Here is a 576,716-nt window from a genome sequence, read left to right on the forward strand (position 1 = left end):
GTTGGCATTAGGTGGCCACTCATAGCAGTATTTTAGGCATCCTACGCATTATGGTGGCCCTGGCATAAGATAGTGTTCCTTGTTATGTTATGTTGATTTGTATAGCGCACTAATCACCCAAGAGAGTATCCAGGTGCTTGGGCAAGATGTGTAGGTGTGTGTCCCAAGGTGCTTATATTAAGAGCAAGGTCTTATGCTTCTTGCGGAACTCAAGAAGTGAGGAGGAGGCTATGATGTGTTGAGCGAGGTTGTTCTATGTCTTAGGTGCATGTAAGAGATTGAGTGACCTGAGGTGGGGTGTGATGTGGGTGAGGCGTGGGAGGTCGTGTATGAGTCTTGCGGCTGCATGCTGGATGGTCTGGAGTCTGTAGGAGTTGTTTGGAGATTCTGGCATAGAGAGTGTTGCCATAGTCCAGCCTGCTGTTGATGAGTACTTGCGTGATGGTGTTCTGAGGCAACCATTTGATAATCTTTTGCAATGTGCACAGGATGTAGGCCCAGGAGGTGTACACTGCATTGACTTGAGCTGTCATTTTGAGCTTGTCATCGAGGATGACCCCTGGATTTCTTGTGTGGTCTGTGGGTGTCAGTGTTTGTCCTAGCTCCAATGGCCACCAGGTGGAATCCCATGGGGAGATCTTGTTTCCAAAGACCAGTGCTTCCATTTTGTTTGAGTTAAGCTTCAGGCAGTTGGTTCACCTCAAGTCTGCTGACATTGCCATATGGGTGGTGAAGTTGGTTTTGGTGGTGTTTGTCTTGTCCATAAGGTAGAGGATAAGTTGGGTGTCATCAGCGTAGGATGTGACGGTGACGTCTTGTAATTGGATGATGTTAGCAAGCAACTTCATGTATATGTTGAAAAGAGTGAGGCTGATGGACGATCTTTGTGGAACACCTCATATCAGTTTCTTGGTCTTTGATGTGAAGGGTGTCAGCCTGGCTCTTTGGATTATTTCTGTGAGGAAGGAACAGATCCATTTGAGAGTGGATCTGTGTATGCCAATATTGTGGAGTCTTCTGATGAGGGTTTTGTGGGAGGCAGTGTCAAAGGCCACAAAGAGATTGAGCAGGATGAGAGTGCTTTTCTTCTCAGTCAAGGATGTTTCAAATGTTGTGAGCGGCCAAAATTAGTGCAGTTTTAGTTTTGTGCTTCTTACTGACTCCTGATTGTGTGTTGTCTAAAAGATGGTGTAATTCGAGGTGAGTTGTAAGTTGCTTGTTAATGGCCTTCTCAATCATTTTGCCTAGATAGGGGAGCAGGCAGATAGGTCATAGGTTGCTCAGTTGATTCAGGTCGGTTGTGGGTTTCTTGGGGAGGGTGTTGATTTCTGCAAGTGTGCATTCTTCCGGGTGTTGATTGGTTTTGTTCCTGCATTGTATATTTGGTGGGGGCATGGGGCCATTGGAGTCCCTGAGTGGATGGTCCACAAGATTGCCACTATGTTGCTTTTGGTGAGGGTTGTCCATTTGGTCAGGTGACCGGCTTGGTTTGTGGTGTGTAGGTTAGCAGTGAGCTCTCTTGGGTTGGGTTGGTGTGCGAAGTTGCTGTAGATGTTTGCGATTTTGCTATGGAAGAAGTTGGATAGGTTGTCGCAGAGTTGTTGGGAGGCAGCAATGTTGTTGACAGTGGCTGAGGGTGAGATGAAATCCTTGACAATTGAGAAGACCTCCTTGCAGCTGTTGGAGCTTCCTTCGATGTGATCCACCAGTGCTTTTTTTCTTGGTGTCTCTAATTTGTTGTTGATAGCAACTTAGTGAAAGTAGTTCTGCCCGTGGTGTGGATGGTGGCTCTCCATTTCCTTTCCAGATGTTTACAAAGTTGTTTGGTGTCTCTGAAGTCTTCTGTGCATCAGCTGGCCTGCTTATTTGTTTTGCTATGCTAATAGGGTTTGATAGGTGCAAGGGAGTCCATGCAGTACTTGATCCAGTTGTTGAAGCTGTTGATGTCCTTGTAGAGGCTGTCTGTTGTGCTAGGCTGATCAATGCTGAGGGCACTGAGCCATAATGCTTCTGTGGTTTTGCCCCAGCAGCAGCTTGGAGTGATGAACATGGTAGGGGTTGAGGTGTTTTGATTTGGAAGTAGATGATGGAGTGGTCGGTCCATGTGAGCTGAGTGGTGGAGTTGTATTTGATGCTGTTGCTTGAAGATGGGGTCCAGTGTGTGTTGGTTCTATGACAAGCTGGGTGAGTATGATGTTGCTCAAGCTTTCGAGGAGTTCTGTAGAGCAGGTGTTATGTCGGTCTTCCAGGTGAAAGTTGAGGTCACCAAGGCTGTAGAATCGATGGTGAGCGGAGCGACAAAGTCAGTGATGACGTTGGTAAAGGTGGTTCGTGGTCCTGGTGGTTAGTAGACGAGGGTTCCGTTCAGGGGTAATTTTCCAGAGATTTGCAGCTTTAAGTGCAGGTCTTCCATGAATAGAGTGCCATTCTCTTGGGATGTTGTACATTAAATGCATTTCTTGTAGATCATAGCAAGTCCTCCTGGCTTGTGAAGGCGGTCCTGTTAAGCAATCTTTATGCCCTGCTGGGATTGTCACAGTGATGTCAGGAGCAGACAAGGGATTGAGCCAGGTCTCTGTGACAAAGAGCATGTTGGGTGCGTTGTTGCTCAGAAGGTCCCATATTTCAATTGTGTGTTTGCTGAGTAATCATGTGTTGAGAAGCATGCATGCAAGTGGTTGTTGGCATGCGGGTTTGATGTGATGTAGAGTGGGAGTGTAAGTGTTGTTTGTGCTTGTGTGGTGTGTGTCTTCGGATTTACGTTGGCTGTTGGAGAACCAGTGGTGGGTATAAGTGGAAGCTCCTACCATGATGTGAAGTGCAGCCCGGCAACAGTTGTTGGAACAGCAGAGTATCTCTGGGCAATGATCAGGCCAGTGTTCCTGGCACTAAACATGGTCCAGGCACTGACAGATGCAGATGGGTTGCCTGTGTGCCTGTGGAGTGCCCACTGTAAGTCCCTTTCGCAGTTGTCATCAAGTAGGTCCTGGAGGAGGGAGGAGTCCAGGATGCCATGATATCATTTCCTGTGTTGATGGGTGATGGATAAGGAAATCATTTTGCTTAGCTTCTTCTTTTAAAGATGATTTTGGCAGGAAAAACAGTAATGTTATTTCCTGACCAGATAAATGATGACATTTTCAGTGATGTTGCTTCCTGTGCAGGTGGATGATGGGAGATCCAGTGATGTCACTTCCGGTGCTGATGGGTGGTGGGAAATTAGGTCCTCTTGCTTGGCTTCTTCTGTTAGAGACGGTTTTGACAGGATAACCAGTAATGTTACTTCTTGTCCAGAATGACGATGGGAAATTCAGTAATGTCACTTTCTGTGCAGGTAGATGATGGGAGATCCAGAGGTGTCACTTCCTCTGATGATGGGTGTTGGGAAATTACGTCCTCTTGCTTAGCTTTTTCTTTTAAAGACTGTTTTGGCAGTAATGTCACTTCCTGTCCAGGTGGATGATGGGAAATTCAGTGCAGTCACTTCCTATGCAGGTGGATGATGGGAGATCCAGTGATGTCACTTCCTGTGCTAATGGGAATAAAACTCTTGGTGTTATCTGGAAATGTAAGCATCTTGGTGGCCCTCTCATACAAAGGCCTTCTTCGACATATTATCATCCATTTATTCAATGCCACTATGCTACTACTGGCATATGGTGGCTACCTCTAGCTTCCGATGGGCATCATACATTAGGTGGGCATTCCTGACACTTGATGTCTACCACCAGTGTATTATAGGTATCCATGGAACCTGATTGTGATGCACAGACTTGGTAGAATATATCCATGCAAGGCAGTACGGCATGTGAGTACTTTATGACTAAAACAGAAAGAGTTCAGTACAGTGGGAGAGTCATGACCCAAAATCTATCACCGCCACACACTGCCAGTGACTTGGGGTGCAAGCATTGATTATTTATTTTATTTTTTTAAAGTGAAGGGCCTTGAAGTGCTGGGAATCGCCCACCAGCATTACTGAATGCCATGGCTGCTGACGGCCAAATTTTGATTCTACCTCTTGCCTTTTTCTTCAACCATCCAAAACTGCCTATCTCTTTTTCTTATTTTTGTGCATGTTTTCTTCTTTTCTTCCCTGCTATCCTACTTTGTTACTGCTTCCCTATGTTTCTCTTCCTCCTTCTTTCATCCTTTTCTGCCTTCCTCTGTGTTCATCCGGTTAAAAGTCTGATGATAAAAAAATATGCCCAAGTCCGTAGAAATGAGTGCCGGTACATACCACCTGCAAACACTTGCACAAATTAAGCACAGTGCTCTGGGATGAGAGTTGGGCGGCTCCCTGGATAGCTGCTGCTCCTTTGATTCGTGGAAATGCCACACTCACTCCCTGTAGTGTGCTTCCACAAGAACCTATGCTGACACAGCTCCATCAAGGTCACTCCCTCAGGTACCGTCAGCGCAGTGCTGACTGACAGTGGGAACCATATCTTTTTATATGCCATGCCCTTAATTTGTGCTTGTTGTTTCCGGTGCTGAGCGCCGGCACTTATTTTTGAGGCCGGGGCTTATTCTCCTGCTTCAAGCATTTGCTGCGAGCAAAAGACACATATGGGAAAGACGGAGGAAGAGAAGAACGAAAAAGCGTCACAAAGGGAGAAAGTAGAAAGCTGCAAGGGTGATCTGAAGGGGCAGGGAGTGGCTTTATTTCGATTATAGAGGCCCGAGATGGCTTCAGGATTACGCCGCCTCAGTATTCCGTGTTCACACATTTAATAGCAGCAGCCCCGTGTTTAAGAGGAGGGCTTTGGGCACCGGCACCTTTTTATTTACAAATTAAGCACTGCATGCCTGTGTACTCATAGGTATATGCCAATGTGTTTAACACTGCCTGTAAACCCCATTTAATTATTATCCATGTTTTTTTAGCAATATGTGCCTAGAAATGAAGCATTTGTCAGACGTTTTCCCAAAGGTACATTGAGTGGGAATACACCACCCGATGTATAATTGCATTTATGTTCTATTTCATCAGCTTTACCGACCACAAGGGCTTTAAAAAGACCAGTTAGAACACATTTCATGACAATTCCTATAATTTCTGTGCTCTGAAATACACCCTTTCCTACTAATTATCACAAACAATTGTAAAGGTAGAATAACACTGACACTTAAAACACTGCAAAATATTTTGCGTTATTTGAAATGTCAAAATACTATGCCACTTTTTAACAATATCGTGGGGCACAACCACGCCCCTCTCATGCCACAGTTGTTTTTTGAGGCCAGCCCCCCCCCAAAAAAACAAAACATCTACCCCTGTCTCGGAGCCTCAGTCTCGCGCAAGGCAGCGCTTGGTCACCTTTGCGTTATAACACAACTCTTACTGTTGTGCTAAGATGGCGACATTAGCACGAGCCCGGCTTTGGCATGATTGGCACATGGTTCTTTCTAAAAGTGCTGCTGTGTATTTGTTGTCATTGCTCTGTAAACGCTAGCTGAACTGATCCTTAGGTTTGCTGCTTATGGCAATGTATATGATGTGCTTAGTATGTGCAATCAAGTTTTCCAAACTTTGGCACTCTTCAGACTGTTTCCAAGTTTTAACTAAAAAGAGAGACAAAAGTATTTGTTTCCTAGCTGAAGATCTAGACAATTACTGCCAGGCGCAGGCAGCCAATTATGAAAATAGGCCGGAACATGCTGTGTCTGTTATTCCAGCCTAAAATACACAAAAGCTGGCAACCTCTGGGGAAATACAGTTGTCGAGCAAGCAGCACCTCCCTCCTCCGGGCCTGCTGCTGTGGGAATGTGGGACTAGATCATTGCTGTCCCGCCACCCCCCTCAGGCAAGCAGACTGTTCTGTACGCAGGGGGGGGGGGCTCGCAGGGGGGGAGACAGACTGTCCACTCCTGCATGACTGACGGTGAGGACTGGGAGAGGTGATAAAACAGAAACAAAGCCGACTGCTCTTCTGCTTTCTTTATTGTTCATCTCAAAATGTGCAAGAAGTTCCTTCGGCTTCAAGCATTAAACTGGAAACTGTCTCCTTCCGCCACGAAAGCAGAGATTGCAACAGGGACGGGGCTACATTACTGCCATTGTAAAAAGCTGCTTTAATGTGCCACCGCGAGTGGGTTTCTGGTTGCCACAAATCGCCGTGCTACAAGGGACGTGGCGAGTGCCAAAAAAGCAAACTGTCATTTTTCCCAAGGCTCTGGACATCCTTGCATAGGAGCTGGATTTTAGAATTCCAAATTTCCCATCACTGACTCAAACAAGCTGTTTTCAAACCCAAAGACTCCTGTGCTCATTCTGAGTTTGGCTGTCATACCCAAAGACCGCAGTGCAAAAGGCAGCCCAAGCACCGCCAGCGATGGCGGAGTGAAGCCCGCCGTATTCCGAGTGACCAACACAACACCGCCAAATATTGATCGGAAAAACAACACCGTGGCCTAAATGACGGAAAGAAGGAGGCGGTTGCACCACCACCACTGCCATGCCGAGAAAATGCTGCCCGCCAAATTCCGATACACAAATCAGCAACGCAGAAACCAACATGGCGGTAATCCACTGGTGGTCCAAACCGCCGCGGGAAAATAAGTAGCCACCACCCAGCAACACTGCACTAGATAAGATAAGACCAATAGCAACACCTGAAACACATACACACACCTGTCCACAGCACTACATCCCCAGAACCGTTTGCAAATTGAAACCCAGATAGTGCGAGAGAAGGACTCACTGAAAGGAGGCACTGCACCTAGATACCACAGGCACCATCATACTAAGCACGCAGCACACAACACACCACTGCACACAAACACCACAGAGCACAAACGCATATCATTACACATTTTCACAACTGCAAACAGCACACCCACAATATCTGCACCGCATACACCCCTACCCACAACACAACCACCATGGCACCAAAAAAAAAAACCAGATTCACTGAAGAGGAGCTCATGGTAATGGTGGAAGAAATTGTGAAGGTGGACTGTTTGAAACACTGGTCTAGCAGACATCCATAGCCTGGAAGAACGACTTATGGCAGAGGATAGTCAACAGGGTGAATGTAGTGGGGAACCATCCACACACAAGGGAGGACATTAGGAAGAGGTGGAACAACCTGAGGGGGAAGGTACAGGCCATGGCTTCCGGGCACAAAGTGGCCGTCATGAGGACTGGTGGCAGACCACCACCACCTCCCCCAGAAATGGCACAGTGAGATGAGATGGTCCTGGCCATACTACATCCTGAAAGCCTCACTAGAATTGCTACTGAAGTGGACACTGGTAAGTCCACTGTACTCAGTGGCCACCATGTCTCTGTGCACAGCATGTATCCCCCCCCCCCCCACCTTCTCACCCCCTCAAGCCACCCGAACGTGCACAATCCCATCATTGGCCCCATACCCACACTTGCATGTCACATCTCCCCACTGACACCATTGTCTCACAGCCCAGCCTAGTGCATGTATGCCTCACACAGCAGAAAGTACCACAACTACCACAATGCAACACTCCCTACCCTTGCCTGACTGCTATGTACATATCACATCTCTGCAATTGCACTTTAAACCATGTCACTCCCCATCACCAATATGTGGTAGGAATGTGCATCAGTACATGGCAATGACAGTAGCAAGACAAATGTAAACTGCATTGCAAATTAGGACCATTGCAACCTTCCACTGATGGGAACACAAGCAGTGGACTGCAAACTGACAATGCCAGTACTGCCCTGAAAATACAGTGAATGAGGGAATACAACCATGTGTGTCACCGCATAAATAACATCACCTGACACAATACCTATCATCTCACAGGTCTCCCAAGTACTGACACACAACAGAGGAGCCCAGTAACAGGAAGCCCAGGCCTGGATGCAGCACCAACAGAAGAGGATCCACATGCACGTCTGGATTCAGACAATGAACCTGGCCCATCAGGCATGAGTGGTCAGACCACCACCATCAGCCTTACCCTGCCCACAACCTAAACCACCTCCCCTGTAGCAGCCAGTGCACAGCAGAGCCCACCTTCCGATACCTGTGTCCCAAGGTCACATCAATCATCAGTGTGCCCCAAAGGACAGGGACAGGAGTCAACGGTGCAAACCCAAGACAATGACTGTCCTGCTGTCAGTCGGAGGGGGACACTGCACCAGGGGCACAGGCACAGGGGGCAAGGGCCAGTGCGAGGACAATCGTGGGACAAGAGATGAGGCAAGTCCAGGACACGACTGGCCAGGAGGCTGTCTCCAGGGTCCTGGCAGCCTACCAGCAAACCCAGGACCAGTTGGGCCAGATACTCAACACCTTGCAGGAGACACAGAGGCTGCAGGAGGAATACCACCAGGAGGCCATGCAGCAGTGGCAGGCACACAATGCCACCATGGCCTCCATATTAGGGGAGTTCAAGGATCTCAACAGAATCCTGTGGACATTCTCCACCCAATAGCAGGCCCCATCCAGTAGTCAGTCAACACCACTGCCCTCAACATCAGCACCTGCTACTGGAATGGAGGAACAGCAGGAGCACCCACAGGACAACAGCACCCGAACCCCTGCAGCTGAGGAAAGCCCCGTAAAAGAGATCGCCCATCCAGATATCCTGCAGGACCCCAGGCCAAGACCAATCCCCCAACCAGGAAGTGATTCCTCTTCTGGTATGTCACCCTTGTGTGCCATTGTACCACCCTGTTGGCTGTCCAACACCAAGGTCACATCATTCCGAGGCTAATGGTTATGGGACCTATGAACCTAACATCTGGACCACCCACTCTGATCATCACCTAGACCCCTTCCCCACTCCTCTGGCCTGTGAAATGCTACACTAACTAAACGCCTATAACCACAAGTCATGGTGCATGTCACATGAAGAGGGATAATTAAATGGAATGAGGTACAAGGTGGTAGGAATGTAAACTACAGCCATAAATCAATAGCAGTTGAGCACAAACACAGGATGAGTGTCCCAGCAGCTTTGTTGCCCCATAAATGAGGGACTGCATTGGCATTCACACCAGTATTCAGGAAAGATGATACATAGGTTACATCCTCAATTGCACAACTCCCTGAGTAGTCATGAACATGTACCTGGCACCCAGCAGATGTCAAAGCATGAGATGCCTACGCAGCAGGACAAGAGTGAGAAGTCCCCCAAACATAACCCCAAATAGGCAGTCTGGGGACCCTAAAACTTCCCAACAACTTCAAGGCTGTACTGCAATAGCACTAGCATACCACAAATGAAGTTAGCAGCTTTGCATTTCCACTACTACTCATAGTGAGTCGCCTACCCATCAAGGTCGGTGAGGCTCCAGTCCCCACACATATATTGATGCATACAAACACTGCCGCCAGACTGCCTTCAACAACACATCTACCATGCACAGATGATATGTAATGCAGACATGCCTGTACATCAAGGAAAGTAGTGACGAATCATGTCAGTCCTGTTGTCATGTGCCTCATCCTCATCTGCCTCCCCCTCAGCAACAGAGTCACCGGCCACAAACACAGCTCCAGCATTAACGTCCCACTCCTCCAACAGTGGGATGTGCCTTCTGAGGGCCAGATTATGGAGCATGCAGCATGCAGCAATGATCTTGCAGACTTTCCCTGGATTGTACTGTAGTGCACCATGAGACACCTGGAGACAACAAAATCTGGCTTTCAAGAGACCGAAAGTACGTTCAATCACATGCCTCATCCGGCCATGTGCCTCATTGTACTTGTTCTCCCCTAATGTAGTTGGATGGGAAAGGAAACATGGCCATGGGTAACATTGCCAGGCGGAGTGCTGGCTGGGTCATGAGGGGTATAGACGTCTGAAATGGAGAGAATTACACATATCTATGAGCCAGGCCCTTTCGCCCTGTAGCTGGGACATTATTGCAGGGACACTGCTGTTCCTGAAGATGTAGGAATCATGTACTGATCCAGGGAATTTAGCATTCAGATGTGTTATGTATTGGTCTGCAAGACACACCACTTGTACTCTTGTGAGTGAATATGTACTCTTCCTGTTCCTATAAACCTGTTCATTGATCCTCGGAGGTACCAGGGCAATGTGGGTCCCATCAATGGCCCCAATTACATGTGGGACATTTGAGATGTTGTAGAAGGCTGCTTTCACAGTGGGAAAATCTGGAGGAAGTGGGAACCTAATGTTCCTGTGCACATGCTTGAGTAGGGCATCCAGTACATCATGCAACACCTTACAGAACTGGGGCTGTGAAAAACCTGCAGCTAGTGCCACTGTGACCTGAAATGCAGGACTGACAACACATGGACTGTAGGAGGGATGGCATGGGGATTCCTCAAACCCGGCAGGAGGTCTGCCTTCAACGGGGCAACCAGTTCCCTGATGCAGTTCCCGATAGGTCAGGATGATATGGCGCTCTTCCATGGTTTCAAGATCAACGAGTGGCCAGAAAATTGTGCATTCCTCCTCACTCTATTCTGGCCAAATGTGCGGGGATACAAACAACAATCAGGATGTCTGTCACAATGTAGGCTATACAGTATGACACACAACAATCATTATGCAATACTTGTGCAAGTTGCCTGTAATGTGTCAGTGCACATTACTCTACCATCCATACCTATTAACGATGGCACATGATTACTGTGTGGATGGACATATACAGGACATGTACACCTACACCTTTCCTGTACTTCATCTTACTGGTCAAATATGCTGATAATTGTTGTGTCACGTCTGTACATTTCACTGGACACGCACTGCATGTGTCCATATTCACCATGTCAGACCTGCAGTATGTTTTTGTGTTGACAGGCAGGTAGTGCAGCTGTGTAAACTCAGGACAGTAATGCCACAAACTAAAATGGCATACGCATATCCTGCATGCATTGGATTGCTGGAAGTGACCATGTTCCGCCGGCGGAAGTCGTCATGGCAGAGTGCGGTCAGAACCACAGTGTAACTCCTCATTCGTTAACACTGATGTCAGTGGAAGACAGGAACCAATGACGATCACCGTCGGCTGTGACAGTCATGACCGCTGCGGTCGTAACCACCATTTTGTGTGAGACAGCTCACTTGACTCCTGGCATTCGGGCGATACAGACCTCCACTTTGTGTGCTGCTGTGTCCTGTCTCTTGGAGCAACAATGGCACGCACTGCAGGGGAAAGGGCTCCAGCCTTCTCAACAGAGGAGCTGGAAAAACTGGTGGAAGGGGTCCTACCCCTGTATGTGCGGTTGTATGGAGCTCCAGTACAACAGGTCAGTACAACGTCCATGGTTCCACAAGTTGTGTGTTGTTTGACAATGTATGTGTGTGCTCATTCACATGTCATGACTGACCAGGTGTGTAGCATGCACATGATATGTGTGGGACATTGTCAGTGTGCATTAGCAGTGTTCTTTGTGTGTCGCCTACGCTCACTGCTGGACTGTTATCATTTACATCATGTCCCCCCTTTTCTAATTGTTTCACAATCAGGTCAGCGCCCACCAGAAGAAAGGGTTGTGGCGAGCCATCGCCAAGGAAGTGTGGACCCTTGCGGTCCATTGCCGGAAGAGTACCCACTGCAGGAAGCGGTGGGAGGACATCCGTCGCTGGGCCCGGAAGACAGCGGAGGCCCAGCTGGGACAACCATTGTGAATGCCATCCAGGGACTGGCATCCCAGATGCAGCAGACCAATGCGTTCCTGGAAGGCATTCACGGTGTCTTGTCTGGCCTCCAGAGATCGTTTCAGGCTCTGGCCTCCTCGTTGATGGCAGCCAGTGTCCCTTCATCTTCCGTCCCCCCTCCAGCTACCTGTTCCCAATCCACAAGCCATCTCCCTACACCCGTCCATGGCACACCAACACACACGCATACACCCAGTACAACAGACAAGGTGTGCAAAGACAGACATGGGCATCACAGACGTTCACACAGGCATGTAACACACATCTGCAGACACAACAACTGACACTTCTCTCACCACCTCCTCTCATACAGTCACATCTCCACTCATACCTGCCAGCACGGCATCATCACACACTGGTCATCTATCATTCCTGTCATCCCCACAATCACCACAACAGCAGACTCAGTCACACACCCCACACACCACATCTGCACTCACCACGATTACCATATCTACCACCTGCAGCACATCCACCTCATTTGCACACACCACCTCAACATTCACTCACACATCACCCATTCCCTCTCCCTGCTTCTCTGCCCCCTCCCAAGAAATGCATACGTACTCACTTAAACACCCAACATTCAGCCACCACACACATCCAGACACTGCACACACCAGCATCCACGTACACCACACAGACACGTCAGACGAGCCCTCCCTCTACCTCCACTCCTCTCCCTCAATCATGTGACCGCCCCTGTGTACCTAAGAGAGTTTTCCTTGCCACCCTTGACCTCTTCCCTACTCCTCTCCCACCCTGCCTTCCCTGTAAACAGCATGTCCCCCCCACCCCTCTCAGGCCCTTCCACCTCCTATTCCGGGGGTTCCCCCCTCTGGTGTTTCCCCTGCTCCTCCAACTAGCAAATCTCCACCCCTCTCAGTGCCAAGGTGACCCTTCCTGCAGAAAAACGACCCTGCCTACAACGCAGACCCCCTTGCACCGTTTGCGCTAGGCAGCCAAAACAGCCCCAGTGCAGGGAGGAAAGGTCAGGAATGTGCCGTATACCATTGATACAGCATATTCCTGCCCTTTCACTTAGAAGCAGGGCAGCCCAGCAAGGTGAATTGCTGTGCTGCCATGCGACAAATCCCCATAAATTTGGGACTTAGTCTGCTCGAAGACACAGGGTATGTCTTATAAGTCGTTGGGTCAAAGAAGTCAAATGGTTCAAAGATACTGAGGGGGTCATTTTGACCCCGGCGGGCGGCGATCGCCGCCCGCCTGGAGGGAACCGCCATATGGCCGCTCCGCGGTCGAAAGACCGCGGAGGCCATTCTGGCTTTCCCGCTGGGCTGGCGGGCGACCGCCAGAAGGCCGCCCGCCAGCCCAGCGGGAAACCCCTCCCCACGAGGAAGCCGGCTCCGAATGGAGCCGGCGGAGTGGGCATGTGCGACGGGTGCAGTTTGCACCCGTCGCGTATTTCAGTGTCTGCTACGCAGACACTGAAATACACAGTGGGGCCCTCTTACGGGGGCCCCTGCTGTGCCCATGCCATTGGCATGGGCACGGCAGGGGCCCCCAGGGGCCCCGCGGCACCCCCTACCGCCATCCTGTTCCTGCCGGGCGAACCGCCAGGAACAGGATGGCGGTAGGGGGTGTCAGAATCCCCCATGGCGGCGCAGCAAGCTGCGCCGCCATGGGGGATTCCAAGGGCAGCGGTAAACCGGCGGGAGACCGCCGGTTTACCCTTTCTGGCCGCGGCAGAACCGCCGCGGTCAGAATGCCCTTTGGAGCACCGCCGGTCTGTCGGCGGTGCTCCCGTGGCCGGTGACCCTGGCGGTCACCGGCCGCCAGGGTCTGAATCAGGCCCTGAGTCCCTTGCCTGGAAGGGTAAAGACAAAGGTATTTCACAGTTATTGAGTCTCAAACTCCAATGCCTCCAGAGCATAGACGGAAAATAGGCAGAGATTTGGTACAGGTATCGGTTAATTCAGGGCTAGTTCCACTGAACTAAACTCCCTCACTGTCCGGCGCCCGACACAAGCTCCTGCAAGGCAGGACAAGAACGTGCAGCAACCAGGCTCTTTTGTGCTTATCAGCAACCACAGCTCTCAGAGCAGGTTCCTCCAACGTGGAACACTCTTCCCAACCACCTGCGTCAGACCAAGGACCTCCTTACCTTCAGGAGACTTCTCAAGACTTGGCTGTTCGAGCAGTAGCAGCACCCCCTCCTCCCTTTCCCCCCTCAGCGCCTTGAGACCCTCACGGGTGAGTAGTGCGCTTTACAAATTCCTTGATTGATTGATTGATTGAACAGGCAGGCAATTCTTATTTGATGGGTCCAAATGTTACTGTGGATGCCAATGCAGGACATTGAGAATTACCAGGTGTAAAGGAGAAGGTTGCAATCAACTTTATTCACTACTCAGCCATGCAAACAGGAATTCTTATGCGCAGCAAGCATGGAAATCTTCTTTTCTCATCCAGTTCCACGAGGAGTAAATGTTTTCTTTGCGTGCTAAACATGCCTGATGCTGCCCAGGGATGCTGGGGATAAGTTGCCATACCCAACGTCAATGTGGTTGATAGACTTTAAAAGTGGCAAGACATACCTAGTTGGTGCTAGTTTGACCAAGCAAAGAAAGAACACCCCACTTGCCTCAGGGTGGTTTTGGGGATCTTTTTCTTCTGTAAAAATTCTGAATGCATCTAGGGGAATTGTGCTTTTTTTTGACACAATAAATGTAGTGATTAAAGGCCTTAGACAAAAAGTCTGATTAGTCCCAGGGTTGTTAGCCAAACATAGGCTCCATTTGTGTCCTATTTTACAGACAAATTGGCTGAAAGACAATAGTTTTAACTGGCAGACCCAGCATTCTGCATATCTAGGTTGTTATAGCCTTCTATCATATTGTAAGATGTATATAACATCTTCACTTCTACATCCCAAATGCTTTCATTTTCCCATACTTCTCCTATCAAGTACATTTTCCATCTTATATTATGACCGAGAATCTAGTAGGTGGGAAAACCAAAGGTTACACACATCTCATCATCTCATTAAGTTAACAACAGAGTAAGCCTACTATTGGTTAGACAAATGTCAGAAGAATGGATGTTGTAACACACTTTCAAATCTGATAGAGACTTCTAGTTGCAGATTCCTTACCTTAGAATTTTCCCCAGGCGTCAGACTGGATCCGGAGATTTTTTTTCGAGCAATGCCCTTGCACGTCAGTAGGCAGCGTCAGTCGACTCCACAGCGACTACGATGCCAATGACACCCGCGATGAAGTCAGGAGTAGTACACAGACGCTGCCTCAGCGCAGTGATGTCAGTTTCTTTTAACGACTTTCCACGCCAAAGCGCAAAACCGGTAAGAACACTGAGATTGATGTGCCAGAGCTAAGGACCTGAAGTGGGAATCCTTGTCCCTAGAAATCAGTTTGCAAGCGGGAAGGATGGGTGGGTCGGAAAGGAATCTGCAACTAGAATATGTCTCTACCAGATATTTTGTTACAAAGGTAAGTAACTTGTACATCTGATAGAGACTTCTAGTTGCAGATTCCTTACCTTAGAATAGATACCCAAGCAATGCCATCCTCGGAGGTGGGCTGCGAACCAAGATCATAATAGAAAGTCCTGCAGGACCAAACGACCAAAGCAGCCGTCCCGACGGACCTGACTGTCCAGGCAGTAGTGTTTAGCAAACGTGTGCAGGGACGCCTACGTAGCTGCCTGGCAGATTTCCAGGACAGGAACTCCGCATGCTAACGCAGTGGAAGCAGCAGTTGCTCTGGTGGAATGAGCATGCAAGCCCTCCGGGGCTTGCTTCTTGGCCAAAGCGTAGCACATCTTGATGCAAAGAAGTACCCATCGAGAGATGGTACGGTTTTGCACCGCCTTTCCTTTCTTCACACCCACATACCTGACAAAGATGATGTTTTATAATGCAACAAGGGCTTCGCGTCGATTTCCGGCACGCAGACTTGGATCTTCTTTGGGTTGCGGGGTATTCGGACGCCCTGGGGACAATGCAGAGAAATCCTGGGCATGCAGGATGAAGCACAGGAGCTGCATCAATCCAGTGTGCGATGCGGGGAACTTTCTCTTGCATGGCAGGCGCTGCGTCATTTCTTCTTGCAGGAAGTTGGGCTGCGTTGTTCCGGGTCGGCTATGCGTCGATCCAATGGGCCATGCAACGAAGTTCCGGTCGCAACGCTGGTGCTGTATCGATCTCCACTCGGGGAGCCAGGCTGCGTCATTCCGGTTCAGTGTGCGGTGATTTTCTCACCGCACGGCAGGCTGTGCGTCGATTCCGGCAGGCTGTGCATCGATTTTTCGCCACACAAGGAGTTCTTTACAGAGATGAAGTATTTTTGGCCCTGAGACTTCAGAAAACAGGAGGCAAGCTCAATACAAGCCCTTGGAGAGCACTTCTCAGCAGAGTCAGAGGGCAGCAGTCCTTCACAGCAACGCAGTCCAGATGAGTCCTCTGGGCAGCCAGACAGTTCCTCTTGACAGGTTGCAGGTTCAGGTCCAGAAGTGTCTAACTTCAGAAGTGTCTAAGTTGGTAGGGTCAGAGACCCGGTTTAAATATCCAAATGTGCCTTTGAAGTGGGGGAGACTTCAAAGAGTAGCTTAGAAGTGCACAAGATCCCCTTTCAGTTCCATCCTGTCTACCAGGGTCCCAGTAGGGGGTTTGTCAGTCCATTGTGTGAGGGCAGGCCACTGCCCTTTGACATGTAAGTGTCTCGCCCTCCACCCTCCCAGTCCAGGAAGACCAATTCAGTATGCAGATGTGTGCAGGTGTGACAGAGCATCCTGTGTTTGGGGTTGTCTGAGTGAATGCACAAGGGAACTGTCAACTAACCTAGCCAGACTTGGATTGTAAGGCACAGAAGGATTTAAGTGTAGAGAAATGCTCACTTTCTAAAAGTGGCATTTCTAGAATAGTAATATTAAATCCAACTTCACCATTAAGCAGGATTTTCTATTACCATTCTGGCCATACTAAATATGACCTGGTTACTCCTTTCAGATCAGAATCTACCTCTCAAACAGAGTATGAGGGTAGCCCTATGCTATCCTATGAAAGGAGCAGGCCGCACAGCAGTGTAGAATGAATTTAGGAGTTCTACACTACCAGGACATATAGAACACACATGTTCATGTCCTGCCGTTTACCTACATAGCACCCTGCCCTACGGGCTACCTACGGCCTACCTTAGGGGAGACTTTTATGTGGAAAAAGGGGAGTTTATGGCTTGGACATTACTTCTAAATGACAAGTCGGAGTGGCAGTGAAACTGCACACACAGACCTTGCAGTGGCAGGCCTGATGCATGGTTAAGGGCTACGTATGTGGGTGGCACAATCAGTGCTGCAAGCCCACTAGTAGCATTTAATTTACAGGCCCTGGGCACATGTAGTGCACTTTGCTAGGGATTTACAAGTAAATTAAATATGCCAATTGGGTATGAGCCAATGTCACCATGTTTTAGGGAGAGAGCATATGCACTTTAGCTCTGATTAGCAGTTGTAAAGTGTGCAAAGTCCTAAAGCCAGCAAAAAAGAGGTCAGAAAAAGAGAAGTAGGAAGGCAAAACGTTTGGGGGTGACCCTGCAGAAAGGCCGTTTCCAACAGGCATGTTCTGAAAGTACATTTATTTTGGCCCTAATTATCATTTTTTCATTTTGGGTGAATACATTTCACTTAGTAAATTCACACATTTGACCCCTAAATATATGCATTTTTCAAGAACATACGTGGTATACTTCCTAACGTAGACAAGCTGCCTCACAAGCTCATATATCACAGTCAGCTGTCACAAATGCCCATCAGATGCTAGTGGTAGCCATCAGATGTCAGGAATGCCCACAAAAAGCATGGGTCAGACCTCATGGACAGCCACCGTATGCCAGTGGTAACATTGTCTTCCAGAATAGACGTATCATGATATGTGAATGAGGGCCACCATATGAAAGGGCCACCAAGATGTATACATTGCCCAGATCATGCCAAGAGCCACCACAATGCCTAGAATGCCTACACTATCACTATTGATGACAATCGTAATTTGTAAAATGCCCCCAGTGTGTCTTTATGTATGCCGCCTTAAACCAGGGCCACCACAATACATAGAATACGCATAATATGCTGATGTAAGCCATCTTATGCTGGTGTCACAATAATGCTCAAGATACGTAAATGAAGACAAACGTATGTCAAAACCAACATAATGTACAGAATGCCTGTAACATGTTAAGCCTGTTCATCTTGTGCCAAAGCCATAATGATGCCTAGAATTCTCAGAATATGACAAGGAATGTAATGTTATTAGGTGTGTGGGCACCAGATACCAGGGTAGCAGATGCCAGGGGTGAAGGCCATCAGCTGTCCATCCGTTTCCAAGACAGATAAAGATTTGGTGTTATATAGATTGTGCCAGTTATTTCTTCTGGCATGTCTCCTTTGACTGTGAACTGAACACCCAAGTTTGACTGGCTAAAATTGTGCAATAACATGTAACCAGAACCTCAGAGAATTGTAGCTCCTCCCAGGATCCAATAAAGGGACTATAAAGAAAGCATGTTGGGATGAGAGGGGCATTCCATCTTTGTATGGCAAATCCATCCATTTGTTCTGTTTTGAACAGTAAAAATGGAGGAGCTCCAGGCCCAAATGGAATCCCAAACGCACTGTTCAAAAAGAACCCAGCCTTTTGGGGGGAAAAAACTGGCCCTGACTTACAACAACTGTACAGAACTAGGAAGTATTCCAAAATCATGGAGGGGAGATAAAATTCACCCAATATTTAAAGGAAGTAGTAAATTTTACCCTGAGAACTATCGTTTAATTGCCCTAATGGATGTAGAGGCCAAATATTATGCTGGGCTTTTACTGGAGGAACTTCGCTGGTGGGCAACCGGGAATAGTAGTATTCCCCCCAATCAGACAGGCTTTACACAGGGCCCAGGAACCACCGCAAATATTCTAACTCTCTCCATTGTCATCGACAAATGGAAACAAAAGAATCAACCCATTATCTGTGCTTTGCAGATTTCAGATCAGCTTTTGATTTGACTCAGCGACGCCTATTATGGGAGAAACTAGCCTCCTGGGGAATACTGGGAAATCTGCTAAAAGCCATCCAGCTGTTATACACAGATACATGGGTTAGAGTTTAGATAGGTGACGGTTCCTTCTTTTCAAGGAAAATTGAGACAAAACAAGGTCTGAAACAAGGCTGTGTGCTGGCACCATTTCTTTTTAATCTTTTTCTGTCAGATCTGACTGCGGAACTAAATAAGGTGAATGCTCACGCCCCTAAGGTTGGAGACATGCTTATCTCCAACTTGTTATACGCCGACGATGTAGTTCTTCTGAGTCAAACCAAAATAGGACTACGTCAGCTCACCGTCAGGTTATCGGAATACGGTGAACGGAATGGAAATTAATCCGAAAAAAAACAAAGTGATGGAAATAAGTAATACAATCTCCAGATTAAAAAAATGGTACACCCAAAGGGGAGTACTGGAACAAGATAATCAATATAAATACCTGGGCGTACTATTTGACAAACGGGGGTCTTTTCTACCTCAGAAGCAGGAACTTTATCGTAAAGGAAACGCTCTACTGCTTGCTTTTCACACCCTGAAGAAGCTGCTTAATGGCCCTAGCTACCGTCCCTTGCAGCAAGTTGTTGCAGCCAAACTAAGTTCGACTTTAGGATACGGTAGTGAAGCACTGTGTGGACAAGATGTTAACATCCTAAACAGAATCACTGGGAAAATATTCATGTCTCTATACAAGTTACCAGGGTATACCTCCCAAGCACAAATTGGGCTGGAGTTTGGATATTTAAACCAGTGCCTAGCTAGGCAATCCAGTTATATTAAAAACTGGAAACACTTAGAGCAAACTAAAGAAAATCAGTTTTGCCAAGCACTCTGGAAGGAGATTAGTTCCAATCCTGAAGCCAAGCCAAGACAGTATTTAAATCAGGCACTAGAAGGCTTGGACGTACGATATCTATGGGATTCCTATCTCTCCTATAACGCGTTCAAAAAAATCTTAAACCGAACAGTGAAGAAAAGATCGGTAATTGTGGATAAGAGCCTATTAGCTACCAGATCACACGCTTTGATGATAATAAACAAGTATAAACTTCTGAAATATCAGCCATATTTGGAGGCTGGGTGGTCAAAAGCGGACAAGGATCTTTTCATCAGACATCGATTTGGTATTATTCCTAGTGATGCCCATCGACCCCCATGGGAACGCACTGAACCAATTCCTCAGTGCAGGATGTGCGTATGCGGAGTGGAAGACATAACTCACCTGATCTGCATCTGTAACAATTTACAAACCGAACAAAAACTCTTATTAAAGGCAGCATTCAAGGAATACAGTCCTGTAGACAAGCAGTGATTGCTTGCTTCAAACCTTCAGACTTAGTTTTCAACACAAAAATTATTACGTTTTTATGTTTGATATCTAAAAAACTACTACAAGCTTAAAAACTGGTATAAATGTAACATATGTACCTGTAGACTCATAGTCTCGTATTGATTCTAGGGAAACACTTTTTCGCTCCTCGCTTTAGATAAATGTAATCGGTCCTAAAATATACCTTAATAGTTTTTAGGATCACTTGTATAAAGATGTGGGTCACACGGAAAAATATGTATTATACAGCAAACACTATTCGATAATAATATACCCATCGAAATAAGGGGTTACTGCCAGTAATAACATTTAATAAAATTATTCTTCTATGTAATATACACTAGGGAAGTCACGGTTTGACATGCACGTCTACACCAGGAAGGTTTTTTAGATTAAAATGGGAAGTCTTGATCCTTTTTAAAGTATAAGGGAGGGGAGGTATATATATGTATTTTATCCTTTTAAAAAAAGTGTATGTATGATGCATTGGTTTTAATTAACTATGCATTTAAAAAACATAAACTTGAACACTTGTTCCAGATTGAGGGAGACAGAAAATGGATAACCAAAGAAGAACCCAACACTGGTAGAGAATTATCAGGTTTTACATTAGTCAAGGTAAAAATGCACGTTAGATTGTTTCCCATCCTTATGGAACGTCATACCCTGACGAAAGTGGAAAATATGCTATATGGTTTGTGATACTCTCTATTAAAGATACCTAGTATTAATGTCAAACTATGGGATGTGGAGGAGAACCCCACACTCTGATTGGTCTCCACCTGGGTTTGCAAGGCAATATCAGTAAGGGACCAACTGTTGATAACCGCTTCTTCTGCACTTGTTCTCTTGTTCCTCTAACTCTACATTTCTTTCTGGTGCTTTTGTTAACATTGTTGTGCTTTCATATGGACCATTTTGTGCAGGCAAAGAGAGGGAATCTGCAAATGCTTTTTTTAAAATCTGCATATGATCTGCAAAATAACCTCTTCTTAGTAACTCTGAATTTTTCACAGAAAAAAATGTGTGCTGCAGATCTGCACTGTCTTTACTTTACTCTTCAGCTAGTGCCCCTCCATACCATTTCTTGCCTTTCCCTTCCCTATAGTCTTCCCAGCGTAGCAGATTTTCTCATCCAGAAGTGGGATTTAATTTCAAAATGCTTGTCGCATAATGACACTGTGAATCCAGGTTTGAGAATTCTGACGTTAACGCCAACACTCTGGTGTCCTAAGCGTATCTTACAACCGCAAGATGTTTTGTCGAACGAGAACCTCCATGTTTGCAAACATATCTAGTATTTGCTGCTGAAGGGGTAGGCAGACTCCTGTCTGGCTATGCTTGAACTCAGTCTCTCGCTTTGTAGGATGAAAACTGCACTTGACAGACGTATTATATTAACTATTTTACTGGCAGATATTACAAAATAAATATTTTTGTACAACAATATTACCTGAATTATTCATCATGAACACACTTCTCCAGTGAACTGCATGAGAAGTATTATTTAAATTGTTTATCTGTAAATGTTGTGCAATTCATGTGTCAATTTTTCATCCTAGCACAGAACTCTTTAATGTTCACCTGTCCAACGGCATAAAAAAACTGTGTAAACCTTTGTCATGTAGAAAAGAATTTATTGATTATCCGTTCTGTTCAAAGACAACAATGGCTTCTCCCTCATGTTTCACTTTTTTTTTATCGTTCACTGTAAAGCACTCCGGTATCTCCAAGTTACACAGAAAAAACAAAAATAAAAGAAAGAAGACAACCAAGATATAGGATGATCGGAAGACCTTGCACCCATGGATGTAAGTTGCGCACCGGCACAAAGCCAAACATCCATCTGTCGCTGCTATATCACCCTCAGAAGGAAGGGCAAATAGATGCAACTTTCAAGTTAGGAAATGTGGCCAACAATGGTGGGTGAAAGGTCTTCGATTGTTTACATTTCATTTATATATAACTGGAGAATCCAAAATGGATTAGGGAATCTGGGTGATAACAGAACAGCAGTTGATTTCCAGGGATAATAATTTTGTAAATGTCCTTACTTATTACAAACTTCTATTGGGTGGGAGCTACAGATCTCCACCATGATGTGAGAATCCTCGACAACTTGCATTATTCAGTCTCTGCCATTGCTACATCTTAAAGTCGGGATCCTGTAGGCAAGCAGTTTTAGAGGATATCGTAGAGAAGGTCACGAAATGCTCAAATGGATGTCAGGAAGCGAATCAAAAGATCACTGATGAAGCTCGGAACCTTGCACTATTTTTGAGCAACCTTCACTAGTAGAAAGATTCAGGCCCATATTTATACTTTTTAGCACCGCATTTGCGCCGCTTTTTGATGCAAAAGCGGCGCAAACTAACAAAATACAAATGCGGCACTAAAAAAGCATAAATATGGGCCACAGTTTTGCATGTTAGAGCTGGTATTTGCCTTCTGGCCTGGTTTTTGATTTACCCTTCCACTGCGTACCTACAGGATCACCAATTGGGAAGTCAATAACAGCGCTTGAATAATTAATGCATGCTTGGCGTTTGTATCTTGTAAGGTGCATAGTAAAGACTATGCTGTACAGAATAAAGTATTTCAGAATGAAGTATTTCTTCTACTTAGCCCTATCCTCTTTAGTTTTCTACCTTTATTGCAAGCTCCTAGCAGATGTCTGGCACTGCTGAGTGTTTCTAACACTGCCTGATTCTTTGTTGGCCGAGGAGAGTTGTACCTCTTCTGCATTGCCAGGGCAAGTGTCTGTGGGCATATACTATAGCCTTAGAACCCGCCGTAGCGGGCTCTACCGGCTATTAAAGGCCCGCTCCCGCGTTAAATACCCTAGCCGAAGGCGAGGGCATTTAATAAGGGAAAGGGCCTTTAATAGCCAGTAGAGCCTGCTACGGCGGGTTCTAAGGCTATTAGAACATTCTGCCACTCAGGGCAGAATGTTCTATTAAAAAAAAACTAATTGCTCACAGAGCCCGAGGGGATTAAAATCCCCTCGGGCTCCATGAGGCTTTGTTCACAGCTGTTGCTGTGAACAAAGCGAACATTGGAATGTTGGCGCTGCGGGCTTTTACCGGCCAGTAAAAGCCCGCAGCACTCCATTGTTTTCAATGGAGCTGCCAACATTCGAATGTTCTAATAAGAGATGACTGTTTCCTCCTACCTACATGCAATGATTTAACTTTGCAGCTCCCATCACGGATGTGCATAGGTTTTGGATGGTTCAATATTTTCTCTATTTTTCAACAAGGTGAGCTCTGTTTTTAACAAGAATGCTGCTCGGTCCTTAAGAACACGAAGTCCTAATGAGCTTACTTCTGCATTATTAGTAAGAAGAGACTGACACATTGACATCCAATAGCTGAAGCTGAGGAGGAACTGTGTTTTTTTCAAACTATGGGATAGTACTATGGTTATTTCTGGATAATAATGTGTGCAACCAGCTACTTCAATGAACTTTTATGCTATTTTTGAAACTTTCAAATTGCACTTTGTTACTTAGTGATGGCGTCTTCACTTCTCCATGATTTCATAAGCAATGGCCATACATTTGAATGCATTAATCATTTTTATTTCACTATCCCGCATGTTCTGTATTGTGCATGCCTATGGATTTACAAAGTAGTGTGGATATTTGTGGACTCTGCCAATAAAAGTTTGTAGGAAGTAAGGTTATTTATAACAACTCACATTTCAAGAAGTAATTTCTGTTGTCATCATTTTTTCAGCCACAGTTACCCACTTCCTGCTAAATGCCATAGTAACATACATTTGATTTCCCCGTAGTGTAGTAACTTTAAGGTAATGTTTGAATGAAATCATTGAATTGTTTTTTGATTTCATGGGAGGGATGGGGCATGCCTTCACTTCCTTCTACATGCATCCTAAGACTTACAGCATTGTAGCTTTCTGTTGTGCAAACATCAGAATCCACGACCGACCAGGCCAGGGCCAGACCGGCCCAGAAACAAAGCAACCACTCCTATCACCCTATCTGGAGGCATAGTTACAACATCATTAAAAAGAAACAAAACCAGAGGTACAAATACTATGTGCTTTCATTCACCTTGTGCAGAGCTCACTCCTGTGGGTTGATTTGCAGGAATGGCAATACCTTTTGGTATCAAAGCTAACTCAGTCAAAGGCCAACTGGCCCCTGCAACCTGCACCCCCCAAACCTCCACAAAGGCCAGCTCCATATCATATTGCACTTCTTTAGGGTGTACTGGTTGCTAAGCGGCTGCTTTCCAGTAAAATATGTAGGAATCTCTGCCCGGGCCAGTGGCTTCCTGCTCTAGGAACAGTCAAGCCAGGGAAGCCTTATGGAGTGATCAGAAAGGGCACACAGTGCCTTGATTTTCCGCAGTCCTTCAGACAAGGGCCTTCTGAGCTGCTCACACGGTAGTCACTCTCATCACCAGCTCCCTGTTGCCGTTGGATTGGCTCCTGTGTTCATGATGCCTCAGGTGGCTGAGGAGGTGCAAAATGGTGTATGCACAGTGGTGGTCAGAGATGGTCCCTGCGGCGGGGGCTGTGCTGTGGGAGCTGCTGTCGGCAGGCGTGAGCTGGCTGGCCAGGTCGCCTGGCGAGGGCGAGTGGATGGTTTGGGAGGAGGTCTGCTGGTTTGTTTTGCAAGTCCCCATTTTTTGGTCTTCCACATCCTTGGTTTTGTTGTAGTTCAGCACTTTCCACTGCTGGTTGACGGCCTGCCACCGCTTAAAGATCCGGTACACTGAAGGCCCTTCGTGGATAATTAGACCTACGCAGGGAGAGACGAGAAAAAAGACTTGAATTCAGTCAGTTCAAATCACACGCTTATCACAAGACAGCAAATGGCCACACAGATAAAAAAGATATTTTTATAGTTAAATCTGCTCTGTTCTGGCTTCCATGTTGAAGGCTGCGAGCAATGGGTAAGACAAAACTTCAAGTTTCATTGTCGTGAACAGGATGCGTTCCATCCCATTGCGGGAAGTAATATGTGCAGGGAGAAATCTCTTAGAAGGCACCTACCAACTTTTTTCTACTTTTGTGATGAGACTCATGGAGTCTTGATTACTCAGTTTATACTTTAAAAATAAGACACTATTACACTTCCTCGTTGACAGCACATCCTGAAGCCTATTATACAGGGAACAAACGTTTATCCCATTTTTTGTGAGCAAGAGAGATTATCAGTCAAATGTGCAAATCACCGTGAAGTTTAAAAGGCAAAGACTGTAGAAACAAACTTTACATCCAGTAACACCACAAAAACCTACCGCCATCCTGATGCACAGAGAACACTTTACTCTGGCCGAGCAATGGACCACCGACCACCCAATCCAGGAACAAGGTGAAAGTCCAACTGTACACCAGTACACACAAGACTCTACAGAGGTCTTCTCGCCCCGCTGCTGCCCGCAGCCCCGCTGAGCCTGCCTCGCCGATCCCGCCCCCCGCCGCATTTGCGTGTACTGTAGATTATATTTTGTTTCCTTTTTGTTTTTCCTGCATCTTGTTAATCTTGTTTTTGTTTCCCATTTGCTGTTCTTGCTTTTTTATTATTACCTGTGCTGTTGTTCTGTCTCTCTGCCCCCCTGTGCCTGCCCGCCCCGCTTCCCGCCGCCGTGCTAGCGGCCACGCCCCCTTTTCCTTCTGTGCCCTCCCTGCCTCCCAGCTGCTCCTCCCGCCCTCCCACTTCGCCATAAATGGCGACCGCGCGGCGCAGGTGAGTGTGACCTGTTCTCAGGACACCCCCGCGCCGCACGTCCACCTGCTGTTGTGTGTGCAACTCGCCCCGCTGCTGCCCGCAGCCCCGCTGAGCCTGCCTCGCCGATCCCGCCCCCGCCGCATTTGCATGTACTGTAGATTATATTTTGTTTCCTTTTTGTTTTTCCTGCATCTTGTTAATCTTGTTTTTGTTTCCCATTTGCTGTTCTTGCTTTTTTGTTATTACCTGTGCTGTTGTTCTGTCTCTCCGCCCCCCTGTGTCTGCCCGCCCCACTTCCCACCGCCGTGCTAGCGGCCACGCCCCCTTTTCCTTCTGTGCCCTCCCCGCTCCCGCCTCCCAGCTGCTCCTCCCGCCCTCCCACTTCGCCATAAATGGCGACCGCGCGGCGCAGGTGAGTGTGACCTGTTCTCAGGAAACCCCCGCGCCGCACGGCCACCAGCTGTTGTGTGTGCAACTCGCCCCGCTGCTGCCCGCAGCCCCGCTGAGCCTGCCTCGCCGATCCCGCACCCGCCGCATTTGCATGTACTGTAGATTATATTTTGTTTCCTTTTTGTTTTTCCTGCATCTTGTTAATCTTGTTTTTGTTTCCCATTTGCTGTTCTTGCTTTTTTGTTATTACCTGTGCTGTTGTTCTGTCTCTCCGCCCCCCTGTGCCTGCCCGCCCCACTTCCCACCGCCGTGCTAGCGGCCACGCCCCCTTTTCCTTCTGTGCCCTCCCCGCTCCCGCCTCCCAGCTGCTCCTCCCGCCCTCCCACTTCGCCATAAATGGCGACCGCGCGGACGCGCAGCGGGTGCGCCAAAGGCAAGCCCGTCTGCGCCTGGACCGCGCCCAGTGCCAGGACCCCTGGCCCCCACCGACGCAAGACGACCCGACAGACCTACGACGCCGCCGCCCTCAACGCACTCAATGCCGGCCGGACCCCCGCCTGCTGCCGGGCCGCCCCGAAACGCTTCCACGGACCCTTCACCTGCACAACCTGCAAGTTCACCTGCCTCCGAACATGCACCGCGCCCGCCAAGCCAAACCCCAGCAGCGACCTCAAGTGCATCCTGCTCAACACCCGCTCCGTCCACAGACACGCCGTCGAACTCTGGAACCTACTCGACACAACATCACCAGACGTCGCATTCCTCACTGAAACATGGATGAACGCTTTCTCAGCCCCCGACATCGCCATCGCCATCCCGGATGGATACAAGATCATCAGGAGGGACCGCGTCAACCAGACTGGGGGAGGCATCGCCATCGTCCACAAAAACACCATCCGCATCACGACCGACGCCGACGACACCTACACCGCCGCCGAACACCTCCACTTCCAGATTCACACTGACCCAAAGACTACCCTCAGAGGCACCCTCATCTACAGACCCCCGGGACCACGCACACAATTCAGCGAAGACATCACGGACTTCATCAGCCCACACGCCCTCCCCTCCACCGACTACATCCTCCTAGGGGACCTCAACTTCCACCTGGAGAACAACAAGGACCGCAACACCGTCACCCTGCTGGACAACCTCGCCAACCTCGGACTCAAGCAACTGGTCAACACCCCCACCCACCACGCTGGCCACACGCTAGATCCCGTCTTCTCATCCAGCAAGCACATTGTCTTCAGCCACTCCACCGGACTTCACTGGACAGACCACAGCTGCGTCCACTTCAGCTTCAGAAAAACCACAACCCACCACCACCCGCAGCAAGTTCCTCACAGAAGCTGGAGCAAGATCACCGCCGACCAACTCACCACCTCCCTCAGCCAGAACCCACCTGCCAGCACACCGGACCCCAACGAAGCAGCCCGCAACCTCACGCAGTGGCTGACTGCCTGCGCCAACGACCTCGCACCACTGAAGAACCCTCCCAGCAAACCCAGAAGCAAGAAGGCCCCCTGGTTCACCGACGAACTCAAGGACTCCAAGAAAACCTGCCGTACCCTCGAGAAAGCCTGGCTCCTCGACCAGACCACTGACAACATGACCGCCCTCAAACACGCCACCCGCAAGCACCAACAGCTCATCCGCGCCACCAAGAAGAAATCACCGAAGGATCGACTGGACAACAACGCCCACGACAGCAAGGAACTCTTCAGCATCGTCAAGGAGTTCTCCAACCCCAGCACCGGCAACAACGACATCACCCCATCACAAGATCTCTGCGACTCCCTCGCCTCGTTCTTCCACCGCAAGACTGCCGAAATCCACAACAGCTTCGGCGCACCATCCTCGCACCCAACCGTCGAACCAGCACACCCCACCGCCACCCTCCGCACCTGGACCGCAGTAACCACCGAAGACACAGCCCGCACGATGAACACCATCCACTCCGGATCTCCGACTGACCCCTGCCCCCACCACGTCTTCAACAAGGCCGACTCCACCATCGCACCCCAACTCCGAGACGTCATCAACACCTCCTTCGACACGGCCACCTTCCCGGAGAGCTGGAAGCATGCCGAGCTCAGCGCCCTACTGAAGAAACCAACAGCGGACCCCACCGACCTCAAAAACTTCCGCCCCATCTCGCTCCTCCCTTTTCCTGCCAAAGTCATCGAGAAGATCGCCAACAGACAGCTTGCCGCCTTCTTCGAGACGAATGGATCCCTCGACCCCTCGCAGTCCGGGTTCAGAGCCAACCACAGCACCGAGACCGCCCTCATCGCAGCCACCGACGACATCCGAGCCCTTCTCGACAACGGGGATACAGCGGCACTCATCCTCCTGGACCTCTCCGCCGCGTTCGACACTGTCTGCCACCACACCCTAGTCCAACGCCTCAGCAACACCGGCATCCAAGAGAAGGCTCTGAAGTGGATCATCTCGTTCCTCGCTGGAAGAACACAGAGAGTCCGCCTCCCCCCATTTCGCTCCGAGGCCACCGAAGTCATCTGCGGCGTCCCGCAAGGATCATCACTCAGCCCCACCCTCTTCAACGTCTACATGGGACCTCTCGCAGCCATCGCACGCCAACACAACCTCAACATCATCTCCTACGCCGACGACACCCAGCTGATCCTCTCCCTCACCAGAGACCCCGACACCGCCAGAACCAGCCTCCACGAAGGGATGAAAGACATCGCCGAATGGATGAAGAACAGCCGCCTGAAACTGAACTCAGACAAGACGGAAGTCCTCATCCTTGGACCATCACCCTCCGCCTGGGACGACTCCTGGTGGCCCCCAGCCCTGGGCACCGCCCCCAAGCCGACAGACCACGCACGCAACCTGGGCTTCATCCTGGACTCCTCCCTCTCAATGACCAGACAAGTCAACACCATCTCCTCCTCATGCTTCCACACCCTCCGCATGCTCCGCAAGATCTTCCGATGGATCCCGATCGAAACCAGGAAGACGGTCACCCAGGCCCTCGTCACCAGCCGGCTGGACTACGGAAACACCCTCTATGCCGGAACCACAGCCAAGCTACAGAAAAGACTACAACGCATCCAGAACGCCTCCGCCCGACTCATCCTGGACATCCCTCGACGCAGCCACATCTCCGGCCACCTGAGGAACCTGCACTGGCTCCCCATCAACAAGAGGATCACGTTCAGGCTCCTCACCCACGCACACAAGTCTCTCCACAACTAGGGCCCCAAGTACCTCAACGACCGCCTGACCTTCCACACGCCCACCCGCCAGCTACGGTCCGCTAGCCTCGCCCTCGCCGCCGTACCACGCATCCAAAGAACCACCGCCGGAGGCAGATCCTTCTCCTACCTGGCGGCCAAGACATGGAACTCCCTCCCCATCCACCTTCGGCTGACCCAGGACCACCTCGCCTTCAGGAAACAACTCAAGACCTGGCTATTCAAGCAGTAGCGGCCCCCTTCCCCCAAGCGCCTTGAGACCCTTCCGGGTGAGTAGCGCGCTATACAAATGCTATGATTGATTGATTGATTGAAGGTTGAACCTAATTTACCTTCACAAAAATCTATACAAAACACTTTTAAACTAATCACTGAACTAAAGACTCCCTACTAATGCCACACAACAAAGACCAAAAAAACATAATTGAATTGATGGATGTGCCGCAAAAAACAGCACCCTTATTGAGAATGCACTATGACGCTGTGGTAAATGGGGATGACGTCGTTTGCAAATATGCAAATGACATAAAAAAGCACGATTCATAAATTGCACTGGGTATCTCCTTAGCGCCTTGCACTACAAAGGTTAGAAAAGCCATAAATTGTTTTTTTTCTGGTTAAAAACAGAATACCTTAGTAATCAGTAGTTAATTCGAATCATTTGTTCCGAAAAACATTCCCAAATCCAATGATTTGAAAAACAAAGATACTGAAAATCAATGGCGTGAAAGTCAAAGAAATAACAAGGCAACTCATGGGGGAGGATGATAAGAGAATGCACTGACAAAGAGTGAATGGAGTGAATGTTAGATTGTATGCAAACAATTAGAATACAAAAAAGTACAGTGCAAAAAAGTTGAGGTAAAAAATTTTGGCTAATATTTATGCGTGCAGAAAATATAAAATGTAGAGTTAAAAGGTCTGTTCTGGCCACTACATTTGAAAATTGTGCTTACATCACATTATACATTAAACCTCACTCTAACCCATTATTCCCTACATAATTCTATATGCCTGTACCACCTGCACCACTTCCCAAGCCTCCCTGCCTCCACTCCTTTAAGTTCCATCCCCTTTCACATAATCACTGGCACTTTTCAAAACTCTATCCCTAAGCCAGCCCCTAAATATAATCTGACCTTAGTCTGGAACACCCCATAAATGAATTTGACTGAATTGTAATTTATGGAGTGCAGTAGAAAACGCCCAGGACATGCTGTTTGGGGTCAAGGACAACAGGTTTTCGTATTTATTTTGTTGTTGGGAAAGGTAGGCCCGACCCCTTGCAGCACAAGCCCTTTTTGCTGCCACTTTACAATACCACACTGTGAATCAGGGAAGGGCATTGTCTATAGTTAAGGTCACATTTGTGTCTGTAAAGTAATGATGGTCCAACTTGTATTTGTGGTTCATTAATGAACAGCCTTTATTCTTAGGGCGAATGCGCTACGGAAATGTAAGCTCGAACTGCACTACTGATAGTTTTAGTATAAAAATGTGTACACGTTTGCAAAGTTTAACAATATGAGGCTACGTATAATGCTTCCAGAATGTTCTCTGATTAGATGCAAATATTTGCAGAAGCTTGTAAGCAAGATTGAGGATTCTTTCTTTCGAAATCAAAACGTTCATAAAAAAATGCAACTAGGAAAAAAAACGTTTTACTAAACTACTGTGAAATTCTAGGTACCATTTCTTTGAAGAATCATTTAGTAAAATGTGTTGATGCATGCCAATATTTCTAAAAAAATATATCCATAATGGAAAAATAAGTTTAACCAGGTTCAACAAGCTTATGGGACACATGTAAATAAACAAGCATTGGCAAGGCCCGTGGGTTCGACGTTTGTCGTCAGCCTTTTGCTTATCTTATTTTGACATGATTTTTGTAAAACTTTATTGTTGTGGGAGCTACCTAGCCCACACTATTACAACAAACACTGCGGAAAAACAAAAATATTTCCGGTCTCAAAAAGCACATATTGCAACAGTATTTCCTGGGACTGAACAGAACTACTTTGTGTGCTGTGAAAGAGCACAATCCTGTCACTCATACTGCAGCCATCCAATAAATACATAGAGAGAGAGAATTTTAATAAAAACAAAAGGTCTTGATTAACACCACACCTAATTTGTTGCCCAATTCTTAAAGGAAGTCACAAAAAAATCACCCATGGTATATATTCTTGCACTAGTGCAGATTTACGATTTTCATGAATTACCAAGAAGTTACAGAAGTAGGCCACGAAATGGTACTCCAAGAAAATATTTGTGAACTGCATTTTAACTTGAGCAAATATGTATGTGTAGATTTGCTAATGAGAAAATCAGTTGAGCATTTACAAGTTCACTTTCCCTCCAATTACGTTTTTCCCAACTATCAGGAGTGCATTTCCAAGCTTTCTCAGTATGGGAAAAGATGAGAGAAAACCCCTAAAACATGCAAGGTTTCAGGTTTGCACAGAGTCAAAAGGGCATTCCAAACCTAGAACATTTGCTTACTGCTACCTCCAGCCCCAGTATGTATTATAACCCTACTATTGTATGAGCACTGGCATATTCAGATAGGCTGTTATCAGAGCCCTTATATACAGAGATTGCTGCCATAATTTGTTGCCAAACTACATGGCACCAAAGGGACAAGTGGATTTTGTTACAGGACAAGTAGGTTTATGAAGCAGCCTGTCCCATGGACAAGTAGATACTTTATTAAATTCCACACCTCTGCCCCGCTATTAACATGAGCCCTTAGTCCAACCCTAACCATAACACTATTCATTTCACCATTCCTTTTACCACCCCTGACGTCAACCATAACCCAACTCTAAAAGTAACTTAACCCTAATGCTTACCCTTTACCCATACACCTTACCTTCCTCATGCCATATATTACTCAAACCCTAACTCCGAAACCTAACCCCACATTTCTCACTAATTCATTTTTTTCCCTCAATCCTAACCCTTGTACATCTTTTTTACTCAACCTTTTTGAGTCTAATCTCTTACTACAATCTGCATTTAAGTGGAGCACGAAGTACTCCACAGTTAAAAGTTTAAGCTATCGTAAGGAAGAAGATTATGGCCAACATCTATGTGCCAATGCCCCAACCTAGCCAAGCCTGTGTGTAACTGGACATCCATATTGCTCACAGCGTAACTCTTGATGTTCAGACAGCAAACGTAGCAAGTGCTTGTTTTATTTCCCAGCTTACATCTTTAAAAAAAAAATCTCGACATTCAAGGAGCATCACCTACATGTCCCTGTAGTCAATGCACTTACTGAAACACGTCTGAATGGTGGCAACTCAGTGTAGCTTACAATATCTAAAAAAAAAAAAAAAACACCTAGAGTGCTTGCAGTTGTTCCACAATGCCAGTTGGCTTACAATAAAGGGTTGCACCTCGCCTAACTTTCAATGCCTACATTGGCTCCGAGTACGCACGACTGTCATGTTCCAGGCAATGACCATTGTCCATGGACCTGTACACCTGATGTAACTTTAGTTCAGTGGATCTAAGTTCAAATGCCCCTACTCTACCCTGGCACTATGCTTTGCCAGACCTTGTCTTCTTGAAGTACCTAAAACAAAACATGTTTTGTCTGGCAACAAAGCCTGTTCTACCGCAGGTGCTAAAGCCTGGAATGTACTCCCTCTCCACTTAGCTACAGAGAGCTGTTTCAGAAAGTTTAAACAGCCCTTAAACACTTGGAGGCCTATTTATGAGCTGCTTTGCATTACGTTTGCACCACGCAACATGGTACATGTGCAACGCAAACCTTAATTGCAATTTACGAAGCCACGCAAGGCCACTTTGCGTGGCCGTGAGTGGCTCCATACATCTGGAGTAAAGAAGCACAGCACAAATCACTGCATTGCCTTACTCTGCCCTGGTAAGGCATTCCATGGGCACTGCGTGGTTGTTCCCATGCAAGTCCCAGGGATTTTGATTAATTCCCATATTTACTAGAATTGGTAAACCTGGGAATGTGCCAAAAGGCTATGCCTTCTCAGGAGAGGAGTAATGAGGAGAAATATCTTCAAGGAATTGTTTTTGTGCAGGAAAGTGCCCCTTCCTGCTCAAAAACAATCCTGAATGGAACAGAGGCACCCCTACCCCATGATGCAAGGGTGCCTGCATTGGTGCTAGGCTGCCAAAAGGGCACCAGCACAGGGGAAAAAGGCAGGAAAGCGCCATATTGACTTAAACACTGCACATTCCTGTCCTTTCCCTGTCACGCAGTGCAGCACAGCAAGGTGACTTGCTGCCGTGCACTGCGTGACAATCTTGTGAATATGTCCCTTCGCTGTTTTCTACACAGAGCTATTCTTTAACATTCTCTATCAAAGGCACATCTCCTTCGCTTGTTTCTTTCTCTCTTCCTCTCTTTCCTTTAATGGTTCCAGAAAACGTGCTCTTAATAAATAACTTATAAAATAGCCAGTGGGTGGAGTCCGCGCAACATGAGATAATAAATATGTAAGTGTGGGAACAAGTAAAGAGAGGCGAAAAATAGACCAAATGGATAAAGCGGAGTTGTCTTAATTGACTGAAAAGAGAAGCTTATAACTGCAACCAGAAATAGAAGTGTCCCTTTCTCTTCTCAACAGCCAGAAGACGATGCTGTGGAGTGCCAGGGCTCCCAAATGTTCAGGCTGCCTGGTCACCTCTGCCTCTTTCTTCCAGAGTCTTCAGTTCCTGTCTTTTTATTTCGCTTTTACAGGTCCTTTTTTATGTTGATGTGTAATGGCTCTTGCTCCATAAACATTCTGTAAGATGACCATTAAGTAATGTAAACAAATAAAAATGGGCTTTTAGGCCAGCCTCCCAGCCTCCTTCCACGACTGACTTAATTCATACTTTGGACCAGCCCACTGGACAGTCATCTATTTATGTCTATTTCTGTAATTTTTTTAATGTTTGCAGCCAGGCGCCCGCTGTGCATGGGCGGCTGGCTGTATGCATTTAAAAAAAAAATGAAATGCCCCCTGGGCCCGCTGCCCATGTCCTGCTCACGGTGGGCCCTAGAATAAATAGATGCCCCCCCCCCGGGGGGCTACTCTTGTCTATTTAGGGCTCGCCACACACAGGATACGGGCAGTGGGCCTGGGAGCATTTCTGGCATTTTTCAAATGTATGCAGCCAGCCGCCCGCTGTGCATGCGTGGCCGACTGTATACATTTGGAAAAAAATGAAATGCCTCCGAGACTGCCGCCTGTATCATGTGTGCGGTGGACCCTAGAATCCTAGAATAAACAATAGCGCCCCCACCCTGGGGGTATCTCTTGTTTATTTAGGGCCTGCCGCGCACAGGACACGGGCGGCGAGTTTGGGAGCATTTCTGGCATTTGTTAAATGGATGGAGCCAGCGGCCCACTGTGCATGGGCAGCTGGCTTTATACATTTAAAAAATGCCAGAAATGCCCCCGGGCCCGCTGCCCATGTCCTGTGTGCAACGGACCCTAGAATAAATAAATGTCTCCCCCACCACCACCACCACCACCTTGGGCAGCATCTCTTGTCTATTTAGGGCCTGCTGCGCACAGGCCATGGGCGGCGGTACCGGGAGCATTTCTGGCATTTTTTAAATGTATTCAGCCAGCCGCCCACTGTATCCATTTAAAAACAACAAAAAAAGAAATGCCCCCGGGGGTGCCGCCCATGTCCTGTGCACAGCAGGTCCTAAATAAACAAGCAATGCCCCCCCCCCCCCCCCCCCCCCCGGCAATGGGGGACATCATTTATTTATTCTAGGGCCCTCTGCGCACGCGACACGGGCGGCGGGCCAAGGAGCATTTCTGGCATTTTTTAAATGTATGCAGCCAGACGCCCACTGTGTATGAGCGGCCGGCTGCATACATTTAAAAAAAAATGAAATGCCCCCGGGCCTGCCGCCAGTATTCTGTGTGCGGCAGGCTCCAGAATAAATAATGGCCTTCCACCATGGGCCGGAGGGCATCTTTTGGTTTTTTTTAGAGCCTTCTGTGCACAGGACACGTGAGACGGGCCGGGGAGCATTTCTGGCATTTTAGCCAGCCAGCCGCACCACTGTGCATGGGCTGTATACATTTATAAAAAATAAAATATGCCCCCGGGCTTGCCACTCTAGTCCTGTGCACGGCGGGCCCTACAAAAAATAACTGCCCCCCACCCCATGGGCTGGGGGGCACCTCTTGTTTATTTAGGGCCCTCCGAGCACAGGACAAAGGGGGCAGGTCCAGGAGCATTTCTGGCATTTTTTAAATGTATGCAGCCAGCTGACTTTATAAATGTAAGAAAAAAAATGAAATGCCCCCTGGCCCGCCGCCGGTATCCTGTGCTCGGAGGGCCCTAAATAAACAAGAGCTCCCCCCCCACATAGGTCGGAGGGGGCATCTCTTGTTTATTTAGGGTCTGCTGCACACAGGATACGGGCAGCAGGCCCTGAAGCATTTCTGGCATTTTTTAAAATGTATGCAGCCAGCTGCCCACTGTGCATGGGCTGTATACATAAAAAAAAAAAATGAAATCGGGCCAGGCTTGCTGCCCGTGTCCTTTGCCTGCGGGCCCTAGAATAAATAAATGCCTCCCCCCACCCCCCGCGGGACGAGGGGGCATCTCTTGTTTATTTAGGGTCTGACGCACACAGGACACAGGCGGTGAGCCCAGCAGCATTTCTTGCATTTTAAGGAGCCAGCAGCCCACTATGCATGGATGGCTGGCTGTATACATTTAAAAAAAAAAAAAAAAAAGATATGCTCCCGGGCCCCCCACTAGTGTCCTGTGCATGGCAGAGGACACAGGCGGCAGGCCTGGGGGGGGGGGCACAAGCCCCGCCACGCAGAGGACACAGGCGCCGGACCCAAGGGGGGGAAGGGGTGTGGGGGTGCGCTTATATTTCTGCTAGGGCCTGCCGAGCAGAGGACACAGGTGGTGGGCCCAGGTAGGCACATATTTCTTTTAGGATTCTCTGCAGAGGACACGGGCGGAGGGCTGGGGGGGCACATATTTCTTTTAGGGCCCGCCGTGCTCAGCACACGGGCGTCTGGCCCGGGGCGGCACATATTTCTGTTATGGCCAACCACGCAGAGGTGCATGTATTTTTTTTTACGTTTAGGGTCTGCCACCCACTGGGCATGGGTGGCGGGCCTGAGGGGCATGTATGTTTTTTTTCAAAATTTAGGGGCTGCGGCCCACTGGGCAAAGGTAGCAGGACCCTGGGGGCCATGCATTTTTTTCTAATGTTAGGGCCCACCGCACACTGGCCAAAGACAGCCAAGGTCTGAGGGGCATGTATATATATTTTTTTTTTATGGTTAGGTCCTGTGGCCCATTGGGCAAGGGTATCAGGGCCCTGGGGGCGCATGTATTTTTTGTTCTTATTGTAAGGGCCTGCCGCCCACTGGTCATAGGTGGCGGGCCCTGAGGGGCAGTTATTTTTGTTTTTAATGTTTAGAGCCTGCTGCCCACTTGGCAAGGGTAGCAGATCCCGGGGGTGGGGGGGATGGAGTTATTTATTGTTTTTAATGTTAGGGCCCGCCACCCACTGGGCATACATTTTATTTTAAATGTTTAGGGCCTAACTCTTTTTTTGTCCTTTTGTAGAGTCTCGGATGAAACAATATGCTGGCTCTAGAGCCACTGGGCAGTCTGGTTACTACAGTACGCTTGCTGCTGCACAGCGCAGGTAGGTTTTTGTTTCTGTACACTTCTGGAGAGATAGATAATGCACATGCTGAAGCACAGAACCTTGAGGGCTCCATTCAGATTTGTGACTTGCAATGGGTGGAAGGAACGTGGGGGCCCAACACAGTTTGCATCGCGCCTATCCCAGACAATCCTTGCAAGTGTAGAGATGATGTGCTTTTCACAGGAGTAGCCCAATTTCAACTCATGGTTTTGCTGAGGAATTCTGTGTATTTCTGTGTATTTTTTAATTTTGTATTTAGGTGTTTATGTATGTTTCACAAAATAATACTCTCTTTGGGGTTTTTGGGCACACAGGACTCATAACACTTGGCCAAAAGGCATCCCACATCCAACTGTTTGCCTGATTTCTTTGTTTGGAGGTGCCTAGTGGGGGTTTGTTGAGGTGGTTCGGAACAACTTTTGAATTTTCCTTACACATTCTTCATGCACTGTTGGCTGCTCTTATGTTTTTTTTACCCCCTGAGTGCAAGAAGCCATGCTTATGAGCCCCTATATTCAAAGTATGCATTTACAAATTTGCTTTGACAATTTTAAGTCTCCCTTTGTTTGCAGGTGGCCCATCCTGCCTTTTTTGTCCTTTGTGGGCATCCATCCAACCTCATGTGCAAAAATGTGAAGTTTTCCATTCGTTTCCTTTGTCATTTAATTTTTAAGTTGCCTTCCTGCGCGTATTTAAACTCTCCTTCAAAACGGTTCACGTTTTCCTTCCTTTGCAACTGGCCATGCTGTTCTAACACTGTTTGCCAAACTCCATTTGAGGCCTGCTGATTTCCAGTGTGGCTTTGTTTCTCCAAGTTTGCATGTTTTCCCTTTATTTGCAAGTGCATCAGAGTTTACTTGTATCTTTTGGATTCCTAGGGAGTGACAAGCCACTACACGAAAAGCAGGATGGAGAAGTGTATGTAGTCTGTGGAGGCCGTTGAAGCACCAATCACATCTGGCTGCCCAGATAACAGCAGCAGACTGGGCCAGAGAGTACAGCGACGTGATGCATGGTGATGGTGGAGTGCTATTTTGCAGTGTGTGCAATGTGGCGGTTGACCACATCTGAAAAAACACACAGTGGATATGCATGTGCAGTCCCAAGAACACTTAGGCCCGTATTTATACTTTTTTTGCACCGCATTTGCGTCGTTTTTTGACGCAAAAACGGTGCAAACTTGCAAAATGCCATTGTATTTTGTAGGTTTGCGCCGTTTTGCGTCAAAAAGCGGCGCTAAAAAAAAGTATAAATACGGGCCTTAAAGCGCTGAGCAGATACTACAGACCCTCACTCATCACTGAAACGTGCCCGTCAGATGTCTGTGAACTCACTTTCCACAAAGAGTACAACTGCCAGTGCCTCAAACCAGGAAATAATAAATGAGTGGGTCAATGCCTGCACAGCACTGAACATTCAATTGCACAAAACTCGCCACCGAGTGCTGCGCACGTTTCTCCACGAGTACGGAATGTTGGAGAAATACCTGGAAGTTATCAGCTTCAAGAACGTTATCTACCAGAGAGCGATGTAGAAGCTAAGGATGATCTGAAAAAACAATTGCACGATTGGAAGATCAGTGTTATATTTGACGAAACACCTGATGTCGAAGGGCGATGTGTGTTGAATGTTTTATTTGCAGTGGTCTCTTCACAGCGTGGCCGTCAATTCCACATCAACCTAGCAGACAGTGTTCCTCTGAAAGCGCAATCATGGAACCACAGTGAAAGCAGTTGTGAGGATGCTCACAAAGTACAACATAGCCTTTCAGGACGTCATTTCTTTTTAAACAGCCAATGCAGCATACATGCTAGAGGCATTCAACACTGTGTCGAGAAATCTTTATAAAAACTCTATACATATCACCTGCTTGGCACACATAACGAACACTGTTTGCAGTTCGTTCTGGAAGCCTTTTGTGGAGCACAATGCCTTCTTTCTATACTTTTCACAAATCCTTTACATGGCTGGTAGCAGAAAGCGAAGGTACCTGCAACCCCTTGCTGAGAACCATGGAATGAAACCTTGGATGGCACCTGACCATTGCAATACCCACTGAAATTCTAGCTTGCTGCTGTCCAGTACAACTGCAAGCACTTAGATGCCTATGCTGGGTTTGTTGAGTCTGAGATGCAACTCTGCAAGTTTCCCCCGGCTTCCCTTGGAAATCTACAGTGGATTCTAAACCATGACCAGAAAAACTGTATTAAAGTTCAATTGGACATTGTGGCTGAAAAATATTAGAACATATTATCTTATGGACCTGTTCCAGACTCAAACACCAGTGACAATGAAGGTATAAGATTATCTACAGGACCGCCACATGAACCTCACAAACGATTCAGTCCTCACTCTGGAGTCACTGCGACCATTCCTAGAGACTTCTGCAGGGGCTAAATTGACTCTGGCACAGAAAACAAAATACCAGCCCAACTTAATGAAACTTTTTAAAATTCCCTGGAAAAAGTGGGCAAGTACATGGGGGAGGCCCAAACAGGAAATGGATTACTGAAACAAGTATGCCTTTTCAGTCCTGCACAACTCTGCATCCTACCCAAGGACAAGACTACATATTTGGCCATCCCTGGTTTGAGCGAGGTGCCTGATCAGGATCTTTGCCTCTACTTTGAACATTGAGGCCCAGAAGCAGTACAGGCATCAGTTTCAGGGGTGAATGACACTGATCTCTTTTGGCGTGGGATGGCTGACAGAATTCCAGTGCTTTCACAGCTTGCAGCTGTCTATAAGGACTGTGTGATCACTTCTTCAGATGCTGAGAGAAGCAGCAGCATCAAAAAATTATTTTGTCAGCCAACGTCAGTCCCTCTCAGAACAATCAATTTAGTTTTTATCATAATCAGCAGCACGATATCGGGCTAGATTTGGTATTTTCAGAAGAACTTCATATACATTGCCAAGATTAAAACCCAATGAGACAAGAATGCAGGTTCCATGGTAATAATTCCTTTATCTCATATGTGTAGACCTGACCAAAAACAAATTGCCTCAAATGTAAATAAACATAAAAATAAAATCCCTGTGTTCGGTGCTTAAAGAATTGCAAAATAAAGTGTTGCAAAAATGCTGCAAAATGCCCATATTTGTGCTGCAAAATGTGCGTATTTTTGTCGCAAAATTTGCTAATCCATACCTTTATTGTATGCGCTCTGTCTGCAGCCGAACAAGGCTGGGCTGGGCTGGGTTGAGCTGGGGTGGGTTACCCCCCTAACTTCTGCCAACTTTAGCCCTGGTATATACTGGATTTATTGGTGAGTGAAACTACATTTTTTTTTAATCACAAGTGCTGAAGTACTTTATCTCACAAATCAAATCTAAAGCAATCTAATGGAACCCAATTCTGGGGGTGACACCTAACGGTAAATCTATATTGAACTTAAATTACCCTCAGTGAGGCTGGCATGGGGAAGCGCAAGTGTGCAGGGGGTGGGCCCTGCACACTTGCGTTCCACCCAAAACTACCCTAATCGATTTGATGCTTCAAAGAGCGATTGGGGTAGTTGCCCCAGAAACTGAACTGACCAAGAGAAGGCTCTCCTTGGGAGCCAGGGAGCCTGTGCCAACAATGCCTGTCCCGTTTGTAGTGACCCCAGAAATAGGAACCCTGGGCACCCCTGAGGACATTCCTAACCTGCAGAATTTGGTTTTAGCCTACAATTCCTATAACCACCAAAATATGCAAACTTGTGAGAACCCTTCAGAAGAACGGCAACAAGTCTCCAAAAAAGTTAGGTGGACTGTGAGCATCTAGCAACCCAGCTGTGGTTTCCCTACTGTCCTCTCCCCTTCTCTGTCTGTGTCAAGTCTGCCATCAATATCACGGGTTCAGCTGGCATTGCTAAACCAACCTGGGTGGATTACCTGGTGGAAGTCCTCATCGACAGGGTCAAAGGGATCCTGAGAGAGGAACTTTCTCCTGTTTTGGCGAGACTGTCAGTTATTAAATCATCTCTCAGTGCTGCTTCCAAATGCATGACACCATCTAGACAGCCCATTGTTGGAGGAGATCAAGTGTCTTCCACAACTAACTTGCATCTCAGGCCTGCCACAGCGAGCAACACTTGTGGAAGCAGCTCGACCTCTACCACTGCTTCACTGACTACTATCTGTGACTCAGCAAGGACTCGGGTGTTGCAATGGAAATGGTTCGTCACCCCAGGTATATCTATCATCAGGGGGACCATGCTGGGCGCCACAGGGTCAGATCATCCACCCAAAGAACAAGGGACCTCCCTATAATCAGTCTGCCCCCTGCAGCCTGCCCCTATGTGACTGTGCTGACAGGAGTGCTGGGGCTGCGAGAAGGGCAGATCGAATTCCACACTGAACTGGGGAACAAATGCTTGAATTTGCTGGGGAAACACAAGAACCTCTCGACATCACTGTAGAACAATATCCTCTTCACCTGTAAGGTGAGGTGGATTGGGAAGGGACGGAAAGATCGACCAGGGGATTGTGTCATTCTTAACTGCAGAGATCCTGCAGTGGTTCACGAATTGTTATTTGATGCTGTGCACCTCCAAGTGGGAAACTCCAATAATGTTTTAATCCCTTTGGTGTATTTTTATAAACCCACACCAGGTGTGGGTTTGGCTCACTCCTCTTTTCTGCTAAGACACCATTCCCGCCCTAGTGTATCTCGCAATGAGCTGTCTTATATGAATGGTCTTTTTAATGTTCCCGTACCCAACAGGTTTGGGATCTTGGACCAAGTTGATTGACTAACCAACAAGAATGGGCCACTGTGTCTTTATCACTCTAACAGGTCAATCGATGCCTGTCCCAGGAATGGCCCAGTACGGAGGGCTGTTGAGTGTTTTGTCCCCCCCCCACCCAGAATGCTAATATAGAGCATAATATTCCATATGGAAACCCTTCTGGTGGGACCTCCGCACCTTCCCTGTATGGTTGTCCCCCCAAAACCCATGTGTTTTCCACTAGTCATGATATGAGCAATGTGGTTAGTGCAGCATTTAACAGGTTGTTTTTTCAATCTCCACGGAACTCCCCGAGAAGCACTATATACTATACGAATAATAGACTTGACAATCATAGCATAGTGGCTACTAGCTCAGCCTCCGACAGAGCTGACCGCAGGTCGTTCCACAATACAGCAGATGCAATTAGGGTAACAAACAATGCAGGGCCCAAATTTACGTTGAGGGTTCGGTCATGGAACATTGCAGGTATCCATTCTAAGCTTCACAACACATACTGGGGAATGTTTATCGACCAATATGTTGTATGTCTCTTCCAAGAAACCAGACTCATCTCAAAAGTTCAGCGAGCATGTTTTGCCACTTATAGTTCAGAGGCAATTGCCTGTGGTACCTCAGGGGGGCTGATGATGTGGGTGGGAACACATGTGGGCTGCACTGTAGAAGGGTTGGAGGCAATATCAGTTGACTTTTTCTGTGTCACTATTTTACTTCTAACAGGACACACTGTTTGTATGTATGATATTTATTCAAGATCCACGGCCAATAGTTTGAAGTCTTCAACTGTAAGTCACCTCGCTTCCCATATGGCAGGACTACCTGTTGAGCCCCTGGATTCCTCTAGTAGTGAGCTTGTGTTAGAGGAAGATAAGACATCCCTAACTTTTCCATTTCCCCATCAAGAAATGGTCTGCTCTGGCTATTCAACTTAATGTTAGAGCAGTGGTTCCCAACCTGTGGTCCGGGGACCCCTGGGGGTCCGCGAAGCCCCCTCAGGGGGTCCGCGACTGCTTAGAAAATTAAATAATATTAACACATTAGCTCCCCAGCTTTCAGTAAAGACTCAGTGGGGGTCCCTGGATTCCTCTAATGATTCAGTGGGGGTCCCCGGGTTCTAATAGTGATAGAGTGGGGGTCCACAGAAATCAAAAGGTTGGGAACCGCTGTGCTAGAGCATGGGAGAAGACGCTCAGACAGGGATGGGAAACACACCTACAGCTGACTGCTCAGTACTAGTCTAATTAATTATATATTAGTCTATGTCAGACTCTGGCCTTTTGTCATGGACAGGGCTTTCATCAATAGACATGACAGTGCTCATAATGCGCTTGAACTTGTTCTGGATTTTCAACTCCCCAGGCCTTCAACCTTCGCGACTGCAACCCCTGGAAAGTAGGCACCAATTAGCTCCTATCAGGCGCGCAGTGGCCCCCTCCCAGGATTCTGTGAAATCTATTTATAACTCTGTAGAAAACAGTTTTGGGTCCTTTGCAATTTAGATCCTAATCTGGGCCTGGACACTTTCTTGGCAAAGGTTGGGGAAGTCCATAATGAACTACCTGAAGACCTTAAAAAATATTTTTTTAAAGAAGCAAGGTCCCTGGGAATGGGGAGGAGCCCGCCCTCGTGGTTTAATAATCAGTGCCGAACTGCCAAAGTTGCACTGATTAGTTCTATCAAGTCACAGGACAGGAGTGAGATCCAAGCAAGGAGAACTACATACAAGAGTAGTATCAACAAAGCCAAAAGGGAGTGGTATCAAGGGAGGTTGGAGTTACTTCTAGCGGCCACAAGGGATAATGACCAGACCACCTTTTGCAACCTGGTAGCCACTGGGTCTTGCTACAGTAGAAAGTAACATAGTGGCTGAAGTCTGGAAAGTACACTTCTCTAATCTGTATTCACCATCTACAGGAAAGAGTGATTCCTATGCAGTGCCTAGAAACACATCTTTGCCAATCACAGAAAGGCCCCTTGGTAACAGTGGGTAACCCAGTATTACCTGTAACGAGGTGGAGCAGGCCACTAGGAAGATCTTTCCACACAACGCTCCAGGCATTGACAACATTCCTGGAGACCTGTTCCTATCTAAGATTGATGTTTGGGGCCCATATCTTACAGTTGTGTTTAATGCTATTCTAAGTGGGTTACGTATCCCCCATCGTGGGCAGGGGTGGAAATCTTTCCCATTTATAAGAATGGTTCCCCATTGGTCCCAGTCAACTATAGGCCTATCAGCCTCATCGACACTACTCAGAAACTTTTTAGTAGAGTCATTCTCTCAAGCACTGGGTGCGGCCCTCTACGGTGCCGAGCTATGGGGGCATAAGTCTGCAAAAACCTTAGAAATTGTGGAGAATCTGTTTTTGAAGCAAGTGCTATGTCTCCCTATTAGTATTCCTTTGATCCATTAAGGTTTGTTTTAGGGCTTAGGCCAATTTCGGAAAAAATTGCAGTCAGACCCCTAACCCTTTAGAGAAAACTCTGGGTCACACCTGAATTTGTTACACTATCGTTGTGGGCTAGGGGAAATATTTAGTCACCCAAGTGCTGGCAACCTCCCTTGGTAAAATGAAGCTTAAAGGTCAGTTCACGACTTTTAAGCTAAATAAGCTTTTGACAACATGGGCTTTGGGTACCCTAACCAGCTCCTTTATCTCGGTTAAGGATGTTTATTTTGCAGAGCCATTCTTAAATGATGTAGAACCAAGCCTGGCTAGGAAATTGTATGTACAGTTTAGGCATGGATCCTTACCACTTCATACTTACACCTCGAAATGGGTGGGCCCTGCCAGTCCAGCACAGACGGCTTGTCCATCCTGTGGACATGTCAAGGAGACGGTGACACACATGCTTTTTGCCCAGTGTACAGAAGAGCTAGGGCCACACGCCTAATCCCCATCTGCAGGAATCCCGGCATCACTCAACACGAGGTGGCATGTAGAATCCTACAATCAAATACCAGTAAAACTATTGTCTTTGCTGTCTCAAGGTAACTTTTTGACGTGTTGCGAATTAGGAGGAAACTTTTTTCAGCACCTCTGGATAATGCTGCCGAGTGTTCCTCATTTTAACTTGATATAACTTGATAACGTATGCATGGTTGCTGGGATTAAACATTAACGAGCTCCTTATTGGTACTTGTGCATGGATACTATTTTAATATTCCTTAATATGATTATTATTTTAAATTGTGATCCATTTATAGGTATTTTTTTGCTAATTCATTATTTTTATTGTTATTTTAAATTGCTGTGTGTCACTCTTTTATGGAATAATGCCGAAATAAAGAGTAGTGAACTGAACTGTTAATCCATGCCGCAGTATCCTGGGGGGTCTGACTAAAGTAGCATCCAAAAACTGGTCGTGAGCAACAGAATCCCTGCTGCTGCTGTTAACACATGGCAAAACACCAGTGGTTCCTGGGTGTAAATCAGAGGAAGAAATGTTCGCATAATAAAATTTTAATAATAGAAAAAAACATAAGCGAGAGTTAACACGTTTTTTAAACAATTAAACACATACACAGCGATTATCGGTGAGGAAAACATGCTTGGTGCTTACATGCTGTGACACATGGAAAATAATAAATGGCATATAAGTGTGACACGCACAAATACATTAAGTACAACTCTGTACCATATATAATGGCCATAAGGGTAGGTAAATTACAATGGTGTTTCAAATCCCATTAAACTGACTGGTCATCATTAGAGCTCAAACAATATGGACAGCCATAGGGTAAAATGTATAAAGGAGGATACAAGATATGGGACAGTCAATAAATTACAGACTCTTGTTTGATCTCTTACACCTCACTGCTCAGGCATATCATCCAATCGCGATCCAGTCTTTCGCCATCAGCAATTCACAATACATGTGCTCCTTGTTTCTTAGGAGCATTCATTGAAGAAAGTGGCACAGCTGGAAGAGAATTCATAGCCTGGTACCACATACCTGGCAGCCCAGCGATGGGGTTCTGAAGGAATGGGATACTGTAGCGATCAAGGGGCCTCTGACATATTTCCCATCACCTAATATACCTAATTAGACTATATGACGGCTCCCCAGGGCTAATCTCTAACACATATAAATCCTCCAGAATATTTAGAAATTAAACATGTGAGCATCTTCGGAAAGATGGGGGGTCACGATTAGCGTACCATCTTTGGGGAAATGAGAGGGCTGAACGGTAGGTCGCTATTCTGTGCACATTTAGAAGCATACTGTATAAGGATCTGCCAATAAAACCAGTGGTACCTGGTACGCCACCGTGACCATAGGATCTTCCCTTCTGAATCCAATAAGTGCTGCAGATGTGGCACCGATGTGGCCTAGTTTGTTGTGCATATTTGTTAAGAATGTTTATGGGCCAAACACTTTGGAAAGAGGTTCAGCGATTCCCAATACCAAAGAACCCAAGTCTGGTTTTGTTGTTGGCTAAACTGCTTCTCCTGGGGGGGATAAATAAGGCCAATGTGGCAGACTGCTATGCGCTGTCAAAATATTGACCCCCCTCAACTGAAAGTTGGAGGTAACACCAGGGAGAGAGCTCTGATTTCACAGACTTTGGCAAATCATTGGGATGGAGAAACTGTTGCGTAATCTTGTGGACACTTTGTCCAAGTTTGGAGTGAGGGAAAATATGGCATTCATTGCTGACTTATTAGAGATTGGGGCATCCTTGCTTTGCACCAGCTTACCTAAAAGCCCTCCAATTTTTTTAGGGCCCCATATATAAAGGTGGGAAATGGTACAACACAAACTCAGTGCAATTGTCCTAGTATCAATTCTAGGTGTGGGGCATCCGCAAACTTCCTCAATAGTACATGTCTACTTGCCGACTCAACAATGGATGTGTGATTTGCTTAGAAGAGGAAAGAAGGGTGAAGGAGTATGGGGTTATTCTTTTTTTATAAGCTGCAAAGGGATAGCATATGTATAGCCCTGTAATTTCCTTAGAAGCTTTAATAATATTTTTGAACTTTAAACAGTACACTGAAAACGAGTCATGGGACAGAAACAAAATAAAGGAACACTAGGCATCCTGGGTAGGTTACTCCCGTACTATTTCTTGGCTTTATTAGGGCATTCTCTGATAGAAAAGGGCACAGACACAGTAAAAGGATGTGCCATATCTGAGATAGAGAGAAGAGGGTGAGCCAAGCTGAGCTCGAGTTTGGCTCTAAGTCGAATGCCAGGCCCTGGCTAGACCCCTGTTCTAAGCTATAAATGCTGCTCCCTGTGGGCGAGAGCTATATTTTCATCTGTTTCCCTGCCCGCTTGAGTGTGGGCAGGGAAACAGATGGAAAGTTTTCCATGCTCGCACCCACTGGGAGCGGACTTAGTATTTGGTGTTGCTTGGCTGGAGCTCTGAAATTGCTCCTGCCACGCAAGAGCAAACACAGGTTTCCCCACCACTTTGTCCTGGGGGTAGGGCTGCTTGCAACCCCCTCCTCAATTTCAAAATTAACAGTTCTTCCCCAGTGCCCCCCAGGACCTGGCCCACAAACACATTTAAAAAAAAAAAATCCTGCAGATCCTCCTTGGTTACACTGGAATTTTTTGTAAAAAAAAAACATTTTTGGCCTCCATCTGGGTCCCTGTGGGAGCCACCATCAGGCCTACGTTTTTGCTGGAATCTACTTCTGAGTTTTCCTGTCTTAAGTCCAGGGACAGTGAGTCCCAGGATTTAGCAGCCAGGAAGCTAATAGAGCTTCCACCCATACTAACTCTTCTTACCCTGGGAATGACTACATGTGAGGACCCAGCAAATCTGAGATCGCTCTTCGGGATGTACCTGTTTAGGAGGTTATGCAAATGTTAAGCAAAAGCTGAGCCACCGCATTTTGTACTCTCTGAAGTTTTGCGAGTCTACCTTGTGATGCACCCAGGTACAGCACGTTACAATAGTCCAGCTTTGTGATCACGAAGGCCTGGATTACTGATTTTCTAGTCTCCACAGGGAGAGGCCAATGGATTTACTTAAGATTTTTAGGATACCAAAACGTTTTCCTGCCAAACAGGAGATCTGTTTTTCATAAAACAGATTAACATCGAATCAGAATCTAAGGCCCATATTTATACTTTTTTTTGCGCCGCGTTTGCGCCGCTTTTTGACGCAAAAACGGCGCAAACTTACAAAATACAATTGTATTTTGCAAGTTTGCGCCGCTTTTGCGTAAAAAACAAAATAGCATAATGGTCCGACCAGAAGAGAGGAGTCTACCACTACCTCAGGAAAATTGGCAAAAATCAGGTCCAATGTGTGACCTATTTCAATGTATTAGCAGCTTTGCATTCTGAATCCTCCATATGAAGCCTAAATCCCCAAACATTAAAAAATGAGAATGACAAATTAAAAATGAAGGTAGAAAATCTGCTAATGCAGTAACAAAACTTAACAGTGGTCCCGGAGGGCGGTATGTAAAAAAAACAGCTACAAAAAAGTTGTCAGAAACAATCAAGGAAAAATACGCTGCTTCACAGCCAGTGATATCAATTGTTAAAAAAGAACACTTAAGGTTTTGTTTTAAAATGATAGCAATCCCTACCCCTCTCTTTAAGAATCTGCCTTTCCAGCCATATCTGTTGATCTGTCAGATTTGCGGACCCTCCGTGGCTCTGGCCGTAGTTCTGTTCCAAATACCTATGAGAAATTGCATCGGGAAAACACGTTCTGTGACCCCTGTTTTTCTCGCCCACCCACTTGGCAAATCACCCCAAAACATTCCAGACAGCAGCTGAACTGACTGGCAATTTGTCAACCGACGCCAAAGTTATTAGCAAAACAAAAAAACGATTTTCTATGGAAACTAGGTCCTAACTATAACTACCGACTGGCAGCCTCCAGTAGGATATACTTAGACAGTGGCAGTTGTAACTTTGTAGTTAAAGTAAGGACCTAGTTATCATAGGAAATTGATTTTTTGATTTGATAATAACTTTGTTATTTCACGAATCTTCAAGAAACTTTCCAAAACTTTCCAAAAATACAGTAATCCACCTTATCCACTGCCTGCCTGCTGGAAAGTTTCTGGGTGATCCGTCTAGCAGGGCTGAGAAAAAAGGGTGGAGTTTCCAAAACGCAACTTCCCCATCCACTTCCATACAGAATTTTAGACACTACTACAACCAAAACGGCTGAAAGCAATTAGACCAAATTTGGCAGAAAGCTACCCACAAAGTATGCTTGTTCTGATTTGGTGTTAATCCATTCAGCAGTTTTTGAGAAATGAGGTTACAAAATGTATAAATATCTGGACAGTTGGGTTTGCTGAACTCTTGCAGGGGTCCCACAAGCATTCAACTTCAAATAATATAGCATCCTGATTGGCCAAGGGGGCTCAAGCTCAGATTGGCTGGTTGCAACATGAATACAGGACACAGGGCTTGGTCTCTTTTCCCTGAAAATGAAAAAAAATGAAATATGGTATAAGGGGGCATGGTAAGGGTACCCTGACCAGCTGGACCTTGTGGGTAACTATAGCTGTGCCATCGACATGCACTGCTTTTGACATCACATATTAGATCACTCATGGCATGTTCTATGATATCTTTGATAACTGACTGATCACTGAAGATGTCTGAAATGACATTTATGACAACACTGTGCATGGCTAAGTTACGAGTGATACTTCAAATAACTATAGCTGGTGAATTTCAGTGTTTTTTTAATTAAAATGTTATGTTTAATGTTAGAAATGGGGTCTCTAGATGGCAGTCAGTATGCACTTGGTCCAAGCAGGGATCCTCACTCTAGTCAGGGTAAGGGAGATACACACCTAGGATAACCCCTGCTCAGCCCCTTGATAGCTTGACACAAACAATCAGACTTATCTCAGCGGCAATGTGTAAAGCATTTGTACAATCACACACAGTAACACAGTGAAAACACCACAAAATGACTCAACACTAAGTTAGAAAAATGACCAATATTTATCTGAGTAAAACAAGACCAAAACAACAAAAATCCAACATACACAAGCAAAGTTATGAATTTTTAAAATGTAAACTTCAATATAGTGCTTAGAAACACAAATGCTTCGAATTGGTGAAATCGTGGCGTTGTGACAGAGTCTTTCCCACCAATCTGACACCAATGGCACTGGTCATGGAGTTTCATGGATCCCAAGGTACAGTACCTTGTGAAAATGAGGAAACAAGTGGGTGCACGGAGTCGGGAATCGAGACGTCGCTGGATCCGATGTAGCACTGGTTCCGGTACTGTGGGGCAAAGGAGCGGAGGCGTCGGTGAGAGGCGTCGGGTACTTGCTGCGGAGCTGAAGCGGCTTTGGTACAAAGCGTTAGATCCTTGCACTTCGGACGGGGGAGATATCTGGCAGTCACAACATGGTGCGGCACTCTCACGGGTCGTGGTCACACCACGAGGCTGCAGGCGCCGTGGTGGAGTTGGGTGTCATGGATATCGGTGACAAGCACTTCAGAACTCATGGTATTGTGGACTTCAGCGAGGTTGCGGTAGCGTCAGGCTCGCAGAGTCTGGGTCTTCGCACTCCAGCAGGGACCACGGCTTCAGTTGCAGGCATTCCTGGTGTAGTCAGTGCACTTGGTTTTTCTTGGTTTTTCACCAGCTTCTCCTTTCAAGGGCCCAGGAACTGGATTAGGCATCACTTGGCAGGGTGGGAGTCTCAGAAAGAGAGTCCAGGTCTGGCAAAGAAGTCTTTGATGGCCCTAAGACTTCAGAACAGGGGGCAAGCTCAGTCCAAGCCCTTGGAGAAACGTCACAAGCAGGATACACAGCAAAGTCTAGTCTTTGTCCTCTGTAAGGCAGAAGCAGCAACTGCAGGCCAATGCAACAAAGCACACACAGCAAAGGGGCAGTATTCCTCCTCACATCTCTTCTCCTTGGCAGAGAGGTTCCTCTTGATCCAGAAGTGTTGTAAGCATTTGGGGTTTTGGGTCTACTACTTATACCCCTTTCTGCCTTTGGAGTAGGCAAACTTCAAAGGAAAATCCCTGTTGTTGACAAGAACCTGCCTTGCCCAGGCCAGGCCCCAGACACACACCAGGGCGTTGGAGACTGCATTGTGCACAGCCCATTCAGGTGTAAGTGTCAGCTCCTCCCTCCCCACTCTAGTCCAGGAGACTCATCAGGATATGCAGGCTACACACCAGCTCCCTTTGTGTCACTGTCTAGAGGGAATTCACACCGGCCCAACTGTCAGTCTGATCCAGATGTGGAATGCACAAGCAGGCAGAGGCACAGAATGGTTTAAGCAAGAAAATGCCCACTTTCTAAAAGTGGCTTTTTTCAAACTGACAATCTAAGAACCAACTTTACCAAAAGATGGTAAACTGCACTTAAAATATATTTAAAGGCAGTCCCCATGTTAACCCATAAGAGAGATAGGCCTTGCATCAGTGAAAAACTAATTTAGCAGTATTTCACGATCAGAACGTGTAAAGCACATCAGTACATGTCCTACCTTTAACATTCACTGTACCCTGCCCATGGAGCTACCTAGGGCCATCCTTAAGGGTGCCTTACATGTACAAAAAGGGAAGGTTTCGGCCTGGCACGTGGGTACACTTGCCAGGTCAAATTGACAGTTTAAAACTGCACACACAGACACTGCAGTGGCAGGTCTGAGCCATGTTTAGAGGGCTACTCATGTGGGTGGCACAATCAGTGCTGCAGGCCTACTAGTAGCATTTGATTTACAGGCACCTCTAGTGCACTTTACTAGGGACTTACTAGTAAATCAAATATGCCAATCATGGAAAAGGCAATTACACATACAGTTTACACAGACAGCATATGCACTTTAACACTGGATAGCAGATACATGTCTGTAAAGTGCCCAGAGTCCTAAAGCCGACAAAAACAGGTCAGGAAAAATAGGAGGAGGGAGGCAAAAAGTTTGGGGATGACCCTGCAAAAAGAGCAAAGTCCAACATTTAAACTGATATTTTCACCTAACTACAATGTCACTTTAACCTTTGTATTTTGAGGGAATTTCTAAGGTTTGTTCAAGGTAAAGAGAAAAATTATTACCATAACTAAATATTACGTCATATTAACCTTTGTTGATATATATTATTTTCAAACTTAATTTCAAGTTTTTTTATTCAGTACACCATGTGTCTGCAATTCCATAGTTAACTGGGATAGTCATCATGAGAATGGTACTTTTATCAATTATAGAGTTAAGGGAAGATGGGAGATTATATATATCTGTTAATGTTACTGCTGGCTCGCCCGGCTGAACAAACAGAAAGATTTTAGGAAGGGCTCAACACCTCAGTGACTCCAATGAAGTAATTAGGGTGGAGCCCCCACAGAGTTTTCTCCACAGGTCACAGCTCCTCAAGCTTACAATGATGGATGCAGCATGGATTCAGACAGACCTGTTCTGCCCTCTTTGTTCTTCAGTTTTCGTGGAAACATTCAGAACAGAAAAGCACACTTTTAAATCCAGTGGCTATACATATACATATGTTTGTGTATATAATGTCAGTTTGATTTGAAGGTGTGATAAGTATATTTATTGAACTCCATGTGCTGATATTAATGAATGAAATAATTGAGTACAAAGCACTGACCTTTGGTATTAAGTGGAAGAGAGGGGGATGGCCTACTGTGGTTGAATTGCACAACATGCACCCTCACATCCAAGCTTCCTCGCTGGACCGACATGTGTGATTTAAGGCAAATCACTTCACTTCACTATGTATCATTTCCCTTACCTAACCAATTTGAGAGCACATTGAAGTAATCTAGTTGAGGATCAATGCTATACAAAACCTCACTTGTATATGTTAAATATAAAATAAGCTTGCTTCATTTTATAATCATAATATAGGCCATATGTAAAGAGACAATTACCTACTGACAAATCTTGGGGTTACAACATTGTCAGGGCATGGGGGTATGCTTGAATGTTTCATGTTTTTAAAAAAATAGTACTTTAAAGAAATCTCACTCAAGGCATTGATGTAATCTTATCCACTTAATTGAGACATGTTTTTAATTTTAGAGTTATAATCATATTTTCTCATGGCTTTTGTTGCCTGAGTTACATGCTGAATCTTTTGATGACTCGATTTGTGCACAGGCTCTTAAGACAAGTCGAACTGCAGGCTCAGTCCTGGCTCACCTGTGTCTTTGAATCTGTTCGCTCGCCCACCTCTAACAGACTGTGCTATTTTTGCAAACTGGAAACAAGGATGGGCGTTTTTAACAAGGAGCTGGATGTTAGTGTAGCACACTTGCTTTATTAGCAGTGTGCATTCTTGTTTTCCCGACAGGTCTTAGACCTTAGCTTCAGTTTCACCATAGAGCTTACATTGGATTTCTGCATCCTGGAAGACTGGCTGTGGTTGTTGTTTCTACTTATAACAAGTGCCTTAGGAGGGCTGCAGGGAAGCCTATATTTCTCAGAGGGAAATAGCAGGCATTTGTTTGTGAATTGAAGTTCTGGGAGGGCAGAGGATGTTACTTAAATAGCTGTTCGTGATAAATCCTCTATATTATTTTATAACAAGTCAATTCCCCCTCTATTTGCATTCAAATCATTTAGGAACAGTGTATATAGCTCTAAAATATGTTTGATATAGTTTTTGTTGCAGTTGTGTTTTAGATTTAAGTTTTAAAGGGGGGAAAGGTTGGATCTGGATGATTTTTCACTTTCTCTTAATCTGTCTTGGAATGAAAATATTGACAAGGTGGTAAAATATCAGGCTGGTTCCAAACCTATGCAGAGAGACCCCCAGCACGCTATTTTTGACATCCTTAGCTTCCTGAACTGGATGCTAACTTTTCACAAAACGTACAGTACACAAGTAAAACCTGTGGTTTGGTGTATAAACTGTCCAGCTGAAATCATCTTGGATTTACATCTGTAGCAACCTCCATTCCTAGACCTGGAACTGCTTCTGCAACGATTGCAATTACATCAGAGACAATGCCAAGCAATGCATCTGTCCCTACTATGAAAAGCTAACTATGGTGGATCAACTACACCATTGACACTCTTTGGCAAGTTGCTCGGTGACTGGCTTTACTCACTGTTCATGTTCGAGGCTCCGTGCAACAGTCCCACCATCACTGAGTGGTGTGGAATTGCGACTGCTTGCTGATACATAGAATGTGCAGGCTAACAACAAGCGTGCATTAACTGGTTTCCTCCACGACCACACAGCTGTAAACCTGACGTCCTCTATATGTCCGTGGATGAGGATTGAAACTCGACTTTTGATTCGACCAAGAAAATGCACAATTCTAACCCCCCACAGACATTCTGTTCTGAAGCTGAGGATTTTCAACAGACTATTTGTTTTTTTTTTTGCTTTCCCTTACTAAAGTCTCATTATTTTAATTGCCATATTCAGTATAATGCCTCATCTATTTATTCTGTAACATGCATCCCTTTTAACTAATATAATGATTTTATGGTAATGTTTTTCATATATGTTAGAAATGGGGTTATTGGTTGGCAGTCAGGTTACCCTCTGTCCAAGCAAGGACCCTCACTCTAGTCAGGGTAAGTCACACACAATCCAAATTATCCTGAGCCCACCCTCTGGTAGCTTGGCACTGAGCAGTAAGGCTTAACTTAGAAGGCAATGTGTAAAGTATTTGTGCAATAAATCATACAATAACACAATATAGCACCATAAAAATACACCACACAGTGTTTATAAAAATATATATTATTTATCTGGATATTTGCAGGTCAAAACGATCAAAGATGCAATAAGTAAATGTAGAGATATCACTGAAAAGTGATATAAAGTGTCTTAAGTCTTTTTAAAGCAAACAAAGTCTCTTTCAAGCACAAAGTACTTGGTTCGCGTGAAAAATCTCTGCAAAGGGCTGCAGAGGACAAGAAGCGTGGAAACAAAGGGGTGTGCGTCGATTTCTTGGGCCGCCGACACACGATGCGTCATTTAGTTTCCATGCAGGGACGGCTGTGCGTCGATTTCCAGCGCTCTGTCGTGGATCCTCTTCGGGTTGCGGGGTTTTCAGACGCCTAGGGTCTGTGCGTGGAATCATGAGCTTGTGGAGTGAAGTCACAAGCGGTGCGTCGTTCCGGTGGGCGTTGCGTGGAAGTTTATTCTGCACGGCAGACGCTGCATCGATTTCCTCTCTGGAAGTCAGGCTGCGTCATCCCAGGTCGGCTGTGCGTCGATCCGGTGGGCTGTGCATCGAAGTTCCGGTCGCAACGCAGGCGCCGCGTTGATCTTCTCCTTGCAAAGTCGTGCTGCGTCGTTCCGATTTGGCGTGCAGTGAATTTCTCACCGCAGGGCAGGCTGTGTGTCGGTTTTAGCAAGCTGTGTGTCTAATTTTCGCCACACAAGGAGTCCAGTTGCAAGAGAGAAGTCTTTTTGGTCCTGAGACTTCAGGGAACAGGAGGCAAGCTCTATCCAAGCCCTTGGAGAGCACTTCTTCACCACAGCCAGAGATCAGCAAGGCAGCAGGCCAACAGCAAAGCAGCAGTCCTTCACAGAAAGCAGTCAGGTGAGTCCTTTGGGCAGCCAGGCAGTTCTTCAGGCAGGATGCAGGGTCTGGTTCCAGTTATCTTCTCCAGGAAGTGTCTGAGTGAGAGGGGGCAGAGGCCCTGTTTAATATACCCAAATGTGCCTTTGAAGTGGGGAAGACTTCAAAGAGTGGCTTAGAAATGCACCAAGTACCCTTTCAGTTCAATCCTGTCTGCCCGGGTCAAAGTAGGGGGTGTGGCAGTCCTTTGTGTGAGAGCAGGCCCTCGACCCTCCCAGCCCAGAAAGACCCATTCAAAATGCAGATGTATGCAAGTGAGGCTGAGTATCCTGTGTTTGGGGTGTGTCTGAGTGAATGCACAAGGATCTGTCAACTAAACCCAACCAGACATGGATTGTAAGGCACAGAAAAATTTAAGTGCAGAGAAATGCTCACTTGCTAAAAGTGGCATTTCTAAAATAGTAATATTAAATCCAACTTCACCAGTCAGCAGGATTTTATATCACCATTCTGGCCATACTAAATATGACCTTCCAACTCCTTTCAGATCAGCAGCTACCACTCAAACAATGTATGAGGGCAGTCCCAATGTTAGCCTATGAAGGGAGCAGGCCTTACAGCAATGTAAAAACGAATCTGGGAGTTTTACACTACCAGGACATGTAAGCTACATAGGTACATGTCCTGCCTTTTGCCTAAACAGCACCATGCCATATGAGTTACCTAGAGCATACCTTAGGGGTGTCTTATATGTAGAAAAGGGGGAGTTTTCGGCTTGGCAAGTACTTTTAAATGCCAAGTCGAATTGGCAGTGAAACTGCACACACAGGCCTTGCAATGTGTGTTACTAGGGACTTATAAGTAAATTAAATAGTCCAATTGGGTATGATCCAAGGTTATCATGTTTAAAGGGAGAGAGCATATGCACATTAGCACTGGTTAGCAGTGGTAAAGTGCGCAGAGTCTAAAAACCAGCAAAAACAGTGTCCAAAGAGTGGAGGGAGGCCGGCAAAAAGTTAGGGGTGACCACCCTAAGGCTGTCAGGTCTAACAATATATTATAGTGTTTCAAAACGTTATTGCTTGAAACTTGCAAGGCATAAAGAAACCAATTCATGCACAGCTATTGCATTTATTCTTGCTACTGTATGTATACTATTGTATTTTATCAAATTACAATTATGTATACAAATTGTATGCTTTATATGTATTTAACAGATATTATGAGATTAGTTTGAATATAGAATATAGAATTTTATATCTCAGTGTTCTGACAGCATGGATTTTCCTATAAATTAGATAAACCCCTATATATCTCTCTGCCCATATGACGTCACAATTCGGACATACAAGCAAGGGATGACGTAAAGGCTATAAGGCCGGATTCCTTTTTAAGAGGGCTAAGGTTCTGTTTTCTGTATTTCTGCAGAACCATCAAAATGTCTGCCTTTGCCACAGATGTTGTCTGTCCTTATCTTTCCAAGAACCTGTGAAAGTGTCCAGTCACTCAGACATAGACATCAACAAGACACCTGATGCCACCTTCATCTGGACAAGTGTCTTGTGATCTCTATTTAAAGTCAGACAAGAACAATGGCCAAAACAGTGTAGTCTGCCACATTTGTAATTCTATGTTTATAAGAATGCATCTTAGACTAGCACCTTAATGCTCATTGGTTTTACCAGGCATTCCTAAGGCAATGTTGGAAATTCCATCTTAGAGAAGATAAAGCATAAAAGAACTATTACTTGGCCACTTGTCAGGAGAGGTCCTTCACCCTAGATTATTGCACAAGATGCCGCCACAGGAGATCCTGACTGCGGGAGATGGTGCCATATCACACTTTTTGCTAAAAGCGGATATCGAGCATGAGTCAGGGAGGAGCTGACGCAGGTGCAGATGCAATGTGTGTTTGCCTTTCATAGGGAACACAGCCTCCCTGACTGCTGATAATTACAGTGGTTGGCTAGAAACATGTATGCAGTATGAAGACTCTTCCTAAGAAAATCTAGATCCAAGTTATACTACTCCATGTTTGTGTAGTGCATAGATGCAGGTTTTAGGGTGTTAGGTTTTTAGATTACTTTTTAACCATGGTAGGAATATTTATTTCATTCTCGTTCATTTGTTAAATTCATTTGTGCTGTTTTAATTGTATTTAGTGGGGTTGTTTATGGTGAGCTAAGCCACATGGTGTACCTGTTGAAATAACACACTTTTCAAGTGTTTTTTTCGTAGTACAGTTTGTGTGTGTGGTATTGAAGAGAATCAAACTGTTTTTTTTTTTTCCAATCACCATGGTGTCCCTGGATCCCGGGTTAGGGACTGGCAGTAACCCAAAAGCATGAACGCAATTTAAACTACGCATTGAGTAGGGTTCTGCGGGGCTTCCTGTCTTTCACATTTGAGCATTGGTGCATTGAACTAAGTTCACTTGTATCACCCACGGGCGTGAAAACAAACCTTGTAGAGCTGAGCCAGAAACTCAGGTTACGCAACACTAAAACAATATACCAAACAGAGGTCAGACTTGTTGGGTTTACCAATGTTTGTCTTCTCGCCTCGTTCCCTTTGTCACCAATTTACTATCTTTCCTTCTCTTTCTTTCTACATTTTCTGCTTTTGTCTGTCATGCTTTGGGGGGAAGCATGGTGGTGGTAAATATGTCCTGGTGATCAGAAATGAGTGCCTTTGCCCATCACTTGCAATCGCTGGAACAAATTAAGCGCTGTATTTGATTTAAAAAAATAAAACGACTGTGGCTAAGAAAAGCCTTTGAAATGTGCAGATTTCCAAACTGACAAACACTTTGACAAGCTGACCACACTTAATGAAGAGCAGTATGTAATCTGCACAATCGTCATGTTAGCAAAACTTGATGTACTTTTATGCGCATAGGGTCTATTCCTCCCAGCATCATATACACAGTACACTTTTTTTTACAAAATTCTTAATTTTGGAGCAGCACATGTGAATGCTAAGCTTACCCAGTGCAAAGTCTCCTGGAAACTCTCAAGGTTGGGCTGCACTCTACATTTCATAAACCATCATTACACTACCTGGCACATCTTCACGCTGCGTGGACCTGACGGGGCCTCCTCTGTGTCACCGTGATGCAGTGACTTCTCTCAGAGCAAACCTGCCAGGGGATCTACCGCGTTCCCCATTTCATTAAGCATCATTGGGACAGATGAACCATTGTTACACCTGATGGAGCACTGTTACAAAGCATGGGCCTGGCAGGGCCATCTTCGTGCCACCGGGATGCAATGTCTTCTCACAGTGAGAACCTATCAGGTGGTCTGGCGCGTTCATAAAGCATCATTAAACTTCATGAAGCATTATTACAATGCAAGGACGAAACAGGGCCATTGTCGCGACACCGCGGCGAGGTGATCTCTCACTATGAGATCAGAATGGAAGGGTAAATGACAATAGGGTTAATTTCCTTCAAATCAATCATCTCAAAATAGGAGACAAGCAGGTCACTGACTAGCTGGCCCTGTGGTGAAATGCTCCATAATGGTTCTTATTAAAACCATATCAAAAAGAACAATGGTTCTCAGTGAAATAATAAATACATATGTGATAAACAAAGCACAATAAAACTGTTGTAGGATGTCTATAGAGAAGGCAACAAAAGTGGTCAGACACTTGTAGCAATATGATAAACAATATTTATCAGTACAAAGACATGTGGTGCACAGTGTTCCACGTGAAATGAAACCAGAAAATACGAGGCACAATAGAATTATTATTATATACAATAAAGTGAGGAAAGAAAAGCCAGGTTTTCAAACTGTAACAAACCACCGATAGGATAAATATGTGCAATGAAAGAGCCCTTTCATCAAGCAAAAGAGGTTTCATTCAAACCATACATTTCTCACTGGATTTGTATTGCAAGCTCTGTGTCTGTTTTAACATGCCGACATGCATTTCCGTAATGACATCATTTCTCATAGCAAAAAGGTTCAATACTTGGTTCCCTATCTGCAAGCAATCATCCTGCTACAGCATAGGAGACACGTCAGGTTTTGTCACTCAGCCTCTGCAATGTTTGTCTAACCATCTTTATCAAATGAACTTATTCAGTAAAGTTCGTTTTCAATAATTATATGAATTCTTTAACTGTTTTCCATTTTGCTAACGTTTTTTAATGTCCTTCTGCGTTGGTGGTATGCAAAAGAGAGAAAAACGAAATTCAGGCTAGAATAATGAAAACTAATTACAGCACAATAGCTTGCTGCCAAGGAACTCCACACGCAAGGCGCAGCAAACGTTGAGCGTTCGGTGATGTGTTTTAAGGTGTTTTAACCACGTGAAAAATGCTATCTCCCTGCTGAGAGTTGATGAACCATGTGGGAGAGAAAAACTTGACACAAGGTCAGATTTTATATAAATTCACAAATATCTTCTTCAGCCAGGTGAGGAAAAAGTCTGACATGTTACATGCATGTTTTGTGTATGTGTATGTACTAGTTTCACCAAGATTGAAGGTTGATAGTCTGTGTCTGTGTTATATTGTTGGTACTGCCTGAAGATTAACCCTCATGTTTTTATCAATAAAAAGATGTACACCTAAAGAAATGAAGGCACTGAATTACAAAGGTACAAATATATGATCATAGCACAGAAGTCCAGGATGGAATGGGAACACGGAGAGCACTGCAATTACCCACAGATGATAATTCCGAAGAGAACAGCTTGAATGTATATGCAGCCAGTTATTCTATGACCCATTAGAAGTGATTTCTCTAAATAGAGGTCAAGGATTGAGAAGATCTCCGCGCCAGTCTTTCTTCTATCTCATATTGCATGATGTCACCAAAGGGAGACAAGATTAAGTGGTCATGATATCTGCAACCACACGTGTCCATTCCTAATTCTGCCTGTTTGTCCATCTATGTGTGATTGCTTGTGGGCTCCCTTACCGGACGTGTGTAAATTTGAGATAGCTTTACAGCTTAAAGCGCTATTCCAGGCCCCAGAATTACATACTGCACCTCTTTACCTCTGTTTGTGGGTGACTGCGTGTCGGGTGTTCTTTGTGTATGGTCTGTGTGCGCCTGGACACCTATTGAAATGTTTCTCTGCGTCAATGTGTGTCTGTGTGCATGCACAACATAAAAGGCAAGCTTATTTGTTTCTGAGAATACACTCTTAAAAATTCTTACTGGTTTTTCATGGATGCAGTGGATTGTGGAGAGCACTTCAAAAATTCTGACTAGGTCCTCCACGTGGGAATGTGCTCTTCAGTTCACCGTCTCACTAAGCTCTGCATTCAGTTGCCTCAAGTAGCATAACAGCTGTGCTTCATGTCCAGTAACATAACCTTGTGTACCTAGACATGTCTGTCTGCCGCTGCCGCAGAGCAAGGGCTGCTGGGAAAACACCAAGCGATGCCCTGAATGGCCTAGTGGTGTCTGGAAACTGTCACGGCAGCTTTCATTCATCATTTTGTAGTTCTCGCCTACAGACATTCTTGTGTGTTTAAACTATGACTTCGGGTTACTGTAGTTCAAACCCAGCAACACATTGTCTTTGTACAACTAACCTATTTTCCTGTGGTGTGCATTAAGCCTGGAGGAATGTGTTCAAGGGGCCTGTTTATCTGCAGTTGTGTGGACATCTGTGGGCATAAATATTTGCTGAACGCTTGCTCTATGGGTTTATTTATATTTAAAAGTCATTTGTTTCAGTAACGGTGTGAATGTTGTGTGTCTATGTGCAAATATTATACAAAAGGCAACCCTGTTGACTTTCAGGGCCTGTGAAGTGGTAGCTACCTACAAGTTTCTGTCTGCCACCTTCGCAGAGGAGTGACTGATGGGAAAAACACCAAGCCAGTGTTTGGAAAACTGGCACTGTGTCTTTAAGGCATAACATTTTAAAGGGCTTCTATATTGTTCTAAGTACAAATGCTTGCTGGAAGCACCCATCTTGTTCCATTAAGAATTTTTACAATGGTTATTTTTTTTTTTAATTTCCTTCTTCTTTTTTTACGGGTTATGCAAGCAGTAATAAAAATTAAGCATCAAACCCACTTGCCGTGGCCAGACCTACTTGATCGATGCTTGTTTTTACGTGATTGAGAGATAAAGCTGTAGATCTGATGCTGAAATAGAAGGATATTTACTCCCAGACAGTAATTAATTGTGAGCTGTCTGAAAGTATCTGTATTGGACTTTGATCGTTATACCAACAACCAGCATAACATAGGTTATGGCCGAATATAACATGACATAATATACATCTTGGGCTATGTATATAGGTGACTGCATGTCAAGTGGTCTATGTGCAGCCTTGCCAACCTCGAGTAGAATCTCACCGTGTGAGAGGAAGGTACCAGTAGGGGGCAGAGACTGGGGAGTCAGCACGACCTTGAACACGTTGTACCCGCAGACATGAAAGTGCTTAGGAGGGAATGTGGCTAGTGAAAAGGGACAGGGCTTTGTGCAGGTCACTATCTGACCCACTGTAAACCTTCTATGCCCACCTAAAAAAAAGAGACCCAAGGGAGGCTTGAAAGGCTGCCTCTGATGTCCAGGGGAGATTGCAAACCCTCCATGAACATTAGCTTTGTTCAGCCTCAAGACAATGTGGGGTTTCCAGCTCACAATGTCTGCCACCATGTGATATTGGCTTCCCACCGTGTGAAAGGAGCTGATATTGCGTGACACACGGTGGCGCTGTGTGGGTTGGCAGGTCTGTATGTGTGTTGGTGCCTTCTTGTAGGCCTTTGTCCGAAGGGTGCCGCTTACCTGCTGGCCTGTGAGCCTGTATGGTTGCAGTTGTGTTGATCTGTGTGTGCTTAGATGTCTTTTGGGAGGTTGGTCTGTTACGATATGTTGAGCATGATTTGTAGAGCGCAGTATCACCTCGGATGGTATCCTGGCGCTGAGCAGGTGAGAGTCTAGGCACGCCTAGGGCCTCGTGGGATCACTTGAAAAGCCAGATCTTCAGCTTTTTTTGGGAATTCCAAGATGTAAGGAGACGCTCTTGTGTGCAGGTCCTCTGTGCTTCGGGACAATGTAGTAGAAGGCTCGACCTATTCTGTATGCACAGGATTTGTGGAAGTAGGAATCCGGACGAGTAGAGGTGTTTGGAAGGTTTGGAAAGCAGATGTGATTGCTGAGGTAAGCTAGGCCAGTGCTATGTGCTGCCTTGAAAGTGTGGATGAGGAGTCTGTATTGGCTCCCTAGGTGCATTTGTATTGGTGTGTGTGTGGATACTGGGGGCTTGAGTGCAAGCGCTACACAAAAGTCATGCCTATTGACTTTGTCAGTGCTTGTTTACATGTATGCGAATGGTAGGCAAAAATACGCTCCAGTTATCCTGCCCAGGCCCTCTGCAGGGAAATGTGTTCTTGGATCTCGGAGGCCTCCCGCTAGTCTCTGTATTCGGTGTCCTCATGTAGCTGTTCTTCATCGGTGGTGTCAGTCAGGTGCAGCTCAGGTGAAAGAAACTGTGCAGAGCTAGATATGTCTGCCTGCCACCTCCGCAGAGAAATGCCTGACGGGAAAAACACCGAGCCAGTGTCCTGAAATGGTCTGCTGGTTGAGGGAGGTGTAACGTAAACACGTCTGGGAAAGCGGTAATGTAGCTTTAAGGCGGAACATTTTTACATAATTGAGAGAAAGCTGGAAATTGTGTGCCGAGTCCTAAAAGCTGTTCAGTCACAGGAAACAATAATTTATAGCAGCGCGCTTGAAATATGCGCCGAGAGGTTCATTGGCAGGTTAACCCTCCCAAGAAGACCCGGTGCGCCTCGGATTCTGCCTTGGCCTTCTGGTCCAGAAATGGCCTCGCCTGACCCCCTCATCGCGCTGGGTGACACCGATGGGCAGACGCTTTAATGTGAAGATGAAAGCAGCCAGCTATAGGAGCAGAAGGCTCGATGACTCATGCCTCGCGCCTGCCCTCGCATGAAGTCTCTTCGGGATCAGTTTCCCCCCGGGCATCAGCAGGGCACGTCTTGTGGTCCTCTGACTCATCTGGGCTATATTGTGCATGGTGTGCGTCCCACCCACGCTACCAACCCGTATGGACTGGATTGGAAACTAAATTGAATGTTATTATCAATCTCTTGTCAGCTCAACTTTTCTTTGCATTCCCTTCCTTTCCACTGATTTCCAGGGTCCCCAACAGGAAAATGCGACCCCTCCTTCTAAAAGTGACGCGGAATAGATTGTGCCACTACCAGCACCCCACTTGTGGCTGGCTATTCCATGATACTGCTTTCTTCCCTCCATTTGACCAGTTAGAAGTTTGACCAGTGGGCTCCATAGATGAGGTTCAAGGGTAGAGGCCTTACTCTTGTCATCAACCCTGAAGCCATACCGCCTTCACTGTTGTTCCTTTTCTCTTTGGATTAAATCTCCTTGCTTTGGTCCTCACCCTTTTTGAAATCTTCTTTTTTGGGGGGAACGTCTCCTTATAAGAATTTCTGTCTCTACTCCGCAGGGTCAACAAGCAGCCACTGGAGCTCTTCAAGGTTTATAGAACAGCAAAGAAGCACGTATTTCTACACCATGATGAGATCTCAAGTCCTTTTTTGGAACCATCCTCTAGTGGGCTCAAGTCATACTGTTCTTGGAGGCTTTCACTTCTGCCCACCTGTTTAGAAAACAGAAGGTCCTCCACTGCCAGCAGCCATTGCCAGCATTCTTCCATGTGGAATGGTTTTATCCTTTCTGCAGAGTGGCAGACTTTCACCTTAATTGGGCCAATGCCTTGCCAAACGTTTGCCATCTCCATCATCAGATGCAGACCCTGTGCTCCATCATACAGACGTGGTGACAGCGGTGAAAATGGTGGTACAAAATATCGAGTTTTAAATATTGACCTGCATTTTTACCAACTCCAAAATACAGGCTTGCACTACATCATCAAGGAAAGCAGATGTCGAACTATAGTAAATATATACTTCCCGTGCAAGCGTATCTTAACAACATATCACAAGTCAATAATTTTGGTCTCTATATGTCCAGATTGATATTTCAGGGGTCTGTATTTTTACATGCAACCGCAGTGATCCTTTGGGCATGGTCACATGGGTTGGGATCCATCCATGTGTAAGTACATAAGTTGCACTGGCTGTGTTTCCAGTATATGATCAGGATCAGATGGCCCTTCCAGCCCCATTGGGAGTAGGGGATGGTGGTCGGGATATGTCCTGACAGCTACAGCTGAGGCCTATGTTCAAATATCAGCCTCATCTCCGGATCCTGTGATTCTGGGCAAACGCTTATTCTCTTCATGACCTAAAAAGTGTAACATACTCTGGTTCTGTCTCTCTTCCTGTAATTATATAAACTTTAAAAAAAAATCATAGGTTGCTCGTCCACTGTAATACTGCAGGAATACCTACACTGTCTACCATGGACTCCAGGGCATGCTGAATATTTGCTATGTTGGACCCAAGATCGACCACCCTCGATATCAGGCCTGAAGTGACTTTTACTTGTAGCATATGGTTCATTATTTTGAGTAAGACAAAAGTCCAGATGGTATTTATGCCAAGATGTTTGTTATTTTATTTCCTGCATATAAAGTATAAAAAAGCATCGACATATGAGTCGTACATAATAAATCACACTGTTGCTTAATGGCAGCTTGAAGGGTTTCACAAGCAACACAATAATTAATTACTTAAAAACACAGCAGAGGACACAAAACGGGTATTCAGGTTTGTGAGAAAACACCAATCTAGGCAGAAATTGTAATTTCTAAGAAGATAGGCTGCAGTTAAAATCCAATAAAAAAATAACTAGGGGAGAAGACACCGCGTACAGGAAAATCAGACGACTTCTCAACGTTCCTGCTCGCTTGAAAGCCTGGTTGGGCTGGGCTGGCATCACTCACAAGTCGTGTATTTGTGGACCAGGCTGAAGCACATTTGGCTTCCTAATGTTTGCTTTGGGCTTTTCCCCTTCTCAGCGCCATCACTTGGAAACTGACCAGATTCTGCATATTAGAGATACCTGAGCTTGGTGGTCTTTTCTGGTCTTCTAATTCCTTTCAGATTATTGATGCAATCTGATATTTTATCATGGTGCTTTTTGTCAACAACCCATCAAGCGAATCTGGGTGATAAAATTGAATTCCAAATTTGCATGAAACATAGATATTTGTTTTGTATATAATGCATGGAAGCCTCTATTTTTTTAATCTTAGAGCCTAGGATTGATTAGGCCTTTGTACAATTTTAATTATGTGGGCGAAATGATAAACAAATGTGCTTATTTTGAGATAGGCAAATATATCTACATTTTCTGACAGTAGGTGGTTGAGCTAAGGTCTGTATTGTGTCCCTTTGCATTACTGCTCACTTCTAATAAACAAAATGTCATCACTACTGTACTGTTATCATCTATTACAATCTAGTTTTGGGGATGCTACTCACCTGTAAAAAATTATATCACTGCTCGCGCTTCTTCACTATAGTAGTTTACAACAGTCATCATGAACAGACATTTTATGACCTGTTAATTGCCCTATACCACTTAGCAAAAGACATGAAAAGCAACTTCTTAAGCAATCACCTAAAACGTAAGCAATTAAACAGAAGGCTATCTTCTCAGCTCCTGTGTTGAACTGTTATGGAACGATGAACCACAAAAGGCTTTTGGCTAGATTAAGTCAGATGTTTGTAACATGCCAACCTTGAAATCATTTTGTTTTGAGAAACATTACTGGCCTATTTTATATTTGGGCTGACAAACCATTCTTACACCAGGGCGACGGAGTAAACCACTCCGTCTCCGGTGGAGGGACCGCCCACCAGATCTATAAATGACCGCCAAATGGCAGCCATTCATAAATCACTGTCAAGAACTACTGTCATGGCAGTTCCTGTCAATGTATTTTTCTGTTTGATACAAGGCTCTGTCAGCGGGAGGGAGTCTTGTACCAAACAGTTTTCTGTTTTTATTTTCAAAAAGAAAATCCTAAAATTGTATTTTCTTTTTAAGTATAAGAAATGCAATGCTCACCTTGCCATGGGAGTTCTCTCCCATTGCAAGGGAAGCATTTGGCAGTTTTCACTGCCCCATACCGCCATGTTTTTCCTGGCCGTGATAGGTAGTGAAAGCTGACTTGTCATTCCACCCGTATAAATTAGGTGAGCGGAACAACAAGTCAGACTCCGACAGCCCTTACTCTGCAGGGCCTTCGGAGAAATTTGCCCATGGCGGAGATGGAGACCAAATGAGCTGCCTGCATATAAATCTGGCCGCGGCCCACTATGTTGGCGAGGAGTGGGGGCGTCATTCACCCCCCACTTTAGCAGCTTCAGCTGGGGTGGGCGTCATTGTACAGTCCTTTGTAATATAAAACCTTTCATATGTTTTTTATGGCTCCTTGGAGTCTGATCATAGACTCTGGTCTGCAAGAGGCTCAAATAGATCTCTTGCAGCAGAATAAAGGAAGGGAGGGAGGGTTGGAGAGAACTACAGATAAGAAAAATGGAGAGAGGATGGATGAATGAAGAGATGGATAGGAGGATAGTGGGATAGATAAAGATAAGGATTGATGTAGAAGGCTGGAGAGAGGATGGCTGTTGAGATGAATGGATAAAGAGATGGATAGATGGAGACTGGGATGAAGGGATGGTTGGAGGAAAGGGTGGATGATGGATGAAAACAACTGATGGAGAAAGAAGAGCGGTTTTTGGAAGAAAAGAAGGCATGTAAGATGGATGCACAGAGAAAAGGAATTATGGAGAGATGGATGGATAAAAGGCAAGATAGAAGTATGCATGATGAAAGAAAAGTGAAGGGGAAACGAGAAGGATGGATAGAAGGGTGGACGGCTAGATGGAAAATTAGAGAAAGGATGTGGGGAAGAAGGACAAAAGACAGATGGATAGAGGAAAGGAAAGAAGTAAATGTAAGACTTTCAAAATTCCCTCTGGAACAATCTCCCAAACAACTGCAGCATCTGTTTGCCTCACCCGCTTGCTCAGAGAATTTGGGAGATGGTTCAAAGTGTGGGGGGTTATTTTTCTGGCTACTCCCTTGGCGAGGAGGGGACTCCATCACTGTTGCAACAGAGTTCTCTTCACTTCAACATGTGAATCAGGCCCTATATATCTTGACACTGAATGCTGATATGGAATAGGATGTGGGGTTCCCCTTGCGTACATTGAAACCCAGTGAAAGGAGGCATGCTCTGATCAAAAATGAATTGTTGGCATGTGTGAGTGCAATTGAGCATTTCAGAAATGACACCTGAGAAAGTCAATTTGAGTTAAGATCTGATTAGAAGCCATTTTGGGGAATTTTGTCTCCTGGAGGGAGGGTGAAACTCAGCAGCGCTTCCATACTGTGTAAGTGCCTGGGAAGAAGATCGTTATGGCAGATTGATTGTGTCTGGGTGAATCTAGGAGCTAGTGAACCTGGGGAAGAGGATGAGATGGATATTGTAGCCACTATAAAAGAGGTCATTAGAGACACGTTAAGTGGTGTCGATTAGGATGAATGCTCTGTGGTTGATTGATCCAGGATGCATGCCATTCTTATAAGTCACTGAGTAATTGGAGGTTGAAGGTCTGTGACTTATGGCTTACTAGGGATGTAGTACCCCAAGGAATTTGCAAAAAAGAATTCTTAGGATTGCACATGAGGGTCACCAATACATGTTGTCTATGAAAAAATTGTTTAGAATTTGTTTTTTGGATGCATGGATTACAAACTACAGATGCCAGGATGGTTAGGGAATGTGCTGAGTGTAGTATTAGTGAGAGGATTTTGAAACCCAAATCTGTCCCACTCACTCCGGTAACTAAGCCATTCTAGCCATGGCAGAAAATCACTTTTGATTTTTGTGGACCTTTTAGCAAGTTGCCTAGTGATTCAAAGGTTGCCCTAGCTGTAGCTGACTATCACTGGAAGTGGCCAGAAGTCACATTTGGCAGTCACACCACCTTAGAGGAGTCTCTTCAAGGGAGGGTTGTCATGAAACACTGGTCGCTGATAAAAGTGTGTAGCTGGCATTGTCAGGAATGAGTGATTTTGCACACTATTGATTAGGCACATTATCACCGCACTATAGAATCGCCAAACAGGGAAGTTGACCATCTCAGTAGGGTAAAGGGTTAAACTGGAAGGAGTTTATGCATGAAATAAATGACTATCGCATAGCACCTCACAACACTACTGGGGTCATTAGCTTTAAGGTGCCCAAGGCCAGTGACCCGTGTCTACGCTATGTCCTTGGTGGTTCAAGAAAAAAACAAAAGAGTAGAATGCAGACAATTTCTAAGAGGGTGATCAGGTCAGCATTCTAAAGGTTGGCCATGCCACAGGTCTATCCAAGTTTGGCAAATCTGTCAAGGTAATGATGGTGAATCCTCAGACTGAAGTCACATAGGATGGGCGGGTGTGGAATGTGAGGCGTGTGGTAAAGTGTGAAAGCATTACTGAAGGATGCGTGAAGTCTTCAGAAGGGGAAGCAGTTATGAGGGTTTGGTCAGGGTGAGGATGTCTCATAAGGCTATCCATGCGGGGCGTGAGGGCAGGCATCTTCAGGATGAATGTGAACAATCTTTTCATGGCAGTGAAGTTCACCCAGGTCAGACGGGTGACACTGTGGCTAATAGAGCCAAGCAGATGGCAAGGGTTAGGACACCATCTGTGAGACATAGATGTCTTGAAGAATGGTTGTATCTTGCAACCACTTTATTCCCTTATAAGGTAATGTTTCTTGGCCTTGTCAAGGGAAAGGTGGGTTTTAAGTCATGGTATGATTTGTATAATACGCTTGCCTTTACACTATTTTTCTCTTATTTTCTTTTTTCCTTTTCCTTTAATCCTATTGTCACTGCTTTATTTTCATTAGGAAACTCTATTGTGAAAGATTGTTATTGTGCACATTTTAGGGATGTGACTGCTGTTCAAATACTGTATTGTGCTACCATTAGCAGATGCAAATAAAACTCCTTTCATCTACGAGTGTAGCACCTCTTTAAAAATGGGCATCCATACTGAACAATGCTCATCCACATAGAGACATGCTTAGCAAACCATGATCACCTAAGAGGACAGCCATAGCATTGGACTTGCCCTTTCTGCAGTGTCAACCCCAGACGTTTTGCCTCACTCCTCCTATTCTTGGGGAGTTTGATTTTGTTGGCCTTGGGACTCTGTGCGCCTTACCACTGCTAACCATTGCTGATGTGCTTGTCCCTTAAAAGATGTCCGTTTGGCTTATACCTAATTGACATATTTAATTTATTTGAAAGTGACTAGTAAAGTAGCACTACCTGTGCCCAGGGACTGTAAATTAAATGCTATTAGTGGGCTGGCAGCACTGATTGTACCACGTGTAGGAAGGTAGCCTCTTTCTAGCCTTGTTACCCCCACTTTTGGCCTGTTTGTGAGTATATGTCAGGGTGTTTTTACAGTCTCACTGGGATCCTGCTAGCCAGGGCCCAGTGCTCATAGTGAAAACCCTATGTTGTCAGTGTGTTTGATATGTGTCACTGGGATCCTGCTAGCCAGGACCCCAGTGCTCATAAGTTTGTGGCCTATATGTGTTCCCTGTGTGGTGCCTAACTGTCTCACTGAGGCTCTGCTAACCAGAACCTCAGTGGTTATGCTCTCTCTGTTTTCTAAATTTGTCACTGCAGGCTAGTGACTAAATTTACCAATTTTCATTGGCACACTGGTACACCCATATAATCCCCTTGTATATGGTACTTAGGTACCCAGGGTATTGGGGTTCCAGGAGATCCCTATGGGCTGCAGCATTTCTTTTGCCACCCATAGGGAGCTCAGACAATTCTTACACAGGCCTGCCACTGCAGCCTGAGTGAAATAACGTCCACGTTATTTCACAGCCATTTTTCACTGCACATAAGTAACTTATAAGTCACCTATATGTCTAACCCTCACTTTGTGAAGGTTGGGTGCCAAGTTACTTAGTGTGTGGGCACCCTGGCACTAGCCAAGGTGCCCCCACATCGTTCAGGGCAAATTCCCTGGACTTTGTGAGTGCGGGGACACCATTACACATGTGCACTATACATAGGTCACTACCCATGTATAGCGGCACAATGGTAACTCCAAACATGGCCATGTAACATGTCTAAGATCATGGAATTGTCACGTCAATACCATTCTGGTATTGGGGGGACAATTCCATGATCCCCCGGGTCTCTAGCACAGAACCCGGGTACTGCCAAACTGCCTTTCCGGGGTTTCCACTGCAGCTGCTGCTGCTGCCAACCCCTCAGACAGGATTCTGCCCTCCTGGGGTCTGGGCAGCCCCAGCCCAGGAAGGCAGAACAAAGGATTTCCTCTGAGAGAGGGTTTACACCCTCTCCCTTTGGAAATAGGTGTGAAGGGCTGGGGAGGAGAGCCTCCCCAAGCCTCTGGAAATGCTTTGATGGGCACAGATGGTGCCCATCTCTGCATAAGCCAGTCTACACCGGTTCAGGGATCCCCCAGCCCTGCTCTGACGCAAAACTGGACAAAGGAAAGGGGAGTGACCACTCCCCTGACCAGTACCTCCCAGGGGAGGTGCCCAGAGCTCCTCCAGTGTGTCCCAGACCTCTGCCATCTTGGAAACAGAGGTGTTGGGGGCACACTGGACTGCTCTGAGTGGCCAGTGCCAGCAGGTGATGTCAGAGGCCCCCTCTAATAGGCTCTTACCTCTCTTGGTAGCCAATCCCCCTTTCTTGGTAGCCAAACCTCCTTTTCTGGCTATTTAGGGTCTCTCCTCTGGGGAATTCTGCAGATAACGAATGCAAGAGCTCACCAGAGTTCCTCTGCACTTCCCTCCTAGACTTCTGCCAAGGATCGACCGCTGACTGCTCCAGGACGCCTGCAAAACCACAACAAAGTAGCAAGACGACTACCAGCAACATTGTAGCGCCTAATCCTGCCGGCTTTCTTGACTGTTTCCTGGTGGTACATGCTCTGGGGGTCACCTGCCTTCACCCTGCACTGGAAGCCAGGAAGAAATCTCCCGTGGATCGACGGAATCTTCCCCCTGCTAACGTAGGCACCAAAAGACTGCATCACCGGTCCTCTGGGTCCTCTCTCATCCTGACGAGCGTGGTCCTTGGAACACAGGAACTCTATCCAAGTGACCCCCACAGTCCAGTGATCCTTCAGTCCAAGTTTGGTTGAGTTAAGTCCTTGCCTCCCCATGCTAGACTGCAAACCTGTGTACTGCGTGATTTGCAGCTGCTTCGGCTCCTGTGCACTCCTCCAGGATTTCCTTTGTGCACAGCCTAGCCTGGGTCCCCATCACTCCATCCTGCAGTGCTCAACCCTCAGAGTTGGCCTCCGACGTCGTGGGGCCCTCCTTTGTGACTCTGAGCCAGCTCCTGCTCACAAATCTTCTAAGTGCCTGTTCGGGTACTTCTGCGGGTGCTGCCTGCTTCTGTGGGGGCTCTCTGAGTTGCTGAGCGCCCCCTCTGTCTCCTCCTCCAAGGGGCGACATCCTGGTCCTTCTTGGTCCTCAGCAGCACCCAAAAACCTCTACCGCGACACTTGCAGCTAGCAAGGCTTGTTTGCGGTATTTCTACGTGGGAACACTTCTGCAACCTTCAGCACGCCGTGGGACATCTTCCATCCAAAGGAGAAGTTCCTAGCTCTCTTCGTTGTTGCAGAATCCTAAGCTTCTTCCATCCGGAGGCAGCTTCCTTGCACCTTCATCCAGGGTTTCCTGGGCTCCTGCCCCCACTGGACACTATCGTGACTCTTGGACTTGGTCCCCTTGCCTTGCAGGTCCTCAGGTCCAGGAATCCGTCTTCAGTGCTTTGCTGGTGTTTGTGGTTCTTGCAGAACCCCCCTATGATGACTATTGTGTCCTTTTGGGGTAGTAGGTGCACTTTACTCCTACTTTTCAGGGTCTTGGGGTGGGGTATCTTGGACACCCTGACTGTTTTCTTACAGTCCCAGCGACCCTTAACAAGCTCCCATAGGTCTGGGGTCCATTTGTGATTCGCATTCCACTTTTGGAGTATATGGTTTTTGTTGCCCCTAGACCTATGTTTGCCTATTGCAACCTATTGTAATTCTACACTGTTTGCATTACTTTTCTGACTCTTACTTACCTGTTTTGGGTTTGTGTACATATAACTTGTGTATATTACTTACCTTCTTACTGAGGGTACTCAATGAGATACTTATGGCATATTGTCATAAAAATAAAGTACCTTTATTTTTAGTAACTCTGTGTATTGTGTTTTCTTATGATATTGTGCATATGATATAAGTGGTATAGTAGGAGCTTTGCATGTCTCCTAGTTCAGCCTAAGCTGCTTTGCCATAGCTACCTTCTATCAGCCTAAGCTGCTAGAAACACCTCTATTCTACTAATAAGGGATAACTGGACCTGGCATAGGGTGTAAGTACCACAAGGTACCCACTATAAGCCAGGCTAGCCTCCTACACCACCCAATTACATAACCATTTAAACTTTGCTCAGGCCTGCCATTGCAGCTTGTGTATGACCATTTCAACCTGGCAAAATAAACCTTTGCCAGGCTCAAACCTTCCTTTTTAGGTCCCAGGACAGACCAGAGGGCAGGGTGCAATGTATTTAAATGGTTGGACATGTACTTTTAAGCTTTACATGTTCTGGTAGTGAAAAACTCTTAAATTCATTGTTCACTACTGCTAGGCCTACCTCTCCCTTAGGATGACAGTGGAGTTTCCTTATTACATTTTATGAGTGTAAATTCTAAATGGGAGCAGGTAATCAGTTAATGTTTGATGTCTCTAGAATTGTAATGAAAATCCTAAATTGGATTTAAAACTACAATTTTGAAAATGCCACTTTTAGGAAGTTGGCATTTTCCTGCCTTAGCCATTAAGTGCCAGCAGCCTGTCTTTGGGTCACATGACGGTGTAGTTGATAGTTGGGCTTTGTGTCATCAGTAATGTATTTTGTAGTGTCATCAGTGGTGTCACAAATGATGTCATAGAACATGTCATGAGTGATGAAACGTGAGATCATAAGGATTGCATGGCGGGGTGGAAATTATAGTTAGCTGTGCTAACTATAACTGGTGAATTTCTGTTTTTTTCAGTTCATAACGTTATTGTTGTCATTGACATATTCACCTAACTATAACATTACTTTTACCTATAACCTTACTTTAATCTTTGTTTCTTTCAGTGAATTTACTTTAATCTTTGGTTTTGTCTAGTGCATACTCTACACTAAAGGACCGCGAGGTAATGTCACTTGTGACCGGGTGCATGTGTGGTTTAAGCAATTTGATTATACCTTGAGTGTCTTCAGACAGAAATTAGTACATGAATCCTCATTTAAAGAAGACAACAAGACTACAGACAGTTGAATCTCCCCCAAACAAGGGTACTTCCTCTTAATTATCTAAAATAAGTGTTTCTTCGGTGATGTCCTCACATTCCTCTGGATAAAGAATGCTCTATCAAAGTTGGCGGGAAACATGCTCGGGTTCCTTCGGTAAGATGAGCTGTCCATCAGCTTGGAAAATGGCAGGAACACAGTTTTTGTTTTAAAGGGGAGGGGGGGCACGCTGCTCCTCTCCCCAAGTATATTGTGGCCCCGGGGACCCCATCCCATGGGGCCGAAAGTTAAATAAAAGGGGAGGGGGCCACTTGGCCCCCCGGAACCACATTAGGCCCTGGCGACCCCATCCCCCAGGGCTGTTTATTTATTTATTTTAAAGGGGCGGGTGGCTGTGAAACCCCCTTCCCAAGCCTCCTAGGCCCTGGGGATCCTATCCCCTAGGGCCATTTTTTGTTTGAAGTGGGGGGGGTGCATGGTCCCCCTGCTCGCCCGTGCCTATTGCCGCCCTGGGGAACCCATTCCCCTGGGCGGTATACATATATTTTTTATTTGTATAGTTATATAGGGGAGGGGTCCACGCAGCCCCTTTTCTCAACCTATTATGGCCCTGAGGACCTCATCCCCAGGACAATAAATATATATTTAAAAGGGGAGGGGAGGGTTGCATGCCCCCTCCCCGAGCCTCTGTATGCCTTGGTGACTCCATCTCCCAGGGCTGTTATATTTATTTTAAAGAGGAGGGAAGCCACGTGACCACCCTCGCTGAGGCTGTTATGGCCCTGATGACCTCATCCCCAAGAGCCTATTATTTACTTTAAGGGGTGCGGTGGGGACCCCATCCCCGAGCCATTATAGGCCTCTGGGAGCCCATCCCCAGGGCAATAACTTACAAAATAGGGGAGGAGCTGCATGGCCCCCCTCCCCAAGCCTTTAAAAGACCCTGGAGACCCATATAGCAGGGCTGTGTAAATTTTTATAAAGGGGAGAGGGCTGCATGCCCCCCTCCCCGAGCCATTTTTGGCTCCGGGTCCCCATCCTCCAGGGCCTGACTTTAACAGGCACCCACCATGCACTCGCTGGGGCAGCCTCAGGGCCCCCCATTCCCCAGCTGGTTCCTTGCATGCTGTGGGAATCGACATTGCTCCTGCCCAGTTATTTATGCTGCTCCCTCCAGGCAGGAGCATTCTCTTGATTTGTTTCCCGCCCCGATCTCAAGTCTGCTCCCAGCTGGCGGTAGCATTTGTAAAGCTCCCTCCAACTGGGAGCAGACTTTGTGTTTGCTCCTGTTTGGCAGGAATTTTAGAAAATGCTCCCACCAGGTAGTAATAAACACATGGTTCACTGCCCGTGCCAGTGAGGGCAGGGAAACTAATGTGTCCCAGGGGTGGGCTCCCTGGGACACAGTATGTGACCTGGCCCCAGAGGATGAGATCCCTTTGCCATAGAATGCTCAGGGAGGAGGGCCGCGTGGCTAGGCAGGTGTGTACATTGAGACTCTCGTAGAATTTCATCCATTGGAAAACCCATGATCACAGACACACACGTCTTCATCTAATATGCGCTAAGAGGGGGGCTGCGTAATGGTTGTGCGCCTTACAGAAAAATCTTTTAACTGAAAAAAGACATGAATTACAATTAACATACTGCATACCAAACATAAACGCATAAACTCCACAAATCATACAAAGCTGCATACATAATTTCCAAATGCCTATGGACTTAACTACCAAATGCACCCCTTGCATCTGATAATCAATAAACCATATCTTTGAAATACTGCTCCATTATTCAATAAACGTCCTAGAAAATGGCATTGTGTAAGGTACTTTTTTTGCTAATTATTTTTTATTGAAGTTTCAAGCAAAATTAACAATCAAAAATGCAATGTACTCACATATGTAACTCCTGCCTCCCAAGCCTCCATACATCTATTAGTATCATCTGAGCACTCAATATTGTCAAGACACATTTTTACCACTGCTCGTAAAATTGACATATGCCTCCACCCACCACCTCTTGCAAAACCCTGTATAAGCCTGATATAATTTCTTGGGTATACAAGTCTGTTGTCACAACATTTTCCATGGGGTCTAGGTTCCTGGTTTCCTGCCATCTAATGATGGAGTGCGCTAGTCAATGCCATATTTGAAAGTACTGCAATCTGTGTTTTCCTTGGATGGCATTAATCTTTCTGCATTGGTCAAGTTACTCTATCTCCTCCTGTTTAAACATTTGGGGCCAGATGTATGAAAGCTTTTTGCATTCGCAAACGGTGCGAATGCCCATTTTCGAATGCAAAAAGCCATTTCAGAATGTAGTAAAGGCATTCTGAAAGCAATTTTAAGGAATCGCTAAAATAGCGATTCCGTAAAATTGCAACCCTGTTTAGAGAGTCGCAAATTGCGACTCTCTAAATAAGAAATCGCAAATAAGGATTCCTTATTTGCGATTTCTAAAGCACATGTAAGAAGCAATTCCTAAATGCGAATTGGGCATTTAGGAATCGCTATTTACCACCAGGTTGAACCTGGTGGTAACTATGTGCAAATTTTTAAAATGCATTTAAAATGCATTGTTAAAATTTACATGTAAAGCACACATGCCCTTTTGGCATGTGTGCACCTTACATGATGTAAACAATTATTTTGGGGTGCAGCAGAGGGGGCCTTAGGCCCCCAGCACCCTAGTGTTTTGCATTTCCAAAATTGCGATTTCCAGTTAAGAAATCGCAATTTTGGAAATGCAAAAAATTCGCAGATATGGGCCAACAGGCCCATAGGTGTGAATGAGGCCGGTATCGTAATTTGCGATTCGGTAATAGCATTTGCGATTTTTAAGAAATCGATATTACCGATTCGCAAAAATGTTATACATTGCATTTTGACAATCAGAAATAGCGATTTCTTAAAAATCGCTATTTCCGACTCGTAAATGGCCTTCTTGGTACATCTGGCCCTTGGATTGCACCTTGCACACTCCCTCCATCCAGGTTTTGTATCCCTTTCGTCTCAGGGCTGGTGTGAAGGCTGGGTTGGCATGTATTGGTGAGCTGGGGGATACAAATGTTGTTATCCCTCTTTGTCTAGAGACCTTGTCCTATTTTGCGAGGTCCGCCCTGACTGGCGTGGACAGGTACGCATTTCGGTGCTGATACTGCTTCTTCAACCAAAGAATCCCACAGGAGCCTACGCCCCACTGTCCTGTCCATCAAAATCTGCTTCCGTGTCTCGATGGCCATCCACTTTACAACAACCCTTCAGTTTGCAGCCCTGCAATATGTGATTATATATGGGCAAGCTAATCCACCTTTTCTTTGGGGGGATCTGAATAGTCTACTGATAAACCCTGCTCTCTTCTCTTCCTTGACAAAGTGCATTATGTCTAATGTCATCATGTCACTTTGGAGTGATTTACTGGAAGGGTCTGAAACAATACCTTCAATTTGAGTACTGCCTGTTCAGGATACATAGACGGAGTCCCACCTGTGGATATCATTCTTTATTAGCTTTCTCAATTCCGGCCAGTTCACATTGTGCCAAGATTCTCTTCTTCCTTTAACATTGAGCCCCAGGTACCTGAGAGGCACAGTAGCCCATCTGAAGGGACTAACCACTACGGCCCAATCTAAGCCTCCCCACCAGTGTCAGATTTAGGAGCCCAACGGTACCAAGCTAAAGCCTGATACCACTTCAGATTCAAGTGGGATGGCAACTACCTTTGTTAGAGATGTTTCTGGGTCAGTAAGAGTCACCAGCACAGACTGCAAATAAGTAGACTTTGTATTGGTTTCCTCCTAAGAGAGATTTCCCTCACTCTGTCCTTCAGCCTCGGGCAATGGCTAGGGATTCCATACCAAGGTCAAAGAGTGGGGTAGACAGCAGGCATTCCTGCCTCGTCCGCCTCTGGAATCAACCTTGACCCTTGCTTCTGGGCTCGTACAGCAGGCAAAAGTCCAGCCTAACATTTTGAAGCCGAAATTCATGCAGTTCAAGCGTGCCTGCGGGTATTTCCAACTCACTTGATCAAATGCTTTTTCGACATCTAGGCTGAGTAGGAATTGCAGGATTTTCTTATACATGAATTTCTTTGTTACGTGTGCTATTCTCCTTATTATTTACCACCTCCTTGTCTATCTTTCATGAATGCTACCTATTCTGCATCCGTTAGTAATTGTACGATATGCCTGAAATGTAGTGAAGCTCTTTAGGTGAACATTGAGTAATTCAATCAGGCTATATGCCACGCATTGCCGTCGATCTTTTCCTAGCTCATGTATGAGGTAGAGGTCAGCCTCTTGCATAGAAGGGGGTGTTTCTCACTCAGATATCAAGGAGTTATTCAACACTGTCAACGGTTCCATTGGTAGGGCAATGTGGGTCTTATGAAATTGCCCCGTAAAGCCTTTGGGTCTCGGGGATTTGCTGAGCTCAACCTCTTCAGTGGTCTTTTGGCATCAGCCTGTTCTACTGCCTAGACTAAATCCTCCCAGCCATTAGTCAAACACGACATATTAGTCCTCAACCCGTCCATGGTGCTACAAGTCTTGGTAGTAGTACAGTGCCTGGAAGAATTTCTGAAATTAATCTCTCTTCTCTCTCCCTCGCCACCAAGTGTTTACACTCCCCCCTCATCCTCTAGATGAACCTTCCGGCATACAGCGTATGCAATTGCCACGGCAGCAGGGTTCGCACCATATTACTGTTGTAAAAGGTGCACCCAAGCTTCTGTAGTGTCTTCTTCACCCTATTAATTCTGAGGGCATTGAACTGATTTCTCATGTTTTCCAGCTGTCTTCTATTTCTAAGAGGTGGATGTTTATCTACCTTCTCTACAGTGAGAATTCCATCAGTGAGGTAGCATCTTCCTGGCTAACTTCAAAAAGTCTTATTTTTTGTGCCAGTTCCCATCTCATGACTTGGTCCCTAAACAATTGAGTAACACTGCCAAGAAGTCCCTAAATGCACCAGCGGCTCTTGATCCCAGATCGTTGCCGCGTGTGCATGGCCCAATAAGAACATCTCCAAGTTATCTGAGAAGAGCGAACATCATGACTCTGCCCGGGATATGAACACAAACTCAACCTGTGAGTAAGTTCTAAAGACATGAGAAAACAAGTCTCTGGTCTCTGGGTGGAGTGTATGCCATGTGTCTTTCAGCCTCCATTGTGTCACAAACTTTTTTAGTGGTCTAATGCCAGTGCCTGTCATGTAGGTCCCCTGCCTGCCCCTGACAAGGCCAGGATCCCATGCCAGATTGAATTCTCTTCCCAGTACCACGTCTGCAGCTGCTTCTTCCATGGGTTTGTTGATGGTAGTTCTCAAATACTGTCCTGTGCTAGGGTATAAATATTTATAGGGGTGAGGTGGGGATGATCGTTTTGTGTGTGCAGCCTTAAGTACCATCCCACTGGGCCCATCACCACAGACATTGTCTCTACCTCCAGACTCCTCTTGCCCATGATTGCCACATCTGCCATTGACTAAACATTGACTAAATGCTGTGGCATCCATGTTTGCATAAATAGCAATATAGATATAAATGAAAGGCATCCATAATAGCCGACTTAACTGTATCTACGAACATATAGGATCTATAAAGCATCCCATTTACAAATGTTTTTTAAAATACAAGACTCTGACCGTAACTTTTATACACAGGTACATCAAAACATACACAGTCACGGATATACCAGCGCTTACTGGGGCTTTTACAGTAACCTCTTTTATTTTATTTATTTAGGTTTTTGTAGAGCGCTTCAGTCATCCCCTAGGGGATATTACGCGCTAAGAATGCTAGTCTCCAAAAAGTAAGGCACATTGCAGAGAAAATTGACATAAAAGCTAGTGAGGAAAGAGACAGGTTTTTAATCTTTGTTCTAAATGTTGAATGGTCTTCCAAAAGCCGTATGACCAATGGTAATAAATTCTATTGTACTGCTGCTAGATGGGAGAAAGTACAACAAACCTGCCCTTACTTTTTAAAACCATGACAGGTTCTGAAATCCTAAATTGCAGGACGGTCAATACAGTTCTAGCCTGGAGCGAAGAATCTCAGGATCACAGTTGTACAGTGCCTTATGCACATAGCAAAGGATTTTAAACTTTGTACGCATGCGCATGGGCAGCCAGAGTAGCATTTTCAGACAAGCTGAGGTTGAACTGAATCTGTCCTTATTGCAAGTGAGTCTCGATGCCACATTTTTAATTACCTAGAGACGGGAAAACAAATAGTCCACCATACCAGCGTAAAGCGCATTCCTGTAGTCTAGCCGGCTTGCCACTAGAGTCTGTACTACAGAGGTCTACTTGGATCCACATGAAACATTTGCCGCAGGTGGAAATAACTTCCTCTCGCATCGACAGAGTTATCAATCAGGATACTAAATTTTTCATTCTTAGGCTCGGGGCTGCTCCTAGGGCACCAGGAGGAGTTCCAACTCTGTTAGGCTTTGCCGGACAATAGTATCTCTGTTTTTTTCAGCATTCAGTTTCAGGCCGTAAGCCCTCATCCAATTAGACACCTCTATAATTGGATATGTTCTCCTTGATTTCTTGATGATTATCTCCTATCAAGAATATTGGTTGAGGCTCATCCACATAGGTTCACATTTTGAAGCCCTATTTCCTAATGATTTTTGTAATAGATGACGCATAAACATTAAAAAGTGCAGGGCTCACCGAGGAGCCGTGAGGAACTCCATAAACAGAGATGCAGGGTGCGACCTAAAAGTGCGGAGCTGTACAGACTGAGATTTTTCACTTAGGAAGGAGCCAAGCCATTTTAAAGCTTTGGAATGTATTCCTATCTCAGGTAGGCTTATTACTCAATAGATAGTGAGACACCGTATTGAAAGCCGTGGACAAGTCGAGTAGGATCAGGACTCCGGCCTTGTCCTGATCTACCTCAGATCTGATGTTGTCCAAAACGGCTAACAGTGTGGCTTTGGTGCTATTACTGGTCCTAAATCCTGAATGCGAGGGAGCGAGGACCAATCTTTATTTTACGAACACAGAGACACCAACCACAAGCTACATATCAGAGTTCAGCTAAAAGTTTGAGTAAAGATGAGTGTAGCTCTTGATGCCGGCATGTACCACCTGAGTGCAAAGAGGTTCTCAGTTTAGGGTGTTGTTCGCTATCCCATTAGAGCAGTGGTCTTCAAACTTTTTAATGCTGCGCCCCCCCAGTTGAAACATAAAAATAATTGGGCCGCCCCTCAGAATTCTTCACAATTATTTTAGAAAGATGGCAATGTTTAAATATGTCTAAACCTATTTAAACATTGCAGTTAAGTACTGTTACCTTTTTAAAACTGCAATAACATGCTTCTGCTGAAAACAAAGACATGTTATCTGTATAATATTTCTTTTGGGCAGAGTTTGGTGCCCCCCCTGGGATCACTTGAGGCCCCCCTAGGGGGGCCCGCCCCCCAGTTTGAAGACCTCTGCATTAGAGACACATCAAAAGGTGAAACTGTGCATGTTAGTAAAGAGTTTCACCTTCGTCTGAGCCCTAAAGTTCCCATACAAAGCATTGTTAATGCCTTGAACTGTATTTGTACAATCAAGGAAGTGCAACAAATGTTGTGATAAACAGACCATGTAGTATGCACCCCAGCATTGCGCCATCTTCTCATACCCGGTGGTGCTTACCATGACTGGATTCTAACTTCTGGGTCCCTAAGTTTGTCACTTGCTAATTGTCTGCACACTTGGGGCCAGATTTACAAAAGTGTCACCCAAAGCAACAGCCAAAAAGGCTGTGCTGTTTTGTGTGATCGGGAAGATGCCAGAGAGCGCCATATCTAAAGACATATGGCACTCTCCTCCCCTCTCCCTAGTGCCGGCACAGAATTGTGTTGCCAGCGCCACGCACACACCTTTGAGCAATAGTGCAAAGGCGTGTGTGTGAGACTAGTATAGGTTTTGTCCTGGAAGGATTCCCTTCCAAAACGAAATACTATGCCTCAACAACTTTTAAAACTTTTCCTACTTTGTATGTGTGCTGTACAGTGCAGCACACACATGCAAAGTTGGAAATGAAAGTAGAAATAAAAACATTTCTCCTGCTAATGCCTGTGTTCATTTTTGACGCAAAACCTTATCTACTACTGTTAGTAGGCAGGGTTTTACATCAAAAGCCATGGGGCATTTTTATACTTTGTTTGCGCCGAACGTACATCAAAACTTTTGACGCACATTCGGCGCAAACCTTGCCCCATATTTAAACTATGACGCCCGACCCCGCGGACGTCAGAAACCTCTGTGTGCATAATTTTTGGGACGCTGGAATCCGCCTTGTGTTAATGACGAGTAAGGTAGGTGTTCCAGTCCAAAAAATGAATTTAAGGCCTGTGCGCCTTATTTATACTCCTGCGTCATTTTGACGCACAGGAGGGGGCGGGCCTTAAAAAACGACACACACCCTGATGTGCACCGTTTTTTAACACCTGGGTGAGGGCAGGCGTTAAGGGACCTGTGGGCTCACTTCCATGGTCTCAGTCCATGGAAGCAGTCCAGAGGTGCCCTTCCCTGCCCCCAGCCACCCTCGCCCACCCCAGGAGGACACCCATGGATGGGGGGGGACCCATCCCAGGTAAGTACAGGTAAGTTGCGGTAAGTATTTTTTTTTTTTTTTTTAAAGTGGCATAGGGGGGCCTAATTTGGGCCCCCCTACATGCCACTGTGCCCAATGGCCATGCCCAGGGGACAGAAGTTCCCTGGGCATGGCCATTGGGCAAGGGGGAATGACTCCTGTCTTTGCTAAGACAGGAGTCATTTCAATGGGGGTTGTGCGTCAAAAAATGGCGCAAGTCCAGTTTGAGGCATCATTTTTTACTCTAACCTGACTTGCACCATTTTTTGACCCACAACCCCCATTTTCCCATACGCTGGCGCTGCCTGGTTTGAGTCATTTTTTTTGGCTCTGACCACCCGCAGCGCCGGCTAACGTCAATCCTTAAATAAGGCACCCGCATGGCACATAGGAATGGTGTTAGCCGGCGGTAAATTTTTTGACTTGCGTCAAAAAGTATAAATATGGGCCCATGAGTGGTTGCATGGGAACGCGCATGTACCACCCTCTGAACGCCCCCGTTCAGGCAACTTTTTGCACTGGTTTTGTGATGCAAACAGCACAAAATGTTTGTACATCTGGCCCTGAATATCTCCCCTGTCGGACATCTGTTGTTGTGCTATATTACCACTGCAGTCACTGGGGCACGGTGGGACCAGGCTGCAAAAAAACATTCACTAGCGGTTCTTCAGCTCTGTGCAGCCTCATATCCCTCCTCGCACTGATGGGGACCCTACCAACGAAGGGGCTCCGAGATGCAACACCCATGCCTGTGCTCCAGTTAACACCCTCCACGAAGTTTTCCCCGCCCTCGGCATCCATCATTTTCATACCAGAACATTCCAGTCCTGGCAGAATTGAGGCCCCTCATTCATACGGCCAAACACCATGTATGCACTAGCAGCTACCACCAAGACACCCTCCCGCCAGCAGGGGAACCTGCAGGGAGTTGTCTCACCTCACGTGAGGCAAAGGTTAACACTGCCACCTAGTGGAGGCAGGAAGGTCCTGCCCATACATCGTTCATGCTTCTAATAACACCCGCTCCAGCGCTTAATTTATATTAAATAAAAAGCCAGTGTAGATGCCCAAAGGTTTCCTCTCCCTTTACCCCATTCTTGCAGAATCTTTTTTTCATTTGTGCTTCCTCCATCTGTACTCTTTTACCTTCTTTCATTCCCTCCTTTTTTCTCCCTTTTCTGCCTTTCTCTCTCTTGCTCATAGTTTTCTAATTGAACAAGACGTTCCAGTCTCCAAGAAGAAGCCCTGGTGCCAACTACCAGCACCCACCGGCGCAAATAAAGCACTGACAGTCACCGCATTCACAGGATTTACTCAGCAATAATAATAAAAAGACCACATTAAAACGCAGAGTTCTTTTCTTCTGTCATACACATAAAAACAAAAAAAAAACCTCGTGGGTTCTTGATTTGCTGGGAGACCGTGCAATTAATTACCGCGTGCATCCTACCGCACCGCCTTGAATCCCCCCGGCTCCGCTTTAATAGGCTATTGATTTCCGCTGGCCTTCTTCCCACGTGCGGCTGTGGTGATGTCAGAGCGGCAGGCCTGCCCTCCATCACTCCTCGATTAAAATGGAGCGCCTCGACCGGAAGGCCTGGGAGGCGCTGTCAGGACTCCGGTGGCAGAACTCACTCCAGCAATAATCTGCCTTGTAGCTTTGTTTCCGCCTCCTGCCTTCACCTCACAGAGATGCTGTTGACAAAACCCCAGGGTCGTCCTAGCGAACGTTGTCTCCTCCCCATCACACACATGCCTACATATTTAACCAGGGAGGGACACTGACGTTTTCCCATGCTTAAAGTCTCCTAGGCCATATTTCGGCCTTGATGGGGTTTATACACACAGGATGTATGTACAGAGAACTCCCGAATGAGGTTAGTCAGGGTATTGTCGCATACAGGAGAGGCGACTGTCCCGTTGGTCCTTAAGTGGCCGTAGCTTTGGAAATATCTGGAGAGTTTTCAACCTGAACGTGAGCATGTCAAGCTCTGTTACTCTGAACCTGAGCATGTTAAACTCTGGGGCATACCATTTTCACATTTGAATGATAAATACGTCGATAGATGCAATGCAAAAGATAACAGTGTGTACATTTTGACATAATTTAATCTGGGAAGTTTCTATATCCACACAGGCCATAACAGCCGCCGTGCTTACTCCAGCATAAGGACTTAAGCGCATGCAATAAGAACAGTCAGATGACAGACTTCTTTCACAGGATGCAAAATGGTAATATCTGATGCAAATAACCAAGAAGCGTCCTCCTTGGTCAAACCCGAACATAAAGGCACCAAGATGTGAGCAACCCCAGGGTAGAGCTATATGGTAAAGGCTGCATCCAGGCCACCCTTCACCTCAAGCCAGCCCCTAACTCACATCAAAGTCAACTTTAAGTGCTTTTAAATATACTGCAGGTAAACAAAGCCTGCCTATCACCTTTGTTTTCCCACATTTCTGGTTTAAAAAACCCAAGTTCTACAGAATTTTAGGGATGGTGGGAGGGGAATTGCTGCTTTGGTGGGCACGGAGTGAAGAGCAGAGACAAAGAGGGTTGACTTGGGGTAGTCTAGGCTTTGAAGCCCACTGCAAGCCACACCTAATACCTTCTCCTTGGGTGTGCCTTGGTACAAAGCAAACCACTCCTTCCTCATAGCCAAGCCCAAAAGAGGAAGGAGAAACCACTCTAAGGCATCTAATACGGGCCTTGAGTGTCCACCGCTCTGTGCTGATTAAGGTCTTACCCTCGCAATTTGAAGGGTACAGGCTTCAGAAGTTAAGATGGCCAACCGGAATACACACCAAAATCAGCCAAGGCGGAAATGTTCACCCCAGCCCCACACTGCAAGAGACCGTGTATAGCATGGGAACAAGTTGGCTTTCATGGTTGGGTCACAGTATCCAATCCAGCTCTAAAAGCAGTTCATCAGCCTGCAGCCCACCTGGAAAATGTGAGAGAGTCACAGGAGCGGCTCGCATGGCAGGGTGGCACGGAGGGTGGAGAAATTAAAAAAAAACAAAAGAAAAACGTAACTGAATCTGCCGCAAACACCGCGCAGCTCCTCTTTCCTTCCCCGCAGGCACAGGATCCCAGCCTGTGGGCCAATCTGAATGCTGCTGTCATGCTGCTAGCAGCATGACAGCAGCGTTCCGATTGGTCGGAGCGGCCAGCGAGGGCGCTCCCAGGCAGACCAGTCTGCCTGCTCTCCAACCCAGCACCATGCCGGGTCGGACAGAGCTTAGGGCGCATGTATGTTTGGCCAGCTTGAGACGGCCAGCCAAACATACATGCACACTGAGGGGGAGTGCTGAGGACTCTCCCCTCTGTGCTCATCAGTCCCGTGGCCCCGCTCCTTCTACAATACAACAATAATAAACATAGTTTATTATCGTACTGCAGAAGTTTGTCAGTTGCTGCTGCTGGTGGGGGGCGCCGCTCCTCCGTCCTAGCGGAGAAGCCACCCCTTGAAAGTCAGAATGGCCAGTTTGACTGTGGCATCTTGCTTTGCTTCAGAGAATGATGTAAGCACTGAGGCTCTCATTTGGGGGTCGGAAGGATGGTGGTAATGGGGTACTTTAAAAAAATCAGTGGATAACTCATTCCCCTTGCTCTCTAGCCCACGCCTCATTTAAAGGTAAGGAAAACGCTCTATGTCTGATTACAAAGCCTTCACTGTCTTTGCCACCAGGAACACCTTTGGAGTTGAACAGTTGCCACAAAATCACCAATGTGGAACCAGCCCCCTTGAGTCTTGCACCCCTCAATTCTCTAAATGTATGGTGGTCGGTCTGTTCTACTGCATGCTGACATTCTGCTTCCTTTCTCCTTCCACCTCTGCAGAATTACACATCACTTGAGGACAAAATTGTGCACTAAGGCGACCCTTAGTAAATCTAGTCCTTAGTGTTTATTCAAAGTAGGCGTAAACCTTTCCACCTCTCCATTGTCATAAATGATGTCATAGAACATGTCATGAGTGATGTCATATGTGAGGTCATAAGCAGTGCATGGCGGGGACGCAAGTTATAGTTAGCGCTGCTAACAACTACTGGAGAATTTCTGTGTTTTTTTAGTTCAAACAATAAAGTTGTCAGTGAGAAATTCACCTAACTATAACATTACTTTAACCTCTGCTTTTTTCAGTGAATATATATATATATATATATATATATATATATATATATATATATATTAGGATCATGTTTCCATAGGAAATGCCTTTGTTGTTTTATTTATTACTTTTGTGCCATTCGACGAATCTCCACAAAACTTTCTAAAAAATTGTTAGACTTTTTCATCCTTGGCATGGTCTCCCTTAACTTTTTGCCTCTGTTCCCCAGGTTGTTGATGTGTGCTGGACTCTGATTTTGCTGTTTTTGTTACTCTGGGCACTTTACCACTGCTAACCAGTGCTAAAGTGCAAGTGCTCCTTTACAAAATGTGTATGTAATTGGCTTATCCATGATTGGCATATTTGATTCACTAGTAAGTTCACTAGAGGTGCCAGGGCCTGTAAATCAAATGCTACTAGTGGGCCTGCAGCACTGGTTGTGCCACCCACATAAGTAGCTCTGTAATCATGTCTCAGACCTGCCACTGCAGTGTCTGTGTGTGCAGTTTTAACTGTAAATTCGACTTGGCAAGTGTACCCACTTGCCAGGCCTAAATGTTTCCCTTTTCTTACATGTCAGACACCCCTAAGGTAGGCCCTAGGTAGCCCATGGGGACCCCTTCCCATTTGCCCGATTCACCGTTTGCAACGTGGAAAATGCTCCGTACATCTGGCCCTTTATGCAAAACTTTGGACTCTTGTTGGATAAACAAGCAGGTGAGCTTTCGTCCTGGCCGTGATGCTCGTTTCACATGAATTAAACCTCAACAGGAAGCACTTACAAATATAAAAGTAGTAGGTGCCCCAACTGAAGCTCCACTTCTAGAAAGGACAAATGATCCTAACTCCTGGGCTTGGCGAAGGCAAAGCAAGTGTGCTTACTGAGTGTTTCCATATTGAAAAACAATCTGAAATCCTTTGTGGAGGTGAATGCATTTCTCATCTACTGGAATGCAACCAGACACTTTCACACCCACATAGACCCTCTCACACCCTGACCCTCTCACAGCCACTCACACCCAGAGACAACTTCTCAAACCTGTTCTCATACCCAGAGAGACAGGCCCTGCAGCCAACTCCTGCTGCGCATGGCCAAAGGTCGTGCGCAGCATGGGGTTGGGTGGTTAGGGGGGTTGGCCGCAGGGACTGGCCACAGGCTGAAGACAGTGGTTGGAGTAATGTAAAATAATTAAAATTACTTTACGTTAAAAAAAACCAAAGAAATTCACTCAAGCCAAAGGTTACAGGGACTTTATATTTAGGTTCTGAATTTACTCGTACAAAACTGTAGAAATTCAGCAGTTATAGTGTGGGTTATTTCAAGAAAACGATAACGTGCGGCCTAAGGTAACTATAACTCACGCCCTCGCCATGCACTGCTTATTACCCCAGATATTACAGCACTCATGACAACTTTTATAACATCAATCAAATATCAATGAAATATTAGATGTCAAATTATTGAAGAAAAAACTGTGCATGTCAGGAAGGGCACAAGTATAGTTACTTGAAATAACTCCTAATTATAACTGCTGAATTTCTATGATTTTGTGTTAGTAAATTCAGAACCTAACTATAATGTCCCTGTACCCTTTGTTTTTCTTAAGTGAATATATATATATAGTCTGAATTTACTCGTATAAAACCATAGAAATACAGCAGTTCTTTCAAGTAACTAAAACTCGCACCCTAAGGTAACAATAACTCGCGCATGGCCGCACATTTCTGTAGGGTGACCACCCTTCTGTAATTTTCAAGGACTGTCCGTAATTTAGCCCTTCTGTCCATTGTCCATGATGAAAGGCTTAATGGACAGCATTTGTCCATAATTTTATCCTTTCAGCTAAACGACAAATGCAATTAAGACAATTCAGTTTCCCCAGCTGGATTGAAAGGCAGGGAGTCTCCTGTGCTCTTATCCTGAGGAAGGGGCAGACAGATAAGAAATAGGCCTTCTTGCCAGGGTATCTCCTTACCAAGAGAAATGCAAATGTGCGCACCTGGTAAATCTGGAAATGTAAAGTGGCTTGGAAACCTTTATTGGCTTTAATCGAAGGAGTCACTTGAAGCCTTCTGATGGCAAAGATATTTTCTTTCAGAGAGGTACTGTAAGGGTGTTCCAAGTTGAGCTGTAGAATGTGTGGTTTTAAAGTACAGGCATAACAAATATTTTCACTAGGTATAATCTGTATATTATTGAAATCTGTATTTGAGAAGGGCTTTTTTTATTGAAACTGAATGTATTTTATGCATTTTGTGGCAGCCTGTATCATGCTGTCTGTAATGCATGTTTAAAATAAGGTCTTACACATTCACAGTGCTTTCAGGGACCTCTGCACCTCACAGTACTAACACACATTGCCAAAGCCAATAGCAGAGAGTTTCATGTTTAGGAGTGGCATACTGTGGAGTCGCGTAGAGTAGCATTTAGTGGGGTGCTATGCAGTAGAGTTGACTGGTGTAGAGTGCACTGGCTTAGAGTCTTGCAGAATATAGTGGTGTAGAGTGAAGAGGCATTGAATGCAGCAGCATAGAATTCAGCGGCGTACAATGCAGTGTCAGAGAATGCAGAGGCATAGATTAGAGTGGTGCATAGTAGAGTGGAGTGGTGCAGAGTAGAGTGGCATAGAGTGCAGTGGCATAGAGTAGAGTGGCATACAATAGAGTGGCAGAGTGTGCAGTAGTGTAGAGTGGTGAGTAGTGCAGTGGCGTAGAGTGCAAAGTAGATGAATGGCATAAAGTGCAGTGGTGTAGAGTGGTGCAGAGTAGAGTAGCGTTGAGTGGTGCAGTGCAGAGTAGAGTACAGTGCTGTAGAGTGCATTGGCGTAGAGTGGAGTGGTGCAGAGTAGAGTGGCATAGAGTAGAGTGGCATACAATAGAGTGGCAGAGTGTGCAGTAGTGTAGAGTGGTGAGTAGTGCAGTGGCGTAGAGTGCAGAGTAGATGAATGGCATAAAGTGCAGTGGTGTAGAGTGGTGCAGAGTAGAGTAGCGTTGAGTGGTGCAGTGCAGAGTAGAGTACAGTGCTGTAGAGTGCATTGGCGTAGAGTGGAGTGATGCAGAGTAGAGTGGCATAGAGTGCAGTGGTGTAGAATGCAGTAATACAGAGTAGAGTAGGCTAGAGTACAGTGGCGGAGAGTGGTGTAGAGAGCAGCGGTGCAGAGTAGAGTACAGTGGCGTACAGTGCAGTTGTTTAGAGTGCACTGTCGTAGAGTGAAGTGGCTTAGAGTGCAGTAGCATCGAGTGGATTGGGGCAGAGTAGAGTGGCATAGAGTGCAGTGGAGTAGAGCGGCATACAATAGAGTGGCAGAGAGTGCAGTAGTGTAGAGTGGGGTATAGTGCAGTGGAACAGTTCAGAGTGCAGTGGGGTACAGTGGTGCAGAGTAGAGTAGAGTATAGTGCTGTAGACTGCAGTAGCATAGAGTGGAGTTATGCAGAGCAGAGTGGCACAGAGTGCAGTGGCGTAGTGTGTATTGGTGCAGAATGCAGTAGTACAGAGTGGAGTGGTGTAGGGTACAGCTGTGGAGAGTGCAGTGTTGCAGAGTAGAGTGTCAGAGTGCAGTGGTGTTTAGTGGAGTAGAGTGGCATAGAGAGCAGCGGAGTAGAGTACAATGGAGCAGAGTAGAGTGCAGTCACGTATAGTGCAGTTGTTTAGAGTGCACTGGCATAGGGTACACTGAAGTAGAGTGCTGTGGCATAGAGTAGACTTTCAGAGTAGTATGCAGTGGCATAGAGTGGAGAGGTGCAGGGAAGAGTGCAGTGGTGCAGAGTGCAGTGGTGTAAAGTAGATTGTTTCACAGTAGAGTGAAGTGGAGAGGTGCTGGGTACAGTGCATTTGCATAGAGTAGCATAGAGTGTAATGTCATAGAGTAAAGTGGTGTAGAGTGCTGTGGCATAGAGTGCAGTGATGCAGAGTAGATTAGAGTGGCGTACACTCTATTGGTGTAGAGTGCCGGGGCATTGAGTTGAGTGTTACAGAGTAAAGTGCATTAACATAGAGTGTATTGGCATAGAGTGCAGTGGCGTACAGTACACTGTTGCAGAGTGGCACAGAGTGGAGTTGTGCGGATTAGAGTGGTGTGGCCTAGACTGGAGTGGTGTAGCATGCAGAGGCAAAAAGAGTAGTGGTGTAGAGAGGCAAAAGGACATTGGCAAAGAGTGGAGTGCTACAGAGTACAGTAGAGAAGTGGCATAGAGTGGAGTGGTTCAGAGTGGAGTAGAGTGCATTGTTCCAGAGTGGAGTGGAGTAAAGTGGAGTGGTGCAGAGTAGGGTGCAGTTGTGTGGAGTGGTGCAAAGTAGATTGGAGTGAAGTATGCATGGTGTGTTAGTGCACTGCCATTACAGACAACACTTTTTTGACTGAAATGACCATTACATTTGCAGAGACATACAATTTTTCTAATAAAACTATACAGTGCACAGATGTGTAGAAATTACACTACTTAGTGTAATGATTTGTTTTAATCATATTAACGTATTTGTTTCCAGCACAGTTCAGAATTAACAACAATTTGCTTCATTTGTGTTCCTAATTCTGATATCTTCTGAAACCCTTGCACAGTTCATTGAAATGTTGTTGTGTGCTAGGAAAAAACTCTTTCCTACCCCCTGTATGCAGCAAGATTGTCACAAGAATCCTCTCACTTTGAAATCAGAGAAAGAAAGGTAAAAACCAACCTCCCACCGAAGACAGAGCCTGACATATTCCCTTGTTGTTTGAATGCACAGCAAATGTGATGAGATGAGAACAAGATTTACAGGCCTGTTTACAGAAAGGGAGCCCTCAGAAGGATACTGTAAATAAGGTTTGGGGGCAAGAGAAGGGATAAACTCAAGTTGGACAGCCTTAAACAAATAAAGTCAGCAAATTGAAAGCAACGAAATGTGAGTTACAAACCACAAAGCAAATGGTAAGCAACAGGTGGAATGCATTCCCAGGGAAGCTCTAAGAATGTACCTAAAGGGGCAGCCACTGGATACTTTGTGGAGAAAGCCCAGTATTTTAGTCCAGTCTGTATCTTGCAGAGATTCAACCACGTCGATCTCCGAGGTAGTATGACAAGAAGCCATGGGGTGGTCTCCATGTTGCAGGAAAGGCCTGTACACCCATCTTATCAGTTTGCCACTATTCCTTATGGTGTAGAGCCTGTGGCACACCTCATGTAGGGTTAGTGCTAGGAGTCAGACATGAAATAGGGCATTTAATGATTGTTTAAGGTGTTTGTAAGTAAGGAGTTGACCCGGGTGAAGATGGTAGTCTGCCACAAGGTTTGGAAATCTAGTAGCTCGCCGTCCAGAAACACATCTTCCAATTTTAAGACGCCTGCATCATGCCACCAATGGAGTTGCTCTGAGCGCAGCCATCCTGTGTGAGTGAGAAGGCCTAGCAAAGGTAGTATAGGAGCATAGGGTTTCTTCAAGTCAGTGAGTTTACAGGTTCTAGGAAGACAAGAGAAAGCTGTGCAGGATAACTCCAGATAGTGTTCTGTAGAATGGTTAGTAGGAAACAATGAGTACTGCAGTAAGCCCTTCTTAAAGTCTTTACAGATGAACCCCATCTCATGCAGGGGGTGGGCAGACAGCCAGCAAGCTACCCATTGGACCTGTGCAGCTAAATAATAGTGCTCTTAGTCGGGGAGGCCTAATCTGCCCACGGTCATGAGTAACTTTAAAGTGTAAAGAGCTACCCAACGGCATCCAAGCAACCAAATCTGATGTGTGGCTTGTCTGAAGAAGGAATGATCGATGAGCAGGGGAACATTTGCAAAATAATACAATAATCGGGGTAGCACACCATCTTCACTAGTGCTACATGCCCCACTACAGAAAGCAGAAGAGAAGACCAAAAACAAACTGGGCTCGGTGGGAAAGTGTTGCTCTGCTGGGATTTCCATCCTGCAGATCATTGGGGAAATGGTAGATATTAATCCCTAGGTATCAAAGGGTAACTCGTTCCCAGTTCAAGCTGAGGTCTAATTATATATAAAGAGGAAAACAGTGCCATATGTTAAAAAAACACTAATTACATTTTAAATCTTTCTCATGTTCTTAGATTTTGTTTGTGCAATTTACATTCCAAATATTTTGAAGATTCTGTGTGTACTTTGACACTTAGGGATAAGCCAGATCACTAGTTTGGCTTTTGCTCAATTGCAAAACCATTTAAAGACATGGACACAGTAGGTAATTGCCTTGCACATCCTTGCAAGGGGTCTGGCCCCTGCTCACCCTTCACAAGCACGAATAGCGGACCATTGCACCAGAAGAGATTGCCAAGGTGGTTTGGTGCTGCTTGTTCAACTACTTCACAGTGCCTCTTCTGTTTACCTCCTGTCTGCAGAAACAACTGCCCAGGTACGTAGTACCTTCCTATAATCTTGGTGGACCCTTGTCTGATTTTAGGAATTGCTCCACCTTGTATTTCTCTTCCTTATTTATCCAGTTCTTAGCAACAACCCTTTGAACCAGGCGCTGTGGATCTCTCATCTGCTCTCGATTTCATCCTCCTTTTTTCTTATCTTTGGTAGTCCAGGCTCCCAGCTCTTAGATAAATGTAGAGTCCCAGACACACACTCTACTGCTGTGAGACTATAGACGAGTTGTGGGTATCTCACATCCTGACATTAGGTGCGAGACTGTCACCCACAACATCTGCTCTGCCTCATCACATTTTTTTAGGTTGAAAGTCCATTGGAGGTTGTGATAAGCCAGATGTTTTTGTTCAACGTGTTTAAACTAGCATGAGGTTACTTACCTTAACGTTTTACAAATTGTTTGCCATGGGTTTTAATATGTCAAGAAACATAATCAAAAGTTTGCTTTTGCTTTCTCTCCAAGAAAGATTGGGTAGATTTGGGTTGGGGTGATGAACTTGACACAGTGCTAAAGGGCATTAATTTACTACTGAACAAGGACGTAACGTGACACCTGATGAAGCATACCAGGAGGCAATCACAAAAAGACCACAGTGAATAAAGAGTGCTGTGTAAAAAAAGAGTAAATAAATGCACTGATAACGTAATGGGGTATGGCCTCTTTTGTATGTGTGTAAACCTGACATTTGCCGTTTAATTTTTTTCCTGAATTTTGATCCTTCGTCCTGAATTTCTGTCCTGAATTTTGACCCTTTGTCCTGCATTTTTTACAGTCCTATCCAGAATTTGCCTCGATGCCAGTTGGTCACCCTACATTTCTGTGCTTGCGTTGGGGAGAGGGGAGGAGAGTGGCATATTTCTGTAAATATGGCGCTCCCCTGCTCTCTCCTTCTCACGCAGCGCAACATTTGTGGCCGCTGCACTGCGCTGCGAGACAAACCGGTAAATCTGGCCCTCAGTATACTTTCAGTAGAAACATTAAAGGTATTCTTTATGGGGTGGGACCTTGCACACTTAATCTACATTGGACATCACCCTGATTAGCGGAAATGAGAAATCCAGTAATGTTGGCGATCACCACTACAGCTTGCTAAATCATCTGACCTAGAATGAAGTATTGGTCATCCATCATAGCTGTCAATCATAGCTCAGAAGACAGGATTCTTTTTACAGGGACTCCAGTGGAAGCAATGGTGCACCTAGGTATTCCCACATTTGGGCTTCCCTTCTGGTACATAATTTGAGATGTTTCTTTGTACACCTTGATCCACGGTTTCATCAGAGCCGCAATGGCGGCCATTCTTTTTTTTCTTATCGGGCACGAATCTTCTTCTTGTAACGATTTGAAACATTGCTGACCTCGGTTTTGTGGTGGCCTCAAAACATGACCGTGTCGTCCACCCGATAGTACCAGAAGTCTGTCTCGATCACCAAGCATCATCTGAGGTAAAGTAATATAATTGTATTGGTTCTCTTTCATTCATTCTTCCACGTGTAGAGAAGCGATACTTCCTCACAAAGCTAAGCGACCCTCTGGAACTGATGCTGTCGCAGCCACACTTGCAATATCTCCTTGTCTCCCCCTGGTCCAGTGATCTGCTCAATTTCAAACCCTGCTTGACTGAAGAACGCAAAGGAAGTTCTGCTCATAAAAGCATCCCATTCACAAAATGAAATTTAAAAATCCAGTTTCCTGTCAATTTTGGAGCTTTGGAGTTATGGCTCCTTGGTCCATATGGCTATGTTTTGGATTTTTTTCCACTAAGGCAAGCTTTCTTTGATTTTGGGCTAAAGCTTTTTTTAATTGTTCTTCCTTTTTTTATCAATTTTCTTTTAACTTATTTATGCATTTCTTTAGACCAAATCTCGCCCGGATGAGCCAAAGTGCTTTACATTTAGAGCTGGTTAGGTCTTGTTTCAAATCCAGTGTGCAACTAATTACATTAGTAAATATTAATAATTATTTGGGGTTAATGGAAAAAAATCCTCTGTCTTTATTGAGTTATGTTTCTTGGTCACCAACCTCGTTGTGAGTGTAGGCCCAAAGATGTGCATTTTAGGTCCAGAAGGGCCGGACCGTCCTGATCGTCAGCACAAGCACCAAAATAACTTCCATTTAAATACATTTTATGCAAATGTATACTGTGTTGACATCCTGCCTTTCTGGTTTGGACCTCACCAAAGTGTTGGCACCGCTGGTTAAACACAGCATCATTTTAATTGTATTCCTATGGTCACGAGCTGGGCACTGCCTTGGGCACGTCCACTTTAACTTAATTTAAGAATGAGTAGTTCACCCATAGTTTGTACTTCTGTTTCTTTTCGTGAATTGGGCACATTTTATTCACCTGAAAATTATCCTTCTATAGGGAGTGTAACAAGGTTTGGGAGCAAGTTTTCATTTTTAGATTGAGACCCACTGTCTGCAACTGTCTCTTTGCTTACAGATATGATTACATTCTCTGAGCTGTCTTCCTGAAATGTGTTACTTATTTGTCCCAACACTCCGCCTGTCAGCTTTATGCACTGATCACTCTCCATATGAATATCTCAGCCGCACCCTACCCCTTGCAAGTCTCGCCTCATTTCCGGTCCCCTGCGGTTTCACCAAGTTACTCAAAAGCAATTTGAAAAACGAGCCTTCCGGCAGTCAGAGCTCTATGCCACTTGCAATTGTATAGCGCTTAAAAGCATGATTATAGCACGACAGGGCGTTCTTCATCTTATTCTAAGCTGCATATACAAATGCGCCCTCTGTGTTTTGAATATGTATGTTCAAGGAGAGAGGAGTCTGAGTGAGGTAGATAAAGCTTCCTCGATCATCTCATCTCACACCCTCCCCCTCCCAAACACCCCCCCCCCCAGCGATGCCGCGAGGTGGCTGAGCTTGTGAGAAGCCCGTGTGAGGGATGGAGAGAGTCCTTTGTTTGGGATGGAGGCTTAGCGCGCGGGCCTGGCCTGCTCTGATTAGCAGTGACGTCAGCAGTGATAAAGGATGCTGGGCCACAGAGCCCTCCAGGATAAGTGAAATCAAGCCTGTTTTGTGAAATTGTATAATCTGCTGCTCTCGCGGCCTAATAACCACCCGCTTTGTTCTTTCAACAAACCGAGGGAATCACTTGTCTCCCGCTGACGGAGGAGATAATCACTTTCCAGCAGCCCTTCATCCACAGGGCAAGTATCTCAAGAGCACTGGGAAAGGAGATGCGGCTTCGATTCCTGGAGGAAGCAAGAGTGTTTTTTGGGTAGGTGAGAGCTCGCGCCTTCAATTCCTAAGGAAAGCAAGAGGTCACCACGTCTGTTCTTGGAGTAATCGAAAGCTCACCCCTTCAATTTCTGAGGAAGGCGAGAGCTCATCCCTGCAATTCTTGGGGAAGACGAGAGCTCACTCCTTTGATCCTTGGGAAGCGAGTGTTTATCCCCTTTGATTCCTGTGTAGGTGAGAAGTGCCCCATTGGTTCCTGGAGGAAGTGAGAGGTCGCCCTTTGATACCTGGAGAAAGCAGGAGCTTACCCCTTCAATTCCTGGGGAAGGCGAGAGCTCACCCCTTTCAATTCCTGGGGAAGGCGAGAGCTCACCCCTTTCAATTCCTGGGGAAGGCGAGAGCTCATCCCTTTCAATTCCTGGGGAAGGCGAGAGCTCATCCCTTTCAATTCCTGGAGAAAGCAGGAGCTTACCCTTTTAATTCCTGGGGAAGGCGAGAGCCCACCCCTTCAATTACTGGGGAAGGCAAGTGCTCACCCCTTTCAATCCATGGGGAAGGCGAGAGCTCATCCCTTTCAATTCCTGGGAGCTCATCCCTTTGATTCCTGAGGAAGGCGAGAGCTCACCCCTTCAATTCCTGAGGACGGTGAGAGCTCACCCCCGGGTAAGGCTTACCCCTTCAATTCCTGGGTAAAGGGACAGCTCGCTCCTTTGATTCCTGAGGAAGGCGACAACTCACCCCTTCGATGCGTGGGTAGGAGCGGGCTAGCCTTTTCGGTTCCTGGAGGAAGTGTGATTCTTAGGGGAAGCAAGAGCTCACCCCATTAGTTCCTGGACAAGTGAGAGCTCACCCACTGGTTCCCGGAGGAAGCGAGAGGTCATCCCTTCAATTCCTGAAGAAAGGCAGAGCTCACTCCTTCAATTCCTGAGGAAGTTGAAAACTCAGCCCTTTGATTTCTGAACAGGTGACAGCTCGCCCCGCAAGATCTTGGAGGAAGCAAGAGGTTGCACCTTTGAACCTAGGGGAAGCGAGCGCTCACCCCTTTGGTTGCTGGGGGAAGAGAAAATTCACCCCTTTTGTTCCTGCATAGGGGACAGCTCACTCCTTTGATTCCTAAAGGAAGCGAGAGCCTCACAAATCAATTCCTGGTGAAGGTGAAAGCTCACCCTTTTGTTTCCAGGGGAACGGCAGGAGTACGCCCTTTGATTCCTGGATGAAGTGAGAGATTGTCCCTTCGGTTTATGGTGGAAGACAGAGCTTCATCCTTGGGTTTTTAGGTGGGCGAGAGCTCACCCCTTCGATACCTGGAGGAAGTGGGAGCTTTTACTTTCAATTCCGGGGAAAGGTGTGGGCTCACCCTTTAAATTTCCAGAGGCAGCGAGAACTTGTCCCTTTGATTCCTGGGAAAGGCAAGTGCTAAGGCTTTCAATTCATTGAGGGAGCATGAGCTCATTCCTTCGATTCTTGAAGGAAGTGAGAGCTTGCCCCTTTGATTCCTGGGACAAACAAGATATTGTCTATCTGATACCTACTGAAAGAGGATTTCCTGACTTCAGTTCCTATGGGCCGCTCTAGCTCACCACTTTGACCCCCATGGAGAGTGCCTGCTCGCCACTTCGATTTCTGGGGTGAGCTAAAAGTCACTCTTTAGGTTCCCAGTCAATGTATGAACTCAACACGTCAACCCTCCTGGAAAGTGCAAGCTTGCCACATGAATGTCCCAGAAGAGCAGGAGCTTCCTACTGTAGTCTCCCTTGGAAGCTGCCATTTCTGTTGCCCAAAGGATGCAAGAGCTCACCCCTTCAATTCCTGGTGGAAATGAAAGTCGTTGGTTTGGCTTTAGGGAAGATTGCTATGTTGATTAATTTGAGAACTGATTGCTGCCACTTCTATTCTCAAGTGAAGTGAGTCATTTCAACTACCAAGGGAAGAAAATTTGAATCAGTGAAATACTATGAGTTGGATGAAAACAGCATGTTACTAAGTTCCACCAGTGGCACTGCTTTTGCTGGACGTGTCTTGATCTAACAGCTTTTTTGACTGGCAGAAAGAGAAGCCATGCTGGAACAATTTAATTTCTTCCATGCCTTCAATTCTCAATCACGACTAACATCTCCAATGCAAGAATCCAGCAAAGTTTACCTGCAGAGTTCAGATTGATGCTTAAAGGAAGTAGTGTTTTTCAGGTGAGAAGCTTTTTGTGAAACCATCTCGACTTGAGGTGTAGTTGACTATGCGTAGACCCAGAATGCACAGCGATTTAAAATCTGTTTGTTCACTGAATGGGTATCTAGGAAAGTAAAAAACCCTGCAAATGTTAAACACCACTTTTAAAATAATTCACAGTTGATGGATAACTCCCTCGTAATGGCTAGTGTGGGAGTTACAATACAGCTATTCCTCTACAGAACTTAGGGGGTTATTACAACTTTGGAGGAGGTGTTAATCCGTCCCAAAAGTGACGGTAAAGTGACGGATATACCACCAGCCGTATTACGAGTTCCATAGGATATAATGGACTCGTAATACGGCTGGTGGTATATCCGTCACTTTACCGTCACTTTTGGGACGGATTAACACCTCCTCCAAAGTTGTAATAACCCCCTTAGTGCCATATCAATGACCTGATATGTGTTGCTCTTAGCGACTCAAACCTTAAGTGCGGTTTATGAGGGCACGCAAGGCCACCTTGCATGGCCCCGTGTGGCTTCATAAATCTTGAGTAATGTTACTCAGTGCAAATCTGATTTACATTACTCCACACCAAGGCGGCATTTCCATAGGTGTTGCATGGGTGTTCTCACTCAATATCCATGGATTTTGCCACATTCACAGCTTTGAAAGAACTTGTAGACCTGGTTCCTCTTTCTATCTGTACTGCATTCTGTAGCACACATAGAAAGAGGAAAATGCCCCTGCCTACACAAAAGCAATCCTGCATGCAACACCAGCACCCTTGCACCATGGTGCAACAGTGCCTGTATTGGCGCTAGGCTGCCTTGAGAGTGCCAATGCAGGTAAAAGGACATAAATGTGCAGTATAAACCAGTATTGGAACTTTCATAGATTCACATGCTTGAATCATTCCACGTCGTCGAGATGGGAGTCCCCGGTACCTTATAATAGCAATGTAATGTAAAATATAATGCATTAAGGCCTTTAGGCCTTCACTTTTGTAGCATATCTAAGTCTGTTTAAAAAAAGAGACAAAAGATTGGCTGAGGTCTATCAGGCTGTACCCCCCTTTAGAACACTCCAGTGAGAAGCTCCAGTCCCTCAGATTATCTACCGCACGTCGTGCTAAGGAGCCTCCACTGAGCGCTGCTCAGTCACACCTTTTCAAGAGTAATTTCTGATGATATTATTCCACAAATTCTACTTCTAATAGCTAATATCTCCTACACCACACTATTGCAGGGGGTATATCTGATTTTTACTTCACCAACCATGTCAGATAACGAGAAAAGGAGTCTCTTTAGAGCCTGCAAGACATTTGGCAAGAAAATAGTTCATCTTGAAGATCCACACAAGGATTATATATATTGCCTTTGCCTAGACCCTTCAGCGAGGGACCGCCAAGTATTCCGAACATTTTCTAACAAAACTCTCAAAGCAGAGAGGGGCAGGGTGCTCTTTTGGCTCCAGAAAAAGGAGCCTGTTTCTGAGTCTGACAGTGAGGAATCATCTACGTCCTTAAGGAAGGCACACAAAAGGGACAGATCACCTCACTCACATGCCTCTAGTGAGCAGCCCAAAAAGACCTAAAAAAATACTCTTCAAGGGACTTATTAAGGTTTCCGTCCTTCGGGTTCTCCTCACAGAAGATCTTCATCTTTGCACAAGGAGATGAAGGGGCATTCTGCCTCTTCAGAATGGTTCCAAAAGGCTTCTTCTGAACTCCCTACACCACCTCATCCTCGACGAGACCCTCATCAACATCGACAATAAAATTGTCTATGGCAATGTCGACACCCAATGCTACAACCACTGTCTCCACAGCGTGCAGTGCTTCAACCTTTCACACCACGACAACGTCTACAACGCGTACAGTAAAACCGTCGACACTAAAATGAACTATCTCTACACCACCGACGACGGCAGTCATGACGGTACCATCATCAACTGACACATTTCCGCCGCCGCCGACCTCCTCGTTGACTGGACCCACTATGTTGCGGCAAGTTGCACCATCGGCAACATCGACAACGATATCGGCAACAAGAGAGAAATCCAAGAAACAGGGAAAAACCAAGTATTTGACACCATCCCACACCTCTCCTAGTAAGGTGTCACCCTTACTCCCAGCTCATCTCCTGGAAGAAGACGATTCAATAAAGGAAGGGCCATTAGGAGTTGCCACAGCCTGTCTGAGTTACACGTAAAATGCCAGGAAGTAGACCATGACAATGAGTATGGATCTGAGGTGGCATGATCCAAAAGCCTTTTATTCCCCTTGAGAGCAATACCTATACCAGGAAGAGATGGTCAGGCAGCGGTTCCCACACACTACTACCACTGCACAGCAATTACCTGTACCACGAAGGTCACCAGTACCTCCGCCTTCCACACCTACTCAAACGGTGTTACCTCTACCTGAGATTCCCAGACATCCACCTCAAACAGCCCTATTGCAAGATCCAACAACCTCTGACGATGATAGGGAGGATGGAGAGCTACTGGATGTCACTACAGAAAGGGATGATTATCTCATACCCACACCATCATCTCCTCCTGTTCCAGTGGATCCCCCACCGGAAGACATCAGTGGATTCCATAATCTACTGGAGAGAGCTGCAAAACGATTTGCACTGCCTATGCCGATGAAGCAGATGGACTGCTTCCTTTATGACTTTAAAGAGCCCTTTCAAAGAAGCGTGAGATCCATACCCATAGTCTGTTATATATGGGAGTAGGGCCTCAAAGTGATAAGGAATCCTGTCCTACCCCGTCTAGACAAGAAATCTAAAGCACTTGAGGATGACCCAGCCTGTCTGGCGGGTCATCCCAGGCCAGACTCAGTAATTTGTCATGCGGCCCAATGCAGATCCTATAGCCCCTCTGCTCCAATCTCTGCACCCCCCCTACAAAGTAGGGAGGAGACCAGATAACATCCGAAAAAGTTTTCTTCAATGTCTTTTCTTCATTGGCTGTTATAGGAATGTATGACAGGCAGTTATGGACGGACATTGCACCTTACTAGGACCAGCTGCCAGAAGATGCCAAAGCAGAGGCAAAGAAAACATTTCAAAAGGGGGAAGGAGCCTCAGCAGAGGTTATGGACTGTGCAATGAACATTGCTACTACTGCCTTCCGGCAATTGGCAGTGGCAGCCGTTCTTAGAGGACAGGGTTGGCTTCGAACAACTTCATTCAGGCCTGGGGTGCAAAACAAGATTCTCAATCTACCTTTTCATGGTGAAGCCCTCTTTGGAAAACATGTTGATGATGCCCTGCAGCCTATAAAGACCGACTCAGACATGGCCAAATCTCTCGGAACCCTTCAATTTAAGCAACAGCCCTTATGGGGTGCCAGAGGGTGTGGGTTTCCATCCTACAGAGGAGGTTTCCAACAGTACAGATACCTCGCTTACTCCTCTCCCTACTAGTCCTTTCGCCCTCAATATCCGCAGACGCAGCCTCCACAGGCCGCCTAAAACAGGCCCACGCAAAAAACTAGAGCAGGATGGCAAGGAAAGGATGCAGGCCGTAGACAATGACTTTACATGGACACCAGCTACCGATCCTTCCTCCATTCCGAAAATAGGAGGAAGAATTTTGCATTATTATCACCGATGGCAAGACATCACTTCGGGCCAGTTGGTACTAAACCTTATCCAATTTGGCCATACCCTGGAGTTCCTGCACATTACACCACCAAGACCTCCTCTTCTGCACACTCAAAAGTACCTACATTTCCTCAAAAAGGAAGTTTTGACAACACTCAGGAAGGTAGCAATAGAAAATATTCCTGTTTCAGACAGAAAGAAAGGTTTCTCCTCCTGTTTCTTTCTCGTCCAAAAGAAATGGAAGGAGTGGTGTCCAATTCTGGACCTCAGACAGCTGAACACACATCTCAAGAAGCAGTATTTCTGTGTCATTACTCTATACAATATCCTCTTGCTTCTAAATCCAGGGGATTATATGTCCTCTCTCGATCTCCAGGATGCATACTTTCACATCCTGATCCATCCATCCCACAGAAATGTCCTCAGATTTATGGTAGCTGGAAATCACTTCCAATTCAAAGTTCCCCCATTCGCCCTGAAATGAGCCCCCAGGATATTCACCAAATGTTTGGCTCTGGTCACAACCTTCCTGAGAAAACAAAAGCATCAGGTATTCCCATATTTGGACGACTGGCTCATCTAAGCCTTGCCCAAGGCACAGGCGCAGAGGTCAACAGCACCCTGTATACAACTATTCAGAGAATTGGGCCTCACAATCAACAAGAAGTCAAACTTTCAATCCTCAAAAAATATCACCATTCTGGGTGCAGTTCTAGACAAGTCACTCAACAAAGCTGCTCCTACAAAGTAAAGACAGCTAAAACTGATCATCGTGGCGAAATTGATATAAAGAAAACAGTTTTTTTTCTGTTTGCCTCTTCAAGTCCCTGTTAGTGATGAAGTCCTCCTGTATACCTCTCATTCCATTTTGCCACCTCAAAATGCTACCCCAGCAAGAACAACTGGACAGTCAGTGGGTGGAGTCCACGGGGTCCTTTGATGGTACAATCAGTATTACGAAGACTATGAGCATAGCATTGTCCTGGTGGACCCAGAGCTCCCATCTGTCAGTCGGTCTCTCATTCCTCACGCCACCATCTCCGTGGGTAATCACAACCGACACTTCCATGGAAGGGGGGGAGCCTACCTTCGGAACTTGCAGGTCAGTGGCAAGTGGAAAATGCATCACAAATCTTCTTGAGCTCAAAGCGGTTTGCCTGGCCCTTCAAGCTTTTCTGCCAAAGATAAAATATTCCCCAGTCCTCATACATATGGACAACACTACAATGATGCACTATATCAACAAAAAGGGAGGGACAACATCTCTGCTCTTATCTCAAGAATCACAGCATATCTGGAAGTGGTCCATCCTCCACAGAGTGCATCTACGAGCAGAGCACATGCCAGGAATGCAAAATGTGCTAGCAGACTCTCTGAGCAGGTTGACCGCATCCAACCACGAATGGAAATTAGATCAGAAGGTGCTTAACCACATCTTGTTTCAATGTGGCAAGCCGAATCTGGACCTGTTTGCCACTCCCCAAAATGCATAATGCCAATTCTTTGCAAGTCGGGATCACCATCTGGGTTCATGGGGGAATGCATTTTTGATGGCATGGTCAGGAATATATGCTTACGCCTTTCCTCCCATTCCCCTAATTCTGAGAGTCCTAGCCAAGATCAAGGCCGAACACTGCAAAATACTCCTGATAGCCCCTGCATGGCCTCGCCAGCGTTGGTATACAGAACTGCTTCTCCTATCAGAGAGTCCCAGCATCCCTCTGCCTATAACACCATGGCTGCTAACAATGAGCAATGGTCAAGTGCTGCACCTAGATCCAGCATCTCTTCATTTGATAGTCTGGCTCCTGAGCACAATGAGTTTGTTCACTTAGACATCTCTCCTGAGTGTAGAGACATTCTTGCCAGAGCAGACCATAAAAACAAGACATACCATCTTAAATGGAAAGAATTTTGCATGTGGTGCAAACAAGCTCAAATACATCCATTCTCATCATTACCTGAAAAGGTTCTTCCATACCTACTCCATTTGGCAAGAACTGGTTTGGCTCATGCTTCATTTAAGGTTCACCTAGCTGCAACATCCTTTTACAGATGGTCAGAAAACTTACCGTATTTGTGGTCTACTAGGATCGTCAAACAGTTAATTAAAGGACTCTTCCGAACTTTCACGCTAGCCAGACCACGTCCTCCATTTTGGCAGCTCAACATCACATTATCCCAATTAATGTAACATCCACTCGAACCTACACACAGAGTAGAGCTGAAATTCCTTTCATGGAAGGTCACGCTTCTTCTGGCCCTTTCCTCAGCAAGGAGGGTTAACAAAATCCAAGCCTTCACCATACAGGATCCTTTCTTGCAGTTTAAAGAAGACAAGGTAATACTACAAACAAATCCAGAGTTCATACCCAAAGTCCCTTCGGACTTTCACATTAATCAGCCTGTGGTTTTAAAATTGTTCTTTCCAAATCCTACGACACCGGAGGAACAGGCCCTTCATTCTTTGGTCATCAAAAGGTGTCTCAAATTTTATCTGGAAAAAACCAAAGACTGTAGAAATTCCAATCAACTATTTGTGGCGTCCAGTGCCCCTAGGAAAGGCCAATCGCTCTCCAAGCAAGGGATTACTAGGTGGATATCGAGCGCAATCCATTTCTGCCAACGATCTGCAGAGAAGCCTCTGCAGAGAACGACACATGCCCATTCAAAAAGAGCAGAAGCGGCATCTACAGCGCATCTGCTGGTGTGCCCATCCAGGACATTGGCAGAGCAACCACCTGGAAGAACACTCACTCTTTTACAAAGCATTACTGCTTAGGGGCAACACCTCAAGGTGACGTGGCAGTGGAGCACTCGCTGCTAAGACATCTGTTCCAGTAAGGGTGAGCTACCAAGTTCTTTCTTTTCCCTCTATCCCAGTTTGTGTTCCGCACATTGCCTATTGTTTCCTTCAAGAGTGCTCTTTTATAATGTCATATATTAGTATAGGGTTATTAATGAATATGTAACATCTAAAGTTTGGTTATACAAACATATTGATAGATTTTGACAATTATTACATGTATATTCAAAATACAATGTGCTTCACTACTGCTTGCTACTCTGATTCAAGCATGGGAATCTATGAAAGTTCCAATACTGGAGTAGGAAAATGAGGGGCATGTTTATACTTGGTTTGCGCCATTTTAGCAGCATTTATTTTGACGCTAAAATGGCACAAACCTAACTCCATATTTATATTTTGACGCTAGACCCATCTACCGTCAATATATAGGAGTTAGCGTCATGTTGTGGATGCAGCAAACTACTTTGTGCTAATTAGATGCAAGGTAGACGTTCCTGTCCACAATATGAGGCTAACCCCCTACTGCCATAATTATGCTCTGGCACAGAAACAACGCGCACGGAGTAGGCGGACCCAAATGATGGCGCTAAGCCTGCTTAGCAGTATTATTTAATGCCTGGGTCAGACCAGGCATTAGGGTACCTGTGGACCCAATTCCATGGCCAAACACCATGGAATGAGCCCACAGATGCCCACCCCAAGCTGCAGGAACACCCCCACCCACACCAGAGGTACATCACAGGACGGAGGACCCCATCCTGGCTAAGTATGGGTAAGTATTTTATTATTTTACAATTTTATTTAAAAATGTTCTTTTCTTTTTTTCTTTTTTTAATGTGTCATTGGGGGCCACTTACATGGGGCCCCCTGCCTGGCACTGGATCTTATGGCCTTGCCCAAGGGACACTGGTCCCCTGTGCTGGCCATTGGGGTGGTGGGCATGCCTCTTGTCTTTTCTGTGACAGTAGTCATTTGTGGGTGTTTGTCTGTCAGGAAATGGCACTAGGCTGGTTAGTGGCATATTTATTACTGCTAACCAGCCTAGCGTCATTTCTGACCCACTTGTGCCTTCTTCCCTACCGCCATCACCCCGGCTAGCGTCTTCTCTGTAGACGCTAGCCTATCCTTAGTGCCGGCTGTGCCATTCCATAGATATGGTGCCCGGCTGCCATTATGGAATGGCGCTAAGGATTTTGCCACAAAACTGCGTTTGCGCAGTTTTGTGGCAAAAAGCATAAATATGCACCTAAGTTACTTACCCGTAACTGTAGTTCTCAGGTATTGGAATCTTTCATAGATTCACATGCGACCCTCCCTTCTCCCCACTGACGCTCACCGTTATCCCTATATTTTTTTCTTTCTTTCTCACTGATCCTCCAGCACTTGTGCCTAGGAAAATCTGAGGGACTGGAACGTCTCACAGGGTTGTCCTAAAGGGAGATACAGCCTGACTGGCTGAGGTCTATCTTTGGTCTCTTTTTTTAAAACAGACTTATATATGCCACAAATGTGAGGGCTGCAGGGCCCTAATGTTCCATATTTACATTACATTCCTATTTTAAGGTACCAAACTCTCGTATGATGGGCAATGATTCACGCATATGAATCTTCGAAAGATTCCAATACTGGAGATCTACAGTTACAGGTAAGTAACTTAAGTATCGCACGTTCCCACCCTTTCCGTGCGATGCAGGGCAGTGCAACAAGGTGACTTACTGCACTGCCCTGCGCCACAAAGCCCATAAATATAGGCCTTAAAATGTATTTGCTGAGTTGGAAAAAGAAACTTACATTTGTGGTCAAAGATCTGACTACAGTTGGCACATTATTTCACTTATTTGTGTTTTTTTAATTTAAAATCTTAAATATCTGATAATTTTGCATTTGTCTCAAAATAAAATTTCAAGTGCCTTCGAAAGCCAGAGCAAAACCTTTGATGCCACGGGTGGAGCACAAGATCACCGCTTTGACTTCTAGCAAAAACATGATCCAGCCACTTCGATTTCTCCAAGGAATCAAAAGGTTGATCATCCAGAAAGTAAGTAACACAAAATCAAGGACAACCCTATATGCCCACAGGGATCAGGGTCAATATCTCATTCATGAGCGTTGTTCTATGTGACTCATTCAAATCTTGGAAACCTCTAAACCATTCAGAGGAATCCACCATCCATGCAATATCATTTCACCATAGCAATACCTTATATTTGGAAAAAGGGAACCATGGACTAATAGAGGTTACTGTCAATTACATATACTCACAATGTGTATGAAGAAGTCTTTGAATAAGTGGACAAAGTGCAGACTACACTGTCCTAAAAAAAGTGAACAAATATGTACACCATATATATCGTAAGACAATGTACATTCCCCTGGTTCTGTACATTGTTAAACGTCTACATATTATGAAGCTGAAAGACAGCAAAAGCAACTTGAGCTTCTTGGTATTATTGGATCTTTCTGTACAATCAACACTTGTCTCGTGTTTGCAGGAAGTTGCTGGTGTTGGTACCAATATCGTTCGATGCCTTATGTTATTCCTGCATGATGTCTCACAGGTAGATACATCCTGTAACCCAACATATACAGGGAGTGCAGAATTATTAGGCAAGTTGTATTTTTGAGGATTAATTTTATTATTGAACAACAACCATGTTCTCAATGAACCCAAAAAACTCATTAATATCAAAACTGAATATTTTTGGAAGTAGTTTTTAGTTTGTTTTTAGTTTTAGCTATGTTAGGGGGATATCTGTGTGTGCAGGTGACTATCACTGTGCATAATTATTAGGCAACTTAACAAAAAAAAATATATACCCATTTCAATTATTTATCATTACCAGTGAAACCAATATAACATCTCAACATTCACAAATATACATTTCTGACATTCAAAAACAAAACAAAAACAAATCAGTGACCAATATAGCCACCTTTCTTTGCAAGGACACTCAAAAGCCTGCCATCCATGGATTCTGTCAGTGTTTTGATCTGTTCACCATCAACATTGCGTGCAGCAGCAACCACAGCCTCCCAGACACTGTTCAGAGAGGTGTACTGTTTTCCCTCCTTGTAAATCTCACATTTGATGATGGACCACAGGTTCTCAATGGGGTTCAGATCAGGTGAACAAGGAGGCCATGTCATTAGATTTCCTTCTTTTATACCCTTTCTTGCCAGCCACGCTGTGGAGTACTTGGACGTGTGTGATGGAGCATTGTCCTGCATGAAAATCATGTTTTTCTTGAAGGATGCAGACTTCTTCCTGTACCACTGCTTGAAGAAGGTGTCTTCCAGGAACTGGCAGTAGGACTGGGAGTTGAGCTTGACTCCATCCTCAACCCGAAAAGGCCCCACAAGCTCATCTTTGATGATACCAGCCCAAACCAGTACTCCACCTCCACCTTGCTGGCGTCTGAGTCGGACTGGAGCTCTCTGCCCTTTACCAATCCAGCCACGGGCCCATCCATCTGGCCCATCAAGACTCACTCTCATTTCATCAGTCCATAAAACCTTAGAAAAATCAGTCTTGAGATATTTCTTGGCCTAGTCTTGACGTTTCAGCTTGTGTGTCTTGTTCAGTGGTGGTCGTCTTTCAGCCTTTCTTACCTTGGCCATGTCTCTGAGTATTGCACACCTTGTGCTTTTGGGCACTCCAGTGATGTTGCAGCTCTGAAATATGGCCAAACTGGTGGCAAGTGGCATTGTGGCAGCTGCACGCTTGACTTTTCTCAGTTCATGGGCAGTTATTTTGCGCCTTGGTTTTTCCACACGCTTCTTGCGACCCTGTTGACTATTTTGAATGAAACGCTTGATTGTTCGATGATCACGCTTCAGATGCTTTGCAATTTTAAGAGTGCTGCATCCCTCTGCAACATATCTCACTATTTTTGACTTTTCTGAGCCTGTCAAGTCCTTCTTTTGACCCATTTTGCCAAAGGAAAGGAAGTTGCCTAATAATTATGCACACCTGATATGGGGTGTTGATGTCATTAGACCACACCCCTTCTCATTACAGAGATGCACATCACCTAATATGCTTAATTGGTAGTAGGCTTTCGAGCCTATACAGCTTGGAGTAAGACAACATGCATAAAGAGGATGATGTGGTCAAAATACTCATTTGCCTAATAATTCTGCACTCCCTGTATTTGAAACCTCTCCTGACTATCTTGAGATGAGATAGAGTGGAATTCTAGTCTTATGCCAATAACACACAAATCTGGAAAAAGTAGCCATAAAATGATCAGCTCCAACAGTGTCAGCCGGGAAACTGAATCTTGGGTGGAAAAAAGCTTTCTGTAACTTAACTGTAGCAGAACTGAGCTTCTACTACTTGGTACAAGGGTTCAGTTGCCAAACACCCACATACACCTTCCTGTCCCTTTGTTGGTGAAAGAAACCACCCTTCCTAAAAAGAAAGTAAAGAGAGGTCTGGAATGTTGGCTGAATACCAATCTCCTGGCAAAATCTCAAGTTGAAACCATCTGGAGTGATATTGTACTCCATCTAAGACATTTGTTTAAAAAAGGGCATTTCTTCAATTCTATACACATTTCGAGGGATAGTAATTGGCTCAATGGAAATGTAATTCCCCAAGGATATGCCTGTGGTCCTCCAGAAATTGAAAAACATGACAGTTTGCCTGTGAACAGGACTAAAAGGAAGGGACAATGTTTCCTTGGCATGAGGTGCCCTTCCCTGTCTCTCTGTGGTAGCAAGGGTGAAATACCCCACAGACAGCTACAATCCAGAGGTAAAAGGTCTTATATCAGATCAATTGTAAACTAATCAGAGTGGGTGGTTGCAGGCTGGGATACCCAGGAGGTTGCTGGTGGACCATCTTGCCTCAAACCATAACACAGGGAACAGACCACCCAAAATTAGGGAAAAAGTTAAGGATCATCTCTCTTAAACCTATAATTTACAAGTAAATAGATAACTGGCACTTAAAGGCAAGTTTATTTGTGATATGTACCTATTGCATGGCAGTAACAACAGTTAGAATAATCAGCACAGGCTGGACACGGGGCATGGTAATTGTGGCTGTTATGCAAGAGCTGAGGAACCTTCTTTAAGTGTCCCTGGAACAATGGTGCATATAGTGGTATCTCACATTTTAGGGTGTTCGTGTATTTAACTCCAGGTTATCATCAATTGTATCAGTTAAAGAAATGTTTTTAAACAAAGGAAAACTAAGGGTTCTAGGCACAATGGGGGCGGGGAGAAAAAAGCCTTGAGGTATGCAAAATGGTATAGGCTGTGATTAAAATGAGACAATAAGACTTATAAGGGGGAAACATCAAAGTAGTACATTAAGAAATGTCTGCGCTATCAGGATGGAACGTGAAATGTTTGGGAGGGGCGTACTGCCTGACTTTATAATCTTCTGCTTAGTATGGCCTCCATGCCAAGTCTTTGTCGCTGCTGCAACTCAGCATTGCACAGCTCTGGTTCCCATCCATTCTTACTTGCTAAGTCTTCAACACACTCTAATGGAAGCAGTAACCTTTGTGAATGCATTTATTTTTCTCCCAAAGTGATATAACTTCTGTGGATGGAATCAAGCATCCTCCGAGAGTGATTGACCACATTCGTTAACCCCTTCCCCGCCAGGGACGTAATGGTTACGTCCATGGCAGCGCCCGTGTGGCGCCATGGACGTAACCATTACGTCCTGGGACTGGCAGTCGGGGGAAGCGCTAGGCCGCCCCCCAACACCCCCAGGCCAGGGCTGAAAGGGGAATCCCTTCCCCTTTCACGCCCACCCACCCCACCCCCCCATGACGTCAGCGCGCGATCACGCGCTGATTTCATGGAAAGGGGGAATGACGCGCTGGAAGCCATTTGCTTCCAGCGCGTCAAGGGAGAAGGTGAGTATTTCACCTTCCTGCGGGGTGGGGGTGCTCTGAGAGAGGCATCGAGGGAAAGGAAAGGGTTTTCCTTTCCCTCAATGTCTCTGAGCATTCCTGCTGCCCGATCGCAATGCGATCGGGCAGCAGGAATGCCCACTAGACACCAGGGATCTCGTTATGTGTGTGTGTGTGTGTGTGTTTATTGGTGTGGGGGAGCGACCCCTTGGGCAAGGGTCGCTCCCCTTTGGGGGCAAATGTTTTTTACGTCGTTTCTGCCCCCCCTGGGGGCAGATTGGCCCTATTTTTAGGCCGATCTGCCCCCAAGGGGGGCAGAAAGCCACTAGACACCAGGGATTTCGTTATGTGTGTGTGTTTATTGGTGTGGGGGAGCGACCCCTTGGGCAAGGGTCGCTCCCCTTTGGGGGCAAATGTTTTTTACGTCGTTTCTGCCCCCCCTGGGGGCAGATTGGCCCTATTTTTAGGCCGATCTGCCCCCAAGGGGGGGCAGAAAGCCACTAGACACCAGGGATTTCGTTATGTGTGTGTGTTTATTGGTGTGGGGGAGCGACCCCTTGGGCAAGGGTCGCTCCCCTTTGGGGGCAAATGTATTTTACTTCGTTTCTGCCCCCCCTGGGGGCAGATTGGCCCTATTTTTAGGCCGATCTGCCCCCAAGGGGGGCAGAAAGCCACTAGACACCAGGGATTTTATTGTTGATTTTTATTTTTTGTGTTGGGGGGCGGCCCCTTGGGCAAGGGTCGCCCCCAGGGGCCCTCATGTATTTTTGGGCAGTTCTGCCCCCCTTGGGGGCAGAGAGGCCTATTTTTTTTAGGCCTTTCTGCCCCCAAGGGGGGCAAAATCCCAATAGCGCCAGAAATAGTATGTATGTATGTGTGCTTTGTGTTGGGGGGTGGCCCCTTGGGCAAGGGTCGCTCCCCCCAGGGGCGCAATGTATTTATTGTCGTTTCTGCCCCCCTTCGGGGCAGATTGGCCCTATTTTTAGGCCGATCTGCCCCCAAGGGGGGCAGAAAGCCACTAGACACCAGGGATTTTATTGTTGGTTTTTATTTTTTGTGTTGGGGGGCGGCCCCTTGGGCAAGGGTCGCCCCCAGGGGCCCACATGTATTTTTGGGCAGTTCTGCCCCCCTTGGGGGCAGAGAGGCCTATTTTTTTTAGGCCTTTCTGCCCCCAAGGGGGGCAGAATCCCAATATCGCCAGAAAGATATGTTTGTATGTGTGCTTTGTGTTGTGGGGTGGCCCCTTGGGCAAGGGTCGCTCCCCCCGGGGGCGCAATGTATTTATCGTCGTTTCTGCCCCCCTTGGGGGCAGATTGGCCCTATTTTTACGCCGGGCAGAAAGCCACTAGACACCAGGGATTTTATTGTTGGTTTTTATTTTTTGTGTTGGGGGGCGGCCCCTTGGGCAAGGGTCGCCCCCAGGGGCTCACATGTATTTTTGGGCAGTTCTGCCCCCCTTGGGGGCAGATATGCCTATTTTTTAGGCCTTTCTGTCCCCAAGGGGGGCAGAATCCCCATAGCGCCAGGGATACTATATGTGTGTGTGTGTGTGCTTTGTGTGGGGGTGTGGCCCCTTGGGCAAGGGTCGCCCCCCCCAAAGGGTGCAATGTAATCTGGGCGATTTCTGCCCCCTCCCCTTGGGGGTAGATTGGCCTATTTTTTTTTAGGCCCATCTTCCCCCAAGCAGAGAAGACTAGACACAAGGGAAAATGAAAAAATGGTTAGTGGCGGAGTGTTTGTCAACTGGCGAAGTATTTGCTTTTATGATAATAACAGTTTTTCTCCTTTTTGTTCTAGTTCAAAGCTTTTGCTGACTTTGCTGTGGCTTGTTGCAGTTTTGGCAGTAGTTGTCCTGCGGTTTGCGTAGTTGCATGTTTTAGGTAAGTAAATAAATTTACTCCAAGTGAGTATTGTTGCAATGCATGAATGACACGTTTGTAGGTGGTGTACTGAATGCAGGATTGTGTGTGAAATTGTCCTTAGAGTTATGCACAATGATTATTGTGTTGTCTTATGTCTAATTTGCTTTTTTTTTTCTCTTTTTGGTGGGATATCGTTGGTGATTGCTGTGGCTGTGCAGAGTAGTTGCTGGTGAGTCAAGCTTTTTCAGGCAAGTGAGCAGTATAGTTTTTGAGTTTATAATTCTTAGTGATAAACCTATACTTTGTTACTTATCTTACACAGTGCTGGTTGTTGGTGGTGTATTTGTCCAGTTAATTTTTGTAGGAAGGATCATGGCCAGCCGTAGGATGACTGCTCAGCAGGTTGTTAGTGTGCTTTTTGAGTCATCTTCTGACCATGAATATGAGACTGACTCTGCATCTGAGGCAGAGGAGGAAGTGCAGGATTCTGGAAGTGAATTTTCTGTCAGAGATGAATCATCTGATGATGAAGCCACTCTCAGTGCTGATGAAGGGCCTGTTTTAGAGGAGGACAGTGATGTGCCAATGGTGCAGGAGCCAGCGGCTGAAAGGCTTCCCATTGGAAGACCTGACGCATGGGTTGCACCAAACATGGAGCAGCCACAGTTGCCTGCGTTTACTGGTTTTCCAGGGTGTCGAGTTAATACGGAAAACTTTTTGCCCGTCAACTTTTTTGAGTTGTTTATGGACGATATATTTTTGGAAGAGATTGTTGAGCAGACTAATTTGTATGCAGAGCAGTTTTTGAGGGACAACGCTGCCAGACTTAGGCCACACTCCAGAGCTAGCCGGTGGATTCCCACAAATCTGGAAGAGTTGAAAAAGTTCTTGGGTTTAACTTTTTTGATGGGGCTGATAAGGAAGCCGTCGCTGTCTTCATATTGGTCTACTAGTCCCTTGATGGCAACTGCTATATTTCCTGCCATCATGAGTCGTAACCGGTATGAGCTTCTTCTTCGGATGTTGCATTTTGTAGATAATGCTTTAGCCTTGCCACGAGATCATCCTGATTCCGACCGTCTTTTTAAGATTAGACCTGTCCTTGATCATTTGGTAGATCGGTTTTCAGAGATCTATGTTCCAGGGAAAGAAATATCTGTAGATGAGTCTTTGGTCCTGTTCAAGGGTCGTTTGGTTTTTAGGCAGTACATTCCTAGCAAGAGGGCACGGTATGGAATTAAATTGTATATGCTGTCAGAAAGTAGTACAGGATATGTTTATAATTTCCGGGTCTACACTGGTAGGGATTCCAATATTGACCCCCCTGGTTGTCCTCCCACTTTTGGAGTTAGTGAGAAAATTGTGTGGGAACTTGGTAGACGACTGTTTAACAAAGGTCACCATTTATATGTAGATAACTTCTACACTGGAGTTCGGTTGTTCAAGGAGTTGTTCAGAGTGGACACTGTTGCTTGTGGCACAATCCGCTCTAATCGGAAAGGCTATCCAAAAGAGCTTGTCTGTAAAAAACTTGAGAAGGGACAGTGCAGTGCCTTGCGGAATGATGAGCTGCTAGCTCTGAAATTTGTAGACAAGAGGGATGTATACATGCTAAGCACCATCCATGATGAGAGTACTTCACCTGTGGCTGTTTGGGGTCAGGTTGCCGAAGTGCGCAAACCTGTGTGCATCTTAGTCTATAATAAGCACATGGGTGGTGTTGATAGAGTAGATCAGAGGTTAGAACCTTACACTGCTGCTCGTAAGTCTTATGTGTGGTATAAGAAATTAGCGCTTCACTTGTTCCACTTGGCAACTTTTAATGCTTTTGTTGTGTTTAAGGATAGTTCTCCAGAGTCAAGGATGACATTTGTGAAATTTCAGGAGTCTATCATAGCTAGCCTTGTTGTGCTGGAACAGGCAAGAGTTCCTAGAGAAGCAGTGGTGGAGGATGTGGCTAGATTGAAAGATCGTCACTTTGCTGAGCACATTCCTCCCACGGCCAAAAAAAACTTTCCTGCTAAGAGATGTAGAGTCTGTGCTCGAAGAGGTATCAGGAAGGAGACTAGGATGTACTGCCCTGATTGTCCTTCAAAGCCTGGGCTGTGTGTGGGTGGCTGTTTCAGGAGCTACCACACACAGAAGAATTATTGGGAAATTCCGTGAGCGTAAACTGGTGTTTTATATTTTTATATGTTCGGTTTCACGGTTGGCATTAGTCATGTATTCAGTTAGAGCTTTTGTGTTTGTAGTTTTGTACTAATTTATGATTAGTGGTTTCTTTGTTGTTTAAAAACAAAAAAAAGGGGATGGCATGTGTAGAGTGGCGCTTGGCTGGCGGCGTGGGTGGGGTGGCGCTTGGCTGGCGGTGTGTGTGGGGTGGCGCTTGGCTGGCGGTGTGTGTGGGGTGGCGCTGGGCTGGCGGTGTGTGTGGGGTGGCGCTTGGCTGGTGGTGTGGGTGGGGTGGCGCTTGGCTGGCAGTGCCGGACAAACGCCAGTCCACACACTCATCAGCTGGTGTGATTGCTGTATCAGGCATGTGGGCGTATGAAAGTGATGGGCCCTTGACTGGCGCTGTCTGTGGATGCGAGTCTTGTAATGTGCTGGGCCCGTGGCTGGCGGCGTGAATGGTCTAGTGCATGTCATGTATGAAAGGTGTGTGAATGGACTGTAAAGCGGTTGGTGCCTTGTCGTGGCTTTACAGCTCACGAGCTGTGAGTCATTGGTTCAGTTTTTTGGCCTTTCAGTTATTACCAGTGCATTTCACTTTTGTGAAATCTCTTGTTAATAAAATTTGATCTACTGAACCATCACTCACCCTCGTGCCAAATCCAACCAGTATGTGTGGTACAAATGACAAAACCTGCTCCGCTGTAATCAGGCGTCGCAGCACACTTGAGACACGCTAGGTGCCTCGGGTGGGACCCCGATGATGAAGCATGCCACCAACTTGGTTGGTGGGTGAGGGGTCTTCTTCACATAACCTAAGTGTGTTTCATTTCACAATTTTAGTGTTTGGCACATCACGGACGTATGTGCACACATCAAAGTGATATATTCCAAAAATACCTGTGTTTGGGGGGGAGGGCCCACCTATGTTTTTGGTCCTGGGTGCGGCCGTCATGTAGGGAAACCTACAAAACCCAGAAACTTTTTAAAACTAGGCACCCCAAGGAGTCTAGGGAGGTGTGGCTTGTGTGGCTCCCCCAACATTTTCTTACCCAGACTCCTCTGTAAACCTCAAAATTTGCATAAAAAAGCATATTTTCCTGATTTTTCTTAGTAGGATCACCGCTCCAGCACAAAATTCCTACTCCCCAGTTTTCCTCTCAGTCTCCCAAGTAAAATGACACCTCACTTATGTGGGTCCCCAAAGCAGAGTCCGTCTAAAGATGTATAAAAGAATATGCCCTTATAAACTTGCTGTGCTATCCCTTCTATCCCTTCAGGTTTTGGGCCTTATTCTGTTGCAGGCACCTGGCCCACCCACACAAGTGAGGTATCATTTTTATCGGGAGACTTGGGGGAACGCTGGGTGGAAGGAAATTTGTGGCTCCTATCAGATTCCAGAACTTTCTGCCACAGAAATGAGGAACATGTGTTTTTTTAGCCAAATTTTGAGGTTTGCTAAGGATTCTGGGTAACAGAACCTGGTCCGAGCCCCGCAAGTCACCCCTCCTTGGATTCCCCTAGGTCTCTAGTTTTCAGAAATGCACAGGTTTGGTAGGTTTCCCTAGGTGCCGGGTGAGCTACAGGCCAAAATCCACAGGTAGGCACTGTTTTCTCCCAAAATTTTGGATGTGTCCACGTTGCGCTTTGGGGTGTTTCCTGTCGCAGGCGCTAGGCCTACTCACGCAAGTGAGGTATCATTTTTATCGGGAGACTTGGGGGAACGCTGGGTGGAAGGAGATTTGTAGCTCCTCTCAGATTCCAGAACTTTCTGCCACAGAAATGTGAGGAACATGTGTTTTTTTAGACAAATTTTGAGGTTTGCAAAGGATTCTGGGTAACAGAACCTGGTCCGAGCCCCGCAAGTCACCCCTCCTTGGATTCCCCTAGGTCTCTAGTTTTCAGAATTACACAGGTTTGGTAGGTTTCCCTAGGTGCCGGCTGAGCTAGAGGCCAAAATCTACAGGTAGGCATTTCGCAAAAAACACCTCTGTTTTTTTCCAAAATTTAGGATGTGTCCACGTTGCGCTTTGGGGTGTTTCCTGTCGCCGGTGCTAGGCCTACCCACGCAAGTAAGGTATCATTTTTATCGGGAGACTTGGGGGAACGCTGGGTGGAAGGAAATTTGTAGCTCCTCTCAGATTCCAGAACTTTCTGCCACAGAAATGTGAGAACCATGTGTTTTTTTAGCCAAATTTTGAGGTTTGCAAAGGATTCTGGGTAACAGAACCTGGTCCGAGCCCCGCAAGTCACCCCTCCTTGGATTCCCCTAGGTCTCTAGTTTTCAGAATTGCACAGGTTTGGTAGGTTTCCCTAGGTGCCGGCTGAGCTAGAGGCCAAAATCTACAGGTAGGCACTTCGCAAAAAACACCTCTGTTTTTTCCCAAAATTTAGGATGTGTCCACGTTGCGCTTTGGGGTGTTTCCTGTCGCCGGCGCTAGGCCTACCCACGCAAGTGAGGTATCATTTTTATCGGGAGACTTGGGGGAACGCTGGGTGGTAGGAAATTTGTAGCTCCTCTCAGATTCCAGAACTTTCTGCCACAGAAATGTGAGGAACATGTGTTTTTTTAGCCAAATTTTGAGGTTTGCAAAGGATTCTGGGTAACAGAACCTGGTCCGAGCCCCGCAAGTCACCCCTCCATGGATTTCCCTAGGTCTCTAGTTTTCAGAAATGCACAGGTTTGGTAGGTTTCCCTAGGTGCCGGCTGAGCTAGAGGCCAAAATCTACAGGTAAGCACTTCGCAAAAAACACCTCTGTTTTTTTCCAAAATTTAGGATGTGTCCACGTTGCGCTTTGGGGTGTTTCCTGTCGCCGGCGCTAGGCCTACCCACGCAAGTGAGGTATCATTTTTATCGGGAGACTTGGGGGAACGCTGGGTGGAAGGAAATTTGTAGCTCCTCTCAGATTCCAGAACTTTCTGACACAGAAATGTGAGGAACATGTGTTTTTTTAGCCAAATTTTGAGGTTTGCAAAGGATTCTGGGTAACAGAACCTGGTCCGAGCCCCGCAAGTCACCCCTCCTTGGATTCCCCTAGGTCTCTAGTTTTCAGAAATGCACAGGTTTGGTAGGTTTCCCTAGGTGCCGGCTGAGCTACAGGCCAAAATCTACAGGTAGGCACTTCGCAAAAAACATCTCTGTTTTTTTCCAAAATTTAGGATGTGTCCACGTTGCGCTTTGGGGTGTTTCCTGTCGCCGGCGCTAGGTCTACCCACGCAAGTGAGGTATCATTTTTATCGGGAGACTTGGGGGAACGCTGGGTGGAAGGAAATTTGTAGCTCCTCTCAGATTCCAGAACTTTCTGCCACAGAAATGTGAGGAACATGTGTTTTTTAGCCAAATTTTGAGGTTTGCAAAGGATTCTGGGTAACAGAACCTGGTCCGAGCCCCGCAAGTCACCCCTCCTTGGATTCCCCTAGGTCTCTAGTTTTCAGAAATGCACAGGTTTGGTAGGTTTCCCTAGGTGCCGGCTGAGCTAGAGGCTAAAATCTACAGGTAGGCACTTCGCAAAAAACACCTCTGTTTTTTTCCAAAATTTAGGATGTGTCCACATTGCGCTTTGGGGTGTTTCCTGTCGCCGGCGCTAGGCCTACCCACACAAGTGAGGTATCATTTTTATCGGGAGACTTGGGGGAACGCTGGGTGGAAGGAAATTTGTAGCTCCTCTCAGATTCCAGAACTTTCTGCCACAGAAATGTGAGGAACATGTGTTTTTTTAGCCAAATTTTGAGGTTTGCTAAGGATTCTGGGTAACAGAACCTGGTCCGAGCCCCGCAAGTCACCCCTCCTTGGATTCCCCTAGGTCTCTAGTTTTCAGAAATGCACAGGTTTGGTAGGTTTCCCTAGGTGCCGGCTGAGCTAGAGGCCAAAATCTACAGGTAGGCACTTCGCAAAAAACACCTCTGTTTTTTTCCAAAATTTAGGATGTGTCCACGTTGCGCTTTGGGGTGTTTCCTGTCGCCGGCGCTAGGCCTACCCACGCAAGTGAGGTATCATTTTTATCGGGAGACTTGGGGGAACGCTGGGTGGAAGGAAATTTGTAGCTCCTCTCAGATTATAGAACTTTCTGCCACAGAAATGTGAGGAACATGTGTTTTTTTAGCCAAATTTTGAGGTTTGCAAAGGATTCTGGGTAACAGAACCTGGTCCGAGCCCCGCAAGTCACCCCTCCTTGGATTCCCCTAGGTCTCTAGTTTTCAGAAATGCACAGGTTTGGTAGGTTTCCCTAGGTGCCGGCTGAGCTACAGGCCAAAATCTACAGGTAGGCACTTCGCAAAAAACATCTCTGTTTTTTTCCAAAATTTAGGATGTGTCAACGTTGCGCTTTGGGGTGTTTCCTGTCGCCGGCGCTAGGCCTACCCACGCAAGTGAGGTATCATTTTTATCGGGAGACTTGGGGGAGCCCTGGGTGGAAGGAAATTTGTAGCTCCTCTCAGATTCCAGAACTTTCTGCCACAGAAATGTGAGGAACATGTGTTTTTTAGCCAAATTTTGAGGTTTGCAAAGGATTCTGGGTAACAGAACCTGGTCCGAGCCCCGCAAGTCATCCCTCCTTGGATTCCCCTAGGTCTCTAGTTTTCAGAAATGCACAGGTTTGGTAGGTTTCCCTAGGTGCCGGCTGAGCTACAGGCCAAAATCTACAGGTAGGCACTTCGCAAAAAACACCTCTGTTTTTTTCCAAAATTTAGGATGTGTCCACGTTGTGCTTTGGGGTGTTTCCTGTCGCCGGCGCTAGGTCTACCCACGCAAGTGAGGTATCATTTTTATCAGGAGACTTGGGGGAACGCTGGGTGGAAGGAAATTTGTAGCTCCTCTCAGATTCCAGAACTTTCTGCCACAGAAATGTGAGGAACATGTGTTTTTTTAGCCAAATTTTGAGGTTTGCAAAGGATTCTGGGTAACAGAACCTGGTCCGAGCCCCGCAAGTAACCCCTCCTTGGATTCCCCTAGGTCTCTAGTTTTCAGAAATGCACAGGTTTGGTAGGTTTCCCTAGGTGCCGGCTGAGCTAGAGGCCAAAATCTACAGGTAGGCACTTCGCAAAAAACACCTCTGTTTTTTTCCAAAATTTAGGATGTGTCCACGTTGCGCTTTGGGGTGTTTCCTGTCGCCGGCGCTAGGCCTACCCACGCAAGTGAGGTATCATTTTTATCGGGAGACTTGGGGGAACGCTGGGTGGAAGGAAATTTGTAGCTCCTCTCAGATTCCAGAACTTTCTGCCACAGAAATGTGAGGAACATGTTTTTTTAGCCAAATTTTGAGGTTTGCAAAGGATTCTGGGTAACAGAACCTGGTCCGAGCCCTGCAAGTCACCCCTCCTTGGATTCCCCTAGGTCTCTAGTTTTCAGAAATGCACAGGTTTGGTAGGTTTCCCTAGGTGCCGGCTGAGCTACAGGCCAAAATCTACAGGTAGGCACTTCGCAAAAAACATCTCTGTTTTTTTCCAAAATTTAGGATGTGTCCACGTTGCGCTTTGGGGTGTTTCCTGTCGCCGGCGCTAGGCCTACCCACGCAAGTGAGGTATCATTTTTATCGGGAGACTTGGGGGAACGCTGGGTGGAAAGAAATTCGTAGCTCCTCTCAGATTCCAGAACTTTCTGCCACAGAAATGTGAGGAACATGGATTTTGTAGCCAAATTTTGAGGTTTGCAAAGGATTCTGGGTAACAGAACCTGGTCCGAGCCCCGCAAGTCATCCCTCCTTGGATTCCCCTAGGTCTCTAGTTTTCAGAAATGCACAGGTTTGGTAGGTTTCCCTAGGTGCCGGCTGAGCTAGAGGCCAAAATCTACAGGTAGGCACTTCGCAAAAAACACCTCTGTTTTTTTCCAAAATTTAGGATGTGTCCACGTTGCGCTTTGGGGTGTTTCCTGTCGCCGGCGCTAGGCCTACCCACGCAAGTGAGGTAGCATTTTTATCGGGAGACTTGGGGGAACGCTGGGTGGAAAGAAATTTGTAGCTCCTCTCAGATTCCAGAACTTTCTGCCACAGAAATGTGAGGAACATGTGTTTTTTTAGCCAAATTTTGAGGTTTGCTAAGGATTCTGGGTAACAGAACCTGGTCCGAGCCCCGCAAGTCACCCCTCCTTGGATTCCCCTAGGTCTCTAGTTTTCAGAAATGCACAGGTTTGGTAGGTTTCCCTAGGTGCCGGCTGAGCTAGAGGCCAAAATCTACAAGTAGGCACTTCGCAAAAAACACCTCTGTTTTTTTCCAAAATTTAGGATGTGTCCACGTTGCGCTTTGGGGTGTTTCCTGTCACCGGCGCTAGGCCTACCCACGCAAGTGAGGTATCATTTTTATCGGGAGACTTGGGGGAACGCTGGGTGGAAGGAAATTTGTAGCTCCTCTCAGATTCCAGAACTTTCTGCCACAGAAATGTGAGGAACATGTGTTTTTTTAGCCAAATTTTGAGGTTTGCAAAGGATTCTGGGTAACAGAACCTGGTCCGAGCCCCGCAAGTCACCCCTCCTTGGATTCCCCTAGGTCTCTAGTTTTCAGAAATGCACAGGTTTGGTAGGTTTCCCTAGGTGCCGGCTGAGCTAGAGGCCAAAATCTACAGGTAGGCACTTCGCAAAAAACACCTCTGTTTTTTTCCAAAAGTTAGGATGTGTCCACGTTGCGCTTTGGGGTGTTTCCTGTCGCCGGCGCTAGGCCTACCCACGCAAGTGAGGTATCATTTTTATCGGGAGACTTGGGGGAACGCTGGGTGGAAGGAAATTTGTAGCTCCTCTCAGATTCCAGAACTTTCTGCCACAGAAATGTGAGGAACATGTTTTTTTAGCCAAATTTTGAGGTTTGCAAAGGATTCTGGGTAACAGAACCTGGTCCGAGCCCTGCAAGTCACCCCTCCTTGGATTCCCCTAGGTCTCTAGTTTTCAGAAATGCACAGGTTTGGTAGGTTTCCCTAGGTGCCGGCTGAGCTACAGGCCAAAATCTACAGGTAGGCACTTCACAAAAAACATCTCTGTTTTTTTCCAAAATTTAGGATGTGTCCACGTTGCGCTTTGGGGTGTTTCCTGTCGCCGGCGCTAGGCCTACCCACGCAAGTGAGGTATCATTTTTATCGGGAGACTTGGGGGAACGCTGGGTGGAAAGAAATTCGTAGCTCCTCTCAGATTCCAGAACTTTCTGCCACAGAAATGTGAGGAACATGGATTTTGTAGCCAAATTTTGAGGTTTGCAAAGGATTCTGGGTAACAGAACCTGGTCCGAGCCCCGCAAGTCATCCCTCCTTGGATTCCCCTAGGTCTCTAGTTTTCAGAAATGCACAGGTTTGGTAGGTTTCCCTAGGTGCCGGCTGAGCTAGAGGCCAAAATCTACAGGTAGGCACTTCGCAAAAAACACCTCTGTTTTTTTCCAAAATTTAGGATGTGTCCACGTTGCGCTTTGGGGTGTTTCCTGTCGCCGGCGCTAGGCCTACCCACGCAAGTGAGGTATCATTTTTATCGGGAGACTTGGGGGAACGCTGGGTGGAAAGAAATTTGTAGCTCCTCTCAGATTCCAGAACTTTCTGCCACAGAAATGTGAGGAACATGTGTTTTTTTAGCCAAATTTTGAGGTTTGCTAAGGATTCTGGGTAACAGAACCTGGTCCGAGCCCCGCAAGTCACCCCTCCTTGGATTCCCCTAGGTCTCTAGTTTTCAGAAATGCACAGGTTTGGTAGGTTTCCCTAGGTGCCGGCTGAGCTAGAGGCCAAAATCTACAAGTAGGCACTTCGCAAAAAACACCTCTGTTTTTTTCCAAAATTTAGGATGTGTCCACGTTGCGCTTTGGGGTGTTTCCTGTCACCGGCGCTAGGCCTACCCACGCAAGTGAGGTATCATTTTTATCGGGAGACTTGGGGGAACGCTGGGTGGAAGGAAATTTGTAGCTCCTCTCAGATTCCAGAACTTTCTGCCACAGAAATGTGAGGAACATGTGTTTTTTTAGCCAAATTTTGAGGTTTGCTAAGGATTCTGGGTAACAGAACCTGGTCCGAGCCCCGCAAGTCACCCCTCCTTGGATTCCCCTAGGTCTCTAGTTTTCAGAAATGCACAGGTTTGGTAGGTTTCCCTAGGTCCCGGCTGAGCTAGAGGCCAAAATCTACAGGTAGGCACTTCGCAAAAAACACCTCTGTTTTTTTCCAAAATTTAGGATGTGTCCACGTTGCGCTTTGGGGTGTTTCCTGTCACCGGCGCTAGGCCTACCCACGCAAGTGAGGTATCATTTTTATCGGGAGACTTGGGGGAACGCTGGGTGGAAGGAAATTTGTAGCTCCTCTCAGATTCCAGAACTTTCTGCCACAGAAATGTGAGGAACATGTGTTTTTTTAGCCAAATTTTGAGGTTTGCTAAGGATTCTGGGTAACAGAACCTGGTCCGAGCCCCGCAAGTCACCCCTCCTTGGATTCCCCTAGGTCTCTAGTTTTCAGAAATGCACAGGTTTGAAGGTTTCCCTAGGTGCCGGCTGAGCTAGAGGCCCAAATCTACAAGTAGGCACTTCGCAAAAAACACCTCTGTTTTTTTCCAAAATGTAGGATGTGTCCACGTTGCGCTTTGGGGTGTTTCCTGTCGCCGGCGCTAGGCCTACCCACGCAAGTGAGGTATCATTTTTATCGGGAGACTTGGGGGAACGCTGGGTGGAAGGAAATTTGTAGCTCCTCTCAGATTCCAGAACTTTCTGCCACAGAAATGTGAGGAACATGTGTTTTTTTAGCCAAATTTTGAGGTTTGCAAAGGATTCTGGGTAACAGAACCTGGTCCGAGCCCCGCAAGTCACCCCTCCTTGGATTCCCCTAGGTCTCTAGTTTTCAGAAATGCACAGGTCTGGTAGGTTTCCCTAGGTGCCGGCTGAGCTAGAGGCCAAAATCTACAGGTAGGCACTTCGCAAAAAACACCTCTGTTTTTTTCCAAAATTTAGGATGTGTCCACGTTGCGCTTTGGGGTGTTTCCTGTCGCCGGCGCTAGGCCTACCCACACAAGTGAGGTATCATTTTTATCGGGAGACTTGGGGGAACATAGATTAGCAAAACAAGTGCTATTGCCCCTTGTCTTTCTCTACATTTTTTCCTTCCAAATATAGGAGAGTGTGTAAAAAAGACATCTATTTGAGAAATTCCCTATAATTCACATGCTTGTATGGTCACCCCGGAATTCAGAGATGTGCAAATAACTACTGCTCCTCAACACCTTATCTTGTGCCCTTTTTGGAAATGCAAAGGTTTTCTTGATAGCAATTTTTTACTCTTTATATTTCAGCAAATGAATTGCTGTATACCCGGTATAGAATGAAAACGCACTGCAGGGTGCAGCTCATTTATTGGCTCTGGGTTCCTCGGGTTCTTGATGAACCTACAAGCCCTATATATCCCCGCAACCAGAGGAGTCCACCAGACGTAACGGTATATTGCTTTCCATAATCTGACATTGCAGGGAAAAGTTACAGAGTAAAACGTAGAGAAAAATTGATGTTTTTTTCACCTCAATTTCAATATTTTTCTTTTTCAGCGGTTATTTTCTGTAGGAAACCCTTGTAGGATCTACACAAATGACCCCTTGCTGAATTCAGAATTTTCTCTACTTATTAGAAATGGTTAGGTTTCTGGGATCCAGCATTGGTTTCATGCCCATTCCTGTCACTGACTGGAAGGAGGCTGAAAGCCCAAAAAATTGCAAAAATGGGGTATGCCCCAGTAAAATGCCAAAATTGTGTTGAAAAATTGGGTTTTCTGATTCAAGTCTGCCTGTTCCTGAAAGCTAGGAAGCTGCTGAGTTTAGCACTACAAACCCTTTGTTGATGCCATTTTCAGGGGGAAATCCACAAGCCTTCTTCTGCAGCCACTTTTTCCATTTTTAAAAAAAAAAACGAAATTTTCACTGTATTTTGGCCAATTTCTTGGCCTCCTTCAAGGGAACCCACAAAGTCTGGGTACCTCTAGAATCCCTAGGATGTTGGAAAAAAAGGACGCAAATTTGGCTTGGTTAGCTTATGTGGACAAAATGTTATGAGGGCCTAAGCGCGAACTGCCCCAAATAGGCAAAAAAAGGCCTGGCACAGGAGGGGGAAAAGGCCTGGCAGCGAAGGGGTTAAAAGGATAGGAGTGGAGCAAGTGTCGGTAAAGTGACCCTCCCCCTCTCGCCAGCATGCTAAAGTCACCTACCTATACAGACAATATCCATGAAGCCGTACATTCCGTAGCAGATCTGGAAGAGCAGGTCCTGGCGCTGCCACTTTGCGGAAGGACTGAAGGTGGACCAAACGAGCCACGAGATGCTGGCGATGAGAAAGAGTGATCCCAAGATGGCCGCCGCAATCTGAACTTTTTCAATGACTGTCAGGGAGATGGCCTGCCACTGGACAGGGCCGCAGAGCGGGAAGGAAAAAAAAGAAGAAACACAAAAATTAGAGCTACTTAGATTTACATGCATTGAGGTGGTTTTTTTTTTACTGTGCAAATGCTCTCAAATGCTAGAGTAACAATCCTATGAGCAAATCCTATGAGCAAATTTGTGAGGTTGTTTTTTCTGTTTTTTTCCATCAGAACACACACTTTTAGCATTGTAACACTAAATGCAATAGCTCAGCCATCGCATGTTGGGCCAGTAATGTAATCTACAAATTACATGCAGGGCCACTACAGTATTACTAAATAATCAGACATATATCTATAGCACGTATAAGTATCAGATTGGCACATCAGAGTCCTATTCTCAGCACAAGATAAAATAGCAAGTCTTGTTGGTGGCTTATAAATGAGGATATGCCAGTAACAAGGCTTCTCTTCTCTGATCATACTGTAAATGATGCTTCTATATCTTTGAAGTAGAGTTATGAAAACAAGGCTAGCCATCCCTCTTGATCTCAGAAATACATGCTTAACTTTTGTAGAGGTAAAGAGGCTATATTGAGCTCCGCATCAGGCATCTATACATCCAAGTCTTAGACGTTGTAACATCCTTGGGAATTGGTGCCGTTGTTCTGTGCTATATCACAGAAATGTTGACTCATGCAGGAAAATAGGAACAATCTATTTGCAGCACATTTGGTGCTTGTGTGGGGTCGCACACTCCCTGGGAAAGCACGGGATACTGGTCCGACTCTAACAACTGGGATCTTTCACCACCTAGGGGTCCCAGAACTACAGAACCACTAACCTGGAACCAAGGATTCACAGAATCAGACCGTTTGCGACAGGCAAAAACCATTTTGGTATGTACAGACCCTATTTTGCGATTCGGTAATCTATTTACCGAATCGCAAAATAGGTTTGCGAGTCGCAATTAGGAAGGGGCGTCCCCTTCCTAATTGCGAGTCGCAGCACGATGTAGCATTTTTTTGTGACCGTGAATGCGGTCACAAAACAATCGCAGTTAGCACCAGTTTCAAACTGGTGCTAAACCATTCGCAAACGGGAAGGGGTCCCGCTGGGATCCCTTTCCCTTTGTGAATGGCAGCGAAAATATTTTTCAGAGCAGGCAGTGGTCCCACGGACTACTGCCTGCTCTGAAAAAATGAAAAGAAAACTTGTAATTTTTTTTTTAAATACATCTCGTTTTCCTTTAAGGAAAACCGGCTGCATTTAAAAAAAAAAAAACTGCTTTATTTAAAAGCAGTCACAGACATGGTGGTCTGCAGTCTCCAGCAGGCCACCATCCATGTGAGGGCGGCCATTCCCAATGTGGTCGCAAATTGCGACCTACCTCATGAATATTCATGAGGTAGGTCATTTGCGACCCCATCGTGAATCGCAAACAGTGTATAGTACACTGTTGTCATAAGGTTTTGCGGCTCGCAATTTGCGAATCACAGAGGAGTCACACATTGCGAGTGGCAAAACTCGGGGTCGTACATCTGGCCCTAAGTACCTCAGCCCAAGCTTACCTAGGAGTAAGAATCTGGAGCTTAGAACTCAACAATGAAACAAACAACACTTTATTATAAAAAAAACAGAACAATACTCTACTACACACAACTAAATATTACATGCACATTTTTTGAAAATATATACAGAATGACAGGTGGAAATGCCTGTGATGACACCCTCTAAAGGGCCTCACAACCAAGGGATGCACACTAAAGAAAGATCCTGCAGAACAGGTAAACCCCTAAATGTATAAAACAGACAAAATGTGATGGGAGGATGCTTTCCAACCCATCAGTCTTTTCCCCACCATGCCACATCAGATTAGACCCAGACGTGGGTCCTGTGCTCACTGTGCCACTTTTAGCTGATGAGCCCTTACTAGGGTGAAACTGGTCCTAGGCTGCTGGTGTTCCAGTTCGGTGAGGACGTGGGCAGGCAGTTCGGGCTGGACTGTTGCCATGAGGGGCAGGATCAAGGCTGGTTTGCATATGCTGGGTGGCATGGTGGACAAAAGAACAATGAGTTGGGATGCTACGCAGAGCGATTGCCAGTGGTTAGCCAAATTGCAAGCATTTCTCCCATCACCTTTGGTATGTATAATGAACCTCAGAAATGCACAATGGAACCACCTATGCTGAAGTAACCTCTAATAGTCTGCACGCCATCGAACCAAAAACCTTACAATCACAATAACTGCCAATGAACCTAAGGCAGGCCCAGGCCTACTAACTTTGTCAGGCTGTCATCACACTAATTGGGGGAAAATATAAACCTAATCAATCAATACTAAAATAAAATAAATACTGAAAGCTTAGCATGACCATATATCATATGCTTATGTTTTTCTTTATTGAGCACAAACCATCACCCCACTGGGTTATGTTGGCGCAAAAAACAGGTCTTGTATAGGTTCATATTCCATTACTAAATAACCTTTATTAAGCACAGGAGAAAAGCCAGGTCCAGTAGACTCCTCTTAAATGTCAGAAGATCTGATTAGACTTTAAATAAGTCCCAAAGTTGGTTGCAATTTTGAGCGGATGTGACAGAAAAGGACGCCCTTGGACTATCTTACGACAAAGTGTAGGGATCATTAAATTAAAATGAAATGCAGACCTCAAAGTATAAATAGGGAGATAGTACCTGAAATGGGACCTAAGCGAAGAGCTACTAGGAGAACAGATCACCTTATGGACTAAGGAAGGACACCGCCAGCCAAAGCGGTCAGGCCAAAATCTGAGAAGTATGGAAATTACGCCGGACACCACTAGCAATTGTAATTTCTTGACAAGTGACACTGGTATATGGCGTTACAGTATTTTAGACACAATCAAAGTGTAAACAGATAGAGAACTCATATGAGGCAGTGCAGTTTAAACAGGCAAGATTTAACTACTGTCAGTACTTGTTCGGTTAAGGTTAACCAGGCAACGGTTAACCAGATTCTTGACATCTAGAACGAGCGAGGTGGTGGTCTACAAGGCCAAAACCGTCCAGTGTCAGCTCTAGAGGAATCTCTGTTTTAGAACCATTTAACCTGCAATGGTTTGAGTTCATCCAAGGTTGTACACCAACTAAACAATCATATATATATTTGAGGAAGCCTGGGCTTCGCCAGCTTAGAAGCTTAGAAGCTAGCGATTATCTGCATGTTGTCTGCATAAAGGAAAATTGTTGTCCAAAGTGTTCAATCAGATAGACCAGAGGAACTAGATAAAAGTTGCAAAGAAGTGGGTAAAGAATAGATCAATGGAGAACACAATAGGAACACTGCCTGGGAGAGGATTCAAACGGGGTTAATCGGACTCGGAAAGATCAATTAGTTAAATCTTTAAGCCAGCCCAGGGCTTAGCCCCAGATACCAAATTCATCGAGTCTGGTTTGAATGATCATATGATTAACGGTGTCAAAGGCAGCGGTAATGTCCTGCATAAATAATTAGGAAGGAGAATCATACTCGCCCCCTAATCTCAAATCATCCAAGACTGAGACTATCATACCATCGGTGCAGTGACCTGCTCAGAAGCCTATCTGTGCATCATGGAGCAGTTTATTGTTGTATTGGTGTAATGTAAACAAACCTGGACAGCTGAGGAAACACCGCTTTTTCCAGCACTTTACTGAGAAAAGGTAGTTGGAGGACTATGAGTGGACAGTACTTCAGGATCCAAGCCTGATTTTTAACAGCAGGGAAACCAATGCTTTTTAAAAAGAAATTCCGGAACCCAACTTTCGGTCAACGAGTAGTTCATGATAGCTTTGGTCTAGCTTGGATCTGCCAGAAGGTATTCTTTATACTGACCAGTAGGGAACGTGTTTGCAGAAAGCCAGCAGATATGCATTGTGACGAAGAGATTTAAAACGTGCCATTCCCAAGAGGAGAACATTTAGACAGTGGAGGGCACCTCAAAGCTCTATCAATGCAGGAGGCTGTGTTTGGAGTTATTATGGGTGTCAGAAAGAATTGAATTTTTCAATGTTCGTGATAAACAAAGTCAGGAATCTGATTACAATTCTTGTTGGATCTGGCGGTTTCTACTGAGAAGGAATATTACGAAGACTTTTAACCAAAGAACACAGTTTGAGGGAAATTAGGCACCATAAAAAGTTTATCTGAATAAACTTTGATTTGGTTTCTCTGGTTGCCCACTTATGGGCTAAGTTTAGCTCAAGCCATTCACCTTTAATCTCAGGAGCTCACCACTGGCGTTCTAAGGCGATTAGTGCCAGTTTCATGGCTTCTAGTTCGGGAGAGTACCATTTGTCGCAAGGTTTGCTTCTCTTCTTCACTGATCTGACATGGGCTAGCCAGTCTAATGCTGTATAAAGAAGGCTCAAGTGCTGCCTGACCAGATTAGAGGAGGGTTTAATGTCTGAATAGCACAGCTGTCATGTAGTTTCCTTGAGGAAACAATCCTCAAGTTCCTACAAAGAAACTTTTTTGAAGAAGGCTCAACATACAATCTGCAAGGCGACCCTTATTAAAGAAAGTACATTAAAGTGACTGATCCAGGGTGTAATGGGTAAGAAAAACAAGGCTGGCAATCTGGAAAATGAGAGCGACAATATCTAGACAGTAACCATGAACGAGTGCTTATAGGGCGATCCACCTGGATGGCGAGTCACCAACTTATCAGGGGTAGCGGAAGTGACATCATAGGTCATGTGATCTTTGATTACATCACAGGAAGTGACCTCCTATGACCATCAACCTCAGTGACATCACAGTACGTGATTTCATCTGACCTTTATCCTTGATGACATCACATTCCATAGAGTGACAACACATGCTCTTTGATTCTGTGATGGCACCTTGTATTGGATAATGTTCTCCTGCAGTGTCCCACAGGGCTCATCCCTCAGCCCCAAGCACTTCAATGTATACATGACCCCGCTGGACGACACTGTCAGATCCCACGGTCTCAACATAATTTCCTATGCAGATGACACATAACTTATCCTCTTACTCATCAATGACCCCTCCACCACCAGAAACAACTTCCCCAGAAGCATTACAAGAGTCACTGACTGGATGGAGAACAACTGCCTGCAGCTGAACACAGGCAAGACGGAAGTACTGATCTTTGGCAACAGCAGCAACACATTGAACAACTCCTGGTGGCCATCAGACCCACATCACACCACACCATAGGCAACTCTTCTGGCTCCCTGTACAGAAGAAATGCCAATTCAAGCTGCTGACCCATGCACACAAGCTTCTACACAACCAAGGACCCTCGTACATTAAACACCGCCTGACCTTCCACCAACTGTGGGGAAGAACACGCTGTGCCTCCCTTTCACTTGCCCATACTCCCCACAATAAACAAAGCAGAAGTGGATGACGCTCCTTCTCTCACATCACAGCAAAAACCTTGAACAGCCTACCCACGTACCTCCGGACCATCACCTCACTTCCAGAATTCCAAATGGCCCTAAAGACCTGGCTGTTCGAATAAGCCTATGGGACCTGCAAGCGCCTGGATACCCTATTGGATGATTAACCGCACTTTATAAATCCTGATTGATTGAATGAGTAGCACGCTGACCCTCACAATCAACAAACACAGATAAAGCACACATAAAAGCCATCTGCAAAGTCACCATACTAATAGGAATACAACTGTGCAGTGTGTATCATAGGCTGCATGAAAGCTTAGAACCAAGTAATTCAGAGATCAATTATAATTCCTCCAGAAAGAAAATAACAAGCATTAGCGACCTTGGTACCAGCACAAGCATGGACATAGAAGTGACTAAGGGCCACATGTACAAAGCATTTAGCACGTCGCAAATGGCGAATTGGGCCGTTTGCGACGTGCAAAATGCAATTTGGGATGTACAGACCCATTTTTGCGATTCAGTAATCTATTTACCTTATCGCAAAAAGGGTTTGCGAGTCGCAATTAGGAATTGCGAGTCGCAGTCCCACGTATGATTGATTTCTGACCGCGAATGCGGTCGCACAACAATCGCAGTTAGCACCGGTTTCAAACTGGTGCCCATTCGCAAACAGCAAGGGGTCCCCAGGGGAAAAGAAAACTTTTAATTTTTTGTTTTTGAAATGCATCTAATTTTCCTTTTTAGGAAAACGGGCTGCATTTAAAAATAAAAAAAACTGCTTTATTTAAAAGCAGTCACAGACATGGGTGGTCATTCTGACCCTGGCGGTCTTTGACCGCCAGGGCGGAGGACCGCGGGAGCACCGCCGACAGGCCGGCGGTGCTCCAATGGGGATTCCGACCGCGGCGGTAAAGCCGCGGTCGGACCGGCACCACTGGCGGGGTCCCGCCAGTGTACCGCCGCCCCATTGAATCCTCCGCGGCGGCGCAGCTTGCTGCACCGCCGCGGGGATTCCGACCCCCCCTACCGCCATCCAGATCCCGGCGGTCGGACCGCCGAGATCCGGATGGCGGTAGGGGGGGTCGCGGGGCCCCTGGGGGCCCCTGCAGTGCCCATGCCACTGGCATGGGCATTGCAGGGGCCCCCGTAAGAGGGCCCCTACATGTATTTCACTGTCTGCTGCGCAGACAGTGAAATACGCGACGGGTGCAACTGCACCCGTCGCACAGCTTCCACTCCGCCGGCTCGATTCCGAGCCGGCTTCATCGTGGAAGCCTCTTTCCCGCTGGGCTGGCTGGCGGTCTGAAGGCGACCGCCCGCCAGGCCAGCGGGAAAGTCAGAATTACCGCCGCGGTCTTTCGACCGCGGAACGGTAACCTGACGGCGGGACTTTGGCGGGCGGCCTCCGCCGCCCGCCAAGGTCAGAATGAGGGCCATGGTGGTCTGCTGTCTCCAGCAGGCCACTATCCCTGTGAGGGTGGCCATTCATAATGGGGTCGCAAATTGCGACCTACCTGATGAATATTCATGAGGTAGGTCATTTGCAACCCCCTTGCAAATCGCAAACAGTGTCATTGACACTGTTGTACATAAGGTTTTGCAAGTCGCAAATTGCGAGTCGCTCTGACTCGCAAATTGCAGGTTGCAAAACCTGTATGTCGAACATGTGGCCGCAAAACTCATTAAATCCAGTGACAGACAGAGAAAAGGATATACCACACCACAGATGTGTAAGTTGTCACAGAAGCAGTAAATGTGTAACAGTACACATTTATCGTACAAAATGTGAAATTTATTGTCTCTGGATGCCTGGGGAACCAAACTATGTTGAATTTAGAGAGTATATTGCTCAGCTGAAAAAAACCCTCATTGCAATGCCACAACCATATGCTTTAGTCGGTTTCACATGTTTTGCTCATTGTGTGGTACTTTCTTTTAAAATAGGGCTATTCACAATATGGGGTTCTCAACACTGAGCTATACAGCACCTTGTAAAAAAATGAATTATTTAAAAAAAGTTCACTGCTCTGACACCGTGTTAGACTTTGCACTTCAGTATAAAAAAATAACACTCCCAGCATCCTCAAATAGGATTGCGAGGTCAAGAGTTCAAGAAACCAGTGTCTGTAGTCCTATGCCTTTTGGCAGCCATGGGTTGAAAGCAATCTGATGGGGGACGCATTCATTATGGATAACATCTACTACCTCTTTCCTGCATTAGAGGATGACCATGAAGTTAGTTCTGGGGGCCTGATCATTTCCACCGTTTGAGATTTTACAGTGAAATTATGAGACACGAAAAAGTGTATGGCACCTGTAAACCAGTTTTGGTTTAAATAGTCTGACCAATAACACAGGATCCCAGGTGTTGAGATTTGAGAGCTACTCACAAGAGCATGCATTTGAAAGTTCTCCAACCTTAGTGGGCAGCAGAGGGCCCAAGAACACAGGAGGTGGCAAATCAGTGAAGACTTGTGTCAAGGAGGGCCTCTGGTCACAGCAGGATGGTTTAATTACTTTATTCAGTTTAGTAGTACATGTAAACAGCCACGACACGTAAACATCAGCTTTCCCTCCTCGTCTCTCCGTTCTCTCACTGTTGCTCAGCTACGTTCCTTCTCTGTGATGCACTCAAGAGTCTATTAAGTGCATCACAGTTAAAGGGACATTACAACAACTTGCAAGCAGGGTTCCACTACACACAAGGGGTATTGTCTCAGTGCCCAGATGCAATACTGAATCAGTCCTACCAAGATGCAACAGCTTCTGTCTCACAAAGGCCATGATGCCAGCAGGAACCAGCTCATTCAAGAACTTCTACAGAAACAGCTCCTCAACACCTCACATAAACCATGTGGAAAACACACCAGAGACTGCTGCTAATGCACCTAATGCAGGATGTGTCTGGGTGCCATTGAGAACTGTTTCTAGCATCAGATGGATTGCTTGAAGCCAGCTGCGCGTAACAAGCACACAATGAGGGGAAATACTTTTAATGAAGTCTAGGCAGTAATAACTCAAAAAATACCCCTTCCAAGAAGGATGTGCAAACGCGAATCATCACTGTTCAAAAAGAGGAGCGCACCTGAGGAGCCAATCACTGAGCTCTGCCTTCTAGGATGAAAAAACAGGAAATAGCTGTGATTGGTGGTAAAGCAACTCGTGCACAGAGAGGTGCTAGCTTATCAAGGACTCCAAAAACAAAGGGGCAGATTTATCATTTTTTTCACGCAATGCAACACAGCAAGACAACTTGCTTCACTGCGCTGCAATGCGTGAAAGGGAGAGGGGAGGCCCGTGCCATATCTATCATGATATGATGTATTCCTGTCATCTGCCTGCACTGGTGCACAATCTGCAGCCTAGCCCGAACGCACGCACCCTTGCAATATGAAGTAATGGTGCCTGCGTTACGGCTGGAATTTGTGCAGGAAGACACACGCACCTGCACAAAAACAGCCCTTAGAGGCATTTTCCTCTTTCTAAGATTGGAGCACACTTAGAAAGAGAAAGCAATGAGAAAATAAAGATATTACTCCTCGTTGCGCGTCTGGTGGGAAAGTGTGCACTGTTGATAAGTCTGGGAAGGCTTCAGAATACCCACACTCCACCCATGTATTACCCACACCAGGCAGATTACCACACGGTAGCAACTTGGGCTGTCTTGAGTTACTCAAATTTATCAAGCCACGCGGGCCATAAAACGTGTTGTTGCATGGATTGGTAAATCTCATTCTAGGTTTTGCATCGCCCTGCGTCCCCAGCGTTGTGCTATGGCAACAGAATAAATATAGGATCACTGTCTCTAGCCATAAGCATATTTTTGAGAATGAAACAAAAACATCTGTATTCCTAGACCTATAAAGACGTAAATCACCCAAGTAACATTGGGACTAGCGGGAACAGTTATGGCAGAATCGCCCTTGAGATTCTTACATTTGTTACATGTGCCCTACCAATCACCTGAACAAATGCTCAGTGTCACCGAAAGTTCTCCTCACTAGTCTTTAGAAATTATCCTGATTGGCTCTTACTTCTCCTATAGCCCAAGTACCTCTAATCCTTTAACCTTCCTCCTTTGCTCCAGGATGTCTATGCTGGAAGAGCAGATGATAATGCAGGTGCAGAAGTCTTTTCTTCAATGCACTAACAAAGCATTTTTGCTTCTTACCCCCTCAACATAAGTGAGGCCAGAGCCTTAGAGCCTGACAAGAGACTGAGCTAACAGACAATCAGCCGATAGACCCACACTAATACCCTCTGTGATTTAGCATAAAAATGCAGATTTGGATTATCAGAAATTGCTATGGGCATAATTCACTTGAGTTCCACAGATAAGGGCAGTGATGGCCATTACCCCCTGTTATGGTGGCTGATGTTTACAAATGTCCTCTTCCTAATCTTGCCTTCTCAGTACTATTGTGCCCTTGTTTATAGCTCAGGTTTGTTTTAAACACGATATTGTCACCGTTCGGATGATGACAAGAGTGGCATTGAATGCTCGTCCTCCTTGTTCCATATGGGAGACGATCTGCGTGAAGATGTTCCAGGAGACTAAGGCCCATATTTATACTTTTTTAGCGCCGCATATGCGCCGCTTTTTTACGCAAAAGCGGCGCAAACTTACAAAATACAATTGTAAAAGTATAAATATGGGCCTAAATGTTTGCATGGCAGAGTGTCAATCCTGCAAACCACAGAATGTTTCCTACAATTCTGAGAAAATGAGTCAGCTGTGAAGTAGTTTTCACAGTCACTGCTTCATGCTGTAACTAGAGAATCATTGTTTTTTCTAGAAAATACTTAAAACTTGTTAAATCGATGCCAGAACATTAACAAAAATATAGAGAAATACACAAAAACGCCTACAATATATTGACATGATAGAAGCTGTTCTACAACTACCCGGAATTTCAGCCCACACGGGGGGAAAGCCTGCCTCAAGTATGCACTTTGAGCACCAGTTTGAACATGCCTCTGGAACTCAGAAAGGATTCCAGGAAGCGCTCCATTGTACATAATCACAATTCAAAGCATCCCATTTCCTTGAAATGTGGCAGGCTGGCAAAGCAGTATGTTCTTCCACAGTTTCAAAGGTGTGCTTTGCACCATCTGCCGAATTAAAAGCGAACCTGCTTCGCGGAGTGTTTCACATTGCCCAGATGGTTTACTTTTCTAATTTCAAAACTTTCACACGTGGGAACTTTCCAAATTATGAGACAAAAATTCCTGAAAATGAAGATGGAAATTGACAGGCATTTAAATCAATCACAACGGGCCATTTTTTGGGGGATTGTCACATCATTTTGCTGTAAAAATTTGCTTTAGCGTTTTAACAGTGAATGTTATTTCTTGACTTTTTGGGGGGCTGTCATGCCCCATCTAGGGAGATTCAATTTCAGAAGGCTAATATTGAATGAGGAACACTTATTTTCTCCACAAGCTTACACCTTCAGGAGAGTGCATGTCCTCTAGGACAGGGGTTCCCAACCTTATGACTTCGGTGGACCCCCACTTTTCATTACTGGAACCCGCGCACCCCCACTGAATCATTATTGGAATCTGGGGACCCCCCCACTGAGTCATTACTTAAAGCTGGGGACCTACTCTGCGGACCCCCTAAGGAGGCTTCGTGGACCACCAGGGGTCCCCGGTCCACAGGTTGGGAACCACAGCTCTAGGAGTCTCAGGCTGCACGCCCTGCCTGCTGATGCCAGAGCTCCTCTCTACCCCAGTGCTTAATTTGTGAAGTAGTAAGTGCCAGAGGTGCACACTGCAGTTTGCACCATCCATTGCCCCCACCAGCGCCGCCAGAGACAGTATCAAAATAGCACCTAATTATCACACTCCGACAAGTGTGAGAACTGGGACTACTGCAGACCACACGCAACAATAAGAATGGTGTGCATGTCAGGTATTATTAACTTTTGGTGTGTTGAATTATTATACACTATTGTGCTAATCTGAAAATTGGACAGACAGCGCCACCATCTGGTAGACTGCCATTACTGCCAGTGTTGAGAATTAAGGCCCTCATTCTGACTTTGGCGGGCGGCGGTTGCCGCCCGCCAAAATCAGGCCGCCGAAAGACAGCTCCGCGGTCAAAAGACCGCGGCGGCCATTCTGGCTTTCCTGCTGGGCCGGCGGGCGCCTGCCAAAGGAGCGCCCGCCGGCCCAGCGGGAAAGGCCCTGCAACAATGAAGCCGGCTCCGAATGGAGCTGGCGGAGTTGCAGGGGTGCGATGGGTGCAGTTGCACCCGTCGCGATTTTCACTGTCTGCAATGCAGACAGTGAAAATCTTTATGGGGCCCTGTTAGGGGGCCCCTGCACTGTCCATGCCAGTGCAGGGGCCCCCAGGGGCCCCACGACACCCGTTCCCGCAATCCTGTTCCTGGTGGTAAAAAACGCCAGAAACAGGGTGGCGGAAAGGGGGTCGGAATCTCAGCGCCGCCATGGAGATTCAGCCCATGCAGGGGAAATCCGGCGGGTAACCGCCAGATTCCCTTTTCTGACCGCTGCTTTACCGCTGCGGTCAGAATGGGCTGGGAAGCACCGCCAGCCTCTTGGCGGTGCTTCCGTGGTCCCCGGCCCTGGCGGTCTTGGACCGCCAGGGTCGGAATGACCCCCTAAGTGTTGGTGCAAAGTACCAGAAACGACCGGCTGAAATTAAAGCCTGTCTCCAAGTTAACATTAACCAATAGTAAACATTTGTAATACCTTGTGGCAGGCTCAGGTGGTTCTTTGCTTTCAATGTTGTCCTATCTGCAACATCCTAGTGCTGTGACACGTGAAGCAACATTACCACGCCTTGCCCTCCACTAGCGCATGATTTGTAAATAGGCAGCAGCTAAGGGGTAAGTGAGGAACAAGGAGTAGAAGTTCCAAACACCTGATCATGTTTGTTGATGACTTATAAGGGGAGGTTCAAGGTTTGCAATAATTCTGACTAAACCAAGCTCTTAAAGACCCCTGTTTGGTTCACTGATTCGTCTCCAAATGCAGGGGTCGCAAAGACAGCGCTAGGTATCGCAAAGCAGAAACCAAGGGCTGCAAAAGCAGCCCTAAATGAAGTCCATGGAGACCCAGACTATGATTAAACATATTTTATTTTAAATATCTAAACACCTGGTCACAATTGCCAGTGAAGATTGGTCATGAAAATATTCAAGTCACCTAATGAGCAGTGTTTTTACACTGGCTGCCTCTGTCTACACCAGGAATCGATAATCCAAAGCCTCACTGGAGGCGTGAGGTGGGTGATAGACAACCACACAACTGCAGACAGTATCTGAAAAGTCTGGAAACTTTACCCTTCGTTTTTCAAGCTAAAGATGGCAGCAAGAAAAAATCTTCAAGGTCTCTGGCCAGTCCTAGTGATCACTATGAGCTCCCACGCCTTTCTTGGTAGATCATTGAGTGCAATCCGGGCGTCTACGGGTGCAAATGGGCTCACCTTTGGTGTGTTGCTGGAGCAGACGTGCTGAGGTAGTCATTCAATAGCCATCTAGTGCCAAAAAGCAAGACCAGCACCCAAAATGGCACCCTATTGGTGGCACAACCTGTAACATAAAATGACAGCCCTTCAAACTATTTACAAATCGTACTCCCAATTTCCCTTCGTTAATGCAAAACAGATCAAATTCCTATTTGAAAATAAATTAATATACTCCTCCAAAGAGTTTAGCGATGTATGAAGTGCAAATATCTAATTATGTGCAAACTGAAATTTGCAAAATGAAAACTTTGGTAGAAATGTGAGCAAAGAATACTGCTAGCAATTGGCTTAGGGCACGGATGCGCTCTAGGAGTCGATAGATACCCACCCATTGCCAAAAAGCTAAACCGCACCCAAAATTGTACTGCTCAACTTGTAGCAAAAAAATCATGGTTCTTCAAACTAGTTACAAATCACATTCCCCCACCTCCCCTCACCTGGAATTTGAAATTATGGTTATTTTTTGGGTCCCAAAACAGATCAGATTCCAATTTGAAATACAATTAAAATACTTCTCCGAAGAGTTTAGCAGTGTACGAAGTGCAATGTACAAGTTGACCAATTATGGTAGCAAAGATATGGAATAGATTGTAGCTTAAGCACAATTAAAAACCTCATCTAAAATGTTAAACATGTGCAAACTTCAACATATCAAGCAAAGATTATGGTAGAAAGAATACTCGCCATGTGCCACAAAGTAAACTGGCACCCGATTTGGCGTTTGGTTGTAACAGAGCATTACAGCCCTTCAAAGTAGTTAAAAATCACACTCTCCTAAATTCCCCAATGCAGAAAAAAATAAGATTCCACAATAAGTACAATCTTTCATTGTTGCTGTCAATAAAGTCTTTATTTTACCTTTACACTAGCTGGAAAGCAGCCGGATGATTGAAAAACAAAAGTTCCTGCACCCCAAAGCCCTAAAACCTAAAATCCCAGCCCTACGAATGCTTGCCAAACAAAGAAAAGTCAGGATGCCATTTTGCGTAAATCATTTGGGGCTCTCCATGGGGTGTCTCCAGGTGGTCCCTTAATTACCAAATAGACTGTTCTGGTGGTGCCACTGCCCTCCTTTCTGGGGTGTCGCCGGGGGCCCGCTGCTGTTTAGTGGCTCGCCCTCTAGGCCTCCGGCGCTGACTCTCCACGGATCGGCGGTCGGAATCGGGCCGCATGCCCCACGGGCACTGTCATTGGTGCGGCGGCGAGCTGTGTGCCCTGGAAGCGGTTGGTGCCGGCCGCGAAGGTCCATTTTCCTTTTCTTTGTGCCTGTCAATAGGAGGGGAATAGATTGCCCCCCCTCCCCCGGAGGTGGAAGTTTGCAGCCTCCTGTGGCTGGGTCGCTTGGGCCGCGCATTGCTCCTTGGCTTTGGCAGCCTGTGGGGCCTGTTTGGTGCGGTTTTTGAAGCAGGAAACGTGGGCTCGACAGAGTGTTACTCGTTATGCCCAGACAGTATTTCAGCATATTATTTGAGAGGAGAGGACCATTGGTTCCCGCAGGCAATACCGTTTACGGATATATTTATTGGGATTTGTTCCATGCATTTCCAGCCCTGATGAAGTCGATGGACGAAACACGTTTTGGCTGTGAGGTTAATATGGGATTGATGAGCGCATAATTGTTGACTGGGAAGTCAATATGGAACTGTTGAGCAGATATGTGATGGCTGATTCAGAATGATGAAGCATTTATTTGGAAACAAAATTATGAATTAATTTGTTGGATCTAACTTTGACTGCATCTTTGTGAAGAGAGTATGCAGCAAAACATTAAAAATTCCATGAAATGTTGTATCGATCACAAGCCCATTAACGCCTCTTCTATGATTGGGTTATCTTTTCATTTATTTGTATAATGTGACACTGTGTGAGAGAAATGGTGTTGATTGACTTATCAATGATTGCAACTAGCAATGGGCATTCTTTATAAGTACTTGATAGTAACAGGTGCCTCTGTGTTGTATTTTGTTCAACTGATTGACCAATCAATCAGTTTTAGGGGGTTAGAGGGTGTAATCCCCATTGAGTGCACCGTTAAAGATTAATGTGAATATTCAAAATATAACTCAGAACTTGGAGCGCCAATTCTTCCTTAACCAAACACCCCCCCTGTAAGCAATCACTGTTTGGCATGGTGGTCGGCCACAACTACCCCCCCAAAGCAGATTAGTGGCTGTGTTTGGGGCTGCCCAGTCGGTTGCCCGGAGCTGCGGTTTACCCATGCGGCGTCTGACGGGGGCTCCAGCTTCAACATGCTGTGTGCCCCCTTCTCCCCCCTAGTCTTTTTGTGGTGAGTGCAACTGAGCGGTTCATGGGGGCTGCGAGTTCATTGTGACCCCTTGTAGCCCTGGCTACCTGGAAGTTGTTTTTGGGGGTGGGGTGCGCGGCAGTCGCCTGGCCCTTTTTATCTTATTTTTTTTCAGTCCTCCAGGGAGGCGCTGTATGTAGTCCCTCGCTGAGGGTGCGCAGGAGAGCTGAATGCCCCCTCCTGATTTGTTTGTGGCGGGGTGGTGGCTAGGTCCTTGAGGGGCACTTTTGCAACCTTTTTTGATTGTCGCGCTTTCACCCCTGTCTCTTTTTTTTTTTTTCTTTCTCCCTGCAACGATGGGGAAGACAGACCAGAGGCAATCTACACTTACGTTTGATGGGAAGAATAAGTGCTGTCAGGCCAGCCGGTCGGTGGAAGATTTGCTACAGGAAAAGGACAATCCTGCAACTTCGGTGAAGGCTATGTTTTTGGATCTTAAGCACAGCTTGACCAGCACCGTTGCCAAGCTAGATCACCTGACTGAACAAATGGATCATTTAAAAGAAGGAGTGGATGGCCATGATACGCGCTTCGAGCAGGTGGAATCTGGCACTTCGGATCTGGAGGACGGGTGGTGCGGAGACGAGGAGAAGTTACTACAAATAGAACTATTCATATTCATATTTTGTGCCTCCCAGAGTCAACGGCTGTGGGGTGTATGGAAGATTATGTGGCGACCATGTTGTCAGAGCTCTTCCTTGGTGAGCTATCTCAGGTGTTGGTGGTGGAGCGAGCCCACAGATCTTTGTGGCCGAGGCCGCCCCCTGGGACGCCAGCGCGCCCTGTCATTGTGCGCTTATTGAACTACAGAGACACAATACTGAGATTAGCTAGAGAGTGACGACCCGTGATTTACAATAACAACAAACTGAACATTTTTCCAGACTACACTCTTGGGGTGCAGGCTGCCCGCAGGGCGTTTCTGCCTGCTTAACGTAGTGCGAGCCAGACGGATGCTAAATATTGCCTTATTTATCCTGCCAAATTGCGAGTGCTGCATATGGGCAAGTTGCATTTTTTCACTGACCCAAAACTGGCCATCAAATATGCTAAATCTGTTCCTAAAAAGGCGACTCCGGATGGTTTGCAAACTGCTGGAGCTGGTGGTGCTACTCTTAGTGATAATGACTGAACGTGTTTTGTTGCTGGGGGCCCCAGGCGGCTCGGCACAGTGGTTGGAGGCTAGTTGACTCTTGACTATGTTATCACTTTCTGTGCAGTCTGTCTTGCAATTTAACCTGTGCTGCGTGTGCTCCTGCCCACCCATCCCCTCGTGGGTGGTTCACAGATGACCATGCCGGCGCCCCACTGGATGAGTCCAATTGAGCTGTTTGTTCCTATGTTGTGGGATATGTGTTTGGATGTGGGTGGGTTTGTAGGGCGGGCCCGATTGGGGGTTCAGCGTGGGTAGGGGGTGCTTGTTTTCTTGTTGCTTACTACATTTTCTGCTTTCTTTCTATCTCTGCCTGGCAGTCTCTCTTTGTCCTCAGCACTGTTCGGTATTATCTATAGACATATGGTAGCTATGGCGCAGTTGAGGTACCTACTATGATGACTCCTAAAGGGGTGACATATGTGAACTGTATGACCTGGAATATTTGGGGGCTGAATGAAGAGCGTAAGATGCGGTTGCTTTCTGCATATTTGCAGTGCCATGTGGTTGATATTTGTATGATTCAGGAGGCTCACCTGACGGCTGCCACAAAACATAGGCTGCAAGCTGGCTGGATTGGGGAATGTCATGTGGCTGCGTATTCGCAGGGCCACTACGTTCTTCTTCAGAGTACCCTGCATGGTAAACAGTTCCGCCTGGTGTCATTATACGGTCCTAATGTGGATGACCTGCAGTTTTGTGAAGAAGTGTGTTGATTGATATGCTCCCTGGGGCTGGGGTCGATCCTATGGGGTGGTGATTTTAACATTGTTTTGGGTGTGGATGTGGATCGTGAGAGCCAGATGCAGCCTCGGCATGTGACGGCTGCGGGGGCACTTGCTCGTATCATGACGGAAGGGGCTGTGGTTGATCTATGGAGGGTCTGCCCGAACAATGTCGGACCATACCCCGGTTCTGTTATGATTAGGGCTTACTGGGTGTGCGCAGCGGGACTTTTTGTGGAGGCTGCCAAGGACTCTGTTTTTAGAGAGGAGGTCCGCAGAGCCACAGCCATAAAGGAGTATTTTGCGACTAAGAAGGGTTTGGTCACTTCAGCTGGTATCTTGTGGGAGACATTTAAAGTGGTGCTCTGTGGAATATGTCTGGCTAAACAACATGAAGTGCTCAGGGCAATCCGTCGTGAATTAGCAACTCTAGAAGCTTAGTTGACTGCGCTGGCACAACGCCTGTACACTTGTATGTCAAATGCTCTCCTGGCGGAGTTTCGGGAGAAGTTGTCGGACTATGAGGAGGCAGCGCTCTGTGAATTATGCTTCCTGGATAAAGAGGCAACAGCGCAACAGTATGGAGAGGGCGAGTGAGCTGGTAGAATGCTGGCGGGAATGCTGCATCACCCATGGGCTGGGAACTATGTTGTGGAGCTGCTGGATTCTGCTGGCATCTCTTGAACGGGTGCGGAGGAGGTTGGGCGGGTGCTGACAGAGTTCTATGCTTCCCTCTACTCCGCCTCGGGCGGCTCGGACAGGGAGGCCTATTCCGATTATTTTGAGGATATTAGTTTAATGTGGATGGAAAATAAGCACCAGCAATATTCAGATGTGCCTTTCTCTGTTAAGGATATTGTGCAGGTTATCCGCAGTCTGCCCGGGGACAAGGCCCCTGGTCTTGATGGGCTCACGGCAGCCTTCTACAAGGAATATGCAGATTTGTTGGCACCGCATTTGCTGGAAGTGTATGCTGAGGCGCTTGAATGCGGCACTTTGCTGCCATCACTGCTGGAAGCCCTTATTGTTAGCATACTGAACCCGGGTAAGGATCCGCGCTCTTGCGATTCATATTGGCCATTGTCGCTTATAAATCTAGACAATCAGATTTTGGCAAAGCTGCTGGCTATGTGCCTGCAGCCTCTTCTACTGTCAATCGTGCTCCAGGACCAATCAGGCTTTGTGCCGGGTCATTCGACCTTGTATAATCTTCGTACCTGGGGACCAGGTTGCAGCAGTGTTTTTGGACACCACTAAGGCATTTGAGTCTTTAGAATGGTTATATCTGTTCGGTCTATTGGCACGGGTGGGCTTGAGCCTCACATTTATCCAATTGATTCGCCTTCTATACTCGGCTCCAGTGGCACGACTGCGTGTTAACAGGATGACATCGGATCCTTTCCCGGTATCTAGAGGTACCCGTCAGGTTTGCCCCCTTTCGCCCTTGCTGTTTGTGGTGGCGATGGAGCTACTGGCTGCGCAGCTTTGACAGCACCATAACCATAGATGTTTAGCGTTTAGACAACATCCAGTCCCGGTTTCTATGTACGCTGATGATGTTGCTTTATATGTTCAGATGCCACATATTCACCTTGGTATACTCCTAAATGAAATTGCACGCTTCGGTTGGATCTCTGGGATCGTCATCAATTGGTATAAGTCTATGGTCTTACCTCTGTTGGCTGTCACAGTACAGTATTGTTTGCAGTATCCTTTGCGCTGGGCCGATACCCGGTATCTGGGCATCTGGGTGTGTTGGGACCTAGATGAGCTTTAGTCTGCCAATTATGGTAGGCCATCGGCTGGCTGGAAGATAAGGTTGGGGGTTGGCACTCCTTGCCACTCTCACTGACTGGCCATATAGCCATTGCAAAGATGGTGGTTCTGCCTAAATTTCTGTATTGGTTTACCAACATCACTCTTGTGCTTACTTCCAACTTTCGGAAGAGGTTTCGGTCTATGCTTATGTCTTTGGTTTGGGCTGGTAAGCAGCCCAGGATATTGTGGGAGACGCTCGTGCTGCCATTTGAGTTGGGCAGTTTGGCTGCTCCGGATATGGATCTTTATTATATGTGCGCGCAAGCTCACTATGCGCATTTTTGGATGCATCCTATAAAATCCGTGCTGCACTTGGCTCCGGAGCAGGACTTGAATTGGCCTGCGCCGCAAGGCATGGATACAGTGGCATGTACCGTACGCGCCTGGGGGGCGCTCCTGCGACAGATCGGAAACGAGGTGCTGTTCGCGCCTTCGGCGCTGGTGCGGGACTTTGTGCACTGCATGTGACGGGTGGTGGCCGACTAGTCCGGCATCTATTGGATTTGCAGCGCCGACTTTGGGTTCCTGGTACCCTGAGAACTTATTTATTCCGTCTGAGGTATCGCTTCGTGCGCAGTGTGACGCCATGCAATATCAACGTACTTACCTTCAGATCAGGGAATCCCTGCGATCAAGGTACCCCACTTTTCCTGGGGCACCTCCGGTGAGTTGGGCATTGGAGTTACTGTACAAGTCTCCATCCCCTCGCAGCCTTATCACCAGCTTGTATGTGTGTATGCAGGCGACAGCGTCTACGATGCCCTTTTGGGCCAGAGGACAGTGGGAATTGGATGTGGGGGACACCTTGTCGGATGACATGTGGAAATACTGTTGCACACATACGCATGAGTTATCCCCCAACTACAGACTACGTCTGCTACACTTAAAATTTCAACATGGTTTGTATTACACGCCACGTAGCCTTCAGAGGATGGGTGTTCGGTCTGATGATCGCTGTGATAGATGTGAGGCGCGGGGAGCAAATCTTCTGCACTTGGCATGGGGCTGTAGGGCGCTGGGGAGCCTTTGGGCAGATGTGCTGAATGCGCTGGAAGAGATGGTTGAGGTCACATTACCGAGATCTCCTGTTTTTGCGCTTTTGGGTTATATTAGGGAAATTCCCCCTGAGAACAGGAGACTGGTGGGGTTGCTCCTTGCGTTGGCGAAACGCAGAGTTGCAATGTGCTGGGGTAGAGTGCTGGCCCCTCGCTGCCGGGACTGGCTGCGAGATGCTGTGTACTGTCAGGAGCAGTTGGCGGCCTATTGGAAGTTGATGCCGCCTAATGCCATTCCAAGGGATGTGTGGTCCCCACTGCGAACCTTCATTGAACGCGGGTAGCAGCACGCCGTGTAGTTGACTAGTGTTTGGCATTGCTCACCTCGGTGGCCCCCTTCCCTCCCCCACTTCCTCTCCACCCTCTCCCTCTCTACTACCAAGCGGCTACGTTTGATTGGTCCGGTTTGGCTGTGCTAGATGCGAGGACTTCTTCCTACTTTCTTTCTTTCCTCTCTGCCTATTCTTTTCTTTTTCTTTGTTTTCCAATGCGGATGGGGTATGAACACTTGGGCTAGTTGGCCCTTTTTGGCTTACATTATGTTGGTACAGCTAAGGTATTGCTGGTATTACTTGTTTTTGGGCAGGCTGTATCTGCTCCTCCGATTTTACTATTAATAGGTTCCTCTGCCTTGGCTTTTGGACATTTCGCCAGATGCATTGGTGTTAGTTTCTTGTATTGTGTTATACTATTTTGAAAATGCAATAAAAAAAGAAGAAAAAAAAAAAAAGGATTTTGGCTAATTTGTGTTACCCCTGCTGGGGTTTATGAAGAGCTTCAGACCCAACTGATTTTTCTTTACCCTGTTGGCTGACGGGGTCCTCTGATACGGCTGCGGGCTTCTGTTCCTTTTTGTGTAATAGTGCACACTTGGTGTGTATACATACAGTTTTTAATTAGATGCGTTGTCCCCAAGTGGGGAACCCACAGCATTTTTAGCTGGGGTCCGCGGGGAGGCCACCACAAGACCCATGGTCTCTGCCAAATTCCACTGTTCTGCGCAGCTCTTTTGTACCAGCGTTGACCCGCCTCTGTTACGACCCGACCTGACTCACTCTCCCACTATGCCCAGCACAGCTCGGAAGCACAAGCGAGGGATAAGAGGGCTTTCACTCTCCCACTCTTGTGCTGGAGAGTGCATGGCATCTCTCCCTGCATGGGGCAGCCCCCGCCTCAAGGGCGTCTTCAGGCAGGCCCTGGAGCTCCCCAGCCTAGAAGATGCCAATGGTGCTGCGGCACTAGTCCTTCCCATGGGTAATGTGGGCTCCCCAAAGGGGAAGCTGGTGGGTCCCCTTGGAGGAACCAGACAGATACGGGCTCCCCCCGGGAAGCTACACAGAGGACACTTGTCACAGCCTTGAGGACACTCAGGGCAATCTGCCCTTGAGCAGACAGGTCTATCACAGATTTCTGCGCCCCTGCTGGATCCATGCAGCAGGAAAATTGTGTTAACTCCTGGTGCAATGTTCTAGCCATCAGGAGTGTTTATTTCAGGCCTCATGGCTGTTTAGACTTTTTAGATGCAGCTTTTTAGACATCTCTCCCCCTGATGAAGGTAAGCCAGGGGACCTGCTGTCTTTCCCCAGCTCCTGAATAATCTCCAGTATCTCAAGCAGCAGCACCCCAGGCTCAGACCAAAAAAAGCATTTTGCTGATAACAGGGCTTTGTTTCAAGCAGAACAAATGAGCAGCAGTAAACCGCACTGTAATGGGCCATCACTAACATGTTTTGTCATTTATATCCAAGCTGGTAGTATGTTTTAAAAGGGAAGGGACTCCAAATACTCTTCAAAGCCCCTGCCCACACCCCCAATAATCACACTGTGGATACTTTTACACATTAGTAAGGCCTGCCTTACCAGAATGGTATATTTGGAATCAACTTAACTGCAATGTTTGAATAAATGTAGACATATTTGAACTTTGCCATTTAATAGAATATTTGTGAAAAATTCAGATGGGGACCCCTGTTTTTTTTTAACTGGGGAGACGCAGCATTAAAACATTTGGACACCACTGCTCTAGACTGAGCGAAAACAATGCTGCTTGTTTGAGGCAGCTTTCACCTATAGTGTGAATACATTAAAGCACTACTGATGTTACAGTACAGCGCCACTCACTCACACAATAGTCAAAAAGAAATGGGGATAATTCTTTTAGACTGCCTAATTAATTTATAAGGATGTGCATGACATAATCAATTCATTAAAGGTCCCATCTATGACCTATCCGCATGCGCATACTGAGCTGAGTTAGAATAGACCAGGGTTCTGCCAAGTCGGTCCTGGAGAGCCGGGTCCATGCCAGATTTTTAGCATATCCACATTTAGAAAAATTTAGATTTCTGAAACATCTTGTTTCTAAATTTGGATATACTAAAAAATCTGGCATGGACCCAGCTCTCCAGGACTGACTTTGCAGAACCCTGGAATAGACAATAGTCCTAGTCACTCAGGCAGCATATGGAGGCACACTTGTGTGCGCATGTGATCACGTGTAACTAGCCCAGAGCCTCTCACCCAGGCTATGCTACAGTGAATCTTATTTAAAATGCGGGGACTGGCATTTAGGACTCAAATCAATTTTAGCAAAGTTTACAGTGAGTGAGACTCAGTTAGTGACACATCAGAAATTCAAAAACTGGGGGGTCCAAAGGAAAAAAGTCTAGAGGGGTTAAAGTAGGTCAGAACCCCATTCCACTGAAGGAAATAGATGTCAGTTCGGTCATTATCACATGAGTTTTTTGAACTGCAACAATAATGAAGAAAATTGCACAAGCACCAAAACTGGGACATTGTGCTGTTTTCACCAGTGCAAAATTTCTGAGACATGGGGCCTGCAATACAAAGTCCTTTTGCCCGCAAAAACCTAGCGATTTGTAAAATGACAGGGTGTGCACCCACAAAAGGGTGTTTAACAACGTTCAGCAGCCCTTTTATCAGCGCCTAGATGTCCTACTGTGTGTTAAGCTGCGCTGTACAAAACAAACATAACGTAACATTTTATGAGTTGAAGAACTCTTTCTGAATTGTGAAAGGGCTTTGCAACCTTTTTCTAATCGCACATAGGAAAGGATGTGAAAAAGACCTCCCACCTCCTCTTTGCAGTTTGGAATTCGGCATTTCCTTGCATATTTGTCTGTTTGGCAGATGGGGTGTGAGATCTGTTCTGCAGAATGTTCCAGTACCATTCAGAGCTAAACCATCAGTGATGTCATTGGAATGCTGGGGCTGGTGCAGAGGTAAAGAGAATTATTCACTGAGGTTGAGTCAGGAATGGGCAGCAGGAGGCTAGCAAGACACAGGTCAGGAGAGGAGCAGTGATGTAGCTGAGGCCAGGAGCCACAGTTTGTGCAGAAGCCCTTAGACACACTCTACTTTTAGAGTTACTTGGGGCCTCTCGCAGGGAGGTCCAGGGTTCCTGAGCCTACCAATGTGGTTGAGCGAGTGTCCTTTTTTTATTGCATTTGTACTTCTTATGGTCCTGGTGGTCGAACTAAAAGATGGTAATGGATTGTCCTCCTTTCCTTGACAGAGCTGCTGCTGGTAAGCGGTGGATCCTGAGGTAAATACTTCAGCTGAACTATCAGGATTTCACCGTATGAGAAAGACTAAGGTAACATAATCATTCCTTTCTGGGACTGACAGTTTTCAAGAAACATTGGGTGATGCTGAAGGACAGCGATGGATGAGGATGGAAGCGATGGGGAGACACTCGGTTAGTACAGTCTACAGAAATTGCCACCCAAGTGACAGTGATTACCCTTTACTTAAAGATAATGAGTGATTACCACACAATCCAAGGTGTGAACTGTGTCTCTGGAAAAGCACTTTGTTGACAATATATTTAAAATGCGTTTGCAGACGTATGGAAATAAGAAGCCCCAGGAGGTGCTGGCAGCCCTGGAGTAACACACATGGGTAAGTAAAGGTGACACTTGGAAAATGTTTGAGTCCAGCAGAGTCCATGATTAGTAAAGTTCAGTTGCCAGTAAAAGTTCAATAAATAAAAGAATGTGGTGTACACCATTGTTAAATATGTACAATGCGGTGCAGAGTGCACATGTCCAGGACTTAACGCGGAGAAGGTCTGTTAAATCGCATTCTTATGTGCCCGAAGAAAGGGCGACGCCTTCTTTTAACCATAGTGCCACACTGTACTTACGAGTACAGATGGAAAGTGTCAAGCAGTTCCTTAAAAAAGTCCTAAATAGGACCCATTTACAATGGGTAAAAGTGTAAAAAAAAAAAAACCCTCCTTGGAAATCTTTGAGCTTTGGAGGACTGTAGATCCAGATTAATTTAGAGATGAAATGCAAAGCACCAAGCTGCCCATGGCTTCTGGGAGGAGAAATAGCCAAGCGCAAAGAAGCCAGAGGGACTCGAGCAGTCTACAGCTACAAGGGAATAAAAACCAGAGACAAAAGAGCTGCAAATGGGCGATGAACACAATGAAAAATAAGGGCCTGAATGTAGTGCGATGTATCCATCATTTTTAGATGCTTCTTTGTATATGATTTAGACAGGAAACGAAATAAGAAATAAAAACCCTTCTAGCATCTTGGGTTGGGTATCTAGGATAGATTTCCCTGGTTACACCCCATCTTGGAAAGGGCAGATTCTAGTTAAGGCTTGCCCATGCCTCCTTCCAAAACTCATGGCACCTGGTAGGAATACTAACAAGAAGCCCAAGTCTGACATACTTGGTTCCGCCTTATACTGCTGTTACGCTGCCTCCCATCCCTCCCAATGCTTCAATGCGCCAAAACAGCAGTGGTTCTCTGGTGGGAGCACTGAGTATGCACTGAACGTGGTGTTCACCCACATGCTGCCTAGCATCGCAAACATCATGCCATCTGCTTGCCTGCAACTCTAATATGGTCTTAATATTTCCGTATTCTCAGCAAATTTGTTACACGACCTTTGGTCCAGCAGTGATGTTTCCGCATACCACCAGGTACTTTTACAGCAAGAATCAAAGATCTAATGACCCTCGTTATGCCCCTGAGGGCATATATATCTTCCAGAATGTCACTTAGGCTAGTATTTTCTGCCTCTTTTCCAGAGTACTGTGACTAATATGCTGTTACAGTTGAAGATTCTCTCTTAGGATGCAGGAACCAGGCTGCCAGTTCAAGTAATTTAACAGATTTAAGGTTTAAGGTAGATGGTAGGTTACATGATTACTTAGTAGAACACCCCGCCAGGAACTGCATCCTCTTGGTTTAGCTCACTCTCTCTCTGACTGCCAAACTGAGCCACACAGTCACTCACCAGAAATCTAGGATTTCATAAGCCTTGCCAAGCAGATCATGCAAGTCACTAGAAAAACAACAGGTTATAACATATATTTAGTAATTTTAACAGAAGTATAATATTTACAAGATGACACAATATTTATGAGATCAAATGGAAAGAGCATATTAAGAGGGTACTCAAACTATTCGCTTGTACTCAAAGATAGGTGTATCCGTGAGGGGTGAGATCTGCAGATTTAGAAGAACCGTGGAAGACTTGCCGGGTCATAAGATAATAGGAGAGGGTGTCAAACCAAATAATTATTCGGTAAAAAGCTATTGTTCATGTCCCCGTTCTTAAAAGTAAGGAGGTTTTATATATGGTGGAGTACAAACATTTTATGTATGGTAGAGTTCTATGCCAAATGTGTATACAATTCTGCCAGCAAAACTCTTATCATTAATGCAGTTGGTAAAGAAAAATTGTGAATTTCAGTGGTGTGATAAATTTTATAAGGAGTTTAAGAAAATAAAGGCGAACTTGTAGTTACTTGCAGTATCACACCTGATGCTAGCAATAAAGTGCTGGAAGATGTCCTGGTGCATAGGATTAGAGGTGAAGAAAAGACTTTGGCATTTGCCTCATGCACTAATGAATTAAAGAAAAATGATGCAGTAATTGAGAGTGGTAATAGCTGTTTAGAAGTTTAAATGGCTTGAGTGAGTACAGATGACACTATCAAAACTGAACGTAAACCAATGAAAGAAATGTTTATGACAAAAGGTTTACCTACTGCTTTGAACTGCATTGGTATGTGGGAAATTAGTTTACAGGAACTCAGATGGAAGCAGAATACACCCTCGGGCCTGATAACAAATGTGCTGATTGTTGTCAGACTGCTAAAAGTGGAACAGAACTTGAACAAGATGATGACTATAAAGAACAACAGGGTATAGACAAGGTATTAGTGATCATGAAGGGGTTTCCAGTGAAAAGGTTGTGAGAATCAGAAGTTGGAAGCAATGAGGTTTTGGAAGAATTAAGTAGGTTCAATGAAGAGAAGTGGAAAGGCAAGAAACACTTAAAATGTAAGTAAGTGCATGAATGTAAACCATACTGAAGTGTTAGTGGAGAATTGTCCGGTGGTGTTTTATTTAGCAGAACCAGGCTTGTACTTCATTGTAGTATTAGGCAAACATTGTTAGGGCTGGCTCATGCTGGAACTCTGGATCATGCTAAAATTAAGAAAAGGTTAAGATTTCATTTTTGGTGTCTGAGAATAAGCATGGATGTTGAAATCTTGGTTATGGATTGTACAGGATGCTGCCACAGTGACAAAATATTTATGAATTAGAACTCCTCACAGAATGTATAGACAGCTGCTGTCAGATCCATAGGATGAGGCTGAATATGACAATGTGCATCCAACACCTGGTGAGAGTTTAGAGCTGTTCATGCTAGTATTTGTGGATCTTTTTGAGATGGCATGGTATGGCATGTGTGAGCGACATCTAATCAATGGATCTTCAAGAGTTTGTCTACAGTGGACATTGCTGACACAAGTATTGCCCATAACAGGCGTGCTTATATCACTCAGAAACTAATGGGGTGGTAGAAAGTTTCAATAGGATATTTGAATCTGCACAAATTGAGAAGCGTTGTTAAAAGAAGTGTAGAGAAGAAGCTCAGTATAGAATTTTTGTATCGAGGATGACTTCTTGCTTTGACAAAGAAAACTTCCTTTAACTTGTTCCCAGGTATAACTCATAACACTAATGTGTGTACCCCAGGTGGATGAAGTGCAATAAAAGGGTTTTACAGATAAGCATGGCTAGAGAGAGTGAAAGTAAAGAACGGGATAAATAAATGGATAGAAAGGTGAAATGTGATATGAGCAATGCTGTGAGTATTTCTAGTGCACAAGTATAAACCTTTATAGCCACTATAGTAAAATCATACCTTTCAACACATTAGCAAGCATGACTAAGATTAAAGCAGATGTTAAATTAATCATCAAAATTCCTGTTGGAAGGAAGGAGTACAACATACAAAAGTACACTGTTCCACACGTGCACAAATAGCCTAGGACACCTGAGGTGTCAGGAGCAAGAACCCTCAAGCATCACAATGGATGACTAGCATCATCATCGGGAAATGTTCCTCGTCAGGCCGGCGCTCCAACGCCTGACGGGCTCCCCAAAGGTGGGGCACTCAGCCGTACTGTTCTGATAGTAACTCGTAGGTCTAACCTAATCAGACAGATATGCCTACATTCGGTCACCAGCATACGCACGGAGAGAACAGAAGAAAATATTAAAATTGGTTATTCATCTCAAAAATATTTCATAATTTTAATCAATACACTAGGATGAAGACCAAGATTAAAATCAAGAAGAAAGTAATAAATTGAGTGTTGATGCTCAATTACTCTCAAAGAGCAACAAACTACAGGGGACTATAACTATAATAGTAAATAAATTGAGTGTTGATGCTCAATTACTCTCAAAGAACAACAAACTACAGGGGACTATAAGGAAGGAAGGAGTAGTCTAAGTTTTCAATGAAAAGGGAAATGCGTGGCAACTTACCATTCACACTAGAATGTTATGTGATAGGAGTTCTAGGATGGTTTCATATGTGTCGGGTGCTGCTGACAGGGTTTACGCTTTTGGTGTTTATTCCCATCTTGGAAAGAATGGCCATGCAATTTTAAACATGACTGAATAGATATATGGAAAGTGAAAACTTAACACACATATATGGCAGATATAAGGCTATAAAGTTCCCAATATCTTCAGGTTGGCTTAGCTTCAGCCATACTGCTGAGAGACCCCACGTTCTTGTACATGCAATTTAACACCAATAGTTTAAATAACAAGGATTTCATATCCACTGACACTATAGCTAACACTAACTTAATGCCTTGACTGCTGTGAACTGAAAAAGAATGGAACCCACTGCAATCTGAGTAGATTTTTGGGTGTTGAACACAGGTGAAGGCATGTTGTTTTGGCAGCAGATGTGATAAAAGTTTTGTGACCCAGCATATAAGTGAACAGGTGTGTCAGAGTGATGGCAGTGGCCCAGTAGGGTGATGTTTTTGGTTATGTGCAGTCGGGTATTTAAGGGCTTGAGACTAGAACATTGTAGCATAATTCTTTTGTCCTCTTGTGATAAGACTTTCAGAGATGCCTGACAGGAGTAATGACAGGAACTCGACAGAAGATTTGCGTGTCATCCATGAAGATAAGGTAGAAGAATCCTTAGGAGGAGATGATATCTCTCACAGAGGTATATAAAGGGTCAGTATTCGACACTAAGGGTACCATCAGATATGGTGGTGGTGCAGAGGATTACAGTTGGTTGCTCCAGGGCATTGTGAATGAGCAGTCTGCGAAATATGAAAGGAACTGGGATGGAATCTCCGTCTGAATACCCGGTTTAATTGGGTGCACAATTGGCCCACTTAGATGCACACATTGATGAGATGATCCACTGTTCAGAAGCCTTTCAGAGGTCAGGCAAGATTGGAGAGATGGAAAGAAGATTGGGAAAGGGTGTAATGAAGAATTTATGCACATGCTTACTTTAAAGTGGGTCCTGGAAACAAAGGTTAGCCATCCAAAGGATCTTGCCAGGTGGTGAAGTATTAAAGTAACTGTGATGTCAACAGCAGTATACGGAGCGTTACATGTCAGCCCCAAGTGACGTTGCTCATCCTGCCATCCTGTTATATCGTTCCCAACATTCTCATGCACACTCCCTATGTCAAATGTAAATACCCTCAAACCGAGTCCACTTAACAGTAATGATACTAAGTATTTTTTTATCAATGCGCGAGCACGCCACAACTGGTGTCACACTTGTGCTGGAAATACAAATCACATTTCAAGAATAAAGACTTGTTATTCTACAAGTGGGCACCACAACATACAAGATGTTGCTGCACCCATACACACTCAACACATCTCCCCCTCAACAAACAATATATTATTTATTTATTATTATTATATATATTAACATGTTACTTCACTCTCTAAGCCATTACAACTAAAAACCTTATGGAAAAATAAAAAAACATACTTTCCAAGTAGGTTGCACAATAGTAAAGTATCTTACTCCAAAACATAGTCCCTGTACTTGATAGCCATAGTACGCATTCCACCACTCTTCACTTTCCTTGACATTATACTCCTGACAACAGGAACGGAAGAGCTTGCTACCCAAGCAACATCGCCTGCACCTCCACAGTTATCACCCACATCTAAAAATACATTACTCATGTTATCCTTGTTAGCGCAGTGAGGAATCGCTCCCTTACACAACGAAACCCGATTAAAGTTCCACACACCCCCTCCTTCCACACGCACAGCATTCCTAAACACTTCTGTTACCTGAATAGGATCTAACCAGCATGATAGGTGTTTCCTCACATTCCCTTCTTTCTTTAGGCGAACAAAATCTCCAATCTTGACACTCTGCTTACAGGGGGTCCCTCTCCTGTCCTTTAACGTGTTTTGCATCTTTTGTTTGTATGCCTCCATCATCTTCCTAATTTCCAGAAAGTCCGCCTCTGGTACATCACCTCTGTTCTCTTTCCTCTCAACCACCATCGAACCAAACTGGTACTTGGCATTCAACCCTTAACATCTCGAAAGGACTTATGGATGTCACCAAATTGGGGGCCATCCTGTAAGCCAGCAATATGGACTGCAATGACTTCCTCTAATCCAAACCACCTTTAACAGACAGCTGAATACCTTCCTTTAGTACTCTGTAAAACATTTCTACTTGACGTTTGACTCAGGATGGAACACAGATATTGTTTTTATGCACAACACCACATCTTTTTAAATAGTTCTGGCTATATTTGGTGATAAACTGGGGCCCATTATCTGTCTCAATTTCCTGAGGGATACCCTTGCTGCAAAACATCTCATCCAAAAACTGCACCATGCCTTTGGAAGTGACTTCCCTCACCATTTTATTTTCTGACCACTTGGAAAAGTAGACCACAGTGACTATTCCAAATGCCTCTAGTCTTGGCACCACACCAAAAGGACCAATTATATATACACCAACTTTCCACCAGGGACCATCTGGAAACTCAACAGGATGGGAATCAGGAATGAGAGCCTTGGCAGATTTATCACTAGAGACGCATGCCAAGCATGCCTTTACCTTTGCATGGTGGCTTTCCTTATTTTGTTCCCACCATATTGGTAAGCATCCATTTGACCAGGATCAATAGGTAAGGGTAAATTCTTGTATTTCCTAAGACCACAAACCCCCAAACAGTGTTTTAATGGGGCAAGATTCCTATTAATGACTTGTTGCAATCTTCAACAACCAATCTCTGGTAATATAATGCGTAAAATTTAATAGTGATGCCCAGTCCGCAGGCGGTTGCAACCAGCACTAATGCTCCGTAGTTTCTGTCAAAAGTTCACAAAGTGGAGTAACCCGCTCCCCGCCAGTGTAAAGTAGGTCCTGGAAACACAAGTTAGCCATCCAAAGGATCACGCCAGGTGAAGTTCTGAAGTAACTGTTTTATGTCAACACCGATACCCGGGTGTTACCTGTCAGTCCCAGGTGCAGCATGTCCGTTGCTCGTCCTTTCATCATCTTATACCGTCCCCAAAGTTCTCATGCGCGCTCCCTATGTCAATGTAAACCCCCCCCAAACCGAGCCCACTTAACATTAACCCCTTTGGTGCGGGCGTCGGCCACTGGCCGACGCCCACACACCCTCCCTGGTGCGGGTCACGACCAGTGGCCGACACCAGGGAGGGGGTTAAAAATCCTCCGGTGCGATGCACCGGAGGATTTTTATTTGTATTTTTTTTTACGGTAGGAGACGCGGAAGAGCTTCCGCGTCTCCATCCCACCCCCCTCCCGCCCCCTTATGACGGCGCGCTGACATCACAGTTTTTCCCCACCGGAGAAGGAGAGAAGCAGGTAAGCGTTCTCTCCTTTTCCGGTTGCGATCCACGGCCAGGAAACGCCCCTAGGCACCAGGGATCTTCTTTGGGGGGGTCGGCCCCCTCGTAAACGGGCCGCCCCCCCCCGGGGGCAATATATAATATATTACACAGTTTTGGGGGGCGATCGCGCCCCCCACAATAAAAAAAAAACGGGAAAAAAAAAAAAATGGCGGGGTCGGCCCTTGGGGGGAAAAACAAACGTGTAGTTTTGCCTATCGCCGATCGCCCCCCCAGGTTAAAAAAAGAAAGAAAAAAAAAAAGTTGGTGGTCAGCCCTTAGGGTGACCATCAATGGGGCCATTTTTTTTTTTATACATGTGTGCTTTTCCAAGGGCAAGCACACATGTATAAAAAAAAAAGATTTGTGACTTCAGTGTCTTGTTTTCTTTCTCTCTCTCTCTCTCATATATATGTGTATATATGTATACACATATATATATATATAAATATATATAGATATATATATATATAGACATATATATATATATATATATTTTTTTTTTCAAGACAAGCATTGCAGCGTCCATGTGCAGTTTTTCCCCACGGAGAAGGAGAGAAGCAGGTAAGCGTTCTCTCTTTTCCGGTGGGGAAAAAAAAGGCCAAAACGGCCTCCCCAGATGCCAGGGAGGCATCGATGGAAAGGGGAGGCTCTCCCCTTTCCATCGATGCCTCCCTGGCACCGTTTCCTGGCCGTGGATCGCAGCGCGGCTGCGATCCACGGCCAGGAAACGCCCCTAGGCACCAGGGATCTTCTTTGGGGGGGTAGGCCCCCTCGTAAACGGGCCGCCCCCCCCGGGGGCAATAATTAATAATTTACACAGTTTTGGGGGGCGATCGCGCCCCCCCACAATTAAAAACTAAATTAAAAAAAATGGCGGGGTCGGCCCTTGGAACACGGGCCGACCCCAGGGGGGGGGGGAAAAAAAAACATGTAGTTTTGCCTGGGGGGGGGGCAATCGCCCCCCCAGGGTAAAAAAGAAAAAAAAATATATTTTTGTTGGTCAGCCCTTAGGGTGACCATCAATGGGGCCAATTTTTTTTTATACATGTGTGCTTTGGCAAGGGCAAGCACACATGTATAAAAAAAAGGTTTGTGACATGAGTGTCGTGTTTTCTTTCTCTCTCTCTCTCTCTCTCATATATATGTGTATATATGTATACACATATATATAGATATATATAGATATATATATTTTCAGGACAAGCATTGCAGCGTCCATGTGCTGCTTTTCTGACTTGTTGGTGTGTATCTGGGCTTCTAACAACGCCCACCTCACGCCCATCACTACCACTCGTTCGTGGGCTTGCCCTTCAAAAATCCTTTGATGACATTGGAAAATGATTTACCTTTGTCCCTCCTTGGGGAGGTTTTGTTACCGCCTTGGCCATCGCCCCTGGTACAAGGCTAAGTGCACTTTTGCAGTTATGTTTAACTGCGAGCGAACTTCTTTTCCTTTTGTGTAACTCTTCACATGATGCTCATGGTGGCCGTGGCGCTGTGAATCGGCTCTCTTATGTGAAAGAGTTTAACTTTCAATTATCAATTTATGTGGCAAGAAAAGTTGGGTTAGGAGTTTATAACGCTAATAGCTCTAACTCGAGCAGATGCGAGACCCATTACATTGTAAATGCTTGTTATTCTTGTGTGTGTTGTTTTATAATGGTGAACAATTTCACCGCACTCCACGAGGACCGTGATCAAGACTCCTTGGTGAGTTGAAACACGTTGGTGGTTATTGACTGCAATAAAATACACTTTTATTTGTACTTCGTGGAGTGCGGTGACATTTTTCGGCATTAGATAATTTCTAGATTGGTCTTCTCTGTCACTGGGCACCGGCAGTGGAGTGTGGCGCCCAGCAACCCTTCAACCACTTTGTTTCTAAACATATATATATATATGCAACACAAATTGGTTAAAAAGACTGTTGCGCAGTGCACTCCACTGCCGGTGCTCAGTGATGGAGGAGAGCAACCTCGGAAATATTTTGTGAACAAGAATCTCACCGCACTCCACGAGGTTCAAATTGACATGTTTTATCGCAAGTATAAACAATGAAAGAAAAGAGGGACTCATTTACTGTGATCAAGAATCCTTGAGAGTCGAAACGCGTACGTGGCTGTTGCTTGCAATAAAAGATGTCAATTTGAACCTCGTGTAGTGGGGTGAGAATCTTGTTCACACAATATATATATATATATATATATATATATATATATATATATATATATATATACATATATATATATATATATATGCATGCATGCATGTCTTTTCTGTAGTGGCAGTTGCCATAAAGTAGCTGAGTGGATTAGTAAAGGCAAGCGTTACCTGCGCTTTAAAACAAATGTAATGCCAGGGGGACTATGGAGATATGAGTGGCACTTTTGCTGGGTAGTACTGAGGGAATTAGAAGAGGAGGTAATGGGAGGCAGAGCACCAAAAATGACTGTTGCACAGGGTGTGTGGTAAGGTGAAGTAATACATTCTTTTTTTGTTTTTTTCAGTGTTTTCAGAAAATCTGCAGAATTGGAGAAGAAGCGAAGGTAAGGTGACGACATTTCCTGTTGTACACAACAAACATACGCACACGCAATTTTGTGACTATCTGCCTTCTACGTAGGCTAGTAATTTAGAGGGACAGTTTAGCCAGTTGCAGAGATGGCGTCTCGTTGGATGACTGCTGATCAAGCCCTAGCTCGGGTTATGGAGGACAGTTCTGATGTAGGCTCAGAGACTGAGACAGCAGACACTGAGACAGCATCTGAGGGAGAGGACAATGGGGCAGATTCTGGGAGTGATTTTTCAGTCGGCAGAGTCCCATCTGACGACACCTCTTCCAGTGAGTCTGAAGGAGACAATGACGACATCCGTGCTGTCCCTTCGCAAGCACATTCGGGGCAGCGGGACCACATTGGGTTAGCCGAACCCAGAGAGCATGTGCTTGCTGCCGCAAGCACAGAGAGAGTGCTCTCTTGGCAGCCCCCCTGTTTGGTTCAGCCCCAAATTCCACCTTTTACTGGTGACGCTGGATGTAAAGTCGATACAGCTAACTTTTTGCCAGTTGACTACATCTATCTGTTTTTGGATGTTGACTTTCTTCAGAAAGTTGTGCAGCAAACAAATTTGCGTGCAGACCAATTTCTGAGGGAGGGCGGAGGCACTCTAGGGCCCCGTTCTAGGGCACGCCAGTGGACTCCCACTTCGCTGGCGGAGTTGAAGATATTTTTGGGCCTTACGCTCAAAATGGGGTTAGTACAGAAACCCACCTTGCAGTCCTACTGGACGACTCGCACGGTTTGGGTAACTCCCATCTTCGCACCATACATGAGCAGAGATCGTTTTTTGCTACTGCAGCGCATGCTGCATTTCAATGACAATTCTGCTGCATTGCCCCAGGACCATCCAGATCATGACAGGTTGTTCAAAATTCGGCCTGTCGTGGAACATTTGTCTGCCAGGTTTCCAGAGATATATACTCCTGGAAAGAATATAGCAGTCGATGAGTCCTTGATCCTGTACAAAGGACGGCTGCTTTTCAGACAGTACATTGCGAGCAAAAGAGCTCGCTGTGGCATAAAGCTGTATATGCTGTGTGAGAGCTCTACTGGATATGTGTACAGCCTGAGAGTGTATACAGGGAAGGATTCTACCCTAAACCCTGTAGGTTGCCCTCCTGTGTTAGGGGTCACAGGTAAGATTGTATGGGAACTTGTCCAGCCACTTCTTCACAAAGGTTATAACCTTTATGTGGACAATTTCTATACAGGAGTAGAGCTGTTCAGTGAGCTCTACAAAGCTGGCACTGTGGCCTGCGGTACAGTTCGTTGTAACCGCAAAGGATTCCCGCGGGAGCTTGTTTGCAAGAAGCTCCAGAAATCACAGAGTACTGCATTGCGTTCTAACGAACTGCTCGCAGTCAAGTTCCTAGATAGACGTGATGTATACGTGCTCACTACAATTCATGATGAGAGCACTTCTCCTATCACGGTTTGGGGTCAGATGGCCGAAGTCCACAAGCCCATCTGTATACTCGATTACAATAAGTACATGGGTGGAGTGGACAAGAACGACCAGGTTCTTCAACCATACAATGCGTGTCGTAAAACTTGCACTTGGTACAAGAAACTGTTTACCCACCTGATTCAGATGGCAACATATAACGCGTATGTTGTTTACCGTCAGACAACAACAGGAAGACTCATGACTTTCCTTGACTTCCAGTTGTCTGTAATTGAAAGCCTCACTGCTGTTACAGAAGAAGCAGCAGCCTCCGCCTCATATGTTCTGGAGGATGTGGCAAGGCTGCAGGAGCGACACTTTGCTGATCGCATACCTAAAACACCCAAAAAGGATCGTCCATGTCGTCGCTGTAAAGTGTGCTCAAAGCATGGAAAGCGGCAGGAGAGTCGGTATTACTGTCCCCAGTGTCCATCACAACCAGGCCTCTGTATCCCTACTTGCTTTACGTTGTATCATACTAAAGCAAAGTTCTGGGAAATCGACTGAGGTTGAGCTGATGTTGGGTAATCCTTTCAGTGGCAGTGCATGGATACCGAACGTCCATGGGCCACTGCTTCGTTAGGCAAGGAGCCACAGAATTTTACTTCATCATGGACTTCCTTTTGGCGTGGTCGGTGTTCTGTTCAATTAACATGCATTTTCTTCTCCCTACTGCATATACTAGTGGACAGAACATATGCCACATTGCCAGGGAGTACCCTTTCTTAACCTGCATGTCTACCTTACTTTCAACAGTAGATATGCTCTCTCAGTTCGAGGAATCACTTTGTAGGGCATACTTGGAAGCCCCCAACCTGCTTCCACAAACTAGTATAGGTTCACTTGGCTATTATACAGGATTAGCCAGGACTCTGATGAGAACAGAGACATGGATGGGTAAGGAAAGCTTATGGTAGGAGTGCCTTCACAGGGTTATTGCACAGGTAGAAGGCAGATAGTAAAGGTAGTACAGATGTACATCATCTACACCTATGGATTGAAACCCATTGGTGCCATCCCAGCACTGAAGGAGAATGACTTGTATAGGTCAGTGTTTGACCTGCTTTTCATGTTCATCCTCCATCAGAACTTAGTAGATGTTCAGTTTGCTGTATAAGTGCATTATAGTCACATCACTGCACATAATGTTGGCTGGGACATATGCTACGTTCTCATGGACTCCCCTATGTACCAAACACTACCCTTTTCCATAGCCTATGACCTTCTCTTTAGGGAACATCATGAGAAATCCCCAGCATGTCTCCCTTAGTTTCAAAGGTAGATATGCTCACTCAGTTCGAGGAATCGCTTTGTACGGCATACTCGGACACCCCCAACTTGCATCCACAAACTGGAAGAAGTTGGATTTAGCACAGAGAGTGCGTTAAAGGCGCATTAAAAACATGTCTTCCTGAGCCTCCGGTGGCTGTCACAGGAGTCATTAGTAAAGGTTTGTTACGCATGCATTTGGTAATGTTAAGGAAGAAGGAGGCAGGTAGCCTATGACCTTCTCTTTAGGTAACAGCATGAGAAATCCCCAGCATGTCTCCCTTAGTTTCAAAGGTAGATATGCACACTCAGTTCGAGGAATCGCTTTGTACGGCATACTCGGACACCCCCAACTTGCATCCACAAACTGGAAGGAGTTGGATTTAGCGCAGAGAGTGCGTTAAAGGCGCATCAAAAACATGTCTTCCTGAGCCTCAGGTGGCTGTCACAGGAGTCATTAGTAAAGGTTTGTTACGCATGCATTTTATTTAATGTTAAGGAAGAAGGAGGCAGTTACTTGACAGGTGGTAAAATGTAGTCAAACTTATTCCGTTCTGTGGCGTGTGAATGTGATGGGCCCTTGTCTGGCAGCGGTAAGTTAATGTGAGTGGAGTGATTGATTGGATTGGGCCAGTGGCTGGCGATATGAAAGGGTTGTTTGTTGTGCGTGAATGGCGTGTGAATGGACCATAAAGAGGTTGGTGCCTGGACGCGGGTTTATGGCCCACCTTCAGAAGGCTTGGTTTCAATATTCAGATACTTTGATAAGTAATCATGCTTTGAAACCATAATTTCTAGTGGTGCTAAAACCAACCAGTGTGAGTGGTGGGTTAACTTTAACAAACTAGTACCAGGGGAGTCCAAGGGTGCAGGACTTGCATGGCTCTCACCAGTTTTCCTTCACCCAGAATCCCCTTGAAATTACATTATGTGCTTAAAAAACACATTTCATTGCATTTCAATGAGCAGAAGTCCAGGGATCTGCAGGGATCCTCAAAATTCCTACCACCCAGTGTTTCCCCACTTGTCCTGATAAAAACACAACCCCGCTTGTGTGCCTGCGCCTAGTGCATGCTTCAGGAATGAATCACTCCAGGGTTAACAGTAGACCTCAAGCAATGACTACCATTGACCCTTGTGTGATCCATTCCTGACGCGGGCGCTAGGCCTACCCACACAAGTGAGGTATCATTTTTATCGGGAGACTTGGGGGAACGCTGGGTGGAAGGAAATTTGTGGCTCCTCTCAGATTCCAGAACTTTCTGTCACCGAAATGTGAGGAAAACTTGTTTTTTTAGCCACTTTTTGAGGTTTGCAAAGGATTCTGGGTAACAGAACCTGGTCCGTGCCCCGCAAGTCACCCCTCCTTGGATTCCCCTAGGTCTCTAGTTTTCAGAAATGCACAGGTTTGGTAGATTTCCCTAGGAGCCGGCTGAGCTAGAGGCCAAAATCTACAGGTAGGCACTTCGCAAAAAACACCTCTGTTTTCTTCCAAAAATGTGTATGTGTCCACGTTGCGCTTTGGGGCGTTTCCTGTCGCGGGCGCTAGGCCTACCCACACAAGTGAGGTATCATTTTTATCGGGAGACTTAGGGGAACGCTGGGTGGAAGGAAATTTGTGGCTCCTCTCAGATTCCAGAACTTTCTGTCACCGAAATGTGAGGAAAACTTGTTTTTTTAGCCACTTTTTGAGGTTTGCAAAGGATTCTGGGTAACAGAACCTGGTCCGAGCCCCACAAGTCACCCCTCCTTGGAATCCCCTAGGTCTCTAGTTTTCAGAAATGCACAGGTTTGGTAGGTTTCCCTAGGTGCCGGCTGAGCTAGAGGCCAAAATCTACAGGTAGGCACTTCGCAAAAAACACCTCTGTTTTCTTCCAAAAATTTGTATGTGTCCACGTTGCGCTTTGGGGCGTTTCCTGTCGCGGGCGCTAGGCCTACCCACACAAGTGAGGTATCATTTTTATCGGGAGACTTAGGGGAACGCTGGGTGGAAGGAAATTTGTGGCTCCTCTCAGATTCCAGAACTTTCTGTCACCGAAATGTGAGGAAAACTTGTTTTTTTAGCCACTTTTTGAGGTTTGCAAAGGATTCTGGGTAACAGAACCTGGTCCGAGCCCCACAAGTCACCCCTTTTTGGAATCCCCTAGGTCTCTAGTTTTCAGAAATGCACAGGTTTGGTAGGTTTCCCTAGGTGCCGGCTGAGCTAGAGGCCAAAATCTACAGGTAGGCACTTCGCAAAAAACACCTCTGTTTTCTTCCAAAAATTTGTATGTGTCCACGTTGCGCTTTGGGGCGTTTCCTGTCGCGGGCGCTAGGCCTACCCACACAAGTGAGGTATCATTTTTATCGGGAGACTTGGGGGAACGCTGGGTGGAAGGAAATTTGTGGCTCCTCTCAGATTCCAGAACTTTCTGTCACCGAAATGTGAGGAAAACTTGTTTTTTTAGCCACTTTTTGAGGTTTGCAAAGGATTCTGGGTAACAGAACCTGGTCCGAGCCCCACAAGTCACCCCTCCTTGGAATCCCCTAGGTCTCTAGTTTTCAGAAATGCACAGGTTTGGTAGGTTTCCCTAGGTGCCGGCTGAGCTAGAGGCCAAAATCTACAGGTAGGCACTTCGCAAAAAACACCTCTGTTTTCTTCCAAAAATTTGTATGTGTCCACGTTGCGCTTTGGGGCGTTTCCTGTCGCGGGCGCTAGGCCTACCCACACAAGTGAGGTATCATTTTTATCGGGAGACTTGCGGGAACGCTGGGTGGAAGGAAGTTTGTGGCTCCTCTCAGAATCCAGAACTTTCTGTCACCGAAATGTGAGGAAAACTTGTTTTTTTAGCCACTTTTTGAGGTTTGCAAAGGATTCTGGGTAACAGAACCTGGTCTGAGTCCCGCAAGTCACCCCTCCTTGGATTCCGCTACGTCTCTAGTTTTCAGAAATGCACAGGTTTGGTAGGTTTCCCTAGGTGCCGGCTGAGCTAGAGGCCAAAATCTACAGGTAGGCACTTCGCAAAAAACACCTCTGTTTTCTTCCAAAAATTTGTATGTGTCCACGTTGTGCTTTGGGGCGTTTCCTGACGCGGGCGCTAGGCCTAACCACACAAGTGAGGTATCATTTTTATCGGGAGACTTGGGGGAATGCTGCGTGGAAGGAAATTTGTGGCTCCTCTCAGATTCCAGAACTTTCTGTCACCGAAATGTGAGGAAAACCTGTTTTTTTAGCCACTTTTTGAGGTTTGCAAAGGATTCTGGGTAACAGAACCTGGTCCGAACCCCGCAAGTCACCCCTCCTTGGATTCCCCTAGGTCTCTAGTTTTCAGAAATGCACAGGTTTGGTAGGTTTCCCTAGGTGCCGGCTGAGCTAGAGGCCAAAATTTACAGGTAGGCACTTTGCAAAAAACACCTCTGTTTTCTTCAAAAAATTGGGATGTGTCCACGTTGCGCTTTGGGGCGTTTCCTGTCGCGAGCGCTAGGCCTACCCACACAAGTGAGGTATCATTTTTATCGGGAGACTTGGGGGAACGCTGGGTGGAAGGAAATTTGTGGCTCCTCTCAGATTCCAGAACTTTCTGTCACCGAAATGTTAGGAAAGCTTGTTTTTTTAGCCACTTTTTGAGGTTTGCAAAGGATTCTGGGTAACAGAACCTGGTCCGAGCCCCGCAAGTCACCCCTCCTTGGATTCCCCTAGGTCTCTAGTTTTCAGAAATGCACAGGTTTGGTAGGTTTCCCTAGGTGCCGGCTGAGCTAGAGGCCAAAATCTACAGGTAGGCACTTTGCAAAAAACACCTCTGTTTTCTTCAAAAAATTTAGATGTGTCCACGTTGCGCTTTGGGGCGTTTCCTGTCGCGTGCGCTAGGCCTACCCACACAAGTGAGGTATCATTTTTATCGGGAGACTTGGGGGAACGCTGGGTGGAAGGAAATTTGTGGCTCCTCTCAGATTCCAGAACTTTCTGTCACCGAAATGTGAGGAAAACTTGTTTTTTTAGCCACTTTTTGAGGTTTGCAAAGGATTCTGGGTAACAGAACCTGGTCCGAGCCCCACAAGCCACCCCTCCTTGGATTCCCCTAGGTCTCTAGTTTTCAGAAATGCACAGGTTTGGTAGGTTTCCCTAGGTGCCGGCTGATCTAGAGGCCAAAATCTACAGGTAGGCACTTTGCAAAAAACACCTCTGTTTTCTTCAAAAAATTTGGATGTGTCCACGTTGTGCTTTGGGGCGTTTCCTGTCGCGAGCGCTAGGCCTACCCACACAAGTGAGGTATCATTTTTATCGGGAGACTTGGGGGAACGCTGGGTGGAAGGAAATTTGTGGCTCCTCTCAGATTCCAGAACTTTCTGTCACCGAAATGTGAGGAAAACTTGTTTTTTTAGCCACTTTTTGAGGTTTGCAAAGGATTCTGGGTAACAGAACCTGGTCCGAGCCCCACAAGTCACCCCTCCTTGGATTCCCCTAGGTCTCTAGTTTTCAGAAATGCACAGGTTTGGTAGGTTTCCCTAGGTGCCGGCAGAGCTAGAGGCCAAAATCTACAGGTAGGCACTTTGAAAAAAACAGCTCTGTTTTCTATAAAAAAAATAGGATGTGTCCATGTTGTGTTTTGGGGCATTTCCTGTCGCGGGCACTAGGCCTACCCACACAAGTGAGGTATCATTTTTATCGGGAGACTTGGGGGAACATAGAATAGTAAAACAAGTGTTATTGCCCCTTATCTTTCTCTACATTTTTTCCTTCCAAATATAAGAGAGTGTGTAAAAAAGACGTCTATTTGAGAAATGCCCTGCAATTCACATGCTAGTATGGGCACCTCGGAATTCAGCGATGTGCAAATAACCACTGCTCCTCAAAACCTTATCTTGATCCCATTTTGGAAATGCAAAGGTTTTCTTGATACCTCTTTTTCACTCTTCATATTTCAGCAAATGAATTGCTGTATACCCAGTATAGAATGAAAACCAACTGCAGGGTGCAGCTCATTTATTGGCTCTGGGTACCTAGGGTTCTTGATGAACCTACAAGCCCTTTATATCCCCACAACCAGAAGAGTCCAGCAGACAAAACGGTATATAGCTTTCAGAAATCTGACATTGCAGGAAAAAGTTACAGAGTAAAACATAAAGAAAAATGGCTGTTGTTTTCAGCTCAATTTCAATATTTTTTTATTTCAGCTGTTATTTTCTGTGGGAAAACCTTGTAGGATCTACACAAATTACCCCTTGCTGAATTCAGAATTTTGTCTAGTTTTCAGAAATGTTTAGCATTCCGGGATCCAGCATTGGTTTCACACCCATTCCTGTCACTAACTGGAAGGAGGCTGAAAGCACCAAATATAGTAAAAATGGGGTATGTCCCAGTAAAATGCCAAATTTGTGTTGAAAAATGTGGTTTTCTGATTCAAGTCTGCCCGTTCCTGAAAGGTGGGAAGCTAGTGATTTCAGCACCAGAAACCCTTTGTTGATGGCATTTTCAGGAAAAAAACCACAAGCCTTCTTCGGCAGCCCTTTTTTCCCATTTTTTTGGAAAAAACAAAATTTTCACTGTATTTTGGCTATTTTCTTGGTCTCCTCCAGGGGAAACCACAAACTCTGGGTACCATTAGAATCCCTAGGATGTTGGAAAAAAAGGACGCAAATTTGGCGTGGTTAGCTTATGTGGACAAAAAGTTATGAAGCCCTAAGCGCGAACTACCCCAAATAGCCAAAAAAGGGCTCAGCACTGGGGGGGAAAAGGCCCAGCAGCTAAGGGGTTAATAATACTAAGCATTTGTTGATCAATGCGCGAGCGTGTAACAGCTGGTCTCACGCTCGCGCTGGGAATACCAATCACATTTCAAGAACAAACACCTGTGCTGCAGGTGTGCACGAGCGTGACAACATACAAGATGCCACTGTGCTCATGCACGAACTGCACACTCAACACTCACGTGCCACCGGTAAGGAGTGCCTACCGCAAAACCCCGACTACACCTGTTCAAAGGTAATTAGTGATTAGTGATGTAGTCACTGAAGTAAACAATCTGTCACTCACCAGTCTTCAGTAGAGTTACTGGGTGCAGGAAAGGGGGTAATATGTGTTTGTCAAGCCAGGGGGTAATGCAATCAGTGCACAACACTGTGTTGCTGTCTGCTTTTGTTGTTTAAGATTTAAGGGAATATTTAGCTTTAAATCGGACTCATGTTATATGCTTCATATAACTGCATGTCCTGTGGTGTTACATCGAGGCAGAATGATTAAGGAAGCAGGTAGATTAAAACCATAAAATGATGAAATTACAGCTTTACAATATGTTGCTTTTCGAGAAGGGCCTGAAGCATAGTTCTTTATATATTCCTGCCAACAGAGAGAAAGAAATTATCTAGAGCTGCTAAACTGCCAAGGCATGCACATAATTAGCACTGAGTGGAGGATCTCATCAGAACCACCACCAGGGACAGGAATCATCCTTTAACAGAACAGTGATTAGACTCCATTGCCCATGGAAATAACCTGGGAATCATTCTTAATTTTGTGTTACAGAACACTTCTATTTTGTTTAATACTTCTTTCTAATTATTTTATTACATATAGCCTTACAACCGATGATGCAGCAACACTTAGTTTTAGTGAGGTATGAGGTTTCCTGGCGCCTAGGTGCCCACCCCTGCCTGCTTTGCATAGTTCTATGGTCCTATGCTGGGGCGCTCCGTTTAACCAGGATCGCCCTTCCTTGCGCTCTAGCCGTCCCTCTTCGAGGTCTCCCCGACCTGTGCACCTCTCTCACCCGCAATGATTTGACACATTGGGACCATTCCAACCTCAACACCCTAGGTGACTTGTTTGAGGATGGCCACCTCCTTTTGTTTGATGACCTCTTTGACCAATTTGCCTTGCATAGGGGCCAATACCTAACCTACTGCTGTATACAACTCATACTCTGAAGCACCTGGTCCACTGTTGATACTGAACATGGGACACACTCATTTGTCTTGGCTATTTAAATCCGTGAGGTCTGGGTGCAGGCATTCCGCTTGGTTCTATAAAGCACTGTTACTCCATACATTCCACTCCCTAAATTACTTCAGATAGAGGTGGGAAGACGACGCAGGCTGGGCCTTCCACGACTCATAGTGGTCTCAATCCTTGGCTTTACCCCAAGGTGTATCCCGTATTGCGAACTTTAAACTGATCCACTATTATCTTTTGCAAAGGGCATACCTTTTTCCAGAGGTGATTAAGACATTTTTTCCCTAATCCTGCCTGCCCCAGTCTTCTATTGCTTCAGCGGACCTCCAGCAAAAGCGAGGGTCATAGACCACCCTAACACTGTACTGGACTAAAGTCATCACCGTGGTTTCATCCCTCATGACTAAGCCTATGCCCCCCTGACAGGGTGATGACAGCACTTGGCATCTACAGGTGCACCAAAACTGGCACAGTTGCATCCCGTTTCACCAACTTTGCTCTCCCCTGGCAAAGCGCACACTCACCTGTCACTGGAAGACAAACCCCCCTCCCCTTCAGTCCGAACTTGGACTGCTGTCCGCTTTAAATGGGCTGAGACAGAAAGTAAATCGCTACACAGAAAGGAAGCCAGAGGCCTTCACAAGCTTCCCATTTCTTCCGCATGGGATGCCATCCTGGAAGAAGCGAAGTCTACATCCGCCACAGATGCGCTTTTTCATTCCCCATCCTGACCCCAGCATAGCAAGCTTCCTCCGTCCCACCGGTAGCGCTCCCGAACTCCCTTCAGCACAAGACTCCTCCCCGCCTAATCATTCAGGTGTCGAACACACTATTCCTTCACACATAACCTTCAACATTACTTACTTCATCTACCTTACCCTACATGCAATATGCTTTTCCACGCATTGTGGTGACACTGCTGAGGAAATGTTTAAATATCCCATGCCCAGTTCTGTAGAATCTGGAAGCTGCAATTGTTATGGCTTATGTGAAACTTTCAACATAATATGTTCGGCCATGAATAACCACACATTTTAGTAAAGTTAAAATGTTTGTTTCCCTAAATTAACAATGCTAATATCACGTAGATTAGTCTCAAAACCAAATGATAAACGTATACAAACAACACAGGCTGACCAAAGCGTCTAAAGAATCTCAATTTAGCTAAAGCATTTATAATCAAACACTCAAGGGTTACTGTACAATCAATAACAGCAATAACTAGAAACTAGAGATAGTATACATCTAGACTCGACAGAAGAACAGAATCAATTCTTTCTTAATGACAATTTTCAGCATTTGGGGATACTAACTAACCTTAAAATCAGAATAGCATGTTTGGGCTTCATGCAAAACAATTCTGTTAAAGTTAATTTGAAAAACATCTAACTATGGCTCTATCAAAATAGTGGTTGGTACTGAAGGAGGCTGGCCTGGCTTGTAGTGGGTACCAGAGGTACTTACACCTTGTGCCAGGTCCAGTTATCCCTTATTAGTGTAGAAGAGGTGTTTCTAGCAGCTTAGGCTGATAGAAGGTAGCTATAGCAGAGCAGCTTAGGCTGAACTAGGAGACATGTAAAGCTCCTACTATACCACTGGTGTCATATGCACAATATCATAAGAAAACACAATACACAGAAGTACTACAAATAAAGGTACTTTATTTTTATGACAATATGCCAAAAGTATATCAGGAAGTACCCTCAGTATGAGGATAAGTTATATACACAATATATATGTACACAAATCAAAATTATGCAGGTAATAGCAAGAAAAGTAATGCAAGCAATATAAAGTTACAGTAGATTGCAATAGGAGCACATAGGTATAGGGGCAACACAAACCATATACTCCAAAAGTGGAATGCGAATCACGAATGGACCCCAAACCTATGGGAGCTTGTAGAGGGTCGCTGGGACTGTAAGAAAACAGTGAGGGTTAGAAAAATAGCCCACCCCAAGACCCTGAAAGGTAGGTGTAAAGTGCACATACTACCCCCAGAGAGCACAGAAGTCGTGATAGGGGGATTCTGCAGGAAGAACAAACACCAGCAATGCAACAACAGTGGATTTCCGGACCTGAGTACCTGTAAGACAAGGGGACCAAGTCCAATAGTCGCGACAGTGTCGAGAGTGGGCAGGAGCACAGGAACTGCCAGCTGAGGGTGCAAGGCAGCTGCCACCTGTTGGAAGAAGCTTGGAGTTCTGCAAGAAAGAAGAGGACTAGGAACTTCCCCTTTGGAGGATGGATGTCCCACGTCGCGATGAAGCTTGCAGAGGTGTTCCCACGCAGAAAGACCGCAAACAAGCCTTGCTAGCTGCAAGGGTCACAATAGAGGTTTTTGGGTGCTGCTGTGGCCCAGGAGGGACCAGGATGTCGCCACTTGGAGGAGGACACAGAGGGGGCGCCCAGCAACTCAGGAAGCCCTCACAGAAGCAGGCAGCACCCTCAGAAGTACCTGAACAGGCACTTGGAAGAAGAGTGAACTGGAGTCCATGCGAAGTCACAAAAGGGAGTCCCACGACACCGGAGGACAACTCTGAAGGTTGTGCACTGCAGGTTAGAGTGTCGGGGACCCAGGCTTGGCTGTGCACGAAGGAAATTCTGGAAGAGTGCACAGGAGCCGGAGCAGCTGCAAATCACACGGTACCTAGCAATACAGTCTAGCGTGGGGAGGCAATGACTTACCTCCACCAAACTTGGACTGAAGAGTCACTGGACTGTGGGAGTCACTTGGACAGAGTTGCTGAGTTCCAGGGACCACGCTCGTCATGCTGAGAGGGGACCCAGAGGACCAGTGATGCAGTCTTTTGGTGCCTGCGGTTGCAGGGGGAAGATTCCGTCAACCCACGGGAGATTTCTTCAGAGCTCCTGGTGCAGAGAGGAGGCAGGCTACCCCCAGAGCATGCACCACCTGGAAACAGTCGAGAAAGCCGGCAGGATGAAGCGATACAAGGTTACTAGTAGTCGTCTTGCTACTTTGTTGCGGTTTTGCAGGCGTCCTGAGCAGTCAGCGGTCGATCCTTTGGCAGAAGGTAAAGAGGGAGATGCAGAGGAACTCTGATGAGCTCTTGCATTCGTTATCTGGTGAGATCCCCAAAGCAGAGACCCTAAATAGCCAGAAAAGAAGGTTTGGCTACCTAGGAAGGAGGATTGGCTACCAAGAGAGGTAAGAGCCTATCAGAAGGAGCCTCTGACATCACCTGCTGGCACTGGCCACTCAGAGCAGTCCAGTGTGCCACAAACACCTCTGTTTCCAAGATGGCAGAGGTCTGGGACACACTGGAGGAGCTCTGGGCACCTTCCCTGGGAGGTGCAGGTCAGGGGAGTGGTCACTCCCCTTTCCTTTGTCCAGTTTCGCACCAGAGCAGGGCTGGGGATCCCTGAACCGGTGTAGACTGGCTTATGCAGAGATGGGCACAATCTGTGCCCATCAAAGCATTTCCAGAGGCTGGGGGAGGCTACTCCTCCCCAGCCTTCACACCTATTTCCAAAGGGAGAGGGTGTTACACCCTCTCTCAGAGGAAGTCCTTTGTTCTGCCTTCCTGGTCCAGGGCTGCCTGGACCCCAGGAGGGCAGAAACCTGTCCGAGGGGTTGGCAGCAGCTGCAGTGGAGACCCCGGAAAGGCAGTTTGGCAGTACCCGGGTTCTGTGCTAGAGACCCGGGGATCATGGAATTGTCTCCCCAATGCCAGAATGGCATTGGGGTGACAATTCCATGATCTTAGACACGTTACATGGCCATGTTCGGAGTTACCATTGTGACGCTGTACATAGGTAGTGACCTATGTACAGTGCACACGTGTAATGGTGTCCCCGCACTCACAAAGTCCGGGGAATTTGCCCTGAACGATGTGGGGGCATCTTGGCTAGTGCCAGGGTGCCCACACACTAAGTAACTTTGCATCCAACCTTCACCAGGTGTAGGTTAGACATATAGGTGACTTATAAGTTACTTAAGTGCAGTGGTAAATGGCTGTGAAATAACGTGGACGTTATTTCACTCAGGCTGCACTGGCAGGCCTGTGTAAGAATTGTCAGAGCTCCCTATGGGTGGCAAAAGCCCATAGGGATCTCCTGGAAACCCAATACCCTGGGTACCTCAGTACCATATACTAGGGAATTATATGGGTGTACCAGTATGCCAATGTGAATTGGTAAATTTAGTCACTAGCCTGTTAGTGACAAATTTGGAAAGCAGAGAGAGCATAACCACTGAGGTTCTGGTTAGCAGAGCCTCAGTGAGACAGTTAGGCATCACACAGGGAACACATATAGGGCACATACTTCTGAGCACTGGGGCCCTGCCTGGCAGGGTCCCAGTGACACATAGACTAAAACAACACATATACAGTGAAATATGGGGGTAACATGCCAGGCAAGATGGTACTTTCCTACAGGTACCTAAAAGAAAATAGAAATATAGCACTATATAGGAGCCTTTCGTTATACCTCTCCTCAATGAGTCAGCAATAGGCCGTCTCTTCGTCGGGTGGACATCCGTCTGGTCAGCATCAGCAATGGGACAGTGAAAGGGGATGGCTCAGCCACGGGTGGGCTCTAAGTTAACTGAACCACTTAGGGACATTTAAGCCAAAGAATCAGCATTAACGCAAATAGAACTGCGTTGCACTACAAACAAGACTCTAGCAAGGGTAGAAAGAATGGATCGAAAAGGATCAGAATAATGGACTCGAAGCAATCAGGAAAAGAACTAAGGGGCATATTTATAGTGCTCTTGTGCCACCTTGCGCCACATTAACATCATTGTTTTTTACGTTAATGTGGCCTAACAAAGCCGAACTCCCTGCGCCTTATTTACAGGGTGGCGCAATGCATGCACTGCACCACTCTGTAACCCTTTGCACTACATTATGCCTGCGCCAGGCATAATGTATGCAAAGGGGGCATTCCCCGATTAGGGGAGCCGGAAAAATGGAGTGAGGAAATCTATGAGATTTCCTTGCGCATTTTTTACAGCGTTTTTAACGCCTTCTCAAGAGCAGGCGTTAAAAGTGGCCATCCATTCTTTAGACTGGGGTCCTATGTACTCTGCAGGAGCAGCGCCAATATTTTGGCACTACTCCTGCAGAGTACATCGATAGTGAAAAATGACGATATTGCCCGCCACATATCGCCATGGTGCGCCGTATTTTAAATGCGACGCACACACGGTGGCGGTAGGTGGGTGCTAAAGGGCGCAGGCAAAGTGGCGCTGCATTCAGTGCAGCGCCACTTTCCATAAATCTACCCCTTACTATCCTAACTGTGAACAGGCTAAGTTAAACTCGCATAAAGTATCTTCTCACAACGTCATTGGTTAGAAAATTGTACGTTTACAGTAGGACCAATAGGCTATAAACTATAAATCTAAAATATAACTAACAGTCTTTCACATATCGATGATTGGCTCCTCTTCTGTTCCCATCGTCAAGGTTTGTCAGGTAACTTTTTTGTTGCAATCCTAGCTGTAGTCAGTGCATCCATTGTTGGATCCTGGGAACATCGCTGTCTCGCGTATCAAGGATACTTTTGTAACATTTCTAGTGCAAGACATTCTAACACGCAGTTTTCATGAGAACGTTTAAGACATTTACAAATCGTTTGGTCAGCTCGGTGTGAACAATAGACAAGATTAATTCTCGGCTTTCACAGGACATGTACATTTATTTAATTTTTTCTGTCGTGCAACTTACCATGAGGCTTGTCGACTAGCCCCAAACTACATAGGTAATCAATGCCTAATATCAATTTTTAAGCAACTACATAGCACTAATTGTTAAAGCGACCCACTAATACATTTATTCTACATGTGCACATCAATTAGAATACAAACATGAGTTTATTATTGATTTTCAAACATCCTGTGGTGGCCACATCAGTGGGCACATGTCCGTGACACATAATTTTCTCTATGTTATCCTAATTCATGTGAATTCTTAACAGTTAATCATTACAAAAGTATTAGTAATGAATTCAGCTTTCACATTTCCTAGCATCTCAGGGCCTCCTTCTACTCTTTTGCCCATTGTTCACATCTCTTTTCCATGTAGTGTATGTAGGACCGCCTCTTGCCTTCCATGTCACAGCGATCAGTCGTTTGGCTAACACCTGTGCCAGCTCAAGACATCTGTTGAAAGACTCCCAGCAAACATGCCTCAGGCCTACGTGGAATCTTCCCATGGACGTCAATTCACCAAAATGCCTGGGTAACAGAAGTGACATCACACACTCTTTGACCTCCACTTTCAATGACACACACATACATACAAATTCACACTCAAACACACACTCTCATGTAAACACAATCTCACCCGCAAGGACCCACACAACATACGTTTAAAAGCATTTTTACTTACCTCAGCAGCTGTGGAAGGGCATATACCCTTGTACTCCATTTTTATTTAAACTACTAGTGAATAATATTTTATAATCTTTCATGATTCGCTATTAGTATAATAAAAATTGACATAAAAACAAAGAGAGTGGAGTTCCAATTGACGTTGACGAATGGAGGAGCGGCGACTGTGTTTCTGGCATTGAATTTGCCACTTCTGAAGCCAGGGGTCTCAAAGACAGTGCCAGGGGTTGCAAAAGGCCCTAAATGACGTACACGAATCTTCCTGTCCAGGGTTCTACCCGGATAGCTAGTAAGCATTCTCCCAATAAACCACGATCTGAGAGCAGCTGCTGACCATATGAAAGAAGTCCGCAGACAGTGATGTGAGTTGACGATTGGGCTTAGGTTTACCCCCACCCCCTGACATCTCACCTATTTTCCAGGAGATAGGTATGTTTGGTGGAGATAGTTAAACTGTGTGCACTTAAGCCTTTTGTTCCAAAAACTGCTATTGTGAGTTTCCAGTCTCATTGTCCCAAGAGCCTGGAGCTGCATTATTCTGTGCCATCCCCCTTTGATAACTACACAGGGCTTTACATCAGTGGCCTTTAAACTGAGAGGCAGAAACTTTACTCAGAGCGGAACTTCCTGTCCAGGGCGCATGAGGGCAAACGGAGCGAGAGCTTGATATTCTAATATTTTTAGTTAATATTTTCATTGATTTTAAACATCAACAGTTGAACATATAACTGCTAAAGTATGTAATGACAGGATCATCAATACGGAATTGTCTCAAGGAATGTTGCGAAATACTGCATGTTATGCCAACACTATTCATTATAGAAACTTGCGTGGGTCAGTGGTTATTTGGAGAAATTTCAACGGGATGATATGTACTGTGTAAGGCACAGTGCTTAATTTGTCAATAAAAACGTGCCGGTGCCCAAAGCTCTCCTTTGAAACACGCGGCTGCTGAAATTAAATGTGCACTGAAGTGCACTGACACTGGTGTGTCCAAAATAAGGCCTTGAAATGGAGTATCCTTAACTCTAGAATTCTGTCCGCAGCGCGGGGAGAGTGGGTCGGTCGGTAGGGAATCCTAGCTAGATATTGTCTCTACCGCATAAGGCATTACCGAAGGTAAGTAACTTGTTCATCTGATAGAGACTTCTAGCCGCAGATTCCTTACCTTAAAATATATACCCAAGCAATACCGTCCCTGGGGGCAGGCTGCAGACAAATTAGTTAAACTACGCAGTGCAACAGGACTGAATTGGCGAAATGCCCATCCCTGGGGACCTGACTGTCCAGGCAGTTGTGTTTGCAGGGATGCTCACGTTGCTGCCTGGCAGATGTGCAGGACTGGACATGGTAACGCAGTGGTCGCACCTTTGGCTCTGGTGAAATGAGCTCACAAGCCCGCTGGGAGTTGTTTCTTGGCCAATGCATAGCAGAGTTTGATGCAGAGAATGACTGCTCGGAAGATAGCTTGTTTCTTCAGCACCTGACCTTTCTTCGCACCAACATAGCCCACGAAGAGTTGGTCATCCACCAGGATTATTTTGTGTGATCAAGGTAGAACTACAACGCTGTTTTTTTGTGTCCAGATGGTGGATTCGCTCCTCTTCTTTAGTGGGCTGTGGAGAAACGTAGAAAGTGGGCAAGGTGACAGACTGGCCCACATAAAATGGTGTCACCACTTTTGGGAGGAAAGAGGACGTAGTGCAAAGCAACAGTTTGTCTGGAAAAACAGACAAGCCAGGGAGGCTTGGATGATGAAGCCTGCGGCTCACTCACCCTCTGAACAGATGCTATTGCCATGAGAAATGCTGTTTTGAGCGTGAGCAGCCGAGGGGGACAATTGTGCAGAGGCTCAAATGGAGCACACATTAAAAAAGTAAGAAACAAATTAAGAACCAAATGAGGCATAGTGAAAGGCAAAGGGAGGAACATATGTACTAGACTTTTAAGGAATTTATTTACAATAAGGGACTTAAATAAAGCAGGTTTGTCAGGCAGCCGCAAGAAGGCAGATAGAGCAGAAAGGTAACCCTTGAGAGTACCCAAAGCAGAGCCCTGATCGGTAAGGGTATGAATAAAAAGAAGGACATCAGAGAGAGAGAAGCAGAAAGTGGGTCGATAGATTTCTCTGTACAATATAATACAAACGTTTTCCATTGGCAGGCGTACACCTTCTTGGTAGAGGGATGCCTATCTGCCATAAAGACACCACAGACTTCAGGAGGAAGGGTGAAAGCTGTCAATCCCGAAGCAAGAAGGTGGAGCGTTGACATGTTCGGGTGGATGACCCTCCCCGGCTGCTGTGACAGAAGATCCTCCCAAATGGGGCAGCCATTGGAGGATCAATGCTCATGTTGAGAAACTCGGGATACCAGACTTGGGCCCGGTCGTTCCTGATCTTCTTGAGAACTATGGGCAGGAGTGGAATGGGCGGAAAGGCGTTCAGAAGGCCTGTGCTCCACTCGAGACAAAAAGCATCTCCAAGCGAAAGCCACCTTGGAAACTCCAACGCGCACAACTGCTGACATTGTAGGTTCACAGCGGAGGCCAACAGATCTAACCAAGGTTCTCCTGTTTGCTGAACGAGACCTTGCTCCACCTCCGGATGGAGACGGCATTCATGATTCACTAGGCATCAACAGCTGAGTTTGTCCGCTCTGGCTTTCAGGGAACCTGCCAGATGTTGAACCACCAGGGATATGCCCTGCAGTTCCAAATCATGTCCAGAGACGAAGGGTCCCAACGCCACCCTGATCTGTATGTTGAAATACCACATGGAGGTGGTGTTGTCTGTGAACACCTGCACTAGCCTTCCTGTGATGGAGGGTAAAAAGGCCTTTGATGCCGGTCAGATCGTTCAGAGCTCCAGAAAGTTGATGTAGAATCTGTATTCCACTGGAGACCAGAGTTCTCTGATCTCCACCTCTCCCAGGTGACCCCGCCATCCCAGGAGAGACGCATCTGTTACTATTTAGAAATCTGGTTGGGGAAGGGAGATGGGTTGGCCTCTGACCCATCACAGTTCGTAACCACCACTGCAGGTCTTTTGTAATTCCCTCCAAGATCTGGACCAAGTCGGAGAGATTCCCATGATGCCGCGCCCACTGGAACTTCAGGTCCCATTGCAGAGCCCACATATGCCATCTGACATGTGTCACTAGTAGGATGCAGGAGGCAATGAGGCCCAGCAGCCTCAGTCATTCGTATCAAAATCAAGGATAGAGGCTGAAACATCAGTATCATACCCTGAATATACAGGGAGTGCAGAATTATTAGGCAAATGAGTATTTTGACCACATCATCCTCTTTATGCATGTTGTCTTACTCCAAGCTGTATAGGCTCGAAAGCCTACTACCAATTAAGCATATTAGGTGATGTGCATCTCTGTAATGAGAAGGGGTGTGGTCTAATGACATCAACACTCTATATCAGGTGTGCATAATTATTAGGCAACTTCCTTTCCTTTGGCAAAATGGGTCAAAAGAAGGACTTGACAGGCTCTGAAAAGTCAAAAATAGTGAGATATCTTGCAGAGGGATGCAGCACTCTTAAAATTGCAAAGCTTCTGAAGCGTGATCATCGAACAATCAAGCGTTTCATTCAAAATAGTCAACAGGGTCGCAAGAAGCGTGTGGAAAAACCAAGGCGCAAAATAACTGCCCATGAACTGAGAAAAGTCAAGCGTGCAGCTGCCACGATGCCACTTGCCACCAGTTTGGCCATATTTCAGAGCTGCAACATCACTGGAGTGCCCAAAAGCACAAGGTGTGCAATACTCAGAGACATGGCCAAGGTAAGAAAGGCTGAAAGACGACCACCACTGAACAAGACACACAAGCTGAAACGTCAACACTGGGCCAATAAATATCTCAAGACTGATTTTTCTAAGGTTTTATGGACTGATGAAATGAGAGTGAGTCTTGATGGGCCAGATGGATGGGCCCGTGGCTGGATTGGTAAAGGGCAGAGAGCTCCAGTCCGACTCAGACGCCAGCAAGGTGGAGGTGGAGTACTGGTTTGGGCTGGTATCATCAAAGATGAGCTTGTGGGGCCTTTTCGGGTTGAGGATGGAGTCAAGCTCAACTCCCAGTCCTACTGCCAGTTCCTGGAAGACACCTTCTTCAAGCAGTGGTACAGGAAGAAGTCTGCATCCTTCAAGAAAAACATGATTTTCATGCAGGACAATGCTCCATCACACGCGTCCAAGTACTCCACAGCGTGGCTGGCAAGAAAGGGTATAAAAGAAGGAAATCTAATGACATGGCCTCCTTGTTCACCTGATCTGAACCCCATTGAGAACCTGTGGTCCATCATTAAATGTGAGATTTACAAGGAGGGAAAACAGTACACCTCTCTGAACAGTGTCTGGGAGGCTGTGGTTGCTGCTGCACGCAATGTTGATGGTGAACAGATCAAAACACTGAAAGAATCCATGGATGGCAGGCTTTTGAGTGTCCTTGCAAAGAAAGGTGGCTATATTGGTCACTGATTTGTTTTTGTTTTGTTTTTGAATGTCAGAAATGTATATTTGTGAATGTTGAGATGTTATATTGGTTTCACTGGTAATAATAAATAATTGAAATGGGTATATATATTTTTTTTTGTTAAGTTGCCTAATAATTATGCACAGTAATAGTCACCTGCACACACAGATATCCCCCTAACATAGCTAAAACTAAAAACAAACTAAAAACTACTTCAAAAAATATTCAGCTTTGATATTAATGAGTTTTTTGGGTTCATTGAGAACATGGTTGTTGTTCAATAATAAAATTAATCCTCAAAAATACAACTTGCCTAATAATTCTGCACTCCCTGTATTGGACTCACTGGTCAGGAGGATAAGCCCGAAACTGCACTGTGTCTAGAACAGCTCAGATGAAAGGGAGCATCTGAGAGGGAGTCAAGTGTGACTTTGGTATATTTATAGTGAACCCCAGCAAATCCAGGAGGTCCGCCATAGTGTGGAGGTAGGAGACGACATTCTAGGGCGAGCCCGCCTTCAACAGCCAATCATTGAAATAAGGGAAGACTGGCACCCCTGCTCTCCGCAGATGAGCAGTGACCACCGCCATCACCTTGGTAAACACCTGAAGGGTGCTGGTAAGGTCAAAGGGGAGCACTGTGAACTGAAAGTGCTTGTGGCCTACTATGAACCTCAACTATTGTCCCAATGTCCCAAAGCCTCATTTGGAATTTATCCTTCTATACCTTGCTTGCTAAACTTGTTCTGTTCATTCAAGTGTATGTTTTAAGAAAATATTATCAGTTCTGTCTTTGGGGGAGGGGCAGGATGGGTGATAACATTATTTTGCTGAAAGGAGGAGGTTGACGTCTGAGGACTACTGTTGAGGCAATCTAGACTCCACTTCAAAAGCAGGTGCCGCCACCTTAAAATGAGAAAGCAAGATTGTGACCATCTACAACAACTTCGACCCCCAACCCACAGTCCCCAACCTCAGCAGCCGAGACCAACCAATGCACACCAGCAAGATGATCACCACATGGACACTGCACAATCCACACCGCACAATCCACATAGACCATCATGTCAACCATCCACTCCGGAGCACCCACATCTTCAACCTCGTATCAAGTCACATCAGCACAGAACTCACCAGCATCCTTAATACCTCCATTGCCATAGCTGTCTTCCCGGGCAAATGGAAACACACAGAAATCAGACCCCTCCTAATGTAACCATTCAACTACCCCAGCGAACTCAAAAATTATCAACCGATTTCTCTGCTCCCCTACCTCGCCGAAGTGCTTGAGAAGGCCATCAATCAACAACTCACCGAATACTTAGAACAAAACAACCTGCTTGACATCTGCCAATCAGGATTCTGTGCCAACCACAGCACGAAGACTGCACTCATTGTAGCCACAGACAACATCAGAATACTCCTCAATCGCAGGGAGACCACTGCCCTGATCCTCCTCGACCTCTCAGCTGCTTTCAACACCATTTCCCACCATTCCATCATCAACAGACTCCACAACATCAACACTTACGTAACCACCTAGTTGACATTGACAGATCCCATGATCTCAACATCATATCCTATGCAGACAATATACAGCTCACCATCTCACTCACTGAAGGCCTCGCCACCACCAAAACTAACTTCAGCAATGCCATGTCCAATGTACAGACTGGATGAAAGCAAACTGCCTCAAACTCAACTCGGACAAAATGGAAGTACTGATCTTCCGGAGAAACTGGTGGCTAGCTAAACGTGGACCCAACCCACGCAAACAGACTATGCACACAACCTCGGCATCATCCTTGACAGAGAACTGCCAATGAATCAACAGATCAACGGAGTGCCTCCTCCTGCTTCCATTCTCCCACATGCTCCAGAGAATCTTCAGATGGATCCCAGTCAACACCAGGAAAGCCGTCACCCAGACCCTCATCACTAGATGACTAAGTAATGGCAAAGCACTCTATTCCAGCATCTCCACCCTGCTCCTCAAAAAACTCCAGACCATACAGAATGCAGCAGTCAGACTCGTCCTGGACCTACCCAAATGGGTCCACATCATCCCCCACCTCAGAAAACTCCACTGGCTCCGCATCCATAAGAGATGCCAGTTTAATATCCTCACACATGCCTACAAGGCCTGACATGACCAAAGACCAGCCTACAACAACCACTGACTGAACTTCCACCAACCAGCCAGACACCTGTGCTCCTCCTCACTAGCCCTCACATAGACACCCCGAATCCAGCAGGGGTAAGGAGGGCAATGCCAGGTGTACCAAAGGGGAAAAGACAGGGTAGCAGCTGGTGCCTTGCTATTGTCCTTAACTATTTCCCCTAACTCCTGGCTATGCAGTAAGCAGCCACCACTGACAGCAAGACATGCCGGTGCTGAAAGCCCTAGACACTTCACTGCCCGCCAATCACCTTCTTTACAATCAATTGGGGAACCAAGCGGTGTGCAGAGCAGAAGTAATTACACTTGTGACATGATGACTGTGGATGGAAGCACATCCCCCCGCCTGCAAGCCTGCCTTCGGGAGCCATAGATAATGCTGCACGCCCACGCCTCTAGTCAAGCTCTGGGGATGGCAGCAGCAAGACAGCACAAGGAAATGTAAGGAGACACGTCTTCTTGTTCACACGGAGTAGTTTTACAACATGGGGGCCAGATGTGTGAAGCTATTTAGCAGTCTCAAAACATGCAATACGCTAAATCACAGGATTTGGAACAGCGAAATGGCCTGTATAAATGTACTAAACCCATTTAGGGACTCAGTAACATGCTACTGAATTGCTAAATCATAGGGAATCGCTATTTGGAAGGGGCATGTTTAGGGCGTCCCTTCCAAATAGCGATTCCTTGTGGTATGTATTAATGTTTTGTGACTGAATTAAGTTCGTAAAACTGTAATATTTTACCACCTCCTCAAAGGTGGTGGATAGCGATGTGCAGAACCCTTACCCCTTTGAGAATGGTAAAAATATATTTTAAGTGGTTTCAGTGGCTCCTGCCTTCTCAGAAAAAATGAAAGTTAAATAGTTCATTTTTTCCTTTAAGGAAAACTGGCTGCATTACAAAAAAATGCTTTATTAAAAAGCACTCACAGACAAGGTGGTCTGCTGACTCCAGCAGGCCACCATCCCTGTGATGGCTGTCCTTCCTAATAGGTCAAAATTTGCAACCTACCTCATTAATATTCACAAGGTAGGTCGATTTATGACCCACTAGGAATTGCAAATTTAAACATACAAATATCATACATAAGGAATAGCGATTTCCTAATTGCCATTCAGAAATAATTTGCTCTTCCTAGTGTTAGCTCATCTGGCCCCAAGTGCGCTACTAGAGTGTACAACTGTGTGTAGTTCTTATTAACATTGTGTTGTGACGCTCAGCTCTACCTTTGAGAAGGAGAATCAGCAGAGCAGAGGGGTCACTGTAACACAAGTGGAAGACCAGATAAAGAGAATTTCAGGTGTTTTGCACAGGTGTTAATCACTACAGAATTAGTCAGACTATGGCCGTAATTTTGGGTATTTGCACAAAACTTACTCACGTGCACTGCTGAAATGCTTTTGAGGTAACGTAATTCACTCCCTATGACACTGAATAGATTATTGTTTAACGTACTGATGCATCAACAAATATGAATGCCTCTTTATTGTTACTAAAGAAGGAACATGAAAAAGCTGTCTATATAAATGATGGGCTGCATGACATTTTAAAGTGGTTGCTTCATATATCACATACAAATAAAAACAATGAACGTAAAACAATACTCCCCAGGGAAACATAAGAAAGAGACCAGCTTATCTAGAAGAGTATCTTCACTTCTCTGATTTTAGGTCTGGTGTTAGACAAGACCTTTTGCTTTTAATACAATAATATGCATGATATACTTACTTAAAGGGGCTTTCAGCCACCTCTCTTCACCCATTGGTCTGTTGTTGTGTCATTCCCATTTTGCTTCCACCCACTACAGCATACACAGCATGGGGCAGAGGTGTCAGCTTCTTAAGCCTCTCGTCACTGTCACTTAAAGTGACTACATTTTGCTATTTCACAAGGTGCGCATCCTCACAGAAGCTAGTTCCCTTTAGTGCCAGTGTTGCTGATGCAATACTAGGGCACACATGAAGTGAGCACGGGGCACATAGTATCTTTACCAGTTTCTGCCTGCTTCTAGTTCTGTTGTAAATTCCTTTTGGAGTGGACTGCTGCTATTTCACAGTAAGCCCAATTGGCCTACGACTAAGTTTCACCAATGGTTCTTTGATAAACTTTGTCCAGGAAATAAAGTTTGTGGTGTTTAATTTGCAGAACACCTGTCACAGTTTTGTTTATGTGAGGGGTAATTTCGTTTTCAGTATCCAATATTTTATACTGTGAATCAGTGCTTAATTTGTAAATAAAAATGTGCCGGTGCCCAAAGCTCTCCTCTGAAACATGCGGCTACTGCAATTAAATGTGCGAACACAGAAATCGGAGGCAGCGTAACCCTGAAGCCATCTCGGGCCTATTTAATCAATTTACAGCCACTCCCTGCCCCTCCAGCTCACTCTCGCAGCTCTCTGCTTTCTAACTTTGTGATGTTTTGTAGCTTTTCTCTTCCTCCATCTTTTGCTACAAGAGCTCGCAGCAAAGGCTTGAGGCAGAAGAATAAGCCCCGGCCCGCAAAAATAAGTGCTGGTGCTCAGCACCGGAAACAACAAGCACTAATTAAGCACTGCTGTGAATCCTCTTTCCTAGCTTCTATCTATATTCTTTCTTTCCTTTTTGCCTTCTATTTTCCTTCTTTCTTTTTTGCCTTCTTTCCTTCTATCGCCTGTCCTCCTTACTTTTTTGCCTTTCTTTTTTCTTTCCTACATTTTAGCTTTCTTCCAATTTTCTTTCCTTCTTTCCATTCTTTTCTTTTTTCCTTCTTTCCTTCATTTGCTTTTTCTTTTTTTGCATTATTTCCCTTTTTCTTTCAATCTTTCTCTTTTTCATTCATTCCTTCTGTCCTTTTTTCCCTCTTTCTTTTTACCTTTCTTTGTCTTTTGTTTTTTTCAAACTTTCTTTTCTTCTTTGTTTTTTACCTACTTTCCTTTTTTCCTTCTTTCTTTTTTGTGTACCTTCTTTTCTTTATTTTTTGCCTTCATGTTTTTCTTTCCTGTCCTTTTTGCATATCTATTTCTTGCCTTCTTTAATTTTTTCCATTTTGCCTTCTCTTTCTTTCTTTTTGCCTTCATTCCTTCTTTCTTTCCTTCTTTCTTTATTTGCCTTCTTTCCTTTTCCTTTCTTTCTTTTTGACTTATTGCCATTTTTCTTTCCTTCTTTATTTCTGTTTTGCCTTCTTTCATTTCTTTCTTTCATTTTCCCATCTTTCTCTTTTTTGCCTTTTTGACCTCTTTTCTTCTTTCTTGCTTGCCTTCTTTAGTCCTTTCTTTCCTTCCCCCTTCTTATTTTCATTCTTTCCTTCTTCCCTCCTTGTTTCCTTTTTACCTTCCTTCCTTTCATTGTTGCCCTTCTCTGTTCCTCCCTTCCTTGCCCTTTGTCTTTCCTTTTTGTCTGCCTTCTTTCCTTCTTTCCTTTTTATCTTGCGTGGGGGGTCTGACAGCCATGCAACGGCTGGCGGAACGGGGGCGCTACCCTGGCGGATTACGACTGGCGACTGGCGGCAACCTGGCGGTGCTGGCAGTCAGACCGTGGCGGCTCCGCCACGGTTGTAATGTGGGGGTCGGACCACCAATATGACGGCGGTCCGACCTCCACGGAGAGTGTGGTGGTCTTAAGACTGCCATCCTTGTCATGAGGGTCTTAATCTGTGATTGAGTCAATCACATTTTACTTCCTCCCACTCCAGCATGCATCAAATGACGATGTTAGCCCACTTCAGCCATTGACTGACTTGACTGACTATGAGTTATGAAATGCTGCTCTTTCACAAGGAGCACATCCTCCCCTAAGGTTGTTCTCTTCAGTGCCACATGTGCCATGGTAATGGATACTTTTTTGAGACTAGAAACACTTTTGTCTTTAGCCATTGTTTTTTTTTTTTTAGATTAAATGCCTGTCTGACAGTTTTCCAAACAATAATGTTTTGCAAAAACTATGTCACAACAAAACAAGACTTGAAAAAAACCTAGTGACCAACACCAGACCCATTGACTTTGCCAATGCTTGTTAATATTGCCACCTCTCCTTTGGTTAAAGCCAAAATTATTAAGGTCCCAGGGGATGAACAGTACTACCCTCCATGTGATTTTAACTATTGAATCCTATACCAAGCAGATGAGAGTGTTTAACCTTTTTGTCACTCCTCTCTTTCTTGCAGTGGGTGGTAAGCGGAGGTTCAAGGCTCTCTACAACTGTACCTGATGGGAATGTGTCTTTTCGTAGATGTAGTGGTTTGGGGCTGGTGGATACAAGTCTAACTAGGGTTGGCTGATGGTTACACATAGAGCTAATGCTTGTGGCAGATGGTGATGTACTTTTCATTGCCTTGGCCTCGTGGATAAGCACAACGGCTTCTAAGAGTATTCGGGCATCCAAAGGAGGCCGACTCAGGTCACTCTACATTGAAGGCATGCATCTGAGGTGGTTGTGCTGTGGTGGCTGAGGGATTTATTGATGGTCTGAGGATCACAAGCATACAACTGTAGAGCATTCAAATCTCCTTTAAGTGCACAATGTTGCTTAGAGATTTAATATAAATATTAAATATATCTGCTAAAAAGAGACCATAAGTTACGTAGGAGTGAGACGCATTATTGCAGTTGTTCACTATGGAGTTGTCATCAGCTGGGAGCATGTAGAGCAAGTCTAGATGTCACAACAGACAAATGTTATGTACCATTAAGGAACAGGATGACCCAGAAGCAGAGTTACATAAAATCCAGATTTTATGCAAATGAGTCCCGTATCTTTTTGAGATTGTGATGCCCTAGTCATCTCCTTAATGTTGGCTGCCTGAGATGTTCTACTTCAGTGACTCCTGAAGAGGGGTGTTCACCAGGTCGCATACTCTGCATAATGTGTCTGCTCGCCGAAAGGCAGATCATAGACACCGACAGAACTTTGTTTCTCAACATGTTCATCTCCAAGAATTCTACTAGGGTACACAACTTTCCTAATTTGAGCTTTCTTTTTTATTTTATGTTAAAGGCGGAAATCAAGTTGACTGTTCTTTACTCCTCAAACAACCCCAATCCTTCCCAGTTGCTGCACAAGGTAACAAACAATATAAATACAGAGAGGGTGTAGTAAACTTCCTTGAGCATATAAAGCTGTCAGTAAAACATGGCCGTTCATGCAAAATATGGGCAAGCCATCTTAAAACTAAGAGCTGGTCATTTTAATAAGTGCATTAGCATTATAAATTAAATGCAAATAAAAAGATGCACATACTAAAGGAGAATGTTTTTGGACTAAAAACTACTATGGGGGTCATTCTGACCGCTGGTGCAATTCCGACCTTCCCGCTGGGCCGGCGGGCGCTACCAATGTTAGCGCCCGCGGGAAGGGGGCCTGCAACACTGAAGCCGGCTCCGAATGGAGCCGGCGGTGTTGCAGGTGTGCGACGGGTGCAGTTGCACCCGTCGTGCTTTTCACTGCTAAGCAGACAGTGAAAAGCAGGCTGGGGCCCTGTTAGGGGGCCCCTGGACACCCGTTCCTGCCAGCCTCTTCCTGGCAGTGTAAACCGCCAGAAACAGGCTGGCGGGAAGGGGGGTCAGAATCCCCAGCGCTGCCCTGGAGGATTCTCCCAGCCGGGGGAAATCCGGCGGGAAACCGCCGGACCCGGCTGGGCGACCGCAGCTGTACCGCCGCGGTCGGAATGACGAATGAAGCACCGCCAGCCTGTTGGCGGTGCTTCCGTCATTCGCCACCCTGGCGGTCTATGACCGTCAGGGTCGGAATGAGGGCCTATATATACATATATATGTATACATATATATATATATATATATGTGTGTATATATATATATATATATATATATATTTATATATATATATATATATATATATATATAGTACTGGCACGATTCTGGTCCTGTAAAGAATCTTTGAACCTGTATGACCAGGAGCTTAGACATGAGGAGGCAGATTAAACAACAGCACAAGACAGAGCAGCAACAAAAGGCTTTGCATTGTGTTACACTAGGGAGAGAGAACAGCACAGAGCAATATTTTCTAAATATGGCCTGATGCTGCTCCCTTCCCCTGTACTAGACCAGAAACAGGTTGCCATGCACCATTCACAGGTGCAAAGGTGTCGGTGTGATGTCTAGCATTGGTTTTGTATAGAGAGGGATCTCTTCTAGTAAAAAATCCACCCACCCATGGATTTTGCCACAAGTCCTTATCTACTAACAATGATAGATAGGGAAATGTGTTAAAAAATGACACCTTCTCGAGGCAGGCGTAATGTTACAGAAAAGTTTTCTTTTCTCCAAACCTTTCCAACTTTACATGTGTGCTGTACTGCAGTATGCATAAAAAGTGGGAAAAGTGTTGAACTTTATTAAAGCATATTATTTTGCACTAGAAGGCTAGCCTTCCTCTACAAAACCTACGCATGACATCACACACACACACACACACTCTTGCAGTCTGATGCAATAGTGTGTGCACTGGTGCAAGGCAGGATAAAATGCACATGTGCTAGGGGTGTTCTGCTCTCTCCCTTTCTTGCAGCATAGCACATCATTGGTTGCTGTGCTGCATTGCATGAAAGTCCCGTGATGTGTGCCGTACAGTGCACCACACATGCAATGCGTGGATTGTTATGAGAAATAAATACATTTCTCATGCCTAACACCTGTCACAAGGAGGCATTATTTTTTTGTCACATAGACAGGTCTGACAATCTTTGTAGATCAGCTCTGTGTCACAATCCATGGGTGCTACAGCTGGAATGCCCAAGTACCAACCATGAAACGCCCCCTTGACGCAAAGTAGTACAAACCAGCACAAAGCCTTAACCATGCCACTTTCAGGGTAGCTCTCCAACCCAAAAATAACTTTGTGCTGGAAGGAAACAATTTATCAATAGTGTATGCTGCTTTGCATCACTTTATATGATCTTGCAAAGTATTGATAAATCTGCCTCTAAATTATTTGCTAGTGATTGAAAAATTCTAAAGTATATGTTATTAACATCAGTCTTGTTAAGGCCTTTCCAAATAGCTAAAAAGCCTCGAGCGAAGCGAACAAACACCATGACAATTCTGATATATGCCCAGTATCCCTTCTGGGCAGCTCAGGTATGCAGAAATGGCTGGTCAGGAGCGGTACATCGAGCACAAGTCCATAAATCCAAGAGCGACAGCTAGGTAGGTTATCAAGATACTCAGAATGACTATGTATGAGTGCAATTTACATATAATGATTTTCAGTTCTGAGTATTTCAGTATTTGTTGGTCATTCTGAAAACGTTTGCTATTCAGTGGCTCTGCAAGCTGAATCTAACAGAACCACAGTTCTTAGCTTTTGAGGGTGAGACAAAAAAACATCTTCATGCATTATCACTAACACTATGAAAGCACTTGAACATCATTGGCGAAGGCACATACACTCGTGGGGGATTTGCTGTGTCAGTTTCTCAGTAGGTGGCTCCTTTTCATTCACTTGTGCTCTGTTGAATGATCGTAGATTGCACGACCATCGACGTAGGCTATAATCTCATTGTGGATTCTCGTACACGGATCTCCTTAAGATGCTCGCAATGACCTCTGTTTCCCTACCCTCATTACAAAGGAGTACCATCATTTGAGATAAAGGAGAAAATGGGTAATAACGGATTTAACATATAAATATTGGAAACCTTTGGATCACAAGATGATAGCAAGCAGTGAACAAGTTAAGGTCGATTTAGTTAATGCACTCAGTGGATACACAGCGCCTGAGGCTGCCGTATTCCTCAATGCTTGATTATTGTTGCGGAAAGGCAGAAAAACTGGCACAGCCGACAGAACCTATCCCTCATGGAGTCTGGGTTTATAAACCATTCTCAAGTCCAATAAAGTGAAATTGGATTCATTGAACTGACAGATTTACAAAAATCAATTTACTGATATGATTAATATGCACATTGTCCCAGGACCCAGATCACCACCTCCCCTGGTTATGTTAATTTGTTCTTCATAACAGGCTGGCACAAAGTCCCAGCTTTGCACAGAACTATATATGAGTCGGTTGTGTAATATATTAAATTGATTGCTGACAAGATTGGTGCAGTTAATTCATTTGCCCTGAAATTGTTGGCTGGTGAACACTCTTCCAGATGTTCACTGCAGCATTTGTGGTAGCCTTTTTTGCAGAGGTGATGATGATAATAATATACATTTACAGACCAAACTTCGTAGTCTAAAGGGTACCCTTGCAATAACAGAAAAAAACGTGAAGCTAAGCAGATCAAGGGAACTGTGATGTAGCAAGCAAAACAGCTTTTAGATGCTTTTGAAAGAGAAATCAATGCAACAGTGAGAATGGAAGATGATTGTAGGCTTCAGGTGCAAGGGAAGAAAAGATCAACCACCTATGTGAGTTTTATAAAACTTAGGAATGTGCTGTAGCATCTGAGATGAAGAGCAAACAGCATGGGATGGCTGGTAGAGAACTAGTTTCAAGTGAACCATAGATGTATCTGTGACAAAGCCTTTCACCCTAAAGAGCCATCTCTTCTCTCTGGGAAGCTAATGACGTTGTGCAAGGTCCCAAGTAATATGGGATTCACAGGCAATTGCAAAATGTGCCAAGCAGTTGAACTGTGCACCGGCTGCAAGCTGTGAATAAGATATTTTAGCAAGCGGAGATAAACTGAATTAATAGAATCAAATTTAGATAGGCTTACGGCCCGAATACATTTTCAAACAATGATCAAGAAGCCGATGAAAAATCTTTCACATCATTATCAAATAATAGAAACAGCAGGACCATCTCCATTGATCTGAAAAGTAAATTAATAGCTATATGGGTGCGACCAGGAAGAGAACCCAACTCTGGTGGCTTATGAGCCACTAAAAAACTCTATGGTTCTCTTAGAACTTTGGTCCTATCTGTATTTAACTACACCCAATTAGGATTTTTCAAGTCGGTCACCTCGAGAAAGTGTGCAGAAATTAGTCTGGGTGAGTCTAGGAGTCGGATCCATGTGCAATGCAATTTGAGTTTCATTGACATACGCCATCACAGAAAAGCCTCAGGGGACTATTAGCCTGGCAAGTGGGGAAATAGGCACATTTATAAAGAGGATAGAGCTCAGGGATGTCTCATGAGGAATGCCACGTAGAAGAGGCTAACAACCTGACGGGTAAGGAAGCAGATGGACCATTTTACATCAATTAGAAAGAAAGGATTCCAGCCACTTAAGTGATTTAAACTGAAAGTCACAGTCTGATATACAGTTAATTGGGATTGAACTGGCCACTGTGTCGACAAGTAGAGAGGAGAAACACTGGGGCCATGCTTCTCTGGTTCACCACAAGCCTAAGCGTGAATACAGGGTCGATTTGAAACCATGGGGGACCTTGACGCTCAACTGCATTGCCCTCAAGAAAAGAAGGCACCTTTTCGTTTCTAAACATTACAAAGGGAGTAGCAGTAGTGAAATAGGGCAAAAATGAGCTAGAACACAGGGGTCAGCTAAGTGTTTTTTAAGCAAATAGATTAGGGCTTCCATGTTTTTAAGCTCCAGGACAAACAATGCATAACTTTGGTTTGGTTTGGACATAGTTAGTTGAGTTAGCCTTGGTTTGACCAGGAACTTGACAAGGTTTTTACGCAATATCTAAGATCCGGGCTTCAGAACTGGTAGATGATGTTCACAATGTGTTATCTTTCAGGCCTCTGTAAGGGAGAAAGAGTTTATTTGCATAAAGGTCATAAGATGGTATCTTCAGCTTGGGCTTCACTTTGGACATTGTGTGCAGCTACCAAACGCGCGTCCTGATGATGATTATGTAGAGATGGTTTTATATGGGTGGTGCTTCCTTTAGCACTGGTCCCGCATTCATCACATACATAGATGACACCAACAAATTTAACTCACTATAGCAGGCAGCCGCCTTGATGATGACTCTGGCCTATCTGGTACACCCAAAATATAACCTGATACAGACATGTCCTCGGTTTAGAGCTTGGGGGATGGGATGTTCCATCATAAATGTGACAGATAGCCCCATACTACAAGTGCAATAGGATATACAGCAGGCGGGACATCAGTCACGTTTGCAACAAAGTATCTCATCTGCCTCTAAATCAGGAACAAAGTCATTTCTGAAAGCATGGGAAGGAGCAGCTCTGAATACTCTCTCTTACAACCTGAGACTAATTTAGTGAAATGAGCACTCCAAGATGGTAAAAAAAAAGGCTATCAGTGCAGCGGGCCATGGCTAACCAATATCAAACATGTATTTTTTGGCTTCTCTTCTGCACATGCTCTGGTATCTTGTGCCATCTCCTTGCCCAAAGAAATTGTTCACTCTTAGGCATTCTGGCCAGTCCTAATCCTTTCCACTACTCTACCATTCCTCCACCATTGCGGTCAGCCACAGATGCCCTTAATGACATGGACAGCCGGGCTCTGACCGGACAATAGTGCAATGCTCACCATGCTGATATAGCTCTGGCAGGTGGCAGGGTGCTCTGACAGAACCTATCCACAGTGGATAATCCTCATACGCTGGAAGAGCTCCTTGACTCGGAGAATACGGACTGCATGCCACGAAGAATCGTGTTTTCCATTTTTTCACACAATCCTTGCTCATCCAAGGGAAAGTAATTACAAACACTATCATGGCATCTTGGGATGTGAGGGTGACTGTAGCAGTCTCCCCTGACCTGGGCGTCTGGAGAAACCAGAGATACTTCCCCTGCCTGTCATTTCTTCAGTGCACCCCGGACCCTCTCCGCCACCTCCAGAGATTCCCTGAGTCATGGGCAGTGACAAGAAAATGTATTCTGAAAGTGAATTGGTCGTTCCCAATGCCCCCTCATCACTATCATTCCTCCCCACTACGCCATGTGAACACCAGGTGGCAAGCACTGCCACTTACATTTAAAAAAATGGGTGATTGGTTGACAGCTGGTGGGGGGAGCTGGTGCTTCACTCACCTGAATGGAAGCAACCACATCTCCCTCCAAGCCTTGGAACTGGTAGCCTGGAACAGGAACTTCGCCCATGGAAGGATTTCTGCCTACCTCCTCCAAGGTTGCAATCGAGGTTTTAGTAAATTTCCTCCAGAGAGAAAAGTTCACACAATTTAGTGAAGTTGTGAAAGTAGGAGTCATACATTGGTATCCTTATGCTGACGTTGGTCATTTCAAACTAGACCACATTACATCCTTTCCCCATTCCTCTTAAATATTATCTTGTGAAATTAAATAAAGATGTGCAGCAACTGTGTAAAGTTGGGATGAATCAGTTGAGATACATGTGAGTAAATACTCAGTGAGAGATTACTGAGTTTAAAGGTCACACAGGGCTCCACCAACCAACTGGTGCAGGCAAACAGGCTGAAGTCAGCCAACACATCTGGAGACCTGCAAGGATTGATTCAACACAGACATGGTACAGAACAATCTATATTACAGTTACTCTCTTAATGCAAGATCCCACACGCTGTATCTTCTAAACATAAAAACACACACTCCCATCACCACTACAGAACCTCTGTCCACAAAAAGCCCCTTCCACACACTCTCACACCCACATGCAGTCAATAACTTATTTGTGAGAAGCACTTATTTTTCTCTATTGCGTTTCGAGCACCCCTTTCCCACACCCCACCCACCCTCTTTTTTCTCTTCGTCAAAACCCCCACAGTTTTCTAGCACATCTTTCCACTTCTTCACAAACACCGCCCTCTGTGAATTCTAATCCTTAGCATGAATTAATTTATTTCACCGTAAGTAGTTCAGGAAAATAATTCCTTCCATTTCCCATCATTTTTAGTAGTTTCTCTTTCTTTTTTTCTTTTTTTTTAAAAACCTCTTTTTATCAAACAGTTGCTCAGTTGACAGTAGTGCAACAGAAAACCGTATGAGTTATTGTATATCGGATAGCATAAACTACAGCACGTGCATGAATAGTCCAGTCATCATAGCATAGCACATTCTGGCCGTGTGCGCACAGTTTCTCCCAGAAGGCCTGGGAACAGAAGGAGAAGATACGTTAGCATTCTTAACCTCCTTAGCCATTCACAGGTCCTGATAACTGCTCCAACCACCCCACACATTTTCCCATTTGTGTGGACAGCCTCCGCTGAGGTATACTGTGTGTTCCACCTGTTGACAACAATCAAGGTCCACCTCCCTATGCAGGATGGGGATGGTGTTCCCAATGCCCAAGCAAAGTTAAGTTTTGCGACGGCTGCTGCCAATACTAGTCAAATTCTCAGGTATTTGGGCTAAGCCTCCTCAACCATAATATTGAGGAGGAGCCAAGTGGCCTCCAGATGGACCACTAGTCCTGTGACCAAGGCCATTATGCGGGTCACCCCTTCCCAAAAGCTTGGAATTTTGAGCATCTCCCAGAGCACATGGGAGAAGGTACCCTCCAGGCCATAGTCTCTATGCAGAATCTTTAGCTGGACTAATCAAGTTTGTTTTGCCACTTCCCTGAGGCTCTATACGGCATCATCTCAGTCTTAATTTTCCAGTACTCCTATGTCTGTCTCCTATGCCACCCTCAGGGTTACTAATGGGTCTGGGGAGTTACAGACCAGCTTCCTATATATGGTTGAGATGGCTTTGTCCGTCGGGGAATCTGACAGTAGACGGTCCTTCAATGGGGCTGCCAACGGTAAAAGCTCCCCACTGAGATGTGGCTCCTCAGGGCATGACCCAGCTGCAGGTGACAGAACTGCTCTGGGTCTCTCATATCAAACGTCTGTTGTAGAGTCTCAAATGTTACAAATGCCTGCTCCCTCCGCATGTCACCCAAGCGTTCAAGACCGATCAGCGCCCATTCTGTAAAACCTTTGAGGCTACCCACTTCACACAGAAGGTCACTGTCCCATAGTGGGGTCATTTCTGTCAGCTTACCCTTCCCAGACCAACTCTCTCCATACCCTCGCCACCGTCTGGGTATATGTAGGCAGGGCCCAATTCAGCCTTTTTTGTGAGAGAACTGGCCGGTTGCCTCTGGTGCCCACAGCCATTCTGTCTACCGGTAGGCGGGCAGTGAATGCTCAGCTATTGACCGCCACCAACTGGGTGGCCCACTAATGTTTGAATATATAAGGAACCACTAGACCCCCCCACATAGACGCCCCTTTGCAGTTTACGCAGAGCTATACGTGAGGTTCCTCCATCCCAGTGGCGTATCTCCTTATCTATCTTTTGGAAAAAATCTGGTAGGATTCTATAGGGCATGTTTTGTAAGATTTATAATAGACATGGGAGAGTCACCATCTAGAAAAGGGCCCCACGTCCCATAAGGGAGAGTGGGAGTGCCCGCCAGTGAGGGGCATCACACCTAGTGGCAGTAGTATGTTCCTATCTAAAAATTCGCAGTGTTCTCTAGTAACGTAGACATACAAATATTTAAAGCCCTGTAATGCCATTGGGCCATACATCTTGGGGTAGCTGTGGAATCCTTTCTGGCAGTGGAGATATTAAGGATTTCTCCCAATTAATGCGGTATCCATAGAGGTCTCCAAATATTTGAAAGATTTGCTGGATACGATTGATCGAGAGTTCTGGTCGTGTTACATAGAACAGACCATCGTCTGAGATTAGGACAATTCTTTCGTCCAATTCCTAAGCTAATGGAATACCCCACTGTCGGAATCAGCGGAGCCCAAAATGTCCTTTAGTGAAGTTTAATAGTGTCAGAATCCACCCTCATAAACAGCTGCTGCTAATCAAGCATTTCCATAAACGCGTTGCTTCCTTCGTCGTGCCGCTTCTCACCAACGTTCTAACACAAATATTTTTTCAATTATGGCGGTCGTCGAGACGAGCACGCGGTAAACACTGCCGTCGCGGGCTCGTGCCGCGTGCCAGAGAACATAGAATATTACATGGGTTTTCCTTTTCTACACAAAACCTTTGAAAGGAGGCAAAAAACTAGAATATCACTCAGATTATAAGTGTAAACTGAAGTTCTCACCCATCTGTAAATACTCGGGTCGTGAGCCAGAGAACATAGAATATTACACCGATATGGAGGGATCTTGATGGACCCAAGTGGCAAGAGGTTTGAGCGCTAACGTGAAGATCATGGGGGATAACAGACACCCTTGTCTCCTGTTCTTCTGGAGAGAAAAGATCCGCAACACTGTATTGTTAACTCTCACTCGTGCCAGTGGGCCCATGTAAGGGAGTATGGCCCAGCCAATAAACTAGGGTCTAAAGGCTGTCCTTTCCAGTGCAGCGAAGAGATAGTTCCAGTCAATTCTGTTGAATGACATCCAGCGACAGCAGTGCAGCCTGTTCATGAGCAGGGGCTTTGGCTACATGTAGAACGCCATATAGATGTCGTAAATTTAACCGCGGTATGGTCCACCTCAGTGAGTGTCGGCAGGGCAATGTCTCTCAAGAAGTCAGTGCAGTCCTCACCCAACATGGCAGATGTGGAAGTACACAGAGGCTCATAGTATGTAACAAAGGTCTCAGCAATAGCTGCACTTGTGGTCTGTGGTGTCCCCTCATGGTCAAGGATCTCAAAAACCCAATTTCGCCCCCTGTGTCGCTGTTCTAGCCATGTAAGCAGCTTATTGGCTTTTTCCTCAACATCGTGCAGCTGTCGTTGGGTTGCCAGCTCATGGCTGCATGCTCTGTCTTCAACCAACTCCCTTAGTTTGTGTTGCTGCAGTTGCAATTGGAGGTGTAGTGGAAGAGAGACTGACTGGCCTTACACGGCACACAGGCTGAGTCAAATGACTCTCTATTGTCCCAAAAATATTGGTCCACTCGGTCACATACACTTGTCTTGTATACTTTAACTTTTATGTACCAAGGGTCGACCTGGGGGGAGGGGGGCGATGGAGGGTCAACCTGGGCGAGTGGGTGATGGGGACATGAGAAAGTCCCTACTGGAACCATTGAGCATCACCTTAACTGGCGAATGATCAGAAATCCCATGCGCTTTGTGTGTTGTGGCCCCAAAGTGGTCAACATGTATTATTTGAGTGAGGAGATAGTCCAGTTGTGCCAGACTTTCATGAGCTCCTGATAGGAATGTGTACTGTCGATTTATTTGGTTGTGTACACGCCAAATGTCCGCCAGTCACATAGCTGCCATAAAGTACTGTTTCTGGTCCGCACTGCTATGTTTGGGTCTACCACATCATTCATGTCCCCCCCATAGCATCAATGTTTGGGGTGGCAGTTCAAGGAGCATAGTACTCAGGGAGGTCAGAGTCGGTGTGTGAAGTCTGGGGGGTATGTAGAGAGTGCAGATACTCAGGTGGCAGATCGTTCTCCCACCTCGCCACCAAGACGTGGAACACTCTTCCCACCCACCTACGACAGACACAAGACCTACCTTCAGGAGACACCTCAAGACTTGGCTGTTCGAGTAGTAGCAGACCCCCCCCCCCCAGCACCTTGAGACCGTCATGGGTGAGTAGTGTGCTTTACAAATACCTTGACTGATTGATTGAGGGCGAGCCCTACCCAGCTCCCTGTCCATGCCACATTTCTACCAACGGGATCTGCCCATACCTGGGTATGGATAAAAGACACAGACTTCTTACAGAGAATGCCATCTCCCCTGGAGTTGGTCGAATAGCTGGCGTGGGCCAGTAGGGTGTACCCAAATCCAGACCTTGTAGTGGTTTCCCTCAAGGTGAGTCTCTTGTAAGAGGATCAGGTTTGGGACGTGTCTACAAATATATTGGAGTACTATAGTGCGCTTAATCTTGCTACCAAGGCCATTTATGTTCCATGTCCAAATATTTGAAGTACTGCGCTGTGTTGGTCCCATTTGGCTTAATGAAGCATATTAATGTGCCCGAGGTGTCCCTCCTGTGTGCCCATGCCCTCTCCCCATCATGCATACCCCCCTGGAAGTCATTTCCATCTGTCTATACTGTAGCCGAGCAAAGCGAAAACATGAAACTTTTATAACATTTCAAAAAAATAACACCCAACTAAGAAAAGTCCCCCACCCTGCTACCATGCCATGTGGGTTCTGAACCATCCACCACACCAACCTGCAGATTGCCTGTCGCCCAAACTGAAGCATGCAAAAGACAAATAAACGGAGGGTTGGCCAGCTCCGCCGTGACTGACTGACAGATTCTAAATAAAACAACATTACTATACCCCTTCATCTGATAATGGAATCATATCCTGAGACACAGTTTTGAGCTCTAATACTGTCTCTTGTGGCAGATAAACCTGTGCCTCAGATGCTTCCATTGCCACACATGTGGGGTATGAGGCCCAGTGTATGCATCCCTGTCTCAGATGAAGCACTTACAATCTCCAGCTGCTTCTAACATTGGTAAATACTGAGCATGGGTCAGTGGCATATCACTCATGGGTCTTTCGGAGCCTGTTCTTCAGCCCTAGGATCCAGCAACCCCCCTATCGCAGAAGAATCACTTACAATCTCCAGCTGTTTCTACTATTTTCATAAATAGTTAGCATGGGCCAGTGGAATATCACTCATGGGTCTTTCGAAGCCTGATCTTCAGCCCTTGGATCCGAGGGTTCATTAGCGTCTTTGTCCCAGTGTTCTCCCCGTTGATCACTCCTTGCATCCCGGCCATTCCGTTGCACAGCGGTGCTCCAGCCCTCCAGACAGTCCCATGTTTCCTCAGGTGACACAAAATGCCAAGTCTTGCCTTCCGCGATCACTCGCAGCTTGGCTGGATAGAGCATCATGTTCTTAAGGTCTTGCGCTCTGAATTCCTTCTTCATCTCCTCGAAACTGCCTTTGCCATTGCACCTGTAAAGTGAAATCCAGGAAGAAGCAGATGTTGGTGTTTTGATATCTGAGGTCACTGTGTGAGCGGACCACATTAAGATGTGCGTCTTTGTCACAGTAGTTAAAAATCTGAGAGATGATAGAGTGGGGGCACTAGGCTTGGGCGGAGGGATTGGCGCCCTGTATGCTCTCAGACAGGCGCTTGGGGCAGAGTGTTAACGATAAGGTCTTCTAGGAAGATACCCCCTCCCGAACCCCCACCACCCTAATGTTGTTTTTCCTCGCTCTGCCCTCCTGATACTCGCGCTTCGCCGCCATATTTGCTGGTTGTTTGATTAAAAACTGCTCCTGGGGCTCAAGCCTTTTAGTGGTAGATTGAAGGTGGGTGGTGTGAAATTCCGCCACAGTCAGCTCCTCACTTATTTTCTGGACATCAGCCTGCAGGAGGGCACCATTGATCATCACTGTATCCAACTTTGTTTCCAATGTGTCCTTTAGATCCTAAATCGCAGCCATAATGCCCCCCAGAGAGGGCTTGCCACCGGGCTCAGGCTCAGCCCCCTGCTCGTCTTTGTTGGCCTGTTCCCTTGGAACAGCATAGTTGTCCACTTTATTGGCTTAGGGCATGAGCGGCCCCCTCCACTTCACCATGGTACACCCCTGGGAGGGTATGCCAGCCCTGAAAAACAGCAGGCAGGGCCTCAGGCCCACCCTGTCCCTCAGGATTACAGGGCACAGCTCCAGAAAACCATAGAGTATGGGGAAGGGGGCTGTCACAACCGGGTTGGTGAACCAACACTCAGTATTCCTCTCTTGGGGATCACTGCGGCGATGTAACAATCAGGCAGGATATGAGGCAGTTCAGGATTATCCTGAGGCCCAGGGGAGGAAGAAACTATCATCTTCACAGTAGATTGTTTGGTCCACGTGATGTGTCTATTCAGGGTGTCAGGCTTGGCCCAGGCCCTCGCTCTCACACTCCCCGCACAGGTGCACTTACTGCCTTAAAAGAGATCAGGGCACTCACTGTCCATGCGGCCCTCGAGCAGCAGTCCTCAATTACCTAGTGTGCAGCGTCCCACTGCGCTCCCTCTGTCAATGGGGCCCAGCAGCAATTTTCCAGCACCAGGCAGAGCACCTGTGCTCACCCCCGCCGCTGACGATGGGCCTCACGGCAACAGGGGCACAACATAGGAATGGGGAGGGGTCCCTCCAAGAAAGCCACATCGTCACTCTTTTGGTCCTGCAGGCCCCAGACCAGCCACAAATAGAGAGGGCCTCTCCTCTTTGGGCGGAAGCTCGCTATCAGCACCCACCACTCTTCACCACCCTCTCAACGGCCTGGCAGGGACAGGAAGGACTACCGATGGGATAAGGAAGTGCGGTCATAGCTGCTCCCCAGTGCAGTGCACGGCTGCATCTTCACTGCGCAGCCCTCGTCTCCTGCAGGCCCTTCAGCAAGTGTGATCTCAGCCACCTCCAGGGGTTCCAAACAGCAAACCAGGGACGCCAGGCTCCTCTGCACACAAAGCAGATCTTTGATTGTCCCTAGATATCAAAAATGATGACGGATGTAGGGGTTATTTCAACAGCCGCTGTGGAGCTTTGTTTATGTGCTTCCATCTTGGCTGGTGCCAGGACATTCGCTCCAGTAGTTTAACTTTTAATCCTTATTCCACTGTCACTTGATGTCAACCCTCAATTTCTGCCTCCTCTCCTTATTGCACTTTAGAATTGTGTAACACAAATTCTCTCACCCTATTTAACTTCCCTTGACATAACCTTATATAGTGTTTCCTAATCTGCAGCACATCAAGGGGAACAAACCCTATACTCACATGCAGAGACAGCCATTCTATTTCTTTCTCCAATTCTCTTAATTTCTCGTCCCATTCCATTCAGCTCTCCATTGCTGAGTCTTTCGACCAACCCATTTATTGCAGGAAGACAAAGAGCATTGCCTTAAGCTTGATACCATTGTACTTTAAAGATGCTCCATTCCACAAGATACCAATTGCACTCCATTGTCTGTGAGATGGGAACCCAGCTCTATTAAACACTGGCCATTTGGAATAATACTTCTGCAGAACAAAAACATGCTACAGTTGGCCCCCTGAAGGATTTAAAAAGGGCAATGATCTAATCCTCTCAAGTAAGTTCATTTAAGATTGTTTATGAAGAAAGATAAGCAGATTTACAGTCTATGGGGGTTATTACAACTTTGGAGGAGGTGTTAATCCATCCCAAAAGTGACGGTAAAGTGACGGATATACCACCAGCCGTATTACGAGTTCCATAGGATATAATGGACTCGTAATACGGCTGGTGGTATATCCGTCACTTTACCGTCACTTTTGGGACGGATTAACACCTCCTCCAAAGTTGTAATAACCCCCTATGTGTTTTATGTATGAAATGTCTGTAAACAGATGTACATCTGTCGATTAAGGCCAAGTGTTTCCATTAATGCAATGAATGCAATGGGAATGTCATGAAACCCTTTTGGAGACAAAATCATGCAATCATTTACCAATAATATTGGAAGCCATTCCACATTCTTGGAAGTCTAAATGCTCATATTGTCTCCCACCAAAAACTACACGTAATTTGATTATAAACTGGAGATAAGCAGAACCCTCTTAATTATGATTCTCAACTGGTAGTACAGTTAAGGTAGAGCAGCTAGTAGTGTTGTAGAAATTCCAATCTGGACTCAATGAACCTAGGAAGGGATTCAAGGAGACTTCATGGGAACACTAAGGGAAAAGATCCAGGCATGAATACCACGTTTTTGCTTGCATAAGTGTGTATTGTCTAAGCATAGCATGCTCATTACTGGATACATTTTGTGACCAAATCTGCCAAGGGTGGTTGGAATGGTTCTATGGGGCAATTTTTAGTATTGGCATTGTAGTCTTTACAGGCTCACTGTCTGCTATTGATGAACAGTTTTAAATATACTGCACTAAACAGAACGGCAGAGCTCTTGGCTAGAGGAGGTAGATACATGCTGTTAAGAGACAATAAGATGTAAAGAATGGAAAAGTCAGAAAATACTAATTTCATAAGCTAGAAGCAGTGTCATTATGCAAACTAAAATATCCCACACAAACATAAGAATATGAAACCAACATGGTTGGAGCAAAAAAGGTCTGATGCTAGTGTTCAATCAATGCAAGTGCAGGTAGAACCAATTTGAAAACCAAAATGAAATAGGAAAGTCCTGTCCAGCATGTTCAAGGGCTGTTCGAGGGATGGAGGTCCTCTGGTAAAAGCTCCTCATCTATGATAAGACAGGTTAGTAATGCTTTTAAGATTTAGGATTTTTTTGCTGTTATCAATCCAGGCATAAAAATCTACCTCACCAGCACACCGCCATCCTCCAGTGCTGCGACCATCCTAGATGGACTAACAGTATAAACATCCTAGTGTTTTAGCAGTCAAATCACACATTTCAAACTTTTCCTTGGGCTTTTTTCCGCTGCACGATACACCAGAAACATCTCAAAGACCCAGCCATGACCCTAGCCAATGGGGCTCTTTGTAGGGTTGACTCTCCAACAATTGTATGTCAAGTTATTGAGCAAAAATATTGTGATGCCAAAATATTAAGGCCTAAGTATCGAGAACCAAAATATTGTGAAGGTAAGTGTATATACCCCACAATATTTTTTCCTGGATGTAATGGTGGAAAACCAAGTCCATCAAAACCATTCCTCTATAAACATAGATCCACTATAGCGTTCATGCCGATGCACAGCCCTTTTCCGCTACTGCTGTGCATGACTAAACTCACATTCTTAACTCTGGGCTTTCCATCTATCTTAAGTCTTTTTTTGTCTCTGACACAAGTGTCCCATTTTAGCAGATCTGAACCACCAGAATGGAAATAAATGTGCTCAATCTGTAAATAACAAGGCAAAATAACCTGTTTCCATGGATCGCAAACTGGCATCCTTAGCACGTGGTAAATCTGTACACAAATGTACATACTTTTTCTCTCCCTTTTCAGAAAAGTCCCTACAAAGAATGTGAGGAATTGTCAGGGTTGACAACTAGCTTAAGCCCTAAAAAAGACATCTGACCATACATAAAGGGCCGAATCCAGTCGCACATTCTGGATTCTCACAATGATTATTCATGAGATTCAGGTACATAAATAGATATTCATTGATCATACTGAAATTCTCACTTGGTGTGGCCCTCGATGGCCATCACATAGTCCACAGAATGTGTTACAAATGCTTCCTGTGTCCCTCAAACATTACCACACACCATGCAATAGAGATTCAATCAACAACACGGGCAGTGACAGAATTCACAGCACATTACAGACGAATAACACAGAGGAATGTTTTAGTTGTTTTGTACCTTTACCTGAAGAGGGTTCTTTGTGCTTATGGCGATGACGTGGTATTTGTAGTAGCACAGTTCACAGCTCCAAGAACCCCTCTCACTGATCCACCGTATCAGGCACGGCTGGTGTGTGCACTTAACAGACCCATCACATCGGCAAGGACTCAGCAACTCCCCCTGAACACAAAATGTATTTGAAAGAGATTAGTTCCTGCATTCATACAAAAGTGTACCATTGAGAACTGAGCAAGACTGACATTGTGAGCAATCAAACTTTTTTTAACCGAGGCTTATGTACGAAGGATAATGGAGTTATTGGCACCAGAAGACAAATATGGCAATCATGGGCAACCCTAAAATCACTGGTCATCCACAGTATCGGCAACCATAAAACTATTGGTGATCCATAATATTAAACAACGTTAAAACCATTGGTCATCCATAGTATCAGCAACCTTAAAACCATTGGTCATCCATAGTATCAGCAACCTTAAAACCATTGGTCATCCATAGTATTAACAATGTTAAAATCATTGGTCATCCATAGTATCAGCAACCTTAAAACCATTGGTCATCCATAGTATCAGCAACCTTAAAACCATTGGTCATCCATAGTATTAACAACGTTAAAACCATTGGTCATCCATAGTATTAACAACCTTAAAACCATTGGTCATCCATAGTATCAGCAACCTTAAACCATTGGTCATCCATATTGTTAGCAACCTTAGCACCATTGGTTATCCATAGTATGGGCAACCTTGAAACAATTGGTTATCCATAGTATTAGCAACCCTAACCCCTTCCCCGCCACGGACGTAATGGTTATGTCTGGTGGCGCGGCGCTGAGGCGCCACGGACGTAACCATTACGTTCTAGTATAGGCCCTCGGGGGAAGCGCTGGCCTCCCCCACTACCCACAGGGCAGGGCTGGAGGGGGAATCGCTTCCCCTTCCACCCCCGTTTCGCCCCCCCGTGACGTCTGATGGCGTCAGCACGGCAATGCGTGCTGACCTCATCAGGGGTCAACTCCCGTCGCGCTTGAAGCAATGCTTCCAGCGCGACCGAGGAGAAACCGATTCGTTTCTCCTCGGTATGGGTAGCAGGGGAGGCAGAGAGGCTTGAAAAGGGATGAAAAGGCTTTTTCTTCCCTTTTCATGTCTCTCTGTGCTATCCTTCAGCATGATTGCTTAGGGAAGGGTCGCTCCACCTGGAGTAATTTTTTTATCAGCCCTTTTCTGCCCCCGCGGGGCAGATCGGCCTATATTAATTGGGGGGGGGGCAGAAGCGGCTAGACATCAGGGAGTTTTTTTATTTTTATTTATATTGATAAGGGGAGCGACCCCTTAGGCAAGGGTCACTCCCCGGGGAGCAATTTTTTTACTAGGCCTTTTCTGCCCCGCCCACAGGCAGATTCACCTATAATAATTAGGCCAAACCACTAGACACCAGGGATTTGTTTTTACATTTATATTGATAAGGGGACAACCCCTTAGACAAGGGTCTCTGCCCTGGGGAGGCGGACAAATTGTTTTTAGGTAATTTCTGCCCCCCTTGGGGGCGATCAGCCTATTTCTATTAGGCAGATCTGCCCCCGTTGGGGGGGGGGGGACCACTTAGGCACCAGGAATTGATGTGTGTGTATGTGTGTGTTTTGTTTGGGGGTGCAGGACCTTGAGCAAGGGTTGCTCCCCTGGGGGCACATTACTGTTGGTACCATTTTGTCAGAGGATGGCCAGGAGACAAGAGAACAGGAAGATTCAGCTAGGCTACTTGTAATCATGGGTATCTTTTGTTTGTCTTATTTTAATCTAGTTTAATTTAGTCTGGTTCAAGACACTGGGCCATACTGGGCTCATACTCCTGCTCATCATTCAGCCAGCGGTGGAGCTAGGAATCCTCATCCAGATACATTAGGAAGTGAAGATGGTTTTGCTTTTGTATGTGGGGAACAGGGAACATCTATGTGTTAAACACCTGAGGCGCAGAGAAGGAAAACTTAAGACGTCTGAAGGTTGTCTTTTTGATTTTTTTTTCAAATTCTTTTTTTGAGGGATTTTACCGGTACAATGTAGCATGACCGGTTGATGACAACATAACATTGATCACAATCATCATGAGGCAACATAAGCACATCAGTCTTAAGGTAGGTCCACTGTGGGGCTCAGAATGGAATTGAAGCAGTGGCAGAGCCATAGACGGACTCCCACTGGAAGAGGTGCGCGTAGGCTAACTGAGCGGTTTATGCCGTGTCTCTGTAAGAGTGTGCTCTTCCACAGGGTCACTCTGAAGTGCAGATACCTCTCAGACAGAAAACGTGGGCTAGGGGTGAAGGTGGATGACAGCCCAAGATTCATGGGCAGGATATCTTTCTGATGGTTCTGTTGAATCTAAGTAGACCTGTTGGTTTTAGGACATATTTGAGTGCCAACCTGGATGTCACCAAGCATTCTTGTAGCCGGAAGAGTAACATCTGGTGACGCCTGCGTCATCAACCACAAAGAAAGCAAAGAAATTGAAGAACAATGCCCTGGGCTCTAATCCAGGGAAGTGAGGAGTTTTTCTCAGATATGAAAGAAGCGTCAGGATTGGTGGGAGCGGCCTTGGTCTGTGCTTTCTAACCCAGCTGTCTAATACAGCTGGGTTAGAGAAGTTTAAAGTACGCATGTCAGGCTAGCTGTCGCAAGACGGCCGGCCGAAGGGACATGAGCACAGCTCCCTACTGCCACTTGGCAGTAATTGCCCCGCTCTGTCCTGACACTCGGTTCAGGATGAGGTGCTGAAAAATAAAATGGTAATAAAAAAAGTTTATCACCATTTTATTTTTCCAGTCTGGGGGCATTTTTCTTAGTTCTTGTTGAGTTCAAAACATTCCATAAACCTTATTTTAAGTTAAGTTTCACGTATCTATTTATATGACTTGGTAAATCTTTGGGCTGGAACAATTATAAAATCATTCAGGGGATCCCCTTCACCTCTACACTCTCCATGTTGCCCTTCACTCCCGTAGCACATCTGTCGCTTCCCTACCCTTCCCTGGCACGCTCAGCTTGTTTTTAATTTCTATTGTTCCACTGCCCTTTCCTGCTGACCACTGCTGGTTCTTTTCAATTGGTGGCGCTGAGTTGCTCCCCTCACGCTTTTCTGTTGTTCACCCAGCCATGCATGCCCCGTTTGTGTTTAAAAGAAATACCCATCCAGCGTATTGACGCAAATGTGCACATGCATGTGTATACATTATCATAATGGGAAAAATAATTTAAAGGCAGATTGACCAACTCAACCAGTCTGGCAATTCTTTCCTTATGTGACCTAGATAGTCCTATTTCAGACTGTCCAACTTTGATCTTCAAGGGCTTCAACAGCCTCAAGTTTTAAGGATAAAAAATGGGTTAATAAATTGTTAACATTTACACTCAAGACTTGAAGGTGAGTGGTACTGGGAAAGCTATTTAGGTTTAGAACTAATTCCAGAAACTAGAGATTTCTATTACCACACTGAGAACCAGATTTAGAGTTTGGCGGACTGATTACTCTGTGACACATATGGTGGACATCCTGTCCGCCATATTAAAAGTACCACTGATTATAATGCACATTTGTGAAGGAGTAACCCGTCCGCTAAATCAGGCCCTTAAAGATGAATCCTGTGGATTCTCCTCTTGATTAAAATCGCCCTGCGGAAATGTGAGAATCTTTCATTACTAAGAGCTCGAAATTAGGCCTTCTTTTATGCACATTTATGTCACGTGGACGTACTGAAAACTTGGCATGACTCTGTCCCTTTTGAGACTGAGTTGGAGTCTGCTTGAAATACTTAGAAGCTTTAGGAGTCATCAGTTTTCTTTGGAGTCCATGCTCCTTATTCAGAAAGCATTCCTCTGCAAACTCTGTCACAGATCTTAGCTTGCTTCCGAACAACGACAAAATCAGGAATTAAGCTTTCTAAATGGGTCTTGGTACATTAATTGTGGGTGTTTGAACAGATTGCGTGGGAGCATGGAAAATAATGCGTTGTCGACTTGTACAATGCATCTGTGCTTGGCTGAGCTCTCCACACGCGGCCCGCCTGCAGCGACTACACTAGCGCTGTCTGAACACTTCTGCGCCCCCTGTGCCTGCTGCAGTGCTTGCGACGAGACAGCCGTTCTGACACTATAGGGCAGTACGCGCAGGCTTACAGAGACATGTCTCAGTTTATGTTTCCCTTGCAAAGCAGCGCCTGCCCCTTGCTTCATCTTCCTTCTAGTGTGCAGAGAGTCACCACAGATGGTGAGCTTGTCTTCCAAATAGACGGGGTGCAGGCTTTGTAAATGATGGAGCTGGTTTTGAAGATTGTGTAGGACGGCAAGGGAACTATGGTGAGGAGGTGATGTGGTCATGTTTATTCATGCCCTCGATTAGATGTGCTACTGTATAGACTGCCCTTTGTGGATGCCACTGTAGAGTCTGGGAGGCCGTGGGGCAGGGGATTTCCACCATCCAGATAGAGTAATAGAAGAGCTGGAACAGCAGCTCTAAAGTGCTTTTCTGGGAGGAATGGCTCCACTTGCTTCACCGAGTGAGATCTAGCACCAGGCCATCATTATTGTCTTGGTAATGTGTTTCTTGAGGATGAAGGTGGCGACCCGGTTCATCCAAGTGATTTGGCATTGGCTAAGAGGCTGTCAAGATTCATGTCACTGAGCCTGGTTTGTACTATTTCTTCCTTGATGTTCTTGGCAAATAACAATAATTCTGATTTGGTTGGGTTGAGCTTTAGGTAGATGCTGTATATCAACAAGTTTTCTCCTTATACGGAGGCTTCTTAAAACTTCTCAAATTTCTACCTTAGTAAAGACGCCTGAAAATACCTGCCAGTGAATACTGCCATAGGCTAAGCATGCCATTCGACTCAACCTATTTTCTTCAAACAAATTTTTTAGTTTGTGTCTTTTTCTTAGTATTTTGTGCTCTGCTTACCTTGCTGCCATAGCTGACCCCCTAAATCCCATATAAGGAAGGTCACTTCTCCCAGACTCTGTAACGGCTGAAACCTGTTGATTATGTTAATGCCCATCAGGCATGCGTGTGTCCAATCCTTCTTTATAGGATAGAGAAAGTTTAGCACATGTCGGTTATAGCAGTTTTGCAGTAACATCCCTTTTAGCAGATGATGGCAAAATCTCTGATTGCCTATAGGCGCTCTTAAGAGTTACCCAGAGAGTCACACTCATCTTTAATTATAATTGTGACCATGAGTTGTGGATATTACACTGAAACATAAAAGATGTCAAATAGTCCTTATTCCTGTGATGGAGTTTAGAGCACTCCTGGATTGACCCACTGGAGGGAAGTCCTATCTTCCAATTATTCATAAAAGTTATCGTTCACTGAATTTCGTATTTAACAGTTTTCAGTGCAAGGGTGACATTAGTTGTTGATTCTGCAGCTTAAGTGCAAACAATGTATTACAAGTTCATGAGTGTGTAACAATAGCAACACCACTAATGAGGTGGGGGCAGCAGCTTAGATCACATCACTCCCAGCTGGGACAGCTAACAGGTCATTTAACCCTTTATGCACTGAAACATACTTAAACGATGAACAAGAGCTCATGAAAATGACAAAGCAGTCCAGACATTTCCTTTCAAACAATGGAAAGGGGGCTGCAGTTGGCGGGTTGGGGAGATGGAGGATGTGTTCCTCATTATATCACTATATTTATTCTTAGACTTCTCTTTTATTCAATTTCTTGTATTGGGCACATTAAGGGGCATATTTACAAGCCTGTGCGCTGCGTTGCGTCACTTTTTGTTATGCAACACTGGCACAAACCTTGAAATCATCTCCATGAGGCCACGCAAAGCCACTTCGCGTGGGTTTGAAAGGCTTCATAGATATGGAGAAAGGCAAGGAAGTGCAAATTGCTACGTTGCCTTACCCTGCGCAGGGGAGGTGTTCCCACACAACACCCATTAATTTGGACGCATCCCTAGATTTACAAAACCTTGGAAACCTGAGGATGCACAAAACACCTTACGCCCCCCCCAGGGGAGGCGTAGCGAGGAGAAATATATTTATTTCTCCTTTTTTCCTCTCTCTATTGTTCAGCAATCTGCAGCACACATAGGAAGACGAAAAAGCCTGCACAAAACATCCTGCCTACAGCCCAGACAACCATGCATCATGCAAGGGTGCCTACTTTGGTGCTAGGCTGCCAAAAAAGCCCCCAGCACAGTAGGAAAGGACAGGAATGTGCCATATGCCATATACGCAGCGCATTCCTGCCCTTTCCCTTTGATGCAGGCAGATGCCAAAAGTCCATAAATATGGGCCTAAATCTTTAAAGGGACTCTCTGGTGGAGCCAAAAAATGCTTTTCTTTGCCCGGTCCTGCATTACTAACAGTCACCAACATTAGACCTTTTAGAATGCTGCTATGTTTCATGATGTCCGCCTGGCCTTTGAGATGTAATGTGGCATCACGCCCCAGAAGACCCCTTTAAGCCAACCACTATTTCATATGAGGGAATTCTCTGCCATTTCTTTCATTTCTTCTGTCATAGAGTACCTATTATTGTAGGAGGTGCCACCCAGGGCATGCGGCCACTTGGTACCGAAAGTGACTCGGCATCAGCCCCATCAGACACTAGGAGGCATCTGCTTGATTCCCTATTCTTCAGGCGGCTTCTGGTCGTGAAAGTGAAGCAGGCCGGGTATAAGCAGACCAGCGACAACTGCTGAAGTGTGTAATGGGGAGAGCCCGCAAAGCAAGCAGCTGCATGTTGGCACTACACTCAAAATAAATGATTAAAGGTTCACAGTTTCCTGTCCCACTCTGTCGAGCTTCTCATGCGGATCAGCACGGAGGACATAAGTGACTGTGGCCCGCAGCTAGGAGACTCTCTTCCGGGCGAGCTGTATCAGCCTCACACAAGATGTCTTCTATTGTGTGCTGCAGGGACCAAAGTGACCATGCCAGTGAGAAGCCATCTTCTAATTTACCAAACACTGAAATCTAGTACTGCAAGTAAACTGGTTGACAGAAGTGTACCAAGACCTCAACTCTCAGAATGCATTCATCGTTACATGAAGGTACAGGCGGTATCCTGGTGATACGGAGTCAATCGAGTCATTCCAGAGAATGCTAGCCCTTGATCTAATGTACTCTACCATCTGAAGCGCTTGCTGCAAACTGAGCAGAAATACATGTAACCAGTGAATACAGTTTACCGATGGACCAGTCTTCACACAACCATGAAATATTGTAGCATTATAGCCGCTCTGAGTTACTGTGCAAAAACTAGTGTGATTGGCTTCTGCTGTGGGTGCACTGACCAATAGCAGGTTTTTGTGCACACCATGGAGAGTCGCAGGACCCTTTTTGAGAGATGCCCACTCTTGCAGTGGACCCTCCTCCAAACTCTGTGATAGGTCCATCAAGAATCAAAGATACCTCTGCAACAAAAGGTTCATGGATATTGTTTTAATGCTGAAAACATCAGAGATGTTGTCATATTCTAAGGTAACCGCACCATTACTCTGTATGCAAGCAATGTGAAGTGTTAAAGAGTATTACTCTAAGCAAGCAAATATAAGTATTAAGGAGTATGTATTACTATGCATGCAAGCAAATGTAAGTGTTAGAGTATGTATTACTCTGTATGCAAGCAAATGTAAGTTTCAAAGAGTATGTATTACTCTGTATGCAAGCAAATGCAAGTGTTGAAGAGGATTAGTGAGAATGCCGAACCTTAAGGTACTCAGGCACATTTTTGGAAGCAGCCTGTGCCGCTGGTGTGGCACTGTTAGTGACGCACCAGTGGCGCGAGCTGCTGACCCATTTCTACAAGGCCATGCAAAGCCACTCTGCGTGGCTTTTCATGGCCTTGTAGATATGGAGTTAGTTAACACAGAGCAAGTCGCTGCGTTGCCTTACTTTGCGTCATGGATGCTTTTCCATGGGTGTTGCATGGGTGTTCCCACGCAACACTCCAATGGATTTTGACGCATTCCCAGATTTACAAGGGAATGCATCAAACGCCTACACCACCCCAGGGGTGACGTAAGAGTGACAAAAACGGGGAGAAATATCATTATTTCTCCCCATTTTTTCCTCTTTCTATGCGTGCTGCAGAATGCAGCACACATATTAAGAAGAAAACACCTCTTGTGATTGTTTTTGTGCAGGAAACAATCATCCCACAACGCAGGCACCCTTACACCATGGTGGAAGGGTGCCTGCACTGGTGCATGGCAGCAATTTCTGCGCCAGAGCATAGGAAGAGGATGGATATTCAACGTATCTTGTAGATACAGTGTATCTCTGCCCTTCCCAGGTGATGCAGTGCGGCGCAGGAAGGCACTTGCTGTGCCTCCCTGCGCCACGGGGCCTTGTAAATATGGCCCTCAGTATCTTCTAAGTTTGTCCTCAGATTGGACGCACCTGAGTTTCAAGGTTCCTCTCTTATGGTGCAAAAGATTAGATCCAATGAGGACATTTCCTTGAGTGCCTTGATCCTGGTCCCAAAACTACCGATTGGCATTTTACTAAGTGTGTGGTGACACGTTTGCATTCATGCAGATGTGCATGTACTCGGAGCTATACAAGTACAAAACAATACCACAGCAGTAAATATAATGTAAATCAAAATAACACAAACAGTATAAAAGGTGCAGTGTAATTTAGCCACAAGAAGATAAGCCGTGGCTCATATAGCCTAATATATGTACAGAAATTATTTTGTGAGAAGTGATGGAGCTCCGATTTGATTCTCTCATTCTAGACCATTTTTGGTGACCCAAAAATGTTTTACTGAAGTTAATTACGTTTTTAAAAATTGTATAATCAATTTAGAGTGTAGTCAATTAACAGCCCACATTTCGGTGCCATTGCTGTAACTGCAATTTAAAATATGCATGAACTGTTTAGTTAAAACACATATTTCTCTGCAGCTTTGAACAGATGACTTAGACCGAATTTCAACATCGAGTTCTAGTGCCAGCAGCTGAGGCATCTAGCAATTGTTGATGCTGAGTCCAGGGCTTATGCAATAACTTCCGGGTCATTTGCTGCATCAGGCACAGATGTTGCGATATTGCAGCGGACAAAGAATGTCACAGCAAGATTTCACTTTAAGGGCGTGGTGACTTCTTGTGATTACTAGTGCTCTCTGGTAGATGCACAAAGGGTGGCATCTAGGAACTACAAGTTGCATTGGTTAAATGTGTGTGGCAATTACTTCACAGTGAGGGACCACAGGAAATCCTCCTCCATGGGTCGTTTGAGAAATGTGGTGGTAATGCAGAAATGTCAGATTCTGGATTTGTAAGTAGAGTATGTCAGTAACAAGTGCCAAAATGCAGTTGAGTTTAAAGACCACTTAGTGGTACTCTGATTCCTACTGGGTTCCTCGGTGTTCTATATGTCTTTATCTAAGACTGCTTCTCATTGGTTCCCTCATCATTCCTTATTAGAATGTCTTCTGCTTACACTTGAATTTGCTGGAGGCAGTGGAACTTTTTTGGGGTCTTTATAGCTGCTTCTACATTGTGCTCTGAAGTATCATTAACATTACATTTGGATCTGGCAGGAGTTGTATTGAAGATACTTCACACACTTTACAGCAGAGTTGGTGGAGTCTCTTCCAAGACCTGTGTCAAATGATACATTTTTTAACATATTAAGTTAATGTTATTTGAAGACGACCTCACAAGGAGACAGGGTAAACCATGGCACTTACAAAGCCGGCACTTTGTATTCTCCACTTAAACCTAAAGGTTTCACAGAGACCAGAATGACCCACAGGCTGCTCTTTGTCAGAGAGTCAGAACCCCCACCTACCGCTGAACGGCAGTTCCTTCTCCCTACCAACCTTTACCCCCTGGTATCTGGGGCAAGTTGTCATTGATTCGGAATGGCACGACGATTGAGGTGGAGATCTGTGCAGTAAACCTTGGCATCATCACAATAATTTGAGAATTGAGTCCCACTCACACTTTAGCAAAGCTCTCAAGTCCTCAAACCGCACAACGTTTTATTTTCCCCTTTGCATTCTGTTGCTTCTCTCTTTGATGTTCCTGTTGTGTATGCAGTACTGCAAGTGCCAGACTGCAAAGTAAGGGGCTTAATTGTGAGAGGCGTGCAGTGCTGGTGCGTCACTCGTTCTGACGCAGCAGCAGCGCAAACCTCTCAACTATATCTACGAGGCCACGCAGAGCCACTTTCTGTGGATTTCCTCATGGATATGGACTAAGGCAAAGCAGCGCAAATAGGTGTGTTACTTAGTCTACGCCATAGAGGCAGTCCACAGGCGTTGTGGTGGTCTTACCCGCAAAACACCCATGGTTTTTTATGCTGCCCAAGATTTACTTAATCATGTAAACCTGGGAAAGCGTCAAAACCTTACGCCTCCTGAGGTTAGGCATAACGAGGAGTAATATTTTTATTTCTCCTCGTTTCTTTTCCTCTTTCCATATGTGCTGCATTCTGCAGCACGTGTAGAAAGCTGAAACGCCTCTCAGGATTGATTTTGTGCAGGAATGCTCCCCTTCCTGCACAAAAACACCCCGCCAACAGCAAAGGCACCCTTACACCTCAGTGAGAGGGTGCGTGCTTTGGTGCTAGGCTTCATAAACGGTACCAGTGCAAGGGAAATGGACAGGAATGCACATAGTGCATTTGATAAATACAGTGAATTCCTGCCCTTTCACTTTGGCATAGGGCAGTGCAGCAAGAAGACTTGTGGCGCTGCCCTACCCCCAAAACCCTGTAAATATTGGCCTAAATCCAGAACTGTGAGCTGCTCATGCCTGATATTGAACAGTTCAAGAGCAATGATGCAGGATCCCATCCTGATTGCATATAATGGCAACACTCATACTTAGGTTCTCCAATACCAGGAATAACATCAATGTTGCATTTTGCCAAGAGAAGCCGAAAGGTCCTTGTCTTTTGCTGGTAGAAAATGGGCTGCACATTGGCAACTACACCACTGAACATGGCAAACTAGAGGACACGCACAACAAAACCCATCATTCAGGTTCTGTCGTGCTGCACTGGCAGCCACAATATATGTACCTCTGTTTTAATATGGCAATAAGTGGTTAAGCTGATCCACCTGGGACCTCTCTCTTGACTTCCTCTCTGCCTTTTTGGCATGACTGGTGGCCCTGGGGTTTTGGTTGCCTCAGGACCTGGTGCTGATGGCAGCAGTAACTTGAGGCACCACCAGTCTGGAACTGCCTTACTTATGCTTGCTTTTGTTGACGTATTGTTTTGAGATGTTCGCTGTGCATGTCTTAGTCGCTGCTCATCTAGTAAGAGACAGAGGCAGCGACGCCAACGAACGAGTTCAACTCAGTTGAATTATTTGTCTCGCTGACTCACCCCTCGCTCAGCTGGCTCCTGCAGCTTCTCTGTTCGCTTAGATTATGACTGTGAGTCATCATACTTTTGTTACAAAACTCAACTTTTTTTGAGTTCCATATCATTCCCTGAAATTTCCAGTTAAATACCATCAGCCTTTTGCAGTCCTGCATCTAGAGGCATGAATCTGCTGCCACACCGACCGGAGCTGTAACATGGACTGGGACTGGAAGAATCACAATATGAGCAACTTGAGGTACCAAAAGCTAAAGCATCTGCTCCTCCATCACCTAATTTTGTACTGTCTCCCACAACAGAATTGCACCAGTTTCAACTGGAGGAAGTGCCATTTGACAAAGCTTCAGAAAGTGCCCCGTATCATACATAACAAAGCTGCAAGAAGCCCAAAATGCCACAGGACTCAACCAACCACTATCCAAAACCTTACCCAAACATAGCGAAGATGGAGGCTCAGTGCAATACAGATCTACACTGGCTCCTGATTCATAAGAGATGCCAGTTCAAGATGTTGACACACTCCTACAAGACCCTGCACAACAAACTACCAGCATACACCAAGAAATGCCTCATCTTCCACTAACTGACCAGACACATCTGATCAGCTTCCCTCTCACTCGGAGACACCCCACGGATCCGCCAAGCCAACAGCTGAGGATGCTCCTTCGTGCACCTGCCAGCCAAGGCTTGGAACAACCTCCCCCTGCACCTCAGGACCATACCGTCACTCCAACAATTCAGAAAACAAAATACCTGGATGCTCTAATGATCATTCCTCCACACAGCAGCATACAGCTCCAGTGCCTCGAGACCCTTACGGGTGATTTTCAGTGCTCTATAAATGTTTAATTGATTGATTGAATGGTTGAACCAATAACTGACAGATATCTAACCCTCTTTGAAATCCACCCCCACAGGAAGAGGGAAGAGTGGAAGAGTGGAAGAGTGCTAGCAGTGGTCCTCTAAAAACACCTCTGCCTACATCTAATATTAAGGAATTCACCATCTTGGAATGTGAATCAATCCAAGTTTCAGACTGATCAGCCACAAACTTCTCTGTCTCATTCCTCCTCTTTTAACCCCTCGGGTGCCCCGGATCAGGTGGTTACGTCTGCTGCCATGGTGCTGAGACGTAACCACCTCGTCCTGCTATGGGCCCTCAGGGGTAGTTCCCCCGAGGGCCTGGTACCCCTCTCCCCTGGGCATGGATGGAAGGGTAATCGCTTCCCCTTCCACCCCTGACCCCCCGTGGCGTCTGATCACGTCAGCGCACGATCGCGTGCTGATGTCATCAGAGGCCTGCCCCTCCGCACTCGAAGCTCAGTTTCCAGCGCCAATGGAAGTAGAAATGCTTTTGCATTTCTTCTCCGATCACCGGAGGGACCGAGAAAGGCATCAAAGTAAAGGAAAGGCCTTTCCTTTTCTTTGATGCCTTTTCAGCATGCCTGCTGCCTGATCGCGATCGGGCAGCAGAAATGCACACTGGACACCAGGAAGTTTTTTTTTGTAGGTAATGGACAGGAGGGGGGCGGCCCTTTGGGCAAGGGCCACTCCCCAGGGGGCCAAATTATTTTTAGGCCATTTCTGCCCACACCCGGGGCAGATCGGCCTATTATAACTAGGTCGATCTGCCCCCGGGGGTGGGGGGACAGAAACCTCTAGACACCAACAATTTTTTTTTTAAATATTATTTGAATGAGGGGAGCGGCCCCTTAGGCAAGGGCCGCTCCCCAGGGAGGCAAAATATTTTTAGGTCTTTTCTAGCCCCCTGGGGGCAGATCGGCCTATTGTAATTTTTTTATTTTTTATTTTATTTTTTTATATATGGGGAGCGACCCCTTAGGCAAGGGTCGTTTCCCTGGGGGCAAATTGTCTTTAGGCCATCAGCCTATTCTTATTAGGCCAATCTGCCCCAAGGGGGCAGAAACCACTAGACACCAGGGATTTTTATTTTTTTGCATCAATTTCACGCAAGGGGAGCAACACCTTAGGCAAGGGTCGTTCCCCTGGGGGGAAAATTTATTTTAGGTCATTTCTGCCCCACTTGAGGGCCGATTGGGCTACTTTTGTTGGGCCGATCTGCCCCCAAGGGGTGCAGAAACCACTAGGCCCGGGGTTTTTTTTTGCGCCAATTTCACGCAAGGGGAGCGACCCTTAGGTAAGGGTCGTTCCCCTGGGGGCAAATTTATTTTAGGCCATTTCGGCCCCCCTTGGGGGCAGATCGGCCTATTTCTATTAGGCCAATCTGCCCCGCCCATTTTTGGAAGGCGAAAGCCCACCAGAGACCAGGGAAGATTTTTTTTTTCAATATAAGTGGGTGGGGGTATGGCCATACCCCCACCCCAAATAAATGGGGCCAAAGGTGTTCTGCCCACCAGTGGGCAGATGGGGCAATTAACCAAGATCCACACCCCGGGGAGGGAAGAAAGCCTACTAGATGCCAGGGAATTTTAAAAAAAACAAAATAGAGGGGTGGTGGCTACCAACCAGCATGGGCCTGGTTATGCCCCTACCCTAACTGAAGGGGGTATCAGTCATTCAGCTCCTCCCGCACACTAAAACATCTTATCCCACGGCAAGCAAGAGGACATTTGATTATTTGGGATTTTGGTTTTACATTTGGGCCATGAGAGCTTGGCTAACTCTCAAAATCGTCCCACTTGGAATGGTGAGGGTTGCACTTTTTGGACTTTGGGACGCTGCCATGTAGAAAAATCCATAAGACCTAGACACATCTGAAAACTAAACATCTGGGTGAGTCCAGGGTAGTGTGCTTCACATGCACCCCCAACCACTACCTTACCCAAAATGCCCTGCAAACCTCCAACTTTGCTAGAAATCACACATTTGCCCCACATTTTTGTGATGGAACATTCCGGAATCTGCAGGAATCCACAATATTCCTCCCACCCAGCATTGTCTCATCTATACCGATAAAAATTCTGCTGCACTTGTCAGCCTAAAAATGTTTTTTTTTTCAAACTGCCCTTTTGGACCTGCTTTGGTTCCCCCTCAATTTTGACATGTTTTTGTCTCTTGCCTGTCACAGGCACTTGGCCCTCCTATACAAGTGAGGTATCATTTTTACCTGGAGACTGAGGGGAACGTTGGGTGGTAGGAAATTTGTCCCAGTGTGGTAATCCCACACAGAAATGTGGGAAAATGTGATGGGCATTTTCTTTCACGTGCACTAGGCCTGCCCACACAAGTGAGGTACCATTTTTATCAGGAGACTTGGGGGAATGCAGGGTGGAAATATGTGGCTCCTCTAAGATTCCAGAACTTTCTGTCACCAAAATGTGAGAAAAAAAGTGTTTTTGGGCCAAAGTTTGAGGTTTGCAAAGGATTCTGGGTAACAGAACTTGGTAAGAGCCCCGCAAGTCACCCCATCTTGGATTCCCCCAGGTATCTTGTTTTCAAAAGTGCACAGGTTTGGTGGGTTTCTTTAGGTGTTGGCTGAGGTAGAGGCCAAAATCCACAGCTAGGCACTTTCTAAAAAACAGCTCTGTTTTCTTTGGGAAAATGTGATGTGTCGACGTTGTGTTTTGGGGCATTTCCTGTCGCGGGCGCTAGGCCTATCCACACAAGTGAAGTACCATTTTTATCGGGAGACTTGGGGAAAAGCTGAGTGGAAGGAAATTTGTGGCTTCTCTCACATTCCAGAACTTTCTGTCACCGAAATGTGAGGAAAAAGTGTTTTTTGGCTGAATTTTGAGGTTTGCAAAGGATTCTAGGTAACAGAACCTGGTGAGAGCCCCACAAGTCCCCCCAACCTGGATTCCCCCAGTTGTCTAGTTTTAATAAATGCACAGGTTTGGGAGGTTTCCCTAAGTTCGGGCTGAGCTAGAGGCCAAAATCTACAGCTAGGCACTTTGCAAAAAAAACGTCAGATTTCAATGTAAAAATGTGATGTGTCCATGTTGTGTTTCCTGTTGTGAGCATTAGGCCTACCCATGCAAGTGAGGTACTATTTTTATTGGGAGACTTGGGGAAAACACAGTATAGCAGAACAAGTGTTATTGCCCCTTGTCTTTCTCTACATTTTTTCCTTCCAAATGTAAGACAGTGTGTAAAAAAGACATCTGTCTGAGAAATGCCCTGTAATTCACATGCTAGTATGGGCACCCCGAAATCCAGAGATGTGCAAATAACCACTGCTTCTCAACACCTTATCTTGTGCCCATTTTGGAAATACAAAGGTTTTCTTGATAACTATTTTTCACTCTTTATATTTCAGCACATGAATTGCTGTATACCCGGTATGGAATGAAAACCCATTGCAAGGTGCAGCTCATTTATTGACTCTGGGTGCCTAGGGTTCTTGATGAACCTACAAGCCCAATATACCCCAGCAACCAGAAGAGTCCAGCAGATGTAACGGTATATTGCTTTAAAAAATCTGACATCGCAGGAAAAAGTTACAGAGTAAAACGTTGAGAAAAATGGGTGGTATTTTCACCTCAATTTCAATATTTTTTTATTCCAGCTGTTATTTTCTGTGGGGGAAACCTTGTAGGATCTACACAAATTACCCCTTGCTAAATTCAGAATTTTGTCTACTTTTCAGAAAGTTTTGCTTTCCCAGATCCAGCATTGGTTTCACACCCATTTCTGTCACTAACTGGAAGGAGGCCAAAAGCACAAAATATCATAAAAATGGGGAACGTCCCAGTAAAATGCCAAAATTGTGTTGGCAAATGTGGTTTTCTGATTCATGTCTGCCTGTTCCTGAAAGCTGGCAAAATGGTGATTTTAGCACCGCAAACCATTTGTTGATGCCATTTTTCCAGGGAAAAAAACACAAGTCTTCTTCTGCAGCCCTTTTTTCCCATTAAAAAAAAAAAAATGACATTTTCGGTGTAATTTTTGGCTAATTTCTTGGTCTCCTTCAGGGAAACCCACAAACTCTGGCTATCTCTAGAATCCCTAGGATGTTGGAAAAAAAGGACGCAAATTTGGCGTGGGTAGCTTATGTGGACAAAAACTTATGAGGGCCTAAGCTCGAACTGCTCCGAATAGCCAAAAAAAGGCCTGGCACCTGAGGAGGAAAAGGCCTGGCAGAGAAGGATTTAATAACCTCCGCAGGCAATGGTGTTTTTGCAAATACCCTTTTGCAGATACCATATTGGATTCAATACCCCTATCACTATAGATCAGAAAAACCTGTGTAAACTAGGGGGCCTAAACAACTAGGTCGACAAACCAGCACTACATCAGGCCTTCTACTTCTTCTCCATCATAGAAGCACTACATACATTGATTCCCACTCAGCTCGCCACATCCTCAATGGTCTTTTTGCCGTAAAAAGCCTTATCTCAGTCAGTGAACCTCACTTTAGAAACCATAGCTTTTGAAGGCTCAAATACAACCTTTGTGGCTGGGAACTGAAAGAAATTTGATATGAATTCATTTCAAGAATTCCTCTGCACCTCCCCACACACTGGGGGTCATTACGACCTTGGCGGGAAAAGGCGCTTACCGCCGTGCAGAAGACCGCCAATACACCGCGGCGGCGGCGGGAGACCGCCACAGCTATTATGAGACACATTACGGAATCCGCTGAAATTCAGACACCCACAAAATACCGCCACACCAAAGGTCAGCAATAAACATGCAGAAACAAATCCTCCACCTACACGCCAACAGAAACACGCCCATGCTATTACGACCCACAAATCCACACGGCGGTCTTTCAACCGCGGTATTCCATTGGCGGTACACACCGCCGCACTCAAAATACACACTCGTATACAAAACACCGCCACATTGGACAATACCAAATACACACACCTGATACACATACAAACAACACTCCCACACACCCAACACAATACAAAACACACACCCACATCACCCACAAACCCCTATGGCCAAAAATTAGAGACGAAGGCCAGAGAGAGACAGCACAGAATAGAGAACCCCATCACACAGAGGCACACTACACCATCACCCACACAACATCCACGCACAAAACACCACATACCACTACACTCACCACACTCATCAACACATACACCGCCCCACACATCACACACACCACCCCATGTCACGCCAAAGACACCCCCGCTTCTCCGAGGAGGAGCTCAGGGTCATGGTGGAGGAAATCCTACGGGTAGAGCCACAGCTATTTGGCTCACAGGTACAGTACACATCCATAGCCAGGAAGATGGAGCTATGGCAAAGAATAGTCGACAGGGTCAATGCTGTGGGACAGCACCCAAGAAATAGGGAGGACATCAGGAAGAGGTGGAACGACCTACGGGGGAAGGTGCGTTCCACGGTATCCAGGCACCACATCGCAGTACAGCGGACTGGCGGCGGACCCCCGCCTCCTTCCCCACAACTAACAACATGGGAGGAGCAAGTCTTGTCCATCTTGCATCCTGAGGGCCTCGCAGGAGTCGTTGGAGGGACGGACACTGGTAAGTCAAATCTCAACTATCATATCCCCCACCCTACCTGCATGCTATCACACACCCCCACCCTCACACCCTCCACTAACACCCTAACTCCTCACTAATGTACCCATAACACCAACCACCCATCCCAACCCCAAGACCTGCATGACACAACTAAGCATGGATACCCGTCACTAAAGCATGCCCACTGCACAGGCCCACAACACCCCCCAACCATCACCACACAAGCTCCACACAGGAATGCTAGCACTGGGGTATACGCACACCCAACCATTGCACACCATGAAACACACACATGCAATAATCCTGTACTCATACCCCCGCAGGAACCCGAAGGAACGTCACCACACCAGAGGGTCCAGACAACACCACTCCACACCCAGAAGAGGCCCACAGTGACGACAGCAGCCCTGCCCTACTGGATCTTGATGACCAGCCCGGACCATCGTGGGCCTCAGGACAGTCGGTTCCCCTTGCCCAGCCACAGCCCAACACCGAACTTCCACCCTCTGGTAACACCAGCACAGCACCCACCCAGCGGGCCCAAACCTCCCTACCCAGGACAGGTCAATCAGCGGTGTGTCCACCACTACAGGGCACCCAGGCTAACCCAACACCCCAACAACAACAGGGACATGGGGGCAGTGGTAGTGGGCACACGGTCCAGGGGATGGAGGCACAGGAACATAGGGGAACTGGGAGGGCTGCTGTGCGACAGAGGGAGGACAGGCCAAGGGAACCTACTCTCAACGAGGCCCTCTCCTCCATCATGGGAGCATACCACCACTCCCAGGAGACGATGGCAACGGTACTGGACAAGTTGCATGAGACCCTGCGTCTGCAGGAGGAGCAGTATTTGGTGTTCAGGGAGGAGCTTAGGACCATAGGCTCCGCCCTGGGCACCATCATAGGGGTGCTGACGGACATTCAAAAGACCTTGAGGGACACCGTGGCACTCCAAGGGGCCCCTGACACTAGCCAGGACGACGAACTGCCCACCACCTCCGCCGGCGCTAGTGGACAGGACGTCCCGCCACAGGACCAACACACCAGCACCCCACCCCCTGCAGATGGAGAACCACCACGAAAGCGGTCCCTGAGATCCAGGAACAGGACAGAGCAAGATGGCAAGACCCCCGCCAGGAAATAAGACTACCCTGATTGTCCCCCCACTGTCCCACTTTGTTACCCTGTCCACATTGGAACTGCCCCAGCTCCACTTTCAATGGCCAGATGTGCAATGTACCTGTGATACTAATAGACTGGACTCTGCCATGGACATTCTTCCACCATGACCTATCCCCATTTCACAACCCCCCTACATTTTTATGCACTTAAATAAACATCCTTGAAACCTTAATAATATTGGAGTCAGTCAATGATTGTGAACTTTGTATTGTCAATTATAGTATTAAAAAAGTTTACCCATTGGAAGGCCAACATAACAATGTCACACATCACAAGCCTTTCAAGGGTGCAAGCTGTTGACACCTAAGTTACCACATTACTGAAACTGAAATGGAAGGGGACAACTCAGTTAACAAATAGGGAGTGAAATGTAGGTACAGGATAGAGGTAGACGTGTGAAATTTAATATTATGTGAAACATGAAAATGTACTCACCTGTGTCTCACTGAAAATATTGCTGTATGACTGACTCCCTGTTGTCGTTTTCATCTTCATCAGCTTCATTCTCACACTGTCCACAGGCTCCACAGGTTCACCCGCTGCAACAACACCGTCATCTGGATCATCCTCCTGCAGAAAAGGCACCTGGCGTCGCAATGCCAAGTAATGGAGCATGGAGCAGGCGATGATGATGTCGCACACCTTCTTCGGTGAGTAGAATAGGGACCCACCTGTCATATGGAGGCACCTGAATCTGGCCTTCAGGAGGCCGAAGATCCGCTCGATCACCCTCCTAGTCCGCCCAGGGGCCTCATTGTACCGTTCCTCTGCCCTGGTCCTGGAGTTCCTCACTGGGGTCAGTAGCCATGACAGGTTGGGGTAACCAGAGTCCCCCAATAGCCATACACGGTGCCTCTGGAGTTCACCCATCATATCAGGGATGCTGCTATTCCGCAGGATGTAGGCGTCATGCACTGAGCCAGGGAACATTGCATTTACCTGCGAGATGTACTGGTCTGCCAAACAGACCATCTGGACATTCATCGAATGATAACTCTTCCTGTTCCTGTACACCTGTTCATTCCTGCGGGGGGACCAGAGCTACATGGGTCCCATCAATGGCACCTATGACGTTGGGGATATGTCCAAGGGCATAGAAGTCACCTTTCACAGTAGGCAAATCCGCCACCTCAGGCAAAATGATTTATCTCCTTACGTGTTTCAGCAGGGCAGACAACACTCTGGACAACATGTTGGAAAACATAGGCTGGGACATCCCTGATGCCATGGCCACTGTTATCTGAAAAGACCCACTTGCAAGGAAATGGAGCACTGACAGCACCTGCACGTCAGGGGGGATTCCAGTCAGATGGCGGATTGGTGACATCAGGTCTGGCTCCAACTGGGTACATAGTTCCTGGATTGTGGCACGGTCAAACCGGTAGGTCACGATGACATGTCGCTCTTCCATTGTCGACAGGTCCACTAGCGGTCGGTACACCGGCGGATTCCGCCATCTTCCAATATGTCCCAACTTACGGTGCCTAAGAAGGACAACAGCGAAGAAACTGTCAGCATTCCTCCAGGTATGTACCCACAGTCACACACAAGACTACACCAGACAATTAACCCATCCGGGAAAGGTTTTGAGTGTAGGCCTCGGTATGTGTGACGCAGTAGTAATTGAAGCCATGTGGGCCCCTGAAATGGCGGCTGCCTGACCTCTAAACTGGGACAATGGAATTGTGGGGTAACTGCGCTGGCGTTGGACACCCTCACGGTAGGCGGTCGTAGAGCGCGGCGCAATGCTGCATTGGTTAACATTGGACCCTATGGGTCCCAGGAGCCAATGAACAGGTGCGCTGATGGTGATGATGCGCACCGCCGCGGACGTCACCGCCGCGGACGTCACCACCATTTTCTATCTCTTCAATCACTAGATACCTGACCTTCGACAGGAGAGGACCTACACTGCTAGTGCTGCTGTGACCTCGGTCTGGAAGCGACGATGGCTGCTGCGTCTGGGGAAAGGGCCACTGCCTTCACTCCACAGGAGTTGGAGAAACTTGTGGATGGGGTCCTCCCCCAGTATACGCTACTCTACTGTCCTCCAGACCAACAGGTTAGTACACAGGGAGCACGTTGTATGGGCTAGGCCTGGGTGGAGAGGGCTGGGTGGATGAGGGAAGGGGGCAGAGTACATAGAACAGTCATGCATGGGGATGAATGGCCCACAGGGATAGAGTTGGGAGGGGGCCAATTACAACAACGGTGCAGTAGGTAATGACTGTTCCTCTTTCCTTGTGCATGTCATGTAGGTCAGCGCCCACCAGAAGAGGGATATTTGGCGTGCCATCGCCAAGGAAGTCCGGACCCTGGGGGCCCACCAGAGACGGGGCACCCACTGCCGGAAGAAATGGGAGGACATTCGCCGCTGCAGCAAGAAGACGGCGGAGGCTCAGCTGGGGATGGCCTCCCAACGTGGGAGGGGTGCCCGTCGCACCATGACCCCCCTGATGTTCCGGATCCTGGCGGTGGCCTACCCGGAGTTGGATGGGCGCTTAAGGACATCACAGCAGACACAAGGGGGTGAGTACAACCTCATACTATGGACTTTGCGTGCAGAGGAGCTGTCTGGGTGGGGGTGGTGGGCTGTGGGTGTCCCTAGGCCAGGGCGAGTTAGGTAGGCAAGGCCCCTCCGTTATGTAGGCCATGTGGCACTCTACCCCATCTAAAAAAAAAAGGCAAATTGATGTATAGTTGCCCCTTTGCCATCCATGTGGGCAGATTTCTACCATTGCCATGTAGGCCATATCCCAGAAATAGCATGTGCAGAGGGCAGGAGCACGGCATAATGCATGGGGCTGCTGCGTCTGTCTTGTCCGCCAACGGTAGCGGTATGCCATGCACTAAAACTCTCTTTCTTCTGTCTCCCCCCTTTTTCTGCTCTCCCTGTCCTTCTGTACATCAGCATCAACAGGCAGAGGTACAGTGGCACCGGAGCACAAGGGAGCTGCATCCCACATGGCCATGGAGGGCCACACCACAGACTCTGAATTCACCAGTGGGACGGAGGGCGAGGGGAGCTTCACGTCGGCCACAGGAACACCAACCAGCGACACGGACTCGTCCGCCGATGGGAGCTCCCCTGTGGTGGCGGCACCATCTGTGCGCCCCACTTCTACAGGTACAGCCGCCACCTCCCCTACCAGCACCGCCCTCCCAGCAGCCCCTCAGCGTTCGCCCCGTGCCCGCTCACCCAGGAGGGTGGGCATCACCTTCGCCCCAGGCACCTCAGGCCCTGCCCCAGTCACCCCTGCTGCCCTCAGTGAGGAGGCCATTGACCTCCTCAGGTCACTCACTGTTGGGCAGTCTACCATTGTGAATGCCATCCAGGATGTAGAACGAGAGTTGAAACACGCTAATGCATTCCTGGAAGGCATTCATTCTGGTCAGGCTGTCCTTCAGCGAACCCTGCAATCTCTGGCCTCAGCACTGATGGCAGCCATTGTCCCTGTGTCCAGCCTCCCCCCTCCAACTTCCTCCACCCAGACCCAATCCCCTGTACCCCAGCCCATCCCAAGCACACCTACAGACCAGCATGCACACAAGTCAACACACACAAGTAGCTCAAGCAAACATAGGCACCACACACATCACAGGCACTCACACAAGCATCACACCCATACAGATACAGCAACATCCACTGTCTCCACTGTGTCCCCCTCCTCCTCTTCTCCATCCTCCCTCCCAGTGTCGTCTACACACAAACCTGCATGCACAACATCTACAGGCACTAGGACTCGCACCAGGACACCCAGCACCACAAGCCGCTCACCTGCACTCACCACCTCCACTGCCATATACACGTCCCCTGTGTCCTCTCCCAGTGTGTCTGTGACGCCCCGTCCCAAAGTACCCAAACGCCGGAAATCACTCACTTAACATCCATCCACCTCACGACAGCCTCCAGTACCTGCACCTGCACCCAAAACAGCTAAAGTGACACCTCCTACAACCACCTCCTCTTCCTCCACTACCAGAGCCCCTCCAGCTACCCATCCCAGTGTACGTCAGAAACTGTCCCTATGTCAAATTGACCTTTTTGCCCCCACCCCCCCTCTCCAATTCATCAGTCCTGTCGTAGCGCCTCAGCCAAAAAGCCTCCAGTACCAGTGGTGCGTGTTCCAGGTTTTTGGAGTGCCCCGTCCACCAGGGCAGGCAGTAGGACCCGGAGCCAAGGCACTGTCAGCCCACCCCCTGTAAAGGCTCTGAAATTGGAGAGTGGACGACGCGACCGTGTCAAGACTCCTGGTGGGACAAAAAGTGAAATGGGATCCAAGGCGATTGGTGAGTCAGCTGTAACTCCAAAGAAGGTGGGGAAGGTCCCGAGGAAGTCTCCCCAACCTGTTGTGAGTGTCACGGCGGAGAAGTGCGCCATCATTTCCGGCGGTCCTGACACAACTGCCAGCACCGTCGTTACTGGTCCAGAGACCACCGCCAGAGTCACAGCCCAGGAGGGCCCAAGTATCGTCACTGGTCAGGAGACCACAGCCGGAGTCATTGCCCAGGAGGGCCCAAGTATCGTCACTGGTCAGGAGACCACCGCCGGACTCATTGCCCAGGAGGGCTCAAGTATCGTTACTGGTCCAGAGACCACCGCCAGAGTCATTGCCCAGGAGGGCCCAAGTATCGTCACTGGTCCAGAGACCACCGCCAGAGTCACAGCCCAGGAGGGCTCAAGTATCGTTACTGGTCCAGAGACCACCGCCAGAGTCCCAGCCCAGGAGGGCTCAAGTATCATTACTGGTCCAGAGACCACCGCCACCGCCGGAGTCACAGGCCAGGAGGGTCCAGGATCCCACAGCCCCGCTGGGAAATGATGGAACGTCAAGCCACACACCAACGTCCAGTGTGGAGTTCGTCATGCCACACACCAATGTCCAGTGTGGAGATCGTCATGCCACACACCAATGTCCAGTGTGGAGTTCGTCATGCCACACACCAATGTCCAGTGTGGAGATCGTCAAGCCACACACCAATGTCCAGTGTGGAGTTCGTCTTGCCACACACCAATGTCCGTACCAGAACCGCCATGGCAAAGCACCGCTGAACAGGCCAAAGACTGCCATGGTGAAGACCGCTGAACAGAGCAAAGACCGCCATGGTGAAGACCGCTGAACAGAGCAAAGACCGCCATGGTGAAGACCGCTGAACAGGGCAAAGACCGGCATGGCAAAGAACCCCTGAACAGGCATAGACTGCCATGGTGAAGACCGCTGAACAGAGCAAAGACTGCCATGGTGAAGACCGCTGAACAGAGCAAAGACCGCCATGGTGAAGACCGCTGAACAGGGCAAAGACCGCCATGGCAAAGCACCGCTGAACAGGCCAAAGACTGCCATGGTGAAGACCGCTGAACAGGCCAAAGACTGCCATGGTGAAGACCGCTGAACAGGGCAAAGACCGCCATGGCAAAGCACCGCTGAACAGGCCAAAGACTGCCATGGTGAAGACCGCTGAACAGGCCAAAGACTGCCATGGTGAAGAACGCTGAACAGAGCAAAGACCGCCATGGTGAAGACCGCTGAACAGAGCAAAGACCGCCATGGTGAAGACCGCTGAACAGAGCAAAGACCGCCATGGTGAAGACCGCTGAACAGGGCAAAGACCGCCATGGCAAAGCAACGCTGAACAGGCCAAAGACTGCCATGGTGAAGACCGCTGAACAGAGCAAAGACTGCCATGGTGAAGACCGCTGAACAGAGCAAAGACCGCCATGGTGAAGACCGCTGAACAGGGCAAAGACCGCCATGGCAAAGCACAGCTGAACAGGCCAAAGACTGCCATGGTGAAGACCGCTGAACAGAGCAAAGACCGCCATGGTGAAGACCGCTGAACAGAGCAAAGACCGCCATGGTGAAGACCGCTGAACAGAGCAAAGACCGCCATGGTGAAGACCGCTGAACAGGGCAAAGACCGCCATGGCAAAGCACCGCTGAACAGGCCAAAGACTGCCATGGTGAAGACCGCTGAACAGAGCAAAGACTGCCATGGTGAAGACCGCTGAACAGAGCAAAGACCTCCATGGTGAAGACCGCTGAACAGGGCAAAGACCGCCATGGCAAAGCACCGCTGAACAGGCCAAAGACTGCCATGGTGAAGACCGCTGAACAGGCCAAAGACTGCCATGGTGAAGACCGCTGAACAGGGCAAAGACCGCCATGGCAAAGCACCGCTGAACAGGCCAAAGACTGCCATGGTGAAGACCGCTGAACAGGCCAAAGACTGCCATGGAGAAGACCGCTGAACAGAGCAAAGACTGCCATGGTGAAGACCGCTGAACAGGGCAAAGACCGTGTGGGTATGAATAGTCCGGCGCATCAGGCATCGTTCTCCCATGTGCAGCTGGGACAGTGACAGGACATGTACTTTCACGGGGAGACTCATCCAGTCTGGGCACCAGTCCCACCCAGTACCAGTAGAGAACTGCATCTACTTGCGAAGATGTGTCTTTGCACTCCCCAGGATGGCTCAGTGGGCAACCCACCCACTGTAGAGACTTGAGAGACTGTGGCTTTGCACTCCCCAGGATTGAACAGTGGGCAACCCACCCACTGTAGAGACTTGAGAGAATGTGGCTTTGCACTCCCCAGGATTGAACAGTGGGCAAGCCACCCACTGTAGAGACTTGAGAGACTGTGGCTTTGCACTCCCCAGGATGGCATACATGGGCATGTAGCCCCGTTGTGGATCTGGCTTCGCATTCATCTGGCTGAGGTGCCCCCCCCTTCCCTTCCCCCTGAGGTGCCTGTATTGTTTCTATCTGATGCCCCGGCAGTGTTCTCTTGGATTTTGGTCAGGTATCTATTGTGGGCCTCGCCCATGCATTTTTGGACTGTTTGTGCACGGACATTGTTGTGTACATATCTGCACTACTTCTTGTATTGTATATTTAATTTTGAAAGATTTCGTGATATATATCAGTATATTTTTGTATGAGTAGTATATTGGCACAATACGAAGTTTGACGGCAATTCGTTTTGTCGTTGCATTCTTCCGGGGGGATTGTGGGTTGTTACTGTGATTGTTGTGACTTCATTGGTGTGTATGTTGTCTAATGCGAGGGTGGGGATGGGGGTGTTTGGTGGGTGTCCCCCTAACTTTTGCCTCCCCGTGTCGTAGGTGCAGTACTCACCGGTATCTTCTGCGCCTACGTCGCTGTTGGTCGTAGATGAGCAGGAATACAAGGGCAGGGAGTATTTGTAGTTCCGGCTCCATGGTGTCCTCGTTCCTCATGGGATGTGTTGAGGTGAGCATTTTCCCATAGCAAAAGCTGTTTCCGCCGTGTTTTTATCCACGGTGAATCCGCCCCGGAAAAGGTGGCGGATTGGTGTGTTGTGATAGTGTGGGCGTTACATTGTCTCCCGCCTGTCTGTTGGCGGTGTCCGCCGCGCTGTTTGTCTGTACCGCCGTGGCGGGCGGTGTGTTAAAGTGGCTGTCTTAGTTGGCGGTTTTCGCCAGGGTCGTAATTCCCTTTTTTTGTCCGCCGGCCTGTTTGCGGTATTACCGCACCTTTAACACCGTCCGCCAGGGTTGTAATGACCCCCGCTGTCTTGAAAATGTCCGTAAAACATTTCTGCCAATGCTTTTAAGGGACTTTTGACATGCCTGTCCCTTGAAAATCCAATAAGTATGCAAGCTAATGGAAGGCAAGCTGGTTAGTTCAGCTCAGATCTACAACTATGGAAAACAGAAGCCAAATGCCTTGAAACACTTTGGAGGAAAGCACTTAACCCAGACGACAAACAGTATCTACAAAGGCGATCCAGCCTCAACAGTCTCTTTTAAAGAAGCCACAAAGCATCTCAAAGGCTACATGCCCACAGAGCCCTTTAGCATCACTGATGAACGATTAAACACTCCTAGGAACAGTGCAATGACTTAGCAAACCACTTCAGGAATGCCACCAATCACAAACTCTAAGTCCTCTCCAACACCAAGCAGCATTCTCTCAGACAATTCCCACCAAATCGGCTACCCAGTGTCTTGATGCTATTCTGAGTTAATTTAACCTTCTTACCCAAAAAGAAACTTATGACCTAATTAAAGCTACAAATATGACTCTTCCTATAGCAGCTCTTTGCTCACTAAACATCTTCAAGTCCACCCTCCTTGAACTGTCTGCTCTCATAGAAGCGATAGTAAACATCCACTCTTCCCTACCAACTGGTGAATTTCCAAGTGCATTGGAAACAGCATACATTAAGCCAATTCTAAATGAGAAGAGACTTGACCAAGCTGACCCAAGTATTTACAGATGCAACAAAAAGGCAGTCTTCCGACAGATGTCAACTTTCATCTAACAAAACAGTCTACTGTCAGACACACTGAATTGATTCAGCCCACAAAGAAGGATGGATTCAACACTACCCTCCAGCTGGGAGTGACCTTAAAGACAATGTCAACAATAAAGGGGTGCTACTCTACTGCATCAGCCTTCAACGCTATTTCACCTGCTTCTAGTCCAAAAGCCTCAAGCAATGGGAAACAGGGTACAGCCCTTAACTGCATACCACCATTGTTTAAATAAAAGTCACAGATCTTCTTGTTGACACATTTTAGTTTGTCACCTTACATCAGTTCAGTAGATGTCCCCAGGGCTCTACTATCATGCCAGTATTCTTCAATGATTACTAAGACCTTCTTCTAAAACTGGTGAAGTTTTTCAACCTGACACAACTATGCTGATAACACTCAGATCATCTTAAAACTTCAACAACCAGAGCAGATCAAATCTTCAAGAGTCTGCAAATGCGTACTGGATGTTGATCAATGGACAGAAGAGAATCATCACAAAACCAGCTCCTCTAAAACAGAAAATCTCAGTGGATTGTGGCACAATAATAACCCAATGTCCTTTTGGACCCAGAAAATGTAGTAGCCACCAACGTTTTCGATTTGAAACAAAAAACTTTGGAATCATTAATGACTCCAACATTTCTCAGAAACAACAAAGTGACAAGAAACTCATGATGACAATTCTACAACACATCCTCCCATACCTAGGTCTGCAAAACGCTTACAATAAATTACACAACAATATGTATGAAATATTCCAATTACCACAGATAAAATGCAAAACATTTTGGAATTAGTGGGACTAGTGATCTGCCTAATACTCTATGTGAACAATGCTAGCTAACAGGTAACCACAGCACCTCACCATATACACATCTGCGTAGATCTCCCCTATCTGTGCCACTAGTTGAGTTTGTTTTTACTTCATCAAATTAAATATGGTGGTAGGGCAGCAGTGACCCATAAAATCTCTAAATTAATCAGAAAATAAGACACAGAGCAGATAAGACCAGAAAAATAAGACCAGAGCACAGATGCACAATTGCAGAATTAAGAACACTTCGTGGGGCGGTCGAAGCTTTGTTCATTCCACCTGACAACTTTGGAACAAACTGCCCATGCACCTCAAAAGTCAGTCTAATCTATGCAGTTTTCGTAAACAGCTAAAACTTTGGTTGTTTTCACTTTTATTATGATTTGTAGCTCCCTCTTTTACGGCTCTTACATTTTATCTCAGGGAAATACTAGCAGCAAGACACCCAAAGCCATCCATGAACTCTTGAAATTTCAAATCAATTCAAATCAAATTAAATCACAAGCGGACACTAAACTTGTTGTTGACTCATCCAACCTTGCAGCCATTTTTGATTTGTTTCATGATTTCTAGCAGCCTCATACAAGATCTTTCTGTGTCAAGCCCCTTTGGTCAACTTTCCACAAATATTTTTGTTAGAAATGGGGTCTCTAGTTGGCAGAGGTATACATCTTGTCCAAGTAGGGACCACTATCCTAGTCAGGGTAAATCACACACAATCCAAATTATCCTGTGCCCATCCTCTGGTAGTTTGGCACTGAGCAGTCAGGCTTAACTTAGAAGGCATGTGTAAAGTATTTGTGCAATAAATCATATAGTAACACAGTGAAAACACCACAAAAATACATCACACAGGATTAGAAAAATAGATAATATTTATCTGAATAAATTAAGGTCAAAACGATAAAGATTCAATAAGCGCAAGCTGTAATATCACTTTTGCAAGTTTAACAAGAGTCTTAAATCTTAGAATTCAACAGTTGTTTCTTGATTACACAAAGTACCTGGTTTGCGTCAAAAATAACATGTACGGAGACCACAGAGGAGGAGATGCGTGGAAAAATATGGTGTGCGTCGGATTTTCTGACGCTGCCAGACGATGCGTTGTTTCTTTCCACACTGCAAGGGGCTTGCATCGTTTTTTGGCACACAGTCTTGGTTCCTCCCTGAGATGCAGGATCCCAGGGACGATGAGGGGAAATCTGGGGCAAGCTGGAAGAATTCACAGGTGTTGCGTCAATCCGTTATGGCTATGCATCTAATTTTCTGTCCCACAGCAGGCACTGCAGCAATTTTCCACTTGGGGAACTGGCTGCGTTGTTCCAGTTCAGCTGTGCGTCAATTCGGTAGGTCAGTGCGTCGAATTTCCTGTTGCAAGACAGGCGCTGCGTTGAATTTCCCCTCAGGAAGTCGGGCAGGGTCGTTCCAGTTCGGCTGTGCACCCATTTCTCAGTTGCAAGGCAGGCTGTGCGTCGTTTCCGGTAGGCTGTGCATCGATTTTCGGTGCACAAGGGGTTTCCTGAAGAGATGAAGTCTTTTAGGCCCGAGACATCAGAAAACAGGAGGCAAGCTCAATCCAAGCCTTTGGAGTGCACTTGTCAGCAAAGTCAGAGGTCAGCAGGGCAGCAGAGCAACAGCAGGGCAGCAGTCCTTCTCAGCAAAGCAGTCCAGATGAGTCCTTTGGGCAGCCAGGAAGTTCCTCTTGACAGGTTGCAGGTTCAAGTCCAGAAGTGTCTGAGTTGGTGGGGTCAGAGACCCAGTTTGCAAACCCAAAAATGCCTTTGAAGTGGGGGAGACTTCAAAGAGTGGTTTTGAAGTGCACAAGTTCCCCCTTCAGTGCAGTCCTGTCTGCCAGGGTCCCAGTAGGGGGTTCGGCAGTCCACTGCGTGAGGGCAGGCCACTGGCCTTTGAAATGGAAGTGTTAGGCCCTCCACCTTTCCAGCCCAAGAAGACCTATTCAATATGCAGATATGTGCAGGTGTGACTGAGTGTCCTGTGTTTGTGGCTGTCTGGGTGAAACACACAAGGAGCTGTCAACCAGCCCAGCCCAGACATTGATTGGAGACAGGCTGTAAGGCACAGATAGTTTTGAGTGCAGAGAAATGCTCGCTTTCTAAAAGTGGCATTTCTAAAATAGTAATATAAAATCCAACCTCCCCAATAAGCAGGATTTTCTATGACCATTCTGGCCATACTAAATATGACCTGGTTACCTGTTTCAGATCAGAATCTACCACTCATAAAGTATATAAGGGTAGCCCTTGTGGTAGTCTATGAAAGGAAAGGAGCAGGCCTCACAGTAGTGGAAAACAAATTTAGGAGTTTTTAACTACCAGGACATATAAAACACATAGGTGGGTGGCAGAATCAGTGCTGCAGGCCCACTAGTAGCATTTAATTTGCAGGCCCTCGGCACATGTTGTGCACTTTACTGGGGGATTACAAGTAAATTAAATATGCCAATTGGGTATGAGCCAATGTTACCATGTTTTTAGGGAGAGAGCACATGCACTTTATCACTGGTTAGGAGTGGTAAAGTGCCAAGAGTCCTAAAGCCAGCAGAAATTAGGTCAAAAGAAGAGGAAGAAGGCAAAAAGTTTGGGGTGACCCTTCAGAGAGGCCATTCCCAACAATATTGATGTCTACAAACCTGTTGACTGTTCATTTAAACCTTCAATGTTAATATCCAGAAAATGAAACAGTGAGGCCCGAACTGTCATTTATTTAACAGGCAGCTTTTCACTTCTGCTTAGTTTTGCTCTGTCCTAGATTCCTTGCCTGCCCTCGTGCAGAGCCATTGAGGCAGCTGTGTTGTTAGACTCTCCCAGCAATTTCTTTCCTTGTTCCTGTCTCTTCAGCCTTGAGGGAGAGCGATGTTACTGCCTGGGCTGTTTTACTTCTTGCCTGTGGCATCGGGTTGTTAATCTTCTCGTGTGTGCGCCTGATATGGGCGATGATCATCTGCTGTTATTGCATAAAGCTCCAGCTTCATTAATATGTATGACTCCTGCCTGCACATTCGTTACAGTGCATGCTTCCAGTGATTACTACAACGTGCTCACTTCACCTCTCCTTCTTGCTACATTCCAGCCCTCCCTCCTTTCAGTTTCTTTCCCATTTCTTTCTATTTGCCCCGTGCCCTCCTGTACTGGACCTGTATGAAATAGTATTTCAATTGCGTGAACCTAGCCAAATGGCAGCAGAATGCGGTACATGGAGAGAACGCTGGGTTGTGGAAGGTTATTGCATTGTGATGTGGTATTCTTTAAAGAGGTAAGTTTTAGATTATTTCCTGAATTAGAGCGTTGGAGTAGTCCTGATGGATGCAGAAATGTTGTTCCAGATCCTGGGTGCATAGATTGAAAAGTCCTGCTGCTTTTTTCTTACTCTTTGCATTTTTAGGGTAGAGCCTGCGTCGCATGCGCTCGCGCATGCGTATCGCTAGCAAGACGCTTTAGGTATTAGAAAAGGGCTCGGAGCTTGTTTAGTCTGCAATCTGACGGTGTCCTGGCTGCAGGTGTGCCGAGAACCACCAGAGACGGTGAGCTTGATAACAGCTGGTGCTGGTTGCAATACCGCAGGTCCCCAGGACCCAATTTTCCCTCATCTGTATCAGGCACTTCTTCTGGTGCAATCCACACCCTGTTGCTTGGGCGAAAAATGTTCTGTAATGGAAAGAAATCTATGCCGTCTTCTGAATTCAAGGTCCTCTACAACAGCCAATGCGCGCCCTCGTCTTAAACCAATATATGTTCAGTAGCCAATACCCCGCTTCTCGAATAACCACACTCTTTCTTAGAACAACACTTCCCTGTTTTGCACCCAATGAATACTCTTTCGGCCCCAGGTACACTATCCTAGAACCAATACAACTAACACTTTCTGAGCTGCAAATAACAGTATTTCTTGAACCAAGACCCTGCTTCCTGCAACAAACCACTGCCTTTACCCCACACCGAATAGCTCATGTTTTGGAACCAGCTCAGCAAGGAGTGCTTCTGCCTTGACTCTACTTGAGATCTGTGCCTGGATTTGCATCCTATTTGACCTCGGCTAAGGGATTTGGCCAAACCAAGCATTGAAGCCAATTAACAGTAGCAGCTGTAGCATTCCCATAGGTGCCCCTGGCACTGCTCTGACAATCATTGGTCTCAGACGCAGGGAAGCTTTGGTAGTAAAAAATGGAGCTGGGCTTGTGTTTACTTTCTGTAGTTTACAATACCTGCATTCCATTTCCAGCAGCAAATATATGTCTAAGGTCAAGAGGGCAGTGGATTAACCGCGTAATGGCATCAGATGATGTCACTTCCTCTACCTCTGACATTTTGGTGCATGGACATCAACGCAACTCAGACTCTCTGTTGTTTAGTGGCAGGTTATGAAAGTGAAATAAGCATTGGTAAAGCCAGGACATTTGGGCCCGTATTTATACTCCGTTTGCGCCGAATTAGCGTCGTTTTTTTCGACGCAAATTCGGCGCAAAACTAACGCCATATTTATACTTTGGCGTTAGACGCGTCTAGCGCCAAAGTATGGGCAAATAGCGTCATTTTTTTGCATGAACGCCTTCCTTGCGTTAATGAGATGCAAGGAAGGCGTTCCCGTCTAAAAAAATGACGGCGACGCAAATGCGTCGTATTTATACTCCCGGGCAAAAGTCACGCCCGGGAGGTGGCGGGTCAAAAAACCCCGCATTTGCGCCACTATTTAACGCCTGGGTCAGGGTAGGCGTTAAGGGGCCTGTGGGCTCAAAATGAGCCCACAGGTGCCCTCCCCTGCCCCCAGGGACCCCCCCTGCCACCCCTGCCCACCCCAGGAGGACACCCAAGGATGGAGGGACCCACCCCAGGGACATTCAGGTAAGTTCAGGTAAGTATAATTTTTTATATTTTTTAATTTTTTTTGGGTGGCATAGGGGGGCCTTATTTGTGCCCCCCTACATGCCACTATGCCCAATGACCATGCCCAGGGGACATAAGTCCCCTGGGCATGGCCATTGGGCAAGGGGGCATGACTCCTGTCTTTACTAAGACAGGAGTCATTTAAATGGCGTCTGGGCGTCGAAAATAATGGCGCAAATCGGGTTGAGGCGATTTTTTTGCCTCAACCTGACTGCCCCATTTTAAGACGCCCTAACGCCATTTTCCCCCTACGCCGGCGCTGCCTGGTCTACGTGGTTTTTTTCCACGCACACCAGGCAGCGCCGGTCTGCTAGCGCCGGCTAACGCCATTCCATAAATACGGCGCCCGCATGGCGCTTCAGAATGGCGTTAGACGGCGCTAAATCTTTTGACGCTAAACTGCGTTAGCGCAGTTTAGCGTCAAAAAGTATAAATATGGGCCTTGGTTTGTTTAGACAATATTTTTTCCCCACTGGTGGGCTTGGCATTAAAAAGTTTGAAGACCACTATAGACATTAAACATAGCATCTATAAAGCAGACATATAAAAGAGCGATTTTAGTTTTCCCTCGACACTCTTCATTTTCAAACTACGTGGGCACAAAAAGAGGTTCGTTGATCACAACCGGGCATTTTCAAAAGCGACTTTTGTTGCGTTTTGTTAAAGTCACACCTTGTCCAGCGTTCTATTGAGTAGTGATGGTGCCTTGTTCATAGTAAAGTCTGATCATTTGTATTCAACGATTTCTTATAATAATTCCAACTAAAATACAAATATCAGCCAAATATTATTGCTAAGCATTTTTTTGCAATATTAGCTTTGTCACTATTAATTTTTCCCACTTTATCATAGGTGCATCAAAGAATGACATGTAACCCACCGATCTTTAGTGATGATTTAATGATGGACCCTGACTGATCATAGCTGCTTCCAAGCCAACACTGAGTGAACACACAATTAATGCATTATCTCAAATTTCATTTTTCTGAAGTTCCTACCAACGGGGGGGTTGATGTATCTCCAAGTGAGAACGCCCTTCAGCTTCGTTTGTCACATTCACCACCACTCACCTCCACCCCTATGAGACCATCCTGCCCTCCTTTGTTCTAATGCTTTTATACAAGTGTTTTGTTTATAGATAACTTTATAATTGGCTCTACAACTTGTCATGGCCTACATTCTAATTTTCAAAACGTATAAAGTAACTTTCTTCACCCACATTCCGGTGCAGCCCATTCTTTAGGGCGGAGGGGCCACGCCCCCCCACCGTTTGCCCCTCATGAAGAGTGCCTGTCAGGCTGAGCAAAGGTCAGCCTGACAGACACTCTTCACCTTCAGGTCAGGCAGCCAGAAGTCTGACTGACCCCATCCCACTCTGTGACGAAGTTGGGACTGCTGCCTTCCCTCATTGGCTGACCTAAGGTCAGCCATTGAGGGAAGGCAGCAGTCCCAACCCTCCTGGGACCTGGAGGCTGAAGGTAAGTGTGTGTGTGTGTGTGTGTGGTGTGTGTGTGTGTGTGTGTGTGTTTTTTTAAATGAGTCTGTGCTTCACGCCCGCCCCCCGCCCTCCTAAAATTGCCCGCCGCCACTGCCCACATTACTTTATCCTCGTGCCACTTGCAAGTAAAGTCTTAGGGGGTCATTCTGACCCATCACGAATGACGGAAGCACCGCCAACAGGCTGGCGGTGCTTCAACAGCCATTCTGAGCGCGGCGGTAAAGCCGCGGTCGTCCCGCCGGGGCCGGCGGTTTCCCGCCGTTTTTGCCCCGGCTGGGAGAATCCGCCAGGGCAGCGCTGCAAGCAGCGCTGCCCTGGGGATTCTGACCCCCTTACCGCCAGCCTGTTTCTGGCGGTTTTCACCGCCAGGAAGAGGCTGGCGGTAAGGGGTGTCCTGGGGCCCCCTAACAGGGCCCCAGCCAGCTTTTCACTGTCTGCCTAGCAGACAGTGAAAAGCGCGACGGGTGCAACTGCACCCGTCGCATGGCCGCAACACCGCCGGCTCCATTCGGAGCCGGCTCCTGTGTTGCGGCCCTCATTCCCGCCGGCCCAGCGGGAATGTTGGAATGGGGGCAGAGGTATTTTGGCCGCATGGCGGCCAAATGGCGGTTCCCGCCTGGCGGGTGGCTACCGCCGCCCGCCAGGGTTGGAATCACCCCCTTAATCTTCTGCTTGTAAGGGGAATGTGGCTAAAATGAACATTTATACAAAACGCATCATCTAAGGCCTTGGATACAGCATCAGAAAACTGACCTCCCTCTCCAGCTACACAGTTTGTACAAGTTCAGACACCAGACATATCTCTTGGAATACACAGACTTGGACAAGAGTTAAGTTATACATAGTTATGATGTTAGAAAAGGTGTTGAGATATAAATCTCAAGATATGCCTCTACTTGAGTTGTGAAAGGAAAGGCATTGAAGCAAGTGAATATCCTCTGACTCCACCCAAATAATGTCATACCTTCGCAGCAATGGTGCCAGCTAAGCATGATTTATCACACGAATGAGCTGCAGTAATGTATTGTCCAGTGTTTTAACTTGTCGTTTTGACCAAGTACTTTTGTTTATGACTTCACAAGATTGACAGATAACTTCATACTTCCAAATTCAACCTCCACTCATCCAGAGTCACCTGAAATGTTCAGACTCACAAGTCTGTCTGTCCTCCACACGCTAGTGGTGGCCACCAGATTCCAGGGATGATCATTTTATGTCAGTAGTAGTAACCACATGCCAGGTATGGCTACCATATGCCCGAGGTGCCCACCACTTACCATGGATGCTTATCACATGCCAGAATCACCCATGACACACCAGGGATGCTACATGTGTTTTCTCCTCTCAGTCAGCAGTTACTTAAAAAAATATATATTCCGAACATTTGTCAGCAGTAACATTTTGTCAGAAACATTTTCATAGCTTCCACAACGGCACATAGATCGCCTAGGTTCCTACCTCAAGGCTTGGGCCACACAAGGGGAATCTATTTGCGGCTGAGGGCAGGCGTGCCTAAGAGCTACTGAGTGCTGCGGCTGGACCAAGTAATGGCTGCCCTGTTAGCGAGCTGGAGCTCACTCCTGCGCACTGCAGGTTGTCCCGAGGTGAGTGCAGGGGGCCAGTGCCATCTTAAGAGTTTTAGGGGCACTGGACCAGGCAGGGTTTGCGGCCCCTTGTTCGGACAAGTTTGAATTTTATTGCCTATTCCATGCTAATTCAAGCCTGCATCAATACCAATATCTGTCTATCTATCTATCTATCTATCTATCTATCTATCTATCTATCTATCTATCTATCTATCTATCTATCTATCTATCTATCTATCTGTCTGTCTGTCTGTCTGTCTGTCTGTCTGTCTGTCTGTCTGTCTGTCTATCTATCTATCTATCTATCTATCTATCTATCTATCTATCTAGCTATCATCACCCTTAAAAGAGACAAACAGGGTCAGGCATAGAAGTAAAGAGGTTCTGATAGAAAAATCGGCAAGGGCGAGGGAAAGATTACATAGCCCGTGGGCCCCCTGGAAGGTTGGAGGGAGTAGGGACTGGGGGGGGGTTCCTGAGCAGTTGCCCACTTTACCCAAAACAGTTTCACAATCTGTAGAAAATAGTGGTGCATGCCTGATTACTACCAACATCTGGCGTGGTGTTTGGGACTGTGCACAAAAAGCCTCGAGATCTTGAACCACAGACTGGCCCCATGAAGCTGGATCTGCAAGAGAGGTGGAACCACCTACTTTTCTCCTAGGTTAGGTGATTCCAGCTCTTCTGCAGAGCCGGCTTCATGGGCCACTCTCTAGTTCATATTCTTCGAGGGTATATATACAGGCCCCCCAGAAGCCTACTAACACTACAGGACCTAATCTGGACAGCCAGCCCACTGTGACACATCTTTGAAGAACACGCTGCACCCCTGCGGGGAACGCCAGCTGGCAATCTTAATTTACTTGCTGAAACCTCCCTATGTTGGATGGGCAGACTCAAAACAGTGCAATTTAGCATGCCAACGCCACATAAGGCTCAGCTAGTAAGCAGCGTGTAGATGCTGATCAACAGAAGCTATTGGAGAAAATTAAAGAGAATGAGTTGGCTCTCTCGAGGGTCAAGCTTCTTGTCCGCAATCTGCAGAAGCAGGTAAAGACACAACAGAAGAATATATATAGTTTTTTTTAAAATAAAGTGCGGAAGGCATTTACAACCACTAAAGAAGGAAGAATATTAGTATTATAGGACTCACTGAAAGAAACAGAAGGTGGTTTCTTGGAGCTGTTCTTCAAGAGAGGTTCACATCATAGGTTGATTCTGGTTGTCCGCCTACGTTTTTCTCAGTGGGGCAAGCTCATCGGGTCTCATCACAACTGCCAGATCCTAGGGGCCCCAGTGAGTCCAGTGGTGGTCTGCCTAGTTATATGGACTGTGACTGCCTGGTACAATTAGCACAGAACATGGTCCACATAAGTCCACATAAGCTCTAAGATAGCAAGATCTTTGGATTCCTGGACTTCACTGCAACTGTCCAAGAGCAACGTAACAGATTTCACGAAGTCAAGCAATCCCGAAATTCTTGCAGAAGTTTCCTCTTAAACTTAATGGAATAGGTTGCAGAGAATTCTAAATTTTCATTGACCCTGCAGAAGCTAGAGAATGGGCTGACAAATGGGCAACAGAGCACCATCTCCTAATCTCGCTTCCGAAAAAACAAAGATTTAGGAGGAAGCATTGGAACTCAAAAACGTAGGCTTAACAAGAAAACGGGGAACATACAGAGACATTAGGAAGGATAACATCATGGTAGGAAAACGTACATCACACAAACTAATGCACAAAAGTCATCCAATGAAAGCAACGAAGTAGAAGATCTTGATCCGCCCCAAAGATTACACCCATGACCACTGCTGACATACGTAAACCTACTGTACACCTCTGAGCTGTAGCGACACTTTCATAATTTGCAAAGGAGGTATAGCCTTCGTAAGTACATGGACGGATAAATGAAACATGTATTCAATGTCCCTAGGTTGCATTAGGTAAGCAATTAGTGTCTTGACAGGAAAAGCTTTGCCATTGGTACCTGATGTTAAGTATTGTAACAATGTGTAAAGGTTAAGCTCGAGGTAGGCAGTAAACACACCACTCCCTCATCACTCTATCACCCCAAAGGATCATCCTGATCCCTGCAAGGGTTGAGACTTTCATTTACTGGTTGGGAAGGACTAAGACAGTTCAGAACCTAGCCCAGGGGGTGGTATTGTTGGGGGGACTAACATTGCAGATCAGGTCTTTAATGTTAGGTATGCAACGTACACCACAATGTAGCACCAGGAGGGGTCTGGAACTCACCACCTGCCAATAATGTTTGAAATCACTGCAGACCACAGTAGCTACAAAATTATAATTTGGAACATAACAGGAATGGGGAAAATAAAACAAAGACGCAGGATATATTTATATATAAGAAGGTGCAAAGTAGACATCGCATGTCTACAAGACACACACAACCAAAAACAAATGGGCCAAAATCCAGAAAAAGATAGGGGGGACAAACATTGTTTGCAACATATTCATCATACACGAGGAGAACACTGATTTGGGTCAGGCCAGGGTTACCTTATACTCTACTTTGTACCAAAATAGACCCAGACAGACACACAATTGTGGAAGGGACATTAGATGGCAAACCCTTAGCTCTACCTAAATTGCAATGACCCATCACAAGGGAAACTCGGTTGCCCCAGATTAGAAACTCCTCCTCCCATAGTTATGAGTAATTTTGGGGAAACAATCCTACTGTGAGAACACAATTAGCGAACGCGAGCAGCTGCTTGCTATTCGTGTCCTACTGCATTTAGCGCTATTTCGTAGCGTTAACTGCATCCTCGTGACACTTTTTTAATGCAAGGGTGCATTTTGCAGTAAGACAATAGTACTAAATACTGAGAGTCAGCTGGGGAAAAATCCTACCCCAGAGAACATTTAGCACTGTTCCAAGCACAAAATGCATTCATGCGCTCATTTTGGATGTAGGCTATGGACATCATTTAGGGGTCGCAGCTGCGACCCCCAGCTTGCCCCTGGTGACCCCTGGCACTGCCATTGCGACCCCTGGCCTCAGAGGTGGCAACATCAGTGCCAGGAACACAGGGGAAACCCGTGGACATTGCTTGGGCTCCACTTCCTTGTTTGCAATCAGTTTTTTAATGACATTAATAGTGAATATACTATCTATTATTCACTATTAGCGTAATAAAAAAATGGAGTACAGTTAGCTGGAATCTGACCCTCCTTGGTAGCTGAGATAAGTAAAAAACACATTTACATGTATGTTGTGCATGCTTGTGGGTGAGAGTATACTTATTTAAGAGAGAGTGTGTTTATGAGTGAACATGTGTGTATGTATAAGCATGTGTGTGTGACTGAAAGTAGAGATAGACATGCCGTGTGATGTCACTTCCAGTACCCCTGGCATTTTGGTGAATTGATGTCCATGATGCAAGGGCACAATTTGCAATAACAAAATGCGGCTAACTGTCGGGAGTACGTTTGGGGGATATCCTACCCCAGAAGCAAATTTAGTGAGTGCAAATGGCTGCCCACACCTCCTATTCCTGTTATGTTGCATTAAGCACTATTTCTTAGTGCAAAATGCATTCTTGCACCTATTTTGGACGTGGGGAGGCATTTTTTCACAAGAAATAGTGTTAAATTCAGAATTACTGTTCTTGTGTAATTTAGTGAAATCTCAGGGAATTCTCTTGTAATTCCGTGTGATTATGCTACACTGAATTATGTGAGTTACACCCTCTGTTGGAAACTGTGGCATTTGTCACTGAGCAGTTTTTATTTGACACAGCATCCCCCCCCCCGCCTTGAACCATGTTCAAATGAGTCTGCTACTCATGCACAGTCACTAGGGAGCCCCTAAAAAGACTTGGAGTGGTTCTTGACCTAGCTCGTGAAGAACAGCCTTGAAATCTACAGATGAGGGCATATGGGGCTGGGGACAGAAACCACCCATCAGGGTCGGCCCCTCCGCTATGGGGGAGGAGCGTTGCCCCACGCGGAAAGGTAGATTATTAAAATGATAATAAAAGTACTTTTTATCATTTTATTTTTCTGCTTACGGAGGGTGGGACGGGGCCAGCAAACCTCACGTTACCAGGGAGAAGGAGTAGTGGTGATGAGCTCTAAGTGCGCATGTCAGTTTGGGACTCTATTTTACAGCCGGGTGGAGACCAAGCGCAGGCTCCCACTCTCTCCCTGAGCGGTATTTCAGCCCGCTCAGGCCCATCCCGGCACTTCTCTCATGCTGTGTAACCGCTTGAGGGAAGCGTCTGGATTGGGTAGGGAGAGGAGCAGAGAAGCACTGAGGCGGTGGGAGCACCGAGGCGATGTCCTGCAGCGCAGGTAAGTGTTTTTTTAATGTATTATTCCTCCACCCCTCTCCCGCTCAACCCTCCGTCACCTACCGCTCAGTACGATGCGGCTCCGGCCATCCCTGGCAGCGGCCGCCACTGCCACCCAACAGAACCCAGAAGATGGCTCATCAGACCACTTGTCATTCTTAGGAGCAGCGAGCGAGGACAAGCCAATGTTTCAACTGGGAAATTGTAAAGGAAGATGTAAGATGCTTTCATAACCTTTAAAACACACTTGCAAACACAAAAACAACTCCTGGAAAGGCAATGATCTTTTCTGCGGGTATAATGCAGGTACCTAGTCTGCAAAAAAAGCCAAGTGATAGGGCCACTGAGCCCTGCGCCACTGTGACTGCTGAGAACCGCAAGAAGCAGTTCTTCCACTGATCTCCTTCGCCAATTTAATGATTTCATCAGTTTCTACGAAAGCACATGCCAAGCACAAGCTACACATTTTTTAGGGGTCAACGAATTGAAAATTAAGGGGGTCATTCTGACCTCGGCGGTAAAAGGCCCTTACCGCCGGTCAGAAGTCCGCCATTCTACCGCCGCGGCCGCGGTAGACCGCCACGGTCATTCTGACCACCAACTGTGAAACCGCCAAAAATCCGACATCCAAGGAAGGCCGCCACATCAGCGGGCCGCGGAAAACTGGAGATGACCAAACCTCCACCGTCACGCCAACACAAACACGCCCATGCCATTCTGACCCACGAATCCACGCGGCGGTCTTTCAACCGCGGTATTCCATTGGCGGTACACACCGCCGCGGTCAAAATACACACCCAGCTCCAAAACACTGCCACATTGGACATTTTGAAATACGCACACCTGAGACACATACAAACAACGCTCCCACACATCCAATCAACTATAAAACACACACCCACATCACCCACAAACCCCCACTAGTTGGAAATCGGAGCGAAGGCGAGAGCGAGAGAGATAGAGATAGCGAGCACAGCAATAGAAAACCCCAACACACACAGGAACCCAACTTCATCACCCACACCACATCTACGCACACATCACCACATATCACCACGCACATCACCACAAACACCACCCCACACCTCATCCACACCACCCCATGGCACCCCAAAGACACCCAAGGTTTTCGGATCAAGAACTCCGGGTCATGGTGGAGGAAATCATGAGGGTTGAGCCCCAGCTCTTCGGCACACAGGTGCAGCACACCACCATAGCAAGGAAGGGTGAGCTATGGCAAAGGATCGTAGACAGGGTCAACGCTGTGGGACAGCATCCCAGAAATCGGGAAGATATCAGAAAGCGATGGAACGACCTACGGGGGAAGGTGCGCTCAATGATCTCCAGGCACAACATCGCTGTGCAGAAGACTGGCGGCGGACCCCCACCCACCCCACCCCAATTCACAGCATGGGAGCAAGAGGTGGTAAACATCCTGCATCCTGATGGCCTCGCTGGAGTACACGGAGGAATGGACTCTGGTAAGTCGAATCTCAACTACTTCACCCCCCCAACCACCAGCATGCCAACCCCCCCCCCTCACCCCCAATATCACCCCCCAGCACATAACCTCCCTGCCAATGTCTCACCACCACAACCCACCCTAAACAACACCAACCCCTGAATGCCAACACAAACCATAGACAGCCACCACCAAAGCATGACCATTGCACATACCCATACACCACCCCCAAACCCTCACAACACCTCCCACAAGGGAATGCCAGCACTGGGGGACAAGGGCACTCAAAATGCACGGCATGGCACACACAGAAACAATAACCATACTCCTTCACCCCTGCAGGGCCCGAACGCCAACACACCGCCACGGAGGGTCCAGAGATGTCCATCCCACCCCCAGAACAGGCCCCCAGCGAGGACAGCAGCTCTGTCGACCTAGAACCTGACGACCAGCCCAGACCATCGGGGACCTCTGGACAGTCGGTTCCCCACACACAGACACAGGCCACAGCAGACCCAAACCCCTCTGGGAACACCAGCACAGCTCCCACCCAGCGGGCCCATGCCTCTGTCTCGCGGACGCGTCAATCAGCGGTGTGTCCGCCACTACAGGGCACCCAGGCTGACCCAACACCCCAACAACAACAGGGACCTGGGGGCAGTGGTAGTGGGCACACCGTCCAGGGGACAGAGGCCCGGGGAAACAGGGCAACTGGGAGGGCTGCTGTGCGACAGGGGGGGGAGGACAGGCCCAGGGAACCGACTCTCCAAGAGGCCCTCACCACCATCATGGGAGCATACCATCACTCCCAGGAGACGATGGTGACGGTACTGGCCAGGTTCACCGAGATCCAGGCACAGCAGGAGGAACGGTACATGGGGTTCAGCAATGAACTCCGGGACATCGCTACCGCTATGGGGACCATAGTCCAGGCCCTCAACCGGATAGAAACCACATTGCGGGACCATGTGGCACCGCAAAGGGCCCCTGTCACTAGCCAGGAACAGCCTACCACCTCCGCCGGCGCTAGTGGTCAGGAGGCCCCCACACAACGACGGGCCCCCAGAACCCCACCTCCTGCTGAAGAACAACCACCTCGCAAGAGGAACCTGAGATCTCAAAGGAAGACAGAGTAGGATGCCAAGACCCCCGCCAGCCTAATATCCCCCCGGATGTCATTCCACTGTCCCACAGTGTCACCCTGTCCAACCTTGAACTGCCCCTGCTCCATCCTTCCACAGCCATATGAACAATGCACCTGTGCGACCGAGAACTGGACTCTGCCATGGACATAACTCCACCCTCACCCTTCACCGTTTTACTATCATGTACCAATATATAGCACTAAAAATAAATCACTCATTGCACATAAATCATTCTGGAGTCAGCCTGTATTAATTACAAATGTATAACACATTACTTATCAATAATGTTCTGTAATTTATGTGTGGACAACATACCGATGTCTATAAGCATTAGTCCATGGGCCAACCAAGCTGAAGTCACGCAGTGGGTCATACAGCACTGAAAAGGGAAGGGAAAAGTAAACTTCAGTTTAAAAGAACTGGGGGGAAATACACAAAGTAAAGATGCAGGGGGCATTCAGTAAAAGTTAAATGGCGTGGGTGATTCCTACCTGTGTGCTACTGAAAATACTGTTGGATAACTCTGTCCCTGTTGTCTGGGTCGTCCTCTTCGTCTTCCTCCTCTTCACTCTCCGCAGGCTCCACAGCTGCTTCAACCCCACCATCTGGACCATCCTCCTGCAGGAAGGGCACCTGACGTCGCAACGCCAGATTGTGAAGCATACAGCAGGCCACGATGATCTGGCACACCTTCTTTGGTGAGTACATCAGGGATCCCCCTGTCATATGTAGGCACCTAAACCTGGCCTTCAGGAGGCCAAAGGTTCTTGATCCTCCTAGTTCGCCCATGGGCCTCATTGTACCGTTCCTCTGCCCTGGTCCGGGGATTCCTCACTGGGGTCAATAGCCAAGGCAGGTTGGGGTAACCAGAGTCACCAATTAGCCACACACGTTGTCTCTGTAGCTGTTCCATCACATAAGGGATGCTGCTATTTCGCATCACATACACGTCATGCACTGACCCAGGGAACATGGCATTCACATGGGAGATGTACTGGTCAGCCAAACAGACCACCTGAACGTTCATCGAATGGTAACTTTTCCTGTTTCTGTACACCTGCTCATCGTCTTTTGGGGGTACTAAAGCCACATGGGTCCCATCAATGGCACCAATTATGTTGGGGATATGTCCAAGGGCATAAAAATCACCCTTCACAGTGGCCAAATCTACCTCCTCAGGGAATACAATGTAGCGCCGCATGTGTTTCGTCAGGGCAGACAACACTCTAGACAAGATTTTTGAAAACATAGGCTGAGACATTCCAGATGACATGGCCACTGTTGTCTGGAATGAGCCACTTCCCAGAAAATGGAGGACTGACAGAACCTGCACTAGAGGGGGAATTCCTGTGGGTTGGCGGATGGGGGACATCAGGGCTGGCTCCAGCTGGGCACACAGTTCATGTATAGTGGCTCGGTCAAGTCGGTATCGTAGTATGATGTGGCGTTCTTCCATTGTCGACAGGTCCACCAGCGGTCGGTACACGCGAGGATTCATCCTTCTCCTCGCAAGTCCCAGCGGACGGTGCCTAGGAAGGACAACATGGAGCACAGAGTCAAGCAAGTCACAGGTACGTTCACCACTGCATGCATAGCAGACGATTATCTATGTATTGAAAGGCGTGTATGTGTGGCAATGCAAGGCCTAGGCCTGTGTAACGCAGTACAAATTATGCCATGTGGGGCCTTGAAATGGCGGCTGCCTGACCTGTGAAGTGGGACAATGGGATGTGAGGTCAATGCGCTGGCGTGGCACACCGTGGCGGTAGGCGGTCGAAGACCGCTATACGAAGCCGCATTGGCTAACATTGAAGCCTATGGGTTTCAGGAGCCAATAATGAGGTGCGCCGGCGGTCGCGGTACGCACCGCCGCGGTACGCACCGCTGCGGGCGTGACCGCCATTTTCTATCTGCTTAATCACTCAAGACCTGATCTTCCACAGGAGAGGACCTATACTGCAAGTGCTGCTGTGACCTCAGTCTGGAAGTGACAATGGCTGCTGCGACTGGGGAAAGGGCCCCCGCCTTCAGTTCTGAAGAGTTGGAGAAGCTCGTGGATGGGGTCCTCCCCCAGTATGCGTTACTCTACGGTCCTCCAGACCAACAGGTAAGTCCACTGGGTGCACATTGAATGGGCTATGCCTGTGTGGAGTGGGTTGGATGCTAAGTTGGTGGGGTGGGGGGCGAATGAGGAGTGCAACGCACGACAGATGAGAGCATGTGCCATATGGCAAGGTTGGGGAGGGGGGGCCAATCGCATCTAACATGCAGGAATATGATGATTTCTCCTTCCCACACTGTACATGTCAAATAGGTCAGCGCCCATCAGAAAGTGGACATATGGCGTGCCATCGCCAAGGAAGTCCGGGCCCTGGGGGTCCACGTCAGACGGGGCACCCACTGCCGCAAGAGGTGGGAGGACATCCGCCGCGGGACCAGGAAGACCGCCGAGTCACTGCTGGGGATGGCCTCCCAACCTAGGAGGGGTGCCAGTCGTACCCTGACCCCCCTGATGTCCCGGATCCTGGCGGTGGCCTACCCTGATATGGATGGGCGCTTGAGGACATCACAGCAGACACAAGGGGGTGAGTATCAGCACATTCTGCTATCTCTCTGCGCAGTGGAGGAGTCTGGGTGGGGGAGGAGGGTTGGGGGTGACATTAGGCCAGGGCGCTTTCTGTAGTGTAGTCCTCTCCTTTAGGCATGGCCCTGTGCTCCCGGCCCCCACCTCTGTAGGGTGACAAGTACAGCTATCGATGGTCCAGCATCACACATGTGCGCCTTTGTCGTGTCTAGACCTGTTGTTCTAGTCAGAAGTACTGAGTAGTGTACCCCGAATGCGCGGCTTAGTGCATGAGGCTCCTGTGTCTGTCCTCTCCGCCAACGGTGTTGACATTGCATGCACTCAACCTGGTCTTCGTTTTTCTCCCCCCACCCTTCTTCTTCGTCTTCTTGTGCATGTGTGCATTAGCATCATCAGGCGGAGGAGATTTGGCATCGGAGCATGAGGGAGCTGCAAGTCACAAGGCCCCGGTGGGACCAGGAACAGACACCGAGGGCACCAGTGATCCGGAGGGCGAGGGGAGCACCACAACGGGGACCGGTGGTGACACCAGCGACAGCGACACGTCCTCGGATGGGAGCTCCCTAGCGGTGGCGGCAACATCCGGGCCCCCCGCCTCTACAGGTACAGCCGCCACCCAGCGCACCAGCCCCGCCCTCCCAGCAGCCCCTCAGCCTACGCTCCGTGCCCGCTCGCCCAGGAAGGCGGGCGTCTCCTTTACCCCAGGCACCTCAGCCCCTGCCCCTGTTACCCCTGCTGCCCTCAGTGAGGAGGTCATTGATCTCCTCAGGACACTCATTGTTGGGCAGACTACCCTTTTGAATGCCATCCAGGGGGTAGAAAGGGAGGTGCATCGGAGCAATGCCTACCTGGAGGGCATTCATGCGGGTCAGGCTGCCCATCAACGATCGTTCAATGCTCTGGCCTCAGCACTGACGGCAGCCATTGTCCCTGTTTCCAGCCTCCCTCTTCTGACTGCCTCCAGCCTGTCTCTGTCTCCTGTTCCTCAGCCTATCCCATCCACACCATCAGACCAGCCTGCACACACCTCAACACCCAAGGGCAGCTCATCCAGACACAAGCACCACAGAACCCACAAGCATTCACGCAAGCAACACCCAGATGCAGACATTCCAACAGTCACTACCACCTCTGTGTCCCCCTCCTCCTCGTCTCCCTCCTCCCTCCCTGTGACGTCTACACTCACACCTGCATGCACACCACCATCAGCCAGTGCTTCCATCACCAGCACACCCTCCAGTCCAGTCCGCACACGTGCAGTCACCACCCACACTGCCATTTACACGTCCCCTGTGTCCTCTCCCACTGTGTCTGTCACCCCCTCTTCCAAGACACACAAACGCAGGCAGCCACCCACCCAACAGCCATCCACCTCACGACAGCCTCCAGCACATGCACCTGCACCCAAAGACAGCACACCTGACTCTCCTACAACCACATCCTCTTCCTCCACTTCCATCTCCACTTTTCCTGCCTTTTACCTTGGTCCTAAGAAACTTTTCCTTGCTAATCTTGACCTCTTTCCCTCTACTGAACCACCCCCTCCATCTGCAAAGAGTCCCAAGAGCACCTCAGCCACCACCAGCCCAGCTTCGAGTGTCACTGTGGTGCATGGGTTCTGGAGCCCACCCTTTGCCAGCAGTGACACCTCAATCAGCAGCAAGGGGACAGCCAGCCCCCCACCAGGCAAGAAGACCAGGAAGCTGAAGGGCCGCCGTGAGAGGACTGACACGGCTGCCCCCAAGGAGCCAAGTTCGCCCACTTCACCAGCCACAACAGCTAGGGGAGGCAAGGGCCCGAGAGCCCCATCTAAGGAGCGAAAGGGCAGCAGGGCGGAAGAGTCAGCCAGCAGGAGCGCGGAGCAGGAGGGGCCCACAAGCCCCATCCCGGGTGTTAGGAAGGACACCAAAGGGCCCAGGACTCCGTCACCGAAGGGTCCAGCAACAGCACGGTCGGAGGGCGAGTGAGCAGGGAGTCCAGGCCAGGTCTGGCTCCCTTGACCTACTGGACGAGCACCGCTGAACAGGGCCCCGCCATGCAGAAGAGCACCGCTGAACAGGGCCCCGCCGTGCAGAAGAGCACCGCTGAACAGGGCCCCGCCGTGCAGAAGAGCACCGCTGAACAGGGCCCCGCCGTGCAGAAGAGCACCGCTGAACAGGGCCCCGCCGTGCAGAAGAGCACCGCTGAACAGGGCCCCGCCGTGCAGAAGAGCACTGCTGAACAGGGCCCCGCCGTGCAGAAGAGCACCGCTGAACAGGGCCCCGCCATGCAGAAGAGCACCGCTGAACACGGCCCCGCCGTGCAGAAGAGCACCGCTGAACAGGGCCCCGCCGTGCAGAAGAGCACCGATGAACAGGGCCCCGCCATCTCAAACACCGCTCCGCTGGGCCCCGCCGTCTCAAGCACTGCTCCGCTGGGCCCTTCATCTCAAGCACCGCTCCGCTGGGCCCTTCATCTCAAGCACTGCTGGGCACTGCCGTCTCAAGCACCGCTCCGCTGGGCCCTCCATCCCATGCACGCTCCGCTGGGCCCTTCATCTCAAGCACCGCTCCGCTGGGCACCGCCGTCTCAAGCACCGCTCCGCTGGGCCCTTCATCTCAAGCACCGCTCCGCTGGGCCCTTCATCCCAAGCACCGCTCCGCTGGGCCCTCCATCCCAAGCACCGCTCCGCTGGGCCCCGCCGTCTCAAGCACTGTTAACGGTTCACTGTGCCCACCATGCATCCTCCTTGACCAGTGGAGACTGTAATCCACCTGATGGACTGTGGCTTTGCACTCCCCAGGATTGATCAGTGGGCAAGCCACCCACTGTAGAGACTTGAGAGACTGTGGCTTTGCACTCCCCAGGATTGATCAGTGGGCAAGCCACCCACTGTAGAGACTTGTGAGACTGTGGCTTTGCACTCCCCAGGATTGATCAGTGGGCAAGCCACCCACTGTAGAGACTTGAGAGACTGTGGCTTTGCACTCCCCAGGATGGCCGAGTGGGCAACCCACCCACTGTAGAGACTTGAGAGACTGTGGCTTTGCACTCCCCAGGATGACCGAGTGGGCATGGTGGCCCCTTCGTGGATCTGGCGTCGTGGACTCATGTGGCTGTGGTGCCCCCCCCCTTCCCTTCCCCCTGAGGTGCCTGTAGTTATTTCATCAGATGCCCCTGCAGTGTTCTCTCCAAAGGACTCAGGTCTCCTGTGTGGGCTTTGCCCTTGTGTTGCTACACTTTGGCCGACGGACACTTTGAATCTCGTTAGTTGTGCAGGACTTATTCCCTCGGTTTTTCGTATGCACTGGATATTGAATTTGGATTTTTGAGTTGTTATTGCTATTTGACCGTGACTTATCAGTGGTTTTTTTTTCCCATAAATTTCGAGTCACTATTTAATTATGTCCTTGTTTTCTTTACGGGGGTTTGGGTGGTTTCACTGTGACTTGTTGCTCTGCATTGGTGTGTACATGGTTTGGGGGGGTGGGTGTATCGCGTATGTGTGTGCACGTGACCTTTCGTCCTCCCCCCTCCCCTGTGTCGTAGGTGCAGTACTCACCGTTGTCGTCTGCGCCGGCGTTCGTACTCGTGGTAGATGAGCAGGTAGACGAGAGCAGGTAGGATGTTTAATTCAGGTTCCATGCTGTCCTCCTTCCTCGTGGAGTGCGTAAGAGGTGCGCGTTTTCCCATTCGTAGTCTGTTTCCGCCGTGTTTTTATCGGCGGTGCTCCCGCCCCGGAAAAGGTGGCGGATTGGCCGGTCATGATAGTGTGGGAGGAACATTGTCTGCCGCCTGGCTGTTGGCGGTGACCGCCGCGCTGTTTGTCGGTCCCGCCGTGGCGGTCGGAGTGTTAATGTGGCGGTCTCTGTTGGCGGTTCCCGCCAGGGTCAGAATTCCATTTTTTGGACCGCCGGCCTGTTGGCGGGTTGGCCGCCGCTTTATCACCGACCGCCAGGGTTAGAATCACCCCCTAAATGTATTGCATCGCTTAAAAAATTATTTTCAGCAAATAAATGAAAACCCTTAATGATTTTGCGAATCAAAATCTACCCGCACAGAAGTCAGACAAGCAGAGTTCTAGCGAGGACAGCAGAGAATGAAACCCCTTCCCAGGCTTGCATAAGGCGAGCGACAGACAGTGTCTAAGAGTCAAGTGACACTCTCTCTCTCTCTCTCTCTCTCTCTCTTCCCCCCCCCCCCAGATGAGGCCAAGATGCTCACTTGAGAGAGGCCTGGTTAGGCTAAGGAGATCCCTATTTACTGAATCACTCAATTAAATCTTTTCAGAGCATAAACAAGCCTGATATGTACGAGGACCAGTGTCAGCCAAGCATATAAGAAATGTGTGCACACATGCAACAATGCACATGCATTAGTAATATGACAAAGGCTTTCCTTCACTTTTAACGGGGCACACCCCCTGCACATGAGGACATTTCCACATAACATAATACTATTGGTTCAAGCGTTCTTACGTCACAGTATATGGTTGCATCCCATTTTTCTTGCACATAACGTATGTGTAAAAAACATGCATGTACCAACTTGACATTTCAATGGCTTAGCAGTACATACATGCATTCACATGTGAAAGGACACAGTCTGGACTTATTATAGCAGAGCCATAAGAACAGCCCAAGGGTCTGTCAGCATGCCCCAGTGAATTACTGCAAGAAGATATGAGTATGGTCTCCTATGTGGATGATACAAACACCACTTGCAAAGAACTAAAACATTTCTAAAACTACAGACAGAACAGCCACAGTAATAGCTAACCGGGTTACAATATTCATTTTGAAAAACTGGGACTTTTAATATGATTTTCTTAAGCTACGAGTTATGCCTGATGGAAAGGGTCTCCCACCTGAATTCCTAGAACATTCTGAGACATTAGAAACTCCAATCACACGCGAAAAGATTGCAGACATTGATGGGCTTTTAAAATGTAAGTCGAACATACATCTTCACTTGCTAAAATGGGTTAAACCACTGTGTTAACTAATTACTCCCACATTTACAGGAAAGGGTTGGAAAGAGGGACATACTTAAGGAGATAAAAATACATGAGTGTTTCTGCTTACTTGCAGAAGGGTGCTACCAAGTGCTTATAAGTAATTTAACCAGTTTCAAGTGAAGCAGGATGTATGTATATGATGCACGACCAGACCACGTGTACAGCTCATACATCTCATTTGTATTCAGCTGCAGAGAGAGCTCCAGTACAGAAGATTCCCACTGCAGTACAAGGCACCTACAAACACAGAACCTTCTATTACCATAGCTACTACGCCAAAGTCTGCAGCATTAAATGCTAGATGGGTAAAGTGGTTCAGTTTGAACATTGGCAGTAAGTGTGAGTCACCCCTGAGGACACAATGGTTTCTTCAGTCTCACTAGGCAAACATACAAACACCGCAGACAATGAGGTGAGAAGTGTCTATATATGTATGTTCAGGTGTTCTGCCAATTTGGCCCAACTGGCTATTTATGCAGGCTTCATTAGTTAAAAGGATGCAAAACTCTTGCCCACTGCTGTGGCAATCTGTCACTTCTCACTGCAGACCAGGGATGTGTCTGAGATGGACTCCCTCTGGCTGGAAGATCTAAGCATACTCTAGGTTAGTAAAGCACCACCAACAGGAGGCAGTGATGTCCAATCTCACCCTGGCAACACTGATTCCTATCTTTCTTGCAAGCTCACCATCCCTGGTGGTTATTGACAAACCCGCAGTGTAAAAAGGAAAAGAAACAGGCAGCAGGCCTTTTCCATTGATGCACCCAGAATCCCATACAACATCCCTGTATCCATCAGGACTGCCTCAAAGATGCTCCAATTTATGAAAGAGTTGAAGGCTCACCGTTTTAAAGAATACTACATCACAACGCATACCCATAGCTCAGCTACCTCTCCTATTTCTTATTGAATTTATTCTTGTCATTGACCCTGTACAATCCTCCGCTGCCTTTTGGCTAGGTTTGTGCGACAGAAATACCATGTACATGAATACACACATCCCTCAGTGGTATGGAACTCTGTTTTATTCTGTGAGCATTGTGTCTCTTCAACTGAATTAAAAAAACAATCTCAAAATATGAGCATGTCAGTGCACTTCCACACTGCTGGCGATCTAGCCTGAACTTTGCTATGCTGCGACCAGCCCTGAAGAGTTGTCTGGAACACCGCTGACTGGTGGACAAGGTCATGGATATTGACAAAGGGCAGTAGAAGTTTTCAGCCTACGCTGCATTTGACCTTAGAGTAGGGTTCGCTCCCCAGGACACACAATTTTGGGTGAGGATGTAAGCATTTGTTGAATGGCGCATGTGTTCTGCCTCACTCTAGGTTTCCCTGCCAGCTTAGAAACTACATGCCAAGAGCACACAGGACACTATTAAACTGCCCGCTTGTGCTCTCCTTTACAGAGCAGCTGCCTAGCAGCTCCACAGGCATTAGTGATGCAACCACAGCTCAACTCACTGCCTTCTACGCTTCTTGTCTGATGCCTGGCGACTATGCATGTCCCTTTTTAATTGATGGATCCTTGCAGACTGGACCAGGGTCTACCATTGGCTAATTTGTTATGCTGTGTAATTGGTTGGAGAACTAAGCTTCTCAGTCAGCGCCTGCTGCATTGGTCACCATAGATGGTGCCAGTTTTGTCACAACTCTGCCTGCAAATTATATTTAAGTTTATTTTATTTAGCTGGATTTTCCTAACAATTGGGACTACTTTCATTATGTTAGTCTGGTGTTTCTGAGCTCTTGTGTCCATTATGTACTCTTTGTATGTCTAGAATACTGTAAGTGCTGCCTATCAGTGCCTACCATCCTTATCAGTATACAGTCCGTTGTGCCCCCATCTTTGTTTTTGATCAGTCCTGGGAAAACGGTGATGCCAGGGGAGGAAGGGCACGAGGCATTTCACATTTATTTGGACCCTAGGGGTTGGGATGCGCTTGTGACCACAAGGAAGCTCAGTTTAGTGGTGGGAGGAAAGTGCCAACAACACCACTGACGTCACGGGAACATGGCAGAAGCGAGGATGCTTCAGATATGGGAGAGGAATCTGATGATAAATTACTTACAAGAGCACAATTGCCAAAGAAGACCATTGATCAATGTCTGTAAGTTTCTGGAACCTTTATAACAACATATAATTTGCATAAGCAGATCATTTATGTTCAACTAATCATTTGCACCAAGAATCTGAAGATTGAATAAAAATTACAAAGCTTAAAGAAACCTTCTTCTGAAAAATCTATTACTATTGCCAAGCACATGGATGGGAAATATATTACATTGTGTAAAACAACTGAATGCATGTGAAGGTACAGAAAGTGCAGAAAAGAAATATAAAGTGAGGTTTCATCCTGCTGCCAACTTCCTCCTCCAACAAGGAGGTGCCAGTATGTGGCCAACACCTCCTGCGGTGGTGGATCCATGGACCCTACATGCCCCCTTTCAAAGGTTGCCACTGTAGGGTGCACTGTGTACCACTTCCAATGTAGTGCATGCAATTTTTACTGGTGTGCCTGCATCTCCAATATGGCCGGGGCCATGTCTCGTACCAATGAGGAAGCAACCCATTCACTTTGCACAGGCACTATGGGCGATCTCAACTTTTAACGTGCAGCTTTTTCTTGGGGTAGTGAACAAACAGAAATAAAGCAAGACAGGCAATCAGAAATGGAGAATTGAGCATATGGAACCTGCTATTTTGTTCCATCCAATGTTTAAATAATTATATCATAAATTAATTAGCTTTCAAGAAAACAAAATAAATGTTGGTCCTTGTTATGACAGTCAGAGGAAAGACCACATGTTGAGGTGGGGATGGGACTAAGAGAATGAGTTTGTGTCTCTCTCACATGCTAAAAAGACAACTTTTACCCGGTTTTCGATTTAGCTCATTCTGTGGAGTGGGTGAACGTCTGCAGAACTCTTGACAAATCAGTTATTTTCCAACCTTTCAGTAAGTCTGTGAATATAGCGGAGCACTATGGGCCATATGTACGAACACTTTTTCCCATACACACAGAATGGGTAAAAACCTCTGCTACATCTGGCCCTATACATTACTCTGGTATGCAAACATTTGCATCTATGCCAAACACAGCACCTGATTCAGAGTCTGGCGAACTGAGACCTGCCCGTCCCACTGGAGGTGGATCACCTCTGCCACGCTGATGACCTACCGCCAGCCAGATTTAGAGATGACCACCGGCCCTCAGTCATCTTTGTGCTTTGAGAGTAACCGGCGCCATCGTCCCTTCAATGTGCTAAAAGTTTGGTGGACGGCTACAGTTGGGTTTGATGGCCGTTGTTTTGGAAAAACAAAAAACGTAATGACCCTCTCACCCTGAGAATTTACTCCCTGGGTGTCGTGTCATTATAGATTTTTACCTGTATCTCACCACAAGGTTTTTCCTAGTGGTGACAGATAGGAAAAAAAGACATTAAAATATCTGGCCATTGGAGAAAGTATTCTGTTAACAGAATACTTAAGGTCGGCCCAAATCTAAATGATCGAGGAAGGCTGAGAGTTTGGCGGGCGGAGTACTGCGTTGCATTTGTGATGCATTAGTGCCCACCAAACTGTAAATCATGCCCCTAGTCTGTGCCATTTCTGCTGCATGTGACAGGTAATCCAGCAACAAATATACACTCAAAATTAAGGGTCTTACATACACACTCCATGGTGCAGGCATTTTTGGCCTTTCCCCCCTGCGCTGGAGCACAATGGGCTGCCTAGATTCAATGCAGGTGCCCTGGCACCATGGTGCAAGGATGTCCGTGTTTCAGACAGGATTGTTTCTGTGCAGGAAGGGACACCTTCCTGCACAAAAGGAATCTGTGGATGCTTTTTCATCTTTCTGCTGCAGCACGCATGGAAAGAGGAAAAAACAAGGAGAACTAAAGATATTTCTTCTCATCGCGCCTCCCTGGGGAGGGATAAGATTTTGATGCATTCCCAGGTTTGCAGATCCTTGTAAATTCTGGGAATGTGTCAAATCTCATAGATGTTACATTGGAAAACACACTGCAACGCCCATGGAACGCCTCCATGATGCATTGTAAGGCAACACAGCTGCATTGCCTTACACCATATCTACAAAGCCATGAAAAGCCATGCAAAGTGGCTCTGCATGGTCTTGTGGATATGGGCCTGCACAATGTGCTGCCAGTGCGTCACAAAAAGCGAAACACCTGTGGCCCAAACGGCTTGTAAATAAGCCCCTATGTTGTGCAACATGACAAATTATGGGGCTAACAGATTTCACAGTATTTCTGCTGAATTAATAAAATTAAATAGAACAGATATATTTTCTCCAGTTATGAAACGTAAAAGCAAAATTAATTTGTTCTAGTTTTTATTTTTTAAGGAATTGAAACAGTGCAAGTCAGGCCTCCTCCATTTTTCAACACAAGATACTCCTCCACCAAGATTTCTTTGGTATCAATTGTCCTGCACACTGAAACATATTTTAGAAACAGTTTCAATGCACTTGTGTAAAAATCTCTATGAAATTCCTTATACAATATGCAGTTGTGACAAGTTTGTTCTCTCCCTTCTGCCCCCCACTTATTACGCAGTCAGCAAACAATGGTGCAAAAATGTCACTTTGTAAGGCAACTTCAGATGAGTACTTTTCTCGCTAGATTTTTGTGCAATCTGCTGGATTAGAGGCTTCGTCAAAAGATTACGACCAGGTTAATAAGTGCTTTGGGAATATGTAAAACTGCAGAATTTAGAATTCACACTTGTCACTGTTCAATTTATTGTGACACACCACCGGCTCAAATTAAGCACTGGTGTGTCACCAGCATACATAAAGAATGTAACACCAAGCGACTAAATGTGGGATGCCAAGTTACCACATATACATTGAATAACAGTGGAGACAATATTGAGCCCTGTGCGCTCGTTCAGACCTAGAGTCCTGGTACTCTTTATTGATCACCAAGAATTTACTATGCATTAATAAACATCAATACTTTAAAGTTTGCTTACCTGCTATATCAGTGAGTCATCCCACTGTATAGATGAATAATTAACAGTAAAAGGTAGCCAGCCTCATCAGTATATATCATAATCAAATAACTGAGCATTTCCATTTTTCCCATTGTATTATCATTCTTCCAGGTTAAAGCAATACCCCCCCCCCCCCACCTCTTTGGAAAACAATCAGAAGCCCATTGTAGGACATCAGAGTATTTTCTGTATACAAAGAACTTACTTTGCAGGGCATGTTCTACAATGAAGTATGTGTCAGGCAGTCAAATTGTTTGTTTTGTGTAACATGTAACATGCTGATGACACAAAACTGCCCTTCTTTACTTCCACTAAACTGTTAAACGTGTCCTATGGTTTCTACATGTCCAACAGGCAGGTTCTCTAAGTTAATGTTGCACAAAAGTTGAACTTAGGAGCACAATACAGGAAAATAAAGGGACAACATCCCACCCTTCTCCTGGTTCCCACAACCAGGATGGTTGGCTTTTGCCCATGTGAACGGGATTTGCCGGCATGGAAATTTCACCAGGTGGGACATCTGTGGGAGCAAATTTGCTGTCCGGGAGGGGTCTGTACGTGTCCCAAGGTAGTTGCATCTGACAAAGTTGATGAAAATGATTTGTGGATCTTCACAATTTTAAGCATGTAGTTTTCCATATGGAAATGTATGCATTTGTATGCCATCATGGGCCGGTATAAATCTTTTTTCATGGTGGGACCAGGAATAGGAGATAATTAGGGTTTCCGGTTTTCAGTTAAAACTGATTATAAGTGATAAAACACCATCAAGGTGAATATATGTTGTCAGAAGAAACTGAAAAACACTGGCTTCGCTCCACTTTTACTGCATTGGTGTTGTTTGGTGTTAAACAGTATGGGGGTCATTCTAACTCTAGCGGGCGGCGGAGGCCGCCCGCCAGAGTTCCCCCCTCCAGAATACCGCACCGCGGTCAGTAGACTGCTGCGGTTATTCTGTGTTTCCCGCTGGGCTGGCGGGCGACCGCCAGAAGGCCGCCCGCCAGCCCAGCGGGAAGCCCCCTTCCCACGAGGAAGCCGGCTCCGAATGGAGCCGGCGGAGTGGGAAGGTGCGACGGGTGCAGTTGCACCCGTCGCGAATTTCAGTGTCTGCTAAGCAGACACTGAAATTCTTTGTGGGGCCCCCAGGGGCCCCACGACACCCCATACCGCCATCCTGTTCCTGGCGGGCGAACCGCCAGGAACAGGATGGCGGTATGGGGTGTCTGAATCCCCATGGCAGGATTCAGCAGGGCAGCAGAAAACCGGCGGGAGACCGCCGGTTTTCCTGTTCTGACTGCGGCCAAACCGCCGCGGTCAGAATGCCCTGCGGGGCACCGCCAGCCTGTTGGCGGTGCTCCCGCCGACCCTGGCCCCGGCGGTCAAGGACCGCCGGGGTCAGAATCACCCCCTATATCTTCTTGTGGACATTGTACGGTCCCAGCATCCCTAGGACCGCCTTCCACTCCTGGTTTGGGAGCATGGGTCACATTATATGGCTTCGGCACACTGTTCACTGCATGTGACTGTGCAGTGGCCAGCAGGTTTCGCAGCTGAAATCTGAGTAGGATCTCAGTCTAGGGGGTATGAGCACCTCCACGATTCCAAGCTCCTTCATGACAGAGCCTTGCTTTTTAGAGGCTCAGGTAACAGGATTGTGGTAATAAAGACCACTGTGCAAATGGACACCTCTGGAATCAGTGTGCTCCATCAAACACTACGTCCAGTTCTTAAGTTCATCGTGTGATAGTCTACGAGGTAAGCCATATCACAAACATTTTCAGTGCCCGTGCACCACTCAACGAGGTCCATGAGCTGATTTTGCTACAAGCTTTTTGTGCTTCCATTAACTCAGAGTATTTATGAGTTACTGTGTAAGCCAGTGGTTCCCAACCTGTGGTCCGGGTACCCCTGGGGGTCCGCCAAGCCTCCTCGGGGGGTCCGCGACTGCTTAGAAAATTAAATAATATTAACAGATTAGGTCCTCAGCTTTCAGTAATGACTCAGTCGGGGGTCCCTGGATTCCAAGAAAGATTCAGTGAGGGTCCCCGGGCTCCAGTAATGATAAAGTTGGGGTCAACAAAATTCAAAAGGTTGGGAACCACTGGGGTAAGCTATAGACGGTGCATCTCGGAATTGTCTAGTGTTTGCTGCAGTTTCAGCAATGGGCACTTGGCAACATGCCCTGTGCAGGAGAGTGTAACTGCATTTAATGGAAACTATGAAGCTGTGCTCGTTCTTCCTCCCAAAACGGAAACTTCATTATTCAACACACCAAACTACACAAAACGCAAAGAGCCTTGTGCAACTGTCACAAATAAGTGTCAGGAAACACAGTTTCTGCACTGCTTCAAAAAACAAAAAAATACCCACGTGCCTGCTAAAAATCAGTGCTAAGAGGTCCTCAAATAAACACAAAATCCCACAGTTGTAGCCCAGCAGTGCAGAATAAGCTTTATTCCTGTTGTCAACTGCACTTGTAAATTACCCACAGCGAGGAGCTCAGCTGCTTCTTTATACACCCGCTCAGTTTGCTGTCAGCAAGGTCCCTACAGCTAACAGGCTGGGAATGTGTCAACATGCTAGGCCTTCTTCAGTGAGGCTTAACAAGGAGAAATAACCCTGTTGCTTCCTCTTTCCATGTGTGCTGCAGTCTGCAGCTCTCCGAGAAAGAGAAATATGCCTCTAACGATAGTGTGAAGGAAGGTGCCCCTTCCCGTACAAAAACACAGTCCTGCCTGTGACGCGGGCACGTGTTGTCAGGGTGCATGTGTTGGTGCTAAGAGCACGCGCAGGCAGACAGCTGAAGAGTGCTGCATCTTAGTAGGTACTACAGCTTTCAGCTCTCTCCCATTCATGCAGTGCAGTGCAGCGACTTGCCTTGCTGCACCGCATGTATTTTAAGTAAATCTGCCCCTGATGGGTACATTCTGTAGAACAATGAGGTACACGTTCTGTAGCACCTCCCATCCAGAGTGTGTGCGTGCAGACTCTGCCCTCAAACCAGTGCTTAATTTGTAAATAAAAGCGTGCCAGCCAAAGCCCTCCTCTTAAGCACACAGCAGCTGCAATTAAATGTGGGAACACGCAATACCGAGGCGGCATAATCCTGAAGCCATCTCGGGCCTCTTTAATCCATTTACAGCCACTCCCTGCCCCTTCAGCTCACTCTTGCAGCTTTCTACTTTCTCAGCTTGTGACGCTTTTTCGTTCTTCCTTTCCTCTGTCTTTCCCATATGTGTCTTTTGCTTGGAGTGAATGCTTGAGGCAGAAGACTAAGCGCCGGCCCTCAAAAATAAGTGCTGATGCTCCTCACCAAAAGCAACAAGCACAAATTAAGCAATGCCTCATCCAGTATCATCCCTCTACTCTTTAGGCACGCCAAGGCATAACTTCCACAATGATCCCTACATAATATATTAACCGGAACAAGCACAAGACCAGGCCTATTCTCTTTGTCAATGATTGGTTCACTGCGCTCTGTGACCAATAGATATTATTAACAAATATTATCCTTTTAATTTAATGGGCAGGTATACCCTTTTATCTTCTAACCAGGCACACGCGCGTCTCGTTCACTGATTGACTGCCTCATAGAGACATCCGTGGTTCTGCTATTCTTGGGTACAAGGATGCTTTGTGCTGGACTCTCCCATCCCTGCTCTCTCGCAGCCTCAGTCCGTTGTAGCCAGTGCTTTAAATGGAAAAACAGAAGTGCAGGTACTCTGTAATAGAGTACCTGCTTGTTTCTGAGAAGTGCCGGTACTCTCCAATTGAAAGTATTACGTTTTTCTTGAGATGTGCCGGTACTCTCCCTCTCAAAATAAAAAAGTGCCGGTACTCAGTACCGGAGAGTACCGGCCCATTTAAAGCACTGGTTGTAGCACAGAGTGATTTACACAGCCCAGTCTCCCTTGTACTGGACTCAGCATGTTACCCGGTGTCCTCCTGAAATGTTACAAGATTAGTGCCGCGACTGAAGCCCGAGGCGCGCCTGCTGACCGCAGATGAAGAGGGATGAACACGAGCCCGGAGCTTGTCCCGGTCTGCGAGAGATCAGATCGCCCATTACCGCACAAATGAGCCTCGCGCCGGCCTCACTCCCCGAGCTTGCCCGACAAAGGCCCCGAGGAAGACATGAAACCGAAGACCGATGGGGGGAGGCGGGCGGTGAGCTCCCTGTGCTGCCCGGGGTTGCATTCTTCACACTCGTTAAACGGGAGGTCATCGGCGCCATTCCTGGATCTGAATATGGATTGTTAGATTTAACCACCTTCAAGATCTGCTGCATTCGAGTCGGGTCACTGTTTCTTAAAAATGTTATTCTATCAAGCTTTTGACATCCCTGTGAAACTGCAAGAAGTGACATCACACTACCTTTGACGTCAGTGACGAATCGCTGTACTTTCTCTTAGCGAATCTTTATGCAAATGTGTTTCTGCATCGCGTGAATAAACAGCAATTGATGACAACTAGCTACTGCAGACTTTAGAGCTGGAGGCACAGTGGCTTTTACAATATAAAATCAAAGTATTGCACAGTCCTGGAGGCTTGGAAACTGCAGTGCAGGCCGTGCAGCTGCCACGAGGACCAGGAGAGCAGCTCCCAGGAAAATCAGGTAACTCATTGGACGTATTGTAAGGATGGAGAATGATGACTAAATCTTGGTTAAATAACGTTTTTAACGAATAGAAACACAATTCACCTTGAAGTTGTCAATGCTACCTGTTAGAAATGGGGTCTCTAGTTGGCAGTCAGTTTACACCCTGTCCAAGTAGGGACCCTCACTCTAGTCAGCGTAAGGGAGTCACATTTATAAGATAACCCCTGCTCACCCTCCTTGGTAGCTTGGCACAAGCAGTCAGGCTTATCTCAGAGGCAATGTGTTAAGCATTTCTACCCACACACAGTAACACAGTGAAAACACTGCAAACGGACACCACACCAGTTTAGAAAAGTAGCCAATATTTATCTAAGTAAAACAAGACCAAAACGACAAAAATCTAACATACACAAGCAAAGATATGAATTTTTAAATTTTAAACCCCAATAAAGCGCTTAGAAACACAATAGCTCCAACTGGGGCTATCACGACATCGTTGACTGCGTTATTCCCAACAGTCCTACGCCACTCCAGAGGGAGTGCGGTGTTGGTCACAGACTCGCATGGACCCCAGGTACAGCCCTTTTGAAAACAATGAAACAAAGACATTATATGGAGTCGAGGAGATGAGGCGTTGCTGGAACTAGTGTGTCATCGGTTACGTAATGCTACCGGGGAAGTGAGATGTTGGTTCCTTACTGCGAAGCAGGTGAGGTGGGGCATTGGTTCCTTACAGTTGCAGGGGAGTCATGTGGCGTCGGTGGTGAGACGTTGATTCCTTACGATCCGACAGGGGTCGATTAATCTGGCGGGTCATTAACTGATGGGGGGACATCTCAGGGTCGCGGTCCAACCATGGGCTACTGGCGCCGCGGCGGAGTCGGATGTCACAGACATTGGTGACACAGCACTTGGGACTCACAACATCATGGGACTTCAGCGGCATTGCGGCACGCCAGGCCTGCAATGTCGGTCCCAGTCGTCCTACTTCATCGGGGACCATAGCTTTGGGTGCAGGCAGTGGCACGGAGTCGGGGAGCCAGGCCGGTCCTGGAGTCGTCGAGAAACGGTGTGCCTGGTTCTTCTTGTTTTTATGCCATATTTCACTCCCAAGGACCCAGGGCCTGGACTAGGTAAAACCTGACAAGTCAGGGTCCTCCCCAACAAAACCCAGCGGCTGGCAGGTTAAGTGTTTGATGTCCCTAAGACTTCTTGACAGGAGGAAAGCTCAGTTCATGCCCTTGGAGAAACTGCACAAGCAGGATACACAACAAAGCCTAGTCTTTGTTCTCTCCAAAGCATAAGCAGCAACTGCAGGCCAACCCAGCAAAGCACACACAGCAAAGGGCAGTACTCCTCCTCACAGCTCTTCAGCTCTTCTCCTTGGCAGAGTCACCACTTGATCCAGAAGTGTTCTGAAGTTGAGGGGTCAGCAGTCCAATACTTACACTCATTTCTGCCTTTGAAGTAGGCAAATTTCAAAGGAAAGTCCTTGTAGTGCACAAGACCCTGCCTTTCCTGCCCTGGCCCCAGATACACTCCAGGGGGTTGGAGACTGCATTGTGTAAGGACAGGCACTGCCCTATTCAGGTGCAAGTGTCAGCTCCTCCCACCCTCCTAGCCCGGAAAGACCCATCAGGTATCACAGAGCATACCCCAGCTCCCTTTGTGTGACTGTCTGGAGTGAATCCACAAACAGCCCAACTGTCATCCTGACCCAGACATTTATTCCACAGCCAGGAAGTGGCGCAGAATGGTTAGGCAAGGAAATGCCCACTTTCTAAAAGTTGCATTTTCAAACATGCAATCTAAAAACCATCTTCACTAAAAGATGTATTTTTACATTGTGAGTTCAGAGACCTCAAACTCCATTTCTCTACCTGCTCCCAATGGGAAATTACAGTTAAAAGATATTTCAAGGCAATCCCCATGTTAACCTATGGGAGGGATAGGCCTTGCAATAGTGTAAATTTAATTTGGCACTATTTCACTATCAGGACATGTAAAACACACTAGTACATGCCCTACCTTTTAAATATACTGCACCCTGTCCAATGGGGCTACCTTGGGCCTACCTTAGGGTGCCTTACATGTACTAAAAGGGAACATTTGGGCCTAACTAGTGGGTGCACTTGCCAGGTTGACATGGCAGTTTAAAACTGCACACACAGGCACAGCAATGGCAGGTCTGAGACATGTTTCCACGGCTACTCATGTGGGTGGCACAATCAGTGCTGCAGGCCCATTAGTAGCATTTGAGTTACAGGTCAGGGGCACACATTGTGCACTATACTAGGGACTTACTAGTAAATCAAATATGGCAATGATGGATAACCAATCATAATCACAATTTACACAGGGAGCACTTGCACTTTAGCACTGATCAGCAGTGGTAGAGTGCCCAGAGTACCAAAATCAGCAAAAACGAAATCCATCACACAGTCAAAAATCAGGGGGCAGAGGCAAAAAGACAGGCGAAACCATGGCAAGGATGTCAGGTCTAACATTACCGCTCTAGCAAAGGTAGTAAACATCAAATGGTTGAGCAACTGAGTGCCATGTTTATGCAAGGTTCACACGCAACAGGGAAGAGCATGTTTGAATCTGGTTTTATGAAAATGAGCACAAATGTTAGCAGGCTGCCTGTAAGTATAATGCCCTGTATTGCGAGAATCTGGCTTAAGGAGAAGAGTAGCAGAAAAAAGTCAGAGAGTGAGGTTTCTCTTGTAGACATCTGTTGTATTTATTATTTCTACAAGCACTGGCACATGCATTTTTATACTGTGACTGCATTCTGTATTCATTAAGTATGTTCTGTCATGAAAAGCAGTGGGCACTCAAGTTTAGCATTGGGTTACTTGCTGTGAAGTCACATTGCTGTGCTGCTGACAATAAACTCAATTTATCTCACCTAAACCTGAGTGGAGTTCTTAATAACATCCTTCTTGCTGCAACTCCCTGGCTCACAACAAATGGCACCATCTCTGCCATTACGAGAACCATAGACTGGGTACAGAAAGTCCACAAAGAGAACACTGTAATGACAGGAGGTGGCAGATGTTGGAGGTCCACTCCAACCACAACTCCTCCATCCATGGCAGCTTTCATAGATGACGTCGTAGACATAGCTACCCCCCAGGCCCTGGCGTCAGTCGACAACCTCCTCCTCGGTGACCTGAATTTCCACCTTGAGGACTGCACCAACCCAAACACCACCGCTCTACTCGACAACCTCACCATCCTCAGCCTCAGACAGCTGGTCTCCGTTGTAGGAAGGTGGCCTCTTCCCAGCCTTGTTATCCCCACTTTTGGCCTGTTTGTGAGTATATGTCAGGGTGTTTTTACTGTCTCACTGGGATCCTGCTAGCCAGGGCCCAGTGCTCATAGTGAAAACCCTATGTTGTCAGTGTGTTTGATATGTGTCACTGGGATCCTGCTAGCCAGGACCCCAGTGCTCATAAGTTTGTGGCCTATATGTGTTCCCTGTGTGGTGCCTAACTGTATCACTGAGGCTCTGCTAACCAGAACCTCAGTGTTTATGCTCTCTCTGCTTTTAAAATTGTCACTGCAGGCTAGTGACTAATTTTACCAATTCTGATTGGCACACTGGAACACCCTTATAATTCCCTAGTATATGGTACCTAGGTAGCCAGGGTATTGGGGTTCCAGGAGGTCCCTATGGGCTGCAGCATTTCTTTTGCCACCCATAGGGAGCTCAGACAATTCTTACACAGGACTGCCACTGCAGCCTGAGTGAAATAACGTCCACGTTATTTCACAGCCATTTTACACTGCACTTAAGTAACTTATAAGTCACCTATACGTCTAACCCTCACTTAGTGAAGGTTAGGTGCAAAGTTACTTAGTGTGTGGACACCCTGGCACTAGCCAAGGCGCCCCCACATTGTTCAGGGCAAATTCCCCAGACTTTGTGAGTGCGGGGACACCATTACACATGTGCACTACATATTGGTCAATACCTATATGTAGCGTCACCATGGTAACTCTGAACATGGCCATGTAACATGTCTAGGATCATGGAATTGTCACCCCAATACCATTCTGGTATTGGGGTGACAATTCCATGCATCCCCGGGTCTCCAGCATAGAGCCCGGGTACTGCCAAACTAACTTTCCGGGGACTCCTCTGCAGCTACCACTGCTGCCAACCCCTCAGACAGGTTTCTGCCCCCCCTGGGGCCTGAGCAGCCTAGTCCCAGGAAGGCAGAACAAAGGATTTCCTCTGAGAGAGGGTGTTACGCCCTTTCCCTTTGGAAATAGGTGTGAAGGGCCTGGGAGGAGTAGCATCTCCTGGCCTCTGGAAATGCTTTGAAGGGCACAGATGGTGCCCTCCTTGCATAACCCAGTCTACACCGTTTCAGGGATCCCCCAAGCCCTGCTCTGTCACAAAACTGGACAAAGAAAAGGGGAGTAACCACTCCCCTGACCAGCACCTCCTAGGCAATCCCCTATCTCGACTTTACTGCCTTTCTGGGGTAATAGGGTAACTTTACTCCTACTTTTCAGGGTCTTGGGGTGGGGTATCTTAGACACCCTTAGTGCTTTCTTACACTCCCAGCGACCCTCTACACACTACACTAGGCCTGGGGTCCATTTGTGATTCGCATTCCACTTTTGGAGTATATGGTTTGTGTTGCCCCTAGGCCTATTGTCTCCTATTGCATTCTATTGTGTTCTACAGTGTTTGCACTACTTTTCTAACTGTTTACTTACCTGATTTGGTTTGTGTGTGTATATTTTGTGTATATTACTTACCTCCTAGGGGAGTATATCCTCTGAGATACTTTTGGCATATTGTCACTAAAATAAAGTACCTTTATTTTTAGTAACTGAGTATTGTGTTTTCTTATGATATAGTGCTAAGTGATACAAGTGGTATAGTAGGAGCTTTGCATGTCTCCTAGTTCAGCCTAAGCTGCTAGAACACCTCTAATCTACTAATAAGGGATAACTGGACCTGGCACAAGGTGTAAGTACCACAAGGTACCCACTATAAGCCAGGCCAGCCTCCTACATCAGTACCCACACACATCGCAGGACACACACTGGACCCCACCTTCACCTCAAGCAACCGGATCCCCATCGAGATCATCTCCACCTAGATTGGGGCGACCAACACTGCATACACTTCACAATCACTGCATCCAGCAGCCGCACCTCCAGGACCCCCCCAGGAAATGGAACGAAATCACCAATGAGCAACTCACCTCATTGCTCGCCAAATCCTTCCCTCCTCCCTCCAACGATGCCAACACAAAAGCGTGCAATCTGAAGGCAAGGATCACCGAATGCGCCCACACTCTAGCCCCTCTCTGACTGATGTCGCCAAACGAGTACCTAAGAAAGCCAGCTGGTTCACCACTGAACTCCAAGAATCAAAGCGTACCTGCAGACGTTTAGAGAAAAAAATGGAAGAACAGCCATACCAGCGAAACCTTGCCTCATTCAGAGATGCAACCGCCGCCCGCCAACAAAAAATCAAGAACGTAAGGAAGGATGCACTCTGGGAGCGTATCAACTCTTCCGCACACAACTCTAAGGAACTTTTCTCAGTCATCAACGAATTCACAGCTCCCCCTTCCGAAGCCACCAGCATAGACCTCTGCGACAAACTTGCCTCCTTTTTCCACCACAAGCTCCAGGACATTCATGACAGCTTTCTCCCAGAAAATCCTGGCACCGGAACCTGTGACCGACCTCCCCCCCCAGAACCCACCCGGACCATCAACAGATGGTCCACGCTCGCCACGGAGGAAACAGTCAACATCAGGAACAGCAACCACTCCAGAGCCCCCTCGGACCTTTGCCCGCACCACATATACATCAGAGCCAGCGCATCCATCGCACCGAGCTCTAGAACACAATCAACTGTTCCATCAACACGGACATCTTCCCCGAGGACTGGAAACACGCCGAAATATGCCCTCCCCTGAAGAAACCTTCAGCTGACCCATCAGAACTAAAGAATTTCCAGCCGACTCTTGCTGCTACTGTACCCTACCAAAGTACTGGAGAAAGCAACCAACTAAAAACTACGGAATTGTATTGATGCCAACAATTCCCTGGATAGCTCCAAGTCCAGCTTCCGCAGCAACCAGAGCATGGAGACAGCCAGACTAGCAGCCAACGACGACATCCGATTACTCCTGGACCACAGCCACACCACAGCACTCATATTCTTGGACCTCTCAGCAGCATTCAACACGGTCTCCCACAGCATTCTGCGCACCAGACTCCATGACATAGGAATTCGCGGAAGAGCCCTTGAATGGATCCACTCCTTCCTCTCCGGGAGGACCCAGAGGGTCAGACTTCCACACTACACTTCCAGACCCACAGGAGTCAACTGCGGAGTCCCTCAAGGATCCTCACTGAGTCCCACACTGTTCAACATATACATGGCTCCTTTCGCTGCCATCGTGTTATATGTCGATGACACACAACTCATCATTTCCCATTTCCCTCACCGAAGACTCGGACATGGCCAAAAGGAACTTCCTCTCAGGAATGGAAGCCGTCGCCACCTGGATGAGAGAAAGCTGCCTCAAGCTCAACTCATACAAGACTAAGCTAATCATCTTCAGAAACGCCACCTAAGCTTAGGACGACTCCTGGTGGTCCACATCCCTCAGCACCCCCCCCTGCACTGACTGAGCACGCCCACAACCTAGGAATCATCCCCGACTCCTCCCTATCCATGACCCGCCCGTTAAACTCTGTTGCCTCCTCCTGCTGGCACACACTCTGCAAACTTCCGAAGATCTTCAGATAGATCCCAGCAGACTGTGGCAGGACAGTCACCCACACCTTAGTCACTAGCAAGCTCGACTACGGCAATGCCCTCTACGCCAGCACCTCAACTAGGAACATCAAAAAACTACAACTCATCCAGAACGTTGCCGCCAGACTCATTCTGGACCTCCCTCGCCTTCCAACACCTGAGGATCCTCCACTGGCTACCGGTTGACAAACAAATCTCCTTCAAGTTTCTCACCCACACGTACAAGGCCATACAGAACGCAAGACCATCCTACCTGAACCACCGCTTCTCCTTCTACACCCCGCCAGAGCCCTCCGCTCTGCCCAGATGGCCCTGGCCACCATCCCTCACATCTGGAGAACCACCGCCGGAGGACGATCCTTCACCTACAATGCAGCAAAGAGCTGGAACAACCTCCCCCTGCACCTCAGACAAAGCCTGTCATTAACCATCTTCAGGAAGGACCTCAAGATGAGGCTCTTCGGATGAGGCCCTTCCCCCCAGCACATTGAGACCCTCACGGGTGAGTAGCTGCGCTTTACAAATATTGATTGATTGATTGAGGTTGATCTCACATCCTCAAAGAATGATGATTAGAAGTCTACATTGGCTATAACTAGAAGCACCTATGTAGTTGGATCTATGTACTTACGCTTGATTACTTTGTAACCAAACTTGTGCTATGAGTGCTGTGGTATTTCTTGTCTTGCTTCATAGAGGATGGTCAGAAGTCTATGCTGGCTGTGACAAGAAGCACACCTTAGGAGGTAGACCTCACGTCCTCAGATGATGATTAGAAGTCTACGCTGGCTATAACACGAAGCACACTTTAGGAGGTAGACCCCACATCCTCAGAGATGATGATTAAAAGTCTACGTTGGCTATCACAAGATGCAGACCTTAGGAGAGAGACCCCACATCCCCAGAGATGATGATTAGCAGTCTACGTTGGCTATTACAAGAAGCAGATCTTAGGGAGTAGATCTCACATCCCAGAGATGATTAGAAGTCTACGTTGGATGACAAAAGAAGCAGACCTTAGGAGGTAGACCTCACATCCTCAAAGAATGATGATTAGAAGTCTACATTGGGTATCACAAGATGCAGACCTAAGGAGGCAGACCATACATCGTCAAAGAATGATGATTAAAAGTCTATGTTGGCTATCATAAGAAGCAGACCTAGGGAGGTAGACCTCACATCCTCAAAGAATGATGATTAGAAGTCTACATTGGGTATCACAAGATGCAGACCTAAGGAGGCAGACCATACATCGTCAAAGAATGATGATTAAAAGTCTATGTTGGCTATCATAAGAAGCAGACCTAGGGAGGTAGACCACACATCGTCAAAGAATGATGACTAAAAGTCTATGTTGGCTATCATAAGACGCAGACCTAAGGAGGTAGATCAAACATCGTCAAAGAATGATGATTAAAAGTCTATGTTGGCTATCACAAGAAGCAGTCCTTAGGAGGTAGGCCTCGAATCCTTAGAGATGATGATTAGAAGTCTACATTGGTTAACACAAGAAGAAGACTTTAGTAGGTAGACCTCACATCCTCAGAGATGATGATTAGAAGTGTATGTTGGTTAACATAAGAAGGAGGCATTCTGCATGTAATGGAACAAAGCACCCCTTGCCCCAGGCGAGGTTGTCCACTGGTACGATTCTGGGCAGATGTGTTAGGAATGTTGATTTTCACTACTCGCCTCCCCCGCATGTGGCTTATAGCGCTTATCAGCAAGGCTTCACTCAGGGTGAGTGCAGGATCTCTCACAAACTCGCACAATTTTACACTTCCAAGACAGTGTGCGCTCACACGCATGACCAAGCTGCACAACACAAAGGTGCGCGCGCCCACACACACGCTTTGCCGCAGAGCAAAATCTGTTGAAGAAAAAGTTTTGAAGTGTGTTTACTTCGGCCTGCTCTTGAATGCACCTTAAAGAATTTCTTTTTTTAACTTGATAAAAATCCCATCTATTTTTGTTTCAAGGAATATTGAAACGTTTGAATCGACGGGCCCTTTATAGCTGCCACCGGGTAATTTTCTGTACAGAACAAACTATTTGCGATTTGCTCACCCCGCCAATACCCAAAGTAATGCTTTTCAAACGCAGATAAAAATAGCTGCCGCCGCCCCAGCTCCCATCACGTTGGCATTTTTCTGTTACCTGAGAATGGACGTTGTTCCCATGCCAGCGTGATGTGTACTTACCCCGGCTCTAATCTTTCGGGATCCAACGCGACTTTTCCTGAAATAGAATGCGACAATGAAGTCCCTTCTCCGGAGACTCTTCGGACCATGATGCCTTGCGGCGATTGGTTTGCGTACGATGAGAACCAGCAGGTGGGCGCAGACTCCGGAAACAACTCGCACTTCAAAATCAGGAGGCGATTTCACTGTCTAAGAGGGATCTCCGAGGGAGAAATTGCGTTCAAGCAGCGGGCACAGAGACCCGGGTTTGCATCACTGTTGAATGGAAAATAAAGTTTCTACTTTTTGTGCAAATGCCTTCGGTTGTTTGAGGTATGGGAGCCACACTACGGAGGTTGGTTCACTAAAATGCCCCTGAAAGTGCAAGGTAGCATCATGCAGTCTTTGGCCCTTGATGACATCAGAGGGTTAGCATCTCTCCCTACTCCTAGATCCTCCAGATCATCCTGAGTGGGTTAGAAGGGATGAGAGTGAAAACTGCTGAAAGTAAGCATTGCTTCTCTGCTCTCTGATCCTGCTGCCTTGAGGACCCTGCACCTGACTAAGGGATAATATGGGCTATACGGGGGTGCGAAAGGGTACACCTGACTGATACCGAAAGGGTACAGCTGAGTGATGCCAGGGGCATAACTTACCACCATTTTCTTCTCCTTTTCATCATCCCTGACTTCTTTCGTTAAAGTTCTCAGTATCTGTTGATGCCTCATTTTACAGCCGCTTGGTCAAGGAGCTTTATTTTTCCAAGACCCTAAACCACCAACCAAACCTCAACACACTGGGCTTCTGCACACACCCCTCACCATTCTTCTGAACGTCCTGAAAGCCCATACTCTTTGCAAACCACACAGCATTGAAACTTCCAAGATCCAGCAAAAGGAGGCATCATCATCTCAACAACACAATTGGGCAACCCCCATCAGAAACCCATTTCATTTGCTACAGTGTATGTATGTATGTAGCGCAAATCTGACCAAAATCAGCAAAGCCCTGGACGTAGTCAAAGGTAAAAAAGCGTTCATCTACTGTTTGGAGAGCTAGCTGGTTCTGGGAGCAGGTTTGTGCTGTTACTGCATTGTGGTGTAGAGTTCTTTAAAGAGGTGCATCTTCAACTCTTTTATAAATTGTACCAGTGTCCAGACGCGGCCCGTCCTTAAAGGTGGAGGGGCCATGCCCCCCCCCACCTTTTGCCCCTCATGAAGAGTGCCCGTCAGGCTGAGCAAAGGCCAGCCTGACAGACACTCTTCATGTTCAGCTCAGGCAGCCAGGAGCAGACATGCCCGATTTTCACAGACTCCTGGATGCCTGAGCTGCATTTTTCTGGGCTGAGGAGGTCACAGTTCCTATGGGCATGACATCCTCGGCTCAGCAAAGGTGCCTCAAGGCCCTCCCGCTCGGTGACGAGGGAAGCGTCACCCATTGACTCCGACCTGGGAACTTCAGGTTTAAGCCCTGAAGCGCCCAGGGCGAGTGTCAATCAGTAACACTTCGTCACAGAGTGGGGTGGGGTCAGCAGTCTCACTGACCCCATCCTACTCTGTGACGAAGTTGAGACTGCTGCCTTCCCTCACTGGCTGACCTAAGCAGTCCCAACCTTCCTGGGACCTCCGAGCTGAAGGTTAGTGTGTGTGTTAATGAGTGTTTGGTGCATGGAGCTGGTTGGGATGGCTCAGTACATGATTCAGCTTGTTTTGAAGATGGTGATGGTCGGCAATGGAAGCCGATGAAGTTCCATCAGTATGGGGGTGATTTGGTCATATTTCTTCAGGTCTTGATGACACATACTGTGGTGTGCAGGATGCACTTAGGCAGTGCTTAATTTGTAAACAATTAAGTGAATGTACCCAAACTTTTTCTTAGGAGACTGCCGCCCACTACCATCACTGGTACTGCCTATTTCCATCATTGGCAATGCCCACTTCCTCTCCACTGGCTCAACTCACTTCCACCACTGGTGCTGGGCAGGACACTTTCTTCACTGGCCACATCCACCGCTGGTGCTACCCTAAGCCTGGTGTAATACCTGATCTGAACTGCAGTGAGTGAGCAAAGCTCGTATTACTCAAGAGAGTTTAGACTTGTTATCATCCCTAGAGAATGCTGAAAAAAAGAGACCAAATAGTACATTTAAAACACAATTTTCTTTTAAATATGCTCTAGGCTCTGAAACAGCAGTCATTAATTATTCTAGTGCTTTTGTGGTTTGGGTGCAAGGCATGGGCGAGGGTAAGAAAAGAAGCGTTTATTTGCTTTATAGTTCGGAATCTCCAATTGTGTGCCATGAGTTCAAATAAAAGACATAACACTTACATATGTTATGTGACAAAATAAGCCAAAATGGTAAAAAAAAATACTCTGTATAATTAAAATTGATCAAAATCCATCCGAAAATACACTTGAAGGAGTCACTTGTCACTAGTGGTCGTCGCAGGGCTCAGATGACGATCCTACAGAGAGAACAATTACCAGTGCCGCAGACAAAAGATGCAGGTGTACAACTCAATCCATCCTTTTGACCCATGCAATCTAAATTTGCTTATTTGTGTGCTTCACATAGCTGCCAACTCATATCATGGCACAGGACACGTTCAAACAGTTAAAGGCTGGAGCCACCTGCAACAAAACACCAGTAATGGCTCAAAGTGTCACTGCAGATGACATGTTACTTGGCTGCCAATTGTGGGCCCAGCCCAAACCATGGAAGAATAGCTTTCCATACAGATGAAGCATACAAGGTAAAAACAGGTAATGCTCAGTGCTTAATTTGTGCCAGTGGTTTCCAGTGGGGGACGCTGGCACTTATTTTTGACAGCCGGCACTTATTTTTCTGCATCAGGAATTCACTGCGAGCAAATATATGGGAAAGACAGAGGAAGAGAAAAACGAAAAAGCGTCAGAAAGGGAGAAAGCAGAAAAATGCAAGAGCGAGCTGAAGGGGCAGGGAGTGGATGTAAATGGATTAAAGAGGCCCAAGATGGTTTTAGATTACGCTGCATCAGTATTCCATGCTCGCACATTCAAATGCAGCAGCCACGTGTTACATAGGAGAGCTTTGGGCGCCGGCATGATTTTATTTACAAATTAAGCACTAGTAATGCTACAACAGGCTCTACTAAAATACCTGCTATGTGGCTCCATATTACATATGGCTACCACAACTTTAGCCAGCCATAATATATATTCAAAAGCATAATTTATTCACTTCTAACAATATATGTGTAGGTTTCAACACAAACTGCAAGTGCTTTGGGCTAAAAACATAAAAGTCAAGGGCAGCTTGGCATATACACAACTGTAAGGATTAGGGAGTAGTATGGTATATAACACAACCAACAAGGTAATACCTTGACACAAATCCCATTAGATCACATTTCAAAAATAATATAATTTGTCAGAATGGTTCACAAAATTTCAGGCTCCATGTTATCTTTAAACAGCATAAATACCTGGTATTTATAGTTCATAAGAAAACAGCACATGTAGGGCAAACACGTGTTTCGCGGTAAAAATACTGTTTCTTCAGGGCTGGTCATTTCCATATCTAGTTACTCAACAACACATCTCTACGAGCGTGCTCAAAATCACCTCAAATTCTAAAGACCCCAATCAGTATAGACATGTCAAATCTTCAAAAATAATCATCCCTGGTTCCTGAACTTCCAAAGCACAAACGTGCCACAGAAATGAAGATGCAAATTGCCATATAAGTTGAAATTCTCTTTTAATGTTATGGCAGTGTAAGAGTTTTATGTATTTGTAATGTGTGCATTATTAACAACATGCAGAATATGGATTACCTTTAAATTTCCATGTACTTACTTGCATGGTACTACTGCATTTGAAACAAATTTGCTATGTCTTGTTAAAGTCCTTTATCTATCTTATGCTAAGTAGGCCTCATTTAGGCCACACTGCCACTTTGTTCATCCCTGCACGTTTCCTGTTCATTATTTCTACAGCACACAGTCAGGCAGAGTTGTCTTTATTTCCATTGACGTTCTTCTTGTTGATCTCAGAGAACACTTTCCAAAATGGCCACAGAAATGTTGCAATTTCCCAAGGCCTCACTGTACTGCGTTCATTCACAACAGCTTGCTGTTGTTATTGTAAATAGTTTGTCCTGCTATCTCCGGATACCATTAGCATAGATTGGGTAGAATCAATGTTCATGTAGTGGGATAGTGCTTAGATGGACAGGCATAATGATGCTTAATAGAACTGAGCTCTGATTTATTAAAAATGGAATTTCTTTGCTCTCAAGTGCTGATTTTGCAGAAATAAATGTATTTCTATGCAAGAAAACTGTACATAGACCCTTAAATTTGGGGGTGATCCAGAAGAATTTTCTGATCTTCTGGGGTGTTACTAACAATGCTGCTTGTTTTCGAATTTATTTTGCTGCTCATTTGGGACGTATCTTGTTTCTGATATTGCAGCTTATCTTGTATTGCTCTATTTGACGAGAGCCTTTATAGCCATACCTTCATGAGTTTACGTTCACAATTTCTATGCCACACTTTTTACATTTTTGTAATAAATCTTTAACATTTTCTATTCCTACCCTAGACCTCAATTATTGAGTCTGTCCTTACTAAAACAACTGTATTTTTGATATGCTGTAAAATGCCTTACCTCAGGATTACGTTGCCTCATGAAACTGAGGTTGAACTCTGTCTTAGATTCATCCACCCACCCCTGGGCGTGCTATTGAGGTAACATTTTAGGGTGTACCGTTTTAGGGGTTCCCCGTGCCCAAAGGAGCTTGAGCCGAAACATAGAGCATCCTTATTTTCTGCTTTCCCTATAAATCAAGAACATTTTCTCAAACTGTCTCATGACGACTTTCTGAGGAAAGTAAACAAATGCATCATATTACAATGTGGCTTGTGATGAAAAGTCAGTCCTGAAAGGGTTACGGTCGTGTTTTAGTTTTGTTGGTTCTTGCACATGTGAGAGTTAGGGTTTGGTCAGGTGTATGCTGGGCTCTGTCAATAAACTTGAGCTTTTCTTACTGGGGATTACTCAACAAAAAGACCTGCAGTACAGTGACAGCTTAAGGCCTGAGGATGAGCGACAGCTAGTAGTGAGGGGTTGCGATAGTGGTGAGGGGTTGCAATAGTGGTGAGGGGTTGCGATAGTGGTGAGGGGTTGTAATAGTAATGAGGGGTTGCAATAGTAGTGAGGGGTTGCGATAGTGGTGAGGGGTTGCGATAGTGGTGAGGGGTTGCGATAGTGGTGAGGGGTTGCGATAGTGGTGAGGGGTTGCAATAGTGGTGAGGGGTTGCAATAGTAGTGAGGGGTTGCGATAGTGGTGAGGGGTTGCAATAGTGGTGAGGGGTTGCAATAGTAGTGAGGGGTTGCGATAGTAGTGAGGGGTTGCGATAGTGGTGAGGGGTTGCGATAGTGGTGAGGGGTTGCGATAGTGGTGAGGGGTTGCGATAGTGGTGAGGGGTTGCAATAGTAGTGAGGGGTTGCGATAGTGGTGAGGGGTTGCAATAGTGGTGAGGGGTTGCAATAGTAGTGAGGGGTTGCGATAGTGGTGAGGGGTTGCGATAGTAGTGAGGGGTTGCGATAGTAGTGAGGGGTTGCGATAGTGGTGAGGGGTTGTAATAGTAATGAGGGGTTGCAATAGTAGTGAGGGGTTGCGATAGTAGTGAGGGGTTGCGATAGTGGTGAGGGGTTGCGATAGTGGTGAGGGGTTGCAATAGTAGTGAGGGGTTGCCATAGTGGTGAGGGGTTGTAATAGTAATGAGGGGTTGCGATAGTAGTGAGGGGTTGCGATAGTGGTGAGGGGTTGCGATAGTAGTGAGGGGTTGCGATAGTGGTGAGGGGTTGCGATAGTGGTGAGGGGTTGCGATAGTGGTGAGGGGTTGCGATAGTGGTGAGGGGTTGCAATAGTAATGAGGGGTTGCGATAGTGGTGAGGGGTTGCGATAGTAGTGAGGGGTTGCGATAGTGGTGAGGGGTTGCGATAGTGGTGAGGGGTTGCGATAGTGGTGAGGTGTTGCGATAGTGGTGAGGGGTTGCGATAGTGGTGAGGGGTTGCGATAGTGGTGAGGGGTTGCAATAGTAGTGAGGGATTGCGATCTATCAGGAGGGAGTGGAAACCCAACACCTGGTCTCTTTAATGCTAAGCGGACAAAGGGGAGGGGTAACAGAGACAAGTAAGTGTGAGAGTGAGCTGGTTTCTCAATATTAATCTAGAAAAGCAGTGATTTATTTGAGCTGGTGGTTGCGGGTATGGCCAACCAGCACTAATGTTTGGAGACCAGCTCTTCTTTTTACTCATCAGGCTGTGACCCAGAGCAAGAGATAGAAAGACATAAGAGGGAGGCTAGAAAGAGAAAGATGGAAAACAGTGAGAAAGAAAGGAAGCAGGGATGAACAAGAACCTAAAAGAGTGAGATAATGGGGCCAGGCGCGACTCCTCCGCTAGAGTGGAGGAGCGTCACCCCCGCCAGCAGCAGCAGCAAATCTTTTACTACAAAACTATAATAAACTACACTTATTATCATTTTGTAGTAAAAGGGGCGGGGCGTTGGGATGACGAGCTCTCCCCCTCATTGCGTATGTATGTTTGGCCGGCTGCCTCGGGCCGGCCAAATACACATGCGCATTGTGCTCTCTCCAGCCGGGCACTGTGTTGCCAGGCTGGAGAGAGCAGGCTCAGGCTCCCAGTCTGCCTGGGACCACCCTGGCTGGCCGCTCCAGCCAATCCTAACGCTGCTTTGAGCCTCTGCCTGCAGCCGAGAAGCGGCGGGGTGCGGCGACGATGCAGGTAAGTGTATTTTTTTTTTATTATTTCCCCCAAACTCCGCCCCCACAACCCCACCTATCCCCGAACACCACCCCACCCCTACAAAGTACCACTAGCCGCTCCTGAATGGGGCATGTAGTGTCTGGACATGGATGTGGACATGGATGAAAGAGGCATGAAGTGGAATCAGGACTAGTGAGCCTTGGCATTCAGCACCCCAGCTTTCAATATCGCCAGTCGCGGGGTTCTGATCAAAACTGTGGACCATTACACTTATTCTTTTAAAAATTAAGCTTATACTGTGACTGTGCAACACCGAGAAACATTAAACAATATAAAGGAGAAGGTAAAGTGCCACCTCCCAGCTGTTCTGTGTGCCACTGTGACTCAGTGCCGTGGTACCCTGGTCCCATCACCAAAGTCATACTTCACAATCAATAATTCCTCTGATTCTCAATGCAATTTGAGCCCCCAACTTACTCTAGGAAATAACCCACTGGCCTGGGCTCCACTGTCCTTCTCCAATCTCAGTGACCCATGGCTCTCAAACTGCACTGCTGCCAACGCCGGGACTCGCCTTTTTAGGGTGGATGACAAGGGCTATTTGGTTAAGGTGATGTACTGGCCTGGATGGAGCATCTCCTGCCACTTGCCTGGTGGAGCTAATGTCCACATACAGACATGTAGTAGTAGAGACCCAGAGCAGCGCCGCATATTCCGTGCACGGTCACAGCAGGTTACAGTGCTGTACCTTCCCACTGTCCACTGCCTGATGCCCAGTCCATATGTTCTTTAGGGTCTGCCCTGGGCTGGCCCTCCATCAGTCAAAGATCTCTCCTTCCTTGTCCATCCGCCTTAGTCAAGCCAGTGATGCAGCTAGAGGGAGGCCAGATGGGCTCATGTCCCAGATGTGTTTGTCCTGACCTCCTGGGCTCCACTGCCTGACCATAGATGGTGACTGTCCCAGGAGTCAACACAGAACAAAAAACACAGACACTGTACCTTGGCATTCACATTTATTTGCCCATCCACCTTTCACCGCAAAGCATAGTTTGTTTCGAGCAAACTAGGAGCCTAGACCTCTGCTTTATTGTTTAAATCTGACTTCCTATGCATGTGTTTATATATTAGGCTTGGGTGAAATGTAAATTAAGCTGTTGTAATTGACGTAATTTGGGAAATTTTGCGTTACGCTTGCTACATCAAATTACTGAAAGTATGCCATTGCACCACTTTGCATAAATATGCACCATTCAGAGCTGAAATTTACCATGAATTTGCCATGTGCGGTCGAAATTTACCACCACAACTGCATGGAAACAACAGAACGAGAGCATCTGTTCTTTGTGCTGCTTTTATTTTTTTGTTGTATTATTTTATAGCTCGAAATACGTCCCAGTGCCAAAAGTTGATGCAAAGACTGGTAAAACAGCGCAAATTGGCACATTTGCATAATTTTGCAGAAATTTCCTGTAATTACGCGAAAGCAAATTTCTCCAGTTTCGCCTACCCCTAGTATATACTTGTATCTGTAGATACATATATGATAAAGATATGTACTTATATACTTATAGCAATTTAAAGAGCAATTTAAAGTAAGATTTTTAAGCAAACATGCATTCTCTCGCTCCCTCTTTCTCTCTCGCTCTCTGTCTCTCATAGCATCCGCACCAGTTTTATCTGTGACCCAGTGTGCGACGCACCCCCCCCCCCCCCCCCCCAAAGAAAAATCACTTCTGGACATGTTACCGAGTCTTTGGACAGTCTGGACTCAGGCAGTGGTGTAAGGAAACTTGAAGGGGCCTCCCTGAAAAATACTAAAACGTTCCTATTCTCACTCCTACAATTCAGACACGTCTCTCAGAATGCCTTACAACCATCCACCACTTAATAGCAGTTCACTCACTTAATGTTAACTCATCCAAAATGGAACGAATTTATTTTCCAGCTGCCTCGGGACCTGCCTACTCACATACCCTGTTCATTATTCATTTGCTCCATGACATCACTGTAGGAAGGTAGGACCTTTCTGACATAGTTACCCCCACTTTTTGCCGGATGCCAATGTGTTTTGACTGTAGCACACTGGCATCCTGCTAACCAGGAACGCAGTGTCAGTGTTCTCTCTCCTAAATGTAGTTGGCAAGCACATTTTACACCCCACAATTGACATGCTTGTGTACCCCTGTAAGTCCTTGGTATATGGTACTGAAATACCCAGGACGTTGGTACACCAGGGGTCACCCATGGGCTGCAGCATGTATTGTGCCACCCATGGGAGCCCATGCAAATTGTGACTACAGGCCTGCCATTGCAGCCTGTGGGAAATGGTGCATGTCCCTTTCACCACAGACATAGGGTTTACCTTATATCATGGTCACTGCACTCTGACCCTAGAAGTCACCCCTAAAGGTAGGCCCTTCAACCCAAGGGCAGGATGCATGGTTCAAAAGGTGAGGGCACCTCAGTATGAGCAGAGGCGCTCCTACAACCCCCAGACTCTATTTTCTGGGCTCTGTAAGTGCAGGGAATTCATCTTAATGTATGTAGTGGACACTGGTCAATACAAGATGTAAAACTACATAATGGCTTCACCAAACATAGTCATGTTTGCTATCAAACATGTTGGAATCATGCAACTACACTGATTCCAGTGTTAGTTGCATGATACCATGTACTCTGGGGGATCCCTAGAGGATCAGCCATGTCTGCCTGTGCAGCCTTGCAGACTCTGTCTGCAAGCCAGTGCTGCCACTAACCGCAGACACTGTTCTGCCTTCTTTGCATAAGCCGATTTACTCCAATGGAGGAGCCTCCGGCTCCCGCTCTGGCACGAAACCACATGAAGGACAGGGGAGTGACCACCCCCCTGTCCATCTCCTCCCTAGGGAGGTGCCCATAGCTCTGCCAGGTGGCCACTTGATTCTGCCATTGTGGAAATAAGAGGAGAAGAGGCCCCTAGGAGCATCTGACTAGTCAGCCGACCAGAGTAGCGTCCCTGACAACCCCCCCCCCAATAGGTGGGTCACTGCAGACGCTGTCCAAACCCCTTCCTGGGTTACTTAAGGGCTCCCTTGAGGGTGGGATCCTAGATTCATCTGCAAGATTCTTATACAAGGTTTGTCTCCAAGACTGGTATACAAGACTCTTCTGCAAGACACTTCTGCGACCTGGACACTGGAACCGCTGCTAGGCTTGGCCGGGAACCAAGATAATATTGCACCTAGTAGGAGGGATCCTTCTGCAACTTTGTCTTCATGCGTTGCAAGGACTCTGCAACTTCCATGGCCGTGCATCCTCCAGAGTCACAAGGACTCTAACTGTACTTGGGACAGCAAGAAGGAATCTCCCTTGGAGTGAAGGAGTCACTTCCCTGCATCTACAGGCACCTCAACGTTGAAAAACAGGTTTGTGGATCCTACCGTCCCACAGACTCTTCAAGGTTTTACAACACATGTTTTAGTGATGTGGCTCTCCAGAGGTCTGACCTGTCTTCTTTGCAACTGAGAAGTCTGTGGTCCCTCACTGGAGCTGCTTGGCTGGGACCCCTATGCACCGCATCTGTTTGTCATTGCCAAGGCTTGTTGGCTCTTCAGTCTGAAGACCTCCTAGCTCCAAGAAGCCCCAGCCTCCAGCATCAGACAGCTCCACGAAGGACATCCTCCCTGCAACTCCTGCGACGTGGGCATTCCATCTTCGTTGTGCTGCTGAGGCCTCCCTGCAACTCCATGTGCCTGCTGCCAGAGGGTCCTCCTGGGGTCTCCAATGATTTCTTCTTGCTAAGGGCTAGCCCTGACTTACCTATAAGATTGAGTCCCTTGGACCTTGCTGGTCCCCAAATCCTGTAACACTTTGTGCAACACTTTCTTGCATTTGCCAAGGCTTGTTGGTGTCCCGCTGTCTACCAACCCCTCTGAAATTCGATGACCGGTGTAGGACAGCTCGTGGATGACTCCTGGGGTCCCTCTGCATCGCATGGACATCAGAGCTGCACTTCCTTGACCGCAGTCCATCAGGAAAGCATCTTCAAGAATGGTGGGCATTGTCCTCCTGCAGCCCCTGGGCATCTCCAGGTAGTCTGGACTCTGTCCCCTCTTTCCTTAGGTCCTCTTCATCTGGAATCAATGCCTGGGTTCCACGGATCTGGTCCATTGGTCACGACAGCAGCTAGACAACTGAGGTCCCAATTGTCTTTAACGGGAGATTCTGACACAAATTCACCCCTATGTATCTCGGCTCCCTGATGTAGGTACTCCACTTTTCTGGTTATCCACGGGTGGGGGCACTTTTGAACCTTCCTTGTCCTAACGGGTTTTCCTCAGGGTCCTGGATCAAGAAAACTAACCACAACTTCCCCATGTCATCCTATGGACACCTGACCCGGGGTAACATCTCTGCATGCAGGCGCCTGGGGAATCCTAGCTACTTACCTTTGGTGTTTTAGGGTTTCCACAGTCCTGAAGGTCCTTAGGTGGTAGTCTTAGTTGGTGGTGATTTTCACATCCCATTTTTGTAGTATATGGCTTGGCCTCCCCATAGGGGCCAATGTTATTTTATGCCTTTACTTACCTGTTTCTAAGTATATTTTTGTGTGTATATATCTCCGGTTAGGAGATGTACCAAAGTTAGTTTAGTGCCTGTGTTTTAATGAATAATACATTATTTTTATAACACTGGTAAGGTTCTTTCTTGTGTGCACATCACTGATTGACCTGTGTGGTTTTTGTAATTGCTTTATACCCCTCGATAAGCCTTAGGTGCTCTCCACGGCTACCCTTTGTGAGTTCTGGTTATCTGGAACCTCTTAGACCATCACTAAGGGTTACCAGGACTCAGAACATGGTGCCTGAACTATAGGGGTACATTATGTACTGAGCCAGCCTCCTACAATCATGACCCCAAGATCCACAAAAAGAAACCGGGACCCAAGGGGAACATTGAAACTCTTCAGCAAACATGGAAACATTTATAATAAACACAGCCACATCACCCATAATTAAATTACTGAATCTACCGGAATATATGCTAAGATGGTCCCTTCCATATAGAGAAGGCACTGATCTTCCTATTACTCGTAATAAACCTAAGTCCTGTTTCTCCTACTATCAGTTCTACTTCAATAAAAATTCACTACAAGGGCTCTCCTTAATCTTCCTAGTTACACTCATCTCACAATATGTCCAAAAAGCTGTGGGTCTGTGGGCAAAAAGGGAGCTTTGTACAACCTACTGACCACAGTTTCAATAGATATACATGAATAGTCCCCAAATTACTTATCTATAATCCTGAGTTGTTACTTATTGACCGGCTCCTCATACTCAGCCAAGAGAACCCTCCCGGCTAGAATAAACCCTCATGTGCAGAATGGGGGTTCTGCTCCTTTAGGTTAGTGGGGGCTATAAACTGGAATGATATTCAGAATGAAATGTGTCTAATCCTTCTGCAAGCACTACTCTAAGGTACTTTCAAGCACCACCTCATCCAGCAAGAAGTATCTCAACTAGTTGTTTCTCCACATGGAAAACAAGTAACAGAAACAAATGACAGGGTCTCGTGGCCTTAGACACTGATGTTCTCAGTCACTTTCTGTGATTGCTCCTCTGTCTGGCTACTGATATCCACAATAAATGCTGAACATTTTGTCAGCATTAGTGAAGCTTCAAAGATGCTGTTTAGTGTCACAACAGGCAGGCATGTTGATGCCTGCCGAACCTCTAAACACATGCAGAAAATAACAGGCCCCCCCATAACCGCTGTGCTTGTGTTGGTCCTATTACGTGCATGAGAAATAAACTGTGCAGTAGGGCAGATACGTCGAAGCGGATGGAACAGCCCTCATTGGTATCTTGGTTGGTGTGTGGAAGGGGGTCCCCAGTGCACAGGCATCACCACTCTTGCTTTCCTGATGTGTGTGTGTAAGGTGTCCCGGTGAGTCAACGTACAGGTGGAAGAGTAATCAGGAGTACTTTGGGAGAACGGATCCATGTATCATGTTCAAACTTCAGTTTAACCTTCTGCTTCTCACGGAGGTGCCCCTCTGCTGGTAAGTTTTCAGTGTGTTCCAGAGGGACCGAAGAGTTGCACATTACCGTACCTTTTGCTTGCTGTGGCATTGTATAATTCTTTCAGTGTTACAGTCTTTGTGCATACTGCTCTGTCAGGTGAGACGCTAGGTAGGTTTCGTACTGGGGCAGGCTGGATATCACAGTCACAAACACTAAACACAAGCCTGCCACTGGTCACCAAAAAGGTGCCCAAGTGCAGGATGCTTCCTTTTATTTGCCGGTGGCAGGGAGCCTGGCCGCAGGGGTGCAGTGTGCATGTGATAGAACTTGTCTTCACCTGGTCAACGTAACCTCTATCCTAAAAGTCAATAAAAAAAAAATGAATCACCTGGTGACTGAGCGAGTAGTTTCTACAGTGGTTCCTGGTGGGCTAGCTTCTCAGATGGACATAGTCTTTTTGGCAGCTAAGAACATCCATTCTTTCATCTACAGGGAGCACTTGAGGCCACCCCTCTGATGGTGCTTCATCACTCTTGGGATGGTGGAGCACTGAGTTGCTCAAGGGTCTTCTAGGTGCCAGCCAGTTTTTGTACTTTTGTATTTCTATTGTTCCAAGCTTGTTTTTATCTTCTCAAACATGGATACTTGTTACTTGATCTCCTTGCATTTCGATATGACCATTGTACCGTTCACTCAGTTACAGACCAAGGGTCACATTCATATGGGAACGATCACCAAGTTGCCCACATCCTTTAGCAAAAGTTGTGCTTTTTTCTCGGTGCTAACATGTGCATTATCATCCTTTCTTTCCTTTTCTCACACCTCAGCGGAAAAGGTGGTTGGTTTCTAGTTCCTGGCCGTGTGGGTGATGTTTTTTGACTATGTGGACGTGTAGCATAGATGCTTGAGTGAATCTTGTGGTACAGTGAGGAGTGTTGCAATACTGGTCTTTCTGAGAATTCATAACAATCCTTCTGCAACCTCACTGGCCAGAGGCCAGAGATGGGCAGTTTTGTTGTGGTGAATGTTAAGTCTGGGCAATTATTCAATCATTAGCGCTTGCTGTTGACGTTGTGCCCATCCCAGTAACTTCACACAGGATGCAGTTCATAGCATGCGTTTTGTCTAGACTACCCTTTTGAGGAACCACATTGTCTCGCACTCAGGATTTGGTGTGAAGGACACTTTGGAGTACCTGTTGTGCAATCCTGATGGTCATTTGAACAAACGGTGCTAGGGATATTATGTATTTCATGTCATGACCTCAGTGAATTTTGTGTTTGGAGGTGGTAGTGTCCCTGGACTCCAAGGAAAGACTTCCACATTCTTTAGTCTTGGAACCATGGGCAAATACACCTGGTACCTGTACCAAGACCATAGGTCACTTGTTTAACATGGGTGATCAGAAGCCATGCACTCTACAACCCCTTCCCAGAACCTTCCAGCCCTCACTACCAAATCATGAAATTCAAAGTTAGGTACTTCTAAAAAATGCCCCACATCATAATTATTCCATGTGTGAGCTCCAGATTTATGGATAAATGTAGGTAGCAGTGTGGCTCTGATATTAAAACAGCTGTACAACGCCATTTACTAGAATTCTTTTGCTTAGCGTTAGCCGTCTCCGAAACCTCACCTGAGACCCACTCCAGTTCTATTTCATGCTGTGTCAGTTGCATCGTTTTGATTGACATGTCAACCGCCTCCCCCACCTCCTCTCTGGTGCAAACTGTGAAGGTCAGTTGCACTGGGTTGCGCTGGCACATGCTCACAATGCCTGCTTTTGTTTACAATTATCTTTCTTCTAGCTTTCTGGGATCTTCCAATGTACGCCCCCTCCGCTAGCACTGACGCCTTTCTGCTGCTATCCCACCCACCAGTTTCTCATAATAGATGTGCTAACAGCTTCTCAGACTTGCTTTCTGACTTGCTAATAGCCTCTAATCAGGTCAAAGTGTTGAGGAACATCAACGTTTAATTTTAGAACCTGTGTTAGCTCCAGTTGAAATCTTTCCTCTAATTTTTCTTAGATAAGTGTCTCACTGCTTGCGCGGTACACCCATAGAATGCAATTGTCTTCTTGTGTAAGGTTCTCTTAGAGTGGCATTGAAGTAAGGTATGGGTTTGCGAAGCCCCATTGTTCACTGCTCTGACATCAGAGCACTGCAATCCTGTGCTCTGAAGCCCGTGTTCTCTCCAGTGGTGATCTGGCATCTCCCCGGGTATCGACAGACCAAAAAGAGGAGGGGGACTACTGGTGGTGCTGCCGCACAGCCATCCGCAACCAACCATCACCAAACACCCTCTCTGGTCTGCAACTCTGGAAAGATATGTATTTGGATTTTGTACTAGGATTTAGGGTGCCTAAAATTCCACTGAGAGAGGATAAGTGTGCACTGACAGGAGCTAAACAATCTAACTCATGCAATGTCTCATTAGATACTCTGTGAATCCTGGTGTTCTCCAAGGACTGATGGGACCAAAGCAGCGCCATCACAGGTGTGCTTGTCTCTGTTTATTCAGGGATTGTTTCTGGGTTGTGTTTTTCTGGTACAACTGCTGTCTGTCTCTCATCACCTTTCAGTCACCGTTCTCTCCTCCGCACTCCTCTAGCTAAAGTGCTTGCATCTTCTTTGAGCTCGGGGTACACATCTTCAGCTTATACTGCTTGACTCACTGTGGCTACTCTTGACTCTTTCACCACAAGATTTGCATCTGTCTCAACCTGACAAGTGTCAGTAGTGCTTAACAGCATGTTTGGAGCAGCATCATGTTCAGATTCACATGACTGTTCCCTATTAAGTGTACAGGACTCAAGAGTACAGTACCTTGCCATCTCACCCGCATAGCAGTTCTCGCCAGACAAAAAACCCCATCCACTCTTGTGTGCTGCACATTTTACAACAACTATTTATCTAGGCAATTTCAATGAATCAAATGAATTTATGACATAATTTCCATTCCGGATTGGGAAGCTAGAGGAAATCATGGACCACTCCAAACTAGAACGGAATAGTACTATAGATGGTAACTATCAACTATTAGAGACACCACACACTCTAGTAAGAGCAATCAGTTCAGCCACCTTTGTGGATGTTACATTGCACAAATAGAAGGCTTCGACAACACCTTCAGAGGTGCATACAGCATATGCTGCTCTCAGAATTCCACGCGCGTCGCTCAAGCAAGAGCCATCAACAAACACAATGCAATCGGGTTACTCAAAGGGACATCTTGAATGTTAGGTCTTGGCTTTGTACACAGCTCCATCACGTCCAGACAGTTGTGGTCAACCCCATCATCATCGTTGTCGGATAAGGCTAGGTGGCAAAAGCGGAGTAGGGTTCAGAGTTTGGCAGCGTTTTAGGGTAACATTTTCAGGGGCTAAACTAATCTGTTCATATCTTGTAGGTCTGCTGTTTGTTATGAGTTGTGTTCAACCACTGGGCAACAAAATCTTAATTACGTGTGGGACCCAGAGGGTAAGTGAGTGGCCTGTTACAATGCTCGAGCACTGGTGTATGGTGACACCGACTGCAGCCACTGCTTTAGTGCATCCAGACAGCGCTGCGGCTACCGGATCAAGTGTGGGAGAGAAAGAAGCAACTGCTCGTTTGGCCTCACTATGGGTCTCTGCCAATACTGACAAGGTGCACCCTTTGCGAGCATGGCAGTAAAGTGCAAAGCCTTTCTGATACTCAGGCTTTCCTAGGGCTGGAATGTGGCAGAGTTTTTCTCTCAGCTCTAGCAGGCATTCAAGCATTCATTTTGTGTAATGTTCTGTAGAGGCTTTGCCACTAGGGAAAAGTTTAGAATCCTCTGATGGCAGTAGCTCACCATTCCCAGAAACAGAAACATCCAGACTCTACTGGGACAACTTCCTAGCTCCTTTCTCAGTGTGGTGTCCTAGATACAGAACCTCCCGACTGGCAGTACTGCAGTTTCTTAGGAGACCCTTTGTGTACATTCTCTGTCAAATGGTTCAACAGGGTAATAGTGTCTATGCAACTGCAATGACTCTAGGTTTTTCTTCAGGATCTGACTGAACACCAAGGGGCTCTCTGTATACCCCTGCAGGACTAGAAATCAGAAAGTGAAAAGAAACGGACTATCCTCTTATAGAGACATGGAAAAGAATGCTTGACACAAGTCAATGGCAGAACCACTCAGTGGCACAGGAAAGTTGAAAAAGTATCATGGCAGGCAACAGTACCTCAGGACAACATGGGAGTACTATTTGGTTCCCTTTTCTCAAATCTTGACAATTCTCCACTTCTTATTTGGTTTCTGATAACCCGTCACATGGAAGTTACAGGGGCTCCCTAATATTCTCTGAGTGCCCTGCTCTAGCATGGATTCAATCACAGGCGTAATTCAAGTAACTAGCTCAGGTGTGAGGCTGTATTGGATAATTTGGGGATAATCTACATTAGGTTTATGGTTATTTTCACAGGTTCAACATCATGATCAGAACAATGTCTTCGCCTGTAAAATCCCAGACCTCCTCTTTCACTGTATCTCATGAATCAGGAGGTAAATCCATTGGTTTCACCTTGTTTCTTCAATTTGAAGTCTACACCCTCACTATGTGTCTGAAGCTTAACATCTTCTGGTGTGAATTAGATTACATTATTGAATTGTCAGAGTATGCCCCTGTCAATAAATTGGCTGGACTCGAATCACATATCATAAACTGAAGTTAGCAAACCATCCAAAAAGTCATCACCTGAATCACTATCGCTCTCATCCCCTTTCTCTTCATTCACGCGTCACTGTCATGAGTTCTCTCTTTCTGTCCTTCCCTTCATTATTTTGTGTTAAAAAACCCTATACCCTCAATCACGTTTTCTCTCCATCCCTGCTCTTCAGCGTCCCACTTTGCCTCCATCCAACTACAGAGTTTCTTTCTCACATGACTTTTATACCTTCCCTTCTCTTGTGCAGGTGAGGCACACCACATGCATTTAAAGCCTCATATTGAGCAGGTCTTGGTGGGTTTCATCCCAAACCATACACTTGCCTTAGGTCCTTAATTCTCAAATTAAAGGTACCATGTGGGGGAAATTGCAAGGACCCTTCATTCACTGAGATCTTATTCCATTGTTTGACCCAAATACACATGTGTACCCCTACCTTTGTCATCATCTAATGTGCAGGTGTGCCCTCTGGAGGGATCCCCTCATCCTCGGGGACAGGTATCCTCACCTCATTTTCAACATTGCTCTTATTTTCTTACGAGCTCATCTTTTCTCTTCATTCAATGCAACAAGGAAATTGCAAACTCCAAACTGAAATAACCAGCAGTTCCGACTAAATCACAATGCAGTACTCAAGGACGTACGCATCCAGACTATGCAACACCATCGAACCAGCCACTTGCAGTGCGGCATCTAATGATGTAATGACCAATCCCAGCACGGCACATTGATCAAAAAACACAATCTCAGGGCGATACCTTATGACATAACTCCCAGGAACCTGCGTCATCCCTCTCTCCACACTGATGAGCTTTGCATTAGTACAATCACAAAAAAAAAAAAAAAAAAAACAACTCCTCTTGTCTGTTCCACTAAGGGAACCCCCCAAAGTCGAATGTCACACTAGGGGAGATGGGGATAGCACCATCTTGGCACCATTACACAGACAGAGTGAATTTTCAACCAGAGTAAAATCATCCTAACTAGTGTGGTTTACTCTTGTGGGCAAAGAATCAACCGAACAACGAACTCAGTTAATACAATCTTATAACAGTAATTTAATGAGTCTCTATCGTGGTGCAGTTGATGGTACCTCATGGCCCGACCAGCCAAAAGCCTAAAATAACTTTTTATCTATCCCGGGATCTTGGATTATAAGGAATCTGATAACTAAACTTCAACTCTTTGCCCAAGCACATTCATCTTCATAAGCACAGCAATATACACAAAAAGCACTTCGGTTCTCAATCTCAGCATGGAACCCTCTTAGATCCAATTTCACAGCACAACTCAAAACACAACAAATCATAAAAAAACCAACCACCACAATTCCAGCAACTTACAATCAAAAATGCATAACCCACATCCTAGGATAATGTACCCGCTTATGGAACGCAGGAACAACATCAACACGCCAAATGGGGCGATGGAATCTCAGAAATGACGACTGGGTCGGGCACATTTTAACTCAATTTGGGGCAAATTTTGAACTTCCTAAACCTTAGTGGAATCCATCCTCAGGTAGTAAATTGATAGGGCACTTTTTTCCGTGTAAATTAGCGTGCAAATTCAGGATCAAACAGGACCCTCTTATGAATATCTAGTTTCAGATGAGGCTGAGGCTGACATAAAAATTCAGTACATTTCAATAATGTGAAGCACACTTGGCTCTACAAAGAAGACACAGACAGATTATGTTTTTTAAAAAAAACCATAAAGGATTATTAAAAGATTTTCAAAGTTACCACCACAAAGCATCAGAATAAATTGTAATTCAACAGCCAATACATGAATGCATTGAGCAATATATAAAATCAATCTAAAATCATAAAAGCAAATGCACACTGGTATAAAGTTGTCTTGAATACAATAAAGTAAATCAGTTCTCCCATAAAGGGGACAGCACAGACTGATAAGTTATGGAAAGGTCAGAGAAATTTGGAGAGAAGTCTGGGTAAACAGATTCTACTAGAAAGGCAGTGGCAAGCATCTGCTCACAAGAAATAGAAAAGGAATTTCTACTTCTCATCTCCTCTGCCTATTTCTAACATTTCTTTACAACTACACATGAGTCCCATAGGTAGAACCAATCAGGTTGAGGCACAAGCAAATAAGACAACTTCATAACGAGCAGTTATCTGCAACATAATGAGATACATTTGGTTCAAAGAGTAGTCCGCAGGTGCTCATTAGAACATCTCACAGAGATTGTGCAAAAGAAACAATTTCACATGGGAACAGAAAACAAAGATACAGTGCTTACAGTTGCTGGCTTGGTTCTTCCCCCTGATTTAAAGAAAGATCACACGGAGAACAGATTAGCAACCAGACCTTAACCTCTTTTAAATGCGACGTACACTACAATGGCCAAACTAATCGTGAAACACGCACATTTGCACGTTACATGTTAATAGTGATATTGGAGCAAAAAAATAATTGTGAAGAGTTGTCATCACTTGTTATTCTAGGTTTTTTCAAGGCTTGGTTTAGCTGCAGGAGGTTGGGTGGAGGCTGGCCACCCAGTCCCCTGCAGATTAAGTACCACATACAATGTTCAGTGAATTCTCGGATGGCTAATTTCACGTATTGTTCCTACTCTGATTGCAACTCGTGGGCAGTGTACGTAGGTGATTGAGAAAATTGAATAGTGTGTCTCAAGTATTCGCAGATGATGGCTGAGCTCAGAGAACAAAGAGACTAATTAGCTGATGAGACGGAAGATGTTTTCCAGGTTTCTAGTCACCTGAAGTTTACAGATGTGATTGGTGTAAAACTTCTATAATGCAATTGTCATTGCTTCACTCTTTTGTGTGTCAAACACAGGTAAGCCATATGAGGAAAGCAAGCGAGGACGTGGTATCTGTCCTGCTTCCCAGGCAAGAGGTCAGAGGTAGGCTGCAAATAATTACTGGAAGAAGCAGAGAGACATGGTGAAGACTTGTATCCTATAGGGCAGTGTTTCCCAACCTGGGGTCCAGGTCCCCAAAGCCTCCTCAGGGGGCCCGCGACTGCTCAGAAAATTAAATAATATTAACAAATTAGGTCCCCAGCTTTCAGTAATGACTCAGTGTGGGTCCCCAGATTCCAATAATGATTCAGTGGGGGTCCCCGGGTTGCAGTAATGATAAAGTGGAGGTCCACAGAAGTCAAAAGGTTGGGAACCATTGCCATAGGGGGGAAGAGAGAGGTTCGAGCAAAGAACAAGATGGGTTGAGATTACAGGTAAATGTGGCAATATGGCTAAGGGTGAGTCAAAGAATTTATGGGACATGGAGGAAAAGTGGAGGCAGATATGTATTTGTGAATCCATGGTGACTCTACCTTGCGCGAATGGTGAAAAATTGTGCAAATGGGTGTGAACCTTTACGTCAGTCAAAGGACAATGGGGCATTTACAAAAATATATATCTTTATTAGGTTTTCTTGTTTCATAGATAGTGCAGCAAACAGTGCATAAAGGCACAAACACACACCCAAGGGTAACCATTGAACTGTGATGGAAGCAAACACACACCCACCCATTCAAGTACATCAGGCACTGACATGACAATTCCCTAGCCAGCAGAAATCACAATACTGATTACTGCGACGCCCCCACATGTAATACAGAAATTCTTTCACATCAAGGGAGTCACAGTTCCCGATGAGAGGTGAATACCACAATGCCTCATCCACCCCCAAACCTAGTGAAAACTGCACAGGCATCTCCTGGCCTTGTACGTGACCCTCTCTGCTGCCATATATAAATCCATCCTTCTCTTCCATACCTGCAATGGCGGGGTTTCAGGCGCCCCCCAATATTGTGCCACACCTCTCTTGGCCATCACCAGTCCCAAGTTACAAAAGACAAGTGGCGCCCTGAGGACATCAACAACGCCCGCACTCCCAACAGGATAGACTTGGGGTGAACAGGAACGGTTTCATCCACCACCGTCCCAATTCAACGGGGAATATATTTTGAGGCTCGAGGACACTTCCTCTCAAATATTTTGGTACATTTTCCAGTTCCCTTTGCTTTGGTGCTGGATTTGCAGTATATAAATACCCACAAACACAGTACCCTCGTTAACGTTTACAAATCAGATCTACATACAGCATTTCATTCAAAATTGAGACAGGCCCACTGGAATTATAGGGCAGGGAGGACCAAATTATGTGGCAGGGACGGACGTAATTATGCGGCAAGAAAAGGCAAATTATTCGGCGCAAAGCAACTCATTTTGTTACATTATTTTGTCATTTTTATGCACGGTACCAATACTCTAGAAAACATTTCACCTTATAAGTATCAGTATTAACATCCAAATACAGTAACAAGCAACTGAATGATGAATACTCAGCCTTTGAGAAGGGCCCTCCGCTGTGCAGGAACATGTTTTCAGGCACTTTTGGTCTGATTGAGCTAGAAACGTTTTGTTATAAATCTGCAGATTTTGCATCAGGTGGTGGATTATGCGGCAAATGCGGCAAAAACATACTTATGCAGAAAACGCTGTGGAAGCAGAATGGCATCATTCTACTATCTGAACAGAAGAGACTGACACACAATGATTCCACTGCCGTCAGCAGTTGCACAGACTGGTGCCGAATGTTTTCACCCTTGTGTCTATCAAACGCACGCTTGTCTTTGACACGGGTCCATGAAAAGGATGTGGCACTTCCTTACCATGAATACTTGGGCACATGGAAGAGACAGATCTCCTGAAAGTCCTGAGACTGTTCCCAACAGCAGCATGGGATAAAAGAGGAAACACTGATGTGCAGCAGAAGCTGGAGGGAGCAAGGCCAGAGAGCCTGAGTTCAGAAACAATGGAAAAACAGGAAGTGTTCATCCTCCGGCAGAGGACCAAGGAAGCCGCTGGGGGCTTCATCAAAAGAAAAGAGAAAGAAATATCCAGCATAGAAAGTCCTACGGCAAGTGACTTGGGCCAAGGAGGAGGCGGGTGGTGCTGAGCTGGGGGGCGGGTAGAAGTACCCTGTGGAGCTAAAAATACAGAAATGTCGGCCCTTAAGGCATGGAGAGGATGCCACTAGGAAGTTAAAAAAAGAAGCACTTAGGGGCATATTTACGCACCTTAGCGCCGATGTAGTGTCATTGTTTTATGCTATTACGGCGCTAAAGAGGCCCTCACCCTGCTCCATATTTACAAAGTGGCACAATGCATGCATTGCCCCACTTTGTAAAGCGTTGCGCCACATAATACCTGCGCCAGGTATAATGTATGCAAGGGGGGTGTTCCCCCACTGGGAGGCCCAAAAAAATGGCACAGTGAAATTTACAAGATTTCACTGCGCCATTCAAGCGTCATTTTGTAACACCTGCCCAGGGCAGGCGTTAAAGTGACGCTAGGCTGTTTCCTCTGGGCCTCCCCAAGCTTTGCTGGACTAGCGTCAACATTTTGGGCGCTAGTTCAGCAAAGCGCCACAATAACATCAAACATTTTGATGCTATTGTGCTAACGTGTGCCATGGTGCGCTGGATTGTAAATACAGTACTACCATGGTGTCGTTTAGTGAGTGCAGGACGACGAAAGGAAACTGGCACAACGGAGCCGATGCACCAGTTTCTTGTATATTTGCCATTTAGTCCCAGTGACACAGCAGCGGAGAAGCTGCTGGGAACTTGCAAAATAAATGTACAGTACAAGGAAAGGGAGCTTGGCCAAGCGTGAGGTGGTTGGTGCTGGCTCTGTGGGTAAGCAGCAGCAGTCTTTGGAGCTACAGAATCTTTGACCACAAATGCATGGCAGAGAAGCTGACACAAGCTAAAAAAAGGAGGAAATGGACATCCCTGGTGGCTAGGTAGCCGAGTAGTCGGTGGAAAATTAATGACTGGAAGAGAAAAAGAAAAGAAAAGCTTTGACAGTACAGTCTGTAGGCCCCTGGAAGCTACCAATACCATGCAACACTGACTTCCTGTGACTCATTGTACGTACTCATTGTACGTACGACTGCTTCGGCTCCACTTATTAGGTTCCTTGACATTAGGCTTATCAGGGCCTTCCGTTTTTCATTCGACCACCACTTGGACTTACCATATCCGATGCTATGAAGTCACTACCTCTTATTAACCGTCTACTCTGCAAGAAGTTCTACTCCTTTGCCTTTCCACAGGCTCTCCAAGATTCTCTAGCTGGCCTGACGGCCTAGCCTTGATGAAGTCACCAGAGTGACGAAACACGTGTTGGCTGTTTTCTTGAAGAACACGTAATCTTGAGGCAGATTGTGCCTATAATCAAAGACATTTTCTTCAATATTCTTGGGATCTTCACGTATTCTTTCTCCAACCTGAGCCGTTCTATCAGGGATACATGCCCTTGCCACGTTATTGGACTATTCATATCTGTGTGCTGTGGTCACATTGCAATTCCATGCAACATAGTGCCTGCCCCAAAGTCTTGCGAGATTGTGGGGTGTTTTTCGTGAAAGCCCAGGAGTTCGGACATGAATGGCTCCTTTGAAAAAAGAGCTTCAAGTATTGAAAGGAAAATAAATAGCATAATAAATAAAAAGAAATGCTTAACCTCCTAACCATATACGTAAAAGCAGGTAATATTTGTTAAGTCGTTTTTTAGGGTCGAGCACAAAGCGCTCTGTCCCTAGTGTAATCTCTCTATGGGCTTGTAACTACGCCCATGTCACGCCTGTCACTTTTATTGGTTTGTGGGCTTGCCTTTTAAAATCCGCTTGATTTAATTAGTGAAAGGCATGCATACGTCATGCCATTTTCACTGCTTAGCCCTCCTCAAGCGCACCAGCCAACTACTGAAAACATATGAGGCTCCATGTTTTCTGTATGGTTTCTGCACTACGTTTTCTCTTTGTTTCTTTGGCAGCGGGATCTCACTGGGCAGTAGTCGAGCACTTTGCATGACATCGACCCTGTTACATGGATATTTGCACTTTTGCCGGTTACATAGATAATGGCACTTTTGCCGATACATTTCACTGGGAGCAAACTTCTGTTTCATTTTTTGTGTTTGCTTGGCGCTCATGGTGGCCGTCGGCTTGCTTCTGTGAAACTGTTTCACTTTTCAGTTTATGTGGCAAGAAAAGTCCAGTTAGGAGTTTACAACACTAATAGCTTTAACTCGAGCAAAGGTGAGACCCATTGCATTGCAAATGCTTGTTAAACAATTGTTTTCTTTTTATGTAGCTTTTTTTCACACAAAAATATCTTCTTTCGAAATAATACATAATAACATATTACAGCGCCTTTACATTATTAGTTAGACTATACTACAATAAAGGATTTGATTCTGGAAATCCGTCATTCTGTGATAGCTTCTGTTTTTAACAAATATTCCCTGCTAGCTGATGAAAAGAATGTAACTCATGCATTACAATACAAGCTCTCCCTGACAGCGTGACAGTGGCTCCTCTGGGGTTGCATCTGAGTGTATTTTTAAAACATAGCCACAAGAGGTCTGTCAGGTAGCTTGGGGTGCTTGTACCAGGCAGACAGGGAGAAGGAGAGGGATGCTGCTGGAAAGTGGGTGACTGGGTGAGGGCGGAGCAATCATACTCAAGCAGCAACCACAATTCCTGTCAGGGCGAAGTCACAAACAAACTCCAAAGTAAACTGTGCTTAACCCTCTTGTAGCTTGGCACAAAAGCAATCCGGCTTAATGTGAAAAGTATTTACGCAGCACTTCAAACAGTAATAAAGTGAAAACACAGCACAAGAAAAATCCCATACCAAATTAGAAAAATAGAGTAAATGAATTGAGACTGAAAAACAACAAAAATCCAATCAGTAGAACTGGAGATATGCAATTTTAAAGATTTAATTCAAAATAGTACGTAGAAGCACAAAGCACCAACTGTGGTTATCTGATCCCACCGGCCAGGACAAAGTCACAAGTTAAGGCTGTCCACGATAGAGCGTGGGCACTGGTCCGTGGACAGGGACCAAGTTAGGCCCAATGAACAGAGTACCTTAAATCCTGGCTTCGGCGGTCTTGCATTGAGGATGCATTTCGCAGCAGCAGTTCTGAGGAAGCTGTGGGGCTGTGATGCGGAGTCCTATGTCATCGTCAAGGATGCCATGGAAGAGGGGCTTGCGAAGCAAAGTACTGTGCCTAGGATGCATTGCGCAGCAGTGGCTCAGAAGAAGCAGCGGTGCTTCAATTTGAAGTTCTGCTTCATCATCGATGATGGCATTGACGAGGGACTTGCACTGCGAAGGCCTGCATCAAGGATGCATCATGCAGTGGCGGTTCCAAGGAAGCTGCAGGCTGGGATGCGAGGTCCTGCACTGGGGGATGTGCTGCACAGCTGAGGTTCCGAGGCGGCTGCAAGAAGCTGCGTTGGTTTTGCTTACAGGACAACAGCTAGGCTGGCACAGCCCCTTCCGGCCCACTTCAAATGGTCCAGGACTGGAGTGGCACCACTTGGTGGGGGGGTAAGACTAACAGCAGAAAGTGTCCAGGTGCTGGGTTCAAGTTGGTTGGAGCCTTTTCCGTCCCTGAGGCTCTGGTCAGGAGGCCAGCCGACCAGCCCTTGGAGTCACTCTGGTGGTCCTGGGTTCAAGATACAGGTCCAGTCCTTCTCACTCAGGCAGCAGGGCAACAGAGTCATAGTCCTTCTTGCAGAGCAGCACATTAGCCCTTCTGAGTCTTCCACAGGTCTGGAGGTGCACTGAAAAGCTATGTTTGAGGATCCAATATTCATGCCTGGTGCCAACTTTGAAATAGGAGTAGGTTCTGGTGGTTTCCACCTCCAGGGGTGCTTGGAATTTCCTGCTTCCATGCCCTGGCCCTAGCTTGTCTGGGGACACAAATGTCTAATGTTAGGCCATTAATGACTGTGCTCAGAGAGAGCCTTTGTGATGAGCATGAGTGGTAAGTGACAGCCTTCCCCCATCAAGTCAAAAGTGGCCCATCCTGCCAAAACCTATTCCCCCTTTGTTGCACTGTTTGGGGGCAATACACAAAGGCTAACTGCCAACTACACCTAGTGATGTGACCCAGGATACATGCTGCAGGCACTAAATGGTTGGCACAAGAAAATGCCAACTTTTTAAAAGCGTGGTTTTCAGACTTGTGACTTAAAATCCTACTTTACCAATAATGAGGGTTTTCAATTACAATTATTTGTACACTAAACTTGATACTCCTAGTTGCTCCCATTTGAAAGTTAGCACTTATTACATTTAGTGTTATCCTATAGGAGAGGAGAGCCTTGCAGTAGTGACAAACAAATGTAAACGTTTTCGACTACTAGGGCATGTAAAACTTTGTTTTGCTTCACTAATGACATACACACACACTGAAAAGAATCTTTGCAATGCAACTCTTAGTCTAGGAAATACATTTAATAAATCACTCAGCGAGGTTTGTAAAGGTCGGCCAGTACACTTGAAAGTGCACATTTAAAATGTGAGCAACAATAAAATGAAAACATGTAGAAAGAATCTTCAATCTATAAACAGCAAATATATACATGCAAAGATACAGATACCTATTGCAAAGCAAATAATTATTACAAATTCATCACCATTAGGCACAGTTGCTCCTTCATCTTTCTCTCAGTAGCTTCAAGCTGTAGACCCCTATGATCGTCTGTCAGGGGAAAAAGAAAGATCTACCCTCACGGGATGTCAGGCATTGACGTCTCAATCCTGACTGAAGTCTCTGAATCCCCCCACCATCAATCCTGGGTCTCTTCTATACCTTAAACAAGCTAGAGAGGAGATTTCTAGAAAAAAAACTCTTGCTCCTTGTTATTCAGAAATGCTCGCTACTTCAGGTCAGCTTCGAAAGGAACACGTTGGAACTGGCCAAGTTCCCAAGGTGTCCCTCACAAAACTAAAACTTTCCCTGCTGTACCATAAACACCCTTCTAGTACATTCTTATCAGACTAACTCCCACATGCTGTGCCTTAGCTCTGGATGAGAAAGAACACACAGACACGTAGAATAAAAACATGAGCGAAAACATGTTGTGCACGGAAAAATACTTGCAGTTTTAACGTTGCAGTGAAGCTGAGGCTAAGATAATTGCAAAATGGAGTCTGTAGTTGGTGGCCCCTAATGTGACGGTGGACAAGCTAAGCTAAGGGCAACGTAGTGGGACATGGAGTCAGTAGTCAAAACACAAATATCATTACAAACTTAAAAGTGCATGTCCATTCTTTTAAATACAGTGCACCCTGCCCTTTGACTTGCTTAGGGTCTACCCCAGGGGTGGTAAAGTGAGCACTTGTTAGCAGTGGTATATTGAGCAGAGTCCTAAAGCCAGGAAAATGAAGTCAGCAAAAACAGGAAGATGGAAGTCAAAAATTAGGGCAAACCATGCAAAGGATGTCAGGTCCAGCAGATAAAAGCTATAGCAGGGCACAGAGACAGCCCAAAAAGTGCAAGTGGGAAACAGAGTGTAGTTATGTGCAGTGCTGGAAATGCATCTCCTTTACAGCTTCCTCAAGATTGATTTAAACTGCTTGTGACATACACAAATTGCAGGTGAAAACATCAGCTAAGCATATGTGTGCGGCTGATAAACTGTTGTTCCCTACAGGAACAATAACAAAACATGCTTAACTGAAGATTTAATACATTCATCACCTTCTCTGTCCAGAGTAAACTTCAATTCCAATTCAATGAAAATGGCTTAAGAAATACATTTGCTATTGAAGATGTAGATTAAATACTTTGTAGGTTGATCATCCAGCTTTTTTTTTTTAGCAAATTTAAGGACCAAACTTTGGTCTTTAATAACTAGAGTTTTATAACTTCCAGCAGCTTAAGCCACATACCTAAGTTGTTCAAAGTAATATCAAGATAACTAAAGGCCTTGGCTTTGCTTATATTATGATTTTAAACAATAAAATCTCTAGATCTGGATTTCCTAGAACCCAACGTTAATATATGGGTCTTAAAGAAATTCATTTTAAAATCTAGAACCTCAATAAACTTAACTGTTAAAAAGTTTCTGAAGGCCAATTGCTGCCCTTGACAAGAATACATCATCTGCATAGAGGGCCGGAATATCTTAGTTGCAAATTTTGGATGCATCTGATTTAAATGTATTAAATAGTTCTCCACCACATTAGTACAGAGTAAAATGAGGAGAGGGGTAAGAATGCAACCTTGTCACGCCCCTCCAGGTAATTTTGAATTACCTGAGAGTTCCCCAATAGCGCCATTTGCACTATGCCAAATAAATCCAAATGAAGGCACTGTAGAAAATGTATAATGTTTTTGTCTATACCTATTAAAGCCATGATGGACCAAAGCTTGGCCCTATTGACACAGTCAAAGGCCGAGCCTAGGTCCAGGAAGCCTAAATGAAAAGATACACCTGTAGCATCAGTGTATTCATATATTGAAAAATGTTAATTAAGACACTGTTCAATCACCCCAAGCCCTCCTCTAAATACACTGAAATATTTTTTTCTGAAAAGGACAAGCCAACTTTTAGTGGTGATGAGAGGATCAAGCCCTAAGGTATTACACATGACTAAAATAAGGGACATTAGCCACTTTCCAGAAAGAACATTGATCATTAGATATTTTAGCAGTATATAAATCAGGTGATCATTTACAGTTGTCCACATTTTACAAAAAGCTTCCAAGTAACAATTACAATTGCTTTCTACCAAAAGGCACTGGTCCATATCAAAAGATCTCTTAATAGATTGCCTGGGTTCACCAAATCCCATTTTAATTTTTTGCTATGTTCAATAACAGTGCCAATTTGTGGCATAATATTGACCTTATTAAATCACTTTTGGGGCGGAAACATTTTAAATGCAAGGGATTGTGATCACTAAAGAGATAAACCAATACCGAACAATGCACAATATAATATCTCATATTGAAAGGTAAGTGCATTTAGAAGAAGTATAGATTTACTATTCCTAACTCCACATCTACATACCTTGAAGATATATATATTGTATTGTATTGTAATCATATTTATATAGCGCTTACTACCCCTGACGAGGCGTCGAAGCACTTTTCGGTGAGTAGCACGCTACTCTGGAACCCAACAAGAATTAGTGATGGATTAGTATCGGGAAATAATGAGTGTGTTTTAGTATTATTATGAGTTAATTTGAGCCGCGGATATGAGAGTTTGTTAGTTAGATTGACTGGAGTAATGGAGGGGTGGAGGAGGAAAGAAATCGAGAAGTGTTAATTGGGAGTAAATCCTTAATTTACTCAACCCAAAGGCTTGGGATGAGTAAAGGGGGATGGAGGAGGGAAGAGTATGTGGAAGGGTTAGGGAGAGCATAGTAGCAGGGTGAGATAAATGCGGGAGAATTTAGTAGGGTTGTGTGGGAGGTCACGGTAGTAGAGTGAGGTTTGGTGAGTTAGATGTGGAAGCGGAGGGAAGAGCGTAGGCAGAGTTATTTAGGAGATGAAAGTAGTAGAAAGGATTTGGGATGAGTCAGAGTAAGAATGGAGGATAGTTTGATAGAGACATGACATATGATGATGGGTAGATAAGTGTGATAAGATGAGAGCAGGAATTCATAGATATCTAGTATAACAACCCACCCAGGAGCCATGCAATGACCCACGAACATGCCAAGCACAGAAACAACATATACACATACATACATACATATATATAAATATATATATATATATATATATACATATACATACACACACACATGAATACACACACATATGCACATACAATACATAATTAGAACCATGGGTAAAATATACTTAGTCAAAGAGGTTTAAAGAGTGTGTGTGTATGTTATTGTTATGACATAGTAGCGATACATATTTTCTAAAGAAACTATACATAATTAGAAATATACACATAATCTGAAAAAAATATTTATCAACATAGGCATATGCAGTCCATAGTTGTTTGAATATGGTGCTTATGGAGGAAAGAGCCAACTCTTGAGTAGTTTTCTGAAGACAAGAAAGTTATCTGTGGCTCTTATAGTTGGTGGTAATGAATTCCATAGTTTGGCTGCTTGAACGGAGAAGGATGTACCACCTATAGTCTTTTTCTTGTATGGTGGTGTTCTAAGGCGGGGTGCCAATCTTGAGCGGAGGTTTCTTTGTTGGATGTATTTGGTTATTTTGTTTCTGATAAAAAGCGGTCCTGTTCCATATATAGCTTTGTGGGTGATACAAAGCAGCTTGAAAGTGCAGCTTCTGGCAACGGGTAACCAGTGTAGTGCTCTCAAGGCAGGGGAGATGTGGGCTTGCGGCTTTACATGCAATAGTAGCCTGGCTGCAGAATTCTGGATACATTGTGTTTTTTTCATAACAGATAGAGATGATCCATGGTAGAGGCCATTGACATAATCTAGTTTGGATAGTACAAGCAAGATAGTAGCTTGCACCTTGTGTGGAAATCCGAGGTGGGGGAAGATGCGTCGTAAAGTCTTCAAGGTGATGAAGCTAGTTCGTGCTAATTTGTCCACTTGGGCATTCATAGTTAACTTGGAATCCAAGGTGATTCCTAGGTTTTTAACTTCCTTGGATAATTGAGGAGGTGGTCCGAGATCGTCAGGCCAGACGCACAGAGGGTCATAATTTTTCCAGTCACCACATATGAGTATTTCTGTTTTGGAGGTATTTAGTTTGAGATGGCTCCAGGTCATCCACTGATCAACGGCTCTGAGGCAACTGAAGATTTGTGAGTTTTCCATGTTTTTGGGGCATTCTAATTTAAGTAGTATTTGTGTGTCATCTGCATACTTGTAGCATGTGAGATGGAAATCATTGATCAGTTCTGGTAAAGATATCATGTAGATGTTGAAAAGCAAAGGTGAGATGATTGACCCCTGGGGGACCCCTGCTTTTGTGAGGTAGGGTTCGGACGAGAAGGGGGCGAGTGGATGATATTCAATCTTTTTTGAAGATAGGAAGTAATCCAGTCGAGAGCAATCCCTTGTAGGCCGGCTTTGTGGAGTCTTTGAATTAGGGTGTCATGGTCAACCATGTCAAAGGCAGCTGAGAGGTCCAAGAGAAGTAGTGCAGCAACTCCATTTCGGTCGACTGGGTTTTTAAGATCGTCCCAGATTGCTATGAGTGCCGATTCAGTGCTTCTTCCTGGGCGGAATCCAGGTTGGAAGTCTGAAAGTATAGAATTGTCTTCAATGAATTGTGACATCTGGGCGAATGCTGCTCTTTCTATCAATTTGCCCAGGAAAGGTCCATTTGTGATTGGTCTGTAGTTGTTGGGGTCTTGCGGGTCTAGGTTTGTTTTCTTTAATAAAGGTCGTATGTATGCCTTTTTCAGGTCTGCAGGAAAAGTCCCTGAAATATATATATATATATATGGTCAAGCTACATATATGTGGAGTTAGGTTTGGAAAATATATTATTTATTTATCTTTTGATATTTTGGATTCAATATGTTGTCCCCTACATATTGTATACCTCGATATTCTAGCATTTGATATTTAGGGATCATATTTAACCCACATCACTTTCCTGATCATCAGGTTCCAATAGTCACCTTTTTGTATGAAGTCAATTTCAACCTTGGTTCATAGTATCCTTAAATGGTTAAATCAGAAACTTTATGGAGATCGTATCTGATGCAAAGAACTAATGGTGGTGTTCTACCTGGTACGGTGAGTCTCAGCTGCCCAAGCAATGTGTCTGCCTCTTTGCCTACAACCCCTCTAGGTCCTGGGGGTGACTGGCCTCAGGCATGGCTTGGTCTCTTGACTGCAGCTTGACCTGCAGAAGAATAGATGTGGAGCTACTGACCTTTAAGATGGTGCCTTCCTCTTACTGAAAGATAGGCACGCCTTAGTAACCATGTAAATATGCAATCATCTACTGTAAGTATTGCTTGTAGTGTCTTGCAAGTTTTATGATGGAATCCTTTTGGCCCGAAGGACAGTGTGACATAATAGCTGGAGCGTCATGTAATGAAAGCTTGGTTTAGAATGTTGGAGTTCACAGGTACATGCTGAGGAATGGAGACGTGTGATTTATAGCTTTGTGTGTGGGGTACGTATTGGTGGGTACCCAGGCTGCGGAGGACGCTACACTTCTAAGAATGGTTGGTGAAATCTCCCCAGTTATCACTGCCTCCATGCTTGGTACTTGACACATCTCTTGCCCAGGAGATGAAAGCACCCGCCAATTGATTTTGCAGGCGATAAAAAAGGGCTCCTCCTGGCACCAGTGGTTAACAACTACACTTGCATGGGTCAGAAATGCAAAAGGCGTCAGGTAAGACAGCAACAAAAAAGTTGATAGTCTGTGTGTCCTGCTTCAATAACTATATGTTCCCTGCTCCGTCTGCCTCCCTGTGATTGCAGCTGTCACACGCTTGAAGAGTTTTACATCCTTTGATAAATCTTCTGATACAAATTGCCAACAGGAGCTTCGGTGTGCCCTTTTCCTGGGCTAGGTAGGTTGTAATGTTTTTACAAGCCCCACAAATAATCTGCAGGTGTAGCTGGATGTGAAGTACCGACCTCTCCTGAGCACAGATTTAGATCAGAAAGCCTTTCTTTGCTGGTGCCAGTGTGCACCCGTGCTCCAGAGGGACTATAGCGCCAAGTCATGAGTTTTCAGAGCGTGTCATTGAGGGAGCTCGTGACTTGCTGGGGGAGTGAGACAACATCCAGCTCTTGGAGGGACAGCAGTGTGTCCACGTTTGTGCTTTCAACTTGTAACTCTGCTGTACATAAAACTGTCCTCACTAGAACAAAATGCAGACACAACTCTGGCGACGAGGATGGAATTCGAACCCATGCATGGGGGAGATCCTCTGAGACATGGGCGAGTTCGGTGGAAAGTGACTGACTGCTGCAGTGGCACCGGAAATAGGGGCCGTCCATACATCCTAGATGGAGTCAAGGTGCAAAATGAATAAAAGAGGGCTTAAGATATCAGGAGAGACATATTTACTGCGCATTCAAGAACAAGCTGTCTCATCACTGGCAACTGACAAAGCGCTGCTATACTTTTTTTTTTTTTTTAAACTTGACCAGATGTTTACTGTTCTCTTCTTGGACTGCAGCTTTGGAGTATTTTGTAATTTTACCACGTGACACTCTTGCTGTGATACAGACGGAAGGATAACGCCATAGTACCCAGAGGTTTTTCTTCCACATACTCGACCTGTTTGCATTTTTTTAAAAGCAAAGTACAAATATCACAAAATGCATATCGCCAGCATGGAAAGCACAACCAAGGCAGTTTAGCCAGGTGATGTCACTGGTCGGCATTCCCACTCTGAAGATTGTTCCAGGGCCACTGGATTGCTGAGTGCACGAGATGCTCCAAATGATGAGGTCTCAGGACCATTTCTGGTCGCACAAACTGCCTTCGGAGAGGGATACGTTCAGCTTGGGAGGCACCGGTTCCTAAGTGCACAAGATCTCCTGGGAGAAAGATGAGTCTGAAACTGATCACTGTGACTGCCCAGGTCACTTTAAGTAAAGTTATACTTTGCATAGATCCGAAATGTGTTTATCTCTGGGTGACATCGTTATCACTGTAGATGCCTTGGTGCAGTGTTTAGGTCCTGTTTGGGACTTTCACTGTGATGCTTATCCTGTGTTCTGTGGATTGTTGTTATAATGTACAGTCTGCTCCTGGCTTGCTTGCTGTGGTTATTGGTTCTATATTTGTTTATAAAGAGTGCATTGTATTTGATTGTGTGCTTTCTTGCTTGTTAGAGTGGTAGTCATATCAACTTTATTTCGGCTAAAAGCCATAAAAGTAATACAATCATTCAATAAAATATCATTAAAACAATAAATATAATCAACAATTAAAAATAAAATAAGCACATAAAATTGGACCTATGGCAATGATCTCGGCAACCTAGCATAAGTCTCGGTACTGCCCTTATGAAGGGAGTAAACAAAGGCTGCCAATTGGTATTGTCCATAAAAGGTGACTAAGTACCAGTTTTTTGCATCCTGTCTTTCAGAGGTTTAAACCCCATCAGTATAGCGTGCTTAGACCAGGAAGTACTGACGGTATAAAGTTGACCATATATAGCTAAATGCTTAGACCAGGGAGTACTAAAACAGAAATAAATTATCCATACATAGCTACTAAGTAGACATAACCTTTGGGCGCAAGGCTGTTGTTCTTAAGTTCCATGCCCAATATAGATAACGAGAGACGGCAAACACTATTTGTTCCTTGGGATCACTTTTTAAAATCCTCATTGCCTCCCAATGATGTCTCACTTCGAAAAGTCTGCACGCAACAATAATCCATTTTTTTCTTGTAGAGCGATAGTGGGGGCAGGGTAATAGGAAATGCGCCTCCGTCTCTTCAATCTGCGGGCAATGTGGGCAGTAATTTGTAGAGCGACCTGATCTATCCCACTTCGAAGTTTAAGTTCCTAGTGGGAGAATACCACTTCTAAATTTAACAGATAGACACTTCGCTTGTAGAGTAAATATTCTGTCCATATATGGTTCCAAACTTGGTAAGCACTTAAAATTCATAAACTGCCCTGTTATACTCTGTTCAGGATATTCTTTCCATATTCTTCCCAGGTCTGATGCACAACGTTATCCCAATACAATGGCTTCACTTTCTGAGCATCACCTTTAGCTATTTCTCCTGATGCAACCGATAACTCGCGAATTCCCACCCTGTCAGACAATTGCTTAATATGCTTCAACCAGGGAATTCACACTTCTTTATCGCAAGCAATTAACTTCTTTAGTGTTTCCCGTTACGGGGCCAGCTCCACTGTTAACCACAAGCGAACCCAATATACCAGAGGTTTAAGTGAAGTAGCCAGATCGATGGGATTTAGCGCCAAATCAAATCTTAAGGGTATAAGAGGGGTACTCACTGGTAGGTTAAAAAGTGCCCTTATGAATTTGTTCTCAGTCTTGGTGAGAGCTGCTGCATCTACATAGCCCCATCTGTCTGCTCCATAGATAGTTGCTCACATCGCTGCAGCTAGTACGGTTAAGGGAGGCGACACTGATCCCCCAAGGGTAGCCTTGTATTTCCTCCCAATTGCAGATGCCTCTTGGTACAGAACGGTAGTACTTTTCTTCAATTGGGAACTACGTCTATTGTCATCTTCCCTTTAAAAGACCAATGGGGGTTGATTGACATAAACTACGATTTCAACACAATAAGTTCTAATCCCCTATCTACCCAAAAAGCTGCAAAAGCATCCAATTCTAGCTATAGGCCTCGACGGGTCCTAGGCAGAAGTAAGGTATCATCTGCAAACATTAGTATGGGAACAGGACTTCCAGCAGACTTAGCGGCATCGTGTCTGCACTGATATAACCCTTTAAAGCTGGGTCTGGTGGCTTAGTGGACTAATGCATCCACTGTAGGGGCCTATGTTTGACTTAATGGTCACAGGTTCAAATCCTGGTGAGTCCACTCAGCCTTTCATCCAAGTTCAATAAAATGAGTACTATTGAGTTGGGTAACAATAAACATCTGTTATTCAGCGCCAAGATGCCTACGGGTGAATGTGTGCTTTATAAATACATATTTTTGTTATTTAACCACTCCATTGATATAGAGGGTACGGGCAACAACAAATCCCTGCCTTACTCCCCGTTTATCAGTAAGATCCCCCTCCCATATTCCATGTTACCCTGGCATATGTTTCAGCATGTGGAACCCTCAATATCCAAAGAAGATCGCTTGGGATTCCATGATCATCCAGAACCTTCCACAGGTTTTCCCTCGTAACTAGATTGAATGCCACTCTTAAGTCAATGAAAGCGACATACAGATGATCACGCTTCAATGTGACGTACTTCCGGCATAAAGCCTTGAAGAGAAAGACCTGGCTGAGGGTACTAACCTTTCTCCTGAATCCCGTCTGTGTATTTTCAAGATTGTGATTCTCACTTGCCACACATGCAATCTAAACAAAACCTGCCCACAAAAGATTTTTTGGATATTATCAAGTAGGTTTATGGGCCTATAATCTGAAGGAACATCCCAGGACCCCTTTTTATAAACGGGGATAATAACAGCTCCAGCCCATGATGGGGTATGGGTTTACCTTTTAAAATAACATTACTCAGGGAATTAAGATATGGGACCCATACATCTGGCTGTGACGAATATAAATCTCCAGGGATTCAATCTAATCCCGGTGCCTTCACTATCTTCATCAGCTGAAGGGCATGAGCTGTTTCGGCTAGACTAAAATATCTGATGCCACTACTTCCATTATTTATTGCGTTTTCCACTTGAGTTATGTTTCCCTGGGTCCCTTCCAAATCCCCCAACAGGGGTCTAGTAGAGTTAGTTTTGGAATCCCATTGTCTATAGAGGTTCTCAAAACGGAGTATCCACCTATCTGGTGGGAGTATTGCTTCTAGATGGTTCTCAGATATACAGGAGTCAACTGATGTCAACATCCAGAAGGCCTTTTGATCCCCCTTCTGGAGGGCATCTGTTAGCTCCCTCCATTGATCACATTCCCATCCCCTTTTTGGCATTAGTCAATATGATCTTGTAACTTTCCCTAGCCTCAGCTATTCCTGTATTATTGCCTCTTTATTGCTTCAAGAAGACATTGTTTCCCTGTTCAGCACTTTTTCGAATACCAGGTAGGAACTAGCTTTTCGTAACAACCCTACTCTCATGCATCTTATCCAATGGATAACTTTATTGACCAGAGAGTCAGACGATTCTCTAACACTATTCGATTTTTTGAGAACATTGATCATATAAATATCATAATGCTTATTCAAAGAGTCAGCGAAGCCAGACCTACTCACCTTCCCATAATTACTGTGTGTAGATTTCACCCTGGCTAGATTGAATGTGTCTTGGGGGATCCAATTCCCTTCCTACAAGTGGGTGAGAGGGTACCAGGCCTAATCTACAGTTATCCCGTTTCTATATTCCCTAAAGTAGGTCCATTTATATTGCCTATGTGCAGAAGGGATTCTGTAGGGTAGTCTAATGTGACTTTCTCTATCTTATTCTAATGTGAAGCTTATCTTTGACACTAGACTTGAGAGCATATTTAACTTATCATTTAAGACCTTTGCCAGTTTACCCATACATTCATGTTTGTCAAAATCTCACCCCTTATTAATCCCACCAGTTCAGCTGTGTTCTCACTTTCTTCTTTCTCACCATACTTTATGGGTTCTCAGAGTGGTGATTATTTCTTAACTGTTCCAATGGTGCATATCGATTAGAGCACTCTACATTAGCTGCAACCGGGGAAGAATCAAGCTCTTGCTCAATCAATAATTCTTGTGTGGGGATTTGTGGGGTATTTACTGTGCCAAAATAACTATGTTTATTATCGTTTTGTTGTTAAAGGGGCGGGCCATGGGGGTGAAGGGGATGAGGGAGAGTGCCTTGTGCACTCCCCTCAGAGCGCATGTGTGTTTGGCCGGCTGTCTCAGGCCGGCCAAACACACATGCGCACTGTGCAACACAACGCTGGGCTGGAGTGAAAAGGCACAGGCTCCCAGTCTGCCTGGGAGTGCCATGGCTGGGTGCTCCTGCCAATCATAATGCTGCTCTGAAAAGTGTCAGGATTGGCCGCAGGGCAGTTTGGGAGCCTCTGCCTGCTGAGGGGACGGAGGAGCGGCACGGCACAGTGCGGCACGCAGGTACGTTTTTTTATTGTTTACTATTTTTACTATTATTCCCCCCCGCCCGCCATGCGCCGCCACATCCCTTTTAACCCCTGCATCCCCTGCAATACTATTACTGGTTTTTGTTGGGCATCCCTAAAAGCTGACCATCAACAGGTTTAGTAAAGAAAAGTTGAATACCCTTCTGTGAGGGCTCCTTTAGCCTCAGTTACCTGCGCCCAGTGCCACATTGTTTTTCCCCTACATCCTTTAGGGCAAGCATCCCCTCCACTTCCGCTATCAGCTCATCTGTCCCATTAAGGGTACAATTCTCCGCTGAATGCCGGGGCGTTTTCCTAGCACTCTGTGTACCAGAGATTTAGTCAGTTGCCTTCCTTTTCACCATCCTTATATTGGGATGTCGTATCGGTATAAAACAACATATCTAGGCCCATATTTATACTTTTTTAGCGCCGCATTTTGACACAAAAACTGCGCACACTTACAATATACAATTGTATTTTGCAAGTTTGTGCCGCTTTTGCAATTCATCCAGGAAAATATATGAACCCACACAAACCAAGGAAGGGAGAATGCAACCAGTTCCTAATTCCGGTGTATGCTATAAAATAAAGTCACCAGAAAATCTTTGCTTTGTTCCAAATGTATGAGGAAGGTGTCTTTGGTAGTCTTTAGTAGTCGAGGTCAGCAGCTTTAAAATAAACAAGTCAATCTTAAAAAATAACAGCGATAATTAAAGGCAGAGCCAAGGGGGGTGGCCCTGCCCTGACTCTTCCTGGCGCTGACGGGCGCAAGACAGGCCCATTCTTGGCCCGGCTTTGCCAGGGCGCTTCCTGCGCTGCGGGACTTGTGCTCGCGCTATATAGCGCCAAAAAATAGCAGCAGCTGGTATCAAGTGCAGGGACCGCCTACTGGGGCCCTGGGGATAGCTGGCAACTGGAGTCCTCCTCACGTGTGTTGCTCACTGGAACCAGCACTGCAGGACTTGTCTTCGCGCTATATAGCGCCAAATATAGCAGCAGTTGGTATCAAGTGCAGGGACCGCCTCCTGGGGCTCTGGGGGTAGCTGGCAACTGAAGTCCCCCTCACATGTGCTGTTCACTGGAACCAGCACTGCAGGACTTGTCCTCGCACAATATAGCGCCACAGCAGCTGGTATCAAGTGCAGGGACCACCTCCTGGGACCCTGGGGGTAGCTGGGAACTGAAGTCCTCCTCACGTGCTGCTCACTACAGCTTGTTAGAGTATTATTCCACGTTGTGGTAAAAGCTTGGAAGCATACATTTTGCTATTTCCTGGATTTTTATCTTGCTTGATTTGACAGCCAAACACCGTGGAAAGTGAAATCCCCGCGGATCTGTGCATTGAAACAGCAGATGGAGTCCTGCTGTCTGAGTAACCTCAGGCTGTGTCCACCTGAACCCTGCAAATACATATGTTAATATACAGAAGGGACCCGTGATATACCGCTCCGGCTTTGGAACTATGGTTGACATTTCAGAGCCGCCACTGTGCTTATATATTAAAAACATCCTTTGTTCTGCGAGTCGGGCACAGATATATTTGCAACCATTGGATTCTGTCGTGTGATTAATCAATGAAACACTGTCCTGATATGGGTGTAAAGATATCTATCCCTTTATTGAACGTTGTTATCACCTGGTGACCCCAAAATTAGGTTTGACCTGTCCTCGAAATCATTCACTACAAAATGAGCCTTGGAAACCCTGTCTTTCATCGTCACATAAACAGCCCTAGAAACCAGGTGTGGTTCTTATTTACAGCAGCACACACCCTGTTGTAATACTCTGTAAATGCATACTACAGCCCTAAAGCATTACCCTGTAAATGCTGCTGAGAATCCTCGGAGTTCCAGTGAGTACTAACTAAGATTGAACTAAGCACCCTGAGAAAGTTAGGGCCACATTCAGAGTTTGGTAGAGAGGGGACTCCATCACAAATGCGGCGGAGCGGCCTGGCCACCAAACTGGCGGCCTGCCCGCTCGATTTAGAGTCGGGTGGACCCTCATGTTTTCGCGGAGAGATGGACTCAGGACCATCGGTGTCAGTACATCAGAGCGATGGTACTTTAGACGGAAGGTCTGATTCACTATATGTCTGTTTGGGACCACTAGGGAAAAGATGGTGATTCTAAACAGAAAAAAAGGAACAAGCATTGGCAAAGCCTCCCTTTGAGACCTAATGGCTTTGTCAACTGGTTTTGGCTGTATGGCTTTGGGATGTTGGCAGCATCTTGAAATAAAGGAAATGTGCGGGCACACAAGTGGAATGATATAGGCCTTTTTTTTTTTATTTAGCGATATATGATGGCAGCCCCCCCTTAAGTTTAGGAAATACAAAAAATTATGTTTTTAGCACCAAAGAGTCAATTAAATATGTATGGTGATGAAGGAGAGGGCGGAGGAGAGGCACAAGAGGGAGAGAATGGGATCTTTACCTCCATCCTCTCATCAGGCAAGTCACTATTGTCTGACAAACGTCCCACATCCGGTGTCTCTCAATACATCCACAGCCAGGACACCAACTAGCAAAACAAGACAATAGGCCTTCTATATTTATGCAACAGGATCTGGAATCAGGGCCGTAGCCAGGAGTGTATGTTTTGGGGGCACAGACCCCAGCAATGATAAGGAAATGTTTTTGTGATGGAGGCAGGGCAAGTTAGATGTGGTAGTTTACAAACAAATGCAGTGCAAATGTTGCTTTATGCTGTTCTCCCTAGAGGTGAAGGTGGGAGACAATGGAACAATTTAAGGCATGTTAGTCGAAACTAAACTTACTTTAAAAGCACCCTGACATGAGGGGTCTCAGCAGTGTTAATTTGTAAATAAAAACTTGCCGATGCCCAAAGCCTTCCTCTTAAACACGCGGCTGCTGCAATTAAATGTGCGAGCACGGAATACTGAGGTGGCGTAATGCTGAAGCCATCTCGGGCCTCTTCAATCTATTTAACGCCACTCCCTGCCCATTCAGCTCACTCCTGCAGCTTTCTACTTTCTCCCTTTGTGATGTTTATTCGTTTTTCTCTTCCTCCGTCTTTCCCATTTGTGTCTTTTGCTCACAGCAAGTGCTGGGGGCAGAAGAATAAGCCCCGGCCCTCAAAAATAAGTGCCTGTGCTCAGCACCGGAAACAACAAGCACACATTAAGCACTGGGTATCAGATTCTCTTGTGGAATCTATTGTGACAGGAATTTCCATTGTTGCATTGGACTAGCACAGTGGAGTAAAACTAAGCAGAATATAAAGACAACTTTGCATAGGATTTGGAAGTTCTCTTGCACTGGACATATGTCATAAGCAGTTACATATAGAACATTACAAAACACATTGAAGCAGTCACATTAATTAAAATGGGATCAATTTAAAGACAACTTTACAGTTCTAGAATCTCCCCCCCAAAGAATATTTAAGCTAATGCCACATTTTAAAGTGCAGAGGGTCAGTAGCATAATGAAACCTCAAAATGAAAAAATAACTTCATAAGCAAGGGGGTAGACAGAAAACTAAAATATCTACCAAAGCTCTTATGGCACAAAGCAGGCGAAGCAAGTCATCATTGCCCTCCCCAGAAGAGCTTTCTTGTCTCTTCCATTCAAGCATCTATCCATTCATCCTTCCATCCACCCGCTGATATTCATCATTCAACCTTTACATTCTGTCATCCATTAAACTTTTCATCCATCATTCAGTCTGACACCAATCCTTCCATTCGTCCACCCATCCATATACAAACATACCCATCCGTATTCAAACCTATTAAACCTATCTAAACATCCATTCATCCATCTTTTCATTTATCCATCCCCTTTCATCCCTCCATTCACCCATCCATCCATTCTTTCAATCATCCATCCATCCTTTTGCTTGTCCACCCACCCTTTCACTCCATCCTTCCACCCTTTCAATCATCCATTCTACCATTTACTCATCCATCCATCCACCCTTTGCCCAGCCATCCACTCTTTCACTCATCCATCTATCGTTTGACCCATCCATCCACTCATCCATACAACTATTTACCATTTCACTCAGCTGTTCATCCATTAAACCCTTTCAATCATCAATCTGTCCACACTTTTATCCAGCCATCCATCTACCCTCTCTTTTACTCATCCATCCATTCTTTCACTTATCCATCCTTACATCCATCCTTTCAGTCATCCATCCATCTATCTTTTATCTCATCCACCCATCCTTTCACTCCATCCATCCTTTCACTCCCTCCATCCACTTACCCTTCCACTCATCCATCTTTTCACTCAATTATCCACCCATCCTTTCTGTCATCATCCATCCACCCTTTCACTCATCCATCCATGTATTCACATTTTCACTTATTCATCCATCCACCATTCATCATCCATCCATCCTTTCACCCACTCATCCATTCACCCATCCATCCTTCCTTCCACTCTCTCACCCTCCCACCCTTTCACGTTAATTATCAGCCTTTGTTTGCCGAGCTGCAGACAGAAGACGCCCATCAAGAAGCCCACCCCCTTTTACTCATCCATCCATTCTTTCACTTATCCATCCTTACATCCATCCTTTCAGTCATCCATACATCCATCTTTTATCTCATCCACCCATCCTTTCACTCCATCCATCCTTTCACTCCCTCCATCCACTTACCCTTCCACTCATCCATCTTTTCAGTCAATTATCCACCCATCCTTTCTGTCATCATCCATCCACCCTTTCACTCATCCATCCATGTATTCACATTTTCACTTATTCATCCATCCACCATTCATCCATCCATCCATCCTTTCACCCACTCATCCATTCACCCATCCATCCTTCCTTCCACTCTCTCACCCTCCCACCCTTTCACGTTAATTATCAGCCTTTGTTTGCCGAGCTGCAGACAGAAGACGCCCATCAAGAAGCCCACCCCCTTTTACTCATCCATCCATTCTTTCACTTATCCATCTTTACATCCATCCTTTCAGTCATCCATACATCCATCTTTTATCTCATCCACCCATCCTTTCACTCCATCCATCCTTTCACTCCCTCCATCCACTTACCCTTCCACTCATCCATCTTTTCAGTCAATTATCCACCCATCCTTTCTGTCATCATCCATCCACCCTTTCACTCATCCATCCATGTATTCACATTTTCACTTATTCATCCATCCACCATTCATCCATCCATCCTTTCATCCACTCATCCATTCACCCATCCATCCTTCCTTCCACTCTTTCACCCTCCCACCCTTTCACGTTAATTATCAGCCTTTGTTTGCCGAGCTGCAGACAGAAGACGCCCATCAAGAAGCCCACCCCCGACGTAGCTGCTAAAGCAGGGGGCTGTAGATGCGCCTGTTCATAGTTTTGGAGTTTCAGGTAGTGAGTACTTCAAAGAATCCAGGATTAAATATAAGTCAAATGAAGCGTTGTAAGTAATGTTGTTGAAAGATATCCGTGCACAGTGGTTATGGTTCAATATCAACCCCTGAGTTTGATAAATAAAATGTTTGGAAGTGATACACAGTAGCGGCAGCTACCCGCTGTAGGCTCCAACGTATGTGCCAGTATCCCATCAGTGACCACCAAAAGGTCTGTAAGAAAACTCCAGTCTTGACAATCACCCCCATTCCTCAAACAGCAACATGAAGCTATGGCTTCCAGCAACTACCACTGTTAGTCTGAAGAAAGGTGTTACTTATCAAGAAATGACAGCCCTTCAGTACCCTATAGCTTGCATGTTGTGCACATACACAAATGCAAAGCCACAAAGCTAACACAACTATTATTTGTATGTTCTCACTTTTTAGCTTTCCTCATATATCTCCAGTACCCTGACCACAATGAGCAGTACTGCCCAAACCGATAAACAGATCCAGTGCACGGGATATTACAATCTTCTGATAGATTGAATAAAGATTCAACACAGGGGGATAGTTTAAGGATTGCACTGAAAACAGATAATCTTTCAATCCAAAATGCTAGAAAAAAGGACACCTGGTTGTGAGAAAATGCCCCTTTTTCCATGGTTACCCTAATTTTTTGCTGAAATGTATTGCTAGTTTTTAGACTGAGCACACTGGGGCACTCTGTCCAGTGCCGAATGTTCATGGGTTGACCCCTCAAACATGTTGACATTGGATACTCCCTGATTGTGTTTTTTTTAACTTTTCTATTTAGTCACAGTACATGGTGCAGAAGTACACCCATGGCTTGGAAAGTTAAATGTCACCTGTGGATCGCGGCACTTGTTGTGCTGTCCGCTTGTGTGACAAAGGAAAACATGATTTTAGGCCTACTACAGTAGCCTGACCCTTGCAGAGCAAATCCTGCTGTGTGACCGGTTTAAATAACCTCCTTTGACAGGTAAAAACCTCTCTTTTAAATATTAGTAAGTCAACCCTATGTAAGCCTTGTAGCCACCAAGGTAGGTGCAATGTTTTAAAAGTGGGACATGTAAAAAATGAATGTTACAGTGTCTTTACAGTTACAAGGCCCTAAAACTATTTTCACTGTGGCAGGTCTACCTGTCCAGTATAAAAAACAGAATACAGATCAAGATACTAATACTGCTATCGCTGAATGAGATAAACTACAAAAATATTTGAACAACTATTTTTAATAGTGATTAAGAATCCAATTCCATGGTGAAGTCAGATTTTTTGACCAAATATTAAGGAACGTAACTTTAAGAAAGTTACCCTTTACCTGCCTGAACTGTGAGAAGCCTAATTAGCATAGGCCTTTGCCAACTCCCAGTGTGTGCTCAAGCCCGTGAATAGGTGCAAAAGAGGCGTGAAATGCCTCCCTGGAGTAAACAATAGGTTGACCTGAATGGGCAGAGATGACTCCTCTGAGCTCAACAGAACATGCTCAGTGGGGGTTGTGGGCATCATGTTGAGACCACGGTGTCAAATCCTGCTTGATAGTTCTGTTGAGCCACATGTAATACTTGGGACCCACTTGAAAGGCAGAGAACAGTATGCAAGATATATCCTGCATACCCCCTGTCTGGTTGCTGAAGGACCAAGTGTCTATCCTACCAGACTTATATCTCTGAGATTGTAGTGGGTACAGTGCCTGCTTCAAACTGGATTTTAGTGTTAGATGTGGGTGGACACTATGATTGCCATAGTATACTCCCCACTCATAACCCCAGCCTCAGAGCCCACGTTTAGGGTTGTTTAAGATGCTATTTTGAAATTCTGCCATGATACATTGCATTTTTGGCCTGTTTGCAGTGAAGCAAACAGCAGCTGATGCAAAAGTAGGTCGGCCAAGGCCTAGGAACCTTTAGTCCATTGGTCAGACAGGAACTACGAGTGTCTTGGGGTGACCCCAAGCCCCAAGTTGGTGAACTCTACAAAGCTAGACCTTCCTCAGAACTCTCCTGGACTTGCGAAAGGATTCCGGAAGGACCAAACCTGCTGCACTTGGCATGTGTGATCTGTGATAAGGACCTGAGGGTGTTAGAACCCATAGCACCTGAAATCCAAGGACAGAAAGATCTCCAAGGATCAGAAGGCTGATCCCCTGGGTGGGTCCAGGAACATAAAAAGGGTAAAGACATTCCTGTGAAGAATCCCAGCTGATCGGTGGCAACTGGACCTTGACGGGACTTTGCAGATGGCCTCTGCCTGACACCCCGAGAGTCTCTAAATGCACCCGCTGAGGTCCTGTGAGCCTTGGAAGTGTACTTCTGTGGCCATTTCATCACCAAAAGAAGTTTGGGAACTTTTTCATAAGTTTTGCTCTAGGGCTTCAAGGGGCTCGACTTTGAAAGGCAGCCAACTGGCAGTTCCACAGTGTTGGATCAAGTTTTAGGTTTTCCTCCGAAAAATTACAAAGTGCCTTTACTCCTTGGGACTTAGAAACATTTTTGATTGTCTCTATTTCCAGGCCCTAATGTGGCCAATCTAGTTGTTGTATCTGACCCTCTCTCCTTCGTGCGTTCATGCTTGGCCTCAAATCGCACCTAGGTCCCAGTTTACTGCGACCATTATCTTTTTGGCTCTATTTTCACTTTAATCTTTGAAAATGTATATCTCCGGTTTCCCTCATTGGATTTTTGTTGTTTTGATGTCATTTTGCTTATTATTTTTTTATTTGACTCCATAATAATGGAATTTGTATTGTATTGTGGTTTAGACTTTGTAATTGTTTTGGTACTTTTAAATGCTTTACCCATTTTCTCTAAGTTAAGTCGATATGCTCTGTGCAATAACTACAGGGCTCAAGCCCAGGTTTTGAAACCTTTGACAGGACTAACAAGTTAGTGACTTTACTACTTGTGTTGGACTAGCATCCACCCCAATTAATAAATCACTTTCCCACACTACTGATCTCTCATAGTGGTGTGGCATGGCGTAAATTCTCTTGCCGTAGATGGAACAGAGTGGGGGCGGGAGTAAGCATGCCCGATGTTCTCCAGGTGTGTACTGGGAGAGAACGCAAGAGATAAGGTAGAGAAAACACACAGCAATATTTAAGACCTTTTTATATACTCACTCTGCCACCAAGTCCCACTCCCGCTGTTTTCCAAATCCCGGTGCTCCACTCCCTTCCCGTTGCCTGGCAGGCCTTGTCTCATGGACAAACTGTGACTGACAGCTCAGTGCCTGTACTACAGCCTATGCCGCTCGAGTCGCATAATGGCTGTCAGTTACTGGCTGAGTACTGTCAGCCATACTGTAAGCATGACACAAGTCGTGTCATTAGCTTTGGAGTGCTGTAGAGAGCTGTGTGAGTGCTGTAGCAAACTGTCTGAAATATTTTTCGGACCACTTGTCCTTTATAGATCACCCGTGCATCAGAGGTTGTAACAACACAAACTGCATGTATGTTAGTCTGAAACGTTTTTCCACATTACTCTGAGGGAGTGGACTTGCTCAGCCAGGCCGGTCTGCAAAACTTCACAACTATATTTTAAGTGGAGGCCAGATATGCTAGCAAAGCATTCAGAAAAATTATAATTCATCAAATGGAAATATTTAACAGAATAACATGCCACTCATATAAGGTGCTTCAACTCCTGAAGCAGTTTATTAGCACTGATAGCAGATGTATATTGTTACTCATCTACTGGTGCTCTATATATCTGCCTGAGAAGATTAAACGGCTGATGAAACTAACTAGGAGTTGAGTACCTGCAGAGGATCTAATAATGTATAGAATTATCAAACCACAAAGCACCTTCAGGGGTTAACAATGTGGAACAGCTTAGCAAGCAGGGTGATTTCAGCCCTAAATATCATAATACTCGTACAATAGTTTTACACTTTGAAATGGTTGTAAATAACAAGCAGTATTATTATTCAATTAATTGTAACCAGTTTTTAAACTTATGAAGGATAAAAGGCTGACAGCTAGGGATTCAAACTCATGAAAGATCTTGGAAAGCTTGAAATGGCTCAAGAGAGGTCAATACAGACATTAGATTGTTGGCCTAAGGCGCATACTCCAATATAATATGATTGTTTGGAAAAAAATGATGTCAACTCTGTCCCACTGCATAATCTAATTGATGTCACTTTATACCGGTTTCTCTATATCCATCAACCCTCCATTTGTTACTTCCTGTTGTTCGGGCACTAACAGCCCTCACTCCTCCTCTTCCAACAAATTTTCAAGTTCTTTGTCACTGTCTCGACTCACACTTCACTTACCCTGTTTCACTTGCCCTCTCACCACGTGGGTGGACAAAGTGCTAGTTGAGCACCTGAGCCATCACAGGCAGCAGCAGGTGTTTGAGGTCCTGCTCTGCTTTGCAGAGGCCCTTCTGGCAGGTGGCATCCAATGACATTGAAGGCATAGGAGCCCATATATTTGCCTGACTTTGGTGGTAAAAGTAGACTCATGTCCGCAGCAGCAGGTCGGGGGTATTTGGATTACCTTCCATTAAAAATGTTAATAAATGTAACAAAAATGTACATTTTCTAGCACTGTTCTCCAATATATTGGGACTACTAGTACACAGCAGCAAGGTGTGCAAAGCAAGCTGAATGAATGAGAGCGCTATGACATAACATCATGTATGCACTACTAAGGAAATATGTGCACTCAGTGGAAACACTGAGCGCATTGTGTATTCCACTTGGCATTAACTAGTGCCAAGAGGCGTCCTATTTGCCGTTTTTTGTAATGCAGGAAGAAATCACAAAATACAAGAGTCAGTGATAGTTCATAAGAAAGTGGCCTGTGGCTGGGGGAGAGGGGAAAGTGATAGTTGTTAGTTCTCATTTTCCATGAATCAATTATCTGTTTTGCAGAACCTTAAAACTTGAAATGGGTATTTAAAAGCAGGGTCTCCATACATGAAACTGGACACATTTTATTGAAGGATCTGAAGATCATTTACTCTTCCCCTAGCAGCAGTGTTTAATTTGGTACAAAATGAGTGCAGTGGCACAAATGGCTTCTTAGGAGCTCACAGTCAGTGCTGCCAAATCCTAAGGTTGCTAAATACCAATGCTGCCTGGTGCTGATTCCACCCAATGCTTCATCCTTCCATCACAATGCATTTCATTTCTCTATCTCACTCTTGGACATCCCTTTTAATCCCCAGCTTTTCCCTTTGTCACTGTTTCCTATCTTTTTCTTCCTGATTTTTGCTCCTTTTTTACCTTCTTTTTTGCCTTGGGTTAAATTCTGATAATGAAACATAACCCCCACTGGCCAAAAATAAGTGCTGTGTGACCACTGGATAAAACAGGCACTGCTTGACAGCGATGACTTTAAAGTGTCTGCCAGTTCAAGAATGGAGCTCTGCGAGAAACACAAACACAGAATCATGGTCATTGGCTAATCTACCAAGCTTCGTAGCAGGCTGAACCAATTGCAGCATCAGCGGAAGGACGGGGGTAAAACAGACCAAAGCTGGATTCGGAGAACCACAAATAGGCCAAAAGAAGTAGGAAACTAGTGAGGAATTACTTCCCAGGCACTTACTCCCAGCCACACCTGGGCTGGCTATGGGCAGCAACTACAGAGTATGTCCCTTACTACGTGGAGGTCTTGAGTTCTGTCTTCATGTCTTGGGGAGTGACAGATGTTCAGACACAAGTCTCAGATGCATGAACTCAACAGCAAGAAGAAGAACAAGCCTTAGGTGCGAGCGGCCCCCTGCTGGGGTGGTGGTGGCCAGGCTCAGTCACTTGCCTGACCACAGGCCCTTGGGTATCTCCTGCCCTGCTGTTGACGTGGACGGCTGAGGACAAGTAAGCCAGTGTCTGTCACTGTGGACTGGGCACGGTGCAATAACAGTGCAGAGACCAGAGACTCCTGTCAGTGATGCCGGCAGCACCTGGACCCACAAGTGGGTGACACTGGCATCTCAGCAGGTGAAAGTCACTGGCACAAACAAGTTTCAAGATTGGGTCAGGAGACCCTGGTAGGTTCTGGCTCATGGTGCATCCGTGCAACTCAGGGCTTCCTGTGTTATCTGCCGCGTCCAGCAGCAGTGAATTGTGTGCATAACTCCATCTCACTGTGCTGAGAGGGGGTGGCAGGGGAGACCATGGGCAGCCTCTCTGGTGGTGTTAATTGATAACCTTTTTTGCAGAGACCAGCAGGTGCATGTTCAGGCAGGCACTGGCCTTTGCACACAGCATCCACCTCTCACCCTAAGCAGTTTGCTTTCCTGTCTAAAGGGAGCTTTGTGCCTACCTGCACCCCAAGCTGACGTGCCAAGCACACCATCACACTATGTCCTCACCACCCTGCAGCCTCCAGCAGCTGGAGGCAGGGCCTGGCTGGGAACTAAGCTCAACCACAGTAAAGATCCCTATACCAGCCTACACCGCATGAAGCAAGTGAGCTCAGTGAGTGAATCCACTGCTGTCCTGTGGTGTATTTGGGAGGGCAGGTCACCTCAAATCAGTAGTGGCTGGTGATTTTTGAAAGTGTTGGAAGATAAATATCAACCCTGAATTGGAGTGACTTAACTACTCAGCAAGTCTGACTTCCACATGAATGGAGGAGTATGTTCTCTCACTCAAAGTTTAGAAAGCATTGGGCCAAACAGGGTTTTATAACACTATTCTCAAATAAGAGGCAAAAACACCACATGTTGTCTCCTGAAATATTACACTACTTTCATAATGTGACAAAGAAGGCTGGCACATCCAAGTGATGTTCAGGGTTCAGCCACCCCAAAATATTTAGAGAAATGTTCAGCACAAATTCTCTAAGGTTTAAAATGCCACACATAATAAAGGTCGTTCAGTAAACAGACTTTCACATGGCATCAGTCTTTCCTTCTACATTTTTACTTACAGCCATTTTATTTATTGCAAGGTTATAATTTTCAAATACTAAAAAATAAGTCTCAAAAATCAAAAGCTGATAACTGTCTTGAAACAAAATAATTTTGTCCTGGATGACAAGTTTTTAATTTTTAATAAAAGCATGTCTGGTGCTCACTTACCAGTTTGTCCTTTTATCAGGCAACCACATGTACTCCTGCCGCACAAGAAAATTGTTGTAATCTGTTCATATTATTGTTGTTCATTGCTTTAAGGAGAGCTTGAAGGCTCAGAGTTCTGTTGTTGTCAAGTGAACACTGAGCTTCCAATCTTTGACAAAGAGGGAAGTCACGCTCGACCTTCTTGCTCGAATTAAATTACTTATGTAAACAAGACATCGCTTCCAGAGTGACTAGTTACAACCAAAATATTCTCCCTTGCCTGACCAAAGACTTACCAACATGTCGCCCAATCAAGGGTTGATAGGGGGCACATCACCCTCACATGAAATCAAGCCTTAATGCGAATGCTTTTCTCCCAATAAAATTAATGTTTTGTCCAGCGCTAAGTGCTGCAATTTTGACAGCTTTAAGTGCTGTACATAAAAGGTATCAAAGTAACTAACTTGACCGAACTCGGAAGGATGGCATGCTTACTTGGTATACCAAGATAAGATAAGAACTTATGACTTGGAGGTTTTACACAGATGTCGGGCAGCGTGAAACTGACAAAGATAAACCAAGCAATTACGAGTGAATTTTATTTAAAAGAAACATGAATTCTCGCAAAACACCACTTCTATCATGAAACAGGAAAAATTAACATTTCTGAAAAATTTCTCAGTGATTTCACTTTCTATTACAGTCTCAATAAATGGTGAAATGCTGGCAATATAGCAGTTTTCAAAATAAGGCATAGGTGTTTATACCCAGCATACTGGGTCACCCACCGTGTGGACTACGACTACTAGACTACGGCAACGCCCTCTACGCTGGAACCACACAGCAGCTCCTTCACCGCCTCCAGACCATCCAGAACACAGCAGCAAGACTCATCCTCGACCTCCCCAAAAGAACCAGCATCTCTCTCACCGCAGGGCCCTCCACAGGCTCCCCGTCCAGCAAAGATGCCACTTCAAGCTCCTCACGCACACCTTCAACATCCACGACATCGGACCTGTCCGTATCAACAAACGCATCACATTCCACCGACCCACCAGAGAGCTCCACTCAGCTCACCTCGCAATGACCTACATCCCCAGCATCAGTCGGGAATCCTTCCATGGTTGCTCCTTCTCCCACCTCGCCGCCAAGTACTGGAACAACCCCCCCTCCACCTGCGCACCCCCCCTTCTCTGGAGGACTTCAGAAGACAGCTAAAGACTTGGTTTTTTGACCGCTACCACAAGCTGGCCATAGCTCGCAGGCCCCGCCAGCACCTGGAGACCCCCCAGGGTGACAAGTTCACACTCTACAAATCCCAGTGATTGAGTGATTGATTCCAGTGTTTCTAAAAAAGCATTGCTTAATCAGGTGGGAAGCTGAAAGGTGCTACAGGCTGACTGAATGGAGAAAATCTGACCATGTTTGGAGACCCCTCATTCCATTCCACTGCGAGCTCTGCTTCACCTTCCAATAATAAAAGCAAAATAACTCGCTGTCTCTCGCGTTGCCCAAACCTGGCAGTGCTTCTGCATTTGGAAAGATTTCTTTGATCATTATCATTCGCCGTGGGCCCACCAGCGCTTGCATATCAGGCATGAGGCAGAGAACACAACACAACGTCGTGTACACGTGCCGGTATGCCAGCTCTCCTCTTAGATATTTCCTGTGGCCACTCAACCCTGGTGTCCACCATGCTTTCTCTTTTTAAGCGTCAGCGCGCATGTTAGACATGCATAGTCAAACAAGCTAAAGGAACCCGGAAAAAGTTAATCATGCATTTAAAATGCTGCAGTGGACGTTTGTGCTAAACACAAAGTGCACTTCAACAGTTTGCTTGCATGTTTAGGAAACCTGCGAGCGACATCAAAGAACCTACAGAAAACCTAAGCCATTGAGGGGGCCACAATCAAATTAAAAGGGGCCCGCTCCCACCTCCCTGCCCCCGATACCCTGACCTTCACCCCAGGGGCTGTAATGACAAACCTAGGAAAGAGGTGAATATTCACATCTTTAAATAACACTACCACACAACTAAGACACTGCCCACCACCATTCTCAGAACCCAGCTTGCCCTCCATTCAAATGCAAGTGACAGCGTCACCTGAGCCGGTAAATAAAAACACCAGCGGAATCAGGCCCAGGAAAGGTACCTTAGAAAGAGCTCCTGCCGCAAATCCAGTGAGATTCCTTCAACATGTATCGCAAGGGCCACAATATCCACTTTGGGCAAATCTTGTTTTCCGGTGAAGCCTGACGTTAGACCTTCATAGTCCATTCTATTCATTGTCCATGCAGGGAAGACCTCTGAGAAAGCTGTGGCTCTGATCACAGCTATAAACACTTCTCTGGACCAAGGAATACCACATCCTGGCATGGCTCCCAGTTACCTTCCCTACACACTCTCTTGTTTGATCCTAATATAGCAGACTTCAGAGCAGTCTCCTTGCATTTTTAACAGGTGCCCTAGATCCAAGCACTCCATGTTATTACAGGGAGGTACATTAACACACTAGGTGCACATCATCAGAAGTTAGAAAGCATTCATTTACAGTACAATAAGTTCCAATGACTGCATTTTGTAGGCTCAGGCTTAACTCCTTCCCATTACAAGTCCTGAACAGACCCTGAACCCAAAAAGGAGAGATAGATTACACGTTGAAATTTTTCAGTAGGGAGATGCAAACATTTCTAATAAAAACATACAGGATTTACAACACAGGCGGGAAAAATAGTGTTCTAACAACTTAACTGTCCCTATAAGGCGCTCAAGTCCCCTAACGCAGCATTCAGGGGATAAGAAGAGGGTTGTGCCCTGAATCTAATATATTATCCCTCTGTACATTCAAATAAGATGGTCCTTAAATTACAAAACTCAGTGAACTTTTGTTTATTCGAATTCTATGTTTGATCACTTTGTATCACACTCGATTCATACAATGGGTGGTTGTCACAGTATGATTCTTTCATGTATACAGTTCACTGCTCGCACACACACACACACACACACACACACACACACACAAAGCCACACACACACAACATAACATACCTATGATTATGAAGACCGGCCACTGACCCTAATGAAGTGTGTATTTACTATTCTAACTGCACGTGCGCTTTGATAGTAGGGAAGGTTATAAAGCGTAACGAGGCGGATATACCTCCACTTTTACTTTTTTGATGCACTCGCTCGAAACAACTTAAACACACTACACACACACACACACACTTGTAGGAAGCTGGCCTGGTGTGTGGTGAGCACCTATGGTGTTATCACCCTTTCAGGTCCAGGTATCCCCTATTAGTGAGGTGTAGTCAGTATCTAGAAGCCAGGCTCTCTAGAGGTAGCTGTGGATGAGCAGCCAAGGCTTATCTAGGAGACATGCAAAGCTCATGCAATGCTACTTATAGTCACACAGCACTTACATACATGAAAGAACCACACAGTGTTGCAAAAATAAAGGTACTTTATTTTAGTGACACAAATACTAAAATACTATATAGGCAATACTCTATTAGCAGGTGAGTGAACACACTATTATATACACCTTAGCAATCAGGAATGGGCATAGAAAGCAATAGAAAACAGTGAAATAACAGTAAATAATGGAGACCCTAAGAGGAGACCAAACCATATACTAATAAAGTGGAATGCGAAGATCAGACCCCCACCCAGGGATGTGGAATCTGTAGAGGGGAGCTGGAGTGACTAGGAACCCCAAAAGGTAAGTGCCAGAGTGCCCCCCAGCGATCAGGAGAGAAGAGGTAGGTACCTGGTTTTTCCCAAACCCACAGTGAAACTTTGTAAAAGAACTGTGCAAGACCCAAGCAAGACTGCAAGAAACAGAAGATGGATTCAGACAGAAGAGGACCTGCAAATAAAGGGCACTAAGTCCAGTTCCAGTTGGAGTGTCTGGTTGGGGCAGGAGCCACTAGCCACCCTTCTGGGGGTGCAGCAGTGGCGTAGCGTGGGTTGTCAGCACCCGGGGCAAGGCAAGTAATTTGCGCCCCCTAACCCGTGGATTTTAGCACTCACGAGTGCGAGCGCGCCCCCCCCCCAGATGTTGCGCCCGGTGCGGCCGGCCCCCCCTGCACCCCCCACGCTACGCCACTGGGGTGCAGGACCAGGTCGACGGTGAGGACCAGGACTCGGCTATGCAGCACTGGAGTAGAGGAAGAGTTCCAGAAGTGATGCAGTCGATGTCCCACGTCAGAAGAAGATTTGCAGTCCATCAGTGGTGTATAAAAACCACCAACAAGCCTTGGCAAAGGCAAGAGTCACAGAAGAGCAGTTGCAGAGCTGCTGGGGCCCAGGAAGGTCTGCGGGGACTCGAGCCAAGGAGGGGAGTCCCAGGTAACCCCAGCAGTCAGAAGAGCAAGAAGTCATGGATGCAGGCTCCACAGACAACTCACAGGAAGCAGGCACAGGAGTCGCAGTGAGGCCCACTCAGCACACCTGGAAAGGATTCCCACATCGCTGGAGCAGCAGGCAGGAGACTACGCATTGCAGAGAAGAGTGATGGAGGCTGGGACTACACAGAGCCTGAAGAACCTTGGAAGGAGAGCCAACAATCCTTGGTAGCGGTGGACAGGGGTATCGTCCTGCAAGGAGAGGCAAAGACTCACCACCTCCAAAGTTGGACAGCTGGTAGAATAGACCAAGGTGACCACTCAAGACCTGTGTTGCCACCCTCTCCCCAAGGTAATCCTTTGCTCTGCCTTCCTGGGCTTGAGCTGTTCAAGCAGCAGGAGGGCAGAAACCAGTCTGTAGGATGGCAGCAGCGCAAGCTACCCAGGAAAACCCTTCAAACTGGTAGGAGCAAAGCTGGGGGTCTTCTAAGGAGCCCCCAGAGTGCATGGAATCATACAAACAATACTAGCAACAGTATTGGGGTATGATTCCAACATGTTTGATACCAAACATGCCTAGGTTCGGAGTTACCATTATGTAGTTGGACATATGTAGTGTGTTATGTCCAGTACACAGCTAAAATGGCTTCCCAGCACTCACAAAGTCCAGGAAAATGGAGCTGAAGTTTGTGAGGGCAACTCTGCTCATGCAGGGGTGCCCTCACACACAGGTACTTGCACCCTGCCCTCTGGGCTAGGAGGGCCTATCATAGGGGTGACTTACAGTAACCTGGTGCAGTGACCTGTAGTGCATGCACCTTTTCACGCTGGCTGCAATGGAGGGCTGCAGACACATTTTGCATGGGCTTCCAGAGATGGCACAATACATGCTGCAGCCCATGGCGACCCCCTGGGGCCCCAATGCCCTGTGTACCTATGTACCATATGCTAGGGACCTATAAGGGGGCACTAGTATGTCAATTGTGGGGTGTACTAAGTCATAGACAACCAAATTTAGAGGGAGAGAGCCCAGTCACTGGGGGTCCTGGTTAGAAGGATCCCAGTAAACACAGTCAAAACACACTGACATCAGGCAAAAAGTGTGGGTAACCATGCTAAAAAAGAGGCTACTTTCCTTCAACACTCTCTCTCTATATAGAAAAGATACCATTTCTGAGTTTGCAGCAAACTCACCCAGGCTTCCCAATGGGCAGCTATGAACTTTTACTCTGTGTGGTTTTCTGCTTTCACAACCCACTCGTGATGGACCACACGCCACCCCCGGGGCTTGAATTGACAAGAAGACGTCTATTCTCGGAACAGTCGCCTAATTCATTTTAATGTGCTTGAATCATTTAAAACTTTTCATCCCCGTAGTTAGGCTTTGAAATATCACATCACAGCCAATTCCAGACAGATGCATGCAGCGAACTAGCGTGCAGAGCGCTGGGGTGGAAACCAAGTGTGTCTCTCTCACGGGGACGTGCACTCGGAGGCTAAAGTGATGTTAATAACCATACGGAGGAAGCCGGCTGGGCTTTCTATGAAACCTGCACGGCAGGTGGTAACTAGCCTGAGCGCAGGCCTGTGAGTGAGGGGCTAAAACAAAGGGCCTGACCAGATCAGCAATCGTAGCGCCTACTAACACAGGCCCACTCTAAGCACTCTCCAAGCATTTACACGCTGCCAACACTGCAAATAGTGTTACCAAAGGCAGCAACCTACAAACACAGTACAACTCACAGAAAACATGGATCCACCCAGAGAGCTTTACAAAGAATCACATGAACCCTGTCATGCCATTCTACAAACATACAGCCGCTACCAGCAGTCTGCAAACATAGAGCCGCTACCAGCAGTCTGCAAACTGGAGCCACTCCTGACAGTCTACAAACATAGAGCCACTAGCAGCAGTCTGCAAACATGGAGATACTACCAGCAGTCTACAAACATAGAACTGCTACCAGCAACTTACAAACATGAAGCTGCTACTAGCAGTCTACAAACATAAAGCCTCTACCAGCAGTCTACAAACACAGAGCCGCTACCAGCAGTCTACAAATATAGAGCCGCTACCAGCAGTCTGCAAACTGGAGCCACCCCTGGCAGTCTACAAACATAGAGCGGCTAAAAGCAGTCTGCAAACTGGAGCCACTCCTGGCAGTCTACCAACATAGAGCCACTACCAGCAGTCTGCAAACTGGAGCCACTCCTGGCAGTCTACAAACATAGAGCCACTACTAGCAGTCTGCAAACATGGAGATACTACCAGCAGTCTATAAACATAGAGCTGCTACCAGCAACTTACAAACATGAAGCTGCTACTAGCAGTCTACAAACATAAAGCCTCTACCAGCAGTCTACAAACACAGAGCCGCTACCAGCAGTCTACAAACATAGAGCCGCTACCAGCTGTCTGCATACTGGAGCCACTCCTGGCAGTTTACAAACATAGAGCTGCTACCAGCAGTCTGGAAACTGGAGCCACTCCTGGCAGTCTACAAACATAGAGCCACTACCAGCAGTCTGCAAACTGGAGCCACTCATGGCAGTCTACAAACATTGAGCCACTACCAGCAGTCGGCAAACATGGTAATACTACCATCAGTATACAAACATAGAGCTGCAACCAGCAACATACAAACATGAAGCTGCTACTAGCAGTCTACAAACATAGAGCCACTACCAGCAGTCTGCAAACATACAGCTGCTACCAGCAGTCTGCAAACATGGAGATACTACCAGGAGTCTGCAAACTGGAGCCACACCTGGCAGTCTACAAACATAGAGCCACTACTAGCAGTCTGCAAACATGGAGATACTACCAATAGTCTGCAAACATGGAGCTGCCACCAAGAGCTTACAACCAGGCAGCTGCTACTAGCAGTCTACAAACATAAAGCCACTACCAGCAGTCTGCAAACATAGAGCCGCTACCAGCAGTCTGCAAACATGGAAATACTACCAGCAGTCTGCAAACTGGAGCCACTCCTGGCAGTCTACAAACATAGAGCCGCTACCAGCAGTCTGCAAACATGGAGATACTACCAGTAGTCTGCAAACATGGAGCTGCTACCAGGAGCTTACAAACAGGCAGCTGCTACTAGCAGTCTACAAACATAAAGCCACTACCAGCAGTCTGCAAACATAGAGCCGCTACCAGCAGTCTGCAAACATGGAGATACTACCAGTAGTCTGCAAACATGGAGATACTACCAGCAGTCTACAAACATACAGCTGCTACCAGCAACTTACAAGCATGAAGCTGCTACTAGCAATCTACAAACATAGAGCCGATACCAGCAGTCCACAAACATGGAGCTCATACCAGCTGGCAACAAATATGGAGCCGTTACCAGCAGTCCACAAACATGGAGCCATTACCAGCAGTCAACAAACATGGACAAGAACCCTGTCATGTCTTTCCACAAACTGAGCCGCAACCAGCAGTCTACAAACATGGAGCCCCTGCTAGCAAGTTACAAACGTGGAGCCACTACTAGCAGATTACAAACATGGAGCCGCTACTAGCAGTCTACAAACATGGAGCCACTACCAGAGGTCTGCAAACATGGACAAGAACCCTGTCATGTCTTTCTACAAACTGAGCCGCTACCAGTAGTCTAGAAACATGGAGAAACTACTACCAGTCTAGAAACATGGAGCCACTACTAGCAGGTTACAAACATGGAGCCGCTACTAGCAGCCTACAAACATGGAGCCGCTACCAGCAGTCTGCAAACATGGACAAGAACCCTGTCATGTCTTTCTACAAACTGAGCCGCTACCAGCACTCTACTAACATGGAGATACTACTAGCAGTCTAGAAACATAGAGCCACTGCTAGCAGGTTACAAACATGGAGCCGCTACTAGCAGTCTGCAAACATGGAACCGTTACAAGCAGTCTGCAAACATGGACAAATACCCCGTCATTTCTTTCTAAAAAACGTAGCCGCTAACAGCAGTGTACAAACATGGAGATACTACTAGCAGTCTAGAAACATGGAGCCACTACTAGCAGGTTACAAACACAGAGCCGCTACTAGGAGTCGACAAACATGGAGCCGCTACCAGCAGTCGACAAACATGGAGCCGCCATCAACAGTCTACTAACACAGAAAATAACCCTGCCTGTCATGTCTTTCTACAAACTGAGCCACTACTAGTGGTCTACAAACATGGAGATACTACCAGCAGTCCACAAACATGGAGCCGCTGCCAGCAGTCCACAAACATGAAGCTGTTACCAGCAGTCTAAAACATGGAGCTGTTACCAGAAGTCTAAAACATGGAGCCATTACCAGCAGTCTACAAACATACAGTAGTTACCAGCAGTCCACAAACATGAAGCTGTTACCAGCAGTCTAGAAAATGGAGCCATTACCAGCAGTCTGAAACATGAAGCATTTACCAGCAGTCCACAAACACTGAGCTGTTACCAGCACACCACAAACATGGACTATAACTCTGTCATGTCTTTCTACAGACTGAGCCACTACAAGCAGTCAGCAAACATGGAGATACTGCTAGCAGTCTACAAACATGGAGCCTCTACTAGCAGTCTGCAAACATAGAGCCACTAGCAGCAGTCTGCAAACATGGGCAGGAATCCTGTCATGTCTTTCTATAAACGGAGCTGCTGCCAGCACTCTACAAACATGGAGATGCTACTAGCAGTCTAGAAACATGCAGCCGCTACGAGCAGTCTACAAAGAGCCACTACTAGCAGTCTGCAAACATGAAGCTGCTACTAGTGGTCTACAAACATGGAGTACCAGCCACTCTTAGTGATTTACAACCATGTAGCTGCTACTAGCTCCAAAAATATGGAACTCTCTTCAACCAAATATACTGCTTTTTCCTGAAAGAAGCTTGAAGAGACTTTAACTTGCCATCTGCTAGCTCAGCATCCCTGTGATATGCATGATCCCACTGCCTGTGCTATATTAATGCGATTGTCCTGTATTCTGGGATACTGTATACTATCTGCTGGTCGCCATTTTGCTTTATCATCCTTCACATACTACCTCACACTGATATAAAGTATGTGTCCAGTCTATAAGGCGCCATGGTATCTATTGAAAGTCTGGCCATATGATGAAATATAATAAATAAAATAGAACACTTCAGCCATTCTAGGCAATCTTTATATTCCTTCCTCTGAGCTGACAGCAGCTGAGCCATGCGGGAGCGGTGACATTGGTCCTTTATTAACCACGCTCGCCTACAGTGAGGATCAAATGTTGTACATGGATGGACACTCCAGTTTTCTTGCACAGCTCTGCAATAATATGTGAAACAATTAGGAGATGCTGTCACCCTGTAGTTACTCCTGATGTTCTAATGCAGTAGAGTGCAGCTACAATACAGCTCCCACATGAACTTAGGGGCTTATTTACAAGGAGTTTGCACCACCATTGCTTCATTTTTTTTATGCAGCTGCAGCACTATGTTAGCTCCATAATTGCAAGGAGATGCATTTGGCCAAATGCGTCGGTTTTTTGGGGTCTGCGGCAAAAAAAACCTGTGCGGGATCCTGCTGCATCATAGAGATTTTAATATATACAGAATTTGCGTTCGGTCGAAAAGACTCGCTTCCAACTAATGCAGTGATATTTACAAGATTTTCCTTTCTTTGATGCTTCTTCAAGATGTGCCACGCATATCCTGCAATGTGTCAGAATTCATATACCTCCAAAACCGAGGAGGAGGGACTGACGCAGTGGCTTTAAAACTGAAATCTGACCATTTTAAGTCACTTCACATCCTGGAAGATGTCTGTTTTTCACATCCCCACTAGTTGTAGTACGTCTACATATGTGACAATCATGTTGTTGAACCACTTGACCACCCTGGGACCATAGCACCTATGATTCCAACACCCACTGAAGCAAGGCTATGTGACTTTTAGTAAGCAAAAGGACAGGATTGTCACTTCTCCATGGAGGAAGGGGTCACCAAGTCCAGGCCTGCGTACTCCAAACAACAACAGGTAAGTACACACATAAAATGGATTAAACATGCATAATATTCACTTAGATTATGCTGTCACTCACTGTCAAACATACTCGAGTCGCTACATACACATAGACTATGTCCACTGTAATGTGACCCACAGGCATATTGCATACATTACCAATTTTATTCAGGACCAATGTAAAAGTGTAGAAGGTGATTTTCCACCATTTAACAGTTTTTTATATTTGCCCTCGCACATTAGGCTATGCGTCCATCTGAACTGACCCATCGCCTCAGACTTTTGATGCAATGCCAAAGTTGCATCAGTTCTGACACCAACTTCAGCAATTTGTCACTTTTTGAGAGTATATGTAGATGCATGAGTATTTCTGACCCATCCTGGGACCCTACGCCATGGTGCACCATATTGTAACTATGATGCATCCATGGCTTTGTAAGATTTTTTGCTGCAGCACACGTATTGTTGATGCATTGCTGCTGCAACACAGCAATACGTCACTTCTTGTAAATGAGGGCCTTAGTATTGTGCCAATTAGGCATTTCTGCATCTTACTTCATTTTTGCTGCAGACTCTGTAGTCCAATATAGTATAAACCATGACACACACGCATAAATGTGAATCTCTGCTGTCCAAAATGGTGTGATATTAAATGTGTGTTCCCTACAATGGTATTTCATGAATGGTGAACTTTCTTAGTTGTCCTCTTAAACAAATGAGTAGGCGCTTCACTAAACAAGCATTAGCAAGCCCTTTAGGTCTTGGCTTTGGGGCCTATTGGCCTTGCCAATTGCTCTTGACAGTGCTGTACAGCATCGGTATGTTGTTCAGCATTGTAAAAATAAAAAATAGGAAGGACACGATGGCAGATAGGTCATTCCACTGACGTGCACCTATGCAAAAGTTCAAGCATGCACCAGTGTAAACAAATGTGTGCCATTTGCTTTCATTTTTTATTTACCAATCAAACATGGTGGACACCACTTTCAAAATCAAAGGAGTCAATTTAAAAAAAAGATCTACAGGTGTTGCAGAGGTAATGAAGGAGCAGGTAGGAGCGAGGCAGGTGAAAAGCAGCACATAGAGGCCACGGGGAAAAGTACAAGATAGAGAGAACACAACAGAAGCACATGTGCGAGAGAGAGCTACATGAAGCTGGGTAGAGGCTAGAAAAGCACATGGGATGAAAGTGAGCAGTGCAGGAGGGAGGAAAAAACATGGATGGGACATAAGTGCTGGAAGTAGGGGTGCGGAGGGTGCTGCAGCACCCTCAAAATAATATTGCTGGAGTTCAGAAAGTGCATGAGTGTTAGAAATGAGGTCTCTAGTTGGCAGTGGTTTGCACACTGTACAAGTAGGGACTCTCACTCTAATAAGGGTAAGGGAATTACACAGCTAAGATAACCCCTGGTTACCAACTTGGTAGCTTGGCAAGAGCAATCAGGCTTATCTCGGAGGCACTGTGTAAAGTATTTGTCGACACACACACTAACACAGTGAAAACACCACAAAAGTACTCCACACAGTTTAGAAAAATAGCTGATATTTATCTGAATAAAACATAACCAAAACAACACAAATCCATTATAAACAAGTAAAGACATAACTTTTTAAAGATTTAAAAGAACCTTAATCAATAGTAATCAATTGTTATATCCTTTTAACATACAGTACCGGGGATGCATAAAAAAAGACGATGCAGGCAGCAAAGGAGGTGATGCCACGGAAAAGCAGGCAATGAGTCGATTCTTTACTGCGCAAGGGAGGCGATGCATCGATTCTTTCCTCGTAGGTGAAGTGATGCGTTGATTCTTTCCTCGCAGGTGAGGCGATACACCAGTTCCTTGGTGTGGTGTTGATGAGAAAATGACGCCCTGGTACGATGCATGGAAAATCCAGATACACTGTGTTGATGGATCTGCGCTGATACAGGAGCTGCGTTGATTCTTCTGCCACAAGACTGGAGCTGCATCTATTTTCCAGCCACGGGGCAGGCACTCCACTTTCTAAAAGTGGCAATTTCAAACTTACAATTTAAAAACCAACTTCTCCAAAAGATGCATTTTTAAATTGTGAGTTTAGAGACCCCAAACTCCATATCACTATCTGATCCCAATGGGAAATTACACTTAAACGATATTTCAAGGCAAGCCCCAGGTTAACCTATTGGAGAGATAGTTCTTGCTATAGTAAAAACCGAATTTAGCAGTATTTCATTAACAGGACATGAAAAACACACCAGCACATGTCCTACCTTTTAAATACCTGCACCCTGCCCATGGGGCTACCTTGGACCTACCTTAGGGGTGACTTACATGTAGTAAAAGGGAAGGTTCGGGCCTGGCAAGTGGGTGCACTTGCCAGGTTGAAATGGCAGTTTAAAACTGCACACACAGATGCCGCAGTGGCAGGTCTGAGACATGTTTACAGGGCTACTCATGTGGGTGGCACAATCAGTGCTGCATGTCCACTAGTAGCATTTGACTTACAGGCCCTGAGCACACATAATGCACTTTACTAGGGCCTTACTTGTAAATCAGATATGCCAATCATAGATAAACCCATCACCAGTACAATTTCGCACTTGCACTTTAGCATTGGTCAGCAGTGGTAAATTGCCCAAGTCCTAAAGCCAGCAAAAACGAATTTCAGCACAGGATCAAAAACAGGAGGTCAGAAGCAAAAAGACAAGGGGAACCATGCCAAGAGCTGACAGGTCTAACAACGGGCAATAAAGACACTATTAGATTTTCCTTTTATTTTGTCGCATTTGCAATGTGTTCTAAGACGGCGGTCAAGTGTCAGGCGCTGTCTTCTGACAAATGCTGCTCATTCTTTTGAAAGTGGTATTTGGTTTTACTGTTCTTTCACTGACTGAAAAGTTGGAGGAGTTTTTAAAGTTATCTGGCTGACGATCGTGTACCGGTACAGGAAGTGTGAAAGGTAAGGTAGTGGGATGTCATAACACAGAGCAATATTTAATACCTGTAAATGAACTGTACAAATAATTTGAACCCTCTCAACAGCAAGCAAAGCACAAATGAGATAAATGTTTTTAATTTTTAAGTGCAATAGAAACAAAGATTTTAACAGGATGGAAACAAATTAAGACACTTTACTTGGTAATACACAAATGATAAATATCTCCTGAAACCCATTTTTCACACATTATGAATTGTGTGCTGTATAGTTTTACTGGTAAAACTGTATGTCTATGCAACTTGAGTGGGCATTACAATGGAGAATGTGCTGTCGGTAAATGATAATGACCTTTCACACTATGCTTTAGTAATATATGTGCAATAGGTTCACCAAAATGCAACACTGGATACATGCCACACCCATACCACTCTTCTGCTGAATGGGCATGTCTCATTTGCTGCACTTGTTCTTTGCGTGAGGCTTGGATTTCTTACAATCCCTATGACTTCCCTGATGTAACATTGATAGCAGCATCATCACCCAGAGACTTGTTTCATCACCACTGGGATGAAAGAAACAACTGACCCTGGGACGGGGAGAGAGCACACAAGAGAGATACCTGGACAACACATGCACGTGTGGGCTGCCTAAGCCAAAAGAAAGGAGAGAGAGCAGTGTGAGGGGGAGAAAAGCAGATGGCTGAGAAAGAACAACATGGAGTGAGAGGGGGAGAGAAAGGGAGAATGGAGCACACAAGGGAGGCAACTGGAAAACACAAGCAAAAAGTAGGTCCCTACACATGAGCAGTGAAAAGACATGAGTAAAGAGATTATGATCCAGGGGAGGAACAAACAGAAGATGGACAAGGCAAGCCATCAAGTAGGAGCAAGCAAATGAGAGTGACAGTAAAGCTAACCAATAGTAAGCAATGAAGGGGCTTGAAGTGCACTCTAAGATCTCGGTAAGATGGCAAGCATTCATGCTCCATGCTAGGCTCCATCCCCATGTAAAGACCCCTCCCCCGCCCAGTCTCAACAGGAGCACTATCTAGAAGGGACTTGTTAGGGAAAACAGGTGCAGGGCAAGAAAGTTAAGCTGGAACAGCAATGCAAACAATCAATCAGATTATCAAGAACATAAATCACGTTGTTCTGCATGACATGTTCTGCTCCTGCACACACTGTCAATAATGAGAGTTGCGCGGAAGTAAGCAGGTACATAAGCTGTTCATCACTGATCCACATGGAAACAGCAATCAATGGCAAAAAGGAAATAAACTACAGAAAAATGAGGAGGCTGAAAACAACGTTCCTTGGTAACATTAGAATGACAAAAAATGTAAAAACAGGCAGATGGAGTCCTTGAAACTCATAGTAAAATGTGCATGGTGCTCTTCTAATGGAAATAGAAAATTGATAGCTCAAATGAAACATGAATTGGCAAAGCAAATAGGTTTCGTCTATGCAAGAGCCATTGGCTTTGCCAATGTATTTTAGCCATGTTATTCACCAGCGTGGCTGCTGTTCAGCATGGCCAAATATTAGTGGCGCAGAGAAGAGTCATGTGGAGTGTCGTAGAGTGGAATGGGGAAGAGTGGAGTAGAATATTGTAGAGTGGAGTGGCACAGAGTGTTGGTAACTGGAGTGACATAGTGTGAAATTGCGTAGTGGCATACACTGCAGTGACACTGAGTAGTGTGGACTGGTTTAGAGTGCCTTGGTATAGAGTGCTGCAGTGTATACTGGTGTAGGGTGCAGTGGTATTAAATTCAGCGGTATTCAATGGCACATCACAGAATGCAATAACATAGATTGGAGTGGTGCATAGTAGATTGCAGTGGTACAGAGTGGAGTGGCAAATAGTAGAGTAGCCCAGAGTAGAGTGGCGCAGAGTAGAGTGGTGTAGAGTGCAGTGGCGTAGAGTAGAGTGGCAAAGAGTAGTGCAGAGTGGAGTGGCATAGAGTTGAGTGATTCAAAGGACAGTGGTGAGGAGTAGAGTCGAGTTGCATAGAGAGCAGTGCCGTAGAGTGCAGAGAAGCTTTGAGTGGCATAGAGTACAGTGGCATAGAGTGGTGCAGAGTAGAGTAGCATAGAGTGGTGAAAGGTAGAGTATAGTGCCATACAGTGCAGTGACATAGAGTGCAGTGGCATAGAGTGGTGCAGAGTAGAGTAGTATAGAGTGGTGTAGAGTATAATGCCATAGAGTGCAGTGCATTGAGTTCAGTAGCGTAGAGTGGAGTAGTGTAGAGTAGAGTTGCTTCAAGTTCAGTGGCAGAGAGTGCAGTGTTGCAGAGTAGAGTGCCAGAGAGCAGTGGTGTAGAGTGGAATAGAGTACTGTAGGGATCAGTGACATCGAGTGCAGTTGTGTAGAGTGCATTGGCACAGAATGCAGTGGTTAAGAGGAGAGTGGCATAGAGTGCAGTGGCATAGAGTGTAGTGATGCAGAGTGCAGTAGAATGTAGAGGTGTAGAGTGGGGTACAGTGCAGTCGTGTAGAGTAGATTGTTTCAGAGCAGAGTGAAGTGGTATAGAGTGGAGTGGAGTGCAGATGCATAGAGTGGCATACAGTGTAATGGCATAGAGTGAAGTGGTGTGGACAGAATGCAGTGGCATAGAGTGCAGTGGAGCAGAGTAGATTAGAGTGTCGTACAGCTGGGCATAGAGTTGAGTGTTACAGAGTAAAGTGCATTGGCGTAGAGTGTAATTGCTTAGTGTGCAGTGGCATAGCGTGCAGTGATGCAGAGTGACGTAGAGTATAGTGGCACAGAGTGAAGTTGTGCAGAGTAGATTGGTGTGGCCTAAACTGGAGAGGTGCAGAGTACAATGCAGTGGTGTGGAGTGGTGCAGAGTAGAGTGGAGTGGTGTAGAGTGGAGTATTCATGGTGTGGTAGCACACTGCCGTTACAGACAACACATTTTCAATTGAAATGATCGTTTCATTTGCATAGGCATAAAGTTTTACTAATAAAACCATACAGTGCACGAACAAAAATTTGTGGAAGTTGCATCATCGTTTTGACCATATTAAAGTATTTGTTTCCAACACACTTCAGAAATAACAAAAATTGTGCTTCATTTGTGCGTTTAAAATTCTAATATATTCTAAAATATTTACACAGATACACAGTTCATTAAAACATTGTCATGCACTAGAAAAAAAACTCTTTCCTACCCCCAGTATCCAGCATGATTGTCACATTAATCCTCTAACTTTCAAATCAGAGAAAGAAAAGTAAATACCTCGGTCTTTTAATGCACAGCAAACGTGACAAGATAAGAACAAGATTTAAAGACCTGTTAACAGAAAGCAAGTTTGTGGAAGGATACAGAAAGCACGGTTTAGGCAACAGAAGGGCTGAACTGAACCTGGTGATCCTGAAGCAAATAAAGTCAGCAAATGGAAGCCAGAAAGTATGAGTTACAAACCACAAAGCCAATGGTAATCAACGAGCGGAAAACATTCCTAGGTCAACTTTCTGAAAGTCCTCAAGATGTCGTTAGGAAAAAAGACAGATGTGCTGTCTGGAAGGCTGCGACCTAAAAAGAAAAGACACCCCAAGCTTTATACTCCCAACCCCTTATTGTAAAATTAAACTCTAATCCCAGACTCTATCGCAAACACCTCTCCCTAAAACCAACTCCAAACCTCAAACTCCTAAATGCCCACATAACTGATGACAAAGTAAACACTGACACTGTAAATAGCAGCGAGGAACAAGTAGTTGGTAGTGTGCAAATGTGAGTATGTAGATGTAACTGTGATGGTGTAAATATGGGGTACCGTATGCAGATACATATTCAAAGTATGATGTTGTTGGTGAGCATAGAGTGGCAAGAGGGGGACATATCTTGTGTAGTAGCAGTATAAAAGTAGAGTGGACATTGGCTACTCGACAATTTGATTGGGCCAGAGAGATGCAGAGTTGATATGGAGGTGGCGATGGTTGCGTTGAAAGTGACCCTTTGCCAGAGGGTTGGCTGTCTTTGCACAATGTTGGATGCAAAGAAAATGAGACAGCATGTGGATAGTGTGGGAAGCACATGTACGCGTTGCAATGATAGGTGTACAACCACTTTTGGATTACAACCTTGCTGTCCTGAGATAGACCGAACAGATATTTGGTACATCTGTTGCTTGGAAGTCTCAACCTTCAGTGTCATTGCTTGCTCTGATAGTTTTGGAGGATATACCTTGGTAAGACTCAGTAGAACCTTAATGTAAGTGGTGGCATTGGAAACTGGTCTTTGGGGAACCCAAAGAATCTTTTTGCAACTAGTGGCTTTGAAAGTTGTGACTTCTCAAGGGTTTCCACATTTACAACCTCCCAGGTGGCCTTGATAAATAGAACTATACACAATTATACACTGATCACATCAATGTTTTTCACAGAGGAGCTCTGAGTAGCATAAAAAGACCAATGAGCAAAACTCGAGTTGTCTATGACACTCAGAACCCTGAAGTGAACAACAAGAGTGAAGTTTGAGTAGTCTATGATATCACTCAGAAGCGCGAGGTGAAACACATCAATGTAGTTTACTTTTTACCCATCTATAGACAATTTCAAAGCTGCTCCTTATGGTGGATTGCACCTATGCCGTACTTGGATGGGATCCTGAGCTTAGCACTGCACCGTTTTTTGGAAGCTGGATTATGCCTGGGCGAACCTAGAGATTTTTAATGTGCCTGGTGGTCTTGCAAGACACACTTCTCAGTTGGCGGTCTTGATATCTCCCCTTTTTAATGGCCCTTTCAGCACTGCGGGGCTAGCCTAATGGATTAAAAGAATCCCCTAGCTGTCATAGAGTTTCTCCAAACAGCTGTTCCAGTCCCACAATGTTGCTCTCCACAGAAAAGCTTTGCCTTTCTACTCTCTTCACAGGCTGACCCTCCCATAACAGCTGTCTCTTCCTTCAGAGGACAGGAGGCCTCTGCATCTCACTCCCACTAACCCAGGACTGATTCCTCCAACCTCAACCAAAGAGAAAATGGCTTCTCTCTGTCTATATTCTTCTTTACTCCATTGCAGCTTTCAGTCACGTGGTCTTCTATCATAGGGCCTCCAGAATTAGGGGAAAAAGAGCACAAGGTTAGAATGAGAGGCAAAGAATAGTGGAACATTAATAGAATGGCAATTTGAGAAAATTACCAAATTCCAAAGCGGAGAATGCTATGATGAGACCTCACACCAGGAGGGAATTTACAGAGAGCTGCAGGACGCACAGGAGTGGCAAATCAGAGGCTTAATAATAAAGCGGCCGGCAAAAAAAAAACATAAAACAGGTCATATTGAACATCTAGCGGGGTAACCAAAGAGAAACAAAATTACAAAGTGGAGGAATGAAAAGCCAGGTGAAGAGCTAATCAGCAAGCCGTACAATTACAAGATTTGTTGCCAGGTCTTAACTATAAGCTGAAGGATGTAAATACTTGTGCTGCAATCCAACCCAGAAATGCATGGATTTCCATCAGCAGCCTTAGTCTTGTCTTTCATTCCTATGTTTCAGTGCGCAGTTCTCCAAAGCCTCCAACTCCTACCCCTCAGTAAAAATGGACATGTAAAAAGACACCAACAGTGTCCTCTCTTGTACTACCTTAAATCCTGACATGTCATCTCCATTCCCATGAAGACCTTCTTGTCACTGAAATGTGGCTAGGAAGCAATGCTCACCTATTCTTGACTTGACTACCCAGCAGCCTACAGAATCTTACATATGAACCATCGAAAAAAGGCTGGCTGGGATGCAGAAGTCATGTTCCAGAACTTGTTGCTAACCACATGCCTCCAAGATCTCAACGACACAGACTGCAAATCACTACTCATCTATACTGTTTGTAAGCACCTACCTGCTCCTACTAATTTCTACTTGTGTGAAGGCCTCCATCAAGCATGTCAGCATTCGCACATGCCTCCTTCGACACCATGATTAGCACTGTTGCATAAATCAGGACAAACACAGCCACTTTAGGACACTTGAAGATCCAGTTCAACAAACAAACCTATTCTCTGCTAAATGTAGAAGCCATCCGTGTCTACAAAATTGTCTCCTAAACTATACACTCAGACAGAGATACCATGGACCCAGTCATCTCCCCATCAAAACTCATCAAAGTCACTGGAAGCTAGCCAGTCATCTGCAGCAAACCACCACTTCACTTCAACCTGAAGCGGCACACAGGCCCCACTCCCATGGTAATAATGACTGAAGATCGCCAGGGCCCCCACAGAGAATGGAGGAAGCTAAATCTCATCACTTGTCAATCTCATCTGGTCGACTTTTAACTTTCATCCTCATTACAGAAATGCAACAACTCTACCTCTGTCTCTGAAGTCTTCAACGAACTGATAGCTCCTCAAAACCATTTTCATGCACCATCCGCCCAAGGTCCTCTGTTTCCTCGCAGATGTAAAGCACTAAATACATACAACAGTGGCTTGGAATGACACTGGATACATAAGAACAAACCTGATGACAAACTCAGTTTCCAGCAGCACTCAATGATGTACAAGTGCCATCAAGAAAGCAAAAAGACTATACTACTCCTGTCTGATCTCTGAAGTAATATTGGACAAAGAGTTGGTACAACAACTGATTGTGGTCACCTTCAAGCAACTCTCATTGACTGAATTCAAGACCAGCATCCCCACCAGTTCCCACGCAGAACCCTTGCCCAGGTAAGGGCATTCTCATGTCAGTGACCACAGCTGCCACAACCATAAACATTGTCATTGATATCTGTCTCTAAGAGCTTTCCCTTAGTTTCAAGGCCTACAACATCAAACATGTCTTCAATAAATAAAACCTTCATGCAGTGGACCCAGCCAGAAAACCCACAAGCTCCAAGTGGCTCGCTGCTCAGCAAACTCATTGAAGGAGCTGTCTTCAGTCAACTCTCCAGTGAAATAGTTGACAATAATCTGCTTTTGGCTGCCCAAACAAGTTTACAACTTGTTACAGAAACGGTCTCCATTCGATCACCAGTTGGCACCATCTGAAGACTGCAGTTGACAGAAATTGCATAGCGGTGCCTCTAAAAAACAGAAAGAGCTGGGTTGGAGTTGGTTAATTGTTTGTACCTCTGAAAGACTGCCAGATCTGGGGTAGAGTTAGTCACAAGTTGATGCTGCATAAACATTGATAGAGCTGGGGCAGACATTGTTGACTACCTAAAGGAGCTCATGTGGAGTCAGTTCCATGTTAATGCCTCTGAAAGATAGGCACAGCTAAGACAGAATCAATCATATGTTGGTGCTTCTGCAAGAGGTGAGGTGAGTCTGCAAGAGGTGAGGTGAGTCTGTCACAAATAGGTGTTTCAGACATCAGTATGGCTAGGCCAGAATCAGGTGGCAAATCAGAAGGGGTTGAACCTGGCAGCTATTTTCTGCTATCATATTCTACATTCCTACGACTGCAAGGGTATTAGCGGGCCCTCGATGAGGCTGCGGCTGCTGCCATCAGTTATGTAACAGATATTCCAGATCTGTGTGCTGAATAATTCAGGAGGGGATCTCAGGAGCATGTAGGCTTTATAGTGGAATCAACATGCGCGCTGCAGAGTCAAACAAAGGGAGGCCGCTCTGGCGCCTGTGTTTCGCACTGCCTGCTTTAATCTGCTTACTGTATCAAAGTGCAGTGTCCAATCCAGGGCAAAACAATTATAAACTCTGTTGTGCTCTTAAAAGGAGACCAAGAGTGAACAAATGACCTGAAAGAATCATGGGACTGTGTTGCCAAGCAAGTGAATCTCTCAAGTTGATCATTTTGTGTTTCTCACGGATGTAAGTGGACCTCGGTGAATATAAGTTCTACATATTCAGTGTATCTTTGAGCCCAATTTACCACGAGGAAGGCAAAGTAACATGTCTTACCTTTAAAATGTATGGTAAGAAAAAACATATCTAGATGGCCACCATGTGCACACAGGTCATACACGTGATGGCGGGGCAGCCGGTTTATGTGTAAGTCAAAGAATGATGAGAGGCACTATTTTTAGGACATCCAAATTTGTGAAATGCGGCGGCTGCTAACAACTCGGATTGACAGGCCTGTTAGCCAGTGACTAAAGAAAGCGGAACCACAGTAGCCAATGGCTGAAAGGGCTGCCCCAAAACCCCTTTCTATATATGTATCAGTATGCATCTGTATGTATTGTTTTGGGTGTGATGTAGTGTAGACGTACACGCTTGTGTGTGTTTGTGTGTATGTTGACAGCTAAATATCTAGATCTAGAAATGGCGCAACCAATCTAGGTAAAGCACACATTAATAAGTTATAGTATGTGAAATAAATGGTGTTTTTACAATACACCATTTAGGCGTCACTTCAGATATGACAATCTGAACCACCTGTAAATAAACCAATGTTAAACCCAAGTAAGAAATGTTTTAAAGAAAACTATATTAATTTAATTTAAGGATACAAAAGTACAACAAATATAACAACAGCACCGTTCTCTTCATTAATATGACATAAGATACATTGAAATCTTATGTATCATAGTTACATCTCTTTGGAGTCATATGTCGTGATATTACACTCATTTAATACATGAAAGGAAATTCTGCAATCCCTGTATAAGAGCCTGTCTCTAATCCCCTTATAATCGGCGACTTGTGACACGCTGCCCATTATTAAGAAAAGACGTCAGAACTCAAATGTGACAAGTTACTGCAGTTGAGTCCTAACATCACAATGCCTGCTGTCACAGCCAACACTGGAGTTGAAAGGCAGGTCAGGTCACGGAGCAGCTGTTTAAGCCAATGAAATTTACTTTGAATTCTTCTGCTTTATTTTTCTAGCTTTACTAGCTTAACGAACATGTTTAATTTTTACATTCCTTAGATAATTAAAAAAAAGTTAGAATCTTTCTGCATGTTTCTACACATTGTGAGCTACTGCAGCTTTTTTTTTAAAACGGACTTGTACTGTTTCTAATATCTTTTGCAACAAATGCTAAAATGTTTTTTATGTTTTTAATTTTACACAAGAGGTTCTATTTGTATTCTTCATGCTAGCAAACATGCTCTCTCTTTCATATGGAAGATCTCTAGGGCCAGATGTAGGAAACACTTTGCGAGTCGCAAACGGCAAAATCAGCCGTTTGCGACTCGCAAATGCGTGTTTCCTATGCAGAAATGCATTTTGCGAGTCGTTACCGACTCGCAAAATGCATTTCCGAATCGCAAATAGGAAGGGGTGTTCCCTTCCTATTTGCGAGTCGCAGTGGTATGCAACTCCATTTGCGACCGCGTACGCGGTCGCAAATGGAGTCGCAGTTACCATCCACTTCAAGTGGATGGTAACCCACTCGCAAATTGGAAGGGGTCCCCATGGGACCCCTTCCAGTTTGAGACTGGACCCCAAAACATTTTTTCAGGGCAGGGAGTGGTCCAAGGGACCACTCCCTGCCCTGAAAAAACCGAAACAAAAGGTTTCGGATTTATTTGAAATGCAGCTCGTTTTCCCTTAGGGAAAACGGGCTACATTTAAAAAAAAAAAAACTGCTTTATTTAAAAGCAGGTCGCTAACATGGAGGTCTGCTGACGTCAGCAGGCCTCCATGTTAGCGAGTGCCTATACTCGCAATGGGGCCGCAATTTGCGACCCACCTCATGAATATTCATGAGGTGGGTCATTGCGACCCCATTGCGAGTTGCAGTCGGTGTCTGAGACACCGTACTGCATAGCAATTTGCGACTTGCAAATTGCGAGTCGCAGGGACTCGCAATTTGCAAGTCGCAAATTGCTTTTTTGCTACAATCTGGGAGGTGTTCTTTTAAAAAACATAGAGAGTTCTTTAAAATACGGCGGGCAGCCTCCCTGGCCCAACAGGCTGGCGGAGTTCTACCTTTAGCCCCGCCAGCCAACTCTGTGTTATTCTTGGGGTTTCCGACCCGTCTGAAGGGATCTTTGAGCCTAAGTGCATCTAGGGTCATATGTATACAGCACACCTTCCAAAGGTGCACTGGGTACAGTGCTTAATTTGTGCTTATTGTTTCCGGTGCTGAGCACCGGCACTTATTTTTGAGGGCCGGCGCTTATTCTTCTGCCTCAAGCATTTGCTGCAAACAAAAGACACATATGGGAAAGACGGAGGAAGAGAAAAACGAAAAAGCGTCACAAAGGGAGAAAGCAGCAAGCTGCCAGAATGAGCTGAAGGGGCCCGGAGTGCATGTAAATGGATTAAAGAGGCCCAAGATGGCTTCAGGATTGTGCTGCCTCAGTATTTTGTGCTCGCACATTTAAATGCAGCAGCTGTGGGTTTAAGAGGAGAGCTTTGGGCACCGGCATGTTTTTATTTACAAATTAAGCACTGCCTGGGTGTAAACAGGAACAGTGCATGTATTAGAAAGAATGCACAGCAGGAGCTGGTGCTTCAAAGCTGCTCTGTGTTTCACAATGGAGGCAGAATTTCTTGTGCACTTTGAAAAGGGGAGAGAGATTCCCCTGCATTTGTGTCCAGTGAGGAACTGCACCTGCCTGCAGAGGGATATCTGGGGAGTCAATCGGACCTTGCTCCCCTCTAGAGGGCTGCCTTTAGGAGGCGCACTGAAAGTGTGCCACTTTCTCTAGTGCACCTAGTAGACATGTTTGCTTCTGCTCCCACATCGGTAATGAGGCATGGTCTCGAAGGCAAAGTGATTCTCTAATTTACTTGGGCTCACGCCCCCATGCAAATTAGGTAATGGCCTTTCATGATAGCGCTAAATATGCCCCAGCACTATCAGTATTGCAGAAGGGTACGCACAAGCATCTGCAGCCCCTTCTGTAACACCATTGTGCCCCCGGGTGCACAAAGCAGGCGCACACCCATTGCTCCCCCTCCCCCGGCACAATGTATTGTACGGCCCCTGGTGCAGATGAAGTACTTAAGGGGCAGATAAATGCTTAGCTGGCCGTAAAGTGTTTTCCAGGCTGCTCAGCACTTATTTAGTTTTTTTTAATAAACTAAGTTTTGTGGAAAACAAAGTAGCAATGAGCCTGATGTGCAATAAGTTTTCTCTCTCTGCATCTGGGGTATTGTTTACTTTTCCTACTAGGTCTGCCGTGCCTCGCACTGCGGATCCAGACAATATGAGCAACAAGTCAAGTGTTTCCGAAGGTAGGGACAGTACAGGCTGTGTGAATGCTTTTGTGGCTACCTCACCGTTTATTGTGCTGCTGCCCAGGCTAGGGGTAGGACCCTTCTGGACTATGGACAACCAAGGAGGAAGGAGATGGCTCTGCCTGTAGTAATGAGTAGTGTCAAGAAGATCACTTCATTTGTGTGAATGAGAGCCACAGGGCAACATGCCAGGTTCAAAGTTCCCCAATAAGTTGGTAAATTTACCTCCACCAACATGGCACCAGCACTTTTGGTGAAACACCGGCCCGCTTTTGTCACTGCAGACCACTTATTGTGTTTTTCCTGTAAAAATAAATACACTCTCCACTGACCGATAAGGGATTGTACTTTGTTAGTTTAGTTTAAAAAACAAAAGCACTTTATATTCAAAACCAAATCACTTATACAAATGCTTGGCTTATCTTCTTAAAAAAACAAATAACAGATAAACACATAAAAACATTTTGTCAATTAAAAGGTAATAATTAGTACTTGGTCCTTAATTGATGCCAAATTGACCCATTTGGGCAAAATATATTGCCTCAGCACACTAGCCAGTATTGGACAATGGAACACCACATGGTCAATCGACTCAAAGGGATCTATATGGAACTAACAGATCCTTTCCTGCCACCCCTATATATGACTATATTATAAGGATATTGCAAATCACCAAGGAGTTCCATAACCATATATGGAATGAGGCCGAAGGATGAGCTCCTTTATAAGGTTATGGAACTCCAAGGTGACTTGGAATATCCTTACGAAGTACAGCAAGGGGGTACTCTATCCCATATATTACATGGTCACACCATCATCTTACCCACAAACCACTTGAAACCTTGGTGAGTAGGGGCCAGATGTAGCAAAAAAGCAATTTGCGACTTGCAAATTGCGAGTCCCTGCGACTCGCAATTTGCAAGTCGCAAATTGCTATGCAGTACGGTGTCTCAGACACCGACTGCAACTCGCAATGGGGTCGCAATGACCCACCTCATGAATATTCATGAGGTGGGTCGCAAATTGCGGCCCCATTGCGAGTATAGGCACTCGCTAACATGGAGGCCTGCTGACGTCAGCAGACCTCCATGTTAGCGACCTGCTTTTAAATAAAGCAGTTTTTTTTTTTTTAAATGTAGCCCGTTTTCCCTAAGGGAAAACGAGCTGCATTTCAAATAAATCCGAAACCTTTTGTTTCGTTTTTTTCAGGGCAGGGAGTGGTCCCTTGGACCACTCCCTGCCCTGAAAAAATGTTTTGGGGTCCAGTTCAAACTAGAAGGGGTCCCATGGGGACCCCTTCCAATTTGCGAGTGGGTTACCATCCACTTGAAGTGGATGGTAACTGCGACTCCATTTGCGACCACGTACGCGGTCGCAAATGGAGTTGCATACCACTGCGACTCGCAAATAGGAAGGGAACACCCCTTCCTATTTGCGATTCGGAAATGCATTTTGCGAGTCGGTAACGACTCGCAAAATGCATTTCTGCATAGGAAACACGCATTTGCGAGTCGCAAACGGCTGATTTTGCCGTTTGCGACTCGCAAAGTGTTTCCTACATCTGGCCCTAGAGATCTTCCATATGAAAGAGAGAGCATGTTTGCTAGCATGAAGAATACAAATAGAACCTCTTGTGTAAAATTAAAAACATAAAAAACATTTTAGCATTTGTTGCAAAAGATATTAGAAACAGTACAAGTCCGTTTAAAAAAAAAAGCTGCAGTAGCTCACAATGTGTAGAAACATGCAGAAAGATTCTAACTTTTTTTTAATTATCTAAGGAATGTAAAAATTAAACATGTTCGTTAAGCTAGTAAAGCTAGAAAAATAAAGCAGAAGAATTCAAGTTTTAAATTTTGATCTTTACTCTTTACAAACAGCTCCTCACAAACAGGCTCCGGCTCATTTACACCGTAATGCCGAGCTTTTACTTATAATGTTATACTCTTAAAAAATTTACAACTCTCACCTATACTCGATGTCAGGGCATTTTATGCTGCTTTCCCCTGATGCCCACTATATGGGGACACTACCACTTAAGCTAACACTGTTCTTCTCCTATATTACCCACCAGGTACTAATTATGTTATTGTTTTTTTACCCCAGGCTTATCAGGGCCATTATTCATCTCTCCAGTACTAATTGACTTCTCCTAGAGATTCATGACCACCAGCAGTACATTTATGATTCAACCGTATTTATACATACATCTCACACATCCAAAGGTACCTTACCTTGATTTGTTATGCACACTTTTTAAGAACTCTTACTCACATCTCAGCACATTTCTCATCCCTTTTTGTTTACTATTGAAATTACTTTTCTCTACAGTAAGATGCACGTGCACTTTGTCCCACTTTGGAGTCACATCGATGATAACATCAACTCACGTGATGTTGCCTGTTTATCTTACTCGAGAATAACTTGGTTGTCCTCCTTTTTAACTTGATTTGATCTATTGCCAATGGGACCCCCTGGGTACTCTTATGTTCTATCTTACCTCACACTTACTATGCGCATCCCCTCGTATAATCCTGGTTCTGATGCCAAACACTTTCGTACATATTCTCTGGTTCTCTTTTCTCACCTCTTCACAAAGGATCTAGATGTCTGATTACTCCTTGTACAATTTGACTTGACCAACCTGTATGTATTGTTCATCTATTTTTTCACAGCCTTGACAAAGACTTGAAGATGAAACACGTGTTGGCTGTTTCTGCTGTATGGACTTATTTGTTACATGTGGTCAGCCTATTGTAACTCTGACCATTTATTACCATATGGCTGTTCTGGATACATGGACATTCTGTACAACGTAGTCTGTTGATTGAGACTTTGACTACCTACTTGCATCTATAATAAATTCTCATACATCATCTTTCCTGACTGGACATCTACTCAATTCCTGAACATTACTTGGATTTACATTACGGGTGTGCCCTGGCCATTCTTCTCCAAGTATCAGAAATTCTACTGGAATCTCTGTGTGTGTTGCCCTATTTTGTTTGTCTGTTCATGTAACTACTTCAGGATGTACCATAGTTTCATACAACATTCTGGGAACAAAATGTCCTAAAACATGAAAGTCATTCAATGTTTAGGAATCTTTAATACTTCCACACATGAAATGGTGGTAGAAAATGATTTTCAAAACAAAAACAGAAATAACTCGCTGAGGCGGCAGGTGGATACCTCCTGTTTTCAAATTTTCAGATTTAAAGGAAGGAAGAGAAGCTCCCTGGATTTGGATGAGATCTTAATGGGCACAGGCAGCAGAGCGAAGGACTAAAAGAGATGTTCAAGGAAAACAAACAGGGCTATCAGATACGTTAGCAATACTTCTACGGTTCTGCCGCTAAAACGTACACTTGAAAAGTCTTGTGAGATATTTACAAAGGCCTACAAATTGCCATAATTATTACTAAAAGACTTAGGCCCTCATTATGAGATTGGCAGCAAATGCCACCTACCGCCACAGCGACGGCCGTCAACATACCGTTGGAGGTGGCTACCGACCGTCCATGCCGTTATGACCAGAAGGCTGGCAGAAGTGGCTGCTTTAATATAATCTGTGAGTCAAAGGTCATTACCAGTCCTAAACCCAAGAGTCTTCTCATCCATCAGAGGTTTGGGATAGGTTTCCACATTACGGGCAAAGTGTATTTGCAATGCAGTTCTTGCCTCAAAACAATGATCTTCAGCTTGGTTATTCTAGTGTTTAATTTCGTTGGTTGTTCCCCATCCACAACAGTCCATTGTCATGCAATTTTAGAAAGCAGCAGCCGTGTCCTCCAAGTGTCCCTTTAAGCTAAGCAGAAACAGGGCGTTTTCAGCCTAAATTTAGAACCAGAAACCCATGGACTGCTTGAGATGGGCCAAGGAACAGGACATATCATAAACAAGGGAGAACAAATAACTCTGTGATGGAATCAGACTTGAAGGGAAGCAGAGAACTGGCTTGTATTTAATCAAGATCAATGCCGACAATACCAAAGTCCCAAAGGGAGCAAGTGTTGCAGATTTTTATGTGTTTATATTTGTATGCATCATTCATAACATGCAGAATGTAGTTTCACACTTAATTACACATGTACACACTGATATAGTACTATTGGTTTTGAAAAAAAATTCTATGATATGTAGTAGTGTGGTTTTGTGCTAAGTGTTAACTAGGCCTCAATTTATGTATAAACGCCATCTTTTTCAAAATGGAAGTCACTTCGGTCACTCATGTCTTCTCCCTCTGAACACGCCTCTCCTTGCAAATTCTGCAGCGCACGGTCAAGCTGAAATATACTGTTTTATTTCCATTGTTATTGTGATACTGCGCTCAATGAAGTCTCTCTGGCTTAATTGCAAACTGCAACAATAAGCCCAAGGTCATTGTTTTGGTTCACTCTGCCCTATTAATTCAAATGAAACTCTTGACAATGTATCTAATTTGTTTTAGCATCTCCGGATGACATTAGCATCAAGAAGTTGGATAATTATTCATGTAGTGGGATAGTGCTTAGGTGTTAAGGCAATATGATGTTCAATTTTTATGTGCTCTGATTTGCTGATGAAATTATACATTTGCTCACACCAAAGTGATTCTGCAGTTTCTGTGATTTCATATGCAAAAATAATGGTTAAAACCCCTTGATTTTTGGTGTGAGCTAGAAGTCTTTTCTGTTCTACTAGGGATGCTGCCTGTTACTCTCCCAATTTTGCTGCCCACTTGGGACTCATTTTGCATTTCTCTGCCTTATTGCATTATTCATTCAGAGACTTCATGGCATTGACTGTATAGCATTTTACGCTTGCATTTTGTTATAAAACCTTTAACTTTCTATTAATCTAGAACTCAGTTATTGAGGTGGCCCAATTACTAAATTGATGGGTTTCTGAAATGTTGATGCATTGGGAGGTGTCTTAATGCAGAGACACACTGCATTGTGAAATTGAATTGAGGTTTGACAAAGTCTCCAATCCACTAGATGTGGTATTTTTGATTGAGGTGAGATTTTGTGATGTCTAGAATTTCAGGGTATCCTGCACCCACACAAGCAACATTCTCATGGTCGATTATGTCAATATGGCCAAAGGTTCCAGCAGGACTGTGGCTGCACTAGCAATGGGACGTCAAAGGCAAAAACTAGAATAGATTCCCTACCAGGGTGGGGTTAAACAATCTTTGAGTCAAGCAGACAGTGCCAAATCTGTGCTATCTTGAGAATACATCTGTCATGAACCCTAAGAAGTTTTTCAATTATCGGCAAAAAGCAGTTTGACTTCTACTCTGCCGGAGAGTTCCCCATTACTGGGTATAATGATGTTCATTGTTTAAAAATGGAATTAATAAGAAGAAGCCTACTGTCAAATTGGGTAGAGAATATTTAGCTTTCACAGTATTGGCTTAATACCCAAATAATCAGTTTCATTATAATTTAACTCGCCCATGACAAATTAATTCATTCGACTTTGCTGACTCCATCTGTACTGGATAGTCATCCGGCTCTGCTCCAACAATGTGGGCAAACAATAATTGAATTTAAATTACAGGTAATTGTGCAGAGCAAATACTGCACCGATAAGTAAAGCAAAGTAGGTTCCATAGCAGAGCATATCTTTCATATGCCTGGCTTACCTTAGCACACTGATCAGTTCATGGCAGGAAGGGAAGAGGGCAGCTGAAAAGATGCACATTTTGCAGGTTATAGGTAATGGCTCAAGTGTTGCTCTCTCTTTCCATTTCAGTATATGTTTATTTATTTTTGAGGTGGTGGATAAAACCATGTTTAACATTTATTTTTCAAAACTACCTATCAAATGCAGCAAAGAGAAAATAACTCATCTTTTATGTGACACTAACTTGAACATTTTAAAGCATTCATATCAGATGACACTATCACCCCACGCAGAGGTACTCATTTCACTCCATCTCATCATGTTTCACTACATATTCCCCCTATTTAGATGCATCTTAACAATATTGCACCATATTTTGCTGCTACTTTCCAAGATTTCCTATATCTTTTTACATTTTGCTAAAAATACCTATTGATTCATTACACAGTTCTAGATTTCGGAGTCTTGCCATTTCACTGCATCTCACTGACTTTCACTGAATAATATTACCACAACACACTGCATTCCACCTCATTGTTTAACTGAGGCTAGCACATTTCACTTTTGTTGTTTTTTCTGCATCCCACATCAACATTTGTTTGCAATTATATAGTTGTCCTCCTTTTGCTGCCCTTCCACACATTTCACTGCAACATTTCTAGTTTCTTACATCCACATACATTTCACTTCCACATCCCCTCTTTTGCTGCATCTTTCTGCATTTCATTGCATCGTCCTTGTTTCAATCCATACTACCACACGCTGTAGATACATACTTCATTTCACTTTATCTGTTCCAATTTCAGTACATTATCTCATTTTGTTGTGTCTTCCTCCTTCCAGTGCACAATGCCATATTTAATAGCTACCTTGTTACTTGATGTCCTGTCCAATTCCACTGTAATTTTACTCAACCAACAACTTGTGTCCTTATAGAAACTATCCTTCTCTCCATATTGGATATTTATTCATTTTACTGGAAGCTTCTTCAAAGCATAACTTCCATCATTTGTTCAAATCATTCTTCATTCCACTCATTCCTTTCAGAATTTTATCGAATCTTTTGTTGATTGAATAACTTTTTTGTTATGTTCCTTCCCTGCAGAACTTGGGATGCTTTGGCACTATTTTTTTTCACTTCAGTGTATCTTGTTATATTTCATTACATTTTCTTCTGACTGGAATTAGGTTCACATTACCACATCTGCCCTGGCTTTGCAGCATTATCCTTACTTTCTGTGAAGCGTCCTTTGTAGTTGTTAATATATTTTAAGATGTAGTGTTGTTTTTCAGTAGCAACCATTATAAAAAATAGAAATAATTTAAAAGCACTGCATTTACATTCAAAATGTGAAGTTTCATAGCAATCTTATACTAAGAAGAGACAATAAAAATAATAGATGTATCTGCATTCAATGCCACAAATATCAACTTATGAAACACAGCATTATCCTTTAAACAAGCTGCAACTAATTGTCTAATACAGTATATATTAGCAGCATTAAGAGTACAATCCAGTATTATCCACACACCCTCAAATACTTATCTACGGTACTCTTAGTTTTGACCCAATCTACTCTTGAAGTTTTTAATGTAGCATAGCTTGAAAAAACCTCTGTGCTCTGCTCACATTGCAGACCAGAAAGTGGAAATTAAAGCAACTATTGAGATTAGAATGTGAGCTACATGTTAAAGAAGGCTGTTTTAGAACCATTCATATATGTGTTTACTGGAGACAAATAGAATTTTCAATCTTTAAGGACTTTAAGGTTGATGGAGCAACACAGTCGCCTACTGAGCCCTCTCAAGAGCTATGCAAGTGTGTTGTCTCATTTTGCTATAGTAAGATCAATGACATCTATGTGGAAGAGTGGGGGTACATATCAGCAAATTAACCCTTGATAACTCCAAATGATGCTCAAAAAGGACCATCTAATAAACTGGAAACCTTTGCATCTTGGTCTCTAGATCAAGTTACCCATCTTATCCCCCAGGCTTGTCTTCCAAGATAAGCGTGTGGGATTACTCCATGACTGTTGTTAAGAGGGTGTGCAATATATCTCTGATTTGGGTCTCTACCTCAGGCAAATGATCAACATCTCATTATTGGTGGTAGTAATGGTGCAGATCAAAAGAGAGTAATTGTACATTTGTGACTTATTTTATATTTGGGAGATATCTTGACAAAGTATACACCATCATTTCACCATCAGCTCTTTCAAATCTCAAATGACAATGTTTTTAGCTTTGTTTTCAGATACTTCAAGAGTCATCCATCTTAAGCATGCAACCTACTGTGTGGATATATTCATACTGCAAAATATTTTCACACATGAAGAGACTAATTTCTTTCTAATTCATAATTAACATTATACATCAAATTGAGTAATCCTTACCAAGAAATCCAGGTAACCAACAAGGTACTTCATTGTTTTCAGTTAAACGGCATCTCTGATGCCAGAGTTGTAAGTTAGATAATCCCTTAAACACCTCAAATGTGAAGGTCCACTTAGCATCCCTACAATGGCCCACAAAATCAATGCATACATAGATTTGGATTAAAAGGCTTTAATTTCAGGACTGAACACCGAGCCACCATAATCTTTTCAAAATCAGCTATGTCCACTGACTGTCAAATAAATTTCATTTACAGTTCCGTCTCATCAACGTAATGTTGGAACAAGATGTTGGACCTTCTCTAGAGAGAACAGAGGGTTGTCATATATAGATTAAAATGTGTTGGTGAAAGGGCAAAACCTTAAAGAACTTCTTCTTGAAGTGGTGAAATCCACTGGCAAAGTATTACAGGACAGTGTCATTGACCCACTTCCTTTCTTTCAAGATTTTTATGAGCAAGGTGATGTTGATCTTGTCAAACGCTGCTGACCAATCCAAGATGAGTAGGCATGTTTCACCTTTAAATAAGATGTAAACCACATCCTCCACTATTTGTAATACTAACACTTCTCCAGAACTGGTTTCAGCAATTAAGCTATTGGTCTAGATGACCTAAAATGTACAACCATCTCCACAGATACCATAATTCTAAGGAAAAAACCTGGACCCATGCATCAAATAATGAGAGCTCTGCCAGCCAGGAACATGAACACTGCTACTCTAAGAGCAGATTGTGCAAGTCCTTTTGGGGGTGAAGATGGCTGGGCAATCATGCTTCCAAGTTTGCGTGGGGATGTAGGAGGGGGGTATACTTCCGGATTTACACTACCCTAAGACTAGCAGCAGTCTTCATTGGAATTTGCTGGTTATACCATCAAATTATTTCAAAAGTCAGAAAATTGCCTTTTTAAATTGCTTGTGGGGTGCTCCACCAGGCAAATTTCAATTTTGCAAATGAAAGAGGTTGCGGCACCCTCAATATATTCTTGTATACGAATCCAATATATATCACGTAGAGTCTAAAGTGGTAAATTCAAGGAAGTACACTTACTTACCAACTTACCAGCTATATATGCGTTCCACAATCCTGGATTCTCTCAGATGATGTATTTCTAGGTATGTGTTGCCTGTACCTTCAGCTACAATTTTGATGTCACAATATATGATTTAGTGAGACAGTTGTTCTATTAAATATTGCTACTAACCTAAACCGACAGCACTTGTAAAAATACATAATTGCACACCCTTATCTGAATGATTGAAGCTAACGGCCATCTGACTATATTTCACCTAATGCATGACCCTCATTAAATTTATTGGGAATACTATTACACCCTATACTTATTTAGAACCTCTTGTGCACATCTTTTCTCACACTGGGTTTAATTTCATTTTCTGTCCTGCTCACAGTGCACCGGATACTACTGGGTACATCATGGTACCTTTTCTTTTCTTATCACCACCTAGTAACAATATGCCTGCTTCTCGAAGTCTTACTTAACATTGGATCTAATCATTATGTATATTTTACAGCCTTGAAAAAGCCCCAGGCAAACCCGCCAAAAGGGGCGAAACATGTGTCTGCTTTTTGTTCGGCTTTTTGTTCACACATCAACAATCACCTGTCCAAAAACTTTAATTAAACTTCTTTGACTTTTTCACTTTAGACTCTATGTGATATATATCGGATTCGTATATGTGGATATATTGTGGGTGTCGCAACCTCTTCCAATTCCAAGATTTATATTGGGGCAAATTGGTCCATACCCCATGTGACTACCCACACTCAACTCAGAATGGGCATTACAGAGGATGAGAGAGTTGGACCATAGAAATTGTGTTTCTTGACTCACAAATTTCAGTTTTGCATTAGTGCACAGTAAATGCTTACTACAGAAGTCAATTGTGGTGAGACAAAGAGGATGAGAGGATTGAAGAGGCATGTGAGAGTGTCCAGATAGAGTGAATGGACCAGTTGTATACACTCAAAATCGCTGTGCAGTGCACAAGCTGTCTTTCGGGTAAGTCCTTCTCTCGGAGGCTGTGACTGATTGAGAGAGAGTGGATTCCATTTTGTCTTGGGTCCAGTCTATTCGCACCCACAGTGTGCCAGCTTTGCATAGTTTTTGTTCCAAGTGATCGATACCCCCCATGTGATGTAAAAGATCAAACGAACATAAACACACAAACACTCTGCTATTTCTGGCCAGTAAAAAAAAAACATTTCTGTGTCTGCCTGAGTTAAAGCAAAGTACCATCACTGCATCATTAAATTGGGAAGCACTTATTTACATATTTAGGCATCTGAAACAGCTGACAAACAGCTTCTAGCCCAAATGAATCAAAAGTTACAAAAAACAAGGTGACACGTGTTTCCCCGTACTTCAAGGTCTTCCCCAAAGATTGACTGGTCATCTCTTGGTTGCTTTTGCTGGATTTAGATGTTAAATTGGTACTAATAAGGTGAAATATTTTCCCAGTGTTCCCATGTGTAAAAATGGCAAAATAATGAAATATTGCTAGCACAAACAATGTGCTGCTACATAATTTTCCTTTTCTTGCTGCATAATTTAGTCAACCCTGATGCATAATTTGTTTGTCCTCTACAGCATAATTCCAGTGGCCCTGCCTGTGCACCACACATCTCCCTCCATTGGGACAAGATGTCCTTCTGCTGATAGGAAAGAAACTACAGCTTATGGTAAATGTTATAGAGAACCTCAAGGCTTCATATTTATATTCCCTTTCAAAAGGTCCACAGGTGGTAGAAGACGATGGTTATTTAGAAGAACCCCAATTGAATTAAGTGTGTATATAGGATGCTGGTGACATTAACACCTCTGAGGACAGTTTGGACAGGTCAAGGCATTTGTTGTCTAAATGCAGTACTGAAAATGGGTTTCAACCAAAAACGTTTTGCTGGGCAGGGGATACTCCACTGGCTGTGCTTCCTCCCAGCCTCGGTAAAAGAGAGTTCCATGCAGAAGAAGCTCCTGGAATGAGGAGGAGTGAGGATAAACGTCCTTCCCCTCTGGCACCAGGGGTTTCAGAAGCTAAGCTGAATCCACTATGGTGCTGTCCAGAAAGGCTGTGAGAACCCCATTCAGAGGGCCACGGGGTAAATAGGAGTTACTGATCCCAACCATGAGGGTTGAAGCCTTTAACTCCTGATGTCCAGGGGCCAACCTATATGGATCCTGAGCAACTGGGCTAAGTACTCCTTCAACACTTGACTATCAGTGGTAGCGAGTAGTCCAAGGCTTCTTGGGGGTACAGAGGGAGGGTTAGACAAAGAGGGTGAACTATGGCTCACAACTAAAAATACACGCAGCATCACCAAAAAATGATAGTCCAGTCAAATACTTGCTTTTATGAAAAAAGGAGCATTTCTATATGACCACAATGTAAAGTATGAGATTCACAAATAATACACACAATCCAGTTTGGTCAGGGCTCTAGTGTTTCATAGTCTGGTCCTTGAGTCCCACTACCATCCAGCTAGCCATAGTGGTTATTCCCCATTCATTACATGTGACATTCAGGATAAGCCCACTAGTAGGCTGACTCTTAAGCGTCCCACTCTGACTCTAGATTCAAAGTCAAAAGTGTTCCAGCGCTGTAGCGCTATCTGACAAGCAAGCTTCCCCGGGGCTGTCTGGCTCGAAAATCAGTTCAACCAGCACCAGCAGCATCCAAGCAACTAGAATGTCTGAACGCACCTCTTGAGCTGGCACTGAAGCTGCAGCGACTGCCTCTGGTAAGTATTTCACATTTGGCCCTGGAGGGCAGCTGTCGGGTGTCCATCAGTTCCTCACACATGGTAGTGCAGCAGTTCTCGATGCTCCTCCGATGCTGGGTAAGTTGTCTTGGGTTCCTTCCCACAGAAACCTCCTTCCTCCGCTGACGGTCCTGACCAGACCATGCTTCTTGCTTTGTTCTGGTGAATCCCCAGTACATGGGGTCACTATTCCTTCTGTGCGCAAGGCCTACGGCCTGATCAGCACAGCAGCCAACTTCAAAGCAGTCCCACGTGGCATACAGGTCACCGATTTCCTACCACACAGTGGCTACGATCTGATTGGCAATCTTCACAGTGGCCCCACCTGGTACACGGGGTCACCGACTTGATACCGCACACGGGCTATAGCCGGGTCAGCCCAGCAGCAGTCTTTATGTTGGCCCCGTCTGGCAAACAAGACTGCAAGGATCTATAGCTGAAGCTCCTCTTGCAATCAGTTGGCTGCCATCTGACTCGATTATCACAATGGGAACAAGGCTGAAGATGGCTCAGCCATTCCAGGCTTCCATATCCAGTGTAGGGTGTTGGAGCACTTTACATCATACACACATACAGGGACAAAGAATCGTACATGTGTAAATCAGTGTGTAGAAAATGTCACATGAGACAAAGGTGTGTGATTCACATGTCATCCATACTGGTAGACAGTTTTTAGGAGTGCTTGATCGGGGAAAGTATAAACTCATGATTCAAAATGTAACACAGTGGTTAGGGTTGACTTTACTAATAGCAATTTATTTCTACCCAAACAAATGCTTTTTAGTAAAATCAGGATAATCTAAGACTGGGAACACATAACTTTCTAACCTGTACCATGGAGTTTGATGACAGTTCATAGCTCACTGCGCTAGATTATGATTGTAACTTATGAACTGCACAGTAACAAAAGGATATCTGTGACAAAAGCAGTATCCCACTGAGCATTGCACATAAAATACTGCTCTGTGATCTGCATAGTACAAGTTCTTTGCAGCAGGCACATTAACCCTCTGTGCTACCTTAGATGAGTTAAAACTGCCACTAAACAACACTCCATCTCTCTCCAGCAAGTATATTAATTACCAGAATTATCCTGCCAATTTTATTGTTGCCTGGAAACTATTGGATATACAAGGAACTCTGCAGTGCTTTTAAAACTGCTGCACTGCTACAAAACTGTCCCCCCAGTAACAAAACCAGCCCCCTAACCATTCCAGCCTCCCGGTGAAACTCCCGATGCCCGGTATGGCCAGTCCGGCCTTGACTTCCAGACCTTGGCCCCCAGTCCTGGTCACAGGCAGATATCTTGCAGAGCTGCTCCTGCTCACACAGCAAGCCTGGCTGCTTGATAGTTGACAATTTTTGGCGTCTCAAGCTCCACTTCTTACAGTTCATTTCCAGACACCAAATGTGACATAAGGTCTGAGTCTTTGAAGTTTGTGTTGGGAGTCTGCTTCTTTTTTAAGTGCTCTCTCCTCTCTTCTCTATTCCTCCAGAAGGCAGTCTGTCACAGCAAGAGCCACTCCAAATCTGATAATCCCACAACACAGGTCATGGGAGTATCTAGAGGTTCACACCTGGATGTCAGTCACAGTGATATGTGTATCAAAAGGTTACCCCAGGGCCCTATTCTTTATTATTCTCCTATCATCCCCATCTCCTTCCTGACATGTGCCCAAGCCCCTTCCCAGTGACCTCTCTCTGAATCAAAGAGCACCCTTTAAAGTGTACTGGAGAGCCTGTCTCTCCTTTCTCCAATGTGTCCCACCCAACTTACAGGAATGCAGCAATACATACACCTGTCTTGGGGATTCCTCTACCTCATCTCCTCATGTTCCTCCAATCAGACCTGGGTCTCCCGAAATGGGAACCCAGAGTCTTCAATGTACTGTACCGTGCATAGGCACACATATGCCCATCACATGCATATAGCATGCACGGGCTGCATAGCACTACATCCTTTATGTACTGTACAATCCACAGGCACACATACACCTAGCACGTGCATATCGTATACACACACTACCCAGCACTGCATTATCCCTGTACTGTACCATTCACACACACACATACACCCAGAACACGTAAACCACACATGCAATGCACAGCACTACACCAAACCGATTTAGGCCAAGGGTAAGTTAAGCACACAGCAACACAACTTTAAATGAGTAAGCCTGTAGGCCTTACTCCAGTGGCACAGGGGAAAAAGACCTGTCCATCCCACTGATCACTTCACTGTAAGCTGCCACCACCGTGCTCATGCTGCTTAACTCCTGGCAAAGGCAGGAGTCTTTCACCACTATGAGGGCAGTGCTTTGGGCGCCCCTCCTGTGTCAAAAAGACCTCGACCTGTGATGTCATGGATCACATGCATGATCCATGTTCACCCGTGACAACAAAGATCCGCATTGAGGATTCAGGCATCAGTACAGTCGGGGTATTCAGGGTAGGGGTGACGTCCCTCAACATGTGAAGGACTTTTCAGTCCCAACAAAGGGTCTACAAACAACTCTTTCTCTAGTGAGTTTCCACCTTTCTTCCCCGACAGAACTCTGAGGCAGAATATGTCTTTTTGCTCTCGGTTGGGCGCGCTACGCAGGATGTGTGAGTGCGCCAGACTGTTCAAGGGTTTCACCTGGAGTTCCGAGCCAGTCCCCAACGAATATGTGTTCCAAAACAGATTCTGTTTTCTCTTGAAAAATAAACATTCCTCGACTGGGTGGAATAGCCATTGATATAAAAGCCATCAGAGCCTGCTCCTTCCGTCACTTTTCTATTGGACTAAAAAAGAGGAGGCTTACTATTAGTCAGCAATCTGAAGAAGTTCAATGCATGGATCCTTTACAGACATTTCAAGATGTAGAGGTTCTACTGCCTCAAGGATTTGTTAATAGATTTCATGGTGTGTGTAGATCTCCTGGACACTTAACTTATGGTCTCAATCGTTCCTCCTCATCGTAGTTTCCTGCACTTGCAGTAGAGGTTCCATTTGGGCTGTCATCAGCCCCTTCGTATTTCACCAAGCTTATGAAATCTGTTGCAAAAGCAAGTAGGACTCATTTAATTATTTAGCAAGACACTTTGCTTTACCAGCTACATCCATAGACCTCCCTTCTCTAAAACCTATACAGTATTTTGTAATCAATGTAGACAAATATCTCAGCCTCCCTTTCTATAAGATATAGTTTCTGAATTGATGTTAGTGACAATCTTCCTTCTAGTTTAAAAGATCAAATCCATCAAAAAGGAAATTCACAGAGTATTCACAAAGTATTATTGAAACAAAGTCACTCTACAATAGATAGCCATATTATCAGATCTCTTTTATGGGGCCATCTTCACTGCACAGCCTTCCAGCAGCCAAAACTTTTCCACCTGCGCAAAGATGTAACCTATGCAGAGACATTTCCTCTTTCCCAGTGATTTTTTGGGAACTTCAGTTATGACTAGCTCATATGGAACCCAGGAATGACTGAGCCATCTTCAGACTTGTTCCCAATGTGATAATCGAGTCACATGGCAGACAACTGATCCCAATAGGAGCTTCAGCTATAGATCCTTGCAGTCTTGTTTGCAAACTATTCCCTGCCCTTGCAGAAATATCATTATTGCATTTTTCTCAGGAAGGACCACTTGGCAGCGATAAAATAGATCAACCACTCGGGTATTAAAATTGTTAACACTATGAATGACACTTCTGCCTCACAGCATTTCACCTTGGCAGTACACCTTTCCAAAAAAGGACAACTGTGTAGCAGACTGGATCCCCCAGTTCCTCAAATAATTGAAAATGTACTTCTAGTTGTATGGAAACTTAATTGAAAAACAAGGCTCTTGCAAGACAGATGTTTTTGCCTCATATTCCAGATTCCATTATGCAACAGCTGCAGGCCGAACCCTTTGGCGTTAGCGACGGATGCCTTCCTCCAGAAGCAGAAGGAATTAAACTATTCTTTTTTCCCTTTTCAATGATTTCCAGGGTCACATTTCAGATCAGGAAGCAAGTGGCACAGTTGATTCTGACGACCTCATTGTGGAGAACATAGGCACTGTTTCCATTTCTGGTGGAGTTGTCTTGTCTACTTGTCTCCTCCTTCCTCCTTTCCCGGCGATACTTATGGATCCAGAGAACAACTGCATCCATTGGTCCTTCAAGGCCAGCTGCAATTGGTGGCAGAAACTTCAAACCAGGCTCTCTTCTTCATTGCCAAACCTTGGTTGGACTCTACCACTCACACTGGTGCTCGGGACAGGATATTGAACCCATGGAGATGGATGTCACCTTTGCAGCTATCTTTCTGGGTGGTCTGCATTGACTTTAAATGTTTCCTATCTTGGCTTTAAAATGACTCATTATCCCTGAAATATCTGGGGACTAAATTCACCATGCTTCTGTGTTTGGCTTCATGCCAGAGGGTTCCATATGTTAAGGCCTTAGATTTTTCATGCAGGTTACTTACTCAGAAGGTATTACCTTCTTATTGTCCAGAAGAACAAAGTCTGGGTCCAGGCAAATTTTCTATGTCAACTTCCCATGAGATCCCAAACCCTGTGTGGTTGTTTAAATTCCCATGGAAATATAAAATAAAGTGCTTAAGAGCTTTTTCTTCTGGTCAGATTATTATTTCCATTGTCTGTGCTTATGCCCTCTTTCCTTTACCTGCCTTTTTCACATGGACTGAGTGGATCCTGATAGAAACAAGCATCAATCCTTCCATTTTCGGTGCCTATTTTGTCATATTAGCCATGGCCTCTAAGTCCTTTTCTATGGGAGCCAGGCTGGAGGACATCATTTGTATGGCTGATTGGTCCTCAGGTTCAATTTGCAAAGAGTTCTACTATAAAACCAGTAAGACACCCATTTATCAATGCAGTTGATGAGCTTTGAACCTGTATAAGCACTACCTCTGGCCCTAACATAGAATTTACATATTTTCTAGCAATTATGAACAAGAACTTTTAATTCTGTTTAGAACACAGAGGTTTGAATCCTTCCCACCCATTGTTCTTTAATATGATAATACCTGTATCAATTGTCTATTATTCATGCAATAGCTCACATTACACATAATTACTGTATGTCTTCTCTCCCATCCATTGTTATATAGATAGAATTGTGCAGCAAATGTGGTTATTATCTTGTTTAGTGTCAGATCAGGAGCAAGAATACGATTCGCAGGACTTTGGTAGCACCTGAAGCATTACTCGCAGCAATGAGGCAGTCCATCAAGATGTAGTTGTGTTTACATGGCTACATGTACTGTCATTGGCGGAAAGAATTATACACATGGGAGATGCAGTTTTATTTACTCAAAGCACCATCAATATTATAGTTCTTTGAGTTTAGTGCTTTATCATATTATTCAAAACTTTAATATAGCTGCTGTTAGCATAGAGATGTGGAAGAAAATGCATAATCGTTGCCTTCGTGTCCCTTATAGAACTGACAATTCTTGTTCACGATTGTTATAACATTTTCCATGGTGCAGGTCGGTATACTTCAGGGGTTGATTGGTGTTGTCTTATACAGCGATTAAGGATCACCCAAGGGTCTGAAGCTATTAACACTAAAATCTTCTCAAGCAAGCAACATCTAAACAAATGGAGCAGTAAAAAAATAGGTAAGTGTGGGGAAGAAACCAAAATAGATAAAAAATGAATGCCTTTACAAGACTAGGCATGATTGAGGGGTCTAGGCATGAGGCATCTTTGAACTCTTCACACAGGCTGTTACGGCCTTTAGCAGTAAGATAACAGAAGTGACAACCCTCCCTTGGACCTGAGCCTAGTATGCAGGACAAAAAAAAATCATTTCCCTTGAGCTCCCATGAGTGTGACAGGCACAATGCAGTCCAAAGGCCTTTTATAAGTGGCAAAGTGCCAAGTTGCTGATGCATTTATACTCCAGACAACAAAACTTGACGTAAATCTTAATTTTACATTTCAAGTTTATCAGTCTTTTCGTATTTATGAAATGCATGGCTTTACCACATGTGCCTTCTCCATCTCTACATATACAAAGATGAAGATGAAGTGTGTTATGACTTCTCCTCTTTCTGTAGCTCTAGGTTGTCTGTGCTGACATTAGTATTATCTCTCTAAGATTTAAGCTGTTTCTAGAGTCTCTTATTTCTGGGACTCAAAGCTGGTGTTTCTGGTAGAATGACCCAGGATTTGAGGTGTCATTTCAAGTCCTAGTTCTGAGAACCAGCGTTCGGAGAACCAGTGTTAGTTCTCTGTTATATGCTTATCCTTTCATTTTTCTGTAGCCCAGGACTACTCGCTTTGGCGCCAGTCATCTGTTTTCATAAGTCAGTGCTGTAGGTGGTGTTAATGTTCATTTTTCTTGGACTCACTGTTGTATGTGGGGTTGTTACTTTGTCCTACTGCTTTGATTCTGGGTAATGGGTGCTCCTGCTAGACCCCAGTTTCGTGCTGAAGCTTGTCAGGAAGCCACTGTTGTATAACGTGTACCCTGAAGAATCAATCCTGCTGCAGCAGGCACCAGCCCAATGCTTTTGTGAGTGGGTTTCGTGTTGTTGCTTGTGCTATTTCTACGAAACAAGGATGGTTTGTTTCCGGTTCACGGCGCTGAGTTACACCGCCTTCTATTTCCGTGGCTCTCTCTATTGGATGCGTCAAGACAGTGGAGGCAGGGATGGTGGTCCCCACCTGTAGATTAGTTAAGAGCATTTTGTAGAGAATAAGTATTGCATACTACAGTAGTATGACTTCAGGTACCACAAAGTGCAGTTTGTGAAGAGTCCCCCCTGGGTGACGTAGTAGCGGAAATAAAAGCATGCAGAAGAGGAGCAGGCAGCTGCCCGCAAAAGGAGAAAGGAAGGTGATGACAGTCACATTATCCCTGCATCCACTCGCCATATCGACTATCGATGAAACTGCTGCTGGTGCAATGGCTTGGGCAGTCCAGCCCCTAAATCACAGCTCTGTGCGGCCGCCAGAGTACAGTCTCTTCGCAGAAGATCAGCCTGTGGTTACACCTCAATTCGTTTTGGATTCTATGTCAGGACCGGAGGCTCAGATTATGCTTCTCTTTCTATGCTTTATTTTTTCAGCAGCCAATAATAATACAGTTTAATAAACACTACTTTTCCCAATAAACCTTCTCAGTCACATGATCAAGCATAGAGCTGACCCTATATATCCTCCTGACTGGAGGACCTCTTCCTTCTTCTTTGTTGCTTCGCAGCCAGTTAAGTACGTCCTCATTACTTAATGTGTTTACGTTCAGTATTTTGCCTTAAGATTATGGTTATTACTTGATAGAACATGTTGCGTTATCCCAAAAAATTGCTCAAGCGCATGCCAGCTTGTTTTGTCATTTTGCACATTGTAATATTCTATTTTCAGATAGATTCCTTGGAGGAGGTACTCCTCTCCAAGCGAGGTGCAGAGGCGCCTTTGCTCTGATTCTCAGTGGAGTGGGAAACATATTGGGGAGCTGGGACGACGCGACCGTAGGCCGCGTGTTCCTCTTTCTACTGCCATGCTCTGGATCGTACTGCGCATGCGCGTCCCGATCCCCAGACACTGCGGGACTGTTCAGATGCGTGAACACATCCTCACAGAGATCCCCTGAGGCAGGAAGCTCCTGGGGACGACCTAACGAGACAGAGTTCCGCAGGGTTGTACACATTTTTAGAGGCTCTGCCCAGAGCGTTTTCAGGCCTTTTTACCTCTACTATTGGAACAGCAAATAACAATGTTTGAGGAATTTCAAGAAGGGGATGATAATTATTACTATGAGGAGGACCCTGCTGGGTCATTTGAGCAAAACCTGGTCCACACCCTGGATACAGGAGTACGTAAGACATTTAATGATGCCTTGGTGAAAGCCATTGTTCCCTTAAAACCCCATCTTTATGGTTTCGCTCAACAACAAGGCTCAGTTACCCCCCATAATGACAAAATCCAGGACACTGAGAAAATATTGAAGCCTAAGCAAGCTAAAGGACCCCACGCGGATGCATTTGAGAAGCTAGCAGCTTCACTTACAAACGAACATGCATATAGCGCCCCTTGAAATTCTCAGGCTGACGCAGACACAGAGGATTCGGATTCCACTACAGGAAGTAGCGGATTATGTCATGGCACACATCTGTCAGGATTTCGTCAAAGAAGTTTGTGCTCTACTATAGTTGGAATACCCCCGACCTGATCTTCAGGACAAGGTAGCGGATACTCCTGAGGTGGATCCCACCATTCTCACTTACCTTAAAAAATACACTAAGGATCCAAAGAAAGGGCTGGGCCGGGCATGGAAAACGAGCCAAGACAAACTCTTAGACATGACAGGCCCCCTAACTAAGATATTGGTAATGGCCTATCACTCAAAAGAATAAAAAAAAACTATCAACGCAGAGATTTTGGTAGGTTGGGCCCATCTGGCCATCTGTCAATTAGGAAATACCAACTGCGCCAATAAACGGTGCAGGTCCACCCTAATGAAAGTAGACCCTAAACTTACGGATCTGGTCTCTTCGGAGGCAGGTCCTGCTGCGCAAGACCTCCTATTTGGAGCTCCTTTCCTGAAAGACCTCTCAAAATTTGTGGCAACATATTTAAAATTAGAGAAAGCACAAGAATCCATAAAGAAAATACTACGTCCTGGCTTTAGTTCAAGAAGATGCCATAGAAACAAAATTTTTTTCATCCTCGCGGCTTCATCAGCTGCGTATTTTCATCAAAAAGAGAGGCGGAGGATCCAGATTGGTTCTCAATCTTCGGGATTTCAATCAATGGATCCTTTACCATCATTTCAAAATGGAAGGGATCCATCTTCTATGGGACATTCTCCAGGAGGGAGATAGGATGATTCAGTTAGATCTAAAAGGCGCTTACTTGACCATTCCTATTTTTCCTCCTCACCATCCTTTCCTGCTGTTTCCACCGGACGACGAGTTTTACAAGTTTAAGGTCCTTCCCTTCAGTCTCTCATCCGCACCTTGGTGCTTCACAAAGATTATGAAGCTGGTGGTGGAGTTCCTAAGGTCCCAAGGGGTTCATCTCATCATTTACCTAGACAACATTAACATCATGTCTCAGTGTCCACAGAGGACCAAAACTCACCTGTAGTGGACTCTCGCGCCCTGCTCCAGGAATTAGGATTTGTCATCAAAACCCAAAAATCAATACTGAATCCATCCCAATGTCTGGATGTTCTGGTTGATTCTCCCACCTGAGACGGTGAAGAATATCAAGGAAGAGTTGAGATCAGTTTTGTCCAGGGCGACCACATCAGTGAGATCCATAGCCCGCCTTGTAGGTCTCCTGGCATCGTCTATACAAGTGATATTTCCGGGCCCACTCCATTACCGGGCCCTCCATCACCTGAAGATACAACATTTGGACAAGGTCCTTTCCTATTCTCAACAAATCCCTCTATCAGAGGATGCCAGGATGAAAATCTCCAGGTGGTTAGACCACATGGAGGCCTGGAATGGCAGAACCTTTAGCTCCACTCCTGAGATGATAATAAAATCAGATGCCAGCCGCTGGGGCCGCGGAGCCCGCTGCGGAAAGATCTCCACAGGAGGTCACTGCATCCTCAACACAACTGGACCTACACATCAATTGCCTAGAGCTCCTTGGGGGGTTCATTTGTAGTTCAGAGTTTTTCAGCAGGGAAAACAAAGAGTTGCATTCTACTCCGCATGGACAACATTTCAGTGGTCCGTTATGTGAACAAACTGGGTGGGACCAGGTCCAATCTTTTCAGAGAGATAGCCATAGATTTTTGGCAATTCTGCCTGCAGAATCACATTTCTGTGACAGCGGAATATCTTCCAGGTCAGCTCAATGTAATAGCAGACTGGCAGTCTCCTTCGAGATTTCAGTGGCTGGAGACTAATCCAAAAGTCTTTCACGTGCTGCTCCTCAGATGGGGACCCTGCGAGATAGATCTGTTCACTTCTCACCTGAACTGTCAACTTCCCACTTCCTGCAGTTGGCGCCTGGATCCGGAGGCTCAAGCGATGGACGCTTTTCTTCAGGACTAATGTCCATTCCGAGCCTAAGCCTTTCACCCGTTTATGATGATACCCAGGGTATTGTCTCAGCTGAGGCGTCAAGAAGTGGAGATGATTCTAGTGACTCAGCTATGGAGAGCATAGGTCTGGTTTCCGAATGTAATAGAACTAGCCTGCGGCCCTCCAGTTCCTCTACCACAGTGATGGAACATTTTGTTAGATCCAGGGGGTCTTCCTCAGAAATTGATCCAGACAGGTTAACTGTTATTAATAGACTGGCAGGATTTGGGAAAAGATGGAGCATCCCAGGCCTTTCTCGAGAGGCTCAAGAATACATTAGTCAGGCATGGCTTCAGGGACCCATAAGAGATACGTTTCAGCATGGAACCGGTGCAATTGGTGCAGTTCGTGGGGTACAGATCCCGTTAGAATCGATTGCAGCATGATTCTAAATTTTCTTTCTTCACTTGCTGCATCAGGAATGGCCTATAGATCTATAAACAATTTCCGGTCAGCTATTTCAGCTGGACATTCCTTTATAGATGGTAGTCCTATTGGACAGTTGGTCATTGTATGCAAATTACTCAGAGGTATCCAGATGTTAAATCCTTCCCAATCTAAGTATTCTTCTTTATGGGATGTGAATATAGTCCTCACATTTTTAGATTCTTGGCCTAGCAATAAATACCTATCTAGGAAACAGTTATCAGCCATATTAACCATGTTGCTGTACCTCATCTCATGTAAGAGAGTGTCTGATGTGATAACTCTGGATCTGGCAGGAAGGCAGTTTTCCCCTGAAGGGGTCATTTTTATAATCTTAAGGAGAACAAAGAGCATTTCCAGACTGGTATCTTATCCAGCATTCCCGGAGAACCCAAAGTTATGTGTGGTTCAATGCCTGAAAGCATATGGGGTAACTGCCGCGGAGTTCAGGACTGACAAGAAAGGTCAATTATTGACTGCACTTCAGAAGCCTTTTCGTCTAGTGACATCAGCTATTTTGGCTAGATGGATGAAATGGCTTCTGGCTGAAGCTGATATTGATATCTATAAATTTGGGGCGCACTCTGCGAGAAGCGCTATGGCTTTCAAATCATTTTCTTTCTGATCTCGATTGGAAAATATTTTGAAAGCAGCTGACTGGTCCTCTGAGTGTACTTTTAAGGCATTTTATTACAAACCTATTGTAGATGTAGCTTCGGTAGTAATGAGTCAGTTTTAAACAAGCATAATCTGAGACTCTGGTCCTGATGTAGAATATAACATTTTCTAGCATTCGCGTCAAGGAATTTTCAATTCTATTAAGGACACGGCGGTGAGGATTATCCCACCCGAATAACATAAAATATGATTGCTTATGTTATACTATAATGTACAATGTAATGAAATTTATTGATGTTTCATGTGTTGCCCTCCCTAATCCTGTAAAATTGTTAAATGCTTCTGATGAGTACGAAACAGAGGTTATGGCTCTGTAGTTTTCTTGATGACAAGTGATCAGTACCGAAGTAAACTGTGTTCAAGACCTGGAGTCGCTACGTCCTTTGGATAAGAAGACAAATGAGTGGAGCATCATCAGTTTTCCTTGGTTTCTGGAAATTGTTTGGAACCTGATGTCTTTAGTTTCTACGTTTAGGATCTGGTGACTATACGTTCTTATAGTTGGGGCAGTGTTCCCTGTTTCGAGTTCTAGACTGGTTGATTTGGTTGATTACTGTCTCTCGCACAAAGCAAATAAAGAGGACGAGTACGTATAGTCAGGAGGATATATTGGGTCAGCTCTATGGTTGATCATGTGACTAAGAAGGTTTATTGGGAAATGCAGTGTTTATTAAACTTTATTGTTGTTGGCTGCTGAAAACATAAAGCATAGAAAGAGAAGCATATTCCTCGCCTCCATGTCCTTGATAGAATTGAAAATGTCTTTGATGCGAATGCTAGAAAATTTGATATTGCCAGCAACTAACACAGGCATTTCATTTAGTAGGTTTTCAACAGTTACTCATAATTTCACAGAAGGCACATAGTTATTTTGTTATAATTTGCTATGAAGCAAAATGGAAGAGCCAGGTTTTTGACTTTATCTGTAACTAAGCACTGCCCACTCAATGGAGTGAGTCACCAACCATCTTGTTTAGTAAAAAAAAAAAAAAAGGCCCAATTTACATTCTTATTTTAGCCTAAACCACTATCCTGCCTCAGTGGTTTAAATGGCCAGATAATGTCACTTCCTAACTCTGAAGATGAGAGCACACATCCTCTCTTTGCCATGATGTGTTTCCAGCTTTCAGTTGTTAATGCCCTAATGATTGTCATGCAGTCTTCTTTATATTATGAGGCTGTACCGAGCAGTATCAAGACTTAGACCCATAGAGCTCTGCGGTTGCCCACTATTAATGCGCTGCACAATGGACCAGTGGATGTCCTGATTCCAAAGCACCACTAAAGAAGGAAAGTGACTGTTGATGACCAACAAGCCAAGGGCTACAGAAACCTGTCACTGTTTCAGTCAATTGGGATCCCAGCTAGATACAGAGCAGCATACAGCTGCCCAGGGAAACAGACAAGCAGGCCCAGATTTATTATCTATAACGAAAGGCAACGCTGCACCAAAGTTGCTGCACTTCCTTGCCTCAAAGGGAGAGAAAAAATGCACCTTATCTACGAAAATCTACGAAGATCTGGCATGATGTGGCAGGAGAGGGCCAGATAAGGCATCGGGCTGAGTAAATTATGCAGCAGTAAAAGGCAAATTATGCAGCACAGTTTGTAATAGTGTTGCATAATTAGTCTTTTTTTTGTAACAATGTACGGGCATTGGTTGTACCTCATTAGTACCAGTGTAACACCCAAATATAGAAATAAGCAACAAAAAAGTGACCAGTCCAGCTTTGCAAAGGGTGTTCTATTGTGCAGCAACATGTGCTGCCACATTTTAGTAACTTTTGAACTGTTTGAGATGGTAACAACATTTTTTGCTCAAAGTCTGCAGATTATGGTCCAGATGATGGATTATGTGTCAAATGCGGCAAATCTACAACTATGTGAAAATCACCGCAGCTGCAGAGTCGCATGAATCCAGTGGCCCCGGATATGATAATCTTTTTGTCTGCTCCAGCAGTGGTGCAGTTTGACAGCTTTGCCCCACTGCACACATCCATGAATAGGGTGCAAGGGTGTGTGCGTTCTCTGAAACATTTGTTTTCTACTGGAAAGGGTCCCTTTGTGTGCAAAAACTATGCTTTAAGGTTTTTCCCACTTTGTATGTGTGCTGTACAATGTAGAAGACATGCAAAGTTGGAAAAATGAGGAGAAATGAAAATAATCCCCTGTGTTACGCCTGTCTCAGTGAGGCACGGGATTTTAGTGAACTAGGGATTTGTGTTAAAACCCATGGCTGGCTGTATAGGAACACCCATGCACCACTCATGGAACGTCCACTTGACGCAATGTAAGGAAATGCAGCACATAACACAACTTTCATTTACTTTGGGTTGGAGAGTAAATCCCACCCTACCACTTTGTGCCAGGGTTGGGGCACAAAAGTCACTGCAGTTACCATGTGAGCTGAGGAACGTTTGAAACAGAAATGGCTGCTGGGAGAGGCATATAATAAGCTCAATGCCTGCTCTCGGACAGCATATCAGCAGAGACATCACAGAGAGGGAGCTAAGTATAGGACGATGCTAGCAGTGCTAGTCCAAAGGAAACTATTTACATGGCTGACACATTTCCCATGATCCTGGGTGATGTGCTGCTCCAGTCAAGATTTGTTTCTTTGAGTTATGGGACTTGTAGTTCTCTTTTATATAGAATAAACAAGACTACAGGTCCCAGAATTCAAAGAAAAAGCCTGCAGTGGGCAGCACATCATGCATGGATCTGGGAAACTTGGAAGGGCTACCGATAAGCCTAGCATGTTAACAGTGACCGATAAAGAAAATTGTACACATACAACACAAGATGCTATAAATGGATTTCGGTCGCATGTTCAAACACTGTACGCACAGAGAGAGCACACTGACCAGGAACAAGTGACTGACTATTTAAATAGAGCCAGCGTATCAGACCCGCCCCAGAAATCAAGGAAGAGTTAGATTCACCTGGACCAAGTGAAGAAGTGATGCAAACACTGGGGAAATGCAAAATAGGAAAACTTCAGGTAATGATATGTTACCTCCTGCGTTATACAAATTGTTCCCTATTTCACTTATTAATAAATTGCTTTACATGGCCAGGGAGGCCAATAGCAGTGGTTGCTTACCTGATACAATGTGGGAAGCGTTGATCATGGTGAACCCCAAAACAAAAAAGATATTAAAGAGATTGTCTCCTATGCTCCTCTATCGATGATTAATTCTGACACTAAAATTATCAGCAAGCTCCTGGCCCGCAGAATTTTAAAGATGATTCTTGCACTAGTGCATGCAGACCGGGCTGGGTTTACCTCGCACAGGGCTCGTATTATGTGAGGGTGCACTGTCCTGTTGCGCGACGGCGCACCTTTAAACAGGGGCGCTGGGTGCAAACAGGGAAAGTGAGCCCTATTACAATCAATGAGCTGCCCCCAAGGCAGCCACACACTTGAACCTGCCCATTAGGGACGGGGTAGCGGCTGCTTGAAGCATCATTCCATCTTTGACTGTGCAGGCAGGACCCCCCTGCACTTCGGAACGGGGACAGCGGTGCCCCTGCAGGCAGGTGCAGTGAACGACTGCACCTGCCTGCCTACAGTGCTCCCACACCCACCTCACGAGAGCTGTGTTCGGGGGCACACTGACGGTGCACCACCTTTTTGTGAAGTACAGTCAGTGCACTTCCTGGTGGCCTTCTTGCCTCTGTGCCTGTGTCCATAATACTCTTTGTTTTTACACCCCCGGGCATCCATGTAACTAGGTGACCAACCTTATCCTGGTAAAGAGCCCTACATCTACTATATATAGGGCATTTCTCAAAATCACACACCTTTTTCAAGGTCAATTATGGCAAAACAGGAAAAGGATAATGGCATGCCATTTGCAGATGTAGAACAGGCCAAATACTGACATACTACAGGGTAGTGTGTAGCAACGTGCACGTTCCTGTATCTATCAGTCTGGATTTGCTCTCATTGTAGCACTGGGACAGCAGCCCTGCAGATGTGTGCAAACATGTATGCATGTGGTATTTCTATAGCACAAACCTAACCAAAATGCAACAGAGTACTGCATAGTGTTAAAATACAGTTAAAGACAGCAATTGGTAGTAGTGGGAGCTGGTTTGTGGTTGGTGAATGGAGTGTGATGTAGCGTTCTTTAGAGAGGTGCATCTTCAACACTTTTCCTAATTGGAGCAAGTGATGTTGTGGTAGAAGAGGCCATAGGTATACGGACAGGAGATCCTTTCTTCTTGCCTTTCTCCAGTTCTGAGGACACTCTGCCACAGTCAACAGGGGAGGATGGGTGTTACTCAATCGGCCCCCAAACATTGATACCTGAGGTGTGCCCAGGAGTCGTTCCCCTCCTATCACAGTACACAAAGCCAGACCTTGCAGGTTCGAACATCTGTATCTGTAGGTGCTTCATTAAGGTGGCCGGTCAGGTGCTTGACGGTGCCACCACAAGAGGTCACTGGAGGGTGATAAACATAAAAATAACCTTGCTGGTCGGGCCTAAATAGCAAAATATCATTTTTCATGAGCTCTTAGAAATTGGTACTGGAAGAGCCCATTTCTGGGGCACACTAAGAGTGCCACAGCTTGAGCCTGTCCTGTATCCCATGATATTCAACATCTGCATGGAGCCGCTGACTGATATTTATGGCGGATCCATGCATCTCGTTCGACTAGGTTGCTGCTCACATCCAGTTTGATTTCCAGCTGCTGACTGATGCTGGCACACGCAATCCACAGGACCACCTCTGCAACATCAAGGAACAGAATCCGCTCCTGTTGCCGTCTGTCACTCAGTTTACTCCATGATGGCTTCACCTTCAATTTTCAACTATATTTAAAAAATATATACCGACAGGATCTCTAAACCATGTCCTTACAAGGAAGCACTGCTAAACGAGCATTGGCAAAGCCAATAGGACTTGCTTTCATTTCACGTACAAGCCAGAGCTCTTGGCTTTGCCAAAGGTGCCAGATGAGGTTACTTTTTATTTTAGCCGCAGTTCGAAAGAAGAGCTCCCGAACATGCTAAATCAAATTTTTGATCTGACGGCTTAAAGAACTTGCTTAGCATACATTATAGGAACCTTCATTTACGGTCCCCAGTAACTCATTTATTTGTTTTACCATAAAGTCCACCAATGTTTGTTGCAGTGGGTAAAATAGCAATAGCAAACAAGAATTGTTTTCTTGTTTACAATCCATGTGTGAGATAAAGAATTAAATGTGATAAAACTGTGATGATTGAATGTAATCAGATGTAAAATAGTCCATCATACACTGCTATGGAAGCACTTCATGGAAGGCAGTAGGATACATTCAAAAAGCCAATAAAATTAGGGTGGGACTGAAAGGCCCCTCCGGGGTGAACCAAGCTGTGACTGAGAATGTCTCAAGCGAATGACTGAAGGGAACTCACTCGAGCAAGCGAAAGGTTCAAAGTGGGCTCACCAAGAGCCCACTCTCTGTACAATGAACACTAGGGGTTGCCTTTGACAGACCTAAAAAGGGTCTACCCATCTCTCTGAACGATTTTTGATTTTTGGTCCAGACTCTCATTCTTTCTAAATTGAATGGTGGTAATGCACTAAAAGGCCCTTCTTTTGAAGACATTGGTAATTGTGGGTACAAATAAACAGCACATGGGAATGCTTACTCCAAGAGGTTTTTACCCCGGATTCACAATCTTGAAGGTCAGAAAGGAGGATAACACACAGCTAGCACATGGTTTCGCTTTTACGGGCCAGCAATTGTAAAGTGACATTTTCTAAGTTTCTAACCTGCTTTAACCGCACACATTTCTCAGGATAATACCTGGTGGTTTTTCCATGTGGGAAAAACCTTGAGGTTCTCATCTATGCCGACATCCTTCAAGAATAAAAGCATCTGTGCTTTTGGAAAGGATTCCTTAAAATCAAACAAGGTCACTTTCACAAGGAATCAAAATATGAAGCTCATATCCCTCTAGCACATATGAATCCCATTTGATACAGGCAGATGCTATGCTCACGAAATTGAAAGACAAACCAAATCAAAGAGGTTACTGGGCTCAGCCACTTGGCATGCCCATGTTGTTGCCAAAAGTGTACAGACATGGGCGGTCCAAATTTGTATTGGCATGTGTGTCTACCCAACAAGGTGGTCAGAAGAAAATGCGGCCTACCCTTGGCAATTGATGACCTGCATGCACACTGAAATGTAGCCTACTGGTTCTCTAAATTAGTCCTACTCTAGGCTACTCATACTATAACTAATTGCTGGCAGCAGGAACCTCGCTGCATTCTCTATGAACGTGGATTTAAGGTATTGTAAGAGTGAATACTGGAATCTCTTCACCCAATCAGATATTCCAAAACATAATCCACAAAGCTCTGACATGCCATGGGATGATAAATGTGAGCAACATTACCCTGACTACGCCTCAACCAACATAGACCACCATCATCAACCGGTTGATGTACCTCAGTGGGTGGATCTCTGAGTATGGCCTTGCCATGCACATAACCAAGGGCATGTCGTTAATAGACTAATCAGAGTTTTGGGGGTAAATGTTCTCCAGTCAGGCACTGAGTGACCCAAATAAAATCCACAACATCGAGTACACAATATTGCTACAGAATGCGGTAGTGTGCAATTTATTTTCATGGGTGCATACTGTACTCGTTTTGTATCCAAACTGCCCACAATCACAGAGCCACTCGGAAAAGTAACATGAAGCAAGATGGAGTGGTCAAAGTCAGAAAAACACAAAAAGGTATTTAGAGTAACGAAAGATGTTTTTTTTTAAAGAAAACACAATGAAATTCTTTGATCCTTCGGAGCTATAGAGCTGGTTGTGAATGCAAGCCAATGTGGACCTGATTCCATACTCCTGCAAGAACAGAAGAAAGACATGGCGGCACTAAAATGATGAGAAATCGTCTTAAAGATTGAAGATGAACTTTAATATGTAACGTGACAAAACACCACCAAATACCTATATCAAAGAGACAAGTCCCAACTGATATAGAATAGGACCCTCACAGCTCTCGGATCCCAAGGTTCAAGTCACAACCTTGTAAACAAGGAGCCATAGAGATAGAATGCACAATATAGTAAACACATTACATCATACCTTTGTCACTTATAACAACAATGCCTTCATATGCCAGTAATATTCCTAAGAACAACACATCAGAGCTCCCTCTGTCAACTGACACGTTCTTTTCTTTATAGGAGAAACACTTTCATTCGACATCTCTAGTATCCTCGTCACACTGTTGTCATAATCTTAAACATCCTTTCCAAATACCAAAATATTACATCAGGGGAACAAGATATTTCGTAGGCTTCCAACGATTATCTGCATGAGTCTCTGAAAAATAGCAGCAGCATAAGTCAGTGTCAATGGAATGCAGCAATACTTCAGGCTCCTCTGGGTGTGGGAGCTATTTTAAATGCCTTAGAATGGGGTCAGCCCTACATGATGATATGCAGAAAACAGGTCTTTGACAGTAAAAACACCTGTATCACTAACCATACTGATTATTTCTGTTACACTTCACTTTAGTTGCTACAACAATCAGAGCCAGCCACATGGAGAACTCAATTTCTTCTAGGATGACCTCACTACTAAACAGTCTATTCAACTCCTGTTTCAATGGCTTCCTCGTTAAATTTGATGAATGTTGCGTGCAACCAGGAACACCCTTTCGTACAATTTAGAGCTCAAATCTTTCAAATTACAAATTTTCTCATTGAAAACTTCAATCATGTAAATATATTTTCACCTGTTATCATTCTTTCCTCAATCATAACCTGATCTACAGTGTTGGGGTTTAGTTTAACTTTTAATTCACATAGATGTCTCCTTCCAAACAAATTAGGTTAGGCCCCTTTATCAGAAAGAATACCTTCATTAGCTTTTGCCTTCCTTTCTATGACATCCTCACTCTTACCTTGTAATCTGTAGTCATGACGTCTACATGGTATACCCCAACTGCATCCTCCACTATAAACTTTTTACATCCAAATACTTTACCATTGGCTTTTCTATTTATTCATGAATACAGTGATTCAGCACCATCTGACAATATCCACTCCTCTGTTACTTGGCTGATTTTTTCTAGGCAATCATTAACTATTTTATTAACTGAAAAACTAGCTAATCCACACCCTTCTCAATGCTTTATAATGTCTGAAACCTCGTCCCCTTAAATCTTTTCAAAATGGTCCTATGTCATTAACGTTTGCATGCGGAATTCATACATTAACAAGTGACTCTACTTGCCAGATGTTCCTGATTGCTACAATTAAAATATTTCATTTTTAACATCATGTGAGCTTTGTTCTTCTTGCCATTCATTTCATGTACTTTCACACCCCGAATTAGTAGAACATACTTTGTTATCGCACATAACACTTTCACATATGAAATGCTCCCTTGGATCTTCAGCATGCTTCAATCCCTTTGGAATTGTCTCTTTAACATCAGGATTAATAGTTAACAATGTTTCTTCAAAGCATGCATTACTTGTACAGTGTACCAACTTACTTCTTATTAGAGATTCACAGAATCTACTAAATTCTCAGATATTGGATAATCCTTTTAAAGTAGCCACACAACTTAATATTTTTTCACTTGGCTTGTGTGGGAGGAAAACGTTTGTGACATTCAAGGGCCACATTAATCCTTTATCTCAATGACTTTTTAATATGTTTATAGAGGTAAAAAAAAAACACATCTTGAATCACCATTTCCCTCAATACTTTGTATTTCTGGAAAACTCTCATGTGAGTTCCTTACCTCAGTGTCAGAAATATGCGGTTACATTATACCTGAGAGGTTTTTTTACCTCTTTCAGCGACCAAATACAATTCAAACAATTATGAGGTAACATCATCTCACCCACAACATTAGGGAACGCTTGGGGTTGTGACGTGCATGTGTGCATGCTACTGTACCACAAAAATATAGGAATGATATCAAAACAGATAAATATACCAATATGAGCAATTGAAATTATGAAGTAAAAGAACATTAGCATTGTCAGTGTTTGAGAGGTGCTCTTGGATGTGGTATATTATAGTCACTCTGGGAATCAAAACAAAAACAAATTGTGCTACCTCTCCAAATATAGTATGTAGAAACTATTAATAACCACGGTGCAGCACGAATTACGAAAAATTACAGCAGCTGAAAGCTTGGTTACAAGCACAGAACACAATGTTGCCGTGATGGTTTAATGCGGGGGTGTTAAAAACGAAAGTTTGTGCCCACCTACGCAAAAACATCAAGGGCTGCGCTGAGCCAGGCAGCAATGTGCCAGCGTGGTGCCATCACTTCCTGTACACGTGCACACGTTCCTGCAAACAGCTGTGGTGTAATGCTGGCAGCCCTGCTCTCAGCCTTCTCGAGACACAGCATCCATTTCCAGTGTCAATGCCTTCCTGCCCCCAGCTACGCTGTTCCTTACTCACGTAATTATCACCTGCGGAGTGACACAAACACCTCTGGCACACACATAACAAAGCACCTATCACTTTTTTGTTTGAAGCACAAATATTATTGTCTGAAATCTGTAAATTAAGGATATTGTGTGACAAGTGTGGGGAATCTATAATTATGTGGTAAGTGTGTAATTAATTTTAGGAGGGGTGCAGTTATTAACTATGATGGGTAGGAGCAGAGACTCCTCACAGGTTCTGTAAGGAACAATGCCCCCCTCACTCCAGGTCATCACAGACATTGTCTCCAGCCCTGAACATTTCGACAACAAATCATTGGTTTTAGGAGAGTTTTGTTAGAGCATTAATGTGTTAGGTTACATTCAAAAGACCAGGGCTAGAAACAGTGCCCATAATGATCTGCAGGGAGATATTCGCCCTATTGCACAGGGGAATCTCTGAAGCTTGCCTGTGGGTTTAAATCGGTGTTTTTTTAATGTTGAAATTAGCCATTTACATGAACCTTTAATTGACTGTGGTGGAGCAATACCTGTGAAGGACAGTGAGTTTCAATGCAGTAGTTCGTGGTTATTTTCAGTAATACACATAAACTGTAGTATAGATTTTCTCTCATCTATGACTGTAAGAGTAGATTGATTTTACAGATACAGTGGGAGCAGGGATTGTGGTAAGGGTTAGATTGAGGCACAGATCTTTGTGATAGGACTAAAGGTAAGATGATTGTTAGAACTTATGCTTAGGATACAGAAATTATCTTGTGTAGAGTAATGACTTCGAGACCTAGGATCAGACATTGCTAGGGGAAGGGGGACGACTTCAGGTGACTCGGTGAGGTACCATTATGGTTAGGGTGATGACTTTGACGGTGATGGCCACTGAACACCTGTTGCCAATGTCACCTGCGACTTGCCTATTGGTTTGATTCCCCCAACCTCAGGTGGGGGCGGTTACAACCAGGTTGACGGACACGGCATTGATCGTCGCTCGACACCAGCTGACAATGATATGTAAGTGCCCGGGGGGCTTGGGGGAAGAGTTCAGGGTTGGCTCACAAAAGCTTGTGAGTGGGCTGCATCAAGACCATAGTGATAAGAAGGGAAGTGGGCAGGGGTCTATGTCCGGGGAGTTGGGCAGATGCTTGGACACAAATAATGGAAGATCTTCCAGGAATGGGGAGGGACGGACAGGTGAGATATGACGCAACGTCATCAGGATCACCATGAAGCTTGCACACCGTAGGAACAAGGTCCAGCAGCATCTACGTACTGCTAGCAATTCCCCGAAGCAGCCTCCTGGAACTTCCTAGCTTTAGAACCAGAGTCAATACTGCACACGACTCCACACAAGCCACCGACCTCAAGCAATGACTAGAACCCAAACAGCTGCACAATCAACACTATCACAGGGCTAGTTAGTGGTTCACAAAGTTGTTTCCTCATTTATTCTTCATCCACCACAGGACAGTTCTCCTCTAACTGTGTCTGCGGTCTTCCGCAACTAGAGCTACTGGAATGCGGATGCAACCACCAATGGTGTCAGATACTTGCATGCTTTACTGTGATGCAGCTTGCACTGGGGAAAGCGGGTAGCAACTGTAACATTATTCTACTTACCTGTAATCTGAAAACTCAATGAAATACGGTTCAAAAAATAGTTATGGTGATGACTGTAGGGTTACAGTACTGTGGTTAGGTTTAGTCTACCATTATTGCTATGGAGACGACTTCAGGTGGCTCTGGTCGAAGATGTTGACTTCAGGTGGTTATGGTTAGAGTACACATTGCTTGGGTGGTAACCTCAGGTGGTTTGAGTCGGATGTGATTATGGTTAGGGTGATGACTATATTTGGTTAGGGTTAGCACTCTTACTGCTAGAGTAATGACTTCAGTTTGTTCAGGTTTGATACCATTATGTATAGGGTGATGGCTTTAATTGGTTAGAGTTGGAGAACTATGGTTAGGTTTGGACTACTATTATTGCTAGTGTGACAACTTCACGCGGCTCTGGCTAAATGCTGTTGTGGTTAGGGTGATGAATTTAGCTGGTTGGGGTACCGGGTACCATGACTTCTTTACATAAACAGATTCCTTAATGGTTCATGTAATGACTCTGTCTGGATAGTTTAGGAGCACTACTATGGTTATGGTGACAAGTTCAATGAACCAGTATAAAATACTCATGGTTAGGGAGACTTCTTCTCGTGATTATGGCTAGATGACACTTTGGTAAGGGCAGGGCTTTAAGTGGGCCGGGTCCTGCTGGTAATGGGCACCGGCAGTTCTAAGAAGCAGGTGTGAGACGGGTCCCCATCAGGCGCTCCATTATTGCCCTCACCCTCAGGGTGCAAAAATAAATCTCAACTCTGTACCAGGATCACCCTTCCCTGCCCCTGATGTAACTCCAAAGAGACTCGTTATAGTCCTTTCACACTCTCACCTTTTCAGAACTGAAACATTTCCAATATCATATACAATGCAGTCATTGTTGTTGCTTATTTATCTCATGCAACTAACAACCATTGATAAAGCCAACAGTCCTGGGTTGTTTTCGGTGTAATGTAAGTTGTATTATATATCTGGTTGCAGTGACAGAAAGAAGCAGAAAACTCATGCAGCACACTCTGCTAAGCACAGATTTTTAGCTTACTTGTTTTTAAGCCACTCCCCCTTAAGTGCATCGGCTACGCCCCTTTGAGAGGCCCCCCCACCAAGTTTAGTTTTACCATCCCACTTAAATCCCTGGGTAAGGGTGTGAAAATGGACTTCGCTGGAGATGTGCATCGTTATCCCTTGTGTACTCGCAGCCATGTTTCTGGGATAATGAGAAGCCAGCCTCAGTTCTCCTAGGTGACGCTTCATCTCCCTGCTCCCTGATGCAGCCTCTCGGGGACTTCAAAGCACCCATTAGAGAAGCGATGCTTTAGAGGTCCCATTACAATCAGGGGAGCTGCACAGAGGAAGGTAACTCACCAGGGGAAAGCACTGAGCTGAGACATAAAGGCTAATAAGAGCACCTCGAGTTTATACAGCGCTTACACCTCACTTAGAAGCGCTGTAATAACAGATGTATTCACTCATCGACCTCGGAAGGGTGAAACGCACGAGTTGGCCGCGTAATTTGCGGCCCATTAACATGCAGCGCTCCCATTCCCACTGCTCAGATGTCCATCATGTGTCTTTCTCAGCACTCTTTGAAGTGGAAGATAACTCAGTAGGTTAATGCGTCTGCTGCGGAAATAGGGGTGCAATGTACAGGTTGCATGTAGGATCCTTAAGCTGCCAGGGTCTTACATTCTTCCAAGATGAGTTAGCGTGCATTGTCACGCTATACGTGCCCCCCTGCTCACTCGTTCTCCTGAGGCAGTTCAAAGGAGTACCACTCGGCTGGGTTAAGAGATTGAGCTGAGGTAACCAAACGCTCCATTGCAGTTTTCCATCTGATGCAAGGCTGCATAGAAACCTTTCATAGACTGCACATCACAAGCTGGTTAGTCTCCTGGTGCCCAATGTGTGTCAGTTATAGCTAAAGTGAGAGTGATTGCACTTTTTTATCAACCTCGGTAGGATGAACAGCTTACCTATTGATGTAAGAGTCTAAACCAATAAGGTTACATATAGATCTCTTCGTCGAACACTCAACCAGCACCACTGAGCTATATTACCTCCATGTTGGTAGCAAACAACACATACACAAACAAGTTGACATTCATCCTATTCCTGGAAGCAATGGTGTGTGTGCCTGGCGTCCAAAGTTGGGAAGGGATCCCACATCAGACAAGACACATTTAATCATTACCTCTGTGGGATCTCATGCCACTTAGAAAGCGTTGGTCTTACTCTCAATGCTTTTACACCAGCATTCATAATGGGACAAGAAAGCAGAACTGCAAGTACCGGAATGCAAAGCGATGTGAATTGGTCTGGCAGCCAATCTGAATGTTCCAAATACATGGCCCTGTTCTGATTGGCCGATCAGGGGACCAGTGAGATTGTTGAAAATAACAGCCACCTGGTTCTTCACTAGTTCAGCACGTCAAAACAGGTGTCTGTGTTAGAGCCATTCTAAATGGCTCCTGGTAGACATTTGGACTCTCTGTAGATTGCCTGTACCTCCCTGGGCCCTGTTTGCAGTTCTGGGTGGACAGTCTGAATACAGACTGCTGCTATGTGTTCTGGCAAAAAGTCAGCCTCTTTAGGTCTTACCTTAGGCTGTGAAATGTAAAGGACCTATTGTGGCTTACCAGGAACTTACAGAGGGTTACAGTTTGCATATTGCTTAACATCAATTGGGTTTATTCTCACTCTCATCTGCTTGCTTCTTATTGGATGGCTTTCCTTGTCCACCTTGTTTTGTCCCTCCCGTGGAGCATAATGTTTTTATTGTCCCTTTAATTGTCTTACTTGTATTCTTCCACCTCTCACTTTTAGGGAACTTTTTTGAGTTTCGATTAAGCACTCCATGCGACTGCATGTGTTTTCCAGTTCTGTCCCTCGTGTGCTCCTCCCAAATGTCCACACCCCAACGCTCCATGTTGCTCTCTCACATTTGTACCGGTTACTCCCTCTCTCAAACACTTCTCCTCAGACGCCATGTTGCTCTCTCCCCCCAAATGTCCACACCCCAACGCTCCATGTTGCTCTCTCACACGTGTTGGTTGCTCCCTCTCTCATATACTTCTCCTCAGGCACCATGTTGCTCTCTCCCTCATGTGCTTCCCCTTTCTCCAATGTTCTTCTAACCCTTTGTTGCCTCTCCTCCCCATCCTCGTGTTGCTCTCACTCATGTGGTCTGCACCCTCTCTTGCATGCCTTGCTTTCTGTTCCTAGATGAAAGTCTGGATAAGAAAAATAAGTCTGGGATCTCAAAAGGAGTATCAATGCCTACTACATGTAAGCTTCAGCACAAATTAAGCACGGGTACTGGACCCTTGTCTGATGCACTCTGTGCAGACAGAAACTTCAGTTGTGTGCCAAACTACTTGAGGGTACATCAAGTCCTCTTCAGTAGCTTTGAGCAAGGCGGTCCTAAGTCGGTAATACTCCGGCTGTCCCCTAGGAATATTTATGTATGTTCCAATGGCATTGCAAACCTGTAAATACGCAAAGAATTATGCATCGTCTAACGCCTCTTCCTCATTTAGATGTTCAGATGTTTGCAGATGTTGGCATGACCATAGGTCCGGATCACCCAGACAGCCAAAAATAAATTTCTGCGCCTAAACCTCTACAGATACCTTTAACCCAAAACACCGGCTCGCACACAAAGGGTTTCCCTGGCTGTTACCATGTTCAGCACTAAAAGATGTTAAACAATCACAGACACGTGCTCTCTGTTTGGGGACCTGTGTAGTTAGAGCTATGAAGCAATAAAAATTGGAAATTTTAAATTATATTAACCATTTTCTATGATTTTGAGCAGTACGGGTGCAGGTAGGTTTACTTAGAAATGCCTTTTTTTGCTTTACTTCACATCACAGAAAAATATGTTTTTTATTTGTGCAAAGAAAGGTGAAGTGAAAACATGGAAAGCCAGTATGGTAAGCAACAGGTCCTCTTTAATGCCACCCCATCCACTGGGCACACCTACCCGGGTACTTGCTTAACTGTGAAGAGCCCCCAATAGTTTCAGATAAGAGAACTCTGGAACTCCCAAAGACAAAGTTCAACTACAAGCAGACCATTAAAATACCACACATCTTCCCCCTTTAAACAAGGAAAACAGACTAAACCTTGCTGAAAGGTTCACTGAAACTTAATCTCTATTTACAATGATAGAAGGCATACAAACTTCACACATTTACACAAAGAATTCACACATAGCCCTTCAAATATCTAGGTTTCCTACTCCTTATGTTGAGGACTGTACCAGGTGAGGTAGATGGAGGTCTTCCCATTCTCATCACACTCTTCAGATGGGAAAGCTTGTTTTTGGACAGATCCAGAGATGTTTGGTTTCCATCAGAGCCTGATTGATTAGGCAAAGTGAAGGCCCTGCTGAGATTACAGATTTTACCATCATCAGTCTTAACCACATTTCTAAAAATCTTAACAGCTTTTTAAGTATTTTGAATTTAGACCAAGGCCTCAAACTCACTGGAGCACGGATCTTTACTAGTTTACCAACATCGAAAGCCCGTTGCCAACAGCATGCCTTTTGTCAAAACCTTCTTTCCTCTCCTTCATTTCACAAATTTATCGATTTCCTCCACTCATCCTCCACTGACACACACAACCAACCCTTACGCCAGGTCATACATCCAAGAGCTAATTTAGAATTTGGCCTTCTCTCTCCGAAGAGTTCAAAAATAGATCGGCCCATGGCAGAGTATGGGGCCGATCAATAAGCAACCAGGAGGACATCTGATGGCCATCAGACAGCTCTCCTTCATAGGTCCTAATAAATCTTTCCACCATTCCATTAGTTTATGTATAGTAAGGAGAAGATCTTTTATGAATAATTCCATAGGACTTAAGAAAACTCTCCATTTCATGAGAGCAAAATTGAACTTCATTGTCTGTTAAAATACTTTAAGGCACACCCTTCCAATGGAACAAATGTTCAAGAAAACGTACAACTGCTCCCGAAGTTGTGTCAAAAACACAACCAATCTCAGGCCACCTTGAAAAACACATCATCCACCACAAAAAGGTATGGTACGGCATTCTCACAGCTCAAATGGCCAATCAGATCCCTGGCTATGTCCTGCAAAGGTCCATCTGCCAGCCTCCTAAAAGCCATGGGAACAGTTTTTCCATTACAAATTTTGTAACTTCTCCTACATTCAAAGCACTCATGAATTTTACTATCAATCTGTAAATCTAAACCCGGACATCAGAAGATTTCATGGATTTTCATGGATTCTTGCCTTGGTCTTCACCATCCCCAAATGAGCTTTATGTACAGTGTTAAACAACTTCTCACATAAGCTTCTAGGTGTTACCAATCTCTCATCAAAATGCCATTGTAAATTGATATTTCAGCTTTTATCATCCAAAAGGGTTTAACCAACTCACTGATACCATTCTTCATTAGCCAACCTTGCCTCAAAATGTTATAACACTGCAAGAGGATCACGCCCTGCTCCAGTTCTGCTTTCCATTCCTCCTAGAAAATACTTCCACAAGTTACAGCAGACACGCTCTCATCAGTCGACAGTTTATCATCAAAACATAAGCCCTCATTACTCCCAACCACCAGCAATCTCGAGAGACAGCCTGCAATACAACTCTTCACGCCTGGAATCTAATCTAAACAGAAAAGTGAGCAAATACAAAAAATGTCTAAATTTCACGATGGCCCATAAAAGCAGGAAAATACTCCCTTACAATCATGAAATAATTTGCCTCCACCCCCTTTAAAGTTCAGGAGACACAGGCAATAGGTTTCTGTCATTAATCTGTTACAGCAGAACTGCACCCAATCCCTTGTTACAAACATCAGTAAAGACTATGGGGGTCATTCTGACCCTGGCCGCCAACGACCGCGGAAGCACCGCCAACAGGCTGGCGGTGGTTCCTGGGCCATTCTGACCGCGGCGGTAAAGCCGCGGTCAGAAAAGGGGAACCGGCGGTTTCCCGCCGGTTTACCCCTGGCCCAGGGAATCCTCCAGCGCCGCCATGGGGATTCCGACCCCCTTCCCGCCATCCTGTTCCTGGCGGTTTTTACCGTCAGGAACAGGATGGCGGGAACGGGTGTCGTGGGGCCCCTGCACTGCCCATGCCACTGGCATGGGCAGTGCATGGGCATGGGGCAGTGCAGGGGCCCCCTAACAGGGCCCCACAAAGATTTTCAGTGTCTGCTTTGCAGACACTGAAAATCGCGACGGGTGCCACTGCACCCGTCGCACCCCTGCAAATCCGCCGGCTCCATTCGGAGCCGGCTTCCTCTTTGCAGGGGCTTTCCCGCTGGGCCGGCGGGCGATCTTTTGGAGATCGCCCGCCGGCCCAGCGGGAAAGTCAGAATGACCGCCGCGGTCATTTGACCGCGGTGCGGTCTTTTGGCGGTCTCCGCCCGGCAGGCAGCGCCCGCCGCCCACCGGGGTCGGAATGACCCCCTATGTTCCTTTCCCCAGGAATAAACACACTCAAATCAGGAGCATGCCTCAACTTCAATTTGATTTACTCAAATTCTCTCTCACATTCCTCAGACCATGCAAACTCTGCATTCGACTTACATAGCGTTCTCATTGCTTTGGTGCTATCAGACAGATTTTGTACAAAGCGAGCACAGAATCCCACCATACCACAAAAAAAACTGATTTTCATCCTTATTTAAAGGAGCACATAGATTACATATCAAGACAGCTATCTTGTCATCGGGTGTGATCCCATCCTTAGTTAAACCATGTCCCAAGAAAGCTATTTCATCCTTTCCAAATACATGTTTTTCAACATTTTATGTTAAACCTCCCTCCTTGAGTTTCTCCACAACTGCACACACTCTTTTATTATGATCTTCCCAATATGAACCAAAAATTAGAGCACTGTTTTGGAAACAATGCACCCCTGAACTTCCCAGAATAGACTGCAACACCATTTGGACACCACGACTAAGGAAGCTGAAGCTAAAGCTAAAGGCATTCTGAGAAATGTAAAAGAACCTATTGGTGTAACAAAACCTGTGAGTTCTTCAGGATCAGGATGTAACCTTATTCCATGGTGTGCTGACTTAAAGCCTAACGTGGTAAGGATTTTGGCATCAGACATTGTAGAAATCATCTCTGTGATGTTGGAGAGGTGAAATATTTCTACAACAATTTCCTTGTTAAGCTCACTTAAATCCACACAAAGTCTTATAGTCCCACTTGCCTTTCTAGCCACTACTATCAGAGCCAACCACTCTGTTGCCTCTGCAGGGGCAATGATGCCCGATCTGTGCAGTTTCTCCAACTCATCACACACACAGCCCTGAACACTTAATGGTATCCTCCTAAATTTGGATGCAACAGGATATGCCCTAGATTTCAGTTTAATGTAGTGTGACTATGACTATCCTTTAACACATCAATTTTTTTAATACTTCTAGAAACAACTTTTTTTTAAGTTTAACACCCTTCATGCACCTGACGCACACACACCTGTGGCACAGCATTAGGGTCCAAATATATGCCCAATTCTTTTTGGTGAGGCCACCCCACAATATTGTCCCCTTTTATAGACATATACATCTTCCCTGGATCAATGTGATTCTTAAATTCATTTGTACTCACAAAATACCCTCTCAGCTTGTTTTCCTGTCCACCATATGCCCTAGATTTGATATCCAATTTGCATAGTTTGACATTGTTTTTAAACTTGCAATTGAATACTTCTTGAGCAATGATACTCAGATGAGAACATGAATCAAACATCATTAAAACAGGTGAGTTACTGACCATAACTTTCTCAGTCGGAGGGCCCGGATTTTGTTACTGATTAAGCCAGTTTCCTCACTGACTTCTTTCACTGCACTAGGCTCCTTGAATTTACCCAAACCTTTATGTTTCATAACGTGACCTTTACACCCACATTCTCTTGATGTAAGTATATGTGGGTTAGTACAGATTTACTGTACTGAACTTTGCATCTGCATACCATGAAGATATGTGTATCTCAAAGGTGCCTATTTGTGGAGTTAAGATTCACAAATCTAGAGTTTCACCACTGAAGCCTTGTGCGTGATGCAGAGAACTTTGAATGCAATTCTTTGTGTAAAGGACCTATTTTAACATGCCTACATGCACTTCTGCATATTTCGATTACACCTCAAAACACAGATTTAGCTCTGGAGCTCAGCCCCTGCTCACCAGCAACCATACACATGAAGGATAACATGGCTACCCTGTGTTCCTCGGAGCAGTGATGTTGTAAGCAATGTGTAAATACTGTGGTTCCTATGGAGATATTTCAAAACAACTATACTGGATTCATAGAAAGTAGAATGCCATCATCTCTATACATTACATGTTAAGTATAAAATGCTAAGAGTGCAAAATGTTTCATATAATCAAACACATGTCAGAGGGCACACTGTCATGCAGACGTAAAACAGCATAATATCTCCTACTTCCCCTCTCTCTGTTCCTCTGCTGTTTCTTTTTTAAATGTCTCTGTTGTTATCACATCTCTCTCACCTGTATCCGCCTATGTCTCACATCTGTCTTCTGTTAAGGCGCTTTATATCACAAACACACACACACACCAGTCTCCCTGTCCTCTCTGTCTCTCACCTGTTTATCAGCAGCTTCCTCTTCCTTTCTTTTTTCTCCTGACGCCTTATATGTTTCTCTCCGCTGCCCGTCTCGCCTCTCGCCCCTGCTATATTCCCTTCTCCCTCGCATGTTCACGGATTGCAAGAGACATGGAGATTGCTTTTCACTGGGGCCCACTTCACCAACAACCATAAACTATGGAGATGTCTTGTCACCTGTGCCCTCCCCACCAACCACCAGATGTGGAGGGGGCTCTGGGCACCTTAGATGAGAGACCCAGGTCACATATGGTCACAAATGGTTACTATACTTAAGATGCAGGATGCAACATTTTACGTAAGCCCAGGATGCGCTTCACTACCAAATTCATTTCGTTTTTTTTAAACACAAAGCTGAATACCTCTGTTATCTGAAGGCAACCAAAAGTAAACTAAGCAGTAGAGTTCCCTTTAATATGTGTTCCTTGCACTTCCTGAGGCCAAGAGTCACAGAGGCAATGCTAGGGATAGCCAGGGCAAGCCAGTCATAGAGTTGCTTACCTCTGGCGACCCCCAAATGATGTCCATGGGCAGAATGGGGCCGACTCGCGAGTGCATACAATTGAATAGGGCTAAGGGGTTTGGCCCAGTGAAACACAAGCCCCTCCAGCAGGCACTGCTTACTCGCAAACCTGTAACTCGGCAGGGTGGCTCAGTGAGTAGAAGGCTCACCAAGGAAACAAGGAATATCCGTTTATCCTTCTTAGGAGGACTGAGCACCATAACATTTGGCAAATGTGAGACCTGTTAATTACAGTGCTTATGAAGTGCTCTGTGAGGGGCTCTATAACATAAATATTCAATTAGGGCTCTAGAAGGTCAGATAGGCAGAGTCAGAGGATGTACTGTAGACAGTCTGTGGAAAATAACAACATTTTGGGCCAGATCTATCAATATTTCACGCAGCGCAATCCAGCAAGGCAACTTGTGGTGCTGCACTGTGTGAAAGGGAGAGGGCAGGAATGCGTGATATCTACCAATATATGGAGCATTCCTGCTCTCTGCCGACACAAGCACACAATCTGCTGCCTACTGCCAACAAAGGCATGGTGCAAGGGTGCCAGCGTTGCAAGCAGGATTTGTTTTGTGCAAAATGCAGCACACTTAGAAAGAGGAAGCAACAAGGAGAAATAAAGATATTTTCCCTCATTGCGCCTCCCCTGGGAAGGCGTAGCATTTTGAGGCATTCTCAAATGTATTAGTCTTGGTAAATCTGGGAATGCGCCAAAATCCATGGGTGGATGCGTGGAAACATCCACGCTGCACCCATGGAATACCTTCCCAAGGTAGAGTAACGTAAGGCAGAGACTTGTGCTGCCTTGCGTTACTCCAGATTTACCAAGGAATGCGGGGTCACACAAGGTGGCCTTGCGTTGCTTAGTAAATCTGACTTAATGATTGTGTGGTCCTTGCGACTCCATGCGTGACACAAGGGCAACGCAATACAGTGATAAATCTGGCCCCTTCTGATGAGCAAGATACTTGAGAAAGCAAGGAAGTTCTCATTGGATGTTGGCTCTCCCAAAATATCTTTAAAAAATTTTAATATGCTTGGGAAGTGGCACCTTTTCACCTGGCGATGTTGGGTAGACTGTCTACAGCTTACAGGAATCCTCCAGACAACGATGTCTCAAAAACCATCTGGGACGGTTTAGTATGGGCCGCTTCATGGCTAAGCCCAACACAACATTTGTGTAGGATGGACCAATGTCTGCCAGTCCTTCTGTATAAGGCTGGCGAAGGCATTGAGCAGAGTCTGGGCTTCAAAGGGTTCTGCCTTCCTCTGTTCTGTTGGACTCCAGAGCTAGCAGCATCGCAGGTCTTTGGTGCTCTAATAGCAGGTGAACAAGTGACCGACAGTAGGTAGAGTATCGGATAGGTCAGGAGTTGACATGTACAGAACGGAGAGGACTTGGTGCAAGCGAGAACAGCTCTTCTTGGCCAGTGTGACTACAATTCCTTTTGATGCAAACCTGAATGATGAGGCATGGACCACCCATTGACCCTTAATAGTGCAAAACTTTAAATCTATTGATGCAGCTCCTGAAAGATTAAGTGTTAGGATACTAACCTTTCCCTAAACAGGTTACACCTTCTTGTGTTCGAGTATGACATTCTCTAAACGGTTGAGGGGTTGGGCTGGGGCTGTGCAGCTCACACATCACGTCATCCCTTTTCCAAGATGGCTGAGGCCTTCTCCTTTTAGGACCCCAGTTCTCCTGCTCTTAGACAATGAAGGATGGGTGACCCAGGTGTCACAGAGGCAGGATGGGGGGTACCATCCACAGTGCTTGGAGCCAGTGCTCTGACGTGGGCCCATGGACAACAATGCATCTTCCAATCGGAATAAACAACACCTTGATGGGCGCTGCCGGGGACACCTCCGAGGCACACGTTTCACGGAGGTGAATTAGCACCCGGAAAGGGGTTTTCAACACTACCCCAAGCAGGCGGGCGTTATGTCTGGGTCAATACATGAAAGTAACATTGTATGCTCTTGTATCTGTGAATAAGATTTAACCAGTATAACTTTAAGATCCCGGAGCTTCATATGAAAATAAACATGCCTCACAAAATAGTGTGAATAGGTGCTGCCACCAGTGAAATGTAAAAAAAAAATACTATAATTCAGGCAGAGAAAGGGTTGTAGGGCTTCTAGGCACCATGTGCTGGCCACGTGTGCCCAATACTAGGCGGAGGAAGATGGCAGGAAATAAAAAATGTTCTCCTGTCTTACTCTACAAGCGGCATCACACACGTCTGTCCTCATGCACAGGGAACAGTGTCCTTTATGCACTTTTAATAAGATGCACATACCAGTAGGCCTGGTCGCTGGCAGGCTACATCATTGTTACCAATGTGAATGTACTAATTGGAAGCATTCACTTCTTTTCAATGAGTCATCGCCAGTGATGGAGGCCAAAAATATAGGCATTAAATGTCAGTGGAAGTACAAAAACAAAGGTGCAGAAATGGAAAACGTCTGCCAAGTAGCACACAGCAGACGTGATCAATGTAATGTACAACATGTTTGTTAGCTCCTTTACACCACTGCTGATATTGCTTTACATCCAAAATATCTTAGTCACACATCATGAATGGCTCCTCCCCGTCGAGGCCCAGCCATCAATTATGACTTGCTAGATTTGCCATAGTCCTCAAAAAGAAAGCAAGGAGCCCGCAAATCCAATCCAGTGCTGCCACCTGGTGGCACTTTGACCTCATTTGCTTTCTTATAGTCAAAGTAAACTATGGAGCTTATTTACAAGCTCCCAGCGCCAACAGAGGGGCAATGGGTGTTGCTGTGGGTGTTTCCACGCAACACCCATTGCTTTTGACACCGCCCTAGATTTACGAGAAATCATAAACCTGGGGCAGCGCCAAAAACTAACGCCACCCCAGGGGTGGCCCTAGAGTGATGCAACAAGGAGAAATACTTTTATTTCTCCTCGTTTTTGCTTTTGCTATGTGTACTGCATTCTGGGGCACACACAGAAGTAACAAATCGCCATTAATGATTGTTTATGTGCATGAAGGGACACCTTCCTGCACATTAACAATCATTCCATGCATCGCAAGCACCCTTGCACCATGGTGCAAGGGTGTCTGTGTTGGCGCTAGTCAGCTAATTTCAGCTCCAGCGCAGGGGGAGAGGACAGAAATGCGTTGTATCTAGTAGATATGGCGCATTTCTGTCCTTTCCCGGTGGCGAGGGCAGTGCAGCAAGGCACTTGCTGTGCCATCCTGCGTCACAAGGGCTTGTAAATAAGCCCCTATCGGGCACATAGCTGAGCCAAAACTGGCAGCGCCGCGCTGCGCCACTTCAAAAACACAGGGATGCACGTATTTACAAAAATATGGCGCACCCTTGTGTTTCCCCTAGCGCTAGCACTATATTTAGCACCATAGTGCAAGGGTGCCTGCGTTGCAGGGAATGACAGTCTATGTGCAGGTAGGTGTCCCTTCCTGCACATAAACATCCAATAATGGCGATTTGGTTTTCATATGTGCGCTGCATTTTGCAGCACACACAGAAGAAGCAAACTATCATTATTTAATGATAACTTATGTGCAAAAAGGGACACCTTCCTGCACAGACAGTCATTAATGGCCTTTTGCTCTTTCTATATGTGCTGCATAATGCAGCACACATAGAAAAAGCAAAAACGAGGAGAAATAAAAGTATTTAATCTTGTTGCGCCAAGCTAACGTCACCCTGGGGGTGGCATTAGTTTTTGGCGCTGCCTCAAATTTAAGTTTCCTTATAAATCTGGGGAGGTGTAAAAAAGCAATGGGTGTTGCGTGGGTACGCCCGCAGCAACACCCATTGCATGCCCCTCTACCGCAGAAAACTGCAACCAGGGGACCCATATTTACAAGGTGGTGTTAAGCCACTGAAAGTGACTTAACGCCGCCTAATAAATGTGGTGCAGTGCACAGCGCACCCGGAGCGTCACAAAAAGTGACACACCAGTGGCGCTAGGGGTTTGCAAATATGCCCCTCTGTGTTTTACACAAACCTTTAAATAACACAAAAATATCATAGAGGGTTCAGCGCCAGCTGCAGGTATGGTGAGTGTAATCTGCAGGTCACAGTTCCTAAACTGACCTAGCTTTTTATCCTCCTGAATTTGATTAAACAAAATTATAGCGCCAACAGAGAATTCTGTGGGCGATATTGGCGATCAGTATTATTAATAATATGTGGTTTAATGCATTTTTGTTATCTTTTACGAACAATTGTGTCGCGTTTTTTTAATGAAATAAATATTGTAACTGCACATAAGTATTATATACTCGTAATGCAGAATTGTAGAAAAAACATTCATTGTGAAGCTCCATGCACGTTTGACAACTAGGTATACTTGAAATATCTTTGAATCCGACAAAGCACTGCCCTGTGCATCCATGGAAGAACAGTAACTGCACCTATATGAAGTAGAAGAAGCATTGGCAAAACCAATGGCTCTGGTGTTAGCTGTCAGCCTTTTGGCTTTGTCAGGGCTTGCTTTGTTTTTTTTCATAGTTATTGCAAAGTCTTGTGAGTGGGGGAACTGCTGGTGTTTCTTTAGCCTAAAAAAACATTGTCTAAAAGCAATAATGTGTTTTGTCTCAAAAGTATACATTCCATGGAAATTCCTGTAACTGACGGGAACTGCGCTGTTTGTGTGGGTGTGTTCTTTGTAAAAGGGCAGAATGCAGTCATTCACTGTGAAGTTAACCGAAGGCTTAAGTGGGCCGGCCAACCGTCCCATGCTGTACACTGCAGTGGGCAGAAGAAAATTGTGAATGACAAAAAAAAAAAAATGGATGAAGAGGGCTAGCTGAAAGTACCCATAGCTAAGTATGTTGTACAAACAATAGATAAACATCAAAATGTGTTGGCTAATGCCAGACTTAATAAAAAATATCCCCCTTGCAGAAACCAATGATATTCTTTGGGCGGGAGGGACAGAAATCACAATAGAAGATAGCAGCAACACCGGACATCTTGTTTGGGGTCAAGGGCAAGAAGTTTTTATGTTTACTTTGTCCTTGGGACAAGTGGGCCCAGCCCTCTGCAGCACAAACCCTTTGGCTGTCTGTTTATAGAGAGTGGAACTCTCTGCAGTTGAGGTAATGTGTTTCCAAAGACAATGCTGTTCGAACTTGTATTTATGGTTCATTATTTGAAAGCCTTCATTATTAGGGTGAGTGCTGTAAATAAATGTTTTAAGGTCACACTTCACACTACTGACGTTGGTTCCAGTACAAAAAAAAAAAACGTGTATACACATGTTTGAAAAGTTTAGGCTATGAGGCTAATTATAATGCTCCCAGAATTCTCTCTGATTAGATGCAAATGAAGTGTCATTTAGTAAAATGTGTTGATGCATGCTAGTATTTCCCAAAAATATTTCTAATGAAAAATCAGTGTAACCATTTTCAACACGATTATGGGAAGCATGAAAATAAACAAACACTGACAAAGCCAACTGATCTGACATATTATTATAAGTCTTTTAGTTTCAGCAATGCGTGTCTTTTTTTACATGGCTTTTGTAACACTTTATTGTTGTTGGAGCTACCAGGCCCTCAACATTGTAACAAACACTGGCAAAAAAAAAAACTCTAAAAGCACACGCTGCCACCAGTGGCATAACAAAGGCCCTGCAGCTGCCCTCCAGGGGGCCCCTTCAGCACAGCACCTGCCCTGAGTGAGTCTGGAGAGGGGGCTCCTCCATGGTCTTTGCAAAGGGGCACCCTCCAGTTTCATTACGTCACTGATTGCCACTGTAGTTCCTGACACTGAACAAAACTACTTTGTGTGCCAATATGATTCTTGTGGAAGAGCAGAATGCGATCGCTCACAGTAAAGCCAGCCAAAAGAGAGAAATAGAAATTTAATAAACACAAAATGTCTTTGTTAACACCAGACCTAATTAGGCACCAAGACCCACATGTAGGTAGCTTTTTGCATGTCGCAAACAGAGACTTTCGCTGTTTGCGTCGTGCAAAAAGCACATCGCGATGCACAATCCCAGTTTTGCGATTCGGTAACCTGGTTACCGAATCGCAAAACGGGTTTGCGACTCGCAATTAGTAAGGTGTGTTCCCTTCCAAATTGTGATTCGCAGTGCAATGTAGGATTGTTTTGTGACCGCGAACGCGGGCGCAAACAATCGCAGTTTGCACCCATTTCAAATGGGTGCTAACACTTTCGCAAAAGGGAAGGGGTCCCCATGGGTCCCCTTCCCCATTGTGAATGTCATTGTAAACATTTGTTCAGAGTAGGCAGTGGTCCGCTTTCGTTTTTGTAATGCATCTCGTTTTCCTTTAAGGAAAACAGGCTGCATTACAAAAAAACAAAAACTGCTTTTTGAAAAGCAGTCACAGACATGGTGGTCTGCTGTCTCCAGCAGGCCACCATCCCTGTGAGGGCCGCCATTCGCGAGGGGGTCGCAAATTGCGACCCACCTCATGATTATTCATGAGGTGGGCATTTGCGAAGCCCTTGCAAATCACAGATGGTGTCAGGGACAACATCCTACATTCGGATTTGCGACTCGCAATTTGCGGGTCGCAAATCTGAACCTACCTACATCGGGCCCCAAATTCTTAAAGAAAGTCACAAAAGTGCACCCATGGTATATGTCGTACCCCTATAAAATATTTGTGAACTGTATTTTAGCATGGGTAAATACGATGTGTAGATTTGCTCATGTGAAAATCTATTGAGCATTTGCAAGTTCATTTTCCCTCCAGCCACTTTCTTCCCAACCCTGGAAGAAGTTCTAATTCTGCCATTGTCAGGAGTAAATGTCCAACCTTTCTTATTATGGGAAAATATTAGAGAGAAGCTGGTGAAAATCTTTAAAACATGCAGGTTAGTAGGTTTGCAGACTCAAAGGCATTCCAGCCCTGGAAATATTGCTTACTGCTTCCTCCAGTCCCAGTATACAGATCTGCAGAAAGGTGGCAAAATAAGGAAATTGCTACAGGAGGGATTGAAACTGCAAGTATTCAAGCCCTACTATGGTGGTAGCCCTGGCATAATCAGAGAGGCTATTATCAGAGCTCTGAAATAATGAGATTGCTGCCATAATTTGTCGCCACACTACATGGCACCAAAGGGACAAGTAGATCTTTTTACAGGACAAGTAGATTTGAGAAGCAACCTGTCCCCTGGACAAGTAGATATTTTAATAAATTCCACACCCCTGGGCCTTGATGTAGATTTTGACGGACGGGTTACTCCGTCACAACGGTGACGGATATTCTGTCCGTCAAAATCTAAATCCCATTGTTTCCTAGGCCAGTGGTTCCCAACCTGTGGTCCGGGGACCCCTGGGGGTCCGCAAAGCTTCCTCAGGGGGTCCGCGAGTGCTTAGAAAATTAAATAATATTAACAGATTAGGTCCCCAGCTTTAAGTAATGACTACTTGGGGGTTCCTGGGTTCCAATAATGATTCAGTGGGGGTCCCTGGGTTCCAATAATGATTCAGCGGGGGTCCCTGGGTTCCAATAATGATAAAGTGGGGGTCCACAGAAGTCAAAAGGTTGGGAACCACTGTCCTAGGCGATTTAGGTTTCAGCGAATGGGATATCCATCACCGGTGTGACAGAGTAGGCCCTTGCCCCGAAACTTAAACCAGGCGCTATGTCGCCACAGGTCGTATGAGGAAGAAAATAGTACAAAGGCTTCAAAGTACACATCCCTTCCTAACCGCAGCATATGATGAGATGACAAAACCCTTCCGAACTAGGGACCAGAGAAAGGCTAACCACGTCCCAGCCAGGCCCAAGGGTAACCTCTAACTTATTCTGATTAAGAGCACCCTGCACCCCCAGCCACCCCCGGGAGAGCCGCGATCACTCCATCCAGGCTGACCTAAGATAAAGTTCAGAGATGTCACACGGTTACACACTGGGCACCATCAAAACAGGCTTCAACTCAGTACACATATGCCTTCCACCAGAGAAACTTAGAAATGTACTCTGATCCCTTTACGAGGCCATCGTACAAACTAGGCAGGTAAGTCTTCAGGGCACTGCCAGGGTGTGTGAAATAGGAGATGGCGGAACACGGTAGGAAATGAACATTTTCTCCAGTTCCACTGTAAAGTGGCATTGTGTTGCCAAGGGGTTCCGTCCGCGTACACAGGGAACGTTTCCTATATGCACTTCAGATGCACATGCCAGTAGGCCTGGCCTGGGCAAGCTGTCCGTGTTGCCCGTGTGGAAGCATTAACTCCCTTCACATCAGTCCTTGGAGAAGAACAGGGGGGTCGTGTTGTCTGTGTGTGTCTGGGGAAGGGCCAGAGGGCTGAGGCCCGGGTCCTGCTCTCTTCTGTAAACAAAGCTTGGAGGTGCGTCTCAGGGATGAGACCAGCTCATCTCCTGCGGTCCAGGGACATAAAGAAAAGGAATGCTTCTTTCCATATCCTGCTGACTGGGGATGTGGACCTTGTGCGCGCGCCAGCTGACAGGAGTGGCTGGACGTGGCCCCCACTGCTGTATGCGCTTTAAATTCCCAGCTGCCTCTCGCAGTTCAGAGCTTTAGGGGCAACAAAGAAGTGAGTTGGGACCAGGGGCACCTTAAGTATTTTGGGGGCCTGGGCAAACGTATTTTAGATCTCCTTTTTGGGACAGCTTTGAATTGATGATGCGACGTTAGCTCTATCTTGCCCTCTGTGGCCAGTTCCCTGCCGGCGCGCGACGCACTCATCCACATACTAAATGTGTTCACATGGAATATTCAGGGATGGTGACGCGTGTCAGAGCCCACTCTGCCCGTGCCTTATAACATGTCTGGTTGGGACTTAGAGCATTTTGTCGCTGGAGGACGGGACAAGGTGCCCAGGCTTCCCGGGAGAGGTGAAGCCCGGGGACCTGGCACTGAAGTATCCACCTTGGGAAGCCCTGAACACTGTCCTGCCGAAGGATCCCGAGATCCGAACATGTGACAAAGTCACAACAAAGAAAGCCAATGAGGGAAAGTTGTCTGAGTGACAACAGGAATGTGACAGCTCCTACTTGCAAAGATGAAAGGCCGTTCCTCCCCGCGTGGATTCCCCTCACAGCTGAACCAATGAAACGGGCATCTCGCCGGATGTAAACAAATGCAATTGGAATGCAATGCAAAATGCCCTACTGCATCGGCCTAGTCCGTGTGTCCGGTTTGACGGCTACAATCAATTAAACTGCTGGTGACTATGATAGTATGGCACTTTCAGCAACCAATGGATGGGTGGGGGGGGCTGGCCTCAGTGCCTAGACCTCTGCCTAGAGTGCACGAGACTTCTGAAGTCCATAACGACGTCTCTACAGGAACTAAAAGCTTCGGTGTAGCGATGTCAGGTTCTCGATGTAGGCTGATCATTACCAAATCAGATTTATGTAAACTCAAAGTCCAATAGAAATGTTGTTACGCTATATTATGTTTAGAGCACAGCTATGGCAGAGCTTCTTGGCGCTGTAGATGTAACATACTAGTTAAGCAGAGAAAGGAGGCATGTTTACTGCTTACAAAGGGATTTTTGACGGAGTTCCTACATTTGCTTAGTGTAGGCTCTAGCAGGATAGCAGCAGTAGGACAATAGCCCAATCAGGTTGCTGCACTGGAGAAAGCCCCGCCTACGGATGTAACCGCTATAGCTTGTCAGCTGGCAGCAGGAATTGATCTGCAGAGGGTAGGACCTCGTGCGGTTGATGGAGATGAAAATGGGCACCAAAGATTGAGGTCGCTGATGATGCAGGATTTTGTGGACGATGGTCAAAGCTTTGCAAGCAACTCTGGAATGAATGCAAAGCCAGTGTAGAGTATTTACAATGAATGACATCCTGCCACGTGTTAGGAGCAGTGTTTTGAGTAAGTTGCAGTGAATAAAGAGTTTTTTTCTGGGGCAGCTAGATAGACAGATTTGGAGTAGACCAATGTGGGTTTTATCAGGGCATTTATTACAGGTGTGTCTCAGCTGCTGATGTATGCAAGCAGTTTCTTCAAGATCTTAAGTTGGCCAAAGCATTTATCAAAAACATTTGTCACCAGTGCTTCAGGTGACAAGGTGAAGTCGGGAAGGTTGCGCACTGTCCTGCCTTGGGGAGACGAAGGTTGCATAACCTCAGGCCAACATGCCATGAGATGGGAGCAGCAGGGACATTGTGATCTGTGCCTTCGAAGCATCCATCGCTACACGATTACAGACACCACACCATGAGCTCAGGACACCATTGTGGAGTCAGGCGAGACCGCTGAGGCAAACTGGATTTGGTTGAACTAGAAAAACACACATTTAGGGGCTACTGAAGTTTGACAAACTCTCAAACTATTATTTTGGGGTAGAGTTCGAGAAAGATCAAACCCCCTACATGTGCCCTCATAACCTTGTGAAATAGTAATTTTTTTGTTGTTGAATGAAAACTTACGAGGTTGTTCCAGCTGTTTCAACTCACTCGGCCCTCACGGGCCACCACTTGCAGCACTTCCAGCACCTGTTCAAAACAGGACACATCACAGTGCTGTTGTAGGAACTCTACTAAAACCACACCAATCACTAGAGCTGGGCGGACTCGGGATGAGGCTGTCAGTCAGTGCTTAATTTGAGCTCGTGGCTTCCAGTGGTCGACACCGGCACTTAATTGTGAACACCGGCACTTATGACAGTCTGCCACTTGGCGGCGCTGTCTGTATAATTTAGAGATGAGCAGAACAACAGTTGTTTATTAATTCAATATACATTAAAATCGACTATTACCTGCTGCCCAAGTCATTCTTATAGCCTTGGGGGCCTGGAATAGCCTGAACTGTCACACCTGGAGGAGTGTTAAGGTTTAAAAGTGGTGTTGGTGCTGTTGTTGGCAGCACTGGCAGGGGAAATGGGTAGTTCAAGTTGCAATGGCCTCCTGGCGAGGGCCCAGGCACTTATTTTATTACAAATTAAGCACTGGTGTCAGTCCACTACTTTTGCAGTGTTTCTTCAGTCATTCCCAGCTCCTGCTGCTCACTCTGTTGTGGTAAATGTTTTTCCAAGTGTCAATCTTAGCACTACGTTCAGTAGCAAGATGAGTGCATTTGCATTTGAAAGGCTATAACTGCCCTCTCACCCACTAGCCTGGTTACCTTTGATAGCCTATGAAGAAACAGACAGAAGCCAGGAACTAAGTCCCCGATTTAAGAAAAGTGGTGCTGCATTCAGTGCAGCGACACTTTTTTGCGCCCCTTAGCAACCCCCTAACACCACCATGTGTGGGCTGTATCTAAGATACGGTGCATCATGGCAGTAGTTAGGGGAACTATCGTCAAAATGTTGATGCTAGTTCGGAGCTTTGCAGGATTAGCGTAAAATTTTTTGACACTAATCCTGCAAAGCCCATTGAGGCCCACTAAAAACAATGGCATGCTTCCTTTTTACGTCTGCTCTGAGCAGGCATTAAAAGTGCCGAAATAAATTACAAAAATAAATCTCTTAGATTGCAAAGGGTTACAAACTGGTGAAATGCATGCAGTGCGCAGCTTTGTAAATTTAGTGTGGCGATTTTGGCCTCGTTGGGCCACATTAACTTAAAAAATGACACTAGCATGGTGCAGGGAGGCGCTAGGGGCTCTTAATTCAGCCCCTAAATTGCCGACTGGCGCTGTGACATGTAATACCAACACCAATTCTTGAATTTTTATCCAACATTATGTTACATTGTGGGGCTTGTACTTAGCTTTTAACACTCTTCCTGCAGGGTCAATGCCCAGCATGCAAAGTGCTGTTGGCTAAAAAGTAAGGATTCACCAAGGATATTATCCATGACACAGAGTCCCTTTTGAGCTATGTTTTAAAATTTTAAAAAGTTGTCTAGTCCCTTTCAAAAACGTTTTTTTCACTCGTAGAACCAAAAAGTAAACTCTTCTGCTTTGGCGGAGGAGCATAGCCCCACTGCTGAAAGCAGAAAAATATTGTTAAAACTATTTTATTATCATTTTATTTTTCACTTCTTCGGCCAGCCTGCGTGCCGAGTGTAGTATGGGGCAGGGCCATCCTCTCGGTCAGCAGAAGGGGGAGTGCATTCTAAGTGCGCATGTCAGTTTGGCCGGCCGTCTTAGGGCAGCCAAACTGACATGTGCACTTAGAACTTCAGACCCAGGATGTGTTGCATAGCCGGGTGGAGAACCAGTGCTGGCTCTCAGACCCAAACTGAGCGCCATTTCAGCATGCTCAGACCAATCCTGTCGCTTGTCTCATGCTGGGTAACACTATGAGAGAAGTGTTTGGATTGGATGGGGAGGGGAGCAAACACAGAAGCACAGAGGCGGCAGGAGCAGAGGAACACTGGGGCAGCAGGTAAGTCTTCCTTTTTATATTATTATTCCCCGTCCTCCCTCCCACCCCTCACCCGCACTGCGCGCTGCCCATCCAAGCGTTATTGGCAGCAGCTGCCACTGATTTTCATCGAGCATTAAACAAGCACTACAATTCAAATTATTTCCTACTTTTGGTAGTGGAAACATTTTATACCAAGCTCCACAACACAACAAAGGTGCAACATGCACAGCAGCAGCAAAAGATTCTGTAGCACAAAGAAGTACTAACGGTCATGTGGCAGTATTAGGTAAAACATCACACGATTCTCTCACACATGCAGGACAGGTACAACACTGGTAACCAACACAATAAAGAAGGAATGAGAGGAGTCCCAGGATTGTTGTATGCCCTTTGTAAACATAAACATACAGAAACAGTCAAGCCTCTTGTGAAATTACTATATTTGTGTACTCAGAGAGGATGACAAACTCTTGTCTACGTACCGTGCAATGTTTCAACAGTGGGTTTCACATCTAGCACTGGGAAGCATCCGAGAGTGCTACTGTTTACTGCTTGGGCTGTTTCCTAGCTATGGGTTCCCCTGTATGGGTGAGGTTGTGTCCCTTATGTCAACAATTGTGTTCTCCCTTTGTTAAGCTGTCGGACCTGTTTCAAAATTGGATTGGTGGCCTCCCTGCGATCTCCCCCAGGCCTCCCGTAGCTCTTCGGTATTCACAGGGTTTCTCTATGATTGCGCTGCTACGCTGCAGCCCCGTCGAAAGGAGCTGCACCAATCAAAATCCTTCCTGCTTCAAGCACTCTGCAGGGCATTGGTCAGGGAAGAAGCAGAGCTTAACTTGTAAAATAGGTGCCGGCGTCCAGAGACTGCTCAGAAGCCTGCAGCCGGCGCTATCGAAGGACAGCGTGCTGAATACCAAGGCTGCGTAATCTTGATTCCACCTCAGGCCTCTTTCATCCACCGCCAGACTCTCCCTCCCCTTTTATCTCACTCTTTTAAGTTCTTTTTCTTCCCTGCTTTCGCCATTTGTCACTGTTTTTCTGTCTTCCACTTCCTACTCTTTTCTCCTTTTTGTGTTTTTCTCTCTATCGCTTTGGTTAAGGTTTGTTGAGGAAAACCAAGTGCTGGTCCCCAAAAATGAGCGCCGGTAAGCCCCACCTGCAACCACCAGCTCAAATTAAGCACTGGGGAGGGGAAATTCTGCCACAGTGGGACTAATATAACTCAGTTTTAGGTCTTTCGCTCTGACATTCGGGTATTAAAAGTCTCTTACATAGTGCTGCAGTATCTCATGTGTCTTCATAGCGCTAGATTCTGTAACCACACTACTGGCTGACTTGAGAACGTGGAAGCATGGACATCTAAGAGAATATGTCTGGTCTGGGCTTTGGTGACTCATTTACAGCCCACGTTAACAACAACAAAAATGAGATGTGACAGATCAATGCTTGCGACGATGCATGGAAAAATGCATGCATCGATGCATGGAACAATCCATGCAACAATGCAGGGAACAATGCATGGTGCTCTCATCAGCGATAAGACAGGTCCTGTGTATTTATGACCCGAAGCACAACACGCGCATCCAGCCTAGACACGGGGCTCTGGCAGGCCGAAGAGAGGCGGATTCACAAATTCAGAAACGTAAACTGCAGGTCACAGAGGAGCTCAGGTACAGGGGCTCAGGTGAAGGGTCTCTGGTGGAGGGGCTCAGGTGGAGGGTCTCTGGTGGAGGGGCTCAGGTGGAGGGACTCTGGTGGAGGGGCTCAGGTGGAGGGGCTCAGGTGGAGGGGCTGTGGTAGAGGGGCTCAGGTACAGGTGCTCGGGTGGAGGGGCTGTGGTAGAGGTGGCTGTGGTGGAGGGGCTCTGGTGGAGGGGCTGAGGTGAAGGGGCTGTGGTGGAGTGGCTCAGGTAGAGGGGCTCAGGTAGAGGGGCTCTGGTGGCGGGCTCTGGTGGAGAAGCTCATGTGGAGGAGCTCAGGTGGAGGATCTTGGGTAGAGGGGCTCAGGTGGAGGAGCTCAGGTAGAGGGACTCTGGGAGAGAGGCTAAGATGGAGAGACACCGATGGAATAGCTATGGTGGATGGGGCTCTGGAAGAGACGCTCAGGTGGATGAGCTCATGTGGAGGAGCTCAGGAGGCAGCGCTCTGGTGGAGGAGCTCAGGTAGAAGGGCTCTGGTGGAGGAGCTCAGGTGCATGGGCTCGGGTAGAAGAGCTCTAGTGGAGGAGCTCAGATGGCAGGGCTCTGGTGGAGGAGCTCAGGTAGAAGGGCTCTGGTGGAGGAGCTCAGGTGCATGGGCTCGGGTAGAAGAGCTCTAGTGGAGGAGCTCAGATGGCAGGGCTCTGGTGGAGGAGCTCAGGTAGAGGGGCTCTGGTGGAGGAGCTCAGGTAGAAGGGCTCAGGTGGAGGAGCTCAGGTGCATGGGCTCGGGTAGAAGAGCTCTAGTGGAGGAGCTCAGATGGCAGGGCTCTGGTGGAGGAACTCGGGTAGAAGGGCTCAGGTGGCAGGGCTCAGGTGGAAGAGCTCTGGTGGAGGAGTGTTAGAGAACCACACTTAAAACCACGTTTTCCAAACAAAACCATTAAGGCAATCCATGATAGCGAGGTGGCTCCTGTTTACATTTCACAAGTGTTTCTTAATTTACCCCCCTCCCCCTCCCTAGTGTATTTGCTTCTTCCGGGGTGCAATTTTGTGTAGTTTTTTTTTATGCAGCACGCTAATCTTGTATTGTGAGTGCTGTGAACTGGGTGGTCTGTACAAGTCCCGGGTGTGAGAGGGTGTTTATAAAAGGACACGAGTCACAGCACAGTACAAACCAGAAGCAGTTGTGTAGGAAGGATGCCGTGGGCCCGGGGACAAGCAAGGAAAATAGCCCCTTTGACTACTGTTGGGGTAGTTAAATCTGCAATTATTAGGGTTCAATGGGTCCCTCGGGGCTCTGGGTCATGGTGCCACTGCACCTGCTGCACCAATGACAAACAGCTATGCCCCTAAGCGGAAGACCGAGCACAAATGATACTGTAAGGAATGAGTTAAGGGTCCCTCATTCATTCTCTCTCTCCAGCTTTCATTTTCTATTCGCCTCATCCACTTCATGTTTTTCCCTCATTTCCCCTTCTTCAGTATCCCTTCTCCTACATTCTTTCTCTTTCCCCATCTATTTCTTTCGGTTAATACGTCTTTTCCCTTCCTGTTTTAGTCTCTTTCGCTACAGCCCTCCTCCCCCGCCACCCTCCATCTCTCTCACTGAATATCGCCCCTACCTAGGTCTTTTCTGTTCTCTTTTCTGCTTGCTCCATAAACCCTCGCATTTATTTTTTGGGGTTTCACAGTTCTCCCCATTCTCTCTCTCACCTCATCTCTTATCCCATGTGTTTTTATTCCCAGTAGCGCTCCCACCACTGAATGTGAAGATTGCGCCGGAGCAGTAGCTCGCATTGCAAGTGCGTGGCTGGTGAATGACTGTTCAAGCATGCACTGGCATTGCACTTCCAGATGTACATAAAGGAACTGCTCCTCTATACTAACACTGCACGCCAATGTTACGTTACGTGACGTCACGTTACGTAACGTTAATGACGTGCCCAGACTGTCTACTAAGGGGACGGCCTGTAGTGGTAACTGGGGCCACAGGTGGGCCCAGTCACGTGCGACCCCCAGCTGCTGCTCTGTCCACGTGCATATCATAAATGACAACAGCTGCACGTCCTCAGCCCGTCCACGCCGAGCCTGCCTGTCTCTGGTGGCAGCCGGGGCTCGGTAGACGTGTGAGGCAACTCTGTAATGTGCCTGAGATAAGTACAGCAGCTTCCGCGGTGGAGGAGGAATGGGGGGACTATACGGCGTAAAACCACCAGGCTGATTCCAGAAATTAGGGTGGCTTACAAAGTAGTGCCATGTCTGATTATTGACTCCCACCCGGAAAACCAACTTTTGTTCCTTTACCTAGGCGCAGAAGGGGTAAAACCCTTTGATAAATCAGGTCCTTAAAGGGGGGGCTGGGGCGTGGGGTAAGCTCTGTGCATCCATAAAGCTCTGTGCATCCATTTACTTCAACAGTAGCAAAAAGAGAAGCTGGATGCGTGCGAGACGTCCACACCCAGCTTATAGGAGAGACCCAGAACGGCCAAAGCACACATACGGTTCACCTTACCCTTTCCTAGCCTCCAGAAAGCTCGCTAGATTCCTACCAGACAGCATCTTTCAAGGCTCTGTGTTTGGCTTACAGAGCATGTGTAGAACATCTCAGGACCTAGTATTATTTATATTTGTTGATCATTCCCCAGTTTAATAAACATATCTACACAGCCAGATCATTTTGCCTGGCTTGGCGCTCACTATGTGGAAAAAAAAAAACACACACACACACACTCAAGGCAAAGTCACTCATTTCCCTCCTTTCACTCAGTGGACATCTTAAAACAAGGTTTTTTTCAGCTCTGTAAGGATGCTGCCACTGTGGCGTGCCAGCTGCTCAGTTCCACAAACCCCACCTAGGACCCCTTTTCCGTATTAACTCTCTTTTGTTACCAATGTGTTGTCAAGTACTCCTAGAGAGCCAACAAGCACATTTGTGGGTTCAAGGACAACAATCAAATGCGGTAGATGCCTAGTAGACATGCAGGCCTACCTGTTCAGGCCCCTGGAAGCAGATCCTGCAGAGAGGTGTCCTCATGCCGCTGTCCAGGCTGCTGCCCAGAGAGTACCTGTCCTCGGTCTTCCCTTTGCAGCACTCCTCGGAGGAGGTGCTGTTGTGTAAGCATGAGGTCTGGTGCTGCCCCGCTGATGCTGCGCTGCTCCATTCGGCCTCTAGGGTGGCGCTCTCCGCCTGAGACCCCCAGTCCTGGCTCAGTGTGTTATTGTTGGCAGCGAAGCTCAGGTCGCATTCGCCAAGGTTCATGGGGAGAGGCGGCGTTGGAGGGGCCCGCCGCAGCAGGAACTCTTTCAGGTCATTGAACAGCCGGCGACAGCGGCACTTGAGAAGCCCCTGGTGACGCAACATCTGCCTGGGAGTAACAAGTCCACAGTACCACAAAATTAAGCTGGCTGTTATTAACATGTGCCTGTTTTCAGGAAAAAGTGAGAGAGAAAAGTGTAAGGGATCCTCAAACCTTCTTGATTTGGTCTTAGTCCTTCTGTCTTCTTCAAACCATGGGCGTAAGTAGGACTTTACCCTTTTGGCAGACCTAGAACCCTCCTTGGGAGATCAGGATTGTGTCACACGCTTGCATGCATTTCAACCCTCCAGAATCCAAAAAGACTTTGTACAGTTCTAGAATTATTCTTGGGAATTCTTGGAAAACTTGGTGCATCTGGGATCCTCCTGCAGATTACCATCCACATTTCCACAATCCACACCAGAAATGGCACTTTGCACATTGATGGTATCCTGCAAGGTGTGCCTGTGACACTCACAGCGCATTACAGATCCACCGGAGATGATCTTGTGAACTTTACACCTTCCTGAGTTCTCCTTGGAAATTCAGATATTTCGCAGCAACTTATCCGTTCCTTGGGAATAATATGTACGTTTCAGTGATCGTAAACTAACATGATCATCCTTTCAACATCTTAAGAGAACTTGCACATGCCAACAATCCAAAATCCTACAAGATGTTATAGATAGTTAAATCCTTGAAGAAATTAGATCTTTTATAGTTTACCTCTACAGCATTCAAGGTGATCTTAAACAGTTAAATCCTCCAGAATCCTAGATCTCTTACCATTTAGGCCTCAGGAATAAATAGATCTTATATTTAAACATTCAAACATCTCTTAAGATGTCTAACTGACTAACCTTCCAGAAAACTAGATCTCTTAAAAGGTAACTATCCTGAATTCTAGAAGATCTTGCACTTGAACCCTTCACAAACTTAGAAGCTGTTTTACAGATTGGCACCCAGAAGCATGGTACATATTGTAGAAATGTGTCGTTCAGATTTCTAAAAGGTGTCTCACTATTAATCCCTCTAGAATCCTAGATGTTTTGTTGTTCAATTCTCCAGAAATTCAGAATAAGGGGTGCAACCAAACCCTCCTGGATCCTACAAGGTCGTGGACTAGTGATCACCCCAAATCCTGAAAGATCTGTGGAGCTGAATCTTCCAGATTCAGAAAAAGTATTGGATGGTTAAACCGTCTAGAATGCTAGAAGATGCTGTGAGTTTAAAGATGGTTTACAATGAAACCCCAAAATCTCAGAAGATCCTAACAACTGAAGCCTTCAGAATGAGAAAGGATGGTGACAGCTTAACTCTCTCACTCTTGGAATAGCTTTTATATTTTAACCCTCCAGGTTCCAAGTTCTTGTGCCACAAAGCCATTCAGAATACTAAAGGACAGTACATTAAATCCTTCAGTTATTCACGCCCTTCTCAGTCCCAGCGGATCTTGTACAGCTGAAGCCCCCCTAAGAATTCTCTCTCTTACTAATGTTAACCCTTTGAAAATCTAGCACTTCAACGTTTCCACCTGCATAACTTGCTCCTGGATTTGTTACATTCTGAACTCTGATCGCTTTAATGCGGCCTAGGACCGCCCTCCCACACAACTGTCCTACCCCTTTTAATATTTAAATGTTGATGCAAACCCCAATTCATCCAAACATTCACTCATTGAGTGTTACGCCTTCCCTGGCTCTTCCAGTGCGCCAGCGACTGAGCTCACTTCTCTAGGGATATTTAATTTTCCACTCCTCGGCATCTCAAAGCTTTTTCCTTCCTCTCAACTACTGTGTAAGAGTTGGAAGGTTTGTGTATTAAAAGGAGTAATATTCTCAAAAAGATGCTCACGCTCCGCTCAGGTAGTTTGATAAAAAGACTCTTACCTCCTGGACATTAATAATCCAGGTCAGTGTTTTATTAGAAGTGATGCATGTTGTATTTCCATGATAAATATTAAAGGCTCCTTGAAAGGATTCGTTAAGATTTAATGAGCGCGCCGCTAATGCATCTGGGATTCTCTTTAGTTTTAGATGAACTAAGAAGCACCTTCGGACCCCAGTTCCTGGATCTGGTATTCGGTCCCACGGTGGAAGAGATATGGCCAAACCAGAACCATTTCCTAAACAATAAAAAGAGCTCTATTTTCAGGAGAATGGACCTGGCAAGAAAGGGTGATCTTTCAGTAGCTGAGCTGAGCACTGTGGAGCCAGGAGATCTGCGTTCTAATCCCGGCTCCTCGATTTGAGCAGTATTGCGTGACCCTGTGCAAAGTGCTTTCTCATAAAGTTTTCCTTGTCCATCAAAACTGGGATCACTTACACGCACAAAAATAATAGTATTAAGGTTGAAAGTTATGGCGTCTATGGCCTTGTGGAGTGCGATTCTCCCCTGAAAAAGCAGGAGTGCAGGGGATAGCGGGGTCCTTGCACCGGGCACTAACTACGGTGAATGAACTTCACATGATAGGGCTGGGTAAAAGAAACTGCGACATCGTAGGCAAGTTTAAAGATAATCCACCGGAGGAGGTTAAAGAACAATATTAAGGGAATAAATAAAACTAGAAAATAAAATTTTTAGGAACAGAAAGGCTCTCCAGTGGTTGAGATCTGCTCTCCCCGTGGCCTCCAGGCTGCAGCCCTTCCACGCTGTCCTCCGGGGCCGGCGGTGGCCCCCAGGGGCCCGGGGGCACGAAGGGGCGGGTCTCCGAGCCCGGCGCCGCCGCTGAGCCACGTGTGATCTCAGCCTCCCAGGCGCGCCGTCGTTTGGCTGCCGCTGTTGCTACCCTCCCCGGGACGCGGAGGGAAGGATGGGCTGCAGCGGGCGGCAGGGGCGCGGGGCGGCGGAGCGGGGCCCGGGGGCGCCCCGGGCGGCGGCTGCGGGGCTGGTGGCGCGTCGGGCGCCCGGTGCGGGGCGCTGGTGGGCACAGGGCGCGGGGTGCGGGTGCTGCTCCGGCCGCCGCTGCTGCGGTTTCAGCACTCGCTGCACGGACAGCTCCCTCCCCGTCTGCGGCGTCACAGTCCTGGGGGGCGGGGGGCTGACGCAGGCACGGGGGGCGGTGCTGGGGCGAGAGGGAGGGGGGCGGCACGGGGCTGGAGGGATAGCTCGGAGGGATCATGCGGCGGCAACCGGGCTGCGGCAAAAAACGGGGTGAAATAACCCGGCGGGGTGATGCACCTAGTGCAGAGATCTGCCAGCTTGCACCCTGCAGCCGGGCTGCTGCAAGAAACCAGGTGAAATAGCACGGTGGTGTAATGCACCTAGTGCATAAATCTACGAGTTCACACCCTGCAGCCCCGTGGGGGAAATAACTCGGTGGTGTAATGCACCTACTGCATAGATCTACGAGTTCACACCCTGCAGCCCCGTGGGGGAAATAACTCAGTGGGGTAATGCACCTACTGCATAGATCTAAGAGCTTGCGCCCTGCAAACTAGCTGCTGCAAGAAACCAGGTGAAATAGCACGGTGGTGTAATGCACCTAGTGCATAAATCTACGAGTTCACACCCTGCAGCCCCGTGGGGGAAATAACTCAGCGGGGTAATGCACCTACTGCATAGATCTGAGAGCTTGCACCCTGCAGCCGGGCTGCTGCAAGAAACCAGGTGAAATAGCACGGTGGTGTAATGCACCTACTGCATAAATCTACGAGTTCACACCCTGCAGCCCCGTGGGGGAAATAACTCAGCGGGGTAATGCACCTACTGCATAGATCTAAGAGCTTGCACCCTGCAAACTAGCTGCTGCAAGAAAGGAGGTGAAATAACTCGGCGGGGTAATGCACCTACTGCATAGATCTAAGAGCTTGCACCCTGCAAACTAGCTGCTGCAAGAAAGGAGGTGAAATGACTCAGTTGGATAATGCACCTACTGCATAGATGTGAGAGCTTGCACCCTGCAAACTAGCTGCTGCAAGAAACCAGGTGAAATAGCACGGTGGTGTAATGCACCTAGTGCATAAATCTACGAGTTCACACCCTGCAGCCCCGTGGGTGAAATAACTCAGCGGGGTAATGCACCTACTGCATAGATCTAAGAGCTTGCACCCTGCAAACTAGCTGCTGCAAGAAAGGAGGTGAAATGACTCAGTTGGGTAATGCACCTACTGCATAGATGTGAGAGCTTGCACCCTGCAAACTAGCTGCTGCAAGAAACGCCGTGAAATAATTCGGTGGGATAAAGCCCATACTGCATAGATCTAAGAGCGTGCACCCCGCAACCGGGATGCTGCAAGAAACGGGGTGAAATAACTCAGTGGGGTAATGCACCTAGTGCATAAATCTACGACTTCACACCCTGCAGCCCCGTGGGTGAGATAACTCAGTGGGGTAATGCACCTACTGCATAGATCTGAGAGCTTGCACCCTGCAAACTAGCTGCTGCAAGAAAGGAGTTGAAATAACTCGGCGGGGTAATGCACCTACTGCATAGATCTGAGAGCGTGCACCCCGCAACCGGGATGCTGCAAGAAACGGGGTGAAATAACTCGGTGGGGAATGCACCTACTGCAGACATCTGCGCGTTTGCGTCCTCCACTCGGGCTGCTGCAGAAACGGGGTGAAAGAGGTCGAGGGGTAATGCCCATACTGCATACACCTGCGAGTGTGCACCTTGCCTGCTGCAAGAAACAGGTTGAAATAACTCGGCGGGGTAATGCCCTTACTGCATAGATCTGCCACCGCACACAGGCTGCTGCAATAAATTGAGACCGATATAGCTCAGCAGAGTAATGCGCCAACTGCAGCGATCTGCAAGCTCGCACCCTGCAGTTCGGTGAGTGAAATAACTCGGCGGGGTAATGCACATACGGCAGAGATCTCCAAGTGTGCACCCGGCTGCTGCACGAACATTGGTGAAATGACGCGGCGGCGTAATGCACCTACTGCAGAGATCTGCGACCGCACACCCTGGGGCCTGGCAGATGCAATAGGCTGGGTGAGGTAGCTCAGCGGGTAATGTGCCCACTGCAGAGATTTCCGAGCGTGCACCCTGCAGACTGACTGCTGCCAGAGTTTGGTCGAGACAATTCGGCGAGATAATGCACCTACCATAAAGATCTATGTGGATGCACCTTGCTGGCCTGGTCGCTGGCAGAGGTTGGGCGCGATTGCCCTGCGGGCTAATGCGCCTACTACAAAGATCTGCGTGCATGCGCCCTGCACCCTGGCTGCTCCAATAGGATAGTGAGATAGCTTGGAAGGGTAATGCACCTACTGCAGAGATCTGCAAGCATGCTTCCTATTGCCCGGCGGCCGCCAGAGCATATGAGCATACCTCGACTCATTCACGTCTTTCTGTAGAACTTAATCTGTTTATGAGCACTGCTTATATGTAATGGTTAAGCTATGTACTAACCTCGTTTTCTTAAATCAGGAGTACAATACCTGTTTGAGGTACAGTTTTTTTTCATTAGTGAAAATGATCTCATTCAGCTGGGGATGGTGGCTGACTTGACAATGCATAAACATCAGGACCTGTGTTTGTCCTGATGGTCACAGGTTCAACTCTCACCAGATCAATTCAACGCTTCATGCTTCTGAGGTTGATACAATGAGCATGATCACATTTGATAACAATAAACACCTATTGTCTGTCAATAGTGTGAAGGCAGGTCTTAGGTGAATGTGATCTCTATCCCGGTTCTGTTTTTAAGGGTTACTTTTCATCAAGTGACCCCGGACAGGCGGGGGCAGAGTCAGGGGTAAGCAGGAGGATGCGTGGGCCTTGAACAGCTCTGACTCAGCTTCATCACCCTTTCAGAGATTGACATATGACTCACTCTGCCCCAGCCCAGCTGGCCTTTCAGACGTCATCCTGGCATTGGCCATACTGTGCCCAGCGCTACTTAACATTAATTCACCAGACGGCTGTGACTGATTCTGAACCAACCCTTCCAGCCTTTCAGTGGCACCCCTGTCACGCGACTAACGTTGCCCACACAATTCTGGCCTGTCGCAGGTGACCCATGCATGTGACCACCATACTTCTGGTAGCTTGCCACTGGGAGTGATGGCATGATGGGTTGTGTTCCAAGTATGTCCACCCTTCAGATATGATCCTGAGGGGTGACTGCAGATCTGACATGCTGCCTCGTTTCATGTGAGAGACCTTCAGCTAGTCCGAGTTGTATTTTTTGGCCGGAAGCACGACGTCTTCTGGGATTTGTAGTTTTGCTTTCTCTCTCTTAAGGTGGTGTTTCCGGTCCTCTACATGTGAAGAGTTGCTAGCTAAGAAACCAGTGGGTATTTAGCACTGGACGTGCATTCACTAAGCAGATAAGTGAATGATTCAGCCCCAGCCCTCCTTGCCCTTAAAGGTGGGTTAGGCAGCCACAGTCATGCATGCCAAAAATAATTGTTATTTATTAGCACAAACAGTCCGACAAGTATTACTTATGCAACTGCACGGATTACTAAAATATACACGAATTACAATATGAGCATCTCATTACAAGCTGTTTGATCCACGGAGTGAGTTGATTCATTCTCAGCGCGTGAAAGACGAGCAGACACTGAAGACGTCACAGTTAAATCATGGACAGCTGGCGTTTCTACGAGTTTATGAGGGCACTGTCAATGGGGCATTCATTTATTGGGCACTTGGGTGGCTTGGCCTAAGAGGTCACATCACTCAACTTTTCTTTAAATGTTGCTGGATTGTAAGAGAGAAGGGGCAGTTTTTTTAGGCCTGAAATGATTCTGGGTGGTGCCTGCATTTATAAGCAATATGACATAATTTATATCTAATAGCACCAAAAGTACAGCAATATACTATAGTAATAATAATATAGAATAGTATGAAATAACGAGCAGATGTATATGTATGTACTTGCTATACAATTAAATACACATTAAGGAATCCATAGATTGTTTTAGTAGCAGTTAAAGCTGTTATCATTTATTTAAACACACGTTTTTATCAGATGTGATTTATGAAGTCAATGTCAGTTTGTGTGTGTTGGAACGGGCATGTTCCCTGCATGGTGTACAAACAGGTTCCTCTGCCCTCTGTGCCTGACTGTATGAGGAAGTGGTATCCTGACTTTTAATTTTGGCTGTGGACTTAAGCTAATCAAATGTGTGCACAAAGGCCTAGGCCTCTTTCTGACAATGCAAGGTCCAGGACCTCTCCTGTGACCTGGAGGAATGCACTAGCCATCCGTTATAGTGAACAGTGGACTACTGTCCATAGTTTAGGTTCATCACCTAAAGCAGCGATGTCATTGTACCATGTTTTGTGATTTATAGTTTGACTGGACCGTTTTAGGTCGAGCATAGCAGCGCGCAAGCTCTGCTTTTCCAACATGTTGGTATGTATCCGGGCTTTTAACCACACCCACCGCACGCCCATCACTATCACTCGTTCATGGGTCTACCTTTCAAAAATCCTTTGTTTTCTTTGGTAACTGCTGTACGTATGTCCCTTTTAGGGCAGTTTTGATACCGCCTTGGCCATCAACCCTGTTACATGGATAATTGCACTTTTGTGCAAACAAAGGTATTATTTTTTTTTTTTGTCTCTCTCTTCGCGCTCATGGCGGCGTTTTGAATCGGCTCGCTTGCTTGTGTGGCAAGAAAAGTCCAGTTAGGAATTTACAAAGCTAATAACTCTAATGGGAGCAAACGCGAGCCCCATTGCACTGCAAATGCTTGTTTACCTATGTCAATGAGTGTAGTCTACGGACTTCCCTTGTGTAAAGTTCTCTGTTCTGGGGAACTCAGCTCCTTGCGCTGACATACTGTGTGTATGTCGAGTGCACATACCGTGAGCCTGTGTGGCATGTATGGTAGCAGGACTCTGTTTATGCAAGTCTGAGTATTTCAGCCAGTGAGATCCATTCTTGATGACCCTGTCTTAGCATGGCACAAGATGGGGGCGAGGACAACTTCTGCAGACGGCTGATGTGCAATGAAGAACCTCAACATGAACAACTTCAAACCCTTGTTGGTAAGAAGTCGCTCCACCCTAACTCTCAGGCATAATCTCCTTTTATAAAGAGATCAGCACACTGCAATGCAAACCTAAAGATTTCTTACCAGATACAGTGACCAACACTTTTCTGAACCACTGTAACCTAAACATTCCAGGAGGTCTGCAGACCTGGCTTAACAAGATGAATCTAACCACAACCACAACCATCACAACCAACCTTGAGGCCTTCAACCTCCAACAAATTGTCTCTGGCACAGCTTACTCCAGCCCATACACTATGGATGTCATATTTGCCTCTGGGACACACCTCAATGACTGACAACTCCCCAGTAATCTGGTGCCACAGCACTGTCATTATTCAGGATCAGCAAACCAATCAATAGGATTTCAAAGGCAGGTAGCAACAAACACACAAGTAGGCAATGATGAAAAACTAGGTGAAAAAACAACCCCCATCTCAAAAGAACCCCACTAACTATACAACCACATGACATACACACCTTCTACAACTGGACCACCACTGCACTGGACAACCAGATATTGATAAAGACCACATCTAGAGTTAAGCACAAAAAGAAAGCCAGAGACTAAAGACAACGTCAAAAGTATGAAAACACAAATCAACATACTACAATGTAAGAGAAGAAAATCAAGAGATGAAAAAGACAAACTAATACTACGGCAGTATAACAGAGCCTACAGATGAGGCATTAGATCAGTAAAAATGTAACACTATTCCATACTCATAATTGAAACTGTCTGCCATTCTAAGTAGAATTCCATAACCCATAGTGCTAAAACACAGGAACACCACAAAGCAAAACTTCTGTGACAAAATAGCAATTGAAATTGATCTAAAAAATTCAAGAGAGACAAAACTATGTAAAGAACACAGAAAACTCTCCCTTGGCACATGACTCAACAGCCATAAAGACAGACAAAAGCAATATTCCACCACACATTACTATTGCAAGCAGACTACCAGGTTCATCTTAAACCCAGCCCCTCCATAAATCAATATATCTATTCTTCACATAAGCTGCGCAGAGGAGACAGCTATACTCTTGCTCAAGAAGTCATTGGAACTAGGGGCCAGATGTACGAAAGGTATTTGCAAATTGTCCAAATCGCTATTTGCGAATGCAAAATCCCCTTTCGGTGTGTGTGAAAGGGAAGTTGGGCTGTCCAAATTGTGATTTCTTCCTTTTGGAAATTGCTATTTTTGCAATTCCTAATGATTTGCAAATAGGGATTTCCAAATAGCAAATCTCAGTTTGTATGTACGGAGCATTTCCTAATTGCAACTAGTCGAAAAATGCAGTTTTAAACATGCAATTGCCACCAATTTCAGTCAAGTTCTAATCAGGTAAACCCTATGTGTACTGGTCCAAGATGCACCAGGCCCTTTCACAATGGTGGTATTGTATGTTCTGGCGAGGATGATGAGGACTTTGGCTGGTATGCAGAGGAGGAGACAGGAGAGGATTTTTAGAGATAGGGTAACCCTGTGTAATCAAAGTGAGGAGGAGATATTTGAGAAACACAGGCTCAGCACTGAGGTCATTTTAGAATTGATTGGTGCTTTATATCCACCCCTTCAGCCTCTAACCGATAGAACCAATGCTATTGGCTACATCTTTAGCATCTGGAAGTTACCGAGGAGCAATAGCAGTAGCAGGGGGAGTGTCCCAAAGTGAACTGTCATGTTTTTCTCATAGGTTTCTTGATGTCATTTTGACCAAAATGAATCAGTGCATTTATTTTCCTGCATTGCAAGAGGACTTACAATATATAAAACTATCTTTTTACCATCTGGAACATTTTCCTAATGTCATTGGGTGTGCTGATGGTACCCATATTGCTATCTGTTCACCATCTGCTAATTAATTTATTTTTCAGAACTGCAAAAATGTCACTCCCTCAATATACAGATTGTGTGTGATACATTCTGAATAATAACAGACCTCACAGCCTGATTTCCAGGCAGCACTCATGATTCATACATGTTCCGCCACAGTGAGATATCAAAAGGCTGCCTCAAGGTGATTTTGGTGACAGTTTTCTACTTGGTAAGCACATAAATAATAATTTACACCCAGTTTAGCATGCAAACTAAAAAGCTATACTGATGCCAGATTCTTCACACTTAAGGAGACAATGCATACGCATTCTGGCCTTGGATCCTGACACCTTATTTAAGTCCTAGCACAAGGGGGGTCTATAGATACAACTGTGCTTACTAAAGTACAAGCTCTGTCTTAGAAAATCTGGAATCCTGAAAAGACACTTCAGGTGTCTGCACAAGAGTGGTGGAGCCCTCTAGTACCGCCCCAAACATGTTGCAAAATCATATCTACATGTGCAATGTTGCATAATCATGCACGAGGAGAGGTCTACACAATGTGCAGGTTGAATCAGATTCTGATCCTGAGGAGGGAATACCACAAACACAACACCATCAGGATGCCTCTCGCGCTGCTGTGCGTAAAGTACATTATGCTGAGATCGCTACTAATTATTCTTAAGTAAGTAAAAAGGGAATATTAAAAAGGAAAACAATAGAATGTGTAATGATGCTTTACAATCAAAATGCTCTTTTTATTCAGGAATCATTCTCATTCTGTGTTGAAAGAACAACAAATATACATCATGAGCAACTCTTTTCACAATTGTTTAGTGTTTTTGTTAAGCAAGCATGAGAAGAAGTGAAATGCGTATGGAAAGACAACAAACAGATTAGTGCTTTCTTCTTCCTCTGCTTGCACTACTTTTCTCAGCAGTGCCTGCCTGTGGATTGTCACCAACATCTGTACTAGGTGTATGTCGGCGTGTGAGTTTAAGGTTTGATACATCAGGCACAGGCAGGCTGTTTAAGCTTGATGCCTCTTCACTATCCCCTAGCCCTACCTCTGCAGGCCCTGATAGTACACTGGTTTGAATATTTTCTAAGGCAAATGCAACCTGCACTGAGTCAGGGGCTACATCACTACATCAGTGACCCATCTGAGTCTGTATAGTAATGGTGTGCCTAAATAAACTGCTACTAGCCTGTGCCAGACGATATATTGATCACCTTAATGTGCCAAGCATCACCCTGTGCCGGTGATGCCACCGTCTTTGTGCTGAGTGATCCTGTTCCACTGTTGTAAGAAGATAATCCACAGATTGAGTGAGTTTTGCAGTTATTATTCATCATGTTCTGACCACCTTCAACTGTTTTCCTAACACTTTCCTGCCCATCGAACAACTATGACATTGTCCGATTCATACGCTTTAGTTGGAGATTTACAGTTTTAATATTTCTAGTTTGCAGCTGCTGCACAGAGAGCATAGAGGCCGCTGATCTCCCAACAATTGAGATGTCTCGGGAGCATTTTCCGCAGCAAGGAGACCAGCATTAAGAGAAGCTGTGGCATGATGAGGCGCTGTAAAAACCTGCAACACATATGTCTATCTCTCAAAGATGTTGCTGTCAGCGGCGGTTCCTCCGCTAGGGCGGAGGAGCATCACCCCCACTACCCCCAAGCAGGGGCAGCTGCAAAACCTATACAAGAAAACAATAATAAACTGTGTTTATTATCATTTTCTTGTAAAGGGACGGTGCTATGGGCTCTGACGAGCACTGAGGAGGGGTGCACAGCTCTTCCACTCGGTGCGCATGTATGTGTGGCCGGCCGTTTCAGGCCAGCCAAACACACATGTGCACAGGGCTCTCTCCAGCCCGGCACTGTGTTGCCGGGCGTGAGAGAGCCTGCACAGGCTCCCAGTCTGCCTGGGAGCGCCCTGGCTGGGCGCTCCCAGCCAATCCTGACGCTGCTCTGAGCAGTGTCAGGATTGGCCGCAGGGCAGGCTGGGAGCCTGTGTCTGCACCAGAGGAGCGGCGTGGTAAGTGTTTTAAAAAAAAAAAAGATTTAGGGGGTCATTCTGACCCCGGCCAGCGGCGGAAGCGCCGGCCTGGCTGGGACCGCCAGAATACCGCTGCGCGGTCAAATGACCGCCGCGGGTATTCTGGGTTTCCCGCTGGGCTGGCGGGCGACCGCCAGAAGGCCGCCCGCCAGCCCAGCGGGAAACACCCTTCCATGAGGATGCCGGCTCCGAATGGAGCCGGCGGAGTGGAAGGGGTGCGACGGGTGCAGTTGCACCCGTCGCGATTTTCAGTGTCTGCATGGCAGACACTGAAAATCTTTGTGGGGCCCTGTTGTGCCATTGGCATGGGCACTGCAGGGGCCCCCAGGGGCCCCACGACACCCCATACCGCCATTCTGTTCCTGGCGGCCAAAACCGCCAGGAACAGGATGGCGGTATGGGGGTCGGAATCCCCATGGCGGCGCAGGAGGATTCCCCAGGGCAGCGGGAAACCGGCGGTACACCGCCGGTTTTCCGTTTCTGACCGCGGCTGTACCGCCGCGGTCAGAATGCCCATGGGAGCACCGCCAGCCTGTTGGCGGTGCTCCCGCGGTCGTTGGCCCTGGCGGATTTTACCGCCAGGGTCAGAATGACCCCCTTAATGTTTATCACCCCCTCCGCCCCTGTGCGCCGTGCCGCCCCTTAAGCATGCCGTGAGCCGTGACTGGTTGCTGTGCTTTCCGTGGCTGGGGGTTAGTTCATCTCCTATATCTGGGAAATCCAGGAGTGGTGAAAATGTAGATCTTTTTTTGGTTGTTACTTGCTGTATCTGTATGGCAGGTATGTCTGTGGATTGCTCAATTTCACAAGGACTTTCATCAGTGGCATCTTGCTGTTGTGATGCATCTGAGAAAAATATATAGATGTACTTTGGTATACTGAGGTTTTTTTACTTGAAAATTAAAAGTATTTTGTTATTCTAAATTCACTTTTCTCACTACTGGCTACATTTAATGACAATGTTATTAAGGGGAAAGTATTTTACATGTGTTTGTCTACCTTTGATAAAATAATGATTATTGTTACTGCAACTCCCATATTACATTTGAAAGTTAAAACAAACGTTGAAATGGAGTGAGTTTTCTGATATACATTAATGTAAGATCTGTATTTCTTTATTATAATGATTTAATGAAAATCTTATGAAATCTTACTTTTCAACGTAGATGGTGGATTTGCGGTATCTATGTTGGAGACACCAACAGCACTTCCTAGCTGAATTATAGCCCCAACCATAGTTTCAATGGGAGTCGGTGTCAGGTGCTGAGATGGTCCTGTGCATGTTCCACCTGCCTCCTTCAAGCGACTTGCTACCTTCTCTTTCGTAACATTTTTTGTGATATCTGGGATGGTACGTTACTCCAAAGGAATTGATTTTCTCCAAGATGTCATTACAAGTTTTATGTTTTTGGGGCTTCTGGCACAGTGAAGGAGCTCTTACCAAACAGCTCCTAATGTTGGGCAACATACTCCTCGGTGAGGACTTCCAGCTCCTTCTCCGAAAACTTCCGCTTGCGCTTTCTGGCAGCAGGATCTGCATCTGCCTCTTCCCTGGACATATTTGTACTTGTTTGCAGGCAAAGATTCCCACAAGGGTCCACAGACTAACTCCTGCAACTACAGTCGCTTCCTCTCTGTTGCAGAACACTGGGAGGGGCATGCGTTTGAACACTTCCTCATAGTGATGTCATCATTCTCTTTGCAAACAGCAACTTCTCCTGTTTGCAATTTCCTAATACCGATTTGCAAATTTTGTAATTCCCTATTATGAAATTTCAAAGTAGAGAAGGCAACGCTTCCTGATTGGCAACTTGGGTAAAGTGAACTTTCATGCATTAGCATTAGCGATCTCCTAATAGCAATTTGGATGGAATCACTGTTTGGAAATCGCTGAGAGAAACATACCTACATCTTGCCTAATCCACCTGAATTGAAAACCACCTACGTTAGACCACTCCTCAAAGAGAATAACTTTGGCCCACTGACCCAGAAAAACACAGACCAATATTGAGTGACCTGTTCGTAGCTAAATGTCAGGCACTCGCCAGTATGATCCTGCAGGAGCGAGGCAGAAGGTCGAGATGGGTGGTCCCAACTCCCCCTTCGAACCACAGCTCTTCTGCGATTGATATACAGATGGGACTGTGGTTTCAGAAGGGAAAGTGGTATGGGATGGAGAGACAGGGAGAGTTTGAGCAAGAATACTGGCGCTGTTCTCCCTTACAGGTATCTGTCTCTGTTTGAGATCTTGGATTGCTCTGGGTTGGCTTTCTGCAGTACGTCTGTAACATAAACAAGGACTCCTTGGAGATTATTCTATGATTCCCTTCATTCTTACTTTCTACTCAGTAAGCGTTGAGGAAGTGTGTACTTGGATATTTACACTTTCCCTTCTTGGATGCACTCCCTCTCACGGTTCTACAAAGCTCTCTCTATAGTTTTCTTTAAGAAAAGAACAATACTTTCTTCCACTGTTACCCTGTGACTGTGGGTGAATGTTTGATTTGCTCTGCATTCCGTCCATCATCTGTTGTTTTTGCATTTGTCGCCCCAAGTGGGAAGGGTATGCCCAGACTTGGGTCCTGTGCTTGCTATGCCACCAGATTCAAGCTAGCCTGGCTGATGAAGGGTGATACCCTGAAACCGGTCCTAGGATGCTTTTTTTCTGGTCCAGGGACCACCTGGCCTGGCAGTTCGGGCTGAAGTGTTCCCATGGGGAACAGGGTCAAGACTGATTTGCATATGGCTGGGTCCAAGCTGGAATGGCAAGGCAAGCAAAAAAACTGATGGATTAAACCCAGATCTGTGACTGGGGGTGAATGTTTGATTTGTTCTGTATTCCGTCCATCATCTGTTGTTTTTGCACCCTTCACATGCATAACCATTCAGTTATACCCCTTTGTTACATACCAGGCCCTCTACAGTGTGACCAGTTTGACAATGTATTCTTGCTAACAATTCTCTGGTTCCTGATACTTTTCCTGAAACAGATATATGTGCAAACAAACCTGCACGCATACATTAAACTAAGTATTTTCATTGTTCGATAATTCTTAAATTAACATCACACAATGATAAATGTACTGCAACACATAATGTCTCTCTTTTGTATTGCAGGGCAAGGTTGGCACTGAAAAGCCACTCAGATAAGTACTGCTTTTGTTAAGCACCAAAGCGTCATAACGCTGGTGCGTTACCTCCCAGATGAAGCTCTCTGTGGTGTGATCCTTTTTCTTCTTCCAGATTGTCACAGCGGTGAGAAGAATTTCTGGCTAGCTGCAATGTAAAGGCAGAAGATTCCTGGATGCAGCGTAGTGGGGGTGCGACCTCCGCAAGTGAGGATTTCAGCAATAAGCAATGTTCCAGAGTGTGGGTGTGGCTTAACTAGTAGCTGCACCCAAAATGGCTGCCTAGTCTCACGAGAGTTGGTATTTCTGGCCAGAAGTCAATTGCAAGTTCCTGCATGCCTCCTCCTTAGAAGCAGCATGTGAGCATCATGTGTAAGCCTTACACAACATTGCTTACTATAGTTTGTGGCTGAAATAGGTCCTTTTAGGGAACATTGTCAGGAGAGTTAATCTCCTATCAAGGGGATTGCTTGAACAAGAGCATTATGAGTCACCATGCTAGGTGTGGTTTGCACATCTTGGCCAGTGGCATAACGAAAGTTGAGGGGGCCCTCCTGCAAAGTACATGTAGGGGCCCCTCTCCATACTCACTCAGGAGCTCTCGGGCCAAGGTACTGTGCTGAGGGGGCCCCCTGCACTGAGTGGGATGTGGGGGCTTTTGTTATGCCACAGATCTTGGCTTCTTTGGGAGCTTGTGCTTCTCCATGAAGGGCTGGTGCCCTGCTTGGTGAGTTTGTAGACCCAACAGTAAAACATTTGAAAGACCAGTTTTTACTCAACTTTCCAAGTTTACAAAAAAAAATGGTTTGACGTCAGACCAACAGTTCAAAGTCATCTTTGGGAGTCAAAGTGGACCACAACAGAGTGCACACCCTATTGATCCTGAACCTATCAGCAGCATGTGACATTGTCTTCCACCATGCACTGCCACAAACACTCCATCATATATTGAATGAATTACCCCTTTCCAGTCTACCTACCACCTTTCTCATCAGCTCTTCACACCCAGAACTAGCGTCCCTCAGGGGTCCATCATATCTCCTCTATTTTTTAACATCTTCCTAAACCCCTTACTGGATTCAACTTTACCTGTTACAACTATGAAGATGATAAAGAAATCATTCTAAAAATGGATAGCTCCGAAGATCGCTACAAGTCAAAACCTGACGACTGTTTTTCTGCTATAAATGCATGGATGATGAGTAATCACGTAGAACTGGAACCCTGAATAGTAATACTCCTTCAAGTACAATCTACAGTTTACAGTCCACAGATATGGAACAGCCTAACCAGCGCACAGCTGTCTATGTCCAGGTAAGTTATAAATGGGTGACCTATGTCTCGGCTGACGGTTATATGATAATGTCAATTCATATAAAAACCTCCAGGCCCTCACTAATACTAATATCATAACACTGAGCACATATCTACATACAGTGTTTTGTTTAAAAGTTGTATAAATTACACATCATTATTATTGGTTGACCCTCTTACCCTCACATAAGACAGAACAACTGGGGGTCATGTCCATCACCCATTACTGTACCAGTCCACAGCAATAAACCACTCGTCACCAGCTGAATAGGCCCATAAAATTTAAAGTGGTCTGCCACGGACGCTGGGCCAACAGAAGGCTCTAATTAAGTCCATTACTGTGGATAGCAACTCTCTGCATACTATGGCTGCTTTTGACATCTCACAGTGACAATCACATATGGGATCATAGTAACAAAGTCTATCCTAGCAGATCTCCTCACCCTCTCTCCGTCCAACCTATGCCTGCTCAGGATCATAAACTTTAAACAAAAAATCTCAGTATAGACAACCCAGTCAGCAACCACTTAGTGGACAATGATCATAAGAAGTGTCATAAAGGGACCTGCAGATCTGTTCAGAGATGCCAGGTTATCTCTCACCCTTTTCATCCATCATACTGCTAAGCACTGCAGTCCATAACATGATAACGACACCTCGCGTAACATGGAAACACTCCCACATGGGATCAAAACAAGCACAAAACATTTCCAGCCACACACCCTACACATTTTATCATGCTACTCAGGTAGCAAACGCTTTAGCACCCCATGTAAGGGTAGTAAGCACTATTTAAATGTTAGAATACACACAGAGATCTGTTAGCATGCAACCTACTGACTGTGCCAGATACTAGACAAGATAGCTTTGCACGACTCCTGCAGAGGTATGTCAGCATCCAGCCTGGCTGCTGCCAGAGAATGGGCATGATAGCTCGGTGATGTAATGTGCCTAGTTCAGAGATCTGTCAGCATGGACTATTCATTGTGGCTGCTTCCAGATGCTGGGTGAGGTAACTCAGCAGGCTAATGCACCTATTACAGAGACATGCGAGCATGCGCCATGCGGGCCTTGCTGCTGCCAGAAGCTGGGTGGAATAGCTCAGGGGTATAATTCACGTACCTCAGATATCTACAGGCTTGCACTTTGCAAATCTGGTTGCAGCTAAAGGCCTAGTGCTATAGCCTGGCGGCATGATGCACCTACAGCCAAAATCTGTGAACATACATCTTGCATGTTAGGCTGCTTCCAGAGGCATTAGGTTTGCATGATGGAAGAGATTAATTTTCATGCGTCAGTGGTCTACAAATAATATTAAGGAAGTATGTGTTGCTTACTGAAGGAAACATGTAGCTCTGAGTTGCTGTTATACACTGATGCTATTATTCAATTCAATTCAATGAGGGTTTTAAGGTAGCTATTATTTTTCAATAGATCATTTAAGCTTTTAAAACACTTGTCATCTGTTCTTTGAGACTGGGAAGTAGGTGTTTTATTAAAAGTGAAGTATTTATTAACAAAGCTACCTGAGTAAAGCACCTAATACTGCCATCTGTTTATTATCTGCAGGTCATTTGCTCAGATTCCAGCAGGACTTACTCAATCTTTCATTTTTCAAAGGGTATAAAAAGAGCGGCAATGTAGACTTGGCAATCACAGCTGTACAGAAAAATGTTCTATGGAACTAATTTTAGGTAACAATATAATACAAATGGCTATTCTGAAAGGTAACTTACACTTGTGAGTAATTTACACGTCTAACTTTGCTCTTACACTTTTGAGTAACTTAACTTTTCTTAGCTATTCACAAAATCAGAAAGAAAAGTTACAGAAAAAGGGAGATTTACACATCTTCACCCCCCTGAAAAAGGGGGTTGGTCCCTAACTTATGAGTGTAAGTTACTACTAAAAATCACAGTAGTAAGACTAGCACCTACCCCTGGTAGTGCAGCACTATTCCTTAGAGATAGTGGAGGCAGGGACCTAACTGTAAACCCGTAATTTTTTTTGTTAATTTGCATTAAATTATTTAAAATATATAAATAATTAGAATTTAATGTTTAAAAATGGTCTACATTTTTTATTTATAAAATATTTTAGTAAACATTTTCCTTTTAAAAATGATGTAACAAACCATTTTATTAAATATAATAAATCACTTTTAATTCATTGTATATAACACTATAATATGTATTAATGTATATTAAAATGTTTAACTTCAGGTGGGAATTTATTTTTTAATTTAAACGTAAGAATGTTTTTAAAATCTAATTTAATATATTTACATAAATTAAAGATTAATTGCTAAATTTTGTTATTAGTGTTGTAGCATTTTTTCTTTTGTTCTACTTTTAAAATAAAGATATGAAATTAATTTACATTAATATTTAAAATAACAATATTTTTAGAAAGATTTTCCAAGGTTAATTAACTCTTTTACTTTTCACTAAACTTTACCATAGGGAGACTGTGCAGTTGAATGGCGATCTCTGCGCGGTAAAGTATAGGAAAAAGAGGTCAGATCGATAACTAACGAGAAAAATAAGTGCCACATCCTTTTGTATGTGTCGTTTGCACGACTACTAAATAAGGCAGCCAGCCAGGTCAAAGCTTTTTCAAAAAACAAAAAATGTTTTACCATGTGGCACGGCATCAGGGATGCCAAGCTGTGTGGGTATAACCATTGGCTAAGCCAAATAGCTATTAATGGCAAGAAATACTGGCTTTGTAAATGCTTGCTTTAATGAGTATTTAAACTATGACTCATGTTCAGTGAAGCTTCCCTACTGCTTTCTCTGAAGCATCACGTACCTAATGCCTCTCTTCAAGCGGGATGGCCTATCCTCTTGTTGGGTTCTATATCTTAAGTAGTATATGTTCCATATATTGGAACCTGTTAATGGGCAGTGTTCTTTGTTCCCACAGTCCATCAGACATCTAATGTTTCAGGTATCTGATAAATGACATTATCCAACCACATAACTCACAGAACCCTCTTTGGCAGTATGAGGCCTAAGTATTGCCAAGACCAGTACTACTCTCCTCCTTTCCACTGCTGATGCTTCCAGTTGAGCCTGTGGGTACCACTTCAGTGCCTGGATTGAAGTTTCCAGATCTTCCCCAGAAGCCTGCCTTTTCCCAGAGTCTGTTCTGTCTTGAGAGGTTGCCTATTTCACATTCATAAAAAAGACCACCCTGCTGTATTCCATCCGTAGTCTTTATCTCTTGAGGTCCTTCTGGCATCTGCTTCTATACAGCCTGCCCCGCTGGTCTTGGGACAACATGCGGGGAGGGTCAGCATGGCTCAGATATTCTTTTCTCGAAGTCCAAATCCTATTTCTGGGGCTCATTTTCTGATCTTTGTCTTTCATCTCTTACCTTTCAGGCCAACTACAAGCCTCAGAGTCTTTCCCCATTTTCCTCTAGTTGTACTTTCGTTTGATTAAAACCTCATGCAAGAACTCACTTTTGGGAAATTTCCCTAAGAACTGGCAGGTGGCTAAAGCTGCCGGCCAAGCCAATCCAGCACTCAAGTGGACCTGTCATTTTTGGCCTTTTGACAACTGGGTTCACTTTTAGGGGTTCAAGTGGAGGTGGTGGTCTACCAAGGGGCTCCAACAAATAGGGGAAGCTGAGGAAAGTTGGCCACCGGCAGCACGGGCTGAGGCGAGCCCACTGTCTACATTGAACCAGAAGCTGGTTACAGCCCGTGAGCTCAAGCAAGTAAACCACACTGAGGAGGGATGGTGGAGTTTGCTGCCCCTTTTTTGGGAACTGGTCGGCTTCCCGACACTCTGGACCCATCTAGAGCACAAAATCTGAGTACAGACAACAATGAAAACCCATATCACTGTGAAAAATATTATAAATGTATATGGCATAAAAACTATGATGAACGTGATCTGAATGCAATCGTAAAATTTAATAAAGACTAAGGGGGTTATTCTAACTTTGGAGGAGGTGTTAATCCGTCCCAAAAGTGACGGAAAAGTGACGGATTTACCACCAGCCGTATTACGAGTCCATTATATCCTATGGAACTCGTAATACGGCTGGTGGTATATCCGTCACTTTACCGTCACTTTTGGGACGGATTAACACTCCTCCAAAGTTAGAATAACCCCCTAAATATTAAAAAAACTGTGGGATATAATGAAAAGTAATAATATATGGGTTAGCAGCAGAATGTTATCAATAGATAATGATACTTTCTAACACGTGAAACAATTATACTCCCAATTACAATTTTACAGTTCTGTAACTACTGAAAAAGTGAAACACCATCTGAAGTACTTCACAAATTACAACGTTTCAAACTAGATAATCACAAACCTTTGTAACAAGAGTGTAGTCAAATAGAAAATAAAATTAATCAAGAGAAAAGACGAAACAACGGAAAAGACAACTAACCCACGTGGAAAAATTCATAAGAAAACAAACACAACATTTAAAAAGGAAAAAAAGACTTATATGTCATCTATATAAAAGTTCAGGAATAACAAGAGTCATTTCAAGAATCACCGCAGACAAATTCCAACTACCTGCTCACCACCTGATGAGCTTAAACTATGCAGAACTCAGCCTTAATTCTGCCAATCACTATATTTGATCAGCGAAGACCACTTCAATCTACAAGTCTGTATAATATAAGGTAAATAACCAATACAAACCATAAATTAATAGACTCGTGAGCAACCATAAAGAGCCTTACATTCATCTCACCTAAATCTCTCATATTGTCATCAAGTTATGATCATTCACTTGTAACTCTTAAAAAGCTTTTGAGTTTCCTCTTCGTATTAATCCATATTTAATAAAAAATTTATAAACCCCTCATTACATATATTAGAGAATCTTAAATCATTAAAGTACAAATCTAACTGCACAATAACCTAAAATATTAATCTCTGTATTTATATGCCTGGGATTCAAGCAATGGAATGCCTTGCAGCGACACAGCCTTATGGCTTCCATAAGAGACCAACCAATCCTGTTGTTATAGCGACTATTTAAAGTTTCATTTTCCCTCCAGTTCTTGATCACATGGTCTGTGACTGAAAATGCTGAAACACCCCAAAAACGCTACCGGCAATACCCCCAAAAGTGCCTCAATATTGTGCGTGGCACGTTCTCTACAGATTTACGGTAAATGAATCTCCCTCTTGAACCAAAAACTCATTATTCCACAGCGTTCCAATTTAAATATTGTGTGTCTTTACTGAAATGCAATTTATTATATAAAAGTCCGAACACCCAAAAATATGCACCTTATAAAATGACTGAAAAACAACTACCATTTAAAAAAACACAAACCAATGTAAATTACAGTCCTACTGCCTTCCTCGTGTATAACTTCATCGTGAATTTGTGACATTTGACGCACATAGCCTTCGGTCTCAGACCACACCCCATCTTTTTAAAACAAAATGTTGGTGATGCAGGGCCCTCACAAGAATCTTCCTGAGGGAATACCATGGAACCACATGGTGGGGGGAAGTTGTGGCGGCCCCTACAGGACTACACCAAACCCAAAGAATTTTGCAGGACCCAGGGCCAAAGCTAAGAGTGTCCTTACCCTGGCCCTTTAAGTAGTTGTGTTTGTGTCTTTCTTTAGCACTCTTCAGACCATAAAATGCAGCCATAGGGCCAACCACAAGGGGTCCCACACTCCAGCAGAAAAGCATACAGCTGCAGCTCAGAGTACATTACAAAATATGGTCGGTTCTTGAGGGGGTCATGTATTTAATGACCCAGGAGACTTACTGCAATGTTCTTGGAGGAGCTGCTGTGCTACCTGCAGCCCTCCACAACATTTAAAAATGCTTTGTGGTGCTCCCTGCCTCTTCTATGGGCACCACAAGGATGAAATAATGCCTATAAAATGTGCTTGCAGTGCATTATGGGGCTCTTCATGAAAGGAGCAGTAAATATGAAATGAGTAGCTACTCCAATGTTCATATTCGTGCCAAGTTTTATTTTATTCATTGTTTATTTATTTTTTTGGTGTGCCAGTCCCATCTGGCACCCCCAAGAACAGTGACAAACGCTGGGGTCTCAGGGGGAAGTACAAGGCCCTGTAGCCCTACCGGCTTCGTGCACACCTGCCAGCTATACTTTTGTTTGCATGGGGGTTCTGTTTCCACCAGGGCATCCAACAACTTTAAAATGTTGGGGGTTGCGGGGAAGGACCCTGGTTGCTGCAAGCCTGCCAGCTCCCCAGCAAGCACCCATTCTGGGTGACTCAGGAGCCGGAAATCTTTTTGTTCGTTGGTGCAACAGTCCCACCGACAACAAAGAGAGCCCTTGGCAGCTGTAGGGGGTTGGGAAGGGGTGCACAGGGAGAAGCTTTTGTTTGTGCTCCAAACCTATGTTCCCTAGCCGGGAGAGTGCAGGCAGGGAATGTACCTTTCTGTCCCCTACCTATGCTCTCCCGGGCAGAGAATAACATAGGGCCAGATTTACAAGGCCCTTGCGCCCCTCAGTGCCACATTTGCGGCAACATTTTTGCCAGAAATGTGACACTAACGGATATTACCATAGTGCCATATTGACAGGGTGGCACAAACTAGGTTTGTGGCAACTTGTAAACCCTTTGTGCCACATTGTGCATAATATATGCATGATGTATGAAGAGGGGGCATTCCCTCGTTAGAGGGTCGCTAAAAATGGCCCAATGGAATCTACAAGATTCCATTGCACCGTTTCTAGCCTCTTTTATAACACCTGCTTAAAGCAGGCATTAAAATGAGGCTCCCATTGATTTCAATGGGCCTCTTAATACTATACTGGATTAGCGTCATTTTTTTAATGCTAATCTAGTACAGCGTTACAATAGCATTAAAAAATGACGCTATTGCCCCTTACATGCGCCATGGTGTGCAGTATTGTAAATAAGGCGCTACCATAATCGTGTTAGGGGACGCAAAGGGTCCACAGGAAAAGTGATGCACCACTTTCTTGTAAATATGCCCCATAGTGTTGTGGTGAACGGTATCCCGAGGACACTGCCTGACATCAGGACTGAATAGTGTTATGCTATATCGATTTGTATATCACACTGATCACCGTTGAGGGCATCCAGGCACTTGGGAAGCTGTGTAGGAGTGTGGTTCCCGTGGAGTTATTCGAATAGCCAGGTATTCAGCTTCTTGCAGAAATGCCAGAAGTGAGGAGGAGGCTCTGATGTGTTGTGGGAGGTCGTTCTGTGTTTTGGGTGAGATGTAGTAGAATGAGTGGCCCCCTGGTTTGCTTTTATGAATGTGGGGGATGTGTGCGAGTGAGAGTGAGGCTGAGCGTAGGTGTCTGGCAGGCTGGTGAAAGTGTGTGCAGTTGTTCATGTATGTGCAATGCTATGTATATAGGTGCGAGGAGTTTGAATTAGCTGCGCTTGTGAATGGGGACCCAGTGGAGGTCCCTGAGGTGGGGAGGGATGTGGGTGCAATGTGGGAGGTTCAATATGAGTCTTGCGGTGGTGTTCTGGATGGTCGGAAGTCTGTGTAGTACCTATTTGGAGATTCTGGCATTGAATGCATTGCTGTAGTCAAGTCTGCTTTTGATGAGTGCTTGTGTGATGTGGAAGCAGGCACCACTCACTGGATTGACTTGTGCCATCATGTTCTGCTTGTCATTCAGGATGATCCCCAGATTTCTGGCAAGGTTGGTGGGTATTGGTGTTGGTCCTAACTCTGCCGGCCACCGGCTAGCGTCCCACGAAAAGGCCATGTTTCCGAGGACCAGTACTTCCATCTTGTCAGAGCTGAGCTTTAAGAAGTTGGTTCTCATTCATTCTGCTACCATCGTCGTGTATGTGGCAAAGTTGGCTCTGCTGGTGGTTGTCTTGTCTGTCAGGAAGAGGATTAGTTTTGTGTCATCGACGTATGAGATGAGGGTGATGCCTTTAGATTGGATGATGTTGGCGAGCGGAGTCATATAGACATTTAACAGGGTAGGGCTAAGAGATGATCCCTGAGGGACTCCACAGATCAGGATCTTGGTCTCTAATGTGAAAGTAGGCAATCTGACTTTTTGGGTTCTTCCAGTGACAAAGCAGCATATCCAACTGAGTGCAGGTTCTTGGGGGCCCGGTTTGTGAAGTTTCTAATGAGTGTGTTGTGGGCGACAGTGATGAATGCCCTGGGAGGTCGAGCAGGATGAGGGTTGCTGTTTCTCCTCGGTCCAAGGTGGTCCAGCAGATGGTGGTATTCCAGGTGGGTTGTGAGCTGCTTGTGGATGGCCTTCTCTATCACTTTGGCTAGTAAGGGAGTAGAGAGATAGGACGGAAGTTGCTCATTTGGCTCAAGTCAGCCGATGACTTCTTGAGGAGGGTGTTGATCAATGCATGCTTCCAGTCTTCCGGGTTACAGGAGCAGCCTTCTTGTAGGGTGTTAAATGCTTGACCCCAGTAGTCTCCACATGAGATGTGAAAAAAACATAGATTCCACAACAAAAAACAACCAAAGTTTCATCTTTATTTAAATATCTCCCAACACAAATTTTAACCTGTACTAAATCCCACTGTCAAACACTACACCCTTATATACTGGTACCGAAGTAAGATAGTAAATGATTCCATACGTACAATATATTGTAAGTCAATTTAAAGGGTTTAGGGACTGAATACAGGTCAAAGTTTTGGGGGGGATAATTATTTGATTCTGTAACAGAATATCGTGTAAAACAATATCAACTCACCAAAATATTGTCAAAAAATGGTTACAAAAATATTGCCATTCTGTACTTAATAAAAAATACAAATATTAATGACAACAAATATTGTTGTCAAAAATATCTAAATTTAACAATATAGAGCACACAAATATCAAAATATTGTCTATTTATTTAAATATATAAACAATATCAAAAATGTCAAAACACACAATATTGACTACAATAATATTGTGAATAATATAGCGAAAAATAAGGAACAAATATTTTAAATCATAAACTCTTTTATAGATTAAATAAATATAAAAAATAACAAAAAATAAACTATACAAACAATAATAATACATTAAAACATACATAAAATTATTTACATATTTAATTGTGTTCACAATACATTTACTATTAAAAGTAAAGACATTTTAAAAAATCAAATATTAGTACAAGAAAATAAATATTACAACACACATTAAAAATATAAAAAATAAATTTGTTGCGTATAATATATCAATAATACAACAATTTGGAGGCATGGCCAACTGCCAACTAAGATGGCGTTTTTCTGGAGCAGCTCCCACTCTTCTTTGGCCTAATCCCTCCTCCATCTGCTAAAATAGCCATTGCTCGAGGGGAGCAGCTCTAGAATCTCAGAGCTGCTCACTGCAAGGATACCATGCAACTAAATTTTGGCATTTGGGTTGACTCATTGGTGCTGGCGGGGCGCGGCCTATAGTGCAGCATGGAGCAGCGGCCTCCAGTGAGCGCGTGCTGGCTGCTATACTCCAGGACGTGGAGGCAGAACTACGTCATGGAGCCCCACCGGGCGTAAAGTAAGCCTCCTGACATTGGCAATGTTAGTAACAGCCCCCATCACCCTTCCAAAGTGGATTCTGATCATAACCACCTTGGCGAATACTAATGCTACGTGCTCAGGGAGTGGCCGGATGCCTCAGGCTCACGCATCTCAGCCAGCACAGTGATCTGGCTGGTGGTGTACAGAGTGAAACTGATCGCAGCAATACTTAGAGCTGCCATCCCAGTGGAGCTCCCCACTGCGGCAGGCACTGACACGGCACACTTTGACCGACTGGGAACCGGTGAAAGTGCTGTGCAGTGAGTAGGGCCAGCAGTGAGCAGTGAGACATTATCTTTGCAGCCTCAGCAGAGGTGTGTCAGAAATGCCACTCAGGCAAGACCTCAATGAAAGGACCTCAACCATGGCAGTATGAGAAAACTAGGTGGGGACCCAGTGCTTGCCTTGTGATTTGCATCCACAGCAGGGAATTGGTGTGGGGCCTACCTCTTACCACCTATGGAACTGCGCTGCCCAATTGTGCCTGTAATTGTCTAGAAGGTGCCTGACATGTGCCCCGCTCTTAGCAGTAAGTGCGAGGGAGCCAGAGGTGTCTTACCTTCCTTTGCATGGGAAGCTTTGCCAATACAGGCCACTCTATGCTACTGTGTTGACCCTGGTGTTAGAGACAGGGGTTTGGCTCTCGCACCACTGCTCCACCCAAAGAACTGGAGCTGCACACTCTTCTCATAGGCACTGGTAAACATATGAATAGCCATGATCCTTCTTCTTGACTTCTTGAGGGACGAGGGGGAGTGAGCCTCGGAAAAACTGACAGGCCGCGAGGTGCACTCCTGATACCTCAGGCAGCGACTACCATTGGGGACCTCTCCCTTCCTCCCAGCTCAGGTGTTTACCTAGTTCCATTGTGAATCAACTACCATGGATCCACAAATAATGACTGGGGGCAAGGAAACTTGAGGTGCCCATCAAACCAAGCTGGATAGATTTACTCTCCCCAAAGACACATCCACTGGAGCAGAGCCCAATGATCTGTCAGCTCCTACAACTCCAGAGGCCTCCAAGACTGAAACTCTCACTCTCTAGGATATTATGACAGTTGTCCAGGAGGTGCGAACTCCATGGAAGTCAGAATTTACTCTGTTTCAAATGAAGTTACCCTGGTGAGAGCAGACCTCCGCAAGTTGGGAAATCAGATGAAGGAGGTTGAAGACTCAATTGTTACCCTCAAGACTGACATGAAGGCCATCCTGACCCAAGTCAGAGAGTTATCTGCTTCCACAAGAGCCCTGGGGTCGAAGCTTGGAGACTACGAGGGCTGTTCGAGGCTCAATATTGTCCGAATCATCGGGGTCCCTGAGAGAGCAGTGGGGTAGGCAGTTGATCTCTTTGTGGAGGACCTGGTTGTCAACATTTTGCAGTCCAGGGGCCTGTACAAATTCTTTTCAGTGGAGCGGGCCCACCGAGCCCCAGGATTCCACCCTAAACCGGGAGCACCACCACAACCTATCATAGCTCGCATTTTTACCTATCTGTTCCAAGATGTCATACTACAAACAGCCTCCAGTGCCCCACCGCTTTTCTAAGAAAACATTAAAATTACCTTCTTCCCAGATTTTTACACACAATGTTCAGAGAATGAGGTGCAGTTCTTTGGATGTCAAACAAAGCTATGAGAGACAGTGAAATTAAATACTCCATGCTTTTCCAGGCAAAACTGCGAGTGGCTGCGGAGCGTAAGACCTCGTATTTTACAAATCCTACTGAGGCATGGCACTGGCTGGAGCCCAAATAATGGATCTCAACCTCTATCAAACCCCAGGCAACAACGGAGCAGTCCTCACGAATGGACGGCGCTGAGCGACTGCCAACTCTCAGCTCTGGAGCAGCTCCCCATAGAAATAATCCCCTTGGACTCCATTTGCCTAAAGACCCCGTAGTGCCTGCCAGCAGCTGTGAACAGATCGCAATTTACGTACAAATTTCACTTGTTATGAACGCTGCGACTGAATTGCCTTGCAAACGTTGTCCTTATTGTCCACCCTATCATGATTTGCAGTCACTATGGACAGATGAGAGACTTCAACTAAGGACGCATTATAGCAGCAACATTCTTCCTGTTCAGGTGGAGGAAGGATTTATGGGAGTCCTCTTGGCGTTGGTCTCTGCCAACTACTGTTGATTATGTGGTTTTTGGGCGACAGGTACTCTACAAAGTTAGCGGGGCAGGCATTTCTAGGTCCTTTATGCAAGGAGGCAGGGTGGGGGGACTGGTTTGGGGTTTTGTTCTTTTGATTTATTCAGTTTTTGTTATATTGTTCTGGTAGCACCCTCACATTGACGCTCCCTCCTTTCCCACACGTGGGGCTTCCTGCCCATCCTTTAGACCAGTGGTTCCCAACCTTTTGACATCTGTGGACCCCACTTTATCATTACTGAGACCCGGGGACCCCCCACTGAACAATTATTGGAATCCGAGGAACCCCTATTAAGTCAATACTGAAAGCTGGGGACCTTATCCGTTAATATAATTTAATTTTCTAAGCAGTCATGGACCCCCTGAGGAGGCTTCGCGGACCCCCAGGGGTCCCCGGACCACAGGTTGGGAACCACTGCCTTAGACCCTTCCTCTGCAACAAGTGAAACACATCCTCAGCAAGTAGATCCCATATCCATATGGTCACCAGATTGACTGCTTCACACATCAAGATTTTATCCTGGAACATTAAGTCTGGGAGATAATATTAAAAGAGGAGTGGTGCTGACACCGAGCCGCAGACATGGTCCACCTTCAGAGGACTCACCTCCATGGAAATACCTACAGAGCACTGGACAAGTGGGGGTTTAAAATGTTGGCCCTCACAGGTTATACCAGTGGTTCTAGAGGGGTGGACATCCTGGTGCGCTAATTGCTACCACTCCTCAAACACAACACCTGGACAAGATACATTGGGGAGTACTTTCTGGGACATGAAAATGTCATCCGATTAATATTGTTGCAGTGTTTGCCGAACCATGATTGCATGAGGCCGCATTTACTGCCCTCAGCACCATCCTTCACCTACCCGATGGGGACCCACTAATGGGGAGGATTTCAATGAGGCACTCAGCCCCATGCTTGACTGTTACCCCCCCCCAACAAAGCAAGCTGGATCCTCCTGTCCGATTTACTTACGGCTCTAGGTTAGGTTGACACATGGTGTACCCATGCCCCAGCAGCACAATACATCTTCCATTTAGACGCACATTGGAGTCTCTCTCCAAGTGACTAAGTTTTCACTCTGGGACGCTCTCACCATTTCTTTAAGGAAATCCGACAGTTGGCCAGGGGTATTTTGGATCATTCCTCGGTTTGGGCAACGTACAGTCTTCCAGACCATTGAGATGGTAGACACATCACACTTACCCCCTAGTACCTCAAAATCCCCCATATCCTTGGGGGCCTCCGTGACACCATAGAGAACTATTTCACAGAGAACATGGGTTCAGTGGATTCCCCGCAAACTCTTTGGGAGGCATACAAGGCAATTATCAAAGGCCAGGGTCTTTTACTGACTGCAAGCCATAAGAAGGACAAAAGGTCCGGTGTGGAGTCACTTGAGCAAGTTAGAAACTACGCTCACTGACCCAGAAAAAAAGACCTCTCATTAGGTGAGGAATCCACAGGTAGTTGTATCCATCTGAAAATACCTATACGAGGTAAGAGATGGAGCTGGGCGACCTCTGGCCTGGCTTGACAGGAGAGAGAGTGCAAACGGCTGGGTCTTGGAAATCTTCGTTGATACAGGAGGGCGGGTGAAAGATAGACGTGCAGTGACGAACGCTTTCGCAACCTGCAATGAACGCCTATACTCCCCAGCACTTGTAACCTCAGCAGAGGAGTCACACAAACTTCTGGCAGATATTATCCTTCCAGAACTTTCACATTCAGATAGGGTGCTTCTGGAGCAAGAACTCACTGAAGGAGGAGCTAGTGCAGGCCATTCGTGATCTAAACTCCAGTAAAGTGATGGGCCAAATGGCCTGCCTATTGACCTCTACAAATTCAAGGCTCCTATATTCACCCCTCACCTCCTGTGAATGTTTCAGGAAAGCCGAGACTTGTGTTCCTTGCCCAGGGACCAAAGACTGGCCAGTATAGTTGCAATTCATGAAGACAGCAAACCAGCGGACGACTGCTCCTCATGTAGGCCCATTTCACTATTAAACGCTGAAATTAAAATGTTGGTGATAATATTCGCATCACAACTAACACCGGTTATCAAGATGCTGGATCATCTAGACCAACCAGACTTTATGCCCCGTCGGAATACTTATGACGCCTACATGGCATGCCGGGTCGTACTGCTGATCTTTGGGAAGATGCCCTGGAGCTCTCACTTGACGCACATATGGTGTTCAGCACAGTCAAATGGCCTTTTATGTTTAAAGTGCTGGCTAGGATGGACTTGGGCCCATGCTTCATGGTGTGGGTATGGTTCTTCTATACCAGGGTTCTGCAAAGTCGGTCCTGGAGAGCCGGGTCCATGCCAGATTTTTAGCATATCCACATTTTGAAAAAATGTAGATTTCTGAAACATCTTTTTTCTAAATGTGGCTATGCTAAAAACCTGGCATGGACCCGGCTCTCCAGGACCGACTTTGCAGAACCCTGTTCTATACCAACCTTCTGACCCAGGTAATAGTGAATGGAGGCACATCCTAAGTATTTCAGCTCCAACGTGGTACCAGAGAGGGATGCCCACTGTCCCCTTTGATCTTTGCCCTGATCCTGGAGCCCTTCGTGGCCTGGATCAGGCAAGACCCTCTAGTGCAAGGCCTGCGGTGGTTAGCCGATTGGGAAGACAAAGGGGGGTCATTCTAATCCTGGCGGTCGGTGTTAAAGCGGCGGTCAAACCGCCAACAGGCTGGCGGTAAAAAAAATGCAATTCCGACCCTTGCGGAAACCGCCAACAGAGACCGCCACTTTAACACACCGCCCGCCACGGCGGGACAAACAAACAGCGCGGCGGTCACCGCCAACAGACAGGCGGGAGACAATGTACCGCCCACCCTATCACAACCCACCAATCCGCCACCTTTTCCGGGGCAGTAGCTCCGCCGATAAAAACACGGCGGAAACAGCCATTTCAAACGGAAAACGCTCACCTCCATACACCCCACGAGGAATCTGGACAGCATGGAACCCGAACTACACATCCTACCAGCCATTGTCTTCCTGCTCCTCTACCAGGAGCATGAACGCCGGCGCAGAAGACAACGGTGAGTACTGCACCTACGACACAGGGGAGGGGGAGGCAAAAAATTACGGGGACACACATATGCGACACACCCACCCTCACCCTCACCCACAACCACTACAACACACACATCAATGCATAGCAACACATCACAGTTACACCCCCAAACTCCCCGGAAGAATGCAAAGGCAAAAGGAAATGATTATAAATATAGAATTATATTGTAAGACTGAGTATAAAATATATCACACATCTATAACTTTATATACATAAATTGTCCAGTCCGATATGTCTATCAGCCATTGTTCGCAGGCCACTGGGCCAAAACACATGGGCAAAGCCCACACAGGATACCTACCTCCAACGGAGAGAACACTGCAGGGGCATCGGATAGGAAAACTACAGGCACCTCAGGGGGAAGGGAAGGAGGGGCACCTCAGCCAGATGAGTCCACGACGCCAGATCCACGAGGGGCCTCCATGGCCACTGTGCCATCCTGGGGAGTGCAAAGCCACAGTCTCACAAGTCTCTACAGTGGGTGGGTTGCCCACTGTGCCATCCTGGGGAGTGCAAAGCCACAGTCTCTCAAGTCTCTACAGTGGGTGGCTTGCCCACTGCCATATCCTGGGAAGTGCAAAGCCACAGTCTCTCAAGTCTCTACAGTGGGTGGCTTGCCCACTGCCATATCCTGGGGAGTGCAAAGCCACAGTCTCTCAAGTCTCTACAGTGGGTGGGTTGCCCACTGTGCCATCCTGGGGAGTGCAAAGCCACAGTCTCTCAAGTCTCTACAGTGGGTGGCTTGCCCACTGCCATATCCTGGGGAGTGCAAAGCCACAGTCTCTCAAGTGGATAACAGTCTCCACTGGTACTGGAGGGGGACTAGTGCCCAGAGAGCTTCGTGCAGCCCTGCCCAACACAGATGCGGGCCTGCCCCTTCCGCCAATGGGCCAGTGGTGCTTGAGATGAAGGGCCCAGTTCAGCGGTGCTTGAGATGAAGGGCACAGTTCAGCGGTGCTTGAGACGGCAGTGCCCAGCGGAGCGGTGCTTGAGATGAAGGGCCCAGTTCAGCGGTGCTTGAGACGGCGGTGCCCAGCGGAGCGGTGCTTGAGATGAAGGGCCCAGTTCAGCGGTGCTTGAGACGGCGGTGCCCAGCAGAGCGGTGCTTGAGATGAAGGGCCCAGTTCAGCGGTGCTTGAGATGAAAGGCCCAGTTCAGCGGTGCTTGAGACAGCGGTGCCCAGCGGAGCGGTGCTTGAGATGAAGGGCCCAGTTCAGCGGTGCTTGAGATGAAGGGCCCAGTTCAGCGGTGCTTGAGACGGCGGTGCCCAGCGGAGCGGTGCTTGAGATGAAGGGCCCAGTTCAGCGGTGCTTGAGACGGCGGTGCCCAGCGGAGCGGTGCTTGAGATGAAGGGCCCAGTTCAGCGGTTCTTGAGACGGCGGTGCCCAGCGGAGCGGTGCTTGAGATGAAGGGCCCAGTTCAGCGGTGCTTGAGACGGCGGTGCCCAGCGGAGCGGTGCTTGAGATGAAGGGCCCAGTTCAGCGGTTCTTGAGACGGCGGTGCCCAGCGGAGCGGTGCTTGAGATGAAGGGCCCAGTTCAGCGGTGTTTGAGACGGCGGTGCCCAGCGGAGCGGTGCTTGAGATGAAGGGCCCAGTTCAGCGGTGCTTGAGACGGCAGTGCCCAGCGGAGCGGTGCTTGAGATGAGTGTCCTGGTCAGTGGATCCGGCCCAGGCATGGATGTCACTCGCCACCTGACATGTGGCTGGCGGGCCTTCCTGCCCATCTGTCTGGTGGCTTGCGGGGCCCTCCTGGGCTGCAGTTCTCGGCCTGTGGGTGTCCTCCTGCCCACCTGGGACGTGGCTTGCGGGGCCCTCCTGGGCTGCAGTACCGGGCCTGTGTGTGTCCTCCTGCACACTTGGGATGGGGCTGGTGGGGCCCTCCTGGCCAGCTGGCCTGCTGCCGGACTTGTCGGGCGTGCTGCCCTTCCCACCCTTCCCTTCACGCTTGTGGCCCTTTCCCACCTTTGGCGGTGTGCCAGGTGGCACCCCACTTCCTGACGGAGCCAATGTAGGGATTTTGGTCCCTGGGGTCTTTGGTCGCTCGCGCCGGGCACTGGCAATCTTAGGATGCTTTTCCGGTGGTGGGCTGGCCGTGCCTTGGCTCCTAGCTGAACTGGATGCCCTTGAGGGTGGGGGACTCCACAGTCCATGGACAACAGTCTTCACAGGTCCCGGTTTTGTGGTGGCTGAGGTGCTGATTGGAGTCTTATGAGATGGAGGGGGTGGGGGAGTTGTTGGAAAGAGGTTAAGGTTGGCAAGGAAAAGCAATTTGGAAAGAGAGGGACGGGTAGGTGTAGTGGGTAAGGGAGTGGAGGATGTGGTTGTAGGAGTGTGAAGTCTGGTGTCTTTGGGTGCAGGTGCTTGGGCTGGAGGCTGTCGTGAGGTGGATGGCTGTTGGGTGGGTGACTGCCTGCGTTTGTGTAGTTTGGAGGAGAGGGTGACAGACACACTTGGAGAGGACACAGGGGACGTGTAAATGGTAGTGGGGGTGGTGACTGCACGTGTGCGGAGTGTTCTGGTGGGTGTGCTGGTGATGGACGTAGTGGCTGAAGATGTTGTGCATGCAAGTGTGAGTGGAGACGTCACAGGTAGGGAGGAGGGAGACGAGGAGGAGGGGGACACAGTGGAGGCAGTGGCTGTTGGTATGTCTGCATGTGGATGTTGCTTGTGTGAATGCTTGTGTGATGTGTGGTGCTTATGTCTGGATGATCTTCCCTTGGGTGTTGAGGTGTGTGCAGGCTGGTCTGTAGGTGTGTCTGGGATAGGCAGAGGTACCTTGGATTGGGTCTGGGTGGAGGAAGTTGGAGAGGGGAGGCTAGAGACAGGGACAATTGCTGCCGTCAGTGCTGAGGCCAGAGCGTTGAACGATCGCTGATGGGCAGCCTAACCCGAATGAATGCCCTCCAGGTATGCATTACTCTGGTGCACCTCTCTTTGTACACCCTGGATGGCATTCAAAAGGGTAGACTGCCCAACAATGATGGTCCTTAGGAGGTCAATGACCTCCTCACTGAGGGCAGCAGGGGTGACAGGGGCAGGGCCTGAGGTGCCTGGGGCGAAGGAGATGCCCACATTCCTGGGTGAGCGGGCACGGGGCAAACGCTGAGTGGCTGCTGGGAGGGCGGTGCTGGTGCGCTGGGTGGCGGCTGTACCTGTTGTTGCGGGGAGCACGGATGTTGCCGCCACCACAAGGGAGCTCCCTTCAGAGGACGAGTCGCTGTCACTGACATCAGCACGAGTCCCCGCTGTGGAGCTCCCCTCGCCCTCCGTCTCACTGGTGAAATCCGAGTCAGTTGCATGGCCCGCCATGGCCATGTGAGATGCAGCTCCCTCGTGCTCTGATGCCACTTCTCCTCCGCCTGATGATGCTAATGCACACATGAACAGGAAGACCACAAAAAAGGGGGGGAGGAGAAATAAAGACATGTTGAGTGCATGGATTACCGCTACTGTTGGCGGACAAGACAGACACAGAAGCCCCCTGCACTACGCCGCGCACTTGGGGTCCACTGCGCAATCCGTGGGACATGGCCTACAAGCCTATGGACGACAACTGCACACATAGATGACACAGGGCCATGGATACCTGTACTTGGCACCCTACAGAGGTGGGGGGTGGGGGCACAGGGCCATGCCTTACGGAGGGGCCTAGCCTACAGAAATCGCCCTGGCCTAGGGATACCCACAGCCCTCCTCCCCCACCCAGACACCTCCACTGCGCGCAAAGTCAGCAGAATGTATTTGTACTCACCCCCTTGTGTCTGCTGTGATGTCCTCACGCGCCCATCCGAATCGGGGTAGGCCACCGCCAGGATCCGGGACATCAGGGGGGTCAAATGACGACTGGCACCCCTCCAACGTTGGGAGACCATCCCCAGCTGAGCCTCCGCCGTCTTCCTGCTCCCGTGTCGGATGTCCTCCCACCTCTTCCGGCAGTGGGTGCCCCGTCTGTTGTGGACCCCCAGGGTCCGGACGTCCTTGGCGATGGCACGCCAAATCGCGACTTTCTGGTGGGCGCTGACCTATGTGACATGTACAGGGAAAGAAAAATTGTCATCACCTTCTGCATGCTCGATGTGAGTGGCCCCCCATCCCCACCCTTGCCATGTGGCACATGCTCTCATCTGTCGTTTGATGCATGCCTCAATCGCTCCCCTCCCCACCATCTTTCATCCACCCGACTCAATCCAGGCATTGCCCACTAAGCATGGTCCCAGTGTACTTACCTGTTGGTCTGGAGGACCGTAGAGTAGCGCATACAGGGGGAGGACCCCATCCACAAGTTTCTCCAACTCCTCCGCAGTGAAGGCAGGGGCCCTTTCCCCATTCGCTTGAGCCATTGTCTCTTCCAGACCGAGGTCACAGCAGCACTTGCAGTGTAGGTCCTCTCCTGTCGAAGATCAGGTATCGAGTGATTAAGCAGATAGAAAATGGCGGTCACCCCCGCGGCGGTGCGTACCGCGGCGGTGCGTACCGCGACCGCCGGCGCACATCGTCATTGGCTCCTGAAACCCATAGGGTTCAATGTTAACCAATGCGGCTTAGCGCCACGGTCTTCGACCGCCTACCGCCGCGGTGTGCCACGCCAGCGCATTGACCTCACATCCCACTGTCGCACTTCACAGGTCAGGCAGCCGCCATTTCAAGGGCCCACATGGCCTAATTACCAACTGCGTCACACATACCTAGGCCATGCACCAACACTCATACAAGCCATTCAATGCATTGGGAATCGTGCTATGTGCAAGCTGTGGTTACGTACCTGTGGGTTGCTTGACTCTGTGCTCGCTGTTGTCCTTCATAGGCACTGTCCGCTGGGACATGCGAGGAGATGGAGGAATCTTCCAGTGCACAGACCGCTAGTGGACCTGTCGACAATGGAGGAACGACATGTCATACTGACATACAGACTTGACCGAGCCACTATACAGGAACTGTGTGCCCAGCTGGAGCCAGACCTGATGTCACCCATCCGTCAACCCACAGGGATCCCCCCTCTAGTGCAGGTGCTGTCAGTACTCCATTTCTTAGCAAGTGGGTCATTTCAAACAACAGTGGCCATATCATCAGGGATGTCCCAGCCTATGTTTTCCAAGGTGTTGTCCAGAGTGTTGTCTGCCCTGCTGAAACACATGCGGAGCTACATCGTTTTCCCTGAGGTGGGGGATTTGCCTACAGTGAAGGGTGATTTCTATGCCCTTGGACATATCCCGAACATCATAGGTGCCATTGATGGGACACATGTTGCTTTGGTCCCCCCCAGCAGGAGTGAACAGGTGTACAGGAACCGGAAGAGTTATCCTTCGATGAATGTACAGATGGTGTGTTTGGCTGACCAGTACATCTCCCATGTTAATGCCAAGTTCCCTGGGTCAGTGCATGACGCCTACATCCTGCGGAATAGCAGCATCCCGTAATGTACTCACCAAAGAAGGTGTGCCAGATCATCGTGGCCTGCTGTATGCGTCACAACCAGGCTTTACGCCGCCAGGTGCCTTTTCTGCAGGAGGATGGTCCAGATGGTGGTGTTGTAGCAGCTGTGGAGCCTGTGGAGAGTGAAGAGGAGGACGCCGAAGAGGACGACATAGAGAACAGGAACACAGTAATACAGCAGTATTTTCAGTGACACACAGGTAAGAGTAGACACCGGCATATTACATTTACTTAAAGACTCCTACCTCTCTACTGTCTGACTTTTTCCCCCAGTGTATGCTAACTGTGTTGTGACTTTCCCTTCCGTTTTCAGAGCTGTGGGCCCCACTGCGTGGCATCTGCTTTGTTTCCCCATGGACTACAGCTGTGTGACAGCGGTTTGTTACCATCACAATGTGAATGAACATTTTGGCACGGTCATGTCTAATACATTTGTTCTAAATCACAGCCAGACTCCAGATTGTTTTGTGCAATAAGTGTTTTTATTCAAGTGCTCTATATTGGATGGGTGGTTGCAAATCGGTGAGGGGTGATGGTGGAGGATTGTCCATGGCAGAGTCCAGACTATCAGTTTCACAGGTGCATTGACCAAATGCCTGTGGGAAGTGGAGCAGGGGCAGTTTAAGGTTGGACAGGGTGACAATGTGGGACAGTGGGTTGACAATCAGGGCGGTATCCTTTGCTGGTGGGGGTCTTGACATCTTACTCTGTCTTCTTCCTGGATCTCAGGGCCCGCTTGCGGGTGGTTCTCCTTCTGCAGGGGGTGAGGTTCTGGTGGCCTGTTGGTCTTGTGTCGGGCCTCCTGTCCACTAGCGCCGGCGGAGGTGGTAGGCAGTTCTTGGTGCATGCTAGTGTCAGGGGCCCTTTGAGGTGCCACAGTGTCCCGCAATGTCGTGACTACCTCATTCAGGGCCACTACGATGGTACCCATGGCGGAACTGATGTTTCTTAGTTCCTCCCTGAACCCCATATACTGTTCCTCCTGCAGAAGCTGGATCTCCTGAAACCTGGCCAGGACCGTCGCCATTGTCTCCTGGGAGCGGTGGTATGCTCCCATGATGGAGGAGAGGGCCTCGTGGAGAGTGGGTTCCCTGGGCCTGTCCCCCCCTGTCGCACAGCAGCCCTCCCAGTTCCCCTGTTTCCCTGGGCCTCTGTCCCCGGGACCGTGTGCCCACTACCACTGCCCCCAGGTCCCTGTTGTTGTTGGGGTGGTGGGTTAGCCTGGGTTCCCTGTAGTGGTGGACACACCGCTGATTGGCGTGTCCTGGGGACAGAGGTATGGGCCCGCTGGGTGGGTGCTGTGCTGGTGTTCCCAGAGGGGGGAAGGTCTACTGTGGCCTGTGGCTGTGTGAGGGGAACCGACTGTCCTGAGGTCCCGATGGACCGGGCTGGTCATCTAGATCCAGGGAGACAGAGCTGCTGTCCTCACTGTGGGCCTCTTCTGGGGGTGGAGGGGACATTTGTGGACCCTCCTGCGCGGTGACGTGGCATTCGGGTCCTGCAGGGGTATAAAAGTATGGTTATTGCTTCTGTGTGTGTCATAGCGTGCAATGGATGGGTGCCCGTGTACCCCAGTGCTGGCATTCCTTTGTGGGGGCTGTTGTGACGGTGGTTGGGGGGGGGGTTGTATGTGTATGTGCAGTGGGCATGCTTAGGTGATGGGTGTCCATGCTTTGTGGACGCATGCAATGCTAGGTGTTGGGATGGGTGGGTTGTGATGGTGAGACAGTTGCAAGGAGTAGGATGTGATGGGGGTGAGGGTGAGGGTGGGGGTATGAGTTGGCATGCAGGTGGGGTGGGGGGGAGAAGTAGTTAAGATTTGCCTTACCAGAGTCCATTCCTCCGCCTACTCCTGCGAGGCCCTCAGGATGCAGGATGTTCAAGACTTGCTCCTCCCATGTTGTAAATTCTGGGGGAAGAGGTGGGGGTCCGTCGCCAGTCTTCTGCACCGCGATGTTGTGCCTGGATACCATGGAACGCACCTTCCCCCGTAGGTCGTTCCACCTCTTCCTGATGTCGTCCCGATTTCTTGGGTGCTGTCCCACAGCGTTGACCCTGTCCACTATTCTGCTCCATAGCTCCATCTTCCTGGCAATGGTGGTGTGCTGCACCTGTGCCCCAAACAGCTGTGGCTCTACTCATACAATTTCCTCCACCATGACCCTGAGTTCATCATCAGAGAACCTGGGGTGTCTTTGCGGTGCCATGGGGTGGTGTGGGTGATGTGTAGGGTGGATTGTGTGGTGCTAAGTGTGGTGATGTGTATTGTTGTGTTGTGTGAAGTGCGTGCAAATATTGCTGGGTGACAGTGAATTGGGCGTCTGGGTGCTCTGATGTCTTTTCTCGGTGCGTGTTCACGAATCTCTAGGAATGGAGGTTTGTGGGTGATGTGGGTGTGTGTTTTATATTTAATTGGGTGTGTGGGAGTGGTGTGTGTATGTGTCTCAGGTGTGTGTATTTTGAATTGTCCAATGTGGTTGTATTTTGTAAGTGTGTGTGTATTTTGAGCGCGGCGGTGTGTACCGCCAATGGAATACCGCGGTTGAAAGACCGCCGCGTGGATTCGTGTGTCGTGACAGTGTGGGCGTATTTCTGTTGCCGTGACGGTGGAGGTTTGGTCATCGCCAGTTTCTTGCTGCCCTTTGGTGTGGCGGACTTTTGTGGATGTCTGTATTTTGGCGGTTTGCCTGTTGTGGGTCAGAATGACCGTGGCGGTTTACCGCGGCGGTGTTATGGCGGTCTTCTGAACGGCGGTAAGCGCCTTGTACCGCCGAGGTTGGAATGACCTCCAAAATCTCCCTCTATGCTGATGAAATCTTACTTTATGTCTCAGACCTAATCTTTACCCTAGATAGGATCATGTAAATACTCTCAATATATGGTCAATACTCATGATATACCATAGATTGGGATAAGTCCTTAATCTACCTCCTTCATGGACCTACCCCGCTACTCCCCTGGGACTGTGCAGCCCACTTTGTCCCAGATTGATTTAGATACCTGGGAATTTATGTGACCACTGACCCAGCCAAGTTCTACATCAATAACTTAGAACCGCCACTAATGCATCTACGACGTGAAGACCAACATTGGAGGATCCTTGCCCCTGTTTCTCCTCAGAAGCGCTATTTAAAATGATGACACTGCCCGCTTTCTCTATGTATTCCAAAATGCGCCATACCCAGTCTCATCCTCCTATTTTAAAGCAATAGAAAGTGAAACCCGAAAGTTGAACTAGGATGGCGGTCCTGCACATATTGCCATTAAGAAGCTCACAAGGAGCAGGTATGATGAGGAACTTGCCCTACCCGATATCCAGCAATATTATTTGCCAGCTCAGCTCATTGCTATTAATCACTGGGTGTACCTACCTCCTGAGGAGCCAGCATATCGTATGGATGGCTGGGTCCTGCTGCCGGGAGGCTATCGCAGAGCCCTCTATGGCGGATTGCAGCATTAGTCCTTTCCTTATCGGACAGCAGTCACACTCACCCTCTGGCAAATGGCACTGGCTGCTCTTGGCAGGTGTGGCCAGATTACGTAGGCCACCCCCTTGTAGGTTGCCACAGCACTTGTCACTTAGGGAACACAACCCGGTTTTGATAAGTGGGATCTTGTTGGCCTCCCTAGGGTGGGGAGCTATGGACCCGATAGGAAGCGATCCCATTTGCTGAACTGCAGTGACTTTCATTTAGCACCAACTGAAACCTATCACTCTTTACAAACAAGCCATGCCCTTCAGAAGGCTTTGCCAAAGGGGGAAGAACTCCCTGAGTCATCACCATTAAAGGATAGATTGTTGTCTGAGTATATGCCACGTAAAGCCATCTCCTTCACTTATAGAAAATTAAGAAATAACGCCCCTGATCCACTAATGCGCTTACGCAAAAAATGGGAGGGAGACCTCGGCACTTTGGAAGATGATGAATGTCAGGAAGCACTGGTGTCCCCCAGGGAGGTGGCTATTCGATCCTGGTTTCACCTAGTGCAACTAAAGATTTTCCACAGATCCTACTATGCCCCCACCACTACGGTACAGATGGGTAGAACAATGTCTAGCCTATGTCACAGACACTGTGGCCAAACAGGCAGATTCTTTCATATGATCTGGGACTGCCCAATCCTACAGCAGTATTGAGAATTGGTGGTTAATTGTCTAAATGATGTTTGTGGGGGGAATGTGGAAGCCTTCGCAAATGGTGCTTGTTTAATATCTGGAAGGCCACTGATCTCTCACAAAAGGATAAAATATGGATGACGTTGGGAACGATGGTGGCCAAGTGAAATACAGCATGCCGTGGGGAGCAGACCCTGCACCTCGGATGGGGGAGTGGTAGTGTAACATGGACTGGCGTATCCCGGCGGAGAAGGTGGTGTATCAGGGAGAAGCTGTCCAAACAAAGGGACCAAGATATGGGGGAAGTGGAATGATTACCAGGGAGGAATATGTACAACCAATGAAAATGTCACTGATGCTAGAAGTGGTTTGGTTCAGACTAGATTTGAAACTGACCCATGATGCTTGGGAAGGGATTGGGGAGGTTGGCGAGTCTGGAGGACGGGGGAGGGATTGGACCTATCTAGGTGAGATTCCTGTGCAACAATGTATTTCACATTGTGTAGTTTTGCTCCATGTTTGCTTGAAATGCAATAAAAATAAAAATATCTTAAAAAAATATAACAATCTAAAAAATACACCTATTTAAAATTAAAACAGAAATGCGAATTAGTGTTCACCAAAAAAGTAATAACTGAAAGAAATTTGAACTGCACACAATGTAACCAATAATATTTACAGTAAAACAAACTAAGCAACAACAATATATACATAATTAAGTGAAAACTGTAAAAAGAGCCAAATCATCATTTTGTTTTAAAACTTAACATCTACAAGAAAATGATGCTCTGTTGGGCTGCACGAATCACCATCCCTGAAACATAAAACCACTCACTACCCCTAACTCCATCCATTGCTGAACCCTAAAATCCCCTTTCTACACCTACACCCCACCATCCTTACCCTTAAAACACCTCAGCACATCTAAACTCTACCCATCCCTGAACCCTAAAAAAACCCTCACCGCCCTTAAACACCAGCCATCCATGGCCTATAAGAACTTCTCATCACCCTAAACTACTCATCTTTGAACCCTAAAAACCCCTTTCTACATCTAAACTCCACCCACCCCTAAATCCTTAAAAGCCCTCACCACCCTAAAATCTACTCCATCCCGAACCCTAAAAACTCTTCACCACCCAGCCACTGCCGATACTTAAACCTTGAAAAACCTCTCATGCCCTAACATCTCCCCCACACCTAAACCCTAAAATCCCTCAACACCTCTACACTCCACCCATCCCTGAAGCCTAAAAACACCCAACACACCTTAACACTACTCCTCTGTGAACCCTAAAAAAAACCACACCATCCCTACACTCCACCCATCTCTGAACCCTAAACAAAAACCTTCTGTGCCTGAACCCCAATTATTCCTGACCCCTAAAAATCCCTCATCACCCTAAACATTGCCCATCCCTGAATCCAAAAACCTCACAGTAGTCCTAAACTCCACCCATGTTAATGTAATTTTGGATATTTCCTTCAAATCAATGTTCCTTTAAAATGTTTCCTTTAGTTTTAGATTTTCTTTTATTTCCTTGAAATTGTATTTCCCTAAAATGGGTTTTCCATGATTTGGTTTTCTCCAAAGTGGTTTCTCAGTTTTTGTTTTTCATTAATTCACACACATCGGTTCCTAAGAGCCCACTACCAAAATTTTAAAACACATAGGACCTGATTACGAGTTTGGCGGTCCCGTGACTGCCATGTTGGCGGTCCGCCCGCCAATGGTCTGGCAGAGCGGACTGTCCTATTACTAGTTTGGCAGTCGTGCAAACAGAAGACCGCAAGCGGTCTGCTAGCACTGCCAGGCAGCACAGACCTCCACGTTGGAGAGGAAGCATAAACAGGCGTCCGAGACAGTGTTTTTGTCAGACCCATTACGAGGTTGCACACAGCCAATGTGATCGTGGTGGTCCAATCACCATGTACAAGCTGGCAGAAATGGGCAGTATAAAGGGAGGCACTCACCTGCAGGCAGCTTCACACGTCCGGGGCCACCATGGAGCCATTCACAAACATCATCTGCTGCTGCTCGTCGAAAGACCACAAAATCAATGTGAACGTGGACGCCAACAACCGTCAGTACACACCTACCTGTATCATCATCCTTTAAAAACTGCTTCTAGTGCCGGCAAACACATCATGCCACTGGCAGCAGGCACACGTCTCATACAATACACACTCACTGACATACATCTACACGGACATGTACACACACAATACGCACACTTGACCAGCACACTCACACTGTACTGCAACACTACACAAATACACACAGCCACACAGTTCATGAACAGAGACACTGAAGGTTACACAACATTGTCACACACAGCAACAACAACACACCTACAGCATATATACAAATACAGCACACACAACCACATTTCACACTGGCCAGGGACTGTCCACACATACAACATGCATAACTATTGATGTGGCATACAACACAAACAACATCACCAGTAAACAGTCCTGCAATGGACACACACATCACACCACATTGGAACCACAATGGCATGCATAGAGCACAGAGAGACAAATACACCAAGAACAGCATAACAACTATATTTACACAATTGGGATAGGGCCATCTGGGACACACAGGGAAGGAGACTGCACTAGGACATATAACACTTTGAACAGGACCCTCAAACAACATCTCCACAGGAAATGGCCCTACAGGGGTCTCAGGGACAAACAATACCAAAACCAATTGTCCTGCACATCTAAACAATGGGGAAGGGAAAGTCAACAAAGCACATACAACTCCTACTGCACGGGACATACCTCTACAGGAAATATCTGCAAGGGTTGCACACTTAAATGGACACATGCACAGGCAAATGCAAACAAAGCTAGCACAATTCAACACACTCTATGTCTGTACATACAAAACTCAAGGTGACACACATTTCATGAATACATAGACCAGATCAGGGGGACAAATCTAACACCATACATGCACACATTGGACATCACAATAAGAAATACTTACCATACCAAACAGTGCACAATGCCACGCCACCACCATTGCATTCACACACGCATACCTATACACACAAAATATACCCTTCTCCTGGGGGACAACAACATTGCACACAAACTCACATACTGCTAACAACAGCAACTGGAGCAGCAGGCAGGCACAATGTTACTCAGGGACAACAGAAAGCTAGAAAAGGAATTGCAGAACAAAGGTGTGCCCAAAACAAAACAACTGTTGGGTTTATTTATAGGAATAAGTAAGACTGTCCAAAGGCCATTGGCTAATCCATGATTTTTGCCAATAATGGCACAATGTTGTGCACTGACTTCACTCCTGCCTGCCATGTAACCTCCACGGGAAGGGATATCAAGGGGGCAGGCAGCCACCTCAGGGATTATCAGTGGTGTGGTAGATCGAATTTAGGAGTGGGGTGTGGGCTGGGGAGGTGTAGTCTTTTTCTTGATAGGGGTGAGCTTCTTTGTGGGAGGGGTGGGATTCTTCGGGGGGAGGAATGGGTACTTACAGGGGGGCAGGGGAGGTCTTGGAGGTGGAAGGGATGGACTGAGAGCTGGTTGGGGTCCTTCTGGGTGTGGTTCCGGGGGAGAACAAGGGTAAGGCCAGTGTCACAGAGGAACAGTTTTTTAGAAACATGGTGACGGTCATCAGAAGGGGGACGGGATTTGGAGGTTAAGGCAGTGCTTGTAGGCTGCGTAGGTGTGGATGTCTTGGGTGTGTGCTTATGGGAGGCATACTTGTGTGTGGTGGTTGTCTGTCGAGTGGGTCGATGAGGGCATTTATCTGTCTTGGTATTAGGGGGTGGAGGTGCTGGGGGATGCTCTGGGTGTCTGTTGGCGTGGTGGCTGCAGGTATGGTGCTTGTGGTGGATACCTGAGGGTCTGCTAGGGTGGTGTCTGTGAGTAGGATGGGTGTGATGGCTGTGTCAGTGACTGTTGCAGTGGTGTTTGTTGGTAGGCTTGATGTTGTGTGTTTGAAGCTGAGGGTTTTGGGGGTGTTAGGGGCAGTTGTGAGTGTTGCTGTGTCTGTGGGTGAATGTGGTTTGTAAGCATTACAGTGTGTCTTGTGTTGCTTGAGTTTGTGTGCTCTACATTTGTCTGTTGAGGGGGGTGCATGGGGACCTATTTGTGTGCTTAGGGTAGGTAGGAAAAGGGGGGATTTGAATTGGGAAGAGGAAGGTGGAGGAGGGACTGAAGCTGGGGGGGTGACTGACTGCTGTCAGTGTGGAGGCCAGAGTCTGAAAAGATCTTTGTAGGCCTGACATTGCACCATGAATGCCTTCCAGGAATGCATTCGTCCGTTGTAGCTGACTTGCCAGTCCCTGGATGGCATTCACAATGGCTGTCGGACCTACAGAGATACTTCTCAGGAGGTCAATAGCCTCCTCACTGAGGGCAGTAGGGGTAATGGGGGCTGGGGCAGAGGTGCCTGCAGCAAAGAAGATGCCCACTCTCTTGGGTGAGCGGGCACGGCCAACTGGGTGGGGAGCAACAGGTAGGGTGGTGATAGAAAGGGGGCGGCAGACAAGGATGGTTCTGGGGGGGTCCCTGATGGTTAGACCACCACTAGAAAGTGGCCATTGGAGGAGGAACCTGATGATGAGAATGTAGATCCCATCTCCCCTGTGGCACTCCCCTTGCCGTCGAGGACACTGAGTCCCTCTGTGTCGGTGGTATCTTAACCCGAGGTCCCATGGCCAGATGTTTCCTCACTCGGCTGTGCCCCGTCTCCTTCGCCTGCCTGTGCTGATGCTGCAAAATCAATGAGAAATAGGGTCATAACATAGACATGAAAACACCTCAACAACAGCTCTGATTCACAAAAAATACCATCATGTCAAGTAGGCTCCATCTAAATAATTCACCAACGTGGCAATTTCATTTGCCAGACCATATGCATGCATGCCATTTGGACTTACCGAAGTTACCCACATGCTAATCAAGATCGTAGACAAATACAATTCCATGGCTGAAGTCTTGCAACCACAATGACCATACAACAACTAGTTGACCTCTCCATCCTCCCAGGTGAGCGACATGCAGCAGACCTCAGTTCACTTGTAGCCAACAATACTATCCCTTTTTAAGGTAACTTCACACACGTTTATGCACACATCTATTTTGCACATACATGATGTACCAACAATTTGAGATGATGCCAATGAAGTCCAGCTATCTCAGATACAAAAGTTAAATAACCTGGAGTAGTTGACATGGAAATACCCATGTCACAATGGAGACATTTCAACAATGTACAGCTCACAAAGTGACACCTGTCCCAATAGAGTCAAGGAGGTATTAACAGTGTCACTCAGATGGGCCTCACATTTGTCATTGAAAGGAACAACATTAATTGTTGTGTGTATTCTGGAGACATCTCTCCCTGACATATTGGACCTGATGTCAGTCAGCCCCAGGATAGTCCCCATTAATGTCTGACACCCATTACAATGACATCATCTGAGTGTGTCCGTAGTACACATCTGTACCTTGTATGTTGAGGAGATACAGAACTTGCAAGGAATAATAGAAGGACCCCAAGCTGTTGTCCAATGAGAAGCAACATCACTATCTACATCTTAGACGTGCCAATCCTGGTATCTGTCTGTGGATGAATGCCTGAACCCAAACACGTGTGATGTTAACATCACTGAAAGTCACCCCATGATGCTTGACAATTCTCAATCATTCATCATGTGCAGTGCGCTTTTCCACAAGATGCCACATCAAGGGCACAGAGTGCTTTCACAATCTGGGCCTAAATGTCATGTCCCTCGTTGCCATTGAAGTCCCACATGACAAATGACATACTATGATGCATGAAGGTATCTGTCAGACAATACACAATGCTGACACACTCCTGTCTGTAGCACAGCATGAAATGGATCAGCATTGTAAATGTACTATTCCACTAACAGTTTTTCATGCACATATATGCGAGGGAATACAGATATCATACCATCAACAGAGGTAGAACATGCATGAAATTGCAGAATAAGGATGTTTCCTAAAGAGAAAAGGAAACATGCTGACATGTAGGCACAAGGAATGTTGGCTACAGTCATGGGATAATTCTACTCAATGGACATTCCCCACTTACCAAGCGAAAGTACGTTGCTACCTCTGCAAACCATTAACCATGTAAGCCATTTCACATCTATGCTGGGCACAAACACATCACACACTGTAGTGAGGCACCAGCACACATTATACACTGAACAAAACCTGTTTCTGGGTGGCAGGTGTCTACATGCACATATGCCCAGACACATGGCAGAGGACAGTGATCCATAACCTTTTACTTTTTGTTTGTGAATTTCAGGGGAAGTGATCTGTGGGTCTCTCATCAGGGAAAGAACCTCAATAAGCTTTATTTCCTTACAGAGCCTAGATTGGTTCACATGACAGGATATACCTGGATACAGGGAGTGAACACAGTGTCACAATTCCAAGTTAAAAAGACTCAACACCAGCCTGGACTTGGTCCCATACTGGGAGACACATTTGAGAGGCCCTGGTCTCTGCAGGCTGAGCAGACAGGACCCACATGAAGCTCCATTCCCTTCACTTCCATGCATGACTGCACATCATGTAGCCAACAGCATATTGGCATGTGGCATGTATGTAGCAACCAGAAGGCAGAGTGAGTCAAGATATGGCTTCAGAATAACAGTTTCGTAAGGCGAGATGTGGTTTGAAATCTCGCAGGCAACATATACATAGCTCACTTGACACACACCTGACACATATAGCATGCATACACAGCTCATGCTGTCATGAAAATACTTGTGGTGTCACATTGACAACATCCATGTATCAAATAATGTATGGAGATGCCTCTGATGTCACCTTATCTTGTGCATCCAAATAAGGTACAACAGGGTACACTCAAAACAGACACATACACCAAAGTCTAAGGACCAAACACCTGGCACTGTACACAGTTACATGAACATTGACTCTCCCGTTGATGCCATACCGACTCCAACTCCACAGCCTTGACTTTACATTTTGGCACACATGGGCACAGTGTACAGTGAAAGAAAAGTGGGCATTAGCTACTTACCTGCTCCGCTGGTGAACCATAGAGCTGTCTGTACAGGGGTAGGAACTCCTCTACTAGCATCTCCAGCCCCTCTGGGGAGAAGGCATGGGGACTGTGCAGACAATAAACATTGCAAATGTGCTTGTGCACCCTGCGGGCGGCAGCATTGCCACCGGCTGGATTACAAGCCAGAGACAATGCTGACACCTTTTTCCTGCTAGGCTGACGGGCGGAAACCTCAGTTTGGCATATGAGATGATGTTGATGTTGTGGGATCGGGCGGTGTTAGCAAGCGGGGCCACAGAGACATTGAAGAGGGTCAGGCTGAGGGATGAACCCTGGGGTACGCCGCAGATGATTATGGTGGCCTCTGAGCGGAATGGGGGTAGGTGGACTCTCTGTAGAATGTCTACAACAGTGCCATGGTTCAACAAGCCAAAAGCAACAACCCAGTGGAAGGATGGTACAATGCCTTCCAAGCCATACAAGGAAGAGCCCAACCAACACCCTTCACATTCATAGAAGCTCTGCAAAAACAACAAAGCTACCAATAACTAAGGATAGAAACGTTAGTAAACTAAACAAACCTAAAATTATTAAACAAACAAACAGGGAAATGTACAAAATGCTACAATTCAAAGTCAGACTCTTAGTAAAAACCAAAGGAGTAGACTAACCTAGAAATGAATGCCAAATCACTTTTATAAACCACGTACCTACAAGTATACCAAAATACACCACTCTAAAATAAACTATTTTAAATAAATATTACATTAATTATTTTTATAAATAAATCTATAACAAACATATGTTTACAAAGTATAAAATAAGATTGACAAATACAAAAAATTAACTTAAATATTTAAATTAAATACTCTTAAGAGAACCAAAAGGATGCAATGTAAACATATACAAAGCAGCTCACAAACTAAGGGCCTTATTATGAGGCTGGCGGTCTTGAGACCACCAGGCATGGTAGCGGTCAGACTGCCACACTCCGGGCGGTCCGACCACCGCATTATCACCCCGGCAGTTGGACCACCGTGAAAATTCTGGGGGAAAGGAAGTGCTGGGGCCTGCAGGGGGTCCCCTGCACTGCCCATGACCACGTTGTAGGCAGTTCAGGGCCCCCCCTGCTCAGCACCCTCGGAATGCACACTGTCTGCTTTACAAACCGTGTGCATTCTGAGGGTGTTCTTCTGCTAAGGGAGCTGAGGCCAATACAGTAGCACTGTTCCTGCTGAGCAGACCAGCCCAGTGGGAACATCTTAACAGACTGGGGGTGAGGCCCCAGGTTGCTGGTGATCTCATCCCGGTGAGTCTGGTGGTCGGCTCTTCCAACCGCCAAACTCGTAAGGAGGGCCTAAAACACCCACATACATAATATACAAGGTTAAATTCAGTAAAGCCAACTACACATATTACATATATTAGAATATCACATTTCCCACACAAAATAAATACACATATTGTATTTACAGCTGCTTCATCCACCTTCCCAAAAATCCAATCCACAAACAACCCAAAAATAAAAATTAACAAATCCCCAAAAAATGCACAAATGAAATATCAAAATTAGATCCACTGGTGCAACCTACAGTCATTGGAAACCATAAAAAACCTGTAAAATGTAAAGTGAAAATTGCTACAGGAAAAATGAAAAATAAAAATGAACAAACTTTCCTTTTTAAGAAAATACATTACAAATAGCTGCAAACATTGCACTCTGACTTCCAACCTGTAAAAATACCTAGTATACCCACTCTCACAATCCATACATCCAAATCATATATTAATATAACATTACAACTATACAAACATAGAACATCACATGACTATCTACAGTAACATACTACTACTACCAAAGTATAGATAGGCCTCGCATTACAGTACATAACAACGAAATACAAAGTACCACTAAACAACCTTATCAAATAAAATTAACATCATACCCCACATCAATTAGACTTACCTCATCATACCCCACACCCTTTAATCCACAAATAAAAACCATAAAAAGCTGTTACCTTGCCCGTCGAACAGCAACAAGGAACCATGATTGAAGCAAAGGAAATCTACCTCAAAATGACTCTAATAGATTACAAAGTGCAGGATGCTGTACAAAATGGCCACTAAATAAATAGAAAAGGGACCACCGATACAAGACATTATGAATAAGTGTTACAAATGTATGTAAAATTTGTAAAATATTTAAAAAAGTCAACAATGTATTAATAAATGAACACGTGTATGAAAGTATAAAATAATAATACTATAAAAATCTAACTACAATAAAAAGTACTAACTCATACATACTAAAAATGGATTATATAACTCTACAAGTACAATGTACTATGTATAAAAAATGCATGTGTTAAAAAATGAAACAATGTATTTTAAAAAATACTGAACATGTGTTATTATTCCAAAAAAGTATATATAAATGTTGTACCACTGTAACATGTGAAAATGATGTAGATGTTTTCTTTGTGAACAATGTACGCAGCAAAAATAACAATTACACTAGGGAAACAGGTCTGGGATCTGCACTGGTGAAGAATGCAGTGGATCCCACCAAAGTGGCTATCAATGGAGTTATGTGCTAATAATGCCCAAGGTCTGGGCAGGGTCAATGACGTCTGGTTCTTACAGAACCTACACAACGAGATCTACAATGGTAATGTATATTTGTCTGTCTGTCCTCAGGTGGGAGGGTGGGGGGGATGATATTTGACCCCTGTGTTAAAACGAATAAAGAGATTTAAAAAAAACAAAATTACAAATATGCATCAAATAAAATACATAAATAAAAATATCTACAACCCTTGATTTATATTGTTTATTATTCTAAAGAAACAAAACTACAAATCATACTGGGGAAAGTGTTCAACACTAAAAGGGTAAGATTTACTAGTCCCACTCCAATTGAAACCATTTTGGGGAAGGTTTTGGACACTAAATAGTCACATTTACTATTTTCAATCCAATGTAAAACCACTTCTGGGAGGCTTTTGGACACTATTATATTCTAGTACTATTCCATATTTGTGAAGGTGTTGGTTACTTAAAGGGTCACAGGTATTATTCTCACTTTATTCATATCCATTTTGGGGAAGATGCTGGACACTAAAAAGGGTAGGATTTACTATTTCCAATTTGACCCATATTGCGAAATGTGTTGGACACGAAACTGGTAAGATTGACTATTCTATTGAAATCAATATATTTCTGGGTATTGGACAAAAAAGGCGTCGGATTTACTATTCCCTCTCCAATCAAAACCATTTTGGGTAAGGTAGTAGACGGGGTAACAGTTACTATTCCTACAATACAATGCAGTAGTTTACAAATTCTTACATAGCAAAAAAAAAAAAAAATGTTATTTACAATAGGTATTTACAAATTAAATAACTACTCAAAAAATAAACATACCTCAAGAGAAAACAAAACATATGACCAACATTTAATACAAATTAAAATAAAACATTTAAATATTATATATAATTAAAAATTTTAAATAAAATATAAATATGAACGCAAGTGAAATATGTATAAACGCATTGTTCTATAACAAATTTGATAACAATATAAATATCATAGAACATACAAACTAATAACTTAACAATTGAATTATATTTTTTGTTATAAATTGCACAAAATATAGGGTCAGATGTATCATCAAACCATTTTGCGATTCTCCAATAGCGATTTTTAAGAAATAGCTATTTCAGAGTCGAAAAATGGTATGTATCATATTTGCGATTCGGTAACAGCGATTTCTTAAAAATCGCAAATGCTATTACCGAATCGCAAATAGTGATTCTGACCCCATTCGCACCTATAGGCCTGTAGGCCCATGTTTGCGAATGTTTTGCATTTCCCAAATTGCGAATTCCTAACTGGAATTCGCAATTTCGGAAATGCAAACCTCAGGGTGCTGGGGGCCTAAGGCCCCCTCTGCTGCACCCCCAAAAATTATTTTAGGACATGTAAGGCGCATACATGCCAAAGGGACATGTGTGCATTACATGTCAATGTTAAAAATGCATTTTTAATGCATTTTTAAAATTTGCACATGGTTTTTGGTGGTAATTGTGATTCCTTAATGACCAATTCGCATTAAGAAAAATCTTGATACATGTGCTTAAGAAATCACAAATAAGGATTCCTTATTTGCGATTTCTTATTTAGAGAATTGCAATTTGCGATTCTCTAAACGGGGTTGCAATTTTAAGGAATCGCTATTTTAGTGATTCCTTAAAATTGCATAGCAAATGCCTTTCATACATACTGAAAGGCATTTTTGCATTCGCAAACGGCCATTCGCACCATTTGCGAATGCAAAAAGCTTTGATACATCTGGCCCATAATGTTTTAAAATGCATACATTTATAGAATAACAACATTAAATAAAAAGGTAACACAGTGTATACATACAATAACTACACATATACAGGAAAGTTAAATATATTTTAAATACAAAAAAAACTTTAAAATGAATCAATTAAAATTATACATTTGTTAAAATTAAAAAATAAAATATTATTGATATAGGTAAAATATGTATAAACTACAGTATTCAAATTTCCTTCAAACATCTTTAGTATCAATATTGATATTATAAAACTTACAAACTAATTACTTAAAAATTAAATTCTGTTTATTATAATAAATTACAAAAAATATATATATTTTTTAAATATATAAATACATTTCTAAAACAACAAAGTGAAAGGAAAATTCACAGAATATATACATACAATAATAATACATATACACAAAAATAAAATACATTTTAAATACATAGATAAACTTAATTTTAATATTAAAATGTATTTAATAATTCTTAAAATATTTTAATTACTTTAACAAATATGAAATGCAAAAAACAATTTTCTATATTGATTCCTAAATTTCAAAAAAATTTGAAACAAAAACTTACTAATACAATGCATAAAATGTAAAACACTAAGCGCCTCATTATGACATTTGCGGCAAATGCCGCCTACCGCCACGGCAACGGCCAACAACATAACGTCGCTGTGGCTACCGACCATCCATCGAATTATGACCGTAGCCGGAATTCCGCCAGAATGATGGTGGAATTCTGGCTACGGTCATGGCAGCGGATGGCGGTAAGGCAGCGCTGCTGCCAGCAGCAGCAGCAGCGCCACGCCAACAAAACAACGCCTACCGTATCAGGTTGCATGATACGGCCTGGCGGTGTTTTTCTGGTGGACGCTGCTGCTGGCAGCAGCGCCGCGTCCAGTCTCCTGCCGGAGGACCCCTTGCAAGCAGGTAAGTCAGGTTCTCCGACAGGAAAGGGGGGTGAGGGGTGTTGTGTGCGTGTGTGTGTGACTGTGTATGAATGCGTGCATACTGGTGTAATGTGTGTGTGCATGAATGGGTGTGTGTGTACGTTCATGTTGTGTTGTGTGATTGCGTGTGTGCCTGGATGTATGTTAGTGAGTGTTACTGTGAGTGTGTATGAATGTATGCATGTGTGGGTGACTGTGTGTATGCGTGTGTGTATGGGTGAGTATGTATGTGCGTGTATATGTGGGGGGGTGGGAGATGGAGGATGGGGGAGGGCTCTGGGAAGGAATTCAGTGGCACTGATAGTGCCTACCGCCATGGTTTCCGTGGCGGTACAGAAACCACGGAAAACATGGTGGTTGGCAGGGTCAAAATGCCATAGACGGCCTAGTGACGGCCGCCGGGCTGGGAACTGTAGTCTCCAGCCCGGCGGTTGTTACCGCTGTGGCAGTAGGTGTGTTAACTTGCCGCTTTGGCTTTGGCCAAACCGCCAATGTCATAATAGTGGAGGTATGTACCGCAAGCCTGTTGGTGGTAATACCTCCACTATTGCACCGACTGCCGGGGTCATAATGACCCCCTAAATGAAATATAAATATAATAACAAATACTCCAAAACTCCCCCCACCTTATCTCCCTTTAAACTTAACATTTCATTAATAAAAATACTATCCTTGTTCAAACTGTAACAAGGTCCTGATCATGTCAATATGTGTAGATCGTAGTTTCTGAAGAATGTACCATATGGAGTCCTCCTCATTTTGTCCTGTCTCTTTCTGACTTCAAATCACATAGAGTTCTCCATTTCATGGCATTTGATTCCACTCTTAGATTGGGGCTTAGGGTGTTCTCTGTCTCTGCGCACCCAGTGCTCAGTACCTGTATGGATCGTTGCTTGATCCAGCAAGCAGTTCTTGCGCAAAAGACTCTGTTGAGTATATATTGAGCCATCAGTTTCTGTAAGTTTCTGTAAAAATGAACTGCATTTGCCCCAATACGCTATGTGGGTGGTCCCCAAGATTTTGAATGTAATCGTAGTCTTTACCAAGATGCTGTGGGGAGCTTTATTGCCTGGGTTAAAGTGATCCAATTTACGGAGGTTAAGGCACAAACTGGCCGCTTGGTTCTGAAGTCATTAGAGCCCGGCAATAAGTTTCTTGGGGAAAGTAGACTATTCAAGACTGCAGTAACGTAGGTGTGCATCGATGAATGGTGCCAAAGCCCTGCTCCCAGACTCAAAAAAAGAATACTGTTTGGTACAGGTTTGCATCATACTGACGCAGCCTGATGCACCAAACAGTGGATTGTATTGACAGGAACCGCCATTATGGCTGTTCCAGCCAATGCTTTATAAATGACCGTCAGCTTGCTGGTCATTTATCAGTTTGATGGTCGGGACCTCAACCAGGGCAAAGGCGATATGTACTCTGTCACCCCGGTGGAATAACAGCATGACCGCAACATCTAAATGAGACTGTCATGAGAGGGTCATTATGGGCTCAGCAGACGGTTTTCACTATCCCCCGAATTTCCACACAAGCTACCTACCTGCTGGCCCAATTAAGAGTTTCCCACTAGGCTGGCGGGCGGAAACCGGGGTTTCCACCCACCAGCCTAGTGGGAAACCGGCTACAGCATTCTCTCTGGCTCGTAATCGAGCAATGCTGTAGCCCGTAGGGTGCACCACCACCCTCACAATGTTCACTGTCTGCAAAGCAGCTTGCAGCACTGCCCTGGTGGATTAGAATCTCTGCCACCTCCAGCCTGCCGGGATCCAAGATCCTGGCGGAGCTGGCAGTTACTTGACGGTCAGACCGCCAGGGTTTTAATGTGGAGGTCGGACTGCCGCATTGGTGGCAGTCCAGACTGTGACTGCAAGTGTGGCAGTCATAAGACCTCCACATTCGTAATGATGGCCTTAGTCTTGTTTGATTCACAGGTCTTCAGATATGAGTACTCTGTCTCATAGGGCAGATGTTCTGATTCCGAGGGGCAGTACAAACTTTTCTCCAAAACAGACAGGAATTACATTTCCACCAACCAAAGATCAGACAAAACAATTCAGGAAGACTGTCATCTTTTTAGTCGTAATGACTTTGCTACCATGATAGTCTTACAAGCCACTTCATATGGATCCTTGTCAGATGAAAAATGTGGAGAGGTAATTAAAGATTCTGAAGTAATATTTGTTTAACATCTGCATACATTTTTGTTTTTACCTGGTACTGCTCCTAGAAGTCTGCCATTCATGCATCAAATATCATCCTAACTTAAATCTATTGGGTTGGGAACCTTAAGAGTAGTCTAAAAAAAACTGTATGATGCATAACTCCACCCCCACCCATTTACCTTTGACAAGCATCCACAGACAATTTGCAGCTTGACATCTAAGAGGTTAATGGTGAGAGAAATGTATATGTACAATAACATGGGAAACGAGGTAGTTGGTATTGTCCTATGATGTAGGATCTGTTTAACCATTATAATTTTCAAAAGTATTAGAGAGATTGTATTCGAACCAACATTTTGAAATCAATATAAAAGGTTTGTGACATCAAGTCTTAGTATGAACTTCATTTCTCTACTTATAAGGCAAAGAGAAGCTTAAGACCTGCAAAGCTCTGACTCAGATTGTGATGAGGTCTCTGTCAGAGCAGAGGTTAAGGAATGACTGGAGGCTTAATACGCTTTAGCAAAGCTCTACACCAACATGACCCAGAGATGCTGGAGGCTGTAACAAGCATCAATCCCAAAGCAATTCAGTTAAGAGGCAGGGGGCATAAAGGCGAGACAAAGACAAACATAAAATGTACTATCAGGATTATTCCGGAAGGCTGAGGGTGAGAATGTATGAACAGAATAAAAATATACCCAGAAAGAAAATGGATTATTAACTATGGGCGAGGCATGAAAAAGATTTATTTTGAATTGTGCCACACAAAAGTGCAGGGCAAAAGTGCAGGCAACCCACATGCTATGGTCTTAAAGTGGCTCACGTGGGTGGTCACATCCACTTTTTGACACACATGTGACACTGATTTTTATACCACTGGTGCAGTCTATGCATATTTTTACTTTAGTCTTGACTTTGGGGTTGATTATGAGTTTGGCCGACAGAAACATCCGTTCACCAAACTCCTGACAGGGAGGTCGCTATGGTGCTCGGGACCTCCCCCTCAGCCCCATTATGACTTTCCCAAGGAGTAAGAGGCATGGGGAAAGTGGTAGATTTTTTTTTTTTGGGCTGGGTCGTGTGGTGCCTGCAAGTGGGACCTCCTGATAACTAATGGTACCAAAATAGAGTAATAGGAGTAATGAAGATTACCAACATATAACCAGAACATTCTGCTAGATGGTTGCTACTTTCCCCACCCATATTCCTTATGTTTCAAGTGTTGGGGAGAAAGGTCTTAAAGTGTATCAGGGTTCTGTTTCTCAAAATTCAAAACTGAGGCCCTCAGTCTTACCTGGTCCGCCCACCCAAATTCCCCAATCTAATTCCTTCACCCGAATTTGCTCTGCCAACGGCTCCATAGCCAGTGCAAAAGCAATGGTGAAAAAGAACAACCCTGTCACGTCCCCCTTTGGATGGAGAAGGAGCGCAATACCTGACTGCCAGAGCGGACTCTCGCCAGGTGGGTGGAATATAGCAGCTGTACCCACTTTATAAAAAAAGGGCCAAGTCCAAATCGTTCCAGGACCTGCATCAAGTACGTCCAGCCGAGTGTGTTGAATGCCTTTTCAAAGTCCAGGGATACAGCCACTGGGTGGTCCGCATCCCTGGAGACCACGTCTATGATGTGACATAGTGATCTGATGTTATGGAATGTGGCCCGACGTGGCACAAAACTGCACTGATCGGGGTGAATTAAGGTTGAAATCACAGAAAGTAGCCTGTTTGCCAGGGTTTTGCTTAGGATCTTATAATCAATGTTTAACATTGATAAGGGTCTATATGAACCTACTTCAAGCGCGTCTTTGCCCGGTTTGGGCAACACTATTATAAGTGCTTCGCAGAGTGACAGTGGGAGTTCCCCCTGCTGATAAGAAGCCCCATATATATCCAGTAGCTGGGGCTCAAGTGTGTCCACGTAGGTAGCGTAAAATTCAATTGAAAACACATCTAGTACGGGGTTTTCCCTCTAGCTATCTGTTGAATCGCTAACTGTATTTCATCTAGCTGTAACGGTTGCTCTAAGTCCTGCTTCTGCTGCTGAGTCAAGGTAGGCAGGGGTAGTGCCTGCAGAAATGAGTGAATATGGGAAACGGTTGGGGCAGGTGGTGCAGAGTACAATGTTTCACAATACAGTGTAAAGGTTTCATTGATTGCCTCTTGGGTGTTTACCATCTCCCCTCTATTGGTGCGAATCGCTCCTACGACCGTCTTGGGTGTTTCCGAATGCAGCAACCATGACAGTGTGCGTCCTGGCTTATGTCCGTCCTTATGTTGTTGGGTCAGGTGAGCTTTATAATCCACATGACCCAGACGCCTCAGTTCCTCCCGGTGTTGACGGCGCTGAGTCGCCAGCAGTGGGCGGGCCAGAGGGTCACCTATAGCCTCCTTTTCCAGCTTGCGTCTATCATGTTCAAGGTTCAATATACTACGCGTAAGGGCTGACTTTCCCTCTAGCTATCTGTTGAATCGCTAACTGTATTTCATCTAGCTGTAACGGTTGCTCTAAGTCCTGCTTCTGCTGCTGAGTCAAGGTAGGCAGGGGTAGTGCCTGCAGAAATGAGTGAATATGGGAAACGGTTGGGGCAGGTGGTGCAGAGTACAATGTTTCACAATACAGTGTAAAGGTTTCATTGATTGCCTCTTGGGTGTTTACCATCTCCCCTCTATTGGTGCGAATCGCTCCTACGACCGTCTTGGGTGTTTCCGAATGCAGCAACCATGACAGTGTGCGTCCTGGCTTATGTCCGTCCTTATGTTGTTGGGTCAGGTGAGCTTTATAATCCACATGACTCAGACGCCTCAGTTCCTCCCGGTGTTGACGGCGCTGAGTCGCCAGCAGTGGGCGGGCCAGAGGGTCACCTATAGCCTCCTTTTCCAGCTTGCGTCTATCATGTTCAAGGTTCAATATACTACGCGTAAGGGCCGACTTCACCCCCAAGATGTGGCCATACAATGGCCCAGCAAAACCCCCTTTATGGCATCACACTCCACTCGGAGGTCGCTCACAGAGCCCGTGTTTTGTTTAAAATACTCTGAGAGGGAGGTGCCTATCGTAACTCTATATGCTGTGTCCTGGAGCGCTTCCACCCGTAACTTCCACAGGGGGATTGGTGGTTTAGATTTGCCCCTTTGGAAAGTAACTTTAATGGGGTAGTCATCTGACAGAGTTGTAACTAGATATTCAGAGCCACAAATAGGGGGCAAAAAAAGTGAGTCACAGAAAACATAATCAAGCCCCGTGTGTATTTGGTACCCCGGTGCACAGTAGGAGTATTCCCTGGTCCCTAAGGTGATTTAACCGCCAAACATCAAGTGGACGCATGGAGGGAGGCCACTGCTGAAAGTGTTTGGTAGCTTAGAGGCCAGGAGTATTCAGGAGAGGAAGGATCGAACGATCCAAAATGGTATTCTGTATGCAATCAAAGTCTCCCCACCAAAGACCAGGAGCCCCAGCATCATGTAATAAGGTCGGGGTCAGCTCTTTGAGGAAAGCCCCTTGGGCAGTGTTAGGGCCATATATCGATGCAAGCATAATAGGTTGTTCATTCAGTTGGCCCTCCAGAAGTACGTACCTCCTCTCTCGGGCTACATGCACTCTGGTGTTAACAAAGGGCACTTCCGGCGCCAGCTAAGTTAGTGTACCTCTAGCCTAAGCTGAGTATCCAGTACCATATATCTGGCCCCTCCAGCGACGACTGAGCTTAAGCAATTCCCTATGTGTGAAATACGTCTCGTGAAGACAGGCAAAATGTATCCACTGCTGGAGGTAAGTATAAACCCTATATCGTTTAACAGCATTACCCATACCTTGAATGTTCCAAGTTCAAACAGCATACTGTGCAACCACAGTATCAAAACAAAGTGTACATACCGATAGTCGTGCCCCCCCAGTCCCTTCCTCATCCCCCCATCTAGTCCACACCCTCCCTCTCTACATGGCACATTAAAAACAATAGGAACAAGATGAACAACTCCCCAATCCCAGGCCTGAACCACAACAAGTATCATGCCAAAACCCCTCAAACACTCCAACAATAATTTAAAACTGTATTATACATGCATCCATTCGGCCAAGGCTTTAGGCCTTTCATCTCCCTCTCGTCCGGGGAGGGGACAAAGGAAGCTTTATACGAGACAAGTGCCTGCGCCGTGGGCCCCGGGAATTGATCGAGAGAAGTTAGGGTCAGGTCCCCATAGAGGGCATTAACCAGGAGGGAGGAAGTTAAGGCTTACGCAGGCGTCTCCTGTCCATACCAGAGCATCCGGCTCAGAAGGAAAATAAAGTTTTGAGAAGTGTCAAAGGTCAACCGCCAAATTTGGGGTCAGCGTCGGGCCCTCCGCCACAGGTGAGTTCTGGGATGGCGATGGAGTTCCTGCGTCTGTGTCAGAATCAATGGATGGTTTATCCGCCAGTGCAAAGAAGGGGTTGTTAGATAACTGTGAGGCTTCCTTTAATGCTCCCTCTTGTTCCTTAGTTGCCTGGGCTGGTCTTGCTATGGTGTCTTTGTCTCGAGGCACCTGTGAGGAGTCCATGAGACCTTTGGCGTGTAACCAAGTCCACGCATATTCCTGTGAGGGGAACAGTTGCGTTGCCTCCCCATCAACCACCTGCAACTTTAATGGAAATAACAGTGCATATGTGTAGTTCAGACCTCTCAAATGCTGTTTTATTTGACAAAAGAGTTACGTTGCTTTTGCACTTCAGAAGTAATGACTGGATAAACTGAAATCTTGTCAGAGTCACCAGATCCTCGGGGTCTGTGCACGTTCCCAAAACGTCCATCACTGAACAGCTCCAAGACCATGATAGATAAATCTCAGAGACTGAAAGAGTTCAAGAGGGGAAGAGGGGATTAGGAAGGGAACGGCTGGAAAGGAGACCTGTAGTAAGAAAAAGGTTAGAACACACAATATGAAAATTATATCTCCTGAAATCAATACTAAACTATGATTCTAAGCCTAGTCACTCTGAAAACATGAACAATATAAGAGTTACGTTTAAAATTACTACGTTTCAAGATGGCTGGATACCTGTAGGGGAGTCAAGATGAATTAAATGAAAACTTTCTTAATCAAGTACTTTCCTTTACATGAGAATCAGAAAAAACATTCTGACTAAATTTTAAACCAGTCATATAAACCCTTTTTTCGAGAATGTATACAAGGACCATACAATATTGCATCTAGAAACTATGGCCTTCTGTGTACTCTTAAAATGTTTCAACACAAATTGCGAATATTGCATATATATATATATATATATATATATATATATAGTAAATACCATAAAAGGATTGTGCACCACGAATAACACAATAAGGATTCAGGAAACAAATCACATAACTTGTCAACTCAAATATTACATAATAAATATCTTAGAATAGTGGCATACAATAAACAACATGAATTAAACTCGAGGAGAGAATTGTGCGTCTTGCCAATTCAAGTGTTACCATGTAAAATACCAAGAAATGGTAACATGCAATGAATATCAAAGTCAAATCCTCATTAATCGAATCGCGCGTCTTGCCGATTCGTAAAACACGATATAAATGTCAAGAAATGGTAGCGCGCAATGAACAACAAAGTTAAAGGCTCATAAAACGAGTTGCGCATCTTGCCAGCTCGTAAAACATCATGTAAATATCAAGAAATATCAGCGCGCAATGGACAACAATGTCCAAACACCATAAAACGAATCGCGTGTCTTGCCGATCCTTAAGACACCACGTAAATGTCAAGAAATGGCAGCGCGTAATGAATAACGAAGTCAAACCTTTATGGAATAAATCGCGCGTCCTGCCTATCTGCAAACCACCATATAAATGTCAAAAAATGGCAGCGCACAAGTAATCTGTTATTCATTAAAGAATTAAAACCAAGAATATGAAAATTCTCAATAATGGTGTTGGGAAATGTCCAACCACCGTCTTACCGCCTGGAACAATGATCACCAATGAATGATGAGGGCAGAAGACTGGAAGATCCAAATAGGCCACCGGGACAGGAGCTCAGGAAGAAGCTGCTGCTCTGCACCGGGACCTCTGAATAGTGAGCACTGGGAGTTGGGCTGACTCTCTTTTATAGAGTCTTGGCCCAGCCCAGAACCACGCCCAGGCATGTTTCAGGGAAAGTCCCTGGAAGGCCTTGGAAAGGGGCCACACCCTAACACACTCTGAAAACCTGCAGCAATACATTGCAAAAGAATAGTATTTGTAAACATATTAAAAATAAGTTTTCAGGATTGAACTCTGCAATGCAAAAGGTAAAACCACAACATATCAGCACAATGCATAAATTACGTTGTTTTGAGAGTGCTGAGTTTTTGCATTTTTGTCGCCAATAGAGCGCGTACTGCTCTGGTTTTGACAAATCTCTGCATTATCATGACACCCTGGGCCTTTGGAGCGGGATAGTTGGAGAATTAAATCACGGTCTCTAAAATTAAGGAGGTGGGCCACTTTTGGTCATGGAGGAACACCCAGGTGAGGGGGTCTAACGGGTACTCCATGGGCCCTTTCTAACAAAAAAAACCTCCAGGGGTTCCCATCTAGAACGTTTTCAATCAACCATTGTTCCACAAATAGTTCCACACTAGGGCCTTCTGTTCGTTCAGGGAATCCCACCAGTCTGATGTTATTACGGCATGATCTCCCTTCCGCATTCTCTGCCCGCTTATGAAGAGTAGTCATCTCCAGTTTCACGGGCGTCATCTGTGCCTGAAGTTCCTGAACTGTTGGGCAAAGGGCTGCCAATGAGGATTCTGTTCCTTCTGCCCGCTCCGCCAAATTACAATAGTCTACTCTGAGTAAATTAACTTCCATGGCTATTGCGTCAATCCTAGCTTCCAGTGAAGTTTTTGTGTCCAGAATAGCCTGGAGGATCTTGTCAAACTGAGCGGAGTACAATTGGAGTGTCGTATCCAAATGAGTGAGGCTCTCCATTTCACCACCGTCTTTCAGGAGTTGATCTGGGTCTTGCCCAGTGTTCTTGGTGCCCTTAGTTTTACCCATCATTGCAGCACAAGGGCGAGGCAGAGAGGGGGGTCACCCGTCTCTTGGGAAGCACTCCTGTGTTCAGGAATTTAATAGCCGAACACCCAGCCAAGCGTACTAATAAACGCTTACGTTGTCCCAGATCGCGATCAGGAGCACAGAGAAGGCCGCTGAAGGCCGTTAGGGGGTTATGTCACCAAAGTCTTGTCCAGTCCCTTTTTAATTATGGCGACCTCTGCCTCCACCGTGTTCTGAAGCTCAGTATGTGGTATGGAGTCTTCTCTTTACTAAGGGGCAGGCACCATGGAGGGTTAATGCAGGCCCTTCTCACAGGTGGGGGGGGGCAGGCCGCTGACATGGGGCTTCTTCTCTGCCCTGCTATCATGTGGAGAGGCCCTGCCAGTGGACGCCTGTTTGTGTTGTCCCACCTGTCTATTCAGCGTAGTGGGGCCCCACATCTACCCCCACACGTGCACCGCCATCCAGCCTCATCTGATGCCGTAGGGAAGGTCACCCGGCGCCATCCCGCCGCACGGCAAGGCTCCTCCTTGGTACCCAAATACCTTTCACTGGTCCGATATGTAGTTAAGGCGGGTGGGTCCCCCTCCAGTTACAATCTCCACCAACTGTGGGCAATTCAGTTGGGATTGGGCGTATCAAGGTCGCATCCTCATCGCGGCCGCATGTCGTATCAATGGCTCCGCTGGTTGCGTGGTTCACATAGAGCACCCTGTGTCTTTTTTTAATGGGAGCAGAAGCAGCCCTTCGGCTACTCCAGAACACGTCCACTCACAAACGAGTGCCGCACAGGCCTGGGTCACCGCAGGGAAGACCCAGTGCCTCAGCGCCTGCCCTGCCCCCACCAGGCCTCACTGTTGTGCAGGTGTCGCAGCACTGAGCGCGATCGTCTCTCCTCTCCTCACCAGCTCTGGCGCTAAACCCCCTCCACCCTCCAGGGCTCCGGACCAAACTCAGCGTGTCTCGGCTCACTACCGACGCGATAACAGGATAAAAGCCCTGGGGCCGTTGCGGAGCTCTGACCTAGGCGACTGCAATGACCTCCATCTTGACTCTGCACCATCTTATTTTATTCTTATGCACTGGTCCATTAAAAATCCACAATCCCCTTTACTGTGTTCTTCTTAAAGTGAGAGACAAAGGATAGCTAGACATGTAAACTTCATGCAAATTATTGTTTTTGCAAGACAACTTGATGTAAGCATGGAAAGAAATGGCTTTATAAATATTTGTTCAAGCTTGCATGTGTGCTATTTGTCTCGCAGACGCTAGCCAGCTAGAACTTTTGTTTGTGTATGCATGCATCTTTTTTCTGAAAGGCATTTAGGGGGTCATTACAACCCTGGCGGACGGTGTTAAAGGTGCGGTAATACCGCAAACAGGCCGGCGGACAAAAAAAGGGAATTATGACCCTGGCGGAAACCACCAACAAAGACAGCCACTTTAACACACCGCCCGCCACGGCAGTACAGACAAGCAGCGCGGCGGTCACCACCAACAGACAGGCGGAAGACAATGTACCGCCCACAGTATTACAACAGGCCAATCCGCCACCTTTTCCAGGGCGGATTCACCGTGGATAAAAACACAGCGGAAACAGTTACTGCAATGGGAAAACGCTCACCTGAACACATCCCACGATGAAAAAGGACTCCATGGAGCCCGAATTACACATTCTACCGGCCCTTGTATTCCTACTCATCTACGAATATCAACACAAGCGCGGCCGAAGACAACGGTGAGTACTGCACCTACGACATGGGGGAGGAGAGGCAAAAGTTAAGGGGACACACACGAAACACCCCCACACTCGCATATTACAACATACACACCAATGCATCCACAAAAATCACAGTAACAACTCACAATCCCCCCGGAAGAATGCAAAGACAAAGCGAAATCAGTTCAAACATTGTAATGTAGCAATATACATATCTGTCAAAAATATACAGATATATAAAAAAATCTGCCAGAAATATATACATTACGAGAAGTAGTGCAGATATGCACATATCAATGTCCGTGCACCACTAGTCCAAAAATGCATGGGCGAGGCCCACAGTAGATACCTGTCCACAATCGCAGAGAATACTGCCAGGGCATCAGATAGAAATACTACAGGCACCTCAGGGGGAAGGGAAGGGGGGGGGGCACCTCAGCCGGATGACTACAAAGCCAGATCCACGACGGGGCTCCATGCCCATTGATGTATCCTGGGGAGTGCAAAGCCACAGTCTCTCAAGTCTCACAAGTGGGTGGCTTGCCCACTGGACCATCCTGGAGAGTGCAAAGCCACAGTCTCTCAAGTCTCTACAGTGGGTGGTTTGCCCACTGTACCATCCTGGGGAGTGCAAAGCCACAGTCTCTCAAGTCTCTACAGTGGGTAGCTTGCCCACTGGACCAACCTGGGGAGTGCAAAGCCACAGTCTCTCAAGTCTCTACAGTGGGTGGATTGCCCACTGTACCATCCTGGGGAGTGCAAAGCCACAGTCTCTCAAGTCTCTATAGTGGGTGGCTTGCCCACTGGACCATCCTGGGGAGTGCAAAGCCACAGTCTCTCAAGTCTCTACAGTGGGTGGGTTGCCCACTGTACCATCCTGGGGAGTGCAAAGCCACAGTCTCTCAAGTCTATACAGTGGGTGGCTTGCCCACTGGACCATCCTGGGGAGTGCAAAGGCACAATTTTGCAAGTAGATAACAGCCGCCACTGGCTCTGGAGGGGGACTGGTGCCCAGACTGGATTAGTCTCCCCGTGAAAGTTCCTGTCCCGTCACTGTCCCAGCTGCACATGGGATAACGATGCTTGATGTGGCGGTCTTATCATTCTTACCCGGTGCATGCCCTGTTCAGCGGTGCTTTGCCATGGCAGTCTCTGGACTCTTCAGCGGTGCTTTGCCATGGCCGTCCTGGACTGTTCAGCGGTGCTTTGCCATGGCGGTCTCTGGACTGTTCAGCGGTGCTTTGCCATGGCGGTCTCTGGACTGTTCAGCGGTGCTTTGCCATGGCGGTCTCTGGGCTGTTCAGCGGTGCTTTGCCATGGCGGTCTCTGGGCTGCTCAGCGGTGCTTTGCCATGGCGGTCTCTGGACTGTTCAGCGGTGCTTTGCCATGGCGGTCTCTGGACTGTTCAGCGGTGCTTTGCCATGGCGGTCTCTGGGCTGTTCAGCAGTGCTTTGCCATGGCGGTCTCTGGGCTGCTCAGCGGTGCTTTGCCATGGCGGTCTCTGGACTGTTCAGCGGTGCTTTGCCATGGTGGTCTCTGGACTGTTCAGCGGTGCTTTGCCATGGCGGATCTGGAACGGGCATTGGTGTGTGGCATGACGTTCCCTAGACTGGGCAATGGTGTGTGGCATGACGTTCCCTAGACTGGGCATTGGTGTGTGGCATGACGTTCCCTCATAGCCCACCTGGGCTGTGGCAGTCGGGGCCCTCCTGGGCACTGACTCCGGCAGTGGCGGTGGTCTCCTGACCAGTTACGATACTTGGGCCCTCCTGGGCAATGACTCCGGCGGTGGCGGTGGTCTCCTGACCAGTGACAATACTTGGGCCCTCCTGGGCAATGACTCTGGCGGTGGTCTCCTAACCAGTGACGATACTTGGGCCCTCCTGGGCAATGACTCCGGCGGTGGTCTCCTGACCAGTTACGATACTTGGGCCCTCCTGGGCAATGACTCCGGTGGTGGCGGTGGTCTCCTGACCATTGACGATACTTGGGCCCTCCTGGGCAATGACTCTGGCGGTGGTCTCCTGACCAGTGACGATACTTGGGCCCTCCTGGGCAATGACTCCGGCAGTGGCGGTGGTCTCCTGACCAGTTACGATACTTGGGCCCTCCTGGGCAAGACTCCGGCCGTGGCAGTGGTCTCCTGACCAGTGACGATACTTGGGCCCTCCTGGGCAATGACTCCGACGGTGGTCTCCTGACCAGTGACGATACTTGGGCCCTCCTGGGCAATGACTCCGGCGGTGGTCTCCTGACCAGTGACGATAATTGGGCCCTCCTGGGCAATGACTCTGGCGGTGGTCTCCGGACCAGTCACGATGGTGCTGGCGGTGGCGTCTCGACCGCCAGGAAGGATGCCGCCCTTCTCCGCCGTGATACTCACAACAGGCTGGGCAGACTTCCTCTGGCCCTTCCCCACCTTTGGTGGAGTCACAGCTGACTCTCCAATCCCCTTGGGACCCCTGTGAGTTGTTTTCCCTCCAGGAGTCTTCACACGGTCCCGTTGTCCACTTTCCAATTTCAGAGCCTTTACAGGGGGTGGGCTGCCAGTGCCTTGGCTCTGGGTCATACTGCCTGCCCTGGTGGCCGGTGCACTCCACACACCTTGAACAGGCACCACTGGTATTGGAGGCTTTTTGGCTGAGGCGCTACGACGGGACTGATGAATTGGAGGCGGGGTGTGGGGGCAAAAAGGTCAACTTTACAGAGGGACAGTTTCTGACGTACACTGGGATGGGTAGTTGGAGGGGGTCTGGGAGTGGAGGAAGAGGAGGTGGTTGTAGGAGGTGTCCCTTTAGGTGTTTTGGGTGCAGGTGCAGGTACTGGAGGCTGTCGTGAGGTGGATGGATGTTGGGTGTGTGGGTGCTCGCGTTTGTGTACTTTTGGAGGGGGCGTCACAGACACACTGGGAGAGGACACAGGGGACGTGTAAATGGCAGTGGAGGTGGTGAGTGCAGGTGAGCGGGGTGTGGTGCAGGGTGTTCTGTTGCGAGTCCTGGTGCCTGTAGATGTAGTGCATGCAGGTGTGTGTGTAGATGAGACTGGGAGGGAGGAGGGAGAAGAGGAGGAGGGGGACACAGTGGAGGCAGTGGATGTTGCTGTGTCTGTATGTGTGTGATGCTTGCGTGAGTGCCTGTGGGTTGTGTGGTGCCTATGTTTGCTTGAGCTACCTGTGTGTGTTGACTTGTGTGCATGCTGGTCTGTAGGTGTGCTTGGGGTTGGCTGGGGTACAGGGGATTGTGTCTGGGTGGAGGAGGTTGGAGGGGGGAGGCTAGACACAGGGACAATGGCTGCCATCAGTGCTGAGGCCAGAGATTGCAGGGTTCGCTGAAGGGCAGCCTGACCAGAATGAATGCCCTCCAGGAATGCATTACGGTGTTGCAACTCTCTTTCTACACCCTGGATGGCATTCACAATGGTAGACTGCCCAACAGTGAGTGACCTGAGGAGGTCAATGGCCTCCTCACTGAGGGCAGCAAGGGTGACTGGGGCAGGGCCTGAGGTGCCTGGGGTGAAGGTGATGCCCACCCTCCTGGGTGAGCGGGCACTGGCGAACGCTGAGGGGCTGCTGGGATGGCGGTGCTGGTAGGGGAGGTGGCGGCTGTACCTGTAGAAGTGGTGCGCACAGATGGTGCCGCCACCACAAGGGAGATCCCATCGGCGGACGAGTCCGTGTCGCTGCTTGGTTATCCGGTGGCCGACGTGAAGCTCCCCTCGCCCTCCGTCCCACTGGTGCATTCTGAGTCCGTGGTGTGGCCCTCCATGGCCATGTGAGATGCAGCTCCCTCGTGCTCTGGTGCCACTGTACCTCCGCCTGATGATGCTGATGCACATAAGAACAGCGAAAGCACAAAAAGGGGGGGAAACAGAAGAAGAACAGGTTGAGTGCATGGCATACCGCTACCGTTGGCGGACAAGACAGACACAGCAGCCCCCTGCACTACGCCGTGCTCCTGGCCTCTGCATATGCAATTCCTGGGATATGGCCTACATGGCTATGGTGGACATCTGCACACATGGATGCCACAGGGGCATATATACCTGTACTTGGCACTCTACTGCGGTGGTGTAGAGTGTCACATGGGCTGCATTACAGAGGGGCCTAGTCTATGTATTTCTGGCTGGCCTAGGTACACCCACAGGCCTCCTCCCCCACCCAGACCCCTCCACTGCGTGCAAAGTCCGCAGAATGAGGTTGTACTCACCCCCTTGTGTCTGCTGTGATGCCCTCAAGTGCCCATCCAACTCAGGGTAGGCCACCGCCAGGATCCGGAACATCAGGGGGGTCATGGTGCGACGGGCACCCCTCCCACGTTGGGAGGCCATCCCCAGCTGAGCCTCCACTGTCTTCTTGCTGCAGCGGCGAATGTCCTCCCATCTTTTCCGACACTGGGTGCCCCGTCTCTGGTCATCCTTGGCGATGGCACGCCAAATGTCCCTCTTCTGGTGGGCGCTGACCTACATGACATGCACAAGGGAAGACGAAAAGTCATTACCAACTGCACTGTCGATGTGAGTGGCCCCCTCCCTACTCTAGCCATGTGGCCCATTCATTCACATGCATTAATGTTCCCTGAACTCTGCCCCCTTCCCTCTTACAACCAGCCCTCTCCACCCAGGCATAGCCCATACAACATGCTCCCTGTGTACTAACCTGTTGGTCTGGAGGATCGTAGAGTAGCGTGTACTGGGGGAGAACTCCGTCTACCAATTTCTCCAACTCCTGAGCAGTGAAGGCAGGGGCCCTTTCCCCAGACGCAACAGCCATCGTCGCTTCCAGACCGAGGTCACAGCAGCACTTGCAGTGTAGGTCCTCTCCTATCGAAGATCAGGTATCTAGTGATTGAACAGATAGAAAATGGCGGTGACGTCCGCGGCGGTGACGTCCGCGGCGGTGTGTATCATCACCGCCGGCGCACCTGTTCATTGGCTCCCGGGACCCATAGGGTCCTATGTTAACCAATGCAGCATTGCGCCGTGGTCTACGACCGCCTACCGCGACGGTGTGCAACGCCAGCGCAGTTACCCCACAATCCCATTGTCCCAGTTTAGAGATCAGGCAGCCGCCATTTCAGGGGCCAACATGGCTTCATTTACTTCTGCGTCACACATAGCTAGGCCTACACTCAACACACATACAGGAAGGGTTTTGTGTTTGGTGTAGTCTTCTGTGTAACTGTGGGTACATACCTGGAGGAAAATTGACTTTATCGTCGCTGTTGTCCTTCGTAGGCACCGTCAGCTGGGACATGTGAGGAGATGGCGGAATCCTCCGGTGTACCGACCGCTGGTGGACCTGTTGACAATGGAAGAGCGACATGTAATCGTCACATACAGGTTTGACCGTGCCACAATCCAGGAACTATGTACCCAGTTGGAGCCAGACCTGATGTCACCAATTCGCCATCCCACTGGAATCCCCCCTCACGTGCAGGTGCTGTCAGTGCTCCATTTCCTTGCAAGTGGGTCATTTCAGACAACAGTGGCCATGGCATCAGGGATGTCCCAGCCTATGTTTTCCAACGTGTTGCCCAGAGTGTTGTCTGCCCTGCTGAAACACGTAAGGAGATACATCATTTTCCCTGAGGTGGAAGATTTGCCTACAGTTAAAGGTGACTTCTATGCCCTTGGACATATTCCCAACGTCATAGGTGCCATTGATGGGACCCATGTAGCTCTGGTCCCCCCCCCATAGGAGTAAACAGGTGTACAGGAACAGGAAGAGTTATCATTCCATGAATGTACAGATGGTCTGTTTGGCAGACCAGTACATCTCCCAGGTTAATGCTATGTTCCCTGGCTTAGTGCATGACGCCTACATCCTGCGAAATAGCAGCATCCCTGATATGATGGGTCAACTCCAGAGTCACCGAGTATGGCTATTCGGGGACTCTGGTTACCCCAACCTTTTCTGGCTATTGACCCCAGTGAGGAATCCCAGGACCAGGGCAGAGGAACGCTACAATGAGGCCCATGGGCGTACTAGGAGGGTGATCGAACGCACCTTCGGCCTCCTTAAGGCCAGGTTCAGGTGCCTCCATATGACAGGTGGTTCCCTATTCTACTCACCAAGGAAGGTGTGCCAGATCATCATCGCCTGCTCGATGCTTCATAATTTGGCTTTGCGACGCCAGGTGCCTTTTCTGCAGGAGGATGGTCCAGATGACGGTGTTGTGGCAGCTGTGGGGCCTGTGGAGCCTGTGGACAGTGATGAGGAGGAAGCTGAGGAAGAAGACAACAGGGAGTCAGTCATACAGCAATATTTCCAGTGACACACAGGTGATAACATTTTCATTTTTACCATTACATTCACTGTCACACGTCTTCCTCTATCCTGTGTGTAATTTAAGGGGATTATTTGGTAATTGAGTTGTTTCTTTCCATTACGGTTTCACAGGTGTGGTTACCAACGTGTGTCATCTACTTGCATCCTTCAAGGACTTGTGATGTGGGACATTGGTATGTTGCCTTTACATCTCACAACGCATTGTGACACTGTAATAGATATTACATTTTAACAAATCATAGACTGACTCCAGATTGTTTTGTGTTTCAAGGGTGTTTATTGAAGTGCTCAGAAATGGGAGGGGGTGGCAAAATGGTGATGGGTGATGGCGGAGGAATTTCCATGGCAGAATCCAGTCTGTTAGTCTCACAGGTGCACTGCCCATATGGGCATAGGAAGTGGAGCTGGGGCAGTTCAAGTATGGACAGGGTAACAAAGTGGGACAGTGGGGGGACAATCAGGTGGTCTCATTTCCTGGCGGGGGTCTGCCATCTTGCTCTGTCCTGTTCCTGGATCTCAGGGACCGCTTGCGTGGTGGTTGTCCGTCTGCAGGGGGTGGGGTGCTGGTGTGGTGGTCCTGTGGCAGGGTGTCCTGTCCACTAGCGCCGGCGGAGGTGGTGGGCAGTTCATCGTCCTAGCTAGTGTCAGGGGCCCCTTGGAGTGCCACGGTGTCCCTCAGGGTCTGCTGTATGTCCTTCAGCACCCCTACAATGGTGCCCAAGGCGGAGCGGATGGTCCTGAGCTCCTCCCTGAACCCCAAATACTGGTCCTCCTGCAGGCGCTGGGTCTCCTGAAACTTGACAAGGACCGTCGCCATCGTCTCCTAGGAGTGGTGGTATGCTCCCATGATGGAGGTGAGGGCCTCGTGGAGAGTGGGTTCCCTTGGCCTGTCTGCCCCCTGTCGCACAGCAGCCCTCCCAGTTCCCCTGTGTTCCTGTGCCTCCGTCCCCTGGACCGTGTGCCCACTACCACTACCCCTAGGTCCCTGTTGTTGTTGGGGTGGTGGGTTATCCTGGGTTCCCTGTAGTGGTGGACACACCGCTGATTGACCTGTCCTGGGTACGGAGGTTTGGGCCCGCTGGGTGGGTGCTGTGCTGGTGTTACCAGAGGGTGGAAGGTCAGTGTTGGGCTGTGCCTGTGCAAGGGGAACCGACTGTCCCGAGGCCCACGATGGTCCGGGCTGGTCATCAGGATCCAGTAGGGCAGAGCTGCTATCGTCACTGTGGGCCTCTTCTGGGGGAGAAGTGGTGTTGTCTGGACCCTCTGGTGTGGTGACGGTCCTTCGTGTTCCTGCAGGGGCATAAGAGCATGATTATTGCATGTGTGTGTGTGATGGTGTGCAATGGGTGGGTGTCTGTGTACCCCAGTGCAAGCATTCCTGTGTGGGGGCTTGTGTGATGATGGTTAGGGGGTTGTTCTGGGTATGTGCAGTGTGCATGCTTAGGTGATAGGTGTCCATGCTTCGTTGTGTCATGCAGGGCTTGGTGTTGGGATGTGTAGTTTGTGTTATGAATACATTAGTGAGGAGTTGGGGTGATAGGGGAGGGTGTGAGGGTGGGGAGGTGTGATAGCATGCAGGTAGGGTGGGGGATAGGATAGTTAAGATTTGACTTACCAGTGTCCCATCCTCCACCGACTCCTCTGAGGCCCTCTGGATGCATGATAGTCAAGACTTGCTCCTCCCATGTTGTTAGTTGTGGGGGAGTAGGTGGGGGTCCACCGCCAGTCCGCTGAACCGCAATGTTGTGCCTGGAGACTGTTGAACGCACCTTCCCCCGTAGGTCGTTCCACCTCTTCCTGATGTCCTCCCTATTTCTTGGGTGCTGTCCCACAGCGTTGACCCTGTCGACTATTCTTCGCCATAGCTCCATCTTCCTGGCTATGGATGTGTGCTGCACCTGTGAGCCAAATAGCTGTGGCTCTACCCGGACAATTTCCTCCACCATGACCTGGAGCTCCTCCTCGGAAAAGCGGGGGTGTCTTTGGCGTGCCATTGGGTGGTGTGTGTGATGTGTGGGGCGGTGTGAGTGTTGATGTGTGTGGTGATGTGTAGTGGTGTGTGGTGTTTTGTGCGTGGATGTTGTGTGGGTGATGTTGTTGTGTGCCTCTGTATGGTGGGGTTGTCTTTGCTGTGCTGTCTATCTGGCCTTCATCCGTGAATTGTGGTCATAGGGGTTTGTGGGTGATGTGGGTGTGTGTTTTATATTGTATTGGGTGTGTGGGAGTGTTGTTTGTATGTGTATCAGGTGTGTGTATTTTGAATTGTCCAATGTGGTGGTGTTTTGGAGATGTGTGTGTATTTTGAGCGCAACGGTGTGTACCGCCAATGGAATACCGCGGTTGAAAGACCGCCGCATGGATTCGTGGGTCGTAATAGCATGGGCGTGTTTCTGTTGGCGTGGAGGTGGAGGATTTGTTTTCGCCAGTTTATCACTGACCTTTGGTGTGGTGGACTTGTGTGGGTGTCTGAATTTCGGCGGATTCCAAGATGTGGGTCATAATAGCTGTGGCGGAATTCCGAAAGAATACAAACCATCAGACAACTTCAGTTCACATGCAGCACAGCCTAGACCAGGGGTTTCCAACATTTTCTGTTATGAAAGCTGCTTATGCTCAATGAAAATCACTGCAAGCTACTGATATTGGTGCTTTAACAGTGACAACACCATCCAAGATTTTCTGCAGTGAACCCATGAGTGCATCCGGCAGGGTTATCAGCACCAGAGGAAATAAAGAATTGTCTATTTGAAATACCCCGACATGGGTAATACATAACAACCATAACTGTCATCCGAGTAGCACCCCAAAGTGATATGTCTCTCCAACACCACATAATTTATCACTCAAATAATATCTTTAAATACATTTTGAACATTCAACCATTTTTCTCCAAACATCAGCTTATGAGTTCTGAAAATACACACATTTCTGTCTCAAATATTAGCTTTTTAATTTTGCTAAACATTTGTTAATTCAACCTGGCAAATGCTTATATATTAGCAGGCTGGGCTGACCACAGGAGAGCTATTTAAACGTAGCTGGAGAGCTACTGGTAGCTCGCAAGCTACTTGTTGGAGACACCTGGCCTAGACATTTCATAAAGAGGGCTATCACCATGCTGGCAACAGCACTACTCACTAAGTGACAACAGACACAAAACATTCAGCACTGCAAAAGCATACAGCTCAGCACAGATATGGTATGCGGTTTGATTTCACCACATTCACAACAGCAGAGGATACCAAGGCCCTCCTTATGAGTCTGGTGGAGCAGGATTACCCTATGGAATTCCAGTCATTGAATTTGTATGGGCTGTGCTTAATTTGTGCTTATTGTATCCGGTGTTAAGCACCGGTCCTTATTTTTCAGGGCTGGTGCTTATTCTTCTGCCTCAAGCATGTATGGCGAGCAAAAGACACATATGGGAAAGACGGAGGGAGAGAAAAACGAAAAAGCGTCACAATGGGAGAAAGCAGCAAGCTGCAGGAGTGAGCTGAAGGGGCAGGGAGTGGCTTTAAATGAATTAATGGCTTTAGGATTAGGCTGCCGCAGCATTCCGCACTCGCCCATTTAAATGCAGCAGCTGCGTGTTTAAGAGGCGGGCTCTGGGCACCAGCACGTTTATATTTACAAATTAAGCACTGGTAGGCTGGTATTCCCGCACCTTGTTTTCCTGGGTACTGATTCACTGGACCCAATGTACGAGGGTTAATTTGGCATAAAAAATGCATGGGATTTGGCTGCGGCAGCCCTGCCTCTGTGATTGTTTCTGGCAAAGTATAGTTTACAATGGCCCTCCCACCCCAGCTACAATTTATCTTCTGATCCCTCCCTTACTCCCTACACCCCCCTCCCTCAACCCACACTGCAAACACAGGCTGCAGTACACATTTACCACCTGCTCAGAGTTGGTGGCAATGTATGCATTAAACCCCATGGAACTGGGAATTCTTGGCGCTCTTGCAACTGGAAAATCTAGGGCCACATGGTAATTCCCCACTCCAAGGCAGTTAACTTGTAATCAGAGCTCAATTTGTGCTTGTTGTTTCCGGTGCCGAGCACCAACACCTATTTTTGAGGGATGCCACTTATTTTTCACAGATGGGAAAGACAGAGGAAGAGAAAAACGAAAAAGCATCACAATGGGAGAAAGCATAAAGCTGCAAGAGTGATTTGAAAGGGCAGGGAGTGACTGTAAATGGATTGAAGAGGCCCAAGATGGTTTCAGGATTACGCTGCCTTAATATTAAGTGTTCCCACATTCAATTGCAGCAGCCGGGGGTTTAAGAGGGGGGCTTTGGGCACCAGCACATTTTTATTTACAAATTAAGCACTGCTTGGAATTGCATGGGACTGAAATGGTGTTACTGAATGGTAATATTATTTTCATGAGTGGATTAACCACCCTCCATTTCCCAGAGAACTCATAATCCAGTGGCAGCTACGCCAATCAAAGGTGGTGGGATGGTGGGAGGAGGAGGAAAGAGATCGGAGGGGGTGATGGGGGCTACAATTGTTTTTAAACAAAACGTACCTGCTGCTGCGACTCCATCCCGCACTGCTCCTGATCCTGCTGCCAGTTGCTTCCTCTCTTCCAGCAGTCACCACAGGCTCCCAATTGAGACGCTACTCTCATGCTAAAGCTAGCATGAGGGCAGCGCCAGGATTGGCCTGAGCGCGCTGGTCTGACACTCGCTGAGGCACAGAGAGCCTTTGCCATTTCTCTCACCTGACTGTGGAACACAGCCAGGTTGGAGAAATGTAAGTGCGCATGTGTGTTTGGCTGGGCTGAGATGGCGCACTTTACACAAACAGCCATGCGCAATTTACACAAACAGACGGCGCACTTTACACAGACGGTGCACTTTACACAAACAGACATGGGTACTTTACACAAACAGACGGCGCACTTAACACAAACAGGCATGCTCACTTTACACAAACGGACATGCGCACTTTACACAAACAGACATGCGCACTTTATAAAAACAGACGTGCGCACTTTTGCGCACTTTACAGTGCTACCACTCCTTCCTATGGCCCGGCCCCACCCGCCCTGCATTCCAAGCTGTCAGACAGACAGCTGCAAATAAAATAATTATAACATTGTTTTATTATCATTTTATTTGCCTCTGACTGCCTGACTGAGCCCGGCAGGGTTGGGGGCGAAGCTCCACTGCTAAAACAGAGGAGCCGCCGCTGTCATAATTGGGCCCTGAGAAACAATACAAGAATGGTAGACAGAACAGCTCACAGAACCAGAATAGAAATGCTGGATAACCACCAGGTTCAGGATACCACCACCCCCCCCTCCAGATAGGCCAGTCGCCCGCTACCTCCAATGACCTCACTCACATATCAAAAACATGTGCAGACCAAATGGCCCTAACTGCATCCATTCAATATGCAGGCATATACTTCAGTGAGGCACCAATAATTAAGAAATACTTACTGGAAACAGTACAAGTCCACAAACACCACTGATGATGCATCCTCGCACCTCAAATCAGACTCCAGTCTGCAATGGAATCCTCGTACCCGAACTCTGTTAGCGCTGTGAGGCCACACTGATGGCAGAAAATGAGCTACACCAGTGACTCTGATATAGGTCACAATCATGGCACAGAGTTAATTCACAGTGATGGCAGAATGTGAGCTATATAAGTGCCTCGACTGTAACATAACTTAGCTTTTATACTCATAAACTTCTATCAATGTATAGAGCATATAAACTGTGCACAATCATCTAAAATGTGATGTAAGCAGTGACGATAAAATAAAACTTATGGTGACCAGTGAGCAAGACAAAATAAAAGCCACGCCCTTCTACTTGCATTCCGGGGGGTGACACTTACGCCCCTCTAAGCAATATTTCAAATCCCATGTACAAATTCTGAGCCATTGCTTTGTACATGCACAGATCTCCAGCCATTGTGGATCATGTGCACCAATAACCAAGCTTTCCCCCGTACAGGCACACATCTCCAGGTTTTACATCATAGAGGCACACATCTTCAAGCAGTACCCCATACAGGCACACATCTTCAAGCAGTACCCCATACAGGCACACATCTTCAGGCATTACCCCATACAGGCACACATCTTCAGGCATTACCCCATACAGGCATACATCTTCAGGCATTACCCCATACAGGCATACATCTCCAAGCATTACCCCATAAAGACATACATCTTCAGGCATCATTCCATACAGGCACACATCTCCAGGCATTACATCATACAGGCACACATCTCCAGGCATTACATAATACAGGCATACATCTTCAAGCATTACCCCATACAGGCACACATCTTCAAGCAGTACCCCATACAGGCACACATCTTCAAGCATTACCCCATACAGGCACACATCTCCAGGCATTACCCCATACAGGCATACATCTCCAAGCATTACCCCATAAAGACATACATCTTCAGGCATCATTCCATACAGGCACACATCTCCAGGCATTACATCATACAGGCACACATCTCCAGGCATTACATAATACAGGCACACATCTTCTGGTATTGCTCCATACAGGCACACATCTCCAGGCATTACATAATACAGGCACACATTTCCAGGTATTACCCCATACAGGCCCATATCTCCAGGCATTACATAATACAGGCACACATCTCCAGGTATTACCCCATACATGCACACATCTCCAGGCATTACCCCATACAGGCACACGTCTACAGGCATGATGTCATATAGGCACACGTCTACAGGCATGATGCCATACAGGCATACATCTCAAGGCATTACATCATACAGGTAGACATCTCCAGGCATTACATAATACAGGCACGCCTCTCTAGGTATTACTCCATACAGGCACACATCTCCAGGCATTACATAATACAGGCACACATTTCCAGGTATTACCCCATACAGGCCCACATCTCCAGGCATTACATAATACAGGCACACATCTCCAGGTATTACCCCATACATGCACACATCTCCAGGCATTACCCCATACATGCACACATCTCCAGGCATTACCCCATACAGGCACACGTCTACAGGCATGATGCCATACAGGCATACATCGCAAGGCATTACATCGTACAGGTAGACATCTCCAGGCATTACATAATACAGGCACGCCTCTCTAGGTATTACTCCATACAGGCACACATCTCCAGGCATTACATCATACAGGCACACATTTCCAGGTATTACCCCATACAGGCCCACATCTCCAGGCATTACATAATACAGGTACACATCTCCAGGTATTACCCCATACAGGCACACATCTCCAGGCATTACCCCATACATGCACACATCTCCAGGCATTACCCCATACAGGCACAAGTCTACAGGCATGATGCCATACAGGCATATATCTCAAGGCATTACATCGTACAGGTAGACATCTCCAGGCATTACATAATACAGGCACGCCTTTCTAGGTATTACTCCATACAGGCACACATCTCCAAGCATTACATAATACAGGCACACATCCCTAGGTATTACCCCATAGAGGCTCACATCTCCAGGCATTATCCCATAGAGGCACACGTCTCCAGGCATTACCCCATACAGGCACACATCTCCAGGCATTACCCCATACAGGCACACGTCTCCAGGCATTACGCCATACAGGCACACATCTACAGGCATTACTCCATAGAGGCATACATCTCCAGGCATTACCGCATACAGGCATACATCTCCAGGCATTACCCATCATACAGGTAGACATCTCCAGGCATTACATAATACAGGCACGCATCTCCAGGGATTACTCATAGAGGCACACATCTCCAGGCATTACCTCATACATGCAGAAACCTCCAGGCATTAGCCAATACAGGCACACATCTTCAGGCATTACCCCATACAGGCATACATCTCCAGGCATAATTCCATACAGGCACGCATCTCCAGGCATTACATCTTACAGGCACATATCTCCAGGCATTACATAATACAGGCACACATCTCCAGGCATCATTCAATACAGGTGCACATCTCCAGGCATTACCTCATACATGCACAAATTACCAGCTCTTGCACCATGTGCATATGTCCCTTGCTGTTACCGGATACTTGCACACTTCTGCAACCACATTCTTAATTCAGGTACACGTTAGCCACAGAGTTAGACAAGCATATATCACCCACCACTACTAACACAGGCACAGATATCTGCAGCTATCAGTCCATTACATGACCATATCTGCTGCCCCCTTCTGTGCGTGCACAGATTCACCAGGGACGTCGGAGCACCAGCAAAGCCATAGTTACTGGAAGTGAATTTGCTCATCCTTTGGCCATCAGTGACATTACAGGGTTGAGTCCTTGTCTGAGATACCCACAACATGAGGAAGTAGCTGCTACCACTGGCTCCCCTTGGTTGACCTCTAAGAGGTTTGCACCCTTTATCCATTCGTGTATAGTACTCCATGCGCCTTTGCCCTAGTACATGCACAAGCACACGCATGTGCTGCCTTTTCAGTGTATTCATAGATCTGCTACTACATGGAGAGACGTGAACCCTTCCTTCAACGGATGAACTATGGAGAAGTTTGCAGCATGCATTTTGCCCCATACGTGCAGAGATTGCGTCATAAGTGCACAGATTGCCTCATAAGTGCACAAATTGACTCATAAATGCACAGATTGACTCAGAAGTGCACAGATTGACTCAGAAGTGCACAGATTGACTCAGAAGTGCAGAGATTGTCTCATAAGTGCACAGATTGCCTCATAAGTGCACAGATTGACTCATAAATGCATAGATTGACTCAGAAGTGCACAGATTGCCTCATAAGTGCACAGATTGCGAGCATTGCCCAGATCTGCAAACTTCCTCCAGCAGGGCATACAGAGGTGTTCATTGGCCTGCTGCGGAGCCTCCTATGCAGTCATATAACCTACTGTGAGGCTACAATTACAGCCCTATTGTCCGCCATATTAATGCATGCAAAGTCCCTGTCTATGGGGTGAAACATACACACAACATAGGCGGGACTTCCTACATTACAATGCGTCTCCAATTACTCCAGTGGTAGTAATACAGGCTCATTGGATGCTTTTAGCACAGTGATAACAGCAGCAGTGATGGCTCCTGGAAGTCATTACAGTCACAATAACTGCACAGGCCTGGTCTGGGGTAACTACCACAGACACAACATCTGCTCTGGGGCTAATGACTAGAGACACAATCTGTAGGAAAGACAGCCAGGTGCAAAGTGACTGTGTTTACTATCACTTGACCTGATTGTTTAAAGCACGGACCACATCATCCGCAGACCATAAAGCACCAACACCCACCTCTTTGCATCCAGACCAACATCCTTCAAATGTATCTTTTCTAACTTGGAGGCAGAAACATTTCTGTGAAATGAGTAGATTTGTGGAAGTACTTTAGGTTTGATACTAGACTTCTAAAAATCTGATGTCGTCCAGAAACATGTGAAAAGGGGCCTGTTAAACAGCGTTTTGTGACCCCCTTCACTCCAGTTATATTCTTTGAGGACTGTACTGGTGTTTATCTATTTATGAGTTGTGTAAACTACCAACTAATCAGGTTGTGCCCACTACAGATTTCTGAAAAGAGGATTAAATAGTCCCAAACGATATGAAAGACTCTTATTCAGAATTAGTTTCTCACAGCTCCTGTACACAGAAGTGATCAGATAAACCTCAGAAGAGCTTTCTTTACAGGACTCTGCTCTTGCCTTTGGGTTCAGGTCAAGCCTGAGTAAGTGGCCCTGAATGTCCGAGATCTGCCTACAGGTTTTAGACATTTGAAGGACTTGTGTTGCTGTTTAATGTGCAGGTTCTTCAAACTGGATTTCTCAGCTGGATTGCAGTGTGGGTGAGGTTGTGAAGGTAGGACCTTTGTCCAGGCCTTGTGAATGGTGCAAAGGATTTTTAATTCGACTCTAAGCCCCACAGGAGGTTAGGATATGGTTTTAAGGCTGGTTGTGCTTTCAGAGGTTGGTGCTTAGTTTACAATCCGTCTATGAGCATTTTTGGGAGACTCCCATATTACAACAGTCCAGCAGGCTCACCGTTAGGGCTCTTGAAAGAGAGAATCCACACCTATTAATGGAGATTATCCCCGTCTTCCTTTCCTTGTAAGATGCTGGGGAGCGCAGTCTCGTTCATATAGAAGCTTGTTGTGGCCTGATCCTTCAGGCAACAGAATGTCTGTTTTTGCTGCAAAAAGCACAGAGTTTACTAGAAATAAATGTAAAAACTTTGAGGCTTCCAGTTATTGATTCAAGGTACAGTACCTGCTGCTGGGGGTTCTCACACTTTTGGCTTGTCCAAGGTTAAGTTGGCCTGAGCCATTTAGTATATATTACCAATCCTACAATATGTGTGATATGCTTTTTTTCGACTTCCAACCTTTCTATAAATGTATACATGTAATAATCTACAAGATTTAAATAAACATTACTTCTTTCCTGCTTCCAGTGTGTTCGATTAGGTTAATGGATGTTGAGATCATGTCTTCTGCATGGAGAGGTATGGCTCCAATCACATCTGCCTTTAGTTCAACTCAAGATTGTCCCTCATCTCAAAGCATTTTACGCGTACAAATACTTATTTATCAAACTATACAAAGTGTAGAAATGCATGTAATTAATTTAGTGGTGTGTTTCACGATTTCATTTTATGCTTCAGCTCATTACCCATTATAAATATTCTACAACCTGTGGGGTGTGCCATAGCAACATTTAAGGTTATTACCTGCTAATGCAGGAAATGTGCAGACCTGTAGCAATAACATCTAATCATTTTAGTACACCTTCACTGTAGGTACCTTGACTATTCAGAATTGTATTCCCAACTGTACATTCTTTTTCTCATTGAGATATCTCACTATTCTGAACTTTTTTCCTGCTGACTATATAGGTTTGAAATTGGCCATTGACTTTGTAGGAAAGACAGATCCCCAGACTTCAATGCATTCTTCTTGATAGCATCCTGTAAAAGGATGTTATCATAGGTAACTGTCTAATAAGCCCACCCTGGAATGGGTTTATTAGCAGCAGTGGTTTCTCCTTGAGGGTTGGAGAGCGTCACTCCCCCCTGCCCGCTGCGAGCCGCGATAAACATGAAGAATAAAATGGCAATTAAATAATTTCATTGCCATTTTTTTTCACATAGCGTGCCACAGCCTGCCCTGGAGCAATAAGGGCATGTCCTCTTTTTACTGAGGACTACAGCAGTGCTGGCCAGACACTGCTAAGCGCGCATGTGAGTTTGTCCTGTAGACTTGCGCCAGCTAAATTCACATGCGCACTTTGAAGCTCTCCACCCAGCTGCCTTGGACAGCTGAGTGGAGACCAAGCACAGGCATAAAGGACCTGAAAGCATCCAGCCAGCTCGCTTCATCCAATCCTGGCACTGCTCTCATTCTGGCTAACAGCATGAGAGCAGCACCAGGATTGCTTACGGAAGTTTCTGCTTACACTCGTGCCGGTTGGAGATTAGGAAGGACACAGAGGACGATGCAGCCTGGGTAACTACAATTATTTCACTTTTAATTGTAATATAATGCATGCTTGTTTACTGTTTTCACTTTTTTTTATGTGGTAGGGCACTTCGCTCGACCCACCACTTTGATGTATTAGCGGACGCTGCTTTTTATTAGACAGGGTGATAACCCATCTTCCATTTGCAGCGAAATTTCAAACCCCTCTTACATGAGGGCATTCTGTGCTTTACACGAACATTTATCCCTTTCACACTAAAAGAAAATCCAATAGAACCTTTCCTGGCAAATAAATAAGGACCATATATTACAGTCATCTTTCACTCCGTTGTACAGAGTACAGAGTAATACAAGTTAATCAAAGTCAAAGTCAAGTTTATTAGCATAATCAATTAAATCCAGTGCCAACTATAAAATCAATACACATGCATCCAGATAATGTAAACACGCAAAAAATCCTTCATTATTTAATATAAAAGTGTTCAGAAATTATAGGAACAAACCAATCCTATAGATATTAACCTAAGAACATATTCATAAAAATTGAAATGCAAATGTATGCTGAAACCTGTAAACAAAACACTCTATTTCAGCTTGTAAGGCACCAGAACTTACTTTAAATAATTGGGTGCCTTAGATGGGCTGTGCTACGAGCCTACTGAGTCCTTTCCCCGCTAGAGGCTGGTCCTTAAGTCCAGGCAGGATCATTTGAAGAACAATTTATGTAAGTATTGCTGGGGGAGTGTTGTCTGAGAGGGTATTTTAAAACAAAGAGTTCTCTTAACTAGTTCTACTACAAGGGGCTAATAAAACCTTTCAAAATGCTAATTTTTTTTAAAAATCGCCACAGCTCATTTTTTAAAATATCTGTTAATGACTACCCATTAGCATGATTGCACTCAATAGGAGCTCTTGGCTTAAACCTGACCTTACTCAGTCTTTTTAGGCATTTCTTTAAAGAATGGAATTAAAAACTTTACGTCCCTACAAGCCAGAGGAATTGAGGAATCACTTAGCCATGTGATCACTGCTTGTCTACAGGAGCAAATGTTCAGCTTCCTACAAATTGTTTTCAAGTACCTCTTCCTATGTTCTGTTGGCACCGAACACACACAAAAACGTGTTCCAATGGCTCTTGCTTGCACTTGCAATGACGACAAGATTGAGTTTGCGGCTGGAGTTTCCAGGAAGGAACAATGGGGGTCATTACAACATTGGCGGTAAAAGCAGCTTACCGCCATGCAGAAGACCGCCAACACACCGCCGTGGAAATCCGCCCCAGCTATTACGACCCACATCTCGAAATCCGACAAAATCCAGACACCCACACAAGTCCGCCACACCAAAGGTCAGTGATAAACTGGCGAAAACAAAACCTCCACCGTCACGCCAACAGAAATACGCCCATGCTATCACGACCCACGAATCCACGCGGTATTCCATTGGCGGTACACACCGCCGCGCTCAAAATACACACACATCTCCAAAACACCACCACATTGGACAATTTGAAATACACACACCTGATACACATACACACACCACTCCCACACACCCAATACGATATAAAACACACACCCACATCACCCACAAACCCCTACGACCAATATTATAGAGAGAAGGCCAGAGAGAGACACCAGCATCCACAAACTAGCATTCACAGGCACTCAACACCATCACCCACATAACATCCACACACCTCACACAACACCACTAAATATCACCCCACACAGCACAACACACACCAACCCACACATCACCCACACCACCCTATGGCACGGCAAAGACACCCCAGGTTCTTGGAGGAGGAGCTCAGGGTCATGGTGGAGGAAATCGTCCAGGTAGAGCCACAGCTATTTGGAGCACAGGTGCAGCACACCTCCATAGCTAGGAAGATGGAACTATGGCGAAGAATAGTCGACAGGGTCAACGCAGTGGGACAGCATCCAAGAAATCGGGACGACATCAGGAAGAGGTGGAACAACCTACGGGGGAAGGTGCGTTCTGTGGTCTCAAGACGCCACATCGCGGTACAACGGACTTGCAGTGGACCCCCACCTCCTCACCCACAACTAACAACATGGGAGGAGCAGGTCTTGGCTATTCTGCATCCTGAGGGCCTCGCAGGAATCGGTGGAGGAATGGAGTCTGGTAAGTCAAATCTTAACTATCATACTCCCCACCCTACCTGCATGCTATCACAGACCCCCACCCTCGCCCCATCCCCTATCACTCCAACTCCTCACAAATGTACTAATAACACAAACCACACATCCCAACACCAAGCCCTGCATGACACAACAAAGCATGGACACCCATCACTAAAGCATGCCCACTGCACATACCCATAACACCCGCCTCAACCATCCTCACACAAGCCCCCACACAGGAATGCTAGCACTGGGGTACACGGTCACCAACCCATTGCACACCATGACACACACAGATGCAATAATCATGCTTTTACACCCCTGCAGGACCACTACCCAACGTCACCAGACAGGAGGGTCCAGTCATCTCCACCCCACCCACAGAAGAGGCCCACAGTGATGACAGCAGCTCTGTCCAACTGGATCCAGATGACCAGCCCGGACCATCGTGGGCCTCGGGACAGTCGGTTCCCCTCACACAGGCACAGCCCACCACAGACCTTCCACCCTCTGGTAACACCAGCACAGCACCCACCCAGCGGGCCCATACCTCCGTCCCCAGGACACGTCAATCAGCTGTGTGTCCACCACTACAGGGAACCCAGGATAACCCACCACCCCAACAACAACAGGGACCTGGGGGCAGTGGCAGTGGGCACACGGTCCAGGGGACGGAGGCACAGGAACACAGGGGAACTAGGAGGGCTGCCGTGCGACGGGGTCGGACAGGCCAAGGGAACCCACTCTCCACGAGGCCCTCTCCTCCATCATGGGAGCATACCACCACTACCAGGAGACGATGGCAACGGTCCTGGCCAAGTTTCAGGAGACCCAGCGCATGCAGGAGGAACAGTATTTGGGGTTCAGGGAGGAACTCAGAACCATCAGCTCCGCTCTGGGCACCATTGTAGGGGTGCTGAAAGAAATACTTAACACCAGGAGGGACACTGTGGCACTCCAAGGGGCCCCTGACACTAGCATGGACGATGAACTGCCCACCACCTCCGCCGGCGCTAGTGGACAGGAGGCACGCCAACAGAAATACGCCCATGCTATCACGACCCACGAATCCACAGGACCACCACAACGGCACCCCCCCCCCCCCCCTGCAGACAGAGAACCACCCCGCAAGCGGTCCCTGAGATCCAGGAACAAGACAGGGCACGATGCCAAGACCCCGCCAAGAAATGAGACCACCCTGATTGTCAAACCACTGTCCCACTTTGTAACCCTGTCCATATTGGAACTGCCCCAGCTCCACTCCGTATGCCCATATAGGCAATGCACCTGTGAGACTAATAGACTGGACTCTGCTATGGACATTCCTCCACCATCACCCCTCACCATTTTACAACCCCCCTCCAATATTGAGCACTTCAATAAACACCCTTGAAGCACAAAACAATCTGCAGTCAGTCTGTGATTTCGAAAATGTGTATTAGCAATGACAGTGACAAAATGCGTTTTCAAATGTAATATCAACATACCTATGTCACACATCTCAAGTCCATGAGGAATCTAAGCAGATGACACACGTTGGAAACCACACCTGTGAAACTGTAAGGGAAATGTACAACTCATTGACCATATACTGGTTGAAATCGACAGACAGGATAGAGGTAGAAGTGTTACAGTACATGTAGTAGGCAGGAATGTATTCTCACCTGTGTGTCACTGGAAATATTGCTGGATAACTGAGTCCCTGTTGTCAATGTTTTCTTCCTCTGCTTCCTCCTCATCACTGTCCACAGGCTCCACAGCTGCCACAACACCGTCATCTGGACCATCCTCCTGCAGAAAAGGCACCTGTAGTCGCAAAGCTAAGTTGTGAAGCATACAGCAGGCCACAATGATCTGGCACACCTTCTTTGATGAGTAGAATAGGGAACCACCTGTCATATGGAGGCACCTGAACCTGGCCTTCAGAAGGCCGAAGGTGCGTTCGATCACCCTCCTAGTCCGCCCATGGGCCTCATTGTAGCGTTCCTCTGCCCTGGTCCTGGGATTCCTCACTGGGGTCGGTTGCCATGACAGGTTGGGGTAACCAGAGTCCCCTAATAGCCACACCCAGTGCCTCTGGAGTTGACCCATCACATAAGGGATGCTGCTATTCCGCAGGATGTAGGTGTCATGCACAGAGCCAGAGAACATAGCATTTACCTGGGAGATGTACTGGTCTGCCAAACATACCATCTGTACATTCATCGAATGATAACTCTTCCGGTTCCTGTACACCTGTTCACTCCTGCGGGGGGGACCAGAGCTACATGGGTCCCATCAATGGCACCTATGATGTTGGGGATATGTCCAAGGGCATAGAAGTCACGTTTCACTGTAGGCAAATCCTCCACCTGAGGGAAAACGATGTAGCTCCGCATGTGTTTCAGCAGGGCAGACAACACTCTGGATAACACGTTGGAAAACATAGGTTGGGACATCCCTGATGCCATGGCCACTGTTGTTTGAAATGACCCACTTGCCAGGAAATGGAGCACTGATAGCACCTGCACTTGAGGCGGGATTCCTGTGGGATGGCGGATTGCTGACATTAGGTCTGGCTCCAACTGGGCACACAGTTCCTGGACTGTGGCACGGTCAAACCTGTAGGTGATGATCAAACTTCTTTCCTCCATTGTCGACAGGTCCACCAGCGGTCGGTACACCGGAGGATTCCGCTATCTCCTCACATGTCCCAGCGGACGGTGCCTATGAAGGACAACAGCGAGCACAGAGTCAAACAACTCAGAGGTATGTACCCACAGTCTACACAGAACACCATTCATACACAAAATGTGGCCTGTATTTGTGTTGTGAGACAAGGCCTAGGTATGTGTGACGCAGTTGGTAATTAGGCCATGTGGGCCCCCGAAATGGCGGCTGCCTGACCTCTAAACTGGGACAATGAGAGGTAACTGCGCTGGCGTTGTACACCGTCGCGGTAGGCGGTCGAAGACCGTGGTGCAATGCTACATTGTTTAACATTGGACCCTATGGGTCCCAGGAGCCAATGACGATGTACGCCGGCGGTGATGGTACGCACCGCCGCGGACGTGACTGCCATTTTCTATCTGTTGAATCACTCGATAACTGATCTTCGACAGGAGAGGACCTACACTGCAAGTGCTGCTGTGACCTCGGTCTGGAAGAGACAATGGCTCGTGCGTCTGGGGAATGGGCCCCTGCCTTCACTGCAGAGGAGTTGGAGAAACTCGTCGACGGGGTCATCCCCCAGTACACGCTATTCTACCGTCCTCCAGACCAACAGGTAAGAACACAGGGAGCACGTTGTATGGGCTATGCCTGTGTGGAGAGGGCTGGTTGTAAGAATGAAGGGGGCACAGTTCTGCGTGCATGAAGGACTGTGAATGCATGTGCCACATGGCATGGGTAGGGATGTGGGCCACTCACTTAGACGGTGCAGTTGGTAATGACTTCTCTTCTTCCCCTGTACATGTCATGTAGGTCAGCGCCCACCAGAAGAAGGATATTTGGCGTGCCATCGCCAAGGATGTCCGGACCCTGGGGGTCCACCACAGACGGAGCACCCACTGCCGGAAAAGATGGGAGGACATTCGCCGCTGGAGCAAGAAGACGGCGGAGGTTCAGCTGGGGATGGCCTCCGAACGTGGGAGGGGTGCCCATCGAACCATGACCCCCCTGATGTTCCAGATCCTGGCGGTGGCCTACCCTGAGTTGGATGGGCGCTTGAGGGCATCACAGCAGACACAAAGGGGTGAGTACAACATCATTCAGCGGACTTTGCGCGCAGTGAAGGTGTCTGGGTGGGGAGGAGGGCTGTGGGTTTCCCTAGGCCAAGGCGAGTTCCGTAGGCTAGGCCCCTCCATAATGCAGGCCATGTGGCACCCCCCCCCCCCAACTCTGTAGAGTGCCAAGTACAGGTATTCATGCTCCTGTGTCATCTATGTGTGCAGATGTCGTCCATAGCCATGTAGGCCATATCCCAGGAATTGCATCTGTAGAGCCCAACAGCGCGACGTAGTGCAGGGGGCTGCTGTGTCTGTATTGTCCGCCAACGGTAGTGGTAAGCCATGCACTCAACCTGTCTTTCTTCTGTCGTCCCCCCCTTTTTGTGGTCTCCCTGTTCTTGTGTGCATCAGCATCATCAGGCGGAGGTACAGTGGCACCGGAGCATGAGGGAGCTCCATCCCACATGGCCATGGAGGGCCACACCACGGACTCAGAATACACCAGTGGGATGGAGGGCGAGGGGAGCACCACGGCGGTCACAGGATCTGCAACCTGCGACACGGACTTGTCCTCCGATGGGAGCTCCCTTGTGGTGGCAGCAAAATCTGTGCCCCCCACTTCTACAGGTACAGCCGCCACCCCCCCTACCAGCACCGCCCTCCCAGCAGCCCCTCAGCATTCGCCCCGTGCCCGCTCACCCAGGAGGGTGGGCATCACCTTCGCCGCAGGCACCTCAGCCCCTGCTCCTGTCACCTCTGCTGCCTTCAGTGAGGAGGCCATTGACTTCCTCAGGTCCCTCACTGTTGGGCAGTCTACCATTTTAAATGCCATCCAGGGTATAGAAAGGGAATTACAACACACAAATGCATTCCTGGAGGGCATTCATTCTGGTCAGGCTGCCCTTCATCGAACCCTGCAAACTCTGGCCTCAGCACTGATGGCAGCCATTGTCCCTGTATCTAGCCTCCCCCCTCCAACTTCCTCCACCCAGACCCAATCCCCTGTACCCCAGCCTATTCCAAGCACACCATCAGACCAGCCTGCACACACCTCACCACACAAGGGAAGCTCAGGCAAACATAAGCACCACACATCCCACAAGCACTCACGCAAGCATCACACACATACAGACACACCAACATCCACTGCCTCCACTGTGTCCCCCTCCTCCTCGTCTCCCTCCTCCCTCCCAGTCTCGTCTACACTCACACCTGCATGCTCTACCACTACAGCCACTACGTCCCGCACCAGCACACCCACCACCCCACCCCGCTCACGTGCAGTCACCACCCCCACTACCATTTCCACATCCCCTGTGTCCTCTCCCAGTGTGTCTGTGACGCCCCCTCCCAAGATACACAAATGCAGGCACACACCCACCCAACAGCCATCCACCTCACAACAGCCTCCAGCCCATGCACCTGCACCCAAATCGACAAAAGTTACACCTCCTACAACCACCACCTCTTCCTCCACTCCCAAACCCCCTCCAGCTACCCGTCCCAGTGTCTCCAAACAACTTTTCCTTTCCCCCCTTAACCTATTTACCACCACCCCCCCTCCAACTCATAGGTTCCGTATTAGCACCTCAGACAAAATTTCTCCGGGACCAGTGGTGCCTGTTGTTACAGGTATGTGGAGTGCACCAGCCACCAGGACAGCCAGTGTGACACGGAGCCACAGCACAGCCAGTCACCCCCCCTGTGAAGCACCAGAAGTTGGACAGTGCCCGGCGGGAGAGGGGGAAGACTCCAGCCAGCAAAGCCGCTCACAAGGGTCCCGGGGGGAGTGTCGACTCAGCTGTGACTCCTCGTAAGGTGGGGAAGGGGCAGAAGAAATCTCCAAAGTCTGGGAGGAGCAGCACGGCGGAGAAGACCGCCATCATCCCCGCTGCCCAGGAGGCCACTGCCAGCCCCATCGTCACTGGCCAGGAGGCCACCACCAGAGTCACTGCCCAGGAGGCCAGCCCCATCGTCACTGGCCAGGAGGCCACCGCCAGAGTCACAGCTCAGCTGGCCAGGAGGGCCCCGCAAGCCACAGCCCAGCTGACCCATGAAGGACCACCAGCCACAGCCCTGCTGGGCAATGAAGGACCGCCTTGGCAAGGACCACTGAACAGGCCAGGGACCGCTGAACAGGGTAAAGACTGCCATGGAATGCACCGCTGAACAGGTCTGACACTGGTAACTGAAGCACCGCTGAACAGGGCAAAGACCGCCATGGAATGCACCGCTAGCCCATTTGCGGCAGGGGCAGTGACGCAACTGAGACCGTCACGGGGTGTGTGCTGCACTCTGAGCACCAGTCCCCCTCCAGAACCAGTGGAGAAAGGCATCCACTCCGTCTGTCCTGCACAGGTTGAAGCACTCTGGGCACAAAGCCCCTCCAGAACCAGTGGAGAAAGGCATCCACTACCTCAGTCCTTGGCAGGATGAAGCACTCTGGGCACAAAGCCCCCTCCAGAACCAGTGGAGAAAGGCATCCACTACCTCAGTCCTTGGCAGGATGAAGCACTCTGGGCACAAAGCCCCCTCCAGAACCAGTGGAGACTGTTAAACACTGTGGCTTTGCACTCCCCAGGATGGTACAGTTGGCAAACCACCCACTGCAGAGACTTGAGAGACTGTGGCTTTGCACTCCCCAGGATGGTACAGTGAGCAAACCACCCACTGCAGAGACTTGAGACACTGTGGCTTTGCACTCCCCGGGATGGTACAGTTGGCAAACCACCCACTGCAGAGACTGTGGCTTTGCACTCCCCGGGATGGTACAGTGGGCAGCCCACCCACTGCAGAGACTTGAGAGACTGTGGCTTTGCACTCCCCAGGATGGTACAGTGGGCAAACCACCCACTGCAGAGACTTGAGAGACTGTGGCTTTGCACTCCCCAGGATGGTACAGTGGGCAAACCACCCACTGCAGAGACTTGAGAGACTGTGGCTTTGCACTCCCCAGGATGGTACAGTGGGCAAACCACCTACTGCAGAGACTTGAGAGACTGTGGCTCTGCACTCCCCAGGATACATCAATGGGCATGGAGCCCACTCGTGGATCTGGCGTCGTGCACTCATCCGGCTGAGGTGCCCCCCTTCCCTTCCCCCTGAGGTGCCTGTTGTATTTCTATCTGATGCCCCTGCAGTGTCCTCTCCGTTTTGATCGGGTATCTTGTGTGGGCCTCGCCCATGCATTTTGGGCCCAGTGGTCCACGGACTATGAATGGTGCAATACCTGCACTACTAATCGTGGTGTATATTTTGTTTATTGTGTATATATATATATATATGTATATATTTGCTTACTGTATTTTGTTATATTACAATGGTTCGACTGAGTTCCTTTTGTCTTTGCATTCTTCCGGGGGGCTTGAGGGGTGTTACTGTAATGTATAGATATGCATTGGTGTGTGTGTTGTAGTGGGTGAGGGTCGGGGTGGGGGTTGGGATGTTGGTTGTGTGTGTCCCTGTGTTTTTGCCTCCCCCCTCTCCTGTGTCGTAGGTGCAGTACTCACCGTGGTCTTCGCCGCCGGCGTTGATGATCCTCGTATAGGAGCAGGAAGACTATCGAAGGGAGAATATGGAGTTCCAGCTCCATGGTGCCCTCCTTCCTCGTGGAGAGTGTAGAGGTGAGCGTTTTCCCTTCAAAATTCCTGTTTCCACTGTGTTTTTATCCGCGGTGAATCCGCCCCGGAAAAGGTGGCGGATTGGTAGGTTGTGATACTGTGGGCGGTACATTGTCCTCCGCCTGTCTGTTGGCGGTGACCGCTGCGCTGTTTGTCTGTACCGCTGTGGCGGTCTGAGTGTTAAAGTGGCTGTCTTTGTTGGCGGTTTCCGCCACGGTCATAATTAAAAAAAAATTACCGCCGCCTTAACACCGTCCGCCAGGGTTGTAATAACCCCCAATGTCTTTAGTCTCCATCATACCGAAGTAGAATAGCATGTACCGGTGTTTCAGAACTTGAGAAAAAATGTATTGACAGGTATTCCTGGGCTCGCAAAGTTTCATATGATAATATTAGTGTCCAAGCATATGTCTTAATGCAAGTGCGATTTTATGTGTTAAAAATAAGACAATAACTGGGTTGAGGTGTTTGCTATGCCGTTGAACGCTGCTTTCCCCTTGCTCATAGACCATGCTTCTTGCAGGTCTAGTTCCTTGATTGCCTGATTTAAATGATGAACCCATGATTTTTTTTAGAGTGCTACGCTGTTGCTCCTCAATTTCCGTCCAGCATACATTGCTGATGGAGACAGCATCAGAGGCTCGGAGTCTCCAGCATAGTTTGATGTAAGTACACTTGCGTTGGAATGCTTGGTTTTTCAACCCAAATTCTAAGCATACCTGTGCTGGTGAGGCCCATTTTGGTATCTGAAACTCTGCTTTATAGGCCTTTGTTTGAATTTAGTTAAAGGAGGCTATTTCGTTGCCTGCATGATTTCTGCCCCATAAGTAACTGTTGGCATTAAGCGAACCATCGTTACTGACAGCAGATGGCTAAATGAAGACCAACTCAGTGTTTGGTATTTAAATCCATAGGTAAGTGCCTGTGCTTTTGCCTGAGAGGCGACGAGATGAGGTTTAAAGGTCATTTGATGATCCATTGTGAATCCCAGATACTTATATAAAGGGACTACCGCCACCTATTTTCCTTTTAACAAACAATGCGAATGACTTTAATTTCTAATCAACCAGCCGAACAACCATGGTTTTATTCAAGTTTAATTCAAAACCTTGTTCGTCCATATAACTGGTTAGGGTGTTAATACTGCTCTGCAAGCCGACTTGAGTTTGACTCATTAAGGCAATATCATCTGCATATTGCAAACAAACTATTGCTTCAGAGGTCAGAGAGGGCGGATGGCTGTTTATCAGTGGAAGGGCTTCAGCCAAGTCTGCAAGATATTAATTACACAGCGTTGGAGCTAAGACAGATCCTTGTTTAAGGCCGTTTGCTTTTTGTACTTTGTTTGTAATTTGACCACCCTTCTAAATTTTGACTTGCGCCCAGGTTCCTGAATGTAATTCAATGATTGCTCTCAGTAGTCCACCGGGGAGACTCCAATCTTCCAGTTTTCCCACAATCGAGCTCGGGGAACACGGTCGAAGACCGACTTGAGATCAATGAAACACGCAGGTATCCGACATTTACTGTGTTTGGTCTTCTCGACTAGAAGGGATAGTACTGTTAAGTTTGTTAGTGTACCCATGCCAGCTCTAAATCCTGTCTGACTTTGTGGTGTGAACTGTTTATCATTTATCCAGGCTGTAAAATGGTGGAGAAGACAGGATGCATAGAGCTTTGTTTCAGAGTCAATTGAAGCTATAAGCCTGCAGTTTAGAGGAGAGGCAGGATTACCACTCTTGTAAATCAGATATAAGATGTTTCCTTTCTTTGAGTCTGGCAGACGTTTTGTGCAGTAAAGATCATTAAAAAGTTGTGCTAAGTAGTAAGCCCAATATGTTACGTTGCCTCTGAATAGGGCGTTCGGAATTCCATTTGGCCCTGCAGCCCCTTCCGATTTAAATTTCTTTATAATTCCTTTCAACTGTTCTAAGTACATGGCAATGGGGGTGTGCTCATGATTATTTGGATGTATGCAAATTTCCAAATTCACTTCAAAGCCAAAGTTAGCTGGAGCCAGCCTTGTTTTGCATTTCCACATGGCCGAGAGGACTCCACCCTTGACCTCTTGAGCTGACACTGAGTACATTGTAGGCACGTGCGCTTCCCAGGTGGCTGCATCAATCCCTGCATCAAGGTGTCTTGACTTTCCCAATGACCACCCGTTCACCAGCTACCAGAACTTTTTATTATTCTGCAGTTTGCTGGACATGAGGAGCTTAGTCCACAAATCCTCTTGGTAGCGCCGTTTTTGTGACCAGCAATTTTTCTCCTATTACAATTTTAATTTATGGAGTCTGGATTTATCTGGCTTCTTACCTAGTCACAATTCCTTTTACACATTTCTTGTTTCTTGTGTTGGGCTTTGAAGTTGCACAGCTCTCTGTTGTACCATTGTTGCCCTCCATGGCCACCATTTTTATTTGCCCCATTTAGTGATATTAAAAGCTGTTTCTTTGCGGTAAAAATTTGTCAGCAGAGAGTCACATAAATGTAACCAAGCCGTTTCCCGCTCGCCTGGCTCAGTTTCAAGTTTTTCCTGCCTTTCTAGATCACACTTGACAACTTTGATGAATCCCACACGTTGATAAACCTCTTCCAGCACTTTCTCTATTCCAGGGCCGTGCCATTTTAAGTTTTTTGTATTATGGGTTACTGGGGCGGAGATTATGGATTATGGTATTTGTTGGGCTAAACTGCTGGAATTCGAACGGAAGCAGGATGGATTGGAGAAAGTGGTCGCTCTCTGAGCGGACAGGTATTTGGTAGGAGGTAATTTGAGGCAAAGCTACTTCGCTAAATAACGTGAAGTCAATCGTTGAACTTTTTCTGCAACTTAAGAAAGTAATTGAAGGAGGTGAAACCTCCTTTAGGTGGCCTGTTAGGCACCTCAGTCCAAGATGTTCAAACCTCTTTCTTAGATTCATTCCGCTATGTTTTGAGCCCCCTTTTATGTTGTCTATGCCTAGGTCTACATTAAAGTCTCCCAATACATACTCCACTTTGTTTTTGGTGTACTCTTCATTTGACTTCTCTGATTGTACATCAGAATTCGAATCAGAATTGCTCTGGACCACTTTGATTCTACTAATAAATTTACTCTTCCTACATACAGTACTTTAGCGAAATTCCCCACAACACCACATTCACCACACTTTTGGTCACGAGTAGGACATTTCCTACTACAAACTAGATAGTCCTTGTTGCTACATCTGTAACATATTTTCTCTTGTTTCAAAGTTATCCTTTTGGAGTCTTCTTGCTCTCGAAATTCATTTTTCTTATTTTGTTAAACCTTGCAAACAACCTCTTTTGTTTCCTCCTTTTGTCTTGTGTCAGCTGCCTTGGCACATTTGTTGGAAAGTTCTGCTTTTTTAACTACTGCAGTGACTTCACTAAGATGTGCTTCATTATAAATCCATAACCTCTCCTGTACATGCTGGTTGTTTACATGCATTATAATTTGATCTTGCACTAACTTATTATGTAGTATACCAAACCTACAAGTGAGTGATAGTTTTTTTAAAGCAGATACGTACTCTTCTATGGACTCTTGTTTATTTTGTTTTCTAGAAAAAAGGGGTGCCTGTCAATTGCTATACACACAGAGGTAGAATAATATTTGTCCAAATCTTTAAAGGTGTTCTGAAATATATCAATTCTATTTCAGGACTGGAGGCTCCGATTATGCTGTCTCCTTCTTTACTAACTCCAAACAGCAGCCAATCAAAATACAGAAAAACAATAACTACATGTCCCATGAGGCATAAGCCTAACATCACATGGCCCAATCACCACCCATACCCTTTGTCCATAAATGTTATGACCTTTAACGTCACTTCCTCTTTCTTTGCTGCTCCGCAGCAGATAAGTGACGTTTTACTTCTTTCTATAATAATTGTGTATTTAAACTGTTTTAAAATGATATCCTGCTGTTAACTAATACTATCGGGTAGCGACGCGATTCCGCTCGTGGTAACCCGTATATTTTATGCTTTTACGCTTGTGTATCTAACGCGGCTTCTTGCAGACTTCTTTTTTCTGCCCTGTGGAGCGGGAGCGGGAGCAACTACACGCCTGTGTAGTCCCCTTTCCCTGGCCACGCTCGCGCTTCGCGCACGCGTTTCAAGCTGATCTCATCACTTTTGATGAGCCGGCTTGATTCTTCTGATGCGCGGAGCGCCTGCCAGCCGTTTTTCCTTCCCCTCAATTGGTATTCTGCTCCCAGACTAGAACTGGGTTGTAAAATTTAAAAAAGGCTTTGCCTAGAGTGTCCATATACAGGCAGCTCCCTCCACATTATATTTGGGCTTTTTGCCTGTCAGGGGTTCACACTCCCCCTATTTTTTCTAAATACCAACAAACTCATAATGGCTCAATGGAGTGAGAATGAGACAGGGTTTTACCCCAATGATTTGGGCAACCAACTAGAAGTAAACCTAGTTGAAGCCAGAGTACAACAATCTGTTAATGACGCCCTGGTAAGAGCTTTAGGACCCTTTTCAGGGCAATTATTTGACTTCGCCAAATCCCAGGGTTGGCATAGCGAACAACAATCCTCTTCTCACGAGAAAAAATCTAAATGCAAAGCAAAAACCAAGAACCTAGAAGAGGTTGAAAACACGATCACTGGAGTTCATGCTGACGCATTTAACAAATTGTTTAAAAAACATTCCACGAACATAATTATAGTACCTCTAAAGACCTGGACTCTTCTCAGTCCTCCTCTGATTCCAACTCTAACTCCAGCGACTCTGACGCTTCGGACCCCCCTATCCCTAGTAAAAAACCTAGGAAAGAACCCTCCTCATCAAAAACCCTGGATTTCGATCCCACTCAGATCATGCACCCTAGAGCCTCCAACTGGACCCCATCTCCTGAAGTGGCGCAATACGTCCACGACAATGTCAGAAGAAGTTTTGACAAGGAGGTCTGTTCACGCCTTAGAGCTGAATGCCCTAGACCTGATGTAGAAGAAAAGGTTACGGACACTCCAGACATTGACCCCAATATGGTCACCTTTATGAGAAAATTTGGCAAAGACCCCAAAAAAGGTTTAGACAGATCATGGCGGATTTGCCAAGATAAGCTTCTAGATGTCACAGGTCATTTGACTAAAATCCTGGACATGGCATTCCTTGTCAAACAGTCAGGTACACCTGTGGATACTGAAGTCTTGATTGGTTGGGCCCAGAGATCACTTTGCCTTTTGGGCAATGCAAACTGTGCGGTTTCGTCAGAACGTCGCAAATCAATTCTTATGAGAATCAATCCCAAGTTAACAGACCTGGCAACCTCAGAAGCTGGCCCATCGGCCGATGGCCTCCTTTTTGGTTCTTCCTTTATAAAAGACCTAGCGAAATTTTGCGCTACTTTCTCTTCCCTAGACAAGGCTCATTTGTCTCTTAAAAAAGTCTTCAAAAGAAACCTTTTTGCCAGGGCCGGACGTTTTGGAGGGCGTATGCCTGGCCGAGGATCCTTTCAAGGCTCTAAATATTCCTACCCAAGAGGGAGAAACAACTGGTACTCCGATCAATCGGACGCCACCTTCTACCCCACTCATAACCGAGGGGGATGCCCCAGATACAGACGTGGACCCCGCAGGGGTCAGCAGGGAGCGATCCAAGAATCCAGTTATTCAGGTGAGCATTATTCCTTATTCTCAAGTACGTCTTGGGGGCAGAGTGGGCTTATTCCTAGAAAACTGGAAAAGAATTTCAGGAGACCCCTAGATTCTTCAGACAGTTACTGGTTTTCATCTAGAGTTTATAGGAACTCTGGTTCAAATTTCCCCTCCAACACAAATGTATTTTTCCCTCGCAGACCAGACTTTTATAGACTCAGAGGTACAAGACCTCTTACACAAAGGAGCAGTGAGTTTTTCATCCCCTCATCCAGCAGGCTTCTTCTGCCCCATCTTTGTCGTAGACAAAAAGGGAGGAGGTCACCGTCTGGTTCTAAGTCTCAAAGAATTCAACTACTGGATTTTATACAGACACTTCAAGATGGAGGGTATCCACTTGTTACGAGACATTCTTCTAGAGGGAGATTGGATGGTGCGTCTCGACCTCAAAGACGCTTACCTGTCAGTGCCCATCTTTCACCCTCACAGGAGGTTCCTACAATTCCTCTGGAAGGGGCACTGTCTGGAATTCAATGCACTCCCCTTCGGCCTCTCATCTGCCCCGTGGTGCTTCACAAAACTATTGAGACCCGTGATGGAATGGCTGAGATCCAAGGGAGTCAGACTGATAATTTACCTCGACAACATCCTTCTGATGGCTCAGAACCCCCAGACACTCCTGATTCATCTGGAATGGACAATCAACCTTCTGCAGGATTTAGGTTTCCTTATCAATGTGCAGAAGTCATTATTGACTCCCAAGTGATAGACTTTTTGGGATTCAGGATAGATTCCATCCTCTCCCTTCTTATTCTCCCACCTCAGAAAATTCGAGGCATCAAGAGAGAATTGAGGGCTGCTTTATCCAACCGGATAATTTCATTGAGGAACATTGCCAGAATAGTAGGCCTTCTGGCTTCCTCGATTCAGGCAATCTTCCCGGCCCCACTTCACTATCGCGCCCTTCAGAGACTCAAGATCAGACACCTTCAACAGGGTCTCAGCTACTTAGAAATGATTCTCCTGACCGACGAAGTGAAAGCAGAACTTCATTGGTGGCTCCAACACATGGAAGCTTGGAACGGCAGGGCAATTTTCGGTTCTCTCCCAGAAATAGTGATAGAGTCCGATGCCAGCCATTGGGGATGGGGAGCCCGTTGCGGCTCGATAGTAACTGGAGGTCGTTGGTCGACCTGGGAGCAGACCCTTCATATCAACTGTCTAGAGCTCCTAGCGGGTCCTTTGCCATCAGGAGCCTTTCCCCTCAAAAGACGGACTGCTGCATTCTGTTACGAATGGACAACATTTCTGCAGTGCAGTATGTCAACAAACTAGGGGGCACGAAATCCAGGATACTGGCGGAAATTGCCAAGGAATTCTGGCACTATTGCCTCAGCCATCGCCTGACTATCATGGCGGAATATCTCCCAGGGGACCAGAATACAATAGCGGACTGGAACTCCAGGTACCTGACAGACTTCAGCGACTGGAGACTGGATCCGATAATTTTTCTACAGATATCCAAAGTTTGGGGCCCGTGCGAAGTGGATCTATTCGCATCTCGACTCAATACTCAGATACCGAATTTTTTCAGCTGGCGCCCGGACCCTCTGGCCTTGGCGACCGACGCATTTCTTCAAGACTGGTCGAAGTTTTGGGGATATGCTTTTCCCCCGTTCCTAATGATCCCCAGAGTACTGTCTCAGATAAGACGTCAGAAAGCGGAGATCGTATTAGTGACTTCTTGTTGGAGAGCTCAACCTTGGTTCCCACTTGCCCTTCAGTTAACCTGCGCTCTACCTCTTCTCATTCCTCCTCGCCCGAATCTCCTTTTGAACCCGGAGAATCATCAACATCCAATGATTGTTTCACTGAAACTAACATTGATGGCTTGGAAAGTTTCAGGGCAAGATGGAACACCCCAGGAATTTCGCAACAAGCTGCAACATTGATCAAACAAGCCTGGGCATCAGGTACCCATAAAAGATACACATCTGCATGGCGAAGATGGACTAGTTGGTGTGATAGACAGGATCTCAATCCCGGGGAATCAAATATTGAAATGATTGTTAATTTTCTAGCTGAATTAGCTGGCTCAGGCCTAGCTTATAGAACAGTTAACAACTTTAGATCGGTCATTTCAGCTGGCCATGCTCACCTAGATGGAAAACCTGCTGGTGAACATCCTCTCGTATGTAAGTTACTTAGGGGTATTTGTTTATCCAATCCTCCTCAAACCAAATATTCCGTCTTGTGGGATGTCAATATTGTACTGAGATTTTTGGACTCCTGGCCAGACAATAGTTTCTTATCCCGTAAACAGATTTCAGCTAAACTGACAATGTTACTATGTCTCATCTCTTGCAAACGCGTATCGGACGTCAAAGCCTTGGACTTAACAGGTAGAGTGTATTCACCTGAGGGGGTTACCTTTAACATTACCAAACGGACAAAGACTAATTGCAGGTCGGCATCTTACCCAGAATTCTCAGACAACCCAAAGCTTTGTGTGGTTCAATGTTTAAGAGAATATGAGCTAGCTACAGAGCATCTTAGACAAGATACTTCTGGTCAGTTACTCATAGCACTGCAAAAACCTTTCAAACCGGTCTCATCGGCCACCTTGTCTCGATGGGTTAAATGTCTAATGAATGAAGCAGGCATAGATATTAATGTATTTAGAGCTCATTCAGTAAGGGGCGCAATGGCGTTCAAGACATATGCTTTAGGGTCATGTCTAGAGGACATTATGAAAGCGGCCGATTGGTCGTCAGAATCTACATTTAGAAAATTTTAGCAAAAACCTGTTTTAGATGTTGCTTCTGTGGTTATTAATCAGCTTTAAACTAGCATAATCGGAGCCTACGGTCCTGAAATAGAACAAAAAAAATTCTAGTTTACGTGTCAAGAATTTTCAATTCTATTAAGGACACGGAGGCGGGGATTATCCCTCCCAAAGAAACAATGTTGTTAATATCAAATGATTGTACTTATTTATTGATTGTATATTAGACATTATTTCTTCCCACCCTGAGATACTAATATCATTGAAATTTTGCTTCCCTACATTATTACATGATATTACCTTATGTATATTATTTTTCTTAGGTTCTGATCAGAAGAACTCTTGAGATCTCGACTTTCTCTCCTCTGAGGACATTGTTTATGGATCTGTTCTTCGGTTCATTCAAAAAGTTTGGTTCCAGCGGAGTTCGGATCGCACCAAGATTAGAGTTTGAGAACTTTTGATTTTTGACTATTTGTGAAGTTTCGTTTCTCTGATGTACATATTCCCAGATCTAACCAAAGAAAGAGGAAGTGACGTTAAATGTCATAACATTTATGGACAAAGGGTATGGGTGGTGATTGGGCCATGTGATGTCAGGCTTATGCTCATGGGACATGTAGTTATTGTTTTTCTGTATTTTGATTGGCTGCTGTTTGGAGTTAGTAAAGAAGGAGACAGCATAATCCTCGCCTCCGTGTCCTTAATAGAATTGAAAATTCTTGACACGTAAGCTAGAAATTTCACTGCATGTTTTTTCACCATAGAAGTATGTACAATAAGACTCTGGGATCCAAGTGAATGCAATAAAATCTTTTTTTTCCTTAACACTTGAGAGTGCTTCATCTTCAATAGTGTCAATGTAGTTCACAAAATATTGATTTGATAGGTGGATCCCCCGAACCTGCCAAAAATGGGTGTTGTGGCGTCAAAGAAACTAGAATGTTGCAGTATTATGGTTCCCAGGCTGAAACTTTACTCTAATGATGTTCAAACAAAATTGTACAAGTACTTCAATCCAGTATAAATCCTCTGTCACACTCTTGTATTTAAGGAACATAAGTAAAACTGAGGCAGTGTATAATAATCAGTGTGCTTTGCAAGAGCAAACAACATGTGGAAGTTTGTTTCCTTAACGATGAGGCCGAAAACTAGAGCGTACGCTTCCAATAGTTTAAAATGTTAAATGGGTCAATATCACGTATGTGTCTCCACATCCACCCACACCTCCCGTGATGTCGTGCAGCGCACTTATCTGACGCTGCTTTTGGAGTTCCAGTCTGTGCGCACCTCCAGTTTCCATGCGCCTGGCGGTATTTCGTCTCTCTGCACACCTCCAGTCTCCGCTCCCCGGGCCGTAATCCATCTCGCACAATGAAGTTAATCATCACGGCCTAAAATCCACCACTCACTCCTCTTGACACATTCCTCCTGCCTCCTGGCGCTGCCAGGGTTAGCCCCCCACTACTACAGTCCCGATCGCGCTCCACCGCAGGAAAACCCAATGGGCCAAAAACGCCTACCTCACGAAGCCGAAGATCGTCCACAAGTTGTAAGAAAAAATCGTGGAGGTACGGCAACTTGTGAATAAGGTTTATTAGATGATTCTTGTGAGGGCCAACACTTCTCACCTCGCCAGCCTCCAGTGTGAACTGACATTCATAGAATGTCCGGTGCACTGAAGCACCGGACAATACTGGCCCAAAGAACTTACTACAATCATAGAACACAATATTCAATCCCTATCACAACGTATGGTGGGGGGACACCTAACTGCTAGTTATCATCACATGTCAGACTGATTGGATTTACTGTACTAGTGCGGAAGGGTAGGCTGGGGGTAATTGGAGTGGTGTGCTGTTTCATTTATTTTATTTTCTATGTTTGTCTTGTTCAACAAAATCAATACACAGACATTTAAAAAAAAAGATGCAGAGTGCAATTGGAGATCTGAACTGATCATCAGGGGTGCCCAAAGGATTGCCCCACTGTGCTTCTAGGCTATTGGCACAGAGATTGAAGGCCAGCTCTCACATGCTGCAATGGAAGATCTATTAAGATTTATAAACAATATTTGTGGGTGTGTAATAGGTTCAGGATTCAAAAAATAAACTGGATACCTTTGTGGAAGCCTTTGTCCAGTTAATCGTCCATACCGTGATTCATATATCCTTGCTAAGATTATGTCTTGAGCGAGTGGTCATTCAGGCTGCATTTTGCCCTTGAGCCAATTGTATTACGATATGTTGCTCATGAGCAAGTTACTCATGTTTACATAGGGCCCGCAATAATTTTGCCCTACTAGCTTGAAAAATGTTGACTTGGACTATCGGTGACCTGCCATCGATAATAAGATATCTGACAGATGAATGGAATGGTCATACCAGAATAAAACAGAAGGCCAGGATTACAAAGCCTTATTATGATTGTTAATGTTATTAAATGTAATTCTAAGCAACTGATTTCTGAATTTGTAATTATGGTCAGCACCAATGTTCTTCACATTAGTCATCAAGTATGTTTCAGTGATACTATCTGTTTCACTCTTGGATCTGACACCATATCAACAATATCAAAATCATTAAAATATATATGGTAAAGAAAAAGCTGAAGTTCTGGGCTCTTCACAACTGCGAGTGGACTCTTCGCATTAAGCAACGACCACCAGCGTCACCCACCAATGCAAAGCTCCGACTGAGATCTACTCTTTGCGTGAGCAACGACGGCCACCGTTCCTGCCACTTTGAAGCTCAGATGACAGACTGCTTGTCGCGTTAGCAATAACCAGAAGTGTCTCCCACCAACGCATAGCTCCAACTGTGACCTACTCTTCATGCCCCCAACCTTCTCCTCATGGCCCTTACCAATGCATAGTTCTGCAGTGGCTCCTCACAGGGAATCAGACTGAGTGAGAAGATAAACTTTGTACAGGGACAAACCTGGTCTCTGTATCCGACCCGCGTTCCATCGTGGGCGGACTGAAATTTTTACTTTAACTCAGTCCAGTGCGGCCAGATAACCGTGATTAGCACATCATACTTTCAAGCACTATTTTCACATGTAACTTTAAAACATCATAACTCTGGTTCTACATATTGGATTTCTGTTGTTTGGTGTCATTTTATTTATTAAAATGTACTCTATTTTTTTTCAAATTAGTTTGGGAATTTTTCTGGTAGTGTATTTTCACTTTATTACTGTTTGAGTGCTGCATAAACACATTAAACATCGCCTTTATGTTAATCTGACTGTTGGCAAAGGGTAAAGCACAGGTTGACTGTGATTCACCCCGACAAGGATTGATTGTGCTTACTACTTGAGTGGAGCTCACACACCCCTCCATCTAATGACCCAGTTTCTTACACAAGTTTACTTTTGTTTTGTTGGCAGTGTGCTCCTTGAGAATGAGGTTGATGTCCAAGGTACGTTTATGGTTAGCCCATTGTCCGATCCTGAGAGAGCTCTGTATCATAAGAGACCAGTGTCTGAAACAGTGCGATTTCTCTAACTGAGCTCTCCTGAGTAGGGCCTGAAATTGTGACATCTGGGTGACCTTTCCGTGTGACTTCCAGCCCTTAGGGTAAACCAGTCTTGCAGACTCGGTCTGGCCTCAGACACCAGTACTGATGATAATGCTGCAAAAATCTATTTCAATGTAGATGATTAAATGCTTCTTTGTGAGTCATGGAATAAAAGCCGTCACATCAGCAGTAAGTGCACCTAATTCAGAATGAACGATCACTCAACTGCAGTAAATACATTATGTAAATGCAATCATTTTGGCCCTGGATGTCAGAAAGCCATTTTGTTTAAAAAGCACACATTGTAACTAAGTACTGGCTTTTCATGTTTGCTGAAGAAATACGTTTGCCTCAAACAGGTGTTCCTCTCAAAAACCAGCTTAAAAATTAGAGCACATAAACACAACTTCGACCGAATAAAAATAGTTTTCAAGAAAAAGTGTAGTTATCTCTTCAGACACCAGCTTTTGTTTATGTAAATACTTGTGTGTGGTCCCCAATGTTAGTTTTGACTTTTTCCTCAAGTGCTCACATGTACTACTGTCCCCGCCTTACATGGGCATGGACCCCTATTATTTGTCAGGAATTTTCAGTGCAAGCTAGGGGCAGCCATTAGATGTCAGGGGTGTCCACCATAGGCCGGTATTGTGATGGGAATAATCAACACTGTCCCAGGATGACCAGCATTAAGCCAAGGAGTGCACAATTTGCATGGATACACACAGAATGGCAAAGATCACCCCACCACTTACCGACAAAGTGTCTGATACCACTAGTGGTTTCTCCTAGACATGGAGAACTGTTGCACACCCTGTGTTCCTGGCAGGTGGTGGGGCAGTCTGTCTGGCCCACACAAGTCACATTGTGTGGGTCTAGACCAGTGGTTCACAACCTTTTGACTCTTGAGGACCCCCACAGAATCACTAATGGAAGCCGGGGACCCCCAAGCAATTTCTATGATTTAAATTTCCAACTTTAAAACTGTAATTCGCAAAAAAAAACACAAACAAGTGTGCACCAATCAAATACTCAAATTACTAAAGATATCATTATTTTATATTGAAAAAATATGCAAAAATCTAAAAATGTTAATGGTAAGGTTGGCGCTGCATCTCAGCATCTAACTTTTCAATGTTTGGTTTCACTTAGGAAAGGTGAATCTTCTGGTCAGATTCTACATTTCCCAAGTGATTCTGTTTTTGTTTTTTAGGTACATAAGATCTGAGAAAGCTTTTTCACATAAATATGTGGTGGGGAAAGGAAGTAAAACAATACGGGCCTCTCATCTCTCCATAGCCTCTGTGTCACATGTAATTCATGTGTTTTATAGCACCTCTCATACTAGTGTAGGGTGTTGGAGCACTTTACAGGGCACTACAAGGTGTAGGATTTACTAGTCATCCACACTGGTAGGCATTTTCACAGAGTGCACAAACTCTGGATTCAGAACTTAACCCCTTCGCTGCCAGGCCTTTTCCCCCTCCTGTGCCAGGCCTTTTTTTGCCTATTTGGGGCAGTTCGCGCTTAGGCCCTCATAACTTTTTGTCCACATAAGCTAACCAAGCCAAATTTGCGTCCTTTTTTTCCAACATCCTAGGGATTCTAAAGGTACCCAGACTTTGTGGGTTCCCCTGAAGGAGGCCAAGAAATTGGCCAAAATACAGTGAAAATTTCGTTTTTTTCAAAAAAATTGGAAAAAGGGGCTGCAGAAGAAGGCTTGTGGTTTTTCCCCTGAAAATGGCATCAACAAAGGGTCTGCGGTGCTAAACTCAGCAGCTTCCCAGCTTTCAGGAACAGGCAGACTTGAATCCGAAAACCCAATTTTTCAACACAATTTTGGCATTTTACTGGGGCATACCCCATTTGTGCAATTTTTTGTGCTTTCAGCCTCCTTCCAGTCAGTGACAGGAATGGTCATGAAACCAATGCTGGATCCCAGAAACCTAAACATTTCTGAAAAGTAGACAAAATTCTGAATTCAGCAAGGGGTCATTTGTGTAGATCCTACAAGGGTTTCCTACAGACAATAACAGCTGAAAAAGAAAAATATTGAAATTGAGGTGAAAAAAACATCAATTTTTCTCTACTTTTTACTCTGTAACTTTTCCCTGCAATGTCAGATTATCGAAAGCAATATACCGTTACGTCTGCTGGACTCCTCTGGTTGCGGGAATATATAGGGTTTGTAGGTTCATCAAGAACCCGAGGAACCCAGAGCCAATAAATGAGCTGCACCCTGCAGTGCGTTTTCATTCTATACCGGGTATACAGTAATTCATTTGCTGAAAAATAAGGAGTAAAAAATAGCTATCAAGAAAACCTTTGCATTTCCAAAAAGGGCACAAGATAAGGTGTTGAGGAGCAGTGGTTATTTGCACATCTCTGAATTCCGGGGTGACCATAGTAGCACGTGAATTACATGGAATTTCTCAAATAGATGTCTTTTTTACACACACCCCTATATTTGGAAGGAATAAATGTAGAGAAAGACAAGAGGCAATAACACTTGTTTTGCTATTCTATGTTCCCCCAAGTCTCCCGATAAAAATGATACCTCACTTGTGTGGCTAGGCCTATCGCCCGCGACAGGATATGCCCCAAAACACAACGTGGACACATCACAGAAAATAGAGCTGTTTTTAGCAAAGTGACTACCTGTAGATTTTGGCCTCTAGCTCAGCCGCCACCTAGGGAAACCTACCAAACCTGTGCATTTCTGAAAACTAGAGACCTAGGGGAATCCAAGGAGGGGTGACTTGTGTGGCTCGGACCAGGTTCTGTTACCCAGAATCCTTTGCAAACCTCAAAATTTGGCTAAAAAAACACATGTTCCTCACATTTCTGTGGCAGAAAGTTCTGGAATCTGAGAGGAGCGACAAATTTCCTTCCACCTGGCATTCCCCCACGTCTCCCGATAAAAATGATACCTCACTTGTGTGGGTAGGCCTAGCGCCCGCGACAGGATATGCCCCAAAACACAACGTGGACACATCACAGAAAACAGAGCTGTTTTTAGCAAAGTGACTACCTGTAGATTTTGGCCTCTAGCTCAGCCGTCACCTAGGGAAACCTACCAAACCTGTGCATTTCTGAAAACTAGAGACCTAGGGGAATCCAAGGAGGGGTGACTTGTGGGGCTCGGACCAGGTTCGGTTACCCAGAATCCTTTGCAAACCTCAAAATTTGACTAAAAAAACACATGTTCCTCACATTTCTGTGGCAGAAAGTTCTGGAATCTGAGAGGAGCCACAAATTTCCTTCCACCTAGCGTTCCCCCACGTCTCCCGATAAAAATGATACCTCACTTGTGTGGGTAGGCCTAGCGCCCGCGACAGGATATGCCCCAAAACACAACGTGGACATATCACAGAAAACAGAGCTGTTTTTAGCAAAGTGACTACCTGTAAATTTTGGCCTCTAGCTCAGCCGCCACCTAGGGAAACCTACCAAACCTGTGCATTTCTGAAAACTAGAGACCTAGGGGGATCCAAGGAGGGGTGACTTGCGGGGCTCGGACCAGGTTCTGTTACCCAGAATCCTTTGCAAACCTCAAAATTTGGCTAAAAAAACACATGTTCCTCACATTTCTGTGGCAGAAAGTTCTGGAATCTGAGAGGAGCCACAAATTTCCTTCCACCCAGCGTTCCCCCACGTCTCCCGATAAAAATGATACCTCACTTGTGTGGGTAGGCCTAGCGCCCGCGACAGGATATGCCCCAAAACACAACGTGGACATATCACAGAAAACAGAGCTGTTTTTAGCAAAGTGACTACCTGTAGATTTTGGCCTCTAGCTCAGCCGCCACCTAGGGAAACCTACCAAACCTATGCATTTCTGAAAACTAGAGACCTAGGGGAATCCAAGGAGGGGTGACTTGTGTGGCTCGGACCAGGTTCTGTTACCCAGAATCCTTTGCAAACCTCAAAATTTGGCTAAAAAAACACATGTTCCTCACATTTCTGTGGCAGAAAGTTCTGGAATCTGAGAGGAGCCACAAATTTCCTTCCACCTAGCGTTCCCCCACGTCTCCCGATAAAAATGATACCTCACTTGTGTGGGTAGGCCTAGCGCCCGCGACAGGATATGCCCCAAAACACAACGTGGACATATCACAGAAAACAGAGCTGTTTTTAGCAAAGTGACTACCTGTAGATTTTGGCCTCTAGCTCAGCCGCCACCTAGGGAAACCTACCAAACCTATGCATTTCTGAAAACTAGAGACCTAGGGGAATCCAAGGAGGGGTGACTTGTGTGGCTCGGACCAGGTTCTGTTACCCAGAATCCTTTGCAAACCTCAAACTTTGGCTAAAAAAACACATGTTCCTCACATTTCTGTGGCAGAAAGTTCTGGAATCTGAGAGGAGCCACAAATTTCCTTCCACCCAGCGTTCCCCCACGTCTCCCGATAAAAATTATACCTCACTTGTGTGGGTAGGCCTAGCGCACGCGACAGGATATGCCCCAAAACACAACATGGACATATCACAGAAAACAGAGCTGTTTTTAGCAAAGTGACTACCTATAGATTTTGGTCTCTAGCTCAGCCGACACCTAGGGAAACCTACCAAACCTGTGCATTTCTGAAAACTAGAGACCTAGGGGAATCCAAGGAGGGGTGACTTGTGTGGCTCGGACCAGGTTCTGTTACCCAGAATCCTTTGCAAACCTCAAACTTTGGCTAAAAAAACACATGTTCCTCACATTTCTGTGGCAGAAAGTTCTGGAATCTGAGAGGAGCCACAAATTTCCTTCCACCCAGCGTTCCCCCACGTCTCCCGATAAAAATGATACCTCACTTGTGTGGGTAGGCCTAGCGCCCGCGACAGGATATGCCCCAAAACACAACGTGGACACATCACAGAAAACAGAGCTGTTTTTAGCAAAGTGACTACCTGTAGATTTTGGCCTCTAGCTCAGCCGCCACCTAGGGAAACCTACCAAACCTGTGCATTTCTGAAAACTAGAGACCTAGGGGAATCCAAGGAGGGGTGACTTGTGTGGCTCGGACCAGGTTCTGTTACCCAGAATCCTTTGCAAACCTCAAAATTTGGCTAAAAAAACACATGTTCCTCACATTTCTGTGGCAGAAAGTTCTGGAATCTGAGAGGAGCCACAAATTTCCTTCCACCCAGCGTTCCCCCACGTCTCCCGATAAAAATGATACCTCACTTGTGTGGGTAGGCCTAGCGCACGCGACAGGATATGCCCCAAAACACAACGTGGACATATCACAGAAAACAGAGCTGTTTTTAGCAAAGTGACTACCTGTAGATTTTGGCCTCTAGCTCAGCCGCCACCTAGGGAAACCTACCAAACCTGTGCATTTCTGAAAACTAGAGACCTAGGGGAATCCAAGGAGGGTGACTTGTGTGGCTCGGACCAGGTTCTGTTACCCAGAATCCTTTGCAAACCTCAAAATTTGGCTAAAAAAACACACGTTCCTCACATTTCTGTGGCAGAAAGTTCTGGAATCTGAGAGGAGACACAAATTTCCTTCCACCCAGCGTTCCCCCACGTCTCCCGATAAAAATGATACCTCACTTGTGTGGGTAGGCTTAGCGCCCGCGACAGGATATGCCCCAAAACACAACGTGGACATATCACAGAAAACAGAGCTGTTTTTAGCAAAGTGACTACCTGTAGATTTTGGCCTCTAGCTCAGCCGCCACCTAGGGAAACCTACCAAACCTGTGCATTTCTGAAAACTAGAGACCTAGGGGAATCCAAGGAGGGGTGACTTGTGTGGCTCGGACCAGGTTCTGTTACCCAGAATCCTTTGCAAACCTCAAAATTTGGCTAAAAAAACACATGTTCCTCACATTTCTGTGGCAGAAAGTTCTGGAATCTGAGAGGAGACACAAATTTCCTTCCACCCAGCGTTCCCCCAGGTCTCCCGATAAAAATGATACCTCACTTGTGTGGGTAGGCCTAGCGCCCGCGACAGGATATGCCCCAAAACACAACGTGGACATATCACAGAAAACAGAGCTGTTTTTAGCAAAGTGACTACCTGTAGATTTTGGCCTCTAGCTCAGCCGCTACCTAGGGAAACCTACTAAACCTGTGCATTTCTGAAAACTAGAGACCTAGGGGAATCCAAGGAGGGGTGACTTGTGTGGCTCGGACCAGGTTCTGTTACCCAGAATCCTTTGCAAACCTCAAAATTTGGCTAAAAAAACACATGTTCCTCACATTTCTGTGGCAGAAAGTTCTGGAATCTGAGAGGAGACACAAATTTCCTTCCACCCAGCGTTCCCCCAGGTCTCCCGATAAAAATGATACCTCACTTGTGTGGGTAGGCCTAGCGCCCGCGACAGGATATGCCCCAAAATACAACGTGGACATATCACAGAAAACAGAGCTGTTTTTAGCAAAGTGACTACCTGTAGATTTTGGCCTCTAGCTCAGCCGCTACCTAGGGAAACCTACTAAACCTGTGCATTTCTGAAAACTAGAGACCTAGGGGAATCCAAGGAGGGGTGACTTGTGTGGCTCGGACCAGGTTCTGTTACCCAGAATCCTTTGCAAACCTCAAAATTTGGCTAAAAAAACACATGTTCCTCACATTTCTGTGGCAGAAAGTTCTGGAATCTGAGAGGAGACACAAATTTCCTTCCACCCAGCGTTCCCCCAGGTCTCCCGATAAAAATGATACCTCACTTGTGTGGGTAGGCCTAGCGCCCGCGACAGGATATGCCCCAAAACACAACGTGGACATATCACAGAAAACAGAGCTGTTTTTAGCAAAGTGACTACCTGTAGATTTTGGCCTCTAGCTCAGCCGCCACCTAGGCAAACCTACCAAACCTGTGCATTTCTGAAAACTAGAGACCTAGGGGAATCCAAGGAGGGGTGACTTGTGTGGCTCGGACCAGGTTCTGTTACCCAGAATCCTTTGCAAACCTCAAAATTTGGCTAAAAAAACACATGTTCCTCACATTTCTGTGGGAGAAAGTTCTGGAATCTGAGAGGAGCCACAAATTTCCTTCCACCCAGCGTTCCCCCACGTCTCCCGATAAAAATGATACCTCACTTGCGTGGGTAGGCCTAGCGGCCGCGACAGGAAACGCCCCAAAGCGCAACGTGGACACAACCAAAATTTTGGAAGAAAACAGTGCCTACCTGTGGATTTTGGCCTGTAGCTCAGCGGGCACCTAGGGAAACCTACCAAACCTGTGCATTTCTGAAAACTAGAGACCTAGGGGAATCCAAGGAGGGGTGACTTGCGGGGCTCGGACCAGGTTCTGTTACCCAGAATCCTTTGCAAACCTCAAAATTTGGCCAAAAAAACACTTTTTCCTCTCATTTCTGTGGCAGAAAGTTCTGGAATCTGAGAGGAGCCACAAATTTCCTTCCACCCAGCATTCCCCCAAGTCTCCCGATAAAAATGATACCTCACTTGTGTGGGTGGGCCAGGTGCCTGCAACAGAATAAGGCCCAAAACCTGAAGAGATAGAAGGGATAGGTATTTTTGCAATATATCATTTTGATGTGTGCACATACGTCCGTGATGTGCCAAACACTAAAATAGTGAAAAGAAACACTTAGGTTATGTGAAGAAGACCCCTTACCCACCAACCAAGTTGGTGGCATGCTTCATCATCGGGGTCCCACCCGAGGCACCTAGCGTGTCACAGGTGTGCTGCGATGCCTGATTACAGCGGAGCAGGTTTTGTCATTTTTTACAACACATACTGGTTGGATTTGGCACGAGGGTGAGTGATGGTTCAGTGGATCAAATTTTATTAACGAGATTTCACAAAAATGAAATGCACTGCTAATAACTGAAAGGCAAAAAAGTGAACCAATGACTCACAGCTCGTGAGCTGTAAAGCCGCGACAAGGCACCAACCGCTTTACAGTCCATTCACACACCTTTCATACATGACACGCACAAGACCATTCACACCGCCAGCCACGGGCCCAGCACATTACAACACTCACATCGACAGACCGCGCCACTCAAGGGCCCATCACTTACATACGCCACATGCCTGATACAAGAATCACACCAGCTGATGGGAGTGTGGACTGCCGTTTGGCTGACACCGCCAGCCAAGCGCCACCCCACGCACACCGCCAGCCAAGCGCCACCCCACCGCCAGCCAAGCGCCACCCCACGCACACCGCCAGCCAAGCGCCACCCCACGCACACCGCCAGCCAAGCGCCACCCCACGCACACCGCAATCACTTTTTTTTATTTATAAACAACAAATAAACTACTAATTATAAAATAGGCACAAAACTACAAACACAAAACCTCAAACTAAATACACGACAGATGCCAACCGTGAAACATATGAAAATATAAAACAGACAGCTTACGCTCACGGTATTTCCCAAAAGTTTTTCCTTGTGTGGTAACTTCTAAAACAGCTGGGCACACACAGCCCAGGCTTTGAAGGGCATTCGGGGCAGTACATCCGTCTCTCCCTCCGGATTGATCTCCGGGCACATACTCTACATTTCTTTGTGGGCATGTCTTTTTTGGGAGTGGGAGGAATGTGATCTGGAAAGTGCCGATCTTTCAATCTAGCCACATCCTCCACCACTTCTACTCTAGGAACTCTTGCCGGTTCCACCACAATAAGGCTTTCTATCACCGACTCCTGAAATTTAACAAAAGTCATCCTTGACTCAGGTGAACAATCCTTGTATACAATAAAGGCATTAAAAGTTGCCAAATGAAATAAATGTAGGGCCAACTTTTTATACCACACATACGACTTACGAAGAGCAGTGTAAGGTTCCAACCTCTGATCTACTCTATCAACACCACCCATGTGCCTATTGTAGTCCAAAATGCACGCAGGTTTGCGCACTTCCGCAACCTGACCCCAAAAAGCCACAGGGGAAGTACTCTCATCATGGATGGTCGATAGCATGTACACATCCCTCCTGTCTGAAAATTTCATAGCTAACAGCTCATTATTCCGCAAGGCACTGCACTGTCCCCTCTCAAGTTTTTTACAGACAAGCTCCCTTGGATAGCCTTTGCGGTTAGAACGGATTGTGCCACAAGCAACAGTGTCCACCCTAAACAACTCCTTGAACAACTGCACTCCAGTGTAGAAATTATCTACGTACAAATGGTGACCTTTGTTAAACAGCCGTCTAGCAAGCTCCCACACAATTTTTTCGCTAACTCCAAAAGTGGCCGGACAACCAGGAGGGTCAATACTGGAATCCCTACCAGTGTAGACCCGGAAATTATAAACATATCCTGTACTGCTTTCTGACAGCAGATACAATTTAATCCCATACCGTGCCCTCTTACTAGGGATGTACTGCTTAAAAACTAAACGCCCCTTGAAAAGGACCAAAGACTCGTCCACACTTATCTCTTTGCCTGGAACATAGACCTCTGAAAACCGATCCACAAAATGATCAAGGACAGGCCTAATCTTAAAAAGGCGGTCACAATCAGGGTGATCTCGTGGCAAGGCTAAAGCATTGTCTACAAAATGCAGCATACGAAGAAGAAGCAAATACCGATTACGTGTCATAGTTGCAGGAAATATAGCAGTTGCCATCAAGGGACTAGTAGACCAATAAGAAGCCAGTGACGGCTTCCTGATCAACCCCATCAAAAAAGACAAACCTAAAAACCTTTTCATCTCTTCCAGATATGTGGGAACCCAATGAGTAGCTCTAGACTGAGGCTTAAGTCTGGCAGCGTTGTCGCGCAAAAATTGCTCTGCATACACATTTGTCTGCTCCACAATCTCTTCCAAAAATACATTGTCCATAAACAAGTGAAAGAAATGGACAGGCAGAAAGTTTTCCGTATTAACTCTACACCCTGGGAGACTAGTAAATGCAGGTAACTGTGGCTGCTCCATGTTTGGGGCAATCCAGGTGTCAGGTCTTCTAATGTGAAACCCTTCAGCCCCAGGCTGCTGCACTCTTGGCACATCAATGTCCTCCTCTAACTCAGGCCCTTCATCTGCACTGAGAGTAGCTTCCTCATCAGAAGAATACTCTTGGACAGAAAACTCACTTCCAGAATCTCCTGCTTCCTCCTCTGCCTCAGATGCAGAGTCAGTGTCGTAATCATGGTCTGAAGACGACTCAAAGAGCATGCGAACAACCTGCTGAGCGGTCACTTTGCGGCTAGCCATGATCCTAACAACAAATGGATTGCCAACAACAACTAGCACTAAAATAAGTAATAAACAAAGTGTAGCTTTATCACAAAGAGTTATGTACTACAAAAAACTATACCACTCAGTTGCCTGAAATAGCTACTCACCAAGCAACTACTCTGCACAGACACAGCAATCACCAATGATATCCCACTAAAAAGAAAAAAGCAAATTAGACATATGACAACACAAACATCACTGTGCTCAAATCTAAGGACAATGTCAAACACACAATACTGCATTTAGTACACCACCTACAAACATGTCATTCATGCATGTCAACAATACTCCTTTGGAGTAAATTGCTTTCACTTACCTAAAACATGCAGCTATGCAAACCACTGGACAACTACTGCCAAAACCGCTAAGATCCACAGCAAAGGAAGCAAAAGCGTTGAACTAGAAGAAAAAGAAGAAATAAATTGTTATAATCACAAATACAAATACTTTGCCTGTTGACAAACACCCCACCACCAAGAACTTAGAAGTTGTCCCTGGTACCTAAGTGGATCCTGCCCCCCCTCGGGGGTAGATGGGCGTAAAAAAATTAGCCGAAATGGGCAACACCTCTGTGCCCCCTTTTAGGGGGCAACCCTTCCCAAAGGGGGCACCCCCAGCACAAAACAAAAAAATCCCTGCCGTATTGGTGGTTTCTGCCCTCCTTGGGGGCAGATGGGCCTACAAAATTACACACACACCACACAATCCCTGGCGCCTAGTGTGCTTCCACCCCCCCCGGGCCAGATCGTCCAAAAAATGACTGGTCTGCCATCGGGGGCCCGAAACAGAAAAAAAAAACTCCCCAGGGGAGAGACCCTTGCCCAAGGGGTTGCCCTCAAAATAAACAACAAAAACAAAATCCCTGGTGTCTAGTGGATTTTGCCCCCCCGCCCCCCCCCCGGCGGCACATCAGCCCAAAAATTGGCAATCTGCCCCCGGGGGGGGAGGGGGGAGGCAAATACTAAAAAATGTGTCCCCCAGTGGGACGCCCCTTGCCCAAAGGGTCGCCCCCCCAAAAAAACTTTACAATAAAAATAAATCCCTGGTGTCTAGTGGTTTTCAACCCCCCTCGGGGGCAGATCTGCCAAAAAATCAGCGGATCTGCCCCCCGGGGGGGGGGGGCTAAATACAAATAAAAATTCCCCGGGGGGGCCACCCTGGCCCAAGGGGTCGCCCCCAAAATATAAAATCCCTGGTGTCTAGTGGTTTTCGCCCCCCCCGGGGGCAGATCCGCCGAAAATTCGGCAGATCTGCCCCAGGGGGGGGGGCGAAATACAAAAAAAAATTGCCCCCGTGGTGGGGCGACCCTTGCCCAAGGGGGTCGTCCCCAAAATAAACATAAAATACTATATCCCTGGTGTCTAGTGGTTTTCGCCCCCCCTGGGGGCAGATCCGCCGAAAAATCGGCAGATCTGCCCCCAAGGGGGGGCGAAATACAATAAAAAAATGCCCCCGGGGAGGGCGACCCTTGCCCAAGGGGTCGCCCCCAAAATAATAAATAAAATACATTTTCCCTGGTGTCTAGTGGTTTTCGCCCCCCCCTGGGGGCAGATCCGCCGAAAAATCGGCAGATCTGCCCCCAGGGGGGGGGCGAAATACAAAAAAAAATTGCCCCCGGGGGGGGGCGACCCTTGCCCAAGGGGTCACCCCCAAAATTTTGCCAAAATAACAGTATCCCTGGTGTCTAGTGGTTTTCGCCCCCCCCCTGGGGGCAGATCCGCCGAAAAAACGGCGGATCTGCCCCCAGGGGGGGGCGAAATACTAAAAATAATTGCCCCCGGGGGGGGGCGACCCTTGCCCAAGGGGTCGCCCCCAAAATATTGACAAAAATAAATCCCTGGTGGCTAGTGGAGATTCCTGCTCCACGATCGCGGGCTCTGCCCGCGATCGTGGAGCAGGAATCTAATGAAAACAGGCACCGGGGGAAAGGAAAAACCCTTTCCTTTCCCCCCGTGTCTGTTTCCACCACCCCCGACCCCCAAAAACGAAGAGGACTCACCTTCTGTGTCCTCCTCGGTAGACGCGCTGGAAGCAAATGGCTTCCAGTGCGCCCGGCAACACTAGATGACGTCAGCGCGCTGTGCGCGCGCTGACGTCATCGGATTGCCGTGGGGGGGGGGCGGGGGTGGAAGGGGAAGGTCTTCCCCTTCCATCCCCGCCTGGGGGGGTGAGGGCGGGTGCACGGGGGGCGCGCTAGCGCGCCCCCAAGTTCCCCTGTGCCTAGGACGAGATGATCTCGTCCAAGGCACAGGGGAACTGTAGCCTTGGACGAGATCATCTCGTCCAAGGCACAGAAGAGGTTAACACAGTGGTTAGCATTGACTTTAATAATCAGAATGTATTTCTACTCCAGCAAACCTTTTTTTAGCAGCGTAAGGATAATGAAAGGCTGGGATAAAACATAACTTTCTAATTCATCTATGCAGCTCTTTGATGGCAGTTCATAGCTCACTGTGCTAGATTACAATTGTAATTTATGAAATGCACAGCAACAAAATAATCTTTGTGACAAAAACAGTAATCCACTGTGCTATGCACATAAAATACTGCTCTTTGAATGATACACATTGTTTGCAGCAAGCATATTAACCATCTGCGCTACCTCAGATGAGTCAAAACTGCCACTAGACAAAACTCTCATCTCTCTCCAGCAGGCACATTAATCACCAGAGTTATCTTGACGCTTTTATTTTTGCCTAAAAGCTTCTGGATGTACAAGGAACTCTGCAGTGCTTTTAAAACTGCTGCACAAATGAAGTAATAAATTTAAAAATAAGCAGAGAGGCCCCAGCTTGAGAAGTGCCTTCCTGCAAGCCTAGGTCTGCGGACCCCATGGGAATGTGTCACAGACCCCTGGGGGTCTGCGGACCACAGATTGGGAACCACTGCTCTAGCCCTGTCTCAGCTCAGGAGGCTGAGCCTTGTTTACCTTTGGAGGACACAAGAGGTGTGAAGGATAGCCCTCAGGAGGCAAGCTGAGGCTGGGATAGGGTAGGGTTTGGTGGGCGAGAGAAAGCAAAGGCTGAGATAGGCTACAGCAGCAGACATTTGCTCATTGCCCCACCCTACCTCTCATCTCCTACTCTAACTGGAGGCTCACTTAATGATAGATCTGGTGCTCTCCTGGACTCTTGCTAGAGCCCAAGGTGAGAATTCTGTCTCTGGGCCACACTGTTCAGAATGCTCCTCCCCTGCTGACCCACCCAAACACCATGTGCAGCTGCTGCCACTGGTCTGAGGAGGGAGTTCTCAGCAGTGGAAGGTCATCTACACAGTAGGTGGGAAGTCTCCTGAGTAGTGAGGGGGTCCTTTGTGCGGTGTCCTCCGACAGTATGTTGAAGACTGGCCAGAAACCACCTCAATCAAGTGATCTTTGTTAAGGTTTGAAATGATAGAACTCTATGTGCAACTCACGTGTGAGCGTGCGTACACGTACACACTTACTTTTTCTTCTTGCACAAGCAACTAACAGGGAATCAGCTTGTTGAAAGTGATGCACCCGAACAAACCTGTAATAGCATTGCCCAATGTCTCTTTATTTGCCCACAATGATGTAACGCTCACAGATCTCTAGAGGAAAAAATACAGGGAGGATGGTTGCCTAAATCTCAAAGCAGTAGAGGACTTTGTTACACTCTAGAACACAACTTGTGTCCCGTAAATTAACAGATGCCTGGGGAAGTTGTGTGTAAGGGAACCATCTCTACACCCCTGGAAAAATACTATAAAGATTGTACACTTATAATAGGTAGACTGTCTAGAGGTAGGTCACAAACTCGACCCCCTACAAATTAATCAGCCATAGAGCAGTCTCTTACGAGTGACATCGAATTTTCAAATTGTAATGTGATGCAGTTGGTGTGGTGTAAGGTAGTTTGGTTGTGCACCATTCTCTTATTCTCTAGAATCCACAGGGACAGTCTGGCCCTCAAACGGCACACACACACACACACACACACACACACACACACAAAACAAAGGTTTAAGATGAGGTATAGTTAGGAAAACCTAATTTATTATTCCTATACAAAACCAACTTAAACTACACAAACCTTAGAAATTCAAAAGTTATAGTTCTAACTTAAAGTTAGAATTTACGTCCTGCCCAAAATTTACTATAACTTGTGCACCTCTGTACACAGTGTTGTCAACTCGCTATCCAGACTATAGCTTGCGCCTTCCCCTAACCACTGCTTATACCCTTTCATATTACATCACGTATATCATAGCATTCATAGCAACACTGATGACATCTGAAATGACATAATTTATGAGAGGATTGTGAATGCTAGAGGGCTGTGTAAAAAGCACCACATGATGATGCTATAGCAGTCCACCTTCGCTCTTATGAACCAGCTGTCCCTCAAATCAGATTTTTTCCTGTGTCTTTTCCTTGGAGCCTGTGCAGAGCTCTGCTGCCTTTTGGCTAGGGGTGCGCTACATAAATATAACATACATATATATTCTTAAAGAGCACCTACAGACATCATTATTATAATGGGATACAAAATATTTAAGCACATCAGCCAGTTTCATTTACAAGACTCAGCTGTGCACTATATTATAAACACATTAAAATTGTGCTTCTTATCCTTGAAGAGGCGGTGAAGTGCATTAGCGAAGGGGGTACGCTACACCATGGCAGAGAATGTGATTGAAATGGTGTTGAATTGCAGTGTGGCCTTGGTGGGAAGTGTTTTGGTGTCATGTGTGAGTGACCAGCATGGTGCTGCTACGCTTTCTTAGATCACAGCGTAAAGGGAATAATGGAGGGAAAAGTAGCAAGAGGCAGAAAGTATCCACTTTATATAAATGGATTGTTGTAAATGTCTGACCAGGTTTCTATAGAATCCACCCTTGATCAACAGAGGAACAGCCTACAGCATGCACTAGATACAGACAGCTATGCCTCATAGCAACATTCAGGAGCCACAGAAGAGCAACCATTGGGAGGGCACTGACATAGGTAACTGCATAGATGTTCAATAGGATCGACTCAAAGCAAGGGGAGATCTGCCTGGCCTGGTTATAAACAGCCAGCATAAGTGCCTTAATGGTCCACCCAGGAGCCTCAGAGGAGCAGGCCATGGCATGCATTAAAGATAGCCACCAAAAATGATCTGAGGGGTCGGTTCTGAACTGTTGAAGAGTAATGCAGAGGGATGCACACGAGAAATACAGAACTGTTGAAGAGTAACACAGAGGGATGCACACGAGAAATACAGCCATAGACAGTGATTTGTAGAATCTATCCAGAAGTGATAGAGGGGCAATCGGCAGGGATGGGGGCGATCCGCAGGGTACAGAACCACCAGCAAGAATTTCAGACAAAACAAAACAAACACATCAAGGAGGATATGGACCACACAAATAAGTTTCACCCCTATGAAAAGCAACAGAGGTCAATCATGCTTTGGAGGCAGGCAGCCATAGTACATAATCTGTCCTCTCAGCTATGGGTGATGAGAAGTGGTCTTCCGCCGCCACATGCCACAATAGGAGAAGCTGCCCAGGTATAGATGGCATGTGGGGTGAGTTTCAAGAGATTACGCCTTCAGTTCCTGAAGCCAGACTGTCCAGCACCGCCCATTGTTCTTGGGCACATTCCTCCGGTCCTGGATGAGAGTGCTTCTTACATTTGTCTGCTGTCTTTCTCGGGCATCTCTGATGGTTTTGAGTTGATGAAGCTGGCCCTTCCAGTGGAAGATTAACCTGAAGGGGTGCCCCCTGCTGTATGATACTTCCTTGAAAATAGATAGTAAATGATTGGCTTAAAGTCTCTGCGGCGTTATAGAGTGAGGAGGGAGGGATCTTGAAATAGTCCGATGGCATGACCACAGAAGTGGAGATGTGGCTTAGCCTTAGCTTTCTGCAGGATATCTTCTTTAATTTGAAAGTCATGCACACAGGGTAGAATGTCTGGTAGTTTGGCCTTGCGGCCTGCGCAGCAGCCGACCCAGTGCGCTCTATTTAGCTGTAGCTCAGCATCTTCCTCCCAGTCCAAGATAGAGTGGAATGGCATTTGGGTATATCCTCGAATGTCTGAGCCCACCAAGCCAATGGGGACCCCCCTGAGGAGAATGTTGTTGCGGCGTGAGTGATTTTCGAGGTTCTCTGCTTGAGCTCTGAGTCGTGGTGTTGTTCATTAAGATGGATGATCTCCTGGTGCTGCATCCCCACTTACTCTCCTCATGGTTTCATTGTCTTCCATTGTCTACCCATTCTGCCACTGAGGACAGATCCTGTCGCAGTTCTCGCATATCCTGGGAGAGGTCTTTTTTGAGGTCTTGGATGTCCGTTTTCAGGGATTCAAAGAGGGATGTCAAGAAGGCCGACATCTTCGGGCCTAGTTGGAGTCAGAGGGCCCTTCTGGTTCAATTTGCAAAGGGGGTTGTGTGCTGGGGCTGGGTCCTGGGCAGGTACTATGTCCTGTACAATCTGTTCTCACTTATTTTTGGCTGGCTGCCATAGTGGGAGGACTGCAGCGTGAGTCTGAGTACTATGGCCCTCCTTACAGCCCTGGTGGTTGGTGATAAAGTGGCGGTAATACTGCCAACAGGCTGGCGGTAAATACCGCCAAATTATGACCATGGCGGAAACAGCTCAGACAGACAGCCACTTTAACACACCGACCGCCAGCGCGGAATCAACAGGCACCACAGCGGTAACTGCCTACAGCCAGGCGGAAGACAATGTTCCGCCCACTGTATTAAGACACAGGAAACTGTCACCTATTCCAGGGCGGTACCACCTACATCAAAAGCCTGGCGGAAACAGATCTCAGAAGTCAAAGGACTCACCAGTGGAGACTCAGGGAAGAACCTCGACCCCATGGAGCCCGAGCTGCACATATTCCCAATGTTGATTTACGTCCTGCTCCACTACGAACACCAACGACAGCAAAGACGACCACAGTGAGTACAGCCACCTAGCACACAGGGGAGGGGGGAGGAAAAAGAGAGTGACACACACCCACAACACCCCCTCCCCCAACACCATACACACAAGCAGATGCAGCAACATAACATATTTACTCCGTACTCCTCAGGAATAATGCAAGGACAACTCCAATAGATAAAAGTGAGTGTAATAAGATAAAATAGTAGAAATACGTGCATCCAAATCAAAAAGTATATACATATTTACAAATGAGGGGACACTGCCCAGTCCTCAATGTTCGTGGGCCACAGGGCCACACTGCAAAGTCCAAGGCCCCACTTCACTCCTGCAACAACACGGAGAGAACACTGCAGGGGCATCAGGTCGAAAATAGGCAGGCACCTCAGGGGGACGGGGAACAGAGGGGCCAGCTCATCCGGCAGATGGTACAACACCACTGGTCCTGGAGGGGGCAACATGCCCTGTGCTTTGTCCTGGGGAGTGCAAGGCCACAGTCTCTAAAGTGGGTGACTTGCCCACTGGCTTTGAGGGGGCAACAAGCCCTGTGCTTTGTCCTGGGGAGTGCAAGGCCACAGTCTCTCAAGTGGATGGCTTCTCGACTGGTTCTGGGGGGGGGGGCAACATGCCCTGTGCTTTGTCCTGGGGAGTGCAAGGCCACAGTCTCTCAAGTGGATGGCTTCTCCACTGGTTCTGGAGGGGGCATCATGCCCTGTGATCTTCATCCTGGGGAGGATGGGATGAGTGGATGGCATCTCCACTGGTTCTGGAGGGGGCATTGTGCCCTGTGATGCAGATCTTGGGGAGTGCAAGGTCACAGTCTCTCAGGTCGGTGTCATACCCACAGGATTTGCAAGGGGCAGGCCGCACAACAGCCCATGGAGGCAGGTCTACAGAATGTCCGCCGGCAGTGACGGCTATTCAGTGGTGGCAGTGATGCTGCTGCTGCTGGTAGTGGTAGGGGGAGATCTCAGCCCATTCCCTGCAGCCTCAGACGGCTGCCCACTGGTGCTGCTGCTGGTTCTAGTTGTGGGGGGAGGTCCCAGCCCATCCCCTGCAGCCTCGGACAGCTGCCCACTGGTGCTGCTGCTGCTGGTGGTGGTGCTGGTGGCGGTGCTGCTGTCGGAGCTGCTGTCGGAGCTGGTGGTGGTGGTGGTGGGAGGAGGCTCCATCCCCTGCAGGCTCGGACGGCTGCCCACTGGTGCTGCTGCTGCTGGTGGCGGTGCTGCTGGAGGAGCTGGTGGTGGTGGTGGGGGGGGCTTCAGCCCATCCCCTGCAGCCTTGGATGGCTGCCCACTGGTGCTGCTGCTGCTAGTTGTGGGGGGAGGCTCCAGCCCATCCCCTGCAGCCTCAGACGGCTGCACCACCATGGTTGGTGGTGTGGGCTACGACAGAGTCCCAGCACCAGGCCCCTTGTCCTTACTGCCTGCTGGTGCAGGCCCCTTGCCCTTCCTGCCAGTAGCTGGGATGGCACCTTGCCCTTCCTTGCTGCAGCTGGGGATGGCTCCTTGCCCTTCCTTCCTGCAGCTGGGGGTGGCTCCTTGCCCTTGCTTCCTGCAGCTGGGAGTGGCTCCTTGCCCTTCCTTCCTGCAGCTGGGGCTGGCTCCTTGCCATTCCTTCCTGCAGCTGAGGGTGGCTCCTTGCCCTTCCCTGAAGCACTTGGGGCAGGCACTGTAGGAGGCTGGCCTGGCTTATAGTGGGTACCTTGTGGTACTTACACATTGTGCCAGGTCCAGTTATCCCTTATTAGTAGATTAGAGGTGTTCTAGCAGCTTAGGCTGATAGAGGTAGCTATGGCAGAGCAGCTTAGGCTGAACTAGGAGACATGCAAAGCTCCTACTATACCACTTATATCATATAGCACTATATCATAAGAAACCACAATACTCAGAGTTACCAAAAATAAAGGTACTTTATTTTAGTGACAATATGCCAAAAGTATCTCAGAGGATATACTCCCTTAAGAGGTAAGTAATATACACCAAATATGTGCACACAAACCAAAATCAGGTAAGTAACAGTTAGAAAAGTAGTGCAAACAATGTAGAATCACAATAGAATGCAATAGGGAGAAATAGGCATGGGGCAACACAAACCATATACTCCAAAAGTGGAATGCGAACCACGAATGGACCCCAGGCCTAGTGTAGTGTGTAGAGGATCGCTGGGAGTGTAAGAAAACACTAAGGGTGTCCAAGATACCCCAACCCAAGACCCTGAAAAGTAGGAGTAAAGTTACCCTACTACCCAAGAAAGACAGTAAAGTTGAGATAGGGGATTCTGCAAGGACAACAACTGACTGCAAAACACTGAAGACGGATTCCTGGACCCGAGGACCTGTAAAGGAAGGGGACCAAGTCCAAGAGTCACACAAGTGTTCGGGGGGGCAGGAGCCCACTAAACCCCGGATGAAGGTGCAAAAGGGCTACCTCTGAGTGGAAGAAGCCAAAGATTCTGCAACAACGGAAGGTGCCAGGAACTTCTCCTTTGGTCAGAAGATGCCCCACGGTGTGCTGGGGGATGCAGAGTTGTTTCCACGCAGAAAGACTGCAAACAAGCGTTGCTAGCTGCAAGAGTCGTGGTAGGGGATTTTGGGTGCTGCTAGGGCCCAGGAAGGACCAGGAGGTCGCCCCTTAGAGGAGGGGACAGAGGGGGCACTCAGCAACACGGAGAGCCCACGCAGAAGCAGGCAGCCCCTGCAGAAGTACCTGAACAGGCACTTAGAAGATCTGAGGTTAGCGGTCAACTCAGAGTCACAAAGGAGGGTCCCAAGACGTCGGAGTCCAACTCAGCGAGTTGGGCAATGCAGGACAGAGTGCTGGGGACCTGGGCTAGGCTGTGCACGAAGGAAGTCTTGCAAAAGTGCACAGAAGCCCGAGCAGCTGCAGTTCATGCAGTACAAATGATTACTGTCTGGCGTGGGGAGGCAAGGACTTACCTCCACCAAATTAGGACAGAAGGGCCACTGGACTGTCTGGACACTTGGACACAGCTCCTGTGTTCCAGGGACCACGCTCGTCAGGATGGGAGGGGACCCAGAGGACCGGTGATGCAGAGGTTTGGTGCCTGCGTTGGCAGGGGGAAGATTCAGTCGACCCACGGGAGATTTCTTCTTGGCTTCCAGTGCAGGGTGAAGGGAGACAGCCCTCAGAGCATGCACCACCAGGAAACAGTCGAGATAGCCGGCAGGATGAGGCGCTACAATGTTGCTGGTAGTCTTCTTGCTACTTTGTTGCGGTTATGCAGGCGTCCTGGAGCAGTCAGCGGTCGATCCTTGGCAGAAGTCGAAGAGGGAAGTGCAGAGGAACTCTGGTGAGCTCTTGCATTTGTTATCTGGTGAGATACCCACAGGAGAGACCCTAAATAGCCCACAGAGGAGGATTGGGTACAGAGAAAGGTAAGCACCTATCAGGAGGGGTCTCTGACGTCACCTGCTGGCACTGGCCACTCAGAGCTGTCCATTGTGCCCTCATACCTCTGCATCCAAGATGGCAGAGGTCTGGGACACACTGGAGGAGCTCTGGGCACCTCCCCTGGGAGGTGCTGGTCAGGGGAGTGGTCACTCCCCTTCCCTTTGTCCACTTTCGCGCCAGAGCAGGGCTGGGGGGATCCCTGAACCGGTGTAGACTGGCTTATGCAGAGAGGGCACCATCTGTGCCCTTCAAAGCATTTACAGAGGCCAGGGGAGGCTACTCCTCCCAGGCCCTTCACACCTATTTCCAAAGGGATAGGGTGTAACACCCTCTCTCAGAGGAAATCCTTTGTTCTGCCTTCCTGGGACCAGGCTGCCCAGGCCCCAGGGGGGCAGAAACCTGTCTGAGGGGTTGGCAGCAGCAGTAGCTGCAGTGGAGACCCCAGAAAGTTAGTTTGGCAGTACCCGGGCTCTATGCTGGAGACCCAGGGATGCATGGAATTGTCCCCCCAACACCAGAATGATATTGGGGTGACAATTCCAAGATCCTAGACATGTTACATGGCCATGTTTGGAGTTACCATTGTGACGCTACATATAGGTAGTGACCTATATGTAGTGCACATGTGTAATGGTGTCCCGCACTCACAAAGTCCGGGGAATCTTCCCTGAACAATGTGGGGGCACCTTGGCTAGTGCCAAGGTGCCCACACACTAAGTAACTTTGCACCTAACCTTCACCAAGTGAGGGTTAGACATATAGATGACTTATAAGTTACTTAGGTGCAGTGTAAAATGGCTGTGAAATAACGTGGACGTTATTTCACTCAGGCTGCAGTGGCAGTCCTGTGTAAGAATTGTCTGAGCTCCCTTTGGGTGGCAAAAGAAATGCCCAATACCCTCGGTACCTAGGTACCATATACAAGGTAATTATGAGGGTATTCCAGTGTGCCAATGAGAATTGGTAAAATTAGTCACTAGCCTGCAGTGACAATTTTAAAAGCAGAGACAGCATAAGCACTGAGGTTCTGGTTAGCTGGGTCTCAGTGATACAGTTAGGCACCACACAGGGAACACATACAGGGCATACTTTATGAGCACTGGGGACCTGACTAGCAGGATCCCAGTGAAACATAGGCAAAAACAAACATACATACAGTAAAAATGGGGGTAACATGCCAGGCAATATGGTACTTTCCTACAGGCACCCTTTCCGTCTGGCTGGCTGGTGGCCGGGATCCTTTCCCACCTGGAGTTGCTGGGGACAGTACTGTGCCCGTGGACTTGGTGGCTGAGGTGCTTGCTTGGGTTTTGACCACCCTGGCCTGACATGAAGGACGGGGGGAGGAGAGGTAGGGAAGGGGTCAACGGTGGAGAGGAAAAGCTTCTTAGGGACATTGGGGCGGGAAGAGGGAGAAGGTGTGGGAGTGGAGGAAGAGGGAGTGGTTGTAGGAGGTGTCAGTCTGCTGTGTTTGGGTGCAGGTGCATGGGCTGGATGCTGTTGTGAGGTAGATGGCTGTTGGGTGTCTGAGTGCTTGCGTTTGTGTACTTTGGGAAGAGGTGGCACAGACACAGTGGGAGAGGACACATGGGACGTGTGCATGGATGTGGGGGTGGTGACTGCCAGTGATATGTGTGTTCTAATAGGTGTGCTGGTGATCGTGGTAGTGGATGAGGATGTAGTGCATGCAGGTGTGAGTGGAGACGAAACTGGGAGGGAGGTGGAGGACGAGGAGGAGGGGGCCACAGTGGAGGCAGTAGATGTTGGTATGTCTGCATCTGGATGGTGTTTGTATGAGTGCCTGTGGGATGAAGTGTGGTGCTTGTGTTTGCCATGTCCACCCTTGTGTGTTGTCCTGTGTGCATGCTCGTCTGTGTGCTTGGGATAGGTTGGGATTGAGGGGAATCGGACTGGGAAGAGGAAGTTGGAGGGGGAGGGTGGAAACAGAGACAATGGCTGCAATCAGAGAGGAGGCCAGAGCCTGGATTGATCTCTGTTGGGCTGCCAAGCCAGTGTGAATGCCCTCCAGAAATGTATTGGACTGTTGCATTTGGACTCTCATCCCCTGGATGGCATTCACAATGATTGACTGCCCAACAAAGATGGATCTCAGGAGGTCAATAGCCTCCTCACTCAGGGCAGCAGGGCTAACTGGGGCAGGGCCTGAGGTGCCTGGGGCAAAGGAGATGCCCACCCTCCTGGGTGAGCGGGTATGGGCAACTCAATGAGGGGCTGCTGGGACGGCGGTGCTGGTACGGGGGTGGTGGCTGTACCTGTAGCTGGAGTTGGCACAGATGTGTCCGCCACCATCAGGAAGCTTCCATCGGAGGAGGTATCCGTGTCCGAACTGTCCCCTCCAGTCTCTGCCGTGGTGCTCCCCTCGCCCTCCGTTCCACTGGTGCCCTCACCGTTGGTGGACTCTGCCTCCTGGGTCCTGTGGGATGCAGCTCCCTCCGTCGCCTCTGCTCCTCCGCCAGATGATGCTAATGCACATAAGGACAGGATGACAAAATAAAAAGGGGGGGGGGGGAGATAAAGGATACACTTGGTCAGTGGCGGCACCAATACCACCATTGGCGTACACAACACACTCACACACAGGGAACAGCCCTATGCACTAGGCAATGCACTACCAGTTACAATGCTAGTCACCAGGCCATGGGTAGGGACAGATACCGCCAACTGCAGCATACCTGGGACCCACACACCCCTGCCCAGTAGTGGATGCCTACTAGCCAGGTTGGAGGGATTTCACATCAGAACCCTGCCCAACATGGAACCTACTCTGCAATGTCAGGCTTGGCCTAAGGGCACCCACAGGCCCACATCCCCCACTCGGATACCACCCCACCAGGCGTAAGTAGTAATGAAAGACACTGTACTCACCCCCTTGTTGCTGCTGTGATGTCCCCAAGCGCCCATCCAGCTCCAGATAGGCTACCGCCAGCATGCGGGCCATCGGGGGGTCAGGGTTTGATGGGCACCCCTTCCTCGTTGGGAGGCCATCCCCAGCTGGGCCTCTGCCATCTTCCGAGCCCAGCGTCTCAGGTCCTCCCACCGTTTGCGACAGTGGGTGCTCCGCCTGCCATAGACCCAGAGGGTCCACACATCCTTGCCGATGGCACGCCATATATCCTTCTTTTGATGGGCGCTGACCTGCAGAGGAAATACACACAGGGAAAGGTTTTAGTCAAACCATCCTGCCTGTTACACTCATGGCCCACCATGCCCTTACCATCCCCATTAGCACAGACATGCCCCAGCATACATGCTGCACGCTGCCCAGGGCCCATCCGCCAACCCCCCCCTGCATGAGGCCTTCACACAAAGCACGCCATGCATTCATGCCCCATGCATCGTACTCACAGTGTACTCACCTGTTGGTCTGGAGGCCCATACAGGACCCCATCCACCAGTCTCTCCAACTCCGCTGAGGTGAATGCAGGGGCCCTTTCCCCAGTCACACGAGCCATGGTAGGTTCCAGACACAGGTAACAGCAGCACAGGCAGTGTAGGTCCTCTCCTGTTGAAGGTCAGGTAGCAAGTGAGTGAACAGATACAAAATGGTGGTGACTTCCACGGTGGTGCATACAGTCACCGCCGGCGTACATCACCATTGGCCACTGTACCCCATAGGGCCCAATGATAACCAATGAGGAGCTGCGCGGCGGTTCCCGACCGCCTCCCGCAACGGTGCACAACAGCAGCAGATTTACCTCATTTCCACCTGTCCCTCCATACTGGACAGGCAGATGCCATTTCAGGGGTGTGGCAGGCCATGGATCCTAACTGCGTCACAGTTCACAATTTCACATCCTGGACATATACCACCAAAATATTGTAACAATCACAACATGCACTGAACTGTAGTGGTTACAATGTACAAATAATGACCAGCTGCTCACTCTTTTGCCCCATAGATTGCAACCCCTGCGGATGAATAGGAGATGGAGACATCCCCTGTGTACAGACCCCTTGTGGACTTGGCAACAATGGAGGACAGGCACATTATCCTCACCTACAGGGCCACAATCACAGAGCTGTGTGCCCAGTTGGAGCCTGACCTGATATCTGCTATCCATCATCCCCACTGGGATCCCCCTCTTGTGCAAGTGCTATCAGTGGTCCATGTTTTGGCAACAGGTTCTTTCCAAGTGACAGTGGGCTTAGCAGCAGGAATGTCACAACCAATGTTCTCAATAGTGCTGACCAGAGTGTTGTCTGCCCTGATTAAACACATGTGCAGCTACATCGTTTTCCCCCAGGTGGAGGATTTGGCCACAGTGAAGGCTGACGTCTATGCAATGGCACCTATCCCCAACATCATTATGGCGATTGATGGGACACATTGCATTCCCCCTTCCCCGGCAAAATGAACAGGTCTTTAGAAATCAAAAAAGTTATCACTCAATGAATGTGCAGATGGTGTGTTTGGGGGACCAGTACACCTCCCATGTCAATGCTAAGTATCCTGGGTCGATGCATGATGCTTTTATCCTGAGGAATAGCAGCATCCCAAATGAGATGGCCCAACTCCAGAGGCCAAAGGTGTGGCTAATAGGTGAGCCCTGATTCCCACCCAGTGGATGTTGGTGTATGGGTATGGTGTGGGCCATAAGGGATAGTGTGTGGCTAATTGTTGTCCCTCGATATTTGCAGGTGGCTCTGGTTACCCCAACGTACCATGGCTCCTGACCCCTGTGAGGAATCCCAGGACAAGGGCTGAGGAACGTTACAAGGAGGCACATGGGCGAACAAGGAGGATCATTGAACGTACCTTCGGGCTCCTGAATGCGGTGTGACTGACCCAAGAAGGTCTGCCAGATAATCGGGGCATGCTGCATGTTGCACAACCTTACCTTGAGACGCCATGTTCCTTTTCTGCAGGAGGAGGAGGCTGGAGATAGCCGTGTGGCAGCAGTGGACCCTGTGGATGAGGAGGCAGAGGATTAGGACAACAGAAGTGCAGTCATTCGTCAATACTTCCAATGACACACAGGTCAGACAGTGTTATTTCACATTTCATTGACAGTTTGATGTGTGATATTGTCACTGGCAGGCTGTGAATTCCTACTTCTATGACCACTCACTGTATCTATTGGCATCTCTTTTTGCAGATGTTGGTGCCCCACTATTGCTCCTGGTGTGTTCACTGCAGCCAACTACAGGTATTTCCTATGTTAACATTACTGTACAGTTGAATTGCAATGTCTAAAGCTTGTTAAACTAATACACACTTAGGGCCTGATTCTAACTTTGGAGGACGGTGTTAAACCGTCCCAAAAGTGGCGGATATACCACCTACCGTATTACGAGTTCCATAGGATATAATGGACTCGTAATACGGTCGGTGGTATATCCGCCACTTTTGGGACGGTTTAACACCGTCCTCCAAAGTTAGAATCAGGCCCTTAATCATTTGACATACTCTATACTTGTTTTTTTTTCAAAGTATGTTTATTGCAGTGCTCTGACGAAAAGGGGGCAGTGCTATGGGCTGGGGTGATGATGGAGGAAAGTCCAGATTAGGGTCCAGTCTATTTGTAGCACAGGTGCATTTTCCAAGGGGACATAGGAAGGGGAGCAATGGCAGTTCAAGGTGGACAGGGTGACAGAGTGGGACACAAGGGTGACAATCAGGAGAGTCTTATTTCCTGGCGGGGGTCTTGGAAATAGTCTCTGGCTTCTGCCTGGATCGCAGGGAACATTTGCAGGGTGGTTCTCCTTCTGCAGGGTGAGGTGTGCTGGTGGTCTGTTGATCCTGTGGCAGGGCCTCCTGTCCACTAGCGGCAGCGGAGGTGGAGGGCTGTTCAGTAGTCTGGCTAGTGTCAGGGGCCCGCTGGTGTGCCACTGCCTCCCTCATACTGTTGGCCATGTCTGCCAGCACCCCTGCAATGGAGACCAGGGTGGTGTTAATGGACTTCAAGTCCTCCCTGATCCCCAGGTACTGTCCATCCTGCATGTTCTCCTGCATCTTGTCCAGGATCTGTCCCAGCGTATCCTGGGAATGTTGGTATGCGCCCAGGACCGCAGTGAGTGCCTCCTGGAGAGTGTGTTCCCTGGGCCTGTCCTCCCCCTGGCGCACAGCAGTCCTCCCAGCTTCCCTGTTGTCCTGTGCCTCTGTCCCCTGAACCATGTGCCCACTGCCATTGACCCCAGGTCCCTGATTGTCCTGGGTTTGTGGGGTGCCCTGGGGTCCCTGTAGTGGTGGACACACTGCTGATTGACGTATCCTGGGGACAGAGGTATGGGCCTGCTGGGTGGGTGCTGTGGTGGTGTTTCCTGAGGGGGGAGGCTCTGTGGTGGTGTGAGACTGCCTGGGTAACCGACTGTCCAGAGGTCCCTGATGGGCCAGGTTGGTCATCCAGATCCAGGCGACCAAAGCTGCTGTCATCACTGTGGATCTCTTCTGTGGGGGGACTGGATGTTGCTGGCACCTCTTCTCTGGTGACATTGGCTGGGATACCTGTGGGGATGTAAATGCAGTGTTATTGTTTCTGTGTGTGACATATTGTGCATGGGTGGGTTACCCTCTATGGCTGTTATTGCCCTGGAAGCTTTGCCTTGTGTGAGTTATTATTTGGTGGGCTAGCTGATTTCTCTAGTGTGCATGCAGGGCTGTGAGTGGTCTCCATGCATTGGTATGGCATGCAGGGCTTGGCATTGGATTGAATGGGTTGTGATGGTGGGGTGTGTGGGAAGTGGTGGAGTGATGGGAGTGAGGGTAAGGGTGGGGGTATGTGATGGCATGCAGGTAGGGGTGGGTGATAGTAATAGAAAGTTGACCTACCAGAGTCTAGTCCTGCTGCTCCGGCCAGGCCCTCAGGATGAAGGATTGCCAAAACTTGCTCCTCCCACGTTGTTAGTTATGGGGGAGGAGGTGAGGGTCCACCGCCAGTCCTCTGTACTGCGAGCTGGTGTCTTGCTGCAATGGAACACACCTTGCCCCCCGTAGGTCGTTCCACCTCTTCCTGATGTCATCCCTTGTTCTGGGATGCTGTCCCACAGCATTGACCCTGTCCACGATTCTGCACCATAGCTCTATCTTTCTATCTTCCTAGCAATGGATTTCTGCTGCACCTGTGATCCAAACAGCTGTGACTCTACCTGGATGATTTCCTCCACCATGACCCTTAGCTCCTCCTCAGAGAATCTGGGGTGTTGTTGTGGTGCCATGGGTGTAGTGTGAGTGGTGTTGGTGAGGGTGTGTAGGGTGATGTGTTGGGGTGTGTGATGTAAGGTGCGTGGGTGGTGTATAGGTGATGGTGGTATGTGGCTCTGGTTGTGTGGGTGCTCTTGCTGTCTCTCTCTCTGCTGGCAATTATTGGTATTAGTAAAGGGTTGTGGGTAGTGTGGGTGTGTGTTTTATAGTGGTGTGGGTGTGTGGGTATGGTGTGTATATGGGTGTCAGGTGTGTGTAGTTTGAATTGTCCAATGTGGTGTTGTTTTGTTTGTGTGTGTGTATTTTGAGCGCGGCGGTATGTACAGCCAATAGTTTACCGCCATTGAATGCCCGCCATGGTGATTCGTGGGTCCTAATGTTGTGGGTGTAGTTCTGTTGGCGTAACAGTGTGTGTTTTGATACCGCCAGTTTATCACTAACCTTTGGGCTGGCGGATTTGTGTGTGTGGCTGTATAGTGAAGGACTGGTGTGTGTGTGTGTCATAATATGGTTAGTGGATATCCGCAGCGGCTGCGGTATGTTGGCGGCAGTCAGCATGGCGGTAAGTGGGATTTACCGCCAATGTCATAATGAGGGCCTATGTGTCCTAGTCAATGGCAGAGTCTGCTCTTACAGCGTTCCACTTCAAGATGTGACCTGTAAAGAGAGCTGGGATGGATGATGTTCCAAAGGAATCCACAGAGCAGCAGTGCACACAGCAGTTCTGGGTAGAGGTAGGAGTTCAGCCGAGGACACTAGTAACATTAAGGTGATGAAAAGCAGGCCGCCTATGGGGGCCCAAGTGGAGAGGCTCAAAATCTCTGGTAAGCGCTCAGCTTGTGCTTCATTTTAGTGCACCACTTGTTGTGGCTGCTCAGTGCCTGCAGCCACTCTCAGCAGGGGGCCCAGTGCGTGAAGAGTGCTGCGTTGACCAGGGTCGTACTCCTCCCAGCGCGATTGCACAGTTTCGGCTATAATGGGTGGGGCTGTGTTCACTGCACATGAACGCCAGGGGCAGCTCACTGTCAGGGGTCCAAGGTGTCTCCTCGCAGCCATCACCGAGCACAATCAATGTTTTTTTCAGGAGTAGAGAGCCTCCCATAGGGTGGGGCCCCTATGTCCAAGTCCATGTCTTAATGCACTGCCACCTATGCCACCTATGGTTGGAGGGCTCAAGCCTCTCCCACAGCCCATGGGTCTGTATTATGTGTTGGTCAGGGTGTGCCTGGGGCTGCTGACCACCCCTCTGTGTTTTCCCAGAGCATGGGGCCAAACCTTCCAGGTATCCACAGCTCCATGTGCCTTATAATTATCGGGCTGCACTCATCACTTGCACATGTCCTTAATAGCAGCCACCAGGAGCTCCTGGTCTCAGCACTGGAATGCTGGATGTCCATGCGAGGAAAAGGCCCCGGGGGGGGGGGGGGGGAGGGTCCCCACCAACCTCCTGACCGGGCATAGGCAAATTACAGGTTTAACATTGGGCGGGAAGGCTTCTCCAGGGTGGGACCCCCAGTAACAGGGCCTTACTTTAGTTCACCGGAGCGGGGCCAGGGTCCGTGACATGATGCTGTAAGTCCCTGGAGGGCCGGGCCATACGTCGGTGGGCCATAGGCACAAGGCCACTGCTCGTCCTCCGGTGGTTGCCAAAGTCTCTTGCCCGAGGCGGGCTCCTAGTGTATGGCCGGCAGCGTGTGGAGGCAGCAGCAGGTAGTGCACGTGTCCATCTGCCTGCAGGGCAGTGCGAGGGCAGGCTCCAGTGTGGTCAGAGCTGCGTGGCTCGGACGGCCTCCATTGTAGCATGTCAGTGGTGTGCCGGGTCCTTCCTCGCAACAGGCTTGGAGATGTTCTGTGTCCCGGTTTCAGGCCTTTCCTGTGCTCACGAGCCATCTCTGATGTTCGGGCAAAGGGAGCTGCTCACAGTAATGGGCCCGGTACATTGTTGTATGCAGTAGTTACAGCCCTGGGTGGCAGAGGAGCGTGAAATGAGACTTACTCCACCGCCATCTTGGCCATGCCCCCAGGATTTTAGTTTAAAGCTTGGATATGAGGTGCTATTTCCCCTTCTCTTTACTGCAGATGTAGGTTTTGGTGCGTCCTCTGATTGTGGCTTTGCCTGCTTCCCATAACATTGCAGCGGAAGCGACCACTACTTGGTTCTCCCAGAAGTAGCCCTCAACCTCTGAGGACAGTAGGTCAGTACATTCAGGGTCAGCCAAGTACCACGCAGTGAGCCACCACATTGGCCGTCCAGTGGATTCCAGGGATCAGGGACGAAGGTGTACCAGGGAGTGATCAGAGATGCTGCAGGGAAGGATGTCTACCTTGATGACCTGGAGTGTTTGTGGGGCATGCGGGAGGAAAAGGTCAATACACAATAGGGTCCTGTGGGCTGCAAAAGAGTGGGCGTATTCCTGGTTGCGGGGGTGTCACCTCCTCCAGACATCACAGAGACCAAAAGCATTGATCCAGTTCTGTAGCAAATTTGCCAGGGTAATGGACCTGCACTTGTGTCCATAGTAGTGTCAGGTATGGCACTGAAGTCCCTTGCCACGATTGCACAGCCCTTGGGGAACCTCACCGGCACCAGTCTGTCTACCTCAAACAAGCTGTTAGGGGCCTGCAGGAGAATGTAAATACTGAGAAGGTGAAGTTGTCTCTCTTCCAGGCTGATATATCTACTGAGGGGGTCCAGGTGGGTCTTTGTGGCTGTCAGAGGGAGGGTTTCTCGTAGGAGGATGGCCACATCCCTGGATCCCCTGGTAAAAGCAGAGTGGTATACTCTGGTATATCCATATCACCCCAGGAATGGACATTGAGTGCCCATTAAATGGGTTTCTTGAAGCATGAGTACTGCCAAGGCCATACTTTTTACGTAACGAAGGACTGCTGATAGTTTCATACGATTTAGGAGCCCATTTACATTCCACGAAAGGAGCATTCATGAGGTGGGGAAGGGCAGGATTGGATTCCCTGAGTATGTGTGCATACAAGCCAAAGTAAGAACACAATAACAACAAAATAAACATAAACTTACATTCCCTTACCGCCAACTACAGCCACTCCATACTTCCCCAGCAGAAGCATCTGTCACACTCAACAACCTTCATAGTCAACATGGGAACCTTCTTAGGGATTGTTCTGTGGTCCCTCCAACCTGTAGTGAAGTGAACAGTCCAACCCACCTAACAGAGGCATCCCCCTGCCAGCTGATGTCCACCTCTGTTTTTATGGCCTGTTCACTGTGCATACAGACCATAAACTGCTCATCAGCTTCTAAACTGCTGCTGTGGATAGAGAAGTGTATACTGCAACTTCAGGCATACCAATCCTCCATAGAGTACAAGCCAGGGTTGCAAAACCCCGCAGGCTGCCTCTCACAGCATGAGCGGTCAGAAATCCACAACAAGGAGGAGACTGCACAAGACACAGAGGAGTCGCCAGATCCTGGACCGCTTCCGAAGTCATTGTCCGACACTGTGGAGGCCACCAAGACAGATGACTGCCTCCAGCTGGCCTTCTCTGTAGTCATGCCCAGTAAATGGAGGCGTCTCACGACATACTGCTCAAGGGACAGAAAACGCACTAAAAGAGCTGCAGTCACTATACCACATATCACATATGGCAGGAGCTCACCGTCACCAGAGAAGGGTGAGGGGAACGAGGCTGGTGTTACCCCAGAGTCTGACACAACAGGCTGTGCAGCTAGCTCACAGATCCTCCTAGGGAATGGTCAAAACCAGAAGCAGGTGGAAAAGCAAGGTATGGTTGCCTGACCTAGACGACCTTGTGAAAGAGAACATCAGAAGCTGCGAAATGTGCCAAGTGAGCTGGAGCTCAGAGCTAAAAGCCTCAATCATCGCAGAAGAGATACCCAATACCCTGTGGCACTGGGCCAGTGCAGACTTTGGCAGTCTCCTAGACGGGTGGCACATACTTGTTGTCAGTGAGGACTACCCCAAGTATCAGGAGTTCTAGGTCGTAATGTCCACAGCGATCGCAGAAGTCATATCAAACCTTGAAAAAATAATGGCAACCCATGGCCTCATAAAAGAACTACACCTGGACAATGGGCCCTCGTTCGTCGGCCATGAATGTTCAGAAAACCTCCAGTCCTGATGCACCAAGCACCGCTGTATCATGCCACGATGGCCTCAGGCAACTGGAGAGAGCAAAAGTTAAATGAGGACTTTGGCAAAGGTCATCCACATTACTGAAGTGTCAGCGAAGAGCATGGAGGGAGATATCTACACATATCTGAGAGAGTACAGGGTGACTCCCCATTTAATAAATGGAATGGGCCCTAGACGGTTCTACCTAGTCCAGGCAGTAGCATACACCATACCACTCTACCCCACATGGGCCAAGAGCGCCACCTCGGGCACCCTCTCTCTCACCAGGCAAACTCGCAAGAATGCCTCAGCAACCAAACTCTGATATGTTAGACGTCGACAACTCCAGATTGGAGACCGGGTGCTGGTAAACGACAGCCTCCCCAATTGAAAATTGTGACTTCCTTTTGAACCCGGTCCATGGCTCATTATCTGCATCAAAGGCACAATAGTAACTGCCCAGAGGGGAGAGGAACAGTCACCCGGAATATCTTGTTTTTTAAACAGTCAGAGTTTCCCCCCTTGATCACCTGCTGCCCGCCCAAGACACCACAGTACAAACCTATGGGTTGGTCCTTTATCATATTGGGTGAGCTCTACAGATTATGTACTATGACAGCCCAGCTGTCCACACTCTACAGGGTAAATACCATTAACAATGGACCTTTTCAGTTTAGAATTTTATTCCTGTTGTTCTTGGGAGGTTGTTTTTATTGGTTTGTCACTTCTTCACTCCTTCACTTTTGGTGTCGAGGGGCACATGGCATTGGCTGACATCTCACTGGGCCCTTTATCTACCTTATGCCATGATACCCCAACTTAGAGATGTTTACATTTCATCACTACTTCTACCCGCCTTCCAGGAACTTAAGATAACAAGCCTCAATGTACGAGTCCTCAACAACCCCACCATAGGAGCAGCTGCCCTTTCAATTCTAGAACAGTCGGCCAGCGATATCTGCCCTCTACATGAGACTCATCTGCTCTTCAAGGACATACCTAGAATGCAATCCCAGTGGTTCCAACACCAGCTTTGGTCTTCAAACACCACAAAACAGGGCAGGGTGGCGATTCTTCTATTTATGGGTTTTAAAGATGAGACTCTACCTAAGATAACTGACATTGAAGGGTGACTCGTGGCCTATAGGTTTAGGGTGGGCACCTTTCACTTCACTCTTGCTAACGTCTATGCACCCAACAAACACAAAGAGGCATTTCTTACAAGTGCCCGAGCACCCGTACTCCACTCCTCTCATGCTGCCATTCTAGTGGGAGGCAACATGAACCTACTAATGATTAAGAACTTGGACCACTCTGATCAAAATGGGGCCTTTTTGGCCCTGGGCTTTCACTGATTGGTGGACTGCGGGCTACAAGATGTCAGGCGGCTGTCCCATTCCGACACACAAGACTATACATTTTACTCTGCAGCACATAAAACCTATGCTCAAATCGATCACTTTCTACTGACCCCAGCCTTCAGACCCTTGTACAGGACACCCTCATTGCTCCCAGGTCCCTATTTGATCATGCACTCTGCGTCTAGTACTACGCCTTGACTTCAGACAGACTAAAAAGACGCATTGATGTCTCAGGGATAACCTACTACAAGCCCAATCTACGACTGACTCTCTGCTCAAGGTGATCACTAATGATGACAGAAAGACATCTTTAGCCTCTCTATGGGAGACTTTGAAATTAGTGGTAAGGGGGGAACTCATTGCAATTTCTGTGGCAGAAAACCGCTGCTGACGGGCGAAGCGACAGCACTTACAACAGACGGTCCTTGAACTAGAAACCATTCATAAGCATACTGGGGCCCCTAGAGTATGGAAAGAACTGGAAAAAAGCGGCTTAGACCTAGAGAGAGCGGAATATGCAATGGCACTTCTGGAACACAAATTCTACCTTGGGAGCAACCACTGTGGCAGGCTGCTTGTTCACCATCTCAGGGCCAAAATCCACACAGGCTCGGTCCAAGTCATCCGAGCTAGCCCGTCTACTGAGGAGTGAGCGACGCACTAATATCAGCAGCATTTCAAAGTTTCTATACTACACAGTACACAGCTTCCGATATCCCTGGGGTGACTTCTCAGGCTATCTTGAGGCAGCCCCACTTTCACACTGTGACTTCGAAACGCTGGAGAAACCCATCTGGATTGATGAGGTAATTTCGGCCAATTCCCACTTATGATTGATGAAATCCCCCAGACATGACAGCTTTTTGTCACAATTCTACAAAATCTTTTGCCACAACCTCGCTCCACTACTCACACACCTGTACAGTTCCTTCGCTGACACAGGTTCCCTCACTGACTGTTATTCCGAAGCAAAGCAAAGACCTGATGCTCTGTAGATCCTACAAACCCATTTCCCTCATAAATATCGATGCAAAACTTTTTACCAGCATCCTTGCCGGTCCCCTCAACCCCTTAATGCTCTCCTCCTCTCAATTGAGAGTTAAAAAAGCGTTTGACAGAGTCTACTGGCCCTACCTGTTCGAGGCCCTGAAACGATTCAGCCTCAGTGATAAATTCTGTAGATGGATCCGTTGTACCTACAGTGCTCCTAATGCATCAGTAAGAGTCAACGGAGTAATGTCCCAACCCTTCGCTATCCAGTGGGAAATCCGACAAGAATGTCCTCTTTCCCCCTTTCTTTTCGCCCTATACATGGAGCCCTGGCCCAAAGAATACTGGCTAACCCAGCTATCCCTGGGATACCCGGCGGTGATCACCATCTCATTAGTCTTTACACCGATTATGTAGTCCTGACCATCACCGACCCAATGCTATCCCTCCCTGCCTTTGCGGCTGAACTCCAGGCGTTTGGGGAAATCTCTGGCTTTAAAGTTAATATTCAAAAATTCCAGATCTTAAACCTGTCAGTCAGCCCACCCAATGAAGCTCATCTCCTCTCATGTTCCCATTTGAATGGGCAAAATATACCGTACTGTACTTGGGCATTAAATTGGTTCAATCTTTCCCCAGAACTGTCACAATCAACGATGCCATACTCACTTCGCAAATACTTGCTGGCCTAAACACCTGGCGCCACATTCGCCTCTTGTGGCTGGGCAGGATATCAGCTATCAAAATGACGACCTTGCCACGCATCTTATATCTTTTTGAAGCCCTTACTCTAACCAAAACACACTCTGCTCTTGCTACTGGGCTCACATACTAAATGACATAGACCAAGCCTTCAACACTGCTATCCTGAGGTTCCTGGCTACACCATCCCGGTGCTGCCTAACCCCTTGACCTACCTGCTTCACTTTATGAGAGGGAGGCAAATGCCCTTGCGGGTGGCCCACCAGGTGATTCTCTCATTGTGGAGAACCAATAGGATTCCAGACTATAACGGTTGGCTTCATAAATTATAGTTTATATCAGGGATGGAGAAAATGGCTCTAACTGTTGACCGGGGAGGCACCTCTTATTCTGAACTATGGGCACCATTTATCCATATTCTCTCCTCCACATTTAACAAATTTAACAACCTACCTTAGACTGCTTCATTTACTTCCCTCAACCGAGCCCACAGCCGGCTCAGCCCCAACTTAATCCGCTGGCCACTATGCACAGTTACTTATCCACTTGTCCCTGCCGCACACTACCGACATAGACCATTCAGTTACATGTCATGAAGGAGGCGGGGGTAATGGGGTTGTTGGTTTGGGGTATTCCTGTTTTGTGTCTATAATGCCATGACAACGCTGCTGGCCCCAGTGTTGCCAACCATTTGCTCAACCTCTTTCCAGTAGGCGGTTCCCCCCAGAGCTGGACCTGACTACAATAGTTCTGCTTTGCCAGTGGGGTGACCTATGGAACGCTGCTCCTCCTGTAGGCCAATATCACTAATTAATACAGAGCGTAAGCTTTTTGCAAAGATCTTGGTCCATCGAGTCCTTCTGGTGCTGTTGTCCTTAGTCCGTTAATCCATTTGGACCAGAGCGGCTTCATGCCCTCACGCAGCACCTGCAACTGTATTAGGCACCTTCATCTGGCACTAGCCCGCAGACACGAACTTCAAGGGTTGGGTGCGCTGCTCCTAGTTGACTCTGAGAAGGCATTTGATATGGTCGACCAGTCCTATCTAAATGCAGTGCTGGTCCTAATGGGGTTCAGTACCCTGATCCTCCAACTGGTGGGATAACTATATATACCTCCCTGGCCACCCAGTTCAGTGTCAACGGGATTACCTTGGACCCTTCCCTATTAGACGTGGGACAAGCCAGGCCTGCCCTCTGTCTCTGCTCATTTTTGCCTTAGCCATTGAGCCCCTGGCCTGTCTGGTCTAATGTGGTGCCCAATTCTGGGGTTGGCAGTGGGAGGCAGGCGGCTATTATTGGATCACCCTTTTTTTTTTCTTCATAAATCTGTTTATTAACATTTTTAAACTTTACATTGTTTCTTGTTCTTGCATTTGCTTCAAGTTGACATATCTTGTTGTGTATTACTTACATCATTAAGCATTATTATTTAGTACATTGGCGACACATTGATGCAGTGCATTTTGCAATTTGTCTATGCAGTTGTTCGGGTATTCTTTACAACCATTGTGCTGTTAATAGTTTCCAACATATGTGGCTTTTAATTCTTAGTGTGCTGGGTTTTTGTTGTTCAGTACTGTGAATGTGGCTTAAGTGGTCGTTTGTATCTAGTGTCTGTTTAGATCGGCACAGCGCTTGAAGGCATTTATTAGTATAAAGTTTTTTCATCACAATTGTTCGATTATAGTATTTTGGTTAAGAAGACAGACACTATGAATTTCATGTAGGTTAACATTTGAATAAAGAAAAAATCTAAGGAAAAGAACAACAACAATATTTGCCGGGTTCGGACAGTTATGCGGTCATTTCGGGCGTGACTGTTTTAATGTTGGGGTGGGGGCCAGTTACAACAGGTTGGTTTATCTGTGGAAGGGCTGGGTCAGCTATCTGGTTTGATGTGCGTAGTTCTCCCTCCCCATGGTGTCATAGTGTGACTAGTTAATTTCCGCATTCAGTCCCCTTGTGTGTTGCCTTTACAGGGTTATTGATACTTGTCTGTGTTAGTCCTGTCCCTCTTCTGCTGGGTGTACCCCCGTGTCACGCAGTTGGAGCAAGAGCTCCTCCCAGCAGGCGGAAATCGGGAACTGCCGCAGCCCCAGGGTTTCCTCTCGTCACAATGCTGAGCTCCCGCTCCCACCCACACCTCGAGCGAGCGCCTCCAGGCCTGCACTGGTGTGGGGTCTGGCGATTTCCACCTGCGGGTCACCAATCTTTTCGCCACAATAAGTCCTAAGTCTATGAATCGCGCCTCTGCTCTACGTTGCTTGCTTCTGGGGAACAGTCCTAGAATGCATGTCTCCCATGTGAAGGGTATCTGTTGTGCTGTGCAGTTAGATAAGTTGTCAATCACTACTCTCCAGTAGGCGACCAGGCTAGGACAGGACCACACCATGTGTAGCAGGTCCGCCCCAGTCTCGCGGCATCAAGGACAGGCCACATCTTGCCGGTTAAAATATCTATTCACTCGGGCAGGTGTGAGATAGGCTCTGTTTACTATATAGTACTGGATTAGGCAGAATCGGGAATTACGTGGTATATTAAGGTGGCCTGCAAGAGCAGCCCTCCATCGTGCCGTCTCAATCGGGTTGCCGGTGTCTATCTCCCATGCCCCGCGCAATGTGTCATTTTCAGGGGTGGCCTAATTCCTCAAGGCGTCCGCTAGCCAGCTAATTTGATGTTGGCCACAGCCCACCACCTGTAAGTACTGTACCAGCAAGTGGGTAGGTGGGGCTGTTGTGATGTCCCCCCATTTGGATCTCAGCGCCTTCACCAGAGAGCAGTGTAAGAGGAATTGGCCAGATGGGTGTCCCATTTCTTGAAGTCTAGCAAATGGTAGTAGTTGGGTTTCTTCGTAAAGGTCTCCCAGTGTGTGTAGTTCTATCTCGTGCCATGTGCGTAACTCGGAATCTGATGTGACCCTGGGGCCTCTAGGTGTACCCGACAGCGCCAGCGCGGGTGCAAATGGGATCACCGATCTTGTGAGGCAAAGCGATCTGCAGAAACATTTATGGGCTATTCTGAGGTACAATTGCCGTGGGGTTTGTGTGTGCGTGAGCGGGTGGAATAAGTGCTGTATCTGCTGGAGCGGCCATGGTTCCTCCCCTGATGCTGTGTCTGCGAGCTGTATGCCGGCCAACCACTTCGATATCCACTGGAGTTGGGCTGCTAGATAATAGTTTTCCATGTTGGGGACCGCTAGCCCACCCCTATCAGGCGGCAATTATAGCTTCTTTAGGGCGACTCTGCAACGGCCGCTGCTCCAGATGAACTCCCTGAATCCCGTCTCCAGTGCCCTGAAGAATTTTGGAGGTACATAATATGGGATATTGGAAAAGAAATATAGTAGTCGCGGTAGAACCACCATTTTTAGGAGTGCTATCCTGCCCGCCATTTGGGACCTGAGTGAGGACACTGTTTTTACAAGGTTACCATCAAAGGTATCTTCCTCGCTGTGGTAGACTCGTACGCCCAGGTATTTGAATGTGTTTGGTTGCCATGGGACTAGATTCCCAACTAGGTTAAGTCTCGGGTCTGGGAGGTCCGGGTTGAATGGGAAGAGGCATGACTTAGACCAATTAACCTTATGACCGGATATCGTTGCGAAGCGATGCAGGAATGAACCGGCCACCGGCGGGATCTGCGTAATATCTCTGAAATATAGTAGAAGGTCGTCGGCGTATAATGATACTATGTGTGAGCCGTCTCCTAGAAGAATTCCCCAGTTACCTCCTTCCCTATGCAAAGCAGCTGCCAGAGGCTCCATGGCAAGTGAAAATAACAGTGGCGATAGGGGGCAGCCCTGCCTTGTACCTCTGCACACCTGGATTGGTTCCGATATTTCTGGCCCCAGCCTCACCCGGATCAGTGGTTTGGTGTACAATAGTTTCACTAGGCGAATAAAGGACGGTCCCATGCCAAAGTGTTGCAACACCTTGAACAGGTAGGGCCATTCTAGGGAGTCAAAGGCTTTTTCTAGATCAAGGACAAGACATCCCGCCTGTGGCCAATCGCGCCTCACATATTGCATTATTCGGAATAGTCTTCTGATGTTGTGGGAGGCGTCTCTGGCTGGTACAAACCCGTTTTGGTTGGGGTGTATTAGTTCTGGCACGTTCGGTGCAAGGCGTGTCGCCAGTGCTTTTGCTAGTATTTTGTAGTCAGTGTTTAGCATTGCCAGCAGCCTACATGAGCCCATATCCATTGGGTCCCTCCCGGGTTTGGGAAGGGAGACCAGTAGCGCCTCCCTCTGTGTAGCCGATAAGTGGCCCTCCTATTCAGCCGTCATGTATACCTGGAGTAGCTTGGGTGCCAACTGTGTCACAAAGGCTTTTTAAAGTCTGCTGGTAGCCCGTCCGGGCCTGGCGTTTTACCGGATGTAAGTTCCCTGATGCTAGAGTTGATCTCCTCAAAGTCAAGGGGTGCTTCTAGCGCCACGGCCTGGTCGTATTCTAAGTGTGGGAGCGTCACCCCAGCAAGGAATTCAGTGCTGGTTTCACATCCAGGGGTTGCCCGCGAGGCGTAGAGCGCCTCGTAGTGTCTCGTAAATTCAGCCTGTATCTCTGCGGGAATGTGTGTCAGTTCCCCTGTCTGTGTACGGATTTCCGTTATCGGCTTCCTCTCGGAATCGCGGCGTATCAGCCAGGCCAGGAGTTTGCCTGCTTTATCCGCTGACGCGTGGGTTCTCGCGGAGTGTGCTGTGTAATTTAGGCATCTGAGACGCTCTAGTAATGACAGGTGCTTTGCGCGTATTGCATGCAGTTCTGTCTTTTTGTTTTGGTTTGCGATTTCTTCTTCTGTCCGCAACAGGGCCCGTTCTATTCGGGTCAGGTCTCGTTCAACAGAGCGGCGCATGTTACATTGAGCCCCTAGGCAGTGTCCCCGGATGAAGACTTTGAATGTATCCCACTCAATCAATCCCGACGTGGCCGTGCCCTCATTTTGCTCAAAGAATTCTGGGATTATGGCACTGATTGATGCTCTGAAGGTACCATCTTACAGTAGCTCTGGCCTCAGTCTCCACGTGGGGACAGCCGAGCGCGGGGGTCCCCAGCACAAGTGCACTATCAGTGGATTATGATCTGAGTGTGTGCGCCCCATGTATTCCGAGTTCACCACCACCGGGACAAAATCTGCGGTGCAAAGTATGCGGTCTAGGCGCACGTGCAGGGAGTGCGGGCTGAGTAGAAGGAGTAGACTCTGTCCCCTTTGTGTCATTGCCGCCACACATCCACTAGGTTCCATTGTTGGGTCCAGTCTGTTAGGCCGCGCGAGGCAGCAACCATCGGCGATGTGGGCAAAGGGGGGAAAGAGCGGTCTAGGTCTACATCGAGTACGCTGTTGTAATCTCCCCCCAATAGCCACGGAAGGGCGCTCCAGCCCGCCAGACGGTGTGATAAGTTGTGTAGGAAAGCGGTCTGATCCGTGTTTGGAGCATAGATAGAACCCAATACTACCACGTGGCCTGCTAACCTTCCCCTGACAAACACAAATCAGCCCTGTGGGTCCACGACCTGCTCTTCCGCTACGAATGGGGTGCCTGCTCTGACCCGAATTAGTGCTCCTCTGGCGTATGCTGAGTGTCCTGTCGCGTATAATTGCCCTCTCCAGCGCTGGCGCAGTCGAGGAATCTCAGAGCTTACTAAGTGTGTTTCCTGTAAAAGTGCTATTTGGATTGAATGCCTTTTAAGGTAGGAGTAGATAGCGTATCACTGCTTGGGGGTATGAATGCCTCTAACATTCCAGGTAATTGCTGTGTATGTGGCCATATTGTGGGTGCTGGGCATTTTTCCAAGTCTACCCGTCCAGTCTCAACATGTGGCCCCACCCCGTCAGTCTTCCGTTCCCATCTATTATTTAGAGGGTTAGTGAGTGTCCACCGGCAAGAATGGTCTACAACTAATACCATCAGAGCAGTTAGACAACAGGTCACCGCCCAAACACTGCAACAAAAACAACAACGTGCAATCGTACAGCTATACACTGTGGCCCTAATTCTGAGTCTGACGGGCGGCGGAGGCCGCCCGCCAGACTTCCCCCCTCCGAAATACCGCTCCGCGGTCGAAAGACCGCAGAGGGTATTCCGAGTTTTCCCCTGGGCTGGCGGGCGGTCTTCGCAAGACCGCCCGCCAGCCCAGGGGAAAACTCCCTTCCCACGATGACGCCGGCTCGTAATAGAGCCGGCGGAGTGGGAAGGTGCGACGGGTGCAGTTGCACCCATCGCGTATTTCAGTGTCTGCTTTGCAGACACTGAAATACTTTTAGGGGCCCTCTTACGGGGGCCCCTGCCGTGCCCATGCCATAGGCATGGGCACGGCAGGGGCCCCCAGGGGCCCCGCGACTCCCCCTCCCGCCATCCGGTTCCCGGCGGGAGAACCGCCAGGAACTGGATGGCGGGAGGGGGAGTCGGAATCCTCCATGGCTGCGGAGCGCGCTCCGCAGCCATGGAGGATTCCTACGAGCGGCGGAAAGTCAGCGGGAGACCGCTGGCTTTCCGCGTCTGACCGCGGCTAAACCGCCGCGGTCAGAATGCTCGTAGGAGCACCGCCAGCCTGTTGGCGGTGCTCCCATGGTCGGTGGCCCTGGCGGCCACCGACCGCCAGGGTCGGAATGACCCGCTGTGTGTCTCCACTGGTCGGAGAGTGGGAGTGTGCCAAGCATATAAGAGAGTAGTTTCAATCTCAAACCAGTTTGTTCGGCTTTGTCGGATAATTGAAAGGATGGGATAGAGGGGAGTGTGGGGGGGGTCTCTTTGTAGTCAGTCACCAAATAGTGCAGTGAACGGGAGCAGGTGGCGCATCTGTCAGTGTGCACACGACTCCGGTGAGTCAGACGCGCATATTTCGCAGCCAGGGCTGTTATTTGCTCGCCTCTTGAGACAAATCCGTGTGACCGTTTCTAGTTGGGTATTTCCTGCAGGCTACAGTTCCTTTACCTTATGCAAAAGTTCCTTAGAAGAATTTGTCTGCAGTGGCCGGTGTCACAGGGGGCCCCCCGGCGAAGCCCGGCCCGGATATACTATCCAGTGTGGGAGGGTGTTCGTTGGTTAGCTGAGAGAGGTCCGTGTCCGAGCCCGGGGGAGAGGCACTCATCGCTGCTGCGGTGTGGATCGCCTCTTTTCTCTCTTGAATTAGCTGTTGCAGGTCTGGGGCGCATTTTGTTGTTTCTGCGTGAGTAGTGTTTCTTCTCCGGTCTCTTTTATTTTGATTACGCTTGGCACGGGGGATCGGTCCGGTCTGCCCCGGCGTACCGTCAGTAGATAGTCACATCGATTCAAGCCATTCCCAGGCGGCTTCAGGCGTAGGGAAAAAGTGTGTTTTGTTGTCAACCACAACTCGTAGCTTGGCAGGGAACAGCAAGGAGTAAGTTATGCCAAGTGATCGTAGCTTGCGCTTCAGAGGGAGATAGGAGGCTCTGTCCCTTTGCACCGCCAAGGTGTAATCTGGAAATAGTAGGATCTGCATGTCATCTATTCTGGGTGGTGGCGCAGCCCTTACCGTTTGTAGTATGATGTCTCTGTCTGCATAGTGGAGGAGGCGGATGATGAATGGGCGTGGAGCACTCCCGGGTGGTCTTGTCCGAGCTGGTATTCGGTGGGCACGTTCCACAGAGAAGAAGAGGGTAAGCACTCTGTCGGGCACCAGTCCGCTCAGCCAGCTCTCGGAGTAGGCCGTCAGGTCTTTGCCTTCTGATCCCCCCGGCAGGTTCACCACGCGGATGTTGTTTCTTCTGGAGCGGCCCTCCGCGTCCTCCGCTCGGGGCTCCAGTTCCAGTACCCTGGCCTGTATAACTTCCATTCCTGTTTTTAGCTGGGCGGTCGCTGGCGTTAGGTCCTTTACTGTGGCTTCAATCTCCTTGGTTTTGTCTGCTAATTTGCGGTGGTCTGCGTGCAGCAAAACAAGGTCACTCGCCACCTTGTCTATTTTAGCTTCTAGCGAGGTGCGGGCATGTTCCAGTGAGTCTCCGATGCGTTCCACTGCAGCTAGTACCTCGTCTAGTTTTTGACTGTCTTGGGTTAAGGAGTCCAGTGCTTTCCCGGCACCAGCTCCCGAGCGCAAGCGCCCCGCTCCGGCCATGGTCCAGTTCCTGGGGGTTTTTTGTTTGGATTTAGATCAATGCTCTCCAATGAGTTGGCCTCCTCGTGCATACTGCTCTTTAGTTCAATTTGGATTGGTGTGGTTCGAGGTAGATATGCCGTTTATTGCTGGGCCCGAGTAGCCCGGCGAGAGGTCTGACCCACGGCTGTCGCTTCTGGCTCCGTAGCACTGAATTTTATTTACGGTCAGTCCTGTGAGGAATAGTACCGGATGGGGACCGTCCTGTGGTGTCTCACTCGTCCTGATTGCCAGTGTGTCCCATGTTTAGGCCTCCGCGCCGGTCAGTGGGGGAGCCGGACCCGCTTGTCGGGGGGAGACAGCCTACCTCCCCGCGACAGCATGAGCAGCCCGGCCAAATAGTTCCTCTCTCCGAGTCCTGGATCAATTACTTTTGGCTTTGTGGTGTTTTGAGGCCTCTAGGAAGTTCTGGTAGGTCGGGGGGGCCTCAGCGCCAGCGCGGTTGTTGTTTGTTGATCCCCGCCGGTCCATCCGGTGTCCAGAGTGTCCTCTCTCCCGAAACCTCAAGCCCCCCCCAGGCACGGGGCCCAGGCCACCGGGGGGTTCACCCCCTCCCTTAACCACCACCACCATTGGCGGGGCCCGAAGTGTTCCAAGTATTGTCTGCCCGCCCGGGGGTTCCCGCTTTACATCGGCCTCACCTTGGTTTCAGTTCAGGATCCGGTTGGGCCGTGCGTTCCTTTCGCCACTCTGCCGCCGGGGGGGCTGGTCAGGCTATCGCCCCTATGGCATGGTCCATCGAGGAGAAGGAGAGAGGTAAAGGGTGCCTCAGGTCAGCCACGTGGCCACGGCCGCGATGATTGCTTTTTTTTCTCCCCCCGATTGTTTGTGCCAATTTTCATCAGTTCCCCAGGCCATGTCTAGTGGGCCTCATCCACCCCCAACAAAGGAGGGGGGGCCCACAAGCGACTCCCGGGTCCGGCGCTATTTCCAGCCCGGGGCCCCCACAGGGGCGGTTCCAGTTCACCGATCTATCGTCCATGGCGGGGTAGGGGGGAGGTCCGCCGCTCCCCAGCTGGTTGCGTCGGGCGATCAGTGAGGGCGGGCCGGGGCCGCCCCAGCTCCGGCGTACGGCCCAAGTCTCGTCGATCTGCCGATGCGGGGGCGCCGGAGTCCGCTGCCCACCTAGGCGGTCCCGGCGTCTCCTCCACTCCCGCTCAGCACTTTGAGCGCGTTATGCCCCCCGCATCTCCTCTGGGAAAGCGATTGTGCCGAGCGCGGAGCTCTAACAGCTCGCGCCCACCATGTTTGCTGGCTTGGCCACGCCCCCATTATTGGATCACCCTTTATGCAGATGATGTGCTTCTGTACCTGGCCAGGCCCCATGAATCTGGTCCCCAGCACTTCTGGTGCCTGAGCTTTTTGAGGAAGCCTCTGGACTCCGGCCCAACTAGTCTAAGTTGCTCCTTGTCCCATGCTGTCCATCAGAGCCAAAAAATTGGAGCACTGCTACTCCGGAGCAACAAATCAGCTTCCAATTCTTGGGAGTCATTATTTGTCTGGAGCCAAACCTGACCTGAAATCTCAACTTGCAGCCAATGGCGGCACGCATGAAGGACAACTCTCCATAATGGACCAAATAGCCCCCTGAAGATGAAGATCTTTCTCTGTTTCCTATATGCTCTACAGTACTTCCCCCTCCCGATCCCAGGTTGCTGATATGTTCGGGCAGCAGTCCGCTCCTTCTTATGTTGGGGGGGTATGACACCCCAAATCACTCTTGCTACCTGTTGTCAACCTGCATATGATGGAGAGATGGGCATAGCAAATATTTGGATGTATTATTGGGCTTCCAATGCAGATCGGCAAGATGCTCAAATGACCCCACCCCCTCCCCCCCGGCAGCTTAATCCAACTCAACTTTCACCACACCATGTTTCAAACACCATGCCGGCTGTAAAAGGATGGAGCCCTCCCGGACTCAAACTGATTTAGATGCGGGGAATCTGAAGCTGACTTTTATCACATGGTGTGAAGTTGCCCCCAGATCATTAGCTACTGGCAAAGTATTGAGTGGGAACACTCAGAGGTCCTCGATAGCCCCTAGACTTGAATCTCAAGGAGGCACTCGTTGGAATACTGGATAAGGTGGGAAATTCAAGAGCCGAACGTAAACATATAGGCTGGCCACACTCCTGGCCAAAAAGAACATAGCGCATTGCTAGAACCAATCGCATCCAAGATTTCGGCCTGGCACCTCTCGATGGACTGGTGTGCCAAAATGGAGGAGTTGATCTACAGAGTCAGGGGATGCCCTCATAAACACCAGAATATATGGAGGTGGCTTGGTGGGAGTACTTCCGTCTACTGCTTTCACATGGAAACCTCTGATGGGGGCGGCAGGATCGACAATGGGAGGAGATGTGTAAGATGGGTGTGTGAGGTAGGGTTTCTATATTTTCTATTGATGTGGAAATACTTGCTGTGTAAAAATTCAAGAACAATTGGCTAACAAAATAGAGGTAGAAGTGTCTAGAAGTGTCTGCATCCCCAGTGGATGATGATAGCTTCTTTCTCTATGTGGACATATGACTGTTACATTAGTGTGACGGCCCGGTGGGTGCCCACTCCCAAATGGCCTGTCTCTGCAACTGCACAGCACCTAGTCCTGAGGGGCTGGTATCTACAGATTGTTCCAACTCCTACCAACTTCAAAAGGAAGTCAGATTTTCCAATGGGGTGACTGTCCTTTACCAGCATCTGCTCTCCAATCTGGGGTTGTCTCTTCTGACAAGACCTTCTTTGTGTCCTGGAATGCCTTCTCCTGTTTGGGTCCCCAGATCCACAGTAAGGACATTTTTGTGAGGTCTCACAATGGGGCTGTGAGGATGGTAAGGTTTTGGATGAATCTTCCATCTTAGGTGACCGTACAGAGGAAAATCTGTATGATTTGTGACAGTCATTGGGGTAGGCATGGTTTGGATGTATTTTACTTTTTCTGGGTTGAGTGCAACCCCTAGTGTGGAGAAGCAGTGTCCGAAAAAAAACGGATGTCCTGCTTCACAGTTCTCTCACTTCATGGTCAACCCACTAATCAGGAGCCTGCTGCAAATGTCTCTAAGACAGATAGGGTGTTCTTCCAGGTTTGAGGAATGCACCAGGATGTCATCACTGACACTCAAAATGCCTGGCAGTCCACCCAGCACTTCCCAGAAGATGTTTTGAAAGACCTCTGCCGCACTGTAGATACAAAAGTAGAGCCATTTATAATGTCATAGCCGTAGCCCAATATGCGTCAAGATTGTTGTGACATGGACTGGTGGTCCCTCTGGAGGCCACTTGGCTCCTTCTCTATATTATGGGTGATGGGCCTAGAGACACGAGAATTTGGCTGGTATTGGCAGCTACCATCGCAAAATGAAACATTGCCCAGGCATGGAGAACATCGTCCCCACCCAATATAGAGGATTGGGAGGCAGACCTTGTTTGGTGTCAACGGGGCGGAGCACGCGGTTTACCTCAGCAGAGGCTGTCCACACAAATGGGAAAAGGTGTGGGGTGGTTATATGAAAGGCTGAGGATATTCTAAATGTTAAGATGACTTCTCCTTGTGTTCCTAGGCCTTCTAGGTGAATTTGTGCACCTGCTATCTGGATATGCTATGCTATTGTTGTGTAGCCATTTAGGTTTAGCTTCATACACATTATTTTAGAAAATTAGGCCTGCTGCTGTGCACTTTAACATAGATATATTTTATTCAGCTTTGTTTATTATTTTAACAATAGCCACATTTGCGGTCTTGTTTTATTTTTCTCTATCTAGCTGTTCTTTGCCTAGGCCAGCACTGCGTTATTAAACAAGACATTTCTTTCACTCTGTGCTTTTCTCAAGGCTGCAGTAAGATAGGATGCCGGTAAATGTGGTAACGTTTTGTCTCTAGTGTTACGTAGGGACATTTTCTCAGAACATCAGCTGTCTTATTATAAAAACATTTCTCTTTCCCATACACGTTAGAGGGAGATTCCAGCCAGATGACCACGACTGTATGCTGATTGCTGAGTGCTTCGCTACAGCTGCTTATGTAGACTACAGGCCTCTTGCTCAGGTATGAGGGATGATGTCTTCCCAGGGGAACCTGAAGGGCAGAATTGGAGCTTAACATGCTGTGCTCTAACATAGCCTAGGTAGGAATTATTTTAATGATTCTGGTGACTATATGGTAGCGTTATTTTTATGCTTTACTCTCCTTGTCACAATTTTAATCCTGTCATGCTTCATCGTCCTAGTTATTGCAGTACATGCTTTATTATCTAAGATGCAGTTGCTTCAATAAACCCTTATTGAAGTATATACTGTTTCTGATTGTCATTGTATATGTGAGACTAATGTAACTGAAAGAAACGGATGCGATCTGAGTGACCACAATTTCCCTGAGGAATCAATTGTGTCATGCGCTCGGCTGCCCAATCATCCCTGGTCTTGGGTAGAGATGAGGCACTGCTAGTTAGCCGGAGCAAAAGCCAGATGAGGTCTACAGGTGTCACCTGTAGTAGGTTCAGGCTCAGTCTCCCACATTGCAAGTGATTCTACCCCCCAAATCCAGTAGTCTCATTAGAATAATGAGAGCCTACACAACACTATGTTGATTGAATTATTCATGCACGTGAGACACTTGTGTCATCCAATATACAATATTCTTTATGGTTTTCTGCTGCACTACTGTCAACTGACCAACTGTTTATTAATAAGAGCTTTAAAAAACAAATAGCTGTGACATGTCGTGATTCTGGGTCAATCTGGTGGTATCCTAATCTCAGGTCCATTTTTTAGAACGAGAGAAGACTATCGAGGGGCCCTGGTATAATACGTAGCCCATCCAGGGAAATACTTGAGTACAAGAAGAGAAAATGAGCTACAGCTAATGCTCACTGTTGTCTACAATATAAACAACCAAAAAGTCAAGATAACAAAAATATGAAAAATGATATTTATTACATATGTATGTACAACAACATGAGAACGCAATAATCAAAATTAGATATATAAATATTTACATATTCACAAGGGAAGACACACACACATATATATAGTGAATAAACAGAGACACAGTGTTACACAAGACAAGACACAACAGATAATAAAAAAATAACATTGACAGAAGAAAATCCAAATTGTCCAAGATATAATAAGATGTAAATTAAATGTACACTTTTTCTTTCTAGAGTCTTAATAATGTTCATAATAATGACATGTTATAACTCAGAACTAAATAGCGTCTCCACCTAATTCATAAAGAAAATTTAATCAATTGGACCTTAAAATTCATAGTCCATTGTAACAACTGTAGAAACTTAAGCCAAAATTTAATCACTTGGACCTTAAAATTCATAGTCCATTGTAACAACTGTAGGAACTAAGCCTACGTGCGTTTCGGCGGTAGCCATCCAATTTGTAAGACCGCCTTCGTCAGGGCAGTTCCTTTTTCAATATTAGGTAACTAATGTCGCAGGTCTTTTAGATTCTTGTCCTTCCCACCCGAGTCAATCCTGATAAACATAAAAAATTATAACACAAAAATACATTTAGTCCGATTCCTTGAGATCCAAATAACCACCTACATAATACCACAAGCGAAATATCACCAAAAGAATCCAAAGTGCATAAACAAAGAAAAAGGAGGGTGGAAAAATGCAAATATAAGCGGAGGAAAAAGAACGTGATTAAAGAATAAAAAGTAAAAAAGATTCAACCTCAAAAAGCCAGTGCAAGAAAATTAGAACACCAAGTACATGCAAAGAACACATCAAATATATGTGTTCTCCCAAAATAGTCTCCACACCGGGTATATTGATAGTAATAAATACCAGATGACAATGATGGTGCGTTCCCTCAGGGAGAGAGCGCACAGAGGGACTGATTCTCTAACTTCAAATTCTAATCCTCAGTGGCTCCTTATGCAGGCACAGAGCCTGATTCACAGATCTATCCCTGTTTTCCGAACGGACCACCTTAAATAAATAAAAGAATCTATAAATCTAAGGGACCAGCCTTTTACCTATAAATACAATAACTTATTCCTTCTCATACCAAGATATTCTTCAAAATAACCGAATTCCCAAAGGAATAGATACCCATAACTTCCATCAGTCTTCCATCTATATGTAAAAAAGGGAAGGGGGGAAAAAAGCGTAAGTCAATGGTATAACAAAAATGGAGATCCCCTACCTCAACCGTTCTCTCTTATCTCTTTTTTTAATCAAAATTATCTGGAATCCCGTGTCCATAATAATTCGGGAATCTATTCAAATATATTACAGACATTCTTAACCACGATTTCACCACCCCACTAAGTTCATGGTTAGATAGAATGATTCCTCAGTAGATGAAAAAAAGCGAGTGAACATATAAACTAAAAGACTATTCGTTTCAAGTAAAACAGTATGAAAAGAACCCCTCGTTTAACTGGGAACTATGATTTTTCAGGAGGGGATAGCCTACCTTCTGATATGCCGATTTCTTTTATGGCGACTATTGGTAAAGAACGCCCGATCAAGGGTTGCCGAGTTCGGCATTCCCCATTTTAAGGTCAGGCATTCAACTCCTACTCGCGGTAAAGACCGCGAGACGTCAGACGAAATCGCGCGATTTCGTACTCAAGAGGCATCTAAGAATAGGGTCGGCCATCTTAGAGAGGTCTTCAATGTAACCAACTGTAGGGAGAAAAACCGAAGACAGAAGACAGAAGAATAATTCAAAATAGAAAGATCAAATCATTAAATATATAATTAGAAAAGAACCATGCAAAAAATGGGATACAGAATAAAAAAAGAAAAATAAAAACATAAAAAATTAATAAAAAAGAAAATACAGACTCCTGAAGTAGTTTATTGCAGCATGCCCCTAGAGAGTAATGGTAGATGTATAAATATACATCTTTCCTTTACCTTAGACCAAGACCTCTCTATTTATATAGCAGAATCGAAGGTCTTTAAAGAAAAAGACAAAAAAACAAAAAAGCTGGTGCTGCCCAAGATGTGAGAAGATCATTAATTCCTAGACAAGAAAACACACATCAGGAAGGATTCAAATTAGAGCATTTTCCCAAGGTATACACTCATTGAGACCTTTATCATGTGTGTCCAGGGTAAAAATCCAAAACACTTCCCGCTTCTTTCTTGTATTTTCCATTACTTTGCCAGGGACGTCCTTGATTTTTTCCAGAACCGTCCACATCAAATCATCTAGCTCGTGTTTTTCTTTCAACCAGTGTTGCACCAGGGGAGGTCCCTCCCTTTTGTTTCGAATATCGATAGATGTTCTGAGATTCGTACTCTAATTTCACGTCCAGTTTCTCCCACATAACCCGCTGGACAGGGACAGGTAATCAAAAATCAAATGCACACAATTCGAGGTTCTACAGTTAGTCATGTCACGCAATTTATATTTCTTTTGTCCCCATACTAATAAATCGCTTACAATGGCTTTGGGGCATGCTTTGCAGATTACACAACGGTGATTTCCCAACACTGGGACAGTACCAGTAATGGACTTTTGACAGAATTCTCTTTCTCTTGGTAGGGCTGCCTTAACTAATTTGTTACGGATGTTCTGATTTTTTTTTAAAGCCAAAAGAGGTCGCTCCAAAGGTTTAAGAGTTTGATCACTATTCAAAATTTGCCAATTGTTGTTGATTATTTTCCTGATTCTATTGTTCAAATTTGAATGTTGAATAACACAAACTAGTTGTTGTTTAGGTTCTTTTGTGCATTGTTGGAACATACTCTCTCTATTATAGTATTTTGCCCGTTTGTATGAATCTCTGATCAGTCTCTTAGGATATCCCCTCAGAAGTAGTTTTTCTTGAAGCACGTCTGCATGTATGTTATAATAACATAAAAAATTAATAAAAAAGAAAATACAGACTCCTGAAGTAGTTTATTGCAGCATGCCCCTAGAGAGTAATGGTAGATGTATAAATATACATCTTTCCTTTACCTTAGACCAAGACCTCTCTATTTATATAGCAGAATCGAAGGTCTTTAAAGAAAAAGACAAAAAAACAAAAAAGCTGGTGCTGCCCAAGATGTGAGAAGATCATTAATTCCTAGACAAGAAAACACACATCAGGAAGGATTCAAATTAGAGCATTTTCCCAAGGTATACACTCATTGAGACCTTTATCATGTGTGTCCAGGGTAAAAATCCAAAACACTTCCCGCTTCTTTCTTGTATTTTCCATTACTTTGCCAGGGACGTCCTTGATTTTTTCCAGAACCGTCCACATCAAATCATCTAGCTCGTGTTTTTCTTTCAACCAGTGTTGCACCAGGGGAGGTCCCTCCCTTTTGTTTCGAATATTCGATAGATGTTCTGAGATTCGTACTCTAATTTCACGTCCAGTTTCTCCCACATAACCCGCTGGACAGGGACAGGTAATCAAATGCACACAATTCGAGGTTCTACAGTTAGTCATGTCACGCAATTTATATTTCTTTTGTCCCCATACTAATAAATCGCTTACAATGGCTTTGGGGCATGCTTTGCAGATTACACAACGGTGATTTCCCAACACTGGGACAGTACCAGTAATGGACTTTTGACAGAATTCTCTTTCTCTTGGTAGGGCTGCCTTAACTAATTTGTTACGGATGTTCTGATTTTTTTTAAAAGCCAAAAGAGGTCGCTCCAAAGGTTTAAGAGTTTGATCACTATTCAAAATTTGCCAATTGTTGTTGATTATTTTCCTGATTCTATTGTTCAAATTGGAATGTTGAATAACACAAACTAGTTGTTGTTTAGGTTCTTTTGTGCATTGTTGGAACATACTCTCTCTATTATAGTATTTTGCCCGTTTGTATGAATCTCTGATCAGTCTCTTAGGATATCCCCTCAGAAGTAGTTTTTCTTGAAGCACGTCTGCATGTATGTTATAATCACTCAGTTCCGTACAGTTTCTGCGGATGCGGAGAAACTGACTGAAGGGAACACCTTGTTTCTGACTTCTAGGGTGGTAACTATCAAAGTGCAAAATGGTGTTCTTTGCCGTAGGTGTAGTATAGAGTGATACCTCTAGCTGAGAGTTCTGACTTTTTATCCAAATATCTAGGAACTCAATTTTGTCCCTGCTTTTATGAATGGAAAATTTAAGATTTGTGTCACATAAATTGATCCAATTACAGAACTCTTCCAGTTGTTCTTCATGTCCTGACCAGATAAAAAAGACATCATCTATATACCTTGACCAGAGCCTGATATTCTCATAAAAAGGGGCAATTTCATTGTATATATGAGTCTGTTCGAATAGACCTACATAAATATTGGCAACACTTGGAGCACAAGCTGCTCCCATACTGACTCCCTTCTTCTGCTGATAGGTCTCTCCATCAAATTCAAAAAAGTTACTTTCCAATACAATCTTAAGGCAATCGAGGACGAACAGCAGATGGTCCGTCATGCCTTCCTTGTCAAACATTTGACGAACCGCCTGCCAGGCTTCATGTTGGGGGATATTTGTATACAGGGCCTCAATGTCCATGGTCACCAGAAACTCAGTATCTGGATTGAAACTGGCCCCTTCCAAGATTGAAATAATGTGCCCTGTATCCTTAATGTATGCAGGGAGTTGAACTACTCTTGTTTTAAGAAATGTTTCCACGTATTTTGATAGTGGTTCCGTAATGGACCCTACCGTAGACACAATGGGTCGAAAGGGAGGATCCGTCTCATTCTTGTAGACTTTCGGAAGACCATATAGTATGGGAACTCTAGTAGTCGTAGGATTCAGGTATATGTATTCTTTTTCACAAATCAGTCCATCACTAAATGCTTTCCAACTAACTTCCTGAATCACCTTTTTCACTTCCCTTTGCCGACCGCTGTTAACTTTATTGTAATGTTCTGGTATTCCTAACATAAGACTAACCTTATGTTTGTATTGATCCATTTCAAGGAGGACAATTCCTCCCCCTTTATCACAGGGTTTAATAACAATGTTTTTATTCTGCTGTAATCTCAAAAGGGCCTGTTGTTCATTTCTCGTCAGATTACAGTTAGGTTTGGGAGTGAATTTACATAATTTCTTAACTTTCTCAAGGACCAAATTCTCAAAGATTCTTATTTCAGGTCCCACCATATCAAGGCTAGGGGTGAAGGTGGATATAGGTTTCAACCCAGACAAATTATTCTCTACAATATTATTTTTGTTCTCAAAGAATCTGCTAAGCCTGATACGTCTAAAAAATGCATGTAGGTCAGAGACAAGTCCAAAACCATTGATGGATACACTAGGGACAAAGGATAAACCTTTTTTTAAAATAGCTTCCATGTCTGTATCCAAAGTACAAGAAGTAAGATTAAATACTGGTATGGGATCTAATCCCTCCCGTATTGTTGTCTCCTTGTCTGGAGAAAGTGTGTAGGGGTGTCTGTGTTGTAATACCTGCCCCTCTGCTGATTTCTGAACCTGGCACGTTGCGGTCCTCCCCGGGATAAAAAACGGTTGGGCCGATTGAAGCCCTCGTGAAAGGAGCTTCTATTGCCCGATTGTTCCAATCTATCGCTAGTGCCTTCACCCTCAGACTCCGATGTATCAGAAAAAGTGACAATTTTTTTACTGGTCCAAAATTGTCGATCTGACGGTTGACCAGTCTGATTATATTCCTGATAGTATTTCTCTGACAGATAGGGGTAAGCTTTCTCTTGGGTAAACCATCTGATGTCTTTTCTAAGTTTATCTGACTTTCTTTTTATCAGGTAAGCACCAAAAGAGTCTAATTCCTGGTTTACCATCTCTAGTTGTTTCTTGGCTTCCTGTACAGAATCTTGGGTTTTTAAATCATCTTCCAATGTCTGTATTTCTACGGCTAATATTTCAATCAATTCCCTGGCAGTCTCCACAATAAGGATCATCCAATCACGGGAACATCTATTCGATATTAGAGACCATTTCTCTAAAAATTTACGAATTTCTGTAAATAGACCAGGTATGTTCCTCACCCTTAGTCCTGCTGGTATTACTCCTGCCCTCAGATATTCTAACATAAAGTCCGCATGCAATTCTGTTCGTCTCACTTTCTTTTTCAATTCCACTAATTTAAACCAACCTTCTTTGGGTTGATTAAAACCTGGGTTCGACCCTGACCCTGTCCTCGGTTGTCCTAATAGTTTAATCAAGTCATCTTCTGAGAATCCGAATGTTTTTATCCCATCCATGATTAAATAATCAGAGTAGAATACAGGTTTGATCAGAGGCTCACCAGCTTTTCCGAGAAGAAGGGAAAAGGTAGGTAGTAAAGATAAAGATAAAGAGAAAAATAAGAAACACCAAAATGAGGATACCCACCAAAAAATATATACAGAAAAATAATAACACCAATGAATGGTGAATAAAAAATAACACAAACAACAATACAAGAAGCTAATAAGTGCACACGGTGGAAAAAGGAATCTCAAGAGAATCAATATTAAATAAACAAAATTCAGACATACATAAAAAATCTATATACATATACATATAACCCTCTCGACAATTGTCGTATCAGAAAGAGAGAAGACTATCGAGGGTCCCTGGTATAATACGTAGCCCATCCAGGGAAATACTTGAGTACAAGAAGAGAAAATGAGCTACAACTAATGCTCACTGTTGTCTACAATATAAACAACCAAAAAGTCAAGATAACAAAAATATGAAAAATGATATTTATTACATATGTATGTACAACAACATGAGAACGCAATAATCAAAATTAGATATATAAATATTTACATATTCACAAGGGAAGACACACACACATATATATAGTGAATAAACAGAGACACAGGCCCTCATTCTGACCTTGGCGGGCGGCGGAGGCCGCCCGCCAAAGTCCCGCCGTCAGCTTACCGTTCCGCGGTCGAAAGACCGCTGCGGTAATTCTGACTTTCCCGCTGGGCTGGCGGGCGGTCGCCTTCAGGCCGCCCGCCAGCCCAGCGGGAAAGAGGCTTCCACGATGAAGCCAGCTCGGAATCGAGCCGGCGGAGTGGAAGCTGTGCGACGGGTGCAGTTGCACCCGTCGCGTATTTCACTGTCTGCGCAGCAGACAGTGAAATACATTTAGGGGCCCTCTTATGGGGGCCCCTGCAATGCCCATGCCAGTGGCATGGGCACTGCAGGGGCCCCCAGGGGCCCCGCGACCCCCCCCTACCGCCATCCGGATCCCGGCGGTCGGACCGCCGGGATCTGGATGGCGGTAGGGGGGGTCGGAATCCCCTCGGCGGCGCAGCAAGCTGCGCCGCCGTGGAGGATTCAATGGGGCGGCGGTACACTGGCGGGAGCCCGCCAGTGGTGCCGGTCCGACCGCGGCTTTACCGCCGCGGTCGGAATCCCCATTGGAGCACCGCCGGCCTGTCGGCGGTGCTCCCGCGGTCCTCCGCCCGCCAGGGTCAGAATGAGGGCCAGAGTGTTACACAAGACAAGACACAACAGATAATAAAAAAATAACATTGACAGAAGAAAATCCAAATTGTCCAAGATATAATAAGATGTAAATTAAATGTACACTTTTTCTTTCTAGAGTCTTAATAATGTTCATATTAATGACATGTTATAACTCAGAACTAAATAGCGTCTCCACCTAATTCATAAAGAAAATTCAATCAATTGGACCTTAAAATTCATAGTCCATTGTAACAACTGTAGAAACTTAAGCCAAAATTTAATCACTTGGACCTTAAAATTCATAGTCCATTGTAACAACTGTAGGAACTAAGCCTACTGATTCTCTAACTTCAAATTCTAATCCTCAGTGGCTCCTTATGCAGGCACTCATTTAAGGTGGTCCGTTCGGAAAACAGGGATAGATCTGTGAATCAGGCTCTGTGCCTGCATAAGGAGCCACTGAGGATTAGAATTTGAAGTTAGAGAATCAGTCCCTCTGTGCGCTCTCTCCCTGAGGGAACGCACCATCATTGTCATCTGGTATTTATTACTATCAATATACCCGGTGTGGAGACTATTTTGGGAGAACACATATATTTGATGTGTTCTTTGCATGTACTTGGTGTTCTAATTTTCTTGCACTGGCTTTTGAGGTTGAATCTTTTTTACTTTTTATTCTTTAATCACGTTCTTTTTCCTCCTCTTATATTTGCATTTTTTCACCCCCCTTTTTCTTTGTTTATGCACTTTGGATTCTTTTGGTGATATTTCGCTTGTGGTATTATGTAGGTGGTTATTTGGATCTCAAGGAATCGGACTAAATGTATTTTTGTGTTATCATTTTTTATGTTTATCAGGATTGACTCGGGTGGGAAGGACAAGAATCTAAAAGACCTGCGACATTAGTTACCTAATATTGAAAAAGGAACTGCCCTGACGAAGGCGGTCTTACAAATTGGATGGCTACCGCCGAAACGCGCGTAGGCTTAGTTCCTACAGTTGTTACAATGGACTATGAATTTTAAGGTCCAAGTGATTAAATTTTGGCTTAAGTTTCTACAGTTGTTACAATGGACTATGAATTTTAAGGTCCAATTGATTGAATTTTCTTTATGAATTAGGTGGAGACGCTATTTAGTTCTGAGTTATAACATGTCATTAATATGAACATTATTAAGACTCTAGAAAGAAAAAGTGTACATTTAATTTACATCTTATTATATCTTGGACAATTTGGATTTTCTTCTGTCAATGTTATTTTTTTATTATCTGTTGTGTCTTGTCTTGTGTAACACTGTGTCTCTGTTTATTCACTATATATATGTGTGTGTGTCTTCCCTTGTGAATATGTAAATATTTATATATCTAATTTTGATTATTGCGTTCTCATGTTGTTGTACATACATATGTAATAAATATCATTTTTCATATTTTTGTTATCTTGACTTTTTGGTTGTTTATATTGTAGACAACAGTGAGCATTAGTTGTAGCTCATTTTCCCATTTTTTAGAACACCTGGGATACAGCCAGTTTGTTCACTATGTCATCCACCATGGGGGTCAGGTGGCATTTCCTCTTGATGACGAGGTTTGAGATGCACATGTTAACATAGATCTTGACTTCTCCAGGTTGATTTGGTTTTCTCGCTGCCACAATTGGGGACACACCAGGCATGGATCTGTCAGCCTTATCGATGATGTCAGCCTCCTCTAGTTTCCTCAGTGCCTATTCCATCTTTGTGTGAAGATGGAATGCAAGCTGTTGGTGGCACGGGGTGACTGGTTTGATCAGCCGGTTGATATGGACATGTATCATTTTCCCTTTTAGGCACCCAAAGCCCTGGAAAAGAGGTGCACATTCTTCCACAAGTGCTTCTATTTCTGTTGCATGGATGCTGAGTAAAAATTAGACCAGGTGGAGCTCTTCCACGTGCAGGAACTCAGTAGGAAACCTATCCCTTTCATTGTGACACATATACTAGCATGTGCTGCATGATCTTGATGGTGGATGTCCTCCATGAAGACTCAATTTAGGGGATGAGGTGTGCGATTTCTGAAGGCATATGCTCGGACCTGGGTTGTTTGCAACTATGGTGGACTGGAAAGGGATTTATACAGCTCCTGTGATATGACATTGATAGATGCACCAGTGTCTATCCAGGCTGTCATTGATTTACCTTGTATCAGGACCCAAACTTGGAGGTCAATGTGGCTTGCCATTTCTGTAGCTCTACTGCCTGTACGATGTGGACAACTTCTTGCTGGTCGTCATCATCCATGTCACTGTCCTCTGGGATTGTGTTTACTACTTTTTTCAAAGGCTTCCTCATGGCCAGAGTTGACCAGCAGACCTTTGAGAATTGGCGGAGCCTGCCGCATGCAGAGCATTTCTTACTGAATACCGAACATTATTTTCCTGAATAGGATAACTGTCCACTGCACCATCTGCAGGGGTCATTGGCAGCTTGGGTCTTGCTGTCTGTTTTTTCACTGCGGGGCCAGCAAGATACAAGATTGACTGGTTCCGTCTTGACTGGGCACTGCAGGGCCTTCAAGACCTACTTTGATCATCCAAGAGTTATGATGTCTTGCATGGACTTCCCTGGGTCCTGCATGATCCATTCCCCCAGCTCCATTGAGGCACAGCCCTGGATAAATTGCACCCTTATTTTATCATTTTTGCCTGTACGCATGCATGTGCTAGCTAGCTCTTGGAGTTGGGCGTAGACCGTGTTCATTCTGGGACTTGGAGTGCTTGTTGCAGGAGAAATCTCTTGCTCGTAGTCGGGGTTCGTAAGCTGTTCTAAACTGGACATGAGGGCTGCTTTCAAGGTGCTGTAGGTGAACGGTGGTTCAGTCTCCATGATGTTCTTGACCAACTTGTCTATGTCTCCCCCTGTCAGGTGGAGAAGCAGTGGTCAATGGCTAAAGCCGCAAAGTAGGTCTACAAATGTTCCACCCATGTCTTCCACTTGGCAGCTCGCATGGGCGGAGGCCCTGTGAGGAAGGAGGGATCGAGGGGGGATGGAGTTCATGGTTCAATTGCCAGGGGTGCCGAAGAGTCCACAGGCAGTGGAGGCCAGGCCATGTGCAGGCGAGCATCCTCTGTTAGCAGACAGAGCGCAGCAATCAGGCACCTCATCGTGGATGGTGGGGCCGGTTGACAGGGCAACGTGTGCATCAGTGCGCTCCACCAGTGAACACTATCCTCCCTTCAGTGCGTGCACACTCATCATTGGCGGGGAAAAAAAGGCCTCATTCGTGAATAGGAAATAACTAAGTCAACAGTACAAACATTTCAAAATATATTTTAGTAGTTGTGAAAGCCTATTTTTGGACTTCTGTGTGATGAAATAATATTTTATTAGGATGAAAACAAGCACTTCACTTGATGAAGTATAAATGATAAACATGTTTTCTGAAACCCAATTTTCACAGATTATTGTTAATACACTATGGGGGTCATTCCGACCCTGGCGGTCCATGACCGCCAGGGCGGAGGACAGCGGAAGCACCGCCAACAGGCTGGCGGTGCTTCCTGGGCTATTCTGACCGCGGCGGTAAAGCCGTGGTCAGAAAAGGGGAACCGGCGGTTTCCCGCCGGTTTTCCCCTGGCCCAGGGAATCCTCCATGGTGGCGCTGCTTGCAGCGCCGCCATGGGGATTCCGACCCCCTTCCCGCCAGCCTGTTTCTGGCGGTAACGGGTGTCGTGGGGCCCCTGGGGGCCCCTGCACTGGCCATGCCACTGGCATGGGCAGTGCAGGGGCCCCCTCACAGGGCCCCATTAGGATTTTCACTGTCTGCTTAGCAGAGAGTGAAAATCGCGACGGGTGCCACTGCACCCGTCGCACCCCTGCAACTCCGCCGGCTCCATTCGGAGCCGGCTTCCTCGTTGCAGGGGCTTTCCCGCTGGGCCGGCGGGCGGCCTTTTGGCGGTCACCCGCCGGCCCAGCGGGAAAGTTGGAATGGCCGCCGCGGTCTTTTGACCGCGGGGCGGTCATTCGGCGGTAACCGCATGGCGGGCGGCGACTGCCGCCCGCCGCGGTCAGAATGACCACCTATATATTTTTATCAGTAAAGCTGCAAGTTAGTGGGAAAGTTTTTGCAAATTTCTTGGAAATTTACTGTCTGTAACTCATATGTGAGAATGAAGAAAAAGGTGGTTCTGGAAAATAAAATATTTGCCTAGGATCACACAATTTGTGACACGTTTACGGGTCAAGTACATTACAGTTAGGTTGAGTAGATTATTCAAGTTACTTGACCTGCAGGGCTATTATATTTTTCGAGGCCTGGTAGTTATTCCAGGGAAGTTGGAAGTTTCTTTTATCTTTTTAACTAGGGGACAAGTGGTCCTAAGTATACAAATATAGGCAGCCTAAAGGGATTAATGTATTTCAGGCTAGGGTAGTGATAAGCCTTCAAAACAAATGCACTACTTAAAGTCCAAAATAGGACCAATAATGGGGACATAGAGCTGTGAGACTTTGGAGGGGATATGGCCCTTTTGTTCCTTGATATCATACGTAGCGCTGAGAGGACTGGAAGGAGATATAGATCTTCTGATCTTCTAAAAGGAATATAGCAGATAGACTTGGAAGAAGATGTGGATCTTTGGATCCTTGATAGCATATAGCACTGTGAGTCTGGAAAGAAGATATAGCATTTTGGTTCTTGATTGGAATATAGCGCATTGCGACTGGGAAAAAGATATAGTTGTATGGATACTTGATGTTATATAGAGCTCTGAAACTACGAACGATATATAAATCTTTGGATCCTTGATAGGGGGAATATCACTGTGAGACTTCGAAAAAGATATAGGCCCTCATTACGACCTTGGCGGTAATAGCCGCTTACCGCCGTGCAGTAGACCGCCAACACACCGCTGCGGCTGCGGAATTCCGCCACAGCTATTATGACCCACATCTCGGAACCCGCTAAAATTCAGACACCCACACAAGTCCGCCACACCAAAGGTCAGTGATAAACTGGCGAAAACAAAACCTCCACCGTCACGCCAACAGAAATACGCCCACACTATCACGACACACGAATCCACGCGGCAGTCTTTCAACTGTGGTATTCCATTGGCGGTACACACCGCTGCGCTCAAAATACACACACTCTTACAAAACACAGCCACATTGGACAATTCAAAATACACACACCTGATACACATACACACACCACTCCCACACACCCAATACAATATAAAACACACACCCACATCACCCACAAACCCCTATGACAAAAATTGAGAACGAAGCACAGAGAGAGACACCACCAGCAAGTACAACAGCATCCACAGGCACATAACACCATCACCCACGCAACTTCCACACACCTCACACAACACACCACTACATATCACCACACTTATCACCACACACACCACCCCACACATCACCTACACCACCCCATGGCACGGCAAAGACACCCCAGGTTCTCGGAGGAGGAGCTCAGGGTCATGGTGGAGGAAATTGTCTGGGTCGAGCCACAGCTATTTGGATCACAGGTGCAGCACACCTCAATTGCAAGGAAGATGGAGCTATGGCGAAGAATAGTGGACAGGGTCAACGCAGTGGGACAACACCCAAGAAATCGGGAGGACATCAGGAAAAGGTGGAACGACCTACGGGGAAGGTGCGTTCCGTGGTCTCAAGACACCACCTTGCGGTTCAGCAGACTGGCGGCGGACCCCCACCTCCTCACCCACAACTAACAACATGGGAGGAGCAGGTCTTGGCGATTCTGCATCCTGAGGGCCTCACAGGAGTAGGTGGAGGAATAGACTCTGGTAAGTCAAATCTTAACTATTACATCCCCCACCCTACCTGCATGCTATCACATACCCCCACCCTCGACCCCACCCCTATCACTCCAACTCCTCACAAATGTACCAATATCACAAACCACACATCCCAACACCAAGCCCTGCATGCAAAAACAAAGCATGGACACCCATCACCAAAGCATGCACACTGCACATAGCCATACACCCCCCTAAATCATCATCACACAAGCTCCCACACAGGAATGCTAGCACTGGGGTACACTGTCACCCACCCATTGCACACCATGCCACACACAGATGCAATAATCATGCCTTTCCACCCCTGCAGGACCCCTACCCAACGTCACCAGACAGGAGGGCCCAGACATGTCCACTCCACCCACAGAAGAGGCCCACAGTGATGACAGCACCTCTGTCCAACTGGATCTAGATGACCAGCCCGGACCATCAGCGGCCTCGGGACAGTCGGTTCCCCTCACACAGGCACAGGCCACCACAGACCTTCCCCCCTCTGGAAACACCAGCACAGCACCCACCCAGCGGGCCCATACCTCCGTCCCCAGGACACGTCAATCAGCTGTGTGTCCACCACTACAGGGAACCTAGGATAACCCACCACCCCAACAACAACAGGGACCTGGGGGCAGTGGCAGTGGGCACACGGTCCAGGGGACGGAGGCCCAGGAACACAGGGGAACTGGGAGGGCTGCCGTGCGACAGGGGGCGGACAGGCCAAGGGAACCCACTGTCCATGAGGCCCTCTCCTCCATCATGGGAGCATACCACCACTCCCAGGAGACGATGGCAACGGTACTGGCCAAGTTTCAGGAGACCCAGCTCATGCAGGAGGAACAGTATATGGGCTTCAGGGAGGAACTCAGAACCATCAGCTCCACCCTGGGCACCATCGTAGGGGTGCTGAAGGAACTACTTAACACCAGGAGGGACACTGTGGCACTCCAAGGGGCCCCTGACACTAGCATGGACGATGAACTGCCCACCACCTCCGCCGGCGCTAGTGGACAGGACGCCCCGCCACAGGACCACCACACCAGCACCCCACCCCCTGCAGAGGGAGAACCACCCCGCAAACGGTCCCTGAGATCCAGGAACAAGACAGAGCACGATGCCAAGACCCCCGCCAAGAAATGAGACCACCCTTATTGTCATCCCACTGTCCCACTTTGTCACCCTGTCCATAATTAAACTGCCCCAGCTCCACTTCCTATGCCCATATGGGCAATGCACCTGTGAGACTAATAGACTGGACTCTGCCATGGACACTCCTCCGCCATCACCCCTCACCATTTAACTTCCCCCTCCAATATTTTGCATTTAAATAAACACATCTAAAGCACAAAATGATCTGGAGTCTGTCTGTGATTTCGAAATAGTTTATTTGCAATTACAGTGACCAAATGTTCTTGAAATAGTAATGTCAACATACCTATGTCACACAGCTCTAGTCCATGAGGAATCTAAGCAGATGACACACGTTGGGACTCACATCTGTGAAACGGTAAGGGAAAGTGACAACTCAGTGACCATACACTGGGTGAAAACGACAGACAGTAGAGAGGTAGTAGTGTAAAAGTACATGTAGTAGGCAGGAATGTATTCTCACCTGTGTTTCACTGGAAATATTGCTGGATCACTGAGTCCCTGTTCTAAATGTCTTCTTCCTCTGCTTCATCCTCATCACTGTCCACAGGCTCCACAGCTGCCACAACACCGCCATCTGGACCATCCTCCTGCAGAAAAGGCACCTGTCGTCGCAAAGCCAAGTTGTGAAGCATACAGCAGGCCACGATGATCTGGCACACCTTCTTTGGTGAGTAGAATAGGGATCCACCTGTCATGTGGAGGCACCTGAACCTGGCCTTCAGGAGGCTGAAGGTCCACTCGATCACCCTCCTAGTTCGCCCATGGGCCTCATTGTAACGTTCCTCTGCCCTGGTCCTGGGATTCCTCACTGGGGTCAGTAGCCATGACAGGTTGGGGTACCCAGAGTCACCTGCAAATGGCGAGGGACAACTGTTAGACACACACTAACCTGTAGGGATAACCCCAGACAACCATTCCCACTGTCTTGCTTCAAGGGGCTCACCTAATAGCCACACACGGTGCCTCTGGAGTTGACCCATCACATGAGGGATGCTGCTATTCCGCAGGATGTAGGCGTCATGCACTGAGCCAGGGAACATGGCATTCACATGGGAGATGTACTGGTCTGCCAAACATACCATCTGTACATTCATCGAATTATAACTCTTCCGGTTTCTGTACACCTGTTCACTCCTGTGGGGAGGGACCAAAGCCACATGGGTCCCATCAATGGCACCTATGATGTTGGGGGTATGTCCAAGGGCATAGAAGTCACCTTTCACTGTAGGCAAATCCTCCACCTGAGGGAAAACGATGTAGCTCTGCATGTGTTTCAGCAGGGCAGACAAAACTCTGGACAATACGTTGGAAAACATAGGCTGGGACATCCCTGATGCCATGGCCACAGTTGTTTGAAAAGACCCACTTGCAAGGAAATGGAGCACTGATAGCACCTGCACTTGAGGGGGGATTCCTGTGGGATGGCGGATTGCTGACATCAGGTCTGGCTCCAACTGGGTACACAGTTCCTGGATTGTGGCACGGTCAAACCTGTAGGTGATTATCAAATGTCTTTCCTCCATTGTCAACAGGTCCACCAGCGGTCGGTACACCGGAGGATGCCGCCATCTCCTCACATGTCCCAGCGGACGGTGCCTATGAAGGACAACAGCGACCACAGAGTCAAACAACTCAGAGGTACGTACCCACAGTTTACACAGAACACCAATCATACACAAAAGGTGGCCTGTATGTGTGTTGAGACTAGGCCTAGGTATGTGTGACGCAGTTGGAAATTAGGCCATGTGGGCCCCTGAAATGGCGGCTGCCTGACCTCTAAAGTGGGACAATGGGATGTGAGGTAACTACGCTGGCGTTGTACACCGTCGCAGTAGGCGGTCGGAGATCGCGGCGCAATGCTGCATTGGTTAACATTGGACCCTATGGGTCCCAGGAGCCAATGACGATGTACGCCGGCGGTGATGGTACGCACCGCCGTGGACGAGACCACCGCGGACGTGACCGCCATTTTCTATCTGTTCAATCACTCGATACCTGGTCTTCGACAGGAGAGGACCTACACTGCAAGTGCTGCTGTGACCTCAGTCTGGAAGAGACAATGGCTCGTGCACCTGGGGAAAGGGCCCCTGCCTTCACATCGGAGGAGTTGGAGAAGCTCGTTGATGGGGTCCTCCCCCAGTACACGCTACTCTACGGTCCTCCAGACAAACAGGTAAGTACACAGGGAGCATGTTGTATGGGCTATGCCTGTGTGGAGAGGGATGGATGTAAGAAGGAAGGGGGCAGAGTTCTGCGTGCATGAAGGACGGTGGGTGCATGTGCCACATGGTAAGGGTAGGGATGGGGGCCACTCACTTTGACGGTGCAGTTGGTAATGACTTCTCTTCTTCCCCTGTACATTTCATGTAGGTCAGCGCCCACCAGAAGAAAGATATTTGGCGTGCCATCGCCAAGGACGTCCGGACCCTGGGGGTCTACCACAGACGGAGCACCCACTGCCGGAAAAGATAGGAGGACATTCGCCGCTGAAGCAAGAAGATGGCGGAGGCTCAGCTGGGGATGGCCTCCCAATGTGGGAGGGGTGCCCGTCGAGCCATGACCCCCCTGATGTTCAGGATCCTGGCGGTGGCCTACCCGGATTTGGATGGGCGCTTGAGGGCATCACAGCAGACACAAGGGGGTGAGTACACTCTCATTCAGCTGACTTTGCGCACAGTGGAGTTGTCTGGGTGGGGGAGGAGGGCTGTGGGTTTCCCTAGGCCAGGGCGAGTTCCGTAGGCTAGGCCCCTCCGTAAGGCATGGCCCTGTGGTCCCCCACCCCACCTCTGTAGAGTGCCAAGTACAGCTATTCATGCCCCTGTGTCATCTATGTATGCAAATGTCGTCCATAGCCTTGTAGGCCATTTCCCAGGAATTGCACTATAGAGCCCAAGAGCGCGGCGTAGTGCAGGGGGCTTCTGTGTCTGTCTTGTCCGCCAACTGTAGCGGTAATCCATGCACTCAACATGCCTTTATTCTGTCCCCCCCCCTTTTTGTGGTCTCCCTGTTCTTGTGTGCATTAGCATCATCAGGCGGAGGAGCAGTGGCACCAGAGCACGAGGGAGCTGCATCCCACATGGCCATGGAGGGCCACACTACGGACTCTGAATTCACCAGTGGGACGGAGGGGGAGGGGAGCTCCACGGCAGGGACAGGAGCTGAGACCAGCGACACGGACTCGTCCTCTGATGGGAGCTCCCTTGTGGTGGCGGCAACATCTATGCCCCCCGCATCTACAGGTACAGCCGCCACCCCCCCTACCAGCACCGCCCTCCCAGCAGCCCCTCAGCCTTCGCCCCGTGCCCACTCACCCAGGAGGGTGGGCATCACCTTCGCCCCAGGCACCTCAGGCCCTGCCCCAGTCACCCCTGCTGCCCTCAGTGAGGAGGCCATTGACCTCCTCAGGTCTCTCACTGTTGGGCAGTCTACCATTCTGAATGCCATCCAGGGTGTAGAAAGGCAGTTGCAACAAACTAATGCATTCCTGGAGGGCATTCATTCTGGTCAGGCGGCCCTTCACCGAGCCTTTCAAACTCTGGCCTCAGCACTGATGGCAGCCATTGTCCCTGTGTCTAGCCTCCCCCCTCCAACTTCCTCCACCCAGACCCAATCCCCTGTACCTCTGCCTATCCCAAGCACACCATCAGACCAGCCTGCACACACCTCACCACACAAGGGAAGCTCAGGCAAACATAAGCACCACACATCCCACAGGCACTCACGCAAGCATCAGACACATGCAGACACACCAACATCCACTGCCTCCACTGTGTCCCCCTCCTCGTCGTCTCCCTCCTCCCTCCCAGTCTCGTCTACACACACACCTGCATGCACTACCTCTACAGCCACTACGTCCCTCACCAGCACACCCACCAGCACACCCTGCTCACGTGCAGTCACCACCCCCACTACCATTCACACGTCCCCTGTGTCCTCTCCCAGTGTGTCTGTGACGCCCCCTCCCCAGATACACAAACGCAGGCACACACCCACCCAACAGCCATCCACCTCACGACAGCCTCCAGCGCATGCACCTGCACCCAAAGTCACCAAACATACACCTCCTACTACCACCACCTCTTCCTCCACTCCCAAACCCCCTCCAGCTATCCGTCCCAGTGTGTCCAAAAAACTTTTCCTGTCCAGCCTTAACCTTTTTCCCACACCTCCCCCACCCCGTCCATCTCATAGGTCCCGAACTAGCACCTCAGCCACAACATCTCCGGGACCAGTAGTGCCTGTAGTCACAGGTATGTGGAGTGCACCGGCCACCAGGACAGCCAGTGTGGCACGGAGCCACAGCAAAGCCAGTCCCCCCCCCCCCTGTGAAGCATCAGAAGTTGGCCAGTGCCCGGCGGGAGAGGGGGAAGACTCCAGCCACCAAAGCCGCTCCCAGGGGTCCCGGTGGGAGTGTGGACTCAGCTGTGACACCTCGCAAGGTGGGGAAGGGCCACAAAAAACCCAGCAAGTATGGGAAGAGCAGCACAGTGGAGAAGACCGCCATCATCCCCGCTGCCCAGGAGGCCACCACCAGCCCCAGCCCAGCTGCCCAGGAGGCCACCGCCAGCCCCATCCCAGCTGCCCAGGAAGCCACCGCCAGCCCCATCCCAGCTGCCCAGGAGGCCACCGCAGCCCCATCCCAGCTGCCCAGGAGGCCATCGCCAGCCCCATTCCAGCTGCCCAGGAGGCCACCGCCAGCACAAGACCCGCTGGGCCATGAAAGACCGCCAGCACAAGCCCCGCTGGGCCATGAAGGACCACCAGCACAAGCCCCGCTGGGCCATGAAGGACCGCCAGCACAAGCCCCGCTGGGCCATGAAGGACCGCCAGCACAAGCCCCGCTGGGCCATGAAGGACCGCCAGCACAAGACCCGCTGGGCCTTGAAGGACCGCCAACTCATGCACCACTGAACAGGGCACCGCCAAATCAAGCACCGCTGAACAGGGCACCGCCAAATCAAGCACCGCCGAACAGGGCACCGCCAAATCAAGCACCGCTAGCCCATGAGCGGCAGGGCACTGACGCAACTGGGACCGTCACGGGGTGAGTGATGCACTCTGGGCACCAGTCCCCCTCCAGAACCAGTGGAGAGATCCATCCACTACCTCTGTCCTTCACAGGATGAAGCACTCTGGGCACCAGTCCCCCTCCAGAACCAGTGGACACTGTTATCAACTTGAGAGACTGTGGCTT

The 576,716-nt window shown here is 46.5% G+C and overlaps 1 protein-coding gene across 1 annotated transcript; it reads right to left on the reverse strand.

Annotated features, from left to right (window-relative positions):
• Window positions 1–22,887: 22,887 nt before the first annotated feature.
• Window positions 22,888–409,234, reverse strand: MARCHF4 (membrane associated ring-CH-type finger 4). Its single transcript, XM_069227052.1, has 4 exons — window positions 405,955–409,234; window positions 202,021–202,182; window positions 124,417–124,609; window positions 22,888–24,793 (listed from the first exon to the last, which is right to left on the reverse strand). The coding sequence occupies exons 1-4, from the start codon at window positions 406,381–406,383 to the stop codon at window positions 24,429–24,431; spliced, it is 1,149 nt and encodes a 382-aa protein (XP_069083153.1). The 5' UTR covers window positions 406,384–409,234; the 3' UTR covers window positions 22,888–24,428.
• Window positions 409,235–576,716: the final 167,482 nt, after the last annotated feature.

This window comes from Pleurodeles waltl, chromosome 3_2 (genome assembly GCF_031143425.1).
Source record: "Pleurodeles waltl isolate 20211129_DDA chromosome 3_2, aPleWal1.hap1.20221129, whole genome shotgun sequence".
In the NCBI taxonomy this organism is placed as follows: Eukaryota; Metazoa; Chordata; class Amphibia; order Caudata; family Salamandridae; genus Pleurodeles; species Pleurodeles waltl.

Bases quoted from the DNA above. Each gene is read 5' to 3' on its own strand.
- MARCHF4 (XM_069227052.1), bottom strand. From the start codon at position 406,383: ATGTTAATAACAGCCAGCTTAATTTTGTGGTACTGTGGACTTGTTACT. The intron at 202,183-405,954 runs GTAGGCCTGCAT...TTTTGTGTTCAG, and splicing joins GCTTCCAGGGGCCTGAACAG to GGGGAGTTGCTGAGTCCTTG. The intron at 124,610-202,020 runs GTACAAAACAAC...GGCCCTGTCCAG, and splicing joins AGAACCCTCTTCAGGTAAAG to TGGCAGGCCATCTCCCTGAC.